Source organism: Ambystoma mexicanum, chromosome 4p (assembly GCF_040938575.1).
Source record: "Ambystoma mexicanum isolate Mex_15411 chromosome 4p, UKY_AmexF1_1, whole genome shotgun sequence".
Lineage (NCBI taxonomy): Eukaryota > Metazoa > Chordata > Amphibia > Caudata > Ambystomatidae > Ambystoma > Ambystoma mexicanum.
This window is the reverse complement of record NC_090927.1, coordinates 997,313,061-997,889,776: the sequence shown is the minus strand read 5'-3', so window position 1 is coordinate 997,889,776 and position 576,716 is coordinate 997,313,061. Positions and strand designations below refer to the sequence as shown.

General features: G+C 45.9%; 1 protein-coding gene across 3 annotated transcripts; it reads left to right on the top strand.

Moving 5' to 3' along the window:
• Positions 1–201,114: 201,114 nt before the first annotated feature.
• PRDM1 (PR/SET domain 1) lies at positions 201,115–536,583 on the top strand. 3 transcript variants are annotated; one of them, XM_069606584.1, is made up of 8 exons: positions 201,115–201,333; positions 284,862–284,929; positions 505,297–505,539; positions 517,048–517,167; positions 522,530–522,782; positions 527,938–529,046; positions 532,560–532,688; positions 533,987–536,583. In XM_069606584.1, exons 3-8 carry the CDS (start codon positions 505,357–505,359, stop codon positions 534,557–534,559), a joined length of 2,367 nt encoding a protein of 788 aa, XP_069462685.1. In that variant the 5' UTR covers positions 201,115–201,333; positions 284,862–284,929; positions 505,297–505,356; the 3' UTR covers positions 534,560–536,583. The 3 variants fall into 3 exon arrangements, with proteins under 3 accessions (XP_069462685.1, XP_069462684.1, XP_069462686.1); XM_069606583.1 differs by lacking the exons at positions 201,115–201,333; positions 284,862–284,929 and adding an exon at positions 500,466–500,697; XM_069606585.1 differs by lacking the exons at positions 201,115–201,333; positions 284,862–284,929 and adding an exon at positions 500,725–501,106.
• The last annotated feature ends 40,133 nt before the right edge of the window (positions 536,584–576,716 follow it).

Below are 576,716 nucleotides of genomic sequence, written 5' to 3'. Positions count from 1 at the left end.
TATGTGTGTGTGCATAATGGTCATTGAGGATTATGAGGGCTTGGCCAAGTCCTTGCTAGCCACCCATGTCTAATTGGCATTTGTTTGGGTGGAGGAATGTACACTAGGGAACTCAGCTGGAGGGTGTGTTGAAGAGGATAGTCAGTTATGTGTGTAGCTACAGTTCACATTTGTGTTGTGAAAGGTAGCTACATTCTTATGGCAGAAGTGTTGTACCAAGTATCATTCGAGTTGTATGTGAAAGGAGATGCGTGCAGGAGTGTGGCCGTGCCTCTGGCTAGTTCCAAAAACGCAGAGTGCGAGAGGAAAAATGCATTCATTTTAATCAAATGAAAGCCTAGAATTGGTACATTCGGCACATTTCTAAAACATCTGGGTTTATAAATTATGGTGGAGATGTTCCGCATTCTTCCAGGTATCAAGTGGCTACATTCAAGACCCCACTTAACCGTAAAGGCAGCATTATGCCAACACCTGCATTCCCTGTAGTGTAACACATTATACAATCACCTAGAATCCATACCTTGGTCGACCTCATGGACATGACTAAGTCCAGCACCCTGGTCAACTGCATAGCCCTTCCAAGTCCTACCACATTCCGGTTTATGTGGGGCAATGGAGGCTGAAGTATGGTTTATGTGGGGCAATGGAAGCTGATGAAGGGTCTATGTGGGGCAATGGAGGCTGATGATTGTCTATTTGGGGGCAATGGAGGGTGATGGATGTCTGCGTGGGGGAATGGAGGCTGATGGATTGTATATGTAGAGGCTGAAGGATGGTCTGTGTGGGGCAATGGAGGCTGATGGGGGACTATGTTGGGCAATGGAGGCTGATGGATGGTCTACGTGGGGCAGTGGAGCCTGACGGATGGTATATGTCAGGCAATGGAGGCTGATCGATGGTCTATGTGGGGCAATATTGACTGAGGGAAAGTCTACGTGGGGCAATGGAGGCTGGCAGATGTTTTTTGGCAGCTTCCAAGGTAATATTCTTCTGATTCATAGGTTGCACTGGGGACGTGGGAGAGGTGGAGGAGCCCCAGGGCTTGATTTGTTTATGTGACGCTGTCCATTTAAGAAGAGACTGCCCTTTTTCATTGGTAAGACCAGCAGTAGATTCAACGATGAGAAGTGTCGTGCAAGGCTGCACACGAGGACCAGAGGTAGTATTACCGAAACTGTGCTGCTGTGCAACTGAAATTAACACTATGGCAAAAATGACTCACACAACACATTCTTTCAATGCAATTTTTCACCATAGGAAAGATTACGGATACAGCAAACGCTGCTGCTGCTGCAGACATTTTGTGAACCAATGTTTTTTGCACTAGAGACATTTTTGCACCACTGCTAATTGCACATGCACAGGTGCAAAGTTTCTGTAATACCATCGCAGGTGATATTGTTGCAGTCCAGGTTTGACGCCCAACACCTGAATGTAGCCGTTGCGTATAACACATTTTCGGATGAGCTAAGCACACTAAAATAACAGTAATAAAAGCATTAACAATAATAATAATGAGCACCACTGGGGAGTTTGGGCTTCTGGGGAACAGTAAAACCTGCATATGGTGAATCACTCCCACTTTTTGCTTCATACCACCAGAGATCGGGTGGTGGCCACCAATACTAGCGGCGGCATCAAGTAACCGAAGGTGGAGGGGGTCTCACTGATTGGGACCTTGGACTTTGACACGTCGCTACTCCTTCCTGCCAACTTGGCTTCAAGTGTTTTCATTGAGATAATGGCACTTGAGCCCTTGTGCCGCTAAAGTAAATGACGCATTAAATATGCATGCGCCTCACTGTCACGCATCGCTGTGGCTTCATTGTCAACAGCGAAACTGAACTCCACCGGTACCTAGGCAGCTGCTGCAGATATGGCAACTCGCAGCAACTGGAGGTTTTCCTGGTCTGTGATTGGTCAGTCAATTGGTGTTCCCACGGCATGACATATGGGGTCATTAAGAGTTTGCCGGTGTCCTGCCGGTAATTCTGGTGGGATACTCTCAAACTGTTCTACTGTTTCCACCGCCTCATATCGCGGAATTACCAGGACATTAGAGGGGGCAGAAAGGGCAGTAAGTAAGACTCCCTGGAGGTGATTGCCGGTATTTATGGCACCGGTAACACCGGTAACGCTGGTGCTGGAAATACAAGCTGTTTTTTGACGGTGGGGCCTGATTTAACTCCAGCTCTTGGATGCAGGTAAATCAGGGAACCCCCACTGAGAAACCTGTAGTTTGATGGTCCCGGTATTACCGCCACTTTTACCAGCATTTTTTTGCCAGACCAGCAAACTTGTTATGAGAGCCATTTCATGGTATGTCCCTAGGGATATATACTCCCTCACCAACAACAGAAACAGGAGCAAGGCTAAAGGAAAGGAGGTGATGGTGCAGGGGGCACGTGACTGCAGTGCATGATGCGGAATTGAAGCCCACCTATACTTTGAGAGGAAGCAGGCAATGCATGCCTCAGCCTGTGGTCCCAGGCTTAATAATATGCGGTTTCTAGACCTGCTGATATCTATATTTGTTTTCCCTTCAAACATGATATCTGTAGAAACTGCACACATTAAAGATCTGGCAGGCTGAATAAGAATGGTCTGGATGTTTTCCCAGAGAAATGCCAGTGGTTATTTTTATTTCAAAACTTCGATCCATTGCGCTTCAGTTTCCCATGGCGGGGCTAGATAGTGTCTATTTCTATTTCATCGGAACTTTCTGCACAAATGTTTTTTCAGCCCGAGAATGTTACTGAATTAAAAGTTGTCGAAAAATTTGAGGCTGGCTCCTCTGCTGTCTGGGACGTTGTGAAGGCACTTTGAGAACTTCAAAGCTTAGACAAAGGATTGCCCTTCTGCAGCAAGGCTGTGTTTTTCATCCCTTTATTTTCACTAGTCAAAAGCTGTGTCGTTGGTAACCTTCATTGTGCAATCATACCACATATCTTTACTACCACATTGCGGGCCCATGTCACTCTTTCTGCCCTACTGTTTGCCCCCATGTCATGCTCACTGCACCTGTTCTGCCCTAATGTCACCCCCTGTCACACTCACTGCCTTAGTTCTGCTAATTTTTCTCACTGGACAGTCCTGACCCATTTCATGCTCACTGACACATATGTACCCCACCTTTGCTGTGACTGTCCCAGTTCTTCCCCTTTATCACTCTGGCTGCCCTGGTTTTTCCCTCAATCTTACCTTCATTATCCCACTCCTGCCCTGCATTGCTTTTATCATCCCCTTTTCTGTGCCAAATCTCGTTTGCCACCCTATTGCTCTCACAGTGCCATGCTCACAACACACGTTATGTCCCAGTGTCACTCCTAGTACACCATTTCAGCCCCTTGCCACTCTGACTGACTCGGTTATGTCAATGCTTTGCTCATTGCCCCAGTTCTTTCCCTTATCAACCTCACAGCCCCAGTTCTGGCCCACCATCGTGCCCACTGCCCCAGTTCTGCCGCAGTTTCACTCTGACGGCATCAGTTCTGCCCCATATTACTCAGTGTTCTACTTCTGTCCCGCTCGGCTCTAAATGCCCCAGTGCTGCCCAGTGTTACTCTCGCTGCCCCGGTTCTGCCCCAAAGTTCCTAATACCATCGCTTTTCTGCCCGATGTCACCATCACAGGGCCAAATCTATACAATTCCGCTGCCAATGGTCGGGCCCACTTGTCTTTCTTTGGCCCACGGCCTCATTTCTACCACACTATCACTCTGACTGCCCCGGGTCTATACCAACTGGCAAGGGATATTCACATGGAAGTCCCACCTCTGTGCTTCTGCCATAGGAGGCTATAGAGAGCCTCTGATAGTTAGAACCCCACACTGCGAGGGAATAGTATCAGCACCATGAGACTGCAGGAACAGCATAGCACCCCTGCAGGGCCCCACCGTGCCTGGCACACCATCACACAGGCTAGGCAGCAGCGCCACTCTACCTATGGGCACAGAGGGACGTACCTCGGCCTGCAGAGTGCTCCACCTCTTCACACACTGCCTGTGATGGGGAGAGCTCCTCCTTTCTGTCTAGTCAGCTGACAACTGCAAGTTCTGTGATTTGACCAGTCTGACTCCACATCTTTGAATGGGTGAGGGAGTCTTCGGAGAGTTGAAGTAGCTGGTTATCTGTGCGTGTTTTCAATCCTTGTTTATTTCAATTGAGATTGTTTAACCAACGAAACATTGCACGCCCATGGCATTGTAGTGTCACTTGCTGTTACGTCATTGGGGTGAAAGAGTGTGACATGTCACTTCCTCTGCCCCGTGATGCTGTAATAATGATGTCACTATATGTGTGGTGGTGTGAATTTTAAGAGTGCTAGGGGTGGTGGTGTCATACCCGTACCACACTCAAGAACCAACGAGCATGTTTGTTTGTTTGTTTATTAATGTGTGTGGCGCACCAAACCCAAAGGTAACTTGACGCAACAGAGAACAGAAAAACAAGGATACTTAAAAGCGTAGTTACAGAATGAGGCGATAGACATGAAGCATTACAGGTATGAATCATTACAGGTAGTTTTCTCGGCAAATCTGTTGAAGAAAATACATCTAGATGTTTTAAGATTATTGTTTTACAATAGAAAACAATGAACCCAGAAGTGTAAGTGGCTCTTGAGCTAGCCGAGTGGGCGGGCCCTCGAAGATAGGGGCTCTTCTGAGTGGACTCAAGTGCCACTTCTGGCCGTGTTGGTATTGCTACTCGCGCCAAACACCCGCCAATGGTGCCGCTGTGGGGGGGATGAAGAACGCCACGCTTGCCTGCTCGTTCGTGTGCCACTGTGTGTGTGATCGCGTGCATTGTCCAATTCTGCACGCCACACTCCCTCCCTGCAGCTGCAGAAACGGCTCAGCTGTGCCCGAATCAGGCCGTTATTAGACTCCTAAACGGTCGGGCTAACCAGATGGACGGTGTTATAAATAGTTTCCTGGTGACACTTCCATTCTTGATTAAAGGGCCCTAAATACCCTCTTACCAGCAAACCCCTTATTATGGAGCTTTTTTGAAGTGACAGTCTGCAGACAGGGGCTCCTGTTCCCGCCCAGGGAGAAATGCATAAATACATGTACATGTACGTATCCTTGAAAAGTTTGTTCATCAAACTTTTGTTTCCGGTCTCCTTTCTTTCCAGGGAAAGAAAGGTTGGTGGCCTATTTACTTCCACGATAAACAAACGTCAGTCCGAGAATATGTGGGGACTTTTCTGGCGAGCGGGAGAAAAAAAAAGCATTGTTCTCCCGGCCATGTTTTTGTGTTGTTTGTTACCGGGTTCCATGATACGCATCTAATAGGCCCAGCACTTGCACAGGGCGCAGAGAGAATGCTCGTGCGTGCTTTTTACATACCCTGTTCTTCACAGGTCCATGATGTCACTTGGTCCATCGCGCCTTCTGCTGACCACTTTTCATCGACCTATCTATGTAGGCCCCGCCACCACGTGGGATTCTACTCACCGTCTGCCTTGAAATCTGCTACATGGCGCAGTGATTAATTTGTAAAAATAAATAAATAAGGCTTGGTCCCCAAATATTTTTTAGCACGCGTGTCACACATCGGGGCACGAAGCACTCCCCTACCCACTGCAGAAATGGCCCACGGCTTCTCCCCACAGTGTCAGAATATTTGGGGTTAAAGTTGCAACCTCTATGGCTCATTTTTCCCCTTCGGTTGTAAAGCACACTGCTGCTCCTGAGATAGGTTCGCACTATAAGCAATACATGCCCAGAGGCCTCCGGGTTAGGTGTGCTATGCAAATGACAAAATACATAAATACAATGTACTGACTATGGCAGGTGTGCAAGTTACAAAACGCAATGTGACATAACATGATAAGATACATGTTTCTTTCCGTGACGTCATTGTTAATATTTCGCTCCGATTCAGTCGATGTAAAGCGGAATATGTTGACCATCTTTCCACAGAAAAAAGAGCAAACATGCTTTCCTCCTATGGTAAATTGATGGACAAATTCAGGCAAAATCATTACTGAACCGACAAACTTACCTGTCAAACATGGCAGCAGGATCTTTTTGTACAGGCTGGCACTCGTGACAGGCACTCCTCTTCAACAGTGGCCTTTCCCCCGAGCTTCCCTGTGTGGCGGGGCTGCTGGTTGCGGACTGGCCTGTTTTTGTCAACCCACACCTGCTAGTTATTATAGTAGCAAAGTTGCACTAATGTATGCATGCAGACTATAGCAGGGTACGGGCATGCCCAGCATGAGTGCCCAGCATCGTCACCTTTCTACTCAATGTTATCCATGAAAATGCATAACAAGCCATGCCCTGCCCACCTGGGCCATCAGGTTCATGAAGAATAATGAGCTGGCCAAGGAGGCCAGAGACCCTGGCCAGTGCACTCTGTTGCTTGTTGTGTGACTACGACTGACTGGCAGTTAAAATAATAAAGCTTCCAAAACACCACAACATAATCAAACTGAGTCTGAGACAACAAGTGCTATGGCTCGGGCTCAGCCATAAGTGGCGGGGCAGAGCCCTGGCAACCACCCCCACAAATTAAGCACCGCATAGCTGCATGCTGGCCCTCAAGAATCCAAATCATCAGCCCCCTCAGCCACCATCCCATCTCTCCTCTCCACCCTGCTCCCTCCTCCCCCAACAACCCTCCTACACACTCAACCCTGGCCATTTCTCTATCTTTGCCTCCGCCCACATCATCCTTACAACCTCCCACTTCCCTCACCAACTCGCATTTCCCATCCCTAAGCGCAGCACAAGCCGCACTAGCCAACACACCGCTTTCAGCAGCCGCCTCACACTCCTTTGATCTCCCTCTATCCCCCAGAAATGGCACTGCTTTCATTCACCCCAGGAACTCCCGCCCTCATTCTTCAACCCTGCTCCATCCCAGATCCCACTCTTTGCCCCCCAGTCCACCTAACACCACCTCCCACCCACAACCCTGCCCTAACTCTCTTCTCCTCTCCCTCAAAACCCCCACCCCTGCCAGTCTACCACCTACCCCCTCAACAATCCCCCCAATGCCTTCCTCTAAATCCCCCATCCTTTCCCTTGCCGCCCCTTCTCTCCTCACCTCCCTCCACCTTCTGTCCCCACACAATACACCTCTCCACCTACTCCCATCAGACCCTCCCACTCACCACCCTTCTCCACCAACACACATGCCGACCCCCTCTTTTAACAATCTCACACCCTCCACCAGAAAACAAACCTGCTCTCTTGCATACTCATCAGCGCTAGACCCGCCTTCAAAAATAAATATAACATCTTCGGCTTTATCTCAGACGAAAACCCGGACATCCGCTTCATCACAGAGACCCAGTTCTCCGACGAGTATGAACCCATCACACACAACACCCTCCCCCCAGGCTACTCCCTGATAGTGCAGGATAGGTCCAGCAGAGGAGGAGGGTCGGCCACCTTCTACAAACAGCATCTTTCAGTCCTAATCAAGGAGAAACTACCCTGCAACACTGACTGTGAATCACAGCTAGTAAAGATACAAGTCTCTCCCTCTGTCAACCATAGCCTCCTACTCCTATGCAGACCCCTGGCTACAACAGGAACTTTGCAGACTCCCTTAGTGGCGCCCTCTTAGCCACCTTAATTCAGCATCCATCTCTCAGCATATTAGGAGATTTCAACATCTGGTTTGACATAGCCTCAAACCCCATGCACCTGTCTCACATACAACCTGGAAGTCCTCAACTTGTCCCAACAGATATCTCTCCCTGCCCACACCTAATATGCTGCAAAACTGCTCTCCTTTCCCAACCGATCCCCTGGACACACTCCCTTTTACCCCCTCAAAAGTGTGCCCTTAAAACCCACCTTCATTTAACAACCCCCCCCTCGAACCTGTTCTCAGGCCCGATCCAAGCATTTTCACCACTCTGTGTGAAGTGGTATTTTGGTACCAGCTTCCCACCACTGCATGGCAACCCGGGCACATTTACGACTTGCAACGGGAAATGTGTGTCCCTTGCTCATGAAGTGGTGGCCTTGGCAAGCACTCACTCCCCCTACCGAGGAATCATGTGAGCAAGAACATTCTCAAAAGTGTGCCATAAATTAATACTATCATGTTCTATATATTGCTTCAAACCAAATGCTGCACCTCTCTCAGTACTATAGGGATAGATGTTCTTATGGCCTAGTTTAATGGGAATCACTTTATGAACCATGGAAGAATGAAGGGCTGAGGCGTCATTGCTGGGATTCGAACTTGCGAACTGCAGGTCGGCCGCATTTCAGAGGCTCGCCGCTGGTGCTTGACTCATAAGCCATCCACTGAGCTAAGATTCATTTCTTTCAAGTCAGCCTATTTTCTGCTAGCTGCATGACTGTGGCAGTGTTGAATGCTAACCACCATCTGATTACACGGCACAAGAGTGGGCTGTAATACAGCGCCGGGGATAACAGTTGTTAGATCCGTGGCACTGCATTCAATTCCTCTGTTCTCAACTGGTTCACTTATGTTATTTGGAAGCCTAGAATGTTTCAGAACAGGTAGTTGCTTGCTGAGTTCTGACAAATCATATATGGTGGATAGGATCACACGCAAGCATTGTGTAATGTGGGTTTCCACACAGCAGCAAAGTGCTGTCGCTTCATTATGACAATTAGTTCCCTAAGATGTTGCTTGTTAGTCACCACCCAAATCTGCTTAAAAAGAAAAAAACTGCTCCCAGTCTGTTAGTTAAAATATATATATACATGCATCACATGGCCTGCGGTAGTGCCATGTAGTTATGGTTAAGTTGCTCATCTCATAGGAAGAGCACTTTTTTGGGCGGCTTATAACTTCGCTCCCCCTAGACAAATCCACACCAAACTTTGCAAAAAAAGTATATGGCCCACTCAGAATTTTTTTTGGGGAAAAGTTTGGTGAGGTTTGGTCCACGCGGGTCAAAGTTGTAGAGGGGTCCCAAAATTTATTTTTTTCTCATAGACTGAATGGGGAAAAACTTTCTTCATGCCTACAGCCCAAACCACTGGATGGATTTTCACCAAATTTGTGGCAGGAGCAGTGGCTTGGCCCCGAAAGCGTGCATTTGTAAATTTGGTGAAAATCCATCCAGTAGTTTTTTTTAAAACGACCAAAAAGTAGGTCACAAAAAATGTGTGATATCTATGTCCGCTCCACGGACACACATCCCTTTTCACTCCGCGGACAGGACACCGATTGGTTAATCGGCTAGCATCAGGTCCGCAGAATTGCGACATGTTCGCTGATTGGATGGTGAAGATCGTGAAGTGCGTCAGATTTTTGGAAACGCCCACCATGTTGGATTCACGGACAGCGGCCGGTGTCCGCGGAAATCGCGGTAAAAACATATTAAAAAAACACTAAAATGCGCAAACAGTTTGGATGTTCACGAACAGTCCTGTAAAGTTTGTGAATACCTCAGCATTACAGGGTTGGTGAAATGCAGTTCTTGGATGGCTTATAACTTTGGCGCCACGTAATGGAACTGCAAGACATTTTGCATGTATATTTCTGACCTGATTCGGAGTGAGTTTGTCAAGTTTGGTGGGATTCTGTCATGAGGGGGAAAAATTAGAGGGGGAGTCCCAAAATAATGTAAAGGCTTATAAATAAGGTGCCATTTGACTAATCTACACTTAATTTGGGAAACTGATAATACATGTGGATATAACATTTTTTACAAAGGTTGGTGGGATTTTGTCAAGAGGGGGATCCCAAAATGATGTAAAGGCTTATAAATGAGGTGCCATTTGACGACTCTACGCGTCATTTGGCAAACTGATAATAGATCTTGATATACATGTTTTTGCGAAGTTTGGTGGTATTCTGTCAGGAGGGAGCAAAATTAGAGGGAGGCCCAAAATTATTTTAAAGGCTTATAAATGTGGTGCCATTTGACACATCTACACAAAGTGCAAAGTATTTCTCCACACTTCAAAAACTGCGCCACACTATAGTATTCCTGCATAAGGATTATTATTTATTATATTGCCCTTTGGATAACACGTGTTTCAACACACAAGTGTCCTTTTCAAATCAGGGCTAATGATAACACTGTTGTTTCACAATTCACAATTAATTCACAAATCAAGTGTGTATATATATCAAAAGAAATAAAAAAGAAAAAATAATATGTGGACACATGAAAACAAACATTACATAATTGATATTGGTGTTGATCAATCACAGAAAGTACAGGAGGGGCGGAAGGGTAGGAGGTTTGAGGTAAATGAACAAAAGAAAATACAATACGAAGAGAAAAAATGCAAAGAGAAACAGAGTATTAATGAATATGTCACTATCAAAAATACAAGTCAAATAAGATATTATCAATCCTTAAAATAAATGATAAGGTTTGATTTGCACCCATGGTTGCCTTACCTATGTTCCCACAACATATAGTTCCAATTAGTTGACGCACAATATCCCGGGTTGAATCCCCCTATACAAAATCAGGTCAAAAGATCTCGGATTAGGTAATACATTCATGCAGTGATACATATATGTATCACTACTTAAGTTGCATTGATTTAGTAAACTGCAGCATTGTTAGTGTGATCAAGTTAAGTTGAGCAATGATAGACAAGGGCACGAGTGAATCTCAGCAGAAAGACGGATTCCTATACGAGCGTACGTGGATAATGCTACTAGTACACGGAAATAATAACAATAATACTTCTGGGCGAACATTGGTGCCGTGGTGCTAATATCACAACTTATAGCGTCATTGTTGGAACGACAAGTATCTGTGACTGATGTTTGTTTTAAAATTAGACGAGCTACGTGTCAGTTAAACTCCACGTGTTGACTAAATCAGTATGTAAAAATGAATGGAGGGCGTTCTCGTACACTAAAATAGTCTTAGTGACGATCGAGCGTAAATGCCGCGGTGTTGATCAGTGGCTGAGAATCTACTCAGTCAACTGTACCAAGGCTTACCTGCAGAGCGCATAAAAAAGTCCTGCCATCTGTTGCGAGAAAGCGGGCTCACTTCCTGAGTTTACATGGGTTGTCGTAGCAACCCAGTCCTACTACTATTTCAATGGATGACCCATTCTGTGTGTATGTGCAAGAAAGATGGACGCCATGTTTGAAGTACAATACTCGTATCAATATTCATTACAGTCCGGAAACAGACTGCAGGTTTCCATGGGTTTAAGAATTATAATTTGATTTAAAGTTTTAAGGGATAACGAGACAACATAACTCTCAAATCTGGGTATTACATTATTATTTACAATTGGTACGCGATAAATTACCCTGCATAATAAAGTAGGTGGTGCTAACCACAAGTACATTTTGCAAAGTGGGGCAAAAACCACGTTGTGAGACATAAATGGTTGCAATTGTAATTCAAGGACAAAATAGCCTATGACAAGTATAGTCCAGTGTATACAAATAATCAATGAGTTTGTGGTACATGTACAAACAGGCATGGAGTGACATTAGGATTCCTCTTATTCATTGGACATCATATTCAGAGAAAGTACGCCATCTCATGATCTTGATTCAAGCCAAATTCCGTTGCTCTAAATTTGCAAATAATACGGGCTTCCATCTGGCGAAGTAGAATTTCTCTATTCCCACCACTCTTGCCCAGAGAAGCCTGTTGGAGCCCGATGAACCTTAAATTTATTTTGTCATCTAATTGATGCTTTGTATGCCAATGTAGTGCAAGTGGCAATGTGGAATCTGGTTTGCTCATGGCATAGACATGTTCCCGTATTCTGAACCTGAGTTCTCGTATGGTACTTCCAATATATATGTGTTCACATGTGCATATGATAGCATAAATTATGTATCTACTGCGACAATTTATAGTGTCCTTAATGGAGATACTTGTTCCTCTTGTATCCGAGAAAGTCTTGGTATTGGGGTGTGCTAGTTTGCACATGCCACATGATCCGCACTTTCTGAATCCTGATGGTAAGCTTGGTTACCATTGTTCTGGTTGCTGTGTTAGTAGTTTAGGGAGTAGCGATGGGCTAAGGCTTGTTCTCAAAGTTCTGGCTTTAGTGAAAATTAAATTTGGTTTGTCATCAATGATGTCTTTAAGGTGTTCGTCTAGTTTGAGCAAATGCCAATTTTGATTCAATATTTTTCTAATTTCAAAATTGTTGTCGGAAAAAGTTGTAACGAAGCTCACTTTATTTTGTTCCTCTCTTGATTTAATAGGGATTTCAGGTGTAAGGGTTGCATCCCTATTCATTGCATTGACTTTTTTGTATGCCACATCTATACAATTTTTGTTGTAGCCTCGTTGGGGAAATCTGTTTTTCAATAGATCACATTCCTGTAGAAAATCAATTGTATTAGTACAGTTTCTCCTGGATCTTGTAAATTCTCCCTTTGGTATGTTGCTTATTACTGATTTTTGATGACAACTAGTTGCGAACAAGGTTGAATTGGCCTCAGTCGGTTTCCGAAAGGTTTTGGTCCAAAGTTTGCCGTCCATGATATATATTGTTAGATCTAAAAAATCTATACTGGTAGTACTCGATGGTCCTGTAAGACAAATCCCTTCTTCATTGGTATTTAGACGATCTTGAAATTCAGTTAATTCTGTATCATTACCATTCCAAATTAATATAATGTCATCAATGAATCTGGTCCACATCACAATCTTGTCTCGTGCATTTAGGTCTGTGTAAACATATTCATCCTCGAATTTACTCATGAAGAGATTTGCAAGAGCCGGTGCGTATTTAACGCCCATGGCTACTCCCTGTTTCTGCTTGAAGTATCTTTTATCGAACAGAAAAATGTTATTTTCCAAAGTTGTTGTTAACATTTCTTTTAGCATAGTTACATAATGGTAGTGTGATGCAGTTTCCCCACGAAAAATATACTCAATGGTTGCAATAGCTGCCTCATGCTTGATCGAAGTATACAGGGCTCGGACATCCCAGGTAACAAGTTTGTAGGTGTCCTTCCAATGTACAGTTTGAAGTTTCTTAATAACATCAGTGGAGTCTTTGCAGAAGGCTCTGATTTCAGGTACGCGTGGGCTTAGCATATTGTCAATGAATTCACTTATTTTCTCTGTGACCCAACCAATACCACTGACGATTGGTCTCCCTTCCGGAATCTTAGTGAATGTCTTGTGCACTTTAGGTAGGAAGTAAATGGTTGGGACTACAGGGTTTGAGACAGATATGTATGCTCTTTCGTCTTCAGTGATTAGGCCTTTCCTTTCCCAAGACTGGATCTGCTCCATTATCTGTTTCTGGATCTTTCTTGTAGGGTTAGTTCAAAGTTCTTCATAGCAAAGGGGGGTTTGTAAATGATTCTCAGCCATCTTGATATAATCTGTGCGATCCATGATAATGATTTTGCCCCCTTTATCAGCTTCCTTGATGACTATGGGCTGATCCATTTGTAGTTTTTTAGGGCTTGGTTCTCTTCCGAGGTTAAATTGTAATTTTTAGTCTTATATCTATTCCTTGCCTTGTTCTTGCATTCAAAGAGGTTATTGATATCCATTTGAACCACTTTGTGAAAGGCATCAATCATATTGTCTTGTGCAAATTGTGGTGTGAATTTGGATTTAATTTTCAATTGTTTTGTAGAAATGCCAATCGGTTGTATTCTTAAATCATGAAAAGTTTGATGCACCTCCAAGTCTTTTTCTTCAATAGTTCGTAAGAGATGAATGTTCTCAATATTCTGTATGGACAATTCACTAGGTACTGGTCTCTTCTGTCTTGGTTGGTATTGCTGAACTTGGGTTGCAAGTTTCAATTTTCTTGTAAATTTAAATAGATCAATTTGTGTTTGTATATGATTGTATCTGTGCAGTTGGTACAGATCAAAAACCCCGGAATTGTGTTACAACATCTACACAAAGGTTTGCAAAAATATTATAGATCTAGATATAGATGTTTTCATAAAGTCTGAGTGGATTTTGTCAAGTGGGGGCTAGGTTATATGACGATTGTATGTGCATACATTTGACACTTTTGAAAAAATAAAACATGGGTGGCTTTCCAGCAAACTTGCGTAAGGAGCATTGGCAGGGCCTACAAGCATGGTTTGCAAATGTGCCAGCGTTTTATTATTTGACAAGTGTCATAATGTAGCTACAAAAAATAGCGGTATACCTTTAGTGACTGAGGGGTAGCCTGTGGCCATGGGCAGTGGCCAGATTGTCTGGGTCATGGAATAAGGTCATGATCCGGACAATCTGGCTACTGGCCATGACCACAAGGGACAAAACATAGGATTAAAGTGGCCATGTCCACCAGGGACTGGCTTTGTGGTAAAGTTATTCGAAATTAAGATAGATCTGAAAGGGAAGAAAAATGTGCTTGTGGTAATATGGTCATAGAGTTCTCTTTTTGCCTTCTGCAGGCTGCCATGGAAAGAGAAGAGGGGCCTGTATGGAACCCTCGCCTTTCCTTTCCATGGTGGGCATCTTGGAAAAGGATTTTCCTTCCTACACCGGGACGCCACAGGCATCCCAGTTTAGGAAGAAAAATCCTCTTTTTTAGAACCCCGGGTTCCCGCTTTGGGAACCTAGGGTGCTAATGGCCTTCATCCCCCATTTCAGGGTCTGGAATGGGGGGATAATGGTCCAGAGACCTTGTTATCCACCCTCGCTTCGCTTGGGCTAATAACTTGGGTTGCTGGGCCGGTATCCACCGTTCCAGTCCCTGGAACGGAGGATGAACGCCACAATATTCCCATTAGCATAACACAAAACGCAAATGGAAATGTTGGAAAATCTTATTGAGTCTATGTACTTTAAAGAGAAATATAAAGTAGATGGTAAAAACAATACATATGAAGAACCACAATGCATACAAATCAGAGGCACAACCAGGAAAACTAAAGTAAGGAAGAAAGAAACTGCATTATAAGAAAATGTTAATGACATTAAAGTTTATCTTCATGTATACAAATGAATTGTGTGTTTGAGGCCTGCTCATTTCCCCATGTATGTGCACCATGAGCAGAGACCAAACCCTAAGGAAAGTACTTAAAGATCATATGACACGGTTAACATCTAGATATATAGCACCTTTTTCAATTTTATTAATCCGACTGCCAGTGAACAAAACCACCTGGCCTATATATGTCAATAAACAAAAACAAGTGGCCCAGATATGTGATGTCATCAGTGATGTCATCAATGACAATTGTAATGTAATCTTTAATGTCCTGGGTGTTAGTCTTAGTAGTGCACGGTGCTGGCGTGAGTTATGGTTGTTTAGCTTACCATAACTGCCGAATTTCTGGGGGGTTTCGATTTTACTTGAAACCATAACGTCCCTTTAACAAAGTTTTTTCATTGCATTTTATAGGTTTTTATTAGTGCAACTTTACCATAACGTCCCTTTAAGAAAGTTTATTCATTGAATATATATATATATATATATTCAAAAAAGTCCCTGTACGAAGGTACAAAGAAAGTGGATGGCACTCCAGGAAGAAATTTGGGGCTAGTAGTCTTCACCAAACACAGAAACAGGAAGCCAGGGTGTTACAGGCACAAAAATGGCTTTAATTAATATAATGTCCAGGACAGAGATAGCAACACGAAAACAACAACGCGTTTCACGGCAACAGACCGCTTGTTCACGTTGAGGGTAAGAAACACAGCAGAAGGACTTATAAACTAACATCATCTCTATGGTTTCAATATAGAGAGTTACGTTTGAAAACACATAATCTATCGTTAAAAACCGCCATGTTTGAATGGTGTACTTTGCACAGTTCGTTACATTTAAAATACAAGAAATCATATTTGTTATCGAACATTGCAAAACAAACATTGTAGCATATGAGACATAACCATTTGTAAACTGCATGCAGAGATCACTATTAAATATTGTGCACAGCACGGTTCGTTCTATTTAGAAACGGGAAAAAAGAAAGCCTGCTTCTGCGACAAGCAAGTAAATGCACGTTATATTTTGTTGCCTCTTTGAAGCTGCATGCAGTGATCGCTGTCATGGATTATTTCCAAAATGAGCCTAGTATCTAACCGGTAAGTTTCGATCTCGCACTGGTTATAAACAATAGTGTTCAATGTCAGTTGACAAAGGGGAACTAGGAAATAACCCTTTGTCCATATAATGTCACTTTCCTAGTCTTTCGCATGTGCTCCTTTACGCAAAGCTAAGTGCTACACTCTATGGAGTGCACTGATGCTCTTACAGCATGTGGTGTGTGTCAGTGATCACAGTTAGTACTGACAGTGTAGTATAATGTTTTTGATCAAGTGCTTAGTGCACCTAACCATAATATACTGTGGTTGACATGTGTTGGAATTACCTCCTAAAATGCTTATTACAGCTGACTGTGCAAATCTGCACTATTCAACATAATTGTTGATAAAGTGCTTGTGCCATTAGCAGCCAAGGAGTCCAACAGACTGTTGGTAAAGTGCAACGTGCATTAGCAGCATCATAAAAATAATCCTAATACGGAAGTAAATAAAGTGCTTAGTGCTTTACATGTACATGTCAATCATTACTCACTGCACAGAATATTATTACTACACATTTATAAAAGACATTGGCCCTCATTACATGGACGGCGGTAAGGGTTAACGGTCACCGTTAATGGTACCAGTGACCGTTAACCCTTACCGCCTTACTACGAGATCCCTTTGCGGGTTGGAGACTTTAACGCCTGCTTTTTGTAGGCGTTAAAAACCAACCCGCAAAGGGACCAGGGAGCTCATTACGGTACCGCAATTTGTGGTGCCGTAATTAGCACCTTCCCCATTCCCATTATGCCCTATGGGGCAAAAATGGGAATGGGGAAGGGCAATGGGGAAGGGGGAATTACCGGCCCACCAACCTTGGAATAGGGCGGTAATTCCCCTTTCCTCCAAGGCGGTGCCGGTATTTTACCGGCATGGACCAAGGTGCTAACAGCACCTTGGTCCACCGCCGTCCGTGTAATGAGGCCCATTGACTTGCTACTGTGAAACCTTAATCACTTAAAAGAACTCCTAAGTCATAATATATATATATATTTTTTCACTGAAAAAACTTTAGTTAAAGGGCAGTTAAATTGATCAGGTTTAACGCAAAAAAAAACTTGAAATTCATTGGATGTGGGAAGTCATGACCAGCTTAAATCGACACGTTCCCGTTGATGTCTCCCATAATTCCATGTCCCCCATAATGCATTTATTTTATGTCATTGTGAATCCCTTCTCTTATGATATGCATGTGCTCATGGGCTTTGAAATCGGAACGCGTTAAGCTAGTCATGACTTTGCCCCTCCACTGAATTTCAAGGGTTTTGTTGCGTTGGTCATCTTAACTGCACTTAAAGTTTTTTCAGTGAATTTCAAGGGTCTTGTTATACCATAGATTTTTTATGGGCCACTAGCCATGGCCTTCGCCAATGGCCAGTGGCCACAGACTTCGGCCATGTTCACTGTATATGTTCTGCCAATGTGTTTCTTTTCCACCCACTAGGTTGCCACTATGCATGTCTTTTGGGCCCACTCGTCAAGGCCTCTGGCCCTTTCCAGTGAGCGAAGTCTTTGGTTGTGCCCACCGGGCCACTAACCATGTCCACTGTACATGTTCCCCCAATATGTTTCTTTTGGACCCACTATGTGGCCACGGACATGCCATGGCCACCACACACTATTCACACCATTCTTAATAACATTTTCATTTTTTGAGATGAATTGTTCACAAAATGTCCAGTTTGGGATGGGGGGAGGGTCTTGACAATCCCTTGGTTTAAAATAATTTCTTCCAAATCCATCCAGCAAGTTATTAGCCTCTCTCAGCCTCTTTTCTGCAAAGCACCAATACCAATATAACGGTTTAAGCTGCAGGGGGCACCTCATTCTCTGTCAAATATTTTCAAAACTGCTGGATGAATTTACCTCAAAACAGTCAAGATATGTAAATCACTTTGTGCCCAACTTGTTTCCTATTTGGTTCAAATCTGCCCAACGGTTTTCACGCTATGGCTGTTAAAAAAACTGCACTTGCTCTCTATGGGGAAATGAATGGCCCGAAAACAGTGGTATTGTGTGGTCTTAAAAACATTTTCATGTTATAATGTATCGTTCCCAATATTTGCATTTGTGGGGTGAGTGGGCCGTTGACAAGCGTTTTGTTTTTCAACATTTCATCCAAATCCATCCAGCAAGTCAAATGTTATTAGCAGTAGAGTTTGGTGAAAAAATTGCTGCTTTTTCATTTCTGAAAATCCTGTCAGCTTCTCTGCTGCAAAGCATCATGGGAGATATCAGTATAATTTTGGGAGAAGGGGCATACCCTTCTGCGTCAAATATTTAAAAAACGACTGGATGCAGTAACCCCAGACTCCCACGGAAATCGAGTCAAGGCTTCATGCCCAAGTTGTTTCATACCTGCTCCATTTCCATCCAGCAGTTTCCGCTGTGCATTCGAGAAAACATTTTACTTTTTCTAGGCAGAAATGGTGTTTGGGACTCGGCAGAATGGTGTTTGTTTATTTTCTTAATAACGTCTTTATTTTGTAATGGATCTTTCCCAAAATTTCCAGTCTGGGTGAGGAGGAGGGCCATGAGTACAATATTGTTTGCAACATTTCAGCCGAATCTGTCAAGCGAATCAAAGGTTTTAGCAATTCATTTTCTGGGCTTTCTGTGGTACTTGATAGTCAATTTATCTATAGTGAAGTGCAAAAATGTGGGTGCAATTATGTAAATCTGGTTTGCCGGTGGCACTGTATAAAGCATAAATAAATGTGAGGTTATAGGGTAAGTAAAACTTGTGCATGTGTGTGTGTGTGTGTGTAAGCTGATACCGTAATTAGACTAACAAATTATTTTATTTGCAAGCTTTTGTGTTCTTGTGATCACTTTCTCAGACTGAGATGTGATGAAGAATTTTAGAGATTAAATAATCCCTTCTGGAATTCCTTATCTATGCCTGCCTGTGTTCCTAATTTGGCCAGTGGCGGTGGCGCAGCAAACAGGAGATGTGAGAAATCACCACTTGAGTTAATGTGTGGAGGAATCCAAATATGGTTTATTATCATTACTGCAAATCAACTACAGCAAAGCTATGTTGCTCTACTGAAGAAAGTGTTATGCCAGATCATATGCATAAATATATATAGCATGGCGTGAAGGCATGTGGTGCGTGACACCTGCACTAAAGAGCAACCTGAGCCTGTGTGCACAGTAAAACACACATCATACACGCTGGCAGGTAGATGATGTTCAGAGGCAGCTGGTGAATTTTTGAACTGGAGAGGCTTAAATGTTTGCGCCTATAATCCGGTATCGACACAGCACCGTGAGGTCACTCAAACCAAACAAGGGGTGCTTGGAGGGTATCTCATGCCTGAGAAATGTTTTGAAACATTGGGTTAAAATAGTACATTTAACAGTACTTTCTTTGAAAAATTAGGTAAAAATCCATACAGTTTGCAATTGATTTTTTATGGTAACACATGGAAAAACCCAATAGATGCAAGTCACCAACCGTGCACAGGAGCATTTTCCAATGCATTTCATAACGCCTTTGCCCACAACATATGTCATAATAAAAACATTTTCATGCTGGCTGTTCCTGTACCTGTGCGTGCAGGGTACACAAATATATGCCTGTATTACCATATTAAGGACTCCCAGCCAGTAAAAAATTGCATGCCAAAGAAAGTATATCCAGACAGGCTAAGCACAATAAGTGTTATTACTGGGTAAACATGGGCAGCAAGAATAGATCGAGGGCAACGCATTTGTCTGAGAAGCAAGACAACGCAGAGCTATACAGGTTCAGATCTCAGCCCTGCGTTTAGAGATTGGTCTCTGGTATTTAGCATGTTATAACAAATGTATTAATTAGACTGGTCTGTATCCAATGTAGGCCAGTCTGGCCACATGATAACACTTATGTTTGCTTTACCCCTTGTTGTACAGTTACGGTGCATCAAGGGTAAAAAAAACATGTCAAGTATTACTACAGACTACATTGACGTACATTCAATGTGGTCCAGTTTAGCTACTGTGAAAAATCTGGACTATTCATCCCTTTTCCACAGAGACGAGCCACCCTCTTTGAGACTAGGCTGGTGAGCCCATTCAGCAAGACCCTCGCTAGGGTCTGGTCTGGTCAAGTGGGGCCTCACTTGGAGTGACTCTCCTCTTGGGGACAAGGACTCCTATTCTGGTAAGGCACTCCCGGAGTAAATTGCCTACGTGAGAATTGGCAAGACTGTTGTTACCTCTGTTTTGAATCCACCAAATAGTGACACTTCTCCAATCTGTTAGGCCTCAGGTAATGCTGGATCCTGCCTAAACTCTACAGTCAAAGAGAAATTACACACCCCTTTTGGTTGAGATGACGTACATAAAAAGACGAGGAACCTTAAATGGAGGACAAAGAATCCTACGCACAGGCGTGTCTCTGACAGGAGGAAGTTCGATAGTGGTGGAGGCACACAAGACCGCGGAGCCGGCGGTAGCATGGAGAGTGAGCGAATTGCTAGACTGATGCAAGAAGGCTGGCGTCCTCACCGACCAAGAAACCAAGGTTCTGAGAGAGAAGGAAATGGTAAAGAGACTCTCTCGCTTGCTGGCGTGACCATACGGAAGCTGTGGTGGGCCTGGACCCATTAACTAAAGCAGAGACCAGTCCACAGTGGAAAGGTCAGATCCCTGAGCAGCAGAAGGGAAGTGAATGCTCCCAAAGAGGTAACGCTGTTGAAAGGGGCGAACAGTGATATCAGAGGCTGGGAAAGCTGCATGGGTGACAGGAACCTGGAAAACCCAAACAGGCAGACTCCCCACTGAGGCCCCGATAAAGCAAACCTATCAGAAGGCCATAGGGCCTTTGGAGGACCTAGGAAACCGAGGGACATTGGCACTCGAGGCTGGAGAAGCCCAATGGTTACAGGAGCCCGGAAAACCCTAACGGGCCGACGCCATACCGAGGCCCTGCTAAAGCAAGCGTGACAGAAGGCCAGAGGACTTTGGAGAGTCCTGGAAATGCAAAACATAGTGGACAGAACTGGCAGGAGAGAGAAACTGGAGGGTTGCAATATTTAAAATTAAGACATGGACACTGTCAAGCACCAAGTAAGAAATTATGTAATTGTGTTAAGAATACCATGTCTTTCCTGGGAAAAGGGAACCATATGGAGTATATGTAGGGACTTAAAACCATGGCATACAGAGCGTCCAGAGAGCCTGAGGACGGTACTGCAAGAAATTGATGAACTTCGTGGAAAGAAATACAGAACCTGACGAACATTTAAAACCTTCTTCTTTGAAAAGGGATCCAAGTGTTGGGCCAGGCAGAAGCTAAAGACCGAGGATGTTTCTCCAGCCTCCTTCTTTTTGTAATTTCTTTCTAAGTGGCAGGACCAGTTACCTATTAGGATTTGGATAAGGACTATTTCTTTTGGACTTTTGACTAGCACCCTTACTTTTAGCTTGATAGGCAGGGAACTTGGCTCATATCAGTAGGGCTAGATAGGTATTTTCATTATTATTTAAATAAATACCATTACCATATCAAAACTTAGTCTGACTCCTTCTTTTGGTTTGCCACATATGTTGTCAGGAGTGGGATGTGGGGCAGCTTATATGATATGATATGATACGATAGGTTATTCATAACACGCTTAATACCCAGAGGTTTCTAAGCGCAGACCCAGGGATCGAACCTGTGGTGCTTTGTGTCGTCTTGCTTCCAAGTCGAGCACATTACCGCTGAGCTATCCTCCCAAAACATCTAGGGACCCCTGTGTAGAGATGGGCCCAATTTGCTGCACTAGTAAAAACAATACTCAATAATGAAGTTATGAAAATGCACAGTAAAGTCAAGCTTTAGTCAAAGCATTGAAACTCGGCCAGGACAGCATTCAATCAGCTCTCAGAATTACAACAGATGTGAGCGCTGTTTAAGCAAGAGACACGTCAGCCATGTGGTCATAATACAGTATCAATTATGAAACGTATGAATACATTTGAATGGTTGGCATCATAGACTACATATAAAGTATATTAGTGTTACCTGTATGATTGGATTAAGTGTATTTGAGGGATCCTCCTGGGCCCAACCTACTTTAGATAATATTTTCAATACATCATCACATTAATACCTAATTGGTTGGCGCTGTTCATTATAGGCGGTGTGACACAAGGGATTTCTATTGGTTGGCAATTTGCTCACCAACCTTGGACACTTTGATGAGGCATCAAGATATGAGTGAGACACATGGTGGGGGGAGAGAAGTCCATGATCTGCAATAATTCCAATTCAAGGTAACTTGTCAGTCGCAAACATTGAGGCCTATCCTTTCCTTTGTACTTTCCCTTGTGTCTCATCTAGTGGTTCTCTGTGTACTAGGGAGTTCACCATGTGTTGTATTTGTGTTTGGCCCATAATGAATAGCTAGTGTTCTCCGCGTCTTGATCACATGCTAGGGGACCGTGTTGGAGAATGAACTTTTAGCTAATCCTAACATGCATGTTGGATTCTTTGTGACCACTTGAGACACCCTTCAGTCTTTGGCATGCTATCTCCTGCACCTGGACATCAATGGCTGTCTGAGTTCCTATTAATGTAATTAACTTTGGAGGCTACTGCTTAGCATCCTAGGAATTGTTTTCTTTCCCCTGGGTTCTGCCACCCACCACTCACTTCCTAGCATCCTGATCTTGGCACACATTGTTAATTACTGTCTGGGCAGCTTCAAAAGCTTCTAGAATAGACGTCATTTTGTAAATTCAGCATCTTAGATTTTAATGCTTGGCTAATTCTTGGGCCAGCTGCAGCCTCCATGTTAAGAAAATGGCTGTACTTCTGCACTTTCGCCTCCATGTTGCTGACTTCTATTTGCGGCTGTTTGTGTTACATTCACCTTGTACTTCGGCCATACATTGGTTTTCCTGCCTGTGTATGCTGCATCCTTATTTACCTATAATTTCATCTGCCCTTCCAACCTAGTTAATCCCTCTCTGGGTACACAGGAACCTATGCTACCTCTAGAACACTACTTGTGCATTCAACAATTTAGTTTAAATCCCTACTAGTGTCATTCATCCCAAGTACTTCTTTATGGAAGATGTATGTGCATTAATGGCTTGACTGTTTGATGGAAACTGCCTCAGCTTGTATCGTTTCTTACCCCTATGCTCATGGGGTGACAGGGCCGGTTTGTACTCTCTCTCAACTTTAGAGTGACACAGAGGAGGAAGGGCAGAAGTTGGTACTGGCATATTTATCTGCACCATTACACCTGCTATTTATGAAGTTGACATTGTGCATTGTTGTATAGGCTATAGTGTGATAAATCCAATGATGTCTTCACTCCTTTCCCTGGGATAGCCTCTCCTCATGTGGCTAGGGGACAGCAGCCGCTATCTGATCCTGACACTGGCGGTGGCTATTTGAAGGAGGACCACATGGGGGGGGTTGAAACCCTCAGGGGGGTGACATATCATCACGTGAGACATGAAATTCCCTTTTCCCTTTTAGGAATATTCCATCCAACCCCCATGCCCTAATGGCATGCTGTCATCTTCCCTTTGACAACTTGACAACTCTACTGACAGTACTCCTCAGTATCAGATAGCGAATAAAGAAATAAAAACGGAGACAAGAAAGATGCAAGGAGCATTGATGATTACTGCTAATGAGAACCAACACCAGCAGTCCAGTAGCTGGAAGAATCCAAAGGGCCCAAAACGATTTAAAACCATGCTGAGAAGAGAAGTATGGAGTTTTTCCTCTTATTACTCAGCTGTGGCGAGGATAGCTGAGCATAGAGACCAAGAATATGGTGGAAGCCGGCGGCGCAGGAGACGGAGCAGCAAGGTGTATCGAGAAGGCAGCCAGGTGAGTGACATGCTCAGTGAAGCCCTGTGGATGCTGCAGCAAGGTGAAAGGAATCAAGCAGTGCTTCCTATTAGCTGAGGCAGCTGGGATGCCGACTGAGAACTGGACGCCTACTAGAGATGTGTGCAGAGTAAGCGAAAGCCGCGAGAGCCCGAGAAGCACCCGATGTGGAGTCGGGGAAACATAGAGAGTACAAGAAAGCAAACATGAGCCCAGGGAAAGGATCGGAACACCGAAGCACTGTTGGGTATTGTATCGGAAGCCCTAGACAGTGGGACTGTTGTCAGGGACCCACAGTACAAACTTGGGGAATACCAAGAAGGGAAGCCAAAGGGGCATTGTGTGCTAAAGAAAGTCCTGGCAGGAGAGTATACCAGGAAAGTCCAAGTGTGTAAAGAGAACTGCATGATGAAATTCCTGGCAGATGAGTATACCAGGCAACGCCAAGTGTGTAAAGCAGACTGCATAAAGAAATTAATGGCAGGAGTGTATACCAGGTCCAAGTGGGTGAAGTGAATTGCAGTGAATGTGGAAAGGAACCTGGAAGGAGTGTAATACCAGGTGTTTTGCGTGTCTGGGACCCGCACCCAAGTTGTATAAAGGAACTATAAGAAATAACCTGGCAGGGCAGCGTGACGAATCAACTTCTGGGGCACCAGTAGTCCACCGGTGAATATGGGTTTCTCAACCATCAATCAGCATCACACCGCTAATATTCCACAAGACATCCGTACAGATTGGAAACACAAGTCAATTAGGAACCTCCTTGTCCAATTTTGGTAACATGGATGGAACAGCAGGCTTATCTTTGAAAGGTCGAGGATCGTTGGTTAGTTGCAACACAGCGAAAATACAATTATTACCCAATGATAAAGGAAATGTCCAGTAAAGGTTGTATACAAATATCTACTTTATTATTATCACACAAAAAAATACAACCCACACTGTAAAGGAATGCAGAGGACAGACAGTTTCAAAGAAGGAAAATGAATGCACACTGGATACTTCTGACAGGAGGGTAGTCGGTATAGTAATTAATTGGAATAGTGCAAGGATACTTGGTTTCAACACAAAGGGAGCAATCGGTCTTGTAGAAGTTCTTGGTACTCGACAGTGTAGAGTCGGTTTCAGGGTGCTTTGCAGCTTCTGCGACAGAGTTCAAGAAGGAAAACAACTGCGCTATCAGGTGGCAGGCAATCCACAAATGAGGCTGGACGGACGGCTGCAGGCTGGCCTACACGGCAGCTCAGGAGTCATTCTCTCAGTGCTGGTCGGCGGTTCTGACGTTCTCATGTGGCTTTAGCGACTGCAGTGTAACAACAGTCAGTGGTGCAGTCGGTTGCAGCTCGAGGGGCTCGACTGGCTCATAAATGTCCTTTAAGGCAGACGCTGGTAGATGCTTGTCATTGCACTCCTGATAGCTTCTTCACTGGGCTTGTGTTGTCCTTTAAAGCGGAAGGCCCAATGCTGAGGATAATGTTCCAGGAAGCTGCCTTGCCCTTGGTTTGGTTCAGAGACTCTCTGGCACTTCCCACCTTGGAAGCTTGCTGCAGAGCCTAGCAGGCACGCTGTGTGCTGGTTGGGTACCGAATATCGAGCTGCTGGATGGTTTTCTGGATTCAGTATCTCCCTTTGTTCCCTGGGAGATGTTTAGGGGAGGGATCTTGCTTCCCTCTTGGAGGTCATGGCCTTCGTTCACTGGCGGAAGATGTAAGGCAGACTGTACCTTTAGCCAGGGTCCAATGCTGGGTTCTTCTTGCTACCCCTTGCAAAGTCATCAGATGATATGCCCATTAGAGGAGCTCAGCCCACTTTTAAAGCCAAATGGGCCCCAGTGGTTGGTGTAGGATACGCATACCTTAATGAACCAATCCTGGGTCGCCACCAACCATCTCCTGAATGCATCAGGTCATAAACAGAGTGCTTTGCAACAGGAAAGGTAAAGGGGTGAAAACATGGAATACTAAGTCCCACCCATCCTCCTATTTGTTGTGGATGAAAGGGTTTGTTTGGTTAATTGAGCTCTACCTGATTAAAGCGGCAGTTCTCCCTTGAAGCTGCGGTGTGACCAGACTTTCTGGCTTCTGCAAAACACATTCTCGTACATTCTGAATTGGGTACCCCTGCGGGAGTGACTACGGGAGCTGGCTTCAGGTTGACGCAGATACATGGCAAAGGTTTTTGGGGTTTCCTGTCTCCTTTGTTAACCTCTACAAAACAGATATACTTCATGGTATATACAAACTCTCATGGCATTTGACAATTGTTCTCTCTTTGGCAATCTCTTTACAATGGAACAAGCCTTCAATTGTTATCACAATATTCTTTATTATATTTATACATTAAAAAAATACAGTGTATAAAAAATTCATTGATTTAAAATACATAGCTAAATCCATAGTTCTACAGTTATTTCAATTTGAACACACACAACCACCTGTAACCAAATATGCAACCCATACAGTCAAAATCACACTCATTCCCATACATTATTCATTCATACAGTGCAAAAAGTGTAATTAGACAATTTATAAAGACAGTAGGTCTTCAAGATTGACCAAAAGTGCAACGTGCTGTTTTGACATTAAATGCACCATGAAATTTAAATGCTGGCATGTATCAATTGTCTTGTTCTGATACAGTAATTCTCCACACAGTTCATATAGGCTATTCAGGTTTTGTTTTCCAATGGAGCTTTGTAAAACGGTGTCTACTCGAGTTTCGGCTCAGTAATCTAACTGCGTTTCATACCCAAGCCATCTTCAGGACACATAAAATCATTCATGATCACATTGGTGTGTGTTACCAACTTGGCGTAGTAAGTGTCTAGACTGGTAAGTAATGATGTGACAGTCAAAGCATGAAGTCATCCAACACGGTTGTGAGGAACTATTGCAGGGCTTAATGCGGGCCAAGTCCTTTAATTTACCAAGTGGCGTGCTGTCATCTCGGCATCTAGATCTCACGGGAGTGGATTCTCCATGTCCAGCTGATTGCTGTAGTGGCTCCACGTGGCTGTGACTCTCCTGGGGGTGTGTAGTGGCGTCTAAACGTCTAGTTTGCATGAAGGTGCATCAGATTCCTCCTTCGCATACCCCGCGATGCCGATGTGTCGGAGCAGAAATTCTCTATGCATACACGATGGCCACTTTTTTAATCTCTCCAGCCAGGACCTATGTGGGCCTGTTTGAAGTATACTTTATTAGTATGCTAATTATGTTAATTGTTGCCACCATTCTGCAGGGCTCAACAAAAGGACAGGGCAGATCCATGGAGCTTTTGATAGTTAATTAGGCTGGCCATGTCAGGAGGAAGGTTTTTCCCTCCCCCTTCTCAGAGGACATGGTGTACTCTTGGCTGTCATATCCCAACTAAATATGACAGGAGGGACGCCACATGTAGGCTGTGTCCACCCAGAGTACATGAGTCTATGTGTATGTCGTGCGGTGAGCATAGGAAAATGTGTGCGGATTAGGCTCTACACATTTTCCGGAGGTTGATTTACCATCATGTAATTTCATATAAAATTTCAAAAAAACCCAGGCGAGTGCAAACCCACCCTGCGAATGGTCGAATTCCTCACAGGGAGTATACCAGGTGGTGTTTTGTGAGCAGTATTCATGTCTTCAGGATTTATGGATTACGTTTAATGTGAAAAGGACCTGGGAAAGGGAGTCATTTGCCCTGGACTAAATTGCAACACCAAGAGGGGGAGTTATCCTCTTGGGCTATAAAGATCTATGTGATTCTTTTGAACTTTTGTTTTGGTGGAGAGAAACCCGGGGAAGATAGTAATTCCCTGGAACTGTAAACATTTTTCATTTGGAAATTTTTTTGCATTTGTACCTTTTTTTGTTGAACATTTGCACACTTTTCAATCCAGAGACATTACCAGTAGCACCTTAGAGCTACTTTTATACTGTGAGGGCTAGGATAGGATTTTAGACACAGGACATTTTTGCTTTTTACATCTTGCCACAGGACAGGCCCTTTGTTTTTGGTTGAGGTAGGTAAATACCCCCTAGATTAGGGACAGTGAGGTATTTTCCAACCCATTTATTATTTAATAAAGGTTTATGGCAAACACCATGAGTCCTCTGTGTCTGTCTCTCATTCCTGGTTCCTCACAATAGAGAATGTTTCCATCTCGCCAAATGAAAGGGACTTAATACTGATAGGTCTGAGTCTTTCCCCTCCACCTGGAACCTACATCAGACAAGCGACCAAGTCCGGACTGGCTTGGTGACATGCCTTAGAGGTTGCGGCTGGTGTGCTAGATCCCGATTATAGGGGGAGGTGAAGGTAATTCTCCATAGCCATGGGTGGGATTAAAGGATATCTGGTTAAAGAGGGGAAGCCATAGCACAAGGGATCCTTGAAAAAGCCCTCACCCCAGTACTCCAAGTGGTGGACACCTTAGCAGAAACAGAAAGAGGGTTGCTCACCCAGCCCTAAAGGAGGCCTCTGGGAGGGTAACCTCTGATGAAAAAGGGCATAGTCAAGCCGGTCCCTTCTTCTTTATAAAGAAAGGGTTACTTTATCATACGGATGTTGTGAAAGATGGTCTTCACGTAACACAATTGGTGATTCTCCGTAGTCATCAGAGGATAGTGTTGGAGCTGGCCCATTCCAGTCCAATGGCCGCCCATCAGGGGATAGGCAAAACTGAAAGCCAGTAATACCCCATTTCTTCTTGCTCAGAGTGTTCGTGGATCTGAAGATTGGTATGGTCACAACACGCTGTAGGTTGTAGGTTGAACGCCTTTGGGAGGACTGAGTCCAGGTATGGGAAGAAATTTAAAGAGTTGCTGGTATGCGTGTGTGCATATTGGCCAACACGATATGTGGTGTGGCCAAGTCCATGCTAGCCACCCATGCTGAGCTGGCATGTGGATGAGTGGTGATAGGTGGTCTAGAGAGGGAAAAGAGAGAACGAGAGATATTATGTGTACAGCTGCTTATCAAATTCTTGTTGTGGACGGTACCTCCATTCTTTTTGCAGAGGTGTTGTGCGAAGTGTATTTGAGTGGTGTATGATGGTATATGCGTGCGGGTCAGTTGCTGTGCCTTTGCCTAGTTTCCCTATGCATGGAGTGTGAGAAGTTCAAAGCATTGTTTACATTCTAAGATTGACCTAGAAATAATATGATGGCTAAACTCTAGTCACCTCGATTTGATTTAGAGGCTAAATTCTACATGCTCCTCGGTTCAGTGCAAAGATTACCATCAATATATTTCTAGATTCAATATCTGGCTGCCTTCTAAATTCTTCATTATTCAAACCTTGGCCACATTCTTCATATGCCCAGATTCAGTATCCAGGCTAAATTCTTCGATTTGCCTAGATTCCATACACCCACTGTTCTGCATTCACCTAAATTCAATACAATGGCTACATTCTAAGTTCACCTGGAATTAATAGAGTGGCTGCATTCCACAATGACCGACAATAAAGTGATAGCTACATTAAACAAATAACTAGAATCAGTACACTGGCTGTATTCTTCCTAGATTTGAGCCTGCATTCTGCAATCATCTCTTGCCAATACCCCGGTTGCACTATACCAATCATCTAGAAAGAACAAAATGCCTACACCTCAACAGGCACCTGGCTGCATGCAACCACTAGCTATGAGAATTAGGACATTGTCTTACCAGCAATTACTGTCAATTGGTTATGAGGGCTGTTTGGGAGCTTCCACAGGTGAAAAGGGCAAGCTGCGGAAGAGAGCTGCCTCTGCGAGCCACTCCCAGCCCCTGGCTGGCTGTCTGGGCACTCTTACCTGGTAGGTCACACAACAGGGAGTGTTGGCTATGCCACCTGACTACTGGGCCATTTTACCAAACCCATTTCACTTTCGTTACTACGCCACGCCTGGGGACCTATTTTTTGGAGTCTCCCCTAACACGTTAGCTCTTTATCTATATGGGCCGCTCGAATCACTGGAGCTATGTCCAGACGTCTTACTGGTCACCGAACATGCGCGGCCGCGGGAGTCTGCATCAAGTGCTTCACAGACTCCGCTTCCGCAGCTTGGGATGTCACGCCAACTCAGGCATACACGGCACTGGTACACACCAAGTGCCTGATGTCGGTTTTGCTCCCTAGCACCCTCCAACCTTAAGGTTAACTTTGGCAATCTCTCTTCCTCTCCCGTGCCTCCACCCGGTACTCAATCTTAACTCAGGGGACGCATGATCCGCCATCTCGGATCACTCGAGTAAATACACTCGCACCCCCCCTGCTACACCGCCATTGGTATGGCCTGCCTAAGACCCAGGAAGGTAGTCTAGGCAACGGCCGTAACCTTCGATTCATTTAGACCGTGCTGCTGTCTGACCAGCTCCATTGCCGCTGCACACGCCTGTGACCGTGCATGATCTCCAGCCTTCGGTTTCACTCCGAACGCGTTCCCTCAAACCTTTCAGGTACTTCCACCCTGTGTTTTGTTTGTTCACTTTGACGGACTGATCACGCGAACCATTAGAGTCACGTTCCGTTACACTGCGGTCTCTGATGCAAAAGACTGCATTTAAAACTGATAGCAGAAAGCCTTCACGGCAGCCTGCACCCGATCTAACACACCATCCATTGCAGGCGATATGTCTCACTATTCATACTGGACTCCATTCTTTTTCAGCATGAATGGATGAACTTTTTCTAAAACTACGAGAAGTGAGCAATACCCCTTGCCACCTCCTCCACGCGCCGACCGATCCACACGGACCAGTGCTCCGCTTCAACAAGGACGCCCAGCTAAACCTCCAGGTAGGCTCCCAGCCTTTCACACTAGGGATTCGTTCTTGCATATCCCTTCACCAGGCACTCGGACCTCACCCTCACCATGCATGCCCTACTTTAAGACATTAACCATTGGCTCCCGTGTAATAGCTCCGACAGGATATCAGCAGTTTGCATTTTTGTACCTCTCTGCTGTATGCACAAAGCAGGCACAGCCCTTCCCCTCTCACTCCCCTTGCTGGATGTCGGACTTTCACTTTCACGCATGTCTGCCTTCCTGAACCAGCCACCCGAGTCAGTTCAAAATACACGTTTCCTTTCATTTATAGGTACTTGATTCTCTGGAATACAGAAGTAGTCGTCAGGGGACCGCCCGGGTCCAGGCGCCACATGTGACTCTGTACTCACGGTTGCTTACTCCTGCTTATACCACAGGGTAAGTATTCTGTGGACTCCACCTTTGATTTTTTAGCATACCTCTTGGAGGAGTCTTCCCAGCAACATTGTGTCAGCATCCTTTGCCCAAATCCTGATACATATTTTTATCCTCTCTCTCTGCCTCCCTCTCTAACAGAGACCGCAGCTTCTCTTTCTTTCCGCCCTGAGGAAGGCCACATACAGATGCTATTAATGAATGGCATAGCCGAAACATGTTTTCCAGTGCCTTACAGCTCCACAGAGGAACAAATCTTCTAAACATCCTCCCCAGCAGCACTGGACATTACCCCTTATAAGATTCTTCATCTTCACACGTTGGCATTTAAGGCATTTAATCAATCTATAGACTTGCCTAAATACTAAGCAGGTCTACAGTCTTGAAAGGACCACAGTCTAATAGGATCCATATGCAACAATATCCTGACTTGCCTTTGAGCAGGAACTGTTTAATTCTCTGTAAATGAGTTAAATCCTGTTAGATTGTTGTGTTTTGTTTTTCCCCTTTTTTTCTCTCTTTTTCTTGATTATGTTCTTGATTGTTTCAATTTAATTATTTCTTTACTTGTGATCTATATTCAGTTTTGTAAATATATATGTACTTTTTGCTTGCATATACCCTCAACAAAATCTTGTATAGGATTTTAAATAATGTCATATGTTTTTAATGGTTTTTCTTTGTTCAAATCTAAATATATTTAAACTTCAACATAACCTGAGTATACTTTCACTTTGTTGCTCCCTCTAGTGACCCTTAGGGCACAGTTCCCAACCCCTCTCTCCAAGCTCATTACTTTTCATAAACTAATGACAATGAAATGAATATTGTTTTACTTGTGGATCTCCTTTTTGTTCGTTGAATAGTGTCTGGGAAAGGGTGTCCTGGTTGAGCCACCAATGGCAAGTGTCTTCTAGTCAAGTGACTCAACTCAGGGACCAAGTCGCTGACCCGGGAACTGCCCTTTGCCTCAGGCCCTAACCGTTTCCTCGGGTAGGCTGCCCTGGGTGAGTCACCGAAGTGGGAGTCTTCTAGTCATGAACCAAAATGGGACCATGGAGAGCAGGAATGTTGCCCAGGCCTAGGTATCTTCATGTAGATGGGAGGGGGAAAGTCAGGTTGCAGCAGGGAATAGCTAGGTTTTGAGGGTCTTCTCGAAGGCTAGGTGGTCCTCTAGGAGGCAGAGGTTGAATGGGAGGTAGTTACAGATTGTGGGTGCTTGGACAGAGAAGGAAGATCCTCCTAGTCTGGTGAAATTGAAAGGGGGGACCACCAGGAGGTGTGCAGAGCCAAGTCTGAGATTTATGTTGGGTTGGTAGTGAGAGAGTTTGTTTTGGAGGAATTCAGGGTCTTTCTTGTGGAGGGCATGGTGGGTGATGCACATCGCTTTGAAAGTGGCTTGTTGGTTAATTGGGAGCCAGAGGAGCACCCTGAGTGCAGGGGGTGTGCTTTCTCTTGGGGAGAGGGCAGAGAGGAGCCGTGCTACAGAGTTTTGGATCCATTGGAGCTTTCTGAGCTGAAAGGCAGGGGCACCTAAGTAAAGGTAATTGGCATAATGTTGGCAAGAGAGGATGATGGCCAGAATTTCAGAGATTCTGTGAGGGTAGCTGAGATAGGAGAAGATTTGCCCGAGAATGCGGAGATGAAAGGGGCATGATCTGGAGACGTCATTGATTTAGCGAGAGAGTGTAACGTCTGAGCCGATGGTGCACCCCAGGTTCTTTAGCGAGGTGGATGATGTAGGGGCATGGGGGCCAAGGGAGGGCGGCCTGGGGGACGGTTGGGGTGGGAGTGCTGTCTTGCTGCAAATCAGGATTTTGGTTTTACAAGGATTGAGGAGGAGGTGGTTGGCTGTCATCCAGTGGACGATATCTATGAGGCAGGAGGCTACATCTGGGTGAGCAGAGGCTGGGGAATTGGGAATCCTGAACATGATCTGAGTGTCATGTGATGAATCCTGTGGGATCATCATTGATCCCCAGCCAAAGGAGTTCTCCCATATGACCAGGGGACAGAAGTCGCTACCTGATCCTGACACTGGGGGTTGTATTATGAGGGATGATCACATGGGAGGAGATGGCTGTCAGGGAGATCTAGTGACCCCATCAGGAGAGACACAGTATTCTTCTCTTAAAAATTAGTAAGACCCTATAACTGCTAAATTCCTAATGGCATGTTTGTCACTTTACAAGTCCTCACCACTGTGGGACCCAAAGAACCCTTTCTGCAAAACCCTCTAAGCAGAATTACATTCACAACTCAAGATACACATGACCCACATTTAACATCCTTTGTCTCTTATGGTTTGTCTTAAATAAAAATCCCAAATAAAATTGCATTAGAAATCCTATGAATCATATGGACTACAACTCCCACAAGCCCTCAAGTACTGAGACAAGGAATAAGAAGAAGGAGTTGTTAGGGATTGGAAGAAACCTCAAGTCAAATACGCAGACTAGTTGTTATAGTAGAGATCAGCTGCACAGGACATTTACAAAATAGCTTGCACTTTGGAGTCTGCGTTGGAAAGCAGAGCGGGTGAAGCGGGAAGCAGAACCGTGATTGAAGGCAGACACATGGGACGAACTATGCAGCAGAAGGCAGAGGCTTTCAAGCTGCCGCTTGTCAGCATTCCTTACCGGAGTGGCAGGAGACCCAGTGTAGTGTGGCAGGCACCAGGGAAGATCCACTCCAGAGCCAGCAGCAGCAACAACGCCCAGAGAGCGGTAGTGCTAGAAAACAACAGCTTCATCCAGAACTGAACACAGAGCCAGTGGGGAAGCTGAAGCAGGGTCTGCAAAGCAGCAGAAGCCATGCCCGAGTAAAGACTTTGCCGCAGCCGTGTGTCATGGTTTGGTAAACACCAGTGAGTTGGCCCAATGATAGTGGGAACCCGAGAGTGTGCAGACAGGCACAGAAACAATTGGAAGTTCATTTAGAATATTGCCCAAGTAAAGCAGAATTGAATTTCCCCAAATCCTCATGCATGAAATGTCAAGATGGGGAAAGTTGGAGCAAAGATTATGTCAAGCAGATAAATGTTAAAGAAGAAGTTAAAAGTCAGAATGTTTACAAGTCTGTGGGCCTCATTACACGGTAGGCGGTGGACCAAGGTGCTATTAGCACCTTGGTCCATGCCGGTAAAATACTGGCACCGCCTTAGAAGAAAGGGGAATTACCGCCCTATTCCCATTTTTTCCCCATAGGGCATAATGGGAATGGGGAAGGTGCTAATTACGGTACCGCAAATTGCGGTACCGTAATTAGCACCCTGGTCCCTTTGCGGGTTGGTTTTTAACACCTGCTAAAAAGCAGGCGTTAAAGTACCAACCTGCAAAAGGACCTCGTAATCAGGCGGTAAGGGTTAACGGTCACCGGTACCATTACCGGTGACCGTTAACCCTTACCGCCTACCGTGTAATGAGGCCCTATATCTGAGATGCCAATATAGGGAATGTTGGAACAAATATAGCTACAAGCAAATGAACATTGGTGAAGAAGTCTACTTGAACAGGTCTCCATATATGCAATGTAAGTATGGGGAAAGTTGGAACAAGCAATATCTAAGGCCAATAATGTATAGACAGTTCAGGAATACAACTGTGCTATACTGAAGGATTGAGAGAACATTGGAAGAAGTCCTGATAAACAAAGTACTTCAGGCAACAAGCCTTTGGGGAAGAGATACCCGGCAGGAAAGTATAACAGGGGATATGCAAGGCCCATAGGGGGATACCTGCCAGGGGAGTACACCAGGTAATCCTTGTGAAGTATATGAAAGGAAAAGACAAAGGCACTGTGAATAGGTACCTGGCAGGAGAGTATACAAGGGGATCTAAAGAATCTACTAAAGGATTCCAGGAAGGAGAGTATTCCATGACGTTGTCCTTGAGAAGTTGTTACATAAAAGAGACATGTGTGCCATCCTTTAGAAAGATATCGGGCCTCATTATGAGTCCAGCGGTAGCCGTGCCAGTAATTACTGGCACGGCTGTCGCCTGAGTAATTTTTTCCCGGCTCCCGGCAATGGGGACCTACCGGGGGATTACAGCCCTGGCAGTCCCGATAATTTCCTATTGCCTGGTACCGGAAAAAATTACTCCCCATTAATATTCAGTCCCATTGGACTCAATGGGAATGGGGAGGACGGATGCACTGGCACCATTAATGAATGGTGCCGGTGAATCCGTCAAGGTCTGCGAGCGGGTGCCGTTCCGCCCACCGCATCAGACCTGGCGGGTGGAAAGGCACCCACCCGCAGACCTCGTAGTTTGCCAGTCCCACTGATAGCTTACCGACACCGTTGTTACCGGACCGGCAAACTTGTAATAAGGCCAATTGTGTGGAAGAGACACTTTTGCCATCCTTGGAGTAGCTATTGTACAAAAGAGAACATTGTTTGGAAAAAATACCTTCACCATCCTACCTGAAACATTCCTACCATCCTTAAGGGAATATTATTTGGAAAATACACTTGTGCCATCCTTGAAGTGTTTGTTGTATAGAAGAGACACATTAGCCAGCTCTGAGAAGTTGTTATAAGACATTTCTACCATCCTTAAGGGAACATTGTTTGGAAAAGATACTTTTGCCACCCTTTCTTAGAATAATCCTGGGGAAGGCAACCACCCTCTGGATGCAAGGATTATTTTGTTGGATATATGTATTTGAACACTTTTGGGCTAAACCTAGATTACAGACAATTTACCCTTACACCTCTTAATTGTTTCATTGCTAGTGTGAGGGTCAGATATATTTTGGACACAAGGACAGTTTACTTAATTTTGATGACAAGACACACACTGATCTTTAATTACAGTTTCCGAGGTAGGGAAACTCTCTTTGGGATCGGGACGGAGAGGTCTTTATCCAACCCATTTCTTTTAATAAATATGTCTGATGTTGAGAACGTTACCACTTTGTGTCTGACTCTCATTTTTTGACCCCTCACAGTCTTCGGCATAGTAGTCGCAGGTAAGGTTGTGGGAGCAAATGAGTGCAGGAGGGGGCTAAACTAGAGGTTGAAAGGGAGGTGGGAGAGAGATGCTCCCAGTGGGACCCCATAAGTGACAGAGTGTGCGAGATTGAAAAGGGATGGAGGATGGTAATTTGCGAGTTGTTAGAGAAGAATGAGGAGATCCATCTTAAAGCAGAGTCCCTGATGCCTAGAGAGTGGAGTATTTCTGTGAGAGTGACGTGGTTGATTGTGTCAAATGCTGCTGAGAGGTCAAGGAGGATGAGGGCAGCACACCCTTCTAGGTCTGCTGGTCTTTTCATACCATCCCAGAAAGAGACAACAGAGGATTTGGTCCCATGAATCGTTCCAAAGCCAGATTCGGCAGGGTCGAGGATGCCATAGGATTCTTTGAAGAGACAGATTTGGGAGTATGGCATCTAAGAGTTTGGTGATGGAGCAGTTGTTTGAAATTGGGTGATGGTTGAAAGGGAGGAGTGGGTCAAGGGAGGGCTTTTTAAGTAAAGGTTTAATGTGAGAGGTTTTTAAAGCTGCTGGGGAAAACGCCTGATGTTAGTGAATGGTTAATTATTGTTCTAGCGATGCTGGCTGCGCAGGTGGAGGAGAGGAGTCAGGGGACAGCTGGGGTCTCCAGTAGATTCGGAGGAGAGACTACTGGAGAGTAGCTTCAGGAATTCTGTATGGTAGGTGGAGGACAAGGAGAGGAGGAGTGGGCGAGAGGGGGATAGTTGCTAATCTGGTGCTGATGGTGAGGTTCCTTTCAATGGCTATGTTATAAAAGTGTTCTGACGGGGCATTGCAGAGTGGTTGGGAGTGAGGAGTGGTGGGGGAAGAGCAGTGAGGGGCCTTGAATTCTGCAATCTTGTGGACTTAACTGCTGGGGTTGAGGGTGTTGGAGATTCGGGAACCATAGAATGACCTTTTGGCCTTCCTTACTTCAGCCCTGCAGGCCCAGATCTGCCTGGTAAGGTTGGCTTTGTTAAAGGGGCAAGGATCATCCTTTTGGCCTTCCTTACTTCGGCCCTGCAGGCCCAGATCTGCCTGGTAAGGTTGGCTTTGTTAAAGGGGGAAGGATCATCCCACCTTTTACATTCCAAGTGGTGGTTGAGGGTTTTGAGGAATTTGAGGGAGGCAGTGAACCATTTTGGAGAAGGACCTGATCTGTGGGAGGAGGATCTATAAGGAGTCAGGGGGGTCAGGGCATCAGAGAGCCATCGGTTGAAGAGGTCAATAGATTGTATTCCTCCTTGGGGTGGAGGGAGGAAAGAGAGGAGACCATGGAGTTAGCCAGGTTTGGAAAAAGAATGACCTTGTTCCAAAGGAGGATACCGGAAGATGGGTTGGGGATGGTGAGGCAGGGCGGCAGGGGGGATAGGGTCATAAGTGAGAAGAAGATGGTGGGGTGATCTTTCCATAGTAGGGGGTGGATTCAAGGGGAGATCACATCGGTGGAGCTGAATACTGCAACCAGGGTGTGCCCCGCTATGTGGGTGGGTCCTGATACAAGTTAGGTCATGTTGATGGCTTCAAAGTTGTCGATGAGTGGGCGGGTCATGGGCTTGGAGGGGGTGTCAAACCAGATGTTCAGGTCTCCTAGCAGGGTAAGTAAAGGGTGAGAGATCAGGGTGGCTGCTAGAGAGTCACTAAGGGAGTCTGAAAAAGCCAGGGGGTCTGTGGGTGAGTGAAGGGGAGAGTTAGTATTGAACTAGCACAGATTTCTTGTGTGCATTGCAGGGCTGTTTCTCAGTGTGTAAGACTGTGAGGTGTAGTTTGTGGAGGATGGCTAGCTCCCCGCTCTGCTGGGTCGACTGTGTATGACCAGGGAGTATCCAGCAGGGAAGGCCTCGTGTGTGGGGGTAGGAAGTCATCAGAGAACCACGTTACAGTGCTAAAGAGGATGTCCAGGTATTCGGAGGACATAAAGTCAAATATAATGTGTTTGTTTGTGACGACGGATCTGGCAGGTAAGCATGAGAGGGAATCGGTTGAGTGGCAGAGAGGGGGTGGGGGCAGGGTGCAGTGACTAGGTGTGCGGTGTTTGTGCCAGGGAGGCAGATTTATAAAGGGGGATTCAGGGGAGAGGACAGTGGAGGAAGAGGTGTGCAAGGGGGGAGTCGAGGGGGTGTCAGGGGTAGGAAGAGGGGATAGTGAGAGAGAGTGTTTCTGGGGTGTTGGGCGAGTAGATTCTGGGGGTGGGCTGGGACTGGGAGAGAAGAGTGCTTGTGAAGGTAGGGGGGAATTGGAGTTTGGAGGGGCAGAGCTTGAGAGGATGGATAGGGTTGGGAATGGGGAAGGTCATCAAGGTATAGGACAGCGGAACAGAATTAGATCTTGGAGGGAGAATAGAAGAGGAATGGTGGGATGTGAATTTACAGTGAGTGTGGCTTCTGAGTTTTGAGCGGTGTGAGGGTGCCTGAGGTGTATGTGTGAGGGTTGGAGGGGCTGCTGATTGGGGAATCTTAGCTAGGGCTACTCAAGCTGTGCTTAGGGATGGGAAGGCTGGGTGGGGGAGAGGGGATGGAAGGTGATGGAGAGTGAAGGGGTGTTTGGAAGGAGGGGAGAGGTGGAGAAGAGGGGGTGCATGCTAAAGGGGTTTGAATGGGTAGCAGAGGTGGAGGGGGTCAAGCAGGACTTGGTTGTGAAGGGGAAGGGAGGGAGGAACAAAGGGATACAGGGAGGGGAGGTGGGCTGGGTTTTTATGCGTCAAAGAGCAATTCTGACCTTGGAACTGTGGCGAGGCATGATGGGAGAGATGTCTGAGTTGGAAGGATAGATACACCTAGGAGGCTAGGGGCTTTATCTGTTTACTCAATCATGGGGAAGGGTGATGGGTGAAAAGGGGGGTTGGAGAGGAGGAAAGGCTTCAGAGTGGGAGAGAAGGAGCAGTGTAGGTAGAAGAGATTAATTTAAATGTTGAGGCTGAGTTCAGGCCAGCTGCCATGTTCAGATAGTTCTGGGGAAGGGAGCATGTGCTACAAATGTGATGTAGGTGGGTTCAAACCATTTGCATTTGCAGTACCAAGAAGCACTTCAATTCGGCACAATATCAGCATTAGAAATGCACCTAGATTCAAAACAATTGCAGTATTAAAACGCACCTTGATTCAAAACAATTGCAGTGTTAGAAATGCACCTAGATTCAATAGAATTGTAAGATTAAAATGCACCAAGATTGAAAACAATTACAGAATTAAAAATGCACCTAGATTTAAAACAATTGCAGTATTAAAAATGCACCTAGATTATAAACAACGGCAGCATTAGAAATCACCTAGATTATAAACAATTACAGTATTAAAAATGCACCTAGATTCAAAACATTTGAGTATGAAAAAAATGCACCTACATGCAAAACAACTAGTATGCTTAAGTGGAAGCAGGAATAGAGACCAGCCAATGTGCCTAGAGAGCAGCAGGGGTAGGGCTAGAATACACCCACAATACAACCTGAAACAATGTTTTGCTTTAGTTTGAATGCACCCAGGGTTGAATAATTGTTACAGACGGGGATGTCAGATAGTACCAAGTATGTGGGGCAAGCAAGGAAGGAAATAGGAGAAGGAGTTGAAGTCGAGAATCAGGGTGCAGGGGGTAAGGAGGAGGGCGAGGGCGGGAGGGACTGTGCCCAATGGGTAGAAGAATAGGCAGCGATAAGTGAGGATATAAGCGATTGAGTCTAGCAAGAGTACTTGAGGGGAGCAAGTGAGTAGTTCAGGGTGAAGGCTTACACCTGGAGCGGCACAAAAGCAAATCCAGAGGAAAGGCAAGTGGGAAGTGGTGATTATGTCTTACCTTATTAACACACCTTTTACAGTTCTGGCCAGGGCTCTTTGGGTGAACGGGGCAAACAGGGAATGGGAGCTGCACTGAATGAAGCTGCCCGTTTTTGTAGCCCTTCAATGGCTGCCCGGGCAAGGCTGCCCTGGCACAGCCTCTTAAGAGTGGGGGTTCTGGTCATGAGGACACAGCCCCCAGGCCTATGGGAGCAAGGAGGGCAGGCAGGGGTACATGGAAGGTGGGATAGGGATGGATCAACAATGGAGAAGTGAAGAAACAAACGAAAACAACATCAGCAGCCAAAAATCCACACAAGATGGCAAAGTTGTTTAAAGTATCAAATGCTCGAGATTTCAACATGGCTTACCCCAGCTGGTGCTCAGAGTGAATGGAGAGTGGGGCTCCTAAAGAGTAATGGCACTCATGTGTTTCTTTGGGTTCCGGTCACTAGGAAACGGTGCCCAGGTCAATAAAGAACAAGGAGGGTGGCATGCTGAGGGGAAGGCGGAACAGGGAGGGATCAACACTGGGGTAGTGAAGAAACAAACAAAAACAATGGTGGAAGCCCAAAACCCACACAGGATGGCAAAGGTGTTTAAAGTATATAATGCACAGGATTCCAACATGGTTTGCCAAGCTGGTGCTCCGAGTGAATGGTGGAATTGTGCTAAGAAAACCTTGTCTTTCCTGAGAAAAAGGGAACCATGTGGAGTATATGTAAATACTTTAAAACTTGGCATGCAGTCCCTGAAAAGAGGCTGAGGACTGTACTCTGAGAAATGTATGTACTTTGGGGAAATAAATCCAGAACTTGAAGAACTTTTAAAACCTTCTTCTTGGAAAAGGGATTCAAGTGTTTGGCCAGGCAGAAGCCAAAGACTGAGGCTGTTGCTTCGGCCTCCTTCTTTTTTGTTATTTCTTTTTCCTAAATGGTAGGGCTAGTTAGCTATTAGGATTTGGATTCGGACTATTTCTTTTGGACTTTTGACTAGCACCCTCACTTTTAGTTTGATAGGCAGGAATTTCCCTCATAGTATTGGGGCTAGATAGGTGTTGTCATTATTATTTAAATACATATCATTACCATGTAACAACTTAGTCCCACTCCTTCTTCTGGTTCACCAGATCACGTAATAACATGCATGTTTGCTTTACCCTTGATGCATGGTTCTGTGCATCAAGGGTAAAGCAAAGAAAAGAATGTCATGCCCCATCTGCCCCCACCCCTAAATTTAGTGGCCCTCAGGGCTGCTAAATTTAGGTGTGGGCCTGGAACACACACTCACATACAACACTTTCCCCCACCAGTCACACAACTCCTTGCATGCATGCATGCATAAAAACAAACACAACATTGACACAAACATAAACACCAACATACACGCACACATATACATACACATTTAATGTAATAATTTAAATAAACATATATACAAATTTAATTGTTTTTTAACGTACCTTACCTCCATGCACCCACAGGAGCACTGGAAGGCATTCGCTTCACTCCAGCACGTAGACAAGCTGCCTGACAGGACAGGCCTCTGGCATACCTTGCGCTACCTGGCTGGTATTGCACCCTATTGTCCCAGCCTCCCTCGCATTTAACTCAGAGCCCTGCTGCCCGCTTGCACTTCCCCCTGAACCCTCTCCCCTGCACTTCTTGTTGCACACCTGCATGATCTGAATGTCACTAGGCCTAGTAAGATTGTTTGTCTTGTCTTCCCTTGTTACCATTCCTTGCCTGGTTGCGCTTTGAAACAATTGTGTATAAGCACATAATAAATAGCAAATCAATCAATCAATCCTGTCATTCAGTGTGTCTACGCTATCAGCACAATAGTGGGAGGTGGCGGAGCTCAATTCTGAGCCCCGCCATCACTTAGTACGTTGCTGTTTGTTGCAGAGCCAATCGACTCTGCATACAAACAATAAAAACATAATTTCACTGATTGTGCCCCTCCTGAGAGCAGAAAGCAAAGTCCCCCATGTGAATATATAACACTGGTGGACTGTGATGCCATCTCTTCAGGCGAGGGGAGGACGCTGCGAGGACTGGGGTAGTCCCCCCCCAACCCCTCCTGATGGCCCTGCAAAAAGGTATACATTTGTAGCAAATCAAAATAGAACCACTCCACTAAACAAGGCTCTATTTTTCTTTTAGCAAATTCTCAACAGTTGAGATGGAGAAATTAAGGCTGTGTCATTGTTTGTGACCCGAAAACTTCCCAGTGGATCAAATATTGTGCCGACTCATTTTGCCCACATTGCAACATTTCTAACACTTTACTGCAAGAGTACCACACCATTGGTGTACTGAAAGTGTTCTGGGTAACCCAACATTTACAAATGTTTCAATTGACTCAACCAAACCACATTCTATTGGCTCACCTCAAACATGCCACTTGTGATCTGCATTTTCCAAAAGCAGCTTATCGCTTCCAACCGCGTGGGGACCTCTAAGCTGCCGGGAGTGCCTGTTATTCAAGTTTCCACCCAGAAAGAGGAATAGAGTCAGAACTGTGTTAGGTCAGAGAACTGCTTTGGAGGGCAGAAAAGAGGGAAGTACCATTCTTGGTGATGCTTCATGTGTCTGCTGCTTTTGACACCATGCCCTATGCCACTTTCCTGTCCTGATTGACAACAGTGGCCAAGGTGGCTGAAGTCAGTACTCATCTGGTTCCCATTATTCACTGAAAATAAAGCATTTCACATGAATGTACCAGTCTATAGCTTATGACAGCATCTTTCAGGATTCTCCGGGGTTAATCTATGTGTGTATGCGTGTGTGGGATTTATAAGGTGCAAACTTAGGTGGGAAGCAGCGCAGTGCTTTAGAACGAAGACGCGCCCAGAGTGTTACAAGTAGAGTGCAAGGGCAGCAGAGGAGCTGGGGTGGGTAAGTGAAGCAGAGGAGCTGCAGAGGAGATAAATAGGGTTGAGAGTGGCATCCAGCAATTAAAAATGTTCTTTGAAGCATGGGGTTTTCAGGACTTTCCTGAAGAGTAAGGTGGAGAGGGCAGGTTCTGTCTGCATTAATAACTTATATTAGAGGCTGGGAGCTTAAAGGTCTCCTGATTCTTCCCTCTTGCAATTCTTTGCAGCCTCGCAGTGTTCCCTCTTCTGGTGATGGCGAGTTGCTCAGCCAGGTAGAGGGGTGTTCTGGTTGTGGCCACTTTAAGGCAGACTTGAACATGGGGAGTACTTAAAGGGTTATCCGGTGCAGCTCCCTGTGAATAGGGATGATGTGGTTACATTTTCGTGGTCCTTTTATGGGGCTTGCTATCGAGTGCTGGATGGCTTTCAGAGGGGCCAGGTTGTCATCTTGAACTCCTGGGAGTAGGGTATTGCTACCATCCAGGTGAGCGATAACCAGGGCTAGAACAACTGTTCAGAAACTTGAGTCAAGGATGAAAGGGTTAGCTTTCCAGAGGAGCTCATCAGTATTCTCATTGTCATTTGGCACTCAGTTATTTGATTAACTCTCAGGCAAGGAAAGTCGATGCAGAGGTGCTGACGTCCATGTTTGAAACAAGCAAGGATTGGCTGAATCATAATAACTGTCTCTCTCTCTCTTAATGTGTCAGGATGGTATTACCCAATTTGATCCAATCAAATTGATCGCATTGGTACATTTGACTGAATTCAGCCAGTACCATTTGATCGATTTGATTCGATCAAGCTGGGTAAAAAATACCGAATATGGGGAGCAGGGGTTGCGGGGTTGTCCCCCGCTCCTCATGTTCGGTATTTTATGGCCTTGGAGAGTTTCAGGGTTGTCCCACGATTCTTGAAGATTGGAGGACAGGGACGAAAAAAAGAAGAAAGGAAAGGGGCCCCCCGCGGCATCGGATCCGACCCGCGTTGGAGGGACGGAACTGATGATGCAGGGTCAGGAGAGGCAGCGGACGAGAAAGGGTAACTGGGGGGATTTTGGGGATGTATTGGAGGCTGGGGGACATAGATTTGGTGAGTTTGGCCATGGTAAAATTGGATACGTGGCAAAATTGACTATGGTCAATTCCGCCGCAAACAATTCTGCCACGGTCAAACAACCCAGACCCGTCAGGACATTGCTGATTCGGGTTGATACCAAGAAACCAGTCAACACAAAAATCATAAAGTATGTGATTCACATCTTCACATAGCAATGGGTTAGTAGACAAGGTGGTAAGAAGTACCACAGATTGCATGTGTGCACTTGGGAGCATTGGACAGGTTCTTCTTCAGATCCACAGTGAGAATGTTTTCAGGTAGGTTGGAGTGGGCAGTGGCTAGAGGCTTAATATTCTCATGATTCCACCACGCCCATGCCATGAGTGCACAGACAGAAGCCTGTGTGTCAAATAGTCTCCCCTAAACATCTCGTGAACCAGAGGGACAAGCCCTTTCCAACATTCATCAGAGAAGAGGTCATAAACATAGAGCACGTGTTGGCAACCTGCAGCTCAACAGATGTTTTGGATTATGATTCCAATGATCTCTCAACATGGCTAGGGCAGATGCGAGTCATGGTCTAAAACATCTGGAGAGCCAAAGGCTGCAGGTCCCTGACTGGGGCATGCTCTTGGATGCTGACTTCAGAAATTGGTGGCAAGGTGATAGGCCATTACATTATCAGCTGAAAGTCCTGAAGAAAATACTCCATTGCACCCAACCTACGGACGTCGCCATTGTTGTGACCATTCCACTTAAGTCTGGACTTGTTCATGACAATGTCCTCAATGCATTCTTCACCACTTAGCAAATTCCAGGGCTGGAAAGGGTGTACACATGGTGAGCCATTATACATTTATCCTGATGGAGCACCAATCCTGAGTACACCCCATTGCCTCGTAGTTCACACGAGAGTACATTTCATAGTTCTATGCCTGGGTTACAGATGCCAGAAATGCACTGTATAAAAGAACCTTCAGGATAAGATCGAATACCACCACTCCAGCCCACCACCATGCTGAGGAAAAAGGTTGAAAGACAATTGGATAGATGTTTCTCCATTGGTTCCCAGCCCTGGACATCTTCCCCGCAAATGTGCAAGGTATCTTCAATAATGTGCTCCAGGACTGCCTGCAGAACTCACCTTTTCAGCCTGCCCATCAGCCTAGTCCACATTATTCCCCTGAGGTAAACTGTGCTTTTCCATTTCATCCCTTCTCCCCTCCACTTGCAACCCCTATCAAGCTCCCTCATTCCTGCGTCAGTGCCAAGTCACGTATGCACTAGCACTCCATAGTCAAAGGCCAAGAGGCACCGGGTTTACTTGCTTCTGGATCAGAGTCAAGCCACGGGCTTGCCCCCTGCTGCAGCACCACTCATAACCAGTCACAGAGCTGCTGCACTGTGGCATCAGGTTAAAGTTGCATGTTATTTTGTAGCCCGAGAACAAGCTCCACCACTTGCTTAGTAAAAGCCAAGTCATATGCTTTTTGAACATGAGTTCAAGCTCCTGGAGGCAATCAAGTTTGCAGAGTGCACTATACAAAGTAAGATAAACATAAAAGTGCAGTCTGCTGCCATGGCGTCGTTACACGTATGTAGCTAAAAAAATCACAACATCTACACTAAGGTGTTGAACTCGTTTTCCCCATCAAAACTGTCACTTCCAAAACATGTTGGAAGCCTTTTTATTCTTGAACATTAGCACCCTGGATGTGGCACCCAGCCAATCACGCCGCTCCAAGTGTGGGCCTTATTTGCAGACACACACCCTGCAATGAGAGCAGCGTTAGGGCTGCACCGTCTTTCTTTATTATTATTATTATTATTAATATTATTAGGGTATTTATTGAGTGCAGACCTAGCTTTGAGAAGCAACGGAGCACTTTACAGTTATAGAGGGAAGAACAACCTAAGGGGAGCAGAGAGACAAGGGAGTGGGGATTTTACAGGAGCGCTGGTGGCGACAGGCAATTTGTCAGCTCGGGATCTGCAAGCAACCAGGGGAGGAAATAGTGGGGATTGCATCACCCAGTCTCAGTTAGGGTGGGGAGTGCAGGGTGTGTGGGCCTAGGTGTAAGAGAGGAGCACTCCTTGAAAAGGAGAGTCTTGAGCTCCTTCCTGAACTGTAGAAACGAGGTGTTGATGGGCGGGTGGCGTTCCAGAGTCTTGAGGCCTAGACAGAGTAGGACTCTCTTCTTGTTCTTTCTTTTCTGCACCGGCGGAGTACAAGTCTGCAAATGCCCTTTCTTCCGGTGGATCATAGGCCTCCAGAGATCCCGAGTTTTAAAGTGGGGTAGCTTGGGGACTTCAGGGTGACAGCCTTATAGAGGCAACAGGATTTGAAGATGATACGTCTTGCAGCAGGAGTCAGTCCATTTAGATGAGGGTTGGGTGATGTGGTTGAATTTGCAGTCATCTGATGAGTCGTGCTGCAGCATGCATAATACATCTCAGGCATGCCAGGGTAGTTGCCAGAAAGCCTTCCAAAAGGGCAATGCCACCATCCAAATTGAAGAGGACAGGAGGCTTGGGCAGCAGATATAAAGTTGTTTTCTGGGAGGAAGGGCTTGATTTTCCACACGTTTGTATCAAGCTGTTTGTGCCTTCCTTGCTATGTATAGTTTCAAAGAGAGGTGTCTGTCGATGGCAAACCCAAAGGACTTGGCAGAGGTAGCCAGCTGGGCTGTGAAGCTAAGTGCATAGCAGAGAACCAGGTCTGGATGTCAGGGTGTTCAGTGTTGTTGGTCAGGTGTAGGAATTCAGTCTTAGAGGGGTTGTGCTTCAGGTAAGCACTGGGCAACCATGACTGGATCAATGAGAGGCAGGCCTTGAGCCTGTGGATGTCTTCGAAGGAGGATATCTTGATGTAGAGCTGTGTGACATCGGCGTATTGGTGGATGTAGATGTTGTGTGGAGTGAGGAGGGTTCCAAGTGGTTCAATGTAAAGATTGAAGATCACAGGGAAGAGAATGGATCCTTGTGACACTCCACAGGTGATGGGTAGAGTTGGTGATCTGAAGGAATCCATTTGTACAAACTGGTTGCGATTAGCAAGGTACAATTTGAACCAGCTGAGGGTGTTCTTGCTGATCCCCGGATGCCATGTTACCCATGCTGTCCTTGAATCCCAATGAACAACCTTGTTCAAAATCGTGGGTGCTGAAGATTGTTTTCAAAGAAAAAATAGAAAACCTAAACTTAACTTCGGCTTCTGGGAGGTTTGCTGCAGTTCATCCTCTGTGTTTACAACAGCAAAATCAAACCTGGAAATTGACTACATCCAATAGGAATGGAGCATTGCAAGTGCTGAAGGTACAGGTGTTTATAATTTTTTTGGCCTTAGCAACCACATCTTCTTGTTGTGGGTGCTAATGGTGATAGCTACCCAGCTGACAGACATGTCCTTGCCATTAGGAGCACATTCATCCGTGTCAATGCCCTTGCTTTACTCAGGGGTTTTCAACTTGGCCAGCGGGCTTAGTCCACCAGCCAGGGAGTTATCACCTCAATAATGACCTCTGTAGAATTCATTGGTGTGATCTGGGATGTGCTGGAAGGGTGAGGGACCTAAACAGCCAAATATAGCTACATTAAAATTCAACAACAAAAGCACAACTCATAAGATTGTGATAAACAGTTGCAAACATTGTTGCCTTGGTAAAATTGTGTTGCTGGTGTTTTATGGGCTATGATGACCTGGCTTCTGGATAATTTGAGTGTTAGATTATTTTCCGGTAGTCCAAGGACTTCTTGATGGAGTGCGCGTAAGCACCCGCTATCTAGTCAGGAAGCTCACTCTTCTTTTAGCCAAAAATGTCTAGTGATTTTGTTATTCTTTCTTGCACAAGTCAGTATGCAAATAAATGTTGCCTTACTTTTCCCTCAAGATCCCACTCATGGGCATTCAAACGCATTGACATGCAAGATACCACGTGTATACTGCCTTTCTTGATCTTTACACAAAAGTCGCTGTCCTTTAGTTCAACTCAAAATTGTGAATGAACCGTACCCTCGCATGGCGCTAAAGCACTCTAAAAATCTTAAAGCACATTTGACACATGCTGAACTCACTAAAAATGTATTCAGGAACACCGTATGGAATCTAAGAGACCGAACGGGGCACTACCCGTATGGCACATGTTCGATGTGCAGATTCACCAGCAAAATCAAGCAATTTGATATATGGGGCAGAGAATAGACACTGTGACACTTCTCCAATTGCAAGAGCACCAATGTCATCTATATTATTGAATGCCCATGTGCTCTTAGATATGTATGGCAGACCAGCAGACCTGTACACAAACAAATAATTGAGCATCGCTCAAGAATCAGGTGCAAGAATCACACTGATCTGCTTGTCTCGCACTAAATAGAACAACATAATCAAGATGACATTAAGTAGGTAGGTGACGGACAAAGTGCATGGAGACACCAATATTGGGATTGGGCTTAATCACAAAGAGGCCTGGTGGGTCTTTAAACTCAACACTGTTGACCATGGTCCGAATGAAGCCAGTGTTGTCATTCCATTCAGATAAATTACTTCCACTGGCCCAGCTCTCTAAGTTCACCTCCTGGTCCCACCCCCAAGAGGTATTTATGCTGACAGAGGCCTCTTATTCCAACAGGGAGACCCAAACATCCTGGCAGAAATATTACTCACCGGGTCGGGCAGCTTGAGCTACCTCCCTGAACCCCTGTTTTTGGTGTAAAAACACCTTTTTTTAGCTAAACTATAGCAACAACAAAAAAAATACATTTTTAAAAAACATTCGATCCTTTTGTTTTCAGTCGAATTCACTCTCACCTTTGGCATTCGATCCTTTTGTTTTAGGTACTTTAACTGGACACTGTGTACGGCACATCCGACCACACTCCAGCAGGACATTACTGCAATAAGACTGCGTGTTACGGCACCTAAACAGGGCCCGCGCTGACTTCACTGATTCAGAATTCACCCAGCAGCTACAGGACATACAATTCATGTAGTACATATTTCTTTAACCCATTTTTTTCAATAACCCCTGTTTTTGACTGCTGCAGCGCATCTCTGCCTACACTCTCAGTGCGTCCTGGTTGCTATAGTTACCCTCGAGCACCCAACCCCTGCCTCAACAGAAACACATGCGCAGCTTCGGCAAACGAGTGGTACATCTCACGTGCATGTGCTATTACTGCCTTTGGGAATCAGTTGCCAGGACAACATTGAGAAACAACTGACTCGCGTCTCATGGCATTCACAACACACCGCTCAAGCAGTTTTCTCTCTAGACTGGATCAGAGACTGGTAAGCGGACAACATCGGGACAGTCCTAATTTTACAATCAATACCACTGCGGTTCCAACATGACATTGCACGGGTCTCCCCTTGGTGGGAGCCTTCCCTATGTGTCACAATTATTTTAGCATACTCTGTTGCCTCTCCCTCCCACCCTGTCTCGTGTCTTTGCAAGGATGAGGCACACGTCCAGCAACTAGAAGATGCCACATGCAGCCCAGCGCCAAGGTGTACAGCAGTAAACTTTACTGCAACATGCACGTGTGTTCAAGTAAGCGTCTATTTTTCATTTCACTTTTCTCTACAGGGCAACACAATGTGTGTCTCCTGCAGAGTTGAGCACGCCGAGTCCATTGACAGGTGTCCCAATCACACAGGCCAGATTAGTAACACCCAGTTCTGACCAACTTGCTCACTATTCTTAGAGAGGCACAGCTCCACCCTACTCATAAGGTCCAACCAGACCGAAACAAGTGTCTGGGGTTGCTGTTGGTACTCTTGTTCAGAAGAGAATTGCCTAGCATTTTGGTGCTGGACTGCCCTAGGGCAGGACAAAGACTGATATGTTTTGGATATTTCTCCTCTGTGAAAGATAGTGAGCTAAAGACTCTGGGTAATTCTCTTGTAACCGGGACTAATGTCCGGCAGAGGGACTACCATGACCCCCCCCCCCTTGTTTTTTGCAACACGTTCTCCCTACAGCTGCCTATACATCTTTTCAACCTAGAAGCTCCAGATTTTCACAGGGAGCCAGTGTTTATCATGAAGTCATCCCACACTCTAAGGGAACAACGCACCCCTTCGATGACAGCGCCTTTTATTCAGGCCTGATACCACACAGACGACCCTCTTTCAGGTCAGTGGTGCCAGCACAGGCATAAGAATGATTTGATTATGCCTCTTCAGCATATGTTTGTTTTTCCAATGAACCGCCCTTCCCCCATCAATTCTTTCAGCCCTGAACTTTTGCTACAAGCCAGGCAACCCCCCATTCACAAGTGTATGTGTTCTCTTTGTTGTAGAGACACATCCTTAGGCCCAGAAGAAGGCAGTCTCCACTGCCTGCCGAAACGTCTTTGGACTAGCATCCTTTGTGCAGTCCATATCACGCCAACAGGAGGTAATTTTCCGACGTCGAGCTTGGATTGGTCTTTACTTAATCATTGTGACTATGAACTGGTCATGCCTGAATCAAGGACACATCTATGAACTGGTTAAAAGCCAATGATTTAATTCATCTTAGTCAGAAACACATACACTCTTGCTGTGACCATATTGGCTCTAATTCCATGTGTTGCTCACTTGATACAAGTCCATGTATGCATTAACTGACTGGCTTGGAACTTTTTTGTATACATGTCTATTTGTAACAGACATTTTTCTGTATTCTATGTATGTTTGTAAATTCACTGTGTCCCGATGTACTCAACAATGTAAATATGTGTGTTTTTTGCTAATATGTTTTAACAACATCTGTTAAAGATTAACTCATCAGAAGATATTTGAAAATATAAGAAGTAAAAAATAAAAAGCGGCTATTAAGTAAACCGCTGATTCAGAAAAGCACATGTCAAAAGGTCCATATATGTGTGCTAGTGGAGTGCAACCTAATACATGTCGCACTACCCTGCTAAATGACCCGAAGTCTCAGGGCCTTGGCGGGGTACATTCACTGTTCAGGTTAACTTGGTCATAGCCATTCCTTGTTGCAAATAATTCATACTGTACTGAAACTATGAGTGTGATGAAATGATTTAAATGGGAAGACCAAACCCCCCTATTTCTTCAGCAGATGTTTTGGGATAGGGAGACAGACGCAGCCCTTTCAGTGCAGCACGGGTCCAGTTGGGCCTTTAACAAAAAAGCTTGTACAAGACCACTTTGGCAGTTCAAGCACATTTGTTCGTTTTGTGGGATGCTCGGGCACGGGGAGGCAAAGTGTGCAAAAATAAACAAAGAGCAGAAGTAAAGCGTTGGAAGTAGGGCTTGGGGCACCGGCGAGTTTGCCCTTGCAAGTGGGGGTTGACATACTAAGGAGTTGGGCAAATGGGTACCCTAGGCACAATGAGGCACAAATACTTGTAGAGGGTTTCTCACAAGGTTTCAGCACTCCAATTCAGGAATTTACAATGCCACCAGTCCCAAAGCGGGGACTGAGCGAGAATACCTGTTACAGCCCTCCTCCCCTGGGCTCTAATGGCAAAATCACACCCTCCAAATGCCTACTGTTCTACACACCACAAGCATCACACACATCAAGTACACATTACACTTCCCAACTACCACCCACCCTTGCCACCTCACCATACCCCGGCCAATAATCTGCACATACATGACAGGTTCTGGCTTGCTTAACACAAGCACACCACAAATCCCCTTTTCATTCTGCCACACAAAGCACACGAACAGCCACGGGCAGGCCAAAATAAAGAACAACTTGCCTCACACCAGGGGTGTAATAAGATGCACATATTGGGGGCTGACTCTTTAAATCATGGGAGAGGGACAACCTACAGAGATGTTTCAAGGCTGTGGCAAGTGTAATTGGGTAGGAGCCCCCTTCCTGCTATGCTCGAATGACATCTTGTGTACAATTAGAAGCAAATGGTGCAATTTTAAAGACCAGTGGGCCAGTGGTATTGCCAAAAATATTAAAGGATCTAAAAGACAACATTCATATGTGAACGTATGGCTTTAAGCATTCGATGATGTCGGCAATGTGGTGTGAAGACAGCCTTGTTGGTTGATAGTTTGTGGAGTGTGTGCAGCTACTTTGTACCACAGCCCCATCTAAGCCTCAATTCCACTTTGGTTGGAGTGTCTTTGAGGTTTCACTGGGAGTCTGAAGTAGACTTCGCCCACACCATGACATGGAAGCCTCTAGGCGGGAGGCCTCCATATCATAGGGTGTGGCGGCTCTAGGACTTCAAAAAGAAATAGCTTATTTTTGAAGTCACTATGCCTTCATGGAGAAATTATTTCCATTATGGTTCAGTCCTTAACGGAAATAATTTCTTTATGAAGTCGGAGTGACTTCAAAAACAAACTATTTCTTTTTGAAGTAATAGGGCTCCCCTCAGCGCCATGGTGCGTACGTGTGTAAATGTATGCTGAAAGAGTGCACATTTACATGTTGTCATGAATCGCCTCTGGAAGGTCTGGGATCGCTGGAGGACACTGTTACGGTCCCAGCACGTAACTAACAAAATGTGCGCTAGCGGTTTAGTCATTCACTAAACATGGCCACCGCCGCAATGCATATCTATGGATCAGGGGAACACTGCAGTGCATTGCAACCCTGCTTATTCGTAGGTGAGACGCTAGTTTCCTCTTCGGTCGGCTCTCTTGCTGGTCTGGGTACCATTTACTGACGGCTCCTCTTTGCTCTGTTTTCTTTCTCTCTGCTCGGCGCTCTTTGCGCTTGCCCTCTAGCCACCTTTCCTTCCTCCCTGTCACTCGGCCACTGTTTACTCCCGGCGGTGGCAGCCTCTGTGGTCCACAGGCTAATCTCAGGGACGAACAGAGAGGTGATCTTCCCCCTTTGTTCCTATCATGTGGCAAGTATGATGGGAATCAAAGGAAGCTGAAGGGGTTCCTCGATGCTTGTTTGGTCTATTTTACATTCCGTCCACAAGCCTATTAATCGGAGAGAGCCAAGGTTGGCTTTCTCATATCCAATCTGGTGGGGAACGCATTGGCTTGGGTGACTCATCCTGTAACCAATGCAGACCCGACACTGAACGACTATGGTGCTTTCATGCTGCAGTTTAGGAACTGATTTGAGAGACCTGAAGTCCAATACTCCTCATATGAGACTTTATTAGACATCCGACAAGGGACGTCGGATGTCCAGACCTACGTTTGCAGCTTTCAGAAGGTTGCTGTAAAAGCTGAGTGGCCAGATTCGGCTCAACAGACACTGTTTAGATGGGGTCTACAAGAAGATTTAAAGGACAAACTCGCCAGAGTAGCACGACCCATGACATTCCAGGATTTGGTTACCCTGTCGTTGCAGATCGAGTTCCGGCTTATGGAGCGTAAGGCAGAAAGAAGAAGGACCAAGTTCTGTCTTCCCCTTCCTTCCAATGTTACGCCCTTGCCAGGAAAACCCACTTAAGAAGAGCCCATGCAGATTGGAATGTCAAGGGGCCCACTCACAGCAAAAGAACGTAAAAGGCAGAAAGATCTAGGCCTTTGTTTTGCAGCTCTGACAAACACTTGCTGAGAAACTGTCCGGAAGTCCCACACAGAGACTAGGAAATGACAGACCCTGACCTTGACCAGGGACAAGGAAGGGGATAGACACATCAGTCCGTGTGATTCCACCGGACCTCAAATTCCAGACATCGACAACCGTCTCATGGTATTTAAGGTACTACTGAGCCTTGACGGGGATACATCTATCGAAAATGTAGCCATGCTTGATTGTGGGGCTGCTGGCAACTTCATGGACGATAACTTGGCTAAATAGCATCAGATCTTGAGATGTAGCAAGCCATCCCCATACCGGTGGAAGGGGTGGACGGTACCCCTTTGAAATCCGGGCCCCTTGTTCAAGAAACCCAAGAAATACACGTGAGCATTTTGTCAACGCCAAGAGTTCCTTACATTCGATCTCATAAGAGCCGCCCACTTTCCCATCATTCTGGGTATACTCTGGCTTAGGTGGCACAATCGAGTATCAAATGGGAACTGAATACATTACATTTCTAGTCTCAGTATTGCCTCCAGCACTGCCTGGGTATGGAATTGGATAGGCCTCAGGTAGGCATCACCGTACCTCTTCTTCATCCTGTAGTCAATTCTATTCCACCACAGTATGAGGGATATTTGGATGTCTTTGCCGATGTGAAACCCAGGCAACTACCCCCTCATCGCAATGAAGACTGTAAGATAGAACTCCAACCAGAGTCCACGGTTCCATTTGGCAGGATGTTCCAGTTGTCTTTACCAGAGAAGAGGGCACTAAAAGAATATAACCTCCATAATGGTTTGATACGTGAGTCAACTTCTTCTACGGGTGCTTCCCTCTTTTTTATTCCGAAGAAAGGGACAATGGAACTCCGGCCCTGCATAGACTATCACAGACTGAATAGTCTTACCATCAGGGACAGATATCCCATGCCCCTAATGAAAAACATTCTTGAAGCCCTGCAAGGAGCCATTATGTTCACAAAACTAGACCTATGGGAAGCCTACCATCTCCTGAGGATTCGAGGAGGAGATGAGTGGAGGAGGGCCTTTAGAACACCCCTAGGCCACTTCAAATACCAAGTCATGCCCTTCTGCTTGGTGAATGCTCAGCACAGTTTCAAAGATTCATGGACAAGATATTTGCGGATCTCCTCTTTTCTTCAGTCATTGTCTATCTGGACGACATCCTGGTCTTCTCATCTACTCTAACAGAACACTGAAGACATGTCCTTGAGGTCCTTCTTCGTCTGAGAAACCATCAGTTATTGGCCAAACCGGAAAATGCTTTTTTGAAGTAGCCACAGTCCTGTATCTTGGATATATCCTTTCCATAGACAGAGTCCAAATGGATCCCAGCAAGATCAAAGCCATCTTACAATGGCCAGTTCTGGGTTCCGTCAAGGATGTACAAAGGTTCCTGGGACTGGCAAACTTCTAACAGAATTTTATACCCCAATTTTCTGATATTGTTCTACCCATTACCAGACTACTCAAAAAAGTGGTACAATTTGTCTGGGACAGTGGGCGGACAGTGCTTTCCAAGATCTTAATAAAGCCTTTGTATCAGCACCCATCTTAAAACAACCGGAACAGTCTATCCGGTTTGTGGTAGAAGCTGATGCCTCCGGAGGAGCCCTAGGAACAGCTCTGCTACAGAAACAGGAAGACGACCTGGAGCAACACATGGCCTATTACTCTAGAACCCTAACACCCAGTGAAAGGAACTATTTGGTTCTAGAAAAGGAACTGCTCGACATTAGACAGGCCTGTGAGGAATGGCGTCACCTACTCCAAGGCGCTTCCTATCCTTTCCACGTTCGCACAGACCACTGAAACCTCTGTAACCTGCAGCAAATGGAATGCCGCAATGCCAGACATGCCAGGTGGGATTATTATTTTTTGCAGTTTGATTTTACAATTACATACCTGCAAGGTTGGGAAAACATCCTTTTGGAAGCCTTGTCCCGCAGCCACCAGGGGCAGGGGAAGATCCTAGCTGGGAAAAGATACATCGGAGAAGTAAACGCATTCCTCCAGCAGGCTGTCAAGACACATGTGACTTCTGGTTCTCAAGGGAGGACTTCTCTTTAAAAAGGACACCTTGTTTTTGCCCACTAAGGACCTACAAACCCAGGTTACATCATGGTGTCATGATCTCCCTGCAGCCTGTCATAAGGGTCAAGCAGCTACCTTGAAATTAACATTTCATCATTTTTGGTGGCCTCCCATGTACAAGGACAAGAAGGAGTATGTCTCTACATGTCCCACTTGTGCCCAAACCACTAGGTCTCTTACAGCAGGAACCACCACCAGTTGGGCCATGGCAAAACATATCAACCGACTTTATAGTGGATCTTCCTCCTTCACAAGAACATTCTGCCATAATGGTTACAGTGGATTCATTTAGAAAACTCGCCCCCTTTTCTCCCTAAAAGGGCTTGCCCTCTGCCTCGGTCACTGACAAAGTCTTGAAGACCTGAAAGATGTGGTTAGTTGGCACGGACTTCCTCTTACCATTGTGTCAGACAGAGGCACACAATTTACCTCGGAATTCTGGACTATATTGTGCAGGCAATTGAACTCTCTTCAGGGTTCCATCCAGAGAGTAATGGGCACACCGAGCGACTTAATGCTACATTGGAGCAGTACCTAAGATGTTTCTGTAATCAGGAACAAAGCAACTGGTCTGGACTCTTACCTCTGGCCGAGTTTGCATATAATAACACCAGGCACTTGGCCATAGGAATGAGGGCGTTTTTCTGCACATGCAGGTTTAACCCCTGGCATATTGCCTTGTCCGGCTTACACGCTTCAAATATGCCAACAGTGGATCAGCTCTTAGAAGCACTCAAGAACATCCACAAAGAGGCACAGCTGAACCTCCAGGCCAGCCGACAGAATTACAAGAAACAGGCAGATAAAGGAAGAAGCCCAAATCCCTTATGGGATGTAGGGTCTAAGGTATGGCCGTTTACAAAGTTCTTACCAAGGTGGGTTTGTCCTAGGAAGTTCTCAGCACGATTCATTGGTCCCTTTGTCACTGAAGTCAGGATCAATCCTGTAGCCTTCCGCTTGAAGCTCCTACACCACCTACGGAGGATCCACCCTGTGCTCCATGCATCCCTCCTCAAGGCATATTTACTGTACCCGCATTTTAAGAAAATAAGGAGAACCAAATAAGAAGAACCAGAAGCACATCTGAAGCAGTGTTCGATGAATATGAGGTTTCACGGTTACTGGATTCCTATTACCGAAAGGGTGGATTGCAGTATTTGGTTCACTGGAAAGGCTACCCCATCTCAGAAAGATCCTGGAAACCAGTCACTAACATCCGGGCCCCCTGTCTTATTCGTCGGTTCCACTGGTTACATCTGGGAAAACCAGCAGTTCTCCTTTGAGAAGGGGTCATACCGTCATGAATCACCTCTGGAAGGTATGGGATCGCTGGAGGACACTATTACGGTCCTGGCACGTAACCAACAGAACGTGCGCTAGCGGTCTAGTCTTTCAGCAAACATAGCCGCCGCCATGCATATCCAGGAATCAGGGCAATGCTGCAGTGTGCTGCAGGCAACAAATCACATATCGCACTACTCTCTGGGCTGGCATAGATTACCACGCTTAACGTGCTGCTGCATGGGTACGCCGCACACTGCACTAGTAGAAATATATAAATATGTGTATTAATGCATTATACAGCACACTTTCTGAGAAAAATTGGCTAAAAGGCCAGAGCATTTGCAATTGTTTTGTAAGGTAACACCAATCCAACGCATCCAAATCACCAACAGCGCACAGGAACATTAATGCTTTAATTAATACAATGCATTGCTATTAAAATTGCCATGCCACAGTGAAAGCATGTCCAACTGGCTGCACACTGTAGACCAGTCTAAACACATAATAACATATTACAGTAAAGCATGCCAGGCCACATTTAGACATACCTAGACTGGTTGCACCAAAATACCAGTCGAAGCAATAACACTTATCATGGTTATTTTATCACAGATGTCCAGACAAATATACAATGCTGCAGTAAGAAACGGCTAGACTGGCTGATCCCGAATGCCAGTCTAGACATGTAATTACACTTAGCAGGACAGCTTTATCGGAGATGCCCAGTTAAAAAAAGTCAAGCCAAATTAAGAAATGACTAGACTGGCTGCACCAAAATGCCTCTTTAGCCACTAATACCACATATAATGCCTGCTTAGCCTGGACATGGAGGCCCAAAAAGATTTATTGCACAATCCACGTCCCACCTCACCCCCACACATCCCCTCTCCCTCCCACCCCGTGCCCCAACCCCCAAAATCAGCTTCTCTGCACAGAATTACCCCCACATCCCCTTTCCTTGTCCCATTGCTTATGTATAAGGCTCCTTGCCTCATAGGTAAGTACCTGGATGAGGAATAGTGTGCCTAAGAGTAATGAATATTACAGGTTACTAAGCCAGGCATTACCTCCATGTCCCTCTACCTCATCCCAGTACTTGTGTATGAGTCAAAATGCCTTATACACAAGTACTTGGGCGAGGTAGAACAGGGCTATGAGTAATGAAGATTACCAATAAGTAACCAAGGGATTAAACACAAGTAGTGGTGCAACACCATTGAGCTGACTGGGTTTCAGCCCTTCCCTCCAAAACCCCCCTTGAAATGTTGGGTTATGTTGACTCGACCTGGCTGACCTACGGAGCCGGTCCCGGGCAGAACAGGACACAGATAACGGCATCTGGGTTTTGCTGTTAACAAAGGCCCAGCAATTACTAATGTAAAGCATTTCACTGTTAGTACCTGCATTCAAATGAATAATTCTTTAGGCAATTGAAATCTTGATGTGGGTTTAGTACTGGGATGCCAGGGAAGTAGTTGGAAGGGTAGAGATGGGTCAGGAGACCAATTATTCTCACAGCAGTCCATAAGTGGGTGCTTTCAGACTTAATTGACAGAGTTAAATGTGTGTAACATTGAAGCTGCACTAGAATAGTCTCATTAGAATGCATAAGAAGTTAGAAGCCCCACATAAATAAGATTGCCCCTTCCCCATCGCCGCCATGTAGGTTTAGTTGTGCCCCTAAACGCAAGCACACACACCATTCACCATACAAACACATGCACACCCAGCCACCCATACATTTAAGTGAGCAACCTTTCACCATACAGGCACACCCAGGCAGCCACCCATACATTTAAGTGTGCACCCTTTCACGATACTGGCACACACACCCACGCAGCCACCCAAACATTAAAGTGTGCACCCTTTCACCATACACTTACACAGGCAGCCATCTATGCATGTAAGTGTGCATCCTTTCACCATACACTCACTCAGGCAGCCACCTATACATTTCTCATAATCTATGGGTTGACTCTTGGTAATTATGCAAGTTTCTCCATCCGACTCCTCACCTGGTGTTTCTGAGGTGTCTTCAGAGGATGCAATCTTCTTCTGTCACCTCCGAGGTATGGGCTTCTACTTTGCCTTCTTCTGGAAGAGCTAAGGGCGAGCTCCTCCGGAGGCCACTTTGCCTAATGTGCAAATAGCCCGGCAGTGAGGACTCCGGAGAGCCAACCCCAATCCAGGGAAAAGCTGACTGGCTCAAAAACCCTGGTATCCTTTCCGGTTGATGGCAGGTACTGTTGGCTGACAGGATGCTCAGTGAGTCTGTGGTTCCAGAAGTGCAGAGATAACTGTGTGGAGTAATTGAGTAGATAGTCCCCCAAAGGCAGACACTTCTGGGATATTCAGGCTCAGTGACAGAATAAGGACTTCAGAGCCCAGAATGCAGCAGTAGGCAAACCTAATGCAGCACAGGATAATGATATCAGAGATGGAATGACCACAGTCCTGAGGCCAGAAATGAAACCAGGTAAGTGGGAGAAGGGAAAGTACACAGAGAGCGGGAGAACCACGGGAGACTGCCACTGCCGAGAGTAAACAGTGGCCGAGTGACAGGGAGCAAGGAAAGGAGGCTATAGAGCGAGCGCGAAGAGGGCCGAGCAAAGAGAAAGAAAACAGAGCAAAGAGGAGCCATCACTAAATGGTACCCAGACCAGCAAGAGAGCCAACCAAAGCGGAAACTAGCGTTTCACCTACTAATAAGCAGGCTTGCATGGGGGGGGGGGGGCAAATGTTGTGTTACGCAACTGCACACACGTGGTACAAGACCAGAAGACAGGGCCTATTCATAAAGTTTCAGACGAAGATAGCAATGTACCTTCACTCCCTTTAAAGTTCAGAGGAAGAGAATGTTCTGCAAGGTCAACTGCAGAGAAGAAGCCTTGGCTTAGGGCCTAACTGATGAGAGATTGTAGGCAAATTAGCTAAGGAGGGCAGTTGTCTGACGTTGTTCCCTTGCACCTGGGTTTTGTTGCCCACTTGCTGCTAATGAGCCAAATGTTCAAGGTTGGATGAAAGTGCCAATCAATCATCAGGGCCTATGTAATGGTGGACCATACATTGTTGCAGAAGCTTATCTGCTGCTGTTGTTATGCTATTATCAGTATTTAACGTAGTTAGAGGTTGTTCAAGGCATGCCTGCCAGATAAGGGGCAGCCAATGATGATACTAACACTTATATAAACTATAGGTATATATATTCCCTTAAACAATCCCTCCACCCGGTAGATTTTTACAGTTTTCCACGTAAGATGATGTCATAGTTGACATACATCGAGGTATAAAAACCTTTTGTGTAACTGAAATGCATTGAGAGTGTGTGAGCTACAATCTGTTCGCCAGGTTTCCCTACTTTATTGATCTGATAATAAAGTAGTAATTTGCCATATTCTTTGAGTCTGTCCCATTATTTGGAGCCTGAGATCATTTATTATGGTAATTTCATTATGCACTTGGAACGGTCCAGGTGCTACTGCACAGATGTGGTAATTACTGAATGCGGCAAAGCTTTTGTGTGGTGATAATTACTGCCACATAAAAGCAGGCAGAGAGAGTTTCAATTGTGAAACTCGCAGTTTGGCGGAGTAGAAAACCATCTGGTATTCAAGAATACTGGATGTCTACCACTGTGGCCAAGCTTGTAATCAGGCCCTCAGTGTTTTATCACTTTACATTCAGGCATGAAATAAGGTCACAAGCCTGTAGTTCTCGTTTGGCACAGACTACATCTTGTTGTTATGCATGTAGTGAAGAAAGTACATATTTCCACAAAAAAGGAAATCGATTGTTGCTATGTAAAACTATCATATATCATGAATAGAGCTCAGGGGCCACGCATTTGTCTTGGAAGCAAAACAGTGCAGAGCAATGCAGGTTCGAATCATGGTACCACGCTTAGTGACTGGTCTTCGGTGTTATGTGCGTAATAAAAGATGAATTAATTAATTCATATAAACTTGATAGTTAAAAAAGGAGTTTAGTTTAGTTTCTTTATTTATACTGCGTGCCGAACCCTGAGGTAACTTGGCGCTAGAGACTTAAAGCGAATTTTACATGTTACATGCATTTTTCATAGTATATGGCAACAACAACAACAATAAGTGCCAGTGACCGGGGTTACATGATGGTCGCTGGATAGCTGCAACGCAGAGTTGCTAAGTGATACAAAGTAAAATACAGTGAAAATAAGCAGGCCATGGTTAGTGCGAATTAGTCAGACGTTAGCAGTTCATCAGCAAGCCAGGTCTTCATTTTGGCTCCAACGGTCCAGAACGAGGGTTCCATTCTGAGGTTAAGGGGTAAAGCATTCCACTGTTTGGCAGCTAAGACCGGGAAGCTTGTACCACCCGCTTTTTTTAGGTTGAACTTGGGAATAGTGAGGCAATGCGAATACATGGTTCTGGTTGGTCGAGTTGATTGGCGTTTGTTGAATGTTACTGCCAATTACTTGGGGGCAGTGTTCGTAAGGCACTTATGGGTGATGGCAAGTGATCTAAGGGTATTCTTTTTCGAGTCATGTTATTTGAATAATGCACAGATCTGTTAGGTAACTGGAGGCGTTTGTCTAGCACTCAACGTTTTATGTCCACAGGGCAGGTGAAAACACACAATTTTGCTTTTGGCTGGTGAAAGTCCTTTGACCTATCTGGGCAGGTAGGGAGCTTGGTGGGTGAGGGCGCTGCTTACAGGGCGGGTGACACCACCCAAAAGCGTGTGAGTTGAGAGGTATGCAGGCTTTCAGATGGAAACACATCAGTCAGAGCTCCAAACACCTAATGGTTTGCTGGCCTGAGGGCTTTAAATGGGCCGGGGCTGAGCCCAGGCAGTCTCCAAAAAACTTGATGGAGCCGGGGCTGGGCTCACAGTACCCCAGTCAGCCCCGACAACCACTTTTTTTTATTTTTATTTCCGTGCACGGGATTCAAACCTGGGCCCTGCCAGTGATTAGCCAGTGTCACGTTGCACTGTGGTGTTGTTTTTAAGGTGGTGGATTTCATTTGTTTCATTCATAGACTGCTTGACACATAAAACCCATAGCGGGCTTTATGTGTCAGGCAGTCTATTGTATGATACAAAATAAATTGTGCACCTATGAAACAGCACAGTGCGTTGCAACGCTGGTTTGTCAGGCCGGCAGGGCTCAGGTTGGAATCCCTAGTTTGGGACAATAAATAAAAGGAATTTGTGTATTGTCCCGCGTTTCCGATTCGACCCCGAGTCCTGCTGATGACAAGCCACATGGCACATCACTGTGCTATTTCGTTGGTGCTAGAAGGTATTGGTTTCATTCAACGGACTGCTTGACACAGTCTATTGAATGAACCGAGCACCAATAAAAACAGCACAGTGCAATTGGACACTGGCTTAGGTCGCGGGTGAATCCCCAGTACGAGACAATACAAAAAAAAGTAACCCAACCACTTTTCTTTTTTATTGTCCTGGGCTGGGGACACTCCAGGTCATGCCCATAATTAAGGCCGCAGCCCCCCTCGCTTTCTCCCCCCTCCTAAAGCACTAGAGGGCCTCAAGCCTACTTGCCACAAACCAAGGTGGCCCACCTGCAGTGATCAATCAATCTCCCACTTACCTTTGTGTCTTCCACTGCCCACCACAAGCAAGCAGCTTGCAAATGTACGTGGGATGCTGACAAATTGCCTTGCTCATGACAAAAAGATGTTTTCAAAAAGTATTTGACTGGCCCTTAAGTGGTTTCACAGACCCTGGTAACCACTGGTATCTTTGGCCTCCATGAGAGGAGAAAGGGTCTATGAGCTCTGACCCTCAATATTAGGGGGGCGGTGGGAGGGCCTGAAGCACAAACAGCTCCATGCTGTTGTGCTACTGTCTCCCAAACATGATGCTTTTGCAACGTGGGCTGCCACTAACCCACTCAGGACCCCACTTTTGACCAGCAGGATCTAAAAGTGGCAAGAGGCCATGCAAGTGGCGAAATCTATGCCCAGTGATATAATATTTAAAGCACACCAAACTGCCCATTTGTGTATGGAACCCGGCCGCCTTCTATCCCCTTCACAAGGCCACACACGAGAATCTACAGTCCCAAAAGCAAAACCGGGGGAATTAGGTCACCAATGTCGCGCCCCTTCCCCGAGACCCCGCCCACCCGACTCGACCATTTTAACAACAAAACAAAAAAACGGCTGAGAGAGACGCAAATAAAAGAAAAAGAGCAGGCATTCTGCTGATTTTTTGGCACGTGCGCGGGTCTCACTCTTCACATCGATGCAGGAGATGCTGCTAGCTGGGCACCGGCCTTCGGATCTGTCACAGATCCTTAGATTCCGCCCACACTTCGATGTGATTGGCACGAACGGTGTGTTTGTAGTTAATCACATCGAGGCGTGTGCGGATTTCCTTGGATTGCGGGAAACCCCGGAGACCCGGAGAAGAGTGTAAAAACCCGGAGACCCGGAGAAGAGTGTAAAAACCCGGAGTGCCCAGACTAAACCCGGAGACTAGTAGGCAGGTATGCACACAAGGTGGCCAGTCAGGTGTGTGACCTTCAACTAAAGGCGCCATGTTGCAATGACGCGTAACCCTTGCACCACTGCAAGCCTTCCCCTCACACTGCTTAAGACATGGTGGAAAAGAACAAACTATCAGCAGTGCAAGTCAGAGCCTTATTACCAAAGTGACACCAATTGAAATCTGTCAACTTATATCCGTAGCACCCCTTCCAAACTCTTAAACCTCACTCGAATTAACTCTTGCATCGGCTGGCAGCCGTCGCACAGAAAGAACGGATTGGCTGTCAAGAGTGGCGAGCCCCGAGGGGTGGAGGGGGATGCAAAAAAAAAAAGCGCATGTGAATGGCGATTTTATGGAGGTGAAACCAGGTAACAGATCTCCCTCCTTTTATCATTCACGAGGGACGGGGACAATGGCCGTTGTTTAGGGTCGGACCCCGGGCCCTCTCGCAGCTTTGCGCACTTCTAAACGCCTGCAGGTGACCAGATGGGGCGCCGCGCGGCCTTTCTGTTCTCTCTCTTCATTTCTCAAACGTTTCAGAGTACTTCGCTCGTTGCTGCATACATAAATAAACAAAAGCCAAGCGAAAGTCCCTTTTGTTGTCATCTGTGAAGCACGTTAGGGAAAAGTGAGCTGTGTGCTTTTGGGGGCAGAGAAGTTGCCTTTTAGTGCTTCAGCTTTGTGAGGAAAATGACTTTCTTTCAGAAGTGCGACACTTCAGTTGGAGCCGGTGGAGTACGCTGTAAATGTAAACTGCTTGAGTAAAATATGCACCGTCCTTTATAAAGGTTTCGGGGCACTACAGGAGCAGCTGATGGGTGCCATATGCTTCCTTTCAAAAGCCCCAACATTCTACATAAAATAAGACTGCTGGCACAAAAGAAAACCTTGCTGCAATTGCTTTTTTTATGCCAGGGCAGGGCGGGAATGATAGGAACCGTCTGTTGGACATGTCCCAGTGCGTTTGGAACATGTGTACTGTTGGAATACATCCACGGGAATTCTATTTAAAGTGGCCTTGTATGTTACTGTGCTCATTTGTGGCTCTGTTTGCACTGTTGCTACTTCCGGTTGTGCAGCTTGGAGTGCTTGTTGGCTCCTGTCCTTAGTCTTTCCAGTGCAGTTGTGCGCCTGAAAGCTTGTGACTCTGACGTCACATTCACAATGTGGAGTTTGTCTTGGAACAGCAGTAAACAGCCAACCTACTGCAGGCATGGAAGGCACTGCTTCAATAAGGCAACCCTTTGCCGCGGGAGCTCGCGGGTGGACTGCGTCCACCCACTTTTTTGAGAGGGATGACGCCATCCCTACTCACTGTGTGTTTTAAAAACGAATACAAATTTGCTGCACCCACAGTGCCGCGGCCGGGATTTGAACTCCGCTCGTGGGGCCGTGACTGAGGCGAAACCCTTACCACACAAACCTCTGACCCTCTCATCCTGAAATTCCGTTATACAGGACATGTTTTGTTACCGATTCGCAGACATACGTAGCCACTGATGTAATAGGGAAATCTGTGCTCTTGGCAAATGCTGTGACGTCGCTTCCCATGGCATACGTCAGCCCCCCCCCCACTTTTTATTTCGGCCTCGTGTCCTGTGAATGGTGTTTTGCTTTCAGGGTTACTTGGTGGTCACATGGGTACGGTTAGTGATACTTTGGTGGGGATGTGCCTCGCTTGGTTGTGTCGGGACCATAGTGGGGCACTGCAGTAATGGGGCCTCTTTAGCCAGGTGGAGGAAACACGCAGACCCGTGCGCGCGCACTCGAGCTCGCGCTTGAGGAGGTGTTGGCTTTCATTGGTGTTGAAGGCTAACCAATCAAGGCCGCTGTGCTTTTAGGAATGCACACCTGCGAGTATATAATATGGGAGTGTGTGTTTGTGTATTTGCACCTCTGAAATCCAGATCAAAGGTCTACGGGGTGTTGCTAGAGCAAACCTCGAGGCGACAAGAAAAGGGAAAGGGGGCCTCAGCGCCAAGCCAGCCTGGCCTTTGAACCCAGCCTTTGTTCGCAGGTTTTCACTAGAAACCTGCCTACAACAACTCTGTTTGGTTTGGGTGACTTTCCTCACCTGAAAGTCCTCCGGGGAGGAATAACGTGTGTGTGTGTATTTTTGGATACAGCGCTTTCATTAGGCAGTCATGAGAGGAGCAACAAACACGGAAATCAACATGTATTGAATCCGAGGCCTAACCTTTCGTCGGTGGAGCGCCCAAGAATTGCCCCCGCTTTGTCGCCAGGTAAAGCTGCCGCGCGCCTAATGCTCTCTGAAAGCCAGAGGTTTATGCAAAAGCAAAGGTGAGGCGTAATCCGAGTGCCGTCTTAAACCCTTGACAAATATTTACACGTCAGAGCAAGAAAAAGGTACTTAAGGCATCAACTGCCTCTCTGAGATCGCTTCACCATGTTTCCTTCTGCTAGGTCAAGCTGCCTCCAAGTTGGACAACTAGTGTTTGCTTTCTTGTCACCAGAAAATGGGGTGGACATTTTTTGTGTTACCTTCTGATCATCGCAGTTCATAGTTGAGGTCCTCCGCTTTCTGTTTGCCAAGGAGGGGAGAAGGCATTGGAAGTCAAAAGGTACCACCAATCAACAACAATGACGAAGAGTGTGAACAAAATGGTGACACTCCTTCATGCTGTAAGGCGCAATATTGCCTAGCTCTCAAATGTTTAACGCTATAAGGGGCTCAGGTGTTGACACCTTGCTCCAAATTCAACGGTCCATTATAAGACGCTGGGCAGGAGGAATATGTGGAAACGTCATAGCAAGAACAAGGTCATTTTGTGTTAAAATAATAACAGTAAAGGGCTGGTGGGGCCCTCCAAATGTGTGTTGTTGGAGTGCTAGTCAATTAACCACCCCTCGAGTACTGGTACTCTCTCAAAGTACACACATTCTGAACTAACAGCATCTGACAAGAACTTTCCCTCTACGAAGTTTACAGATACGAGTATGCAAGCCACCTAAAGACGATCCAACTAGGATCGAAACATATACATGGCATGGCTGATATCATTAGATTGCTGTTTCAGTTACAACACTTAAAAGCAAATTAAAACAAATATGTGTAAAACAAAATGGAGTAATCCTTGCGAAAAAGTGAAAAAATAAGGTGGTACCACATCTCATTGTTAATAGCAGGTCTCGTCTCTCGGCCAGTCATCAGTGCTGATCAATCAGTGTTGTTAGAGGCCGTGTCTGTGGCCTCTAACGACACGGCCAAACTCTTTCCAATCTGCAAGGAGCTGGTCAATCCTACTGCAGTCTCCACCACTCCTTTTCACTCCCAGATTCTCTGTACGGTTCTTGTCTCTCATTTCAACACTACAACTCAGGACATCTTCTCCTTGCTTTGCTCTTCCTCTCCTCCCTCTCTCAAGCCCCCTTTGGCCACCTCTCTCTCTCCTCTTCCCTTCACTCTGACAACACCTGACAAGGTCTCTAGACAAGTCCGATCTATAAAAGTGTCGTGCAAACAGGTGCTCCACTGATTCTCCAGAACCATCAAGGACCACGTTGCCACACTCGCTCCAGCCTTGGCCGATTTCTGCAATCACTGTTTCGCCACTGGGTCTTTCCCCTCCTTCCTCAAGCACTCCCTTGTGCAATGCCTCCTAAAAAAGCCTTCTTCTGATCCTACATGTACGGCACACAATTTCACTGATTTCTATCACTCCTTTCCAGACCAAACTCCTGGAAAAGCTGGCCATCTCCCAGTTTACCCTCCACACTGAATCTATTGGCTGCCTCCATGACCATCAGCCTCGCTTCAGAGCAGCCAGAGGCACGGAAACTGCTCTCCTGAACACCTGTGAAGATCTGCTCTCTAACCTCGACTCCAGCTGTCCCTCTGTCCGCATCCTCTTTGACCTTTCCTCGGCTTTCGACCCAGTCAATCACACCACCCTGATCAACCGACTCTGTGTGAACCTGAGCATCATAGATCAGGCCCTGGTGTGTCTGACCTCATTCTTCCTAGACCTCCCAGGTCCAACTTGGGTCCTTTCTCTCCACCACCTTTCTCTCCACATGTGGTGTGCCCCATGGCTCAATCCTCTCACACTGGCTCTCCAATGTCTATCTGGCCCCTTTGGTCCACCTGATCACCTTCTCTTATTACTTTCAGTGTTATGCAGATGACACGCAGCTCTCTTTTAGGCTTTCCTCAGCATCCCCTCCTCCCTTGCTCATTCCTGAATGTATATCGGTGATTCAGGATTGGTGCGCCTCCAGCAATCTTTGCCTTAATGCCATTAAGATGGAGATCCTTCTCATTGGGACTCCTGCTCCCGCTTTCCCTCTCTCACTCTGGCCGCCCTGCTTGGGCCCTCTACCCTCGCCTTCCTGTGAGACAGAAAACCTTGGCGTCATCTTCGACTCCACTCCCTCCTTCTCTCCTCACATCACAGACCTTGCCAAAAAAAAACATTTCTAGTTACACCTCCTTGGAGGTATTCTACCTTTTCTCACCTTCCCCTGGAAGCTCACTGTCTCCAGAGCCCTGGTTCTCTCTAGGCTGGAGTAGAACTGCAACAGCCTCTTTCTCAATCTGCCTGCCTTTACTCTTCGCTCCTTCCAACTAATCCAGAAGAGGCCTGAAACACTTGTCCTTGGCCTCAAGCCCAGGGATTGTATCTTTCCAGCCCTGAAATCTCTCCACTGGCTCCCGGTGGCTGCAAGGATCAAGTTCAAGACCCTCTGCATCACCCACAAGGCTTTCTGGGGCCGGGGCCCGCACTATATCGAACTCTCTCTTCTGAAATACCTTCCTTCTAGACCCTTTCACTCAGCTGCCTTCAACTCTCTGAGGCTTAGACTCTTCTCCATGCAGAGAGTGGGGGTAGACCTCTCTCCTCTGCAGGTACCTACCTATGGAATGCCCTCGCTGTCCCTCTCAGATTTGAGCCGGATCACCTGAAGTTCTGGAAGCAGCTCAAGACCCTCCTTTCCCACTCTGCCTCCTCTCTCTCGCTCCCCTGCTAACTTATCTGCTGCTGCACGGACTGGTTGCTTGGTACCCTCAGAATCTCACTGGGTACCAGGCCTACCATAACCAGTCTTCTTTTGCACAGCCTCCTGTCCTACCGCGCGCTTAGGCGCTGTAACTGTAACCCCTAGAGCCCCCCCGCCCCCTTGCACTTACCCAGAGCTGCACTTACTCAGAGACGAGAAACACTTGTGTACAGGCGCGTTATAAATGCCGCATCATATCATATCATACCGCACGTACCCCTACCTTTATTATTGAAGACAAAAGGGAGCGCTTGGATGTATTGCTATCACAGATCCTTCTTGTTCTTATTTCTTGGAATAAATACCTGCATAGTGCTCCCCCAACCATTTAAGCTGAGTTTCGGTTTTGTGGTTAACACCAGTTAGCTTTCTGGGAAATGTAGTTTCCATTTTCCATTATATGCCTGGAACCATTCACAGCAGCAAGCACGGTCTTTTGCACAAGAAGATGGGGCTGGCCAAAGTTTCCTTTTGTAACAATGTCCCACTTGGTTTCATTGGTGTATCACGGTGTGGGGGTCTGCCTTGTGTGCAGGTTTTCAGAGGGACTGCATCTTTTATTTCCGGGTCAGTGAGAAGCATAACCACCGCATGATTCCCCACCTGGGTCTCTTTTGCTTCAGTAAATTGTCTTTGTCCATCTCTGAACATATATTGAACCCGGTCGCATATGCGTGTGTGTGTGTGTACACTGTGCCACCCACGCTCGAGTCGCAGAAGATAAGAAAAATCAGGCGCACGCCATTTTGGGAACCAGGAAAGCCGAGGCCTTGCCGCAGGGGACTTTTCCGTACTACATTCTCAGAGAATGGCTGTGATAATGTATTTATGGCTGTCATCGGGGAGGAATAAAAGAGGGCAGGTCCCTGTATAAAACAGTAAAAATACTTAACTATTGGAAGGGTGGTCTCAGGCATTTTTTATGACCGCCATTAGCAAGAAACCAGTTCTGGGCCTGGTAGGCAAAACTCAAAGCACACCCTCTCTCTTCCATCAGAGAAAAAACTTGAAATCTTGATTTTTGGGCCCTATCTCCCTACCTCTCTCCCCACCTCCCACCCGGAAAAAAGCGGAGAGTCAGAAAGTGGTTTGCTCCAGGATCTTTCCCTCCACAGAAAGGAAGGACAGAGCATTGTTCAGGGGCAGCGCGAGCCGCCCAGAGACATCAGCTCACAGCCTATTAAGCGCACCTAGCTGGAAGCCAACCATTAGGCGTTGCATTACAAGAGGAAAGTCCCTTTCCCTGCATGGAAACACCGCCCCTTATCACAACTCAATTTCCATGGATGATGGAACTTGACTGCCGAGGGGAGGGCGCAGCCCGGCTCAATGATCTCATTTTCATGTGCTAATGAAGGTGAGTGTGGCTCCAGGGGGTTTCCTTTCACGGGGGAGGCCTGTTTGGTTATGCGAGGCCTGTCCCCTTATGCTTCGCCGCATGGTTCTGTCTACACCCAAGCGGTGGTCTGAATAGGGGCCCGCCACTGCTGTCTGGCTCACCACGGGCAAAGACCCTTTACGGCCCTGGTCTGTAATTAGAGGGGCCATCGACCTGCTGTTAGCTGCGGATTGAACTCCTGCCACCTTGGCCCCCCCAAGCTGTTTTGGGGGATAAACTTTGTTTACAGGTTATGCTGGTTGCAATGCAACTTTGAACACGTGCCCAATTTCTCTGACACATTTTCCAAGTGACCCCAAGAGAGACACCTTCAACTAGTCCTGGTTTTTTAGCCAACCGCACCTTGCATGGCTGAATTGTAGGTACATACTTGTGGCGGGCACTGCTTACTTTGTAAAAATATAAGTGCCAGGGCCAGTGCTGGAAATGGAAAAAATGTACTGGCGGAACCCTCTCATCCTTGGAGGGGCGGGCCGTGGGGCCTGGTCCCAGGTCCCATCACCCAATACAGTATCTCTTCATAGAAGCCAATCCTGGCGATTTGCATAAAACCAAAGAGCATTATGGTAACACAAGTATGTGCCGAATTTTAAATTTGAAACATGTCATATTGTGATTCAGTAAGAAACGCTTTTGAGTGAATAATGGAAGTTGGGCTCTGCAGTTTCAATTGGTCACACTACTCACCCTAATAAAAAAAAAGGTCTCTACATTGCAGGACATTGGACAGCTATAGCAAGCATGTAAGACTTTGTCTGTTTATGTATTCAGTTAGCTATGCTGTGCCTACTAAAAGTGTCTATGTGGGTTGCTCGTGCATGTGATGACTGGGCTTCAGGACAGAACTTGCTGGGAGCATCCTATTCTGATGCCGAGTTGTCATACGCACAAGCAACCTACACTTCATCGAACAGACCACTTTCAGAAGACTTGATGGTGCTGCAGAGTCTTCTGAAAACTGCCTGCGGGTGTACGTGTCCGTGGCAAGCCCCTGTATCTGGGCACGGGGCTGCAAGACATGTCTTGCCGGCGGCCGCTCTGTTGTGTTCCGTCCCCTTTCCTGCACTGACCAGGGTCACATGTTTACCCCTGTGCCACATCGGTGCAGTACTTCGCCACGCACTGCTGCTGCTGCTTCCCACACTGCCTACATATTTGGTGTTGGATAGTAAGTAACTAATTGGGGGTGATGTATGTGCTATCCTAGGTAGATGTGCAATTTACAAATACCAATCAACACAACATAAAATATAACATCTTAAGTTTTGAAAAGAGACACCAAATGTTTAACAACTTCTTAAACTAAAAAAATAATCCTCCTCATTATCTATTTCCTCTGATTGTATGTGGGCCAAGTGGAACATTTTGACTGTCGTCCACAGAACATAGAATGAAGATGCTTTCCTCTTATATTAAAGGGTTGGTTGGGCAAATGCAGACAACATGAGTAAGGAACTGGTTAACTTGCCTAACAAACACTGAAGAAAGATCACCTTGTGAAGGTCTTCACTCAGCACAGGCATGCCTCCTCGCCAGTGGCTATTTCTCTGGCCCTGCCACTGTGGTGGTGCTGCTAGCTTGTGACTGCCCTGTTGTCCTCTCTGTCCTGAGTGTTCCTGTTTTCCAGTAATGGCACTGGAAACTGATAATGATGTATTTCTTATATAGTGATACACATCCATAGTGCTCAGAGCGCTGAAACAATAGAAGGCATTATTATCCCACAGAGTGGTACTTAGTTTATCGACCTCGGAAAGATGAAAGGCTGAGTTGACCATGCCAGGATCTGAGCCTGTTACAGCAGGGTGTACACATATATCAGGGGAAAGTGCTTAGCTCACTGTGCTATCTGACTGGATAACTGTGCTGATCACTGTCACGTGCGAGCATGTATTTAAGACCAAGTGATTGAGCACCCTGGCACATGCAGAATGCGTGCCAGAAGAGAACGGGGCAGTGACCAGCCTAATAAGGCCTGGCATGTGTCTGCTGAATGACTGGCTGCAGAGGCATGCCACAGCCAAAGTTGTCTCACTCCAGCTATACCACGGACATTGGCACATATGTATGTGCAATCTGTCTGCCATTTAAACTAGTTAGCTGCCCTTGCTTCCCCTGCTTCCTAGGTGCTTCCCACACCAAATACAAAGCCGCCCCATCTTCTGCTGCAGTATTTTCTGTTATTACGGTAAAGCAGCTGCGCCCATGCCATGCAGGCTGAGTGCAGCAGTGTGGCGGCGTGGTCAGCACGAGCATCCAGAGTTGTCATCTTCCAGCTCCTTGTTATTACAATAAAATGGATGCCTTGCATAGCAGCACCAGCATTGTTTTGTTTATATTATCTTAATGCACATTTGTATAGTGCCTTTCACCACTCGTATAGTCGCAACGCTCTGTAGGTTGAACTCCCTCAGGGACCGTAGTCCAGGTAAGTGGAGATGGTCATAGAAGTAAACAGTACGCACTTTGTATGTGTGCAGCTAGACTGAATTTTTTGTGGAAGTAGCTGCATTTGAATGCTGGAAGTGTGAGCAGGGTATGTGGGACAGGTAGTATGTGTGCAGCTAGGCTGAATTTGTCATGGGCGTAGCTGCGTTCTAGTGGAGGTGGTGCTGTATATGAGATTATGTGTGCAGCTAGGCCGAATTTATTGTGGGGGGTAGCTGCATTCTAAAGGTCATTGCAGTGTACACAGTGGTATATGTGTGCAGCTAGGCTGAATTCACCGTGGGGGATAGCTGCATTCTAAAGGTCGCTGCGGTGTGCAAGGTGGTATATGATTATGTGTGCAGCTAGGCTGAATTCATTATGGGGAATAGCTGCATTATAAAGGTCGTTGTGGTGTGCAAGCTGGTATATGATTATGTGTTCATTTTAGCTGAATTTATCATGGGGGATAGCTGCATTCTAAAGGTTGTTGCAGTGTGCAAGGTGGTATATGATTATTGGTGCAGCTAGGCTGAATTTATCATGGGGGATAGCTGCATTCTAAAGGTCGCTGCGGTGTGCAAGGTGGTATATGATTATGTGTGCAGCTAGGCTGAATTCATTATGGGGAATAGCTGCATTCTAAAGGTCGTTGTGGTGTGCAAGCTGGTATATGATTATGTGTTCATTTTAGCTGAATTTATCGTGGGGGATAGCTGCATTCTAAAGGTCGCTGCGGTGTGCAAGGTGGTATATGATTATGTGTGCAGCTAGGCTGAATTCATTATGGGGAATAGCTGCATTATAAAGGTCGTTGTGGTGTGCAAGGTGGTATATGATTATGTGTTCATTTTAGCTGAATTTATCGTGGGGGATAGCTGCATTCTAAAGGTCATTGCGGTGTGCAAGGTGGTATATGATTATTGGTGCAGCTAGGCTGAATTAATTATGGGGAATAGCTGCATTCTAAAGGTCGTTGTGGTGTGCAAGGTGGTATATGATTATGTGTGCAGCTGGGCTGAATTAATCATGGGGAGTTGCTGCATTCTAAAGGTTGTTGCAGTGTGCAAGGTGGTATATGATTATGTGTGCAGCTAGGCTGAATTAATCTCAGCGGATAGTCACATTCATGAGTAGTAAAGAATCATCCCGGTATGCAGAGGCACGTTGCCAGTCCAAACTGCTGTTGCTTGTTGTGTGACTGCGACTCACTGACAGTTAAAATATAGTTGCCAAAACACCACATCAAAATCAAACCTAGACGGTATCAATAAGTGCCGGTGCTCAGAAATAAGGTCCAGCGGTCAGCCCTGGAAAACACCCCAGCAAATTTAGCACTGATGGTGGGGTGCGAAAATGACAGCATACGTTCCAGACTGCAAAGGGATGTTGACTGAAAAGTTATAACTCTCTGAAGATGTCACGCAGGAAACACGACATCTTTGCAGCAACGCATGTGCCATGTTACATTATGTTAAGAGGCTTTTGTACTGCCACATCACCACCATCGTGATCTCGCTGCACTGGTGCTGGTCTGAAAGATGTTGCATTGTATCCTTGTCCAACAAAATCTGACCTTGGCCAGTGGAGAAAAGGGGGAAAGGTTAGAGGAAGAGAAAAGCAGGTGTAAGGAAAGGAAACAGACAAATAGGAGGGACTAGGGTTTGAGGGACAGGGCATGTGACTGTGATATGATGGGTTATTTATAACGCACTTAATACCCAGAGGTTTCTAAGCATGGACCCGGGGATCGAACATGTGTTGCTCTGTGTCGTCTTGCTTCCAGGGCGAGCACGTTGCCCCTGAGCTATCCTCGCCAGATGTGCTAATACTAAAAAACGTGTATTAAGCTCCCTTCCTGTTAGGGCTGGAATTGTTGGCCACCAATAGTAATATCCACCACAGGTTTTTCATCATAGCCCCAATGACTAATAGGAGACACGTTTACCTGCAATGACATTCAATGCACATTATTTGGAAATCATTTTCTCATTCAGAAAACCATAACAGATTTTAATAATCAATGGGTTGACGAGCCAAGCCTTTCTACCATTCCACTGTAATGGCAGAAATGATGGGAGAGAGCCCAAGCCATAGGATTTTTCAAAGTCATAAGAACCCGATTAGAATGCGCAGAGTGCTCATGTTGCACATGCCATGCGCGAGAAAGTAACGTAGTCCTATTTTTTTTTCTTGAACTACTAGAAATTTTTGTTTTCTCGTCTCATTTTAAATCTTGGACTACAAGTCACTGAATTCCAAGGAAAAACAGAAAAGCGTCCCTGGCATTTAGCCACGCCAGCGGATTGGGGGCGTGCTGGCGGGCCAACAAGGGAGGGGCACCTGAAGTGGGGTGGACCGACCCAGTGCTAACTGGCGCCGGAAGTATATAGCCAACGGGTCCTGGGTGGGTATAAAGAGAGGGGGCGCTAGGTGCCCTCCCTCCCTTTTCTACTGCCGGGACCAGTGAGCTGCATTGCCAACATTTTTCGTTTTTAACCAGTAGTTTTCGCCACATGATCTGGAGAAAATGGAGCAATCTGAAGGCATTGTGGTTGCGATAACAATGGAATTAATGACAATGAGATTTACTTTTGAGGAAGCTACGCATCAAAAAGGTGAAGGCACTTTCTTCGGCTTGTGCAGGATGGCTTTTAAAAAAATCTTTAGATTAAAGATACAGAAGGGACATCTAGATTTTCGTCCCTTGTTCAAGATTAGACATGTGGCTTGGGTGTGAGATTGTTCATAGCGTGACTTGGTCTTGTCACTCAGTTGTCAACTGTTGCAGCTGCAGGCCAGGTTTGCAATCTCAATCTCCCCCACGTAACAGAATTGCGTGCTCCTGGGCAAATCACTTACCTCCCTGTGTTTCAGTTCCCCTTTCTGTCCATTTTGGAAGCACTCAGAAACATATTAAAGGCCAGTTTTAAATGTTATAAATGTACGTTTGCCACAGCGTAGTTACATCAGGCCAATCCAATTTAGCAAAATAAAATACATCTCTTTCTATTGTTATTCTCAGTGAAATCATTTATAAATGTATGTATGAGTTCTGGGTTTAAGAAATCTTACATCAGAGGCATGCTGACTGCATTAATAGCAGGGGTTTAAGTGGCATAGGAAATTGAGCAGGGGCTCAATAAGGAGGCGTGGCCTACAAGGGAGCATGGCATAATGGCTGGCAGGCATCCCCTGCCAGGCAGCCCTTTGCAGCGATCTTCATCCCTTCACTCAGAGTACCTCTTAGCTGAAGGGGTGCCTGGCAAGGGGGCTGCACCACAACGTTTCAATCTTAATTGTGGTGTAAATCCCTGCATATCTTAGGTAAAAGGATGCCTAGAGGGGGCCAGAGCCCCCCTTTCTTCCTTAATGGTACTGCCAGTCATCCATTTAACTAAGTGATGCAGCGATCACCCTATGGTGATCGCTGCATCTCTTAGTTAAAGGGGCACCTGGTGGAGGCCAGTGACACCTTTTTGGAAGAAAAGGCGGGGCCAAGGCATTTTTTTTTCTAAAGCAGGTTTCCAATATGGAAGAAAAGGCTCATAAGCGAGAGCTTCAGGCTTCAAGAAAAAAAGTCTATGCCTGGGCTCATCAACGGTGGATACCGGGGACTATAGGGCAGCGCCCAGTCTCAGAGAAATTCTTCAGATACTGCCTGGGCTCTGCCCTGGCTAGACCGGGCCCACTTAAATCCCTGATTATGGGGATAAAGAGGGGGCAGAGCTAGGTAAGAGATGCCTTCTTCTCTGGCTAGGTCTTGTGTTCTTGTTTACTGCTCCACTCACACACTTTCATAGGATTTGGGTTGTTTGACCGTAACAGAAATGCTTGCGGTTGAAATGACCGTAGCTAACTTGCCCGTTAAGGTCAAACAACCCCTACAATGCAGATACTCTCTCCCCCCCATTCCCCTTACTTACCTTTTGGTGGCACACCTCGCTGTGTGCTGACAACTCTCCTGACTCCCTGTAACACCGATTCCCTGCACTTATGTGCTTGGGAACCAGCGCCACAGGGTCCTTTTTTTTCTTTTACTTTATATTCCCAAGCAGGGAACCCCCGCCCCACATCCCCTGTTCCCATTATAGCGATCAAAGGGATTGGGGGACAACCCCGCAACCCCATTTCCCCTTGTTTGCTATAATGGATTGAAATGGCATATTTGATCAAATTTTTGGTACAACCTAAATTCGTTCAAAAATGCCATTCATGCTTTTTAATTCGGTATTTTGTGGTATTTCCCTTTCATATTCACATACTTTCCAACAGACCCCACAGAGTGGGTCCTGCTGGCTTCGCATCTGGTCCATAACACGATAAGCCTCTGCTCCCCACTGTCACTTCCGGTTATCATACTTACAGGGACAGTGACTACGTAGCACCCCCCCCCCCCACCGACCGCATGCAAGGGTACCCACCCTGCGATCCATGGCCCTCTGACCAGCCCTGTCCCCACTCAGGCTCCTCCTCCCCCTTTCAACCCACAGGTATATCTCCATCCTTAACACCCTATGTAGCCAGAGTCCGCCCCACTTCAAGCCACACTCACAATTCCCCCAACAGTATCTAAAGACAACAGAAGCCAATAAGAAAAACTCAATTAAAAAGGAACCATCAAAACAAACAAACAAGAAAGAAACCAACAAGGCCAACAAAAACTCTGACCAATGTCGCAGGAAGGCTAGCGGCCCTGTGATCCAATACAATAACAAACTCCAAAAATCCAACCAAAGGATGGAAATAAAGAAAAATAAAACAGGAAAACACAACAAACCATGGTAAGAGCATCACAGACACAAACACAACAACCACACTTGGTACACAACCACAAGACCCCCCAATAAAGGTAAAAACTCAGACTCTCAGGAAGGAAATCACAACAGTGTACTGAAACATACCCGGAGACTGAAAGGAAAACCCAACGAGCCACAGAAGACAAAACCCCAAATGAGCAAGGATCGCCTGTGACACAAAACCAAAGAACATACAATTATAAAATATCAAACCTTAGAATCACGGGAAGTCATTTGCAACCGCGAGATACCCGGAGCCTCCAAGTATCCTAAAGGAAAACCACTGGAAGACTTAGGAGAACAGAATATTCCATGCCAGAGAAAAGGATGAGGAGAAAGGATATGCAAAATTGCACCACACTAGGCCACTGCACCAGCAAAAACCAACATAGCAATGGAACACACACCCTTGAGCCTGATGGTATAAAGAACCACCCCGAAAACAAGACAAAAATCACTGTACCTAATGCCCTACCTCACAAGGGTCCACTTGTCAGAGCAGCAACCAACTACCAGAAAAATTATACACAACAGCAGGATATCGGGACTCCAAAGGTTAAAAGCAAAAAAAAAATAGAAGAAAGATGGGAAATTACAACTTCACTCCTTACATCACTAAAATCCAAGGGTACCACAGGCAACGCCAACCTAAAGCAGAAGAGGAGCCAGAAGAAGGCACACACCCAATACAAAACCTAGCCAACCTACCTAAGGATGAAACAGACCAACAGAACTTAACCCACATCCTGAGATAATAAGGTGTGTCACCAACAAGACCACCTAAAGCCGCAAGCAAGAACAAAACAGGCCACTATAAAAAAAATACACTGCAACCTAATCAACACCAGATCAATGTCCAAACACACAACAGAGATCTACGATCTACTTTGCGATGGGTGAATTGGCATCTGTGAAGGCATCATGAAGCAAGACACAGACAACAGACTTAAAGTTCAAAATAAGATGCTTTATTAAATCAAATGTCAGGATGGTAGAAGGCCTAATCTGCCCTATGCTAATGTGGGATTTCCCTCCCTGAATGAAACTAAGGGAAATCAGTGTCAAAGAGTTCAACTTAAAAGTCTACTGTGTCCAAAACCTATACTTGCCCTCACAACTATAGCACAACAAAGTGTAGAGATGTCAATAATAAAAGAAATTGTGCTCAACTCAAAGTTCTGAGCTTCTTCCAGCTCTCTTTCAGCTCCCCTTCCCCAAGTGTAAGAAAGTTCCACAAAAAGTCTCAAGATTACCTCTCTTACATTCAAGGCAACACAGTACCAAATAATCCTCTGGGTTCCCTTCCCCAAGTTCCAAGCAAGACAGAACAAAAACAAAGGGCCTCATTACACGGTATGCGGTAACCATGGTGCTGTTAGCGCCATGGTTGCCGCCGGTATTTTACCGTGTCCGCCTTGGTGGATGGCGGAATTACCACCCTACTCCAAGGTGAGCGGGGGCGGTAATTCCCCATTCACCAAGGCACTTCCCCATTCCCATTTTTGCCCCCCTAGGGCTCAATGGGAATGGGGAAGGAGCTAATTATGGTACCACAAATTGCGGTACCGTAATTGGCACCAAGGTCCCTTTGCGGGCCCGTTCCTTAACGGCTGGTAAAACCAGCCGTTGTGGTCGGATCCCACAAAGGGACCTCGTAGTAAGGCGGTAAGGGTTTACTGGTACCGGTTCCTTACCGGTACCAGTAAACCTTTACCGCATTCCGTGTAATGAGGCCCAAAAGATCTTGAGGTTCTGTTCTCAAGACAACACATGGTTTTTCAGGTCTCAGGGTTCCCTTCCCCAAGACTTTATCTTCAGCATTTATACTTGCTTCAGTCTCTTCAAAAGATTTCACATAACTCCGGGTCCACTTGACCCTCCTTCTGGTTTGCCTCACCAGTTCACTTACAGTGCTTTCATTGGTTTGTTGCACAATATCTTTGGTTTTCAGGATTCAGGACGCACTGATTTAGGCGCACATTGTCGGACCACATGGTCTACCCATTACAGGTCGTGCAACGAGGATCCCTGGGCTCTTCAGCCCACACACATTCTTAAGCACTGGCTCCTGTGCACCAAGTCCCCTTTACTTCGTTCCTGTTTATTGGCGTATTGGCTTCATTGCTGATTTACACTCCTCTGTCTTTCCTTTGTCAGCCTCGTGGCTCTGCCATCACGTGTCACACACCTCTTGCCAGTCTTTGGCTTGCCGCACTGCATTCACTCAAAAATGTTCACTTGGGGGTGGGGGAGAGGGTTGGTTCATACCCCACCTTTTATGGTGCTCTCTCACACTTGCGCCGTTTTCTGTCATATACTTTCACATGGGCACTTGGGCGGTTCTCTGTTGTTTCCTTTACCCATAAGGGTTTATTCCATTCAATGTTTCATATGTTTAGTTTCAAGGCTTCATGAAATGGGTTGCTCAATTTGTTCAGTATTCAATATGTACTCATGTTGCTTCATTTAAAGTTTTCATTGAGTTAGGTATTGAATAGGTATTTGTTTTGCTTAATTTAAAATGTCCATTCAATTCAGCATTCATTATGCATTTGTTTCACATAATTGCATGAATCGTCACTTAATTTTGGTCCGATAGGAGCACTGTGGTGCTTGAGTGCCCTCTCCACCACTCACTGGCTTCAGGAGTATCCTTTCGGCGGCTCCCACTGCTTCCTCTGCCTTTCTGAAGCTGGGAAGTCTACTGCTACAAGCTGTGAGAAACCAGAAGGTGTCTCACCCACTAGTCCCCGGGGATCTGATGTCCAGGTGGCCAGGACATGGCCATCGCTTTTGGATTCAGTTCCTGGGGGTGAACCACTGTGGGAGGATCACCTGGATGATGGGCCTTCGGGGAGTGGGATACCAGATGGTGAGACACTGTATCCCCTTCCATGTAACACCGTTACCCCTTCCTCCCCCCAAGCCGTATACCTGGCATGTCCCAATACAATGGTCAGGCAAGGTCAGGCAATTACTGACCATCACACACACCTGACTTCCATTATACTTCTCCACACGGTTAAAAGGCGGAGCACAAGAGCACACTTGAAGCGAGGCAAAGCACACAAGGAAACAGCAGTTCCAAGATGGCAGTTTAAAAAGAGGAGAAAGACAGCGAAACAGAAGGGGATCGCAAAGAGGGAAGCTCCCTTGACCTTTTTGACAAGAAACTGTTACTTTCACAAAACCTTGAGAATAGAAAGCGTACTCCTATTGAATTGATAAGAAAAGAGGTGGGCCAAACATCGCTCTATGACTCTGTTAAACGGAATAAGCTGGCCTTCTTTCGTAAATGCCTCTTAGGTGAGTTGGAAGGTGGTTTTAAAATCTTGAAAAAGGCCCTTCAGGAGCAAACCAAAAAAGACCTAACAAATTGGAGTACATTGTGTAGGTCCATTTTGGAAGGCCTTGGTACGACAGAAGAACTTTTAATCATCCAGCCAGATACAATTTAAAAAAAAGCTTTTTGACTTAGATTGGATCTTAGCGATAGATAAGGCAAGATCGTTTAAAATATACGGACAAAAAGATCCTGCCTAGGGTCCCAGAGGGAGTCTAAGAAAATATCTTAAACGATATCCATGCCCGAAGGACCGAATGGATTTTACTGCCAACAAAAGAAAGGCTGGAAGCAAGGAAAGCATTAAATCTAAGAGACTACAATTGCCGGCTTTGTGAAGGCCAGAAAGAAACACCATTTCATCTAACAATGCATTGCCCTAACCTCCAACAAGATCGTAGTAGATGGTTGGGCACATTTTTTGCAAAATATACCACGAGAACTGTAGAGGAATGGTGGTTACAAATTTTACAAAGGGAACGACTGTCCCTTACACTTGCTCTTCTGACTTTTGTGAAAGTTATATTTAAAAAAATAGAAGAGAAGGGATAGTTCTTCGAAAATTAACTAGAAAATGTTCTGTTTACTTATGGAATTTCTACTGTGTTTGTCCTGTTTGATGATGCCTACTTGCTTCCTTGATTAGACTGCTATCTGTTTCCTTTATATTGTTTTTATTTTTTTTGCTATATATTATACTGAAATCTTTCAGTACTTGTGATATGATAAAAGTTTAAGGTTTTTCTTTTGTTAAACCAAATGCTTCATAAAAAAGAAAAAAAAAAAGAAAGCGTAAGACCAGGAAACCAGGCTGAGGAATTCTGTATTGTGTGTCGGAGGTACCCAGGGCCCTCCCGCTTCGATAATCAAGGCAGGGAGAATCGCCAGCTGCCATGGTACTGTCCTTGGCTCCAACAACAAAGCAGCATCACTGAAATCAACACAGCCGGTGAATTGGGGAGACTGATAGAAGACTGGTTGTGTTGAAGCCAAGGACGCAAGCGGAAACATTGTATGGCGAGTGCTGGAAAGAACATTGTATGAAACGTTTTTGATAACCAACACGAGTAAAGTTGAACTGGAGATGAGTGATTGAACTTTGAAACAAAGATAAGATACCTTTGACAGAGTGGTCTGCACTGCGTGTGTGCTCAATCGAAGGTCTCTGTAAAGTATCCAGCTGAGAGTTGACAAAGGTGAAAGAATGGCAAAGGAATGTGAATCGAAGTGGTCCTCCAATGGGTCAAGTAAAATCCTGCACAATATCGAAAGTCTTCGCTGTTGATACAGTAAAGAAAGTTTATAACAAAGTAGATCAAGTTGGTCCGAGCCCGGCAGAGGGATATCACTTGCAAGCTTTGGGTTAAAACCAGTTTTGTGTTACAATAGATACATTGGTCTGAGCCCGCCAGAGGGAGACTGATTAAAGATTTTGTGTCAAAGCAGATCTGAGCGCGGCAGAGGGGAATCCGGGGTGAACCATGAATCGGCCAAGAAATTGGGTACGTGAAAATCTTGAGAACATTTTGTTAAAGTGGATCTTAGCCTGGCAGAGGAGGGTCCGAGGTGAATAGTAAATCACCTAAGCAAATTGTGGATATGTGAAAAACAAATAGGAAAGGAACTTTATTGTTTGTTTATTATATCAGGCCCTCTGAAAGAAGAGACTTTGAATTCAAAGAGACCTTGGCACAGAAGGCCATGATGTTGAAGTTTTGAATTGCAGCCTCATGCTCGAGAACCCAGAGACTGTATTAAGATCGAGTGTGCCGCCTTGTCAATTGCTGAAAAACGTGGGGAGCGGAAGCCAATGGCTTGAATATCCTGACATATCATTTCTTGAACACTTTTCTTTATGTATACATTGTTGTCCCAACCAATTTGTATTTAGAAGTAAGGATTGTCAATAGGTTTATTAGTGTAGGCCCTTTTATTTCGACAGAGTCTCCACTAGGACTGCGTTATAATGTGATGGTCGTAGCTTGCTCTCATTCTTAGATTAAGGGCTAGAAAGGCATTCAACCAACCCATTGAAGCTCAATAAACGCCCTTGAACTGTGGTCACTTGTGTCTGTCTTACTGTTGATACCATGCCTTCCTTTCAAAGCCCAGCTTGTCTGCCGGGTGTTTCTTTCAGCAGGTCGGCTACCTGATTGCTTCTTCACGGACGCGGACAGCGTTCTCTCTTCTCCTGGCTTTGTCGCAGCTCCTGCTGCCTGCTCTCTATTACTGAGGCCCCCAAACCTGCAGCAATTACATGGCCCACTTGTTTTGGGTCCCGCAAGTCCTCTGGTATCTATGCTGGTGTCTTGGCTCCTTCTCTGGTCCCACCATTGCTGCCTCCTCTTAACAAGGGTCTCCTGCTGGTCTCTCTCCACCCCAGGCCTCCTTGCTGCTCTGCTTGGTGTTCTCTGCCTCTCATTTTATACACCTGCAACCAATGAACAGGTTTCATGTGTGCTCTCTCAATTGGGTCTGCCTGACATTGATTAAGGGGATATGCCTGACTCTTACAACACTCTACAGGCATCATCTCTGTCCCAGTTCTAGAGTGGTGAAATGGTCTGGAGTTCACTACTCTTAGTTGCTTCTTTCTCATCCTAGTACAGTCAAGTGTCACATTTGCAGAAATGAGGGTAACAGCTTTATAGTAACTCAGAAAGTGCAGGGAGGGTTAGTTTGGTCGACAACAGGAAAAGGGGGATACCATGTGTCATCTGTGTGTACCCCACTCACAATTCCCAAATACCCTCCACCAGTTGATCTTCCCTCACTTCTTCACCAACAGGGTTGGGATCCAAGAGCGATGGCCTTTCCCTGGCCACACGAGAAGAGGATCCAAGGGGAGCAGGAGTGAGAATACCCTCAGGGTTCTCACAGATCCTATTCATCACATAAACCTAGCTAGCTGAAAACTACAAAGTCATACTACACATCTGCCTACCCGACAACCTCAAATGCATACAGGCAAACCAACAAGAAAATAAAGAGGAGGAGGACTCGCTGTGGCTTACAAAGAACACCTAAAAATAAAAACATCCAAACCACTGAACATCCCGAACTGCGAATCCCTCATCCTTTACCTGACCTCAGACCCACAAACAAATCTCACATTTATACTCATCTATAGACCATCGACCTACAACACAACCTTCATAGTCACCTTTGTAGAAGCAGTCACAAATCTGGCCATTAAACATGATCAATTGATCATTCTCGGGGACTTCAACATATGGTTGGGAGAAGAGAGTGCAGACTTGCAGAAATCACTAACTAAGCAGCTGGAGACAGTGAAACTACAACAGATGGTGAAAGGAATTATGCACGCAGCTGGATGCCATCTTCAGCAATAAAAGCCTGATCACAACAGCACCACCAATCCAAATACTATGGAGCGACCACCTCATTATACCCTTCATGATCCAACTACCATAAAAAGCATCCAACAAGCCCCAAAAGAACCCCCCGTTTTGGAAAAGAAACTGGAGAACCATCAAAAGCAGTAACCTCAGAAAAACTAAAATCCTCAAAGCCATCGATTGCAACCAAAGTAACTTAGAAGAAAAACTAGAATGCTTGAAGCCATCGATTGCAACCTTGGATGCAACTAACATAGATGAAAAAAACAGACCTAATCCTGAAGTGGATCACGGAAACAAATAATAGCATCTCCTTGGAAAAAACCCATATCCCATCACAAAAGAAAGCGGTGGCAAGATGGTTCACGCCCCACCTCAAAGCAATGAAAACAATAAACCGGACACTAGAACAAGAATGGAAAAAAAACTACAAACAAGCCAAAAGATTAACATATCAAAAATAAATCAGATCATACAAAATGGAAATTCTCAAAGCGAAAAATAAATAATGGACAAAATCCACCAACACTCAAAAAGAACTATTCAACATCATAAACGAGATGAGAAATCCCCCCCGGATGCAATAACACACTGGTCACCTTGAAACAATTATGCAATGATCTTGCAGATCATTTTAAGAATATAATCAACAACATACATCAGATCATACAAAGTAGACCGATCAGACTCATTTCCAACAGTTTTACCCAAATGTTAAGATAAAAATTCTTTAGCTTGGTAAAAAAAAAGCAGCAGGGCAGGATCCCCAAAGGACCCCTGTCCACCAGGCATCTGCTAATGAATCCTTACACAGGGTACACCATCAGAATGCTAAACCTCATCAATCTGTCAGTTTCAACAGGAAGAATACCACAAGCCTTCAATTCTGCCTACATCAAATCGCTCCTGAAGGATACATTGGCGATGCAGAAGACCTCTCAAACTACAAACCAATCTCAAACATTCCTTATACAGCTAAATTATTAGAGACCTATGTCTATGAACAAATACTGGAACACGAAGAAAAGAACCAACTATTGGACCAGGCACAAGTAGGCTTCAGACCCATGGGAGGAAGAGAAACAGCCCTTCTCTCTATATGGGATGACCTAAAGACCAAGGCAGACTCCAAGACAAACTCAGCACTGATACTACTCGACCTCTCTGCAGCATTCAACACAGTCAACCTAGATACACTCACCAAGAGAGTGGAAGAAATAGGGATCGGCGACACAGTGCTGCTTTGGATTTAATCTTTCTTGTCTGAAAGTGCAGAAACAGTATGGTTAGAACCATTCCAATCTGCAACGCGGGAAACCACCTGTGAAGTCCCACAAGGCTCCTCGTTATCACTGCTACTCTTCAAAATCTATCTGATGCCACTAATCAATCTCATCAAAAGACACGGCTTCACATGCTACAACTATGCAGAAAGATACACAAATCATCTACAAAATCGGTGATAAACAAGAGGAGAACCCAAGGCTAATAGACTATCTAAAATAACTCTACCAATGGATGAACACTAAGGGCCTCATTACACGGAAGGCGGTGATCCAGGGTGCTATTAGCACCCTGGACCATGCCGGTAAATTACCGGCACCGCCTTGGCGGAAAGGGGATTTACCGCCCCATTCCAAGGTTGGTGGGGCGGTAAATACCCCTTCCGCCATTGCCCTTCCCCATTCCCATTTCTGCCCGTAGGGCTCTAGGGGAATGGGGAAGGCGCTAATTACGGCACCGCAATTTTGCGGTGCCGTAATTAGCTCAGAGGTCCCTTAGCGGGTTGGTTTTTAACGCCTGCAAAAAGCAGGCGTTAAAGCACCAACCCGCTAAGGGACCTCGTAGTAAGGCGGTAATGGTTAACGGTCACCGTTACCATTAACGGTGGCCGTTAACCATTACCGCCATCCGTGTAATGAGGCCCTAATACATTCAAAATCAACCAGACAAGATGGAAATCGTGATTACTCCCGACAACTAAAGAAACAACGAGTACATCCTGTGGCCCAATGAACTGGGAACACCACCCGCACCGTCCAAAGTAGTCAACAACCTTGGATTCCTAATCGACAACGAGTTAACTCAAGAACCTCTAGTAAATGATATAATTAAGAAATGCTTCTTAAATCTTCACACAATCAAAAATATTCTACCCTTCCTCTCCTTCATGCACAAAACACTGGCCAGCATCTCCCTCATCATGTCCAGGATACACTACGCCAACAGCGTATACCTCGGAATCCCGGACTACTTACTGAGGAAACTGCAAGAAATACAGAATGTAGCTGCCAGACTTCTCCTCAAACTCTCACGAAGAGACCACATCACCCCAGATCTAAGGATGCTACATTGGCTACAGTCAAAAAATGAATCACCTTTCAAATAATGTGCATAATACTGTCCGGCAGACCTCTAATGCAAATACAACCCGCAAATACTACCCGCTAGGGAAAAACACCCAGGACACCTTTTACAAGGAGAACAAGTTTTAATCACACCTAAGACAAATACATGCCAGCAAAGAACTCTGCTAACATGGAGCCCACTGAGAAACATACAGCAGACATCAGATTTTTGAACGTCCATGCCATCAAAGGTGACGTACATCACATGGATTACATTTTGCAGTAGCTGGTTGGTGCAACCCTATACATGTACCGCCAGCTCTATAAGGGATTTAAGGCCATTGATCTCAGCTTCTCCTGTTCATCTTCTTCCATGTGGGGTTCTTCTTTGTACATCATCAGGTGCAAAGCTCCTAATTGGCAATTACCAAAACAAATAATTGCATTCCCTATGTGTGGCCTAATGTGCCCATGGTACTGCGGACATGGGCACAGAGGATACTTTCGAGGTCATAATACCTTGCAAGCACCAGCTCGATCCCAGACATGTCGGCGCCTTCCCAAATATTTCCACCCTGGTTTTAGGTTTGTTACATTTCCCCCCTGGCACCTTGCAGCACAAATCACAGGAATCCAGGATGTGGTGAACCTGCCTTTCTGCTGAGATCTTCCTGATAACAGTTTTATGGTTGGTGGTCTGGGGCTGGCTGGTACACTGGAATGCTGAGGTCTTGGTACAGGGGCATCTGGGCATTATAACTTAGGGGTCAGACTGGTGAAGGTCAGAGGCCTCCTTCTTGTAGGATAACGCTTCACAGGGAGCTATCTGCCCCCTCGTTACCTTGCAGGGCGCATTCCTTGTAGGATACATGTGCTAACAATATGAAAGAATGAGAGATTTATGAATCTCTGCAGGTTTGGTCTTTCTCACTATTGACTATGCTGCAACCCGACCCTGCATGCACACACTTATGTCTATGCTCCGGGCCCGGGCCTGTTGCCCTGCCTGCAGCTCGGCGATAGGCCTCGATTTAAAAATGGCTGCTGTTTTCTAAGATGGTATTTCACTCCCAGTGCAATCTATACCCAAATACATGATAAGCTAACCATAATGCAGTTTCTATTGACACCCATATAACCTTCCCCAGCTCCTGCAACACACTCTTATGCCTCCGCCTCAGCCAGAACCTCTGTGGGTCCTGGAACGATCATCCACAGTCCCCAACATTCCCCCTTTCGTTAATCCCACATTAACGAACTGCCATGTAAGTCTTTCTCTTTCTTCCTTCTCCATTTTCTCCCTCTCCATCCTCTCCCTTCATGGGCACCCATACTTTACATACAGATTGCAAACTTTCCCCTGCTTGCACGTACTGCTCTGGGGTACACGTGAGGTATATGCACCCTCTGTCTCCTGCTAGGTCAACCCAGTATTCATCATAGTTCTCGGGGTCTGGCAGAGGAATGGTGACCCTGCCTGGTGGATGATAACACTGCTCTATCCTAACCATGTGAGGCCTGCTTGGGACATATGTTTGTACCAAGCTGTCTTTTGTACCACGAGGTGCGCCACGTACCCCAATTGAAAGCATCATCATTGCACTGCTAGGCATTGTTTTGGCACAGCATCGAAATCCCATCTGGCATGTGCAGAAGATCACCAACACAAACATCATCACTGGTACCAGTATTTTCACTATCACCCCATCCATGATGGTGCCCAGGAAAAAAGGTGATTGAACCAGTCACTTTCCTGTATGCTGGCCTCTGATTGCATGTGGATGTCAAGAGTGTGCAGGGCCTCTATTATTTGTTTGAGAGACCCGTTGTTAGTGTCGTTTAGGGGTATGTATGTGCAACATAAATACAGATCACTTTACAAATGCCTCCTTCCATCGCTATAAGCAAGTCCAATGCGTAGTGATTCTACAATGTCATTAACCTGATTGCTCGCATCTCAGCCTTTATTGCATTCAACCCTTGTTCGGTGGCATTTGCCAACTGTATAATTTCCCAGCAAACTATTTGAAGCCACTTAGCTTTGGCAGCTGCTTGTACTCCTGGCAGTAATAATGATGCAAAAAATGTCTGTTCTTTGCTATACTGGCCCTCACTATAACTCTGGCGGTAGCCGTGCCCTTATTAAGGGCATGGCTGCCGCCGGAGTTGTTTTCTTTCCGGCACCCACAAATGGGCAAGAACCGGGTCATGCCGAGTTTGGCGGACCCGGTAATTGCTCATTCGCACGTGCCGTTATGGCCGGCCTCCCAATCCCCATTCTGCCCACCAGGGCAGAATGGGGGTCGGGAGCATGGTTGCACCAGCACCGTTAATAATCATGAGTTCTGCTCGCGGGTGTCGGTATGCACGCCTGATCAGACCAGGCGTGCAGTCCGGTACCCGCGAGCAGAACTCGTAGTGTGGTGGAGAGGTAACAATGGTGGCACTCATAATGAGGCCCACTGTCTCTGCCTCATCACGAGTTTGTCGGTAACTCTTAAAAGCGATGGTATTGCTATTACTGCCGCATTTAAGGGTCCACCAAATCACGGGGTTGGCAGGGTTTACCCCCAGCTCTGAGCTGGGGGCAAATCTACCGCGATTTTGCTGATTATTTTTTTTTTGTGCTATTACCGCTGCGCTAATACCGCCGGCAGTAATAGCACTGAAAATTCCCCATTGGGCCCAATGGGGAATGGGGAATTCCTGAATGTGCCCAATGGGGAATGGGAACTTACCGTTCTGCCAAACCTGTGATCCGGTGTTAATAGCGCCAGGGGGGTTAGCAGTAATGCTAATAGCCCCAGCGGTAATACTGCCAGGGATACCGCCCAACTCGTGATGAGGCCATCTATATTGATCTGGTATTTCTTTGAGCAACTGTGATGAATCTTGAGACGGATAATTGGATCTCCGCTTTCTGCCCAATGTTGTCTTCTTTTTCTTCTCTGGCAGGATACGGAATATGGGGGGTGGTGGTGGAATCATGGTGGAGACATCCGACACTGGTGCTGTCGTTGGGGCAGGCAAGCCAATGGATCACACTCTTAAGTGTTCTTCAGGAACCACAAGGAGAGCAGAGTGCCGCATGGCCAGCAAGCAGGTGCCCCACCATAATGGCGGGAGGTGCAGAAATGCTTGCTGACCACAGACTCAGCAATTGTCCATCACCGCAGTTGTCTCTTTCTTGGGGTCAGGGATGTATAATGTCTAGTTGCATTTGTTGTTGGCCCCCACAAAGATGCTTCCCTCATTGTAGAAACACAATTCATATTCTTCTTGCTTCTGCACCTTTACTGGCTTCTCCATCGCTTTAATAAATGTGAGCTTTGCCACATGCTCATTCCAATATTCTTGGCACAAATCTTTCACCCTTTGGATAACTTCTCCACCAGATCCCACAAGGCTTCCTGCCATACAGCTTACTGTAGTCTCTTGCCACCTGCAGCATAGATGACAGTGGAAGGGCCATTGTACCTAGGCTTACTTCACCTGTGGACCAAGTTTTTAACAAAAATGTAATCTCCTCGAAACAGTTGGAGAGGAGATGACGTCAATGGATCAATTGCAGCGATGAGTGGATCTTCAGACCGTGATGGTGCTATCTGTTGAGATATACATTTTATTGCTTTTGTTAAGGCAGAAATATCATCTCTGAACCCATCCCCTGGAACAAACGCAGACCTGTGAGCATCTGAAGCTCTCCTGATTATAGATAGAGCCATCTGCATTTGTACCTCATAGGGTGATAAATGATGATATTTACAAGGCTGCATGCGCAAGCTAAACAATTCCAGGGGCAAGCAGTGCACCCAGTTTTCTTGAACGTTGTGCACAGCTTTGAAAGTTTACTCTTCAATAAACCATTGATCTGTTCTACAATCCTGTTGGCCTGGGGGTGGTAAATTCTGCACATCAGATGCTTAATGCCCAGTAATGCTGTTATTTCCTTGAACAGCTCATTAAAGATGTGGATTCCACTGTCGGATCCTAATACATAACACACACACCACAGCAAGGGAACCTCTCTCTGACAATAAAACCTGTCAGCACACTTAGGGGGTCATTCCGAGTTGGGCGGTAGCCATGGTGCTGTTAGCACCATGGCTGCCTCCCATACCGGGTCCGGGTCCGGTGTGGCTGAATGGGGACTTACCGGGTCATTCCGACCCTGGAGGACCCGGTAAATCCCCATTCAACCAACCATTCCCCATTCCCATTGAGCCCCCATAGGGCTCAATGGGAATGGGGACGGCGCTAATAACGGGCCCGCGAATAGCAGGCCTGTTATTAGCGCCCTGGTCCCTTAGCGGGACCCGTAAAGGACATGTGGTCAGACGTATGGGAGCTTCAGATGCACTGCTGTCATTGCACAGAATGAGAAATGTCTGCATTTCTTGGATGGTTTTTGGCTGAGCAGTGCCGCGTACAGATGCAGCATGCTCTGGGGTTATTTTCTTACTGTGCACAGGTATTAATTGTCTTAGGTTAAAAACTTCTGACAGCAATACTGTAATTTATCCTTGTCCACTTTTTACTTCTTGTGCACTAGCAACTGAAGGAGCGTGATCAAGTCCCCCCTGCACTGTTGTTCATCATCACTGTACACTAGCAAGTCATCTACGTATTGAATGATGCTGCTGGGTACCTGTATGTTCCCTATGTCTGCATGTAAGAGCCTATTAAAGATATTGGGAGACTCACAGTACACCTGGGGCAGTCTTGTGTGTTCGTACCACATTCCCCCATGCGTAAATGCGGTGAGGTACTGAGAATCTGGATCTAAGGATATGGCAAAGAAGGCATTTTTCAAGTCGACAGCAGTGAAATGTGTTGCTTGCTTTGGAATACTGCATAAAATTGTTACAGGGTTAGGAACGACCGGAAATTCTGCTTGTACAATGTCGTTTAGGGTGCAGAAATCCTGGATCATCCTCCAACTGGACCCTTTTGCCATTTTTATTGGGTAGACCGCAATATTGCAGGGTGAATTAGAGGGTATGATAATGCCTTGGTGTATAAGTGCAACAATGGTGTCTCTTGTTCCCTCCTCTGCCTCTCTGGACAATGAGTACTTTCTCCTTCAGGGTAACACTGCGCCTGGTTTGAGGCCAACAACACGGGCATTAGTTGTCCACAACTTCTCAGGGACTTGTGCTAAGTCATTTTCCAGAAAGGAGGGGGGGGCTGCAATGGAGACATTGTACTCAGCAATATTGCACCATTATGTCACATGGTATGCAAATAGCCACAACTATTTGCCCTCATCATCCCTGTCTTCAAAGAGCTCCTCATCTGCCACTTCCTTCAGGATGGTGAGTGCTATGCACAACAGTGCGCCATTGATGTCCATCTGAATCAATCCCAATGACCACAATCCTCTTTTCTAATACCACAACCCCCCACAAATCCAGTGAAATCACTGTTCCTGCAATGAGCTCTGGGGACACAGTTGGTCTAAAGATGAAATCAGACTGCACCTACCAACACACCTTTCCGATTTGGGGCACTGCGTCAAGCAGCACAGTAATTCCAAACACAAATATATTGGGGTCATTGGGAATGCCACAGACCACTACCTCCCTTCCAATTACCTATATTATCATCATTGCTCTCACAACACACATCACTGGGGTGGCACACACAATTCCCTAATTCCCTGATCTGTAAAGGAGATGGTCATATTCAACTTACTCAAGAGATCCCGGACTAACAGATTTACTGGGGAGGTCTCTGAATAATGCAGTGGGGTGCACAGTACTATGCCCCCTATTTTGATGGATAAATCTTCTGTTTAAGGAACTGTTGCTACAGCCCCAGAGAACCCCGATAATGGACATTTGCCTTCACTGATGCATGATTTAATGTCACCTGTGTCAACCATAAAAATGAATTGTTTGTTTCCTATCTCAGCACCCACCAAGGGTTACTCATCTGGCTGGGTAGTGTTGGGAAGGAGGGACGGACGTCCCAGGCCCCCCAGTGCCTTTGGATGAGGCAGAGGCCTGGAAGTGTGCAGTAGGCACTCGGGGAGGGGACTGGGTGAGGGGGGTGGCAAGGACCATACAGCAGGGAGGTTAGGGGATGTTTCTTTTGGTCCAGCGAACATGGGGAACCAAACACCATCTTGGATAGTAGCAGCCATATTGGAATCAAGGCCTAACTTCGTGCTGCAGCCAGGGCAGCAGCCCCTAGCCCCACACATAGAAATAAGTGCATGCATGCAGGAATAGGGCGTAGTTGGAAACACGTGAGAAAGGCCAGAGCTGCAGAGATTCATAGACCCTTCATTGTTTTATGTTACCAACATTTCATATTGCAGAAGGAATGCGCCCTGCAAGGCCGCAAGGGAGTTAAGAGCTCTCTGTGAAAAGCGATCCCATGACAAAGAGGGCACAATCCTCCAACCTTCCCTGTCCCAGCTCCAAGTAATAGTAAACAAAAGCTCCCGTTTCAAGACCCCCAACATTCCAGGGTACCAGTCAGTCCCCGATCACATCCATAAAACTGTTAAACCCACAATCGATCAGAAAAGATCTGAAAACAGGGATCAGTTGCCTTCGCCATAGGTTATGTGATTTTTGCTGCAAGGTGCCGAGAGGGATAAAACAACATACCTAAAAGGAGGGTAGGGAACTTTGGTTGGGCACCAACATGTCTGGAATCGAATTATAGTCTGTTAGAAGCAATGACCTCGAACTATCCTCTTAGCCCATGTCTGCAGTGCCAGGTGCACATTAGGTTAGAGAGAGAGCATGTATTGTTTTTCTTTGCATAATTGCCAATTACTTGTATCTTTCAACTTGATGATGCACAAGGAGGAGCCCACGTGGAAGAAGATGGATAGACATGGCTGGGACCAATGGCCTGCCATCTCCTGTGGAGGAGGTAACCTATGTATAGGGTCGCACCAACCAGCCATTTGGATTTGTACCTTATGTAACTTACATCACTGATGAAGCCGCGCGCCTTCATAAAGTTTTGCTCATGTTGATTTTGCCAGAACATTGCATGGCAGCAGAGTATTTTGCTGGCGCACTTCTACTTTTGTGGAAATAACAATGTGTTCCTTGCAAGAGGTGTGGTGGGCCTTTTTCCCTAGTGGGTTGTATTTTTTCTGGTGTGAGCGTTGAGGGATTTCTCTACAGTTGTCTTGGACAGGACTGAGCACGCAAGAGCTTTCTGCGGGCTGTCCTAATCAGGATATGTATTTGTGTCTGGGGACGTGAAGGGGTTCCCCCCTATGACTGTCACTCCTCTGTAATGTGCCACTGTCCCATTTAGAAGACGTTACTGTTGGGCACGTGGGCAACATGTGATTAGACCAACAGTGCTGGTTGTGATAAATGGCTGGGCAGGGTGGGCATCTGTGCGTGAAGGGATTGTGGCGGTAAGCTTGGTGTATCTCATATGATATTGATGTGGGCACATGGGCACTTGGAGGTGTTGCTGATGAGGGGCTGGAATGCAGGAGTATACAGGTTATATCCAGGCTCAGCCCTACTTCTGCACTCCCTTACAAAATGACCCAGTTTGTAACATCCCCAACACTGAACTGGTTCTGCTCCTCCTCTCAGTCCCATTCCCCCAAAGCCACCCTTGTCTCTCTATCCTCCTGTGAACCCTCCTCTTCCTCATTGTTGACCATCCCTGATACCAGTCAGAGTACTGTGGTTGGGACCCACAGTTCCATTGCCCTCTGTTCTGCCAAACCGTGGCTGTTCTAGCATACGCTTGCAGTGCTGCCTGCTCTGCTGAATCCATTTCGGTCACTGCCACAACCGCTCCTTCAACAGACACTTTTGCTATTTCCTTCTCTCACAATTAATCCATTTACAACGGTGTACAATTATGGTTTGTATTTCGGCAATATCTTGTTGAGAGTTTTCTGTACTTCTTTGGGCAGTCCCTTCCTGATAACAAAGTAAAAAAGCAGAACTGACCAGTCCCACTGCTCGCCAGTCTCCATCCGCCACAACTCTTGCTTTTTTTTAATGTATTGGGTGGGCTCCTCATCACCCCCATGGTATATTCCATTATGACTGCAAATCTGGTGTGTCGGGGTATGCCTGTGCAGTGCGGCCAACACCTGCACTCTGATATCGTTGAAGTGGGCCCCATCATGAGTATCATCGTCTATTTTTACTCCTGGTATCTGGCATTAAGTCAAATGCCCTCTGTCTGCTCTCCTATAATTGCAATGAGCAAGCTTTATATATCTCCAACTGCCAAAGGGATACCAGCTGTGTATTTTTCGAATGCAAATATCCATTTCCTAACCGCTGCAGTGAGGGGAGGGAGCACTTTAATGAGGTTGTTCTTGTCGATTTGGGCCCATGGAACATACTGCGCTCGTCCGGGCCTTTATGCAGTAATGGCAGCTGGCTACCTATCCCCCATTTCCCTCTCTTGCTGTCACTCACTCTTTTCCGTACTACCGCTGGCTGGCCGAATCTGTTCCTCAGCTGTGGGCCCCACAAACTCTTCATCCTCGGGGTAACTGCTGGCACTTCCTCTTCAGCCTCTAGCTCATCCATCGTATCCCACTCTTCCTCCTGCAGTTCCCTGTTTGCACCTCCATCTGACCTCACCATCCCGTAATCTAAACTTCTGGCTCCTCGTTCCTCACACTTCCCCTTCTCCTTCTCAATGTGCACGTCCTTTAATCATGGTACTATCCAATCTAAATAAAATGTCTTCTGTCCTCCATTCATCTAGTCCCCAACCCTGCTAATTGCCCTCCTCCCTAAGGGCCCTCAAACATGTCAACTACGCTTTTGCCATCTGCAATGCCTCTTCCAACTCCTTCTGTGATTTCTGATCCCCCTTATTGTCCGCCTTTACCATTATAGCAGGATTAATGTTAGTGTGGTATGGGGGTGGCGCTGTGGCTGGTGGGGGCACATGTGTGGGGTTGGTGTATCCGGTGACTGGAAGGGTGGGATAGCATCCTACGGGGGCAGAGGCAATGGTCTTTCCTCTGGTAGTACTAACATATTTGGGGTTGGGCCACCATCCTGCTGGGGTTTACACTCATTACTGTCTTGTAAATCCTCCACCATTTTCCATAATTCCAAAATCTCTTTCCTCCTCTGAAGCTTTTTACCCTTGTATTTAGCAGCTAAGAATATATACATGTGTTCCAATATTGCTCTATTTTTCGTACCCCACTCCAGCCATTGCCGGAACATCCCCCTTTGTGTCTCGGCCACCCACTGTCTGTAATACTTCTCAATGTTTTCTTTATACAGTGTCCATGCAGCAAACATATACTATAACGGTGTAACAAACTCCATTTAAACCATCTTTATGCACAAAAAATGTGAAAATGTATACATAATACGATTTTGTCTTGCACAGTCCTACCGGTTGGTTGCACCCTTCCCCAGTCGCCCCTGTTCACGTTTTCCTCCCCTTTCTTTCTTCCTCAGTCCACACTCTCTGCACACAGAACACCCACACTGTTCTCTCACAGGCCCTCTCCCACCACAACACATACATTGAAAATCAAAAAAAAACAACAAACTCATATAATAAGCTAAAACAACAACCACTACTTCATCTTGTTCCCCCGCCCGGAATATATTGGGCACAGGAATTCGAACCCTCTATTTATACAGAGCCCCTACATTTGTATTCTCTTCTCTTTACTCAAAATATGGCACCATCTTCTTCCCTAACTCGGAAAGGATTCCACTTCTTTGTTTCTCTTCTCATATATAATAATAATAATTTTAAAAAAACATATAACTGCCATGTGGTCTCTCAACACTCAACAAGCAATCCCACCTTCTCTCCCTCAATTCACTCCCACATCCATACACTTCTTCCCCGCTCCCCCAACCCCCTGTCAGTCTTCCCCCGTTGTTCTCACCTGCAGAAGGCGTACTCACATGTGCCTGTTCACCTGCGCTCCTCCGTCACAGGATCCCATTAACGGCCTGCACCATCCTAGGAGATGCTCCCGCTTCAAAGAGCAGACAGGAATTCTGTGAAAACGGCTACTGTACACCACTATGGGTTGCGCAATTGAGACTGGTTGCTGCAGGTGTGTGGCCAGGAATTCTCTGTCTCTTGTGGAAAAATCGGGGTATCACGTCAGGGTCACCAATTTGTCTGACAGACCTCCAACGCACACACTTAGAAAAAATACAACCTGCTAGGGAAAAATGCCCAGGATCCTTTTTGCAAGGTGAATAAGGTTTAATCACACCCAAGAAAAATACATGCCAGCAAAGAACACTGCTAACACAGTGTGCACTGAGAAATGTACAGCACATCAGAGTTTTGAACGTCCATGCCGTCACAGGTGATATGCACCACATAGATTACATTTTGCAGTAGCTGATTGGTGTAACCCTATATATATACACTGCCTGCTCCATAACGCATGCCAGGCCATTGGCCCAGCTTCTCCTGTTCGTCTTCTTCCACGCAGAGTTCTTCTTTGTATGTCATCAGGCGCAGAGCTCCTAATTCGCAATTATCAACAGAAATCATTGCATTCCCTATCTGTGATCTAATGTGCACCTGGTACTGCAGACATGGGCGCAGAGGATACTTTCAAGCTCACGATAACTTGCAAACACCAGCTCGATCCCAGACACGTCAGTGCCTTCCCAAATCTTCCCACCATGGTTTTAGGTGTGTTACTCCTCCGGCACCTTGAAGCACAAATTACAGGGATCCAGGATGTGGGGAACCCACCTTTCTGCAGTAATCCTCCTGATAAATTTGCGATCTAACCGTTTTATGGTCAGTGGTCTGGGGCTGGCTGGTAAACTGGAATGCTGGGGTCTTGGGATGGGGCATCTAGGCACTATAACTTAGGGTTTGACTGGGTAAGGTCAGAGGCTCGGGCCCTCCTTCTCATGGGATAACGTTTCACAGGGAGCTCTCGGCCCCCTCATGGCCTTGCTGGGCATATTCCTTCTGAGATACATGTGCTAACAGTATGAAACAATGAAAGGTTTATGAATCTCCAAAGGTTTGGTCTTTCTCACTGTTGCCTACGCTGCAACCCGAACCCTGCATGCACACACTTATTTCGATGATCTGCCCTGGCTGCAGCGTGGCGCTAAGCCTCGATTTTAAAATGGTTGCAGTTTTCTAAGATGGCATTTTACTCCCACAGCAATTTATACCCAAAGGTGTTCAGTCATAATATCGAGGGAAAAAAAATGTTGTAAGACAATAATTTTGAAAAAATAATGTTGAAAAAAAAAATCGAATTCTTTCTTTTTTTATTTATATCTTTTTTGGGGGGGATTCGTGAATAAAAAAACGTAGTGAAAAAGAAATTCGATATTTTTTTTTCGACATTTTTTCGAAATTATGACTTTCGACATTTTTGTATTCGATATTATCACTATAAACCATATCCAAATACATGATAACCTATCCTTAATTCAGTTTTTATCAACACTCCCCTCCACTATAACCTCCCCTACCACCTACAACACACTCTTATGCCTCCGCCTCATCTGGAACCTCTTGGGGGCCTGGGACGATGATCCCCACTCCTCAACAACACACAGAGCAATCCATGGCCAAGGAGTGGAATTCATACAAAAGAAAATCACCATCTACAAAACCAACTAAAACACTTAGATCCAGAAACAACATTCACTTATAACCTAAACCATTCACAAGGAAAAAACTTGGAGCATCAGCATTCTCTTGCATAGATGTAAAACTTTGGAACTCTCTCCCCAGAGAAATACAAAGTATGAAGGACCATCTAAAATTCAGAAAACTTCTGAAAACCTGGCTCTTCAACTCCAAACGGGATGAAAACGACTGAACAACAGCCACGCACCATGAAATGAACACACAACAGAAAAGGAGCATGGAGTAGGCCAGACCGGAGTGGAGGGCAGGGGAGAAGAGGGGCGTCTGACTGGGAACGGTGGTGTGAAACCTGAAGTGTACCCATCCTGATAGAGGGCCAAAGATGGAAACATGGGAGGGAGATGTGTCCCACTTAATCAGACCACTGAGGGTGTGAAGCTTGTCACATATAAAGTAAGACGGGTGGACACAGAAAACCGGCCATCCCACAGACTGACTATGGGACACAGGGTACTCATTACCCCTGGAGGAACTCGTGTGGTTGGTAGCTGCTACACTCTAGAATGAACAACAGGGGATGGGATATGGATCACATTTAGTCAGAACAGCAGGGTTATGAAATGTACTGCCACTAAATAACCATACTGAAAACTCACCCTTCTGCATACACCTCTCAAACTCTGAACTAAACACAAGCATGCCTCTACAGCACCACAAACCGCATGCACATCAAAACACCACAAAAACTAAACAAACCACATATAATCTCACCCTACACCACATGGTGATTACCACCCGTTAAAACACACCTACACCCAGTGACAGGTGTATCGGAACTGAAGCTGCCAACAGCACATCAGAGCTCTCTTGCGCTTTTTCCAGCTTAGTCCTACTAGCATACCCGCCACCCTCCTTGCATTACAGATCTGTCAGAGTGCCATGAGGCCACGCAGGTGGCAACAGTGCACAGTATAAGAACCTTTTGCATAACATATGTTCTTTCTCAATAGAAATACCAAAAAAACAAATGAATATGCAGAAACTGACCACTGTTGGTTTTATGAATCAAGTGGTGAGGCTATTCAGTCACATCATTTTGGAAAATTCCTTAAAGGCGTGGTATTTTTGTTTTTTTTAGTAATGCATTGATGTAACCATCAGTGGCACTCTGGAGAATAGCAATAGACTATATATATATAAATAAGCCTCAAAATGAGTCCTTACATTGATTCGTGTGGGGAGCAGTGGGAAACCATTTTAGAATTAATCTTTGCCACTCCACAGCAAACGCTATAAAGTAAGAGGAATACACAACCTGTACCCAGCCTTATCATATGGTGATTCAGCTCTCTTGTTTGCTTTCTTTCTATTTCTTTCTCTCTCTCTCCACTCTCTCTCGTGTTCTTTTGTTGTGTCTCATGTGTGTCTCTGTGTCTCAGTCTATCTGTGTGTGTGTGAGAGTTGCGCTATCAAAGTGCGTTTGCTAGATCCACACCAACTGTTGCTGACAACTGCAAAACCATAGAAAACACAGCTATATTCAATGGGTGGTGGTTGTGTTTTTTGACAGAAGAAGCTATGAAAAAAGCAAAAAAAGAAATAATTCAAGTGCACTTGCATGGCAACCTGTCTCTTTTTAAAATTTGACAATGTTCATTTCTAAATATCACTTCCACAATTCATTTTAATCATAAAAATAACGTTACACTTCCTTACCGAGCAATGGCATTATGAAACCAAGAATAAGCATATCAATATTTTCTGATGGAATGTTATCATGCCAAGTTGGCTAGTCTGGTACACTCCTTTTGCACTCTTTCAAAATATCGAAATAGCTCGGGATGATAGCTCAGCGGCAATGTGCTCGCCTTGGAAGCAAGACAACACAGAGCAACAGAGGTCGATCCCCAGGTCTGCGCTTAGAAACCTCTGGGTATTAAGCATGTTATAAATAACCTATCATATCATATCAAATGAGAAAGGGGAAAGGCACAAAATGGCACCCATGAAGATTCCTGTCTGCTTTCGTAAAATCATTGAATGACCACAAATCTCTATAGTTGATAAATATGTCTGTGGTAAAAGGGCTCTATGTTTGAATGCCTAGGTACATAATGCACTACGCCTATGTGCTCATTTTGTTTAACACAACACTCGCCCTAACATCACAATGTTTTGTGCAGTAGCACTTTTTGGGAGCATCTATGCACAGAATGGAATGACCATAACAAATCATCTTAGACCCAAATAACCAGACAGACTCAAAGAAAATGCCAAAATACTACTTTATTATCAATTCAATAAAGGAGGGCAATCTGGCGAACAACGAATTGTAGTCCACACACTCACAATGCAGACTGGTTACACAAAGGCTTTATTCCTGGATGTGCATCCGCAATGACATCATCGTATGTGGAAAATGATAAAACCTATCAGGTTTAGGGATTGGTTAGGGAAACATATTTACTTATAGAGTCTATAAGTGTTAGTTACTTTATTGGCTTCTGCTCTCTGGTAGGCAAGCCTCAAACTTCCCTCTAACTATATATAATACAGATTATAACAATATAATAGTAGCGGATTGGCTCACGCAACATTGTATGCTCATGGTTGCATAGGCCCTCATGATAGGTTGGCATCGTCACCCAACCTTGGACACTCAGCTCGCTAGCAGCACGTAAGAAAATCGAAACTCAGGTGCAGAGAATAACGTCGGATTACTGCCCACTTGCTCAATTACTTCTATCATCTCTCATCGGCCAAGCCATCAGCCAAGGCCTCTTCTTTGTAGTTGACCTTGCAGACTGTTCTCTTCCCTGGGACTTTTAAGGGAGTGAATGTACACCACTATCTTTGTCTGGAGCTTCATGAATAGGCCTTGTTTTCAAGTTCTGAATCACGTTTGAGAAGACCACAATTCTGTCCATTTCGACCTTTTATTTAGTGCTATTAAATTCACTTAAGCAGGGTGTCATTACTCCTCTTGGTCTCTGGAGACTTGGTTGCTCTACCTCACATAGGCTTTTCCGCATCTTGTATTGTCAATACTTGGCACTCGTAAATATTCTCTCATTTACTTTATTTAAGAGAAATATGTCCTGCATACGTTGCTTATCTTCATTGACTCCCCTTGGACCCTTAGTAGCTTCTCGTTGTGGTAGCCTTGATCTGTGGCCAATAGCTATTCTTTGTTCATGCATGAATTTGTATTTCCAGCCTCTGTCAAATCTGCAGCGCTGGTCTCTCTCCTTCGAGCTCTTTGCTTATTATCATTGATAGCCGGCGTCCATTTTTTCCTCATGGTCGTTTCACCCGCGTTACGCTTTCTACCGCAGCAAGCTTCTATATGGCTCATCTACCTTTCATTTCTGCGTGTATGTACAATCACTACTTATCAGGTTACTTATCGTCTTCGTATATATGATTTCTTTTCACTTGTATATATGTTTACTTTTGTTTCTTCAGTTACATCTTCTTTCTTTAAGTATTTTTATATCTTTTTGGTGCATCATTGTATCTTCTCCTTCGGAAATCACTTTTCACTTGTCAGGTTTTCTTTATAGCTCCTCGATATTCAGTGGTGTCTGCAAATCTCCTGCTACCACCTCAACACGAGGGTACATTTGATACATTTGAGACAGTTGTCTTGAGAGCACAATGTCTCTCATTCACTCATTGCTGTAGTGGGATGATACCTGGTGTCATGCAAAGTGTTGGGCAGTCCCTGACAAAATATGCTAAAATAATGCCACTGTTTTATCCCATGGTTCTCTAATCTCGAGATACCATCGCTCTTGAATTTCTTGAATAAAGGCAACAGGATCTCCCTTTTCAATGCATCCCCCCACAGTGATATCTCCCATCCAGTCATTCCAGCATTGGGAAGACTTGTGCTTTTTGCCAACCCCATGTTTTTTTCCTGTGTTAACGTTAAAGTGTGGTTAGACTGTTGTAGACCACAAGACACTGCTCTGTTCTAATGAAACATTTCTTCTTACTTTTTGTCATGCCCAAAAAATGCATTACACAAATGTATCTGCATTACGCACATGTGTCTAGCTCACAGAGAAGGCCATCTCACCTGTAGGTAAACCTGCTATCTGGGGTTGGGGCTATGTGTAGGTACTCAATAAAGTACAATTTGTGAAATAATTGAGTGAGGCTTGTGTGCTAAAACTTGGTAGCCGGATTATTCAACCATTTTTTAATAAAAGATTTAAACTCAAACAACATGGAGAGACCCAGTTGCACCTCTCATTGCTAGACTTGTCCCAACATCCTGGCCATGAGCCATGGTTGGAATTGGACAAAAACGGGCGTGGGGACCAAAACAAGTGGCCTGCAATTGCGACACATGATTTGTGACTGTGTGTAACAAGCTGTTTCACTGATGCTAGGGGGCCAGTATTTGAAGCACACATTGGGCCAGAAATATGGGTCATATCTATCAGCTGCACAATGCACGAAGTGATCAAGCTGGAATACAGGGACTAATAAACCCGTCCAATTGTGTTGTTTTGGGTGTGCCCCTTAAGGCCTCAGCCTGTTGCTCTGCATGCCACTTCCAGGTGGCTCGGGACACTTTTACTTGCAGAACCAGACAAGGCCCTTGGCCCTCACATGACCAGTTAGTTCAATATTTCCCTCTATTGAGCAACATGATGTTTGTTTCCATTTCATGCCCAGTTCCCATGTTTGCATTATTATGTAATATCCCTTATGAGACAAGAAGTGAAAGCATACACTCAGCCATGCATTGTATAACACGAAAAAACACTTTTTTTAAAAAATTGCCTTAACATGTCATTCAGGAAATGGTTTAATTTCAAAATATTACTGAAAAAAGGGGAAGTAATATTGTGCTGTAAGAGGAAAGTATATTTCATGTTTATCATCAAACAACACAATAGTTTTCCCTCTGACTGATTAAGTCCTTTTTTATGTGTAATGGTGTAGCATTCTATGTTGGGTTCCAGGTTCTGTCCTGGAACCTGGAACGAGTGTCACCTATGATGGGAACAGTTGCTGGTGGCAGGTCTTTGGCCTTGGAATCTCCTTGTTAAATAAAAATAGGGCTTACAGTCATCCGCTCTTACATCATTTTGGTGACGAGCGAGGCAGTTTTGGTTCCAAACTGAGTGCACGGTGGTTGGAGCGGAGTTCGAAGCTATATCAAGGTGCAGGAGCGAGACATCCTTTTGCAGGGCTCTGGAGACCCCACGGCGAGCTTGGGTTGATGGCATTGTGCGTCCCATGGTTTTGGGACCAGTGGACTCTGTGTGTGCTGCTGGAAACATGGAGGGATCACGGCTTGAGCCATGCACCCGGCGACACAGCCCTTAGGTGCAGGAGACACTGTTGCTTCGGGCTAAACAAAAGGACCCATCGACGTGGGGCAGCGTGGTGGCCTTCTTGCTTGCTATGGTATATTGCCATGTCAAAGTTAATATTTCTTCGTCTCAGTTGCGATGGAAATATCGAGTACAGCAGAGCATCTTCTTCGTCTCAGTTTTTGAAGGTTAAAAAGATTGTGACAGCTTCTTCGTCTCAGTGGTTACTGGTGTGAAAACATCTGGGAGGACACATCGAGTATGACAATTTCATCGCACAGCACAGAGGAAAGGTGGAACATGCCTATTACAGTTCATCCACCAGAAGCTTTTCTGCCCAATCCTGGTGTGCCTGCGATCCCCTGGAATGAATAAAGCTGTACTGGTGTAACTATCTGAGCGCAGTGGAGCATGAGGGGATGACTCCTGAAAAGAAAGGACTGCTGTTGTTGCATGCCCTTGGCCCCGAGGGCCACAAGAAATATAGGGAGATTCCCCCATTCACTGTGGAGCAAGGTGGTGGAGCTATGGACGTGTCTGAGAAGGCTTTCAGACAACTGGATTAATACTGTGCCCCAAAGACCAGTTTAGCCAGTAACAGATATAACTTCTACACTCGCAGGAAAGCAATGAGTCTGTGGAAGAATATGTGAGTGTGTTGAGGAATTTGGCATTCACACACACAATCTGGTCACACAGGAGCGGTTGTGGGTGTGTGGCATCCCGGAGCTGGAGGAGGCGATAGCTATTGCCAAGAAGGTGGAGCATACGCAGTTGGGCTCCAGGTCTATCAAGGAGAAGAAGAAGAGGGAGCTGATGGAGGATTTGTAGTAGGGCAAGTTAATGCTTTTATCAAGAAAGGCATGAAATGAGGTGCGATGAAGAAAGAAGCTCATTTCAGGAAGGAAGGTGAAGGCAGAGGGCAGAAGAAAAGGGCTGTGAATTCTACGGAGTATGAGAAAGGAAAGTGTTTCAGGTCTGGTAAACTGGGGCTCTTTGCAAATTATAAATTGTGTCCTGCGATTCACCAGAAGTGCTCAAATTGTGGGATTAGGGGGCAGTTTGCTGCCACATGCCGCAAAAAAAAAGGGGGATTGTGTGTGCAGGAGGAGGAGGACCGCTGTGGCGAAGTAGAATGTGTGCTAGTGGTACCGGGAGGATAGCTCAGCGGCAACGTGTTCGCCTTGGAAGCAAGACGACACAAAGCAACACAGCGTCGATCCCGGGTCCGTGCTTAGAAACCTTTGGGTATTTAAGCGCATTATAAATACGCAACTAAGACAACAAAAAAAATTACGCAACTAAAAAATAAATAAAAACTATTCCTTTAACAGCGCCTCGATGCCCACGGGCAGTGTGAGCGCTTTAAAAATGCTAATAAATACATAAATCAATACAGAGAGCTGTGAAAGATAATTCTGAGATGAAGTGCCCTTCCTGAGAGAGATACTGGTGGCCAGGGATGGATGTGATGGCAGAGAGGAAAGTAAGAGAGTGTTGGGCGTGTCGCAATTGTGATAAATCCATGAAGGTTCACAAGCAGGACTTGGTGCCTGAGGGGGCCGGGATGCGTCTTGGAGAGGATGTTCTAGGGCCCTACGAAGAGCTTGGGAAGGAGTGTAGGTTCATTATTGTCTTGATGGACTATTTTTCTAAGTGGCCAGAGGTCAGATTCGTTAAGTGAGCTTCCAGTGGAGAAGTTATTAAGTTTAAGGACCACGTTTTTAGACGAGAATGGCATCTTTCCGACGTTATATGTGACAATGGGTCACAGTTCAGAAGTGCTGACACCAAGAAGCGAGGGGGTAAGTGGGAGTTTGCATGGTTGGGTCGGCCCCAGTCCCATGGACTCGCTGAACGGATCCATAGAGGGATTGTGGGTGTTAGGGAATGGGGTGGATCTAAGGGATGCCCTAAGGAAAATGGTGTGATACATATGTCTGGGCAGGACCAAGTGCTGTTACGGGAGTATCGCCTTTCACATTGTTGAGGGCTAGAGAAGACCATACGGGGCTCAGCTCAGCTTGGCTGAAGGATATAGTAGAAAGCAGGTGCAGGATTAATGAGAGTGAAGTGGGGGAGTTCAGAGAGCGAGTGAGAAGGAAACTGGTGGAGGCGCAAGGGAAGTATGAAACAAACTACGATGGAAGATTGGGAAGGTTGAGGCCGACGTAGGTCAAAGTGCCTGTTGGGTCATGGGCGAGTATAAAAAAAGGCACGCGTGTAATCAAAGCGAGGTCTACATATATGGAGCCTGAAATGGTCTTGAAATTGCTGCCTAATGCAGTAAGATTGGACATGGCTCCACGTAGACTATGGACAGGATTATGGCCATTGAAAGCAAGCAGGGGAGTGGTCTGGATGGGCACGCCTTCGGTGAGGGTGCTGCGATTGACACATATGGTGAGGCGGGAGTAGGGCATGGTAGTGTGAATGTGAGGAGCATGGGACATGTCGGTGGGAGAGGTGTGGGTGGTGAGGATAGTGAAAGGCGAGGTGTTGACAGGAGTGGTGAGTAATCATAGGTCTGGAAGGGTTCAAAGATTATGTCATAGAGGTTCTGACGTTTCCGTTTGTAAGTCCACTGTATTGTGACGTTTATTGAAGTAATGTTATTCATTTCATTATGCCAAGTTACTCATGTGTGTGCCACTGCTTATTCACCTTCTTGTGTTGCTGGGTTTCCATCAGCCCTGCCTTTAATTCCCCATCACATTTGCCCCTCTTGTATCCTTGTTGTTTGATGTTTTTTATTTATTTATTTTTTTTGGGAGGGTTTGGGCTGTAGCCTTCCATGTTGAGTTCCAGGTTCCATGTCAGTTATGCTGGGAGCTGTTTTTGGTGGCAGGCCGTTGGCCGTGGAGTCTCTGTGTTGAATGAAAAAGCAGGTTACCTGCGTCTGTATTTCTGAGGTAGCTTATTGTTCTTTTTTCACAACCAACACAACATCAACTGCATGTGTTTTTTTTTGTTTGTGTTTAAACTGAAGCGAAGCTGGCTACCACTCCTGGCCACGCTCGTTTGGCGGGCTTCATTGTTACGCGATGCCAAATGCGGCATACTGCTTTCATTCCAACGGGTCCAAGCTCAAATGCGTCACCATCACTCGGCTTGGCCTTTCTGCGGAGCTCTCGCGCTTCCCCTGGCCCTGCCTTCCAAGCAATCCAGTTCTGCTTTTTTCTTGAAATTCTCGGACGTGTACAGTGGGGCCCAAGTAGGAATTCCCCAGGGGGTGTCCAGATTTTTTTTAGAAGTAGCATAGAAAGAGTATAAACAGTGTTGCCTTGCACAGCGCACAGGCCCAGGCCCCGCAGCACCCCATATCTGGTGCCCCCGAATATGTCGTTTTCCTAAATGGGAAAGAAAACACTATAAGACTCAGAATTCAAAAGGAAAACATTGCCTCCTCACGTATGGCAAGGAGGACATTGAAAAACTCTGCACAGGGCATAGTGCTGCTAGATCTTATAGTTGCTTTGTTAATGCATGGGACTACGATTCCCAGAATGCACAGTGCTGGTGACTAAAAAGCCAAGACCGTCTCAACCGCTTCCATTTACCAGCTATGCATGCCGTTTTTTTAACGGCTTAAAAAAAATCTATTTCTTGTTGTCGAAATTGTGTTTTCTTTGACTCCCCCACCCCCACCATTCAGGGAGTATACTGCTGGGTAGGTTCCTCGCCTTTAACTTGTGGCCGAGGTTGGCTAGGGGGATAGCCGCAGCCCACAGGTAGAACTATATGGAAGCATGTGCCACAGAGTCCTCTCTGGACTGTGGATGGGACTCCATCTGGCTGTTGCCAAAACACAAAAGGCACATTTCTGTAAGGTACCCATTCGGGAGAGGGGGCGATGTCCTGCCACCAGGGCAGAGTTTGACACTGAGAGGGGAAGAACACTTTTCCAAAGCATGGACGGACGAAGCCCCCGCTAGGAGAAAACGTACTCACGTTAAGAGTGGTTTTCCAAGAAACAAGGGCTACATGTTGGAGAGGTTGGGACAGAAGCCCCTTTGCTCTGAAGAAGCCAGTACTCCCATTTGGACAGCGAGGGAGCGGGTGACGCAGCGGGCACAGGTGTGTATTCCAACGCTCCAACAGTGATCAGTGTCCTTTTGTAGATGGAAAACTGCATATCCATCTTGCCATCCTTCTGTTGAGGGTGTGAAAAGGCTCTAACCACAGCTACACAACAGGGTTTCCCCTCAAGTCCTCCGGACTCCCTTAGTGGTAAACAAAGCGGAGGTGCCAAGGCAAGCCTCCGTGAGATCAGGCTGGATAAAGGTCGAGAACACCAGGTTGCAACTCCCAATAAGGAAATGCATCTACAGTGAATGTCTATCTTACGGTGCGGGGAAAAAGGGCAATGCATAATTACAGGTGAATAACTTTCTAAAACACTTCAGAGCCTTCCCCCTCAAAATATATGCGTGTTTCCCCCTGGTCTTGCAGCTGTCGGCTGCAGCCAAGGCGGCTCTAGCAAATGCATACTTGGCAATGCAATTCTCACCCCCATACAAAGAGACAGAGACATAGATGAGATACGGAGGCACACACACAGAGAAGGCACTGAAAGGGAGAGAGAGCCAGCGGTGGATTGACGCATAATAAACCAAGTACAGCTACTATGAATTATTTTTGAATACAAAGTTGTCATTCCGAGATGGATAGTTTGCCACACTCCTTTTTAATGCTTTCGAAATATCCCTCTGAGAAACCGAAATGGACAAATAGCACCAGTGAAAGTTCCAGCCTGCTTTGCATAAACTGAAAGAACATTTTGGGAACATAAGTATCTTTCTATATTTGACAGATCTTTATATTTGACGAATATGTCTGTGATAACCTGGTTGCATGCTTGAATCACGAGGTGCACAATGCACACTGGTCTTGGGATCATGGCTTTTGTCACAACACTTACCCTAACATTAAACATTTTGTAACCATGGCCCATATATATCAGTTCAAAGAGTCTCATAATTAGGATGTGAAGATAATGTGGCTGCAATCTCAGTCATTACTTTTGGGTCCAGGGGCTAGCAACGTACTCACCTTGGAAGCAAGACAACACGGAGCAACACAGGTTCAATCCCAGGTCTGCGCTTAGAAACCTCTGGGTATTAAACCCATTATAAATAACCTATCATATCATGTCATATCATTCCCTCTGTACAACTTTAGACGGGTCTCAGGGTAATGTCAGATGTGTACATTTCAGTACCCAAAGGCACAGGTATCCTAAAAGATTTATATACATACAGGTTTTAAACAGTGTGGACACAAACATACAATACAATTAAACTAGGCAAAAAAGAACACTATACAAGTAAATAAAGCCGAATGCTATACACAACAGTCTGCATGTTTCCGCGCGTCAGATTGTTCTAAGCCTTCACCAGCACCCAGGAATATTAACCCATTTGACCAGCATGCAAATTATATACACAAAAAGAGAAGGGCCCCATCTAATGATTGGCGCTCCGAGCGCGATATATATAAAATATCACATCATGAAGCCTCTTAATCATTCAGTGTAGGGGCCAGTGTGGAACACATGCTTTCAACTGCTCTGTGTTTGTACTCTATCTCCTGGCAATGAAAGCGCAGTCCTGAGTGGGCACGCAAAAGCGGGCATTCCCATAGGTCATGTGCATCGCAGGAGCCCTTGTGTTTTCACCAGCGCTGAGAGATTACTCTTTCCTGTACCAGTCAGTCGGACTTGCTGTGTTTTGATTAGGATCCTCATAGCCAGAGAAGCTTCTGTGCTTTAATTAGAAGGTACAACGGTTTGGGTTGATGTGGTCGAACCGAATTGGTCGTGGGAGAGAATTGGTCGCATTTCTTTTTCGACAGGTACCTTTTGCTGCATATACATGCGGGAGGGGGGTCCCCTACAGCCCTCCCCCTTTACCTTGCTACATCAATTATATCCCTAAACCCTCCCCCCACATATATATGTGGCAAAATGTACAAAACAAATTGCGACCAATTCTCCAGAGTCTTGTTCGGCCGTGCCGTAATCAACCAATCCCGGTACGCCTCTAGAGTCAGCAAAGTGATGCTGGCGCAGAGCAAATCCTCCAGTGTCTGCTGTCAATGTTTAAACTCGTGCTCATTTGCTGCAGCTCTCTCCTGCAGTACACAATGGAAGTCCAGTAGACGGACAGTGCAGAGGGTGGCCGAGAGGTGCGGGTTAGGTAGGCCTAGGGTTCCTCTGAGTCCCTGGGGTTCCGGGGGGTCTTGGTTGAATGTTCCTTTGTGGAAGATTGTTTTGTAGCATTAGGCCTCTGGCTGTACTTGTTAGCAGCCCTCAGTCATCGGGTGCTCCCAGTTCTTTGTGACAGGCCGAGCTGGGCTGGGCAAGCAGTAAGGAGTCTTCTGGGAGTGGAGGGGTCTTAGAGGCAAGTAACCCAGTTCATCCTGCCAAGGCACGGAGTGGGAGTTTAGCTTATGGTTCCCTCTGGTTGTTGGGGAGAACTATAATCTGCACATTATCAGTAGCCCTCCAACGTCAGAGTTTGATCTTGAGCAGATTGAAGTAGCAGATGGTCCAAAGGGTCCTTGTCTGGCTCAGGTCGCTTCTCTGTCATTGGGACTCATCCCGGCGGCGCAAAACGTAAAGATGAAGGTTTCCTTCTCTTATAGGGATATTGGAAGCACAGTGGGCATTTTGTTTCACACTATCATTGGGAGTCACCGCATTAGTGGGACTTCCTCCCAGGCAAACACATAGGGTGTGGATTCTGCCTTGAATAGCAGACATCCTATTCACATACTGGTAAGATAGGGCCCTGGATGGCACTGCCTCAGACTTCCTGAGCACAGACTAGCCAGGAGCACATGTGGACATACCCATATCCCGTAATAGATGAAAACCAAATGTAGATGTGCACGTGCAAGAGCACCACCTATGAGCTGTGTGCCAAGGGAACCGATAACCCAAACTTTATAATGTGCCATGCGGTTTGTTTGTACCTGGATACCTAGTGCTTTCTAAATAGATTTGAAGTCTACACAAATGATAAGTACAGTTAGGTCTATTTCATTGTGTTCCTTGGTGGTCAGCCGACATGTGTTTCGAACTCTCACGGTCTTCATCAAGCCTAGAGCGAGATTAGCTGTGTGCCGATTTGCGATCTCAGCAAAAGTTGTCCTGTAGAAATCTCAGGAGCCCGGATGGGCTAATGTCTGTCATTTGGTCTGTAGCATCTGCTGCGGTCTCGCCATCGGGACAAGCTAATCTCCCTATAGCATTGATAAATACCCTGAGAGGTCGAAACACGTGATGGCTGACCAGCAAGGAGCACAATAAAATGGACCTAACTGTACTGATTAATTGTGTAGACTTCAAATCTATTTAGAAAGCAGTAGGCATCCGGGTACAAACAAATCGCATTTCTGTTAAGAAGTGTGGGCAACACCTACACAACCCGTGACCGTGCAGCTCATAAACCCTGAGCAAGAAATAATTAGAAACAAAGGAGTGGAGTGCAAGTGGATCCTAATATCCAGTGCCCAAACACTCTTGCATATAAGGTACCATGGTATGGCAACATAGTCTTATTGCCACCATCTGGGAGTAGCAAACCTCACTTTCTATAGATTACCTTTTGGGCACCCCACTCTGTATGGCTTAGGGTTTATTATGGGCACATCACAGAGTGTTTAATGGACTCACTAGGAAAGGTGTGGTGCAATCATACAGGACAAGCACACATTATTAGGAGGGAGATTCCGCTAAGGTCTACGTCCCTCCTAATAGTAGACCTTAGTGGGAAGGACTGATCCAGGGTAGTCGAGGTTTGCCTCTAGGGAATGAGAACCTGTTGACTATCTTTCCTGGGTCAGCCCCTGTCAGTCCTACCTTGAGTTGGGAGTGTTGTGCCAATGTCCCATTCACGGGTTGGGCATTACATGGAACAGGTAACACCCAAAGATGTTTACCTGCTGCTTTATCAAGGTTTTCCATTTGGGATGGCAAGTCTGGGGGGCAGGCTGGAGGACATGTCATGAAATCTTCCATCTCTGACAATTGAGCAGAACACATCACACCATCAAGGCATAGAGAAACGGCAGACTTTCACAACTCCTGGTTTAGCGTCTGCCGTTAACCCATTAAGTGCCGAGGGCAAGGTATCTCGTCCTTGGGATTACCTCCCTGTTGCCAAGGACGAGATACCTTGTCCTTGGCACTTTAGGGGTTAATGAAACAGAAAACGTTAGAAGGCATTGAATAGCGAAATACCAAAATCACCAAAGAAAGCCTTGGCATTGGGGGGGACCTATGGCAGTTAAAAGGTTAATGGAGATGACAAATTGAGGTAGTATTGAAGGCTAATATGTAAGAACACAGCTAATGACCGATGGTCACGCAATATGACTTGGCCATGAACTGCATGGAAGTGACAGCCATCTAAGCCTGTGCTATTTAAAGCACTCTGACGCCAATGGTATTACACTGTCAAACCTCCAGGAAGCAGGGTCGGACTGGGCCAGAAAATTGTCTCGGGCACAAATGAAAAAGTGGCCCACAGTTCCAAATGTAAATTCATTACACTTGTGACACTGTTTGAATAGTACCCAAGGGGGAGTTTTTTGATAAAGTGTGATGCAAATTGTGCATTTTAAAGAATATTTATTCAGGAACACTGGTCAAAACTACTAGCCGCAGAGTGAATGAACTCATCAAACTGGCCCAAATTGGCCAAAAAAAGCATTTTGTGTTTTTGGTTCGGCCATGGTCCTATTGCCTCGTAGGCCAGTCCGTCCAGCCTGGAAGTGACCCACACAAATTTGACCCCTGACTTGCAGCGCACGCCACCCATGACCAGAAGTAGCCCTTCAACCAAGCAACCCCACCAAAAGTTTGGACAGCTCCCTGTTCTGTCCTTCCCCTGCCGTGCGTGACGGGTCTAAGTGTCCTGCTACCACCCAGGATAGACAAGAATATTATTTCATGGAGCATACACTTGTCTAAATTATTATTTTTACCTCAATAAAGTAGGTGATTGACTGGTTAGATTATCTTTTTAGGCTAAGCTATCTCTCAGCCAGGGGAGTTGCTAGGTCTGGAAAAGAGCCAGGGCTAAGCTGATGTCGGAACTGTTGGGACTGGGGGCTAGCTAGTCTTTTGGTTGTAGCTCCTGAGATTCTATCCGGGGCTACCACCAAAAGAGCAGGGGCTATAGCCCCCTTAGCCCCCCCCCCTAGCAACGCCTCTGCTCTCAGCCTACCCCCATAAAACTCGCTTTGAACGCTGGATTTTGAAATAGAGAGGTACACGGATCTACTGCGCGGGTTCCGCAAATTAACAAGGTATGATATGATAGGTTATTAATAACGCACTTAATACCCAGAGGTTTCTAAGCGCGGACCTGGGGATCAAACCTGTGGTGCTCCATGTCGTCTTGCTTCCAAGGTGAGCGCGTTGTCCCCGGGCTATCCTCCCGAGAGGTCCCTATATAAAATGCCTTTGGGGAGGAGACGTGTCGGTGAGATGCCACCATATGCCACTCCGCACATCTTGCTACCTTACAGCCTTCTCTGCCAGTTCAGCCATTTGTTACCCGCCACACACACACACTGCACACTCCCACAGACAGTCATGTATACAGCCACACACACACACTGCACATTCCCACAGACAGTCATGTATACAGCCACACACACACACACGCACATTCACGCACCGTTAACTGGCATGGAATGGACGGGGTATCATCATGCTTTGCAGTTTGGTATGTCTGCGGCAGGTGTGTTTCTGCCTGGTCACCGACCGCAGCTGCGCCAAGCAAACCGCGCAACACAAATAGAAAAAACAGTCTGGTCAGGGAATGCCAGGGGCACGGCCTTCTGACCTGGCAGGCGGCATCCCCGAAGCAAACTTCTTAAGAGACAGCCTTGAGAAAATAAGACCTTTCCCTACTTGCCAGTTGTCAACTTGCCATTTGTATTTTCTCTAAACAGCTCCTCCATTACCGAGGGCCTACAAAGATGGAGGACCCCCGCTACGGCATGGCACGTCGCAGCGTCCCAGTTGACGTCACCGTCCTGCTTCCGTGTGCCGTTTTATGTGATGGCAGTCATGAAATGGCCTCTTTCCAGTCCCCTTTAGTGACCTTTAGAAGCGTGTTCATATTTTGCAGGCTGGAATAGGCCGTCTTCTCCGGACCCAGAAGAGACTCCCTGGGCAAATCAAGGTTGGCCTCAACCAGTCTGACTGCCCCGCTCCATCACATTCTAGTTTGAATTCGCCTCCTTTACAGGTTGCAACCGATAGGAAGCGGTGGGGGTGGGCCCGTGCCGTGCGTGGTACCTGTCAAACGACATAGGCGAAGCCGGCTGAAAGCTGCGAAGTGCTAGGTCTTTGCTTGTTTTGCTATTTAAAAAAAATATATTTGTTTCTGTTTTGTGAAAAGCAACAGATTAATATTCCCCAGGGGCGCCTGTCGCTGTTTACAATACATAGTATTTTCCATTGCAGTGTCCGAGAATCCCACATTCACTGTAGACGATGTTTAACTGCAGGTTGAACATGTGATTAAAATACTCCGCGAGTGCATTTCTTTTGAAATAATGAGTGCATTCTTTGGTGTGGCGTTTCAAGCGCGAATGAATTGTTTTTGGCCGCCTCTTAACAGAACCCCCCTCTGCCCACTGCATGTGCCCGTGTTGTTATGTTTAGGAGTGTGTGTGTTGACGCATGTGTTGCGGCTGGCCCCTGCTGTGTCTGACCTGTTGTCACTAGTTTAAGCTTCTTCCCCCACCCCTCGTGCGTAACCCAAGGGGCAGAGTTTTTAAGAAAGTGGCTAAGTTTAGCGCTGAAGACAAACCTGCTTAGGACGTGGAGGGGGAAGGGAGAAAGTTCATGGCATCCTGCCGTCCTGCTGACCCGTGCAACTGTCCCCTCATTCCACAGTGATGGATGGCCCAGCAGTTTAGGCGGGGACCCCGCTGAACTCTGCAGGTCAGCTGCGGAAGCTTGTGCCTCTATCCCCCAGCAGAGACCCTGAAGGGGATGTTGGTTTAGGGACATCTACCGGGGATTGACCCTGTCAGTCAGGGAGGTGGGGTTTTCTGGTGGCACTTGTCGCACTTTGCCACCGGTTGTGGAGGAAGCGAGCTGCGAGGAGTAATATGGTGCCTGTAATATGTGGATAGGTGCTGATACGCGAATTTGGGGTTGACTGGGATGTATTACTGTATTATAAATAAGTAACGGAAATGAGAAGGAGACAATGTGAGCCCCACTGGACTCGGCTCTTTAAACAGTTTCTCTTCAACATGGCCTCAAAGTTCTGTTCACATAACAGGCACTCGTGAGCACACGAGTGGGAGGATTCCATACTGGAAGGGGGTGACATAAGCATGGCTGGAATGCTACACATCTCCCTTCCTTTGCGACAGTATTTTACACACACAGAAGAAAAATAAGTCTTTAAAAAGAAAATTAATCTTCACACAAAATCTTCCATATAGCAAGGTCTGCGTCTGACTCTACCCCAACTTGACAAGCAAGGTACTTCTGTCGTGACACTTGGCAAGGAAAATTCAGACACTTTTCTCTTCTTTTCCACACTTCTCACACTCCTTCTCATATTAGAAGCATCAGCCTCTGCTCTCTCAACAACAGTTCTGTCATCACGTGCTCGCACCAAACATACTCTCTCCGTATTCCATATCCTACCATCTTCTATTCTGATTTCATGCTTGAATTCCTCAACCACCTTCACTTGTTGGGACCACTTGCAGGGACCCTTCCTCAGGGCTGGTGGAAGCTTAATTCTCACAAATTCCCCCACTGTCGGGGTAACACTTTCTTTTATTGCAGGTAACAGTCTATCATGAGCAGACTTGTTCTTCAATTGAATGTTCCTAATCCTTTCACACACAGACCCAAGATCTTTCTCTACATCAGTTCTCCTACTAATCCACGATGGTAACAATTTGATGTTAACCTTACGTCCACTGCTCAGTCCAAATGGAGATAGACCAGTTGCAGAGTGTGGAGTGGAACAGTGAGCAATTATCTTGTCCCTCACCGCTTTCTCCCAGTCTCATCCATTTGACCAAGCCCATCGAATCATTTCTTTGAGTACTTTATTATAACGTTCAACAATTCCATTTGACTGGGGATGATAAATGGCACTCTTTTTATGCACAATGGATTTTTTTATACAGTAATCCTCCATCTCTTTGGAACAGAACTGAGTGCCATTGTCTGTCAGAATGCTATTTGGAAAACCCTCTCTACCACAAATCTCCCATAGAAAATCAGTAACTGTCTTAGTGGTAATACATGGCTCGATCAGTACCTCCACCCAACTAGTTAATAAATCAATTACAACTAAACAGAACTGACGTTTCCCATTGCTGCAAATAGTGCCTAAAATATCCATGCCCAACTCATCCCACTCTTTCTTCGGGATTTCCGTCACAACCATTGGATACTTCACACTCATGCAAGCTATCTCACTCTCATTGCAAAGGATAAAGTTGCGGATCATCCATTCAATTTGAAGGTCGCACCCTCGCCACCAGAAATCATTTCAAATCCTCTGTTTAGTTTTCACAATCCCTTCGTGGCCTAGGTCAATAAGTCTCTGACGTACTCCTGACGGTGGAATTATTCTTTCACCTCTCATAACCATGCTACCATGTACGTTCAGTTCATCTGCAACTCTCCAGTATTCCACAAGACTAACTTCCTCAAACTTCGCCCCCCTCAAAGGACATTGATCCTTAATGAGTTGTTTCAATTGAGTTATCGAATTGTCCTTTATTTAAAAAAAAAATGGTCCTTTATTTCAGCATCTTCCCACTCGCTTTGAGGTATGGAAGTAGTCTCTATACTCAGAACCACTTCAGAATCATTCTCACTACCATCTCCCACCTCAGATATACTTGTGAGATGGGACAATCTGAAGCAATGTTTTTGATTCCAGAAACGTACCGTACTGTGCAATTGAATTCCTGTACTAATATTATCCACCTTCTGATACGATTTGAAACTTTGTCCAATCCTTTATTCATGATAACATGAATGAATGGCTTATGATCTGTACGAAACTCGACTTCTGTTCCCCAAATAAAACTTCTGAATTTCTCTGATGCCCACTTAATGGCCAGAGTCTTCTTTTCTATTGTAGCATATGAATTCTCAGCTCCTTTCAATAATCTTGAAGCAAATGCAATTAAAACTTCTCTTCCATTAACTTCCTGGGTGACCACTGCCCCTAGACCCAAATTGCTAGCATCAGTAGTGATGATGGTTTTCTTTCCACTCGCTCCCCAGGGGTGGACTGGGAACTAAAAGAGGCCCTGGAAATAATTACTGGGGACCAAAAGAGGCCCTGGAAATAAAGTTAAAAGTGGCCCCATATGACACATTTTCAGAAAGCCCAATGCTTTTCCTATGAGAAAATTTGGAAATACCACACAAAAGAGCCCCAGGGTGCAGAGGCCCACTGGGAAATTTCCAGAGTTCCCTATAGGCCACTCCACCCCTGCCACTCCCCCCCTTTTATTAAGAAGCACCTGTTATGTTATGTTATGTTATGTTATGTTATGTTATGTTAAAGGTATTTGTACCATGCACCGTCACCAACGGAATTGGTCCCCAGGCGCTCTGGCGGATCTGTAAATGAGAAGGTGGGATGGGTTAGTAAGGTGAACAGGGAGCAGGACAGTGAGAGGAGTGGTGTTCTGTTGGCAGCTTCAACTCAGTATACACTGGGTGCTGAGCTTTGGTGCGAGTATCGGATTGGTGTCAGTCCTCGTGTGCTGTTGGTGTGGTTTATGTGTTGTTTCGGTGTGGTGAAGTGCGTGCGGCTTGTTGTGAGAGAGATGGTTGCGTGAGATTTTTGAGTGAGATAGGTATGCAGAAAGTTTGAGCTTTTTTGATTAGTAGGTTATATGACATTGAATATGTTAACTTTCACAGTTCTGTCTAAGTGTGGCACTTGCTAGTCTTCAAAATTGCATTTAATGTGGTACTTGCTAACCTTCACTATCTGTCACGACTCCTGCCCTTGGACTGTGGTGTCAGACCATGTGGGCTGCACCCAGTACCTCTATCAGGGCCTCAAGGGCCTTGACATTTGCCCCCAGACTCACTTGGAGTCAGTCCTGGCGCCTTTGGCGCCAGGCACATGTGAAAATCCAATAATTTGGGCCCATACGGGCATTTTTTCAACAACATGGATGCTCCCACATGGCTAAGTTCCATGACTGAGTCATGCGGTCTAGCATTTTGGGTGTGGCAGGTCCAGGGACACCTGGGATGCCTGCAGGCTACATAAGCCACGCCCGGATTGCAGAACATGCATCGCATTGCTCTGCTTGCTGCAGCGTGACGTTCACCGCGGTCAGCTGGAATCTTCATCCGCACGCCGGACCTGATCTGCTGCAATAAACAAAGATAAGACACCATTAGTATTCGCTTACCTTTTGGAATCAGCTCTCGAACTCCGCTCCAGGATCCCGAGCAGTCAACATCTCGGCGGATCTCGCTCCATCAAGAAAACCGCTACCTGGGAAAAGAAACAGAGAAAACAAAATTAGTAAGCGTTGATTCTTCACATTCAATAAGCACTTGCTTACCTGCATAGAACGGCCTCAAACGCCTGCAGAAGAACGGAAGGGCTGGTTCCAACTCAGAGTGCCAGTAAGCGGTTCGCTCCCCACTACTCAACGCTCTCCATCTTCTCGGCACGCGTATTGCGGATCTGCACCGCAGCCTGCAAGAAAGACAATATAAACAGGTTAGCACAAGAAAAGCATATAGCGCCGCGCTCCGCGCTTTCTTACCATCGCGTGCACAAACTGCGCGACATCACGAGGACAGCATCCACACCTATAAACAAAGGAAAGAGATAAATAGAGACAATTACAAAACAAAGAACACACCATCAAGACAGACTTACCTGAAGAACTGAGTCGCAGAAGGTCTGGACTCTGTAGAGTCGCTCCAGTGAAGTACTAGGCAGCGACAAACCCAACCCCAACGCACCCCTGCACCGAGCGGTAGGACAGAGAGTGCACCTTATCAAGAAGCAAGGTGAGAAGTGTGCCAGGGGGTCCTTGGGCCCATATGTGAGGTGGGCCCCGGGTCAGAGGAGAATACCAAGCTAAAATCTAACTACTGTGTTTCAGACCTGGTCTTCAGCCACACAAGGGTCCAAAGGAAGAGGTCCAAGGGTGAAACAGTTCAGACTGGGTGGCGCCCCCGTGGATACCAGGGGAGTGTTACACTATCCTATCTAGATGCGACTCAGGCTAATGTTTATAATTCTAAGTATGGGACATGCTAACATTCCCAATTCCATTTAAGTGTTGCATTTGGTAATCTTCATAATTCAATCCAAGTGTGGCACAAGCTAACACCCACAGACCCATCCAGATGCAACGCAGGCCAATGTCCACAACTCCATCCAAGCGTGAGAGACGCTAACATTTGAATTCCATCTTTGTGTGGCACATGCTAACGTTCACAATCCCATCCAGATGAGACGGAGCCTGAAGTTCCCAGTTCTATCTAAAGTTTTGCGCTTGCTAACCTTCATTATTCCATGTAAGTGTTGCACATTCCAACATTCACAATCCCATCCAGATGAGACGTAGGCCAATGTTCACAGTTCTCTCTAGGTGTGGCACTTGTGTGCATTGACAAGTATGTTAGTATGCAATGCAAGGCAACATTTACAATTCTGTCCCGAATAGATTCAGGCTGGTGTTCACATATCTCTCTAGGTGTGCATGGTGTAAGTCTATGGCAGTCTACGTTATGGAAAGGTGTAGTATTCTAATGCCTAATGCAATGTTATTGTTGGAAGTGCCGCAGCTCCCCGCCAGCGCGTGAGAGAGATTGTTGGGTGAGAGCGTGAGGGCGTGAAGAGATTCTAATAGCGACGGTTGAGAGGGATGTCGAGCGATTGAAATTGAAAGGAGTTGCAGTGCGGGGTGCCGGCTTACATCATTACTCAATAAAATAAGTTATATTTACTTATCGTGTCGAGTATACTTTATTTGGTGACGAGGATGCCGGCGTCCCGAGAGCCCATGGGGTGAAGAGGAGTTGAGAGCAGACACTCTGAGCCTAAGCGCTACGTTGCGCAGGCTTGTGCTGGTGTTGCCCCAGCAAAGGAAGGGACAAACGGAGAGCGGACGCTCCGAGCTAACGATCACCTCACGTTGGCTTGTGCTGTTGTTTCTGGTCCACGGTTGGACTGAAAAGGAGAGCGTATGCTCTGAACCAGCGCATATCATGCGTTGGTTTGTGCCGAGTCCAGGAAGTCTCCTCTGCTGGTCCAGGAAGTTTTCCATGAACTGGAAGTAAACGCCGTGTTACTGGCAGGTTGAAGGAAAGGACCCACCTTTAGCTCTTAGGTCACATGATCTGCCTGATCTAGAGCCAGGTGAAATGAAGAGCGGACAGCGATCCCCTCATCTTCGTCACAGTACTTGTACTAATAGTCACAGACTATACACCCTGCACGTAGCAGAATCAGCAGGAGGATTATAAGCTGATGTAACAGGAAGTGATGTGCAAGGAAATGTTTCTCAAGTAATGCAAATAACAGAATAATAATCCCACAAGAACATGCAAGGTATCAGCATCCAACCGCCGGCAAGTTTCCTTCCAACTCCAGGCCAACCTGTGGTCTTGTGGTCAGAATGGAAAGAATTTTGGCTGAATTAAATTCAAGCTGTAGAACAAGAAGATCTCACATCCCGCAGAAAGAAGTTACTATTGCTACATGCACTAGGGTTAGAAGGGCAAAGAAAGTTCAGAGAATTACCAGAGTTGACTGTAGATGAAGCTGGTGATGCTGATGAGCATGATAGGGCTATAAGACAATTGGATAAGTATTATTCTCCAAAAACAAATGTAGCCATAAACAGATACAAGTTCTATACACCAGTACAGAAGGAACACGAAAGCATTGAGGAATATGTTTCAACCTTAAGAGTGTTATCACGAACTTGCCAATTTGGCAATGGCATCACCCTGGATGAGTTGATCAGGGATCAGATCATTAGTCATTCGAAGGATAATTTGGTACAAGACAGACTGTGGATGGTTGGGAATCCATCCTTAAAGGAAACTATTGCGATTGCTAAACGTGTAGAGCACAGTCAGTTGTGCTCGAAGGAAATGAAAAGCAAGAAAGAAGAGGCTGTACAAAGTATGCAAAAACAAAGTATCAAAGTGATACAAGAAAAAGAAAAAGATGAACAGGCTCAGGTTAATGCACTGCGACCTAAAGATAGAGCTGAATCTTATGTTAGGAGTAAGGATAAGATTGAAGTCAATGCAGGAAGAAATAACAGGGCAAAATCTTTTGAGCAAAAAGGAAGTTCTTTTAGATGAAAGAATTGGGTGAAGAACGAACCCAGGATTCAAAATGATCAGAGATTTCAGAAGGCTCAATCAAGAGAGGGAGACAGATGCTACAATTGTGGCAGAATTGGTCAATATGCATTCTCGAAGCAGTGCCCAGCATTGGGGCAGAAATGCGGAAATTGTGGCATAAGAGGTCATTTTGCTGTTGCATGTAGAAGTAGGAAGAACATTTCTGCCATTTTAGAAGAAGAAGAGGAATCGGAAGAAGAAAGGGTGTTTCTGATACATGAGCCACCTAGTGGAGAATTTAAATGCCTGAGCTGTGAAGTGATAGTTGACAATTGGAAACTTAAGGTGAAAGTGGACAGTTGTTCACCATGGACGATTATCACTAAAAGAACATGGCAGAATTTAGTCGCACGTGGCCTCAAAAGTAAGATGAATGCATCAAACATACGAAATCCTGGTGGGTTTGAAGGATCCAAGATCAAGATGATTGGATGGTTTTCTTGCATCATTCAATTTAAAGATAGACGTGCTCAGGTGAAGGTTTATGTTGCAGAGAAGGGTGTCAATGTAATAGGTTGGAGAGATCAAGCTGGATTGAGGATCAGATTGGATCCATGTGACGAAGAGCAAATTCTGGTTGTTAACTGTAGTCAGGTGTACGAAGATAAAACTATCAAGGTGAAGAAAAGCAATCAACTTAAATTAGGTCTGCTAAAAAAATGTGCACACAGAATTTGTCTCAAGAATGGAGCAATACCAGTTAAGCACACAAAGTCCAGACCAGTCCCATTTGCCATAGCTGACAAGGTTGAGCAACAATTAACAGTGTTGGAATCTGAAGGATTTATCAAAAAAATTGAATCTTCTGAATGGGTGAGCCCCATTGTCGTTGCGTTGAAGAAAAACGGCAAATTAAGAAATTGCGTAGATTTGAGAGACGTAAATAAGAACATCATTACTGACACGTTTCCTCTTCCCATTATATCTGAAATGTTAAATCGAATTGGTAATGCTGATCTGTTTTCCACGCTGGACCTATCAAGTGCCTATCATCAAATTTTGCTGACAGAAGATTGTAGAGACATTACGGCATTTATTACGCCACATGGACTGTATAGATACAAAAGTATGCCATTTGGTTTAGCATCTGCTGCGGCAGTATTTCAAAGAGTAATGACGCATGTACTTAAGGAAATAAGTGGTACGCTCGTAAATCAGGATGATATAATTGTGTTTGGTAAGGGATCTGAAGAACATGACAGTAGGTTGAAGGAAGTGTTGAAGAGATTAGAAGAAGTTGGGTTAGAAATTGAGAAAAGCAAGTGTAAGTTTTGAGTAGAGGAGGTGGAATATCTTGGTCATAATGTGAATGGTAAGGGGTACAAGCCCAAAAGAGATGCCATGAAAGCGATTAAGGAGTCGCCTAATCCTAATAACAAAGATGAGTTAAGATCATTTTTGAGGTTATGTGAATATTACAACAGGTTTGTTAAACATGTTGTGAGTGTAACAGAACCATTGAGAAAGTTATTGAAAAAGGATGTAAAGTTTATATGGGCTGAGAAGTGTAATGAAGCGGTTGAAGGCATAAAGAGAGAAATTTGCAACTCTTTGGAGGTTTTGAGTTTGGGAGATTGACTAAGATCACAGTGGATGCCAGTGGGAGTGGTTTAGGGGCGGTGCTATCGCAACTAGACGAAGATGCAAATGATAGGATAATCAGTCATGCTTCAAGAGCTATTACAGAAACAGAGAGCAGATATTCTGTCATTGAAAAAGAGTTATTGGCATGTTCATGGGCAGTGAATTATTTCAGAAAATATCTGTGGGGAAGCAAATTTGTAATTCAGACAGACCATAAGACTTTGATTGAAGTTCTCACGGTGAAAGGGAGGTGTAAAGCCTCGCCGAGATTAGCAAGAGTTAGCCTGAAGTTGCAAGATTATAACTATTCAGCGAAATACGTGCCGGGAAAAAGGAATGTTGTTGCTGATTTTTTATCTAGATTACCATTGAAGGGTAAGGAAACAGTTGCTGATGCAGATGAGGAGATGGTGTCTGTTGTTTTTGAGGTTACGTCTAAGGATACATGGATTGAGGAGTTGGGTAAGGATGATGAGATACAAGAAATAAGGAGATATACGGAATCAGGGTGGCCTGAGAAGAAGGCAATTAGTGAAGGATGTATGAGATTTTGGAAAGTGAAGGATGAATTGTCTATTGAGGATGGATTTTTAGTGAGGGGAGATAAATTGATTCCTCCTCGGAGTTCATGTAAGGAGCTCATTGAAAAAGCACCACTAGGCCATCCAGGCATCACTGGCACAAAGAACAACGTGCAGTCGAAATATTGGTGGCCAGGTATGGATTTGATGATTGAGAGGTTTATCAGAAATTGCTGGCCATGTCAGAATAGTGACAAGAGCTGCAAAGTTTTCAAGTCAGAGCCAATTAATATTTGTAAGAGTGAAACACCATGGGAGATGGTAGGAATTGATATTGTTGGGCCATACGTGAGGTTGGTTGGGGAGAAGAAATTTTTGATAGTTTTAGTTGATTACTACTCAGGATGGTTGGAGGTCAAAGCGGTGAGTAAAACTGATACTGATGAGGTAATAAAATTCATTATGCAGATTTGCAGAAGGGAAGGATTTCCCAAAATAATAATAAGTGATAATGGTGTTCAGTTCAGAAGTAGAGAAATTAGAGAATTTGCCAAGAGATCAGGAATTGAATGGAGGTTTTCATCATTATATCACCCACAAACCAATGGGTTAGTGGGGAGGTATAACTGAGTTATTGTAGAGGCAGTAGAATTGGCTTTAAGTAACAACATGCCGGTAGACAAAGTTCTTGAGGAAAGGGTATGGAGCACTAGAATATTAAAAGAGGAATGGAGGTCTCTCCTTTTGAATTAATGAGGGGAAGAGCTCCCAATACCTTACTTAATCCAGCATGGGTTAATCGTAGGAGAGGTTTAAGTACAAGATTACAGAGTTCAGTCAAACATCCAGAAATGCATAGTATGTCTCTAGAAAAGCCAAAGTTGAGATTGTTACTGGGAGATTTCGTGCGAATCAAGTTGGGACGAAATGTTAAGAAAGGTGACTCTAAATACAGCAGTCCAGTCAAGGTGATACAAGTGTTCAGAAGAGCGGTTAGAGTTGCTGGAGGATCAGTATGGAATTTGGATAGGGTTAGTAAATGGATGTGGAAAGGTAAATATGAAAGAGATAAGCAAGTCAAATTGGAGAGAAGAATGTGTGATTTATTTGGTGATGACCTTATCCAAAATAGAATTGAGAATGTGAATGGTGACGGTGTGAGACGAGTTGGTGAACCGAGCGTGCAACAACAAGGTGATGAGGTGTGTAAAAGTAGGACTGTACGTAGTTCAAGAGAAAAAAAGTTACCGTTCTGGTCCAGAGATTATGTCATGCGAAGTTAAGTAACAACCTTATGTAGGGGTAATTTTATTCAATGTGTTTGCAATATTGGTTATAACTTGATGTGATTTCGCACACATGGTTTTTTTGTGTTTATATTATATTTCTTCTATTCTTGTTCAATATTGTAAGGGGGGGTGATGTAGTATTCTAATGCCTAATGCAATGTTGTTGTTGGAAGTGCCGCGGCTCCCCGCCTGCGCGTGAGAGAGATTGTTGGGTGAGAGCGTGAGGGCGTGAAGAGATTCTAATAGCAATGGTTGAGAGGGATGTCAAGCAATTGAAAGGAATTGCAGTGCGGGGCACCGGCTTACATCATTGCTCAATAAAATAAGTTATATTTACTTATCGTGTCGAGCATACTTCAAAAGGTAAGGTAGAGTGGCGGGGGCTTTCTGGAGTAGAGTAATTGCTCTACATGTGACCATTTTCCTCTAGTGGAGTGCTTAAGTCACAACACATTGCAAAAGGTTACACACTTTTCACAGAAGGGCAACATTTTTGCGGGTGATGTAAACTATCATAAACTCCGCGTCTCCAAAAGTCCGGATGAAGTGGCTCACTTGCAGCCAAACGTTGGGACCCCTGCAGCGGGTACAGGAATGCGCTGGGGCCTGCACAGCGCAGCAAATGGAGTCCCCCGTCCTCGGCACACACTCCCTTTGGCCCGAGCTGGAATGAAGTGAGCTCATGTAACAAACAAATTGGCTCTTTAAAAAGAAGAGGGGAAGCGCGCCCTTTCAAAATAGCCGGCCGTGCTGCTACTTTCTGACAAAAGAAGGGAAAACACAAGTGCGCGCAGTAAATCAGGCAGAGTGGCGCGCGTGTAACCCGAGGCCCAGGCTCAACAGACGGGGCCTACCTACCCGGGGCTGCCGGACACCGCCGAGGAGATGCCATTTCCTTTTGAAGAGGCTGCCTTGACAACGTTCCCTGCCGCGGGGTGACAGGAATCCGCCAACGTCACACCACTAGGAGAGCTCAGCGAGTTAACGCGCCAGTTCCATATAGCTGTGTCTAACGTGTAGGTCATACGGGCTTCAATCATTGGGAGACTGGCTCAGCCTTTCATCCCCTGGGTGCAGGTGACAGTAGTAAAAATACCTCTTGTTATGCGACGAAAAAAATCGTGATAGCAAGCGCGTTGTATGAAGCCATCTCACGCTAATATTAGTTCTATGGGTAGGTTGGCAGACACTGGGGTGGCGGGGAAATCTGGGAGCAGCTTGGCGAGTCATACATACCACAGTGCTCGCCTTTTGCCCTTATTCCCTTTTAGCCGCACTTCAAAGAGCCGCCTTGGCAGACGACCAGAAGGAGATGCGTTGCAGCAAATGTGGCTACATGGATCACACACCCACCCAACACGAACCCGCCTGCTCGTGCAATAATGTAATGCAAATGCCCAGTGTATTCATAAATAGGAATTGGCCGCATCCAGCCACTGTTCATTTTGGCAGAAAAGGGGCCTGAGCTAAAATGGTGGCGGCAAGATCACACGATGCCGTCATGTAGAGAAGCTGAGATAAGAACACAGAGTGATTGGTTACATAAGTGAAAACGTACCCACTAGGTCACACCTCCTGATAACCGTGTGCTTTGCACACTGTCCTCAAGCCGGTGTCCGTGCAGCCTATCTCTCTGTGTCGCTTATTTGGAACAGGGGTCATGCAAAACTGCAAATCCACACAGGTTATGCCAGACTCTGGCCTTGATACAGATCTTTAGTTTCTCTCTAGGGCTTCATCAGGTACCAATTCATAGAGTTAAAAAAAGCAGTATATGGGTTATGTGTGATCTTACTGACGGAAAATTCAGAGTGGTACATTTCATCGCGACTAAAATACTGAAAAATACTGATTATTTATTAAAAAAACATTTGGGGGTCCCGCCCAAGCACACCAATTTTCTATCGTTATAGCATCACCCCAACCCCATCCGGACCCATTTTAACCCCTTACCCCACAACCCTATATATTTTTATTTAATATTTTTGGTATTATGTTTTTCGGTGAAATGTATCAGTCTGAATTATTTTCGGTAAATTGACTGGGTACCCAGTATATGTGGCAACTAGAACTGGTGCTGCGTCAAAGTCCATGCTAACCCTCAGGGGATATTTCACAGAGGCTCATTCAAAGGAAAATCACGCCCTGACTGCCACCCAAAGAGACCACCAAGCACTGCTCCACAAACAGTTCCACGCAGCATCACCAAAGCACGCTGGGGCTCCGCTTTCCCAAACCTGGCCGCCAGGCTCTGAAACTCACCTCCCAAATAAGAGTCACACACTTCAGGAACAACTCGCCTCCAGAGAATGACTTCAGGAAGGAACCTAGTATATTTGAAAATAATTGCCCGAAAAAGAACAAAACTGAATGTCGTGAGCAGATAAAAAAAGGGAGAAAAAGTATACATTAGAAGGGGGTGGAAGAGTGGGAGAAACCCCTCAGAAAGTGCAGGAGGAGTGGCAATTTGGTCCAATAAACATAGGACTTGAAGAGCTCAGTGGTCTCCCAACCATAAGCTGCCGATCCACTCTGTCGCATGCCCCATCGCAGGACTGAAAAAATTGCCCCGCACTCCCCCACTCAACGATTTGCACTGCTTATGTCTCCAAGTTTGCATCACATTCAAGACGGCCTGCATAACCTGCAAAGCTCTAAGCTCAAGACAACATCATACTTAGCTGAAAAGATCACATCCCAGGAGGTCGATACTACACCAGGATCCGAGATATGGCGGGAGTGGCCTCCATGAAGCACAAGAAGGAGAAGACGGGCATTCTTCTGCTATGCTCGCACGCTCTGGAACAACCTTCCTGCTAACGTCAAGCTGTCTCCCTCCCTCCTGCAATTCTGGCACAATCTGAAGATCTTGCTCTTCTAGGAACATTGCTCCGACAAAGGAAGACCGCAGACTGACAGGGTGATCCCCTACCCCTCTGTGTGCCACTCCCTTTACTCGCTGCTTTCTAGCTTGTTTTGCGCTATAGAAATCTCCTACATACAAAAATACTGAAGATCTGGTTACTTTCCAAGCTACAGGAACGGTATGCAGTGATTATTTTGAATACAAAACAATGAATGAAAAAATAACGAATGAAAAAACAACTAAGTTCTGGGGAAAAAACTAAAAATGGGGCTGTGAGAGGGAATATTGGTTTTGGGGTGGAGGAAAAGTATTATTAAGAAAGGGTGGCTTTCGGGAGAAGCCTGCCAAAAACAACAAAAAATACATTAGTTATTTTGGAATTAGTTTTTTTTTTCTTCTTTCTTTAGTTATTATTTCATTAGTTATAATTGCATGTAACCGCAGGAACCCGTTGCAACAATATCTTCTCCAGACATCCCAGAGCCACAGATCCAGAATGCCTAAGAGCCTGAGCACCTCAGCGCCCAATATTGGGCCCCTTAGTCTGTGCCTGGTGAGACTTTTCCCCGCTGTTTCCCCGTTGATGTTTTGCTTCTCAGTAATGTTTGCTTCCAAATGCCTATGCCACGTGTTCTGTTGCTCGTCATTGCATGTTTTGCTCCATTTGATGGACCGCGTGATGCCACGCTCCTGAGTGATACTCTGCCCATCCTCTGTGTTCCCATCATTGTAGTCTGGCACTTCGATTGCTGCCCAGGACATTTTTATTCCTGATTGATATATAAAATGCTCCATTAGTACCCGGCGAGAGTCAACCAGTATATAAAACACATTCTGATTGTCTCTCGCTGGGTCGTTATCCGGCCAGGAATCCCTCGGCCGGGATTCCACGGCCATTGTTCCCGTCACAGGACGAGGCAGCCCCTCAGCCAATGAGGAGGCTCGAAGTGGGGCTATCCCAGCTCCGAGCCTCCACACAGCCGAGAAGCTGCCAACGCCACACGCAGGGGACTCAGGTATGTTATTTGTTTTTTCCTTTCCTCCCCGTCCCCACCCTCCCAACCCCACTTACCTTCTGATTTCTCCTTTTTCAGGAGCAAACGCGCTGGCAGCAACACTTCTGTTCTCAGCACGTCCGCTCCCGAAGGCCACCGTGGAAAGGGAAAACGGACTCCGTTTTTGCTTTCCCGGCGGCCATTTTCTTTATCATTTTTTTTTTTTTCTGTTCCGAAACAGTACAGCGTTTCGGGACAGAAAAAAATGCTTTTGGTACCCCAGTTTTGCAGGCCGGGCTACTAATAGCAATATGCCCCTTGCGGCGGGGGCATTACTGAGTCCGGTAATGCCCCAGGGCCTTTGTTAAGGCCCTTACTTCGCTTGGGGCATATTGCTTAATTATGGCACTCTGTATTGCTCTGCATCCCATTCGTATGTTTTCTTTTGACTGCCCCCTGTAACATTCTGCTCCTGTTTGTGGCTTGGCACCTACATTCCACCACACTAGCATTTTTGCCACCTGAAATTAGATCACATCTCGCTGCCACAACACTTACCACACTCCACCAAATGCAAGGTCCTGTACAACACTTGACATGCATTAAGCGATGTGGGGGGAAAACACACACCAACGCTTGAAGCGAAAGAGCTCTAGGCCGCAGACTGGACTACACAACCATAATAGGCAAACAACAGAATAGCCATTCACCAGATACACAACATGCCTGTACACCTGGCCACGTTCCAAAGGACTGTGTACGTGGACTTTATCCTGCGCGCATACCATGTGTGCTTAGGTCAGTGCTCATCCACACACCTGCACAGCAAGCTTGCACTGCTGCCTCTGCTCCTGGTAACCATACTCTACACTTTCTGTTGCAGGTCCCAAAGCACTAGGAGACCATGGAAATGGCAGCCACTGCGCTATATAAAGCCCAATCATATAGCATCTTACTTTCAGTAAACAGAACCAAAGGAATCTTGGGTGATATTAATTTGCATACGTGCAAGTGCAGCAGTTGGGCCAGGCAGTACACCGTTGCACCTAGATTGCCTTAATCAAATTACCTTTTAGGCTTGCAGCAAATACTGAACGTCGAGGGTTGGACCCAGGGTCGGACTGGAGCATAACCTGGTCTCGGGCACACATCAAAAAGTTGCCCACAGTTGCAAATGGCAATTAATTCCTATTGTAAGAGACTCTTTGAGTAGTACCCAAACGGGAGGTTTTTGATAAAATGTGATGCAAATTGTGCATTTAAAAGAATATTCATTTAACACTGGTTAAAACTACTATGTTGTATGGTGAAGTAACTTATCAAACTAGCTCACGCTAGCATTTTGCATGTTTGGTTCGGCATTGCCCTATAGAGCAGCCCGGGCCTGGTTAAACGGCATGACGTTTACTTGGTGTATGTTTCTCTGTGTGTTCATGTAGGTGCATCTCGGCCCTGAAAGTCTCCGTTAATGAAGCATTCTTCCTTCCACACGCAGAGTATCTGCCCATAATGCACCTGTCTCATGCATATTCAATGAGCAATGTATGGTGTCATTCTTCTGTAGTAGGATGGTAGGAGTGACAGGAATGCGAGAGGAACCGGGCAAGTCGTTAAGAGGATAGACTAGGAATAGGGGAGATATGAATCAGAGAGGAACAACGGGAAAGGAGAAAATGGCTGAGGAACAGGGACAGGATATAGGGGAGATCCCGAGTGGAACAGGAAAGAGGAAAGATGATGACGGGAGACGAACTGGGGGTAACAAATATGGATGGAGAAACTGGAGTTAACAGAGTATAGGAGAGGAACTGGGTGTAGAGAGAAATTAAAAGGTAACACGGGGTAAAAGAGAATGAGAGAGGACTAGGAGGCATAAGAGAATGGGTGAGGACCTGAGGTAAAAGAGAATGGGAGCAGAAGTGGAGGTTGAACGGACTAGGGGAGCAGCTGTAGGTCAAATAGAATTGGAGGGGAATTGAAGGGATTGTAGAATTGCAGAGGATCTGCTCTGCTGGTAACAGAGAATGGGGCAGGAACCGGAAGAGAAGATTTATTTATTTATTTATTCATTTGTATTTGTAAAGTGCACAAACAGCCCGCAGACATCGAGGTGCTGAAACAGAGCTCAAGGAGGCTTACTTGAGGGTTACATTGAAGCCAGCCTAGAGAGAACTTATTTACATTACAGTGGTTACAGGTTACAGTATATTGTCGGTATTAGTGAATCAAACAAAGAGGTTGGTCTTGATGGCCTTACGGAAGACAATGTGGGATTCAACGGGTCTGAGATGGGGAAGGAGGGCGTCCCAGAGAGTGGGGGCAACTGAAGGGAAGCTGGAGCTGCCCGCACGTACTTTGTGAGTCCTGGGGACAGACGCGAGGTTAGAGTACTGTGATCTGGAAGGTTTGTGCGAGGGGGGTTTGATAATCCTACAAGTTAGGTAGGGAGGAGCAAGGTCACGGAGACATTTGTGAGTCAGGGCCAGTGCTTTGAAGATGATTCTTTGTTTAACAGGAAGGCAGTGGACTTGTCTTCTGAGTTCAGAAGTGTGGTCTTTGCGCGACAGGCCTGTAGCGGCTCTGAGCACTTTATTTTGAACAGTTTGGAGTTTAGCGATATTCTTGTTAGTGGTAGCAATGAATAAGGCGTTGCAATAATCAAGTCTCGAGCCAATGATGGCCCTGGCGATGGTGAGGCAGTTTTGTTGGGACAAGAATTGTCAGGTAGCATTGATACGTTTTGAATAATAGGCGGACGAGGATGTTATGGCATTGACCTGTCTGTTCATGGACATGTCTGGTTCAAGATATTCTCCAAGGGTTTTGATGGACAGAGATACAGTAATAGGGATGTTGTCAATGACGAAGGAGGAGTATTGTTTGTTCAATTTGGTGGATTGCGAACCAACCAGCAGGAGCTCAGTTTTGTCACTATTGAGGCAGAGCCAGTTTTTTGCCATCCAGGTTTGAATTGTTGAGTAAATGGAGTTTAAAGTATTCTGGTCAGATGCGTAGTCACCTGACTGGGGAATGAGTACCTGGGTGTCATCTGCATAATTTGTATGAGATGCCCATGGAGTAAAGGATTTTAAACAGTGGCCTCGTGAAGAGGTTGTAAAGGGTGGGGGCCGTGCAGGAACCTTGCGGGACATAACAGGAGGCGGACTGTCTAGGTATCCAGGTGCCATCATGCGCCTCACCACAACCATGCTGCACTCAACCATGCCCCTCCCGGTTACCTAGATCAACAGAAAAGTGTAAATGCAGATGCAATACCTTGGATGATAAAAAAAGATTGCTTATGCCTGGCAAGAGGCAGCATACCAATGAAGACCAACTCAAAATCAGAGCACAACACCATATAGTAGTACTTCTCCCAATGTCTCTAGCAGGATTCTGGATGACTAGACAGTGGCCTTGATGCATGTGGTACAAAAACCAATAGACTGGCAATTGCCAATATTCAATCACTGATGAAGGATGATTTAACACCATCTACTTCAGCACAGAAAGAAGATTTTTATTTTTTATTTTTTTATTTTTAGGAAAAAGTAACTTGATCCAAAGAGGTGAAAAGAAAAAAAAGTGAGAAAACAAACATTGAGAAAAACGCAGAAATATACCTATCAGGTTTTAGCTTGACTACATTTCAGAATACTACTTTGCGAAAAAGGTCTTTCCTTTGCACAATTTCATAAACATGCTTTGCTTAAGGAACAGATTGACCTATATCGATTGATACATAAAATGCACTTGAAAGGGTCTTGCAACTTGGGAAATGGACTATAATGCAGCAGAATCCTCTTTGGAATATAAGGCTTTTTAACCCAAAATTACACCCATATGTTAAAAACACAGAATTTGACTTATTTGTTCCTGGGTGAGTTGAAAAATTTGAAAATGTATCAACGACTCATATTCAAGTTTTGAGAGATTTGCATTTGAATGAGGATATTGCTATTCAACTGGCTGAACATGGTGGTGCTCTGGTTATCAGGAGTACCACTCAATATGCTTAAATGTGTCTCAGGAAGTAAGGTTAAATGATACATGGACAAAACTAAGACAGTTTATAATAATGCTTATCCATTGACACCTGTATTTCATATTTGTGGCGAACAGGCCACATTATACCAATATTCAAAAATGGCAGCCGGAGTGACCCCAAAAATGACCACCCTATTGCCTTGTCGGAGGTCATGGGAGAAATATGTGCAGCATTATTACTTAAAAGACTGAATGAATGGACTCAAACAAATGGCCCAAATGACGCGTTCCAGGCTGGCTTTCTAAAGGGGTTGGGGACATCGCCCCGGCTTTCCTAATGGCATTACTAATGACGCGTTCCAGGCTGGCTTTCTAAAGGGGTTGGGGACATCGCCCCGGCTTTCCTAATGGCATTACTAATGACGCGTTCCAGGCTGGCTTTCTAAAGGGGTTGGGGACATCGCCCCGGCTTTCCTAATGGCATTACTAATGACGCGTTCCAGGCTGGCTTTCTAAAGGGGTTGGGGACATCGCCCCGGCTTTCCTAATGGCATTACTAATGACGCGTTCCAGGCTGGCTTTCTAAAGGGGTTAGGGACATCGCCCCGGCTTTCCTAATGGCATTACTAAAAGCAAATATTTTGAGAAGAAAGAGCAAGCTACATCTGGCGTTTGTAGACTTTTTTCGAAGGCATTCGATAGCATAAATAGACAACGCCTATGGAAGAAGCTTGCAGATTGGAACTGCCCTCCAGATCCATTGGAGAACCTTCACGGGCTGCATACAAACACCTCGATAAGAAATAATGCAAATGGACTTCTGAGCGATGAAATTCCAACAGGTAGAGGAGTTAAGCAAGGCTGCTCTCTAGCCCCGGCCCTCTTTAATCTGTATATTTGAGACCTCGGAAAATATATGGAAGACACTAGAAGTTTTCCTCCTAAAATCGGTAAGGTAAAGATCACACATTTACTATACGCAGATGACTTGGTCCTTTTCTTTTATACAGCAATAGGCCTACAAAGGCAGTTGGACAGGTTGGCAGAATATGCAGCGGAAAACCATTTGGAAATGAATACCAAAAAAACAAAGATACTTACCTTAAAATAGGGCCTGGAACCCCGAAACAACAAATGTAAATGGAGACTCGATAGAGCAGAAATCGCGTCAGTAAAAATCTGTTAAATATCTAGAGATCCAGATCTCGAAAAGCAGAGTTGAATCACACTCCCTTGATGCCCTAAGAAAAAAAGCCACAGCTCTAGACATCCATACCTTGATCTTAAAACGAAACTTTTGCAGATACTCACTACTCCCAAAAAGTGGTTCCTGCACTCACCTATGGTGCTGGCGTCCTACTTGCTGGTCATTAAAACATTGGGCAACGTTAGAAGGCCTTTTTTGGAAAAAGACTCTCAGTTTGCCTGGCTCCCTACCAATACACATCATTAGAAAGGAACTGGGTCTGAATGAAAATGTCTGCCAGTGGAAAGCACTAAGCCTCTTTGGAAAACGCATGAATGACCACACTCCATGATCAACTGCATTAAGGCCGAACTAAGCAGGGGAGAGAACAACGCTTTGGTTAAGTGGGGGGGAAGACTGCAGAAGATTGCTATCGTCAGCTGAGAGTTTGCTGGATGACCTCCTTACCAATCCCGGAAAGGGGAAGAAAAAACTCTGGCTAATCACATCAGAGGGAGATAGTAACTACAAATGACACCAAAGTTTAAGACACAAGATAAGAAAACTGGGAGAGATCCAACAAATATTGCAGAAAGTGCCCAGACCCGGCCCTCAGATCCCAGTTCATGAGGATTAGATGTAATATGTGCAGAACAAGGGAAGTGACGTCATCCAGGGTCAGACCGGAAACTGGGGAAAAAACGTGCAAATTCTGTAGGGTGGGAGAGTTCGAGGGAAACTCTCTTCCACCTATTCACTACCTGTACGGCTCGGACCCAGGAGAGGACTTTGTATTTCGGGCACTGCTTAGAAAGCTATTTAGCTATGAAACCTGAAGATTGATGGCGGCGACTGCTCAGAGGTGAAAGAATCTTCCTGATAATAGCAGTGTTTAAATACTGTAGGAACTGTGTAGACGCACGACTCCAAATGGAAGCATTTTAGATACTCTAATCATGAAGATGGACACTTGGGACAGGAAATGACTATGTAAAGTGGACATTAATTATTTTGAAGAACTCGGCTAACTTTGTATATTAATTTTTCTCAGTTTTATGTGCACATTTTCATTCATGTTATTTTTAAGAATTCTGAATATGGGTAGCGAAAAACAAAAGTGTTTTGCTTGAAACAATTGTGTATGAATTTTGCATAATTCTAAAAAAAGTTTGATTCCAATCATTTACTTTACTTTTATTTCTGTATCAATAGACAGTTTGGTACACACAGCGGGCCACATTCCTTTCACAGATATTTCTAAGCCATTCAGACTTAGTACATTAGACTTTTGCTTTGAAGAGCCATTCGATGCCAGCAATGGTAGTTGTGCATCATTTCTCATTAACATACTGATAACATTTGCTGTGCAGTCCACCAGCATACTGGTGGCATTGTAGCCTCCCAGCAACCTCGCCAGACTCCACCATGCACATGCTCCTTCCCACATCTTACTCCAGCCCATCGCACGCTTGTGACTCCTGACCCTGTAGCATCCCCACGCATTATGCCCTGAGATGTTGTGTCCTAACCATAAAGACCACCCTCCCAGTAGCAGGAATTCCCCCTGGTGGCATTGGAAAATGGAAAGCTGGCAACTAGTAAGATGTTGGGAAATGTGTGAATGGCTTGGGGTGCGTGCATGCACACCTCACAGTGTAGCAAATGCGCCACCTATGCGAATGAGCATGTGTCTTGCTTTCGGAAACCAAACTTAAAAACAGAAGACACGCCTGTGTGTATGGCAGAGCACAGGCTTGTCCTACCTCACTGACAGGATCGATTCCTTTATTTCTATAAAGAAGGACCATGCTCTTTTTTCTGGTGTAATCCAGAAAATGTATGGTATTGTAATATCTGCCAAGGCTATACACTGTTCTATAACCACGTTTCTTTTATTCCTCTGGAGAAACACCAAAAAAAACCTTGCAAGCAACAACAAGAAACTTCCTACCTTGTCTTCGGTTTTTAGGAGAGTGAGAAAGTTTACCGGAAGCCCTCTTGTCGCACCTTCCAACACAGTTGCTGGAAGGAGGCTCCCGGGAAACCCTCCTGGGGAAGAAAACCCAGCTGTCGTTTGCTGAAGGAGTGACTGATCTCGCTGCTCCCTCGCGATGGATAACAAAGTCTTTCAGGTAAGTGACGAGGAAAGTCGTCTTGAATGGTCTAGTCGTAGAGCCCTTTTTAGAAGGATGGAAAGAAAAGAGTTACTTTGGAAGTCTTCATAGAAACTCCTCAAAGTGTCAGGGAACAACTGCGAAGACACCTGAAGGGTATTCCCGAGGGCTATTGTGGAGAGGCTCCTGTAGTCGTGAAAATAGACCAGTCTGTAAAGTTTAAGGAAATGAAGAAAAAAGGTCTTTTGTAGAAAGAGCTAATGCATAGAACTTAGAAGTAGAGGAAACTGCAAGAGGATCCTACCTGGAAATATACTGGTGTATGGATCTTGGGGACGGAACCTAGTAATGGTACCGGAGCGTGACCGGTGAATGCCGTGTACTGCTAGGGGAAAAAGCAAAGCAATCGATAGTAGAAGGAAAAGCAAATTGGCTCGGACTTCAGTGTCAAGGGTAGGGTTTTGCTTACAAGACTGAGTGGGGTCTGATCCGTGTAGTCGAGCTGGTGAGTGAAGGCAGGGCGGAGAAAAAGGGACGAAATGGCAGAATTTCCCGAAAGAGAAATGGAGGCAAAGGTAAAGAGAGAATAACGAACCAAACACAGATCAGAGTGAATTCGTATCATAAGTCCGACAACTCACGGAGCGTAGCTGCCGAAGACAGTAGCAACACGCCACAGTCCTGGCGGCTCGGATTCATATACTGCTTCCAGAGAGAGAGAGGAGAAGCCTTGCTCTCGTCTTCCTTCCGATAAACTATACCGCTCCTTCGCGGTACGGGCGTCATGTTGAAGGTACCAAGTCGTTCTTGGCTGCAGAAGCCAACGATGCCAGACCGAACTCCTCCGAAGACCAGCCGTAACAGTGTGCCCCCTCCCAAGGGAGGCAAAACCTGGCTTACCAGGATGGAAACAATGAAAAGAACGAACCACGGGAGGCATGAATGGCTGAGGCAGGCTCCCATGAACGTTCAGAAGGGGAGTACCCTTTCCAGGCCACAAGGTACTGAAGGACCCCGCGATGATATCTGGAGTCACATATTCCAGCGACTTCATATTCAGGACCAGTGTCAGTCATGACCGGAGGGGGCGAAGCTACCGCTGTCCTATGAAACCGGTTTTGCATATCTGGTTTCAATTGTGAGATGTGAAAAGTGGGATGAATGCGATTCCATGACCTGGGGAACTGCAACATATAGGCCGCTGGTCCCCGCTTGGCTAAAATAGGAAATGAGCCAAAATATTTGGGAGATAATTTTGATGGAATGAGTCTTCTAGGAAGGAACCTACTAGCTAACCAGACCTGCTCTCCAATCTGAAGCTGAGGGGCTGGAGTGCGATGTTTATCTGCCTGGTTCTTGCTTTGTGTTTGGGCTTCTTGGAGAGCAAAGCCAGCCGTAAAATGGCCTTGTTGAATGATGTCTATCATTTTTTCCAGTTCTGGAAATTTTGCGTTTGGAGAAGTAGCAACAGGAAATACCGTTGGGTGAAAACCATAGGTACAAAAGAAGGGACTCGCTCTAATTGTAGAATGCGCAGCATTATTGTAGGCAAATTCCGCCAATGGCAGCTGATTTTTCCAATTGTCTTGGGCTGAGGAGACATAACATCAGAGGTATCCCTCAAGAGTTTGGTTGAGTCGATCTGTTAGTCTGTTGGTCTGCGGGTGGAACCCGGAACTCAGGCCCAGGGATATTCCCAGTATGGAGCAAAGCTGTTTCCAACATCTTGAGGTATACTGAGGTCCTCTGTCAGAGATAATGGTTTCAGGAAGTCCATGAAGAGAAAAAATACATTCCAAAAATATTCGGGCATTCAGTGCGGCTGAAGGAACAGCAGGTAAAGGAATAAAATGAGCCATCTTTGTTAAAGTATCGATTGTGACCATGATGGTGATACAGTCTTCGGATCTGGGTAAGTCTACGATAAAGTCTGTGGATATTATTTGCCAGAGTCTGGTGGGTATCTGAGTCGTGACTAGTTCTCCCAACGGTGGAATCCTGGGGGTTTTGGTCTGAAGACATACTGTGCATGAGGCAATATATTTGCGTACATCGGTTTGGACTGATGGCCACCAGAAGTGTCTTTGAATCAGTTCGAGAGTGTTAGCAAATCCCCGATGTCCGGCTGCTTGGGAGTCGTGACAAAGCCTTAATACCTCCTTTTGGAGTCCTATGTCGGGAACGTAAACCTGCTTGCCTTTAAACAGGAGACCCCGCCTGCTTGTCAATCCCTGTGTGAGACAGAATTCCGGTTCTACGGTTAAGAGGTCTTTGGACTTGTCTTCCAGTGTTTGCAGGAAGTGATATACAACCGGAATGAATACTGCCTTTGAGAACATGGGTTCAGCTTGGAAAGGAATTTTCTCCCGAGCATCTTTTCGGGATAACGCGTCGGCTCTGAGGTTTGTTTTTCCTGGAATGAATGTGAATTTTATCTGATATGGTGAAAAGAAATGTGCCCACCTTGTTTGTCTGCTATTGCACGTTTGTGCATATTGTAGAGTATGGAGATTGTGATGATCCGTTCGAACCTCAATTGGATAACGAGCCCCAGAAGGAGATGACGCCACTCTTCAAATGCTCGTTTGATGGCGAGTAACTCTTTCTCGAGTACCGTGTAGTTCATCTCGGCTGGCGAAAGAGTTTTAGACAAGAAGGCTACTGGTCTTTCAATGTTTCGGGCATCCGGCTGAAGTAGAACAGCCCCCAAGGCATACTTTGAGGCATCTGATTCTACAATGAACCGACGCTGTTGATCCGGTACTTTCAGGATAGGTGCCTGAATGAATAAGGTTTTCAATTGGTCAAATGATTTCTGTGTCTCAGTTGCCCAAAGGAATGGGGCACCTTTCTTCAATAGTTGCGTTAAAGGTTTGGTAAGTACAAAGAAATGTGGAATGAAACGTCTATAAAAATTGGCAAAACTCAAAAACCTTTGTATGTCTTTAACCGATCGTGGAGAAGGCCATTCCGTGATAGCTGAGACTTTTGCAGGATCCATGGCGATCCCTTTTTTGGGAGAGAATGTATCCTAGGTAGGAAATGGTGGTTTTGTGAAATTCACATTTCTCTAGCTTACAATATAGATGGTTTAACTGTAGACGTTTCAAAACCTCTTTCACATGGGACTGATGTTCTTCCAAGGAAGAGGAGAAGACTAAGATGTCATCTAAGTAGATGATAACATAATGAAGTCTGATGTCTGTGAAAATGTGATCCATAAATCTTTGGAAGACGGCTGGAGCCTACATTAGTCCAAACGGCATGACCCTATATTGGTAGTGACCAAATGGGGTTCGGAAGGCCATCTTCCACTCATCGCCAGATTTAATACGAATCAGGTGATATGCTCCCCTCAAGTCTAATTTGGTGTACACCTTGGCACCTTGGACTGCCTCTAGTATATTCGGGATGAGTGGCATAGGGTATTTGTCTGGGACAGAAGTTTTGTTCAACCCCCGGAAGTCTATGCAGGGACTGAGTTCGGTTGTATCTTTTTTAGGAATGAAAAATAGAGAAGCAGCTGCGGGAGATGTAGATTCCGTGATTGGACCGTTTTTTAGATGGGTGTGTATTCCTTTAGTACTTCCTTCTCCCTTGCTGACAGAATGTACATCCTGCCAAACGGAAGAGGAGTATCTGGCACCAAGTCTATTGCACAATCGTCCCTTCTATGTGGTGGCAGTTCTGAATATTATGAATGAGAGAAGATCGCACTAAATTGTTCATATTCCATAGGCAAGGAGGAGACCTCATTAACTACAGTACCGGAAATCTCCGATCCCTGACTCGGTTCCTGTGAGGGGGTGTTCGATGTTAGATGATGTTGTACACATTGTTCGGAACCTAAAAAAAGTGTGCCCGCTGTCCAATTGATATAGGGATTGTGGTGTCGTAACCAGGGCAACCCTAGGATAACTGGATAATGGGCGCTCTTAGTTATGTCTAACTCAAGACATTCTTGATGAGAAGCTACTGTCATTTTTAAGGGTCTGGTCTGATCTTTAATGGGTCCTGAAGTGAGAGGACTTCCATCAACGCTCTCCACTGGTATAGCCATAGTTTTGGTGGTACGAGGTATGTTATGGGTTTGTGCCCAGGCATCATCAATAGAATTACCGGTGGCACCGCTGTCTATCAATGCTGTAACATTGACTAAAGAAATGCTGTCCCATGAGAGAGTGATACCTAAACTAATCATAGCACTTCCTGTTGAATAGGCAGAAGGCCCAACTGAGGTGTTCGGGAAGGGACTAATCGCTGCTGAAAAACCCCAGGCCGTTGTCCCCTTCACGGTCGGGTAATGGCGTTTCCAGCCCTGGCTTTCTGGGAGGAGTCAGAGTACACTCCTTGATGGTATGACTGTTAGATCCACAATACATACATAGCCCTTGGGTTCTCCTTCGGGCTCGCTCCTCAGGCGATAATGGACCTCTAGCTATCCCCAATTGCATTGGCTCTTCTGAGGGACCGGATTCTGGAGAGGAAAATACTTCTGCATAGGAACGGGGGTTCTTTCCTTTTTTTCCCGTTTTTCTCCGTTTCTCTCCTGGAGTCTGTAGTCTAATTGCATGACTAATGCGATATATTCTGTGAGATCAGTGGGTCTGGGAACCCGGGACACTTCGTCTTTTAGGTCTTCCGTGAGACCTCGCCTGAACAGGGTCATCAAGGCATCATCAGCCCAGGAGGTATCAGCGGCCATTCTTTTGCAAGTAGTGATATAGGTTAGTATAAATTGATTCCCCTGTTTCAGGTCCAGAAGTCTTTCTTGGGAGGCTACCACTACTTCCTGCCGGCTGAACATACTCCGGACGCTATTACAGAATGCTGGATATGAATCAAGAATAGGGTTGTTAGTGACTAAGGGGGTAGCCCAGGCTAAGGCGGCCCCTGTCATCTGGGCAATCATGTGTCCCACCTTGTCCCTATCAGTGGGAAAAAATGCAGCCTTAAAGACGAATTGGACGGGGCATGATTCTAGAAACTCTTTAACGGCATGTGGATTGCCGTCAAAACACCCTCCTGGTAGTGGCCCTGGGGGTACTTCTGAACACTGTGCAGAGTGCCCTGCTTGTTGTCTCAAAGCGGCGTTCTCTTGTTTCAATTGCTGCATGGCGGCTACCAATTGCTGTATTTGTTGTTCCATTGTTATAGTCTGCAAGGTTAGGTCTGAGTGATCTCCAGGGAGTTAATCAGGCATTGCTATCTGTAATATCTGCCAAGGCTATACACTGTTCTATAACCACGTTTCTTTTATTCCTCTGGAGAAACACCAAAAAAAACCTTGCAGGCAACAACAAGAAACTTCCTACCTTGTCTTCGGTTTTTAGGAGAGTGAGAAAGTTTACCGGAAGCCCTCTTGTCGCACCTTCCAACATAGGTGCTAGAAGGAGGCTCCCGGGAAACTCTCTCGGGGAAGAAAATCCGGCTATCGTTTGCTGAAGGAGTGACTGGTCCCGCTGCTCCCTCACGATGGATAACGAAGTCTTGCATGTAAGTGACGAGGAAAGTCGTCTTGAATGGTCTAGTCGTAGAGCCCTTTTTAGAAGGATGGAAAGAAAAGAGTTACTTCGGAAGTCTTCATAGAAACTCCTCAAAGTGTCAGGGAACAACTGCGAAGATACCTGATTGGTATTTCCGAGGGCTATTGTGGAGAGGCTCCTGTAGTCGTGAAAATAGACCAGTCTGTAAAGTTTAAGGAAATGAAGAAAAAGGGTCTTTTGTAGAAAGAGCTAATGCATAGAACTTAGAAATAGAGGAAACTGCAAGAGGATCCTACCTGGAAATATACTGGTGTATGGATCTTGGGGACGGAACCTAGTAACGGAACCGGGGCGTGACCGGTGAATGCCGTGTACTGCTAGGGGAAAAAGCAAAGCAATCGATAGTAGAAGGAAATGCAAATTGGCTCTGACTCCAGTGTCAGGGGTAGGGTTTTGCTTACAAGACTGAGTGGGGTCTGATCCGTGTAGTCGAGCTGGTGAGTGAAGGCAGGGCGGAGAAAAAGGGACGGAATGGCAGAATTTCCCTAAAGAGAAATGGAGGCAAAGGTAAAGAGAGAATAACGAACCAAACACAGATCAGAGTGAATTTGTATCGTAAGTCCGACAACTCACGGAGCGTAGCTGCCGAAGACAGTAGCAACGCGCCGCAGTCCTGGTGGCTCGGATTCATATACTGCTTCCGGAGAGAGAGAGGAGGAGCCTCGCTCTCGTCTTCCTTCCGATAAACTATACCGCTCCTTCGCGGTACGGGCGCCATGTTGAAGGTACCGAGTCTCATTCTTGGCTGCAGCCGCCAACGATGCCAGACCGAACTCCTCCGAAGACCGGCCATAACAGGTATGGGGTTTGAACTGCACTCTCATTTGTATCCACCGGAACACTATTTGAAACCCTGTGCTTTCTGCCATCCCTCCACTACGGCCAGATCACTTCTGCCTTAATAATGGATGACCTCCGTCTGCTCTGCTGCCGATACACATCCATTCACACCCCACCCAACATCTCTGGCAAGAAGCCAATGACACCTACCAGCTCAACCTCTCAATGTGCGGACAGGCCATGCCAAGACCATTGGGGATCCATGAGATTCCAATTGGGTTAGCTAGAAGTTTGTGCTCAACCATGAAGGTGTGTCCATGGTCACTCGACAGTTCCTGCGATTTCTCACCAGCCTGAAAGTACCAGGGCCGAGCAGAATGATAGAAGAACAGAAAAGGATAGGAAGAAGAGGTAGCAGGGAATAGGAGAGGTACAGGGGTAACATGGAATGGTAGAGGAATGGTAGAGGAATATTAGAAGAGAACGGGAGAAAAGAGAAGGTAGAGGTTCAGCAGGCAGAAGTGATAAGAGAATAGGCAAGGAGAGGGCCACTTTAAAGGTGAATGAGATAGGAAAGGGGGAAAGAAGGGAGTGTGAGGGGAACAGGAAAGGAGATGAAGAAAATGAAAGAGAGAAAGAAAAAGATAGATAGTGATCGCCCTGTAACAATTCAACTGTTTTTCAAATGGAATCTGTGTTGACCAAACGGTTGTGCGTCAGCATGCCATGCTTGGTGTCCTGAATGTAACTGTAGCGGCCCCATAAATACTGCTCCATCAATGCCCTATATTTCACTTTTTCTACTGGCACTTCTTTAAAAAATGGAACCAGTTTCCCTGCCACCTTTCTGAATTTGTGGGCTAATCCGCTTAAAACCCCTATTGCGTTTCATCTCTCCCATACTCGGAAGCTTTCTTTTTCCCCCCTCTGCTTTTTCGGGGGGTATCGGGACTTATTGAGGGAGGACCTTATAAACTTGATGGGTGGCCAAGCCAAACCTGAATCCCTAGCTGATCTGTTCCCGGATGAAGAGAAGGGGTCAAAGCCAGTGGGCCTGCCATGCCAGGGCTCAGTTTGCTTCCCCTGGGAGAAAGGGTCAGTGCACTGCTGCCTATGCCCTGATGCTTGTCCTTCCCGGCACTCACCAGCATCCTCCGGCTCGGTGCTCCCAAGCTTTGGGGGTAGCACTGGAATTCCTGGAGATTGGCACTGTGTATTTTTGGATACTGGAGGAGAGGACTAACCATGGCGGTTACATTCCGCAGTGGCCCCTGCCATGCACGGAAGCCATCCTGAGTGAGGCATTTAACACAGCCCACACGTGACCTCTTCTGGCAGCCATGTTAGGGTCGATTGTCTTAACTGCTGCACTTATATATATCTACATATATATGCATACACACACATATAGTACAGTTATATTGTGTTCTTTCCATCTGTTTTATTTTGCAGGGCCAATGAATACAATTTTCCTATGTTTGTATTCCAAAAGGAAAATGTTTATACTCATAGTGACATATTTCTAGTAGCAAACCACTATTCGGTTCACTATTCGGTGCCGACCGAATACTTGGTTCAACTATTCGGCATTCGGCTGAATAGTAAATGAACTGTTCGGTACACCCCTAGTTTTTAGCAAATGTATACCCACGCTGAGCATATATGAGGTAAGAGTCCCCTGTTGCAAACAGTAATTATTATAGATATAAGAGCATTAGCATAGTTCAACACAGTTCTGTAGGTATTTAAAAGCTGGGGTGCATTTCTATCCTCAGCTTTCATGACGTAGAGGAAACTGTCAAAGACGTCTGCATAAAATCATGCAACATTTCAAAGGTCTGTCCTCCGTAGGCCCCCGGTGCTCTGTTCCTTTTAATTCATCAAGCAATAATGATTAATTGGTTCGTGAATTAGCCACTGTTTTTTAAAGGAGAAGTGCCTTGTTGTGACATAGCATGTCCCCACTTGAGTGTTGTCAGCAGCTGAGCTATACTATGAGAGCAAAATTCAATATCTGAAAGACCTACTTGGCCCTCCATAATCACAGCACCTGGAGGGTGGGACCTATCTTAGCTCGTGTCACCTGCATTTACATTTCAAGTGGAAGTGGGGAGGCAATGGTGAGCAGAACTATAGTCTCAGAGTTCGGGTTCCACTGGGAAACCACCAAGGCAACTTTGTGCTCACGTTTGCATTCCAAATGGAAGATGGCTGTGAATGACCACCCACCCACACACACATACTTGAAAGGCAGTGCAGAGCTTGAACAAACCTACCAGAATGCACCTTGCCATCAAGGTGATGGGCACGCATTATCACAGCTACTTGATAGGTGCTCTCTGCTTGTGCCCTTGTGCTGCCAAACATGAAGGTCACTTTGTATTGTAAGTGTGAAGCACGCAGTGTATGCTGTTAAGCACTCGAGAGAAAATATAATTGAAATGACCCTGTATTCCATTACATATATACAGTAACTAAACACAAACATGAGCGTGTAGAAGGGCTGGAAATATATATGTGTGTCCCTTTTCTGTTTGGAAGAGTGTCCTTGCATTTCAGGCACTGTCATTATTGTCTCTATACAAATGCAATATAGGTGTGCAGTGGAGTTATGAACCCCCTTTTATTTTGGAGCATGTGTGAGAATTGTGTGTATGTTCAATATATTTCAGCATAGCGTCTCTGCCATGAGAGAAAAGAATAAGCAACAATGCTGCAGCACTAACGGAGAGTTTCCAGCCTGGCTCCCAAGGCTGCACTGTTTCTCAGAGTCCAGTGTTGCAATCGCGACACTACCCGTGTCCCAGTACCACTGGCACTGTGCACACAAGTGCAATTACATATAATAGCAGAACACAGTGCATCAGTATGTGCCAGGCATCATCTTGACTCTGCATTCGGTGCCTAGGCTGCAGGACAGTAGCAGGGAACGAAAAAAGGATTCGATGAGCAGGGGCTGGATATCCGGCATCACACAGTAATCAGGAGCTACCTTTAGGAATCAAGGAGCTAGATTACAGTGTGCTGTAAATTGACCTCTCATATGACATGCAAACTGTACATTTTTGTCAATTATATATGAACCTAAATGCTTCAAATGTCTTGTGGATGTGTCCTAATGATCGTTTGTTCACATTCCCAAACACACAGAGTTAAATGTCACACAGGCTTCTTGGTATGTCACCGGTGGTCCAGGGAAGCCAAAGGCTATCTCTGGTATATTCTAGTGTCAAGTCAACCAGGCTCACCTAGACTGTAACCAGGAGCTATGCAGCTCCCAGCAAATTCGAACTCTGCAAAAGGCAAGGCAGCATGTTGGGAATGGCTAAACCGCCTTGTTTGGGCAGTGCAATTGGAGGATGGCGCCGCAACTGTGTAAATGCACACTGGGTGGCTTGCCAAGAGGCAGCGTACTGCATTGTGGAAAATAGTACATTGTCACCCAAACTGGCAAATGTACATGACAAGTAAGGTAGGGCACTCCCTATGGTCATACCCCATTTTTATCCAGCATGCAATGCCCGGCACAATGACCACATAATGTCAGAATGTGTCCTGCTTGGGGTGAACATTTATGAATGAGATACAAGCCTGAAAGTGAAGCAAGGACCTAGATGTCTTCACTATCGCCCCCAAGTGTGCCAGTTCTCTTGGCTTCTAATTGGATACGGAATTCTCCTTAAAATAGCTAAGACTTCCCAAACGATATGGAACCAGTTGAGCCTCCTCCAGAAAATAAAACCTCTCAACCTGCCCAAAACACTTCCATTTAATTACGAAATCCCTTGTGCTCTAAGAAACAAATGGAGGGAACGCTCGGCTCAATGGTCGAATGGACTCCTAAACCCCTCGGTCGCCTTTCATTCACACCGCTGTACTCCTAAATAAAACTCAAAGAAAGTGTGATTATATCACCGCATCCCTGCTGGTGCTTCGCGGGTTTCCCATCAGAACTCCTGAAGTCCAACATGCACTGTATCACACACAGATTGCCACATACTAGCAGGCCAAACGACTTCAGTAGTAGAAACAAACAGCCACTCTATCGACAGGCTACAAATGAAATGATCCATAGAACGGAAATTCGGCCATGATCTGCCATTGCAGCGAAGATTGGCCATGTGGCAAAAATGCAGCCAACCCAATGCGACATCCCTAAACAGGGTAACCAAATGATAACCACTGACCATCGCTTAACATTTCAGAACACACTCCCCCCTTTCCCCGGTGGCCTTACTGTGGCATGCCAGTGACCCGTGCCCGCTGGGGAGGAATGATTCCCTCTGTATTCCCTGTAGCGTCTGGAGGCAAAGTGTTCTTTATGTCAACGAAGCTGCGCAGAGGGGTTGATCCGCAGTGTCTGGGGACATTGCGAAATGGGGATGCTGTTAAGTCCAAGGTCCACAAACTCTGTATATCCGATGGCACGCGGATGCACCAGGAGACCAAGGGTCCAAAAATGTAGGCAAACTCGACTGCATGCAGATATGGTGTTGGCTCAGTTCATGTTTCCCCAAATGGGGAAGAAGGCCAATGTCCAAACTAGGGAGAGAGCCAAAGAAATTCAAGAACAGTACGAGGTCTGGCAAACACCAAGTACGACAGGTCCACGGACACAAAGCCACCTGAAAGGAATTGCAAGGGGTTGAGATACCAAAAGGTCCAAAGCTGAAGAAAGTACCTGCTCAGGCTACTGAATGGCTCAGCGGTAAAGCACGTGTATTCTTTATTGGACAACTATTTAAGACAATTATTTAAGGTGCAAAACGGCACGAGTACCTAGGCATATAAAGGCAGTGCATAACAAGGCAAAATTGTTGGCTTTGCCAATGCCTGCTTTACCAGGACTTCAGTGTAGGACATTCATAGTGCGTATAAATAGATCATAGCTGTACTTAAACTTTTCATATTGGAATAGGCACTGCTAATAACAAAGGAACAACTTAAAAAGTAATTTCACAGTCTTTCGAAGTCCATCCCTGCTCCATCGAGTAAAAGATGAAGCCCGCTTAGAGAAATTGTGTTGTGTGCTGTCCAGCCCCCTTCACACAGGCATGCCATAACCATGCACAACGCATGACCACCACCCCCTCCAAACTCACGCATTACTGTTGTGAATTGAAATGAAAAGGAATCTGTTTGGGATTTTGTTTTGTCATTCTGCCCACTCCTCTACCCTGGCTCATTGCCAGTCGCCAGCTGTGCCATTGTGCCCCCCCATGCATATCTCAGCACCCGCTGCCTTTGTTTCTCACCACAGAGGGGGATAGTAGAGTGAAGGGCAAAGCACGCGCAGTGAGGCATGAGGGAGGGGCAGCATTATTCAGTGACAAGGCCAACGGCGTTCAGAAAGAGAGAGGGAAAACAGCATGCCGAGTGTGGATCCAGAAACACTCATAGAGATTTAGGTATCTGCCCCCAGGCAGCAGCACGCCCCTCACAAGCAGGTCCCAGCCCAGCGGGTGTTCTCAATGTGTGTGCGTCTGTCTGTGTCACACAGAATATCACAGCACAGGGTACCGCTGCACACATCCCGCCCTCCCCTACACGGACACACTTCTGCAGCACCCCTCTTACCTGGTGGCCTTCCTAACAAAGTAAGAGTTTGCAAAATCCAAATGGTCGTCCAGCTAGGCTTCCACGTTCTTGTGCGCCGGGTGCTCCATGGCGCCGGGCCCGCCCGTGCGGGGAGGGAGGGAGCCCGTGGGAGAGGAGACGGTGCTTCAGAGAGAAAGGATCCCTCCAGGAGATGATGAGGCGGGCTGCATTGGATTGTTTGCTGTCCTCCTCGCAGCCCTCTGCATTAAACGGGGAGCCGTAGTGGGTTCAGGCGCTGGGCTCCCTTCATGATCAAAGGTAGCCCTGTGGATGGCTGATGGCGGTGCCAGCCTTTTCTCCCCCGCGTCTTCCCTCCCCCTCCCTGGGTTGCCTGGTGCTGGAGATGCTGTCCATGTGCCTCAAGTGAGCTTTGCCGACTGTGGCTGAGCCTCGCTTGTGAAAACAAAGAAATAATATGAGGCAGGTTAACCAAAAAGGAAACACACCAAACACAGGTTACAAAGGAACATACAAAGCACTTTATTTTATACTGAATCCAGTTACAAAAGAACAGAACAAAATTCAGATAGCTATCGACCCTCAGTACAACACAGCGAACTCTGGCGTGGTTCGGTGTGCTCAGTGAGTGCAAATATTCATTGAAACAGTCAGGCTTTTATACATTTCTCCAGCCTGTTGTCCAGCCTTTCTGCAGGTTAACCATTCCATAAATAAGTTACTGCTCTATGGTCCCTTGCCAGGTCAAATCCAGTTCATCTTAGGTTTATACATTAACAAGAAGAAATGGTAATAATGTATGCTCTAGGCCTAACATTACAATGCGGGACTTAATTTATACAATATAGTTAAGCAGGTGTTCTCATTCAATTATAGATCAGTTTCGGTGATACAGGTAATCCATTGCACACAGGTCAGCAGAAGGACAAGGTCTCAGCTCATGACCCTAACAAGTGGCCTGCAGGCAAGTTATACATTAGCTGTACAGAGGTCATGACAATCAAGTTCTGTTCTGAATAACATAGGCTACCATTTTAGCTCACATGGTGACTTTATAGAGCAAGAAAACCTAAAATGGCGGCTTGACCCAAAATGACAGTTTACATGGTTTCTAAGGTCAGGACCTTGCAATGCGAGTTTATTCACATGTAGTTTATAAGCAGCTTGTTAGCAGCTTGGCGTAGGCCAATATACATATATTCATAGCAATAGGAGGCACAATATATTTTCTAGTTTGACAAATCCTCCTTTTGGCCTATGCCAAGTGCTAAACTACTTCTGATCTCCCTGCAAATAACTCCATGTGTCATCGTCCATACACCCTGAATAGCTGTCAGAAATATCTATCGCCATTAGATCTTTTACTAAGATCTCTTTCAGTACATACTCCTTAGAGGTTTTATCCGGGGCATACACTTTATGTCCTATTGTACCTATCGCCTGAGCGCAACATCCCCCTAGCATTGAACATATACTTGGTAGACAGTGGATACAACAACAAAGAAATAGCAGAATTCCCAAAATAATCAGCAAGACTGAAAGCACTTTCCAACCCCAAGAAGTCCCAGAACCAAGCGCTAAGATCCCAATTTCCCTCAGGAACATGCACTTCTGAACTAAGAATGTGCAGATTCTGTATTGCCTTAAAAATAGTTGGGGAGGAATCCGGTACGAAAACACAGCAAGCGGACCCCACTAGTTTACATACTCCACCACGTTCAGCCAGAATGACATCTAATGCCATCCGGTTCTGAAGCGCTACCAATCTGATCGCTTTCTGCTCTAAAGTCATATTATAGAGTATATCTGTGGTCCGGTTGATGGTTCTCTCCAGTACTCTCGCTAGTTTCCTGATATCCTCGGAATTCGCTATCTGCCCAAAGAATGGAAGGAATGATTTCGCTACATCTCCTAAAACCTGTGCTGGAGTGTCGCCATTCTCGTCCCGCCATGGACGAGCCTTCAAAACCTCTACAGTACTTGCTATAAACACCCCAGGTAACAGGATTCCTAGATAACAAGTTCCCTGTCAATCCCTGGGCAACCATGGAAATGCTACATTACCGCAAACAAAATAGATAGGTTCGCCTACATACAAAGGTCTGTCTTCCCCAGTCAAATTTGCAACGTTGGCACAACCTTTAAAATCTCCCATTGACCGGGTGCCATTCCTCTGTATGCAGAAAGAAACTGAATCGGGGCTATGGTTAACAGTATAAGAAGGAGGCACGGCATCCTTATTGCCTATCGGAGCCATTTTAAAGGAAATCAAAGATTGGAAAGGATGAGACAGTCTATCAGAAGGCCTAATAGAAGCAATATTGAGCTTACTCCTATTTGCGAAAAGCAAGCATCCCAGGGGAGTCAGAACACGTTTCTCAAAACTATTCAAATTAGTGCCATCAAAGTTCCCCGAGATGCTATTGTTCCATCGGCCAAAGAACAGTGCTCTAAGTGAAGCATAACAAGCAGTTGTCAAAGGTAAAGGGTGAATATACCAACCTAGCCCCTTATCCCCATGTTGCGGTAAATGCGAGCAGATCCAACAATTGGTTCTGTTAAAGATTGCATGGGTTGCATTCATAATTAGAAGTAGAGTGTTATTTTGATAATTCCATCTATGCAAAAGATCTCTAGGTGACAAGGTATATAGTTGCACAGAAGCAGTGGGAACAACAGTTAAATTTTCAACAGGTAGGAAATCATTCAAAGGGTACATTCTCTCCAAATACCAAAACCCACAACCAACAGTTACTAAAAGTCCCGTGATTATCACCAGTAGACAACAAAACGTTTTCGGGGCCCCCATACATATCTGCTCATTGTCTCTCCTAGTCACATTTTTTTCCAAAGGTTCAATACGAACGATAGCGGATGCGGGCATTGTCGTCTTCAATCGAGAAACACCAATTGTTCGTTTGCTGGTGACTCCAGTCGCGCGTCTTCTTAATGTCTTTTCCCACAACCCTTAGCCAGCAGAACCCTTTATGCAATTGGGCCAAAAAAAGGCAAGCCCTCAAATTCTTTCAATTGTACAGCAAGAGCCGTATTGCAAACCTATCTCCTTGGGCGGAGATTATACTTCACAGTTTCCAGTGCAAAAGAATCAGCAGACAGGATGTCGTCACTTCCCACAGGAGGTGGCGAGTGAACGGAAGTTGGATCAGAAGATGGATGATCCACAAACAATGCAGTGGGAGAGCAAGGAGGCAAGATGGCCGTTTTGTCGGGGCCTTACAACTTCCGGAACGGCCTCCGATACTCTCTTTCCACCATCTGCCGTTTCGGGTACGTTGGTTTCAATGTCGGAAAGGGGTTCTGCGTCTTCTGTATCGTATGGCACTGGGTGTGGGATCCGTTTGGTGTGGCTGTCGTGGATCCAGTGGCAACGTCCTCCTACCCGCACCGCAGTCTCAGTGACCAGGAGCACCTGGTAGTGGCCCCTCCAACGTGGTGCGAGGCAAGACGCTCTATCGAAGGATTTAACGAGGATCCAATCCCCTGGTCGTAGACTGTGACCGGGGCCCTCGTACCTTACCGGCAATGCCTCTCGCACCATGTGATAAATTGAAAACAGGTTTTTAGTCAATTGGTTACAATAGTCGGAGAGAAGTACATTTTCTACATCGTGCAATGCACAGCTTTTAGGCAAACCCCAAATATTAGCAGGTCTCCCCATTACCACCTCAAAGGGAGAGAGCCCAGTCTTAGTTTGAGGGGTTGTCCGCATTGAAAGTAACACGATCGGTAAGGCGTCCGGCCATTTTAGTTTGGTGTCGGCACACGTCTTAGCGAGCTTGTTTTTTATGATACCATTGTGTCTTTCCACTAATCCGGCGCTCTGAGCATGTCTGGCCGAATGGAATCGTTTGTCAATTTGCAATGCCGTACATATCTGTAGAATTACAGCAGCGATAAAATGCGGACCATTATCCGACCAGATAACTCTCAGCAAACCGAACCGTGGGAAGAATTCCTTTAACATGGTCTTTGCAGTGGTCATGGCTGTAGCGTCTTTGACAGGGAAAGCCTCGGCCCACTTACTAAAGGCGCAAATGACCACAAGGACATATTTTAGATTGTTACATCGCTCCATTTCAATAAAGTCAAAGTGAATCACTTCAAACGGGACAGAAGGAGGCCCAAAGCTACCTCTTGGAGTTGCTGTCCCCTTTCCGACATTGTGTTGTAGGCAAATCATGCAATTTTGGACATAATGCTGGGCAATTTTTGACATCTTATCATTTACCCAGACTTTCTCTAACATTCTCGTGATCTGTTGAGCGCACACATGTGTGAGACCGTGTGCCATGGTAACCATCATTACTATATAGGCATTAGGAAGCAACCATTTCCTTCAACCATGTCCACCCAACACCCATCATCATCGAGTTTCCCCAAGCCCTCAGCCCACCTCTTGGATTCTTCTAATGTGGCATCGGCTTGGATATCCCGTACAGACCCAACACCCTCATCCATTTCATAGGCATCTACAGTCTCCCTTGAAACATACATCTCCGTGAAGAGATCAGAGGCAGTTTGTCTAGCTATTTGATCAGCGAAAGCATTCCCTTTCCCTACATCATCTATAATCTTGCAATGTGCTGCGCACTTAATGATTGCTAACTGACTAGGGAGCGCAAGCACTGAAAGCAATTGTACTATCAGGGAGCCATGTTGGATCTTGGTGCCATGCGACGTTAAAAACCCTCTCTCTGACCAAAGTCTCCCAAAGTTGTGAGCCACCCCAAAGGCATACTGGCTATCAGTATATATGTTTACTGTTAGCCCTTCGGAAAGCTCACAAGCTCGAGTCAATGCTATAATCTCTGCGGCCTGTGCAGAGTTATGCGTAATTCTCTTGGTCTCCACAACCGTACTCAATGTAGTGACTGCATAAGCAGCTGTGGATGTACCATCCAGTAGTTTGAAGCGGGAGCCATCACAAAACAGCTCCCCTTGTGGGTTATCCAAAGGAGTGTCCCTCAAATCAACTCTGCCTTTTGTATCTTGTTCAGTAGTATACAGGCAGTCATGTGACTCTTCGTCACCGCAAACAGTATTTTGCGGGAAAGGTAGGAGTTCAGCCGGATTAAGAACTCAGCACCGCCTAATTTGAATGTGGGGAGCAAACAAGATTAATTCATATCTTGTCAGTCGTGCGGAAGTGAGGTGTTGCATTTGGGTTTCGTTCAATAGAATATCTACAGAGTGAGGCACCATCAGGGTTAAATCATGGCCTAGGACCATTCCCTCACTCTGTTTTACAGACGCAGCAGCGACAGCGCGCAAACATCTTGGCAAAGTGCATGCAACAGGATCAAGGGCGGAAGAGTAGTAACCGCATGGCCTATTCTTCCCTCCATGTTCCTGCGTTAATACAGCAAAAGCACATCCATCACATTCATGCACAAACAACACAAAGGCCTTCTCATAGTTCGGTCTGCCCAAAACTGGCGCCAAACATAATGCAGTCTTGAGCAACTCGAAAGAATGTTGATGCTCCGTATTCCATGGCAATGGCGAAGAAATACCCTTCTTCGTCAAGGCCAACATCGGTTTTATCACTAGTGAGAAGTTTGGGATCCATAACCTACAGTAAGAAGCCATACCTATCAAGGCTCTAACTTCCTTTTGTGTATTTGGGACAGACATGCCAGAAATGTGTTTTATTCTTTCAGGTGTCAATCTTCTTCCCTCCTTTGACAGGAGATAGCCCAAATAGGCGACCTCCTGGCAACAATATTGAAACTTTTTAAGCGAAGCTTTGTGACCATGCTTAGCTAGATGGATGAGCAACAACACAGTGCCCTCTTTACAAGAGCTCTCAGAGTCAGCGGCTAAAAGCAAATCATCAACATATTGAAGCAACGTACAAGTAGGGGGCAATCCAAGGGTATCAAGCTGCTCTTTCAAAGCCCTACTATAAATACTAGGACTCTCAGTATAACCTTGAGGTGCACGAGTAAATGTGAATGAGCGTCCCCCTAAGGAGAACGCGAACAAGTATCTACTATCCTCATGTATAGGAATACTGAAGAAAGCATTCTTTGGGTCCACAACACTGAAGTGAGTAGCCGTAGCTGGAATCATGGTTAATATTGTCGTCACATCAGGCACAATTGGAAATTGCGGAGCGACGACTTTATTAATGGCACGTAAATCAATTATAAAACGAAATGGAATTGCATTATCACCTTTTTTGTACACGGGTAAAATCGGACTATTGCACAAACTTCCTGCAATCTCCTCAATCACCCCACGATGCACAAAATCGGAAACAATGCTCTTCAAAGCTTGCTCGCCTTCAACTGAGATCTTATACTGTGGAATACGGGGCAGCTTAATTCCATGTTTCAAAACTATTTTAACAGGCTCAATCTGCAAAACACCGACATCATTGTCATCAACTGCCCACAAACACTCTGGTACATTACTGAATTCTGGCGGCAAAGGTCTAGTCAAGAATTGCGAAACAGAACATTGCTGTGGTGAAATCGTCAAACGCACTCCATCAGAAGAACAATGAATTACCGCATTTAATTCCTTCAACAGATTCAACCCCAGCAAATTCTCTCCACAATTCGAAGTCAAGAGAAATGGACAGTGGTCTGTAAAGGGACCCAAAGAAATAGGTACCGGTGAAGAAACCGGACAAACAACTGGTGTGCCAGAAAACCCTACAGAAACATTGGTTTGCCCTGACAGTGGAATGTTTGGAACCTGAGAATGATCAATGGAGCACTTCTGTGCTCCAATGTCTATCAAAAATTGATGTTTCCTATTTCCCACTACCATTTCAACGTAGGGACCTTTCTGATTAACGGGAATAGGTGTAGGTTCCAAACCCTGCTTCGGGCAATCCTAACGAAACAAAATATCATCAAAAGGAAGCTCTTCAGATAGATATGCAGCAGAAGGATGATCAAATATGTTTCTAGTATCCAGACTCAAAGCCTTATTATCCTGTGAAAAAGGTTGTTGGGGATCCTGTGAAAACTGGCCTCTACCAGGGCCCCCTACACCCGGGCGACCTCTGGATCGTCTACCCATATTTCCAAATGTGTTATTCGACCTCTGTCGAAGGACGGGGCATTGTGCACGCCAATGACCCTCCTGGCGACAATAGGCACACTGGTTAATATTCACAGGACCCAAGGGCACATTCCCTTGTGGAACATACTGACCTCTAATCTGCGAACTACCCCCTCTGGGGCCTCTAACAATTTGCTGTAACAATACTTTAGTCTTCAAATCACCTTTTCTCTTCTCGACTCTATCTTTTTCATTATTGACACGGTTCTCGTAGTACTGAGCCATGTGCAGTACTTCTGATTGGGATTTCGCCTGCCAAGCGCTCTCAGAAGACATAATTTGTGACTGGATGTCAGGCAGCAATCCACGTACAAATTTGTCCACAAATAATCTTTTCCCAGACTCTGTGCCTAAGTCTTGTCCACTGAAATCCGAGAATACCTGTTCGAACCGATTAAAGAACTCGGTAGCACCCTCAGATTTTCCTTGGACACAGGCCGTAAGCTTGTCCCAAATAATTCTCTTTTCGGGGATTATAGTTTTCAGTTTTGCAATGATTCTGTCAGGCAAAGTTAGTATCACCTGAGGTGGTCTCTCACCAGCTGGTCTTTCCCCATCAAGCCTAACTATGTTAGCCCATGTATCTCCCAACCCTGGTACATCGTCTATAGTTCTAACGTGTTTCCACAAATCTACAGGCAGGAGTACAGGGAATAGCAAATCAATGTCGCCTAGGGTAAACACTGAGGACTGCAAAACGGACTCTATCTCTTTATAGAACCCTGTCAGATTTTTCCTAATGTCAGGAATAGTTTGTCTAATAGTATTCACTTCCTGTCGTGAAAACGGGACGTGAACAAACTGCGATACATAATGTGCAGGAATGTCCACAGCAGGTGTACCTGCTGCAGCATTAGCAGGAATCTCAACCTTTGGGACAAATGTCGGAGGAACCTCTCTCATAGGCAACTGAGATGTAGGCAACTCCGAACGCTTACTAAGCAACAGAGCTAAGTCGAGCGTTAAAGAAGTTGAAGAAGTGTCAAGTGAAAAAGCTCTCTTATAAATGCTCAATAACTCTGTGGGACAACTATCCTTTCTCTTTAAACATTCATCCTGCAGGTACTCTACCATTACCTGTATCACTTTCCTCTGCATTTCTAGCGTATATTGACTGTATGTGTCATATACCTCAACTGGAGTTATCGATATTTCTGAAATCCATCTAATCCCATCTTTTTTACAAATTCGTGCCTCCTCAGATGTCGATTTAAGACACAGAAGAAATCGTTTCTGTACATACATACTTTCTTCTTCGTCATCCTCATTCCGTAACCTTTCCAACTCCTTTCTATACTCAAATATCTTTTTTTTTTTATTTTATTTTATTTTGGATGGCTGATTAAATCAACCTTTCAAAACATACATCAAATAAAAACACAGATATCATAAGAAAAACAAATTTTGACAAACAAGATAAAAAATACATTTGCTTAATTAATGATTAAGAGAAAAATGGGTAAAACCTCCTATGAAACCACTTCCAGTTATCATGTCTAATTCTATGAGTCAGACAATAATAACATATTAAAATTAGATATAAACACTTCATATTCAAATGGTTATCGATGTATATAGAGAGCCAAATTCAACCCAATTTCTTCCATTGACCAAACAGCTTACTTAATTGGATATATTGGACACAGTATCTTATTTAGAAATTGGATAGTGGCTATTCTTACAGTTATCTTTGAGGTCGCAAACAGCTCATGCCATAGCTCATCGTTAGAGCGACTTGTGTAATGGTACCTTGTTAATTTATCAAGAATCTCTTTTCTCTGCAATTGGAGTGCAACACATTCAATCAATACATGTTTCAAGGTTTCTTTGGTTTTCCCATCATTGCAGAATCGGCAGAATGAGGAGTCTATCTTAATAATACCCCTCCTTAATAAGATTTGTTTAGTTGGCCATAAATTCAGGCGAAACCTCAATATTTGATTTCTCAATTTGTGTGAGGGACAATTTAATAAATAGTCAGCAGTTTGCCGGATTTTCTTATGCCCAAACAGAGCTCTATCAAAGTCTTTTAGTTTTACACAGTTCTGTTGAGTTAAGTGCCAATCCAGTTGATACAGTTTTGTTTTGGCTTTGGTGGGATTAGATAGTAAAAGATCTAATGAGATGTTTGCTTCTGTTAGGTCCGATAAAACAGCCGCTCTCCAGTTTGAAGGGAATAAATGTTCCGATCGCAATAGATAATCTGCCAGAGTTCTTAATACACTATTGCTAGATTGACCCAACACACATTTTCGAAATAAGCAACATCTCTACCAGGATGCTTGAATATTCACCGAGAGGATTCCCAACTCAAAACGAAGCAATGCCGTTGGACTTGAGTCTGGGAGATTCAATACTTTTTTCCAAAACCTTGCCTCAATTTTGTCCCAATAACCGGCCTGCAGGGGCGACCAGGATTCAGATCCATAGATAACAATAGGAATTACTTTCTGCTGGTAGAAAATAAGTATGTGCTTGCATGAAAACTTGCCATACTTATATTGTAAAATCCTCGCTTGCGAAATTAAAGTCGACAGTTTACCTTTTATACTGTCTCTTTGAGGCATGTTAATAGGAGAATTGCTAAACATGACACCTAAGTATCTATATTCATTAACTACATTCAACTTTTGGTTGTTCAAATACCAACAATACTGTTTCTTTGATTTAGATCCATGCCTCCCCAGTTCCATCACTTGTGTTTTCTCCAGGTTTAAGGTCAAATTATTCTTGGCAACATACTGATCCAGTTTATCAAGCATGTTTTGTAGGCCTCTCGGCGTTTGCGAAATGAGAACTAAGTCGTCTGCATACAAAAGCCATGCAATGATCTGGTACTCAAATATCCTCTCAACATGCTCATGTACCTTCTCCACAGTGTCTCTTGAAAACGCTAAAGTATTCAGGTCCCTCAACCCTTGTGGGAGGTCTGCATTATTTAATTTACCCCACATTACACATAAATGAATCCCTAAACCTTCAATGAAAACATTTTTCTCAGGAAAATTATAAATATTAGAAAGTGTGGCAAGAACATTAGCTCGATCATCTCTCTCCATACAATGCTTAGCCTATGCAAACAAATCCTGTTTCTTTTCTGTAGGAACAGTATTACGAGTAACAATCCTCGACCCCGCACCCTGATCAACTACAAGCGGTACAGAACTACTTGGGAGTGAGGGTGCAGGCAAATTCAATGGAGGTACTATTACTGGTGCAATGGGAAGAGGCAGAGGAGCAGGTGGAGGAACAACAACCGGAGGAATAGGAACAACGGGTTGAGCAGGAATAACAGCAGGAAGAGGTACAGCAGGAGGAAGAGGAACATACAGAGGTGGTGCAGAGGCACCAGGCATTCGTTCATTTAACAATTTGTCGATAAACTCATCAGAAACATGAAGATCTTTAGAAGGATAGATTTTCTGAATACCGAGTGAGAAAGCCCTGTCCATATTCCTAACCGACTCAGACTGTTTGTCCTGATCATATAACAACGCCTTTTCAGCATTTGTTTTATGACGGCGCACATGTTTTTCCCTACTTTTAAGCTGCTGCAACGCTTCTCTTTTCCAATTTTGCAAAACATCAAATGCTGCAGGTCTGGCCTTCTTTTTTAACAAGACTGACTCTAAATATTCAATACGAGGGATCTCAAAACTACCATTGACTGGCCACTGAAGTTCCGAGGCATGTCTGGTTTGTCTGTGCCAAATTTTATTAAATGCTACACTTCCAATGACATGCTTACAGTACATAGTACATGCCGGTGACCCCTCCTGTGGTGCCGGACGGCTAAATTCCAAAGATTGTCTATCGCTGCGGAATAATGCCCTAAAGCAGCTAGACAATTTCCCAGGCATTTCTCAAATACTCAGTGTTACCTGGTCAATAATTGTGTCTGCAGATACAATGCGCTAAATTCAAATTGTCAGGGTTGAATTAAGAGTCGGGAAACGACTCACCTGACCAAACCTAAGGAGGACTGATCGGTTTACAAAGGACTTACCTAACGAATTTTACCTTGTGTATGGTGATTTCGGCAAATCTGCCCGCCTCAAAAAATTGACCCTTGTCAAGATGCCGTCTCAGACCACACGGCTATCGTCCAGGGAACGGATCGTGCAGCGCTGTTGAGGTGTCGCGTCTCGTTCAGTCGGGCCCGTTATGTCACACCGTCCGATCCCGGTCCAATAGCGTGCGTCAACCTTCAATAATCCGGCATCAATCTTGAGGGTCCCTATTCCGGGCGCCAACTGTGAAAACAAAGAAATAATATGAGGCAGGGTAACCAAAAAGGAAACACACCAAATACAGGTTACAAAGGAACATACAAAGCACTTTATTTTATACTGAACCCAGTTACAAAAGAACAGAACAGAATTCAGATAGTTATCGACCCTCAGTACAACACAGCGAACTCCGGCGTGGTTCGGTGTGCTCAGTGAGTGCAAATATTCATTGAAACAGTCAGGCTTTTATACATTTCTCCAGCCTGTTGTCCAGCCTTTCTGCAGGTTAACCATTCCATAAATAAGTTACTGCTCTAGGGTCCCTTGCCAGGTCAAATCTAGTTCATCTCAGGTTTATACATTAACAGGAAGAAATGGTAATAATGTATGCTCTAGGCCTAACATTACAATGCAGGACTTAATTTATACAATATAGTTAAGCAGGTGTTCTCATTCAATTATAGATCAGTTTCGGTGATACAGGTAATCCATTGCATACAGGTCAGCAGAAGGACATGGTCTCAGCTCATGACCCTAACAAGTGGCCTGCAGGCAAGTTATACATTAGCTGTACAGAGGTCATGACAATCAAGTTCTGTTCTGAATAACATAGGCTACCTTTTTAGCTCACATGGTGACTTTATAGAGCAAGAAAACCTAAAATGGCGGCTTGACCCAAAATGACAGTTTACATGGTTTCTAAGGTCAGGACCTTGCAATGCGAGTTTATTCACATGTAGTTTATAAGCAGCTTGTTAGCAGCTTGGCGTAGACCAATATACATATATTCATAGCAATAGGAGGCACGATATAATTTCTAGTTTGACACGCTCTCTGCTGCCCTTGGCTGGCAGCCGTGGGACCGCAGGTGCTTTGTGGCGGGCAAGGGACAGATGGCTTCAGGTCTGGAGATGTGTGGGTACCTACTGACATATTTAGAAATATTGCGGGGTAATAAAGAAAGGGATTCAATGACCTTGGAGCAGGTGCTGAAGCCAGGGCACTTGTAACTTCTTGTCAAGCAATATCACGCACACGTGAACTACTTTTGAATAGGGGTGTAACTTCGGTTTTGAGTAACAATCAAGTAAGTATTCGGCTGAATGCTGAATCGCCATTTTCAGCCAGAATTCGGCCGAATACTTACTCGAAGATGAAATTCGGTACACCCCTACTAAAAACTCATCAAACAATCACTATGGATTGAAATGTGTACTACTAATAATCCTAAGGATATGTTCTTGGTCCTTTCCTTTTCTCTCTCTATACTTCACCCCTGGATGAAGTAATTTCTTCTTTCGTTTTTTCACATCATTTCTATGCTGATGACGCTCTGCTTTTTCTGTCTTTCTCTTCTTTTTCATTTGATGTAAACAATTGTCTTCTTGCCTAATTGCTATTAAATCTTGAATGTCCTTTCATTATCTTACACTTAATACTGCTAAAACTGAAGCTCTTTTCTTTCCTTCTAATACCATTCCTTCTCCTCTATCTCCTCCCTTTGTTTTATTCCCCCCTCTGAGCTTCCTATTTTATCTACTGCTCGTAATCTGGGACTTTACTTTGTCACAGCTCTATCTTTCGAACATTACATTTCTGTGTCTTTGCGCGCCTGTTTCATTCATGTGTATAACATTCGAAAAGTCTGTTCCTTCTTGACATTTGATGGTACTAAACTACTGATATCTTCCTTAGTTTTCTCATGCGTTTTAATTGTTCTACTGCACTCTTTGGTCTTCCACTTACATGACTTGCTCATTTGAAATCTGTTTTCAATGCTTTTATTCATATTCTTCTTTTGGCACTAGACAATCCTATTTCTTTTGCTCTTCTTACTCTTTTCTGGTTCTCTTTTCAAGCTCAACTCAAATCAATTTTATGTTTCTCGTTTATTTTCTTGCACCTGACTATCTCTCCTCTCTGGTTTCATTACATACCCCATCTCGTTCTCTCCGCTCAAGTTCTCAATTTCTCCTTGTCGTTCCTTGTCCTCCATGTGTGCAGTCACGCTTTTGCACATTTTCTCTTCTTGTCCCATTGCAATGGAATGCTCGTCCTCTTCTTCTACGTTCTACCTCTGCCTATTCTGTGTTTTGTAAATCGCTGAAATCTCATCTGCTCCAACATGGTTGAAATAACTGCTTTTGCTAAACTTCATATTATTGCACCGTTTTGATGCTATGTACATCGCTTTGGTTTAAGACGCTATATAAATTTTGAATGATTACAAAATACAAATAATAATATTAATAATACAATTTTCACAATAAACTTTAGACAAAGAAGAGATCAGTGGCTCACAGGATAGAACCTGCTGCTCCTGGGGGATGTTTACTTCCCAAGAGTGTGTCCTAACCTCAATTTCTTCAATGCTTTTGCTGCTGGTCATGCCTGAGCATATGTGCACTTATATTTACTTTGACAATAAGACTTCGCCGTTCACCCCAACCACTTGACATCTTTGATATTGTCTGGCCCCGTTGCAACCTTCTTGATGGCTGCGCTCAAGGCTGTTTCTGAGAGGACAAAAGCTGAAGAGCAGCATCGAAATTATTACAGCTGGGTACAATTTGGAAGCAGGCAGGGAGATGGCCATTGCCACAACAACACATTAAACCAGTCCATCAACAACAGCAGCCAAATAATTAACGTTCAATTACCTACAGTTCATTTTCTGAATGAACATGTAGATACAACATTATGTTAAAAAGGAACAGAGAGTGGCAGCGCAGTAAACAATCATAGCACTGAGGGAGTGCATTCCTGTTACAGGAAATGCAATAAACCAAAACTAAGGACCCCAGTTAGAGCTGTTTGGTGCGGTAAAAAAGTGGCAGTAATAGGATTATTGCAACGTTTACTACACCACCAATTTTAGAGTTTCACCCTGAAACTCAGCAAAAACCACCTGGTTTTGTGTGTAGGGCATTTCCCGAACACAACACCATTAACACACACACAATAATTACCACATGCGGTAATATGCAATCACCAAAGAGTCGAAAGGGACTTCAAAATGAGGAATAACTAAAGGATCCACATAACTCTAAATCATGCAGACGTTTCCCATTACTACATGCTTACCACATCCAGTAACAGTATATGAGTTGGGTGGTATTTCCAGAAGAAATACTGTCAAACCGTAAAGGAGGCCCAAAGTGTTTACTGCATACTGTTGAATATTGGCAGCCCCATCTTTTCTAAACATTGGTTAAGCGCTTGCCAAATGCTCCAAATTGCTTGAAATGTGCAGCAATGTTCTTCTTAACCAAATTGGGGGTATTGCATGAAATAAAAGTAAAGGAGCAGTGATCATCGAGGGGATGGAAGTGGGAAATTCTGGCATTTGGTGAGAATTCCTGATTGTCCGCCCACCCGTTCCTCTAAACTACCAAAGCCATGCCAGAATCTGCGCTGTTGCTTTCATATACCTACTGCACAGTACATTCAACTCTTCGGGAATAGTCTATGCACAATGTTTCTAATGGCAGGAGATTGCAGGACGCGTATCTTTGTCAGATCCAGTGGGCAGGAGCACATCTTAGTTGCTACTAGTAATGCTGTAGGCAGCACGGATAGTGTAGCACACAGCCCTCATGCTACGCCTGGCTCAGGTCAAACATATTGAAGGGAAGCAAACCAAGATTATCACTCCCAGAATGCAACTGGTGGACGTCACGCCCACCTACCATCTTCATTTTGCTCCACATGAACCGAGGTTAGCCTCACTTAAACCACCGCAGCCAGTGGTGGTGGTTGTGGAGGAACGGCGGAGCGGGGAAAGGGCAGCATCTAAACATGCTACAGTCTCAAGACTAGTGGAAGCAGGCTTGGGTTGGGGGAAGGTTTGCCACACCAACATATCAAAAAGTACCCTCCAAATACACAATGTGCAAATGTATACATTAAGCATTAACTGCATATTGCTGAAACTGCAGCACGGTTTGTCAAAGAGTGGCTAAGCACTTGATAAAAACTCCATATTGGTTGACATGGATGGGCACAAGTTAAAAAGAAAAAGGGTATTTGTCATCCCCTGGGGTCTTATATTTCACAGTTGGAAATAATTGGGTACATTTATGAATTCAGGTTCATGGTGACGTTGTCCAGGATCAATCAGTCCCCTTTGAACATTGGCCCTTTTGGAAGGATCAAACTAATTGGTTGTATTTGTTAAGATTGATGGTGCCATTCTGTGGCTTCAACCAGATCCTATAAGCTACCAATACCCTATCAGAGTATGCATTGCAGGTTTTAAGTACCTATTTTATAATGAGAGTGTGTACCAAAAAACTTTGGTTAGGATCCCAAGGTCAGCGTTACACATGGGAGCTCTCGCTGGGGCCTTCTAGAAAGGTAGTGGCAGAATAAGGTGCTTGGAGAAACCTCATCATTTACACTAATCACCCCTGTTAGGGTTTTAGTACATTTGGTATATAGGTATCTGGAGGTGGGTGAGGCAAATGTTTATGTAGGAGTTCCCTGGTTGTTTGCTATTTAGACGTGTCTTTGGAGCTTCATTTACTGAATTATGCTGGCCATAGGCCGCTCCAAGATGGTGGCCCCATGCCTAACTCGTTCTTGGAGCTGCTGGATGTTGCCAGTACAGAATGGCCACCAGGCGGTTAAGTGGCTATTAATCATCTGAGTTTCTCAACGAATATTCTGACAGAGGGGAAGATGCCTTAGTGCTCCACTCACTATCAGCACTCAAACGCACTGGCCCCAAGGTGGCACGGCTCGTCTAGTGTCCCAGCAAAGATGGCTACATGGCGAAAGAAGATGCGCATGTTTCTGAAGGATTAGTGACCAGTATGAAGCGCGACGAAGCAGCATGTGCAGTGCAACTCTATTAATTTCCCATTTAGAAACTGAACATTGAAATCAAGTGTATTTTTGGTGACTGGATCTAGTAGAGATTGCTAGAAAGTTAGCGGAAGGGTTAGGAACTCACAAAGACTATTTCAGGACATGGAGCTTTTCAGGCATTAACCTACAAAACAATTTTTAGGGCTTTTTTAAACAAAATGTGTCTGAATTAGTACCGTAATAAATTCTAAAGGAGCGGCAGGGGCACTCTTAGCAGTTACCCCGACTAACAGCATGAGAATACTTGTGCCCCAATAAAATCTATGCCGCAAGAACAGAAGACTCAACCATAGGGCAAAGTTTACTGCCTTTATTATCCAACAGAAATTACAGGGATAACACTAGTGTTGTTTCCAGAGCTCTCGCCCTCCAAACGTGTGTCACACCGTTTTAACCATAAGTGAGGTCATAAAAAAAAGTTACATCCTCCAAAACCTATCAGGGATTGGGATTGGTCAGTTTACGGAAACTACATATATGATATGTAGGGGTTAGTGTAGTTATTGGATCGCCATATCTGATGGCTCTTTCTAAGACCAACTCTACAGGTAACAAATACAAAGCTGCACGAAAGTGGAGAAACTATTGGCCAGTGCAACCTAATATGTCTCAACGTGAAAGGTAGCTATGGATTGGGTAAAAAGTGTCTTCCCAGCCTTGGGATCTTGGAGAGCTACCAGACTGAATGGACCTTTTCAAGGCGATGGAACGATCACAAAGGTGCTGTGTGTGTCCATCATGTTGCCATCTCTGATCACTTAAGCCCTGAGAGAGTACATCCAGTTATGAACCTGTGCAGCAATTGCATCTTTACACCTCTTTACACTTTGCTCTGCTCTTCAAGGTCACGTGTGTAGAGACCACAAAATGGAGCTCGCTTGCTTGTAATTATGAGGACTTTAAGCTAAATTCCTTGCAGGTGTTTCATCGTCTCGGTACACTGGAAACTTTCCATCTTAGATCGTCCTTGGCTAGGATGTGCACTGTGTCTGCGCTGGAAGTTGTGCCTGCCTGCCTTTAGCTGAATCTGGATGCATGGAAAGGCTGACAGCCTAAGTCTGTCGCACCTTCACATTCACTTCGGTGCACCTATAGCTACCATCTTTGTGCTTATGGCCTTCCATGTTAGTCGCAATTAAGCATCTGCAAGCTGGATATATGTATTCTTGGCATCTTGCTGTTTCTGTGTTAGAATAGGGTATATATATATATATATATATATATATATATATATATATATATCAGTCATCTGTCTGCGTGAGTCATAAGCATTTGTTTCATGTCTATTTACAATAAACTAATGTGTGTTAATGTAACTTCATTCATGGATGCGTATATGCTTCATGTCTATGTGCACCTATGTCGTGATGTCCGTGATTATGTCATTGGTTTTCATGGTTGTAGTCAGTCAACTTGTTCGATTGATGACAACTCTTTCTCCTCCATATAGTCAGTCGGGTATAGTTTGAGTGGCTGTTGAAGCAAGTCATGTTTCTCACATCTGTGATACCTCGTCAATGGTGATGAAGGGCCCAAGAGTAATGTACATCTATCATTTCTCTGCCTTCGGGCTTCTAGTTGGATAGGGGTTACGAGGGCTACACTTGGACCTCTGTATTCAAAATCATCCCATTCTTTTTTTTATCTCCTGGGGATAACCCCCATCATTGGCAGGGAAACCAGACCACCTCAGAGTGCTATAGAACAATGCTTCACAACTACCACCATATCGTCGCTTCGGCAATACTAACACTCTCAACATCTGTGTTCCAAGACACAATACCAACTATTCCACCCACACACGACAGTGATACCCCTCGCTACAGAAATAAGCCATCAAAACATTAAATCTTTCCAACCAACTTACATATAATGCATCCACGCACTGCTCTTGACACAAATCACCTAGTAACAGACCTGCACATAGTAACAGGGTACTTCTGAACTGCACACATCAACACTGAAGCAAAGCTATCTTGCATTTCCCCTCTCTCCACTTTAACCAAATCTAAATCCCCCTCTTTTTCCGGTCCACCAGAGCGCCGAGAGAGCATGCGAATGTCAGCAGGCCACGGTATAAAATCCCATAGCATAAGGAAGGATTAGGATGTGTGTGATTACTGAGAAAAAAAAAAGACCAAATGCAGAAATTACGATTTTTTCTCTTTGTGCTATTATATGTGGGGGTAGACCCCTGGTCACCCCCATAGACCCATGACATAATTAGCTACTCTAACCCACCCCCACATACAATTGCTGCGAAATGCGAAAAATAAACTTAAGCATTTTTCGCGTTCAGCATTTTGATCCGCTCAGTAATTGACTGATACCAAGCATTGAATCGCTTGGCGCATGGGGCAATTTGCTTACCCTGCATTAGAAGACTGGTACGTTTAAAGCAGTACTCCTACTGTTGCTGGTGTTTCTTTAATAATCGAAGTTGCTAAGTATATATAGTGCGATTTATCAAATGAATCCACTTGCTCCCAGCCCGTGCTCTTCTTACACAGCTTGAGTAGACCTGCCGGGATTCCAGACGATCACCTTCAAGCTGCACACATGTCTCGGAGTGTCTTAATTAGTCAATTTAACTATCCTAACACATTTCAAATGGGTATATGTGGTAAGAAGAGGGAGGCATTGAAAGCCATGAGTTGATAAGGGATATCTAAAGGATTACAGCAATGAACATATGTGGCTCAAAGCCAGTTCAGCTGGATGGCCAGTATCTTTTTGTTCTTAAGAAAAGAATGCGTGCTTGGGTTTCTCTCTTTTTCATGGGTATGATTACTTGAGCAGTGGGGGCTGCCTCTGGTCGGGGATACTGTTTCGTTGCAGCATGTATGAAGCTCAGACACATTGAAAAAAGGTCTGCACTACGGCCTCGAAAAAGTACCATTTGGCGTGAAGCGCCTCACGAAAACAATCCGAGTCGTTGTTATGCAAGAGCAGCTAGTTATTTAAAGCATAAACTGGTGGTGCCGGGAGAGTCATGATTAACACCCACTTATGAGATTCTGAGTCTCAAGATCCCCAGAACGAGGAAGACAATGGCCTAGAGAGGTTCCTAGTGATTGCATCGACAGCCAAACCATCGACAACCATACCAATGGCAAAAAAGCATCTAAAAAAAACATTGAATGCATTTTTTTATTATTTGTTTTAATGGGGGGGGGGTTCCCCCCAGCCCCCTTTTTAAACCATTAAAACACATTTTTACTAAACTAAACCCCTTACCATTAAAAAAAATGCAATGTTTTTTTTTTCGATGCATTTTTTTCAATGGTATGGTCTGTCGATGCTTTGTATTCGATGCAATGACCGGATACCCCTAACTAAAGACAAGCCTTTGTAGTTACACAGCTGTCCTCTGGTATTCTCTTCTACAGTCTCTCCGACTTGAATACGAAATGGAAGTAATTGGAAGCCTTTTTGCTGTTGGACCACTCCTCTACCTAAAATTGTATATGTCCAATACAGCACCATAGAATTTGCGTTTGGGCACATTTTATGGGTTTTGGCAGGGGATGTGGTGCAGTAAAGCCGAATTTCTGGCCAGTGTGGTAACTAGAAATTATTGTGGCATACACTGGGAAAAGAACGGATTGTTATTTCTTGTAGCCCTCCACAATATCTACCAATGAGAGTTTGTCTTGCTATATTAGAATGTAACTGTGGCACCTGCAGGCTTTCTGGTTCAGGGCAGCGCAGTGATGCACTTCCGTCCTTTGTCACCAAGCTCTCTTTGCACATAACCCCACCCTTTAAATGCCTATGTGGCCTCTGTCTCCGACAGCATGCACCACCCAGGCACAACTTCAACGCCCCATCCCCATTACCACCCCCCTCCCCCACCACCAATTCCTAGCTAACCTCCTGCACTGTTTCTGCCCCTCGAGGGATGCTGAACGTGTTATCTGTAGGAAGGTCCCTTGAGTGACCACCTAGTCATGGTCAGCTCTATTGCCCCTTTTAAAAGACTTAGCGGGTGAGCATCGGCCCAAGGTCGGCAAGAACCACGGGTGCAGGTGGAATTGGGTGGAGTGCGGGCTCGCCTTCCCCCGGATTGCTCATTTGTCTATTGTAAAAAATGAAAAATGTGCGCATGCGTATTGCGAATACATTTCCCATATCTGTTCGATTGTGTATGTATAGGGAACGTCAGCGCGTTTTGGTTTCCAGTGAACTGATTGGTTGATGGCATTGGTGTTTTTGCAGTGCCCTTTAAAGCTCGGGTGGATGTCAATCCCCCTGAAGATGATAAATACACAAAGCCGAGCTAATCAGTGGTATTGATTGATGGGCTGCCTCCTGTGAGACAGTGAGTGATCAATAAGCTCAGGTTCCTCCACCACCGTGCCCATGCCTGGGCCTTGCCTCCCTGGAAGGGGCGCTCAGAGAGAGCCACAGGGGGACTCGAGGACCCTCCCGCCCCCATGCTATTGCCCAGTGGAGTAACTTTGCTGAAAATGTTGGGGGGTACATGACATCTGAAGAAAAGGTGCCCGAGCCAGATGAATGGGGACCAAATGGTGTACCATGAAAGTTGGGGGGGACAAACACCCCTGCCCCCCCTAAAATTACACCCATGCTATTGCCCCTGAACACATCTGGCAATAAGGTGGCACAGATTGGTGATGCTGAGCACGCTCTGACTTGTGGACTCACTTCTCTTTCCATGTTCCCTGTTAACATGCATGCCCCCCGCCAGCTCTCCCGGTAACCTTCGGTGTCCTGCCAGTAGAATTTTGGGGTGCCTGTATGACTGTGGCGACAGAGACCCTTGTTAATCCGGCGCTAGCCTCCCATGTGAAGTACCTGCGTATGCCACCGCCTTCTACCCTTCCTCACCGCTCTGCAGTGGCATCCTTATATTAAAAGCTGGCAGCAGGGCGACCCCATCTTCATCACGGACTGGGACTGGGAGCCCAGTGCGCGCAGGTCTCTGCTGGCCTGAGAAGAGGCGGGAGAGCCTGAAGAGTCACGCGCAGAGCGGAGCCACAGCGGGGAGTCTGGGTTATCGCGCCAAGACCCAAGCCCACAAAATAATGCTCTTATAAATCAAGGCACGAGCCCTGAAAATAAAGTAGGCCGGCGGCGCATTATCACATGTGGCAAAGGACGTCACAGGAAGTTAACACTTGTGAAAGTGCACAGGACACATACCTATTTGTCTCCCAGAACCTTTATCATTAACACCCACAAAATTACACAAAAAAAGCAGTGTTCCTATAACGTTGCTGACAAAAGCATAAAAGGTGTGCAACTTTTAGACCTAAAACGCTGTAGTTAAATATTCCCTTCAGAGCACAATTGGAATGAGACATTTCACAGGTCACGTGAGCCGCCATCATGTGGTCTTGCGCATGAGTATCTCGCCCGTAAATGCGACTCTCTTGGTTTGAATTCCGGCTTCGACACCATTTGTAGCAGTCCAAACGCGCTAAACTAATTGAAGGGAGAAAAAATAAATAATTTCTCAAATGCTCAGAGCATCGGGGTCCACCCTCTGAAATAGCGGGTGAACGCTCGTGTGTTCCCACGTCTTAAGCCCTGCATTCTGATTCTCCATCCCAACAACAACACAAGACCCATGCCTGCCCTCCTGCCCCACCATACCCAGGGCAAGACCCATGCCTGCCCTCCTGCTCCTCCATACCCAGGGCAAGACCAATACCTGCCCTCCTGCTCCACCATACCCAGGGCAAGACCCATGCCTGCCCTCCTGCTCCACCATACCCAGGGCAAGACTCATGCCTGCCCTCCTGCTCCACCACAACAACAACGCAAGACCCATGCCTGCCCTCCTGCTCCACCATACCCAGGGCAAGACCCATGCCTGCCCTCCTGCCCCTCCATAACCAGGGCAAGACCCATGCCTGCCCTCCTGCTCCTCCATACCCAGGGCAAGACCCATGCCTGCCCTCCTGCTCCACCATACCCAGGGAAAGACTCATGCTTGCCCTCCTGCTCCACCACAACAACACAATACCCATGCCTGCCTGCCTGCCCTCCTGCTCCACCATACCCAGGGAAAGACCCATGCCTGCCCTCCTGCTCCACCATACCCAGGGCAAGACCCATGCCTGCCCTCCTGCTCCTCCATACCCAGGGCAAGACCCATGCCTGACCTCCTGCTCCACCATACCCAGGGAAAGACCCATACCTGCCCTCCTGCTCCACCATACCCAGGGCAAGACTCATGCCTGCCCTCCTGGTCCACCACAACAACAACACACGACCCATGCCTGCCCTCCTGCCCCACCATACCCAGGGCAAGACCCATGCCTGCCCCACCATACCTAGGGCAAGACCCATGCCTGCCCTCCTGCTCCTCCATACCCAGGGCAAGACCCATACCTGCCCTCCTGCTCCACCATACCCAGGGCAAGACCCTTGCCTGCCCTCCTGCTCCACCATACCCAGGGCAAGACCCATGCCTGCCCTCCTGCTCCACCACAACAACAACACAAGGCCCATGCCTGCCCTCCTGCTCCACCATACCCAGGGCAAGACCCATGCCTGCCCTCCTGCTCCTCCATACCCAGGGCAAGACCCATGCCTGCCCTCCTGCTCCACCATACCCAGGGAAAGACTCATGCCTGCCCTCCTGCTCCACCACAACAACATAATACCCATGCCTGCCCCCCTGATCCACCATACCCAGGGCAAGACCCATGCCTACACTCCTGCTCCTCCATACCCAGGGCAAGACCCATGCCTGACCTCCTGCTCCACCATACCCAGGGCAAGACCCATACCTGCCCTCCTGCTCCACCATACCCAGGGCAAGACTCATGCCTGCCCTCCTGGTCCACCACAACAACAACACAAGACCCATGCCTGCCCTTCTGCTCCACCATACCCAGCGTAAGACCCATGCCTGCCCTCCTACTCCTCCATACCTAGGGCAAGACCCATGCCTGCCCTCCTGCTCCACCATACCCAGGGCAAGACTCATGCCTGCCCTCCTGCTCCACCACAACAACAACAAAAGACCCATGCCTGCCCTCCTGCTCCACCATACCCAGGGCAAGACCCATACATGCCCTCCTGCTCCTCCATACCCAGGGCAAGACTTCCCTCCTGCTCCACCATACCCAGGGCAAGACCCATGCCTGCTCTCCTGCTCCTCCATACCCAAGGCAAGACCCATGCCTGCCCTCCCGCTCCACCATACCCAGGGCAAGACCCATGCCTTCCTTCCTGCTCCACCATACCCAGGGCAAGACCCATACCTGCCCTCCTGCCCCTCCATACCCAGGGCAAGACCCATTCCTGCCCTCCTGCCCCTCCACCACAACAACACAAGACCCATGCCTGCACTCCTGCTCCACCACAACAACAACACAAGACCCATGCCTGCCCTCCTGCTCCACCATACCCAGGGCAAGACCCTTGCCTGCCCTCCTGCCCCTCCATACCCAGGGCAAGACCCATGCCTGCCCTCCTGCCCCACCATACCCAGGGAAAGACCCATGCCTGCCCTCCTGCTCCACCATGCCCAGGGCAAGACCCTTGCCTGCCCTCCTGCTCCACCATACCCAGGGCAAGACTCATGCCTGCCCTCCTGCTCCACCACAACAACAACACAAGACCCATGCCTGCCCTCCTGCTCCACCATACCCAGGGCAAGACCCATGCCTGCCCTCCTGCCCCTCCATACCCAGGGCAAGACCCATGCCTGCCCTCCTGCTCCTCCATACCCAGGGCAAGACCCATGCCTGCCCTCCTGCTCCACCATACCCAGGGAAAGACTCATGCCTGCCCTCCTGCTCCAGCACAACAACATAATACCCATGCCTGCCCTCCTGCTCCACCATACCCAGGGAAAGACCCTTGCCTGCCCTCCTGCTCCACCATACCCAGGGCAAGACCCATGCCTACCCTCCTGCTCCTCCATACCCAGGGCAAGACCCATGCCTGACCTCCTGCTCTACCATACCCAGGGCAAGACCCATACCTGCCCTCCTGCTCGACCATACCCAGGACAAGACTCACGCCTGCCCTCCTGGTCCACCACAACAACAACACAAGACCCATGCCTGCCCTTCTGCTCCACCATACCCAGGGCAAGACCCATGCTTGCCCTCCTGCTCCACCACAACAACAACAAAAGACCCATGCCTGCCCTCCTGCTCCACCATACCCAGGGCAAGACCCATACCTGCCCTCCTGCTCCTCCATACCCAGGGCAAGACTGCCCTCCTGCTCCACCATACACAGGGCAAGACCCATTCCTGCCCTCCTGCCCCTCCACCACAACAACACAAGACCCATGCCTGCTCTCCTGCTCCTCCATACCCAGGGCAAGACCCATGCCTGCCCTCCTGCTCCACCATACCCAGGGCAAGACCCATGCCTGCCCTCCTGCCCCTCCATACCCAGGGCAAGGCCCATGCCTGCCCTCCTGCTCCACCATACCCAGGGCAAGACCCATGCCTTCCTTCCTGCTCCACCATACCCAGGGCAAGACCCATACCTGCCATCCTGCCCCTCCATACCCAGGGCAAGACCCATTCCTGCCCTCCTGCCCCTCCACCACAACAACACAAGACCCATGCCTGCCCTCATGCTCCACCACAACAACAACACAAGACCCATGCCTGCCCTCCTGCTCCACCATACCCAGGGCAAGACCCTTGCCTGCCCTCCTGCCCCTCCATACCCAGGGCAAGACCCATGCCTGCCCTCCTGCCCCACCATACCCAGGGCAAGACCCATGCCTGCCCTCCTGCTCCACCATACCCAGGGCAAGACCCATGCCTGCCCTCCTGCTCCACCATACCCAGGGCAAGACCCATACCTGCCCTCCTGCCCCTCCATACCCAAAACCAGGGCAAGACCCATACCTGCCCTCCTTCCCTTCCATACCCGAAACCAGGGCAAGACCCATACCTGCCCTCCTGCCCCTCCATACCCGAAACCCGGGCAAGACCTATACTGACAGCCCTGCCACTCCATACCTGAAACTAGCGCAAGACCCATACCTGCAGCCTCGCCCCTCCATACCCAAAACCAGGGAAAGGCTCATATCTGCCCTCCTGTTCCACCATACCTGAAGCCAGAGCAAGACCCATACCTGCCCTGCTGCCCCTCCATACCCAAAACCAGGGCAAGACCCATACCTGCCCTCCTGCCCTCCATAACCGAAAGCAGGGCAAGACCCATACCTATAGCCCAGCCACTCCATACCTGAAACCAGGGCAAGACCCGTATCTGCTGCACTACCTTTTATACCTGAAGCCTGGGAAAGACAGGAACATTTTAAGCACTTTTTGGGCCCGGGGCATGGGTACCTTTGCCCCCACCCCACTGAAACAAAAAAATGAAGTGATCCAGAAAATCTGGTCACGCCCCCTTCATCGCAATCACAACCCATAGCTTCATATGCTACCTCGCAGCAATCAAAATAAGCATGGGTGCTCCCTTTCAGCCCCCTTACCCTCTTTTTACTTGCGTTAATCAGAATAACAAACCAGTTGCATGTCAACGTATTAGCAGTCTATGCGGAAAGTATGGGACACATTATTATCAATAGCAGCCATGAGGACGGCATACTAGCTGTAGTATAAATGCAGGACCCATCTTGTATGAAAAAGATGCACATAGCCCAGAATCGACAGAGGACTCAGATTAGAAGCCTCACAGAATGCAAACGTGTTCAAGCATGGAGACAGATTGGAAGCAAGCAGGGTTGGACCGGGACAAGAAATAGGCCCGGTCACCCAAAAAAAGTGGCCCACCCCTTGCCTTAAAAAAGTAGGTCACCCCTGCCTCACGACCCTTGACCTCTGATGGCATCACCAGAAGTGATGTCATTTGACCGCACCCCAAAGTGACATCTTGGGAAGCAATGAAACACGACCTTTCACCCCTTGCCAAAACAGGAAGTGTCATCAAATACCATTGTTCTTAAGTACACTAAATTACTGTGAATGCAAGCAGACGTCCAATGCCAAATGATAATATGTTATTGTATAGCACTTACGCTTAAGCTCTTTTTAATAGAACAAATATCCATACAATATCACCCAACCTGTGTTGATAATAATTTATCGACCTAAGAAGGCTTTTTGAAAGAAAACAAAAAATGAAGAAAATAAATATGTTTTTTCCAATTATTTTTTTTCAAAACCAGCCCGGGCATGGCCAGAAACCGGCCCCCACTCCCGAGGGACGATTTCGGACCGGCTACGGGCCGAAACACTGAGGGGCCAATCCGACCCTGGAAGGAAGGAGGAAGCTACACATACCAATGTATGGATAGTGGATAAAGAAAAGAAGCTACCGGGAAGGTGCCAGTATCCAGACAGCCTGGGATTAGAAGAGGGACATCGTTTTCAAGTAGTGTTACCATCAGGAAGCAAATCAACAAGCGTCTGTGTTGTGCAATATATCAATGCTCACTATTAATATAGATAAAATAACACTATAGCCAATGAACCCATGAGTGAGGCATTTTTGAAGATCATTCCGCGAGAATGAAATCACTATAAAGGGCTGACAATTTTGAAAGTTTTAGGGACATGCAATTTTGACAGGTCAGGAAATAGGAGATTGAATGAGATGCCTGGGTTCACACATTGAGCGCGAATCCCAGCTTCACCTCTTAAACAATCTGAAATGTCTGCACTTTACAACTTTCTTTTACAGTTCTTACCATAAGCAATGTGCAATTATTTGTTAATGTCAAACTTTAATGAACTATAGCAACCCGATTTCATAGAACTGACTTGGAAAGTACATAAATCACATAACAACATGAAGATGTTTAAAAACAAAAACATTATGGAAGCACATTATGCAGAATGTGAATGATTCTAGGTTCAAATGCCATACATAAAAAAGAACGATCAGGTAGATCAACAGAACTTCCCTCCCAACCACTTGCGCATGCGTATAATCCACACATGCGTCAATCACCATGGCAACAGAACAGACGCAGTACATTTATGCCCGCTTCCAATACAAGGCTGCCAACCAGTAGTTTTCTAGATAGCCACAACCTTGTATCCACTACAACAGTGTACAGGGTGGGGCGATCACATTAGGGGCCACTATGGCACCTATAGGTCCAAGCGCATGCGCGTTAGACTAGCCACACATCGCGAGGTACGATGCATGCCATTACCACAATATTAAACTAGTTGCCCCGGCAACCGCCAAACAAGGGTCACGCAGACCATTTCTCCGACACAGGAGAACATGACCGACATGCGGGGAAGTAAACCAGCCCCCTTCACCCCTACCCCGTTTCGAATAATCAGAATTCACTCCCATCCATTACGTTGCCCAGTCCCCAGCACTGATCCCATTCAATTTTTCCAACAGAATAACTGAGGCTATACCACAAGAATAAGCAGACCTCAGCCGCCGACTAGCGAGGGCTGGAACAACGCACGTTATATAGAGGTAAACACACGGGAGCCTAGTGACAAGTCTCTTGATCACAGATCAACAGTGAATCACCACAACAAGTTTTCTAAGTCTGATGGAGGCCGCCCTCCACCTTTCCTGTCTCCGCAGCTCCGAGCCACATTGAATACAGTTCACCCTGAACACCATCCAATGGTGCACTCAAGCTCTCCTAAAACAGCACTCTACGCTTCTGAACTCCGACCTGCTCCTAGAAAGGGAAGGTCATCAAGGTCACTGTGCAATATGGGAAACATTAAAGCCCCACTTTTTAACCTTCAATAGCCAGCCAGTATGTTTTTTTTTAGCCCACAGTTTGTTTATACTATATATTGGCTGACCACTAAGGGCATATGCAGGTCTTACATATCAATCCATCCTCTCTTTCACCACAGAGAAAGCCAATCCACGGCCCAGATGAAGGCAACAACACACCATGCCGAAACATCACTGAATAAGGACAAGCTACACCATTTCTAGCACCTAACCATAATTGCAGCTAATGACTGGAGACGTCGACCGACTCAGAATTGGTTATTTTTTGTGTAATATAGTGAAACACAATAAAAGAAATGCTATTCGATTGACCAGCTCATATCTATGTGACAGGACATTTAGGTTGCTATAGATTCACAGACATTGTTACAAAAAGGAAAAATAATTCAGGTGCCTATTTGACCAAACCAAGGCACTACAGGATAAACACCGTTTAATTTGTTTCAACACTGTTTTCCTTGTTTTTCTGTTTCTTTATTTTTTATTTTTGCATTTGTGGCCCAAGTTGTTAAAAACCCAGAAATAGAAGGCCCTAACAGTAACTTCAAATCGCAAATGGGTCTATGCCTTATTCCGACTACAGATGTGTAAATACACTATGAATAAGAGTAAGTTACATTGTTGTGCAATAACCTTTCCACCTTTATACATCTATGTATAGGTTGTTTTATTCACCACATTTACATGTTGAAAAAATAGATTTTTTTGTCTAAAAACATAGCACCCAAAGAAATGATCATGGTAATGCTTTGAAAATGTTGTAAAAGAAATAAACAGGGCTAATTCAAAACGCCCAAGAAAAACAATTAGACTTTCATATGTAATAGTAGAAATATCCATACTATTAGTACCAGAAGGCTAGGAGGGATTTAAACACCTCACACCAATAAACATAATAAGATGCAGGATTGATGTATGTTGAATTCAAAAGTGGCAGGACACCTCCAGTTATAGCAACACTTTTTCGCCCATCGTCCTCCCACAATATGGCCACCCTTCTGTTCAAAATAGCCAGCTACCTGGAACATAGGGGTTAGGGGGGTTCAGATGAAAATGCACTCATCAGTTCTTATAATCCACACATTCACAAGATGGGGACTTACCCGTGACAAGGGTCACTCCAATGATCCTCATTTTACAGGACATGTATGTGCCACCTGCATGATGCCAGCAGCTCCTTCTCAGAGCAACCCTGTCATTGATGAGCACTGTGAAGTCTCCAAGTTGCCACATGAGCCTGGTATCAACCACGTAGGACTAGTACTCTGAAATGTTTTACCTGTCACAAGAACTGACCATGACTCTATTAGCACGAGGAGACCTTCTATCTGGGAGGTGGGCGATGATTGTTCACCCATAAACTCAATTAATATCTCTATTGACTGGGTCCCTGTGGAACTAGCATATGGTTATCTGGACTTCTTTCCCGACAACGCTATAATGCAGGCCCTTTGTTCACTGACATGGCGCAACATGCAGCACCCAAAACCCAACTAAGGCGGACTGGTGTTGATGGTTTAGATCATCTCAGCCCGTGAAGTTGTCATTTTCATGCAAATGTCAGGTACAGTTGTTGTGGAATGTACTGTGTACCCTGCAGGGACCCGATTACAGTTTCCTAAATGTGCATTGTAACTGCATTACTCAACTTAGAGCCAACAAATATGAATGCAATGTACATGTAATTGCAGGGCCCGCAGCTGCAATCAGTTGTTCCAGAGATAGATGGGCACTTGGCTACACACTACTCAATCAATCCTTTAGTGCAGCTGCCCCATGACTGAAGGTGATTCTCATGTCAGCAATCACTCCTTCACTGTGTGTTGAAGTTACCCTTACATCACCAACTGAGGAACCCAGGGGGCAGGTGACGATATCGTGATGTGACAAGAGGTGGTAAATGGTGGAACCCGAGACCTCCCCCAGATACCCCTACTAAAGAGACAATATTTACCCAGCTCAGGGAAAAAAAACCTATGTCATCTGGGGAGTCTGTTTCATAAATAAGAAGGAAAAGGGTCCAGAGCTATGTTCAGAAGTCAGATGGAACATCGGGAAAATCATCCCTAGAAAAGTAGAACGCTAATGCAACACAAACAGGTGCTTTGACTTCGAGCCTCCTTCAAGGTTTCATGAGCAGAATGAGTCTTGGTAGACAGTGCACTGACGGTGTGTCAGGTGTACAGAACAATAACTGGAGCAGATGGAAATCACACAGCAACAAAGAAACCTACACAGAACAACCATCTGTGCAAGAATGCAGATGGTAAGTTAAAGGACTTAACTCGTGAATGGGGGACCTCGAACATGGTACCTGATCCGAGCATGGCTAAGCGTTTTGAGGTCTCAGACTGCCGAGCATGGGATACTGTCTGAATCCAGTCATTACCCTACCCACAACACATGAGATTACATGAAAATATAGGCCAGAAAGCTAGAGAGGAGGTGGAACTACTTAGGGAGAACCTATTACGATCGAACACACTAATGGGGTAACAGACCAACCAGAGAACTCATTGGGGCAATTACCAGAACATCGCTATTAAAAAGTGGTATAAGCCTCCTGACTTTGAGGTTGTTACATCATTCCCAAGTTTTCATTACGGTTGCACTGATAGGGGGAGAAGAGCTGGGGAGACAGAGCGCATGTTGGCCACGCCAAATAGGCCATGTAGCACAGACGATGCGCAATACGAGTTGGCTAAGCCAAGTGAACCACATTGTGGAATAGGCAAGGCTTTGAGAGAAGGCTAGACTAGAGTGTCTGCTAGAAGCCTGGGCCCGGGCCCTCAGAGAAAAGGCTGGAGAGTAGCCTGCCGTAGCTCTTGCCCAGATAGTGGAGACCGCTGCAAAGCCACCAGCACCATCTTAAGAAGTTTGCGTCAGTGGAGATGCCTTTGGCTGGTGGTGAGAAGATCATCATTATTTCAGCCTGACAAATGCCTGGGTAGAGGAGACAGATATCTTACCAGGAAAACCCCCCACAGCAAGAGGTGAGGCTACAGATGTTGTCTCAGGAACAAATGGGAGCCATCTTAGGATAAAAGGGGAAGATGCAGGTCTTCAGTGGAGCGCCCAGAAACCCCTAAGGCAAGATGGGAATCTCAACTATCCAAACCGAACCAATGTTAATAAACAGCATGAATACCCTTCAGAAATGATGTATATGATTCTTATACATAGCATAGAAGAACTTGTGAGCGGCTAGTGGGGTGTTGGGAACAATAACAAGAACTGAATAGGAACTTATGACACTGAAATGCTTATTCGGTTCTTATAAAATCTTATTACAAGTTTGGAGTTGGATTTATGGAAGATCCTAAAGGATTCTGATAACATCCTCACAAGAAAATCAAGAAGGTTGTATGTGAAAGTCAAGAGAAAAGATTTGGGGGTTTTACGGAACAGGGCTTCAAAAACGAGGTTTTATTTATTCGCATATGTTTGTGTACGTCGCCACCAGAAGGTGTAACCCTGCACACGATGGGGAAAGAGAAGCCGATAGGAACAGCGAGGGGGAAAGTGCCTATTTTGATACGGAGATTGTTAGGAAGAGGTTATGTGTCAAGGGGTGAATATGGGCTGAAGGAAATAGATGCCTTTGTGTGTTGGCCTTCAATGCGGAAAGTTGGGCTATGCCACCCCTTGGGCGTCCATCTTGCACAGCGCGGGATTCTTCAAGGCTGGGTTAAACTCTCATTAAACTGATTTACTGTGCCCAGTGGGTCTGCCCAGCCTCAGCTTAATCCTCCTCTGATGGAGCGGGATGTAGGGTGAAAGAAGAGCGGAGGGCAGAGGAGAGCTTAATAGGTGCATGTGTACAAATGGCGTGGCAGCGGATTTATTAGGTCATTTATTGAGGAAAAGTATCAAGTCGTCCAGTTTTGTTCTTCAGGGGGAAAGGCTTCCGCCCCGCCCCGGTGCCCAGGCAGGATCCTGTGCTTGCCTGGTGCCTGAAGGAAGACTGGGGCAAGGAAAAGATACTGAGCGCTCGCTCTTTCTCTTATAAGCACTAATGAACACTGTAAATCACAACCATCATAAAACAACTGTAAATGACAAAACGCAGCAGTTCTACGGGAGCTTCTGAGGCTGTGTGATGCACCCGGAAGTGAACGCTAATCGCAGGTCAGACATCAAAGGCTCGACCTGGCAGGAAGGAGAGGGCCTGCTTGGCCTGCGAGGAGCGGACCTCCCAATAAACACGCAAGCTCCTCCATGCAGACGGGGGGGAAAATGAAAGTTGGGACGGCTTCTGGAAGCAGGAACTAATTACAGCCCTTCAAAGGCATGTCTTGAACTCCTCTTGTCTATTCTGCCGCTTGTTTTTTTTCTCCTCTTCTTTCAAAGGCTGTTCTTTGGGTGTGCATTGCAACTCTACCAATGCAAATGTGTCAGTGGAACTACACAACTCCAATGAGTTCACGTTCCCTTGCCATCACCCATGGAGATTTTGAACAACCAAATGGAATTTGCTCATGCTGAGAAATTACACGGCTATTGCATCCTAAATGGATAAGACACTGGGGATGTTTTATTTATTTATTTATCCAGTGGGACGTTCAGCTTCCCCTGTCAAAGTGTGTGATAGCGACCGCGCCGAGTGACGTTTCCTTCAAGCTCATAGCTGGCTTCTGTTCTTTCCTACCAATTGGAAGCAGTGCTTCAGTCTCCTCACTTGCAGTCACTCTGCTGTATTCCTATTTGTTGGCACGATTATAGTCTTTGACTTGTAAGACTTTTCTTTTTCTTTACCGTCATCTTTATAGTGTCTCTGTGCCGTCTAAAAGATGTGCTGAAGTAAAAGGCGTGGCAAGCTTGGCTTGTTGGGGGGAAGTTGCATTGTATTAGTCAGACAGCATGGGCTGACATGTTTTGCAGGATCCCTGTGTGCCTCCTCGTGTGCACTAGACTATTCACATTGGAATTGATACATGTTTAGAGTCTGGCCCCCATCGATGCTGCACGCAGACTGATAAAATCCACATCATCCAATTATGGCAGCTATTGACTGAATAGACCTATCGTATTGCTATGAGCAAATGCAGCATCTTATCATAGATAGTTTGTTTTATTTTCAAAACAATCCAGGGTCAGGCACTCCTGGCCCTTCTACAAATCTCCATGGACAAAGAGGGCCTATGTCTCCTGGTCCTACTCTACTTCACAGCAGGGGTGTTGCCAGGTCTGGAAAAGACCTGGGGCTATGCTGATGTTGGAACTGTCGGGACTGGGGGCTTGCTAGCCTTTTGGTTGTAGCTCCTGAGATTCTATCCGGGGCTACAACCAAAAGATCAGGGGCTATAGCCCCCTTCGCCCCCGCCTGGCAACGCCTCTGCTTCACAGCAGCGTTCATTACTGCATAGAAGCAGGACTATGGTTTTATTTGTGTTTACTTTAGTCCTACTTCTATGTCTATGACCCGACCTGCTTTTTTTTTTATCGGGTTACCCTAGCGATGGTGTACTACACTTGTTGGCACCCTATCTGTGCGATATAGCAATTGGTCTAGATGGGTCACTTCAGGCCATTGGGCCATTCAGTCTCTGGCAGAGAACCTTACGGCTTCATCCTGTTGCCGGTTATCTTTAATTCATATATATCAAGCCTCCCAGAGAGCTCCTAGAGGAGCCCAACATCTCAGTACAGTAAAAACATGGACAACCCGCACCTCTACTAATGGTCAGCAGCGTCGGTCACATATCACAGCTAAAACACTGTCTGGCACTAATTCAGCCATGGACAAGCACATACTTAAACTCAAGCCCAGCAAAGCTGAGTGTGTGCACCTCGGCAACCAGCAAAGCAACTGCTCATCCAGTCAGACCCATCCAGGATGAATGTTGGAGCGCTCCTTCCAACACTCGCCCCATGTGCCCAACCACTGGGTTTACCATCAACCACCTTCTTTCATTCAAACATTCAAAGAGTTAATCGAAAAAGAAACACACACACACAGCATGGAGTCAACTATCGCTGTAGCACAAAAAAAACAAAAACCGCCGCTATCCATTCACTACTTTTGGCGCAGCTGGATGAGGAGCGATTCCCACCTCACGAGTGTGCCATCCTAAGAACTCGTGCCAAGGCACAGCAATACTACTTGCCGTCATCAGAACATTGTAGTGTGTCTCTTGCCCTCTTTGGGTGTAGCACTGGCTGCTAATAGAAGCACGCACCAGCTTCATAGCGGCCTTTATGCCGTTGAAGGCCCTATCAACCCATTATTATTATTATTATTACCACCTTACCTAGCTGTAAAGCGGGCCTTCTCAAGAGGCAGCCCAACTCCCGAAGCTACAGCATAGGGTGACTGGGCACCAAAACAAATGATGTGAAGAGAAAACCAAGAAAAAAAGGTTCTCCTGCCAGGCGCCATCAATGTGACAGACATCTGCATGGGTCAGACACCACCACAGTTCCGGAAAGGACTGAATCCCTTTCTGTCCAAACAGTTCCTCAGCTAGTGCGCTAGCCTTGAGAGCACCAAACTACCATATCTCCTGGGGACACCACATATGTCACCTCTTCACTGCTCTTTTCTGAAAAAGATGGCTCCTACAAAAAGCTACAACGAGGTAAATATCCAAAAGGACTGGAATTATTCCGATCTACCAGGTCCCGGTCTAATTTCAGTCACCACAATTTGTTTATTTGTCACTCTGATTTTCATATTTGTTTCTCAACAGCTGAAGCAAGCCAGATTCTCAGCTTCAGCGTCTCTAAATTATGTTTTTTTCATAAACAGCGTTCCTTTTGCCACCTAGCCCTGAGAGCGCAACCTATGCATGTAGGTAGTGAAAAAACAGGCAATAATGAATACGACACATGGTTATCATTAGATACCTACAGATATGGTGCCCTTAAGTTTCACTATTCTATAGCCATATCACTGATCATAAGCAGTTTGCAGGCCAGAGACCCCACACCCTTTTCTAAATCCCACTGGCATCTGACCCTCAGTATTAGGATATTTTCGCATTATAAACTAACGGGAACAACAAAGTACACACAAACACCATTTACCTTTAATCCCAGGGGCCAGGGAAATCACAATGTATTTTATACATGTTGTCTAACATACTCCTCTGCATTTTGCTACCAACAGCACCTTCTCACACCTACTACTGCTGGAATAGGCCACCTTCTGGAGTTGTCTTGTGGTACCATAAATAGGCACTGCAGGTATTTCAAGCTTACACATCTGCCAGGATTTCCCAAGCACACTCCCAAGGCCCTCGTGTACCCAACACAAATCCATCTCTACCCACATTATAATTCTTCCAATGCTGCCTCAGAATCTCAATGCATTTATTAATCCAATGCATATGTTTCTGAGTCACATCTCTCGAGAAGATAGTCCATATATAGCTGACTAACATTCATCGACACTAATGCAAAGCATCCCAGCTGCTTGGCTCCCTCCCTGCATCCGCAACGTCCTTCCCTGCTTTGCCTCCCTTTTACTTCAATCTTACTCTCTTACCTAGCAGGCCAACATCTGACTTCCTGTTTGGGAGAATTCTCAGAAATGTGCTAATTCCTCGCTACCTTATAGACCCCCAGCTCTTTTGCTGGTCTCTAGGACTTTTTTCCCACTCCCTCATGTATTTTATGTGATGTGATTTGAACTCTGTGTTTCTTTTGGTTTTTGGAGTCTGACAAACTCCATAGGCATCTTTTTACATTGTGATACACAACACCTTCAGTGCAGTAGCACAGGGAAGTCTTTCAGATTTCCCAAAGGTTTAAATACCTTCTCTTGGATAGACTACTGTTTCCAAGAGCAGTAAAGTGAAATTGACTTTACTTACATTTGTAACTTTCTAGACCCAGCACACACTATCTTACAATAGGGTGTGGGAGGGGTTACTTAGTATCCCCTTTGTCTAGCTTCTCATGTAAAATTTTTATGTTACCCTTTCTGCGATTAATGACTGGTAGCAGTGGTTTACTTTTTACTACCATTGTGTTTTTTTTACCGCGGGCTGCATTCGCAGCTGCAGTAAAGCACCCTTGGGTGCTATTTTTATCGAAATGGCCCCGGTCTTCTTTTTTCACCATTTCTCTGTGGAAAGATCCTTCTTGAGATTTACTCTGTGCGCCAAATCAGGTTTGGTCCCTTTGTTTGATTTTTCTTTGGTGGGATTCACAAGTGAAGCCCACCTCTGGCTCCAGAGTGTCTGGCAGGGGCAGTAAGTGAGGGAGGTGCCCGAAACTCCCTGTGCTTAATCTCCTTGGTTACAGGAATGCACCCAAAGGTGAATGGTTGGCTGGCTGACCGGCAAGGACAGCCAGCCTTCTGTTTGACTGGCAGCTAGGCTGGAATTACTTGGAGAAACCTGCATAAAAGGTCAGGCTTTTTGGCTTGGAAGCAGAGTCGACCACTGGACGAAGGAATCCGAGCTGCTGTGCTGAATCTGTGGGACCAATCAACTCCAAAGTAAGCCACCTGGACATCCTCTCAAAGCTGGTTTCCGCTGCGGTCACTGCTGGAACCGAAGAGCAAGGGAGAGGAACACCAGTTCATGTGCGTTGTTTTTAAGTTGGCAAAGAGCTCCAGGAAGATCCTCTGGACTCTCAGGAAGCAGGACTGACCGAGCCTGAGCCACCTCGACAGTGTGCTGGACCACAGATGCAAGGAAAGGCCATCTTGATAGCCAGAAACTGCGGTGGTGCTATTTGCGGTAGACACAAGGAGCTGAAACACTGAAGTGCCACTTGTTTGAAGATTGCCGGTTGCTGTCGGTGACTGTCCCATTGCAGTGCAGGAGTCCCCAGAAGTCCTCCCTCTTGTCCCCATGACTGAGGCCCAGGAACACCAGGATCTGCAGAGCTGCACAGGAACAGAAGTCATCTGCTGCATTTTTCTTCTAACCCTGAAGTATTTGCCTGCTTAAGAATATTTGTGATCTCGTTTGTTCTAAAAGCCTTTTTCTTTGACACCCATCTAGTATTGCTCTAAATACCAAAAGTAATATATTAATGTCCACAGTGTCCTAGCTATTTAAGTTACCTGAGGGTGTAGGAAGTGTCTGTGTGCCATTCCCAATGGGCATTTGCCAATTTAGAGAAACTAAGAGTGTATTTTGAAGTGTATTTTGGTATTGCTATTATATTACTCCCTTCTGAAGAAGGCTTATTCAAATGACTGGTAAATAAATTAATAATTGTTTAATAAGGCAACCTTGAGTGTAAGTGTTTATTTGGATACATGTCACCGGGAATCTCTGTGTAACTCCCCTACTGCTCACTTTGAACCCTCTTGAGATAAGCCTAGCTGCTCAACCACACTACCAACCTGTGTAAAACAGATTTCTACCAAAGGTTGGATTCCTATTACCAGGAGGCTAAGGTTGTTGTACTGCACCCAAAGGGTACTACCCCAAGTCTTTACCTAACACTTCCCATGCAGGGACAAAAGAAAACTACGGACTGGGATCGGCAATTTGAAATTACTACAGTGGTTATTCCGCACAGTGCAAAAGCATATTAACATAACACAAAATAGTCAAACCCAATGCGATACAAAAATATGTTGTTTCATTTTGTTTTCTAAGAATGTCTCAATCCAGTAAATTCAACAGAACCATCCGCAGAGAAGAATATCCTATAATTCCCCATATCTTAGAACAGACTCAGAGACAACTGTAATTTAACATCACATTAAACATGCAGCATTGAACCAAGACGCATTCCTCCTGCCCATATGCTGCCTAACCGGGTCTTTTCCATCATGACTTCGCTGACATATATTCTGTTGTGAAGGGTAACCACTCTTGTTGCACGGTGAAGCTTGCTTCATTAATCAATTCTGTCAGGAATTCCATGGCATATATGTCCCCGGTGATCCCCACCCATTCCTGCTTAGTGGGAGTCCCCTTGTTCTTCCACATCATTGCTATTGTGATTCTAGCTGCAGAGGGCAGGTTTCGGGTCATATGGTTTGTGGGAATATATGATGTCTACCTCCTGCTCCAGTCTGAACAGAACCCGTCCATGCTCCCTATCCATGATAGGTCCTCCCTCCAATACAGTTGAATGTGGGGGCAAGCCCACCACATGTGCCAGTACATACTGTGGTGAGTCAGAAGAAAGACGTAGACTCTTATTAGACATTTTTAAACTGGTCTTTATCAAAGAAAGAGAATGCCTATTTGTCCCTACTTCTATGGGGTGTTCCCTGCCTAATAAACTTGCTACGGTGCTTGTCAGGTGTCTGTGAATGTCTTAAAAGAATCTGTTCTCCATCCAAACTAACTTCCACTAACTCTACTACTATCAGAACAACTAAAGACAGGAGAATGACTTCCTTCTCCTGAGTTTGACTTTTTGCAAGCTTTTATTCAATAGCTCATTTTCAAATAGTCTCTTGTGACATCTTTGATCATGTGATATAGTTCACTCAATACTTCTTTGTGCTTTGATTTTTCTTCTGTATGGAGTCTCTCCGACTCTTGACTATTACCTCTCTTCTTATGGGTGATTTGATCACTCTCCTCTTTTAGAACTGTACTCTTTTTTTTGCTGAGGCTTTTTAAACATTCACTGTAACAAGTAGGAGTACTCATATAACAATTGTCATTCCCGTCCCTTGGCTTTATGTTTATTAGTCGGATCTGATGCTTCTCACAATGAATCTCATCCACTTCTCTGGCTTTCTTTGTTATCGTCTCTTTATCCTGACTGAGATGAGTATGAACACCCCTGTAGCGATTTTCAACCACGTCTCTTGCTTTCTCTATTACCCTCTCTTTTTCCTGACTAAGGCAAGTAAAACAATTTGGCAATGATTCTTCTTCACTTCTTTTACTTTCTTGCATACCGTCTCTTTATCTTGACTGAGACGATTATCATCAACACTTTGGTAGTGATTCACCTTCACTTCACTTGCTCTTACTGTGATCGTCTATTTACCTTTACTGAGATGAGAAAGAACACTTTTGTAAAGATTCTCCTTCACTTCACTTGCTCTCGTTACTAATGTCTCGTTACCGTGACAAGTATGAATGTTCGGATAACAATGATCTGTTTCCCTCCCGGATCGCCCGCTTTCCTCGTTATCTGTCAACCTCAGGGATAATGTCACTGGGGGTTCTTTTCACTCTGGTTGGGTAACTCTTCACTTGGCAGACTTCTTGTCTTCTTTTGTTCTCTAGTGCTGCACAATGTCATCTAGGATGTCTTTCCAGCAAGCAATGCACTGGGTCGTTAAGCAGCTACTGCCGTGTAGTGGTCTCTGCATTGTTGCAAGGACTGTTGATACACCACAGTCACTTCGTGGTCACGCCACCACTTGCTTCTTCTCTTACTCTCCAGTTTCCAGGACGTGCCACATTCCGCTCTAGCCAGCCAATTCGAATCTTGCAGGTTCTTTGGAGTTCCCAGTCTCCTTCCTTTCTCGTTGTGATGGTGTTCTGGGCATTCCCCAGCGTGTGTGTGTGTCTCTCTCTCTCTCTCTCTCTCTCTCTCTCTCTCTCTTCTCCTCCCCCCCCCTCCTCCCCATTTGGCAATATATCACCCGCTTGCCTTTTCCTCCTCATCCCAGTTAAATGAGGTATTCTATTTAAAAGGACATCCACGTTTTCACTTGTACAATAACATATTCCTCTTCCTTCTTCATATGTATGCAAATCGAGCTGCACTTCCAAGACATCCACAGAGAGCTGGTTATGTTCAAGGGCTTCAACCCTGCCCTCCACGGTAGTCATCCTGCCTTTGAGCTCATTGAGGGAGGCATACAAGTCCAACCTCTGGGCCTTAACTTCTTGCAGGATATATAGAATATATGCTTTTGTCAGGGCCCCGTCCAGGTGGCCATGGGGTGTGTGTCAAGATGTGCTTCATGCAGTGTAACCCGCTGTGCTTGTTTACCTGGATGCTGGGTCCTGCAGCCTTTGATGCCGTCCACGATGAGCTCTGGGTGCATCCCTGGTCCGGTAGATGGGCAGCATGGAATTGCCCCTGTCTAGACAGACCTAAAACAATAGAACAGGACTGTCAGGAAGAGGTCCCTCCCAGCACCACGTATATCACCACCTTCGACCATTTACTAGTGGTGCTGGGATTGTGCAGACCCTGTAGCTGGAGAGCCACAGGAAATAGACACCTGAGATGGTAGGAGTGCCAAACAGATAGCAGACCATGGCAGATAAGGAGGAGGCCAGAAAGAGGGAGTCCAGGAAAGCAGAATAGGCAGGCAGAGGGACCCAGAAGGGGAAGAACTGGCAGGAGGGTCTCAGCTAGTAGGAGAAACAAGGGAGTGGGGTGAGGACAAGGCAAGAGAGGGAGCGAGAGAAGTAAGGAGCAGGCCTCAGAGTCAGGAGAGTACAGGGAAGCAGGGCAAAAGGACTGCCAGACACGTAGCGTCTCCTCACGGCACAGGAGAGGATTGAGAGGCACTGTGTCTTGCATTGGCAGATCCTTTCAATCATGAAGACGAGGCTCAGACTTGCGTTCCCTGTTGCAGAGGGCAATGCACCAGGACGGGCACACTGCCCAAGCGGGAAACCAGGATGCTGGTCCCCTGCACATGTGCACCACTCCCAACAAGGTGGATGCCAGTCGACGATGCTGGTGTCCCGTCAGGACCTGTCATTGAGGACGGACCATGAAGCCAAGTGCAATCGTGGTGCCCAGACACCACAAAGGATAGCGCTGCCAGCCCAGGCGCAGATGGCGGTGGCCACGGTAAGTGGGAAATGTGGGGGCCATGATAGGGGGGTGATTGGCCTCCATTGACTCTGCCAATCACCTTTCACTGAGATTCAGTACTCCAATACCAGAGGGCGATCACACATTCACAGTAATCTGCCATATAGCCCAAGGTGCCCCCGCCCCCACCACTCACCTTCGTGTCAGGGTCGACTCCGTCACCAATCAGGTCCAAGCGCAGTATGCCATCAAGTATGGGGACGCCCTGCCATGCTCTCTGAGCCCACAAACTCTCAAGGTTCGAGACCACCGGCTTCTCTTCCCGGGTTCTCTATGGGGTCTGCCACCTGACCTGTGCCTCCTCCACTCGGCCCAAATACAAAGGTCCTGAAATAAACAAAAATCATCAAAAAAGATCAAGACCTATAGTAACAGACAGAGCTGACCGCAATCTAATTTAAGTAATGTACTTCAAACTTATGAAAATAAAGTATTTATTTATTCAATTCATTCAAGAATATAAAAAATAATTATTTATGCAAATTGCAAAAACAAAGACACCTCTTCACTGAAATTAACAAATGCATACCCTACTAATCATACACATTCATTCACTATGACACAAAAAAGAATCATCACATCTAATACAAAATCCCTTCTATAAACCAGGGATAAGGACTTACTGCATATATTTAGCAGTTTTGTGCACCGAAAACCTATCACAAAGTGTGACAGATCAGTCGACACGTGTTTCAGCCAGTATTCATTAGCCAGTTAGTGGGGCTCAATAATACTCCGGCCTTCATTGGGACAGGAATGGAATGAAAAATGTACACCACTCCAACTACGATTTTGTATTCATGGGTGTCTACATTAAAAACATATTTCTTTAGGTTAGACTTTACTAATACCGTTGACTAAATCTTCGTACATAATTTAAAAAAATAATTAAACAACACTGATGCATACCTATAGTGGATGTTCTTGCATCCTTCGTCTCTTATCTACCAGCCCTCTTCTGGTAACGGACCCTCTTCTTGCACAGGATCACTTACATGGGCAAGATGCAGGAGAAATACCTATAAATGCCTGTGGATGCTAACCAACGCACAATACAGTGCATTCCCTGCAGAGGAATTGATCTCATCTGACTTACCTGAAGCCTCCAGAATGGTTTGTGAGGCTTCTTGCTTCAAGATGGAATAAACGGCCACCTCACTCTTTATTCTTGGACGCGACAGGTGTCAGCCAAGAAAATAGTTTCCAATCTAAAATGGACCACAACAAACTACTAAGTACATCTGCTGACCATCAGGGTACCTCTCATTATATAGATACTCTTATTAGGCTTACTAGGCTTACTTACTATCAGGGAAATCCTTAATACATATAGGTTCCACCAATGTAGTCTTAGGGTTTGGCACAGATGATCAGCACTCACTCTGTCACAGTATTAGCTTCTGTGGCCACCTTCGCCTGGGTAAATCTGCGGGAACCAATAGGCAGAGATGGCAATGGTCTTTCCATGTAGATATTCCAATCATACTACATCTCATACACACCCTCAACTATGGGCCCAAAACGTCATGTATACCCTCCAGGATTTACGTCAGGTGATGCTGTTGCTCAGCCTCACATAGATACCCGCATTTGTCGGAGCAGTGTTTACAGTGTGCTTCTACCCCTCATGTGAGTGACAAGAATCATCCCACGTCTATGGGTACACCTACACAATCGGAGGAATGTATGAAATGATGCATTGCTCAATCCAGGCCTTATTAGGGATCCTGCATTTGCGGGCAACTGCAGACCAACCTGCAATGTACTTACATCATTCTACATGAATGAATGTGGGCTGTGTAACCCATGGATGGAAACAGGACCAATCACAAAGTTTAAAGCATCATTTCTATTCCGGCACGAGTGAGGAAACACCTACAAGTGACTTTTAATCTACACCATAGCCAGCACTATGGACGGAGGCACTTACCAGTTGGTACTATGCGATTGCTTCTGCATGCGTAACTGTGCTCTAAACACTTGGCTCCAAACGGACCAGCCCAGCTATGCATGCTGCTCTAATGGAAAGCAACAACAGACTACGGACTTCACTGAAAAACAACGAAACTCGAGGAAATACTTTAGTTAACCCTCTGGCACATTAGTGCTGAGCAGATGGATGCAACTGTACCCACACACTATTGGGGGTGCTGAAGAGGAATAGGACAGTACTCTCACATTGTATTTATTCATGTATTTCTACACTGTACTCAGGGGTGTTGCTAGGTCTGGAAAAGATCTGGGGCTACGATAATGTCGGGACTGTTGGGACTCAGGGCTAGCCAGCCTTTTGGTTGTAGCTCCTGAGCATCTATCCGGGGCTACAACCCCCACAGCTTTCCCCTAGCAATGCCTCTGACTGTACTACATCATTGTAATGAGAAACAGATACTGTACTCATTATTACCCTGACTACATAACGGATGTGGCAAAAAATACTGCATCTCCTATATCCTGTATGGACCATGTAGCAGGCATAAGTAACCGGATCACCTACTGTACATAAGCAAAATGTCAAAAAATATCACAACAGGGGGAGAAAAGAAAAGAGAAACTGTGTGCCCTATCAATTGACAAATGAAAGAGACAATTTGCATCTCCGACCATATGCGCACTCATTGAAAGGGATGAACTCTGATCAGGTAGCAATCTTGCATGTCCCAGCCTTATTGAAGCTACACTGTAACAAATCTCCTTCTACGGATGAGTTACACTATCCTACAAGTTCTATGTGAAGATCAAGTTATTCCACTCCACCGAAATGTTGAGACCATGGTTCACAGTATCGAGGCAGTAAATCCACCTCTGTTCCAGTCTGTGTAGTTGTGCTGCCAGATTCCATAAGAGGGTGTGGGTTTAGAGTCTGTAAAATGAACCAGAAGATGTCTCGGTCAGTGTGGCCCACTTTGGTGTAATGTTCCACTAGGGGTTTGTCGTAGACTTTATTCATGGTACAAGATCTGTGTCCAGAGATATGTTGTTTAATGGGGCAAGTGTTCTTACCCATATACAATAACTTACATGGACACATTGTAATATATACCACATTTTTAGTTTGACAATTGGTGTGGGTACTTAGCTCCCAATTCACTCGACCTTGTTCGAACACATGTTTGGTATCAGTGAAATGGCAAGCGAAACATTTGCCACATTTGTAGTGTCCTGTAATGGGTGGAAGTCAGAAATATTCAATAATGTCTGCTCTTCTCTGGTGTCTCTGTAAATGTGTACCCGTTTTTGCCTTAGGTTAAAGATTTTCAAGACACAAGCATAGGTTTCTTTTCCAAAGTGCCCTGTTGCTTCATGGGGCTATATGTGGTGACACAAATGAGTCTATCATTGTTGCCTTAGGTTGCGAAGTCTGGCAGATATCTCTGTTTGTGTTAGCTGCCCTTTTGTAATTGTTTCTCACAATTTGTCGAGGCTAGCCTCTGTCCTGCCACCTGCTCTTGAGCTTATCTGCATGAAGATGGAAATCTTTCTTGACTGAGCAATTCCTGCAGATCCTAAGGAATTTACCATAGGGAAGATCGGTTTTTAACCCAACTGGATGAAAACTGGTATAATAGAGAAGACTGTTACGATTGGTGGGCTTTCTGATGGGTGCGCAACCCTAGTGTGTCTTTGAAGATCTTAAGGTCAAGAAAATGTACATAACTCTCACTCCACTCCATGGTGAAATTACTGTCACATTGCCTAGCAGTTCGGTGCTGAACTGCCCTTGTGGGTGGGACAAAGACTGATATGCAAATGGATATTTCTCCTTTGTGATGAGTGCAGTGAGCTAAAACCTGGTTGTAGACCTTCCTGAGTGGAAGAAATTCCATAGAACAGGGTATTTGACCCATGTTCGTTCTCAGTGGAGGGTCTCTTACACTCCTTTGTAACTTAGTAACACGTGTTCTACAATCTGTGGTAGCTGCTCAGTTGTTCTACCGATCATTTCCATATCAGGAAAACGTCATCATTATATATTTTCCCCACCAAGATCCAGTTGAGGAAAAGATTAGCTGCTGATGACACAAACTGCTGTTCAAAACTAGCCATTTACAAGTTGGCTACGTCTGCGGCAAACATGGCCTCCATACTTACCCCCTTCTGTTGCTTATAGATTTGTTTTTGTAACAGAAAAAAGGCTCTTCATCACAGCCAGCCTGGCACATTCCAAAATGAAACAGGTGGGCAGTTTCTGAGGGGTGTGACCTATATCTAGAATGATTCTCAGAAATTCAAGACTCTTGGTTTGTGAAATAGAAGTATATAATGCTTCCATGCCCATAGTGACGAGAATGTCAGAAGCCTCAATGCTGGTCACCTGAATGATATTGATCATATCTGTAGGGTCCTTTACGTACAATGGAGTTTTGACCACAAAAGATTTTAGAAAATATTCGGTGTTTTCTAACAAAGAGTTAATGGCCGAGACTATCAGTCTTCCTGGTGGGTTATTGATATTTTTATGAATTTTAGGGATATTATAAAAAGCTGGGATTATAGGATGAACTTTCCGCAGAAATTGCAGTTCTTCTTTGCAAATCCACCCCTCATTTTCCACGTGATTAGTGAGACTTTCAATCTCTTCCTGTAACCATCCAGTTGGATCCCTCTAATTTTCTGTATGCTGTGTCATCAGCTAGTAATCATTCACACTCTGTATCGTAATCACAAGTATTCCGGATCACTTTCTCCCTGCATTTAGCGACGGGTTTGATGGTGATATCTTGTGTGATGCAGAGACTTTTAAGCCAGGCACGTTCATTCACGTTAATATTGTCATGTTGAAAACTAGTATAATGGAGAAGACTGTTATGATCGGTGGGCTTTCTAATGGGTATGCAGCCCTACTGTGTCTTTGAAGATCTTAAGGCCAAGAAAATTGACATAACTCTCACTCTACTCTATTTTTTAATGCCTCCAAAGTTTGTCTGATGAAAATGTTTTCAAAAGCCACCAATTCAGGAGGGCATACATGACTAGGGGGAATAAACCTTGATCCCATCCATTGTGCAATTGCCATCAATAAAAACAGAATCTGAGGGGGAGTATCATATCAACGTATATGCCTCAGATTGTAGTTTCAAGTACCTTGATGTTGAATTTCCTGGGCACTAATTAGTTCCATGTTCTCCCGGTGTTAGTTTGCACCAAAACTACACTTGTCGGTCAGTCAAAAATCGCATCTATTTAAAATGACACTGATGACATCATCACATTGAGTGGTACACGATGATGTCATGGCGTTGTATGTTGGTCTTATTGCATATAATTGATGTGTGTTGTGTGTGCTGAATAATATAGGAACATTTTTATAGTTTCCTGGTGCTAAATGAAAAGTTTGTAGACAACGTTAGTGCAATATATTGCTCCTTGATCAGACTAGTGAATCAATACATGGATTATTTTAATTATATAACGGTATTCAAAAACGCAGTTTTAACATTCTGCATTTCTGCTTGACCTTATGTGAACATTCATGAGCCATTATTGTTGTAACTTGAACCTCATAATGTTTTATTGTAGAATTGGGTTAAAATGTGTTCATTACACAGATGTCAACCAATATTATTTTGTTGTTAGTGTAATGGTGAACATGTAATCAATTAGATCTCTTTAAAAAATACCCAATTTTGAACTGTATGATCAATATATTGCATTTTATATGTTTGAGTAGAAAATCTATTATATGAATGTTTGCCTACGTTTTAATGACTAATGGGTATAGAATGTCCAATTCACCAAATAGTTGTATTCTGAATTAACTATTTGATAAGTAATACGGCTGGGTAATCCTGAAAGTACAGTTGTGAAGTAGAATTAAGCCACAAAAACACATAAAGTTCATTATATTGATTCAAACTAGCATGGCATCTGTCCATTGTGTTAATCCATTTCACCTCTTTTTGTCATGTCTTCGCTGCTTCCTCTAGGTGGTAATTGAATTGCTTCCAGACCAATACCTTTGAGATTTTGAATTTGGACTTGTTGATGCTCAGCTTGCCAAGGGATTGCCAAAGAGCACCAGAAGTTCATTTTATAGTTGCTCGGATGTGTTCCTGGATAGAAGGGTTTTAGCTTCCCAATGGTGCTTCCTATGTACCACTTCTCACATGTGCGCATGATTGCATAGATGATATGATTAGTGTTGCAGTTAATGAAAGTATAAATAAGAGATAACGATCCATTAGGTAGTTTGATCTCCCTTTGTTTATCCATCATAAATGGACAGATATGACATTGCCTACACCTGTGGTTCCCTACTGAAGGGGAAGATATCCACAATAGAGTTCCAGTTGTTGTTGATTTCTGTGGTTTCAGAAAACTAGGACTGGCTTGTTTTTAATATTTGGTGCCTTCCTAAAAGTCATCTGTGGTTTCTGATATTTTTCATCCACTAGCAATGTTTCCCTTGTATGCAAAGGGTTTCTCACTCACTTACTGTCGCTACTGTTGGTGGTTAAAAACCTGTTTGCGGTATCATTCTTTACAACTTGAGATTTAGGTTACTCTGTTTTGAGTAGCAAGTTTCTTGACACTTTCTTGACACTGGCAGAGCCTCTGCAATTTGCTCAGTATCTTTAGCCAGCTAGTACTCCTTTTGCAGAAATATGTATTGCAATGATAACTCTCAGGCTCCTGTCTCTCTTTTGAGGGGCTCCTAGTTTTCACCGGCCTCCTTGCACCCGCCACTTCTTTTTTGTGGCTCACACTCTACTATGAATAGGCCCTGCCTTCTGGCCCATTTTCAATACTTTTTACTGATTGACTCGTTGAATTGGCTCTGTGTGTTCTTCCCATTTGATATACAGCTAAATAGCTCATCTCCCTGCTCTCTCGAACTACCCAGAGTTGATAAAATGACTGGCAGCCATTTTGATTCAAGGAGGAAGCCCCACTTCTAACATGACTTCACATTGTGTCCCCGCTACTACAGGTCCTCGCTCTCTCCTGTGTCCCGGATACTGCAGAGCTATTTAGGTGGTTGTGCCGCTCTTCACTTCATCCTGCTCCGACCTCTCACCTGCAGGTAAGGTCTTGCCCTGTATGCTTGTCTCTAGTGGTTCAATGGCAGAAGCATGCACTGTGCTGTTGCTCTTCGGTGGAGTATCCTGTTCCTGTCTGAGTCTGGTATGAGTCATGCATACATGGCACTCCTCTTTTGGTTCATGAGGATTTCAGGTGATGCCCTCTGATCTTCGCCTTCCGTCCTGTAATTCCTCCATCACCCACAGCTGATACACTCAATCTCTGTCCTCAATGGTTCTCATTCTCATAGGTCATATAAGAAGGAGATATCCTAAGGCAGAGCAAGGTTTCCATGGGTATAATCCTGTAGAGTAGGCTTTTGGTCCTGCTCCTCCTTCCACTTATATATAGTCTCTCTCATAGTTTCCTGCCAGCAAAGGTTGTGACAGGCACCTCTGCAATGGACACTATATCATTTGGGTCAGGACATAGAGGCTGGGAGAAAAGCAGGACTCTCCTGCCCCTGTATAGCACCTCCATGAAACTCATGGCTCTCTTTTAACATACCTTTTAGGGCAGCTATCCTCGATGGAGAGACCCCTCTAGTGTAGGTGATGCAGTTGATGGGTTGACTTTATAACAACTTATGCGTAGGACAGAATCACACGAACACCCCATGCAATGGTCCGCACTCTTTTTCAGCATTCTAGGATATTAAACAGTGATCAATCACAGATGTTAATATTCAACGACCTTCCTTAGGACCAATATCCATTACACCAAAATCATGGACACAATGTTGACACTGTACATTGTACCTGTTACTAGAATTAACTTCACAGTTATGACTGCACTCTCTACCCTTATTAATTCTCGTGGTTTCATCTGCCCTATCTGTGAATGAAAGTGTCCATCTTAGACTTCCCAAACGTTGCATCTCTGGGAAAGTTATCTTTGTGTACTGTGCCCGCAATAATGTTATTCACTGCTATTGTATTCGGGAAGTATTTGCCCAGAACACTGTGCTTCAGTTTAAAACAAATACTGTATACACCTTAGCTTGCTTTGACTGCTTTCAAAAGAAGTCAGGCAGCAGTAGAGTTGCCCTTATAGAATTGGGTCCAGCTAAACAACGGCTTACATTTCTCTGCTGTGCCATCGCAGATGTGCAAAGAACATTGTGCTTCAATCCTCAAGAAGTGCAGTAGCAAACTTCATAGTTCCATGTAGCAATATACATAAGTACATCCATACATATTATATTCATACTTTGCATTCACACATGCCTCTTTAATCTGTAATCTGCTAACAAAGCATTGCTAAAATTCTTTTAACCCTGAAGAAGGCTGAAAACAGAAGAAGAATCAAAACATTGATAAGTGTCGACAACATATTTTTAAATAAAAATAGGAATTGTCAACAAAATGACCCACTTACCTTTCAGATTCAACCCCCCTTTTCTTCTGAGCATATGAGAAACTGCTGCAAAGGGAAGGTAGGGTAGCGGGAGTGTGTGTGTGTGTGTATCAAAGCTTTGTGATTTTATTTTGACTGCAGCATACCTTATTCTCACTAGGGGCAATGTCGTGAGCATGAAAAAAGCCTCCTCAAAACTAGATGTGTGCATTGGAGCCTGGTGGGAGGCCAGGCTTAAAATGCAGACTCGAGCCCCTAGTAGGAGAGCCATCATTAAGCTCCTCCCATCCACCAATGGCTTTAAGAAGGATAGCTCGGAGGCAATGCAGAGCAGCAAGGGTTCGATACTGGGTGCCGCACTTAGATGCTGTACTTCGGCATGAAGCGTGATATAAAATATAAAAAAGCAATAGGATTTGTTATGGTAGTTGATTTCTCTGTTTTTATGTCTATTTGAATTTTTTCACTAGCAGTATCCCTTCATGTTTTGCTCTGTAAAAGAAATGAGTTTCTGCTGTTTTCACATTTATTCACCTGATATATTGACTTTTAATGGGACACGCACAGAGGTGAGCAGCTGCAGGTCAACGCATGTGCCAGAGACAGTCTTATGGCAGGGCGGGCTGGGTGGCCGCACGGGGCGCCCAACCCTTAGACACCCACCAGGCCAGCTCCGGGGAGTCTTTCAAGGTCTCCCCCGTGCTGGTGTGGTGGGAGAAGGCACAGCAGACACCCTATTGAAATTAAATGCAGAGCGCATTTAATAGCAATAGGGCGCCTGCTGTGCCTATTGCAAAATGTGGCGCTCCCCTACCGCATGACTAGGGGCACGCAGGGGGAGGGGAAGGGTTCCTTGGAGCAATATTGGTGCTAATCATATTTCGATTTTGTTTGCTAAGGATAATAATTGCACAATATAAAAAAACTGCCAAGAAAGCAGTAGGAATGATTGATGCCAAAGATGAACCGGAAGCAAAGGAGCTGACTGATGATGCCATCAGAGATTACATAAAGGCCATCATTGTAGCACCTGAGGGAACTAAGTTCTGGTATCCAAAGGAAGTATGTGGGTCGATGGGTCCACTGTGCCCCAAATGGACAATGTAACTACATGACCTGGAGTGTGGAGGAACACATCAAAACAGCAGGCACCCTGACGGGGGTGACAAAGATACAGACAGCAAAGAGATATTTGTTCAAAAGAAAATACCAGGACACCGAGGGAATTAAGGAGGAGGTGGTCGAGGACTCGACCAGAGAAGGGAAAGTAGAGGAGCAGCTGTGTGCCTCTGCAGGAGATCCTGTCCCCCTAACTCCCGTGTATTGGAGACCTGAAATCGTGCCATGCCTAACACCGGCCATAATACCAATACCGCAGCGAATGTTTGAAAGAAGATACCCATTCAGACAACCCTACTGAATGTATCCCCGAAGTGATGATAACCTTCAGGAGGAAAACCCCAAAGGAGTGTGAAAAGAAGCTAACCAATGAATTAATGACGTCATAAGAAGTGTGCACGACGCCTCGAGATGCTGGCTAAAGATGATGTATAGATCTTGAAGAAACGAATGATGAAGTAAAGAATTGAGTACGTTTCCCAATATAGAAAAGGAAGATTACACGTGCACGAAGTGCTACAGAAAAACAAATGTTCAATAAATGTGCAGTTGCTGAAACGCAAGATAGATTAAATCATCATAGAAGCTGGCTACGAGTAGTGAATGGAATGCCGGCAAAGCCGCCATTGTATTGAACCTGGACATTGGTATCACGAATTTAGTAGGCCAGAACCCATGAAGCTGGAAAAAAAACTGTGTTGCAGCAAGAATAATAGGCTTGTGAAGATGAAGGGCAAGTCTGCCTGGCCTAGAGTCAAGATTCAAGAAGCAAGGTCAGTGATCTGTTCTGAAGAAGAACGAGTATGCAGGGGATGAACCTTTTCACATTAAGGTGCAAGATAGAACACAAAGGATGCCAAACTTCAATTCGTTTAGAGCATTTAAAAGCTGCAAAATGGACCAAATCGTGGTCTCCCGTCACGTGAGCCAAGGATGGAAATAGAGCTTGAACTTGAAGTCCCAGACACAATAGTGAGTGCCCTCACTCCCGTGCATTCAAAAAGACAAGGATACTCTGCAAGGCCAAGTACAAAGACAATTTCATGGCTTAAGGCATGGGCGATGAGAGACGTTGGGCTAATTGGGTGGTGAGGTAGCTTCATGACCTACCTCCCTGCACCTGGGTCTTGGCTTATGTGCTGCTAAAATGAACCGAATGTTCCCGACATGGCACAAGTGTGCCAAACAATTATATTAGTCCATATAACGAAGGACCTTATAGTTTGAAGACCAATGAGAAACTGTGTATCTAAAGTTTCTGAAATTACATGTTTTGTAGAGGTAGGCATAAGTTGTCCACCTGACCAGGACTCGACCAACAAGATCCTACAAACCTTCGGCCAATAACTAACTGCAATTTACTCCCTAAAATACTAGACAACGATGCAACTAAACAACTGCAAACATACGTGGACGAACACAATCTACTTCGCGCACAACAATCTGGATTCAGAATCTCACATAGCACAGAGACCGCACTTCTGGATCTACAAACCAGAATTCTGAACATCTTGGAAAAGGGAAAGATAGGCATGCTGATGCTTTTAGACCTATCAACAGCGTTTGACCTGCTAGACCATCACAAACTCCAGGAAGCACTGGGCACATCAGGAAACTGCTCACAAGAGGCCATATACTGGATCTCCTCTTTCCTATCAGATCGTAGTTCCAAAATGCACTGGGGGAGATGTTCTCCAACCCCATAAGCATAAACTACGGTGTACCCTAGGGAGCCTGTTTTTCTCCCCTCCTTTTTAACCTTTCCTTCGCTGCCTCTGCACCCTTCTGAACAACTTAGGTGTACTATTCAGCAACTTTGCTGACGACACTCAGCTTATTATAGAGTTGAGTGGAAGCTACAGCACAGACAGCACCAAAACAGCCACCACCTACAGTGTAATCGAGGCATGGATGAAATCTAAGTGGCTCTGCCTAAATAGCAGTAAGACGGAGCTTATGATCTTTGGCTCCACTCCGGCAAGAGCAAAATTGAACTCGAACTACGCCCAATTTAACATAAAGAACTCTAGCATCCCTACGGCGGGCAAAGTGAAAACCCTAGGAATTTACTTGGAATCCTGCCTTGGAGCTAATGCCCATGTAGCATATCTAAAAAAAACTGCAGATATTACTATAGACTACTCAGGCTCATAAGACCCTTCCTAAACGAAGAAAATAGCACAACCATCGTTAGAGCCGTTATCCTCTCAAGACTGGACTATGGCAATGCCCTGCTATTGGGAAGAAGCAAAGGCTGCATCGACCAGTGCCAAGTCATTCAGAATGACGCAGTGAGAACTACAAAAAAGAAACCCCGACATAATCACATCACAGAAGACCGCAAAGCCTTACACTGGCTGGCGGTAGAAGACCACATTACATTTAAAGCAGCCACAATTGTCCATCACTGCCTCTATGGCTCTGCCCCCACCTACCTAAAGGAACAATTATCCTTGTATGAGCCAGGACGATCACTGAGATCAAAAAACCAAGGTCTAGTTAAGATCACCCAGATAAAGAAAGCAAATGGAATGGGACGCTCTTTCCCTGTCCAAGCATCCTTAAAATGGAATAGCCTGCCTACCATGCTTAGACTAGAAACCAACTTTCAGTTTTTCAAAAAGAAATTGAAAACATTGCTCTTTAAATACAGCTATTACCTTGAGCTAGATCTCTTGTTCCTTGTCCTGTCTTACTCGTAGTCCTCTGTCTTTATGTCCGTGCCCTGATGCCTGCAGGCTTTCGGCGCGTAACAAAAATAAATACAAATACAATACAACGGACAGCCAATAACAATCCTAGCTCCTATAGAAAAGTATACTTAGATGTCTCCCTTAACCAATCCCGGCCCTTCATAGGTTTTCTCGCTATTGCAACGTAGTATGACGTCAGTCTGACGGATTATCACTATAAGAATTGTAGTTTTTGTGGCGATCATTGAGAGACTGAGAGTACGTCCATTGATGTTTGTTGTAACCTCCCTGTTGTAGATAATTGTTACTTTGTCATCTTCCTGAGTTGGTTCCGGTCTTTGGATTCAGAATGACTTTGGTGTGATCCCATTCATTCCATATGCAGGTTCCTAAAGGGCCCTAAACTCACCCCTGCAATTTATGGGTTTTCCTGCATCATTGTTACTTTTCTTTTACATGGGTTTTTCTTGAAATTAGTAAAGCTCGACAGTGCCCCTTTCTAAATGGGATGTATTTTGGCAAAGGTGATGTTCTCGTGTAGAGCCGATACCCAGGGGTTTAGTAACAGAAAGGGAGAAAAGTGTTTTCCAGTGCTGCCTGGCCGAGCACTAAATAAGGCATGTTTGCTTTTCATTACGTGGAACTGGGTGCTTCACTCTTGTCTCTAATCTCTTTGCTAGTATTTAGCAGCTTACCGAGCTGGTATTTAACCTATTTACTTAATGGCAATTAGGACAGGTTTTCATTTCTCCTGGCGGGGATTGAACGTGAAATCCCCTCTCCCTCTTTCTCTTTCTCCCTGGCTCACTCTCTTTCTCCCTCGCTCTTCCTCGTCCAGCTAGCTGTCTCTTCACTTATGTAGCGCTAACTTTCCCTCTGTTTTTCGCTCTGTGGATCTCCTCTCCTTCTTACCTTTACCTTCTGTCTCTCTTATATGTTTTACTGCTCTTCCTTACACTGTTTCTTTGTGCTCTTTTTCTCTTGTGATAATTTATTTATTTTCCTATTTCTTTTTCTAATAATACCTAGGAGGGAAACAAGGCAGAGAGAGAGAGAAACAGGGGCGAGGGAGAGAGGGGGTGATTGGGAGGAGATGACGCGCGCAGCCATTTTCACTTCTGGTCTTTCATTTAAAATATAATGCATTCTGGGAATAGGAGTCCCTGTTAAAGTCCACTGAAAAAATTGGACAACGAACAGTTCCTGATGTTGTTGTCAACATCGTCAGCTGATGTCCAATTTGATCAGTTGACATTGGTATTAATAACTCATTGACATCAATGATTTGGAAAACTAAAAGCCACAAGCGATTCCAAAAAGCGTCCCTGTTCACTTAACGTATGTAGTTCACCCCGATATCCTCATTGTATCTTTTACCTATGCGCCATCTCACGGCTCCTCCCTTCCTAGCACATGCTCACACCACTCCAGGTTATTCCCCACGACCTTTCTTTCTACTCCACGATGCACTGCCCGCCCCGCCTCTCCCCATCCTTCCTTACCAGTACCCTCTCCCCCAGTAATTTACTCCCCCTCTCTCCCTTGCTGGTTCTAGGACCAAGGCCTCCAAACCACCGCCACCGTCTCTGATTGGCTGTGCCACAGGCAATCAGAATGAATGATTAAGCAGCTGAATGTTTGAAAGCCAGCTAAATGCTCCGCTTATCATCTGCTTAAGGCGTTCTTATCTGGAGGTGCGCGCTGCTTAATGGCCGGCCCATTGTCTTCGGCTTGGAAGCACTAATGAAGTCAGGGTTGCGGGCCGACGTCATAAGTCCAAGGTGGGGAAAGGTGGGCTCCCACTGGGAGAGGGTGGCAGCAGTTCCTCCACTCCTTCCTTTCTGAGCCCTTCCCCAGCAGCAGGTGCAGTATTTTTAGAAGGCGAGCAGTCCTCTTGCATGTGTGTGGCTGCTGAAAGGATTGCGGAGGCCGCCGCATATCCTGCTTAAAAGATCTTCGCTTAGCCCCGCTCTGCTTTCTCGCTTGAATAAGGGCTCGGACGTGGGCCCGGTGCTGCGCGTGACAGCCGGCGTCCCTGCTCGCCGCTGATTGGTCAGCCTATCGCAGAGCCTTTCCGTCTGGAAGAAAGGTGAGGCTGTTTCTTTACTTGCATCGAGACATGTCTTTGTTCCTCTTTTCTTCAGGTTGTACAAATAAATTCCGAACGTGTGCACACATCTCTAAAATCAAATCTACCAAGCGGTTGAACGTATCACAGTTGTCAGTTCAAAGTGTGCAGTGCTAGGGTGTCCATGTAAAATACGCTCGGAGCCCTGAAGATTCCTCGTGCCAGAACTTCACGCCGTCCTGTTTTTTCCCTTGCCATTCTATAAATTATAGTTTTGTCTTCCCCGTTTTAAATTAATTTGGGACTGCGTGTCCAAGAATTTAGGGAAAAATACAGGACTGGATGACTATCATGCAAACTTGAGCGCAATGTATGTGTAATATTCATATGGCATGGTCATGTATGAATGTGTTAAGTATAATACGTGAAATATTAAGCAGTGGGTTGCACACATACCTGCCTAGTCTCTGGGTTTACCCCAGAGACTCTGGGTTTTACGATCCAAGGAAATCCGCCCGTGCCTCGATGTGATTAACTACAAACACACCATTTGTGGCCAATCACATCGAGGTGTGCGCAGAAAACGTAGGATCTGCCACAGATCCGAAGGCCGGCGCCCAGTTAGCAGCATCTGCTCTTTTTCTTTTGTTTGCGTCTTTGCGTGTTTCTCAGTCTTTTTTTGTTTTGTTTTTAAAGTGTTTGAGTCAGGTGGGTGGTGTCTTTGGGAAGGGGGCAGGGAATCGGTGATGTCATTCCCCGGGTTTTGCTTTTGGGAATGTAGGTAGGTATTGTGGCACATAGTGGACGTTTAGATACCCTCATGGAGTATGCACTATATAGTCCAAGGTCCCAGGCCGAGGGCTGCATTTTCCAGACATGCCAATGAGCCCCATTTCATTACCTAGATATAGGTCTAACTGGCGTCACCCGATAAATAAAAAATTGCGCAACATCAAAGTGAACTCATTACATTGGGCTTGTGTTCTACAACCCTTTGGGGCAGAGTGGCTAAAGTGTGCCTGACACATGATTTTTAAGTCTTGCATCTAATAACATTTCAAAAACACAATTTGTCCATGATATGGGCATGAACACAGTAGCAGTTCCTAAATCTGTTTTTATTTACATTTCGTGTATTTAGTTCTGGTTGTGAGAACAGCATGTATCCTCTAGTCTCAGTGTCATAGAAAGTTGCCACATGTGAGAAGTTGCCTCACCAATATATGCCAATGCTGCCCCCCTTTAAAGTCTGGTGTGTTCAAGCCTAAAGGAAATTCCAACCGTTGTCTTCCAAAGAATATATGCTTGCTTTGCCACAGTAAAACATTACGCACTCCCTAAAATACACAAGGACTCTACCACACCAAGAGGTAGACCTATTGTGTCCAGATGCAGTTCTCTTTTGGAACCACTCTGCAAATCTGTGGATGTTTTTCTACAGCCCGTTAGCCAAGACACAGCTACCTATCTTAAAGATACGATGGTGACAATAAAAATCTTCAAAGGCCAGGGATCTGATATAGGCAACAACTTATTAGTAACTATGGATATCAAATCTCTGTACACTAATATACCGCAAGATGAAGCTATTGACAAAATACAAGGATTTTCGACCCACAGAACCACACAAAGGGTCCCGGCAGAATTAATTGTAGAACGTATGAGCATTGCCCTTAGAAAAAACTTCTTCCAGTCTCCCAACCAATTTTATTTACAAATTAGCGGAACGGCAATGGGTGCAGCTTTTGCACCTTGCTTGGCCACACTATTCATGGCAGCTTTTGAAGAAGAGTACATTTTTACAGACAATAACCAATGTAATTCACAGATCAGCAGTTGGTACAGATACAAGGATGATATTATCTTGATCTGGAAAGGAAACCAAGAATATTTATGTGACTTCTTGGAATGTATCAATGGTTTCCACCCTCCAACACAGTTTACCGTGGAATTAGATAAACAGTGTATGCATTTCCTTGACTTAGTCATCAAATTGCATTTGGCCACCTTACTTGTACACTATACAAGAAAAAGACTGATCTTAACACCACGTTACACTTTTCAAGCTTCCATTTCAGGTCCTTAAAAGAAAATCTACTGTTTAGTCAATTCCTCCAGCTGAGGCACAATTGCACCTCCACAACTGACTATTATCAAAATGCCAACACATTGAGCACTGATCTCAGAGCAAGGGGGTACCCCGAAAAAACGGGTCCCCCATGCACTGAAAAGAGCAAGGTATACACCAAGAGATGCTCTGTTAGAACCTAAAGAGAGGAGTACCGCACAGGGCAGAATTACCTATGTAGCAACTTACACCAATTCATTTCATATCAAGAAAATGTTGAAGAAATATTGGCCCATGATTACCACCTGTATGCCTAATATACCACCTTCGCTATCTAAAAACTTAAAGGACAAACTGGTACACTCTAGATCCAAACAGACCAGATCCAACACATGCAACTGGGTCCAATGCCCACTTAAGGGGCATTTCCCATGTGGAAACTGTAGAGCCTGCAAGTTTACCTCCAAAACAGTTACATTTCAGATTGATAAAAAAAAGGGAATTGAGATTCATGTTGAACTGTAAAACTACCAATGTCATATACTGCATAGAATGCCCATGTGGCTTGAGGTATGTTGGGCAGACAACAAGGGCAGCCCATGTCGGGATCACTGAACATAGGTCTAGGATCCGGCACAGAAACCACACAGCACCACTAGTCTCCCACTTCTTGGAATTTCAACATTCTCCTGATGACCTCAAATGGTGGATTATTGATGTAGTGCGCAATGTGTCCTACCCACACTCACAAATGAGTCTTCTCAATAAAGAGGCATGTTGGATACATTGCCTCCACACAATGGAAAGGGGGCTCAATGAAGAGGTCCCACCGTTTTTTTTGTTAACGATTACTACTTGAATTTTAATGTGCACTAAATTGGTGCACAGCAGGATGTGGCTCCACACCTGACCGCCAACACCATTAGAACATGCACCATCTTGCGTACACCCAGTGTCAGCCCTCCTGATAAGTGTATTATTCTCCATCACAGACACTAGTGCACATTACCCAGACTATGTGATCTGTCATCTTTCCACTTATATACAGACACATTGCTGGTCATGAACCTGCACCACCACCTTTTCGTACCATGTCAACATGATTTTGCTGTTTGAATTACTATTCCAGCTCTATTAGCCATCTCTGCATGGACACCAACTCCAGTGCCATTTCACACACACAGTAAACGCAGGGCTTCTCTTGCAGCCTTCTTGGACACTCCCATCAACAGGATTAGTCCTCCACATATCATTTCCCCACACACAGAGTGCAGTACCTCCCACATAATCCACTCGCTCTGGAGTGCAGCGAACCACCTCTCTCCTGGGCCAGCGTGTACTAGATCTCACGCGATTGCCCTCCCGGGACTTCACAAGTGGTTGCCATAGTGACCCCACAACAACTATCCACAGCACGGCGACGGACGCAGACCACTGAACAGCGATGCACCGGACAAGATCTACCGGGTAAACTACAGCACACGCATCCACAAACGCCCTCATTCAACAATTTACAGCTCTGTGTGCAGCCAACTAAAGGCTTTTTTGTTATTTCATACATTCTCATGCAGACCTGAGCAATATGAGACATGTAAGATACACGCCCTCAAACGTTCTATGAGTATCTAGAGCAGATACACTTCTTAAACAAGGGACTTCTCCCAACTCACTGCTTCTGCCGGCTGCAACACTTCAAGGTATGCATTAGACACATGCGTCTCCAGTTTTGTTGTATCTCTCCCAGTGAATCATTGAGCACTCAGTGACCACCCTGCCTCCCTTCATTGCCTTTTAGTTTGTGGAAGTCATCCGACTCACTAACTAAACCACAGAGCAAGATTCAACTCGTCACCCTTCCGGAGCCTGAGGCACCCTACTGATGGATGCTTCCCGCCAGGGTAAGCACAGTTTCTGTGTTGTCCTCTCTGTACCCCCTGGGAATGATCTTTTTTAACAATTTTTCTATTTAAAACAAACTTTCCCCTTTCAATGTTCTTATGTTTTGTTTTTACGGGTAAAGGGAACATAAGAGCACCGTTCTTTCTCCAAGTTGCACTTTTTAATAACATTTAAAGCATGGGCCACTACCCCCTTTAGGAGGGTGATACATAAGAAACAGGTTCTCCTGCAGCCTGATACCTTCCTGTGTTTTCCCTCTTCTCAGGGGTCACCAATCAGGTTCCGTTTTTTGGTCCTGGGGAAGGCGTACTTATCCATACAAGCCCGCTGAAACGTATAGCCCCATGCGCCTCGATTAAATCACGCTTTTGGGCTGTGCCACTGTCAGTTCTACATCAGCGCACTCCGTAGACCCCTGAACTGTTGAATTTAAATGTATGTGACAATGTGAGAAGCAAGACTTATTAGTTGTCAGATAGTGAGCCAATACAATTTGTGCCCAGAACATACAACGGTATGCCACTGTAGATCGTATTCATGGTGTGGGCCCCCTCAATCATGGTGGCGGTGCACTTCCCCCTCATACCACATGTGCAAACAGACACACACACTCTCATTCAAACTCTCTGAGACCCACATACATTGCGACCAATGCATGCAAACGCACACTTTTTTCCACCTTATTTTAATGTACATTTTCAGTGTGGTGAGCCAGTGCCCTCGTCCCCGCCTGTGAGGAATCCGACCATACGCACAGCGGGTGTGCGCTCGCCTGGGCTTTTTGAAATTTTTAATTGAATGGAATGATGACAGACCAACCTCAAGAACATGTGTGGGGCTAATCCACACACATTTCCCTATGCTCCCAGCATGACAAATGCATAGACCCGTGTACTCTGGGTGGCCACAGCCAACAGGCACAGTCCCCCCTATCACATTTAGTTGGGATACGATAGCCATGGTTACACAATGCATTTCCAGAAGGGGGAGGACCACATTTTCCCGCTGCCATGACCAGCCTGATTTACTAACAAAGGCTCCATGGATCCACCCTGCTCCTTTGTTGGGCATTGCAGCTAGTGGCAGTGATTTGCATACCAAATAGAGGGTAATTCAAACAGGCCCACATGAGGACTGGCTGCAGAGGTTAACAAAGGAGAAAAGAAACCCCAACAAACATTCATATGTAACTGTGTCCACCTGAAGCCAGCTCCCACCCTCAGTATCTATGACAGTGAGCTGTCGTGCCTGGGACTGCGTGCTTACAGTAGTTCACCCCGCAGGGTACGAGAATGTGGTGTGCAGGAGCAAGAGTCTGGACTCGCCGCAGCTTCAAGTGAGACCTGCTGCTTTAATCAGGAACCACAGAGAGATCCATTACCAGTGAGACTCTTTTATCCACAACAGACAGGAAGATGTGTGGGACTTAGTATCACATATTTTCAAAGCACTCTGGTTATGACCTCATGCATACAGGAGAATGTTGGTGGGGACTCCAGGATTGGTTTGTTAATGTAGGCTTAACCTACACCAATCCCTGAGGCCCATTTGGCTTTAAAAGAGGGCTGAGCCCCTCTCTTGGCAGATTATCTGAAGAATTTGCAATGAGCAACAAGAAGAACTTGTCATTGGACCCTGGCTGAAGGTACATTCTGCCTTACATCTTCTGCCAGTGAAGCAAGGCCAGAACCTCCAAAACGGGAAGCAAGATCTCTCCCCTAAACATCTCCCAGGGAACAGAGGGAGATACCATATCCCGGTATGCAGCCAGCACACAGCTTGCCCTGCTAGGCTCTGCACTAAGCTTCCTAAGTGGGATGTGCAAGAAGGTCCCTGAACCTACAACCAAGTACAAGGCCACTTCTGCAACACACACCACAGCTGTGGGCCATCCGCCTTAAAGGACAACACAAGCCAATTGAAGAAGCTGGAACAAGTGCTGCAACAAGCTTCTACCGCCCTCCGCCTTAAAGGACACTTTCGAGCCAGTCGAGTTCCTCTATTTGCATTCGACTGCAAAGCTGACCTTTGTCAAGCCGCAGTCGCTTAAAGACATCTGAGACGTCTCGACCAGTGCTCCAAAACCACTGTACAGCACTGAGGCAACGATTCCTGACCCAGAGCCACTGTGTAAGTCAGCCTGCAGCCGTTCGTCCAGTTTTGCTCGCCGAACTGTCTTGCCATCTGATACCCACAGCTGACTCCGGTCTTGAAGTCTGTCACAGAAGCCTAGAAAGCGCCCTGAAGCCGACTCGACCCTGTCGAGCACCAAGAACACCTACATCACACAGTACACTGCAGTTCTGTCCCCCCGGTCCTTCCCAGAAGGCACCTAGAGACACATTGAGACCCATTTCTCCCATTGCTCCCTTTGTGCTGCAGCCAATAACTTTAAACAGTTTTGGTTATTAACCATACTAACTACCCTCCTATCACTATACAGAGTGCATCCCTTTTGCTTCTCTGAAAGCATCCTCTGCATTCTTTTTACAGGGTAGGTTGTATTTTGTAGTGTTGCTAGAACTGTCTGTTGTGATGTAAATAAAGTAGATAGGCTTGATACATACAACCTTGACTGGACAGTCCCATTTATCATTGGGTAATAGTTAGATTTTTGCTGTGTTGCAACTAACGAAAGATACAGCCTGCCCTCAGCCTGTGCCACTAAAAGGGGTGAAGGAGGTATACCTTTAGGGCTGTCCCTGTTTCACTTTTATGATTGGGAACACTGCTGGTTTGGTAATAGTGTGGGGCTGAGTAGGCGGTTTGGACATTACTCATTGCTGTGCTCTGTCAGAGCAGAATTTATTTTGTCTGTGTTATCACGTTCCTTCAATCAGTAAAAGAGACCTACACAAGGCCTCTTCCAGATAATCTCTGCTGGAAGGTTATTGTGAAAGGTGGACCGTATCTATATATGTAAAATCCCTGTATTTGCCAACCAAGCTATTACAGGAACAGATGCTGTCATGGTGTCATGATTCACAAAATAACGCATTCAGCAACATACTGGTGGGCCACCCTCAACAATGGTGCGTACGGACATCACACATTAGCAGTATGCATCCACGGGACAAACCAAACAACATCTCCTGTTGGACACTTATTACAGTTCAGTCCTGCCAGGTGATTCATTGTAGAACGACCGCATTCAGTGGGCAATAAGGCAGTCATGATCACATTTTATGCTTTTTTGATAATGGCTGACTTCACACCATCTACTTCGGAATTAGGGAATTAGTAGACTTGTTTTTGACAAAGATCTTCCAGTTGCACAGGCTTCCCAAAACCATTGTATCAGATTGATGATCGCAGTGCATGGCCAGGTTTTGGTCTAGACTCTGTAAAGCCTTCAGCATTAAAAATACCTGATCTTCAGGATACCATCCACGGAGGGAAAGAACCAATCGGGGCATGGAGATTATCACAGTTGTTTTTCTTCATTCCCAAAACAACGTGGTATCTAATTTTACCTACAGACGAGTTTTCTTGCAACAACACCATTTATTAATCTATGGGTGAAAGCCGCTTCTTCACTACTCATGGCCTGCATCCTCGGGTCTATCCTGCTAAAACCATTTCTGATACCACAATCTCTTCCTTGAAGGACCTGGTACACAAGATCCAGCACGGTCATACAAATTCTTTCTACCATCTTCGCTTGTCCCGGGAACTTATGAAAGCTTATGCAGATGTTATGTTATGTTATTGGATTTATATAGCACCAAAGGGCGTCCAGGCGCTAACTAACAAGAGCAAAAAGGCCAAACCTGCAAACAGACACTTTACATGAACAGTGTGGTCTGTAAGGATTTTCTAAAAGCTAGGTGATTTTCCTCTTTTCTTAGTGCTTGTGGCTGCTCATTCCATGCACATGCCACCAGGACTGGAAAACAACGTCCATTTCCACACGCTCTCTTAGCACAACCCGCTCTGAGGAAGAGGGCGGTTGTGGATCGAAGATCTCTGGTTGTCTGATGTATAAGAACCTTTTCCTTGATAGAGCTGGGGGCAGATCCGTAGATACACTTGTGACAGAGGGTCAACAATTTGAACAAGATCATGACTGACATAGGTAACCAGTGCAATTCCTTCCTGGCTGTAGTGGTAGGTTTGTTTCGCGTCACACCGTAGACGATACGAACAGCAGCATTCTGAATTTCCTGCAGCCTAAAGATGTCTTCCTTACTGGCACCACCCAGAAGAGCGTTACAATAATCTAGGCAAGGGAGTATAATAGCCCTAACCATTGTCTTTGGCACTCATAGGAGCCATCTGTCTTAAAACTCTCAAATAGTAGTTTGTGCTTTTTACGATGGCATCTACTTGTGCACCTGTGTTCAAAGTGGCTTCCATGTACATGCCTAAAGTTTTCACTTTGATAACTACCGCTTTCCGGCTGCCCTCGGCCAAAAAGCTGGCAAAGGCCGGATCCAGACTCTCTCTTGACTTTTTTAACCCATATATCATTAGTTTGGTCTTCTCGGCATTCAGACATAACCAATTAGTTGTCATGCAGTTTTTTATGGTCTGATAGACCTTGCTAAGCTTGTCCTGATCATCCTTATACTTTCCGGTGATCTCCAGGGACAACTGGAAGTCATCCGTGTAATTTGTAAAAAAGAGTCCCAATCTTTCCAACTCTCTACAAAGGGGTCATATATAGATGTTAAAAAGTAAAGTGGATAAACAAGCCCCCTAGGCGATGCCACAAAATGTGGTCTCCACCTCAGAGCAAAAGTCTCCCCAATACACCCTCGATCTTCTCTCTTCCAGGAATGACCTGGTACACAGTACAAAATAGGAGGAATGGGATCGCTATCCGCTCGCCATCTGCCTAAACATCTCACACCAACTAAGCCAGGGAAAGGCCATTGCACTTGGATCCCGACCCTGGGGGTGGAGAAGCGAGGAAGGATCACCTGAGTGGAGAGTCCTTTGGAATTGGGAGTGGGTTACATGCAGATGAGACATGGTATCCCCCTTTTCCTGTTGAAGACCAAACTAACCATCCCCAACCTTTATGGGATACTATAAAGCTGTTTCTCTCATTTCCCCACATGTGCACTTGACAGTACTTGGAGAAGGAAGAGGTGACTAAGAGACTAGTGGTCCCATTTACCATTTCACCACTCTAGTACTGGGACGAAGAAGATGCCTGCAGAGTGTTGTAACAGTCAGGCTTGTCTCCTTAATCAAAGTCGGGCAGACCTAATGGAGAGAGATCACCTGCAAACTGTTAAGTGATTGCAGGTGTATAAAATGAGAGAAAGACTACAACAAAGAGAGCAACATGGAGGCTTGTGCGGGAGAGACCAACAGGGTGCCCTTGATACAAGGAGGCAGCCGTGGTGGGACTGTAGGAGCCAGGACACCGGCACATATCCCAGACAACTTGCGGGACCCAGAAGGAGCAGGCCATGTCATTGCCGCAGGCCTGGGAGCCTCTGTGATACTGAGCGATCAGCAGGAGTTGCGAAAACACCAGGAGAAGAAAGGACGCCACCCAGGTCCGGGAAGAAGCATTCAGGTTGCCGGTGTGCAGAAGGAAACACCAGGCAGACGAGCTGGGCTCGTAGCTTTGGACTTCCCAACTCCAGAAGTGCAGAAGAAACAGCGAGAACTGCTGAGAGAAGACACCTGAAACCGGTGAGTGTTGGGGAGGACTCTCGAACACTGCTGCACTCCCATAGGACCGGAATTAATCAACGATCTGCAAAACAAAACAAACTAAATGCATATTGAATACTGAAATAAATGGAAACTTCAAATTAAGCAAAATAAATGCATATTGAATGCCACATTGAATAGAAACTTTAAATTAAGCAAAACAAATGCACATTGTGAAACAAACCAATGAGAGCACTGTAAGTGAACTGGTGAGGCAAGCCAGAAGGAGGCTCAAGTGGACCATGAGTTGTGTGAAACCTTTTGAAGAGATTGAAGCAGGTATAAGTGGTGCTGATAAAGTCGGGGGCAAGGGAACCCAGAGATTTGGAAACCACATGAGCTATCCCGAGAACAGAGTCTCAAGATCATTTGGTTTTTGAAATGTGTTGCTTGGAACTTGGGGAAGGGAACCCCGAGGAGTGTTTGGAACGGTATTGTCTTGAACTGGAGAAAGGTAATGTTGAGACTTTTTTGTGGAACTTTCTTACACTTGGGGAAGGGGAGCTGAAAGAGAGCTGGAAGAATAGGTTAAACACGGTTTCTTTTATTGACATCTCTACACATTGTTTAGCTTCAGTTGTGAGGGCAAGTATAGGTTTTGGACACAGACAGACTTTTAAGTTGAATTCTTTGACTCAGACTTTCCTTAGTTTCGTTCAGGTAGGGCCATCCCACCTTAGCCTAGGGCAAGTTAGGCCTTCTACCATCCTGACATTTGATTTAATAAAGTATTTTATTTTGAACTTTAAGTCTGTTGTCTGTGTCTTACTTCATGATGCCTTCACAGAGCATAGATGAAAAATAAAGGGGAGGAGTGCCAACTAAGTAGTTGCAGACAGGGGAGATATGATGCAACGCACGCTGCAGCATACAAGGTCAAAGACTTCATACAACATACAACATACAAGGTCAAAGATTGAGGCAGGTAAAGAGCAAGTAGAGACTGAGGGCAGATAAACAAGATACATTAAGATAGCAGCATGGTATGGTGAATGTCAAAAAGTCAATGCAGGCCACTGTGCAGAGTCTGTAGCGCATGCAAGGAGGCGTGGTTAGGCAGCAGTGATGCAGACGAGGCGGTGTAGTTACGATTGGCAAAAGATTAGGAGCGCAAGAGGGATGGAGATAGTAACAGTGGGCTGCGAGGAACGGGGACAGGAAGGTTGAAGAGGAGGAGACAAATCCGAGGCGGAGGACACGAGAGGCCGTATTGGCAAGGGGAGCTTAACAGGAGATCCAGTCAGGATGAGAAAACAAGGAGGAATGAAAAACTATCACAGGTGGTGGCAATGTAGTGGGAAGGGACGAATGGAGATGGTGGAAAGCTGAGGAGGAGAGAGGGGAAGAACAAGGAGCGAAGGGCTTACCAGCTCAGACCAGCAGCCAATGCAGATGACACGACGAGAACAGGCAATCTTTTGGAGTCCGATAGTAAGAGAGCAGGTGCCGCTCCATGCCCGACAGGTCCAGACAGGGTAACACTCAACCCTTAAAGGTGGCACTTTCAGGGTGCCAGCATCGCCTGACGGCTCCTGGGCCCACAGTGCAGAAATCCAAGCCCCAGCCAATCTGTAAAACGGCAGAGGCGGGCTCAGGGACACTATGCACAGGGGCCAAGCTTTTTCTGCTTGCCAAGTGGGCGGCGTCTTCCAAGTCGGCAAATATTCCTGTGTTGGTGGGGGGCAACAAGGGCTGTAAAGGATGTACGAATAGCTTGGCAACTTTCCACTTGTTTTATAACCTCACTCACTAGAAGGCTGTAGAGAGCGAGAGTGGAAGAAACAAGAACATGGAGGACAGGCTGTATATGGTGCTACCAACAGCTAAAAAGACAGGCGGGAGAAAATGCTCAACGGGTGACGTGGTTTGTTTTTCGTCATCCTAACCAAGACTGAGAGAGCTGTAGTGGATTTTCTTCCACATATAGCGTCTCTCTCTCTCTCTCTCTCTCCCCGTGTGTTTATAGTATCGCATCATTTTGCCTTCCAAGTCGGCACACGGACAAAAAAAAAGATAGTGTAACACTAACACAATTAGCGTCAAAAGAAATAACAACTGAGTTGTGGGTCACAAGACCTTTGCCATAAATTGATTATGTTATGTCCATACTGACAACGGTTGCGTGAAGCCATCCATTTTCTGGTGCTTCCAGGAGTCGCGCGGGTGGCGCAGAAGCCGCAGTGTGAGTAATCCGGCTGTTGGCGCACGAGATTACAAAACGCAAGCGATCAGTCAGAAAGAATGAAAGAAACCCCGCGTTTTCCTGATCCCTCGTCGCCTCCAGGCTTCTTGCTCTGCCTTAAATCTCCAAGATAATGTTTCGCAAAAGAAACGTGGTTTTTCATATGTAGGCCTCAAGGAAACCTTACAGCCGAGCACACTTCTAGCTGTCAGGAAGAGAGTAGAAATGTAAAGTAAACTGAATGCTGTTGGTCTTGAGTCATTCACTTATACACAGATTTCCTTTCTTCTTTTTTATATTTATTAAACTGTTTGAGATTGAAAATGGAACTCAAATAGCAGCAGCCAGAGGATAATTTAATACAAATAAAGAGAGAATAGTAAATAGATTTGCCGAGCGAGCAAAATGTGCGGGGGTGCAGCACGGCCTTCCCCCATCATCCTTCACTTCACTGAAAGGTGTCCTTGGCGCTACTTGCCTGTCAGTTTCTTTATCGAAGTTCCAACGCATCACCCCCATCCTGAAATACTTGTGCTGGTTTCCGACGCCATTTTGAGTTTACCATAGGTCTGTTCCCTAACCTGCAGGAGCTTAGTTGGAATTCAGCCCAGCTACTTGGGTGATGCATTGAAAATATCTGGTGGACTTGGATTTCTTGCAATGGGACCCCTGGAGATTTCAAAAAGTTTGCTTCAGACATGTTCTAGATTGCAGAACTTTTTTATCCCCCTCAACGCTTGTCTGTTTTGTCGATCTACTATTTTGTTCATCTGTTCCGTTGCACATTTGTTGAAATGTGCCCAGTTGACTTTGGAATGGAGGTGTGATAAATAGTTAATGGATAAAATGACATATTTTCATCCATGTTTTGTGACAATGACACTGCAGTACAATTCTGTCACTCATGCCCCCTTCCAGTTCCCAGGCACAGGAACCAGAGATGTAGCCTGCCAAATAAATGAGTGGCAGTGTGAGACTATGGTTGGTGATGGTCTGCTGATTGGTGACCGTGATTAACCATGGTCTGGTGATGACTGCGCATACTCAATTATAGTTTGGGACTGTCAACCATGTTTGGTGATTGCCGACTATGGTCTACCAATGTTTGACCATGGTCTGGTAATGATCAGTCATGCTCTGGAGAAGGGAACCGCCTTCTGGCGATGACTTGACCATGCTTGACACTGGCTGACTATGCACAGGGAGAAATCAGAGATCATTCAAAATGGTCGAACATGATCTTGCAGTGGTTGATCATAGTCTGACAAAGGTCTGCAGTGCTCCACTATGGTTATCGATGATCGGCAATGGTTGGCTATAAAGCCGGCCATAGTGCATGCTCACTGCTTGACCCATTAAAAACCTACACCAGTACAATAATACCAACTACCTGAAACTAAGTGGCTGTTAACGTGAAGAACACCCAGGACCTACATCTGTTTGCCATATGTGAACCCTAATCCCTATACGTCTGTAGCATTCATTTTAGCTCGCGTATAGACTGTGCAAAGCAGCACGTAAATGAGGTCAACCTCACAATGGAGTGGTCTGGTTGAAGAAGTTGTGCGTGACAATACAGCAAAATTCTTTCCCACATCGTTGACAGACAACTGCAATATTAAGGTATGGCGCTGATAAATATATTCTAGCCTTGGTACAATCACTCACAGGAACAATCATTTAAAAGCAGGCTCTGAAGTAAGGAGAGCTAAAGATATTCAAACTATGTTAAAGGCACCAGCATTGCTGTCCCGGGAGGATAGGTCAGGCGCAAAATCCTCGCCTTGCAGGCAAGACGACGCAGACGCAGAGCAACACAGGTTCGATCCCCGGGTATTAAGCGCATTATAAATAACCTATCATATATCATACTTTGACACCCTCACCCCGATCTGTATACCTTTCAAATGGTTGGCAGTATTCAATATCTTGAGGTTGTTGTGGAAATTACCTGACCCTCAATGCACCAACTACAAGTTCACCATATTCCATGCCTGAGTCCCTTTTCTACAAGATAGTGTACATTTTCAGCTTTGACATTTGCAAAACAGTATCTCCACCCAACCTGTGTCATCATATGGCTATTCTGCTGGTCTCACGCAAGCACCTCTTGGCTGGTCAAGATGCCTCCTGTTGCGGAACTTGCAGATCTTCCAGGAACTGCTCTCCACATTCTAGGCACATGGGATTGCAACAGCCACACAGACCACCAGACCCGTCTATTGGCCCAAGACACGACTCTTTTCAAGTGAGTAGAACTTGTGCCCTCGTCATGTCTGTGAAGGAAAGTAACCTCCGAGTTCTTGCAGAGATTGTGCCATCTCCACTTGGCATTAAAAGGAGGAAGCGGATACCTTACTGGCACTACTTAAAGGCACCGTTCCTAAACCTACCCTATGATGGCTGCTTTCCTCTTTTTATTTTAAAATAAGTGTGACATGTCCCTCCAGCTGATGGATAATTTTTCGGTTTTCTAAGATTATGATCTTTGCTTGGATATGAATGGGCCCACCTGTTTTACCAAACCATCAATCTTCCTGCATCAATGATGGCGGCTCATCTGGAACTCTGGACCCAAGAGCCTGGGCCTACCTACACAATGCATTATTCTCCCTCCCATCCCATTGGGATCCAGGGATCTAATTTCACAAAGATGCAGTTAGGCTATGCAGTGGGGGCTTTACAAAGAAACCTAAACCTCTACTGTGACCAGTGGTGGAAGTGTACCCAAAGAAGTAGAGGAACTGGGGTCTCGGCAGTGGCGAGGGTAGGTGGAAGCATAGTGCAACATGTGACACAGTGTTGTGGCCGGGGGATTGCAGTAGTCTATGTGACCAGTAACTAAGGCTCCTATTGCAACTTACACTTGCACGGGGACATGAATGGACACATCTTCTGTATAGAATGGTGAATAAGCTCGTAAAAAGTAGAGGAATGGTAAACAGAAAAAAATAAAACTAGTGCAAGACTGCTCCCGAACGTTCCCGCTCACTTCGATCACTGACTGTGACAAAGGAGGAACCTCAGACCGTTTGCAGACCGGTTATCAAAAGTGGCTCTGGACATGTGCTTTAAAGTGTCTCCATGTGACTGTGCGAGAGACCATACAATGTCAGCCGAACCGCTCTAAGAGTGTTTGCGGAGCCCCCACCCTCAAGAAAATGGGCCCAAATGGTTCACTCCAATGCACATCTGTCCATGTAAAAAAAAGTAGTATAACATACCATTCTCCCTTCCCCTGCTCTTGACTGATCTCAAGTGTTCCAAGGCTGTAAATGATCAGACCATTGCACCCCATCCACTGCCCTTTTCGCTTCAGCGAGCCGTGAAGCACATTCACTCACAGTTGACACCCTAAAACATCTTTTACTACTACTTCGCCTGGAGGAATTACCTCCGTCTCTCAGCAAGTGGTCTTCTGATGTATCAGTTTCTATCCCTAGAATCAGGTAGAGCAGTAAACCAGACGGAATGCGTTAATACCGCCTGTTTTTCCATTACCACCATACTCGTAATGAAGGACATGTTTATTAGCACAGGGCAAATCATGCTATATATATATACCTTTTTGGGTAGAGGACATTTTACGGTGTAATACCTTTTTGATTTTTAGAAGGTATTTTGATACCCTGACCCTAGGATATATACCGCATGCAGTATTGTCAACATATTGAATAAGGTAGACCACTCACTACTCATAACGAGTATTACTGATGAAAAAAGTGATGTGTAAAATGACACCTATTTATTTCAGAAAATGCCCACACCAAATGGATCTATTAGGAGGCAGAGGTGGGGGGATATCCTGCAGAGGCTTGTAACTGCTCCTCTACAGTTCCAGTTGTGTTGTTGGTTTGGTCAATCCATCTCAGTGTACTAGTGACTGACTACGTATACACATGCCCGGGCCTCAGACAGCCAACTGTACACCAAAGAAGATGGCAAGGGGCTTCCAGATTCATCAGACTAGTCACTTTTCATAACAAACTCAGAACCGATGTTTGAAGAATCAAAGTTTTTTTCTGAATTTATTGTGCCTTTGCAAATTATCAGGCATGTCTGCACACTCGTGCACGTTCTGGCCACTACCAAAAAAAACATCTATTTTAATTGCGTCATAAAGCCCTGACCACGTGACCCAAACAGGCCACCCTACCTCTCACCAAGGAAGCTCCTCAAAATCGCCATTTGGAACCTTGTGAGGTTATGTCAGTCTGCCTCGCTGGGTCAGCAATACTGCAATGCGACCCGGCACAGTTCTGCAATCAATGCCTCTGGCTGCAACTTAGCGTAAAGGTAAGGGCTACCCCCCTGACCTGACGTGACTATGCTCTACAATTGCCCCCAGTGCTTAACATTGTATATAGGTGACTTACATATGGTGCCAGGAGCAGGACTGCGCTCCATAAAACCGTTTTTCGAAGACGGTGCTCCACCCCTTCTGGGTGTCTATGGGCAGGTGGAATGTCACACAGGTGGAATGTGTAACAAGGATTCCAAGTTGGTCAGTAAGTCATTTCTTTTTCAGGTTATAGGGGGCCAAGACACTTGGGACCCATATGAACCATGCTTACAATAAAAACATAAACCTGCAAAGGCAGCCAACACTTGCTCCCTGTGTCCAAAATGACTAACAAGTTGGGCGGCAAATACCTTGCCTACTTGTTTCTAAGACATCTCTACTTTTCAAAGGTGAAGCTGGAGGATTTTGAAATTGACCGTAGATCAGACAGTGGCGTTAACAATTGCTTGACGGGCAGAGAACGCTAGGTAGCGAAATAGAGATCTTCACCTGGCAACATCTCTGATTTCAGAGATGGGGTGGCAGGGTCAACAATGTCTCTCCAGGCCGTCGCTGAGGGAACAGGTGAGGGGTAAGAGCCTCCAACAGCTAGCAACTATTACCTCCTATACCTACCTGTGCAATTATACCTATTTAACTAGCACCCAGTTGCCCGAAGTCTAGGTGCACTGCTATAAATGTTTAAATAAATAAACACAATTATTATGTGTTTGCCAGTGGATTTTCTGTGGTATGGATAGTTTGCTCTCATTATGTATGGTTGTAGTCTGCAATAACAGCTGTTAATTTCCCTCAGCCCCTGCGATGATGCCTTCTGTGCAAAGAGGGTCACTAATTCTGTGCTTTAAGCGCAATGAAAAAAGTGGGCAGTTCTTTGGTGGGGAGACCTAAAATGCATGACAGAGTAACCTTTCAAAAGGTGGCATGGCCATGGAGCGGGGTGAGTAGATCCAGACACGTGGACCTGAATCCAGTTTAGTGTGACACATTGCTAAACAGAGCTTGCCTTTTCATACAGCAAATCAGCATTTATTTATTCCTGGATATAGCATGCTTCCTGGGGCAATAATAGCACATCCTGGATATAGCATGCTTCCCGGGGCAATAATAGCACATCCTAGATATAGCATGCTTCCCAGGGCAATAATAACACATCATGGATATAGCATGCTTCCCGGGGCAATAATAGCACATTTTAGTGATTTGCCTAAGCTGGTATGTGATTGTGCTGACTGGGTGATGTCATAGAAATGGAATGTTGAGTGGAACGGGGAAGCAGAGTCATTTGTAAGGGAGTCAGTTGGGAGCCAGCTTGCCAGAGGGGCTGGTGGATGTCTTCATGTATTGATCTCAGCTAAACTTATTAATCTGAACACAGTTCTCTTTTGATCAGTAAACTTGAGAGCTATACCTGCCAGTGTCCGACTTTGATATACGTCACACTTCATTTCACACATCATGGATATAGCATGCTTCCCGGGGCAATAATAGCACATCCTGGATATAGAATGTCCCCGGGGCAATAATAGTACATTTCAGATGGTTCATTCAGAATCATTGCAGCTCCACCCTAGATCAGCCCAAGCAGGAACTCCAGAATATGCTGTTAGCCCAAGATCACAAGATTGCACGGCACTGAGAATGGAGGCCCGTGCAGAGCCCCAGGAAAAAAAAACACACTCACTTTAAAGGAAATGCGTTTCTCCTTAAATACGCAAAATTGTTTGAGCAGGACACAGAATATTAAGGACGCGTTCTGTTGTGAGCCTGGGTGGTTTATGGAACATTGGGCAATCATAGAAGGTCTAAGTATTTCTTGGCCAGTGGCTCTATTGTGCAGGGCGTTTACTGTGAAACAACAAACGTGTGTTAGTGGCAGTTAAAGACTCGGTATAAGGAAAAGAACGTTTTGCCCTGATAGGGGAAATATTAAAAAAAGAAAAACTCGGACAATCAAAACTCAACCACCTTGCATAACATGTGCAATGGTTATTTCTTCAGTCCTGACCATGCTTAACATTTCAAATGCCTCCTGTATTCGTTCCCCAGAATGCAACAGTGACTTTGCAGGGGATTCTGGGTCTGTACATTTAATATTGTATAGAGCCCATCTGCAACTAATGGGGGTCTCACTGCGCTTTGCTCTGTAAGAAAAAATGGGGGTGAAGTTCACAAGTAAGGACATTGGCAAAGGCAGATGCAAACCTACAGTGCTGATGGGTTCAAGGCCCAAGTACCCGGTTCCTGAGTGCTAATCTCCTTTCTATGGGGTTGGCAGAGAAACTTAGGAGTACGTTTGCCATAGGGAAGAGCCAAATATCTGATAGACTACAGCACTTTGGGTCTGGTTACCCACCCACTGATGTGGGAAAATGCGACAGGGCTAAAGACCAGAGCTTAGTCGCATCTCGGTTAGCCGTCTGTGGGCGGCGGTTGTGTGTAATGCAAGGTGGTAGGAGATCTTAGAGGGGGGGGTTGGTTAGTCAGATCAAGGCTTGAGTAGGCCTTACAATTAAAAAAACATGCAACCCTCCATTCCTGCCATGTGCAGATATGTCAACATTCTCTAGCTCCCAATGACAGCTCTCTCTCTGATTCTGTCTCAAATAGATACTGTACCTCTCGAGGAACAGAACACATTGTCAGAAGAGCCACAGGGATGGTGTTGAAACTCAGACATTTGCATAACCTGCTATATCTTGCCGCAGGCAATACGTTAAGGTTCAGTGGAAGGGTAGCTTGAAACCCATTTCACGTTCCTTAGTATGTTGTTTAGCAGGCTGAGAAATGAGGCAAACATCACTCTAGCATGTCATGGAGACCAATAACTCTATGGTACAGAGTCGCCCTTGTGCATATTGTTTTTCACTCGCAATTGTACTCCTCTTCTTTTTCGTGGCAGCACAGAAGGAGACAAGTGAAATAGATCGACAGGATTTGGAGACATGGCTACAATTGGGAGACGCAGAAAGCTGGGCCCCTGAACATCAATCCAATTTCCATTTTTATTTTCAATATAAATGAAAGGCCATTGTTTACTCCCCAACACACACACTCAACTGTTAAAAACTCAAAAAATGATATAACTTGTGGGACTCAATGAAACGTGCTTCTTGCACACCAGACAACTCCCGTTTCCACATTTCTAATAAGCGGGCCTGCTTTTCATAGCTGTAGCCAGCCCATCAATGCTAAACGAGTCAGACCCTCCAGGATATTGCGGTAGCCAATGTAAAATGTTGCAGAATAAATGCACATTTTGCGGCACATTTTTTGACCGGATGGTGTGAGAATGGCAGATGCAGGAAAGAGGCAGTGTGCCAGGCACAATGTTACATTTTCTGCCGCAATAACTCACCCGCGATTTTAAGTTCTCCATTCAGCCCAGGGGCGTAATTTTAAGGGGGGGACAGGGCTGTTTCTCCCACCAACTTTCATGGCACTCCATTTTGTCCCCATTCATTTGGCTGGGGCACCTTTTCTTCAGATGTCATGTCTCCCCAACATTTTCAGCAAAGTTACTCCACTGCTTCAGCCCCGCCTCACGCTTTCAACGTACGATTGACAACATTGGGAGCCAAGCTACAGCCTACTTTTGGGGTTTTCTACGTTGTTACAGACAGATAATGGATTAATTTCAGTCTCGATTTATCTGTAAAAACGGAATACTGGAAGCTTTAATTATGGTGTATTTTGTGTAGCACTTTTTCTGTTCAACAGCTGCTTCAAAGTGAAGTAACCTGAGCGAATTAAATTAATGGCTGTATTGTTTTGAAATGTAACATGCCAGCATGGCACTGAGGAGTTGTCTTTTTTCTAACACAAAATGTCCAAAAGAAATTTTGGCACCAAGTCGTCGGATTCTCATCATTTTCCAAACCACCCTCTTAGTATACATGGTAAAGCACTCCCGAGAAACCACTGAAGCACGAGGCTGCATCTCCGTCACTGTGCAGCACCACAAGGCTTAGAGGAGCCATCATTTAACCCGCAGCCATCTTGGTACAGTACGTTTATTCACCGCAAGCTGCTCACGTTTGAAATCTAGTATGAACTAGGGAGTATTTCATACAAGCCAGTCTCATATTGTGTACAAATTCATCTTGAGGGGCTACAAGTAGCCATGTCACTTTCTGTATGTTCAAAGTAATCCCTTGTGTAAACGACACTGTACATATATGGCTGACTTGATTTAGCGGCCTTTAAATTAATGTTTTGGGATCGCCTTTAATTCCTGTGCAAAAGGAAAAAAAGAAGCTGATCAAATCGCGTGCTAATGTGAAGGGAAAGGTGTTAGCCGCTCCTTCGTTTGTACTGCTGCTGATCGTGGGGTGAGTTAAGAGTGTTGCCGCTGTGAATTACCTTTTAGGCCCGTGGAATTTAATCAGGAAAGGCCTTGGTGGCTATAAATTTGTGGCAGCCATCCCTAATTCATCTTGTAATTCTATGACAGGCTCCGAATTGCCTGTATTTGGCCAGGAATCGCCTCGGCGGACAGTTAATGAAAGAGCAGAGGCAGCCCGAAGGTCAGTCACTTTGAAGCCGGCTCTCCGTGCCACATTAAAGCAGAGCAGGGGGAGGAGGTGGCGGATCTAGCAGTCATTTTGGAACAGAGGTTTTAGCTACCCATCCATACGGCAAGGGACTTACCTGCACGTAGCATTTCTCTGTGGGCAGAAAGGTTTCAAACGCAGAAAACCATTGTGAGTCTGCACTGTCGCCTTTTTCTTTAGTAAATCTTTTGTCACGTCACATGCATGTATGTAGGGCCGGCCTTAGCAGCGGCAAGGGGTGTTGCTAAACCTGGAAAAGATCCACGACTACGCTGATGTTGGGGTTGTCGGGAGTCGGGGCTAGCTAGCTCTTTGGTTGTATCCCCATAGCTTCTACCCAGGCTACAACCAAAAGACACAGGGATAGAGCCTCTAAGCCTGCGGCCCCCCACCCCCGTAGCAACGCTTCAGGCAACAAAACAAAAATGTGGCACCTCCTCCCTTCCCCTACGCGCCCCTTGTCAATATGAGGGGCACATTTTTCAATAGGCGCCGATGCAAAAGCTCCAGCGCCCTATTGTTATTAAATGCACCCTGATCCTGAGAGCAGGGTGCATTTAATTTCAATAGGGTGCCTGTTGTGCCTTCTCCCACCATGCCAGCTCAGGGGAGATATTGAAAGACTCCCGGAGCTGGCATGGAGGGGGACTAATGGCGCACCAGGCGTTCACCCGGGCCGGCCCTGCATGTATGTACAGAATGTATAAAGCATAGAGCAATGTACATGGAGGACACAACTAGAGGGTTCGAGGTAGGATGTGGGTGTAGCCGAGGTAGCTGGACTAGGAAACAAGAGCAAGGGAGGGGGTGTGTGTGGGGGAGAGCAGTAACACTGAATGGGTTGACTGACAAGGTGTTCTTTGAATAGTCAGGTCTTCACAGCCGTCTTAAAGTGTAGGACGCAGGGGCCAGTTTTATCTGCTTTGGTGACTTGTTCCAGAGACTGGGTGCTTAGCAGGAAAAAGCCTGTTTCTTCATTTTCCCTCTCTTGCAGTTCTTTGGTTCCAGCCTGGTGATGTTGTGCTAGCCACCGGAGATGGTGAGTTTCTTGGCCAGGAGGAGCAGTGTTTTCGTTGAGTGTGACAGTTTTGTAGGCGATGCAGGCTGTCTTGAACGCGTGTGATAGAAGGGGTAGTTAGTGCAGCTCCTTCAGGAAGGTGGGTTATGTGGTGGAATGTTCTTAGTCTGTGATGAGGTTTGCTGCTGGGTAGGACTTAGAGGGGCCAAGGAGGCTGCGGGACTGCTGCGAGTAGGGCATTAACTCTGTCTAGGTGGGAGATGACCTGATCTCGGGCAACTGTGTGAATTGTGGGTTGTGATGGGTGACTTGACTTTGTAGAGGAGCACTAGCTGGTCCCATGCTGTTTGGGTCTTCTTGCAGATGTGTGAGGTAACAAGAATGGTAATGCTGAACTATTTTGCAGAGTGTGAGCGGTGTGAATCCTTCGAGCTTCATGTCAGTAAGCCAGTTCTGGACTTGAGACTGTTTGGTGGGGCTTCATGGCGGAAGGAATTTGGTCTTTTTCAGGTTGAGCTTCAGGTAGGCATGTACCATGAAGGCTTGGAGGAGGCACAGTGCTTTATTCGATGGATGTTGATGCAGTTGATCTTTGGGTACGCTTTGTGCCACCTGCTTATCGGTGTATTTTGATGTCGTGTGGTGTAATGTAATTGTAATGGGTTATTTACAACGCGCCTAATACCCAGAGGTTTCTATGCGCGGACCCGAGGTTCGAACCTGTGTTGCTCCGCATCGTCTTGCTTCCAAGACAAGCACGTTGCCCCTGAGCTATCCTCTCAAAAGTGAGTGGTAAGTAAGGGGTTCTCCCAGAGGTTCCATGTAGAGATTGTATACGGCAGAGGGCAGCGTGGATCGATGTGCAACTCCACAGGTGGGTTTGAGAGATAATCTGATTTCAGTATAAACATGAACAAAGCTGTTCTAAATGTGCATTAAGTATTGTGCCACTTATGATGTCTGTGGCACCTGGATCTTGATGAAGGCATGAATATTGGCGCATGCTTTCGTGTTACAAATAGTGCACAATGTTTCCTGATAAAGGCCAATGATGTCAGCTGAGCATAAGGATGGGCTCGATGGGCGTAATCGTGCGTCAAGCGCTGCACCACTTTAGGAAGTCCGTGTTTTGCTGATGGTATTATGGCTGTCAGCGCACAATGCAGGACTAGAAATTGTGCAAAAATGTCCTTATTGAAACTGTGGTTTGAAACATGCAGGTGCCTTTGCATGCGTTTTACGTGTGTAAAAAAAAAAGTTGCATCTGAGGAGAATAGCGTCAGGACATTTATCAAACAAATGCCTCGTTTGTGCCAAGATCTTGCATTTCTGAGGAAACTTGAGGTTGCGTATGTTTACATGCTTTTCCTCTAGTGGTTAGAATTGGACGCAAGCCTATCTTTTCACATTGCAATGCTCACCTAGTTTTGCGCCAGCGCCTGACTCATAACCCTCAGTAATCCCCGAGAGTGGGCCTTAGCTGTCAGCAAGTTGTGGGGACACGCCTAATCCTTTGCCCATCAGTCATCAGACTTGCACTCTGCGCTTGAAGATCTACTCTTTCACGCGCAGCAGGGAAAATGCAACAGCAATGTGGGCTCGTGTGGAACACCTAATGCCAAGGATTATGGGCAGTTGTGCACCTTTGATTGTGGCCAAGTGTGCCTTTCAGGGACTGCCACCATCTGTGGTTTCCGCAGGCCCTGGCCCTGTGATTTCTAGTAAAGTGGTTTAATGAGAAGCGATTGGCCGAGCATTCAAGACACTTGGGTTTTAGTTCCAGTGTCTCCTCTTGAGCCTATTGGGTTACCCCGGATACATCAGGGCTTCTCCCTGTGCCTCATTCCACACATTTAGAAGATATGTGAGTACGTTGATAGGCTAAACGCTGCAAGTAATTTCAATCCGGCACTTCGCCTAAATCGATGCCTAGCGTGTAATGCACAACTGAAATCCTTATTTATTTTGTTTGTGTCTAAAAGTTCTTTTATTCTGAACGATGTACCACTTATATCACGCCCCTCTCTTGGAACCCCCCCTGGTCACACTGAACCAGGAATCAGGCTGGATTGCAAAGTTTTAAATATTTATTTATGTAGTTCACAATAAAATCACACTATGTTTAATGGGTATACAAGAATCACTAATGGGGTGATGTAACACTAAGCAATCTCTTTAATCACAAGGAGCAATAGTGAGCAAAAATATACAGCACAGAAATAATCCTTTTTTTGTGTTCAGATCAAATAGCAGTATGGTTACTATGTCCCCCTGCACACCCCTCAATCCCCCCAATAGGCAATGTAAGGAGATGGAAGGAGAGAGAGCAGGTATTCAGAAATGCAGAATTCAAACAAAATGTCAATCCCAATTTCCCCCCAGCAAACACAAGAGAGAAACAGAACTGTTATCTGAGAATGGATTGGGTAAAACACTAAATATGGCTCAAATTACTGAAATTGTCTAAATTCTTATGGGAGCCGCTTTAGATAGTTACAGACAAACACTAGCAATGATTTGATACTAATAAGCAATGTGCAAACTTAAAACTGAGGTCGGGTGCAATCAAAAGCTGTTTCACACGTGATAGACGCACGTGATTCACACATCGAAGGCGCAGTGCCTGTCTTCGAGCCTTTCTACGCAGTCGAGCCTAGCGCCACAACCCCTGCCCCTCCAGTGTCGTCCCCCCACCTAACAGGGTAAGTATGCTGCTCTACTCCATAACTTTGCCCACCCCCTGCAGCTAGTGACCTGAACTGTTCACCGAATATCACTGAACTTGTGCTCCTGCATCTCCTAACTTTGCCACCTCCGAGGTCCATCTTGTACCGCTGTCGCATTGCACTCGCCTCTCTATGCACTGGGCCCACAAACTGCCACTTAATGCTTCAATGTATAACCTGTACCTACTCAACTCTGCCAGCTACTACTTCTGCGTGACCTTTATTAATACCCAATGGTTTAGGTTCTTGCATTGCATTAGCAAAAGTATCTTGCCCACTCTTGCATTATATTGGCAAAATCGAATTTAGCCTATGTCTGCTCTGTATAAGCAAAATTGAAACTGCCTATTTCTGCACTATATTAGCAATTTCGATTTAAGCCTATGCCTGCATTGTAGTAGCATCATTGAAACTGTCTATTTCTGCACTATATTAGCAATTTCGAATTTAGCCTATGCCTGCATTGTAGTAGCATCATTGAAACTGCCTATTTCTGCACTATATTAGCAATTTCGATTTTAGCCCATGCCTGCATTGTAGTAGCATCATTGAAACTGCCTATTTCTGCACTATATTAGCAATTTCGATTTTAGCCTATGCCTGCATTGTAGTAGCATCATTGAAACTGCCTATTTCTGCACTATATTAGCAATTTCGATTTTAGCCTATGCCTGCATTGTAGTAGCATAATTGAAACTGCCTATTTCTGCACAATATTAGCAATTTCGAATTTAGCCTATGCCTGCATTGTAGTAGCATCATTGAAACTGCCTATTGTACTCTATTAACAAAATCGAAATTGCCTATCTAGACTTACCACCTGTACATTCGAATAGCCCACTTCGACCTGCCAATTACAGTTCAAGCCAAACCTGCTCGTATCCACACACCTGCAACTGCCTACTGTGCTTACCTGCTTGTGCCCAACCCATAGCCACTTAACCCGTCCATAGCCTAGCAGCCCAACCCACAGCGCACTCCCAACTATGCTCTCTTGGCTCATTCTCACCATGTTCCCTTTTTGTGTCATGAACAACAATACACCATGTAGCAGCAACAGCTACATATCATACAATAATGGACTAGCTAAGCTTGGCTGCCCAAGACACCACCCCGTCCCCTGTCCCACACCTTTCCTGCCCACCCTACCACCTTTCCACCACACTGTTCACCAACATCACACTGCAAAAGTCAGCGCCACACCAGTTAACACCATACCCAACACTATCAACCCTACTAAAGTTGACTACACTGATACCAACCCTAACCCTCCCAATCCACCAGGATACCACCCCACAACCAACCCCATCTTCTCTGCCTGCAAAAACAGACTAGGCTCTAGACTCCACACCACATCCAGCAAGTTGCCTGCAAAACCTATGTCCAAGGCCACCAATAAGAATAGCGCAAATGCTACCAACACGGCATCTCTAAAAGGAGCACTACTCAATGTCAGATCCCTAGTTGCTCACCCCACCGAAATTGCTGACATCATCCTCTCAGCAGACCTCGACTTCCTTGCTACTACAGAAGCATGGCTACATGAAGCAGCAGGACCCTACCTAACCCTTGCTGTTCCCGACAATTACTCTATCCTCAGAGCTGACAGACCTAATGCTTGCGGAGGAGGTGTAGCATTCATATTCAAATCCTCACTCGACCTCAGATCTATTACCTCCCTCCCACTAAAATCATGCGAGCACCTCACCATCAAAATACAAACCACCCCTAAGAGTACAATTACTTTGCAACTAATATACAGACCCCCAGGTCCCACAGGTACCTTCGAGGAAGACATTACCTCCCTCATAGCCGAGAACTCTAGGCCCCTCTCCCAACATATCATTCTAGGAGACTTTAATCTAGGGTACAATGACCCTAACAATGCTCCCGCCGCCTCCCTCGCTAATGCCCTATCTGAGCATGACTTTACTCAAGTCATTACACTACCCACTCATCAGAAAGGCAGAACTATTGATTGGGTCGCAGCCCATAACTGCAATATCACCTGCAAAGCCCCACAACCTCTTGTATGGACTGACCATTCCCTCATACCTTTTGACATTAGCATTAACAACCCTAACCCCAAGCAGTGCCCCCACGCACCAGCCTGCTTGACCAGAAACAAGCGCAACATTACTGCGGATACCCTTACATCACTGGTTCTCCACCTCCTAAACAAGCTCCCAGCCACTGCTGACCTCAACCTTCTAGTCAGCACCTACAATGACGCCATGACTAACGCCATTGATGCAGTTGCCCCACTAAAGTTACACAAAGGTAAACCCAGAGCTCATCTGAACTCTTGGTACACATCTGAACTCAAAACTCTCAGAAAAAAGAAAGCCAAGATGGAAACCCTATGGAAAATAACTTCTTCAGCTGAAAACAAAACCAATCTCATGACTATCTCCTCCCATTACACAAAAGAGATAATCCACACCAAGAAGGAAGCTTACAGCGTTAGAATAAACAATGCAGGATCCTCTGCTAAAGAACTCTTCACCATTCTGAAGGAATTAGAAAATCCCAACCCACCAACGGACACCTGTGTGAAAGACAAACCATGGTGCACTAGCATCCAAAATGCCCTTGCAACAAAATCACTGGTCTTCAAACCAAATTTGAGGCCAAACGACTACAACTTTCCAACAGTAACGCCTCCACCCCTAGCATATCCACCCCTACCAATACCATATCTGGTTTCATGTTCAAAAAGGTCACTATACACGAAATCCAAAAAATTATAGTATCCCTCAAACCCTCTAATTGCAAAGGGGATAGCTGCCCCGCCCAGATCATCAAAGATGCAGCGAGAGACCTTTCCCCCTTCATCTCCAAACTAATAAACCTATCCTTCTCAACCAACTCTGTACCTAACAACCTGAAACATTCCTGGGTTCTCCCTCTTCTAAAAAAACAATCCATTGACCCTGCCATTCCTACTAATTACAGGCCTATCACCACGGTCCCCTTCCTGCTAAAAATCCCTGACAGAGTTGCCTAGTTGCAAATTCAAGATTACTTAGAGCCAAATCAATTGCTAGGCTTGCGTCAATCTGGCTTTCGACCTCAACATGGAACAGAAACTGCCCTTGTTGACCTCAAAAGTCAGATTGATGACATCAAGGACAAAGGCAAAGCAGCTATCCTACTCCTTCTAGACCTTTCAGAAGCCTTCAACCTGATAGACCACAAAATACTCTGCAACCACCTCTCATCTGCTGCCCACTTTTCCCCCTCTGCTGTCATCTGGATACAATCCTTCTTAGCCAACAGAACCATGAGGGTCTTTTCATCTGAGGCTGCAGCAGACCCCATCCCCATTACCTGCGGTGTCCCACAAGGATCTTGTGTCTCCCCCACCCTATATAAAATCTTTACAAAACCTCTCTTTGACAAACTGGACCATCTGGGTGTCACCTACAACAACTACGCAGATGACACCCAGATACTCCTCGCCGTCACTGGCAACTACAATGTCGACGTCACTAGGATTAACAAAATCTTCTCTATCATTCAGGCCTGGATGGCCACACATGGCCTCTGCCCGAATGATGAGAAGACCGAGCTCCTCCTAGTCAGACCACCCAACAACCTACAGAAACTCAGCCTTGACTACACAAACAACATCATCGATGGTAACACCATCCCAGTCATTAAAAATGTGAAACCCCTAGGCTTTTACCTTGATGCCAATACCAACCTCTCTAAACAAGTCAACATGACTGCCTCAGCCACCGCCTACACCGGGAAACTAATTAGGGCCTGCAGACCTTTTCTATCCACAAATAGCTGCCTCACACTGGTCTGGGCTCTCATACAATCGAAGCTTGACTACTGAAATAGCCTCTACCTAGGTGCCAACCAAGCTATAATCAATAAACTTCAGGCTCTCCAAAACAATGCGCTGCGAGCAGCACTAAACATTCCCAGGCGAGAGCACATTTCCCACATAAGAATATCTTGCAAATGGCTCTCCATTCAACAAAAAATGTACTTAAAAACCCTTTGCCTCACCTACAAAGCCTTAAACCACCTAGCCCCCCATCTCACTAACAAACTCACTTTGAAGCCGAGCACTAGGATTACTAGATCTTCCAATACTCTCTGCCTCACCGTGCCCAGATTCACCACTAAAAGGGCCGGTGGCTCGAGTTTCACAGTCCTTGCCCCTCAACTTTGGAACACCCTGCCGTTAAACATCAAATCGACCAAATCCTTCCAATTGTTCAGGAAATTAGTGTCATGATCACTGCTTCCAAGGAATCAGGATCAGCCCAACGTCCTTGGAAGCAGGCCCCTAACCATTATCTTAGGCACCAGCCGGTCTCCACTGGGACCTTTTGGACCTTGTTCTGGCGCCGGTGGCACCAGGCTCATCAAAGCCATCGGTCCCGGCACTGGAAGCGCCGGGCTCATAATATGTATGAAGATGCTTGGGTGGACTTACCTGCAGCAGACCATGCTGCTTACTTACCAGCCACATAGGAATCCTCTGTGAACAGGAACTACTTTCTTACCTGGGTGGGGCAAGCTCCACTCCCTGGATACAACACGGGAACTCTTCTGGAACTGGAACTTTTTTCTTACCTAGGCGGGGCCGTGGAGGAAGACGCCTCATCACTCCAAGGCTATTTAAACCACACCCGATTGAACAAACGTGCTTCGCGTTATTCTGCATCTGCAGCAGAACGCTCACCGAGTCTGTTCCAGCCTTTCTTCCTTCCGATCCTGAACCTGCAAGAACAATACTTACCACTCCTGTATCCAGTATTCAGCAGCACATGCAAAGACAAGAAACAACAGGTTAGCACGGCAACCTTTACACGCAGCGCTTTCCTCACCTGATCCATCGGCAGCGAACATTTCTTCACGCTGCACCTCCGCCTGTGAAGACAAAAGCATTGTTATTACTTACCAGCACTCCGCGAATTCCGGATTTCTTCAACGCTGCAACCCAGCATCTGAAAGACAAACGAAGAGACATTAGACAGGTATTTACTCACGCCCATCGCGCTCGCCACAATAGAACGCCTGCAAATACTCCGGCGTTTTCCAGCATCTCTTCAGCACGAACTCACAGCTGCAAGGGAAAAGAGACAGTTAGAGCGCTTGCATTTACTTACGCATTTCCAAGCGCTTCATTCCAAGGCTCTGGCTCCAACTTCGGCTCTCTTCACACCATCTCCTATCTCAAGAGCCCTGCAAGACAAATAGGAAAAAGCATTATACAGAGTCCTGTTCTATATTAACGTGCCCACGCACCTAAAGACTATAAGGACTAAAAAGGTGTCCGGAAACTCACCGCTCGTGCAGTTAACGACGGTAGCGATCCTCTGATGTCAAGAGGCCTATGTTTCACCAGTGAAGGAACTGGCAAAGGCACCCTGCACCAGACGCAGATGGAGAGTCCAGCATTCACCTATCTAAGGTGAGCACGTTGACCTGGGGGCTCTACGGAGAAGCTAGGAAGAGAGAGAGAGAGAGGGACATTCAACAACCCAGATCATTAACCCCCATATTCTTTCACCTGCAGAAATCTCACTCTTCGAGTTCGACACACAGTGCGAAGAGGTTCAGCCCCAGAAGCAAATCGAGTCCTGCACATCACTTTTCGGGTCACAGACACCTTCCTGCCAAGACCAGCGCCTCCGTGGGAATCAGGTGAGGGTTACAGAACGCGAAGCCCACCGCAAAACTCCAACCCAGGCGCAATGGAAACCTCAGACACTGATCAATTAGCCCAGTTGCTTGGGAACTAAGAGCAGAAGTACATGCAGCTCGTCAGGAAACAAACTCTCTAAGAAGAGAGCTGATCATTTCCAAGGAGCGAACAGAGGGCCTCGCTAGGCAATTGCTACAAACGCAGGCAGGACAGACACCTTTGCCCGCTCCAGGAGGAAGTTATCCTTCTGCATCATCCTTAAATCCAGTGCAAATCAATCTACCCGGCAATGTGCCCTTGGCTCCGCCCGAACGCTTTTCTGGTGACCCAAAGAAATTTGCAGTGTTCATTAACCAGTGCCGCTTACACTTCTTATGTCGACCAGCTGCCTTCCCAAAAGATCAGACCAAGGTGGCTTTCGTGCTTTCTTATCTCAGTGGCAGCGCCACAGATTGGTCGATCCCTTTAGTCACTCAGGATGATCCGGTTCTGCATGATTTCCAGGCCTTCCAGTCCAGCATGGAGAAACTGTTCGCAAGACATGCACAAGGGCAGGCCTTGGACAATGAACTTCTTTCGTTACGACAGGGTAATCAAGACCTCTTGACTTATATAGCCTCATTCAACAGACTTATAGTGGAAACTCAATGGCCTGAGGATAAGAGAATAACGCTCTTCTACAGAGGCCTGCGTGGAGAGCTCAAGGATGTGTTAGCTCAAGTCGTGAATCCTCCACAAGAATGCTCAGACTATATTGACTTAGTTGTCCAATTGGACCACAGATTACAGAACAGGAAGGCTGATCGTTCCAAACTTGATACCCGAATGTTTTCTAAACCACAGACCTCGACTAGGGGAGCTGACACTGTGGAACCCATGCAAATAGGGGGCATGAAAGGACCTTTAACCCAAAAGGAGCGGGAAAGAAGAAGACAGCTGCAATTATGCCTCTATTGCGGAAACTCGGGGCACTTTCTTCGAGACTGTCCAGTGAAACCAGCTAAGAAGGCTGTAGGAGACGCAGATACCTGTACCACAAATTCTGAGCAGGGAAACGACCTAGCCCGACAAGTGTAGAGGTCCTCTTGCAGAGCGTTAAAATCTGTCCCGTGACCTCGCATTTCGTGGTGCCTATGGTCCTCATTAGTCCTGAACGTCCGGATCGTTTGCATGCAATTGAAGCTTACATCGACAGCGGAGCAATCGGTAATTATGTGGACCGTGAAATGGTATCAAGGATGAATCTACCTCTTGTCCCTAAGGCAGTAAAAGACGTCATTACTACAGTGGATGGCACGGAGATAGCCTCCGGACCAGTAACGCACGCCACCCAAGAAGTGATGTTAGTGAGCCAAGATACTGGGAGAGAATCGTGTTCGATGTAATCAAGGCCCCTCAGTTCCAGATCATTCTGGGAATCCCCTGGTTAGAGAAGCACAATCCTCAGATCGATTGGCGAGCAAAGACGGTTCAGTTTCCAGAATGTTTTACCACTTGTTATCCTCGGCCTGATGTTTCACTGGTGGCAATCTCTTCTGAGGTTCCCAAATTACCTCCCGAATACCATGAATTCCAAGACGTCTTTCGGAAGGACCAAGCTAACACCCTGCCTCCTCATAAGTCTTAAGACTGTCAAATAGATCTGATACCCGGAACAACTCCTCCTTGCAGTAGGATTTATGCCCTCACCGAGCCAGAGAATCTTCACCTGAGACAATATCTGGACCAATACCTAGCTAACGGGTTTATCCGTCCTTCAAAATCTCCAGCTTCCTCGGTTTTGTTCTTCGTTCCGAAAAAGGAAGGAGACCTTAGGACTTGTATAGATTACCGCGCTCTGAATCAAATCACTGTTAAAAACAGATACCCGTTACCTTTGATCCCTGAACTCCTGGACCAAGTCAAAGACGCATGTATATATACAAAGTTGGATCTCACAGGAGCCTACCATTTGGTACGAATAAAAGAGGGCGATGAATGGAAGACGGCCTTCCGCACCAAGTATGGGCTGTTTGAATATCAAGTTATGCCCTTTGGACTTTGCAACGCTCCTGCCGCCTTCCAGTATTTTATGAATGATATCCTTAGAGAACTCATTGATGTGTGTGTTGTCTACATTGATGACATCCTCGTCTATTCATCGTCTGAAGAAGAACATCGGAAACACGTTAGAGAGGTCCTCGAGAGATTACGTCAACATAACCTTTTTGCTAAACTCGAAAAATGCGTTTTCAACGTAACTGAAGTTGAGTTCCTGGGGATTCATATTGTCACCTAACGGAGTCCATATGGATTCAAAGAAAGTCGATGCAATCATCAAGTGGCCTTCACCAACCTCTGTAAAGGGAGTCCAAAGCATGTTAGGCTTCGCTAACTTTTACCGCAGATTCATCCCTGAATTCTCTCGAATAGTCCAGCCCATCACCGCTCTGTTAAAGAAAAACAAACGTTTTGAGTGGTCTACCGAGGCAGAACAAGCTTTTCAGGACTTAAAGACTAAATTAATTTCTGCACCTGTTCTAAAACATCCTCGCCCAGAACTCCCCTACATCGTAGAAACAGATGCTTCTAGTCTTGCTATGGGGGCAGTTTTATCACAAAGGGATCCGGTCACACACCAATTACATCCTGTAGCCTTTTGGTCCCGCAAATTCTCGGCTCCCGAGATCAACTATTCAATTACAGACAAGGAACTTTTAGCTATCAGATCGGCCTTTAAAGCCTGGCGGCATTCTCTTTTGGGAGCCAGACACACAGTCACCGTAATGACTGATCACCGCAACTTACAGTATCTGAAGACAGCCAAAGCTCAGTCTTCCAGGCAGCTTCGCTGGGCTCTGTTTTTGGCTGAGTTTGACTTTATAATTACTTATCAACCAGGCAGTAAAAATGGAAAAGCAGATGCCCTCTCCCGGATGGGAATAGATGAACATTTGACCAATCCAGAACCAATACCCATAATCCCAGAACAAAGGATTTTGGGCTTGGTCAGCGCTCAATCCTTTGAAGACATTAAGACTACAGTCAAATCACTTTTAACTCCGGCCGACTTACAGGACTGGCAATTAAAGGGAAAAGAATTCTCAGTGGATCGAGACCTACCATATTTCCGAGGACGATTGTACTTGCCCAGTGAGAAAATACAAAAACAGGTAATCTCCTGTTATCACGATTCACTAATGGAGGGTCACCCTGGCATAACCAAAACCATGGAAAAGGTCAAAAGACATTTCTGGTGGCCATCATGGAAGAAGGACATTAGAGACTTTGTAATCTCCTGCGGTGTGTGTGCCCAGAATAAGAGTCAGAAGGAGAAACCAGCCGGTCTCTTACACCCACTAGACATCCCTCCCTGTCCATGGCATACCCTGTCCATGGATTTCATCACGGACTTACCTCCATGCTCAGGGTATAATACCATTTTAGTAGTCGTGGATCTATTCTCCAAGATGGCTCACTTCATTCCCCTGAAGGGCCTACCTTCAGCTTCAGTATTGGCCCGAGAATTCTTAGAAAACATCGTTCGGTTACACGGTTTTCCCTCGGTTTTGGTCTCCGATAGGGGAAGTCAATTCATCTCCCACTTTTGGCGAAGTTGCTGTCGTTTAGCCCAAATTGATGTGAGACTTTCTACCAGTCACCATCCCCAAACCGACGGACAAACCGAGAGGACAAATCAAACTCTAGAGCAATATCTACGTTGCATGCTCCAACAAACTGAAAACCCTTGGAAGGACATTCTTTGGATCGCTGATTACGCCTATAACAATTCGACTCATTCTGGAACTGGGAAGACTCCCTTCTTCCTATTGTACGGACACCATCCTAGAACCTCTAACCTGGATCCTCCCCAAGAATTCGAAACACCTGCTGTGGATCACTTGCACTCGGAGATCACTTGTGCTTTTAAGGAAGCCACTGCCCATCTGCAAAGAGCTAAAGCTCAATTTAAGAAAGGAGCAGATCAGCACCGTAAAGAGGCCCCTCACTACGCAGTGGGAGATCAGGTCTGGTTATCCACAAAGCAACTACCTCTAAAATGACCCCGCACTTCATCCCGAGATACCTTGGACCCTATCTTATCTCTGCCGTAATTAATCCGGTGGCTGTTAAATTGGAATTGCCTTCGCATATGAAAATACATCCAGTATTCCATGTCTCCTTGCTAAAACCAGTGCAACCAGGAACCCGATTGACCGAACTCCCGGAACCTGTTTTAGTAGATGGAGAACTTGAATTCGAAGTAAAGAACATCCTAAACTCCAAAATCTCCAAATCTAAATTATATTACTTGGTTTATTGGAAAGGATACGGCCCCCAGGAAAGGTCTTGGGAACCCTCAGAGCATGTCCACGCACCTCGTCTGGTCAAGAAATTCCATTTGAATCACCCCGACAAGCCAAAACCCCTGGAGAAGACACGCTTGGGAGGGGCCATGAGGGGGGGTGCTGTCATGATCACTGCTTCCAAGGAGTCAGGAACAGCCCAACGTCCTTGGAAGCAGGCCCCTAACCGTTATCTTAGGCACCAGCCGGTCCCCACTGGAACCTTTTGGACCTTGTCCTGGCGCCGGTGGCACCAGGCTCATCAAAGCCATCGGTGCCGGCACTGGAAGCGCCGGGCTCATAATATGTATGAAGATGCTTGGGTGGACTTACCTGCAGCAGACCATGCTGCTTACTTACCAGCCACATAGGAATCCTCTGTGAGCAGGACTACTTTCTTACCTGGGTGGGGCAAGCTCCTCTCCCTGGATACAACACAGGAACTCTTCTGGAACTCTTTTCTTACCTAGGCGGGGCCGTGGAGGAAGACGCCTCATCACTCCAAGGCTATTTAAACCACACCCGATTGAACAAACGTGCTTCGCGTTATTCTGCATCTGCAGCAGAACGCTCACCGAGTCTGTTCCAGCCTTTCTTCCTTCCGATCCTGAACCTGCAAGAACAATACTTACCACTCCTGTATCCAGTATTCACCAGCACCTGCAAAGACAAGAAACAACAGGTTAGCACGGCAACCTTTACACGCAGCGCTTTCCTCACCTGATCCATCGGCAGCAAACATTTCTTCACGCTGCACCTCTGCCTGTGAAGACAAAAGCATTGTTATTACTTACCGGCACTCCGCGAATTCCGGATTTCTTCAACGCTGCAACCCAGCATCTGAAAGACAAACGAAGAGACATTAGACAGGTATTTACTCACGCCCATCGCGCTCGCCACAATAGAACGCCTGCAAATACTCCGGCGTTTTCAAGCATCTCTTCAGCACGAACTCACAGCTGCAAGGGAAAAGAGACAGTTAGAGCGCTTGCGTTTACTTACGCATTTCCAAGCGCTTCATTCCAAGGCTCTGGCTCCAACTTCGGCTCTCTTCACACCATCTCCTCTCTCAAGAGCCCTGCAAGACAAATAGGAAAAAGCATTATACAGAGTCCTGTTCTATATTAACGTGCCCACGCACGTAAAGACTATAAGGACTAAAAAGGTGTCCGGAAACTCACCGCTTGTGCAGTTAACAACGGTAGCGATCCTCTGATGTCAAGAGGCCTATGTTTCACCAGTGAAGGAACTGGCAAAGGCACCCTGCACCAGACGCAGATGGAGAGTCCAGCATTCACCTATCTAAGGTGAGCACGTTGACCTGGGGGCTCTACGGAGAAGCTAGGAAGAGAGAGAGAGAGGGACATTCAACAACCCAGATCATTAACCCCCATATTCTTTCACCTGCAGAAATCTCACTCTTCGAGTTCGACACACAGTGCGAAGAGGTTCGGCCCCAGAAGCAAATCGAGTCCTGCACATCACTTTTCGGGTCACAGACACCTTCCTGCCAAGACCAGCGCCTCCGTGGGAATCAGGTGAGCGTTACAATTAGTAATTGGCTGGCTACTGGATAAAACCAATCCCAAGTCAGACTAAGCACAATACAAACTGTATATACTGTACATACCATACAAATGTTTAACCGCATGCTCTAACTACCATTGTTTGGATATAATGTATATTGTATATTACTGCAAAATGTATATATATATTGTACTTCTTTCTGTAACCTATCCTTAAGTGCCCTTTTAGTCCTGGGTCTGGAGAGCTATATAAAATAAATAAACAAACAAACAAACATAGAATGTTCCTAAAACAAAATTTGCAGCAAACTTTTCCGCATGCAGTAATCGTGATAGCGGCAGAACTATATGGATTTGGAATGCGGTTTTAGATTCGATGGAAAGCTGAGGATGTTAGCTACCAGCAGAAGTTTGTTTCTAGCATAAAAATTGAGGAAGTTATCGACATTTTAGTGGAGGTCGTTTTTCTGAAATAGGCGCAAGAATGGGAAAAAAGGGATGCACTTTTAAAATGACTAAAAGATTTCTTATACTAGATTATGACTAGAGAAAAAGAGAATGCCACACATGAATTTCCATCAATCCCGGCCAGGGACCCTTCATGTGGTGGATAATCAATTTCTTTCTGGGATTCAATTTATTTATTCACAACACTATTGATTTATGATTTTAGAATACAAATAAGAGAACTCAGCGCAAGAAACGCTCTGACAATTCAAACTACTCCTAACAATATCAGGTTCTAAATACAAGAGAGGATGGGTTTAAGACAGGGATTACTATGGATAGTACATATGCTAGTAACACAGTCCTATCTATAGATACTCACTATATGGGTTTCAAACAGAACCGTCAGGAATTCTGGTTCTGGGACAGACTGTTGGGCACACCGGACTGGACTGGGTCTGGAATCAGCAAATCGCTCTGGTCATAGCACGACAGGACTGAACAGGATCGGCACAGCACGGCACAGTACGGCACAGAATTGGGTTTAATCTGCCCTTCTTGGTTATGAAGATAATTATTTAGCAGGAAAGCAGTTACAGCACAGCCCAGCTGTTTCGGTTGTTCCCCTTAGGTTTTAGGGGATTCTTTCTGGTTCTGGAAATTCAAAGCCTAGTTGAAAATGGTTCAACTAATGGAATGGGCCTTTCTGCTTGCCAAGTTTCTGGAGCCTGGAGCAAGGAAAATGGATGGTTCTCTCGCAGGGTGCTCCACCAGCAATCGGTTAGTGGGTGAATCTGTGTGTCCTTTTTCTGTCTGAGCTGTCTCTATTTATGCTTTTGATAAAGGGGTGTTTGCTGGTTTAGCCTAAGCACGCCCTCTTAGGCAGGCGATTGGCTAGAGTCTCTTCTCTCCCTTGATTGGAGAAGAAAACAGGGTGTCACCATGATGATGTGAGTTTATGAGTCAGAGAATCCTCCCCTTGTCCCTTTGAACATAAAATCTACTTTTGGTACAATACATATTTAATTTTGTGCAATCTTTATAACAATAACATATATAAATCACATATTTTGTGCAGCAGATACTCCTTCGAACCTTGTCGCTGTGGGATCGTGTGTCTGCTTTTGACAGAATTTCGCCCTTTTTGTCTGGAACACAATGTACAGTTTATCTGAAAATTTGTACAAATATGTGCATTGAACATGGGCATAAGGGTATAACGTTTCATACTTCTGGCACAAATACATTTGGTGTAAAACCACCTTTTCCACCGTTTCCTTCTAGAACATGTCACACGGTTTTGCTGCATCTCAAAATGTACAGTCAGAATTTAGATACACAAATATGTGATGTTTGTAATTTAAACATTTTAATGGTGAGTTATATATCTTTAACAAAATGTTTCTTTGTGAATGTCCAGCCCTAAATGGCTGTTTGTCTCCGCCTCCTTCTGGCTCTCTGCAGTTAGAAGCAGTCTCCACCCATTTCCTCAGTGGCCCAGGCCATTTACGACCCTTCGCACTTAGCCTTCCTTTGACTGGAGAAAGTCCATTGGTTCTTTGCCCTGGCAGAACAAATTCTTCCCCCACCCTATAATCATCAAATAGGTGTGATTTCCTGGTGGAGTGAGCAGAGGGAGATGCCTGGACTCTGTGGGGGGGGGCTGTTGGACTGGTTTAATTCCTTTCAGTCAGGCATCAATTCAATTACTTTTTTTCTTGGTTTAAAACAAACTTGTAATTTCAAAACAAGCAGCTAGAACACTTATTCCAGATTCTAAACCATGGGATTTAAATAGTTACAACCTAGGTTACTCTCAAAAACAGGTCACTTAGTTTTCAGACATTAGATTTCAGTTGTACAAGTTTAAATCCTTATGATGCAATCTACTGGCAGCTGTCATACAGGCGGCCGCTGGTACTGTGCCCAGATTTTGACAGATTTCACAGGCAGGCACATTTTTGCTGTGAATGTTTTGGTGACAAATTCAGCTTTGCAGAACATTGTCTGTTCATAATGATTTCTCGAACTAAGTGAATTGTAGCACCCAGCAAGAATATTGGATATTTGATGGTGTTTAGTGCCGGCATTCTGCAGTTTCAGCAACGAAGAAAAAAGGATTTAAAAACAAGATTCGGGATTTCTTTCAGCAAAGCACTGCTTTTCATTCAGGCTCCATTTTTACTTGTTGTGGAGCCCAGTGACATGTTTCAGCAGTGAGGTCTCCGTTCCACCACTGGCAACATGCAAGGTAGATTTGGCAGCCATCTTTTCATGTTGTAAAGCGCGATTTCCATAGGTTTTGGCGCGGACAGAGGTTTTGAAGCCATTTTGATAATTCTGGCACCACCAGAACACAGTGATGCCGCAGATGCAGGGCAGAGCATAAGTGGGTTAATACATCCCACAAAGCTGGCATTAAACACATTGTAAACAATAAGATTGGCTAATCCACAGGTCTGGTACTTACCATAAATACTAAGCTACTTAAAGTGCTGATAAATACAGCATTCTCAGGTCATTATTACATCTTCGGTGGGATCTTATGCTGTTCGAGGACATTGGAAAGCAGGATGGCAATGTACAAAAGCAGGTTTGTATTTTGGCAGCACCAAAAGTCTTCCTCCGCTGCACCACTTTCAGACTATGTTCTTTCTGATATGCAACAAAGCCAGCACACTAGCCCACTTAATGTTTTTCACGTTGGGCAATGGAATCTATTTGTTTATTTATTTTCGTTTTTTGCTCCATCGTCAATCTAGGCGTTTGTTTCACCTAAAGGTTCCCCGTCCCAAATGGACTTGAAGCTGGCACCTTCCAGATGGCTAAATAAGCTTTGCAGGCCATTCAGTGAAAACAAACCCTCCCTACCAGCCTTTTATTACCAACCTATTTTCCATCACCTTTCCCCAACCAAGATCATGGAAGTGGAGGTCAGATGTCAACTTGAGACCTTTGTGGAAACTCTTTACACAACTAACAATATGATGCAATAATGTAGGTTCCTGCTTCCACGGTATGGAATCAACCTTTAGCTATGGTATGGAAGAGCCCTCATTTCTCTGTATGGGCTACTACTATGCAACCTGTGAGTAGAGTAAGACGGTGGGTCACAGGATTCTCCTGGAACCCATCAAAAAATAGACTGCAAAGACTTGTTTAGGCCTGAAATGGATCTGATCTTTCCTTTCTGACTATAGCCCGCAGATCATAATCCGTTCCCCCACCCCATCATTAAAAAACCTTGATAAATCTATGTTCGACATATACACATGGACTCTGGCGTGGGTTCTCGTAGCCTGGATAACGATATCCGATGTGTGCCGATGATCTACAGAACTTGCAGAGTGTCTGGGAGGCTTGGACAGTGTCCTTGACCTGTCACGCCGCCCGTCCTGGGGTCTCCTTACCCGCTACGGCGCTCCCCGTCCTGGAGGCTGTATCCTCGTTTTCGGCTTCGGGGTCCGGGGGTGTCCTGGGTCCCGGGCGCTTCCGGGTTTCCTACGCGCACTACTTTGCGCGGGCGCCCGCTCTCCGCTCTTCGCGCATGCGCAGTGCGCAGGATGCTCGATTCTGGAGGGTATGCGGCTCAAGCCTCGTTGTGGGGTGTCCGATGCCTGGGAGACGGCACGGCTTGCGTTGCAAGCCTCCCAGGTGCTGGCAGGCCTATTTAAGGAGTCCTGATCCTTTTCCAAACCGCGTCTCAACGCGGTTTGTTCTGGATCGTGTCTTTGCTGCCTTGCATTGTATTCCCGTTGCCTTCCACCTTCCCTAGTCCTGCCTGGGGAACCCTTGCCTTCCACCTTCCCTAGTCCTGCCTGGGGAACCATTGCCTTCCACCTTCCCTAGTTCTGCCTGGGGAACCCTGCCTTCCACCTTCTCCTGTCTCGCTCCATCTCCCTCCCTCCTTCCTTCCTGCTCCAGAGGTTCCGCTCGCCCTCCTTGGTTCTGGTCCCAGTTCAGTCCTTCCTGTTTGTTATTCGCTCTGAGTCTACCCCACTAGTTCTGTGCTCCTCTCCTTACCAGCCTGCTCTTCCTGTTCCTTGTCCTCGTCCCTGGAGGGACCGTTCTGCTTCCAGTCACCGGACCTGCCTTCCGTCGGAATCCCACTAAGGACCCCGGACCATCTACTCAGAGGCTCCCCCTGCCAGTGCTTGCACTGTCCTGACGCCACTCAATCAAGGGTGAGCCAACCCGTGGCGTTGGGAGCCGGCTCACCTCCAATCCGGTTCCATTCGGGCTGGTGTTGGGCTGGTTCCCCGCGTCATCAGTCACGTCTATCCGGATCATCTGACAGTCTGGCCTCATCACCAAGGAACCCAACCGGACGAACAGGTACGCAGCGTTCTCGTGACGCTATTTACAACAGACCCGTGTAACACATTCACCAAAGGCTGAGGAATAGCTACCTCCATATTTCTCCCAAAACTGGGAAAATGCCATGCCCCCTCTCAAACCAGTAATGCTGGACACCTATCCTGCACCATGGCACACCTTCCTCTCGTAGGCCAGATCTTCGAAAGAGCTGTATTCCTAATAGACTCCGTGTCAATCAGGCTTCATACCTGGATGCGGCAAAAAGACAGTCACCAAAGAACTGCTTTTTAGTCTGCGGAAACCCACACTCTAGATTTACTCCATAAACTTGGGGGGGAGGGGTGAGTATGAGGTTTTATGGAAACCCACAAACTGCAAAAAATGGGAAGCGTAATTAATGCTGTCAAAGCATGAAGGGGCGTGAAACCCTTTTAACTAACCCAGTAACATAACTCCTAATCTGATATCTGTCAGCTGAGAGTAAGACTGGAGATCTGGTCAGGGTCCAGAAACTGTCATGTGGGAGCAGGGACCCCTCTCAACCTAGGCTAAGCAGATTACTAGGGCATTGCCAGCAAATGACCTACCCGGGAGATGGTAGAAGGGAGTAGAGAGTGACTCCAGTCCCTTACTCCCCAGAATGTGTGAACATGCATGACGGTATTGGTACACGGATCCCTCTGCAATGGTGATCAGCCTCTATTCTGACCAGCTTTCTTGTATTTGTATTTCAGAACCACATTTCCCAGAAATGCCCTGGCAGCAACTGAGAAAAGCAGGACCAGAGCAGCACAAACTGGTTATCACCAGCTGAGCACCACAGAACATCCAGCTCTGTGATGAACAAGACAAAATCTCACACCAACAGACGAGCTACAGGCGAGCAGGGCCAGGTAACCTTAATGGTGAGCAGAGACAGCGAAAAGTAACTGTTTACACTGGCAGCAACGCTGATCCCACTGTAGACCCGAAAGGGGTCGAGGCTCAGCAAATCCTTTGACAGTTTGCTGATCTAGCCGAACATCAGGGGGCAAGTTCAGGAAGCTACTGGTCCCTCCGGACAGGTGACGGGAAAAGCCAGTGGGAGCCGGGAGGAGCAATAGAAGGGGATTGGATCGGCTATAAATCCCTGCCAGACCCAACAAAGTTGAAGGGTGTTTGGGTGTGGTAGTGAGCAGAGTTGGAGGACCAAAAGACTGGTTGGTGAAGAGCAGACTGACTGTGGAGAAGAGTGGTGGGGAGTCTGCGGTGGTATTTGATAGAGTGCAGGTAAGGTATTGTATGTGAGGAAGTGTATGGTAGAAGGAAGAGTATAGGGTTAGAGAGTGTAGGAGGGTGTGTGTGTGTGTAAAGTTGAGAGCGAGCGAGAGAGACAGTCAGGTGGGTATTGTGTGTGGAGAAAGTGGCAGATTTGGAAGGGAGGAGATTGACAAGTAAGTGGAGAGAGAGGAGTAGGGAGTGTGGTGAGATCAGGGCACAGCGAGAGAGAGATTAGTAGGGGGCATAGGGAGATCAGGATATGGGGAGAGAGGTGTAGATTGAGGGAAGAGTGAAGTGGGGGGCAGAGAGATAGGGGAGAGGGAGATCAGAAAGAATCCAGGGGAGGAGTAGAGGGGGATAGCAAGGAGGTGATAAAGGTGAGAGAGTAAGAGAGAGAACCTTGAGTGGTGAGAGCATTGCGAACTGACCCTTGAGTAGGGAAGACCTAGAAGATCAGGCACCTGGAGGAAGTCCCGGAGGGAGACAGTTAGAAAAGGCCATTAGATTTTAGGGTTACCCTTAGAAGGACCCTGAAACAAAACCGTAGGAGTCACCATCAATACCTATAACCTCTGGGGAAGAAATGGTACCTGGGCTAGGGTGGAGAGACCCCACTAGCAGGTTGAGGAAAGACTTAAGGACACTCTTAGCGTTGCTATCAAAATGGTTTGCGAAAGAGTCTGTGTTTTTGTTGTGGCTCTCGCCCTAAGGGCACCCAAGAGCTTTTCAAGTGGGAAACCACAAGTTCTGGGAAATAATTGGTTTTCCCCTCACTTGATTCATGGATCGCCATTGGCTCAGTAACTAACTCCCTGAGCGACATCTCTTGTCAGAAACACCCTCTGTAATGATAATGGGCTACACATTCAATCAAAGGTGGTGCCTCCCCGGTTATATATCTTGACCAGCACAGCACTCCCTCCTGCCCCATAAACACCAGCTCACCAAATGTCACCATAGCACAGGTGGTACCCACTCCCTTGTACTTCCACCTGCAATCACTGCCTGCCCTTTCTTTGTCTACATTCACTTCATCAGATTTTTACTTTGTCATGCATTCACTTTCTCTGCATCTTCACACTGTGAAGGCCACAGTAGATGTGGTTATAGTAAGCTCAAGGATAGGGTTGGGTTCAAGAGGTGTTTGGAGGAGGTGGGGGATAGTATCGGGTAGAAAATAAGGGGGCATGTACAGGACATCTTCCCCCTGCAATGACGTGGTGAATGCTAGGATAAGTGAAAGACAGGAGAAGTAAAGCTATGGAGAAGTAAAAGTGTCAAATTCAATGTTTGGCGAAGTGAAGACATAAATCCAGCTCAAGCAGCAGGCTAATGGAATGCAGTGATGTTGCTGATCAAACCAGGAAGAAGGAGAAACTCAGCACTCTGCTCTCCAGCGCAGCACTGAGGTTGGGTTATCCTGTACAAATCTAGGTGAGTGCATTAGAGTGCATCCTTTCTCAGGTCTAGCCACGCTACTGCCCATTCCCAGCCATTGTACATGCCTCATTTTACTTGCCCTGGGTTAGGTCTTTGATTGTGTTGCGCGGCCTGATTAGAGGATGCTTTGAGCACTGGGAAGCTTGAACAAGGACACTGAGCAGGTCCTGTTGAGAGGATGGCAAGTCGTCATTTTTCAACGTTCTATTATTTCTTTTTTCCTGTTATTGCTTGCCTTTTAAGTACTTTTTGAGGTATGTTCTCTGCATGCTTGAACACTGGTGTGGTCAACACTTTGCGCACTGCCCATTCCGAGGGTGGCTATGACTTCATGAACTCGGTTCAGAGGTGTTATGCGGAAATGTTGAAGTGGGGCCCAATGCCGGCTTCTTAAGATTAATGCGGGTTCCCTTTTTGTTGAGGGGCTGGTGGAGAGATCGGCCGGCTGTCGTTCCGTTGGGGGCTGGGTGTAGTTTCGAAGTGGATGGGATGAGCTGAGTGCAGAGATAGTCTGGGCCTGGTTGTCTGGAGGCTCGGGATTGCCGGTGGCATCCCCACGAGTGCTGTGAGTGTAACTCTGCTACGGTTATCTGGCGCTACCTGACGTATACAGGAGGTTGGGTTCACGGTTGAGTCTAAAATCCATTCCCCCATCCCACTGGCTTCGCTCAGTGCTGTGCTTCCCTACAAGTTGATATCCTTTTTTCAGTGCCCTCACCAATTGATTGAAAGGCAACAGGACCCTAACTTTCCTTTCCATAAATGCCTGAACTCCCTTGAACACAACCCACTAACAACACGGGGGTGTCCATGGTGTATTTTATCCCCTTCTCCAAAGATTTCATGAAATAACAGATTTTCTTTAATGCTGGAAATGTACTTACATATAACAAGTGGATCCATAATATTGCAGTGCAGTTCTATAGTTGAGGTGGGGTACAGTAGGATGTGGGTGGCCCCAGCCCTACCGCCCATAAAATGGTGTTGCACTCCTCTCCAAAAAAGACCATTGACCTTATGTTTTTAAATCTTCAGGATATTGCTTATCCCATTATCTCCCTACCTTTCAATGAGAGTGACGCTGCATAACGTAGGAATGCCTTAAATACACCCCACCTTTACTGTGCACCTGGCACCTGTTAGGATAACCACGATGTCTGTGATGAAGATAGTCATGGCAAGTGGGTTTCCATCGGGGAGGCCCTTTCCTGTGATCTTCTTTGTTCATAAGAATAGATCTGCCACCCTCACCTAAAGGGACCAGGGCTAATTCCAGACATAAGTCATTTTCCACATTTGTTGCCCAGGAGTCAGCACAGCTCCTTTTCTTACTTGGGAACACCGGTGCACATGCGCCACAAACTAAGTGACAAGTTGCCACTAATACCTCACCTCCCCATCCTGTTCTGGTCACAATAAGGGGCAATGGAACTGCCGTGGTTAAAGGTTTTAAGCCATCCCTCAAATACTCTCTCCACACCTAACTGTTTTGGATTTTAGAGCTTGCATTCATTCACATAATGGCAGTTTCCCTTTCATTGTGTTTGGATTCTCCCCTCCCCACAGTGGGTGTAGAGAATCTTATGAAATCCTAAGTGGGATTCCATCCACTCTGTCAGGGACTCTGTTTACAGCATCACTCTCCTGAAATCAGTATGTTCTTTTTTATGGCCATGCACACAGTTCTCCCAGTCAACCCAATGCTTTCCTGTCCTGTCATAAGTCCTCAAAAACATTGGCTCAGTCAACTGGCAGTCATGCAGGCTCTGGGTAACAGCTACTTCCAGCCGGCCTCCAAGGAGACCACTATGCTATCACCTACTGTCAACCCCTTTGCCACTCCAGCGTAGAGCCAGCCAATCATTATACAACCAGCATGACATCACACCAGGAACTACTGATATGGAAGTTGAACCCCTTCGATCCAAGGCCGCTTTCTACCCACTAACTGGCCAGGTAAATAGGAAAAACAACATTCTGCGCCTATGAAATAACATAGGGTGATTACACATGGATAGTAAGGCCCATGGATTGACCCATCAAGGCCCAGAGGACTTTATGGCCTCCTGCCAATTAACCATCTACTGCCCAGTTGAACGGTGGTGGGAAAGGGATGGTGGGTACACTGGTGAAAAGGGATGGTGGAGGGCAAACTGGAGAGAGCAGAGAGGACAGCTGATGATCTCAGCTCTGGTGCATGGGAGGCCTTATTAGACAAGCTGTGTAATGCTGGGGCAGTGGGGGCGCAAGAGTGCAGATTGGGCCTTTGAGCTCTTGTTTACATTGTGACCTCTCTTCGGAGGGTGGACTTTGGGTGGGTCGAGCAGCAAATTCTTGGTTTGTCTCTGACTCAGCTGGTGTCAGGAGATGGGGGGGCAGCCATATAGAAGTGGCCAAGGAAATTCACCCGGGGCACAGTCAGTTGTGAGACGACTTGATCTTTTTGTGTCTTTCCCTCACTCCCCCGTTTAAACTGGGCCAGCATGCAAAACTGGCATTGCAAAAAGTCATAACTTCCATGTGTTGGATGGGGTTATAATGGGATGAAGGGGAGAATGCGTGGGGAACACTGCACTAAACGGCAGATTAGAAATTAAGCTCGGGGTGATCTCTGGTGCAATATATATTTTTTAAGGTAGGTCTGATGAACCAGGAATGAGATGCGGGCACAGAGGAATCATAGTGATTGCCATACACTTTTATTGAAATAATAAAAGGATTGAAAAAATGCCTGACTGTCCCTGTGCTAGGAGGGATTTCCCTACCTCAACCAAAACTAAAGGTCTATCCAGTGTCAAGATGTCTAAAATGAAATGTCCTGTCTCCGAAATTCTAGCCCTCACACTTCAAAAGTAACTATAAGGTGCTAAGGGTATTGTCTCTGGCCTAGTAAGTGCAAAAATGTTCAAGTTCAAAAGTAATGGCAAACTCCAACAAAATGTTCAATAAAAAGGTTCACAGTTCCAGGAGATAACTCCATTACCCCTGTTTTCTTTCCATAACACAAACAGTTCAATTCCTGAGAATGACTCCCTTCCTAAGGTTTCTTTCCACAACACAATGACAGTTCAAGTAAATCGGAATCTTAAGGGCATGCATCTTCCTTATGATTCCCTTTTCCAAAAAAATTGATATAACTCCAAGGCAAGTCCAGACGCGCAAGATGCCTGGTATACTCCCCTGCCAGGATTCCTTCATCCTGAATATTTACTTCATGGTCCCAAGGGCATAAATCTTCCTTGAGGCTTTCTTTAAGTTGTTCACTTTCACTTTAATACACTTAACTTTGCCTGGTATAATCTCCTGCCAGGGCCTTTCCTTGTATACCTCATACTTGGGAACTTGCCTTTGTCTTGCATACTTCCATGCCAGGTCCTGTATGAATTTCCCCAAGTGTTTGACCTGCAATCTTTTTCAAATACTTGACTTTGCCTGGGATACTCTCCTGCCAGGATGTATATGCTGCTCTTTCTCTTCTATCCCATAAATTAATCTTTGCCCAAAATCTATTTCACAACTCCAGCGACCAGTTTGTGGTCTGTTTCAAAGCCCCTTTCAACTCTGTATGGGTTTCACTTAGCATCTCCTTTATTATTGGTGTGGAACGGCATTCATCCTCAAGCAACCCGGCAACCCATTTTCCTTCCCATTGCTTACCAAATGTTTTAGAGCTGTCTTGCGGTTCTCCATTCTCTCTCCTTTTGGGTTGATGGTCCAGCGTGCTGTCCATCAGGTGCTGCTCCTGCGTTGTGCCTGGTTCTGTAGTACGTGGCTCCCGATGCCTCTCACTTTCTGGTAGCGGGCTCCTTGTCATTCACTTTCCCCTCATGACGGCAGGCTTTTTAACAGCACCGCTCTCCCAGTCGTGCTGGTCCTCAGCGTGCTGACTGGCGTGTCTTCATCTTGCAGCGTCACCCGGCACTCTTCCTTTCCGTTCCTGCTCTCCTTCTCCTTCACCTCTGTCAGCTAGGGTGAATTGAAACTTCCTGGCAAGGTGGAGTGCTTTCTAGAGACTAGACTGTTGCGTTGGCTTCTTGGTCTTAAGTCATCTTCATTGCTCCGGTCCTCTTCCTCGTCCCAGTACTCCCATATATATGGGATTGAAAAACAGTGCTGGGCATATTACTTTGGCAGGTATTATCAGTAAGTTTCAGGGGTGACTGATGGGAGTTAGCACAATAAGCCATAAGAAAATGAGACACGGAGGGGCTATCTCTAAAAGTGAAAGGGTTGTGTGTGTTTTCTACGGCAATGTCATGCTATCCCACCAAGGGTCACCCCCCCCTGTGGTCTTCCGTCATATAGCCACCCCACAGTCAGGATCAGGTAATGGCTGCCATCTCCTGGCCACATCGGGCGAGGCTATCCGTGGGAAATAAGTGTTGGCATCATTAGAATCATCACATAGGGGATGGAGTGTTATGTTAAAGGTTCTTATACTGCACACTGTTGCCACCTAGGTGGTCTCTTGGTGCTCTGGTGTATCTGTAAAGCAAGGAGGGAGGCAGGTAAGTTAGTAGGAATAGGCATGGGAAAAGAGGAAGACAGCTGTGATGTGCTGTTGGCAACTTCAGTACAGTGACACCGTTCCCTGAGCGTAGGTGTGTTTTTTGGTTGGTAGCTGCCATGTAGTGTTGGGAGGGACTATGTGTGGTTTGTTTCATTGTTGTGAAGGTCATGTGGTTTGTTGTGCTATAGAGGTATGGTTGTGTTTAGTTCAGAGTTTGAGAGCTGTATGCAGAAGGATGAATTTTTAGTAGGGCTAGTTAGTGGCAGTACCTTTCCTACCCCTGCTGTTCTGACTAAATGTGGCCCATATCCCTTCTCCTGTTGTACATTGTGGTGTGCAGCAGTTACCACCCCAACAGGTTCCCTAAGGGGTGATGTGTTCCCTGTGCCCCGCGGTCTGTCCTTGTGAGATATTTCTCCCTAACACAGATGCGCTAAATGCAAGACATGGCTCACTAACCCAGACGGCATAAATACAAGACATGGCTCACTAACATAAATGGACTAAATGCGAGATATTGCTCACAAACACAGATGGGCTAAATGCAACATATTGCTCACAAACACAAATGGCCTAAATGCAAGACATACAAAACAAAGGGGAGTCTCTCTACCAGACAAACAAAGCCCATTGACCTGTTCTTGTGTGGATGGCCCCTGGGAGAGACTCAACCAAGTGTTTAGCTCACTGTCCCTTTCACAGAGAAGAAATATCCCTGTATATCAGTCTTTGTCCTGCCCAGGGGCAGTCCAGTACAGAAATGCTAGGCAATTCTCCTCTGAACAAGAGTACCAACCGCAACCCCCTTTGTTTTGCATACATGCAAGACATGGCTCACTAACACAGATGGGCTAAATGTGAGATATGACGGACTGACAGAGATGATCTATGTTATAGTAGGTAATAATAGTGGTGGGGCTTCACTGGAGTACAGTAATGGCTGTACTCTCCACCTAGACCACACTACCTTATCAATCACTGCTGGTTGACTGTGGCTGGCTTCCCAGGCAGACATGGGCAAACACAGACTGGAGATGCTTCTTTGGGAGCCGTCCTTTGCCTTGGGGCCCTTAGCCGAGGGCTGCCCGGGCAGAGGCTGCCCTGGGGCTCCTGGATTAGGAGAGCTTCCTGGGTTTCAGAGCCAATCAGGGAGGGTGGAGGATGGGGTGGGGATCAGTGGGAGGCAAGGGGAAAGCAATAGGGTCCCAAGGGTGGAAGAGATGCACAGATGGTGCTGATTTAACCAAGAAAATGGGGGAGCTTGGAGAGGCTTTCAAGAGAGGGCAGAGTAACGAAGATACTACTTACCCTGCATGTGGATGGAAGGATAGCACACAAGCAAGGCGTCATGGTGAAAATAAAAATGCTTGTTTGTGCTTTTAAACTAGGGAAACTTTCAGGGAGTGGGGAGGCGGGAGGAGCAGGAGGCGATGGGGGTCCCAATGGCAGCAAAAATGTGCTGATGGTACCGATTTTACAAAGGAAATCAGGGAGCTTGGAGAGGCTTTCAAAAGGGGGCAGTGAGAGTGCAGGTTGGGAAATTATAAAATATACTTTATCTTGGGAGTCAAGTGCTACAATGCCCTAGTAATCCTGAAAATAATGGTTTTGGGAAGTCATGGGCATCTCTTCATTTTTCAGTGGTCCACAGGGAGAGCACTGGGGATGCCAGCACTTGTGAATGGGGGTGAGGGGTAACAGGCCTGAAGACTGGTGGTGCAGCATATGATGTACAGCTGAGGGTGTAAGGGACAAACCCAGAGCAGTGATCTGGGAGTTCTGCAAGATGGTGGAGTGGAGGAAAGAGGATGAAGAGGAGGGAAAGCTATCTGGGTTATGCCAGCTGCAGGCATGGGTAGATCTCAGGCTAGGTGTATGTATTGTTTATTTTATTTGCACTTGTATACTTCGGTGCCAATTCCCAGAAGGTCTTGGATTGCCTCACACAGTTCAAATTGAAGAGGTCACAATGTTTTCAGTCAGAACATGATATGAGGAGTACAATAGATAAATGATAGCAAGGGAGCTGTAGGATTGAGTGAGGGGAGCATAGCGTTGAGCTGAAGAGTGTCATTGACAGACATTGTGAAGAAGTCAGAAACTGTGTGAGGAGTTGGCACAGTGGGGAGAGGGGATGAAGAGGAGGGTGTATCTCAGTGGGAAGACATCAGAAACAGATCTTTGTGAGTGATATTCCACTTAATTGGGCGCGAGTAATTGACTTGGTGGACTCCTGTGTAAAGAAGAAAGGGAATGGTCCAAACTGATGTAAGGAACACTGGTATGGGGGAGACTATGTGGAGTGAGCATGGTATGGTAAGTGACATATTGCACATTTGTTTTTAACAGGTGTACAGACATATCTACAGAGTGCCTTTCCCCAAACACACTTTTGGTGGAAGCCGGATGAGTTTCCACTTAGCAGAGGCACCACCGTTTGTTCTCTTCGCCTGCTGACAGGCAAAGAGTTTGCGAAGGGATCTTGAGCTCCCCCGCCTCATGTAAGCTCGCATTTTCCTGGAACATGTATGATTATCACGCGACTCCACCTTCTTGCCCGTCCCATGTTTGATTTTAATCCAAATTATTTTGTGTTGATGTTTAAAAGGTTTTGTCAGGCGACAAAGAACAATGTTACCCCCAACAGGTAATAAAGCATTAGTACAGTCTAAAGTCCCCTGAATCAGGGTGACTTTCCTCCTGAAAGCACGGTGTCTGTGATAAGATATCACACACAGTAATCAGGCGGCTCGGGCGAAAAGGCAAGAGGAGCCGGATGGAGCAACGCTCACCCCTTAGCTGCAAAAAGAAACACAATGATAGTTGGTCATCACCCTCAGTTCAGAAAGTACAATAGAATAAGTACACAACTCCCCTCTTTTACCAATGTCCTAACTGTATGAAGAAATACAAGCACTGATGAACCTACTCGTGTAGCCTTTAGAAGTGACTCTGTAGGATCTCCACATGCATTGTCCATAGATCAGAAAACCGCCCTGATGCCAATAGAAGGAGCAAAAAAAAGGGAAATGCAAGGAGCTAACCCGGGCTGCATGAAGGCGCAACTAAAACAATGATGGCAGCGAAATGTCTCGAAGTCCAATCAATCCGATGGAAAGAAAACAGAAATCAAAACCAAATCACCATATAGAAAGATCCAGGAAACAGCCAACAAAAAAAACCAATGGCCACAGAAATAGAAACCAAGTAAAGTAACCAAAAATACAAAGAAAACAACTCCAGACGGAGGCCAAGTCGAACACATACGGAAAACAGCCAGTTTGCCAAGACCAGAAAGGAAGATCCAGAAGCGGGTCCTAGAGGGAGCTAGAGTCAGAAGCCAGGAAGTAAATGTGAACCGTCGCAGCCAGAAAGGAATAAACGGGAGGCAATCCAGAACACAGAGCCAAGGTCAATGGGGGGAAAACAGGGGCCAAGAGTTAAGAGGGCAGGAGCAAGGTCAAGCACAAGGATAGCTTACCTTGAGAAGCACCAAGCGCTGGTGTCTGGTGAATTTTATTCTTTGTCGCAAGCTACAGGGTCATCAGTGTGTGACATCATCATCTGTGCGCAGGCGATGATGTCATTGAGCATGTTGTTTCCAGCCTGTGGGTTTCTGGGACTTGTAGTGCGCCATCGTCCAAGGCAATTTTAAAGGCGCTACAGTAATCGCCAGCCTGTGGGGATCCCCAGAGATCGAGTGCTTTACTTATGACAGGATGGAAGTTCAGAAGTTTAGTCCATGTTTCTTGGGGACTGTAAGATGGCATGCCAACACGTAGTGTCTTTAAAAGCTGCCTTCCATACCCAGTTTCACAAAGGCTGGCAGCCTCACTGGAATTTGCAGCTGCCTATGTGGTCTATTGTGCACCTTATCCATTGAGCCATGCTCAATCAGTCTGTATCCTTGCTGTACCACAAGCCAATGAAGAACAACTTTTGAGAAGATAGCCCAATCACAGAATTGCTTTTTTGAGCAAAACTATAGATGTTTATTATTGACTGATTCAAGGGGTAATCTAAACAGGGTTAGTTAATTGTGTGTTCCACAGATTTCATGAGGCCTATATTAATATTTCAGAATCTTTATTGGTAAATTTATTGGTGATTTATATAATTGTGGTGACAGATATAATATTAAAAGAGTTCTAGAATGTTTTTTCAGGGGGCGCAGAGATTACTGTAACTGCCCAGTGGTCGCAGGGGGTCCTAGATTTTCAAGACCGAGCCCATTGCGAGCAACCATAAGAACAGCACATGGAAAATTTCAAACTGAATGCACTGACATCACACAGTTCCCACACTTCACACAGCCTGCATTAAATAGTCAATTCACCCTTCTGGGAAGAGGCCAGGCAACTATGGGTCACACAGGTTGCTATTCGCTTGCTTCTTCTCTACGCCTTCTCTCCCACTCTGGTTCCCTGCACTCGCCATCCTGCTCTGTGACAGCCTACACAGCTCTGTCAACTCTGATGGTTGGCATGGCAGTGCCAACTTATACCCATGGTGTTTGTTGTGGGTACATAAATCACGCTACTTCATAATTCTGGATTTCACAATACAAGGGCTTTACAAGTTCATCTCGGGGCCATTGTGCAACCATCCTTCGACAAATTATACTACTCCCTTCCAAGGTATCAAAAATCGATGACACTAGAAGACGCCTTCTAGTCCCTTTTTTAGGTCCGCATTCCATTTTATCCGCATCCCACTATTAAACACATGCACGCACACCCGGACTTACACAATCACATTCCATCCACCTGCATACCATTGTCTCTTCCCTATTTGCTGTTTCTGTACATCTCTCTCCTTTAAATGCTTCTCCCTCCCCCTCACTTTAATGCTTTTAATTGTCCTTCCTCCACAATCTACTATCTTGTTACCCCGGCAGGGTTACAATACACCAATTTCTCAAACAAGGTGCTGGTACCTTAAGACCACTAAAGTGGTGCTTAGCACATCGCAAACGATTTGCATAATAAGGAGCCGGCCCCACCGCACACACACTGGCGCAGAACCTCCTATGCAGGAACAGCTAGTGCTAATTTCAAGACTAATCTGGATGGGAGAGACTATAAGGGAAAACCATTAAACTGCAGGGCCCTCTTTTGGAATACCCTGGAACCTCACCTATAGGTGCACGAGTACTTCAAAAAGCCAGTGGTCAAAATCTTTTCTAGGTGTTTTTTTACCACCATGATAACAACACTGGAACTGCCCCTCCTCCCCCTCAGTAGGGTGCCTATCACCAAAAGACAGCATAGCACAAGACTTGCCCTTTGCCCCCCATTGTCAAGGGTTAACTTTGATATCACCATAGGGTATAACAAGGCGTCCTTGTCAAGCAGTAGCGCTGGTTTAACTTTCAATGGTTATTGAAGGACCAGCACTCCGAAGTAACTGCAAGAAGAAATGTTTTGATTTTTACAAAACAAATCTATGAATGTGATTAGCTTGTGTGAAGTCGACATGAAGTAGACACAGACAACGGGACTCAGGTTTGAGCTATAAATGTTTATTAAACCGAAAAGAGGGGTGGAAAAAAGGCCTACCTTGCACTATGCTACAGTGGGATTGCTCTACCTAAATGAAACTAAGGAAGGTCTATGTCAGGAGGTCCAAAGTAAAAGTCTTTCTGTGTCCAAAACCTATACTTGCCCTTACATCTATTTGTATACAATGTGCAGGGATATCAGCATCCAAATGTATAAGTGTTCAAATTTCCCCTCCTCATGGTTCACAATGCGAAAAAGGGGTTCCCTTCCCCAAGCTTTCAAGTCTTTCAATCTTTTCCAAAAACACGATTCTTTGTAATACTTCCCAGCTCTTCTGTTTTGGTTGCCTTTCACCAATTTCACAAAGTTCATTTTCCTAATTAATTTCTGTCCACACAAGATTTCCTTTATACTCAATCACAAGCTTCTTTGCAGGTATTTGAAGTGGCTTTTCAATAGGTGGGTGTCCTCTTTCTAGGCCCAGTTATCGGACCACGCAGGCTACCCATTACAGGTCATGCAACCGACGCACCTGACCTGCTTTGCTTTCATGTGCACGTTTCCACTGCCTCTGCTCTACAGTGGTACTTGGTTTATTCTCCTATTATATCTTTATGATACTTTACTATTGCTAGTTTTACTACTATTCACGTTTTGCACTTTCACATACTCTTGTGGCTCTTGCCAATGCTTGCTCTCTCAAAGTTACACAATTCCTTTATATTCTCATGGCTCTTGTCAAAGCTTATTCTCTCAAAGTCGGAGGTTGTCAGCAGTGGCTGTAACCCTCCTTTTCAGTACGACTTAACGTCCTCATTCAGATTGTCGGGACCTTTCCTCTATTCCCTCTCAGGCTGTTGACGAAGAGCTAACTGTAACGGCTGAAGCTGGAGTGTTCTGGCGGTCCAGTATGCTCTCGCCGTGTTCGTTGCCCCTGGGTGCCGGCGTATTTGTACTCCGGTGGGGCACACAATTCGGATAGCAGCTATATGAGAATGAAAGTAATTGGTCCTTCGGGTATTTCCATCTGTGAGTAACTGAGTATTATGCACTAGTAACTTACGATACTAACGAGTGTACATCACCCCCTGTGCATCATGCCTGCAATTAAAACAAATCTGCGTGAAAAGGTTATTGATTCATTCAACAAATAATAAATCTCTCCTGACCTCCCCAAAGCATGATTCCGAAGCCACAGCAATCAATCCTGTGGCCGCTTCTTAAGTCTCTAATATGGACTGTCCATCTGAGGTCCTTGCAATGAGTTCACGTAGGAGGCAGAGACTATGCCTTGGGAAAACAGATATGTTTTCTGATGTTAGTGGTGCCCCGAGGGGGGGATCTGACTTGCGCAATGAAAATAAGGAGTCGTCTTGCCAAGTAAATAACCTGGTAACTGTAGGGGCCGCTAAGTATTTAATGGCATCTTCCCCCCTATTTTAATACACCCCTTTGGAGCAAAAGAGATTAAGGTTTATCCTGAGCCATTGATACACTTCACATTACACACGTTACAACCTCTGTCAGATTTAGAGGGAAGCCCACAGAAGCATATTTCTTCTGAACAATGGATGCAAGTTAAGGCTAATATTTCCAAGGAACTGAGTATGTGTAACAACTTTTCGGACTTCTGTTCATGGGTGGATTTACTGGATAAATGTGCTGAGAAATATCACCCGGTTAACACGGACAGATCTTGCAAAAACATATTATCCATCTTCACTACTGGTAGTCCAGCACTCGGGTAAAGTGGATAACTCTTGCCAGACTGATTGCCTACTTGAAAAAATTCATATGTTGCTACAAACTATATACAAAATACCTGAATGTTTGGATTTCGAAGTACCAGCTTACCCTTCGGTAGCAAAATCCTTCCCATCCCTTGAAGTGACTGAGCAATTGCTGACCTCTAAGATTCGTCTTCCGGTGGATGCAAGTAAATCCAAGTTAGATCCCATTTGTTGCCCCTGATTTGTGAACACTGGAATACATCCTGAAACCTCCAGAAATCTATGAGTAACAAAGTCACAAATGCTGGCACCTATGGTTAAGACCACAAGAGATTTTGTTATAGATCACAGGAATTTCATTATTACTAATATTGAGAAGCCATGTGGGAAAGAACCGAGAGAGGCCTTATGCAACAAAGTATTGGATTGGCTTTGCCAAAGAATCGGACCGGGGGTGGTTAAAAGCTCTGATTTGAAGATCCTACATAGACTGGAGATAGATAATTGGTGTGCCCAGGAAAATACGGACTGTGTTTTGATAGGATGTGGGGCCAGTAATTTGCCATACTTGTTAAGTATTTGTAAATACTTGGCGAAGGGATCTTCCAATTTAAGACTCATAGTTGATTAGACGTAGGTCTACATGTATTGTTTAGAATTATTTTTATTGTGACAATCTGTGATTTTGATGTTATCTTTTGTCTCATCTGCTCTAAGTCTTTGTGTATATGTAGCGTCTAGATGCCTGCAGGCATCGGCGCTTAAGAAATAAATATATAAATGTTCAAAGTTGCTTTATATCGTGAAATGCCACAAAACTGCTTTCATTCAGATCAGTATTCAAAACTGCTTGCTTTCATTTATCTCGACATTCATTAAATTGCTCACAAGTCTGACATGTTTGTCTGCCGTCCCAGTGTCCCCCTACCCAGGTTGCCTCACAGGTCTGTGCATGTGGCATTCCAGAGAGGCTTCCGACCACCACTGGCTCTCTCTTGTGCTGTGCCTCGCCCTTTCTCCACAGCGGCTCTGTGGCTTCACTCCCACCACTGAGCTTCTCTCGCAGCTCGGGCCTCACTCTGCAGCTTTGCCTGCTCACGCTGGTTCCCTCTCCGTAGTCTGGCACAGGCCTCTAGCTTCCTTCAGCCTTGCTTCCCGCTGCAAACACTCTGCGTCTAACCGGGGGTTCTGTAGCTCTGCTTCCACAGCTGAATCAATTTTCACTGTACTTGCTGCTTTTAAACTGCCCACCACGTTGATTGGTCCAAAAAGGACTAGACCACTCATTACCGGCTTGGGAGTTCTTCATTGCTCTTCTGCTCTTCCTCCTCCTCCTCTGAGAGAGAGAGAGAGAGAGAGAGAGAGAGAGAGAGAGAGAGAGAGAGGGAGAGAGAGAGGGAGAGACAGAGAGAGACAGAGAGAGACAGAGAGAGACAGGGAGAGACAGAGAGAGAGAGAGAGAGAGAGAGAGAGAGAGAGAGAGAGAGAAAATGAATGTATTGCTCTGGTTTGACCCTTCATCATACGTAACTGGTAACTATTGGGGATTGTTTCACTGGAAAAATGGGGAAGGCACTGGCAACAGCCCATGAAGGCTTGGGGGATGTTGGGCTCCTTGTAAAAGGGAAATGGGGGATAGTGCGTCTCACCCAAGGGTGCCTCGGCTCCACTCCCCTTTCTCCCCCACCCAGGTGGTCCTCCCTCGCATATCCACCCCCAGGGTCAGGCTCTGATGGCGACGGCCTTTCCCAGGCCACCTGGGAGGAGGATATCTGGGGAAAATAAGTGAGGACGCCCTCAGATACCTCACACTTGTTGACTTTTGAATGACATTCAGAGTATTTTATTTCGTTTTTTTTCCACATTGCTCTAAGGGACCCTAGAGTGGCATAAGACTCGACATCTACACTTTCAATAAATACACATAAATGCAAACCCAGCCACACACTACACTGTTAGGCATGCAATTTACACCTTAGTGGTATTAGTTTAATGGATGTCACATTAAGGGATGATCTTGCAAAATCTTTTAGTTTTGATTAACCGTGATCATTCTGATCAGATTCTGATTTCTGAAACATGGATTGGGTGGTTTTGTTGTAATTGTATTTCACCATGGCTTTCATTGATTTTCTTGCAAATGTTCGAGTTTAATTGGTTTGCAAAGCTGTTTTTTGGCAAACTTGGCAAAATATAAGTCATCGTAATGTTTCACAAACTGCATAGTGTCAGGCTATATTATAGGTCATTTGAAAGCTCTAATCCCTGTAATATGAGATAAAGTACCCCCTATATACGTTATATCTGGGATAATGTACCCCCATTGTTAGACTATTGCAGTTCACTGAGGAGTAATGTGAGCAGATAGACAAACTAAGCCAAAGACTCTGCGGTGGCCTGCAATATCTTTTGTACATACATTAGAGGGAGTTGTATTCCTTATAATACATGGCCACACACTACCATCCCCTTTTAGAAGGTGGCCTCTTGCTTAATCTAGTGTAGACATCTTCCAGTTGTCGGTACCTACAATCGGTGCAGGATCGGTTTGGTTTAAAAAAAACAATATGTAGCCTTTAATGTGTCACAGAAAAACAGTTTAAGCGGTTTCATAAAATGCATAAAAAAACGGTTTGTACTTTTAAATAAGTACCAACTTGTGGATATATTCTCGTGTGTTGAACTCCCGCAGTAATAAAATGAACATACCGAGGAGTTCCATGACCAAATAGAGCAACGAGGCCAAAGGAACTCTGGGGTGACATGCAATATCCTTTTTAAGTATGGTAAGATGTATTTTATTCCTCATAACATGCCCATACTGTCATGCACTTAATTGCTTAGTATTTTGCTTCTGATGCAAGAGACCCTCCACTGAACTGACTGGAGTTTTCTATAGCGACCCTGTCACCGCAGCATCCCCTCCAATGCTTGGTCTCACACTCAGGATCCTGCAGGATATCTTGCAACTGTTCATATGTAGAATGAATGCAGGACCTGTAAGGGTGGCAAAAACAAGGAACCAGAGATATCCAATGCAGAGTTAATAAACTGCAGGTACAAGCCATGTCCGTGTTGTAACTAAACAGTAATATGCAGGTAGTTGGCAACGCTCCTGCGCCCAAGTCCTGCAATGCACTAAAGGAACACACAGCCATACATTTCTCCTTATCAACTAGTGACTCCGATTTGCCATAGAAGGTTCAAGCTGGGCATCACTTTAATTAAATGTACCAGTGGCAGCTGGAATTCTGCTCTATGATGTGCTCAGGCAGCAACATTGTGATGTCACAATTAATCTGTAACATCTTTTTACAGGTAAGTAGTGTTGTCGCAGCTAGACTGTGATAAGAAAATGATTTACAGGTGTTATAAACAGATGTTGCAGGCTTCATGTTTAAAATATGTATTATGTTACACTTGGTATTATATCATAATATGGTTTTGTATATAACACTTGCTACCATTGCTGGAAATGGGGGAAATAAATGTCCTCTGGGATCCCCCCTCCCTCCTTGTGTGTGGGTTGGGGTGTGCCTGGGGGCGTAGCCCCAGCCCAGGACAAGCAACGCAGGTCAAGCAACTGTATATTTCTTCAAGGAACCCAAGCCTGTAGATTTGCATAAAAGCAAAGAGCATTTTGGGAACATAAGACAGTTTTATATTTGAAAAATGACTCATAGTAATTTAGCAAGAAACATTTTTGAGCAAGTAATGGAAGTTGGTCTCTCAGCTCTTTTCATTTGTCACAATACTCACCCTACCAAAAAAAGTAAATTTCAAAAAATGAGGATTTGTTCTTTTCTGCGCTGAGCTTATATGACATTCTCACATGCCAGCAGATCTTGCTTTGAGCTTCTCGGGCTAGCCTGGGTGTTTGGAACTAAACAGCGCTCCGGCTGACAAACTTCAACATACTACAGCTCCATCTCACTCTGGCCTATTTATTGTATTCTTAGCATCTACAGTAAAAAGCATTTGTTTTACTTTAACCGCCCCCCTCCTCACCCAAGGCATATATATATATATATATATATATATATATATATATATCAAGTTCTTATTATTTCTTATGCATATTCTTTGTTAATATTCTGAGAAGCAAGCAGAATTTTATTGTATGGTGGCGGGCCAAATGTAGTTATTTTTTTGCTTATTCGTGGAGACACACCCCAGTTTTTAGACTCGAATACAATAGCGTCGCCTTTTTACTAATGCGGCTTCTGGGAGAGTCCGGATGGTCCGTGATTTTGCAGCAAGCATTTTTCTTCCCAGAAACATGGTAGGAATCTGGGGGGAGGGGGTGGCAACGATAGGGTTAACATTTGCATTTTCTATGCCTCCTGGGCCTGACCCTTGTTTGAGATGCTCATGGTCTGACTGAAAACAGTGACTGGACAGAGCATTAGAGCTGATCTTGCCCGGATTTGTTTTCCCAAGTAAACCCTTCTTGGGATGTTAATCAGGCCCATTTAGAGAAGGCTTAATTAATTTAATTAAAATCTGTCAGATCAAACTGATTAGCCTGCTGCCCGGGCGTGGGAGGAGCGAGCCGTCACGGCGCGTCCTCTGCTGTGGACCGCGCCAAGATGGAGTGGGTATTCAGCACGATGGAGGCAGGCTGATCAGGGCACCCGTCCTGGCTTTCATTAGCGCCGCGGTGCACAAGGCCTCGCTTCTAGCGGCTCTGATTAGCTGGGGAGAAAGTATGCTTGATTGCACAGCGAGCGGCCAGCTGCTCAGGTGGAGGCAGGTATTGGCCTCTTGATTACCGCGGAGGGGAGTTGTGGGATGACCGCCACCAGCCTCTGACGGATGACCCATTTGTCACCTTTCTGCCTTTCGCGGTGGTAATCATCTCCTGTCCCTGAGCCCGGTCACGCTGACCGCAAAGGCGCGAAAGGCCTCGCTGTGTGACGCACCTGATATTAGTGTTGACAGCGAAGGTTGCCCGTGATAAATGTACAGTGGTGGAGAGCGGAGCAGCCAGTGCACGCTTTCTGCTCGGCTCCGAGTCCAAGGCACTCACTATGTTTACCATGCCTCCCCTTTTGAAAGAAGCATAAGAAGGTTGTCCCGCACAGGCAGGGAAATCCTCTCGCTGCCTGGTAAAGGCATTCTGCCATTCTGATTCCCCAGTTATCAGGTGATGGTCAAGTACTGGGCTCTTTTCCCTTTGCCTTAACAAAATCCTGCATAATCCATGGGAGAATAGTAGCCATACCGTCATACATGCCAACATTCTGTGACCAAAAATCTGTAGGAATCAAAGTTTCAAAAATAGTCAGGCGAGGAGGTAATGATAGGAATAGGGTGCGTCAGTAGCCCATTGTCATTGAATGAGCCCTCCTCTGCGGGTGCATTCAATGACAATGAGGCGCCTGCCACGCCTTCTGCCACCACGCCAGCTCGGGGGAGCCCCTGAAAGACTCCCCCGAGCTGGCGTGGTGGGGGGCTAATGGCGCCTTTTGTCAAAGGAACCCGCGGCGAAGGGGCACATTTAGCCCATTGCCATGGGTGCCTTCTACATCAAGAGCTTGCATGCCGTGCCTTCTCCCGCTATGCCAGCTTGGGGGAGCCCTTGAAAGACTCCCCCAAGCTGGCCGGTGGGGGGCTAATGGCGCCTTTTGTCAAAGGCACCCACGGCAGAGGGGTGCATTTAGCCCACTGCCGTGGGTTCTTTTTAACATCAAAAGCCTGCATGCCGCGCCTTTTACCGCTACGCCAGCTCAGGGAAGTCCTTGAAAGACTGCCCCGAGCTGGCGTGGTGGGGGGCTAATGGCGCCTTTTGTCAAAGGCACCCACGGCAGAGGGGTGCATTTAGCCCACCGCTGTGGGTGCCTTTTAACATCAAAAGCCTGCATGCCGCGCCTTCTACCGCTACGCCAGCTCAGGGAAGTCCTTGAAAGACTGCCCCGAGCTGGCGTGGTGGGGGGCTAATGGCGCCTTTTGTGAAAGGCACCCGCGGCGGCGCATTTAGCCCACCGCCGTGGGTGCCTTTTGACATCAAAGCCTGCATGCCGTGCCTTCTCCCGCTACACCAGCTCGGGGGAGCCCTTAAAACACTCCCCTGTGCTGGCGTGGTCAAAAACATTTTTTTAAAAGAAATAAAATTATTATTTTTTTTTTAAATCAGTATTTGTTGCCAATAAAGCGGTAGGCGGTAGGGCTGCTTAAAAAGCAGTATCCTACCGCCTAAATCGGTAGGGTTGGCAAGTATGTACTGTATGCAATGGCACAATTACTTGCTGGTACTCTTCACCTGGATTACTGGAGCCATTTCCCCTTAAACTCCAAATGTAGCATGTCAACCAATGGAGCCACACGTGTTGTGAAAACTGTGCTAATGACAGGCCAAAAGGGAGTATAGAGAACTGAAAATGGCCCTCTTGGTAGCAAAACCTCAGGCATCACTGATGGGATGCTTGAATTGAGCCATGGAGGTATGCACCTCCCACGTCTATCGATGCCAAACATTCTTCTGGCCTGACCAGAGGGATAATGGTTTGCAAGGTCACCATCTTGAATTTCCATTATGTAATGTAGTTGTTAACATGCTTGAGGTCCGGGACAGGCCTGTAATCGACTATTTGATTCTGGACCAGACGCAAGATCAAATGTACTTCTTCCACTATGTCCTGAGGGGTTACCTACATTGACTCTTCCCCTCTGTAGGAGAGTGGAGATCCCATCTGTCATATAATTATTGCTTTACAGGATCTTGGAATAGGGATGGGCCCTGAAGGAGGAGGTATTGTTGAGAATTCTATAGAGTATTGTATTGTATTGTATTTATTATGTTTATATAGCGCTTTCATCCAAAGCGCTTTACATTATAACAACAGAATACATAGAACATAACAGAAGAAGCAATTTACAATGAATCGAACCAATAAAAAACAGTAAGTAGAGCAATTAATCTATGAGGGGGAAGGGGAGGGATGAGGAAGGGAAGGAGGAGGGGAGAAACAGAAGGCATATAGGGGTGGAGTGAGGGAGGATAAGGGGGTGAGGGAGGAGAGGATCATAGGGAAGATTGGAGGGAAGGGGAGAGGATGAGAAGTGGGGAAGATTTCAAGGCGAGGAATGGAGTAGGAGAGATTTCAGGGAAGTGCGGAAGGAGGAAAAGGTAGGTATAGAGCAGATTGAGAGAGGTAAGGAATTCCAGTGGAGGGTGGCTAGGAGCTGAAAGGAGCAGAAACAGGAGGAGACGCATGGGGAAGGGGGAACGGTGAGAAGGAAGTGGTTGGCTGAACGGAGGTAGTGTATCAATCCTCTACCACTTTGAGTGCCCTTTGGTGCATGATGTTGGTCTTCTTCGGAGAAAAAAAATTCGGTAGAGGGTGCTGTGCGTCAATGGCGTCAGGTCGATGTTCCTCAAATGCCTCTGTCGAGTATGATGTCATCGAGGACATATATAGCATGTGCAGCAACGGTTGTCCTTAGTTCTGTTTTTCCCTCCTCTAGTAGCAGAGCAACCCGTAAACACTGGAAAAACCGTACTCAGCCTTGATGGTACGGAAGCTGTAATAGCACAGGAAATTCTACTGAAGGGTAGGATGGAAGGGCGATGAGGAATACTTGCGAGGAACATCCAGTCGAAAGAACATTACCAGGGGTAAGTAACTTGTTCTTCGAATGGATTATGTCCTCCCACATATTCCTCATCTTTGACAGACTCCCAAAGCAGTATTGGGTTTGGAGGAGGGAGTAGAATTGGAATTCATGAATTTTTCATGGACAGAGTGAAGTACTGCCTTGCCAAAAGAAGCATCCTGACCAAGGGAAGAACCCAGGGAATAATGTTTAGTGAACGTGTGTATGGAAGGGTTCCATGTAATAATGTCGCCACAAAATCTCGCCATGCAAAAATATTGCCGAAAAATGGCCGTTTTTTGTGGCGACATTATTGCATGGAACATGCGGGGGACACCCCTGGAACCGCCAAACTTTCTTTTTTATTTTTTTTTATTTTTGCCCCTCTCCCCATATATATGGTCACCCATATCATATCGCCGCAACCTTTTCCCAGCGATATTATTTACGGCGACCATATATATGGGGATAATATTACCTGATACCTATGGAAGACCACGTTGCCGCTTCACAAATTGTTGTAATCGGTACGCCCCTTTGAAGGGCTATAGATGTAGCCATGCCCCTGGTGGAATGAGCTCTTAAACCTTCAGGAGGGTCTTTTCCTGCCAGCCTGTAACATTTTGATATTGTCAGAATTATCCATCTAGAACAGGTCTGTTTGGAAACAGCCTGCCCTAGCTAGTGTCGTGTATATCCGATGAAATGTTGGTCATCAACTCGTAACTCAGACATTCTTGAAATGTAAAAGCTTGACGCTCTCTGAGGGTCTAACATGTGAAGTCTTTCCTCCTCCTTACTAGGCAGAGGAGGTGGGTAGAAAGAAGGTAGAACGATTTTCTGACCCAAAAGAAATGACGGGCAAAAATGAGGGTTTGACCATCAAAACAACCCTATCCTTGTGGAAGATGGTAAAGGGTGGCTTGGAGGAAAGTGCCTGCAACTCGCTCACTCTACGGGCTGATGTCAAAGCTACCAATAGGATGGTTTTGAAGGTTAATAACCTTAAAGGACATATGTGCAGGGGGTCAAATGGTGCACACATTGGGAATTTTAAGACCAGATTTAGGTCACAAACCGGAACCTGGAAAGGAGAAGGAGTGAACACATTAGTGAGCCCCTTAAGAAACTGGGTTACCAGTGGAATTTTGAAATAGGAAAGCATCTACATTCTTTTCTTCGCACCAGTTGCAAAACATATTCCAAAGCAATGGTACAAAGATTTAGTTGCTCGCCTTCTGGCCGAAAGCAACACCTCCATTACATCATCCGGAAGGTCCCAATCCTTACATCTCATCCTCTCAGATACCAAGCATGAAGGTTGAGTCTTGAACTCTGGATGGAGAACCTGACCCCCCCTCTCACGAAAAAAGGTCCTCTCTTTGTGGAAGATGCATCAGAGGACAGATGGACATGTCCTGAAGGTCCGGGTACCACGTTATCCTGGCCCAATCTGGGACAATTAGGATCATGCGTTTCTCAAACCTTCTCAATCTCCTGATCACACAAGGAATGACAGGGACTGGAGGAAACTCATACATGAGTGGAAATTCCCAGTCCACCATGAATGCGTCCCCTAGAGCTCCTCTTGGGGAAATTCCCTTGAGCAACATATTTAGCACTTCCAGTTGAACTCGGTCGCGAACTGATCTACTTGAGGGGTTCCCCAAAGGGTGAAGATCTCTTGAAGGACTTCCTGAGCTAGTTCCCACTCATGAGAGACTGTGCTCTGCCTGCTCAGAGTGTCCTAGGTGAACTGCCGAAAAGGGAGGTTCTTTCTTGAATTGCCCAGAACCACAGCTGCATTGCCTCTCTGCACAGTGGTAGTGACCCTACACCGCCTCATTTGTTGAAGTAGTACATGACCACTGTATTGTCCATCATTATCAGGACGTTCTTTCCCCATACAGAGGGCAGAAAGGCCTTCAGCGCTAGTCTGAATGCCCTCAGCTCCAAAAGATTGATAAGTAGTTTGGACTCCGACAGAGATCAATGACCGCCGACAGTCAGATCATTGGCCTGGGCTCTCCACTCCGTGAGTGAGGCGTCCGTCACTTCTGTTATCTCCAGCCATGGTTGCCAAAAGGGTTCTCCCTTCAGAATATTGTCCTCGCAGGCCCACCACAGGAGATCCTGTGCAACCCTGGCTGGAACCTGAAGTAGGTCCTCTAGTCAACTCATGGAGAACACCAGGGTTTAGCAAAACAAAACCAGTCTTACCTGCATTCGAAGCTCAAAAAACATACAATGGGACCGGAAAGTTTTGCGCCGGGAGATTAGTAATTAAATAATCTCTCTGAAGCTGCTTGTCTCATTTCACATTATTTATTACAATGATACATGAATACAAGTTTTTATACTAAAAATATCCATATCAAAAGTTAGATTTTTGGTTTCATATCAAAGTTGGTATAAGGTTCTCAACCAACAATAATATGTAGTTTATCATTTAATTCAGCTTGTACCAAAATAGGCAACTTGTACATATGACTCTCACAAAATAACCAACAGACTAGTTACTACGACTAGACCTCCATAGTGCAAAACAGAAAACATAAAACACATAATAATTTACAATAATGTCTTCACACACTGTAAACATTGAGTGCCAAAAATAAAAACACTGAAACATACAATAAATGCATATCATCAGTAAAATATTCCAAGCATGTTTCTTTCTCATACAAGGCAAAAAAAGTTAATTATTTAGTGGAAATTCTTCAGGGTATTTTACTACTAGGGTAGCTGTGTCACAAGTATTACTGTTTCTTATTAGAGTACAGTTTTTGAAAGGTTCACTCCTCTCGCTGTGAAACTCTGCAAAGGAAGGGGAGGAGAAAAGGTAACCACAATAATTTAATCGTGTTGCTGAGGCTACTTATGATTCTTCACCAACAAAGCTATCGATTCATTATACAATAGCATAGCTCTAACACTTACCCGAGTTACTATTTTGGCTCGGTGAGTGGAGCAATAGCGGTCTTAATCCGCTGTCTCATTCATGATCTCGGGGGGGGGGGGGGTCATCAAAGGATAAACCAGACAATTGGTAGTGATCTAAGGGAGGTGAGCTTAAAACAAGCAATGCTAATGATCTGATCTATCCAGTTGTAACACCTAGATACCGTCAGCATTATATTTAGTGTAAATGGCAAAGTGGGGAATTAATCGGTTCGGGTGTTTATAATAGGGTTGCCACTTACATTGGGTTAGTAGTCCAATGTGTAGAATGGTTCTTCTTCCACTCGTCGTTATCGGCCGTTGTAGTCGCCGTGATGTGCTCAAAGAATAGGCGCTAGGGTTAGATGGCTGTGGAAACGATAATGTTGTACTGTCACTCGCTAGAGGTTAGGGTACAATGTCTTGTAGATGTTGTTCTGCAGTTAAATACTGTTTGTCTTTTTTTTTTTAAACGTGCAACATGACATACTCGATGGGCAGTGTGTCGCGATCGCTGGTGTCTTTTATATTGGGAACGGCGCCTGTAAAGGGCTTCTCAAGTCAAGGTATAAGGTACCCTGCTAGAATGATTATTAAACATTGGTGACCGAGCTCTAAAAACCACACATACTTTTACTTGGCTTAAGACACCATACCCAAATTAACCATGCTTCCCACTATTCTATCATGCATGCATGCGTGCGTGCAAATTTAACACATGCTGATGGTGCTCACACTGCACGTGTGATGTTCATCTGAACTCCTCACGGGTAGTCTGTCCAGGGTGAGTTACTGTTGCGTATGGGGATATACAGCGTTTGGGCTCCTTTAGCCTTCAGGCTACGAATTCAATGATGTTGATCTCCTATGTGTATCAGACCACAAAGAGCAGCTTGTTATAACATCTGTGCCGAATTGGTCAGCACGTAGTCAAAACAGCATCAAGTGGAGCTAGGCAGTGTGCTTACGCAACTACTTACTGATAACTTCTCAGACCACTGTTTCACCCGCTCGCGTCTGTGCCATGACTGCTCTGGTCCTGTGCAATCATTCCTGTTCCTCTGATGCTGCGCGCTGTTTGATGTATACCATTACCCCAGGTGCTCATGGGTAGGTTGGTTAGGGTTTATGGGAAATGTAGTTGTCTAAACATACTATGCCATACGTGGCCCTAATAATGTGTGGTTGCGTATTGCTACTGACGAAAAAACGAAAAAAGCTAATCCGATCCTTTTGGACTAGCAACTGCATAGGGAGAGAAAGAAAGATGTCAGGTAGCTTGACACAACTCGACATTACGTTGCAGCTCGACACACTATCGAGGACCTATACACCTGGAAAAAGGCTAATATGTGTTACTCAGAGTCCTCATTGGTATTGGACTAAGCCTCTTGTATATAGAGAATCAGCATTTATATGTTGGAAAACGGGTAACCAGCACATTATTAATAGTAAACCGTATTTCAATTTAGTGAGTCATTAAGGCCCAGTTCATGGCTTCTGATCAGAAAAATTAAATGTGTTTCCTCCCTTGAGAGTTTCCTTTTGTCATGTGCTATGTTCCCACTCAGCTGCAGTTTAAAACTCGCTGACCAACATCTTTCCTGAGAACTGGGACCATTGAGTTCGTAGAATCCTTGAAGGGATCTCATTCTCTGGCAAGCCTCTGGCACCAGAAAAATGCAGGATGCCATGAGGCCCGAGCAACATCAAAAAATCGAAGGCCAGTAGACAGTGGGCATTCTGAAATTTGGTGACCATCTGAAGAATGTCTTGAGTGCTCACCTCGGGTGGGAGCTCTTTCCCAAAGATGTATCTAACACTGCCCTAATGTATTGGAGCTTTTGGGAAGGTGTCATATGGGACTTCTTGTAATTGTGGGAGAAGCCCAGTCTGTGAAAAGAGTGGCAGGTGACGTTGAGATGACCCAGGACTTGTTCAGGAGAACACTCCCTGATCAGCCAATCATTCAGGTAGGGGTAGACCTGAATCCACCCCTCTCCTGAGACTAGCTGCCACTACCGCCATCAGTTTGGTGAAAACCCTCGGGCGGAGGTCAGCCCGAATGGCAGAAGTCGAAATTGATAATGAGAACAGCCATCTGCGAACCTCAGGTATTTTCTGTGCTTGAGATGGATTGCCACATGCAAATAGGCATCCTGAAGGTCCAATGACACCAACCAATCCTGGAGTTGGAGGGCCTGAAGGATCTGAGAAAGTGTGACCATCTTGAACTTGTCCTTCCTGAGGAACTTGTTCAAGTATCTCAAGTGCAAGATGAGTCTCAGCCCTCTGTCCTTCTTGGGTATCCAAATATATGGGGAGTACCAACCCTTGTTCCTCTCTGCTACAGGTACTGGTTCTATAGCATCTTTCTCTAGCAGGGTTAAAACTTCCTGCAGAAGGAGCGGATCCAGAATCCTCAAGGAGCTGTTCTCCGGTGGATTGTTCTGAGGTCTTTTTATAGAAGGAAGGCAATAACTGTGGGCTAGGATGTCCAAAGCCCAAGCATCCAAATTAATGTCTCGCCATTCTTACAGATGCTGTGTCAGTCTGACGCAGAGGCCGATGGCAAGAAGACTGCTGCTTGAGGTGGCTTAACCTCTACCTCGTCCACCTCGAGGAAGTCTTCTTTGGCCTCTTTGACTGGCCATTCTTCTCACCCTTCCAATTGAGGAGTAGTAGCGAAAAGATCTACCCCTCCATGGTTGCGGGATAGGACGAAAGGCTGAGGTTGCCTAACAGCGGCACCTAAAGATTTGGGTCACACTTTTGAGGTCTGCAACTTCACAACTCTCGTCAGCCTTGTTGCCAAAAAGGTGTGACCCGTCAAATGGCATGTTGAGAAGACTAGATTGAACATGAGGTGCAAAACCCGACTTTCTCAACCATACAAATCTGCACATAGCAATGCTGGTAGCAATTGATCTGCTGATGCCATCTGCAGAATCCAATCCTGATTGAAGGGATTTGCACATGGCCTCTTTGCCATCCTTAACAATAGCTAAGAAGCCGTCCCTTTCATCCCCTTCATTAATGTGCTGTGCCGCCATAGAGATACAGTCCCATAGAGTATACGAAAACTTTGCGAGGGCACAAGTGGAGTTGGCAGATTTAAGTGCCATGCTCCTTGCAGAAAATACCTTCCTTGCCCATCCATCTACGCGCTTATCCCTATCAGGAGGGATGTTAGGGTTTGCTGCTTGTTTTGAAGTAGCCGTAGCTGCCTGCATCACCAGACTCTCTGGGGTGGGTGTTTCGACAGGGAGTCAGGATCTTTACTGGAGGGCAGTATTTTTTTGTCAAGTTCTTGTCGACTGCCGTATTAGATTCTGGAGTCTCCCACTTCCTAGCCACCCATTTTTGTAGTGCGACGTGAAAAGGCAAAATAGGATTAGTTTGTGGACCTTTGTGCAGAATGTTTGTGAGGTTGTCTTGGTCATAGGGAAATGGGGGCCTACTCCAAATCATGTATTCAACCACTTTCGACATGAGCTGTCTATAAGATGCATCCGCATGCTCTCCAGCATCTGGTTTTCGAAACTCAAGTTCGGATGAGGTATCTAACCCACTTGCCGTTTGCAAGTTGTCATATTTTTATTTATTTGAATTTATAAAGCGTGCAGCGGCCCTGAGGCATCGTGGCGCTGTTACAGAATATTCTCTTAGATACAGATTACATAGAAACAAAACTGATAGAGGTCCGTAAATTCTGGACTTTTCAGAGATGAAACTCTCTGGCACATTGGGTGTACCGTATTGCAAGCCAAATGGGGCTTCATCATCTTCAGAGCGCTTCTCCTCTTCAAAAATAGAAGTAAGAGACTTAAAGAACTCTTTCTTCGGGAGAGAAGCATGTATTTTGTCAGGTTTTGAAGTAATAGTCTTCGTCGTCGACATTTTCTTTGTTGGCGTCGATTTAGGAGGGGCGCTTGGCACTGACGGCTTAGCTGGCAACTATGGTGCAGCTGGCATTGAAGGAGTCTATGTTGGCATGCTGTCGGATGTCGAGGGCCTGGCGGGCGTCGAGGGCACCGCCAGTGTCGAAGGTGTCGATGACCTCGACTTTTGTTTATGTCTCGTATGATCCTTTTGGTTTTTCAGATTGAGGCCTAGAAGGCTCCTGATGCAGATCAGGCCTTTTACCCGGGCTCGAGGGCACACAGGTTTTCAGACGAGACCTTTCCTTTGCGGCTTCCTTGGAAGGCTCAGTATGAGCATGGCTATGTTTTTCATAAATCGTAACATTTCAAACCTAAAGGCCTCCCACTCGGCCGGAGTGGACTTTTTCATAGGGCAAGCAACCCTATGGGGGGAAACGTCTGACGACGAAGGTGACCTACGGTGCCTTCTCGATTTCTTTGAAGATGAGGAGAAGTGGTGTGAGCCACCCATCTACCTGGATCACTTGGTCTTCTTCTGAGGAGGAGAGTCACTTCTCGACTCAACGGTCAAAGGTTTAGCAGATTGGGTAGGAGATTTTTTAGGGATTTTTCCTACCTTTAGTTTCCCCTTATATTCCCTCAAGTCTTTTCCTGTGATGGACTGACATTTCGAACAGTCAGAGGTATCATGGTCCGCTGCGAGGCACCACAAACAGATCTGGTGTGGGTCAGTAAGTGAGATCTTTGACCCACAATCCCGGCAGTTCTTGAAACCGGACTTTGGAGTCGACGGCGTCAATGAAGAAGACGCTTTACTCGATGAGGTGAGCCGAATTTAGCTCGAAGCTATCGCTGTCATGGAAAAACGGACACAGTGTGGGTTCCTAATATGATGTTCAAGTGGGCGAATGAGAAAGCCCTCACTATCAAAGATGTGCAAAATACTGCATTAGCAATGTACTTGTCGGAAGACACAGCTATATGCCAGGAAGTAGTGCTTGATGATTTACATATTCAAAGCTCAAAATTGCTAGAGACTGATCAAAAGCTTAAGTCTTGCTTTGTACCACCAACTCAATACAATTGCTTGATAGACACATTTCATCAAGCAGTTATTAATGTCGTCCACAAACTTTCAGACAGAAATATAACAAGAGGTAGACAACTGAAAGGTACATCAAGTACCAATGAGCAAGCAGCACTCAGAAGATAACCCAATTATAATGATGTGATTATCAAAGAGGCTGATAAAGGCGGGACTATAGTAATCCTGAATAGAGAGGACTACATCAAAATGACAGAGAAACATCTTACGAGGCAGGCTGCTATGAAATAAATCAATTTTGAATCTGTGGCTAAACCTCTTAGTGAGCATAAACAACTAATTGATATATGGTATAAATTGCAATTAATTTCAGATGAAGAAAAGGGTTTTATGACCTGTGAGACACCCCACATCCCCACTATCTATTTCTTACCAAACGTCCACAAGAAATACTCAGAATTGCCAGATGTGCGACCAGTAGTTGTTGGCAATGGTTGGCTAACTGAGAATATGTCTAAATTCATTGATATCCTATTAAGACTTGGAGTATTAAAATTAAAATCTTATGTAAGGGACACCATGCATGTAGTAGAGAGTCTGAAGGGCATCAAATGGAATACCAATTTGATTCTGGCAACTATGGACGTTAAAGCATTACACACGTGCATAGATCACAAATTATTATCAACAGTAGATTATTGTTACTACAACAAATCTGCGTCTTTTATGAAATCAGTTTAAATGTTGAAGGAGTTCCTTGCCTTTACACTACAACATAACATTCTTCTATCTGACCAAGTCTTGTACAAACAAACCAAGGGGGTGGCTATGGGGGCATGTTAAGCACCATCGCTGGAAAATCTCGTCATGGGAGAATTTGAATATAAACATGTTATGAATTACCCAAATGTGACCAAAAATGTATGTACATGGATTAGATGCATTGATGATATTCTACTGATATGGCATGGGAGTGATGAGGACCATATTGCCTTTAATGAATTCCTTAATGACAATGAGTTTGGCATCAAACTTACCTTAGAAAAAAGCACTAAACAAGTTACCTTTCTGGATTTACACATTTCAATTGAAGAAAATAACCTAAATACTTGTACATTTAGGAAAGACACTGAAATATTGTAATTCAATATTACATTCCAAAAGTTGTCATAAAAAGAGTGTGATAGATAATATACCAAAAGGAGAATGTTTACGTGCTAAACGCAATTGTAGCAGAGTAAGTGACTACATGGAGGAAAAACTGCTGATAGAGGAGCGATTCCTGCAAAGAGGTTGTGATAAGGAGGTTACTGATGCAGCCAAGACCAAGACGGATAATACAAATAGAAATCTGCTACGTACACCTAAAATTAAAATAACAGAAACAGAAACCAAGATCAGAATGATTATTCAGTTCTCAAAAGACAATAAAACCATCTATAAAATTTTTAAGAAACATTGGTCAATTTTGAAATTAGATGATGTACTGTCTAAATACATTGGCAATAACCCTGATTTTGTGAATACCGGAGCACCTACATTTAAAACTATTTTAAGTCCAAGTTTTATGGCCAACAATGTGGATTGTACACAAAGAGGTGCACTCAGTGGTAAACCAGTAAAAGGTTTTCATAAATGTATGAACTGTACGATGTGCAAATATGCACTAAACAATTTGGTTCAATTTAAATATTGTTTATTTAGAAATTATTAATGCAGATCCCAAAGCGCTAAGTGACTGGACTCTTTTTGATATAACACCTTAAGTTGTGATTTCACCTATCCTTGGGAGCCTATGTCAATCACAGGCAAAAGCCAAATTTTTAATGCCTGAAGTGTCATGGTGTTTCAGAAGATAGCCTAGTGTGTTGAGCACTAGTTCCAGAGGTCTGTGTTCATGTACCAGATCACAGGTCCAAATCCTGGAAAAGGCAGAGGCAGCCTTTCCTCGCTCTAAGGTTTTTAAACATGAACATAGAAACTCAGGTGATTGATTGTAACATCTAGTGTGCTACAAAACTACTTGCCTACACCAGAAAATGCCAGTTACAATGACTAACATAGCATTGATATGGTGCCGGTCTAGAGCTTGGTCTCTCCAAACGAGGATAAGTATATGTATTAGCATGGCGGGGTGATTCGGTAGCCAAATTAGACACAGTGGAGCCAAAGCACTGATAACCATATCCCGGATTTGCCCCGGGATGATGATGCGGTCAACAGGGACAGATCATTTTAACTCACTCTATATATCTATGTTATCTTTGATTAAAAGAGTCTGCCTTTCTGATGGCATTGTTTAGCTCACTGCCTGATCTTTCTTTTTGAGTAGACACATTTGAGTGGAAAGACAGGAGAGAGCTGACAAAACATCACAGCCCACCAGCAAGCTTATTTTAAAGTCTGCTTATTTTATACAAAAATATATTATTTTACTGCAATTTCAAATGTTGTTCTTCGCATCAAGCATAACAATCGGACTGTGTAAAAACAATTCCAAAACGTGGGTAAACGCATCACAAACTTGCTTTTGTTGGATGTATTTGAATCTTTAATATACAGTAGACAATCCAGGTTAGATTTCTTTGGCTCACACCAATTAGTATTCTGATACTTGGAGACTACCATATACGAAGGAGAAAATTAAGCTCGAATCATTCTCATTTTGCATTGCATGTTTCTATACAGATTTCTTTTAATTCTGTCATCTTGCTTTATTATGTGATTTGTGTACTTTTCAAGTAAGGTATACAACACAGAGTATTACTTTTAGGTTATAAACATTCACAAATCATTTCACCTTGTTGTATGACAACAATTGGGAAATAATGCAGTCTGGTGCCAAAATTGCAGACTGGGCCCTAAGTGTACGATTCTGGGCAATTCATGTTAGGGACTGGCAATTTTTGCTGGTTAGGAACTGTGAGATTACATTTCAAAATTGTCAGGCCCTATTAGTAATTTAGTTCTTAGGGTGTAAGCTTTAAAAAAATCAACACTTGTAGTTTAAGTGGCTATAGGGTTCTTCAAATATATTAATAACCATTAGTATATGACATGCCAATATTTGTTTGTTAGCACACTCATTGCAGCACAATAAAAAAAGGCATGGCCTCTTCTAATCTAACTATATATATATTGTGTACTTTTCTACTAATTTGTAATCTGTATTTTTGTGACAGGGCTAGGATAAGTACTCTGTTCAGGGGAACAGGACCCCTCCCAGTAGAGTTGTTGCATAGGAGTTGGAGGAGGGGGGGCTGAGTACCTGAAAACCCCTCACGTGCCTTGAATGTTAATGTGGGTACCACCCGCCCCATGGTGCCTCTGAATACTTGTTCTGGACAAAGTTATCTTTTGTCTTTGTCAGTGCAGCAACTCTCAGAATGCAGAACCATGAAAACCCAGACCATGTTTAGGGGAATCAAATCGAAAACTGGAATGGACTGGGACTTTCCTGCCAAGCAGAGATGTAGCTCCCAAAACCCAACCTACCAATTGCAGATGGAGCGCAGGCAAATAATGGGGCAGCAGAAAATGGACTGAGAGTGAGAAGAGACTACAGTGGAGTCGGAGAGACATAGAAAATATTCCCAAAACCAAATAGGAAGCAACATTCGCCAGAGGCGTTGCTACGGGGTGTTTAGGGGGCTATGGCCCCAGGTCTTTTGGTTGTAGCCCCGGATAGAAGCTCAGGGAAAAAGCCCCCAGTCCTGACAGTCCCAAAATTAGCATAGCCCCGCATCTCTTCCAGAGCTATCTAGCAACACCCCTGACATTCGCCAAAAGATGAAGAAAGCCAGAAAGAACACAAGCAGCCTGAGCACATGGCTGCTACCCTGATAATGGATATAAAAGAGAGGGCGACTCTAACAGGTATAGTTAAAGCTTTCCACCCCAGTAACTGAACCCCTGGGGAAAGGAAACGGTATAAAATGAGAGTGAATGAGAGACACAATATGGGTTGTAGGGGTGAGTTCAGGAGGTGTGGAGGTGGATGATAGACCAGGTGGAGGATGGACGGTGTAGGTGAGGTGCTGAAGAGTTGGTGGTGGAGAGAGAGCAGAGTGCAAGTGAGGTATTGGTTGTAAGAGAGAGTGGTGCCAGTTGTAGGTAATGCAGTGTGAGAAGGCGAGGGTGGGAATAGAGAGTGAACTTAGAGAGGGGGAAGAAAGGGAACGCGCAGTGGGGCTAATAGTGCATTGTAGGAGAGTGTGGAGAGAGTGCAAGCTAGTAGTGGTGAGGGCGGAGTGAAACAGGGGGTGTGAGGTAGTTGGAGGAGATAGACAGTGAGAGTGTGGTAAGATTGGGCCATAGATGTGTAGATGGGGGATTGTGTGTATGAGAACCGTAAGCAGAGGGGCGTGTAGAGTGCAATATAGCATAGAGGACAGGCGAGTAGAGTAAGGAGAGGAGAGGATAGGACAAGAGAGGAGAGAGGTGAGGAAAGAAGAGCGGCGAGAGTGTGTGGACATCGGAGGGACAGAATAGAGAGTGGGAAGATGATCGGGGGAGTGAGACAGGAGTCGAGAGAGAATAAAGAATAGAGGGAGTAGTACAATTAGGGAGAGGTTGAACCAGGGTGTCTGATATTGGCGCACCTGAACCATCACTTACTATTAAGAAACCGGGGGAGGTTTTAGGTCAGGGCACCCCGAGAAACTCCCTTCAGGGAGACAGATGAATAATGCTTTTGCCTTTTGGCCCTCACCACCAGGTAGATAGTAGGTGTTACCGATTGTTATTTGGAGAATCTGGGGGATTTAAAAATGCTTGGGCGAGGGTGAAAGGAGCCCACTGGAGGTTGAGAGTGGGAAAGCCATTAGTGTACATTACCTGCTCCCTGTCCAGAGAGAAAAAAATCAAACAATTTTGACAAATTCAAAGATAAAAAACCCTGAGCCTCCTTTCGCAGTCAGGGAATTTCTTTAAGCCTTCCGTGACATTTTCTATCTATTCTCTCCAACGTGTACATAATGCGTTGCTTGTAATCTGCCAAAGCAGGAGTACATTCTGCAAAGCTGCTAATCTGAGTTCTGTTCCAATGATGTGGCATGTGTGTATCTTTGTCATAGCTATCCATATGTGTCATGCATTTATGCTGCAGTTTGTGCACCCTCCTTCTGGCTGCTAGGGTTAAAGCATGTCCTGCGCCTTTGCTAGAAAGCAAGTACACTCCTTGTGGACAGCTAATGTTGCCCTTGAAACGCCACCTATTTTGTTTTTCTCGTGCCAGCACAGGTGAGGGGGGCAAGGGAGTTCAGAGGCTTATTTTAATCCCCACCAGGGCAGCACATAAAGCTAAGGGTGTGATCACAACAAAGCAGTATAGAGGTTCAGGGCGAGACAGAGAATCTTGGGTTCCATGTGACGAAATTACTAATGCTCTGTAGCAGTAGAGGGATGACTAGTAGCTAAACTACCTACTCTGTTCCACACTACTACTAAACCAGGGGTTAAGTATAAATGTGAAACTGATATTGCTTAACACACTGCCTTTTCCTCTTTTGGTAACGTGGGTCAAGGGCAGGCTATAATAATGAAGGGTTTGAGTTCATCCAGGGCCAACAATAGTGCAGCAGTACCAAAATAAAAGAATGTGCAACAAAGGTTCTACAAAAATATGAACTTTAATACAAACTAGCAATGCACACAACTATTTCAGAAGCACTGAAGACCCCCACCCATGGCAATGAATCACAGATAATGTATACTTTGAAAGTGAGAGTAAAGGAGGCACTCTACGTGAAGACGGGGGATGCGGTCAATTGATTTATGCTGGTGGGGACTGATCAGTCACTTGTGCCCTTTAAGTTGGGACAGGGCCATTGCAAATTCATTTCCCTCTTCTTTTTGGGTCTCGACAGCGTTGAGTCTGGATTCTTTGTGCTGTTATTGGGCAAAGTCAGTGTCGAGGAATTTTGAATTAGTGGTTCCGCTGAATCGTGGGCTTGAGACCGGTTGAATCAGCTTAAGGTGGTCCAACAGTGAGTAGTAGTGCTTCGGATTGAAAGAGCTATAGCACAGGCAGCTGATGGGTCGAGTCAGCCAGTGTTAAAAGCAGCTCCTATTGTGGCACCTCAAAAAGGATCTCTAAGCAAGTTAGAAATCAGGATTTGAACGTACTCCTTGACGTCTAGGTGCTGGGGAGACCCAATACAGTATCCCCGCTGGCCAGGTGAGTCCTTTCCTACTGTACATCCCAGCCAGCATGGTTGTAGAGAACACTTGCAGAGTTCTGCCATCTCCAGTGAGCAGGATCCTGGGTGCCAGTCTTTCTAATACAGTAGTCCTGATCCAGCCAGTTGGTCTCCTCATATGTGCCCTTGGTTTGGGTCACTTGAGCGTTTCCCCCTGTCTTGGAGCCTTCCATCTTGACCTCTGTGGCAGAAGGCTTAGGAATAGACAGTATTCCCAAATTAGTTCCAGTGAATCTCCCTTCTTCCGAGAGTCCACAGATAGATTTGCTAAGAGTAGCTTTTTCTTAAATTATATAGGCAAATTGCTGTGGCAGATTGGTCCAAATCAAGCTTATAGTCAAGGGTCCAATCAGGTAACCAGTAACAGGTGTCCCTTGCCTTCTAGGGGTGATGGGGGGGCTGCACCTCCTCAGATGTATTCTTCCTTTTCTCACTTTCCCCCAGAAGCTCACTGTCTCCAGATCCCCTCTAGGTTGGACAACTGCAACAGCCTCTTTCTCAATCTGCCTTCCACTACTCTTCACCCTCTGCAACTAATCCAGAACAGGACTGCGGGACTTGTCCTCCCCCCTCAAGCCCAGGGACCATATCTCTCCAGCCCTGAAATCTCTCCACTGGCTCCCGGTGGCTGCAAGAATCAAGTTCAAGACCCTTTGCATTGTCCACAAGGATTTCTGGTGCCGGGGCCCACAATACATCTGCTCTCTTCCAAAATACCTTCCATCTTGTGCCCTTTGCTCAGCTACCGCAAACTCTCTGAGGGTCAGACGCTTTTCCAGGCAGAGAGTGGGGGGCGGGTAGCTGATCTGTAGGTGCCTCCCTCTCAAATGGTCTCCCCGCCCCTCTGAAACTTGAGCTGGACCACCTGAACTTCAGGAAGCAGCACGGAGTACCTGGCTCCTCCAAGTTCAGCCTCCCCTGCACTGCCTCTGGCCTACCGGGCACCTAGGGGCTGTAACTGTAACCTTACAATTGCCTGCCTCCTTGCACTTACCCAGAGACACACTGCCCTGACTGCACACAACACTGCCCTGATTGCACTTCCCCATCCCTCTCCCTGCCATTTCTCCCATCCCCTTCCCCTTTCCGTTGTCTCACTTACACGATCTGAATGACACAAGGCCTAGTAAGATTGTTTGTCATGTCCTCCCTCTGCCTTTCCTCCCTTGTCTTGTCGTGCCTAGAAACACTTGTGTACTGGTGTGTTATAAATGGCATATCATATCATTATGTCAGGACTGGCTTTGAAGAACTTGTTCCCAGCGCCCTTCCAGGGAGAGTTCCTGCATCCTGAAGAAAGGTGTCTCCTTCCTCACTGTGATTGAAAGAGCAACTTCATGGCCAGTGTCCACATGACTGTTGTAGAGATACCCAGATCAGACAACTAAGACACATCACCCCTGTCATGACAAGAGCACTGCTGAAATAGCTGGCACTAATATGACATTGAAATGCTGTGATTGTTGTGTGACCCCAGTAGTCACCATGCCATAACCATGCATGACGCATAATTACAAATTAATGTTCCATCAGGCAGACAACGGTACCCAATTATTATATTTTGAATCAGAGGTGCAGATGTTTAAAAGCCACCTCTACCTATTGGAACTTTGGGTTCCAGCAGCTGTCGGGAATGCACATGTGACCTTTGAACCTGTGCTGCTGCCACTGCAGGACAGTTGCTGGAGATGGTCAGAGCAGATGCACATGAGTGCACTATGATTTTGGCAGAGTATATTACGAAATGGGGGGTGGGTCAGATTAGCAGACCTCCCTTTCAGAAACAGAATTACCTGCTTCATTTTGTTTCTAAAGATCAACATATTTCAGGCAATCCCGTCCTCAACTGGAGGGAATTCTGTCACAGTCCCTTCTTAATCTTCTTGTATTTTTCATTCCCAGACTTACTTGTGCCCTGGGCCCCAAATAATGTTAAGATGGCACTGGCAGAATCTCCCAGGGAACAGAACGCTGCACATGGGAGACATAACCACCAGAGCCACATGAGCACCAGGGCTCTGTCTGCAGTTTAGTTTATTTAATCAGATAAACCAAAATCCTTTCTCCAATGTGCGTGTGTCTTCTGTGGATACAAATGAAGCCTTGTTACAGGGATCAACATGCATCTTGTTGGGAAGTATTCCCATTCCCTGACTACAAAATGTTGGATATGCATGCAAGCGTGTACAGGTGACCACAGGAGATGTGAACCCATATGAAGATATTAAGAGCTCTTTCCCACATGGTGTTCTCAACCATAAAGGAAAGCACTGGGAGCCTCTGCAGAAAGGCTGTGTTCAAGTGAACGCAAATAAAGCCCAGTAATATCTGTGATTTCCCTGGCTCTAACCCAAGCAGGGAGCTTTGCCTGGCCATCCGTTGCAGTTAACCCCTTTACTTGTGGATTTACAAATTGTATGCATATTACACCTAGTACTAAGATACTTGCATGTGTCATACAATGGCCCTCATTACAAGTCAGGCGTTAAGGGTTTAACGGCGCCGACAACCCTTAACGCCTGATTCACACTTTAACGCCTGCTTTTTGCAGGCGTTAAAGTCCAAGGTGCTAAGCAACCTTGGTGCTAATTACGGCACCGTAATTTACGGTGCCGTAATTAGCGCCTCCCCGATCCCCATTATGCCGTATGGGGCAAAAATGGGAATGGGGAAGGGCAAATAGTGAATGGGGAATTACCGCCCCACTCACCTTGGAATGGGGTGGTAATTCCGCCATCCACCATGCCGGACTCCGGCATGGACCATGGTGCTAATAGCACCATGGTCCAGCGCCGGACTAAGGAAGGGACGACCACACACATTTTTTTGGGTTGTAAGTCTTAACAAGAAGTACAGGCAGATACAATGTAGTTTGCAGAGATCTCAAGTTATGCCATGACAGGCGTGAAATAATAAACCAGTGATGGCTTTTAGTTTAACTATATTGCATTTTAGTAAATGTATGTATAATATCTACAGGAAGACAAAATTACATGCAGTGCAATAATGAACAGAACATGAATTTGAGAGCTGCGTTTAGCATATTTTCAAGAAAGACGAGTCTCTCTGAACAAATGATTTAGGTCAGAAAAGTGGATCGTGATTTTTGGGCACTTCCACCTTTAGCAGGGTCATGACTTCTCATATTCAGGAGTTACTTTGCATTTGTTTTACAGTTCTGTGCCATAAGAGAAAGCATGTGCATGCTTGAATTCTGGCAAGCCCAACTGAGCATATGGCCCTTAGAAATGGGCATATAGAATGGAAGGGATTACACAAGAGTAATTCTGAGTCCCAATAATGGAACCAAATCAGGAAGATGGAAAAGTACTGTTTTATTAACAATTATATAAAACAGGGAGTTTACAACGAACAACAATGGACGTACGCCCAGTCTCTCAATGATCTCTACACAAACTATGGTTTTTATATGAAAAGTTCATCAGAGTGACGTCATACTACGTGGCAATATTGAAAAACCTATAAAGGATTTGGACTGCTTAAGGGAGACATCGAAGTATACATTTCTATAGGAGCTAGGATTGTTAATGGCTGCTTGTTATCAGGCAGACAATTTAAGCCTACCTCTAAAAACATGTAATTTCAGAAACATTAGATACACAGTTTCTCATTGGTCTTCAAACTGTAAGGTCCTTTATTATATGGACTAATGCAATTGGTTGGCACACTTGGGCCATGTCTGGAACATTCGGTTCATTTAGCAGCACATAACCCCAGACCCAGGATCAAGGAGATGGGTCATGAAACTACCCCACCGCCCAATTAGCCCATGCCTTCTGCCATGAAATTGTCTTTGTACTTGGCCTTGCAGAGTATCCTTGTCTTTGAGAATGCACGGGGTGAGGGCACTCGCTATCATGTCAGGAGCTCCAAGTTCAAGCTCTATTTCCATCCTTGGCTCACATGACAGGAGACCAGAATTTGGTCCATTTTGCAGGTTTTAAATGATCTAAATAAATTAAAACTTGCCATCCTTGCTGTTCCTTCTTGCACCTTAACAAGAGATGATTCATCCTCTGCATGCTTGCTCCTTTCCAGAATAGATAGCTGACCTTGGTTGCAAGCCAGACAGCCTCGCCATACAGCCCCATGAGCCTATTCTTGCTGCAACACAGTTTTCCATTCCCGTTTATGGGTTCTGGCCTACTAAATTCATGATACCAATGTCCAGTTTCTGTACAATGGTGGCTTTGCTTACATTCTATTCACTACTAATAGCTAACTTCTAAGATGCCTTAATCAATCTTGCATTTCAGCATCTTTACATTCATTGAACAGTTGTTTTCTGCAGCACTTCGTGCATGTGTAATCTTTTTCTTTTAGACTTGAGAGTTCACTTGATCCTTACTTAATCATTAGCTCTACTGGATCCATACATCATCTTCAGCTAGTGTTTCGAGAGGTTGTGCACACTTCTTTATGGCATCATCAATTCACCCGTTTAGCTTCTTTCATACTCCTTCAGGATTTTCCTCCTGTAAGTTATTGTAACGTCGAGGGTACATTCGGTAGGGTTATCTCAATGGGTATCTTCTTTCAAACACTTGCTGCGATATTGGTATTATGGCTGGTGTCAGGCATGGCACGATCTCATGTCTCCAATACACGGTAGGGGGCGCGATCACCTGCAGATGTACGTAGTTTTTCCTCAACACAACTCTTTCTTTTGTCCTATTGCACTGGATACAATAGAGTTTAGTTAAATAAGATCAACATTTATTATTTAAAATGTTGTGAAGCTAATGGTGATCACTGTGAAGTAGTGAATGTGGCTGCTTTGTGACTGTCTGGATGCACCTGCCACAATGTGAATGACTCTGTCTCAAAGCCCCCACACATCCTTTTAACAACCTAACCCAAGGCGTAAATTTGTTTCCAAAATGTGATTAACAGAGTTTGCTATTAAAATTGTATTGATTAGCAAACCAACGTATTTGATTAGCAATTATGTACTCATATTTGTATTGTTGCCAGACATTATTTGTATCCGAGACATAAAATGAGCAACAATACAGTATTTTTGTGTACTTCTGAAGTAAGATATTAGTGAGATGAGTGTTTTTGAAAGGTAAAGGTTAGCTGCATGAAAGAACACAAATAAAAAAAATAGATATGATAAAAAAGGCTCTGAAATCGGGCAGCTGGGTGCAGTCAGTGTTGCACGGGGCGGTGTCCCGTACATTGTATGATTGACCCATCATTTCCTGTGCAAGGAGAAGTTCAGATGTTTCGTAAATGGAAAAGTTCACAATGCTAAAGAAAAGTCATAGCCTGAGACTAAGTACATTGTATAGTGTTGTGGCGGACAGAGTAATTGTCAGAATTCCAGCCCTGCGCACCCATGAAAGCAGCATTTACTGCTATTAGCACTAAGAGCCCCATCTGGGGTGCTGATACTTTTGTTTGTTTTTAAGGGAACCAACCTTTGCACAATTTATGAATCCCTTAAAAATAAATTGCACATGTCTGCAATTGGAAATAATGATTTCTAGGACCTGAATGTGAGCCCTGAGGTGCACAGGTGAGTGGGCACAGGAGGGATTTGAGGTATGGCACTCCATTGAAGACTTTATATGGGGCAGCACATCCAAGGGCATAGTGGAAGCTGGGCAGAGGAGCAGTGGCCAGGCATGAAATGCGGGCAGATACTTGCAGATTCTGCTGGCATTCCCGGCCTCTCCCGCAGGTGTCTATATATATTGCAATCCTAATCATAGAGCAAAGCGAGCTCTTGGGGGCTAACTACAGTGCATGATATTGCAGTAGATGTGTAGATGTACAGACTGGATGGAACTATTGATCACTACTTTGCGTACATATCTAGTTTGCTTTGTGTATTCATTATGTAAGTGGAAAGAAAGTGAGAGACTAAGCAGAGTAGATGGCATAGCAGGTCGAGAAGTGGGCAAACTAGGTGGAATATTGTAGTTTGCAGCCATCTAACTTTCAGGGTAGCTGGTAGAAAGCAACAGGGTGATAATGTCAAGGAGTTTAGCATGAGCTCATGGGTTGAACACCCGTTGCACAGACGAGTGCAATCAGCAGGTCACAAAACTAGGTTTGCCATCAAAAGCATTTGGCTATCTGATCACGTACTTTTTCAAATGTGTTCACTCATCAATATGGTGCACCTTCCTCAACAAAATGAAATATGGTTAACAGTATTAGATTTAGATACACTGACCTAAACTTTACTGAAAAACATGGAGCCGATGCAGTGTTTTGCACTAGCACTGCCGTAATTAAGCATTGTGTATCAACTGACATTTTTAGGAATGGAATTGCAGGACTGTCTCTTTAAAAAATTAAGTTAACACATACTGGTCTTTGACAAACAGGATATAGTTAGCTTAATGTAAGTGCCATCCCAATCAATTCTGGTTTGCAGTTATTTGAAAAAGAAAGCACTTTTCTTGCTTAGCACGCCATTGGCACTCTTAAGAGTGTAGGAGATGATTTCTGCTGCACACTCTCTCCATTAGCCCCTTTGAACATGCAAGGAGCACGGAAAAGAGGGTGGAGAGGGCCCTGGGGGCAAGAGAGGAATGCAGTGGGAGCTGTGCTTTCATGGAGCAGGGTAATATAAATAGCTAGCTGTGCTACACAAGTGTCAATTCAATTCGCAAACTTACAGAATTGCAAAGCAAATTGTTATGCGACACTGCTTATTGTATGCATTGCTAATCATCCCAAAAACTAACCCCCTTTCCTTTTTTGTAGCACTTCAATTCTTTCATCAAATTACAGACAACAAAAAGTTACATGCCCTTGTGAAACGCAGACTACAAGTAGGTACCCTTATCACACATTCTTTTGTTCTGTGTCTTGAAAGCACTGTCCTAAAACTAAGTGGAGATTATTTTGGGGGCTCACTTTTTTCTAGGATATCAGAAGTGGGTGTTTGGTGGAATTGTGTCTTTTAAGAGGTTAAAAGTATTCAGTGGTCTAGAAAAGTTCAACCCTGGTCTATGGGAGCATGTGAAAGGATGAGTTAAACCCTGCCCTGGGTGCTGCGTTTATGATGTGCCCCACCCGCCCTGGCAAAAAATCCTGGTTACACCACTGAGCTGGCGCTTTATAAAATATAAGTAAATTACCTTTCAGTTATGTACCCCATTGCTTCTTGGACATCGATGTGTGCATGTCTCCTTTGCCAATTTTTCAAGTAGGGCTCCTCATTTAATGCCTGAAAGAATCGCCTCTCAAATATTTAGCACTACATGTGGCTGCCATGCTGTGTGTCCTTATTTGTGAATGTGCGGTGGGACTGCCCTGCTTGCAAGCGAACAGAATGGACGCTGCGGAGTGAATATGTATTAAAAAGATGCGAGCAAGCACGGGCGGCAGGCATAATTTGATCACCATGGCACTGGTTAATGGTTAACAGGGCCTCTGTTGAACCTGTGCTCCGTAAACAGGCACTCCCGGTGTGTGGCTGGGGTGTGTCCCACCGGTGGAGACGGGGGCTTGGGGTGTGAGACTGGACCTTCGCAGCCTCCTCGCGCGGCCAGAGGCTTTTATTGGGCAAGGGCCCGAATCATGTTTCCCTAACGGCTATTTTCAAGCAGAGGGGGCGGGGAGGGGAGGGGAGAGGAGGGTCGGAACCGAGGCCTTCGGATGCCCCGGGATGCAGCCGGGAGTGGGCCTGAGCGGCTCAGCTGTTATTTTGATTATTTAAGCGGCACTTGCCTGGACAGCTTACCAGTGCGCAGGAGATTGGGCGACTGCGCAGATAAGTAGAATAACTTTTCCCTGGCACCTGGTCCGGGCGAGGGGAATAAGACAATGCCGTGGGCATCGGGACTTTTGCGGAACTGGTGAAAGCTGCCAGGGCATCCTGACTCTAGGCCAAGAGGAGTGTAACATCTGCAGCAAAGGCGACAAGAGAGGTGAGTCGGCGTCCTACTTTGCAAGCGTGGAGTCTGAGACTTGCAGATTAGGCTGATGAGATCATTTGGGACACCAATGTTACTAGTGTCGGGCTATGCTTTTTAAAGCATTCTGGGAAGTGTAGTCTTGATTAAAGTGTAGTCTTGATTAAGTTCGTTCTACCAATAGTAATAGTTTTCGTAAAATGGCTACTCGGTGCTGAACAAGTGGTGCCCTGGAGAACTTCCTATTGACCCCCGCCACATGACAGGCCTTTTACTTGGTGGGTTAATGCAACTACAGCCAGGCTCGGACTGGCCTGTAGGACAATGCCTTATCCAAAAAACACGAAATGCTAGTGGTGGCCAGTTTTTTGGGTCAAAGTTGGCTGCTTAGTTTGATAAGTTAATTCACCATAATAATAAGTGATTATTATTATTATTATTATTATTATTATTATTATTATTATTATGCAGCAAGTAGTTTGGACTAGTGGTACTCAATATATATTCTTTAAATTGCACAATTTGCACCACAATCAAAAGCCTCCCCCTTGGGTACTACTCAGGGTGTTACAAAAGAAATGAATTGCCGTTTGCAAAAATGGACCACTTTTTAATTGGTGCTGAGCCAATTGTATGCCCCAGTCCGACCCTGGCTACTGCAGAACGCTATGTATAACGTGAAGGTAACCGGTTGAGATTTTTTGGGTTGCTTTAGCGGTTCGTCTTCCCGGCTTTAAGGAAATTAGTTCTACTGGACTGAGTATAATTGCAATGACCACCAACAGGACATTAGTTTGTAGCAGCCACCTGTACACCATGTTAATGTGCTGGCATAGAATTCCCCTCGTTGTTCTTGGCCCCAACCTATTATTATTATTTATTATTATTATAATTGGTTATTTATAATGTGCTTAATACCCAGAGGCTTCTAAGCGCAGACCCGGGGATCGAACCTGTGTTGCTCTATGTCATCTTGCTTCCAAGGCAAGCACCTTGCCCCTGAGCTATCCTCCAGGGCCCAATATTGATGTATTCCACTTTTTTGTGGGTCTTGGAGGGGGTAGGAGGTTTCCCTGGGGTAATTGGAAAAACCCTAGACAAATAGAAATGCTCCTAGCAAGCAGGTGGAATGTTTAAATAAAAGTTCCCTGTCAGGAATGAGCATTTCGCACCTCCAAACAACTGATGTATATATTATGGCATTGAGAAAGCTGCTTATAAGATGTTCACTGACTGTCTATTCATAAGCATTTATGAAACTATTAGTAAAATGTTCACTCAGCACACCTATCTCTAAGAAGCAGCTATCATCCAACAACACGACCAGCTGCACACATATCTGGTGCATCCATGCACCATACGACACTCTCTCTCTACTGACTTGAACGGCAGTTCTCAAGGGCGTTCAACCTACCAGCACTTTGAAGTCATACCAATGATATATAAGGCACTATATAAATGCCAAGTAACATAACATAACATTCATCTCTAACTTGATATGGTCTTAATAAGAATTTACTAAAAAAAAAAGTTGATAAGCAGTTTTAGCACTTGCTTGGCATTTCCCAATTCTCACACAAGCATTCTCTAATTTACATTCATTTTGTACCCTGCACATGCCTGGGTACGGCTCAATACATGCTTAAATTAGGCATTCTGAAATCGGTTTGCTTTCTTGGTTAATGCTTCAGAAAGGCCTTTCAATTTGACTAGGAAAGGCAAGTGGAATGAGATTGCTCTGGTCTTCCAAGAAACCGATGAAACAAAAGATAAAAAGATATTCTTTTCGATTAAAATTGAAAAGGAAAGAAGCGCTGGATTCTTTGTGACTGAACCCGGACTCAAAGATCTTGATGGACACCCGGGAGAAGGATAAGACTATAGGAACATGAGCGGGAATGGCTAAGAGCAACCAGCCTGCCTTCAGAACGGTCAATGGGTTCGATAAGCCTATATAAACGACTCATTTAATTTGAAAGAAAATAGGTTTCTATTGGGCGAGCTAATCAGGAGATGCGCTGCTTATTCTCTGTAACTGGGATGAGGTCAGATTGCAGTAGGATAACTCATACACAACATCTTGCAAATACCTACTCCCTTTTTATCGGGGTTCAATTGTCAGCAGAGTGAGAAGCTCTGTCAAACGTACTTGCAAGTCCAATAAGAGAAACGTGGACCCCTTGATTAAGTGAGCTACTGATAGTCTTCACTTCCACCTGCAAGGACTTTTGAATCGGAATGTAGTCAGCCGTGGCACACCCCAGGCCACACGCACAAACATGCGCCCAATACAAGAGCATTCTTGATGCAGTGGAACTACTCCCGGAGGGCACAGCAACCTCAAATGTCACGCTGGATCCCTACAAGCAACCATAGACTAGGTTCAGAAACTACTGAATCATGCAATGGTGATGTTTTATTGTGATTAAAACTTTCAAGAAATATGAGCAGGTTATGAAATCCTTTCTTCTTTTTTTCGGACTCTAGAACCAGATGTGATATCTCTCCTCATAGTAAACAATTTTCTTAGGTGGAACTTAAGCCATCATCCTCCGCTATACTCTATTGGAACGATATGTCCCACAGATGTTATTCAGATTTCTTTACATCAAGAACAGAAATGTTTCTACTTCATCCTGTCTGAATAAACTTGAATAGGCCAACTAAGCTATTGAATTCGAATTGTATGTATTGTCCTTATCCCTGTCCCTTCAAATTGTTGATTAGGGCTATTTGTATTATTTTCAAACAAATTGCTGTTGCCACTGACCCACCCTGGTCGTTACCTCAAACAGCGAACAGTGACCCCGCTGAACAGGTACCATTCTTAACTAGGGTAGGTTTTAAGGGCCTTTGCCTGAGATCAATCAGAAAACATGTACTCCAAGGTATCGGAGGTAATACGCCAAAGAAGTCATCGCAAAACCTTCGGGAGAAATCACAGCAAATAAGCATGCCACACACAAAATATATGTATTCATCCAGGTTTAAAAGGCTAGGGATGCCTGGAAACAGCTGCGAAAACAAACCTTCACCACTAGATGGCACTATATTTAGCACCTTTCGCCACTCAGTGTCTGCCAGATCATTTTCAGTGCAGTAGAGACACCACACTTGCTCTTGTCCATGGTAAGTGAATCTGCCTCTCAGAGAGGTCAGGCTGCCAGGTCTTCGCCAAGCTACCTCAGATACTAGCCAGACATACTGCCTATCCCAGGCCCTCGCAACACAGTCTTTCACAGGTCGACCAGAGGGAACAGATTCCCCTACCCCAAGCCACACACCAGGTGAACTCCACCACTAGGAATGCACACTCAACTCACTTTGCCCGAGGCCCACAGTGGGTCACAGATGAACCACCAGAGGACAGCGCACTGTGGTTTACTCTGCTAGAACGGTGTATACTATGCTGGGGATAACTCATTTCAAATCAGGTTTCTTCCTCCTTGCTTCTTCGATAGCCAATGCAAGGTCAGACACTTTCTTGGCAAAGGAATTGTTTTATCCATTCCTTTTTGTAAATTCCCAGAGTTCTAAAACCTGCTGGCCTCAAACTTGCTAAATAGTTGGTCTCCTTCAAGTACTGCATACCAAAAGCTACCTAGTTAATTCTCTGTAGCGCGATTTAACCATGGCCAGGGAGGAATTCTCTGTAGCACGATTTAACCATGGCCAGGGAGGAATCCTATCTTATTTAAAAGAGAACCTTTTATTCTTCACACTAAACTGGCACTGAAACCAATTGTTCCTTCCCAAATTTAAAGGTAGCTTTTAATATCTTATGTAAAGTGTCAAAAAGTCAGTGCCAATATTCCATTGTGTCTCTCCCTGCCTGAGAACAGGACCAGCTCTAAGATACTTCCAACCCTCTCAACTAGTTAGACACTACCAGATCCCAAAGAAACAGGGTATTCGCGACTGCATCTCCCAAGATGCATCTGGTTTGGAAATCCAAAACTCTGAGCAGATTCCGAAATGTCTTTCAGTGATTCAGGTAAAGATACACCATGGGGAAACAGTAGCACATCCAGCAAGACCCATTAGCCAACAACTTAGAATATTCAAAGGGTGAAACTTGGCGTATTCCACCACCCGTCTCCCACCCCCCCGGCCGCAGCACTTCAGATGGAGAACGGTTTTATCCCTCCCCTGCAGGGGATAAATACTTCCTTCTCCTTTCCAAAAGGGAGAACTATTTTCCAAGGGTGGGGACTTAATGGAAGGTTTCCTGTCCCTTAGGATCACCTTTAGCTACTAGAAACCTACAAAAATAACTTTGTGCAAGGGACAGCCAGGAGGCAATCCAGGAGCAGAACAGCAGACAAATAGCAGCCCCTGCACTTGGAAACCAACTGAGAGAAATCCAAGATGGAGGCAACGCTTTCAACCCCTTATGTGCTATGGAAGAGTATGCTTGTCCTATTTGCATAGAATTGCATAGATCTCAGTATTTAGGGGTAAAAGACTTCCTTCCCTTGGCTTGGAATAAGAAGCCAATTAACTAGTCAATTTAAAAGTTTGCCACAGCCAGTAGAACATTGAGGGTTTTAGAACTGAGGCTAAGAAACGGTGTTGTTGGGCTTGGCGATGAGTCTGCTGAGGAAGCAGAAGAGCCACCAGAGCAGGAAAACCCCTGGTGCCCAGAAAAAGGGTGTGCTCCAGTGAGGGCAAAAAGAGCCCCCTGAACCTCCAGACGAGGGGACTGTTTCCGTGATTGTTAGGAAAGATTTCCATTCCATTGTGTAATTTTCCTTCCAGTTGTGTACCCCCCAACTTTTTGCTTTGTTTAAACACCATACTCTGACTTTGCCAGAGGAGTACAGCCTTCTGCTACACTCCCCTGGGCTTTTTTTCGCTCACTTTTGTTTTAACAGGGAAACTGACATGCCCTTAAAACAGCCAGTACTGGGAGACTTTGTTTCCCTTAGTCCTCTCAATGTTGCAACCTTTCTGCAACATGTTGCAAGTGCACAATGTACCTTCAGTTATAGTGCACTAGGGTCTTCCTGTCATTTCCTTTTAGGAGAAGTGCAGATGTGCCTTGGACAGGACTGATGGCAGCTCATCTTTTCGTATATTTTTAACCCTTTCCTGCCAGGTAAACCGCGGTTACCGCATTTGGCACGGTTAGGTGGCCTGGCTCCAAAATGGCCATGCCACGAGGTTCTTTGTCGTGTCCTTTGGCCATCTTGCCCCTTCACCTTTCCCAGGTCGAGTCAACTCGGGCCAGCCCTTATTTGGGCATGCGTTCTCCCATGAAATGCCAAGCTTTTGCGGGCTTCTGCATGCCTTGTGTGCGCATCCCCAGGATGTAGGCTGGACCATCTAGTTCATCCTGGGTGCCAGAGAGTCTGCAGTGCTGTGAATGCATGAGACCACTGTGGTCTATGATTGGTCCACGTATGGTGTGCCTGTATGTGAGCAGATCTCCCATTGGGTCCTCTTCGTTTTGGCGTGAAAGAGGTTTTGGATAAGAGAAGGCTCCAAACACCCATACCATGTCAATCTCTGGAGTTCTCACTGAATGAAGGATAGGATCCAACTATGCTGAAAATAAGCCGAGTTGAGGAACCGCTGGTGACCTGCTGGAAGGTTTTGCACCCAGAGCCCGATGTCGTCCCGCTGGACCCCTATGCATCTGGTCATCCGAGAAGGTCTGCGAAGATGCTTTGACCCATTAGATAATGATAATGATGTGTTTTATTTATATATATATATATATATATATATATATATATATATATATATATATATATATATATATATATAGTGCCTTAATCCGAAGCGCCTTACAGAGCACATATTTACATACAATATCACCCAACTAAAATTGCTCGGCCCCTTCATCAAAATCTGCAAGTAAGCCTTTTCAGAAGTGTCCCTGGGCTGACCAGCCTGCGCAGGAGTTTTGCCCTGATACTGCTGCCATTTCAAGGAGGTCCTTGAAACCTGGTACATCGCATACTCAGTGTTCACGGCACTCTCGCACCAAATTTCGTACACTTGGTATTCCCACATCTGGAGTAAAGTGAGTGCACCTGAACCGGAGTATACGCGGTTACCATGTTGCACAGCCGTGGTGATGAACTTTGCAAGTTCATTGCAGCATTGGTCCTCTGTGCCTTGAAGCCTGCTGCAGTAGAACTGGCCTGATCCATCAACCAGGAGCTGAGAAATCACCACTGTCCCATTTGGGAATCCACGCTGTATCTTGGTCGCTGAAAGCCGCAGAGCTGCCAGATTGCCGCATTTGAACCTGCAACCGAAGTGGACTTGACAGTTGAAGTTTGGCCCGGAGTGCGCCAGGGGTCAGTGAGTAATTGCAACCCTTACCGGTGGCCCCTAGTGCCTCCATCCATTTTTTACGCATGAGTGGCTCCTGGGGGGGGCCCTCTCCTTTCCACTGCTAGTGCGAACTAGCAAACTATTCCCAACTCTTGGAAACTGCTCTGCCCTCAAGTGGAGACCATCCTCGAATAGTGGGAACATATTCTGCATCACCTCACCTGCCCTCCTGAGCTGCTACAGCCCCTACTAAAGACCCTACTTCGCCCATTTGAACTACCGCGTGTGCCAGTTTCACAAGTACATTTGAGCATTAGGCTCCCCTCATTTTAGGGATTGGACTGCCTTCAGTCAGGATTGTGTTTGATGCAGAAGGGCCTAAAGACTATTCGCACTGCCTGCTTCCTTCCCTATTTAGGTTGTGGACCCATTTGGTGCAGTCACCCTTTAGATCCCATTGGTCTTGTATACATGTGTATAGATAGGATTGTATTGGTTTAATAGTATTGCTGTGATTTTCTTAATGTGTGTTGAAGTGCAAAGGCCTTGGAATAAATGTTTTTGCATTTCTGATATATATACATACACCTGACTGGGTGTGATTTGTAGGTGTCCTTTACTCTGTGTGCTCATTGAGGTCTTTTAGTCACCCTCACCCCTTCTGAGACCTAATCTTGACTGCCGGCATAGCTACCTTGATTGGTCTGGCTTGTTCAGAAGGTTACCCTGTTCCAAGAAACTAGGATGGCCTTCTGAACCTCTTCCCACCAGGTCAGAGCTCAGAAATCCATCTTAACAGTGAGGGGTAAAGGAGCCCCCCACTCTGAGCCCCAAAAGAGGGATGTGCTCCAGTGAGGGGGAGAACAGCCCCTGAAACTCAGAGCAGGTGTCTGCTTCAGTGAGGGGGAGAAGAGAACCCCTGAACCCTAGGTGAGGGGTGTGCTCTTATGAGGGGGGGAATAGACGCCAGAACCCCAAGAGAGGGATGTGCTCCAGTGTGGAGGGACCCCCAGCACTCTATAAGAGAGGTGAGCTGCAATGAAGGGGATGAGCCCCTTGCGACCAAACAAAAGAGACCCCAGAGAAGGGATGGGTGAGAAGTAGTATGAGAGACAGTGAATTGGACCCAATAAAGGGGAATCTTTGAAAGAAGAGGAGAGCCCTGGAACCCAGAAGAGATGTGTGCTACAGTAAAGCGAGAGGGAGAGAGCAGAGCATTCTATCGCTGGCTGTGGAGTGAACCCAGCACCATGTCCCTTAGTAAAAGAGGGGTAGAGCCGTTGGCCTTGGAAGAGGTGGAATAAGGAGCAGAGAGAACGCGATAACAAGTGAAGAGGGGACTCCTGGGACACTTGGAAAAAGGCCCTAAATCCTGAGAGAGGCAGAGAAGCATTGTGGTCACCAGAAGAAGTGATAAAGACCGAATGCTAGAAACTCCTAAATGGGAGACCTTCCTGTCTGAAACTTTCTGAATACCTTTTGTTTGTAGGCTTTCTGCTTGTAGTCCTTTTTAATCTAATCTTGCGTTCAAGGACTACATCTCACAATAATAGTGACAGCCGCCCTTAACTAATTTCCATGCAATCGTTTTATGTTTTACTTTTGTTTAATAAAGCCTTTCTGGTGTTAGTAGTTGTGCGCTCCCTCGGCCATGGGAAATAAGTTCCCTGTGCCACTGTCACAAACATGGAACAAATAATGGCAATTTATCTTTTTTCTTTTTAAAATATCTTCACTGCAAAAATATGCATAATTCAGCGGGAAAGCTGATAAATAGAATTGCTCTCACTGATCCTCATGAGGGGAGGTATTGTGCCAGGACAGGAAGAAACACATGGTATGTGAGTGCTATACGGTTCCACCCCCCACCCACAATGCTATGAAAAATCAGCCATGAGAAAAAGGTCCCCCTCCACTACAAGCCCAAAAAAGAGTTCCCTTTGAAAACTAAATATCAAGCTACTTCAAAAATGTGTCATTGAAGCACAATCAAAACAAAGTCCAGAAAAAACAAACAGTCCAAACTGTGTACAGAGATCTTAATTAAGCAATATGACCCGAGCCGCGGGGGCATTACCGACTCAGGCAAGGCCCCGGGGCATTACGTGAGTCGGTAATGCCCCCGCCTCTCGGGTCATATTGCTATTAGTAGCCCGGCTCACATTATATGCATGATCGGGGCACTAAGAGCATTTAATGCCTCAGCGCTTCGGGACAGAAAAAAAAAATGACCAAGTAAATGTCCGCCGGGAAAGGGAAAACGGGAGTCCGTTTTCTCTTTCCATGGCGGCCTTCGGGAGCAGACGCGCTTGGAACACAAGTGTTCCCAGTGCGTCCGCACACGAAAAAAAAAGAAGCAGAAGGTAAGTGGGGTTGGGAGGGTGGGAGGAATGGGAAGGGGGGAGAAAAAATATGTACCTACGTCCCTGCCAGGGGACGATGGAAGCCTCCAGCTGTGTGGAGGCGCGGAGTCTCCACACTACTGGAGGCTGCCATCGTCCCCCTCCAGGGACGCAGGAGCAAGAAGGTAAGGGGGTGGGGTAGGGAGGAGGGAGGGAAGGGAAAGAAAAAAAAGCTTACCCGAGTCCCCAGCGGGAGGCAGAGGCAGCCTCCCAGCCGTGGGGAGGCTCGGAGCGGGGATGGCCCCGCTTCAAGCCTCCTCATTGGCTGAGGGGCTGCCATGCCCCCCCTTCCGAGGACAAGGCAGCTGGAGTCCCGGCCGAGAATCAAAGGATTCTTGGCCGGGTAAGGACCCGGCGAGAGCCAATCAGAATGCGTGTTGCATTCTGCTTGACTCTCGCCGGGTACTAATTAATGGTAATGTTGATTGATGAAATGTTCCTTCACTGTTGACTCTGAGAAATTCTGGTACAGTTAAAAAAGAACCTGGTACAATAGTCTTCTCTTTGGATAAACTTATAGCAAATCTGGTGTGTTCTATGATCACCTTAGGTGGAAAGAAAGGATTATCTTGTAACCTCACTAAGTCTCAGGCGCCCAGTTACCCCAGGGTCAGGCGTGCGGTATAAATAAAGAAACTAAACTAAACTAAACTAAACCTTCTGTCTAGTGATGTACATTGATCAAAACCGTTCTCTCTCGCATAGGCTTTCTAAACTGCAGGCAATTGTGCCAAATTTAATATCCATGTCTGCATGAAATAGTTTTCCCCCAGTTATATTCAGTTTGACAAGGGCCTCTCTATTGTCTCCCACAATTAGCATACAGTGCCTCACAGCTTCCGTTCAGATCACACTACGCTGCTGCATGCGCATCTAGTCCTAGCAACTGAAATAATCAACCCCGCACATTAACCTGTAGCATTACTATGCTGGTGGAAACCTGCAATTGATCATGTAACGCCTTGTTGAAGCCTGTGTAACCCAGTTGCTGAATGCATATTGGTGTGCAATGCATGCATGAAATACCATTGTGTGAGATTATATTCCAAAGTGCTGATTATGTTCTATAATGTTACTTGAATTTATAGCACAATGCACTGATATTTGCAGGGTCTCCACGCACACGTAGACCCGCTTAGGTTAGTGTGGGAAAAGCGGAAAATGCAAGATTGCTTCAATGTATTGTTGATGCTTGCAGACCAGAAGTATCCTGAACTTTGTGTGTCGTCTGTTTCCGGGTGTTCTGTGTCAAAAGCCTAGAGTAATTTCTGTCCGCGGGAGACTTGTGTGCACCTCATGCTTGGATGCAATGATCGCGCTGTAGTATGTAAGGTGGTTATTCTATTTTTTTTTTTTTTTTTTCAATTTATATTTGGTTTATTTAAACCTTTACAACACTCCCAAGAAAAATAACCGAGAAGGAAAAAATGGTAAAACGATTGTAAGGTGGTTGTAGAGATATAGTATTCTGATGTTTGTCTTTTGGAAGGGTTTAATTGCCATGGGTTGGTTGCTTAGTTGGTATGTGTATAGTGTTTCGAACTGTGATTAAGTTCAAGAATAACCTTGGGAACTGGCAACGGGGTGCTCAAGTGGACGGGGGGCGGGGCTGCTCCAAACTGGTGAATGCTGAACCCACATGGGCATACAGGAATCCACAGACTCCCTCAACTGGTTCCCTACACCTAGGCAGCAGGAGTGCCTACACCCCCACCACCCTTAACAAACATCCAGGACCATCATGTGGGCAAGGTGGGGGTCAGCATCACTCGAAGGGACCTTATCATAAGGTTTACTCTCTTAGAGTAGAGCTTTTCCAGCTACAAATACCCAGCATAGGAAATTAAGTCTTCCCCTATAAGGAAACAAAGTTGAAATGTTGCAAAGTCATTGGTGAGCAGGGAAATACATGTATTATTTATTTAGTTGTCGATGCATAGGGAAGAATTTCTGAGTACGAGTCATACTTGTGCAGACTGTGGAAATCCCACTGATGCAAAAGAACAGCTAAACAATGGGAAATGTACTTGCATTGGGTGTTCAAGGTAGAAAATAAGCAAATGCTATTCCCCTGCTTCTGCTAACATTGCAGGGTTGCCAAAGTTGCAAGTTCCCAGTGAAGAAGGAATTCAATGTACAGGGAACACCTTCACATGCTTTCAAGAGGCTTTTTTTCGTTCTTGGTTTACGCTCTGGGAGGGCAGAAGGAGCAAGGTTAAAGGAGGCAATGGCAGCATGGGCTCAATGAGGAGGAAAGTAGAACTTGCACATACCCATGGCCTCTCTGAATTACAAGTTGGCCGCAGGCCTTAATGTAACTTCAGGCCAAACCCATTCCAACCCACATGACCCCAAGCACATGGCCCAATACCAAGACAGTACAACCCACACGACACAAGTGAAATCCATGTCTTTGAATACCACCACAGAGGAGGAGACCGGACTATAAAACTCGACCAACTCATTCTGACCAGGTGGGGGGTTTTGAGAAGATGTTTGGAAGAGGCTGGCATGCTAGAGGATTATTCAGAAGATTGGAGGAGGCAATAGCACCCTTCTGCCAATAATGTAGGCATTGCTGCAGATGGCTCTGTTAAAAAAGAAAGCATGGAGAGCTGTTAGCGTGATAGAAGTAAAGGAGGTGCAGAAACCTGTGGTATTGATAGTGCCGGTATGAATTCTCTGTGATGGGGAGTGGAAGGGTATATGCTGGAGCTGATAACTGTAAGGGAGCCTGCAGGATTGAGAAGGCAGCTATGGATAGAGTGGGGTTGTTGATACCAACGATATAGCGTAGGGATCAGTGTTTTGTATGCTAGACCTTGTGGATCATCTAATGAGGAATGAGTGTTGCATAACATCAAAATATTTTATAGAGAGGATGGGGCAAAGTGGTAAAGAAGAGTGAGGTCAGGGCTCAGACTTCCTTGGGTTTGGTGGTAGAGTCCTTCTTTGATGCTATATAATGTAGTTTTGCTTTGGTTGGTAATACCATAGGAAAAACGATAGGCATCTGGACGAGGTACTACCTGATTGGTCTCCCTGAGTGGTTCATGTGACAGGATGTATAGTATATCAATTTCTCGTTAATAGTAGATCAATCAAAATGGGCTTTATTCAGATAAGATCCATCAAAGTAGCATAACAGCTGTTGTGACATCATAACAGTGCAAGTTAAAATACCATGATGCCCTCCTATTATATTACACATTTCATCAATAAACCACTTACCATTCCATGCTCTCATATTACACCACACGATTCATCATGGTCTCTTCTTTGCCAGACAGTTTTTAAAGATGTTTGCAAATATACAGAACATTTCCGGATTAATAGAACTTTTAAAAAAAAAAGACTGTAGCAACATTTGTGTTAAAGTATGTTTGCTATAATAAGTGGTATTGAAAATGTCAATTTTAAGATATCCTAAATAGGGCAAACCTATAGAAAATGGTGGATAGTTTCTTTACAATTTGTGAACATAAGACAATTCTCAGTTTTTTCTTTTATTCCATTTTGCCCTCAAGCTTGCAGGTGGCAAAAAGTTCAATCTAAATTTTGTGAACAACAAACATTTTATTGGGAAATGTATCACTATTAGGTAATTTTACAACCCCGATTAATTTTCACACTTAGCTTTTCTATTCTTATTGGTCCAAAATGTGGATTACCTAGACAATGGCAATAGGACAATTCTCCATATATTAACTAGATTTTCCCATAATGTTTGTTTCAGATTCTCATGATCTGCCTTACTTAAATATGGGAGACCTATATCATTCAATAGTGCTTTTATGAAACATAAGCATTTCAAGCTTGGTGTTTCCAATTAGTTATTTAGTTCCTGAACTACACTTTTATGGATTTGTAGTTCTTCTCTTTTGTTGATTCTAAATTTGAAGAGTAAAACCCTTAGCCAAACAATATATTTTATTGATAAAAAGCCAACTTCTAGATATAATGGAACTGCTGTTGTGCTACAGGATGGAGATAATACACGTTTAAAACAATTGTCCCATGTGCTAGATTTCCCCACAATTCCGCTCCGTATACAACTGCATAGTGGGCCGGTAACTTGTTCTTCACCCAAATTTTCTGGAAAACTGCAGGGTTACACAAACTTGCTGCGTTCTATCTGCATTGCTCATGATTGATTAGATGTTATTCGCACTCCCAGGAAATCGAAATGGTCAACTTGTTGGATAGCCATCCCATTCTATTCCATTTGCATTTTATTTCTTTAGCTTTTTTTGGCACACCATTGCTACTGTTTTTGCATGTTTATTTACATTGCCCAATTATCACAGAATGTTTCCAAACATTGGAGTTGATTTGTATTGCCGTAGGGGGATATAATATCAGCACCACATATTCTGCATTAAACAGAATTGCAATCTTCTCATTATTGAGTCTTTGGTATCACATTTGCAATTTTGTATAATTTCTGCAAAGGTATTTATACATGGGGAGTATATGTCCATATCTTACCTTTGCTCGGTTGCATTTGTATGAAGATTTAATCCTACTTTCAATCACTATGGATGCCTGCAGTTTACACAAAACTGACCATAGGAGGTCTTTATCTACTTTATCGAATGCAGCTTGAAAATATATTAAAACATGTTCTTTTGGATAAAGTATTTCTGTTTGCACAAATAAAGTGGTGGTCAACAGTGCCCCATATATCCCTGAATAGTTTTAGTGGCATGTACACAGGATTGAGGTTCCACAAGTGGGAACTAAGCAGACTGGTCACCATTGTAGTTCTGCAGTAAATGAAGAATGGGCGATAACTGGAGGGTGGAGGGGGAGTATTGAGGAGATTGGAGGAGCCGGTAATACCAACTGGAGGTGAGAGTTGGAGGGAGGCTAGTAAGAAGACTGAAGGATGTGTTGGTGCTATCTGGAGTGAGGATATTGAAGGGGATGAAGGAGAAGGGTCACCTAATTGTGTTCTGTAAATCTTAGTTTTAGAGCCTAGCACCATAGCCATTGTCAGAAGTCGTTGCAGAGTGTACAGGGCAGAGGCTATCTCTCACTGTATGCAAGTAGATTAAGGGATATTCCGGGGACAATGCTAGCATATAACAGATTAAAGGTACATTCCAAGCTGTTAGTTGAAACAGGTATTCACAGGAACTGCAGGAGCAGGCTGTAAACAAAGAGACAGTGAAAAGGCAAAGACAAGCAAGTACATTGTGCAATTTAGATTGATCAGAAATAAGGGTGTACTGGAATTTGATAAGGGGTCTCCAGGGATTAAGGAAAGCCCTTTGGATAGGTACCAGCAGATTACTCTTAACAACAGTCATACAGCAATGTCATGACTTAGGCGTGCCGAGGAAACTGTTGTACTCATTGCAAGGGTAAAACTGAAAGACCATATACTGAGGCAGGTACGACTTCAACGGACTAGGTGAAGGCAACAGAAGTCTTCCCTTATCTGATCTGAAGAGAGCCCAACCCAGGGTCAGCCCAGAGGAGAAGGGCAGAAGGCAGTGGAGTGCGGCAAAGCCGTCAAGTGGGAGCCTAGAGGCGCAGGTCGGAAGGCAGCGGAGTGCGGCAGAGCCAGTAGGCTGGAGCCCAGAGGAGCAGGGCAGAAGGCAGCAGAGTGCAGCAGAGCCGTCAAGTGGGAGCCCAGAGGAGCAGGGCGGAAGGCAGCGGAGTGCGGCAGTGCCACCAGGTGGGAGCCCAGAGGAGCAGGGCAGAAGGCTGCAGCAGACTGGGAAGGGAGCTGCAAGCATCAACAGCAAGAGGAATCAAAAGGCCAAAAGAGGATTTCCAGGAAAGGTCAAAAACTGGTAACAGGAGCACCAGCACGAACTCCCAGTGGAAATGAAAACTGCTTCTGTTCAAAGTGAGCTTATAAAGGCCCTCCCAACCAGCAGGCTAGCAGGGTGGAGCTGATTGCAGACTCTGCAGCTGTGTTCAATTGATCCCAGTCCTGGCTTCAGTAGCCTTCAGCAGTAGCAGCAGTGGTTTCTAATCAAGTGCTCTCCAGCTCTCTGCAGCCTAGCCTGCAGTAGCTGGAACAGGTGAATGCAATCAGGCCCTCTGCAGCTCTTAGTAGCTTGCTGCAAACAAATGTATTTAGTATGCCTCCTCCAGCCCTCTGCCTTTTGGACAGCATACATGTCCCAGAATGCATCTGCTGGTTTAACCCAAAAGCCTGAATGGAACATGCAATTAGATTAGTCCAAAACCGCAGCGGTAAAACAAGGAAATAAAGGCAGAGGCACATGTAGCGGTGCTGGGTGGCAGGCGAGCAGAATCGTGACAGCCATGCTGGTCTCCCTGCTATGACCATAGCCACTATAACTCTCCTGAAATTGCTACCAAATGGCATGGAAACTGTGGTAGCTATGGGGATTCAGGATTACGCCCCTTGAGGGAAGGGGGCAGGAGCACCGCCTTTGGTTTATGTTGGTGGAACCTTATTGGATCATCTGCCATGCACAGGAGCAAAGTCGGGTAAACTTGTGTTCATTTCTCCTTGGTCATTGCTTCCATTTCCATAAGGGCATGTTATAACGTGGTCCTTGTACCCTTTGGTGCAGCAACTTGCAGGGGGGAAGGGGTATGGGGAGGATGCACAAATGTTCCTAGTTGGTAGACCCTGAACTTAGTTTTATGGCTTTTAGTGAAAGCATATTACATGTGCACATAACCACATGGTAAATTAGACAATTGGTTATATGTACTACATATTTGGCAAAGGAGCATGAGAATGGAAGTAAATCAAGAGGAGCTAATACATTTTCATGGACCTTATACTCCCACTCTAATAGGCATGCTACCTTACTGCAGGGTAGATATGACCACCCCAGGCAATGCACCTGAGGATACTATTAATGATAGTGTTGTCAAATATTTAGACGCTGTGAACATATTACATCTTGATCCAAAATGTTTAACAACTCGCCACCAGGATCGCCGTAGCTCATGCAATAGTCTGAAAAATGAAGTTGTGCATATGGCATCCGAGTTTAATTCACTTTGTGAATTTGGGAATAAAATATACAAGGATGTATCCGACTTAAAAAGTAAAGTTGATTGTACCAAATGGGGCGCCTTGTTTGGGTATAATACTGGGAAACCAAATCCAGTTTGTCCCATTATGAAGGAAGCTGTCATTAAGCCTGGGAGACAATCTTCTTGATCTTGCATTACCAAAGATGTCTTTTGATTTAGCCCGTTAAGCTATTTCCAATAGTCAAAGCTCCAACTCTTACACTACTGATGCCTCATTAAATTCACTATCGGCCATCTCAAGACAAGCAATGAAAGCACTATCAGCAATTGATGTAAGAAACAATTTAAATCTACCAGGAAATAAATATAATGCAGACTAAATCATCGACAAACACAACATTCTGCTTCAAACAATTTTGTAAGATTATAGATTGTTAATCATTAGATAAGGAATATAGTATACATGTCGGGTCTTCCTAAACTGTCCACAGATGCCTTTGCGGATAGCTATGCTTGGATAAATAATTATTGGATTTGACCTGTTGTAGGCTGATTATCTGTTATCTGAAATGACCTTGTTAAGGCAACCAGAGTCCTTGGTGAAAATGATCGACACTTGATGTGAATGAGTTAATGATGTTACTATATTGTACTTCTGAAGGATTACTCTTACTGGACATTTATATCTTTACCACCTCCAGGGACAGGTATATAATTGCACTGTTCGATAAACACATTTTCTGTTGTCTTTTCGGTTAAAGCTGGTATAATCTTTTGAAAGCGCAATGAGACGGAAAAAGACTTGCCAGTCAATTATATGCCAAACACGAGATGACCTATTTCTTACCCCTTGATTTTATCTCCAGAACAAGATGAGCCACAGGTGATTAAAATTGGACCACATTATCGGAGTGTCTTGTTGTGGAACGTAGCAGGTACTGGAGCAAAAATAATGGCTACAGACTGGCATAAATTTGTGGATTCAAGTCAAATTTTTGCTTTGAAAGAAACCTAGGTAACATAAATTCCAAGGATACCAGGGTATGCCTCATTATTCCTGCAATAAAGGTGCTGAGAGGATGGCCAATTGGCAGCCTACTTATTTGGGGAAAGATCTATTTGAATGCTAAAATCGAATCAATCCTAACAGGCAATCCTGACGGACAAATACTTAAAATGGAATTACCTGATGGCGCAGTTGATTATTTTGTTTATGTTCATCCATATCAATGTGTGGTATCTCTTACCACTAAATAGCATCTAGAGAAGTGGTTGGACACAGTGGGTGAGCAATATAACTATCAAGGAGATTACTTGAGGATTTGACTAGGTGATTTCAATGCCCAATTCGAAACTTTGGGCTGCTTGAAAGCCATTGTAGGAGGACATTTGGGGTATCCCTTAAGTCCATATCACTCGTGTTGGGTCCTGCCATGGGCATGTTCTACATTGAGCAGACCTATTGTCAGAGAAGGTTCTGAGAGCCTGCAATTGCCAGGTACATGGGGACATCCCAGCTAACCCTACATACATGGCAGGAAATTCCACACATCATATAAACTATTGTCTGTTACATATGATGCATTTGGGGGTGGGAAAATAATATACGGGTTCCTCAGTGTGTTGAAAGTGACATGAACCCCTGATTTTAACAACTGACATTTATTATTCAAATTCTAAAGGTGTTCCTTTTGGAGGTAAATATTTGCACCGATCGACGCAACATGAAGTAGAATGGAAACATCTTGGAGGAAGTATCACCTATAATCTACTGTAACTTCTATCCTTTGTTATATGACCCCCCTAACTAAAGGGGATTGAGCTGTAACGATAATATCTCTATTTTACAAATAAAATGGTGCAGCTAATCGGACCACATGTAACACAGCCTTCTTCAAAGCTAAGAAAAATTCCACGTGGTATGATCAGGAGTGTAGGAATGGCAAGCAAGAATTGCTATATGCTATAAAATTGTCACAGGATAAAATTACAGTTATCCAAAAACCTACAACTGTGTACAAGGATAAACCTCTAGATAAAAGAGGGAAAGATGGGATGAACTTCAGTTGGCGATGAGGGAGTGGAGCCAAGCCACATTTTGGGGTATGGTAATTCCAATATATCTCTGACACCGATAATGACAATTCCAAAACAGATATTTTACAATGCTTTTAAGACCTTTGCATAATGGGTCTGTTACAGAGGAATCCAAACACCCCAAATCAAGTAGCATTCAAGATCAAGTAGAGGTTCCTCTAATCTTGTCACCAAATGAAGTTTGCTTACCCTCAGTCATTCGGATTATGGGAAAGCGCCCAGCCCAGACAATTGATTTGTTAAAACAATGAACAACTTCTTTGGGTACCTGTATTAACCAAGTTATTTAATTTTCTGTAAACCTTGACAATTGGCCTCACCAATCCTTCAGATTAAAAAAAAAAGAGGGTAGTAATGATCGGTGGAATTATCACCCAATTTCTCTACGCTATAACCTTGGTAAAGTGTATGTGAAAGTAATAGTAGGCTAAACAACTGCGTAGACGATGGGAAGATCCTTATTTGGGTTCAAGCCGGTTTCCTCAAAGGAGTTGGCACAATCAAAAAAGCTTCTAGATTATCTCTATTCAGAAGGATGTGCTTCAGAAAGATCTCCACTTAATATTTGTGGAACTAAAGGTGACTTTCAATAACATTAACCATGATTTGTTATGGATGACTGATAAATCAAGGAATCGGGTGTGATCAAGTGACCAGCAGGAGGGAGGAAGGAGTGACCGACTGCGGAGGTGATTTGTGTTGCAGGTGATGTGTTGGCTAGAGATTGGAAGTGATACTGCAGCGTAGGTGTGATTGCTTGTGTGGCGAGTGGTTGTGAAGCACAGTGAAAGAAGGGTGTTTGAGCTGTTTGGAGGGATGAGTTGTAGTGTGGTGGAGTAGTAGAGTGGTGGAGGGAGTAGTGGAAGTGTGAGTAACATCAATGGGTGGGGACAAGATGTAGGAGGAGCAATAACATCGAAGAGTTAGAAGTCAATACGAGGAGAGCGTAAAAAAGGTAGAGACCATTTTTTCATTGGATAAGAATATGGAGCTACTCTTCTCTGTTAAAATATAGAGAAGCACTCATCCATGTTATGGACCTGGGCCGGGGGACAGCGCTGTCTTGGCTCAGACATGTGAAAACCACTTTGACCTATCTGGGCCTAAAACCCCTGTGGTTACATCCGAACAATCTCAGTTGGTGAGTGTAAAAAAAGTGGCTTTGGAAGTCCATGACGAAGCTGGCTGAGGCCTGTGGATTACTCCACAAGGGCCCAGAGTATCTTGCATGAAAAACAGAACCTGGTTTTGAAAAGTATCTGTGTGAGGCAGGTCCACCCTTAGCACAAACACTTTTCAATGTCCTACCTGTTGCCTTTACAACCCGCTGGGGAATAAACGATGATACAGCATGTCCCGTTTGTGGCCATGCACCTGAAACACCATCTCACTTTAGGCTATTGTACAATGGGCACGGAAAAAATACTTGAAACCATTGTTCATTTAAAAAAAAGTTTGAAGTATTAATGAAGCAATGGCACTCAACAAACAGAATTTGGTGTCCCCTGTTTTCAAGTATATTAATTGCACATGGTTAGCTAGAACTAGTGGATTTTGTGTTTTATCCTTTGTTATTCTTTACAGATTTAATGAAATTATTTAATGAAATTGTTATACCAAGCATAATTAAGTATTTTGTAAAAAAAAAATATATATTTTTCTGTAGCGATAATTGTATCTGTATTGATAGATTTTATTTATGATGTGCATTTAATGTATTTTGCCGCTTTTATAGCATATTGCAGAATAAAGTTTGTGTGACGATAAGGTAGAGGCCACCGAGTGAGTATGTTAGAGGGAGCCGAACCGAACCGGACATTTGTGATGCACCATCCCAAATCCGATTGGAGCACTAACCTCTGGACAGTGTAGGAAGTGTTAGGAAGCCCACTAGCGAGTTTAGCCTGAGTAGCCGAGTAATGGATCCGAGTGGCTTAGGTGCACGGACGCTCTCTGGAATCCCACAATGCAGCATGGCCTGGCACTAAGCTGATCGATTAGCCATGCAGCCTCGTTGGTATGCTCTTCGGGTTCCACTCGGGCTCAAACTCCCTGGCTACAGACGCCCCTGCTTGCTTCACCATAAGCACAGTGCAGGTGCTTAATAAAATCCTTAGTCGCAAAGAATTCTGTTTGACAGATAAAATGTTTGCCGCATTTTAACCTGTTCCTATGTAATGTTGCCAGATAACTCCATGTCACTGGGGACGGACACCGCGCTCATTGGGCTTTCGTTTCCCTTACATGACATTCTGGGAATTGTAGTTTTGGGTCATTTCACTCAAGCAAAATTGACTAATGTGCACCTTATTAAAAAAAACAAAGACCAGGACTGGTATTGTGTGTTCCCAGTGACATGGAGTCATCTTGTAACCTTGTGTTAGCCTATAGTCAGATCATGGTGGCCCGTGAGAGCTATTGTATAACGAATGTGCCCAGTACGATGCGCCACACGTTCTCTTGTAGACTGGCAAAAAGCATTTTCCACTAATAGCATGTTTCTTTAAAACTCCTCATTTTGCAAGGTCCGGTGTGTGCTGGCGAAGGACCCAAATAATTTGAAATCTACTTGGAATATGCACGTGATCCTTGACAAACAAACCCCTCTGTCTAAAAAGGTGCATGTTTGTGGAAGACATGTACACCTGTGCGGATTCAAAATAATTGCTAGACTTTCCCCGTCGTGGCAACTGCGCGCCTTGTAGGTTTATACATATAATGCTTTACAAAGGTAAATAAGCGTGCCCTCGTGCACGCTTTTCTGAGCAAACGTGATGTGGGATAACGCAAGCCTACGTGACAAAGGAAAGCTCTGTGACAGGCGGATACGGTTTAAGTTAGACCAAGGTTGTTTTTTTTTTCATTTCTAAAATGGCCGATTGGGCTCCCTTCTGAGCCAAGCCTTCTTTATATTGTCAGCGCCGTGTGTACCTGCATAAGCTAAGAGATTTCCCAAGTTGCCTTATCGCTGGCAATGAAGTGCAGGCCCCTGTTCTCTTTGCTAATGTCCGTTTTATGACGGGTTTTATCACGAGCCAGTACCTGTGGATATTTGCACTGCTTGACGAGGTAGAAAGTTCAGCTAAATACTGAGGCCGCCCCCGAACAAGGAGTGTTTCAAAACGGTGTCTGGCTCAAGAGTACAAAGGTTGGCAAAACGAGTTAAAAAACAAATGCAGAATGGGAGTACCCCAGCAGCCTTTCGGGATGGGTACGTGTGGAAGCTGAAAGTGATTGAAATGGGCAATGATTATACCAAGGAGACTTGGATGTCTACCTGCAAGCAATAGCCCAAAACAAAATGGCACCCGTGTGGGTATGGACGCAAGCACCATAGGGCAACGAAGATCCATTCTGCTTCTAAAACTGCACTGTGCATGTATTTCATACTCCTTATAAGCCGCTGTGTAAAAATGCACAGGAAGACTTGTCGCAAAAGGATCTATGGCGACCCCCTGCTCTACACTACAGTTTGTATTTGCATAGTGGCGAGCTCGCAGAAATTCACACTTCTAAAACGGTCACCAGTCCCAGACTTTTGGATCGCCCCCGCCCCCCTCAACTGTAGAACAGGGTGTAAGAATGAGTTTCTGCTATTTTGCAATTTACCAGAAACCATGGACATTATTAAGCTCTGACCAGTTTAGTTAGTGTGTTCTGCATTTGAGCTAAACTCGGTGCAAGGTGTTTTAGTTATGGCTTTGCAATGACTCCTTAGCACCGCTTTACGATAAAATCATGCAATGGTGACAAACGGATATGGCCCAGAAAAATATAAAATTGTCAGACAAGTGTGTCGTCCACTCCCCCCTCAATGACCAACCTCCCCAGCAGCATTTATTTCTTTGCTCCAGGGAGAAGGACTTCTAGTCTATCCTCTCTTTCCATGATGTGCCACTATTTGTTACACCCGTCCCGCAGTACCATGGCATAGCCTATATACCTTGCCGCACTCTGGCACATTGTAACCCATATCATGACTATGACGTCAGGTAGCTGGGATGACAGCTCCTTATGTTGCCATGTAATGCGAGCGCTTTGCTGAATTGTGGCTCTGTTATAAAAAAATATACCGTTTCTGCGTGTGAAAATCTATCTGCACTGCCATTTATCATGTGATGTCATATTAGTCCTATGGAAATGCAGACAATGCAACACTACGCTCCCAGAAGGACCGCAGCCCTACAAGTCCATGCCAACCGCATAGGAGCACTTCCAAATGACACATCTCAGTAACACTTTCTTTCCATCTCCATCGCTGACCCCAGCTTCACCTGCATGGCACGGCAGGGTACTGCTGTTTTTTGCTGCCTAAGAAAACTGGCAGAAATCAAGTGCCCGAATTGGACGGGGGCACTCTGATGCTTTCGATACATGCATGTGGGTGAGGGGGAGCAGGGGGTTCTCCAACACCTGGGAGCCTGTGCAGCTCCAAAAATGATCTGGATCCCGGATGGTAAGGGGTGGTCCATTTAAATTTCAAGAAGTACTGGGCAGCAGAAGTGCCGGATCCCTATGTTGGCAGGACAGCCTGGTCACTCCATGCAGTGTGTGAGCTCTGCAGTGTTTGTGCAGTGTCATTGCATGCTGAGAGCAAGAGCTAGCGGTCATTTACTCTGATGCCTAGAGGTCCATCATTCGCATGATTAATGGACACCTGTCGGAGCTGCTTGCAATGGCGGCCTAGAGCATAGCCAGGCGGCGGATTGGGAGGCGCGGCAGCGGGTCAAATCGGACGGGACACCAAGGCGGAATGGTCTTCTTGGCGCGGGACAATGTCATGGTTGTGTGCTGCTACCGGGCACGGGAAGCAAAGTGAAGTGGTGTCTCGGGTGGGGCATGAGGGAGGGAGTTCAAGGTGCTCTCCCTCTCTTTTGCCATCCCCCCGCCTGAGAATGACCAACTGCAGAGGCATTTCCATTAGCAGAATTTCCTACCATCCCACACAAAGTTTAGAGGTTGGGGGGGAGGGGTGTTGCGGTAGGTTGGGGCACAATACATTGAGTTGATTTATGGGCTCAACCTTTTGGCTCACTGGAGAGGGGGATTGATTGCTGATTTATGGTAGGATCCAAGGTTCAGCAGGAACAGTGAGGTTGCAGGCTAGGGGCTCATACTGTGGCCCTCAGCGGTCCATGCCAGGGGGACCGGATCTGGTCAGTTTAGGGGGTCACATGGTTCCCTCAGGACCATTCCAATAGTATGGAGGGATGGCACAGTGCCACCCACCCCACGATCATCTAGGTAATTGATGACACAGTGATGACGTAGATGAGATCATGGGATCTATGACAACGGTTAATGATGATATGCATTTAAGGTGGTGTCGCATTTCAGTGCTCTATGAAATATATCAAATGCATCCTAATGCCTTCCAAAGATTATCTGTGTATGGTGTCCCTCGCTGGCCATGCTGCCTACGTCACCCACTGCAGCTGAGTATGTTGGCGGGCAGAGCTTTGATGAAATCTTATACATGTCTCATTGTCCTTAATATTGCTTTTGTATATTTTGCAGTTAATCAAAAACAACCCATTAGGCCCGTGGGAAATGACCCCCTCCTCTCAAAGCACACATATTTCCTTTCTATAATACTTCTTTAATACTGCCTGAAAACAATGTTATTCTAATCTTGTTATCCTCATCCTCACTGACTATTTCTTCTACTTTATCTTCTGCCCCCTTCTTCTCATCCCTCCCTTTCTTCTTCCCTTACTCCAAAGGGTTTTGCGACTTATTTCATGCCGAACGCCTCACTCCTTGGTTTCTCCTCCTCCTGGCTCTAAAGTAGACCTTGATCGTTCTCCTCTTTCTTCGGTGCCAGCTTCTATATCTACTTTTTCTTTTCTATTGGGTTCTGGTACTGCTTGCTGATCAGTTACGCGTGTCACCTGTTCTCAAGGTCTACTCATCGCGGCTTCCTTACCTGACCCCCTTGTCTCCAATATCTGTCCAGCTATAGCTACCATTCATTTCTGCATTCCAACATGCCCCTATCATCTATCTCCATTCTTAAAAGGCCTTCTCTGCACCATTCCCCCAGCTAATTTCAGCCTTATTCCCTTCTTCCCTAATTCTCAAAGGGCATTGAACACGTACACAAGTTTCTTCCTATCTTGGTCACCACTTTCTTCTCACTCTTCATCAGTCAGGATGTTGTCGCTTTTGTTCTACTGAACTCGCTCAACAAAACCGCTGAACCACACCCCCCTCAAAAACCTAGGTGGTTTTCTTTCCGACTTGCCCCTCTATTCCTTTGTCACCGTTTTCCTTTCCTCCTTCTCAGCTTTCTTTTCTGTTCTTGCACATCATCTTGGTCTCCTCTTTTACTCTTCTTGTTCCTTTTCCTGGCACATGTTCAGCTTCGCCCGGTCCTGTCGTTTCATCTATATAACAAGCTTAAAGCCCATCCCTTATTAGGAGCTCAAATAAAATATAAAATACACTTGCACCATGATGTGGCCAAGGTTGGCTTTTTACCAGGGTGTAAAGCGAGCTAAGAGGCGAATCTGTAATGTTCTATCTCGACCAGTCCTACCATTTGGCCCTTCTTTGATACAGGAAGGGTGGTCTGTGCATGCCCTGGGAGGTGACCCTGCCCTTACCACGAGGCAAGAAGAATCTGTCGGTTTGGTGCGCTCTCTTTCGCTTTACTCGCCCTTGAACGAGAGTAGTAAGGACATTGAAAAGTCTACAATGTGTCTCGTCCCTTCCGCTATTGATTTTGGGTTCTGAACATGAAACATCGCCAAAGTGCAGGGCAGTTGTTTGGGATGGAGCCTCAGTCTCAGCAATGGAACTGCCAGCCATGTCTACGGCTCATGAGAGGAGTGAACCCATGGGGACTTGTTTTGCTTCTGTTTGGCGGAGGGGGGAAAAACACATACACTTATATTCCCCAGGCCCCTAGCAAAACAAGTTATTGGACTCCCACAGGCAAGAAGTCAAACACAAACTGGTTACGATAATAAATGGCTTCTTACTGGCCTTTTATTCACACATGATAGGAATATATATATGTATGTATGCATATACACTCAGATATAAGTATTCACGACAATCAAACAATACATTCAAATATGATAAGATACAGGTAAAAGAAAGTTCAACGTTAAGAAAGTAGTCGAAGACATCTTCTTAGCCTCCACACCACTGCTTAGTCCCTCACCAGGTAGGCAAAGAGATCACTTGTACTAACAGGGTCTGAGGCAGAGCGTCCTCCCTTTCAGCGAGACTTCAGCCGGGGATTCAAGTTCTAACTCCCTAGTACACTATGCGCTCTCCTTTATGGGGAGCATTTACCCCGTCATTCTCAGTTATGTCTTCCCTCGGCCGAAGAGCAGATCACAAGTCGAAGGGACAGAGGGTGGAAAAAACCAGTCAGAAGTGGAAAAACCCAGCACTCCTCTCCTCGCATTCATTCCCATTCCCTTATCATGCACCTGCAAGACGCTCCGAGTCCCTTCCCTGTATTCGTCCTTCAGTGAACACTATAATAACAATTCTCCACAGCAAGTCCACTCGATAATAATATTTATGTCTACGTATGACCTTGCTCTGCCTTCACTACTGAAATGCTCTTTTATTATTCTACGAGCCCGCAGCAGCGCAGGCTTTTTATCACAGTGATCGGAGATGAGTGTCGAAAATGGCTGCGCACCAGCTCCATGTTGTTCGAGGTAGTATTTCGCATAAGGATTACACTCCACCCCTTGGGCAGTCAAGGATACACCAAGCACAACAACAAAAGCAAGTTATTATAATAGCAATACCAAAAAGCCATAGCAATGAAGAACACAGTGCTTCAGTAATCCATGAAAACGGACTTCCCCACCAATCACTATTCTGGTATTGAGTAACTTGGGCAACTAGCTTCTCAATACCCTCCACATGTCTTTCAATAGAAGAGGAATGGTCACCCAGATCAAAACAACACATACCTTCCATTGTTTCACAACCTAAATTATGTTTCAAAAACAAATAGTCAATAGCTGCTCTATTCTGCAAAATAGCTTTCCTAAAATGTCTATTATACAATAGCAGTTCAGTTAAAGCTTGTGAGGTTTCATTAAGCCCTTTATTCATCAAACAGGCTAACTTAATCATGGTCTTGTGACCCCCAGCAGCTAAGCCCCAGATCCCAATAATGGAAATGGCTAAGGCTAATACTTCAGCTTCAGAAAGCAGATGCACTTCAGAATTACAATCTGGTGCTAAAGAAGTATATGAAGCTGCACGTTGAACACGTCCACTAATCGGTTTTAGAGGGAACATCACTAAACCGAGGCGAGTTAAAGCGCATGGGCCACCTGAAATATTAGCAGGGATATAAGAGTAAGTATAGTTTCCACAAGAAAACAACCAGCCAGAAGGAAGTTTTACATGACTCGGGTGGCTCGGTGAAAAAACAGTAAAATTACAAATCATATTGTTAGAAACCTCAATACAAACATTAACAGATATCGTACACAATAGTTGTTAAACTTCAGTCCCTTTCTCGTTTTTAGCTGCCGACATTTGCCAATATAGGATGGATCACAGGTCATATGATAGCAAACGCCAGCAGGAGCAATATCATGTGTCATGATACAGGTCATTTTTCTCCATTTGTGAATCGTCGCGGCACAAAACCTACACAACTCATATACTGAAAAAGAATTTTGGATATCTGACTGCTCAACCAATGAATCATTATGCAGCACACCAAATAATTCTCTCAGGACTGGTGTGGGCGTTGGAATTGCCACAAGACTTGTAGAAATCAAATCGTCAGAACTATGCACATCCGTCAAGCAAAAATGTGAAATGTTTGAAACTTGCCGGGCCAAGTAGACCCATACATTATCGGGTTGCCTAACTAGCGCTGAATAACCATGGTGTGAAAAGGACGGCGAAATTCCAGCAGCAGGCAACTTCAGAACTTGATTTTGCCATCCTTGCCGTTTTCTCAACGTAGCATGAAAGGCTGCAATAGATGCATCCTCAGGCGTAAAACTGGTAGGAGGTGTATCATCATTCAACCGTATTCCACGTTGTACTTGGAGAATGGAGACATTTGTCACATCCCCCTTCATGTACTCGGACCCTCCCGAATGGATTCCAAATCTCGCACACAGGCACTCTGCATACTCCGGATCTAAAAAAGTCAGAATTCAAGAACAAGATATCAGTGGAGTACATCTGGAGTACACGCAAATAACATTTGTCAGCAGGGATATGAGTCCATTTCTATTTGCCTGGGCCCATAACAAGAACCATTTGATCATCTCCTGCTGCAATTACATCAGCTGGTACAGGTGGACCAGTAGGTTTATCGACCCATACTTCGGCACCTGTAACCATTGCATCAGATGAGCCGAAACCCTTGTCCCCATGAACTGTTAACCTTGTGGGTGGCTCACCTTTCATGACTGCAGATAATTTCAGAGGTACTAAAATCAGTTTGGCCACACGATCTCCAGTATGGATTGGTAACATATTTTCACCACTATTCATAAGGATAACTTTAATCACCCCCTGGTAGTTGGCATCCATAATCCCTCCCAACACTTGAATACCTTTTAGGGCCAAACCTGATCGTGGGGCAATCAATCCCATATGTGAAAAAGGAATTTGTGCTCCAATCCCAGTATCAATTACAGAAATGCCTCTTGGTTCCAGTCTAATTTCCTCCCTTGCATGCAAATCCACCACAGCAGACTCAGGAGTGGCATGATAAGGGGCCAAAGCACCAGGAGAAACTTCCCAATAACTCAAAATTTCAATGCCACGATTAGGGTTGATTTGCAAGGCTGGCGTCACCATGTGAATTAATGGGGTTTCACCGTTCGCAATGGGATGGTTATTTAAAATTTGAACTGCATCAAAAATATGTGCCTGCCAAAATACCATCACCTATTTTGCGCAACTGTTCTTTCAATAAGTCGTTAATTCTCTCAATAAGGCCAGATGCTTCTGGGTGATAAGGGACATGAAAAATGAATTCGATCAATTTCTCTTGACAATAATCTAGGACCATTTTCCCTTTCAAATAGGACCCGTCATCACTTTGAATTTGCAAATGGACACCATAATATACAGCCACTCGGTCTAACAATTCAATTTTATTCAATTGGGTAGCTCTTTTGCACAGCAAAACCATCAGGTAACCAGAATATGTGTCCACAATACTGCACGCATATTGACATGCTTTACTAGTGGGCATAGGACCAATATAATCCATTTGCCAAATCTATCCAGGTAATTTACCACGTTTCAATGTACTGTGAATTATGTGTGGAATAGAGCAATGTTTCTGATGTTGACACATAGGATTAGCATTTTCACAATTCCTAACCGAATACTAATTCCCCTGTTTTGTGCCCACCTGATAGTAGCCTTCTCTCCAAGACGTCCACTCTTTTGGTGGGCCCATTTGGCAATTCCATCCAAATCATCCTCTGCAGCCCTCGCGTCCATGATTTCATTCTTTGCATGTTTGTCTGCAACAGAATTAAACCATCAATCTAATGAGTCGGTTGCTCAATGAGCATCAACATGATACACAGTTAAAGTTGTATGCATCAGCATCTCAGCAATGTCTTGCCACACTTCTTTACCCCACACCTCCTTTGCATGAATTTTCCCTCCATTCTTTTTCCAAATTGGTAGCCACACCACCAACCCATTTGCAACAGACCATGAATCAGTATAAATGTAACAACTTCCAGGCGTTTCCTGTTTTAACGCCTGATATACAGCATATAGCTCTGCAACTTGGCTACTCTTCCCTTTACCAGAGGTGGTGAGCACCTTTTTCAGTTTTGGATTGTATGCCACCACCTTCCAATGACAATCAATTCCTACGTATTTGGCTGCACCATCAGTAAACCATCCATGTTCAACCTGATCAGCAGACAAATCACCATACAGAATTCCCCAACTCACAGGAGAATTTTCAACCATCATCGCTTCCTCTGGTTCCATGTCAATTAGTGGAACACCTGCCACTTGCTCATGTAATTTCGCGACACCACCCCTCCCAAGTTTGGCACGATCTTGAATGTACCATTTCCATATAATGATACTAGCCTCCTGTGCATGACCAATTCTATGCGTCTTTATGGAACTCCGTACCCATTGCATAATAGGTATTTCAGGGCCAATCACTATATCATGGCCCACTGTCATTTGCTCAGTATCAATGAGCGCCCAGTAATAAGCTAATAATGTTTTCTCAAATGGAGTATATCTATCACCTGCATCTGGCAATTTCCTACTCCAGAATCCTAACGGCACCCATTTCCTATCCTGTTTTTGCCAAAGGCTCGGTTGGCATAGGTATCTTGCACAGACATTCATCTCAACCTCACCATCCCTCAATGGACATAAATCGAGCACTTTCTGAATGGGGTCTTTGGCCAATTGAAATGCAGTTTCCTGTTCCTCACCCCATTCAAAATTAAACTTTTTATGAGTCACTTTGTAAAGAGGTGCTAAAATGTGTCCCAAATGTGGAATGTGCCATCTCCAGAATCCAAACGGTCCAATGAACTGTTGTGCTTGTTTTTTGGTCCTCGGAGTAAAAAATTTGAGGATTTTTTGTTTTGCCTTCGGCACCATTTCACAGTGCCTCTTATGCCACTGTATCCCCAGGAAAATCACTGTTTCTGCCGGTCCCAGGGTCTTTGCATCATTTATCTCCCATCCATCTTTCTGCAAACCCTCCCTAGAGAGATCCAGGTGTACCTGCACACTCTGTTCATCTTTGCCTTGAATCAATACATCATCAATATAATGCACAATCTGTACATCCGGTTTGCAAGGGATTTTATCCAAATGCTCTGCCCCCACCCGGTGATAGATTGTCGGACCATGCATGTAGCCCGTTGGCAAACAATTGAATGTATACTGTCTGCCATTCCATGAAATCACAAACTGCTCCTGGTATTCAGCTGCTATCGGTACGGTGAAGAACTTGTTAGCCAAATCCAACACCGCATACCAGGTACCTTCACATTTTTTTTACATTTTCAATCAAAGTTACCGCATCCGGCACCAGTGGAGGAGTATACTTATACAATTCACGATAATCAATTGTCATTCTGAAACTACCATCTGTTTTTTTGACGGGCCAGATCGGATTATTCCAGGCAGTGGTCACAGCATGCTACACAGCAGCCTCAACATACCCTTTAATGGTTTCTGATATTTCCTTCTGCCCCCCAGGAATCCGATATTGTTTCATGCACGCCCTTTTGTGGCTATTGGAACCTGGACCAGAGGCATTTTTAACTGCCCAACAATCACAGGGGTACACGTGAAAGCACTCACCCCAAATTGATACAATTTACCCCCTAAACTGAGAGTTAATCCTTCCAAAATGTCAAATCCCTTAATTTATTCAGCAAGGGGAACAATCGATATTTGATACGTATCTCTTTTAAAGTGACCAATTTTCATGTCAATTTCCGGTAATCATAAAATGTTTGCCTTTAAACCTGGAAGGGTTTCCATGTATTAAAGAGGCCTCTGCCCCGGTGTCAATCAAGGCACAAACCTCTTGTTTATTTCCTGAATGCCAAAATAATTTCACTTTTACATGAGGCCATCTATCCAACTTAACATGGGATGCTGTTACCGGAGTTTGACCCACATCCTATTTGTTTTTAGAATGCCTGCTCTTAGATTCTCTTTCAACCATCGCACTAACCATTTTTCTCAAATCAGCATAAATTGACTGGGAAGGCACTGATTTGTCGGAAGACTCATCGGCCCCCCAATTCAGGGTCGGAAACCCAACACGGCAATTCTAGAGACCAGGAAACCACATAACCCACGTCCCTCTAATAAAGCTCTTCCTCTATCTCTACGAAGGGACTTGGATATTATGTGCATTACCAAGACTTGGGGCACTGAATCCAGTGGCCCCTCGTTTAGTACGGTCACTCCTGTAGGCTACTCCCTCTTTTGTAAAAACAGAGAGACCGAGACCAGGAGGGGCAGTGGGGTGGCAATTGTAGCTAAAAACACCCTAAAACTGTTCTCCTCCCCATGTGCTTGCTCGGGATGTGAAATAATTGGTATAGGCCGATTTTACTGAGTAAATAAATGGTCGCAACGACCAAAAGTTCTAAAAATGCTACCACCAAAGGTTCGAACACCAAAAGTTCAAACCTTTGGTGGTAGCATTGTAAAAAGAAAATGGCAGCTGGTGTCCCCCGCATTGCCCCGCTCACTATACTTTATAGTATAGTGAGCGGGGGCTGCGGGGGAAAGCCCTGCATCCGTCCGTTAAAAAAAAAAAGAAAAGAAAAGGAACCTGCAGCGTCCGTTCCCGATCACGGAAGTGGAAGGGAATTGGCGCTGCAGGAACCCAGCGTGAAGAGGAAGGTAAGTGGGGTTTGTTTATGTTGGGGGTGTGGTTGGGGGTGTGCTGAGGGTGTGGGTGGGGGGTGTTATGGGTGTGTTGTGTGTGTGGATTTCAGAATGTATGTGTGTTCGCATGAGAAAGGTGCAAACATTTGGTAGTTTGCACCTTTCTCATGCAAACGTTTTGCCCACAGTAGTTTCAGCCATGGGCAAATCACTTGGATTCGAAATAATTCACCTTAAAATGGCACCTTCAAACCAGTTATGTGTTAACTTTGTCTTAATATATCGGCCTCCCAATCCCATGCCGGTTTTCAATGAGGAAATCATCCAATTGTTGAATACACTTTGAGGCCCTAACACTTCCACCCAATTCTAAGATGACCTTAATCTTTGGAGGAGCAATCCCATGGACCAAAAATCCATTGATCTGGAGGACTCTCTTACAAACATTAAGTTCCATATTATGAATAATGAACCAACCAATGACAACAACAATCAACTGGACTGGGTAGCGGCAAGAAATCTATCGGTGGAAACTTGTTGGACAACCCCCTGCTTTTGTTCTGATCACTATCTGATCGAATTTGCCATTGATTGTAAGACCTATTCTGTTAGACCTACTCTGACAAGTCTTCCAATCCTTGTAATAGGGTCATGAGCCGGAATAAAAAAAAATATCCCCCTTCGACATTGAGTTATGCCTAAACATGATCATGCAGAGCTCCTCAGATGAGGATCACATTTGCATCAAACTAGATGTCTATACTAAATCCATGTAAAATATGCTTGTGACATCGCCCCTCCTAGATAAAGACATATCAGACCTAATCCTAGAAATCCAGAGTTGGCCATTCTTAAGAAAAACAAACGTTCACTTGAAGCCAAATGGCTGAAAGTTCCATCCAAGGAAAATAAGGAAAGCTGGAAAGCCATGGACGCCTCTTACAGAGCCAAGAAAATCAAATGTCTTTAATACATAAATGGAAGCGGCCCGGGACAAACCAAGTAAACTCCTTCAAATGTTTAAATCCCTATAAAAACCTGCCTTCTCTGCCAATGCTCATACCCACTCAGTGGAGGACTGCAAATTGGTTTAGGTGGCTTTCAAGGCAAAGATTACCAAAGCAAGAGACCAAGTCCTAGATGCCCAAAACAACAGCGAAACTCCTAGTAACATCAAGACGATTCTAAGAACCTCTCCAACGCACCCAAATTCACTTTAAATCTTATCAAATTATCTGAAATGGAACAGATCCTCTCACGTATGAAACCCATCTCCTGTGTGGAAAATCTCTTACCCCCTAAACTTATTCTAGAGCATAGTACCATCTTTGCCCCCTTTCTGACACGATTAGTTAATTCCTCTTTTCGAGATAAACATATCCCTTCTCCCATAAAAGCAGTTACGTTCATCCCATTACCAAGAAAAATGGGCCACGATCCCAGAGATCCTGCAAACCTTAGGCCCATAACGTACTACCATTTTCTTCTTAAGATACTGGACAAAATTGCCACATCGCAGTTACAAACCTCCAACAATGTTTTGCATGGTAGCCAATCGGGTTTTAGGCCGGCCCACGGCACCAAAACAGCCTTATTAGACCTACAGACCTACATGCTAGGGATCACAGAGAGGGGCAAATCTGGGTTGCTTATCCTCCTGAATCTCTCAGCAGTGTTTGATCTGCTTGACCATCATCGCCTCCTTCAAACATTAGAGACCAGAGGTAATTGCTCTAGCAAAGCCATTGACTGGTTCACAACCTTTCTGACTAATTGTATATCCAGGATCAGGAGTGTTGCTAGGTCTGGAAATGATCTGGGCTAAGCTAATGTCGGGACTGGTGGGATTCGGGCTAGCTATAGACTTTTGGTTGTAGTCCCTGAGCTTCTATCCGGAGCTACAACCAAAAGACCTGGGGCTATAGCCCCCTCACACACCCCATACGGGCCCCTAGCAATGCCACAGTCCAGGATACATTGGGGAAATGCTCTTTCTCCTCCTCCACCATCCCCTGGGGCGTTACCCAGGAAGCCAGTTTATCATCCCATATTGTTCAATATGTACATCCAGCCACTGTGTGTCCTACTTGAGAGCCTGGGTATCTATTTCACCAACTACGCGGATGATCCACAGCTGGTCCTAGAACTTAGTGGGAACCACCAGGAAGACTCATCCACCCCTCTCTTGATTTTATAATCTGGTCGAATCATGGATGGTGGAGAATTGGATGTGTATAAATGTGGGGAAACAGAATTCCTCACTTCGGCTCCTCACAGGCCAGGAGCAAGCTCAGCACGCATTACGAGGCTTTCACCATAAACAAATCCCTGATAACAGTTCAGACTAAGGTAAAAACCCTCAAAGTCACACTGGAAGACTCCCTAAACTTGGATGAACATGTCAAAATGATCAGCAAAAATTGTAAGTACTACCTACGCCTCATTAAGAGCATTTGACCTTTCCTAACAGGAGAGCTTTTCTACTATCGCTTGTGCAGTCATCTTAACCAAGGCTGGATTACTGTAATGCTCTGCTCCTTGGAGCTAGCATTACCTGTGTAAAGAGGTGTCAGCGGATACAGAATGCCGCTGTGCAAATTGTTCAAAGGATCCTGTGGAAGGAGCATATCACCAACCACAGGAAAGACCTGCACTGGCTGTCATTACAGGACCGTATCAATTTCAAAGCCTGCACCATCATTCACAGATGCCTGCATGGCAACGCCCCCGGTAGACAATTGCGCTCGGCGGACTAGGCCCTGGCCTCCTGCCCAAACGCACAAGAGGCCGCGCAGTTGTGGAACTCTCTCCCTGAGAACCTAAGGCAGGAAACAAACCTTTTACATTTCAGTAAAATGTTGAAAACGACGCTTTTCAAATAAATCAATCCCTTCCTACCTGACATTACCTGCTGTCTCGCTTCTCTTCCTATGTTTTAGCTGTTGTTCCTGTTTTTATGTGCGTCCCGATGCCTGAGGGCTGTCGGCACGTTAGAAATGTATGTATGAATAAATAACTAAATAATTAAAGTGCAAGATGCATAGATAGATTTGAGGTTGCTTAGATGAGTGTTGGGGCATATCAGACCCCAACACTGCCTTCAGTGACTCTTAATGCTGTCATTTTGCTTATTTAATGAGTACTTCTCTTTAGTTTGAAGCACTTGCCCTCTTAGGTTAATGTTACCATTGTAAGTAATATACATTTTGTTTGTTTGTTTTGTCCCTTATATATGTCCTAATTTGTTACACCCTCATAAACTGGCTCATTACTTGTTCTCATCTTGGTGCTATTGTACAGGCACCCTTTGCGGGAATGCTTCCGCCATCCCTAAATTTGTTACTGTGAGTCACTTCTGATCAGAATTGGCATCAGTGTTCTTCAAATAAATACCAATCCAAATCAGTCCAGCATGAAGGCCGGCTACGCACTCCTAGGGATGCATGCAGTTGACTGTGTGAGCACACATGTCCCTTTTGATCTGTACACACTGAAAAGGGTAAGGATTGGAAGCAGAATGACGGAAATAATGTCGGTGGTCTAGCCAAAGCAGGCAGCGGTTGGCTGCGCAATATGGGAACCGGCGCACGTCACTGGACGTCACGCATTTCCATCTGCTTCCCAGGCATATAGCCGACCAGGCAAAGTCGGGAAAGGAGGAAAAGCGCCGCCACCTGAACACTTGCCACGCTTATTTCTTTGGTGATAAATAACGATCTGCGTAAAGGTTTCTGCAACATTTGGCACAAAGACTATGTTGGTGTACGTGTTTTAAATTATATTTCTCTGAAGATGCCAATTCAGCAAGCCACTAATTCAAGAAAGCAGGCCTGGGAAAATGGGGAAATTTCCAAATGTGTGAAACTATTTTCGCCATAATTGATCCCATGTTAGTATTGTTACTTTCAACAAACGTTGGACGCACAACGCAATTCCTCTAGGGTCCGGTTATTGCAGTGTCTCCTACAAATTGAATGCACCGTGCAATGGCTTTACAAAAGAATGCTCCTGTGTGCTGTTCCTTAACAAGTACAGGAGGTAGTATTGAATCCGTGTTGCGCTAGTATCGTATTCTGGTTTTTATTTTATTTTTTTACTTATTAATATTTCAATTAAATCTTCTGCCGCAGGTTAATTTATCTCGGCACAGCACCTGCGTGTGCCCACTATTAATACAACCACTTTTTCTATAAAGACCCACAGTAAATGCTTCTGTTGTGCTGATAGCATTTATTAGGAAATTAAACTGTGGGTTCATGTGTGCCAACTCTTAATTTTTACAATGGGGCAGAAATTCCCCCACACTCGCTCTGAATATAAGCAAGCTACCAGCCAACCCATGCCCTGGCCAAACACATTTTATAGCACTTGTTTTTTTATAAGGAATTGCAAAAGGTTAGAAGATTTACAGCCAGTTTTAAATATATAACTTCTTAGTAACAGTCACTCAACCTGTTGAGCTACCCTTGTACTGTAGGGCATGTCTATGTATCCCTTAATGTGTTCAGAATCACTTAATTCCTAACAGTGCAGTTCATGTAACCATGATTTTAAAGCCTACAGAATGTTATCTCCAGCCACACTGACCCTGTGCATACTTTCAATGATGGTGTACAAGCGGCGGCTTCTCCATAATGGGCAAGTGGCGCCGACCCACGGGCACCCTCACCCATAATGGAGGAGCCAGCCCAGTGTAAACACTGAGTGTTCCTCGGCTGACTTGAACTGCTAAAGGGATACCCGGCATGGTCTTTTTTTACTGCCCATCTATGACAAATGCCTAGTAAAAGTGACCATGCCTGCCCCTTGGGCCCCCCAGTGTGTCATGGCATGTTTTACTGGGAATCTATGATAAAGCAAGCATGATCAGTGTTATTATAAAGCTAGACTTGCATTTTGGTGCAGCCAGTCTAGCCATGTCTTAGTGTGGCATGACATTTTGTATTGGTTATCTTTGATAAGCAAACATGAGAGTTGACATTCTGATGCAGCCATTGTGGACATTTTCATACTTTGGCATGGTATTTTTAATGGTAAGCCAACTGGGGTATGTTCATACATGTGGATTCTGCATAATTGTTTGTATTGGAATATATTGGTTCAGTCAGCATGGAAATGTTTGGGTGCACCCAACGTTGTTTTTTTTTTTTTTTAAATGGCATGTATTGTGGGCAATCACACCTTGGAAATGTGTTGGCGAAATGTTCCTCTCCACTGTGGACTTGCATCTATTGGATTTTTTCATGAGTTAGCCTACAAAATCAATTACAAAAACTGTTTGGCATTTTACCCAATTTTTCAAACAAACTGTGCTCTAAAATGCACCATTTTAAGCCATTATTTTAAAAATGTTCTTGAGGAGGGGGCAAAACAATTAATTGGTTGGGGCTCCCTCACTACGCTTCATCGCACTTTCATATTTGGGGGAAATGTTATGCCCCTTCAATGAAAGAATTCACCAGCCGCCACTGGGATGCACAGCTGGAAACTAAAAACTGTAAACCATTCCACAGGGATCAGTTGCGTCCTTTCCCCCTGTACTGAGCACCTTTTATGTGACATTTCGGGACTGATTCATGGAATTTGTGTCCCCGGAAAATTGGGATTTGTGCGCCATTCTGCCCACAAATCCCCATTTGTTAAACAGGGATTTGCGGGCCTAATGGCGCACAAATCCCCATTTTTCTGCGCACAAATTCCATGAATCAGCCCCTTCATCTGTTAAACAGGCTGTCCTTGATTATCACTTGAAACTGAGCTATGAATGATTTCTCTTCCATTAAACAGACTCTTTTTGACTGGCTACTATTTGAAGCCAAGCTGGAAGTGATTGTCTTCTGCTAAACACCACCTCTAACTACACATTATTTGAAGCTGTGCTGGGAGTGATGTCTGCTTGAGTTAGAAGAATGCACTCTCTTGCTTGGTTCAATGGCATGGTTGCAGCTGCTGAACATGAGTTAACTTTTTAGGATGTATGTTCGCTTGATGCAAAACTTGTGTTGCATTAAACCTACTGTGAACATGCTCATTTCCCCTTTATTTTGCCAGCTTGGTAAAATATAGGTATACGTAAAGCAGTTTGGGCTGTTGATGCTTACGTGCCACCACCGCGCCCCCACCTTAGTTGTGCCCCCCACCCCCGCAACCCAATACTGATTTCTAGTGATGCCCCTGCACTGGACGGATCTGCAGGGAGCACTATGGGCGCCCTACGCATGCAGGAAGCTAGTGCTATTGCGCATGTACCTTTTTATAGCCAACTTTTATCATCTTTTTTTTCACGCAACTTTCGCTGTAAAAAGGAGAGCGGCCTTGTCCTTGAGAAGTAGAACATCTGCAAATTGCAAAGTTTTAGTTCATGTCTCTGTTGATCGTCTGATCGTCTGGCGGATAACTTGTAAACCCTGTTGAAGGTCCCCAGTAATCTCGGCCTGTGAGCCACAAAATCTGGGTGTGAACCGCTGCCCCCCCCCAACCCCCCTGCATAACACTTTTTAAACCAGCCCTCTCTAAGCATGAAATGATGTTCTAACCCCTGGCTATGCAGTACCATGAATGCACAGGACGGGTGGGAGCTTGAGATTGATGTAAGTAAAGCTCACACACGGTATTTTTCTGCTTCTAAATAAAATGCTTGTCGAAAAGGCCATTAGAACTGAGGAAACGACATGCGGCATCTCCTGCTCTCAGCCTAGGGGTGGGGGAATGGGGGTGGGGCTGTCCCGGGCCGCCAATGCCAGAGGGGCCATGGGTCCCAAAGTCTCCCGGTCCCTGTTTGCTCGGGGATGCAACCTTTTGCTTATTCAGCAACTGGCAGGGGTGCCTGCCTCTCTGCCTGTGGACATTTGCCCAATTGGACAATGTATTGCTGCAATTGAAAGCGCGAGCTGGCGTTTATTAACCAGCCCGCCTGCCCTGTTTGCAGAATCCTGGGAACGACCCTGGGCAGGCCTGCCTTTGTCTGCCAGAGACGCATCATACTTTGAAAGGGAAGGTCTGGCAATCCGGATCAGGGGGACATTAACGGCTCATGCTTCAGCAAGAGTGCTTCTCTAGGGAGAGGGAAAGGCCAGGTTCCATGAATTGCTTCGCCATGTCGGGGAATTGGGCTCTAGTTCTGGGCAAATCGACACTGGCGTGTTTGCATAGAGCGTCCAAAATCCTCTGATCATTTGGGGCCAGTGTCCTTTTCACAATGGACCAGTGCTGCAATTTGACAGTGGCTGCCAGGACTACACTTCAAGAGTGGGAAAGCGTGTGAGGGTGGTTATTCCTGGCATTTCCCTTGATTTTGAACTGTGCCCGGTTGGCTAGGACTGTAAAGTATGTCGAACACGAAGGCGCTTGGGCTCCGTTTGCTGTCCAGTACTGGAACGTCTCCAAAGCCGTCTCTGTGGCACACTCAGGCAATGTCGCAATCGGGAATGAAACATCCTACCTTGCATTTCTCAAACAACTCAAAGCCTCACTTTTTAACAAATATGCATGATTACCTCTATAACCACTGTGAACCTAAACCCTGTACTGCAACTACTTATGCTCTACTTGTATTTAATCTAGCGCCGTGATACCTCTGGGTCCTGTGCACTGGCTGCTAGCTGAAAAGTTGGCGGTGCCGGCCCACCTAGGCATGGCGGAGATCTGGCGATGCTGTACAATGATCCTGTTTGCTTGCTTTGTAGCTATTACCTTAAATTGCTGATAAGCCAGCATTGTGCTCTACCTCGAGATCGGAGCTCGGTTGCAGATGAGGTTGTACAATGTCACGCGATCATCTCCCCGAACCGCAATGGGTTTTTTTTATTAAAAAAACTTTCGTGACACAGGACCAAATGGCGTGGTTTCTGGTTTTCCTATAGTATGTATGGGATTTCTAAAGCACAAGCCTAGCTGGGAATCGGGGCAGCGTTATACAAAATGGATGCACCCCCAAGGGTTACAGGTAGGGTGCAGGGGGGTAGCAGAGGAGCTGGGGTGAGCCTGGGGTGTGGTGGGGGGAGTCCAATTTCAAAATATCCGGACAAAACTGCACAGCATTTGTGCAATTCATACATAATTTCCTTACCCTGACCAATTATTAAAACATGATGTGAACAGATCTGCGAAAGCAGTGAGTCTAAGCGGTATGCAGTGTTTAACGAAAAAAAAATAACATACTTTTTTAACGACACCTAAATAACGACAAAACGTCAAATTATTTTGTAAAAGTATATATGGGGGTGGGGTAAGCGATTAAAGGGGGTGGGGTAGTTGGGTGGTGGTCTAAAAAGACAGTAGAAATGAGGGGATTGGGAGGAGGACACCCCAAATAAAAAAAATAAAAACATTCGACTATTGTCATTATTTAGGATGTTGTTATAAAGACATGGAAGTTGTCTAAGCAAGTCTGAGCAAGAGCCAAAGATTTACTGCAAATATAAGTTGACCATATTACTCCATGACCCCTGGACCCAATCCTAAGATATCCCTTTTTTCAGATCTTTAGTGTTGGGAGTTTCAGTCCATTTGGACCACTCAAGTTACCCAACACCACGAATCCTATAATACACTTGTTTGTACTGGAAAAAATGGTTCCCCGAACATGGAGCCGCTTGGTCAAACGAACAATATACAATTCTTTGAATTAAAAATACTCCACATTTCATAAAAGTATAGACACCTCATAAAAAAATTAATCTACAGTGGCACTGGTAAAAATATAAAGTTGAATAAATAAATTTGCCCCGTCTTTCTAAGCCATATATTAAACAATTTATTAAGGCTCATGAAGCCAGACCCATTTTGATTTGAGAAAATATGATAATGTTTGTAGAGCTTTTGTCATGGCCACAACTCTGTGATGAAAAGGAACTTCTCGCGCTTTTCGACAACTGATCTCCCTCTTCGTACTTTAGTGTTCATTTTCGAATTCCCTGTAAATTACAGAAAGGGGGCCCATTACATTTTGCACCTTGACGTACACGGGTCTCCTCTGTAATTTTCAACATTTGCACAGCAGAGTGAAAAAGTGCAGTGCAGAAGGGTGCTGTTCGCGTATGATTCGTCTCTCCTCTGTGCCATAAAAAGCAATGAAAACATGGCGTGGAATAAAATCTATTTGTAAAATATTTACGCACACATTTCACGCATTGATTTTACTCCACGGCATGTGGCAAAGAACCCCTTTATAACTCCAGTTTTTCAAATGTGCCATCCCTCTGCATCCTTATTGTCTTGGAGCTCTCTTGGAACATTGACAGAGTGGATACACATCAGTTGTTCTAAAATCCGTTTCGATTGCAGGTTTGTCAGCTGTAATCCACGCTACCAACGTGACTTGCACGTGTGCAATTTTCCGCAATGTCCCATGTGCATAGCTGACTCAGTCCGGCGTTTCTTTACATTCTTGAACTTTTTAGCCCTGAATTTATAATGGGACAATTAAAACTACAAGTCTTGCAGGGCAAAAAACAAGTGCAGGACTGGGAGAGTTATACATTGGATCTATCCTCTATCCAACTGTAGAAGCCTTCACGTAATCTCTGCTCTACCTCCTCGACTATCCTTGTCCCACCTCGCCCTTGCCTGTGCTTTCTCTGCTTCTGCCCTTTCTCTCTTCTTGCTCAACTTGCATGGAATTCAGTTCCCCGGACATCAGAGAAAAAGTCCACATGGATTTGTTCAAAACCAAACTATAAACTAAAAGCCTGCCTCATCGGCTCTGAGTTACCCTCTTATCCCACCTCTCTGCCTTCTAGCTAACATGTTTCCCATGCCGTTATCCTGCCTTTGTGCCTCACTTCCTCTGCCTCCACTCTAGCACATCATCCATCATGGCCACATCCCTAACAAAGCTGGCCTTACCACCTACCTGTACATACAAATGTCTAATGTTGGTTGTCCTTAATCTATGAATGTCCACCCATTTATTGTCCCAGGTCACTCTTCCATGTACTCCCCTCCACAACCTGGTCAGAATGTCACTCAAACTCGCCCCATCCTGAGAAGCTTGCGGCTTCCCATCAAATCGATTTCTCTCTTGTACCTTCTTTTCTGAACAAAAGTGCATTCTTCCTCCTATATAAATAAAACTCATGCCTGACGTGGGGCAATTTGAGAGCTTCAGTATGGTACGCTGAATCGGTGCAGGCCACGCTCCCATCATCGACTGGCCTATCACCCTTCAAGCCTGGTGTGAATCGGCACCAGTACACAAGGTGGCAAACTAAAACCTAGACCTGTTACTAGTAAATTGGAGCATCCTTTGCAGATACTAATTTTGAGATGGTCATTATTACCAGGCTATTGCAAAAGTGCATAGATGAAACTAAAAAAATGTTTGCCAGTTCTTTGTTGTCTTTTCATGAAATGGACATCTAATCACCATCTGTGATTTCTGGCGGTACTCTGGACTGTACACCTGCATTCGTTTTCCATGATTTGGCACCCCAAAATCCATCCTTCTCCTGTCTCCAAGATCATCACATACTCTCTGAGTGCCCTACCACATGCCTTTGCTCGACATCATTGTGTGCTCTTAAGTGGTGCAATTACTGGGGGAGAGGCAGGTTGAGAGTAGAGTGTTTAACTCGTCCCAATCCAATAGTCTTCAGAGAGAATTAATTCAAACCATTGCAGCTCCTTAAACTGTTGTATGCTCACTCACGTTGTTGGGCTAAAATAAAAGTGGAGGTCCCCCAGGCTTCAATGGGGCACAGAATGCAATGATCCATCCAACCCCAAATTAGGAGGAATATATACACTCCTGGTAGGAAAACGAGTTGACTTTTTTTTTTAGGGAAGGCCTGAAAATTCTCAATAGTGGGGGCTAAATCGTATTTGGAGCACTGCAAACTAATTGCCTGTTGTGCTTTTGGCACTGACAACTTATGGATTTGCTGTGCTTCTGTAAACCCACTTTAAGCCCGTGGGAAAGAAAGCATCAGAAAACGGGTTGGCTGGGCAGCCATGCAACTGACCACAGTGATTCTCGATGTGTTCACTACACCTAGGTATTATGCAAAAATTGAGAAGTTATGGAAACTTTGTTTGAAATTGTCCTAAGACTGATGTTATGTGACATTTGAAAGTGTGTTTTCATGTACAAAGTCTGCTAACTATTATACTTGGTACATTTGGAAAGTGAGCAAGGTGGCACATTATTTAGTTGTGATCGCTGGCTGTGGGCATTGTGGCATGTATGCCGATAACTGGAGCGTTATGGCATTTGGAAAGGGTGCTAGATGGGACGCTCGGGAAGTTTGGAAAGTGTTCTGATACCGGAAATGATATTGAAACTTAAATAGTGCACTTGCTGACCCATTAGCCACTTTTCACGGGATCGCAGTCACAATGCAAAGCCTGAAGGCCTTTTGCACAATTGGCTCAAGCTTGTTGTCAAGTTCCCAGGGAGTCTCATGGGGAGATGTAAGAGCGAGTGCACCCACGACCTCTGGTTCAGTTTGTGGTCGCAGGGTCATAATGAAGCCAAGGCCTTCACTCCATGTGCCGAGCAAATGCTTGTACACAGTCCTTACTCCCTTTAATAATCCCGTCTCGAATGTCCTGCTTTCAATGGATGCAAATGGAATCCTGGGGAGCTTCAGCAATTTCTACAAACAAGGAGACCTGAGCTCCACTGTGGGGCACGGGCTAATGCACCCGGCTCCTGCCAAGCATGCACATGGAGTTACTTCCCTTTTTAGATGACATTGATATACGCATAATGCGTATATATGTGTCAGGCCCTTTGGACACATGCATTCCCAGAAATGCACGTTCTTTCTATAGGGTCAGCGGTATCCTAGTGAGCAAGTTAAGGTCCTTCTTCTCTAATCCTCCGGCCAATGAAAATATGATTTCTATCTACGTACATGAAAAGGTGCAGACTGAGCCAGAGTGGCGAGGCCTTAATACAACAAAGGGTGGATGCACGCGGAGCACAGCCCACTGATCCTACTTCTAAACTATCCAACAGCCCCTCAAGAAAAGCTCAACTGCCCCAGTGGAGGTCCCTCAGGCTAAATTGATAGTTCAGCTTAGCTCTAGAGACCTCCTCGGTGGCTATCCCTACTAGACAGGCGGCACATTAGCCCGACCTAGGGATACGGGTCTGCACAGGGGTCGTTTTTCTTGCGGGACGGCTTGAGTTTACAAGAAGGATCCGTTTTTATGCTCGGGGTGCATCCACCCATTGTTGTGATACTATGAGCACCCCACGGGTGGATCATCCCCATATTTAGAGGGGTTTGCTCTACTTGGCGAAGTGTTGCGCTTTTCTGGCCCTAATAATACCAGGGCTTTCTGCGTGTTAGGGTGTCCCGACTGCAGTGCGCCGACCCCAGACCACCATCCACGTTGATCTCTGCTGCATAGGCTCATCCCTGTATTTCTCCCCTCCATAATGTTATCTTTTTATTTCGTGTAGGCCTAGCCGTTTGGAATGTAGTTGCACGCGCTGCAAGCGATAATCGCCTGTATTCTTCATGTCCAGAGTCCAGTATATTTTGTGGCTAATATTTGCTGATGTGCAACGGCTAAGAGACTCTTTCACCTGACATTTGGTGACGCTCTGTGTACCCAGTCTTAGGTGAGGCTTTTATGGAGTCTGCTCTTTCAATGGAGATGGCCCTGACCCCCTGAACTCCCACCTTGAGGCAACTAGAAAAACATATCCTGACATCTGCTTTCGTGCTTGTTCTAAAGATGTGGTTGTTGTCTGCTCGCAGATGACGACACCCAGGTCTTTGGATGAGGACCTGGGAAAGAAATTGTGCTCTGAGGTGTAACCGGCATCGGTAACCGGCGCTATACCCACTTCCTGGCAGAGGGAATCTTTGAGCGCTGGGGATATGTTCCAGATTCTTGAGCAGCCATTCTGGAACCGGTTTCCTCCTCCTTGCTGAGGTGGAAGAACTAGGGTTTAAGGGTGAAGGGCAAACTTTCAATGATTCTCCACCCCTCCCCCCACACTTTCTCTGGTGAACCTGCAGCCAGTCATTGCTTTTATCAGTTAAAACGATGAAAGTCAAATGTTACCTTTTTTCAATTAAACATGACCAAATCACTGCAGATAATGACCCCGTATACAGGGCCTCATTCCAACCATGCCGGTATCCTGGTGGTAAACCCGCAAGGACACCAGCAAAGGCTATTGGCAGTTTTGGCACTTTAACTCTCAGCAGTGCCGCTGGATTCCAAGTGCCGGAGAGACCGTGTTAATCCCGTAGAATTCCATCGGGGGATTTGACGTTATTACCGGCAATACCGGTGCCAGTAATGATGGATTTTTATGCCGGTGGGGCACGTGCAACTAGGGTGCCCCACTGGCAAACCTGTAGTCGGGCGGTCCCTTAAACTGCCAGTATCCATCAATACTTGCACTTTTTTACCAGGCGGGCTGACTTTGAATGAGGCTCACTGACCTTTAGAAACGGGTCAGATTTGAGCAAAGCCTAACATGATATTTAGAAGTACGCAAACACATCGGTATATCTTGTGATCTGCAAAAATGTAATGTAGCCAGGCTTTTTTTGCCAACAAAAATGGGGAATAAAAAGGAAAAGAGGGGAGAAAGGTGTTCCTCCGAGAAGCAAAAAAGAAAAAACGGAATTTTAACGACACTGCTTTTGAGCTTAACGATTTTTCATTTCCGAAATAATGACCTGCAGCTGCCTGAGTAGTCCATCTGCACTCAAGGAAGAGTCCTACACTGCTACTGTGCGAATTTTGAAGCACACTTTTTTATGCTAGTTGCTCTGCATTGACCCCTAGGGCCAGTAGCTTTTAAGTTTTAAGCTAATTTGTGTGGTACTTTGGGCCTGGAAAGGTCCCAATTTCGATAACGATTAATGCACACCGGTCGAGCTGCTAAGATTTTATGGGCCACGACTGGTGATTCGCTTTTATTCTATTTCTCAAAGAGAGGGGTGGGGAAAGCTCTTTCTCTGTGCTGGTGCTCTACCTCTGGGATTCTTTTCCCACTTCCAAAGAGGTGATGTAGACAGCCCAGCCTTTCTAAGGGACCTTTAAGCATGGCTGATCTCAAGGTCAATATCTCAATCTTGATATTCAGTTTATGGGACTGCAGACTAAGAGGCCTCTTTCAGAGCAAGACCTACACTGGGGGTGGGTCTTGCGGTCCTTTTATGGATTGTTCGGAGGGACGAAAGGAGGATGGGGGTTGTTGGAGTGAGGCTGTTGCAGTGGTCGGGCCTCGGGAGGACTCTGGCTCTGGAGACGTTGAGTTTCTGGGGGAGGGTGGGGAAGGGGAGGGTGCAGCTGGTGGTGGGTCTTCTTTGCGTGGTCCGGGGTGTGAGGAGAAAAGGAGAGGGATGAATTGTTAGGACTGATTTTCTATACTCTGGCTTGGTGGACCGATGTATAGAAGACAAGCCTATATTGTGTCTGGGACAACTCTGGGGAGCTGTAGACAGACAAGTTCAAGGTAGCAAGGCGAGTGGTCTAGGCTAAGTCTCAAGAGTTGGTGAGCTTGTAAGGGGTCCACAATGAGCACACAAAGCAAAGCAGTCAAGGAATACACTTGGTCAAACTAGTATAAAAATATTTCTTTACTTATGGCCAAATAACACAGTGATTAATGACTACAAACAAGTAATATTATCACTCGATTTTAAAATTAGATACATATATACAATTATTTGTGTAGGGCAAAATAGATATTAAACCCCTGAAAAGAAAAGTACAGATTAGTATTAGCACTACTAGTCCACAGAGATTCAACCTTAACTTCAGAAGTCCAACCCTAAGTTGTCTGGGGCCTTGTGCCCAAAGGTTGAGCAAAGTTCCACATCTTTTGTGAAGCTGGAAAAATGAAGGTAGGGTCTCTGGGGTCCAGTGAACGGTTCCAAGTGTTGGGGGACAAGTTAATATAACTAACAAACATGTTCCAAACTTTCGGAGTGCTTGAGTTAACAGGCAATGGCAAAGCCAAAGTGTTAGAAACGTTTTATAAAAGTTAGCAAACTTTTAAAGTGGAGTTAGGGGGGGCAGGTAAGTATCCCTATAACCCACCTCTCATACTCTGATTGTTCATGAGACTTGGCAGGTCGGTTGAAGAAAGTCCGAGATCACTTTTCCCGCTGTCCGCCTCAGCCCTTGATCCCCAGGGGATGCAGGTTCTAGCAGATCTCCTGTCGGTGTGTGATGCTGGTGCAAGGACTGTGTGGAAGAATGCAGCAAAACTCTATTCAGGGCCCCTCTCAGGACAGGAAAGGATGCAGGTAGGTAATTTCAGACGACGGCCACCAATGCATGGCGATGCAAAGGGATTCACTTGCCGCGCTCAGACTTTCCCTTCTATCTTGGGTCCCCTTGTTAGTTTCCACAGGTGAAAAAAAGTTACTAAAAGTAGTAACAAAGTAACTAGACTAAGGGAAACCGTGTTTCCTAGTACTGACTACATGAAACACATGCAGGTGTCCCCGTAACAGATGAGCAAAAGCCAGTGTAGTGAAGCTTAAGGCTTCGCTTCACTGTAAAAAGAACAGATCAGACACACAAATAAAAGCAACACATTTTTCCTAAGAATCGGCCCCCCGGTTAGGGATCACCTAAGGGACAAGCACTGCATCTGCAGACGAGGGAGCCTTAACCAATCACTGACATCCAGAAGGCCTTGGAGCGCCTCAATCTCGGAAGATGGGGATCACGCCCAAGAAACTCGGAGGCAATGGCAGGCACATACCTTGACAACCTTAGAGCAAACCCGTCAAACCATGCCCAACTCCACCCAGGGGTGACAGGAGACCTTCACCACCTTCCTGTCCATAGACCGCTGCAGAGAATATGCGCAGAACACGGAGAATGACCCACCACAAAACGCCCCTGTGCACAGCATGGGCAGAGACACCTAACACAGGTGTCCAAAGCAACAAGGTAAGAAAATAAAAACCTCTAACCCAAACGCTAAAACCACAGCTTCTGCATACACCTCTCACATGCTAAACAAATGTAACCACACCTTTGCACAGCAAACCGTATGCACTTCACTACTTTCCAACAACAAACCAAAACACATAGTCCTGCACAACAGCACATGGGAGTCTACCGATCCATAAATCGCACTCCTGCTCAGCGAACGGTGTGAACCAAACTGAAGCTGTCAAAATGACATCACAACTCTCGCTCTACCTCTTCCTGCTATGCCCTACTAACCCATCCTACCCTCTTACCTTTCAGATCCACCAGAGCACCACTCCAGTGGTGTTAGTGCGCAGTATAAATTACCTTTAACATTAACATAAACCCAATTGGCTTTCTTGGTCCCTTAAAAGGTATAGCTACGTATGAGCTACCATGTATTCCTTTTTTATCGGACTGATGGTGACACACAATTTTGTCAACATAACCTACTCTGCTCCTTTACAAAGGAGGCCTTCCGAGACCGCCTCCGTCTTTGTGTACTTGATAAGGTCTTCATGCTCTGTAGTGACCCCAAATTTACCCTAATGCGATAACCTTCTCACAATGCCAAATCACCGGCACTGAGGACTGTTTGATGCAGATCTTATCAGGTTTCCTAGTAGTAGGTTGGTTTTCAAATATTATGCAGGCATGTCACCTGAGACTCAAGTCCATTTTAAGGAATGTAGGGACCCGGGGCACAGACACCTTCTGGGACCCCTCAAACTAAAGAAATTAGGGCTAACAGAATCTTTGGTCGCAATAAACTAGGGTACTTCCTTAATGCCTCCTTGCCCACTTCATCCTTATCGGAATAATAAACAAGTAGAATTTCAAAGGACAACATTGGCAGTTCATGCCCAGATTGGAAGCAACTTGAAAGGTACATCTTCTAGAACCTAGAGAGTGGATACCAATGAGCAGATCCCAGTAAGTGCACATATCAGGACTTGGACTGAGATTAGAAGAGGGCTATGGTTTAAAAGTGGTATTTCCGATAGCAAAGAAACTAATGACTTTGTGGTGTGTAATATATCAATGGTCACTATTATTATATATGAAACATCACTACAGCAATGTCTGCACTTGACCAAACTGTTTGCCAGTTCTTGTCGTATAGCAAAGTGAAAATGTTTGTATGTTTTGACTTTCATTAACTAAAATAATATTGTTTTGTGAGCCCGACTTGGAATGTACACAAATGGCATAATAAGCCAACATTTAAAAACAAAATGTAATGTTATGGTAAAGGTGGAGATCCACTTCAGTCTGGCTTCCGTAGCAACCACTCCACCAAGACTGCACTCATGCACGTCTCCAACTTCCTCTCTAATGCTCACCACTCCAAACTCTCTTTTAAACTCATCCTTTTGGAACAATATGCTGTCAACCACTCCTCTTTCCTCCTGACTCTCCAGGACCTTGAGTTTTAAAACTCTCTTATTGTCTGGATAGCCTCCTACCTGGAAGGTCAATCCTTTGCAATCTCTTGGAACTCGTAAACATCTGACCCCACCCATCTCCCTGTTGGCATCCCCCAAGGATCAGTCCTTGGACATCTACTCTTCACCCTCTGTACTCTAGGAAGTCTTCAGTCCTGTGGCATTCACAATCACCTTTTTGCTGATGGCACTCGCATGTATTTCTCCTTTACTTCCTTCACCCCTGCCATCTCACAACAGGTTACAAACTGTCTCACTGAAATTCATCACTGGATGACTCTCCGCTGCCTTATGCTGACCGCTTCAAAAAGAAGTCCAAATTTCTCCCGTCTGCCAATGCCATTCCCACCCTCCCCTTTGTCCTTCCCACCTGACCGTCTTGCTCCCTCACCCAACGCTTCCAATCTTGGTGTCGTCTATGATGGCGACCTCCAACTGCAACAGTTCATTACTACCACTATCTCTGCTGCTCTTATTAACCTCCTCAACATTCACAAAATGTGTCCCTTTATTGCTAATCACTCTACAAAAACTCTAATCTCTACTCTCGCGCTCAGCAAACAGGACTACTGCTCAAGCCTACTCCTTGTCTTTTTCTCTACTGCTCCTTCCCTTTAGACAAAGACTTCAACTTTGCTACCTGTGCTCTCTACAACTTACCCAAATTGTTCCCTACTTCTAGCAAGCGACAATATGCTGGTTAGCGCGCTGTGCACTGTGACTCTTTACAAGTTCCTTCTCCTAATCTACAAAGCTACCGGCAGTCTTGCTCCTCGGTGCCTCTCTGATTGTATCTCCTTTTACTCACCATCTCGTTCCCTCAATCCTCCTCTGCACTCAACTCACTGTCCCATACCCTCTTTATGCCTCATCTTGCTTCATCTTCTTACTCTCCCTGCTCCACTGGAACCCAAGGCCATAACGATCAAAGCCAACCCAACTGTGGATCTCTTAAAGCTCCGCTTAAACCTCACTTGCTTGCTATGGAGGGAGTTCCCACTGCCTTCTCCCCATCCTACCTGCCCTGACTGACCCACACTGCCTCCAGTGATGCTTAAAAATGTAATGTTATGTATTTCTATAGTACCCTTTAGTTTGGAGCACTGGACCCTTTACGTTAATATTCTCTTTGTAAGTAACCCCTTTTCCGATCTAAATTTAGTTTGCTTGTTTTGTAGCTGGAATATGTCCCACATTTTTACACCTTCCAAATCAACTTACGCCAAGACGTGGGTAGACCACTCTCCCCTATGCTTCTCTAACAATTTCCGTGCCAAGCCCTCCTTAACATAAAGAAGCCTTACAGATATTGGAACGAAATACACAGAGTGACCTTATGCCCCTACTTCAAGAAGACATGCCTAATTCTGCACATTTTAGTCATCTTTACTTCTGATTCATGCCGTAGACGACTTCTTGATTCTCAATGTGATTACTGAACCAAAACTTGCAAAATCACAGAAACAGATGATCAGTGCTTCCTTTGTATCTGGAGTGGTACAACCTGAATTCAAGGGATCCTTCTGTAAACCCTTACTAAAGAAATAAACTGATGGACCACATCTGTAAATACAATGCTAAACCTGCTGCCAAAACAGCATGTGCCCAGTTAAGGAAATACACAGAAGAATACAAGCTTCTTGATCCCTCACAAGTCAGTCGCTGAGCTGGTCACGGTACAGAATCTGCACTCCTATCCATACGAGACGGCCTTAAATCAATTGCGGAGCAAGACCGTGCAGGTGCTTGATCTTCCTGGATTTATCAGCCGCATAACATTGTAAAAAGTCACTTTCAACCGCAGGATCAGAGGTAGCACCCTAAACTGGGCAGTGTCCTTCCTCACCGACAGATCCCAATGCATAACAACAGAACCATCCAATCTTCCTTTATAAAATGCCTCTTTGGGGTCCACCGAGGATCTCTTTATCTCCTTTACTATTAAACCTCTACAGTATCCCCCTTCCCAACATTCATAAGGAAACTCAATATGTCGGTCCACAACTATGCAGATGACACTCGGCTTATCCCAAAAATCAGCAAGAAGTAATTTTCCCCCTTGACATGTTGGGCTGCACTCATAAAATTGATGTATGGATGGGACACAACCACAATACTAAACTAAAACAAAGCATGGAAATACTCATGGATTTTATTCCCGAACCCGATGGGCAATTCAAACTCTGCGCTTACTCTCTCCACGACATCACAAGTCAAGAATTCGGCATCATTATGGATGCTGACCTTACTCTGGGCTCCCAAATCTCAGCAGAATCCAGTCAAGCTTTCACACATTAGAACATCTCAAAGAGAAACGTCCATTAGGTGGCATTCCCACAGAATTACACTGCAATGTTTGTGATACTCTCACGACTGGTCTATGCAAATAGTTTATACCTGGTACCCCGAATATCTTATAGCCAGACTCCCAAGTGTCCAAAATGCAGGTGCAGGATTGCAGGACTCGGGGATTGCATCTCTCCAGCCCTTATATCCCTCCACTGGTTCCCAGCAGGGAAGAGAATCTCAATCCAAACCCTTTGCTTCACCTTCAAAGCTTTGTATGGAACAGACCTGGCGTTTTGGAGGAAAACACTCAAAATATACTATCCATTCTGTAATCTTAGGTCATCCTGACAAGTGACATTAATAGCCCCATTCATCTACCAAAAGAAATTGGGGGATCTTCATTCTCCTACCTTGCCCCCAAAGCATGGAACTCTGTCCCATGCAGATTTACAACTATCCGCAACCTACTCGGGATTCCAAAAAAGCAATTAAAACCCAGTAATGTACCTACTAACCAGATTACAATTGGGTAATATTCTCTGCAATTTCACAGCACCTAAAGATAGCCCACATCGCAGCTAAGAAGCTCCATGAACATAAATGTCACCATCCCTATAACCTCTTACTCTCAAACCAGACTTAGTTATATACAGAAAATACACACTTTCTTAATACTGGACAGCCATTTATGACTCGAAACTTGTAATGAAGCCATAATCATGATATATTGCATTGTATGCTATTGTTCTGTTTTACATGTGCTCCGTTTACAGAATCTTGTTTACAAACTTTGAACGCCTATGCTCAAACCTTTATTTTTTTTTAACAGGATTACTTGACTTTTACTTGCCAAAATGTCAATTCTCCCTAGTACATTAATGGGTCTTGACTTTCTATTTCCCAGAAATCCAGAGCATTCACGTAAATTGTGTGTTCTAAATCTTATCTCCAAACCGATCTATCTCACCCAAGTGCTTATTGAACCCATGTGCCAGTATTCAGTAACCTCCAAACAAGGAAATCAATGGTATCCCAAACATGGCTCTCTTCGGGTGTAATGTGCTCCTTAGTACCCTCTTCATTCTCACACACGTCTGATGGGCCGCGTGACATTTTGTTTTTTACACATTTGCTAAAGATCTATACAAAGAGGATTCTATAATCTTCCAATAACTGGAATCGGGAGGATACAATGAGATCCCAAGATCAATCTCCTCCCTTCATAAATCTCCAGACAGACTTTCCAACCTTACTGCAATCCTCCTCCAGGCCCGGATAGCTAGCATTCCATGTATGCCATGCACATTAACCCACAAAGGATTTCAGACCACAGCCTAATCTAGTTAGTCCCCTAATTGCTTTACTGCTACACTTTTCCCCACTAACCCCTACCCTATGTTTTCTCAATGCACACTACTTTACACGCCCACATTTTGGTTCTGACATACTAGCTGGCTGTGCAAAACTCGCCTTCCCTGTTTTCAAGGAATCGTTTCTTATAAACTATAGGTTTGAAAGCCTCCCAACTACAAAGCCCCCCCCCCCCTTGAGTACATCTGATGCATATTATGCAACCACACTACATATTTTTAGTACCACACACCTCCAGGCCTAGATACTGTCATGCATGTTAAAGCAGTGCTTTAAAGCAATCTGCACATTCCTTAATGTCTTGCTCGTGCACCCATACTAACCCAAAGATTCTCCCTTTCCCTCATTCACACTCAACCAGTTTCTGTCATTGAGTTACCCCTGCTCTCTTGCTTATTTCCAGCTTAAATCTTTAGCTCAATGTCTTTCTCTTTCTCCCCCCTCCTCTATGTCTTCTCACCAATAAACTAAGGCACGGATTCACCCTGGGGGGATAACAATGTGTCACCCCCAAGATCAAGATAGACGCCGTAAGACCACCACTTCAGTGAATGGTGCAGTGTGTATATGTGTGTATACATAACGTGACATAACTGGCCTGCGATATTGAGTCACCTCTTTTCTCTCCAGGACCATTTCCGATCAAATTACTTACAAAAGCAAGCAATGGATGAAACCGTTTCACCAGCATGTGAGCGGGCAAGCATTTCCACAGAAGACCACCCAGTACTATAAAGCGGTCTAACAGGATTTTTCCAGCATCAACCCTTTATTTTCACAGTCTTAAATGTGCTTATTTAATTCCCTCTCCCGACTAACACTTTATGCTCTTCATTTCTGTTGCACAATTTTTACAACCCCCCCTCAGGAGCAACAGAGTACGAAAAGTACCCCATACTGATGCTATGTTAACTTGTATAGCTAGTGCGATCTAGTGCAGGTCGGTTGTTTTGAAATACACAATGTTTCCCATCCCCCAAGTATATGTACATACAAGTTTATCAACTTCAGACATAGGAAAGGCAGAGCCAGCCTTGCCAGAAGTTGGCACTGTGATCTGGCATAGGAACAAAGATCTCTAGAACAAGTGCTCAACACATTGAGCCCTCTTCTGACCCATAGTGGCCCTCACATTTATCAATTTGCATTTCAACTATGGTTTTGCAAGTGGTCAGCAAATTTTCCACTAAAACCTAAAAGCACTACTGTTGTAGTACTATACTAAACGCAGGCGCTGGGAGCCTGGGGCACGGGCCACTTTTGAACCTCCCATAAAGATGTCTCTCCTATAACTAGTTGCTCAAACTTGGGCAGACTTCCAGCTAGACTGAGTTTGTGGCTCCTCAGCTGTTGGATATTTAGGTGCATTGTTGAATTGTACACGGCCCCAATGGCAGAAGTTCGAGGCCCTGGACTCTCCGTCACAGGGTAACCTATTGTAGCAGCACTGGCACCTATTACTCATTACACCGGACTGTAAAGACAGCGGTGTAACCCCCAATTCACAGCTTTTTATAATGAATACCCCTCCAGCATTACTGAGAGGATGGGAAAGCAGGAAGCAGCAAGAGAGCTTGAGAAAGACATTGTAGGGGAATGAGGCTGCAACAAAGGAAGCAGGAGGCGGCACGTAGCAGAAGTTGGGATTCCGTGCGGGGAAGCAAGATCACGAAAGCACAGAAGGAGTCACTATTTCTATAGAATAGTTGCAGCAAGGCTAGCCATTGTTTTCTCCATATTTTTTAAAAATGCATCCTTCGAAAAACGCACCCTACATACGAGATGGAGGAAGGCAGACTATCCTACTTGACATGATTTTATCACTGCTCTGAAAGTAATTACACTAACCCCTATCAGGCACCTGACAAAATGCCATTCAATTAATGTGGCAACCTATCTTTGCCCAAGACCAGCAAAAGACTTTCTTCAAGCCATTGTGACGACTGCTGGTTCCATACATTAGGAACTCTCTAGTTTCTCTGCACCCTCCATCTTAATTATATATATATTTTGTTTTCGGTATCTTGGTATGCACTCTGCAGGGTTTCCTCAACCAGTGTGTCGATACCGATGGGATTGGAGAGCAGTATCCGGTGAGATATGAAAATTGATCATATATTTCCAGTTGTATTAATTACTCCATCTCATCACGGTTAAATGCTCCCAGTGTTATTCATGTAAGGGAGCCGAGACACAGAGGTATAGAGTTATGTCCAGCATCAAGCAAATGTTGGGACCAAATCTCCAGCCGGGTGCTAGCACAACCAATGTAGCCATTAAACCTCAAAGCGTGTAATTAATAAATAGCAGTGGTCGAAGTGTACGAAAAGAAGTAGTGGAACTATGTTCCCTGCTGGTCGGCCCCGCTCCCCACAAACCCCATCCTTGCTCCCCTCCCACACACAATCCAAATCCCCCAAACAAACACACCTGCAAGCTTCAACTTCTTCCTACACTTTTATTTGAAAGCTAAACCATTCTAAAAAAAAATTAAAAAGTATGGGAGCACAGCTCGCGACCGCTCTCGCCCACTTCGACCTCTGATAAATAGTACTCTTCATGTGATTTCAATTACTGGCAATATCCTGCAGTAATAAAAGTATAACTATATTTAGGTGGTGCTTCGTGCTGTGTTTCTTTAACTTCTAAAAACACTGTAATGGCAGGTTGTCAGTCAAACGCGGTTTAATGGTACCCAATGTATTGACCTCTGAAGGATGAAGAGCTGACTCAGCACTGCTGGGTTTTGAACACGTGACTGCAATTCACACACAGGTAGCAGAGGCGAGTGCTTAACTTGCTGAGCTCCGTGTCGGGCGTGACCCAGCCTTTTGCCTGGTCTGGAGCACTTGACTTTTGAATGGCCGGCTGGCTGCAGCCGCTGTGCGAGAAGCTTAAATACAATCTAACCGGTCGGTCACGGTCACAGGCCTGACCCAGACTCCGGCAAGCCTGTCCCCGCCATGGAAGCTGTTTAAAACTAATTGGCCGTTGCTAAAGAGCAAATAGCCCGCGCTATTAATCCGGGGAGTGGCAGGTGCGAGAATTGATTTGCTGGGCCCTCACTGGAGCAGTCGCTGCATCGGATCTATGCACGCGCTGCCCGGCAACTCGGGAAGGGGAGCACGTGCCATCCGAGCAGCGACGATGCGCTCGCGGAGCAGCACGTGCTTTATAGAGGGGAAAGCCAGTGCGTCGATGCAAGCCCGCGAAAAACAGAGAAACCCCACTCCAGGCCCAGGCAGTTCTGGGGCAGGGCAACAATGTTTGACCGCGTGCTCCCCGGTCCTTGGGGGGCGGGAGGGGGGGGGTTATGCCAGGTTGCCTCGAAAGCAGTGAAATGTTGCCACATTTCCAAGAGAAAGCGTTGCTTAGGGTGCTTCTATTGCAAATAATGGCCCGGCCGTAATGGGAAAGGTTGCACCAATTTTGAAGGCTCTGAAACATCCCACCCAGGGTCGGACTAGGGCATAAAACTGTCTCGGGCACCAATGAAAAATTGCCCACAGTTGCAGTTTGCTGTTTGAATAGTACCCCACTGGGGATGTTTTTGATAAAATGTGATATGTTTGCATGTTAATTAATATCTACTCAGTAACACTGTTCAAAACTACTAGCTGCATGGTGAAGTGACTTATCCAACTGGCCCACATGGGACAAAAAAGTGACCCACGCTAGCATGTTCTGTGTTTGATTTGGGCATTGCCCTTTTGCCCTGTGGGCCAGTCCGAGCCTGGTTCCACCCCCAACAAATCTTGCAGGAATGTTTCAAACCCAGTCGCTCCACCTTTAGTGTGTTCTCCATTGATTGGCGCTCGCCCTTCCACGCCCGCCGATTCACCCAGTGGAAGAAATGTGCACAGGTGCCCTGATGGACCACCCCCCCCTTACACCTTCTCCACCACCTCCCACTGCACTCCAAAATTGGAAGCCTAAGATTGCCATTGCCTGTGTCAGCCCCTCCTCTCCCCTCCAGAAGTTGCGGTCCTTAACGTTTTTCAACCTTTTCTACCTCTCTCCCCCCAGGAGCCTGTTCCATCTCCCTGTCCGTCTTTATGTCCTCTCCCCCACATATCCCCCAGCCAGCATCTCCCATTGCTTATGCTTTCCCAATCTCGCAGCACTTCCAGCCCTCTCCAACTACACAATTCCTGGATTCTCTCCAGCACTCGCCTTCCTCTCACCCATCCAAATGTGCCCATATCTCCTCTCTCTCTTCTTCAAAACTCTTTTCCCTGGACCCCCCCCCCACTCCGCCATTTTATCATTCCCATTGACTCGCCTATTTTACCCCTTTGGCTTGGTCTTCCCCAGGGCTTAAAGTGGGGTAAAAAATCGAGGATGGGGGGGCCCTCATCTGGGGGCGTGGCTTGTGGGAGGGGCGTGGCCTAAAAAGTACGGTATGCACATACATATATATAAATGTTATATATTTGTGTGCGTACCTTATTATGGTTTGTGTACTATGCAAGCCATCTTTTCTAAACATAGAGATATGTAACATAGTTCTACGTTTATAAAAGATGGCTTGCAAAGTACACAAACCATAGTAAGGTACACACACAAATATATAACATTTATATATATTTGTGTGCATACCCTACGGTTCGACTAGTTTTCAGGCCATCTTTTTTTAAAGATTTCGGTTTTTATAAAAGATGGCTTGGAAAGTACACGATTCAAGCCATCTTTTATAAAGCTTTGACTACGGACAAAATTGTCCGTCGGCAAAGCTTTATAAAAGATGGCTTGAAATGTGTACTTTCCAAGCCATCTTTTATAAACCTCGAAATATGTCGAGGAATCCCCAGGTTCGCTGAGGGTTAAAGACGCCTCGGCGACCTGGGGAAACAAAGGGACAGTAACTGCCTCTGGTGACCTCTCGCGCGAGGGGGGGGGGTCACCAAAGGCAGTTACTATGACTGACGGAAGTGGCAGCCAGGCACAGCGTCGCTGCAGTTGGCTGCCACATCTGTCAGCCTGCCTGACTTCATGGCAGGCGCATCTCCCGCTGCGGCCGCGACGGGATAATGCATCCCGCCAATGTCACGGTAGGACGGGGGCCCCGGCAGGGCCCCGGCTCAGTCCCACGTTTTGGAGACTGGCGGGGCCCAGCCCTGGCAGGCCCCGGCCCACTTTAAGCACTGGTCTTCCCTTTCCTCTCGCCTCTCCCTTTTTCTTACAGCCACTACCACTCCCCAGACCCAGTGGTCGGATTGGGCGGGAGCGGTTGGGAGCGGTGCTCCTCTACTTTTTTAAATTAAGTTTTACTGCTCCGATACTTTTATTTTAAAACGAAACCATTCTGGAATGGCTTTGTTTCAAAATAAAAGTGTAGGAAGAAGCTGAAAGTGCATTGCACTGAACGTTCCCTTAGACAGCAGGCACATTTGTTTAAGGGTTGGTATGGCGCGTGAGAGGGGCGTGCAATGGGGTTTGTGGGGAGCGGGGCCAGGACAGCAGGGAACATGGTTCCACTACTTCTTATGGTACACTGTGACCTCTTCCTAGACCCCCCCCCACCCCTCAGCGCACCGTGCTCATCTTGGTCTGGGTGGTAGTGGCACATGGCTGTATGCACCTCGGCTCGTCATGAACAGACAGAAGCAGAGTGACCAGACAGGGCTCTGTGACCTGGCACTTGTGACTGTTCACAAGGCAGTGATGGGCAGTGTATGGGTTTTGAGGCACCGAAGGCAAGCAGAAGTCCTCGAGAATCGCTGGCGACTTGGGACATGGGGACAGAACAGTTTGTAGACATTACTGCACCCAGCCTTCCTCTCCTAAATCCTTGCAATTTACATACTGTTTTATTGTCTTGCACTTAAAATTGTAAGCAGGCAACGTTCACGATATTTTCAACAGGAATTCATTTTCTATTGCATGTTTTTCTTTCGTTGTCTAAATGAAGGGCACTCTCTTGATGCTGCCACAGAAGCGTCTATTGCTGCTGTGTAATGCACATTTCCAAAGATGGTTGATGTTTCGTGGTACCAAGGGCCAATGGCTCTCTTCACTTGGTGAGCATAGCGCTCTGAGGCCGTTCCAAATGCTACAGGTGAGAAGTGAAAGGGGAGTGTGAAATAAAGGGAAAGTGTTAGGCACTGCCCGAAAAAGGAGGCCGTCCCTAGTTATATCAAGTAAGTTTCAGTTAATAGTGTGCCTTGACACTACTTCAAAGCGCTATACCGGAAAAGACCAGGTAAATAGGTAGGCTGCAATGTGAAACAGGCATGAGGCAATATGATCTGTGTAACTAGACAGATTATAACAATACCTACCTAATGGTGTGAGTGCACGAGCATTTAATGAGAAAAGCTGATCTATAGTGAAAGGGCCTGAACATAGGACTGCATGCTCGTGGAAATTGCGTCAATAATTAGGCGTGTGACGGCAATAGCTGCCTAATGGCGTGAGTTGCTGGGCATGTAATGTTAACTTCTGGAAAATTGTTGCACGCCGGAAGACTAGCTCCTGTACAACAGACTGGTTGGGAATGGCACAATGCCATGCGACAAGTTTGAAACCGTGGTGGCACTGACAACGCCCTTCTTCTTTCTAAGGGTGATGAATCGAGTATCATCAGTGGGTAATAACAATGCTAATAATAACACAGATTAATACAGAGCTTAGAAATGGTACATCTAATATACTTATATGATTCAAGTACAGTGCTAACCTAATGAAATGCTTGTACTAGTTGCTGTTGTCTGGTAGCAAAGGCCAGCGATGTCTTTAAATGCCTGGCAATGATGCGAGTTCTTTCTTGTATGATGATGATACCTGGAATAGGTTTCATGTAAACATATCTTGGCAAAGCCTATCGGAGGATGGTAACACCAGGTCAATCGAGAAAGTACATGGGCACGTGATCTCAATACACACAGCAGCAAGAAAGAAAATCGTTCATACAAATGTCAAAACTGTTGGTTTTGTCATTAATTGTTGCTACAATAATTGTTTCTACCTTTCCATGTACTTTTTTTTTCATAATGAACAAAACACACACAACCAAACAAAGGAAAGAATCCCCTTAAGCAAAATCCCCTCAGCCTTCACACTTGAATTTTTTCCAACTCCTGGCCCCTAGCGGGGAAACAAAATTACCCTACTTCAAACTTGTTTGCCTCCTAGTAAAGAGCATAGTTTGGCAAGGTGACTCCCAGGGACGTCATTTAGGGGTCGCCAGAGGTCACAACTGCCACCTCTGAGGTCTCCCTTGCGACCTATGTGGTCTCCCTTGCGGCCTCTATCTTTAAAAAAAAACGAAAAAAATATATATATATATTTTTTTGGTAATGCAAGCTTCCTGGGCTGTGGCCAGCACCATGTGGCTCTTTACTTCTGGAGCGGCTGGCTTTCTTGTTCAGGCCCCTTTAAAAAAGAAGAAAAATAAGAACAGGAGTGACACAAGTCTAACACTTTCAGCACTGACCCTAAATAAGAAAGAATAGGAATATCAAATAATGTGTCTTTCTGGAATTCTATACAATAATTGCTAGAATCATTAAAGGTTTATTTCAGACACACTTCAGGGGTTGAGCCACTGATTTAGTCTGTTCTTAAATACCTCAACTCAGCCTTTCATCCTTCTGAGGTCGATAAATGAGTACCAACACAGGTTGGGTGGTATTGGGTGTATATTTTTTCTATATAAAGCGCTTAAGCGTAAGTGCTCTATAATAACACCTCATTATCATTTGGTCTTGGACGTCTGCTTGCATTCACAGTAATTTAGTAATATGGGCCTATACACACTGATCTTAACGATACATATGGTGATCCATTCTTGTATGAAATGTACATCACATTATAGCGATATTGTAACCATATTTTTCGTAGTGTACAATGCTATGCAATGCCACTTCCTGTTTTGTCAACGAGTGAAAGTTGGTGTTACATCGCTTCCCGCGATAACACTTCGGGGCCGGGTCAAATGACATCACTTCCTGTGATGTCATCAGGGGTCAAGGGTTGTGTGATGTCACGTCCGCTACCCCTGGCATTTTGGTGAAATGACGTCCCTGGTGACTCCATGTCAGCTGAACAGGTGTGGCCAGTCCTGGGCTTTCGTGTCCCAGAATATGCATTCTGGGAATTGTAGTCTTTGGTTTCAACTGGATTAACGTACCATATACAACAATTATTTTTTTTAAAAAACGGTATGGTTTAGCTGACCTAGTTGCCACTCATATATGATGCCCCTAAAACCTCCCACAAACAAGAAAATGAGCCTAGTCGCCTGCTATAAGGCTATAAATGCAAGCCAATTCCTCACGTCCTCATATTATGCCTTGCTTCGGTCATTTGCTTTGGTCTCCTCCTCCTGCCCTACTCATGGAGGCTATCTCCAGCACTTTTGATTAAGCCTGCAAACAAAAGCTCTTTCAGAAAAGCCCTTTCAGTCGACCACAAACCCTCAATTCTGGCAGGCCAGTGCTAGTCAGACTGCCCAAGGTTGTGGGGCCGATTTAAAGAATGTTTAGTTTCACAAAGAGCTGCTAATTTGGAAAATGGGAGTCTTCTTTAAAATCCTCTGAGTATCGCTTGAAGCCACTGACTTCCTCATGGGAGGTAGAGGGGTACCCTGCCTCTGTCTGTGTTGTGCTCAATGAAGGAAATGGGAAGGCTCGCTGCTCTCCCAGGTGGGAGATTTAACGGGCTGCCTGCTGCACGCCCTGCCCTGACTGTGGCCCGGGCCATTGCCCGATTTGCCTGCCCCTAGAAACGGCCCTGTATAGGCAGCAGTGCTACGCTGATTGATGCCCTTTGGTACCCCTGCTGGACCCCTCCCTGCCACACAGGCCTGTACTACGGCTCCTTGGCACTGTAAGGTGCTTCAGAGCCCAAGCCTGCTGAAAGGGTTCCAGCACAAAATTGCTGGCAGCTGCTTGGGCGGCACCGGCACTGGCCTTAGAACTGCAGGAGGAAATGTGTGTTTCCTGTTTTAATTAGAGGGGACTTTCACGAAACAAGAATAAAAGCATGGCTTGCCCCCACGGTCAGCATCTGCTTTGAATAGAAATAAATGTGTAAGTGCGAGAAATTTTGGAAAGAGTAGGCAATGCTTTTGAAAGGCACTACGGTGGAAGTTTTTAACGGGGTGGAGGATGGTGGAGCGAACGTCTCTGGTAGTGGCTGGGATGGGGAAACACAACTGTTCCACAACCCTCGAGCAGAAATTGTACTGAGTGAGCGGTGGATGGCGAGCAGGTGGCAGGGCACAGGTTATATTCGGCAACCTGTAAGGTCCGCCTCCTGTGAATTGCTGATCCAAGGTTGATTATTGAAGGACATATGATTTTAATCCGAGTCGTTGGCAGGTAAAGTTTGGAGCAATGGTCAAACACTAAAGAGTATGCCCCTAAGCAGGGCAAGGAGCTGGGGGCTTGAATGAAAAACAACAAAGATGGCGCCTCCCAAACGTGATCAAACAATATAAACCGCAATTAACTCATCATTGACTGAATACATATTCCCACCCCTCCATCCCCCCAAAATGAAAATGATCATATCAAAGGTCATTTCATTAAAGAAGCAGAATTGATTCAAACCAGACAATACTCAATATTTACAAAGTTGCAATGAAAAAAGTAGAGACTACAACTCTAACTTCACATGAAAAACAAACCATTCTATAGAGTGTTAAGACAGGAACACCACCTGCGTGCGCATGGGATGCACAGATAATCCACTGCATTCCTAAATATGACACTCATTGAATGTACAATCTAGCGTAATGTGCCCAACTCATCTACCCACAACTGGTACTCATCAATTGGTCAAAAAAATGTACACGGAGTTGGACAATCCTCCATTGCAGTATTCTGTAGTGCTCCCAAACTGTCTTAGTTCTACACTACAATTTATGCAAAACTTTTTTTGCCGGTTCCAGGATCAATTTAAATTTCAGATACAGCTGGTATCAGAGCTACCCAGGTACCTTAGAAAAGGAACTCACAATGTAACTTGCAACCAGCAACTTTCTTATGTAAGGGCTACCTCTTCAAATGGGCAATATAAATCGAACACGCCCAAACAGGTACACCGGTAAAGGCAAATGCATTGCTCGTGAAACTGGCGCTCTATAACATATCTGTGACCCTCCACTCACGGTGGTAGGGCATGAAAAGCTGGCAAAGTAGCCGAGCCCAGCGTCTGACACTATAGGACGCGCTGGAGTTTGCAAACCATCAAGAAACCAGCCTGGGTTCTACTTCTGCCAGATGCAATTGTATGTATTGTCTTGTCTGATTTATCAACGTTATTTTCATTTAATGAAATTAAATTACCTATTGTGTAGCCTATCATTTTCTTTTGTTGGGGGGACTTTGAAGCTTGGAGCAAAGCCAAGATTAACGCATTTCCACAACTCTGCAGCGTCCAATTCGTCCCTGCAAAACCCAAAATATGATTTTAATAGAGTTAATGAACACTTTAGAATGTGTCTGGGCTTCTAGAAATGTGCTGCCACTAAGTTCCAGCCATATGAAAGCGAACACATTGCACCTGCCTGCATTACATCAAAGGATGTTTTATAAATGCAGGAGTGACAACAGGTGTGTGTATTTGACAAAGAGGACTGTAATAAATGGGTAGTGTGCTTGAATCACCAAGACCATAATGCACAGTGCTGGTGACATTTGCATGTTCATAACCCCAACATTGCAGCGTTCTGAACCACAGCCCATATATACTCAGGGTTTTGGGCGTGCAGATCGAATGGCTGTGCAAGGTGTCTTGTCTTCAGGTGTAATGTGTCCTCTTCCCTATAAGGAGCGCCCTGCAGGAGGACCAGAACAAGGCTTGCTCTCTGTGTTTGTGGCTGTGAACACACCAGGCCCCCAATGTACAGAATTGCTCGGAGAATTAGATATGTCGTATACCTGACAAGAAAAAAAGAACAGCATTGCCATACTAAACTGGAAAAGGAGCCCAATGTTTTCATTAAGTCTGGAGTGCTGAAAAAGCAAACCTGCACAGTATGGTGTTACATGTTGGAACAACAAATTGTGCTTTCATCTCTCATTTCTACTTAACCCAGTAGGATGTATATGCATGTGTCCTGGACAGTGGCCCTGCTTTACCACTTGGACGTATCATATACACACATTCTTGTTTTTCCTTGGGAATCCTTGTATTCCCAGCATTCTCCCCCCTCCGACCTCCCCAGGGAAGGAGGTGCGCAAAGGGTTAACTAGCAAATCACGTTGCTGGACAGACTGGATGCAGCAGTTTTGTGTACTTTGCATATAAAAGATAATGGAATGCAGATTGAGCAGACTGGGGCGGTGTAAGCTTGTTTGCTGCTTCAAACCCTGGTCTGCAGATGTTTTGCCCTACAACTTCTCCAACCGGGGAGCGGGGGAGGAGCAGCAGCAAAGTCCATGATGAGGGATCTTGGGAGTACGCTGCCAAAACATCTGGAGAGTTGCAAGTTGTAGAACCCCTGCTGTTGTTGAAGGGACATTTGGCTGACATCCTTTCCAGTCACAGCCTAAGACAAAGGACTGCTGTGAGGGCTCCCCCTACTGGCTGGAACCATATGCATCTGCCTCCATTGCCTAAAACAGGGGTCTGTAAACTGTGGATCCACGGATGTTTTGGACTACGACTCCAAAGATAACTTATTGTCTATGCTGACGTGGCCTCATCGTCCCGACCATTTTCCCCCTCCTGTTTTCATCCAGACTTTGTGACAGGCCAGTAGAACATTAGCTCGCTCCCGCATCTGAAACTCGCACACCAAATATATTTTTAGACTTTTTAACCTCTATATATTCACATTAAGTAGTGTGTGTCAGGATGGGGGGGGGGGTCAATAAGCAAGGTAGGAGTGATTGTTAGCAACAAAAAGGACCTTCCATTGCATTAAGTCACCAGAATAGGATCGTAGCCTCTTGCACCAAAGGGTATCGGTCAAAGAAAGGTTTCAAGTTTCAAACAAACCAAACATTCCAGGCTGGGTGGGAAAGATAGCCAAAACTTTTCTCTGAAATCCCAACAAAAGATATATATAACGGGGCAAATCAAATGGTTCCCACGTGAAGGCGGATGTTGCTGCTCCTCCCAGGGTTGGACCAGTGAGCATTTTGTGATCCTGTGACCCTTGGCTTGGGCACAGACATTCTAGAGCCACTGACTCAGGCTGCCAGATGTTTTCGGCCCGTCTCGCTCAGTTCTTCCGAGGGTGTTTCTTTGGCATACTCTCTTTGCAGACTGGCAATGACTTCCTAATGATCTGATGCTTCCGGGTGGGTCTGGTGGGCATAGTCAATGACGGACTAAAGGATTTTCTCCTTCGGTTTGGATGTCCGAGTGAATTACAACTTGGTCGAAGAGCAGTGAAATTGGTACCTGCAATCTTTTTACAAGTCCCACTTCAGATTATTCTAATCATCTCATGCTGTTGACTGACGAGAATATTGGTAGTGGCACTATCAAGTGGGAGTTCATAATCTTTTCTTCCAACTTAAGAGTCTTTGGTGTCATTTCCATAGACACTCTACTGCAGACAGATCCTGTTGTGTCCACGCAATTAGTGGCTGACCATTCGGCACATTATTTAGGCTTCCCTGATGAAGACGTGGATTAAATTATTCCAACACTTCGAAACTGGTTGGAAACCGAAGATTGTTGGAGACAAGATCAAATGAAAGACTGTTTCTCAAAATTATTAGCCAGATCTACTCCAATATTAGATGACATGTTCTTAAACTAAATTGTTAAAATTCTTTCATGTTGTCATCTGAATGCACTTTTACATACAGACCTAATTTTTGTGTATGTATTTTTGTATGCATATGTGCATACGAGAAAGTATGTTGATGAATGATTGAATTGCTCACTGCAGAAGTGGGTTTGGTCATCTGCTCTGTTTTAAAATAGTTTGTTCTTCCTGCAACTTAAATGTGATTTAGAGTGTGAATTCATACATGATTGATTCATTTTTGTAAATGTTTGTATCAAGTCAAATAACTATTTTGATACACACATTCTGAATAGAGTCGTCTGGATGCTTTTTCAGTTTTCTCCGGCTTTGGCAGAGACCATGGTCCTTAACTTTTGCTACCTGCTCTTCCTCAGGTTTTCTCCATGCCCCTTCTCCACCCTATGGACTCACTGGCATAACAAGGGCCCCCTGCAGCCCCTGCGGTGCGGGGGCACCGCCAGCACATGTCCTGTGAGGGGCCCCCACTTGTAGAAAAGATTTTTTTTAAAAATCTTTTTTCTTTTTTTTTTTCTTTTTGAATTCCCTCTGCATTTATAAAGAAATTATTTCTGTAACAGAAATAATTTCTTTATGAAGTCAGAGTGACTTCAAAAGGAAACGATGGGCCTCATTATGGGTTTGGCAGCAACCATGCCATTGCTACCAGCAGGTTGCCGCCAGACCCGTAATGATTTACCGGCGCCCAACTTCCCGGTAACACCGGGGGATTACAACCCCGGTGGTCTGGGAAGTCAGGCGCCGGCATATGGTAAGTCCCCATTTCCATAAAGTCCTATCGGACTCTATGGGAATGGGGACCATAGAAGCACCAGCACCGTTAGTGCTTCCGTGAAAACTATGCGGGTGGGTGCCGTTCTGCCGGGCAGGTCTGACCTTCCAGGCATGACGGCAACCGCCCGCAAAGCTATAATATGCCGGCCCAGAAACAACAGTGCCAGTGAGTTTACCAGCACCGTTGTTTACAGTCCGGCATAGTTGTAATGAGGCCCAATTTCTTTTTTAAGTGTTAGGGCTCCCCTCAACCCCATGATGTGTGCGTGTGTGAGTGTATGTTGAAAGGGTTCACACTTAAATGTATAGGTGGCTGCCTGTGCGAGTGTATGGTGAAAGGGTGCACACTTTAATATACGGGTGCCTGTGTGTGTGTGCCTGTATGGTGAAAGGGTGCACACATCATTTTATGGGTGGCTGCCTGGGTGTGCCTGTATGGTGAAAGGGTGCACACTTAAATGTATAGATGGCTGGGTGTGCATGTGTGTGTATATGGTGAATGGTGTGTGTGCTTGCGTTCAGGGGCGCAACAAAACCTACATTTCGGGGACTAACCCTTCAAATGTTGGGAGGGGTGCCAACTTCATGGGCAGTGGGGGAGGGGCAAACTTATTTGTTTGGGTCATCTAATTTCTTTATGCATTTTTATGAGACTATTCTAGTGCAGCTTCAATGTTACAAGCAGTTAACTCTCTCCTTTAAGGTTTAAAGCACCCACTTGTGGACTGCTGTGAGAATGAGTGGTCTCCTGTTCCCTCTCTACCCTTCCAATGACTCCGTGGCATGCACGTGTTAAACCCACATCACAATTTCAATTGCCTAAAACATTTGGCATTTGAATGCAGGTACTAACAGTGAATTGCTTTATGTTAGTAATTGGTGGGTTCTTGTTAACAGAGAAACCCTGGTGCCGTTTAACATCTGTGTCCTTTTCTGTCTGGCAACTGCTCTGAAGGTCAGCCAGGTCTGGTCAACATAGCCCAACATTTCAGGGGGCGGCAGTGCTGAATCCCAGTCAACTCAATGCTGTTGCAACAATACTTGTGTTTAATGCCTGGATTATTTATTGGTAATCTTCATTACTCCTAGCACTATTCTTCCTCGTCCCAGTGTGTTTGAGACAGTACTTGTGTATAAGGCACTCTGCCTCATACACAAGTACTGGGATGAGGTAGAGGTACATGGAAGTAATGCTTGATTTAGCTACCTGTAATCTTCATTACTCCTAGTCCCACTCTTCCTCATCCCAGTACTTACCTATGAGGCAAGGAGCCTCAACCGTAAGCTCTGGGGCAAGGAAGAGGGACATGGAGGTAATTCTGGGTCAAGGAGCTGATTTTGGAGGTTGGGGTGGGAGGGAGAGGGATGTGGGGGGGCAGGATTATGCAACAAATTATAATGGCTGTCCATGTCCAGGCTAAGCAGGCATGATATGTGGTACTAGTGGCTAGAGAGGCATTTTGGTGCAGCCAGTCTAGTCATTCCTCAGTTTGGTATGACTTTTTTTTAACGGGGCATTTATGATAAAGCAGTCCTGCTAAGTGAATTACCTGGCTAGACTGCCATTTGGGTGCTGCCAGTCAGCCGTTTCTTACTGCAGCATTGTATATTTTTCTGGGCATCTGTGATCAAATGATATGATATAAGTCATTTATAACGCACATGCACACAAGTGTTTCTAGGCGCGACAAGACAAGGGATGGAAGATAGAGGGAGGACAAGACAAACAATCTTACTAGGCCTTGTGTCATTCAGATCGTGCAAGTGCGATAACGAGAAGCGCAAGGGGAAAGGGACGGGGAAGTGCAAGGGAGAGGGGAGGGGAAAAACAGGGCAGCAATGCTCTGAGTAAGTACTGTCAGGGCAACACAGCTCTGGGTAGTGCAAGGAGAACAAGGGACTGTAGGGTTACAGTTACAGCCCCTGTGCATGATAGGACCAGAGGCAGTGCAAGTGTGACTGATCAAGAAAGAGTCTCGACTCAGTGAGACTCTGAGGGTAGCCAAGCAACCAGTCGGTACAGCAGACAGGTAGGTCAGGTAAGCCAGCAGGGGAGGGAGAGAGAGAAAGCAGAGGAGAAGAGGAAAGTTTTGAGCTGCTTCCGGAACCTCAGGTGGTCTGCTAAAGCTTGAGAGGGGCAGGGAGGCTATTACAGAGGGTGGCACCTGTAGAGGAGAGAGATCTACACCCCACTCTCTTCCTGGAGAAGCGTCTAACCCTTAGAGAGTTGTAGGTAGCTGAGCGAAGGGCTTGAGAAGGAAGATATTTTGGAAGAGAGCGTTGGATGTAGTGCGGGCCCCGGGCCCAGAAAGCCTTGTGGACAATGCAAAGGGTCTTGAACTTGATACTTGCAGCAACTGGGAGCCAGTGGAGAGATTTCAGGGCTGGAGAGATACGATCCCTGTGCTTGAGGCCAAGCATAAATCTTGCAGTCCTTTTCCGGATTAGTTGCAGGGGCTGGATAGTAGAGAAAGGTAGATTGAGAAAGAGGCTGTTGCAGTAGTCCTGCATAGAGAGAACCAGGGCTCTGCAGACAGTGAGCTTCTGGGGGAAAGTGAGAAAGGAAAGAGTCCCTTTTGAGGAGGAGCAGCTGGTAGTGGGACTTCTTGGCAACGTCTAAGATGTGAGGAGAGAAAGAGAGTGGAGTCAAAGATGACACCAGTGTTGTTTCAGGAAGGCGAAGGAAGAGGGCCCAAGGCGGGTGGCCAGAGTGAGAGAGGCAAAGCAAGGACAGGAGTCCAAATGAGAAGGATCTCCATCTTACTGACATTAAGGCAGAGATAGTTGGAGGCACACCAAATCCTGAATCGCAGATAGACAGTCGGGAATGAGCGAGAGATGAGAGGAGTCTGAGGGGAGCCTGAAGGAAAGCGGCGTGTCATCCGCATAACACTGAAAGTTAGAGGAGAATGTAGAGATCAGGCAGGTCAAAGGGGGCACCTAGAGGTTGAAAAACCATAGTGTGGAGTGGGGAGAAAGGGACCAAGTTGGACCTGGGAGGGCAGTCCAAGAGGAAGGAGGTCAGCCACTCAAGGGCCTGATCCGTGATGCCCAGGTTCTCATGGAGTCAATTGATCAGGATGGCATGGTTGACCATGTCGAAAGCACAGGAAAGATCAAGGAGGAAGAGGACAGAAGGAATGCTGGAATCAAGGTTAGAGAGCAGAACTTCACAAGTGTTCAGGACAGCAGTTTCCGTGTCTCTGGCACTGAAGCCAGACTGATGGTCATGGAGACAACCAACAGATTCCGTGTGGAGAGTAAGCTGGGAGATGGCCAGCTTTTCAACAGTTTGTCCAGGAAAGGTGTGATGGAGATTGGGCGATAGTTTGCCAGGCAGAAAGGATCAGCAGAAAGCTTCTTGAGGAGTGGGTGCATAAGGGAGTTCTTAACGGGAGAGGGGAAAGAGTGACTACAGAAATCAGTCAAGGCTGGAGCGAGGGTGTCAATATGGTTCTTGATGGTTCTGGTGGAGCAGGAGAGCACCTGTTTGGATGACACTTTCATAGATGGGACTTGTCTAGAAATCTCGTCAGGTGTTGTCAGAGAGAAAGAGGAGAAAGGAGGAAGAGAGGTAGAGATGGCCAAAGGGGGGCCGAGAGAGGAAGAGGGAGAGGAAGAGGAGATGGAGGACAGGATGTCCTGAGTTTTAGCATAGAAGGGAGGTGACAGAGCCATACAGAGGGCCTTGGAGGGAACAGGAGATGTAAAGACCTCAACAGGCTTGACCAGTTCTTTTCAGATTTTAAAGAGTTTGGCTGTGTTGTTAGAGGCCACAGAGACACAGGCTTGAATGTGTGTTCTATTCTTGATGAGTGTTATTGCTTCAACTGCCATTTCTAGATATGTCTAAATGTGGCCTGGCAAGCTTTACTATATTGTTATTAAATGTCAACACTGGTCTACCTTGTGCAGCCAGTTGGACATGTTTTCATTGTGGCATGGCATTTTTAATAGCAAAGCTTTAATGTTCCTGTGCTCTGTTGGTGACTTGCATCTATTGGATTGGTGTTACCCTAAAAAACAATTGCAAACACTCTGGCTTTTTAGACAATTTTTCTCAGACAGTGTGTTGTATGTTATATTAAAACACATATGTATATCTTTCTCCTAGTGCAGTGTGCGGGATATCCGTTCAGCAGCACGTTTGTGCGTATTGCGCAAGTGTTATAATCTAGGCTGGCCCAGAGTGTGGCGCGACCCTTGATTTGTTGCTGAGTTGGGGGGGCCCCCTCAGCATGGCTCGCAGGGGGGGCCCCACATCTTGTGTTACGCCACTGTATGGACTAGTGAGTCCTCCTTCTAGTGTCTCAGCAGAGGCACGCCGTCTTCTTCCTCCAACACCCTCTCTATTCTTCTCTGCACCAACGTGGCTACATACGTGGGTGGTCTTTCCCTCTCTCTTACTCCCTCTCCTAGGCATAAAGTGGTCCACCTCTTTCCCCCCTAACTCAGCTCCCGTATTCGTTCATTTGATGCTATCCTTTTCCTTCCGCTTGCCAACAACACTATCCTTCTCCCCTTCTCACTATAATCCTCTTGCCTTCAAGCCTCTTTTCTGACTAATGGATCTCACTGACCTGTACTTTAAGTAAAACATGCAATATTTGACAGAGCGATTTGTTTTGTTTTGTATCCGTGTTTCCCACAATGGTTGCAAACCAATTTTAGCCGTTGTTGAAGACCCACTTCAGGCTAATTTCCTCCTCACCACCGTTAGTGGCGTGTTTGCTGTTAGACTAAGAATAATCCCCTGCCTTGCCCTCTGCACTACTGAAAGTGCCAGCCTCTCTCCAGGCCCATCCCTGTGCATCATATTTCATTTATGGTGCCACTTTTTGGTGCAATGCATTTTATTTCAGGTTTTTGCCTCAGCATATTTTGAAACAAAATTCTTGAGATATACCATAGATGCAGAGGCAATTCACATGGCTCTTTCCACATGTACTTACCAATTTGGGGTGCAAGCTAAATGATCGCAGCGATATATATGTAGCTTTAATTTCTAAAAGACAATGTTTATTACCAAATTCAATTACTTTTTATGTGATCAATTGCTATATTTGTCTTTTATAAAGACGTGCACAAGACCAGATTAGAACCCAAGTCTCTGGGTATAAACGGCAGCAATTTAGCCACTAGACCACATCTCCACCCATCATAACCTGCATGATATAATTGAAGTCTTCCTTCCATTTGGAAATACATTATTTATTTTCTATATGGCAGGAGGAACAATGCTTTTTTGATCACAAAATAACATACCCACTGCACTTTTCCCCTTCTCCCCTCCCCTGCACTTGCAAAATCTCAATGTCACCTGGCCTAGTAGGATCGTTGTCTGTCTTCCCTCTGTTTCCCCTCCCGTGCCGTGTCGCGCCTTGAAACACTTGTGTATAGGCGCTTTATAAATACCATATCATACCGTACAGTAGATAATAAATCAGATTTAACGGGAAGCAGTGAGCTTCCTACAACGGGGTGAGTTTGAGTGCCATTCTTACCAGGTTGTAGAGGGGAATGAATGGAACATTCACCACGGACAATACAGGGATGGACGTACATAAACAACGACCAACATTAGACATTTTTAAGCACAGATAGGTGCCAGAATGGATCCGGATAGATTTTAAAACAAGCATACAATTAAAATTATAAATCTCCTTGTCCAATTTTATTAATGTGGACGGAACGGCAGGCTTATGTCTTCAAAAGATCAAACATTGTTGCTTAGTTCCAACACATAGAAAATACAACCCAATGATAAAAGGAGTATCCTGTCAAGGTTGTATAACAATATCTACTTCACAACGGACAGTCTACCCACACTATGAAATACAACCCACCCTTAAAGGAATGCAGAGCACAGACTGTTTCAAAGAAGGAAAAGGGATGCACTCTGGATACTGACAGGAGGGTAGTCGGTATGGTTAATATTAATAACCACAGCAGTTTGTTAAGGTTTCTTGGCTTCAGCACAAAGGTGTAAAAGGTTTGTAAAATGCTTCTAGCGTCCTTATGGGAAGGGACAGAACCACAGTGTACCATGTGCTGTAGGCGTTCTTGGTGCTCGACAGGGTCGAGTCGGCTTCAGGGCACTTTGCAGGCTTCTGACGGAGTTCCAGACAGGAGTCAGCTGCGGGTATCAGGCAGGAAGACGGTTTGGCAAACAAAGCTAGATGAATGACTGCAGGCCTGCCTACATGGCGGCTCGGGGCAAGGAATCGTTGTCTGTGCTAATCCGCAGTTCTGAAGCACTGGTTGAGACATCTCAGATGTCTTTAAGGCGGACGGTGGTAGATGCTCATCGAGACATTTCTATTAGCTCCTTCAATGGGCTTGTGTCGTCATTTAAGGCGGATGGCCCACAGCTGTGCAGTGTGTTGCAGGCAGCTGCCTTGTTCTTGGTTGTAGGATCAGAGACCTTCTGGCACTCCCTATCCACGAAGCATGCTGCAGAGCCTAGCAGAGCAGGCTGTGTGTGGGCTGGAGCAGCTGGAGCGTCCTCTGAGTTCTGGATCTCCCTCTGTTCCATGGAAGAAGTTTGAGGAGGGATCTTGCTTCCCTCTTTGAATAGCTGGGCCTTCCTTCACTAGCAGAAGTTGTATAGCAGACTTTACCTTCAGCCAGGGTCCAAGTGGGCCACAGTGATTGGTGTATGCTAAGGCCATCTTAGAGATCCAATCCTGGGGTTCCTGCCAACAATCTCCTGTATGCATGAGGTCATAACCAAAGTGCTTTGCAACAGGAAAGGTAAAGAGGTGAAAACGGGAAGGTGTGCCCCAGAACTAATATGGTGGAACACTTTTCTCAAAAGAGAGAGCTCTGGGATCACTCCCTTGTGCTACTATGTCCCACCCATCTTCCTGTCGTATTGAAAGAATCTCCCTGGTTAATTTTCTTCCCTTTGTGGTTCTGTTAAAGCGGCAGTTCTCCATTGAAGCTGCTGAGAGACCAGACCCTCTGGCTCCTGCAAATCACATTCTCGTACCTTATGAGTGGGGTGGGCTTTGCGGGGGGGGGGGTACTGACACAACAGACCCATATATGACTGTTCACTGCCATCAGTACTGAGGAGCAGGACCTGGCTTCAGGTTGACGCAGTTGCATATGAAAGGATGTTGGGTCTCCGGTCTTCTTTATCATCTGCAGCCAGGCCCCTTGGGGGCCTGTTTTGAAAAAAACCCTGTTGGTATGATAATCGCTGCCACCAGCTGCAGGGCGTAGCAAAAGAAAAGAGTGGTTACAGTTAATCAGGCTGACCATGGAAGGGGGGAGGTTGGTCCTCCCCTTCCATAAAACGACATTGTGCCCTCCTTGGCTGTCATATTCCCTAAATATGACATGGGCGGACTGTGCATGTAGGCAGTGTCCAGCCCAGAGTACACAGGTCCATGCTTTTGCATTGATGTGAGCATAGGAAAATGTGTGTGGATTAGCACGTGGATGGTCAAATTCCACAGAGGCAAAGGAAAAATGTTCGCTTGAAGGCAGATGAATGATTGGTTAAGAGGGTACCTCCGAGGCGAGGAGGAAGGCTTTTAGTTTGGCTGTTAAAACATTTTTCATCTACATGCTCATTTCAGACTTGAACATTTCTGTCCGGGTGTTCCCCTATGTCTGGTTTCTCGGGGAGTGAGGGGCTAGAGGAGTCAAGGAGAGCCAACTAATGAATTTCCCAGGTGGTGCAGGCAACTAGATTTTAGTGAAGTGACGTTTTTCCTTTTTTATTTAGGGCAGATTTCTTTGACCAGGGATACATGGGCCTCAGGGCACCCACGTACTTCTTGCCCCTGGGGGTGAGAGGTCAAGTGCCGAGGACTGAATTCGGGAGCAGCTGCAGATGGATGCAAGCTCCTCTGTGAATTGGGGAGGCACCATTTTCTCTGGCAGTCCCTCCCAAAAATGCCCTTTGCCCGCCTTCAGATCAGTGAACCTGCATGTCCAGAGCCATGCTTGCACACAGATCCAATGTTTGTGAAACAGTGCACCTTTTAGATTGCAGGATTTTGTTTTTCCCTCTTCTTTGTATCCTACACATCCAGTGGGGAAAACTATATTATGAATTTGCCTCCTTCTGGCATGAGCTAGGGGATAGATATGATGGCAGTGGCTAGGGAGAGCTAGGCCCTATATGCCCACGAGGCGTGGTCTCAAAACACTGAAAAGAAACAAGTCAAACCTGATAGTATGCCCAAAACATTTATTAAACTGCAGCAAAAAGCCAAAAAGCAACTAACACTAAGGGAAACCTGGGTAGAACACCAAACTCCCGAATGTATATGGAGCATGGAAGTTGGATAATGCTGAAAAGTGGCTGTATAAAATCAAACTTACACAATTAATTCTAGCCCTGTTTCTTTTTTCTTGAAATTATGGGAATGTAGTTTTGTATTTTTTACCTTGTTAAAATTGGGACAAGTACCAGAAATCTAATTTAAAAAACAGGACTTTGTCTTTCTCACACATGGCATGGGGAAACTTGAGAACCTACTTAAATGAAAAAAATGTTCCACACAATCTTTTTAAGTGGACTGCTTGTAAAATACATTGAACAAAATTATTCATTATGTCACTTTAAACTCCTTCAATACTTTGTAAAGTGAAACGGTTTAGAAGCCAACGCTTTTACTTGAGTATAACAGGATTATTTGTAAGCCTCACTTGACTCCTTCTTCCCCAGAGGGCCTGGGAAGGGAGTTCATTGGAAACCCAGAAGAGGTATTCACCCTCATCCCTCATCCTCAGGGTCATCCACACACCCTCGCCCCTCCACATTAGGGTCATCTTCTGCGTGTGTGGTTTTGCCCACATCAAATAATAGGGGAGTGGGAGAGCAGGGGAAGGGGACGAGTCCACCACCACCACCACCAAGGTACCATGTTTCTCTTGTCTAGTAGTGCCTCACATTAATATGGTAATGTTAACTGGTAGCCCAGTATGGTATTTAATATTTAGTACTGTTGTCGTAGTGCATGGTGTTTTGACAGGTTTGCTACAATTTGTTCCCCCAGACCTTTTTATTTCTCTTCTTCTGTCTACAGATTACAATTTATTTTTTAGTGCAATCTCAACTTTATGGTTCCAATCCATTTGCCAAAGAATTACTTGGGCCACAAGGAAATACTTGGTGGCCTCCTCTCCCTCCCATGTCAAGGCTGCAGCTCCTCCCACCTGCAGCTGCACTTTTCCGTCAGTCCCAGTTAGCTACTGTTATGTTCTTGATTGGCTGCATACCACTTCTTTCAGCGGCCATGAGACGGCACCACATCAGCATTCTCCTCCTAGCAAGCCTATTGATGTTACCAAGATAGTGCCAGCATATGTTTCCTCTGCATACTTTTTGTTGCAATGTACATGTTTCTAGATCAGTGAATGGTTCCCGTCATTCTTCGTAACTGTGCAGGTGCTATTCTAGGTACCTCGTCCCAGTCTTGACATTGTTCTCTTTGGTCCCTTACCTAGGTTTATTGTCCAGCGGGGTCTGTTAGGAGCTACAGAATTTCTACAGTAACTGAAGATAGCATTTTCTGCTGATTAACTGATTGTTTGAAAGTGGGGGTCTGCTTGATTCGTGTCTGTACCTCTGCTGCTTTGCCAGGGCTACTGCTGCCATGTTCTCTGTGCTGCTACTTCTTCCCCAGATGGCTAGGAACGTCCGTCTCTCCAGCCATCTTCATTCTTAGTCCTCAATTTACTTAGCAGCTGCTATCCCAGCCCTCCAAGAGAATCTCCACTGCATCCGCCCCTTTAACCCAAATGTGTGGGAACTTGTTGAGGGTTCCCTGTCAATGTCTAGCTTGGTAACATGCCACGTAATTACCATTCATAATGTCTCTGGTAGCTGAACAGAAACATGGCATGCAGGCTAGTTCTGAAGCTAAATACCTTGTTCAGAGTACGTTTAGAGGGGGGGAGCTTTTGAGAGGCCTAGAAATCTACAAGCTCTGGCCTGCCAATTTGTCTTGCAATTGCAGGTAGGGGAATTGACTTAGGTTTAATGATCAGTGCCCTTACCAGTGGCGCCGACTGAATCTCTGTGGTAAATTGAATTCAGTCAAATTCAGCTCACTTGATTTTTCTTCCATTTTGCATGGGAGCATAAAGTCAAAGTCGGCATGCCTCACAGGCTTTAACACAGTTCAAAAACACCCAGAATTAAACCCAAGGGAGAAACCTTCATGGACACCCAGAACGAGCAACGGCATTGGCCAACCCGCACACCCCTCTAAAACCATGCAAGACGTCCTGCAGCAGTACTGGGCTGGGTGACCATGGTTCAGAGAAGGTCCTCCAGGACGCTGATCTGTTTTTAATTGGGCATGCACTGTTTTGTTGATGCCTGTGTAACCCAAGCACACAAATGCTAAAATAGGTGTTGGTTTCCAGTAGATGCCGGGAACACCAAACGTTATGCAATGTCTGAGCACAGTATTCTGGAAATCCCCAAACAATTTAAATCTGAACTGCAAGACAACCTCTAGCGACACAAGCCTCTACCAATGGCAGATGTTTTCAAATGTACCTTTTGTGTATTTGTATTGGTCTTTATTTAGCCATAAGTATGCAATTTTTACCAGGATTGCCTTATAGAGGATACACTACAGATGTCAGAGACATTGGACCTCAATACAAGTGTGCGGCCACCTTAAGCAAGCCTTAATGGAAGCGCCAGCAACGTTATTAACGGTGCCAGTGCTTCCTTGTTCCCCATTCCCATTGAGTCCTATGCAACGCAATGGGGAATTACAATTTACCGGCGCCTGACTTTCTGCTACTCTGGGGTTGCAATGTTACTGGCAAGCCAGGCGCCGGTAAATCTTACAAGTTCGGTGGGCCCATTGTCTGGGTTGCTACCTTTATAATATATGCTGAGCAAGGCAAGCCAAGATGTGCCGCCTCACCAGCAGCAACTGGAGCACGAGCCGGTTCTTGAACAATTTCACTGATGGGGTGATTTTTGGCTAGAGGACGAGGTGATTTCCAGGGCGATGATCTGGAGAAGGAAGAAGCGGGAGGAAGCACCTGGGGGCGGTCAGGGAGGTTTGGGGGACATTTGTGAACAGGGGAGGGTTGGAAAGCTTGAGAGGGAGAGTAGAATGGGAAGCAGTGAGCAAGGCACTGGTGCAAGACCCGTGGATAGATTTGAAGATGAGGAGGATTTTAAAGAGAGCTGTTTTGCATGGCAAGCCATCCAGCGTGGTGTCGGTGTGTAGAAGTGAGAGGAACTTGACTAGCGCATTAAAAATGGCTTCTAACAGTAACAACGGGCACTAGATTTAGTTGACCTGTACATCTAAACATCCTCTCCTCTTCTACCTATGGACCTGAGCAAATGCAGACGCTGCGCCATCTTTACAAGACTGATAGGACGCGCCTCCATCCCTGCCCTTCATAAAAGAAGTTGGTGGCATGACCTCTAACACAATTAGATGGTTAGACTCGGGTGCCCATAAAGGACTCGTGGGGCCAGAAAGGAGTTCCCCAGCTAGTTTAACATTGTCCCTCTAATAACAAATCCCAAGAGGCCATTTTCAAGGTCTTGTGTATCGTTCAGCGCTTGGCAAGATGACTCCACAGTGAGAGCTTCACGCGTGTGGGCGGGCTCTCAACGCAAGCCACTAGCCAGGCGTTTCGCTTCGTGCCTTTCATGGCTTATGTCACATCAGCTATGGAAGATAAGAAAGCTGCAGGCCACGTGTGCCTCATTCTGCTTGGTTTTAGAACCAGGGCATAATTGTGCGTGATGTTCCCATTAGGCAGGGCATCGTCTTAAGCGCTAGAATGCAGCCCCAAACCACTGACAACATGGCTATTCTTGGTTTGAATCACCCCACCATATTGCAATCCAACACCTTTGTTGCAGCCATTTTGCATTTGGGAAGGCCAGGATGCAGCACCAGGAAGTGGTTTCTGATATTGGAGGCTGTTTTTACGGGTCCTCCTGAAGATGGATGCAATAGAATGTGTTTTTGTGCAACCTTAAGAGCCTCACTGGCACAGGCCTTATGGACTTGAGGTTCATAAACCCTGTGCATGAAAGGTGATGAGGCTGCAATCTTGTGCACAGGCAGCAAGCAGTCTCTTGAGATGCATTGCAGCACACCTGCAGTGCTGCCACCCCTGGTGCCCTGCCCATTATTAATGCTACAGTTCGTTTACATAACAAATCAAAACTTCAATTATGTTATATTTATTTTATTTATTTGCATTTTTAAAGCGCTCACACAGCCCGTGGGCATCGAGGCGCTGTTACATGAATTGTTTGTTTTTTTAGTTGCATAATTGTATTTTTTTTGGTCTTAGTTACGTATTTATAACGCGCTTAACCTAAATACCCAGAGGTTTCTAAGCGCGGACCCGGGAATCAAACCTATGTTACTTTGTGTCGTCTTGGCGAACACGTTGCCGCTGAGCTATCCTCCCGGGACAATATAGTGCATCAAGCCAGATTCCTCTGCCCACTAAGCGCTGTAATAACAGTGACTATTAATACTCGGTTTAATGGTTCTTAATTTGACGAGCTTGGGAAGGTGCACTCCGTCCTGCTGGTGTTAATTCGAACCTGTGACTGTTCCTTGAGCTATCTACCCGGCTAGCACCCAGCTCCAGCAGTTCCCGCCCGTGTGGAAGTACAGAGTTCTCAAAGTCCGGTCCTTAAGAACCAAACGCACTGTTTCTAGGCTCTGCAGACAAAACACACTTCCACGCACGGTCTCTCAAAAGGCGTGATTTACAGAGTGAGTAATTGTTCTGACAACCTGACATGGGTTGGACGCCCGAAGACCGGACTTGTTGACCCCCGGTGCCTGCATCTTTTTGTTAAGCAAGAGGTTTTGTTAATTTGTTTGAATTCATTTTGTCTTCGGCTTATTAAAACCCTGCTTCCTTTCGAGCTTTAGGAACCAACTTCAAGAATAGACTTTCTAGCATTGCCCTCGTTTACTCTGAAGTCCTTAAGCTCCAACCAAACAAAAGCATCCATTAAAAAAACAAATGCTGTCCAAATGTGTGCGTTAGTGGCAGTGATATATGCTGACTCTGGTGGCAGTTGGAGTAGGGGTGGGGAAAGAAAAACAGCCTCCTCTGTCTGGGTTTGGCAAGGCAGGGGAAGTGCCAGCCAGAGAGGGAGAGCAAATGAAGACGGATGAGCCCCCTGAAAGAAAGAGGGGAGATGGCCGGAGGCGTGGCCAGGATGCTTCACTGACGGGCCCCATCTAACTGCCGCTTTCCCCCCTGCGCTGTTTTGAAAGGGCAGTGTTTCAGGAGCGCGCTTCCGGGTTTTGACCCGGTGAGCAGCACTGGCAGCCCTGCGCCGCAGGTCGGGCAGGGGTCAGCGCGTGCTAACGCAACACCTCTGTCAATTGTCGAAATGAAAAGGGACATTGAGAGTTGCACGTGCTCAGTGAGCCTCTTGGAAAATGCTGAGCTTCCATTTTTATACGCCTATAAAGACAGTATTCAGATGTCGGAGAAAGGGTGGATTGGGTCTGCTTGTGTCACGGGCATCATTGCACGCTCAGCAACCTAGAATTTGGTAGCAGTTGGGGACGCTTGGCTGTTTAAACTGTTTGGTGTTCTACCTTCTCCTGGGCCCTTCTCGATCTCCAGCCTTGCCATTTTTTAAATTATTTTTTGATCTGCATTTATTTCAGTGCACAAAACCCAAAGGCATCTGGGCGCTAGTTACAGAAGGTACATAGTACGTGGTACAGTTCCATGTATACGTACTGGCAAAGCCTCACCTCATGGTGCGGGGGTCTACATCAAGCATGCAAACAAGGGAGTCAAGATAGCTGTGTGTATACGTACTGGCAAAGCCTCACCTCATGGTGCGGGGGGCTACATCAAGCATGCAAACAAGGGAGTCAAGATAGGTGTGTGTATACGTACTGGCAAAGCCTCACCTCATGGTGCGGGGGGGTCTACATCAAGCATGTAAACAAGGTAGTCAAGATAGGTGTGTGTATACGTACTGGCAAAGCCTCACCTCATGGTGCGGGGGGGCTACATCAAGCATGCAAACAAGGTAGTCAAGATAGGTGTGTGTATACGTACTGGCAAAGCCTCACCTCATGGTGCGGGGGGCTACATCAAGCATGCAAACAAGGTAGTCAAGATAGGTGTGTGTATACGTACTGGCAAAGCCTCAACTCATGGTGCGGGGGGCTACATCAAGCATGCAAACAAGGTAGTCAAGATAGGTGTGTGTATACGTACTGGCAAAGCCTCAACTCGTGGTGCCGGGGTACATCAAGCATGCAAACAAGGGAGCCATGAGTTAATACTATCAGCCTGGCCTATCGCAAGCCTTCTTTGAGTTTACTTTCATCATCTGCATATTACATGAATTCACGCCCTTTGTAAAATTGTGAGTCTTCCGCCCCTTTTGTGCCTCGGGTCTCACCCTTCCCTTTCCAATTTAAAATTCCGAACTCTAGTTCTGGATTAAGTCTGCTGCGGAACAAATATGTGTTGCCCTGTGTACTGTGCCTCCTCTCACAAAGAATGTAAATACCTCTAAACCTATCTGCTGGCCCTTCTGACAAAGGATGTGCAGGTACTTAGGTTTGTCAGCCTCTGCTAATACGGGCTTGTCATTCTATCCAAGTCAATTGCCTATAGAGTGACTTCAAAGTTTGACTCTTATCGCCCTAAAGCCTCCAGGTGAGGGCCTAGTAGTGTCCTGATCAAATAGTTCTGCCGACTGAGCAAACTTACTACATCGCAGGCCGTGATGTCAGCAAACTATATGGGTTTGGCGGTCCATAATCTTCCTTCCATATATATGTATACATGCAGTGGAAACAGTATAGCATTGCATAATACAGAAACAATTGCAACAGAGTGGCTCAAGGTCCTTGATTTTACCCTTTACCCTTTCTGGATCCCTCCGATATGCGCATGCCAAAACTTTCATTAGTCTTTGCATTTGCAGAGCTGGGAAAGGAAGCTGCAGTTATACTTTTAAGAATTCCTCTAGATCTTGATCTTCCCAAAATCTTTGACTTTACTAGACACTGTGGGCCAGATTACAGAAACTATGTACTGGTGCAAGTGCAATTTTGCACGGTATTAGCACTGGACAAAGTTTTCCACAGTGCAAGAAACATTTGTGCCATTGTAGAAAACCTTTGCTCCATGACAGATGCAATATTCCATGGTATTAGCACCAAGGTAAAAAATTGCCCTGTTGTAGAAAAACATACTTTCAATGCATTTTTGCAGCAAGTGCAAACTTTGCCCTAGTGCTAATACCAATCCATATTAACACCAGGGCAAACTTCATTAAAAGAATGCAGTTGCCCTCGTGCTAATGGCATGCAAAATTGCACGTCATGTTGCAAAGGTTTTCTAATATACCCCCAATTTCTTTTTGCATTTGGGCCCCCTTTGCCATAGTGCATATTTGCACTTGCACCGGTGTTTCTGTAACCGGGCCCCTTATGGCAATCCCTACTCTTAATGCCCCGGACCAGTACAATAGTTGTGTGCCTTGTAAAAATCCATACCCTCCTTTCTTCTGGTTAGATCCTCCTGTGTGTCTTTCCCCACATTTTGCATATGATATTCGTATTGTTCCTCACCAAGCAGAAATATATGAGGAAGATTGTTCATTGATATTATTTGGCAATCATGTTTTTCATGGGTATATTTGGTTGCATACATTCTGGTCCTAGTTCTTCAAAGAGCTGTCGCGGCCATGACGTCATGCAGCTCGCTGCTTGGCGCTCCACAGACTTTCAATAGAGAGGTTAAGGGCAACATCATGATATGACTTATTCCAAACCACTTTTTTCTAGTCAATTGTTGTAGCTTCTTGGTGTGTTGTTGATTTTTATAAATGTGTTGGCAATAAGCAGGCACCATTCGAAATTGTTAGATTTATATAGACACGTGACCAGTCGTTTTGGTTGATATGAATGTTTACAGTGTTTCTGGTATTTCAATAGTTCGAAACCAGTATCTTTTTTATGCAATAAAACTGTAAGGACTGCTGTCGCAAGTCTCTCCCCTTCTTACCTATCTTTCCTGTTGGCTTGCAACCTTCTTTCGTGACTTCTTCCGCACAGTCCGGGATTTGAATAGAGCTGTGTGCGGGTCTTTGGATTCCAGCGTGCTTCGTTCAGACTGTCCGGGATGGAACCAGGAAGGAACAATGTCCGCGCATGGAGGCAAGGAAGCCGTGACTCGAGTGTGGTGAAAATCCAGGAAGTTGGGTAAGTTTAGAGGATGTAAGGAAAGGAGGAGGAATCAAGGAACCGGGAAAGGGGAAATTCAGGAGGATAGCCCCGAGCAAACTCTGGCAGCACACGTCCAGCTACGGCGAACATCAGCGTTGAGACACGCAGCGCCGCAGGGGTGTGTCTGTTTAATAGTGTGTGAAGCACGGAACGTAAAGTCTGGCAAGCTACGTTTTGTATACGACGGCCATGTTGGGAGGGTTACTGCATTCAGAGCTCTATGGGTCAGGGACCAGGAGGTCCAAAAGGGACGAAGGTGACGGTTCATGACAGCATGCCTCCTCTGAAGCGCAGCTCCTCCGGGTTTGCCTGGATGGATAAGGTTGTATGTTCAAATCAACCTGGGGGCATTCATGTTTGAAAGGGGTTCCCAGGTTCGCTCACTAGGTGGATATCCTTTCCATTCGACCAAGTACTGCAGCTGACCAAGTCGGTACCTGGAATCACATATTCTGGAGACCTCATATTCGAGTTGGTCATTGACAATCACTGGCGTAGCTCTTGGAGCAGTTCGAGAGGGTTGGACATATGGCTTTAACAGAGAAGTATGGAAAACTGGGTGGATCTTTTTCCATGATTTCAGGTAGTTGGAGTTGAAAGGCCACTGGATTGACAATTTCTTTTATAGTAAAGGGACCGTAATACCTGGGTGCCAATTTATTTGGACGTAAGTGATGTGGGAAGAGTTTTGAGGATAACCAGACTTTATCGCCCATTGAATATGAAGGTCCTGGTCTTCTTTTGGAGTCCGCATAAAGTTTCACGTCTCTTCGAGCCTTTTCCAGGTTTTCTAGCTTCCTTATGTACATTGATTAATGTTTCAATCCAAGAATCAACCGTAGGAACTGGGGTTGGATGTGGAAGAATGGATGGTAGGACGGAAGGATGAAATCCTTGACTACAGAAAAAAGGACTTTGATAGCTGAATGATCCGAGTTATTGTATGCAAATTCAGCCACAGGTATTAAGAGTGACCAATCATCCTGACCTTGGTGGCGAAGCAACGAAGATATTGTTCTAAAGTTTGGTTAACGCCCTCAGTAGCTCCATTGGTCTGTGGGTGATATCCCGAAGACCAGGCACGCTGGATTTCCAGTATACGGCATAACTGTTTCCAAAACTGGGATATGTATTGGGGCCCTCTATCAGAAATGATCTTGGAAGGTAGCCCATGAAGCCGGAATATGTGTTCCAGGAAAATTCCAGCAAGCTCAGATGAGGATGGCAGTTTGGATAAAGGTGTAAACTGAGCCATCTGAGTGAACAAATCAATGGTTACCATTATAGTTGTGTAGCCCCTGGAAGAGGGTAGTTCCACTATGAAATCCGTGGCAATGATTTCCCAGGGTCTTGTTGGTATCGCCAGTTGAAGCAGGAGACCTGCTGGTTTTCTGTTATCGTATTTGTTCTGATTGCAGACTGCACATGTCTGGATATGGATCTTGATATCATCCTTCATCTTTGGCCACCAAAACTGTCTTTGTATTAGATGGAGAGTGTTGGTGATGCCACGGTGCCCTGAATGCAAGGTATCAGGACACAGGCTTGTGATTCTTTGTCTCAATCCAGGAGTGGGAATGGCCAAGCGATTGTCCTTGAACAGGTATCCGTCCTTTGTTTTGAGATTCCATCGATTGTTTCTTTTAAACTCCTTCCATAGTTCAGAGGACTGGGTTTGAATTCCAATATCCTCCAAGGGGGTGATTGCTTGGGCAACAAATATTGTGTGGGGGAACATCTTAGGAAAGGTCCGATCCTCAAGAGGCTCATAGTCGGGACACCTGGATAAAGCATCGGCTATGACGTTATGTGTTCCAGGGAAATGATGGATCTGGAATTGGTATTGGCCAAAAAAGAAGGTCCAGCGAGCTTGGCGACTGTTTCTGCATTCTAGAGATTGTAATACTTGGAGATTCCGATGGTCTGTGTGAACTTGAACTGGGTGTTTTGCTCCCAGAAGGAGATGATGCCAATCAGTGAAGGCCTGACGGATGGCTAACAATTCCTTCTCCAGGACGGAATAATGGGATTCACTGGGAGTCAAGGTGCGGGAGAGATAGGCGATGGGATGTTCTAGTCTGTCTCAAAGTTCCTGTTTCAAGACTGCCCCAATGGCGTAGTTGGAAGCATCAGTTTCGACAATGAAGGGTTTATTTGTGTCAGGTTGACCAAGGATGGGGGCTTGTGTAAACTCCGATTTTAATCGCTTAAACGCCAAATCTTGGACTAAAGTCCAATGAAAGGGGGTGTCCTTTTTTTAACAACAAGACAATTGGATGAACAATTTCTGAAAATGCTGGAATAAACTTTCTGTAGAAGTTAGCAAGCCCCAGGAAGGATTGAATTTACTTAACACTAGTGGGAACAGGCCAAGATAGAATGGAGTCAACCTTCGAAGAATCCATTCCAATCCCTTTTTGGCTAAGAACAAATCTGAGATAGTGAACAGTGGACACGTGAAAGAGGCATTTCTCGGGTTTGGCCAGGAGTTTATGTTCCCGTAAACGTTGTAAGACTGCCTTTGCGTGTTCTTCATGTTTTTGATGGTCCTTGGAGTAGATCAATATGTTGTCTAGCTATACAATGACAAAGAGGAACAGCATATCAGAAAATACCCAGTCCATGAAGCGTTGGAAAACTGCTGGGGCATTAGAAAGTCCAAAGGGCATAACTAAACACTCAAAATGGCCGAAGGGTGTTCTAAAGGCTGTCTTCCATTCAACACCTTCCTTTATATGAATAAGATGGTAGGCGCCCCTGAGGTCTAGTTTTATGAAGATGACAGCGCCTCTGACGGCTTCCAGGATGTCTGAGATCAGAGGCAGTGGATAACGGTCCTTAAGAGTGCATTGATTAAGGCCACGGTAATCGAGACATGGTCTAAGCATCTTGGAATCCTTCTTGGGAATGAAAAACAGGGAGGCGCCCGCTGGGGACTTGGATGGACGAATAGTTCAGTTTTCCAGATTGGTATCCAGGTATTCCCGGAGGGCCCTCTTTTCAGGTTCTGACAAGATAAACATTCTTCCAAACGGAATTACAGCTGAAGGTTCAGTATCGATGGCACAATCTTCAGGTCTGTTGGGTGGTGGAGCTTGAACCATGGCAGTTGAAAACACATCTGAGTACGCCTTATAGGCCCTGGGAATCTGGATGACGTTAGAGACGGTGACTGGTATTTGTTGATTCTTTGGGAAGTCTTCAGAGGCTTTTGGTAAGGTGTTAAGGGACAAACAATGGGACATACAATGTTCCGAACCAAGAAACAAGGAGCCTGCTGCCCAATTGATGTAGGGTTATGCTTCTGTAACCAAGGCATACCTAAAACCATTGGATAGTGGGCGGATCGTATAACATCAAATTTAACCTTTTCTTGATGGTGATTTATGGAGAGAAGAAGCTCCTTGGTTTCAAGGGTTATGGGTCCTGAAGACAGGGGTCTTCCATCGATTGCTTCAACAGGTTGCATAATCTCTCGTGTTTCACATGGGATACGATGAGTTGTGACCCAATCCTGATCTATGAATATGCCCATGGCTCCGCAATCCACTAATGCCAGAATGGGGTAGGATTCTTTCTTGGAAGGCGATAAAAAGGCCTGTAGAATCACAAGGTTATTTTGTCCAGGAGAGTTCAAGGAAGGAATTGATGTGGAGCAGACATCATTCTCCCGAAACTGTGCTCCATCTAGGATCGGGAGCTGGCGTTTCCCGAACGCCGGGGAGGAGCAATAGGGCACTCTCTCACAAGGTGTTTATCAGAGGCGCAATACATGCAGAGACCAGTGTGAATACGGCACATCCTTTCTTGTGGAGTATGGGTCCACAGAAGGGCCCCAGTTGCATAGGTTCTGGGTCTGAGGTCGGAGAAACGGAGGATTCAGGACTAGAAGGATGATCGATGACAGTCTTTGGGAATGATGATTTCGACTTCTTTTTCTCCGCCTTTCTTTCCTGGATTCGAAAATCAATTTGCAAGGAGAAATCCAAGAGGGCCTGGAAAGAATTAGGGCGAGCTACCCTGGCTAACTCGTCCTTTATTTCTTCATTCAACCCTCTGCGAAAGAGGGTGAAGCTAGCGTCTTGGGACCAATTAGCTGCCTTCATAAGTTGTTTGAAACGGGTGACATAGGTAAGCATATCCTGGGATCCTTGTCTAAAATCAAGTAGACGTTCTTGAGTGCTATAGACCTGCTCAGGACAATCAAACATGGCCTTTAGGGATTCCACGAATCCATTGTAGTCATCCAGGAGGGCGTTGCCCTAATTGACTAGGGGAGTAGCCGAGGTTAATGCGTTGCCAGTGAGGTGTGATATCATAAACCCTACTTTTGCTCTAGGGGTGGAAAAGTAGCAGGGCTTGAAGGTTAAATGCACTAGGCATGAATCCAGGAAGGCTCGAAGGGTCTTTGGAGAGCTGTCATATTTGTCCACCACTCCTCCTAATAACACACTTTCCTTGGTAGCATTATCTCGAGACAATACCAGCTGTTTTAAGGCAGCGTTCTCAGCTTTAAGGTTTTGAACTTCGGTGGTAAGTTCCTGCATGTCTCGCATGAGGTCTTGAACCACGGCTTCCATCCCTGTATCCGTATTGACTTTTGGGCGTCTCAATCTGTCGCAAGTCTCTCCCCTTCTCACCTGTCTTTCCTGTTGGCTTGCGACCTTCTTTTGTGACTTCTTCCGCACAGTCCGGGATTTGTATAGAGCTGTGCACGGGTCTTCGGATTCCAGCGTGCTTCGTTCAGACTGTCCGGGATGGACCCACGAAGGAACAATGTCCGCGCACGGAGGCACGGAAGCCGTGACTCGAGTGTGGTGAAAATCCAGGAAGTTGGGTAAGTTTAGAGGATGTAAGGAAAGGAGGAGGAATCAAGGAACCGGGAAAGGGGAAATTTAGGAGGATAGCCCCGAGCGAACTCCAGCAGCACACGTCCAGCTATGGTGAACAGCAGTGTTGAGATGTGCAGCACTGCGGGGGTTTGTCTGTTTAATAGTGTGTGAAGCGCGGAACGTAAAGGCTGGCAAGCTACGTTTTGTATACGGCGGCCATGTTGGGAGGGTTACTGCATTCTGAGCTCTGTGGGTCAGGGACCAGGAGGTCCAAAAGGGACGCAGGCAACGGTTCATGACAACTGCCTTTTCCTTGCATGTCAAATAATTTTATGCCACCTGTAATGTGCAGTTTATGCAGACCACATCTGTCTAAAATGCTAACTTTGCGAGTAGAGATTTCAGACTTTCTTCAGAAGTTCAATTTGGTCGATATTTGGAGAACAATGCTCCAAGCGAAAAGGAGTTTTCATTCTATTCTCCTGTGCATGATGTAAGGATCTGGTTTTATCCTGCATCCTAATGGAATCTGGAGAGAGTGTCATGATTGACAATGGAATGTAACTGGTTAGAATGTTTATATGTGACTGGTGTTCTCTTGAGGGAGTTGAGAGATGTAGCCTGAGAGAGAGGATGCCAGTGCTTGTCAATGAGATCTGGACTTTAACATCTGATGAATAATGACTCTAGAAACTGGATGTTAGACTTGGAAACTGATTAAAGAAGTGACTCATCCACACCCTGTTGTCAGAGTCCTTTTGCTAAAACACAGAACTCCACATTGGCGACGAGGATGCTGGCTGTGCTGGGGGTACAGCACAGAAGAAGAGACAAGCACCGCCCCCCAAACCATAGAAGACCCTCTCTCTCAGGTAGGGCGAGCGCTTAATACTATAGGCGCAGAAGGGCCCAGCGCAAAAGGCATAGGCGCAGAAAATAAGGAGATGCGCCAAAGCCAGGGGCCAGCTGGTCTGTCAGTAGTTAGACAGGTCAAGCACAGAGAAAGTCAAGAGACTTTGGCAGGGCTGAGGGCCCAAAGACTGTTTTAAGGGGTTGGTAACCCAAGCTGCGACATGGAGGGCTTGGTTCCCAAGGCAGTAGCGATTTGAAGAGGCCTGGGAGTCTAAGTTACGCCTGGATTATTAGGAAGCCATGCTGCGCAGCTGGGGGCTTAGAGCCCAGGGCAGCATCATCAGAAGAGGTTGTGAACCTAAGCTGCACCAAGAAGTGACAGGGAAGTTGTTTGAAGGAGTTTGGGCTAAGGTACAAAGCGCCTGGAGCAGAGGAGGGTCCTGGGGGCCCTTCCAGCGTTTGAGAGGGCTTGGAGCTCGTACCTGCACCTAAGAGACTTGTAGCTTGTGAATACACTTAGGAGCTTGGAGCCCATGGCACAGTTCGAGGTATTCAGAGTCACAAATGTGCTTATGAAGGGGCCCGGAGCCAATATGCAGCAACTCCATCGGGGAGTTATAGCCCATTACAGCGCTGGAAGGGGCTCTTAATTCTGGCTTTGCTGAGTGTTAGGGAGAATTCTCTGTTTAGGCTGAATTTCCTAACCTAGTGAGTCCCCCAGCAGCTTTGCTGGATTTTTGGGGTTTATTTTTTTCTCCTGCCAAGAGTGAGACTCTTTAACCCTCACTCTTGGACATGATTTGAGTGTGTTTCTTTGAATCTAGAAGTGTTTAATGGGTTATGGGGTCTTTTACTCCATAGGGTTTCATGTGTTTTTGTGACGTGTGTTACACAGCACCCTCCGTGCAGTGATAAAGGGGTGTCTTAGTGACCCCTCAGTATAGACTCCATACCCTGGGACTGACTACTGTCTCCCAGGGCATGTAAAGTCACCATTGACTTTACTAGTCTTAAATTCTGAACAGAACCAGTACAAACCATCATATTGTGGACATACTGGCTGGGGCAATTGGATTGCCCCAGGGTCTGTTAGTCGAGGGGACACGTCTCTGCCCCCCTGATCGAGTTTTGGCTGGTGGCAGTGGATACTACTTTTTATATTCAACCGCGAATATTTTCCTATGGGATTTCCCATTGTTTTAGGCTACTATCTTTATTTAATTATTTACGGTAGTCTCGAACATACCGCCGGTTTATTTAATTAATATTAATTCTCCGGTTGGTATTTTTTGCCAAAACTTAATTCTAAAATGGCGTTTGTGTTACTTCTGTGACTCCAACCCAAGTCGAGTCCTTTGTTCCACTTTTTGGCGGGCTTCTCCACAGAAGCCCTCCAAAGTGGTGCCACTCTATCTGGGGTACTTAGGAGGGGTGGAGGGGAATTTAGGCACCTTGGACTGAGTTGCCTAGGCAACTCATGTAGCACTCCATCCTGATTGGCCCAAGTGGTGAGCCGGCCGGCTCACCACTTAGCATGTTTGAGTGACAGCTGGCTGAGTGAATGGGGGTTTGCTGCATAAAAGCAGGGCTTTGGGGACTGGAACTTCAGAAGTCGCCACAGGACCTAAGAATCCGATGAGGGAGAAGCTGAGCCGACCTGCCACAACACCACCACCGGTGGAGCCCAGCTGGACTGCCTCACCACTTTTCCCAACGACACAGGAGATCTCCCGCCGGAGAGTCTTCTTCCTTTGACTGGTGGGGATAACCAGTTTCACCGTCTTTTTGCTTCCTGACGTACCTCGTGGCCGCCTTGCCCGTGCCAAGCACCCCGGCAACCGGGATACCACATTTTACCACAACCGCGAAACCAAGGTACCACCTTTAACCGGAAAACTCTGCGGCTGGTTTCTTCCCTGGTAGTGCAACGACCTTCATCTTTCCTCCACGTCGAGATCTTCTCTTCCCCTGGACGATGACGTAACTTGCACCCACTACCAGGAACAACTGCCACCGCTGGAGGATCCTTCCCACTTAAGGAACCGTGTCCCGCCTGGCTTCCCTTGCTACTGACTGTACGGGGTAGATTTAGCCCCCGGCTTTCGAACCTGGGTTAGCCTGGGACACCTTGGCTAAACTTTTCTAAGCCTCTCTAAACTCTTCCCCCCCTTTCTCGCAAACTTATTAGAGTGCAATCTAGTTAAGCGCTCACCTCTGTATGAAAGTAAGTGGTGTTTTACTGTGATTTATCTAATAGGGAAAAAGGGGTGTATATATCATAATAGTAACTGTGTTTAGGATAGTTTACAATAAGAGTGCTGGAGTGTTTCAACTGTGTGTTTTTAAATAAATAATTATATACTTTGATACCAAAGCTCCGGTCAGTGTTTGCTTGTATTATTGTATCTGAGTGCCTATTGAGTATACTCTGCATACTGCCTAACTCTTCTTGAGATAAGTCTGACTGCTCAGCCACAGCTACCAGGTAAATCTGGGTGGTACAGACTGCTACCAAGTGGGTTTACTGCCAACACCTTTAGTCTTAAATCTTTTGCAGTGTTCCCTAAGGGAACTGCACAGGTTTCTGCCTAACAATGGTGTACAGCAGTGGGATTTGTATTCAGTATACACTTTAGAGTGCTTTAGGATACCTTAGTGCAACTAACCACAAAGCTTAGCATTGAAAAGTAATCTTTCTAAACATGTCAACTATGGAAACTTATAGTCAAGAGTCCCTTGCTACAAAAACTGCTGATTGTTTAAGAGTATTGTGTAAGCATAAGAACCTCCTGACTAAAGGCAAAAAAATGGAGTTAATAGAAAGGTTGTTAGCTAACCAAAGTCTGGATGATGGGTCTGAGGAACCTAACATGCCAGAAAATGTAGATAACAGTATAGAAATTGATATTGATCCAAATGTTGATAATCTTGAGGAAGAGTCAGAAAAGGAGGGTGAGGCTGCTGTGACTGTCCCCCCTAGGCTCTGTCTGCTCTACCTGCTGTACCTACTGGGCCTTTACCAAGTCCCACACTAAGTCCTCAATATCTCGAATTAGAGAAAATGAAACTTGAACTAGAGTTCAAGAGGCTGAATTCTCTGGCTGAACAGAGACAGGTGAATGGTCAGGAGACTCCTGCCTTTAGAGACACTGGGGCCAGCATAACTGTGGTGGATGAATCATGTTTTAAGGCAGTGGATGTTGCTAGGGCACCCAAATGCCTCACCAAGTTAGCTGCAGGGCCTGTGCAGACGTGTCCCCAGTTACCAGTTCGCATCCTGTGTAATGACATGGCTGTAAAAATAACTGTCAGTCTACAATGTGAAGTGCCAGGTAGGGTTCCGTTGGGTAATGACCTAAAAGCTCTTGGAGTTGTGTCACATACCCCCAGACCACCTAGTAAAAGGTTACAGGAGCTCACAAAACCTGCAAGAGAGAAAACCCTGAGAGGGTTATCTCAGGAGATGATGACAGAGATCACTCCTTTACCACTGGAGCAACTCACTGCAGTAACTACCAGATCAGGAGCAAAGGGGCAACCCAAGACTCCTAGGAAGAAGTCAGCAGCAAGCACTCCAGTGCTTCCAACAGTTACACCTGTAACTCCACCTCCAGCTGAGGCTGAGAGGGAGGTACAACCCTGTATGGTTGAACTAGACTCTGAAGAAGAGCTAGTGGGAGGCCAAGAACTTATTGGAGATCTAGACCCTGAGGACCATCCTGAGCTGCAGTCTTTACTGGCAGAAGGTGGACCCAGCAGGGCAGCTTCCGTAAGGGACAAAGAGAATGTCCAACTCTGGAGGGTCTCCGCCAACAGGCAGCTGCTCAGGCTGATGGGCAAGAGCCTGGGAAGTATAGGTTGCACTGGGAAGATGGCCTCTTCTACAGTGAACCAACTGAGTCTGAACCTGGAGACTACAAACGCCTTGTAGTACCTCAAGAAAACAGACAACAGTTCTTGTACTTAGCCCACGAGATTCCTTTGGCTGGTCACTTGAGTTTCAAGAAGACCAAGGAAAGGCTCTCACTCTACTTCTACTGGCCAAAAATGGGGGCCGAAGTAGATAAGTTCTGCAAGAGCTGCCATACCTGCCAAACTTCTGGTAAGGTTGGCGCCAAGAATGTGGCACCATTAGTGCCTCTCCCAGTTGTGGGAGTCCCATTTGAGAGGGTAGGGATTGACATTGTTGGTCCCCTTGATCCCCCTACTTCCTCAGGCAACAGGTTTGTCCTTGTTGTAGTAGACCATGCTACTAGATACCCTGAGGCAATACCTATGAGAACTGTTACAGCTCCGGCTGTGGCTAAGGCCCTCCTTGGTATTTTTACCAGGGTTGGGTTTCCTAAGGAAGTGATATCCGACAGGGGGTCAAACTTTATGTCCCACAACATGAACGCCATGTGGAAAACCTGTGGAGTTACTTACAAGTTCTCAACCGCCTACCACCCCCAAACCAATGGACTGGTGGAAAGATTTAACAGAACCATGAAGAGCATGATATGTGCTTTAGAGGAACCCCTGAAAAGAAAGTGGGACCTTCTACTGCCATGCCTTCTCTTTGATTATAGAGAAGTCCCTCAGGAGGGAGTAGGTTATTCTCCCTTTGAACTTCTCTATGGCCATCCGGTCAGAGGTCCATTGGCCCTGATTAAGGAGGGGTTGGAAGGCGCTCCTCCCCTCAAGCCAGTCAGAGTGACTGACTATGTGATGGGTCTCCGAACGAGAATGTCACACATGATGGCAGAAGCTAATGATAACCTGAAAGCTGGACAAGCTTTGGTCAAGCATTGGCATGATCAAAAGGCTAACATGGTTGAGTTCACTCAAGACCAGCTAGTTCTCGTTATGCTCCCAACAAGGCAGAGGGCCTTGCAAGACAAATGGATGGGGCCCTTCAAAGTTGTGGGAAATCTTGGAGAGGCCAACTATCTGGTGGATCTGGGCAGACCCAGGGAAGCTCCTAGAGTCTTCCACACCAACCGACTGAAAGCGTACATCTCCAGACCTGAAGTAGGAGCCTTGCTCCTAGCTTCAGCAGCAGAGGAAGAAGAGAGTGAGCCTCTCCCTGATCTCCTCAGAGGTGTACCTTTTAGATGAAAAAATTGAAGGAGTCAATCTCTCTTCAGATCTGACACCTGAGCAACAAGAGGAGTGCAAATCTATGTTAAATCAGTTTGCCTCCCTGTTCTCACTCTCACCAGGCTTGACCCCTTGGGGACAGCACGAGATACTCACTGGTGACTGTCTGCCTGTCAAAAGCAGAGGATACCGAATGTCAGAAAATGTGAGAACCCATATTAAGGAGGAGGTCAAGAAGATGCTTGATCTCGGGGTAATAGAACCCTCTACTAGTCCATGGTCTAGCCCAGTGGTGTTAGTACCAAAGGCAGGATCCAAAGACTTGAAATTCTGTGTGGACTATAAAGCTCTTAATGCAGTCACCAAGACTGATGCCCACCCTTTACCTAGGACAGATGAGTTGGTGGATAAACTTGGTGCAGCCAAGTACCTCAGCACATTTGACCTTACGTCAGGCTATTGGCAAATAGCCTTGACAGACCATGCCAAGGAGAAAACTGCATTTTCCACCCCAGTTGGCTTGTACCAATTTAAGGTCGTGCCTTTTGGATTAAAAATGCACCTGCTACATTCCAAAGGATGGTGAACCAAGTTCTAGCTGGGATGGAGGACTTCTGCATGGCATACTTGGATGACATTGCAGTCTTCAGCCACTCCTGGGAGGATCATGTGAACCACCTAGGACATGTTTTGCAGGCTCTTGGACAGGCCAATTTGACTATCAAGGCAAGTAAATGCCAGATAGGTCAAAGTAAGGTGGTCTACCTTGGACATGAGGTAGGAGGTAGAGAAATAAGGCCTTTGCTCAGCAAGATTGAAGCTGTGCAAAATTGGACAACACCTACTACTCAAACTCAAGTGAGAGCCTTCCTAGGCCTCACTGGGTATTACAGGAATTTCATTGAGAACTATGGGACCATAGCTTCTCCACTGAATGTAATCTCCTCTCCAAAATTCCCTAACAAGGTCAAATGGAATGAGGAGTGCAATCAGGCCTTTGAAAAACTGAAGAAAGCTCTTTGCCAAGCTCCAGTATTGAGAGCTCCTGACTACCACCAAACTTTCATTGTACAAACTGATGCTTCCAATGTAGGTATAGGTGCAGTTCTAAGCCAACTGGATGAGAAGGGTAGGGAGCACCCCATTTGCTTCATCAGCCGTAAGCTGAAGGATCCTGAGACAAGGTGGGCAACAATAGAAAGAGAATGCTTTGCTATTGTGTGGGCACTGAAGAAGTTTAGGCCATACTTGTATGGTTCTACTTTTGTCATTCAGACTGACCACCAACCCTTGAGATGGTTAATGCAAATGAAGGGAGAAAATCCAAAACTATTGAGATGGTCAATCTGCCTGCAAGGGTTTGATTTCACCATTGAGCACAGGTCAGGGTGTCACCATCAAAATGCTGATGGACTCTCTAGGATGTATGTCATCGACTAGAGGTATGAGGTTCATCCAGGAGTGGATTAAATCCTCCTGTCCCTTAGTCTGGGGGGGCGAGTGTTAGGGAGAATTCTCTGTTTAGGCTGAATTTCCTAACCTAGTGAGTACCCCAGCAGCTTTGTTGGATTTTTGGGGTTTATTTTTTTCTCCTGCCAAGAGTGAGACTCTTTTACCCTCACTCTTGGACATGATTTGAGTGTATTTCTTTGAATCTAGAAGTGTTTAATGGGCTATGGGGTCTTTTACTCCATAGGGTTTCATGTGTTTTTGTGATGTGTGTTACACCGCACCCTCCGTGCAGTGACACAGGGGTGTCTTACTGACCCCCCAGTATAGACTCCATACCCTGGGACTGACTACTGTCTCCCAGGGCATGTAAAGTCACCATTGACTTTACTAGTCTTAAATTCTGAACAGAACCAGTACAAACCATCATATTGTGGACGTACTGGCTGGGGCAATTCGATTGCCCCAGGGTCTGTTAGTCGAGGGGGCACGTCTCCGTCCCCCCTGATCGAGTTTTGGCTGGTGGCAGTGGATACTACTTTTTATATTCAACCGCGAATATTTTCCTATGGGATTTCCCATTGTTTTAGTATTGTATTTAATTATTTACGGTAGCCTCGAACATACCGCCGGTTTATTTAATTAATATTAATTCTCCGGTTGGTATTTTTTGCCAAAACCTGATTCTAAAATGGCATTTGTGTTCTCTTCTATGACTCCAACCCAAGTCGAGCCCTTTGTTCCACTTTTTGATGGGCTTCTCCACAGAAGCCCTCCAAAGTGGTGCCACTCTGTCTGGGGTACTTATGAGGGGTGGAGGGGAATTTAGGCACCCTGGACTGAGTTGCCTAGGCAACTCATGTCGCACTCCATCCTGATTGACCCAAGTGGTGAGCCGGCCGGCTCACCACTTAGCATGTTTGAGTGACAGCTAGGCTGAGTGAATGGGGGTTTGCTGCATAAAAGCAGGGCTTTGGGGACTGGAACTTCAGAAGTCGCCACAGGACCTAAGAATCCGACGAGGGAGAAGCTGAGCCAACCTGCCATGACACCACCACCGGTGGAGCCCTGCTGGACTGCCTCACCACTTTTCCCAACGATAGAGGAGATCTCCCGCCGGAGAGTCTTCTTCCTTTGACTGGTGGGGATAACCAGTTTCACTGTCTTTTCGCTTCACGACGTACCTCGTGGCCGCCTTGCTCGTGCCAAGCACCAAAGGCAACCGGGATACCAAGTTTTACCACGACCGCAAAACCAAGGTACCAACTTTAACCGGAAAACTCTGCGGCTGGTTTCTTCCCTGGTAGTGCAACAACCTTCATCTTTCCTCCAATTCGAGATCTTCTCTTCCCCTGGACGACGACGCAACTTGCACCCACTACCAGGAACAACTGCCACCGCTGGAGGATCCTTCCCACTTAAGGTACCGTGTCCCGCCTGGCTTCCCTTGCTACCGACTGTACGGGGTAGATTTAGCCCCCGGCTTTCGAACCTGGGTTAGCCTGGGACACCTTGGCTAAACTTTTCTAAGCCTCTCTACTCTTCTTGAACCCTCTGCAAGACTTTCTAAGCCTAGTGTAACTGTGTGATCTTGGGCGCATTTGTGCTCTGCTCTCTCTAAGAGTGGGCCCAGCCTTTGGACTTTGGCTCACCAGTGACTTTTTGCTCTCTGCCTTGCTAACAGTGTTCCTGAACCATAGAGTGGTGTACTTCTTCATATTCTGTTTTTTTACCCCCCTTTCTCGCAAACGTATTAGAGTGCAATCTAGTTAAGCGCTCACCTCTGTATGAAAATAAGTGGTGTTTTACTGTTATTTATCTAATAGGGAAAAAGGGGTGTATATATCATAATAGTAACTGTGTTTAGGATAGTTTACAATAAGAGTGCTTGAGTGTTTCAACTGTGTGTTTTTAAATAAATAATTATATACTTTGATACCAAAGCTCTGGTCAGTGTTTGCTTGTATTATTGTATCTGAGTGCCTATTGAGTATACTCTGCATACTGCCTAACTCTTCGTGAGGGAAGTCTGACTGCTCAGCCACAGCTACCAGGTAAATCTGGGTGGTACAGACTGCTACCAAGTGGGTTTACTGCCAACACCTTTAGTCTTAAATCTTTTGCAGTGTTCCCTAAGGGAACTGCACAGGTTTCTGCCTAACACTGAGGAGAAAAGGCTGCATATATCAGGCACTGGAACCGGCTGTTTTCAAGCGGACTGACACACTTGCAAAATGTGTGCCAGCGAGAAGTGCAGGGAGCGGCCAGTGCTGTGTAGGAGGTTTCCTTGTGCAGAACAGTGCAAAAAGGAGAAGTTGGAAGAGTCTGCGCTATGAAGTCTGCGCTCTCAATTAGGGATCGGATTATGGTGTGCTGCTGTCGCATTGTTATGAAAGCAATATCGCAAAGATGCAGAGCACTGCATCATTGAGCCGGAAGATGGGCCGTGTCCCCGAAGGTACTTTCAGTTTAAAGATGTGGACATGAGGAAGGGCCGTGTCCCCGAAGGTATTTCAGTTTAAAGATGTGGACATGAGGAGGGGCCGTGCCCCCGAAAGTACTGTTTGTTTAAAGATGTGGACACAAGGAGCAAGGAACAGTCATTTGCTTTTCTTTGCTTTTGAGGATTTGTTTATTAGTGGAATAGCAGATTAAGTTTAGTTTGGTGATAAATGTCATGTGAGGCCTGTATAATATTTAAAGCGCGTGAGTGCATGAGAGTGTGAGCTTGAAATTGATGGTTGTAGTTTCTTGTGGGATATGTTTTCCAGATATTTGGGTGCTCCATCAAAGTGGGCGAATGCTGAGGAGCAGAGAACAAGGTTTACAATTATTGTTTACAAATTTTGTTTTGAGTTTAGGTTTCAAAGGTGTTTGCGCTCAGTCAGCCAGGGGCCTGTGGGATTTAAATCCAGATGTCAAGGGTTTTAAAGGAGGTTTAAAGTGACATTTTTGAAGGAAGTGTTTGAAACATGCGTAGTGCTAGTGATATTTTGAAATGTTACTCAGTATTTGTGTTTTAAGAACATTTGTGATGGGGGGCCTGTTGCAAGTGGTGGTGCATGATATTGATTGGTATGCATAGATGGAGTGTAAAAGTTGTGGCCTCTGTTAACAAATGCTTAGTCGTGGAATCGAGTGTTACTGGCATGTTTAACTAACACTCATTTCCTTCCACAGATGGACTTTTTATTGAAGTATAGGTTCCGTAGTCAGTATTGCTAGAGTTTGGTATGTGGAAACTAAAGTAGAGTTTCTCTGCACTAATGTTTTTCTCCACAGGTGGGACTTTTATAATGCAGAATTAATGAGAGTTTGGTTATGTTAAAGTGTATATGTGCTGATGGTTAAGCAAAGTTAATGGTGGTTGTGCTTAGAAACTTTACAGTAGTTGTCATGATAATATGAGGTTTTTAGCAGAGTAATTGATGTTTGTATGTTGTTTGGGTGTATGAAGTGGGGTTCTCCCAAAAAGGAGCTTGATGTACTGAGGAATAGTTTCAACATGGGCACAATTGGGGTAATGGAGTCACTGAGTAGTGAAGTAGATACCCGAGTATCAGTGATACTCGGCCTAGTTGGAGGTGGTATGTGTTGAGGCACATACCGGTTTGTAATTGAAGGGTGTGAGGGAGTTGTGTATGTGTGCTATTGGGGGACGTTGGAGTTAAGATTTGGATGAGAGGTATGGGTGCCTCTATGCTTGTAAAGTGTAGTAATGGTTTTCAGTAGTTGGATGCCTCTTCTTCACTTAGTAGAAAGAGGAAGGGACATTGGTTTTAATTGTGTCACACAGCAGTGTGGATGTTCATGGAATATAGGAAGTGGTTAGCAGAATGCTCTTAGTTTGGAGAGATGATGCAGGTGCATCGAACTTGTGGGTGTTTGTGTGTGTGTGTGCTGTATATAGCTGTTATGCTTGAGTTAACTGGTTGTCTTTTTGATATCTCTAAGGAGGGGAGATATGTAAGGATCTGGTTTTATCCTGCATCCTAATGGAATCTGGAGTGAGTGTCATGATTGACAATGGAATGTTACTGGTTAGAATGTTTGTGTGACTGGTGTTCTCTTGAGGGAGTTGAGAGATGTAGCCTGAGAGAGAGGATGCCAGTGCTTGTCAATGAGATCTGGACTTTACCATCTGGACTCTAGAAACTGGATGTTACACTTGGAAACTGATTAAAGAAGTGACTCATCCACACCTTGTTGTCAGAGTCATTTTGCTAAAACACAGAACTCCACAGATGACTAGTTTTCTAGGATTATCTGTTGGTCTCTGATAGGCTTATTGACAGGACTTTCCGTGTGGACAGAAGGTAGTGTGGGATCATGGCTCAATCTGCGGCTGGATTTAATTGGCAAAAGCACGAACTTTGTTAAAATAGGAATTTTTAGAGACGTTGGGGTGGTCACTACCTAAAAAAGTTTGATAGATGTCTATATTTCAAAGAAAACAGGGACTATATAATAATGTGTTTTGGGACTGTTTTAAAGCAGTGATACGAGGTGAATTGATCAATCACACATCTTATTCTAGGAAGAACGGTTTAGCGGATATGAAATTGTTGGAGGGGAAAACGCAAGCGGTTGTAACAAAAATCTAAATAAAGTTGAAAATTAATCAAGTGTTGATACCTTGAGCAGCAAAGTTTATATGCAGTTGGAGAAAGGAATTTTATGTGAAACAAAAGTATTGGCAATGCTGTGATAAGAGTGGTAGGCTTTTAGCTAATAAGCTGAAGAGGATGGTCGAGAGATCCTATAGTCGAGTGGAAAATATGGATGGCCTTATGGTTGTGAAAAGCGCAGACTCTGTATGATTTAGGGGCTTTTATGAGCCAGTCCCATAGCACAGCGAGTAGAGTGCTCGCTTTGACATCTGTGCAGAGCCTGCCGATGCAGGTTTGAATTCCGGCAGGACCAAACTCAGCCTTTCATCCTTCCGAGGTCAATAAATGAGCACCACACACCATGGGTAATAATAAGCAGCGCTCCGATACCTGAGGGTTCGCAGGGCTATATAAATGCTAAATTATTATTAATTACTGTATACAGGGATGTTTTTCATTGAGATCTGACTTTTTGGAAGAATTGAGATTCCTGTTTCACTTCCGAGAGTAAGAATGCACTGGATACTCAAAATAAGGAAGCTGAAATCTCGACAGCGATAGAACAATGAAATACTGGTAAATCTTAGGGGTTGGATGGCTTACCGGTGGAAGTCCTTTGGGGCTCAGTTAGCACCGTTTTATGTGAATTATATAATTTCTTCTTGCAGAATGTGGTCCTTTCTCCTACTATGAGGTAGGCAGTAATTACGTTATTTTCAAGCTGGGCAGGGACCACAAGAAATGTGGAAACTATCGTCCAATTTCACCACTCAATGTGGATGTTAAGCTCGTCACCAAAATCATAGCGAACAGACTCGACAAGTGCATTGGGGATTTGATACACAAAGCCCAAGTTGGTTTCAGAAGAAGTAGGTTTGGTTATGATAATATTAGGACTATTAGATACCCTGGGTCTTAAACAGGAGATCATTTCAGACACTGTGTTTGTGAGGATTTAGAGCATCCACATGGTGGGTGTGCACTTACCTGTGCTTTTTTCAAATTTTAAATGAAACTGAATGATGGTAGATCAACCTCCGGAAGATGCGTGGGGCTAATTGGCACACATTTTCCTATGCTCACCACAAGACATACGCATAGACCTGTGTACTCTGTGTGGATACATGGGCAGTCCCTCCCATCATATCTAGTTGGAATATGACTGCCAGGAGTCCACAATGTCATCTCAGAAGGGGGAGGGCCAAAACTTCCCCCCTGCCATGGCAATCCTAAATAACTAACAAAGGCTCCATGTATCTGCCATGTCCTTTTGTTGAGCCCTGTTGCTGGTGGCAATATTCACATACTAATCCAAGTTTAATTCAAACAGGCCCCCATCAGGCCTGGCTGCAGAGGCTAACAAAGGAGACTGGAAACCTCCAACACCCTTTTATATGCACTGTGTCAACCTGATGCCAGCTCCTGCCTTCAGTATCGATTGACAGGGAAATGCCATGTCTGGTACTGTGTGTTTATTGTGGTCCTCCCCGCAGGGAGACCCCCTTCAGAAGGTAGGAATGTGTCGTTTGACGGAGACAGAAAGCCTGGTCACACTACAGCTTCAAGGGAGACCTGCCACTTAAATCAGGAACCACGGCGAGCTCCATTAACCAGAGGGACCCTTTAATCCACAACGACAGGAATATGGGTGGGACTTATTAGTACATGTAGTACACTTTTCTGTTGCAAAGCACTCTGGTTATGACTTCACGCATAGAGAAGATTGTTGGTGGGCACCCAGGATTGGCTCATTAAGGTAGGCGTAGCCTAGACCAATTCCTGTGGTCCACTTGGCTTTAAAAGAGGGCCAAGCCCCACTTTTGGCAGATCACCTGAAATCTGCATAAGGAGTAGCAAGAAGAACTCCTCATTGGACCCTGGCAGACCCTTTCTGAAGGTACAGTCTGCCTTACATCTTCCACCAGTGAAGGAAAGCCAGGACCTCCAAGAGGGAAGCAAGATCCCTCCCCTAAACATCTCCCAGAGAACAGAGGGAGCTACCAAATCCAGAGGACCATCTGCAGCTCTAGAACTGATACCAATCCAGCACACAGCGTGCCCTGCTAGGCTCTGCAGCAAGCTTCCTAAGTGGGAAGTGCCAGAGAGTCTATGGACCAAACCAAGGACAAGGGAGCTGCCTGCAATACTGTCCTCTGCTTTGGGCTGTCCGCCTTAAAGGACAACAAAAGCGCAGTGAAAAACGTTGGAGGAGTGCATCGACGAGCATCTACCAACGTCTATCTTAAAGGACATTTTCGAGCCAGTCGAGCCCCGTGAGCTTTAACCGACTGCACCGCTGACTGTTACGCCACAGTCGCTAAAGCCGTCTGAGACGCCTTGTGCAGAGCTTCAGAAATGCAGGCCATCACTGAGATAACGATTCATGACCCCAAGCCGCTTTGTAGGCCAGCTTGCAGCCTTCTGTCCAGCTTCGTTCACTGAACTGCTTGCTGCCTGATACCCGCAGCTGTCTTCCATCTTGAACTCTGTTGCAGAAGCTGTAAAGTGCCCCGAAACCAACTCCACCCTGCCAAGCACCAATAACTCCTACAGCACAAGGTGCATTGTGGTTCTGTCACCCTGGTCCTTCCCTGAAGGACCCACAAGACATTTTAAGAAACATTGCTCCCTTTGTGCTGAAACCAAATATCCTTGAACTGTTGCAATTATTTATTATACCGACTACCCTCCTGTCAGTATCCAGATTACATCCCTTTTTTTCTTTGAAACGGTCTGTCCTCTGTATTCCTTTACAGGGTGGGTTGTATTTTGTAGTGTTGCTAGAACTGTCTGTGGAGATAATAATAAAGTCGATATTTTTATACAACCTTGTCTGGACAGTCCCTTTTATCATTAGGTAATGATTGTATTTTCACTGTGTTGCAAATAACCATCGATCCACGATCTTTCGGAGATAAGCCTGCTGTTCCGTCCACGTTACCAAAATTGGACAAGGAGGTTTATAATTTGCTTGTGTTTTTAATCTGTTCAGATCCCTACTAGTGTATTAGAGGTGTGGGGCTGATTGATGGTTTAGAAACCAATGTTCATCCTAGGACCACTGGTGCCCCGTAGGTTGATTCATCACAGTGTTCTGAGAAGGCCTTTGATAGAGTAAATTGGGATTTCCTGGCATATATGCTGCTGAAAATGGGATTTGGCACTTCGTTTTTTAAAGGAAGTAAGTTATCTGCACTCTGCTGTGATAGCGAGCATCTGGGTAAATGGTGAACATTCTCCCTCTTTTCCACTTACAATGGATACTAGACAGGGGTGTCCTTTGTTGCCCTTCTGATTCAGCATTGCTTTAAAGCCATTGGGAGCTTACATTAGGCAGGAGCAAGGGATCTGTGGTCTTCAAGATTGGAGGCAAAGAGATTAAGATACTATTTTATGCTGATGATATGTCAGCTATTTTGTCTAATCCAGGTGAAGGTAGTATACTGTTGAAAAATGTTTTTGAAGCGGTAGGTAGGCTTTCAGGTTATAAAATAAATTGGGACAAGACCGAGGTTTTTCCACTCTCTGCATATTGTCAACGGGGAGAGTTTGCATCATGGAATTGTAAGGGGGCAGACACAAATATCTGGTGTTGACCTTCTCTGAGATTTGAAGAAGATTGCAGAATTCAATGTGAATAAGTTAGTTGAGCTATTGCTGACTGTTGTAAGGAAATGGGATATGTTGCCCGTGGGTATCTGGGCTAAAATGAATACCATTCAAATGACTCTTCTGTCAAAAGTTATTTGTCATTCAGTCACTACTTACGAATTCCCCAAAAGTTGCTGAATAGAATTTGATAAGATCTTTCAACCATTTTTTTTATGTGGTAAAAGAAAAAGCAGAAGATTATAAGGTTAATATTAATGCATAGCTTTCGAGAAGGTGGCTTTGGGTATTGAAGATGGTGGCCCATTATTTTACATCAGAGGAGTCCCGAGTGCCACTATGGATGACACTAGAGATGGACCGGATCTCTGTGTAAAGTACCACATGTGAGCGATGGATTACCTTCAACAGTTGCAACTCGGGAGGCGCTTGTTTCATGGTTGATATAAAAATTTGTGGTATCACTATGATGCCTCATTATGGCACAATCCAACGCTCCAAATAAGGAATAAAACTGTGTGTTGTCAATGTTGGATCTCAAAGAGGGTATTGAAGATAGGTAAAGTGTTGAAGGAAGAGCGAACTGTGTCTTTTGCAGATCTGTCGAAGTTCTGTTTTAGTGAAGTAAGGGGGATATAGAGATTTGGAGACCACTTTGTTACAGAGATTGAGTATGCTGAATGTCCAGTTGGATATTAAACCGAGTGGGAAATTGGGTTTGGAACCTCGGTTTCAGTGGCGCTGGATATGGCGGTTAACTGGACACAGTTGTAAGCTTGAGGTTGACAGGCTAGCTGGACGGTCGCTGTTAGACTCGCACATTAGTTCACATAGCCCCGCTGGGCTTTAGAAGCTACTCAGCTATCCATACCCAGCACCTACCAGGTCTGTCTATTCACACCTCGAGAAAGACTCTAGGTCGAAACACGTGTTGGCACTCTTGACATGCAAATAGCATATGGTGTATATGCAATTGTACACAATTATGTCTGCCAAATCTTGGCAACTATTGTAATCTGACCAACGCACCATTAAAATTGACCAACCTCAAACTTACAACTGTGTCCAGCAGTTATTGGAGACCTGTAATACTATATCAACTGGCAACCGCCATATCCAGCACCACTGAAACCTAGGTTCCAAATCAAACCCAATTTTCCACTTTTATTAACCACTGCGACTTCAGGAGCTCTGTCCCATTGTAACCTCAACACCAGGCTGCAGGAATAAACATTTTTGGCCAACTCAGAGGAAACAGATCAGCGCAAGGATCCACTCTTCCTATAAGTTCCTACCTTCTCGGAAGTTAAACCAACATGTGATATTTTTGCCTAGCCATCCCGTATTTTCTCAACATCCCCTAGTACTATACCTATGAATACTTGGTGTGTTGGATACTGGGATAGGATAAATTGCTGCAGACATGAGCAGGTGAGTAAGTCTTACAGGCTGGCTCTAGGAGGCAGTTAGGTTTAAATCTGAGGCTTATTTGGCATTTTTCATTTCTCTTTCCCGATTAATGGTGTTATATCAACTAGTCTATAGCACTTGCTACACCACATTCAACTTTACTCCAGTTGCTGCATGGGTGCAATTATTCAGTGAATTATGCATTTGAAAATCTGATAACTCAAACTGAGATTCTTTCAAGATTTTGTTTCTGAAAAGGAAGACCAACCTTACTTCCTGTTCCTAAATATTAGGACTGTTGTAAACCTGTATCCGCTGTTCCTATAGATTTTAGCAACATCTTTGCACTCTTGCAACCTGGAATAAGATGAAGGCGGGGCAGTATTACTTCTGAAGGCAGACCAGTGGCATAATGGCTGCAGCTGTAACAAAACCCATTTAGCTTAAGTTACTAGGCCTCTAGTCATTCACTAGTGGGTCCACTGCAGACACGAGAATATAATACCAGCCGCTATCTATGGCAACGCCACTGTGGGTAGATATATTTTTTTTGTTTTTTGTTTTTTTTAACTCTCAAAACTCACCTCAAGTGTTGCTGCAACTGCACATGTATACGCAGCTTTAAAGTGATGTATACCAAGCCTCTTCCCCATAAACATTGAAGGCTCTCAAAAAGGTCCATAAAAAAGATCCTTCAGTCTCACAAGTGGGTGTAATAATTACCATATGCATAACAACGGTGAAACTAAATATTATTTGATGCATACATGAGAAAGAAAGAGGGAGAAATAACTAACAGAGGAAGCTGAATAACGAATAGGAAAGGAATGAATGCATGGCTTGGGATTATTAGACAGAGGTTTATGTTGGGGCTGTGGTGGGTAACGAGGGACTTTGTTACATATGTTGTGGGATTGCACCAGAGATCATGATTCTTGGGGAGATGCAACTCTCAGATTGGAAAAATCTGCAAGTGGAGAGTTGGAATTGTAGAATTTGGTGCCAACATGATGCAGCTGGAGTGATACCTTAGGTTTACTTTACTCTTTGAAGGAGAAACCGACCTTTACCAAAGTTTTAGATTGAAAACTGCTCTGTTAGATTTTGGGCCCCTTTGAAGTCTCCAAATGAAAGACATTTAAAATGTCACCCTGGAAGATGGAGAAGAAATTATTTAATGGATCTCCTATTCATTGGAGCCTCCTTCTCCCGATTTTTGTAAGCAGTGTCAGCCCCTACTTAAAATATATACATCTCCTTCAATTCTTCCAGCAGCTGCCGGCAGAGGGAGATGGAGCGGGATCTTCAATAATGAGAGCCCATGGCTACTGTTACATGGTATTAACAATGGACTTGAATGCGGGAACTATTTTTCAACTCTAAAGTGCAGTGATACAATCCTTAAATTAAGTAATCCACTAGTAGCACACGTATAATTCTATTTGGCAAGATCTTGATGCTTTTTTCCTGTTTTTCATTAATTCTGTTCTTTTCACAATTTGCTCCAGCATTTCAAATTTATCTTAACTTTTTTCCTTTATTCCCTTTGTTTCAATCATATCTTTTCTTGCTTATTAACTGTCATTTCTTTCATTCATTTTGCCTTCTTTCATCCTTTCCTTCCATAGTTTCTTCCTTCTTGCCACCTCTCCTTTTTCTTTCCATATTTCATGGTTCCCTCCACATGCCTTCCATTTTTTTCTTTCCTTCATTCTTCCCCATCAACGTTCCCTCTCACCTCTTTATCCTCCAACTTCACTTTTTTGTCTTCCATCTATATATTTTTATGTATGTCCTTGTATTTACCCATAGATTAATTTCTTCCCCTTGTTACTCTCCCTTTTGTCATCGCATCCATGTTTTCCTACTTCTTTCCGCTTTTCTTTCCCACTTTCTTTTTATTTCCTTCTTAGAATGTTTTCTTTAATTATGTTTCTCCCTACCTTCTTTCTTTTCATTTCTCTTTCCCGATTAATGGTGTTATATCAACTAGTCTATAGCACTTGCTACACCACATTCAACTTTACTCCAGTTGCTGCATGGGTGCAATTATTCAGTGAATTATGCATTTGAAAATCTGTTCAATCAAACTGAGATTCTTTCAAGATTTTGTTTCTGAAAAGGAAGACCAACCTTACTTCCTGTTCCTAAATATTAGGACTGTTGTAAACCTGTATCCGCTGTTCCTATAGATTTTAGCAACATCTTTGCACTCTTGCAACCTGGAATAAGATGAAGGCGGGGCAGTATTACTTCTGAAGGCAGACCAGTGGCATAATGGCTGCAGCTGTAACAAAACCCATTTAGCTTAAGTTACTAGGCCTCTAGTCATTCAGTAGTGGGTCCGCTGCAGACACGAGAATATAATACCAGCCGCTATCTATGGCAACGCCACTGTGGGTAGATATATTTTTTTTGTTTTTTGTTTTTTTTAACTCTCAAAACTCACCTCAAGTGTTGCTGCAACTGCACATGTATACGCAGCTTTAAAGTGATGTATACCAAGCCTCTTCCCCATAAACATTGGAGGCTCTCAAAAAGGTCCATAAAAAGATCCTTCAGTCTCACAAGTGGGTGTAATAATTACCATATGCATAACAACGGTGAAACTAAATATTATTTGATGCATACATGAGAAAGAAAGAGAGAGAAATAACTAACGGAGGAAGCTGAATAACGAATAGGAAAGGATTTTGTTACGGTGTCAAATGTTGCCCTTTGTATTATGCTCCCTTCAGAGGTCAAACTTCTAGCTGATGTGTTATTCCACCTTGGAGGAGTGTAAAGACTTTGTTGCCAGTCGTAGAGAGGGCTGATGTGTTATTGCTCTAATTTTGATATTTAGTGACAGAAAGTAAGGTTGGTCTTCCGGTATTGAATGATTGGCACAGATTTCAAATCGATTTTTCTGATCCTGTGCAGTATCGTGTAATGGTGCAGATAAGACCAGTTACGCACAAGGTCACACCCCCATCAGTTCCCAAACGAGAATGGACATATAGAATAAGGAAGCTGGAATCGTTTGTTGCAGCTGCATGATTATTTAGCAAAATATAACACAAGTAGTACATCATTTGTTTTTCTACACTGTAGGGAATAAGTGTTACACTATAGGGAAGGTTAGGTTGCTGGATGCACACAGAGGGAACGTAGTAAATGGTGGCAGGCATAGCTAGGTAGGGTACATACAAGAATATTGAACATGTCAAGAGGACTGCCATTTTGAATGAGCAATGGTCTGCATGATTTATAGTTAAAATATACAGCACTTGTTGCTTCATGATGGTGTCTGGAAGGCAGAGGATGCCAAGATTGAGAAAGTAGGGAGGGTGTGATAGGGAGCTGAAACTGCATCAATTGGCCTTTGCAGGGTTTCAGCCTAGATATGCAAAATTTGGTTTGTTTTTCTGGATGGCAGAGTAAAACACACAAGTTTTGATTGCAAGGTGCACACTATAATGTTGTCAAAGATACTATAGCAAGATCAACACACAGCGCTCCCCATGGTAGAAGAGGTTTTGTGCGCACAAAGAGAACACAGTAGCAAGATGAATAAATTGAAGAAATGGGTCTTGCATACTGGCCCAGCACCACAATAAAGGAGCAATTCTGATTAAATTATATCATACACCTGCAAGCAACAGTATGTTCCGCGAGGGAGGACATGACAAACTGTCCAAGGTTAGAAAACTGCCTGGGCAATTGGGGCCCGGTGCTGGAAAGCGAGATGGGAGTGCATTTGTTATTTCTGCCTATAGCAATGTTTCAATCTCGTCGTGCACATTGAAATATAATTGGGTTGTTGTGGACAAATGCAACATCCAAGTCTGTATAAGTAACCACTGACCAATTGCGCACCATTTTTGTAATAGTGTCAGCACATTGTGGTGCCCACCAATCAGAGATTGCCCTGATGATGTTTATGAAATGACGTCTCATCTAGAAGAAAGAATCATCGGCACATCCAGAGATTAGGGACTGACCAGTGAGCAGTTATAATAGATAGAATGATATAGTTATTTGCTTCCTAACATCCAATCAGCAGGCTGTCCTATTTCGAAAAAAAACACTACTAAAATGTATTGTTTGCTTTATAACCACTGAGGTTTCTGGAGAACGGCTTGTACCTTCTTCCGGCTGAGTTATTTGATTAATAAAATTACGAAAACTGGTCTTCATGCACTTTGGTCCACTCCATTATTTTTGGATAAGTGAATGTTTGGGAGCGTGAATTCACTTCGAGACCACAGCGAGATTTCCAGAGTTCTCAATGGGTCGAAGGCTCCACCCCGCACCTATTGGACACTGGTGTTGGCCCGTCACGACCGGAACATGTGCACACAAACAAGGAGGTTGGCAGGTGCAGAGTTCTGCGAGAGTCCTGCCGATTTCGCTGTGGGGGATGCTGGACTGAGGAGTGCAGGCAGTTAAAGGAGGTTTGTCATCGTAGGACCTCGGAAATCCTAGAAACGTGAGTATGCCCATGCACGAAGAATAACAGCATTGTGTATAGGTATGATTTGTGGTTTGTTTAAAAAGTGAGATAAGAATAAAAGGAGAAAATAAGATATCTTTGGTGTTCTAGGGAGTAATATCTCAGTGATCTAAAGAGGTCACATGGTTGTAGAGTTATAAAGAGATATGGTAGAATAGGATACTCCTCCTATAATGAGGCAAGACTGCAATGTGTAGATTAGAATGTTGTATATAGAGAGGATACTCCCCAGAGGGCATGTGTAGAATAGGGGTTAGATGACCACCTGCTTTGACAAATCAACTTTCGGGGTACCAGTTGTCCAGGGGTAAATATTGGTTTCTAAACCATCAATCAGCCCCACGCCTCTAGTACACCAGAAGGGATCTGGAATAACAAGTAAATTATAAACCTCCTTGTCCAATTTTGCCAATGTGGACATAATGGCACGTTTATCCCTGAAAGGTTGTGGATCATTGGTTAGTTGCAACACAGCAAAAATAAACTTTCACCCAATGAGAAAAGGGAGTGTCCAGTGAAGTTTGTATCAAAAAGATCGACTTTATTTAGATCACAATAGACAATTATAGCAACACTACGAAATACAACCCACCATGGTAAGGAATGCAATAGGTAGACCGTTTCAAAGAAGGAAAAGGGATGAACTCTGGATACTGACAGGAGGGTAGTCGGTATGGTTAATAATCACAACAGTTTAAGATTACTTTAAAATGGCTCTAGGAGCCCTCTTGGAAGGAACAAGGGGACAGAACCACAATGTACCTTATGCTGTAGGTGTTCTTGGTACTCAACTGGGTTGAGTCGGCTTCAGGGCACTTTCCAGGCTTCTGGGACAGAATTCAAGATGGGAGTCAGCTGCGGGTATCAAGCGGCAAGACGGTTCGGCAGGCGAAGCTGGACTTATGGCCGCAGGCTGGCCTACATGGCAGCTCTGGGTCAGGAATCATCTTAGTGCTGGTGGCACAAGTCGAGGTGTCTCTGATGTCTTTGAGCGACTGCGGCTTGACAACAGTCAGCATTGCACTCTGTTTCAGCTTAAGGAACGCAGCTGGCTCGTAAATGGCCTTTAAGGTGGGAATCCTAGATGCTTGTTGAGTCACTTCTTCCAGCTTCTTCAATGGGCTTGTGTCATCCTTTAAGGCGACGGCCCAAAGCTGAGGAGTGTGTTGCAGGCAGCTGCCTTATCCTTGGTTGTAGGTTCAGAGACCGAAAGGAAGCTTGCTGCAGTGCCCACCAGGACATGCTGTGTGCTGGCTGGGTACTGGTTCTGGAGTGGCTAGGGGGGCCTCTAGTTTTGATATCTTCTCTGTTCCCTGGGAGACAGTTAGGGAAGGGATCTTGCTTCCCTCTTGGAGGCCCTGGCCTTCCTTCACTGGTGGAAGATGCAAGTCAGACTGTACCTTCAGCCAGGATCCAATGATGAGTTCTTCTTGCTACTCCTTGCAAAGTTGTTAGATGATCTGCCAAAAGAGGGGTTCAGCCCTCTTTCTAATCCATGTGGGCCATAGTGATTGAAGTAGGCTAAGCCTACCTTAATGAACAAATCCTGGGTCCTCGCCAACAATCTCCTGTATATGTGAGGTCATAACCAGAGTGCTTTTGCAAAAGAAAAGGTAAAGGAGTGAAAACATGTACTACGAAGTGCCACCCATTTTCCTGTCTGTTGTGGATCAAAGGGCCCCTCTGGTTAATGGAGCTCTCCATGGTTCCTGATTAAAGAGGCAGGTCTCCCATGAAGCTGTGGCGAGGCCAGACTTTCTGGCTCTGTCACTCCACATAGTCGCACATTCTGAATGGGATCTCCCTGCCGGAATGACTACTGTAAACACGCAGCCTCAGACATGACATTTCACTGTCAATTGATACTGAGGGTGGGAGCTTGCATCAGGTTGACGAAGTGCATATAAAAGGGCTTTCGGGTTTCCTGTCTTATTTGTTAGACTATGCAGCCAGGCATCATGTGGGCCTGTTTGAATTAAACTCTGATTAGTATACAAATGCTGCCACCAGCTACAGGGTGGATTCTTGGAGCCTTTGTTAGATAATTAGACTGACATGGCAGGGGGAAGGTTCAGCCCACCCCTTCTTAGATGACACTGTGTACTCCTGGCTGTCCTATCCCCACTAAATATGACAGGGGTGGGCTGCGCCTGTAGTACCCAGAGTACACGGGTCTATGCGTATGTAGTGCAGTGAGCTTATGTAAATGTGTGCAGATTAGCCCCACACATTTTCCAGAGGTTGAGCTACCGTAATTCAATTTGATTTATAAGTTCAAAGAAGCCCAGGCGAATGCACACCCACTGTGCAGATGGTCGAATTCCTCAAACGCCCCCAGCCTCAAAATGTGAACCACCACCCTACTGAAGGTATGGTTCATCATCAAGGTTAAGGCATCGGCTGAGGCCATCTGCATTTCCATACTAAGAGCCTGGCTTGTGCTGGATGTCGATTTCTAATCCATGTAGGCATATGGCCCAATGCAAAAGTCTAGGGCCTCCCCTTGCATGGCCATTAACCATCAAAGAGGCGAGTGGTCTGTCCTGATCGTATAGTATGACCCAAGGATGTAGGGTTTCAGCTTCTTTATGGCCCACACGACCGTGTAAGCCTCTTTTTTCAACAACGGCCCAATTCCTTTCCCTTTTTGTCAATCGCCTGCTAATGTAGGCAACAGGTTGCTTTCCCCCTTGAAAGTTCAGCTGAGCGAACACTACTCCAATCCCCGAATCACAGGCGTCTGTCTGGATAATGAACTCCTGACCATAGTCTGGCACTTTCAGAACTGGGGCTCTGCACAATCCATCCTTGAAATCCTGAATGGATGCTTGACAGGGGGCTTGGGGGGGGGGGGGGCAAAGTTTCCATCGTCCGATTTTTCTTGGAAGTTACATCATTCAGGGTCATGGCAATGGTCCCATACCCCCTCACCTGCATCTGTGTAGTGGGGATGTCCCAATCCTTCACAGCTTGTACCTTCATTTTGAGAGTTTGTTTCTTACCTCCACTGAACAGTTGGCCTAGGTAAGTGACTGTGCCCTGAACTATCTGGCACTTTGTGGCCTTCATAGACCTATATTCTGCAGCACCTGAAGCACTGGTTTCAGGTGGGATGAGCGATGCTGCCAGGTGTGGCTGAACACAGCAATGTCGTCTAAATAGGCAACACTGCCAGCCCAGACAAAACCTGGTTAACAATCTGCTGAAATGTGGCTGGGGCATTCTTCAATCCGAATGGCATCACAGTGAAATGATAATGTCCTACTGGGGTTGAGAATGCTGACCTGTCGCTCACTCCATCTGTCAGCCCGACCTGCCAGTACCCTGTCGTGAGGTCAATGTACTTGGCAGCGCCGAGCTAGTCAATGAGCTCATCTGTCCAAAGAATGGGGTGAGCATCTGTCTTCGTGACATAATTGAACCCCCTGTAGTCCACACAGCAAAGAACTTCCGTCTTCCCACCACTGGTCTTTTTAGGGACAAGTACCACTGGGCTAGCCCAGGGGCTGTGGGATGGCTCTATCACTAATATGGAAAACATCTTGGAAACTTCCTCCTTGATGGTGTCCCTGACCTTATCAGACATCCAGTGAATCCAACTCTTCACCTCCTTACTGTCTCCAGTGCCCACATCACGGGCGCACTGTTTGTGTGACCTGGTGTCAGTGAAAACAGACCGGTACTCTTCCAGTAAATGGTGACAGTCTGTCAGTTGCTGTTCTGACAGGTCTGTTGCAAGGTTGACCCCTTCAACTGACCCATCAGTGGCTTCAGTATGCAGGAGGTCTGGGAAAGGATCGGTCTCCTCCTTAGTCTCTCTGTCCGCCACTAATGCCATGGCCAAGTCATCCCAGCTATAATAGGGTGTTAGCACTTTGACGTGAAAGACCCTGCAGATCTGTTTAGGTCCTTTCTCATCAATGAGATAATTCACCTCACTGACTTTTTCCAGCACACAGTATAGCCCAATATACTTGTCCGGAAGGGCACTAGGTTTGACAGGCTCCATAATCCACACCCACTGGCCTGGAGAATAGAGTGTCACTGTGGCCTTCTGGTCGTGCCAGTGAGTCATCAGCTCCTAACTGGCCTTTTGAGGGAATAGGCATGCACATTGTGGGTCCTTTGGATCTTCAAACCAGCTCAGGGAACAGATACATCATGGTGGTGGTAGACCACACCACAAGGTATCCACAGGCTGTCCCTCTGAGGAGCATCAAAGCCCCCATGGTTGCGAAGGCTCTGATTGGGATATATTCTCCAGTGTTGGATTCCCCAAGGAAGTCATTTCTGACAGGGGATAAAACATGGAATTAAGGGGGCTTTGTGACACCACTTGTCTTGCCGAAGCCTGACAAGTCGGGCAGGACCAGACAAATTCCTTAATTTTTATTCCAAACTGCAAACAGTAAAAGTGCACAGACAACTGGTCTGATGTCTTAGTCCCTCCAAAGTGGCACGCTAAAGAAATTTGGTGAGCCAAATCCAAAAGAAACTTTCTGTGGCATTGTGGAATCACCAACCCTCTGGTGCCCTCACCCTGAGAGTCTTTTGGCTCCGTGTACAGGAGTCCATCCTCCCAGTATACTTTGAACCGTTCAGGGGCCTCGTCCTTAGTCTGCTCCTCCACCTGCTTCTGCAGACCCGCCAGAGCGGGACACTCTTTCTGGGCTTTGAAGAAGTCAGTCTGATCTGGGCTCTCAGCTGATGCAAATTCATCCAGCTTTGGCAGACCCTTCAGACCTGCGCTCACCTGGTCCTCCACCGCAGGTTCCTGTGCTGCGCTAGGCAACTCCGAAGTGACTGAGTCCCCTGCTACCAAAGTTGGGTCATAACATAGAAGGGCTAACTCCCTCTCTGATGGGAATTGGAGTAAGAATTTGGCTCAGCACGAAGACTGGGTGTGTTCCCATCAGGAATTATTAGCAACTAATTATAGTATAATTTGTTGCATTTGAGGTGGGCCCTAGCCTCATCTCTCACTTTGGCATCAGATCTATACTAGGAGAGCGTCAATCAGTCCTATATAGACAGCATCTGTTCATTAGTTTTTTTCAACATCAATTTGTTTGATTGATAAGTGAATTTATTCTGTATTTAATGCATCACAGGAATTGATGTGAAATTAAATTACTTCAATAAAAACAAGAATACATAACAAGTACTGTAATCAACAATGAAGAAAAGAAGAAAAAAGGCTGCCAAAAAGACAGACCTAACAATTAAGTCTTAATAACAGAACACTAGTATCTGGAATCTATTTACAGTATAAATTGTATTCCTGAGATTATCTCAGGCACTGTTGGCACACAGATCAACAGAGAAAACTATGTTGCTAAACATCACAGGTCTACGTACATTGGTGTGCCCCTATATATCATGCACTTAGTATATAGAGACACAGCTGAAGTGCATCTACTAAGGCAATTCCAGAAGAAGTAGATCATTGTAAACTTCCAGCATGAAAGGAGGCACATCCCACACGTTTAGGCAATAGATGCAATTCTATACCTTGGTCAGGACCAGAAAGACTGGATGACCCTGTGAGAAAATATATTTGTATATGTTTAGCTAGGCTTGGCAGGGTACCAATTCCCAGACAGACCCTGAAAACCAAAGTGAACTGCCACTAACAACTGTGTAGTGGGCTATGATTTAGAGGCTGACACATCTGATCCAAGCCACCTGCAGGAGCAAGGGGAGAGGAAAATCACAACCACCATGTGCTACAGAATGTGATACCAACCCTATGGTGTAGTTAGAAAGGAAAACCCCATATCTTGTGGACCACTCCCTGCTGCTTGAGAGGCTAGGGGACATCACTAACTGCTCCATTAGCGCCCTATATTGGTTGGACTCTTTTCTGGCACCTAGATCTGCCTGGGTTGCCTCTAATGGCTTCAAATCTCCTCCTGAACTTCGCACATGCGGTTTCCCACAGGGAGCTTGCCTTTCCCCTACCCTTGTTAACCTGTAGACATGTCCTTTCTTCCAACTTCTTGATGGTTTCGGCGCAGACTATACAAATCGCACCGATGATACACAGGTCTTAATTAAACTTTCTGGTAACTACAAGAAGGACCTCAAGAAAATCCCTTTTACTTATGCTAAAATTGAAGGTTGGATTATAAATAATTCCCTGGCTCCTAACGGAAATAAAACCAAGCTTATGCTCATAGGTACCACTTAGCGCCTTCAGAAGCTGAATCCTACATTTGCTGGTTCCTCCATTTAAACTAGTCCTTGGGTCCAAGACCCTGGGAGTCGACTTTGACTCCTCATTAAATATGAAGAAATATGCCAGTCAGGTATGTAAATATGTTGGCAGGGACATTTAATTAGATAAATTACATTACACGTATTGCAATTTGTATGTTCTGCAATTTTCCAAATTTTGCCAAAGCCCAAATCTACAGTTGTAGTTTTGCTAGTTTGCGTACACATTATGCAATTCCCACAGGGATGATGTCCTGATACTGGTGGGAGTCCCCATAAGTTAGTTTGTTGGCATACTCTCTTCTTATTCTTCACATCTTTCCTCATGACTAAATTACACACAGTAGTGCTCTTTTTGAAAGCTACAATTGGGCACCCAATTTCTTTGGTCATAATTTTCTTCCAGTTCTTGTTGATAATGCTCTTGATTTTATACGAGAGATTACTAAATGTATTTACAAAAACTAATGGTGTCTCTTTGGTCTTATCATCTCTTCGTATTTGTTGATCAAATAGAACATCTTGGTTGTTATTAAAGGCTCTCTTAGCAGCTCTTTTGACTAGAGGGGTTGGATACCCTCTGTGGATCAATTTATCAATAAGGATGTTGGCTCCATTTTTGTAGGATGCATTAGTACTACTGTTTTTCTTCAACCGAAGAAATTGTTTTTCACATGCTGTGCGTGATGACTATTGTAATGCAATAATGCATTTCTATCAGTTTGTTTAGTATATGGTTTCACCAGCAGGAGCCCTTGGTCATGATATATACAAATGTCTAAATAATGAATATGTTAATTACTGATGTTATTAGTAAACTTTAAATATCTGTTCTGTTGGTTCAACCATTGTACAAACCATTGTGACTCTTCTTCACTACCTTTCCAAATGACAAAAACATCATCTATATAATGTAGCCAACATAGTATATTCTCTTGGAATGGGTTTAGATTAGTGTACACTACTGTTTCCTCAAACATATTAACATACAAATTTGGGGCCATTGCCGCCCCCATGGCTGTACCCTCAATCTGTTTATAGAATTGCCCCATAAACTGAAAAGAATTGTGAGGGCCACTTCTGTCCACCATTTTATGAATGTGTTAGAGACTGGATGTTGATCTTCTCTATTGGGTAAAGTTTATTCTACTACCTCTAATGCTGATAATTGAGGTATATTGGTATAAAGTGCTTGACTATCCAAACACAGTAGCAAATTCACACCAGGGTCAAAAACATTGCCCTCAATCCTTTTGATGGCATCCGTGGTATCCTTTATATAGCTTTTCATATTAGGAATGAAAGGTCTCAAATCAAAATCCACAAATTTGGAAAAGGGTTCTAGGAGTGAATTCACTCCTGAAACGATGGGTCTGCTCGGGGGTTTATCCAAATTGTTATGAATTTTATGGAGAATGTAAAATACTGGAATTCTACCATTCTCTCTAATTAGGTACTCACCCTCCTGTTTGCAGATCATGTGTTGTTCAACTGCTTAGGTCACCTTTTCTCTAATTTTACTAATAAGATCATTGCTAGGGTCTTTATCTAGATTTTGATAATGATTAGTGTCAGAAAGAAGATTTACACACTCCTCAATATAGTCCCTTTTATTCAATACCACTATAGCACCTCCTTTGTCGGCTTGGCGAATAATGATTTTCTCACTCGCACCCACATTTTTCAAAACAAGTTGTTCTGATCTACTCAGGTTGGAATGATGAGGTATCCCTTGTGATTCTAAGATACGGATTTCTTCCATAACTCTCTTTTCGAAAACCTTAGATTCAGGTGAGTGAGAATTAAAGGGAGCACTAAATACGGAAGGGTTCCTGAGACCACTGCAGTTTTCACCTTTCTCAAATGGGGTATCTTTAAAGAATTCTCTCAGATGTACTTTACACATAAATTGGTTGAATTCCACCCTGAATTCAAAGGGATTGTGATATTTTGATATCACAAAATTTAGTCCTTTGTTAAGTACCTCCTCCTCTTTTTTAGACAGACATTCATCCAAGAGGTTTACTACCAACCCCTGTAGCTGCGTGTCTGCGTCCGTTCTGATGCCCATTGTCTTTGATTTTCTCCCCTTCCTAAAAAAGACTGTCGTTGATCGTCTCCTCTTCGATTGTTATTTCTAGATCCTCTCCCCCAACTTGGTCGAATGTCCCCTCCTAGTACCTTGATCATCAAACTCCACAGATCCCCCATCACTGGAGCTGTATGGGGTGTTGCGAAATCGCACTCTCCGATTCTGCCTTGGATTAGGTTTTGGTTCTCCAAATGTATGATCTTTATTGGTATAACCAAAAGCTTTCTCATGAGTGAAGTTTTGTATGTCTTTCTTCATTCTTTTAACATGATCAGAAATGGTGACCTGGTGAGAGCATTAAGTTGGCCATTTTGGCAGCTGTGCCCTGGTTGGAGTTGGTCTTTTGGTCACCCCGTTGGGCTCCTCTCTGTGGCACAGATGGCTTGCTGCCTCTCTCTGACCTCTCTACTGCATGTGGGTGCCACGCTGTATTGCCCCCCACTCCCCTGATTACCCACGGCGGTTCCCAACCCTGAGGGAAATTATTGATTACATAATTTTCTTCCCACACCAGAGGACTCTTTCAGCCCCCGGGGCCTTCCGAGTTGTATATCATTGGGGTCTACCTCCACGCCCTAATGGACATCCATGAGGGTAGTGGATGAGCCTTTTCCCGTCAGTTAGCTTTCTGATGGTCTATTTTATTTGTTGACCCTTTTCCTCCGGTCTGGCTTCTATTCTCACAACTGTGTTGCCCTATACGTATGGTCCACATCTTGAGTGTTGCCCATTGCCACTTATTCATATTTGTTATTTCTTCCTTTATTGTGTTTAGGCATAGCAGCTTTCCCCTCTAACACACCTCTCCTGCACCAGTTCTAGATATAGAATGGCCGCTCCCAATATGAGATGAGATTGGGTTGTAAAATGGCAACTAGAGTCTTGCTTAAACCTCCCGGTGTAGGCTTGTTTTGGGGCCGCCCCCATTGTGGGCGTATATATACACATGTGCCCCTTACTCTGAGCGATGATGCCGTGCTGACATCGCGCCAGCGTTCTTCCCGGTGCTGACTTCTCGCTTGTGGCAGTCCGGATCTGTGCTTGCAAAAGACAGTACTTTACAGGCTGTGTTTGCCCCTAGGGATGTCTGGCTCTAGTATTAGTACAACAATATCTCTATCACTTCTGGTTCAGAGGGCACTATTCAATTGCTATCCCTCATGCTGCTCATGCTGATAAATCTGTGTATCATCTGCTTATAAGTGATTCAAGAAGCAAAAACCCTAAACAAGTCTGTGAAAGGTCGCAGGTGGATATTAAGGAGCCGACTGGGCATTTGAGACGCTTGGGCAATGCTGCAATTAACCTTTATACTTGATTTAAACTCTCCCATCCTAATCCACTTGTTTGTATCCTGCAAGAAACATCTAAACTGTCTCATTGCTGACTCCACTTAGAAACGCACATAAACGCTGGGAGTTCAAGGAGAGGGCATTATTCATTGTGTCGAATGCTGCAGCAAATGTAGTATAATGAGGAACTGGAAAACTTCATCGGGACTGTCCAACATATCCCAAACTACTGCCTTAGCCTTGGGATGGTAACCAGATTGGTGGCTGTTTAGTGCCCCTCGTTTCCACAAACGCCTGCAACTACAGCCCCCACCTTTTCTAGAATGTTTGGCATCCGTCCTAGTCAAGCAATTGGTTGAAAGTTATTCATGCATGGCCATAGGGTACGTATCCGGCTACTTTAGAAGATGCCAAGAATTAGGAAAATGGCTCTTTTGCTGATGAAAGAACCTTGGGAGATTGCTTGAATGCACAGTACTGCTGTGGTGCACTGGCGACGAATTTGGTGTCATTTAAGTAGGCCTGTTACCACGTCTTACATAACATAATGGTAAAAGAGAAAAGAAGATTATTGCTTGGAGAAATTACTAAGAACTATGCTGGCAGATCATATGATGAATGGTGGCTAGAATTGCTGAGAGGTGAACGAATTAGCCTGACAATTGTTAGTAAAGCTCCTGAGTGTAATGTTCGAGGGACCTGAGAAACTCTATCTCAAAACAGGCATTTCATATGGAAATATACTGTTTTGTGTTTCTTTTTATGTTTCTCGATCGTTTGTATATGTATGAGATGGCAAATGTAAGAAGAATAATGACACATTGGTAAAAAGGTTTAATTGTAAAAACCGTAAAGAACCAATAAAAAAATAAATTTTAAAAAATGCTCTTTACAGACATTGGGCAGGGAAGCAGAAATAGCAAACGTTGACATAAAGTGAGACGATATTAAATAGAAGAGAGGACGATTGCTTCATATGAAGAAAGCAAGGAACAACGCAGAGGAAAGCAGGGAATCATGTAGAACTGGGGCAGGATAAGCAACAGGCTGCAGTGAAAGTGAAAGGGACACAGAAGAAGCCCTCATTGGAATGTTTGCTGTACCTAGATAAAGAAAAATGTCATTGAATTGTCTCAACTTTGACCGTGTATCCTTATTACAAGATGCAGGAAAAAGATGTCTAATCAATTTCCCTGCATTTTTCAACCTTAGTGCAAAACGGATGAAAGTCTAGGAGGCAAAACTGTACTTCAGTGTTGCGTGATATGTCTTTTGGTGAAGTCTGTGTGTTTTTGTTGTCTTGACTTTTCCCACTCTTCACCACAGACCACTTTATGGCTGCCACCATGGGTGAGGTCACAGTTTGACTCACAGACAAGGAACAGTGCTTTCAAACTAGGATGATATGAAATTTCACCAATTTCCAAAAGGGTAAGTAAAAGTGTCCCTTCAAGCATCAGAAATCGGTACTTGAAGTGCAGGTGGAGGACTCTTTAGCAGTTCCTAACGTAGTTTGCCAAATTCAATCTTTCACCGTTTTCTCCCAGTCTGGGAACGCATGAATTAAGGAGGGCCTCCTTTTTACTTCGGCAAGATGAAAATACACCCCAGTGCAAATGTGTAGGTTGCGCATCCTGTTTATGAAATCTTTTGCCCTAAGTTAAAAATAGTAAGTCCGGAGACAAATCGTCATCAATAAACTCACTTTGTTTTGGCTTTTGCAGCATAGTGCCAGACCTTGTGCACAGATTTGTGTAAACCTCCATTCACAGGGCCGCAGAGGAAACCGTTAATTCAAAGCGGCAGCATCCTGTATGCGTCGCTTGCGGAGGCGAAATGGAAACTGTGGTAACTGAGCAACTTTGGTAATCGAGACAAAAAGAGAAGACCCCGCATCAGAGGAATGGGATATCCTGATCTTACAAATATAGCTCACAGCCAGGAAGGTTCAAAGCGCCGTGCGGGGGCCATAATGCCCACGTTTCAATTGGACCCAACATCAAGCATCTGGGAAGGCTGCTTTTGTGGTGGGAGCAGCAGACGGAAGTGCATTGCTCCCAGATGGGGCGGTGGGCTTGCCTGAAATAGCCCCTTCCTACCAGTGGCGCATCAGCTGGGCGCATGATTAAACGGGAGTTGTCTGGTCCCGGAGAAAGACACTAATTAAGCGGGGCTGTTTCCTCTCCGAGGCCAGGCCTAGGTGGTGAAAGTTAAGTGTTGTCTTATTCCGATAAGGCCACGAAAGCTGTTTTCCTGGATGTCCACTCTGCGTCCACTGCAGGGTTCTCTTCGGGTGCCGAGCTGCCGACAGACACAGTCCAGGCCCGTCCACTCGAGAGCCCTGGCACAGGGGCGGGGCTGGCGGGATGCAGGTTTCCACCGGATATTGACGGAGAGGGTGGAAGTGTAACCCGCGGCCCTAGGGATCACGGGAGACAAATGGCTCGAATTAGCGCGCGCCGCCGACGGCTTTGATCACGTCGACGTGTCTAGTAAAAAGCATGATTTTTAGAATTAGCAAAATGTACAGCGTTACGTCAACAGTCGGACTGGTTCATGTGACGGCCCAATAGCACCCCTCGCGCAGAGTTGACATATCTTAGCATTCTGGCCAAAAACATCGTCTTTCACAATGCATGCCATACCCCTCTATCCTGATGTGTTGGAAGGAAGAGTTTGCATAGAGATGGTGTAGATGTGGCCAGGTACTTTTTTTGGATGCTTCATGTGTTTGCCAGCAGAAGATGGACCCTTGAAGTTAGTTAGCCAGGGAATGTTTAATTTGTAGTTCAGGTTGCATTTTTGTTTCGATGTAAGTTTTGGCACATTTTCAGTTTTGTATAGGCCCTGGGTACGTCAAAGACAGTTATTTGATGCCATTAGCCTGACAGTTTAGCAGAACTCCAGGGGCTTCTCACACCGTTTCGGTTCTGGGATAGCCGGCCCATGAATTGGCCGCTTTCCTGGAAGGATGCGGGATCATGTGGCCCTGATGTCCACGACTGTGCTTGGCCATACACGTGGTGTTTTCCCACTCTAGAGCCATTGGGACATAGAGACATGGGCTGTTCACGTGTAGCGGCAGAAGTCATGTGGGTTATCTGACCCTTTTAATCTTTAGAGGGCGCCAATCCGAGAGATGACTTATAGATTCAACCCTGTGGTTAACTTCCAGAATTGATAATGTCGAGTAAAAACCCACATTAAAGTGCGGTGAACATTTGACAGCTTGAAAAATAAGGAAAACGTGCCCTTTTAGTTTTGAGTAACATACTATAACTTAGCAAAATTATTTCAGAGTTGGGTGATGTGCTTCTCCTTAAAGTAGAATCATTGGGAGTGTATTTTGAGCGTACTGTGTATGTACCCATTTGTATACTTGAGTGTGTATTTTATCTGCATTTGTATTTTGTTTGCTTATATTTGAAATGTAGAAACTTGTTTGCTTGATTCTGTCTGCGCGCGCATGCGCGTCTATTTGTATGTTTATCTGTTTGGTATGTGTCCGTTTGTGTGTGTCTGTGTCAGCACACAGTCGTGTGCATGATTTTAGCCGAACCTATGCACCGCCTTTTGTCAGAGCATTCTTGGGAAGTGTGATTTCTGACGTAAGCAGGCAATTTTCAGGAGCATGCCCCTCCGTGGTAACATGTACCAACAGCGATGTGCCTTCCTGACCCGCATTAGGAGCACAAACCTATCGTCTGGTAGGAGCTGCAAGACAAAGGAAAGCGTAGGAATGTTCCCACTCCTTACCCAACATTTTCAACCAAGCCCCTCTCCTCCAAAACGTCAATTCAATGCCATCATTCTAATCTTATCTATTCTCCACGTCTTCTCGATCTGCCCCCTATTAATCTTGCTCTCTGGAATGCTCGCTCACGCTGCAATACATCTCATTCTGTTGTAGACTTCTTTCTTCGTCTGAATCTGCATTTCTTGTGCATCACAGAGACTTGGCCTTCATCTTCTAACAAAGCTATTTCTGCCTCTCTCTCTCTCTCTCTCTCTCTCTGTTCACTTCTTCTTTTCTTCACACCCTTTGTCCTTAGGCCTGTAGGGGCAGGACTGGTAGTCTCCATCACTCAGCATTTGCCTCTACTCCTACTTCTTTGTCTCGTCCCACTTTTTTTTCATTTGTTTATTCCCCAACTACTTTTTCCAAACCTTACTCTGACTTTATGACTTGTTTACTGTCCACCCGGTCTAGCTTCTGCTTCTTGTGGTGATATTGATGCCGTCCTCAACCCCACCCATACTTCTAGGCGATTTCAATCTGCCCTCTCCTCACATCATTCTTCACTTCCATTTCTTGCTATTCATGATTACTATCATCTCTCTGCTCTTTCGCCCCTCCCCCCATGTGTTTGGTTCCAGTCTGGACCTTGATTTACTTCATCACTTTCTACATCCTCAGGGGAGGTCTCAGCCCCTGCAATGGGCGCTCGAGGGACATCCCACATAGCGGGACGCCCCTCTGGATGCCCCCCCCACCCCCTTTCTACCTATGCATGTCACTTCCCCCTTCTGCTCCTCCAGGAGTAGTGGGCGGGCCATCCCCAGGGCGGGTACTTCCAGCCCGCCCTGGGGACGGTCTAGAAATACGGAGGGTGACTGGAGCACGGCCTCTTTTCAGTCCACTCCGTTGAATTACGGTCACCAGCGAACGCCGGGTTTGATTTGAGTCGGTGCAACAGCAGACCCATTCGGGGTTCTTGGAATCGGTGAGTATGGGGGTTATGGTGCTTTGTGGGTCACGGCGGGGCCAAGTGTTACGTGCCTTAGTGCGTAGGAGGTGGCAGTGCCGGGTCACATTGGGGTGGCGACAGGGAGACTGCTTGGTTATGAGCTAAGTTTGCGGCACAAAAAAATGTGTTTGTTAATTTCTCTTCTTCCATATCTTTTATACTACTTGAATGTCTTGTCTATTCTCAGGTCTCCACTTTTGTAACGGATAACTCTGTTTTTCCTTGTTTCCAGTTGGGTTTTCGTCCTCTTCACTCAACTGAAACTGCTCTTCTCTCAGTATGTTACTCACTGCTTTCTGCTCATTACTCAAACACTCATCTCTTCTTATTCTGTGTCACAGTGGATCATACAGATAAGGCCACGAAAGCTGTTTACTGTTATCTTCTCTCTTTTCTTTTGGTATCTCTGGCTCTGTTTCATCTTGGTTTCATTCTTATCTATTCAACGGTACTTACTCGCTTACTCGGCATCTTGGGCTGGGTCTTTGTCTGATACTTTACCTCTTCTTCACGGTGTTCCTCAAGGCTCCGTATGATTTCATGTTTTGGGATATCCCATCATTTGTATGCAGAGGACACTCAACTTTTTCCTGTCCTTTTTCACCTTCTTCTATCCATGACAATTTTACTCCCTGCCTTCTATTATTAAATCCTGGATGTCGGACAATTTTCTTATGAATGCAACCAAAACCGAAGTTCTTTTTTTCCTGCTAATACTATTTTCCCTGCCCCCTCTTGTCTCCTTTCCTCCTTCTCTTCTCCCTATCTCTAGCACTGCTCAAACCCCTGACCTCTATCTTGATACTGACTCATCTTTCTCATCACATTTCCATAATTTCCTGTTTCTGACGTTATCGTTATTGTCTACATCAGTGAAGCTCAGCCCTTTCTGATGTTTAATGGTCTAAACATTTCATCTCCTCACTTTTTTTCTCACGCCTATTCTATTGCTCTACTGCACTTTTTGGTTTTCCTATTTCTCGCTTAGCTCCTCTAAAATCAGTCTTCAATCCTCCCATTCGTCTTTTATATTCGCTCTCTCCTTCTATTTCAGTGTCGCTATCTTCTCTTGGCTGACTTTCCTTTCAGTCATGCCTTTAATTCAATTTCCCCTGTATTGTCTTCAAATCTCTTTATGGCCTTGCGCTTTCCTATCTTTCATCGCTTGTTTTTTTATCTCTCCTCTCGTTCACTTCGTTCTCAGTTTCAATTTGTATTATCAGTTCCTGACCTCGTTTGTGCTCCATGATTTTGTTCTTTTACTTTGCTTGCTCAACTCTACTAGAATGTTCTTGCCCTCTCTCTTCATTCTATTACCTCTAATTTCGCACTACCCTTAAGAGTCTCCTTGATACCTAATGTTGATCTTGAACATTTTGTATAGTTTGCAACCTCATTGTATTGTATGATAAGTGTGTTCTGTATATTGCTTTGGAGTAAAGCGCGATATAAATGACGAATGCAAATAAATACACTTACCTGTTGAAAGTAGCGGCATCACTGTAGGTCGCCTGCGGGATTATGTGGCTGTATATATTATAATTCTTCCAAAATGATCCATTCTGTTGTGGTCCCGGTTGATCTCTCTTCCTAGACAGATCAGGTTATTTGAGGACCACATATAAATTCATAGAGCTGTGAAAACCTGGTTGTTTTTCATAATCGCACATTTGCTTTGCTGCTGTTGGCTTTTCATCAGCAGGTCTATTGTAACAATACCTTCTAGGTGAACGAGCAGCCTACAAAGATGGGCAGAGAGTTGTGAATTGATTGTGAAATCAAAGAACTACCAAAAGCTATGGGTCTGGAGCCGAGATCTGAGGAACTGCATCATCTCAGAGTCAACTTCTCAGATTGCAAAGTCCTGACACCACGTCCTTGAGCACCTGATCTGCTCTACTCCTAATTTCAAACTTCTGGTCTGTCAGAATCTCCAACACCACTGAGTTGGTCTCCTACAGTGCCGTTTGTCTGGAACAGGCAACTTCACCCGCATGTCGCTCTCCGTCTTCACCAACTTGGAGTAGGAAAGGGCTGCTACAGTTCCTCCTCGGAAGCACACCTCTCAGTGGCAGGTAAATGGGGTGGCTCACTGGAAGGCTATCTGCACCTCCCCTGCTGGCTTCGGTCAACAGATGGGTTTTCACTGGGACCCCCGTCTGTCCCCATAACCCTCCCCCACACCCGGGTAGGACGGGTTGCTTCACTGACATGGAGCAGACTCCTTGATCTCTTGTGTTGGCCTGGTTCACTCGTTTGCCTTTGGAATGCCCTCTGAACTACGAATTAACTACCACCAGAGGTTTTAAAAAAAAAGTACATCATGACTGTGACATTTTAAGTGCTCCTGGTAATAGAAGGCTAGGAATTCAGTGTGACACTGAGCTGGTGGAACGTGTCACCATTAAGATACATTTTAGCCAGTGGGTATCTCTTTGCAAACTGTCCCTAGGGAGGCAAAGCATAGTCTCAGTGTCTCATCGACTCCCTTTGTAGTTGATGTATTTTTTCGCATTTTTGTTCAGTCATTTTTTATGTTAGGTAGGTTAACATATTGAACAGTTTAGTAAAATATATTTTTTCACACATAAAAACAATAAAATGTATAACCTTTCCATCATACCCCATTGTATTTAAACAAGTGCATTTTCAAGTAGACTCCCACATCTATAAACGTAGGCTTGACAAATTAATGCATACCATAATTCATCCCATCCTCTCCAGAAATCCATAGCTGGGATATGGCATCAAGAACATTGCTAACATTGTTTTTTTTTTTCTTTAATGAAATGTGATCTTTATCACCTCCTCCACACATCGTTCTACCAATCACGTAGTAGGAGGATATGAACCAGGTCATCGGCACTCCCAAGAAGCATGTAAATCTGGGGTTAGTGCAGCCCCTTTACATACTTCCCACCCCTAAAGGTAGTATATTAGGCCGCAAGACTGGAATAAGTCTTCTGCAGTCAGAAGACCTAATGTCTTGTAGGTAGCTCCCTATTTGTAAAGATGCTCTCGCCTTAGCATAACGTGCAAGGAAAGACAGCTCATTGGCTCTTAGTCATGGTTCCATCTTTCTTTGAGAAAGAGCCTCAACCTTAATTGCGGCTTTAGTTTGAATACAAGTATACTCAAATGAATTATTTTTTTAAAAGCCCTACTTCCCTCATAGCTGCAGTCCGAATTTATGCCATGGATACCTAGTTTTAGCGGACGAGATTGTAATTTCGGACACCGTGTTTTAGCCACCTTACATTGTAAGCCTGCACACAATTGCATTGGCAGATGTTTTTGGGCAACCTGCTGAACATTATTTACCCCAAATTCCAGACCAAGGGAGGGAGACGTTATTTTAACCATGCTTTCAGCCCAACGGCAAATGCTGCAATGCATCACACTATTGCAGTGCAACCCTCACTCCCCACTGTTTCCACCCCCCCCCATTCCCACAGCTACAGGGGGGACGCTTTCACTTGGCAATGGGCCAGAGTTCTAGTCTACTTTCCCATGCGGTGCACTTTCTGTTGCAAGGATCCTGATGCAGACATGCAGGGATACGGTGCACTGCAGCTGTGTGTCTGAGGCATATTCGGTCCTTCATCAGTTGCCATCCAGAGGCAAAATAAGCACTGCATATTGTGCACACTGGCAGACAGGAGGAGGCGCCAGGGCTATGCATGCCCCATGGGCGCACTTAGTATACAAGAAGTGGCGTTTATGGAAGTCTTGAATACAGTCCCTTAGCGGGAATACTCTTGGGGGAGGGGTGGGGGTCAGGGAGTAGGCTCCCGTGAATGCCATTGTGACTGAGATGCAAACCTGCACGGGTTGTCTCCCCTAGAGAGAGTGCACATCACAATCCCATGCCAGCGAGCAGTGAGACGCATATGCTTGAAATTAAATTTACTAGCCATAGCTGGTATGAAATGTCATTGGTTGTATTCATTTACAAACCTGGATTTGTCTACATCCACAGCAAGAGAGAATCTATAATCTAATGTAACTCCCCCCTCAGCCCCCCATCTGAAGAAGCTGCAGTAAACGGCTAAATGTGTTGAGGATATGAATTTGCGATACTAGACTGAATTTTAAGGCTATATGCTCATCCGATAAGAGTAAACCTTGATGTCTGAACATTCTAAAGAATTTGAGACTGAGGTTGCCTATCAAAAGTGAATTTTAAGGCAACGTGGTCCTACAAATATAGAATTGTGACTTCTGAACGACTTGAAGAATTTAAGAAAATGAGAACATTCTAACAGAGGAATTTTTTTTTCATACAAGTGATTACCACTATACGATTGCCAAACAAAGGTGCGTCTACAATGCATTATAGGACAAGGTCAAGGACATTGTATTAAATGCTTCTTCAATAAAGGAAATCTAACCCCAAAAGTCTACAAGGAAATTTCAAGATCAAATATTGGACTCGGGATCAATAAAAAATAGCATGTTGCTTCACTAAAGATTCCTTTTATCAAATAAATCACGGAATTATTTTAAACATTATAGAGAGAAGTCGTGTTAGACATTCCAGAAACTGCACTTAGTTACACCCAGAGAGGGTCTACTCCTGAGCTGGCTATATACAGTTGGCAGTGAGAAAAGGGGATCCTGCCAGGAGGGAACCTGGACATTTTCTAAGTTGAATGCAAGATTTCAAATAGTTTATCCGCTTGAATTATTCCAGTCCTGATGAACCGCGCCTGCAGCCATGAGACCTTGAAAAGGGACACGTTTTTTAGGCTATTCCAAGGCATGTTCAACACGTGACGCATAGAGGGTTATGAAACCTCTAGTGGGAGAAATGACATCAAAATGACCTTTACGTGTTGCTTGATTCTGTGCTGCCCACCAGAGTGGGTCTAAATGAAGAACTCCTGATTCCATTAGCTTTCCTCTGTTCAGAGGCAGGCAGTGAACACCGGACAGAATAGCTACATGATTTAACTGGAGGAAGTGCTCATTATTACCGCCAAAAATCACATACACGCCGTTGGGCTCTACCGTTTCATTTTTCAGGGCTCTGTTTCAATTGCTAGTACACAAAGTGCCAAGGGAAGTGGCAACCATACACACACACACACACACACACACACGTATATATACTGCAGTGCAGTGTGTTGCAGGGATAGGTGGAACAGGCTCGTCTCCACGAAAAATGTGAATTTATTCAAGACAGTTCAGTGATATCTACAATATAATGTTCCAAGGTACATCTCCAAGCACCAGTGTGTTGGGGGGAGCGGGGGGGGGGGGAGACTAGGCTCCCCACAACCATTTCGCCCTGTCAGAGAAAACTGTATAGACCTCAGGATATGCTACGTTCCCATCACTACACTCTACCACAGCATATCGCACTGCTTTTGATATCGGGTGTGATGAATCTGGCGCCTGGCAGAACCAGGAGACCTGCTTTTTAGGGTGTTTCAGGACTCTTCTTTTGGAAGCTGCTGAGCAGAGACTTCAGTACCTGCAAGTCCAGGAAGACGATGCAGCATCAGCGTGCCTATGGTCAAGAGGTTGACCCAAACTCAAGCTATTTCAAGGTGAGAAGCGTGTTTGTGTTGGATAGCTGCACACTTCTTATGTGTGTGGCCGGGTTCTGGTGTAGCCTAACACCGCACTGGCCAGGGTTGGCCAACTCAAGGCCTCGAGGGCCAGAAACATGTTGGATTTTCAGGATAACCCTTATTAATATTCATGAGATAAATTTGCATACAGTGATTCTAAATGTATAACATTTCTTTCATAGGAACATTAATGAGGGATATCCTGAAACACTGTCGGGATTCTGGCCCTCAAGGCCTGGAGTTGGACAAGCATGCACGTAGGCAGTCGTGGGGAAACTTTTCATATCATTTCGATTAACTGTATCTCTTGTTGTTGTAATATGGCAAAGATTGTAATCTATGAAAAATAGGCTTCATGTTGCTTTTCTGCAGTATATTTGAAGGCCCTATGTCTCGAGGAGATGCATGCATACATTTGGTGGAGTGTGCAGTGCTTTGGATCATTGTCGCCTATAGGTCGGAGCTAAATGTGTTCCCCGTTTTGCGCTCGGAAGATGTTGCCCCTCCCTCTCAAGCCGAGTCGTCCCACAGATGCCGGTGGCACTCCTCTCAAGCCTGTTCCCGTGGGCACTAATACTTCAGAAATGCACCCGCCGGAATCCTCTTGCTTTTTGCAGTGCAACTTTACGATCGTCTCAGGCCAGATGCAGCTCTTTAAAGTATGATGACGCTGCATATATTTCCAGTATTCTCATAAAACCTTGCGAGTGCCAGGAATCGGAGTGCACAAATGCAGCGGGTCCGGCATTCCGCTTCAAGGTAAAAAGACCAGGTGATTCAGACGCAGAATGAACACAATATGGTGACCTTTCCCCGCAATGATTCCGAATTAAAAATATACTGCGCCAGTCACGTGCCCACAACTGCCCTTGACTCCCAACCGCCCCAGGCCTCACTTCCTTACCTAGCCACAGTGATTAAGACCAGGGATTTGGTATACCATATGCAAAAGTTGTAGACTTCACGGAAGTTTAGGCATTTAAAAAAAAATGAAATGCCTTATTTCCTATACAAGAAATGATTGTAATATTTGACTCAAACGTATTCTCGTGATTCACTTCGTTGCCAATGTACACATATTTGTCTTAAGATGAAAGGGAATTGTAATTCCCGTTTCAACCTGTAATGGTGTATAGGGTAATATTGGGGGAAAGGGGGGAGTACAGCGAGGTCTTCAGCCTGTGAAAGCTTTGTGCGCCGATTTTGTGGCAGTGAGAATGTATTGCAGTATATCAAATTGACTGAAATCTCACACTAGATTAGTTTGTAAACAGAAAATCATCTAAAGTTGAAGCAAGCTTTCATCATCTCAACATTTGGCAGCCTGCCCAAACAAGCAAAAGGATATAAGGATATTCTGGTTTTCATTCCCATTATGCACTTCTAGTCTGTTTGATTGGACCCTTGATTGGCTGGCATTTACCCTAGCCCAGGCGTGCATTGCATTGCCATGCTGTGCTGGTAATCCTCGTGCATTCTTTTTGCTGGGGTACCGTCTTTTTAGTTGTTGTTTTGTTTGGCAGGTCAAAAATAGTCGTCTGATCCCTGATTATCTCTTCATTAGCACTTGACACTTGCGCTGGCACACGCAAAGCTGGCACACTGAGGGGTGTTCGCAGTGTGTGATGAGCATTGCAGCTTTGCCGTGCGGCTTTGGCAGTCGCCATGGCCGTGTGCCATGGGCAAATAAAAATGCCAACGTGGGTTTGCGACTGAAAAATTCAAGGGCCGTTGAATTTGAAACCCGCCTTGTTTTAGCATTAGTTATCAATGGAAAGGTAACCCCAGAGTCTAAAAATGTTGGAATTAGTGGAGTGCACGCCACAGACCATGCAGCTAAATTAAATTAAAGAAATTACATTTTAAAAATCCTGAAAATAATGTTGATGGATTACAGGAGTTGGGCAGCTGTCTGGTTCCCAACACCGATCGGGCGAATAATGCTTTGCTGAGACTAATACGCTTTATCTTTGCAAAGATGACTTGAATCCACGGGTACGAATAGAGGCAGGCGATGTTTATTATTTCATAATGAGGGCAAAATTTGGGCTTTCGGGGGGATGGGGCCTCCTAATCTCCTGTTGATGTTATTGAACATGATTATAATTTCATGGGGACTCTCCAGTTTATCTCAATAAAGGAAAATGGGTCACCCCGGCTTGGTATAAGAGGTCGGAATGAAGGAAGATTGTGAGTTCATTGCTTCAACATTATGAGCCCGCAGACTCCCAAAATGAGAGGCCTGTGCAAGATTAATCCTAATGGATTGACTTCCAACATTCCTTGGATTTGTGTCGACGACTTGCCTCTTCCCGCTGGCTTAGCTGGATCCCAGCGGATAGATTTGTTTTTGGGATCTACATGCGGTTATTCGGCTTGGCCCGACTGCAAACTTGTGACGGTTGGAATAAGGCACACTTGTAGCATGAGCGTCGTGCTCCTATGGAAGTCCTCGGCTCGAGTCAGTCGGACAGCAGCAATTAGTCGGCAGTGAGGTTTGGGCCTATCGCTAACAAAGCTCTGTCTGTGGTATCGGCTGCTTGCTCCTCGAGCAGCCAGGCGAAAGAAAGAGCGGCCCCGTGGCTGGTCATTAACGGGTTCGCCTTCAGATGGGGGGTTTTGTTCTTAAAAGGGGGCTTTGTCTTATCCAGGCTGTTTAAGCCCCCTCTGCACACTCCTCACCTGTCATAACTGTCGCACATTTAATTCATCACGCTCGCTGGTCAAAAGCTACGCTGATAGAATCAAAACAGTGGAGGGGGCCAAAGGGCGCTTGAAAGAACTTTAGCCATCAAAGGAGATTAGCAGCCAAATAAGAATTTAATGAAGAAAGCGTGTTTGTGACGAAAAGCGTACCAGCAAAGGCAGGCCAGAGCCTTTCGTTAGCGTAGAGTCTGGCAAGCAATCGTCAGAAAATGGACAGTAAGCATGTATCATGGAGAGCAAGGAAACCATGCTCCTGGCGCTGCTCAAGGCCAACCCAAACCGATTGTATATATGCCTCCTTCCACGATTGTGCTCCATTCTTTTTAGTGCAAAATGTCCTGACTGCGCACCTCCTATTTCTTTCATGTTTATTTTTTATAGCTTAATGTTTTACAGATACTCCTGTCTAAATATTGGAGTGCGTGAAGCTTGAAACTAAAGATTTCATAGGCCAGTGAGTCCAGGGGCCAGATTACAGAAACTTTGCACCGGTGCAAGTGCAAAGTTTGCACGGTATTAGCACTAGGGCAAAGTTTGCCCTGCTTTTAAAAACACTGGGACATAGAAAACCATTGCGCCTCGACAAGTGCAGTTTGGCATATTAAAAGCACCAGGGCTAAAATTGTCCCAGTGCTAAAAAGATACATTTTTGATGCATTTTTGCCTCAGGGCAAAGTTTCCCCTAGTGCTAATACCATTCCGTATTAGCACTAGGGAAAACTGTGCCCTGGTGCAAAAATGTAGGGAAAATGCATCATTTTTGCACTAGTCCTGGTGCTTTTAATATGCCAAAATGCACTTGTCGAGGTGCAATGGATTTTTAATGTGTCCCAGTATTTTAAAAATTGGGGCAAACTTTGCCCTAGTGCGAATACCGTTCAAACATTGCTCTTGGAAAGTTTCTGTAATCTGGCACCAGGGCTAAAATTGTCCCAGTGCTAAAAAGATACATTTTTGATGCATTTTTGCCTCAGGGCAAAGTTTGCCCTAGTGCTAATACCATTCCGTATTAGCACTAGGGCAAACTTTGCCCTGGTGCTTTTAATATGCCAAACTGCACTTGTCGAGGTGCAATGATTTTTTTTAATGTGTCCCAATGTTTTTAAAAATAGGACAAACTTTCCCCTAGTGCTTATAACGTGCAAACTTTGCACTTGCACTGGTGCAAAGTTTCAGTATTCTGGCCCCAGGTCTCTATAAATCCATCTTAAAATTGGGATTTCCATCATTTGTAGATTTGTATATTTTCATCGGTATAGTAGTAGCCACAACTCTTTATTTTTAAATACTGTTTCTTCTCATTTCCTGCATATCTTCCATGCTTATGTATTTTACAGGTTGTGTCTTAGGCTGTATATGCATATGTATATTCCAAGCATGTGATCTATGCTTGCGTACATTCCAAACGTAATGCATGTGCATATTGCTTGTTGACCCCGGGTATGCATGTTACGCACTTGTGGTCTGTGTGTAATGCACTTGCATATCTTCAGCGCACGTGGCATGTGTATCTCCATAGTTTGAGAGATACTTGTGTGAGGAGTGTATGTGGATGGTGTTTGAGTGTGGTATTTGTGTGTTTTATTTGTGTGTTTTGTTAGTGGGGGTTGTGTGGAGGGCAGTGTAGCGTGCGTAGGGCATTTGAGGGTGTGCATGCACACTTGTTTGGAACACGGCCCTTCCTCAAGGTTTGTTCATGGCTGTGGCCTTTGGCTAGAGGACAATAAAAAAACAGTAGTATAATGAAACCCTTTGAATTCACTGAAAAAACTTTAAAATGCACTTAAGCTGACAAGACTCCACACAAAAAAACTTGAAATTCAGCAGATGTGGGAAGTCATGACTAGCTTAACTTGGTGCGTGCCCGTTCAAAAGCCCTTACAAAATGACATTATGGGGGACATGGAATAATGAGGCACATCAACGGGTGCGCGCCGAGTTCAGCTGGTCATGCCTTCCCACATCCATTGAATTTCAAGGGTTTTCTTGAGTTAAATCTGGTCAACTTAACTGCACTTTAACTAAAGATTTACATTTTAGACCAATGTCAATTAAGTTAACGGACGCTATAAACTATAGCCATTTGATTCAAGGAAATATGATTATATCTTTTCAATATTTTTTGTATAAAAACTTTTTTCAATGCCTCCTCCTAAAGTGTATTGTCACACAACCCATCAGTGACCAATGAACGCTCCTGCCAAAGGGGCTAGCTGCTACAATGACGCAGCAGATGTGTTCCCCAAGCCAGTAACCTCGTGGCTCATTTTTCCGTTTCTGGTAACGATTTGACGGGCCTTGCACTCTGCTGATCCCATGCCATATGCCTCTGCAAACGCACACAATATTGATGGGGGTGGGGTGACATAAAAATCTGTTGCACAATAGTGTTCCCTAAATCTAGAGACGGACGAGAAGCCTGGGCCTGTCACTTTGCATGCACTGCTTTGGGGAACTGTGGTCGATGCACAACATCCTTTGATCTATAAACGTTAGCGTTGTTTTGGTGTATCTGTAAATAACTAGAGATTATGGGTATAGCTGAAGGAAAAAAAATAGTGAGTGGATTGGGGAAAATAATTTTTCTGCGTGATTTCTAAATCCCTTCTTCCTTGTATGAAAGCTGTCGGGGTAGAGATGGCAGACTAATCTGGAGCCCATTAGTGAAATATTGGGGAACCCTGGCTTAATGTATGTCTTTAAGAGCCTTTTCTTGATGCACTTAGTCCACTTGAATCTGCAAATCAGCGGATGTAGCGAGCAGAATAAAAGGTATCAAAACGTATAGACTTGCCAAAAGGATTAGTGGGTTGCTCGTCTACAGCACCATGCCCCATTTTGGTGCTGTAATTGGTCAGAAATTGCAGGTACAGGTAAGGCAGGTATACATAGGTATCTGTTTTGGTGGCGGCATCCAAGGTGGTAGTAGGGTAGGTCCTTGGTCGTGGTGTGGATTCAGAGGAGGGTATTGGATTGTTTTTTTTCGATCAGTGTTCAGAGGGCTAGCATTACAATTTTATTGGCAGGAGTGGGATGGAAGTAGTAGAAAATTATTTTTTTAGGGTTGCCAATGTGGCAATAAGCCCCTCGCCGGCGGGCCTTTACCACCTAATGGTAATGCCCCCAGGGCCTTATTACCATTAGGCGGTAATGGCCCGCCGGAGAGGGGCTTATTGCCATTAGTATTCCAAGGTTTTTAGCCCTAGGATACTAATGGTGTTGTTATATTTGTCAATCAGCATTCATTTGTGCCAGTTGAAAAAGCAGCCGGTGCAGTACGTGTTAGTTCTAGAAAGACCAGAACGCGCGTACTGCTTCATTACTACGGATCAACAGGGAGCCATTTTGGGCCAAGTTGATCCATAGTAATAAATGGGGCGGCATACAGTGGTGAGTGAAGCGGCTTTTAGACCCCGCGCGAGATGCACGCAAATGCGTACACGGGATTACACTGTGGTAAGGCTCGCAATTGAGCCAATCCACGTTGAGTGTTTCTCGTGGCATCAGTGCGCCGGGTACTAATGTCGAGTGTAGTCCCCTAATAGATGAAGGGACTGGGTGGCGAGTCCGCAGAGAAGAGGCAGTCTTTGTTGTGTTCTGAAGAGCAGAAGGTCAGTGACTTATTCCAATGTGTTTGGGCAGCGTGATCAAGAGGCTGGGGACTGCTACTCTGAATGGCCAATCTGGGGGAGCTTGTGTTTGGTACGAACCAGGCCGGCGCAAAGATTTGTGGCCACGTGAAAAGTAAACAATTTGCCTCAATCCCTAGAAGTGGTATTGGATTTCCTTTTTCTGCTTCCAACCTGGCGATCAGGGTCAGACTGGGACAAGAAATAGGCCCGGTCACCCAAAAAAAAGTGGCCCACCCCTTGCCTCAAAAAAGCAGCCCACCGCTCACCTCACGACCCTTGACCTCTGATGACATCACCAGAAGTGATGTCATTTGACTCCACCCCAAAGTGACATCCTGGAAAGCGATGAAACACGACCTTTCACCCCTTGACAAAGCAGGAAGTGTCATCAAATAGCATTGTTCCTAAGTACACTAAATTACTGTGAATCTAAGCAGACGTCCAAGGCCAAATGATAATGTTATTGTATAGCACTTACGCTTAAGCTCTTTTTTATAGAACAAATGTGCATACAATTTCACCCAACCTGTGTTGGTACTCATTTATCGACATAAGAAGGCTTTTTGAAAAAAAAATAGAAAAAATATATATTTCTTTTCAATATTGTTTTTCCAAACTGGCCCAGATATGGCCAGAAACCAGCCCCCACTCCCCAGCGACAATTTCGGCCCAGCCACGGGCCGAAAGGCTGAGGGGCCAATCCGACCCTGCTGGTGATCCCTCCCGTCCCCACCTGGATGTACCCGAGGTGTCCTCCTAGAATTGCTGTGACAAATGAACAGCCCATGCTATGTTACAGTGAGGTGGGCAGCATTGGTGGGTCTGGAATGCGTGACTCTGAGGGAGTAGAACTTGTAGGTTGGTAGAGAGGGTTTGTTTGGAGCAGATCCAGGCCTCTGATACTCTGTTATTTGAGGCCCCTGTATCTGATTCGGGAGCCTTATAGTTGCATGAAGCTGGGTGACACACACTGCTCATGGTGAAAGCCTCTAAAGAAAATGGCCAAGAAAATACACACATGGCCTCAATATGAAAATGAAGACGAGAACACATTCGCACTTATTTTTTTTTCAACCCGCAGTTCAATGTAAGAAAGGAAATTTAAAAGTAAAGCGATTTAAACTGTAAAAAAATTAAAAAGTAAAAGGAAAATGCTTCCGTCCAGAGTGTACTGGAGAGAAGGGAAACAGAAAGAAGCGTGGCTGAGCTGCAAGTGTTGAAAGAGGTGAATAAGAGAAAACAAAGCAAACTATAGAGTTCATAGTCCACAAACACGTCATGATGAGGCATACTAAACCTGTGATCATCACAGCAAACCGGAAATGGTGCGTAACTGTCTGTAATAGACACTCGGGAAAGGGCGATCTTCTGGCCCAGAATTGGAAAGCTGTAAATGAAGGCACAATGCAATGGATGTGCAAAGCCACTGGTTTCCATTTCCTGGTTTGGCCCTCTGAGAAAACCCAGGGAGATTCCCCCTGCCACTGCCACTGTTTTGAAGGTTATCACCAGGAGCTGCTCAGACAGGTAAATAAGCAACCCATGCTGTTTCTGGCTAAGTTTTAGACTTGTGAAAAGTCTTAGTTACATACATGTAGGGGATTTCTCCAGCATTGGTATCTTGAATATATTCACATGCTTGGATATTCCCCGTCGTCAGACTGGGAATCCTTGGAAATTTTAAAATAAACAAATATACATTTTCCCCTTGGAAAATGCTGTTTGCCCATTATGCCTGTACAGGTACTCACTTATTTAGTCCCTCCATCTCATTTGGTCCCTTTTGACCCTAACCAATGAGGTGGCCGGGCTTAAGCTCCACCCCAGGCAGTCATCTTCAGATTTTGAGCCCTGATATTGACTGCTATAATGACTGCCTGCCAAAGGAGCAGCCTCAGGGGGCATGTGAATCTATGGAGTATACCAATGATGGAGAAATACAGTTGCAGGTAAGTAACTAATACTTCTCCAGCATTGGATCTTTAATAGATTCACATACTTTAATAGAATACCAAGCAGTGGAAGCATGCCACCGACTTCATTGAAGCACACATAGGTCAAACATAGCACCCACAGAGAGTACCCAGAACCTGGTATGCATGCTTGAAACACGAAGGGAAGGAGGGAAAGAACAATGGCTGGTCTTAACTCACGCAATCAGATGTCGTAGCACTGCTCATCCTACAGCTGGCTCCCTTTCAGCGTTTTTTTCTATATAGCGTTTTTGGTGAACTTATGGCAAATGCTCCAGGTATCCGCCCTGCATATGTCCTTCATGGCCACTCCCGACTGGAGAGCCGTTACAGATGCCCTCCCTCTGGTAATGGGCAGGAGCTGGATGGGTAAGCAGGTTGCCCTTGGTCTTGTGGCAATGGCTAATGAAAAGTGCGCTGGTCCTTGACAACGACTTGAGTGAAAGAAACAATCTAGGAGAAGCTCTAAGAACGCTATTGCACTCTAAGTAGAAGTTGAGTACTCGCAATAGACCTAGCTAGCGAGTGCAAAGCGCACCCCGCGATGCAGGAATGATAGCCAAAGGCCACTGGGAGTATGATGTGTTCAGAACTAGGGCCTCATCACGACTTTGGCGGTAACCCTTAAATCCAGCGGTCGCGCTATTACCGCCGGATTTAAGGGTCCGCCAAATCAGGACTTCGGCGGATTTCTCCCAAGCTCTTTGCTGGGGGGAAATCCGCTGAAAATTCACGCTATTACCGCTGGCGGGAAATCCAACGGCGGTAAGAGCGCAAATTTTCCCCATTGAGCCTATGGGGATGGGGCATTCCCGAATGGGCTCAATGGGGAATTACATTACCGCCGAACTCGTAATCCGGCGCTATTTGCGCTGGGGAGTTCGGCGGTAGGGCTAATACCGCCGGCGGTAATACCATCGGCATTACCACCAAAGTCATGATCAGGCCCCTAGTCTGTTAAGAAAATTGTAAATGGAGGATATTGAGATAAAGCTTGCAGTACTCTGTTTCATCTGTAGACCTGATCGCCACTAAGACACCGACCTATCAGAGTGGGAAAAGATTGCATTTGTGGATGGCCTCGTAAGGAGGAGCCGCTGATGTTGTGAAAACGGTGTTGTTGCTCCAGCTTGGAGTCGGTGCTGGCACTGGTGGGAAGGTCGTTCAGCCCTGATCCAAGTAGTAGGAGACAGAAATAAAGGTGCCCTTGTGGACTGTGGCAGAGAGACGCCCATATGCCGTTGTTGCAGCGAAGCGCCATCTGTCCCTGAGGTCGGGAGAGGTTTCTGCGACTCCTAGTTGCTTTATCAACAAGGGTTGAGTATCTGCCGAGGGAAAGTGCCATAGAGGGCTGTGTTCTTTGGGCACAGACTGCGGCCTGTCTTCTCCTATGTCAGAGAATTTCTCTTGTAAAATTATGTCTGGAAGTTTAATCATTTCTAGACGGGGGGCAGGTTAGTATAAGCCCCTGAGACGTATGGCATTGGCATGGTGTGTTTACCACTGAGTTCTGCTCAACACTGCATTGTGTGGATGGGAGAGGTTGAGGATTTATTACTGTTTTGCTCTTGAATGGCTCAGTAGACATGGTCAAACGGCCATTAACCATTCATTTTCTTCCAGTCTATGTATTTCCCCTCAACTGTTTGGTCGCAGACATGGGTTCCTTCGTGGACGAGTGAGTAGTTGCCTTTAGAAATAGCCGTGGACTAGGGTTTTTCTGTATACAGCGGGTTAACCGTGGACTGTACTCTTCCCCCATCGACTGTCGTGAATGAGGGCTCTCATGGACGAAGGCCCCTATCGGGTTATCTGATGACAAAACTTGTCCTATCGACAGTCATGGACAAGAGCTCCTATCGAGTTGTCTGATGCCGGAACTTCTCCCGTCAATGATGACAGAATCTCCTGTGACTGCCCAGAAGAGCCTTCTGTGTGAGGGTTTGACAAATGTCTAAGGACAGTATTAGCTGAAGTCGTCATGGCCATAAGGGACCAGATGCAGGATCTTACCTCAACGATTTGCAGATGAAGACAAAAGTTTCCTGGGCTGCAAAACAGAGTGTAGAGCAGAATAAACTCTATCCATCAGTAACAAAATGGTTTGGAAAATATTTCAAAAGACTGAATAATAAGACAAAGCTCAGGAGAGCTGTGGAGGATTCCCTAGTCAGTAGACTGTGGCAGAAAATCTGAGGATGGCTGCCTGTGGTGGAGCCTAAATCCTGCCACCTCATTGGTTAGGGTCAAAAGGGACCAACATGGGGTGGATGGACTACATAAGTGACTGCCTGTACAGGCATAATGGGCAAACAGTATTTCTTTTTCCAAGGGGAAAAATGTATACTTATTTATTTTAAAATGACTGAGGATTCAAAGTCTGACAGGAAATATTCAAGCATGTGAATCTATGATAGATCCAATGCTGGAGAAGTAGCTACCCAGTTAGCATATAGAATATCTGTTTTTACCTGTGCCCCTTAAACATAGTCTCCTCTATCCACTTGGTTGCACTATGAGAGACTTTATATTCAAAGAGGGCAGTAGCACCTACATCTGTAGTTTGTGGTTGCCAGGGTGAGTGGTATGGGGTTGCAATGTAGGTCGGAGTCCTCTTCTCAGGACCTTGGACTGTAGTTGAATGGCAGGGTTGCCAGCTAAGGAGGTTCTATTGGGCACAGGCTTAGTCCACATGTCGGGCAGGTAGCAGGCACTGCTGTGTGGCACAGCGTTAAAAAAAAAATGGCCACGTTTTCCTTGTGCTAGACCTGGGCATTCCAGAGGAGTCAAATATTTAGCATCAGAAGGTGGGCAAAAGAACTGGTGCCACAGTGGGTCACCGCTTTCAAGGCATGGTGCTGTTGGATGGCATGGCCCTGAGATGCTAGGTGGGTATGGCTCTAGTGTACCAGTTTTCTGATTCCCCCTTTCAAGTGAGACCGTGTCCAGGGGCTTCCTCAAGCCTGCCCCCGGGAGTACTAAATACTCATGTGTGCAAGGCACTTTTTATTTTGTTCTTGAAAAGTAGTCATTGCATAAAAGTTATGCTGAAACTCTTATGCCATGTAGTAGTCACTCTTGGCTAGTTGTCCAACTCTTCTGGAAGGACCAGATCCAAACCTAGTTCAGGTGTTGTTGTAAAAAGCCATTCAGCACGGTGACTGGAATTCGGTCTAAAAATGATGTGAACGTTGGAGGCTTGGCCACAAAACCATGACTCCAAAACCGGTAATCTGACTTGAGCAGGCGGAAATAAATATTGCATTGCAGCATCAAACCTGCCCCGCACTTTCTGAGTTTCAGTGGAATGCCTAAACTCCCAATGTATGTTTTGAATAAAAAAAAGTGGACATTAGTTGACTATTTCATAGACCTTTTTGAAAAAGCAAAAAAGTGGTTTTTTCTATGTTTTTTCACTCAGCCATGTTAGACATTTCACCTTGCCTACTATTGTGAGGCGTGGCGGTGTGCAGCCTGCCCTTGAACATTGCAAAAACTCAATTTGATCATTGGGAGCAACTGCAGAGGAGAGATGGTATTTTGAAGATGTCCCTATTCCTCATCGTCTGTCCCCTCACTCATCTGCTTGCTTTTACAGCATCTTATCTATAAAGCGCTGCTGTGCTTCAAGTGAATTTCCGACTCTGCCCGCTGCCTCTGGGCTACACAGCATGTGTCCACAATACATTTTTAAGTAATCCCAGATGTGAGGGCACTGCCTCCTTGTTCTTTGCTTTCCTCCCTCTATTGGTATTGAAAAAGGGATTACCCTATTTTCTTTTTTTAACAGTTTTCAACATCTCTATTCTATGTTTTTTGCCACAGTTAAACAAATTAATATCAGGGTTAAGTGAAAGCATTATTTAGTTTGGGCTTCTGAATAGGTCATTGGCCAAATAACCATATTTTCAAGATTAACATCTCAAAATCGAACCTGACCAGAACCCGTCCCAAACCAACAACCCCCTGTTGCTATAAGAGGGAGGATTACATGGGGAGAGACAACCTCCGGGGAGACGTCATGGCTTCATCAGATGAGACATGGTATCCCCCATTTTTCCTTGATGTAACCCTCCCATTCCTGATACCCACATGGCATATTGTCATTTATCTCCTCATTCTCCTATGAAGGGTATTGAAAACCTCTTCCCAAGACCTGTAGGTGAATCTTCCAACTCTGATCTGCCTTGTGAAACTTATGAAACTGCCTTCTCCAGTTCCAGCTACCAATCACCCAGGACTGACTTGCCCTTGAAAACCATTAAGAATGTTTACCCAAGTTTATCATGCAAATTGTCAAGAATGGGCATCCTTTCCCAGAATTACCAAAATAGTGGGACGAGGAAGAGGAAGCGAGAAATGCAGAGCAAAGGAGACGTCGGGCTTGGGAGCCAAGAAGAAAGAAGCTGCTACGCAAAGAAGACATGCTGCGGGAACGCCACGAGCCGACCATATCCTCCTGTGTGTTTGCAGGTGTTAGAAAGCAGCATCTTAATCACCGGAAACCTGGAACGAAGAAGACGAGACCAACAGAAGCTGTGAGAGATTGGAAAGCCAAGTGGAAGTGGTCACAAGAAGCCTAAAAACCTTCACCGGCTGGCTGCGAGAGCCAGGACAAGGAACTAGAAGCCGAGAGCCCACTCTGAGACAGCAGGGACACCAGGGCGTATCGCCAACCATGCCGAATACAAGCAATTGTAAAGAAACTGCAAAAGAGCGAGAGAGCTAAGTGTCTGGTTTAGGTAGGGAAATTCCTCTTAGAGCAGGCCCAGAGAGGCATTTTCCTCAACCCCTTTTATTTTCAATAAAAGTCTTAACCAAAATCCTGGCTCACTTGTGTCTGAATTTCATTCTTGGCTCATCACAGTGTGTTGGGGGGGGGGGGGGCACTGCTGCATAGGAAAGTGATGATTATCCCGATAGGAAGGCTATTCACACATGTGGAGTCAGTAGGCCAATAGATACCGAAGTGCTGGAAACGCACATGAACGTTCCTGAATGGGCAGAGAGAGGCTAGACCCTTGTAATGCCCCTTCAACAGAAATCATTAAAATAATGCACACCCAATCTTGCTTGGAGAATAAACAGGCAACTTTAGTCATTTTACGTGCAATCTCAGCATTTACATGGTTACCAGTGGTTAAGCTGAACCTCGGTTTGCGTAAATAGGTTCTAGATGAGAAATTAAAGCATTGTTTTTACATACGGCCAATGCGCAACCCACCTACCTGCATTGCCGCCTTGGAGGGCGATCCTGTAATGCAAAGTTACTCTTGCCGCTATTATTCAGCAGCTATTTTCAGTTTGCAGAAGAAGCGCTTCCCTTCACTACAGCAAAGCCACCTTGGTATTGGTAAAAGGAATGGCGGTGAAAATGTGGGAATTTCTGATGTCCACCTTCTCGCCACCATTTGATATGTAAAGCAAAGAGAGGGTCCCAATTGACCCCCTTTGGGCATTTAAATAGAATGTAGAGTAGCAGCAGGAACCGCTAATGTACACTACCCTTTCACATCCTCAAAATAAGGATGGAACGAGAGTACCAAAAAGTTGAGACATTTGGCGTGTGATATTTCAGTAACCCTTCCCCCGTTACCGATGTGGCGGCAGTATATCTATGATCCGGTGGGTTTGCAGAATTAACGCATGTGGAAACATTACTACTGCAGCCTGACATTCCCAGAAAAATCACCTACCCAGCATCTGCTCCGAGAACTTTTCTTCATCAGTGCCATTGTGGGATTATAGTGGAGATACCAGTGCTCTCCCTGGGGACCCCTGTCTGCCCATGCATGCTCCTTTCTGCGCCAGGTCCCTGGATTCTAATGGTGCTGGCAGACGAACACAGAATAAAGGGTTCTGGCTCCCAGGGTGCAGGACTCCTGCTTGAGACCAGATCATACGGAAATCCAACCCAATCTGTGAAGACCGATCTACTGGGCAAAAGAAAGTAGGACAGGCAGAGCACCTGGCTATACATACCTTTTAGGCATGCATATGACAGATAGTCATAGATGCATTGCTGATCTTCCCTCTCCAAGCTGCTCCATGCTCAGGGCAGGCAACCTTTCTTAATGAACATGGGACATGCGAGTATCATGTGTGTGGCACACACATTGTACCAGAGATGTTCGCAGGACAATCATTTTAATGCTCCATTATTATTCCTGCCACCAAGTGTGTGTGTTTTTCCTCCTGACAAGTCGTTGCATATGTGGTGTGATGGACAATAGTCGCCGTGCGCTTGGTTTTATGGTGACCGAGATGATCGTCAGAGCTGCACAGACCATGTTCTGCTATACGGCGATAGTTTATACTGTGCGCCAAATGCTCCCTTTGGCTGCGTGCATGCATTTATTCTGCCATGAAATGGCACTTCGGGGCACCGCGCGACAGTTTGAGGTCTTGGATTATGCCGAGCCGGCCTTCATTCAGAAACGTCTACGAAACGTAGTTTCAAGACCATCATCTGGCGTGACTTCTTGGACGAGCAAACCCTTTACAACCAAAATAAAAGCGACCAGGCCGTGTCTGCCCGTGCTGTCCACTCCGTGTCTCGTGTACCCTTCCTAATCCCCGTGCCTGACCCTGGTGGCGTCGCTTTTTTTTTTCTCTGTAGCACTGTTGCTACGCGTTCTGACGCAGGAGGCGAGGGAGAAAAGGGAAAGAGCGCGGCGCTTCTCACGGCCCTCTCGATGACGCGTGCCGGGCACGTGCAAGGTAAATCCCCTAACTCGCTCCATTCTTGCAGCTTTCGCTTGGCGAGCAGCCAAGCTAAATATTTCAGCTGGATAAAAACACAGGCTCCGCCGCGCGGCAGCCCTCTTTCTACTCCCCGCACGGCGTCTCGCGAGGCGCGCGAGCGTTGCGTCTGTGGCGCACACACGCGGCGCAGAGTTCGTGCCTCTTTTTACGACGGCGTAAGAAAGTAGATGAAAAGGGAAGAGGTGATTAGATTAACTTTTCCAACAATGCTGCGCGAAGGACAACACATTGGGGGTGCACGTTGGCTCACAGGCCCCCTCCTGTTGAATGGTCTTTATGTTCGCCAATTAAAGCCGCTTATTTTTTTTTTCTTCTAGTTTAATGAAAGGGGCTTAATTGAAATTATTATCAGAGGTGTTCCTTTCATTAAGACTGATTGGATGCAAAGTCTGGGATAGGGCTCTTTCAAGCATTGCAGCAGACGCGGCTTTGCTAAATACAACCTCACCCGAAAAATAGTTATATAACAATTTTGTATTTACACAAAGCAAATTAATACAAATTAAAACCAATGACATGCTTTGTATCACGTAAGTACCAACGCACCAGCATATCCATATTGTACCCCATGCCTTTATAATTAGGCAGTTACCATAACAGATATTTTTTTTATATATTCGGAAACAATATGGCCAAATTCAAAGTTGAAATTTAATTTCCTCTTGGGTGTGCCTCTCCCTATACAGATGTTCCAAGAAGATTTAATAAGTAATTATGCCCCTTCATTTCTCTAAATATCAGTGCAGGCTTTGGTTTTCTGCTTTAAAAACAGAGGAGTCTTATCTGTATAGACAAGTGAGTGTTTTGTAAGGCTGATGTGTGTGAAAGAATGCAATCTGGTGCGAGTTGGGTAACTCAAGCTTTTTTGATTTTTATTAAATAAAATAATGGGGAAAATTGTTCCTGTAAATGAAGTCTGCTAGTTAGACTCTCTTTCATAAAGCTCCATACCAAAAGCATAGTCCATTCATGTCATTCCTTTACCAATCTCCTGAAATCTACAGCAACTGCTTTGCAGTGCCAACATGACAGTTTCACAGGTCACATGTGTATTCCTGACAGCTGCTGGTACACAAAGTTCCAACAAGTAGATGTAGCTGTTTAATCTTCTGCATCTATCATTCCAAATATAATAAGTGTGTACTGTAGTCCGCTTGATGGCACGCTAAACTGTAAAGGTAAGCCATGTCTGGATAGGATGTCGTGGCTTCTAGAATCATGCAATTATACAGCCACAACAATTTGATATCACACTAGTGTCAATTTGGGGGGAGCAGTGCTTAGCTATAATAGGGATGTGTGTTATCATCCTCCTAGGGCACAGGAGGACAAGAGGGAATTGGTGCTTCAAAGGCAACACTGACTTGACCAAAAACTCACACCAGGGTGCGGAACACTGCAGTCCTTTTGAAGTCAACTGCCATGTGAAGATAGTGGAGTTATAGTAGCCAGAGGCATGAAGTAGGCTGATGGTGGGCTTCCTCCCTCATGTTTCTGCTAGGAAAAGATCCACAGATTACACTATTACTTGTGCAAACAGATCTTGTCAAAATAATTTAATAATTGCTGTGTGTGCACGTATGATTAGTGGCTTTGCATGATGCCACAAATTCACAATGTTTGTTATATGTGCCCAGTTGTGTCTATCATATTAGATATTGTAGGTGAAACCAAGTTAATTTTGCCATGGAAGGTGATTGTATGCATGTTTAAGACTTAATGTGATGTATACTTATGTGGATTATCAAATGTTTTACTGAATTGAATAACAGATCTATAATTTCTGACAGATTTATGAACATATACGTACAGGTATATCGGAGAAAAGTGGTCTTTTGAATTTGTGAAAAATGCACCATAAACCTTGGATGGTTATTGTAAGGAATTGATTAGGAGACATGTGTATTGAAGGCAAACTAATGTATGAACATTTGTATAATGCAAGTTAGAGAAGCTAGGATATGATTTTGTCCTTAAAGGACAATTTATGAATGGCAGTAATTTGATTTACAGGCAAACGTTTACAACAAATTAAATCTAAAAGGTTAAGAATAAAATCCCCGTACGTGATCAAATTAACTTGGTTTCACATATAGTATTTTATATGCGCGACTGGGCACATATAACCTACATAAACATTTTGTTGTGCTAGGGCTCTTTAACCCAGGATTGAACCGCCCAGCAACTTGGAAGCAGATGGAACCCTGTTTCATCACTTCCTGACACCTTCAATCTGGTTTGACCGCACAAGATGAACTTCGTGCTGCTACAAGAACTGCAGTGCTTCTTTGGGCACTCAGTTCATCTGCGAAGAGCCTACCTGCTTTTTGAGCCTTCCAGAAATGAACTCAACCCATTCAAGCAGACTGTCTCGTCTCCCACCGGTTCAACTCTGTGGAAGAAATTGATTGGAATGCAAACTCAACCTGCTGGAATCCATCGACCCGGCCATCTTGGAAGCTGGCTCGACCCAAAAGAAGCATCATTTCACCACTGATTCGACTCCACCTGGAACTATTGGAAGCCATTGATTCAAATGTTTCCAACACCGACTCGGCCAAATAGGAGGCTGCAAATCGAATCAACCCCATGCCGACCACCAATGGAACTAAACAACTTGTATGTTTTGACACCAGTTCTATCACAGTAAAAGTGCCCAGAAGCCCGGTTCACAGTTGTGAAGGGCCCAAGACCAATTTTGAAGAGGCCATGTCTCCCTGGTCCACTTAAAGGCACAATAGTTATTTAAGACCCTCTTCTTTACTTGCATGAGAGCATATCCTTGAACTTTGACATTGCTGCTGAAATCATTTTGCGTGAAGACCCCTGCCTATCATCCCAGAGTGCCCTTTTTTGCAATCCAGTCTACATTCTCTGTTTCTCTTACCGGGCTTGGTCTTTAGGGTTTTTAGTTACTTGGTTACATTGATTGTTTTTAAAGTTCCTGTTTTTCTAGAACCTTGATTGGGCATTCTTGCATTTTGGGTCCACTGTACTAATGCAGTTTGGGTTACTACTTTTATGAGCTCAATCCACCCTAAAGACATAGTCTGCCCTCAGCCTGTGCTACCAAAAGAGGTGAAGGTTTACTTGTTGGGATGTGCATATTTCACATGTCTGACTAGTTTACAAGTAGTGTGTGTGTCAGGATTAGTCAGGCGAGTACAAAGGCAGCGAATATGGCAAGGGAAATGTGCACTAAATCACACAGTGAATAGCTTCGAATTAAACTACGTGCACACAGGAACAACGACTCATGTATGCTAGAACCCAGGAGTGCAAATAGAGTGTGACAACAAAACCAATATATGAAAAGGGATGTGGGGTAAGCACCTGACCGCGAGGAAAGTCGGCAAGCGCCTTACCCCCAATTGCTGTTACAGGTACTGACAGCGCTAAACCCACGTGGAGGGCAAGCAATGACAGGATCTGTGAACTAACACTCTTGATGGTATTAAATAAGGGAACTAAAGAACTGTACTCACGAGGACGAGATAAACCTCTTGAATGTCAGCTAGCCCACGAATCCTGTTGATGAAACTGGGACCCAGAAAGGCTAGAACAGAAATGGGAGGAAAACTAAATACCTAAGTTGGAATAGTGATTACAAATGAGTGAGGAAAACATAAGCATTCACACAGGAGCTAGCTACAACCGCACACCACACCTAATAATCAAATGGGAAATAAATGCAGAAGTGCAATGGAAAACATGGAATGGATCCCAATAGAAAGTAAGGATCAGGAGCAGGGAAAAACGAAATAACCAGGGCAAACTTCTCCCTACCCCTCCAAGGAAAAGACAGGAAGCTAATCTAAGAGGAAGGCTAAGGCATACGGGTTTACAGCAGCAAAAGACAGAGTCAAATAAATATAGAACACAGACAAACTGGGCTGCATCTAAAAGGGGAAAGCACTGAGAAATGCTGCCTGCAAACAGAGGAAGACAAAAAGGGAATCAAGGGAGCAGAAATCAATTAGCGCATGAATCCGAAATTCAGGGCGGAGGAACAAGAAAACGGGAACTAGGAACTAGGTACAAAGGCAAGGAACAAGGGACTAGTCACAACAGGAACACTGCAAACGATGACCAGCACTGGACTGAAGTAAGACTGAGGCTTTTAAAGCTGCTTAACGAGCACATGCCTCAGGTGTGCTGATTGCTGCACCTGCAGCCACAGCTGTTACCTATCCTCCACCCAACCTTGTCCTGCAAGGGTGGAGGTGGAGCAGTGGGCCAGGCATTCTGGGAAGCATAGTCATTTGGTTAAAGAAGCATGCTGGCTGCCAAAAACCTGGAATGGATCCGGAAGGGAAGTAGCTTGGAAAATAGGGATTTAGCGCTCCCAATTCATCACAGCACTGTAGCATAAGGTTCGGAGGAAAGGTCCAGTAGGGAATAAACCCCAAATCATGCCCCCAAGTGGTGGGAACGGGAGCGAAGGGAACGAGTCGTGACAGTATACCCCCTCCTACGGCCGTCTTCGGGTGCCCGCCACCCGCACGAGACATCTTCTTTCCATGATGGGAGTGCTTTTTCTTTGGAGGTGGTACTGATGGAAACGGTGGCTTCTGGTGAGGAAGAGACTCATGGTTCGAAGAAAGGCATGAAGGACTTGCAGGACCTGAAGCAGAGATGGAAGGTCCAGGAAGCTCAGTCACTGGGAGTGGACCCTTATAAGTCTTTGAGGAGGGAGGCAGGCTGGTGCAACATCCCTTAGACAATGGTAGAAGCCCTGTTAGCCTTTCTTCCGAGAGTGGACATGCGGGAGGTGAGGAAATTGCTGGCTTCAGGAAAGGTTTATGTTCAGCCATTAGAGAAGGTGGCGGCTGAGGTAGAGGTTCAGATTTTCTTCTGTCATCCATCTGGGAAAAGGCTTGTGGTTGAAAGTGACTAAGGTTTGACTGCACATGTTCTACGCCTTGGAGACCTGAAAGTCCAATGGGTTGTACAAGGCTGGTACTCCTGGTGACAGTCATGTAACCACCTTGTTACACGTGGGATACAACAGCAGGGACGTTTGGCATACTGATAGGAGTGATAGACGCAGTCCTTGGTATTTCAGGCACACTCGCAGAAGGAGCAATAACAGACACATCTTGAACTGCAGCAGTCATTCCCTTCCTTTGGCTACTAGCACCCAACTGGTGCTTCTTGGTGGAATTCTGTTGCACAAGTCCTGTAGGTAGTACGCCGGTCTGCACCACCCCCTGTGCACACCCAGGTGAGTGGTTCTGACTCACCACTTGGTCCAGCTTGATGACTCTGAAGCGGGAGCTGGCAAAAGTCTCAAGCTCTGATGCTGCATTTTTAGGAGGCTCTGATGCTAAAGTGAAGCAGTTGGGAGAATCGTCTTGTGGAAAAGGCAGGCATTCTGGTGCTCCTCCTGAAGCAAAAGAAAGGCAAGCTAGACGTGGATCAACTGTAAATGGTTGGGATTCAGGAGGAATCGCTGGAGCAGAAGAAAATACAGCAGGATCTGATGGTGTAGACAGGTATACCTCTGATATTGGCAGCGAGGCTAAGCAGGATTAAGGCGTCTCATGAACTGAAGGCAAATACTCAGTATACTCCGGGACTGAAGACATGCACTTTTGATGGATTACCGGAGGCTCTAAAGCTGAAGGATGATCTGCAGGATGAGTCACTGTAGCTGAAGACAGGCAGGCCAGGGGAAACCTTGAGGCTGAAGGCATGCAAGCTGAAGCAATCTCGGTTGCTGGATACAAACATGTCCAGGTCTTTGGGACTGGCTCTTGAGTAAATGGCAGACATGGCAGCGGTTCATTGGTTGAAGACACGTGTGCCAAAGATGACTGCAGGGCTGTGGATTGGATCATAGAAGAGTCAATGGTTGTAGGAGGACAGACAGAAGTCTCAGAAGTTGACAGACACATTGGTGGCTCAGGAATGGAGGGCACCTTTAGGGCAGTAGACCCCTTGGCACCAGTAACCAAAGACTGAGCTGTACCCTTGCAGTCCCTTTCTTTAGTGGGGGACACATAGTCTCTTTCTTTGTAGAAGTCAAAATCAACCAGTGGAATCACCATAGTAAAGTCTCTGTTAATCAGGATTTCGTCAATTGTCCATTCCTCTGTTTTAGCTTCTGAAAGAGGCAGATCAACAATCAACAGTTCAGGAATCGCCTGTCGGTTTTTTGGTTCTGTATACTGTGGAATGAGTCCATCAGAACATGAAATCTGTACTGTCTCTGACTGTTCGTATTGATCAGAATTGGCAGAAGGAAGAGTGAACCCAGAGGTAACATCGTTTTCCACATCAGCTTTAACATCTACTTCAGTCTCAGCAGCTGTATCAAGAGCAGGGCCTAAGCCTACTGTAGTGACTGAATCTGTGTATGCCACCATTGTGGATTGTGTTTGGAAATCAGAAGCTTGTATGTGTGCTAGCTCAGAATTATGACAAACTGCTACACAGGAAATTTTAGGTAAAGGAGTGGCTTGTAAATCTTCAGCTAACTGCAATCCCTGATAAACAGCAGAACAATTGTTAGAAACTGTGCCCAGATTAAGCGCTGTGCTAGACGAAAGACCTTCACTCCCAATAGCTCTAACATATTGACAAATATCATGGTTTACCAAAGTCTCTGCACTCCGGGGCTGAACAGTGTTCACTTCCTCAACATCAACAGATAAAGTCTGAGGTGTATTCAGTAAAGAGTGCAAGGTTTTATTCTCCTCTTGTAAAGAAATGAATTCTTGTCTTAACTCCTCAAGCTTGGCTCTTAGCATGCCCTGCATTAACTGTACATGACTATCAGTAGGCACAGGGGGAGGCATAGTGGCATCAGGGCTGGATCCTGCACTCGCAATCTGGATGTGCACCGATTGTGCATTGTCCTCTGTTTTCAGGTTCTGAGATTTATACTTTCTCTTACTAACTTGGTCTGTGTTTCCCTTAAGCAAACTATTGACATTAGACCTCTTGGCATTAGGGACTACAGTATGTACTTGTGCAAAGGAGTATGCTTTAGACTGAGGGTAGAAAACAGAAGTTATGCAAGGAACCCCTCCATTCTTTATGTTTGTACCATGAAACTGTTCTATCTGAGGTGAAGCACAACTGGAATCATGGGGTTCAACAACAGAGGTACTCTTGTATAACAAGTCTAACAGTGTGTTGTTTTCTGCGGCTAAGGCTTGCGCTGACATAGAATCTGGATCAAAACAAAAGACAGAACTAGGATCAGGCAATGTAGGATGTGCCATCCTATGGGAAAAATACTTTGCACGTAAATGCCCATTCGTGACAAGGAGTTCATTTAATTCAGGACTAGTGATTTGATTGTCACAGGTGAATGTAGGGGAAGCTTTCTGTACAAACTTGTTAGAGGCCTTGCTGCCTTTCTTTCTTAAACTTGCCATATTCAATGGGAATTTTGGGCTGGTCATTCTGTCAGGATTAGTCAGGCGAGTACAAAGGCAGCGAATATGGCAAGGGAAATGTGCACTAAATCACACAGTGAATAGCTTCGAATTAAACTACGTGCACACAGGAACAACGACTCATGTATGCTAGAACCCAGGAGTGCAAATAGAGTGTGACAACAAAACCAATATATGAAAAGGGATGTGGGGTAAGCACCTGACCGCGAGGAAAGTCGGCAAGCGCCTTACCCCCAATTGCTGTTACAGGTAATGACAGCGCTAAACCCACGTGGAGGGCAAGCAATGACAGGATCTGTGAACTAACACTCTTGATGGTATTAAATAAGGGAACTAAAGAACTGTACTCACGAGGACGAGATAAACCTCTTGAATGTCAGCTAGCCCACGAATCCTGTTGATGAAACTGGGACCCAGAAAGGCTAGAACAGCAATGGGAGGAAAACTAAATACCTAAGTTGGAATAGTGATTACAAATTAGTGAGGAAAACATAAGCATTCACACAGGAGCTAGCTACAACCGCACACCACACCTAATAATCAAATGGGAAATAAATGCAGAAGTGCAATGGAAAACATGGAATGGATCCCAATAGAAAGTAAGGATCAGGAGCAGGGAAAAACGAAATAACCAGGGCAAACTTCTCCCTACCCCTCCAAGGAAAAGACAGGAAGCTAATCTAAGAGGAAGGCTAAGGCATACGGGTTTACAGCAGCAAAGGACAGAGTCAAAGAAATATAGAACACAGACAAACTGGGCTGCATCTAAAAGGGGAAAGCACTGAGAAATGCTGCCTGCAAACAGAGGAAGACAAAAAGGGAATCAAGGGAGCAGAAATCAATTAGCGCATGAATCCGAAATCCAGGGCAGAGGAACAAGAAAACAGGAACTAGGAACTAGGTACAAAGGCAAGGAACAAGGAACAAGGGACTAGTCACAACAGGAACACTGCAAACGATGACCAGCGCTGGACTGAAGTAAGACTGAGGCTTTTAAAGCTGCTTAACGAGCACACGCCTCAGGTGTGCTGATTACTGCACCTGCAGCCACAGCTGTTACCTATCCTCGACCCAACCTTGTCCTGCAAGGGTGGAGGTGGAGCAGTGGGCCAGGCATTCTGGGAAGCATAGTCATTTGGTTAAAGAAGCATGCTGTCTGCCAAAAACCTGGAATGGATCCGGAAGGGAAGTAGCTTGGAAAATAGGGATTTAGCGCTCCCAATTCATCAGAGCACTGTAGCATAAGGTTTGGAGGAAAGGTCCAGTAGGGAATAAACCCCAAATCATGCCCCCAAGTGGTGGGAACGGGAGCGAGTCGTGACAGTGTGGCTGAGTAAGCGGGTTAGCCATTATTCACACCTGCACTGCTGTGGAGAAGAAGTCATTTCATCACAGCATGGTTATAATTTCTCCGTTTAGTGGGTGCATCTCCTTTCTGCGTCTGTTTCTCAAACAAGCGGTGGACAATAGAAAATACTCAAGTGATTCAGCAGTGCCTTTTAAAATAACCTCCTCAGATGTTTCGCTCGCACCATAGTAGAATGCAGTGCTTTCTGCTTGCTTTTTCTGCAAACTGTCTCTTGGTTGTCATGAAACTATATGCATTGGCCAATTGGAATGGGCAAAACACCAACAGTGTATATGTGGCCATCAGATTGGCTGAAGCACTTCAACCATTCAGCTTGGTCAAAATACAAAACATTGCCACCGTTTGTTGCTTTGTGCAGTTTGTGGCAGAACACTGTGTTCCCAGATACAGAAAAGACAAAAACACCGATTCATGGAATGAATGGGCGCCGAAAATTCCCGCGCAGAGGTGCCAAAAAGTGCGAATCACAGGAAAAGTGCGAAAATCGCAGTGCAAGTGCGAAAATCGCAGGAAAACCAGCGCACAGCGATTCATGGAAGTCCGTGCGCGAGAAAAACATTGGATATGTGCTAAAAATGTGCACCGCGCACGCCGGCGCAGAGGTCATCCAACAGCGTGCGCCACGGCCACTGCGAAATCGCACATAGCGCGGCGCACATCACAAAAGTAGGCGGAACACGGGGCGTAACACTCGGAATGGGGAACAACGCGTGAAAATATGGGCGTCACGGGGGAAGTACAGGAGGCAAGTGCGCGGAATGCCCACACGCTCGCCTACAACCCGTATTCATGGAATCAAATAGGGCAAACCAGCGCATGGTCGAAGACGCGCACAGGGCCAAACAAGTACGCCACAAGAAAGCAGGCGGTAGCGCCCCTGCGACTGAAAAAAATGTGCGCAAAAATGTGCGCTAACAAAAAGCACCCATATACAGCCATGATGAATGGCCCATACAGTGGCCCTCTAGGACAAATGAGGTGCAAAGGGGCCCCGACAAACACGGACACCCAGTGTGTGAAAAATAGCGTGTGTGCGTGTTCCTGGGTGCACGGGATGTTCCACACGCGATTAGCCTGGGTATGTGTACTTTGGGGTGCGCGGGAAGTTCCACACGCGATTGGCCTGGGTAGGTGGGGGTGCGTGGGAAGTTCCACATGCGATTGGCCTGGGTACGTGTACTACGGGGTGCGCGGGAAGTTCCACACGCGATTGGCATGGGTACGTGTATTCCGATGTGCACGGAAGATTCACACACGATTTCTGCAGGGTACGTGTATTTCGGTGGTGCCGGGGAATGCTACACGTGATTTGGCCATGTGGGTCCCCCCAGGTGTTCCCTCTGCACCCTCCACGGACCCTGCAGGCAGCCCACACCACAGGGTACTACCCTGCACCCCTGCTCATGTCCCACAGGCAACCCATCCACCATGGCCATGCCCACCACCCAACCCACATGTCACCTTGCACTACTGATCACCAACACATGTCTCCCACCACCCCCACCCCCCAGCCACCAGGGGCACCCTCCACCAGGCCCCCACTCATGTCTCCCACCACCCCCACCCCCAGCAGTGCAGGGCCAGCCTCCACCAGGCCCCCACTCATGTCTCCCACCACCCCCACTCCCCAGCAGTGCAGAGGCAGCCTCCACCAGGCCCCCACCCATGTCTACCACCACCCCCACCCCCAGCCACCAGGGGCACCATCCACCAGGACCCCACTCATGTCTCCCACCACCCCACCCCCCAGCAGTGCAGGGGCAGCCACCACCAGGCCCCCACCCAAGTCTACCACCACCCCCACCCCCCAGGGGCACCCTCCACCAGGCCCCCACTCATGTCCAACTCAGGTCTCCCACCACCCTCACCCCCAGCCACCAGGGGCAGCCTCCACCAAGCCACCACTCATGTCTCCCACCACCCCACGCCCCAGCAGTGCAGGGGCAGCCTCCACCAGGCCCCCACCCATGTCTACCACCACCCCCACCCCCAGCCACCAGGGGCACCCTCGACCAGGCCCTCACTCATGTCCAACTCATGTCTCCAACCACCCTCACCCCCCAGCCACCAGGGGCAGCCTCCACCAAGCCCCCACTCATGTCTCCCACCCCCCACCCCCCAGCAGTGCAGGGGCAGCCTCCACCAGGCCCCCACTCATGTCTCCCACCACCCAACCCCCCAGCCACCAGGGGCAGCCTCCACCAGGCCCCCACTCATGTCTCCCACCACCCCCACCCCCCATCAGTGTAGGGGCAGCCTCCACCAAGCCCCCACTCATGTCTCCCACCACCCAACCCCCCAGCCACGAGGGGCAGCCTCCACCAGGCCCCCACTCATGTCTCCCACCACCCCCACCCCCCATCAGTGTAGGGGCAGCCTCCACCAAGCCCCCACTCATGTCTCCCACCACCCAACCCCCCAGCCACGAGGGGCAGCCTCCACCAGGCCCCCACTCAGGTTTCCCACCACCCCCACTCTCCAGCAGTGCAGGGGTACCCTCCACCAGGCCCCCACCCATGTCTACCACCACCCCCACCCCCCAGCCACCAGGGGCACCATCCACCAGGCCCCCACTCATGTCTCCCACCACCCCCACCCCCCAGCAGTCCAGGGGCAGCCTCCACCAGGCCCCCACCCATGTCTACCACCACCCCCACCCCCCAGCCACCAGGGGCACCCTCCACCAGGCCCCCATTCATGTCCAACTCATGTCTCCCACCACCCTCACCCCCCAGCCATCAGGGGCAGCCTCCACCAAGCCCCCACTCATGTCTCCCACCACCCCCACCCCCCCGGCAGTGCAGGGACAGGCTCCACCAGGCCCCCACCCATGTCTACCACCACCCCCACCCCCCAGCCACCAGGGGCAGCCTCCACCAGGCCCCCACTCATGTCTCCCACCACCCCCACCCCCCAGCAGTGCAGGGGCAGCCTCCACCAGGCCCCCACTCATGTCTCCCACCCCCCCACCCCCCAGCAGTGCAGGGGCAGCCTCCACCAGGCCCCCACTCATGTCTACCACCACCCCCACCCCCCAGCCACCAGGGGCAGCCTCCACCAGGCCCCCACTCATGTCTCCCACCACCCCCACCCCCCAGCAGTGCAGGGGCAGCCTCCACGGGGCAGCCTCCACCAGGCCCCCACTCATGTCCCCTATTACCCCCACCCCCCAGCAGTGCAGGGGCAGCCTCCACCAGGCCCCCACTCATGTCTACCACCAACCCCACCCCACAGCCACCAGGGGCAGCCTCCACCAGGCCCCCACTCATGTCTACCACCACCCCCACCCCCCAACCACCAGGGGCAGCCTCCACCAGGCCCCCACTCATGTCCCCCATTACCCCCACCCCCCCAGCAGTGCAGGGGCAGCCTCCACCAGGCCCCCACTCATGTCTCCCACCACCCCCACTCCCCAGCAGTGCAGGGGCAGCCTCCACCAGGCCCCCACTCATGTCTCCCACCACCCCCACCCCCAGCAAGGCAGGGGCAGCCTCCACCAGGCCCCCACTCATGTCTCCCACCACCCCCACCCCCCAGCAGTGCAGGGGCAGCCTCCACCAGGCCCCCACTCATGTCCCCCATGACCCCCACCCCCCCCAGCAGTGCAGGGGCAGCCTCCACCAGGCCCCCACTCATGCCCCCTATTACCCCCTCCCCCCAGCAGTGCAGGGGCAGCCTCCACCAGCCCCCCACTCATGTCCAACTCATGTCTCCCACCACCCCCACCCCCCAGCCGTGTGATTGGCCTGGGTATGTGTACCTCGGGGTGCGCGGGAAGTTCCACACGCGATTAGCCTGGGTACGTGTACTTCGGGGTGCGCGTGAACTTCCACACGCGATTTGCCTGGGTACGTGTACTATGGGGTGCGCGGGAAGTTCCACACGCGATTAGCCTGGGTACATGTACTTCTGGGGTGCGCAGGAAGTTCCACACGTGATTGGTGGAAATCCATGTGTGCTCTGTCATCAAGTGTAATGAGGGAAACACCCGCGCGCCTCACGTCAGAGACGCGCTCACGCGCTAAGGGCCTTTGGTCCAATGAAATCGCATATGCGTGCTGACGTACATACGCGCTAAGGGCCTTTCCTCGATTTACACGCAGACGTGCAGGATTTTCACGTGCCAAATCACTCCGTATCAAGCTGGCCACGCGTAAGCACACGGAAGACCACGCTCCTGCCCAAAAGGCCGAATTACTGCCCCCCAGGGCCCCGAGCAGCCTCCCACGAGCCATCTGCTGCTGCCTGCTGCCACCGTGCCCTGCCATTTGGTGCCTGCACATCAGCCATCTGCAGGGGTCCATTTGCTGTGTCCACCCCTGCTGGAACAGAAGACTCCCGACTGGGATACCATCGCTCCACAGCCTAGCCCCAGGACCCAGTTGTCCACCTACTCCTGCCTCTGGGGTTGCCATGTTGGGCACTGCAACATCTGGCACCACTGGCAACCCCCGGCCAGAGAGGCAGAGGGGCACCAGCTTCACTGCCACCGAAGTTGGTGTCCTGGTGGAGCAAGTCCTGGGGCAGTATGATGCCCTCTTCGGAAGTAAGCGCGCCAACAAGGAAGGACGGACTCGGATCTGGACGGACATCGTGACTGCCATCAACGCGGAGGGGGTGGCAGTCCGCGACTACCAACATGTCAAGAAGCGCTGGGATGACTGCAGGTCCAGGACCCTCTTGAAGGCCCGGCGCCTCGTGGAGGGGGCCGCATGAGTACCATCCAGATGAGGGTCCTGGAACGCGTAGGCCCAGCGCTCCACGCCCAGATCCTTGAGAGGCAAACCCGTCTGGAGTTGAGCGGTAAGTGGCCAAGCATTGCTGTGTGAGACAGAGCATGTCGCAGTGTGCTGGTTGTCTGATACTTGCCTGTATATGTGACATAGGCCATGTATGCATGTGTGTGTGCAGGGACGTCATGCATGTGAGACCAGTAATGTGTGAACCACATGGTTGGTGCATGTGTTCAAATGCAACATGGGTTGCCCTATGCGGAATGGCCACATGAAAGCATGCCAGTCTCTGTTCCTGGACATGGGTGAGGGATGGGTGCTGATGCCATGTACATGTATGCTGTCCATGTCTGTGTGTCTGACCTGCGTGTCTGTGACTTGTGAATGCCAGGGATGCATGACACATGTATGTCGCAATGTTCAGGTTCACTGATGCAGCCTAGGCATCCTTGTATCCACTGTGTCTGTGGTGTACGAGGCCAGATGGATGAAACTAGGGTGAAGTGTGTGCATGTGATAGGCATGGCACATGATGCATGTGAGTTCCAAAACAACAGTGTATGTTTCAAGAATCACTTGGACATGTATGCTACCGACCAATGCAGCCGGCTTGGTGGGGATCCCATCCCTGCCACAGTCGGGAGTCGGAGGTCCAGCAGGGGTGGACACACCAGCAACTGGACCCCAGCAGATGGAGGATGTGACGGCATCATCGGGCAGGGCACGTGCACGACAGCGTCGGTGGATACCATCAGCCTGGATGCCGTCGTGCTGGCACAGGCAGTTGCGTCGGAGGCAGCGGCAGGCTCGACGTGGGAGGCATCATGGCTCGGGGCCATCAACATCAGGGGTGCAGGCATCGGCCGGAGGGCAGGAGAACCCTGGAATGGGAGTGGCTTCCGTGTGGGAGCGGTTGGGCCAGCAGATAGGTGCAGAGCGGCAGCGGGCAGAGGAGGAACAGCTCACAATGGTCAGGGCGGAGAACTCCATGCGGAGGGCGCTGAGGTGGGCTGAGTGCCTCGAGGGTCTTCGCAGGGAGTTGGAGCTGGACACTGCTTTATCCCTGCGAGACCTCGGGGTCAGGGAACATGCCCGCCTCCAAGCCATTGAACAGGAGTTCGATGATGCCCTGGCCCATGACAACATCCAGTGAGCCGTTGGACTAGCCCGCTGCCCATGTAAATAGTTATGTAGTTAGTGTTAGGTTTCCTTTGTTTTTGCATTTTCTTTGGACCTTTTGGACAATGGGCCACATTTTTGTATATAGTTATTTTTTATTAGGTAGTGTTGTTAGATAGGTTTCATTTCTTTTGTTGGGATCATGGACTCTGGCTTGTTCACCTGTACATAGTTCACTGTTGGATTTTCTTTTTACTATTTACCCGTGGAGCAATGGCTTTCAATTATAATTTCCCATTGGATTATCTTTTCTGGACTGTGACTTTGGACACCATTCCTTTGGATTCTGATTTTTGGTTTTGCATTTTTTCATGGACAGGCTTCTTTTTACTTTTTTTACATTCCCATTTCTGTTAGTTTATTTTTGATTCAAATCATGTTTTCTTTAACACATTTTTTTTTTATCAAACTTCAATGTGTAGTATCATCTCATTGGTTTCATGCATATCATGATATGGGTTTTGAGATTCACTGACACCCATTGGGTGTATGTGAGGGACATGTGTTCGTTTCCAAACTTGCAATTGCAGTTCTATCATGTTATTGCCATTTCTGAGTGGGTGGATGCAATACTCGGGTGGGTGTTTTGCATTTGGAGGCTGACCATAGGGACCGGGGATCTAGATTGTGATGACATGTTGGCTGGGGAACATGAGTTGGACATGAGTGGGGGCCTGCTGGCAGGTGCCCCACAGTGATGGGGGGTGAGGGTGCAGGAGAACATGAGTTGGACATGAGTGGGGGCCTGCTGGCAGGTGCCCCACAGTGATGGGGGTGAGGGTGCAGGGGAACATGAGTTGGACATGAGTGGGGGCCTGCTGGCAGGTGCCCCACAGTGCTGGGGGGTGGGGGTGCAGCGGAACATGAGTTGGACATGAGTGGGGGCCCGCTGGAAGGTGCCCCACGGTGCTGGGGGGTGGGGGTGCAGGGGAACATGAGTTGGACATGAGTGGGGGCCTGCTGGCAGGTGCCCCACGGTGCTAGGGGGTGGGGTGCAGGGGAACATGAGTTGGACATGAGTGGGGGCCTGCTGGCAGGTGCCCCACGGTGCTGGGGGGGTGGGGGTGCAGGGGAACATGAGCTGGACATGAGTGGGGGCCTGGTGGAGGCCGCCCCTGGTGGCTGGGGGGTGGGGGTGGTGGTAGACATGGGTGGGGGCCTGGTGGAGGGTGCCCCTGACTGCTGGGGGGTAGGGGGTGGTGGGAGACATGGGTGGGGGCCTGGTGGAGGCTGCCCCTGCACTGCTGGGGGGTGGGGGTGCAGGGGGATATGAGTGGGGGCCTGGTGGAGGCTGCCCCTGGGGGGTGGGGGTGGTGGTAGACATGGGTGGGGGCCTGGTGGAGGCTGCCCCTGCACTGCTAGGGGTTGGGGGTGCAGGGGGACAGGAGTGGGGGCCTGGTGGAGGCTGCCCCTGGTGGCTGGGGGGTGGGGGTGGTGGTAGGCATGGGTGGGGGCCTGGTGGAATCTGCCCCTGGTGGCTGGGGGGTGGGGGTGGTGGTAGACATGAGTGGGGGCCTGGTGGAGGGTGCCCCTGCACTGCTGGGGGGTGGGGGTGGTGGGAGACATGCATTGTTGATCAGTAATGCAAGGTGACATGTGGGTTGGCTGGGGGGCATGCCCATGGTGGATGGGCTGCCTGTGGGACATGAGCAGGGGTGCAGGGTAGTCCCCCGTGGTGTGGGCTGCCTGCAGGGGCCGTGGAGGTTGTAGAGCGAACACCTGGGAGGACCCACACGGCCAATTCACGTGTAGTACTCCCCAGAACCCCTGAAATACACGTACCCTGCTGAAATCGCATGTGGAACTTCCCGCGCACCCCTGAAATACACATACCCTGCTCGCACAGGGCCATTCGCGTGTGGAACTTCCCGCGCACCCCTGAAATACACGTACCCTGCTGAAATTGCGTGTGGAACTTCCCGCACACCCCTGCAATACACGTACCCTGCTGAAATTGCGTGTGGAACTTCCCGCACACCCCTGCAATACACGTACCCTGCTGAAATCGCGTGTGGAACTTCCCGCGCACACCTGCAATACACGTACCCTGCTGAAATCGCGTGTGGAACTTCCCGCGCACCCCTGGAATACACGTACCCTGCTCGCACGGGGCCAATCGCGTGTGGAACTTCCCGCGCACCCCTGAAATACACATACCCTGATGGAATCGCGTGTGGAACTTCCCGCGCACCCCTAAAATACACGTACCCTGCTCTCACGGGGCCAATCGCGTGTGGAACTTCCCGCGCACCCCTGAAATACACGTACCCTGCTGAAATTTCATGTGGAACTTCCCGCGCACCCCTGAAATACACGTACCCTGCTCGCACGGGGCCAATCGCGTGTGGAACTTCCCGCGCACCCCTGAAATGCACGTACCCTGCTCGCACGGGGTCAATCGTGTGTGGAACTTCCCACGCACCCCTGAAATACACGTACCCTGCTGAAATCGCGTGTGGAACTTCCCGCGCACCCCTGGAATACACGTACCCTGCTCGCACGGGGCCAATCGCGTGTGGAACTTCCCGCGCACCCCTGAAATACACGTACCCTGCTCGCACGGGGCCAATCGCGTGTGGAAATTCCCGCGCACCACTGATATACACGTACTCTGCTGAAATCGTGTGTGGAACTTCCCGCGCACCCCTGAAATACACGTACCCTGCTGATTTTGCGTGTGATACTTCCCGCGCACCCCTGATGCACATGTACACAGGACAATCGCGTGTGGAACTTTCCGCGAACCACTGAAATACACGTTCCCCGCTTGGCGTTTGCTGTTTGCCAGCCCTGTGAACTGGTCCAGGGTTAGCGCAGCCCTTTGCGATTATTTGGGGATTTTGAAGGCTTTTCCTTGCGTGAGGGCGTTCTTGGGGACGTAACTGGCGCTGCTGCAGGGTCGCTGCGCCACGGCTGGTTTTGGATGCGAAAATCCATGAATACGCTGTGCGTGGAAATCGATTTTAGCGCACGAGGCTGGCGCAGACATTCGCACGGGCATGCTGTGCGCCAGTTGCGTGGGCCACTTTTGTGCGAATTTCTATGAATTACCCTGAAAGTAGTATAATGCCAGAGTATTCTGTCATTGGGTAAGTAGGGTTGTTTTCAGCCCACTTCAGCCTGGCATCTATTGGCACTGACATGGAATTGTAAGAGCATGTAGTATATTTGCAAGAGGGACAAAATATCAAGTAGCATTTCTTATTGTCTTTTCAATCTACGAGTGCATCAATATTGTGTGCTGCATGAGGCGCCTCTACATATCTACATATTGTAGCAAACACAAATTCCTGGTGGCTTAGGGCTACATTGCTGAGTTATAGCCAATAGACTGGGTGCTAGATTTATGGTGTGTTCCCAGCAAATGCATGCCCCCCCCCCACGCTTTGCTTTTCTGTATAGAGGAGAAGCAAAAGGGAAGCAGAAGAAATTAACGGGAGAAAAAGATTCAAAGAAAACACCGAAAGGGTGTTGGGAAAAACACTGAATTACAAAAATGATGTCGCTCAAAGGTAGCAGGGGTTGTGGGGGTGTCCCACGCTCCCCTTGATCGACATTCACAAGCAAATAAAAAAAGGAAAGGACCCTGCAGGGCCGGTTCCCATCCATGTGCGTGAAGGGAACCGGTATCGCAGGGGGATTGGGGAGGCGGGGGCACACTTCACTGCGTGCCGCCAGAAGGTAAGTAAGGGGGTCGGAGGGGGAGTGGGTGGTCTGAAGTATCAGTGGGAGACAAAACCGAAAGTTATTTTAGAAAAAATAGCTTTGTTTTTCCTCGCTCGTACATTTCCGATTCAATCATTTCACAGTGAGGTCGGGGGTGCTGGAAGGCTTGTTGGCATTGGCTACAGACAAACAGAGACTGGCCTTTGGCAGTGAGCAGGCTCTGCTGGATCACATCTCTGTTTTAGTACTTCAGCAGCATCGGTTTGAAGGTGGAGTCCAGGCAGCAGTGTCAAGTTGTGGATACCAGAAGACACAGAAGACACAATCAAATGCAAAGATTGGAGAAGCTTCCGCATCAAGCAGAGGCGGTTCAGTGTCTCGGTCAGAGAGGATTTCAGCAGTTCAAATGCAGAAGCTTACATGGCATCAAAGATGCCACCCAAACTGATGTTGAGGCAGTTTGGAGATGCATGGGGAGCAAGTGGTCATGTCCTTTGTTCTGTGGTTGGAGCTAAGTCCCAATTCGGGAGCTCTAGGACAAGGCGAGTCAGTCTGTTTGTGGCAACACAGAATGTAGAGAAAGCCCAAATTAAGCCATAGTGGTTTCTTTAGACCTCTATTAAATGATAAACCAAACCTATATATCCCTAGCACTAAGGGGATTTCACTACCTAAACTAAAGAAACTTGGCCGATCATCAGGAAGTCTATATGAGTCAAAACAAAAAGGCACTGTCAGGTCACAAAGGCTCCTACTCTATCCCTGTCATGGCAAAAAAGCACCATAAAGTCCAGCTACTGTTCGTAATCCAGGAGAATATCACTTCTCCTGGATGCAAAGCGTCCAAACACCTCTCAGGTTGTTCAAAGCAAAAGTTCCATAAAAGTTCTTGGGTCTCAGTAACCCAAACATAAAATCAGATAATCACATAAAGTTCCTGTGTGCTAGGAGTCGACTCCCTTCTCCTAGTGGCTCCAAATATCTTTCACAGTTCTTAATAATGTTTGTAGCCCCCTTTATGGAGGTATTCACAATCGCTGTTTTTTGTAGAATTCTCAAACGCTCCCCACTGGGACAAGGAAGCTGTTCCCCGTAGTGTCTCCTGACTGTCCAGCACCACACCTCTGTGAAGTTGGCCAGAGAACTGTATCACAAAAGGGTTTACAGGTTTCTCTATTGCTTTATGGTTTACAGCCTCAAAGAGCTTTCTATTTTCCTGGCTTTTCAAGCACGAAGAAAATGACAATCATAATGATAATGGTTTTATTCTCATCTTGCAGAAGGCAAGGTTAAGGCCATAAGCTGAAAAGGTGGGACTCTTGGGAGGATGTGGTGTTGACCAATCAACAGTGTGTAACAGAGGATGATTGCGGTTTTGGCTCGATGGACATGCTCCAGAGGATTCTGGGGGCCCAGCAGAATCTCTCCTCTCATGACGGTTACCCTCCTGAGAACAGTTTTCGTCAATGATGCGCCAGAAGACCCAATGATGGGTTTCAGTTTATTTGGATTGTACTTGAGAGGTTAACCCCTTGAATAAGTTTCATGGATCACCTGGTTTCCAGAGTCGTACTGACCGACTTTAATGCTAACGGCCAATATGAGGGTTCGCTTAGTTACTTTACTGTTCTTAATCTTTGTGCTTGTTCAATTAATAATTTTTTTGTTTACCCTTCTGATGTTGTTGGCACCCTCCGAGGCTCTCCTAAGTTTCCCTTAGCCATCTCCTTGACTTTAGTAATTCCGGTTACCTGGTACTTGGGGATCAGGAGTTTTCACCAGTTCTGCCTGGGTTTTCGTGATGGTCAATCGCCTTTTTGCACTCTTTGCGGTGCGCCTCCTGGGCCCTGTACAGCTTGCTGTCGGGGAGCAGACCATGGACTCAACCTTCCTTGCCTGTAAAGAACATCCAGCCACCACCTCTCTGGATATTGTTCTTGTCTGTGTAAGTGGCTGTGTGAACCGGTAGGGTTAGTGGTTTCGGCATAGTTGTTGGACCACCCAGTACACCCAATACAAGTCACGCCACCACAACCCAATCTCGGGCCTTAGCTGACTGGTATGATGCTTTCCCCAGGTCTTATGATCAATGCACTTCTGGTAAACCAGGGTGTTCTGCTACTCCTTCTCGTCAGCTTGCCTCTCATCCACCGACTACCAGCTTTCGGATATACAGTGTTTGGCATTCTACATCCACATGGGACACCTATGCTCTTCATCGGCCAACACCCAGTGAGTCTGCAAGATATCCTTTTATGTTCCGTTGAACCACATCCTCCCAGTCTCTTGCTTGGGCTTCTTAAGCCTGGCTATTGGTGTTCTCTCGACTTCAATTTCTACCTGGTTCTCAATCATTCTCTCCTCTGTATTCTTTCTGGTACTTCCTCATACCACCTTTGTTTGTTTCTAACGCCCTGATATAGTAGGGCCTGCCCTGATGTAATGTCTACTCCATTTTATTCTGGTACTTTTCTCCCTTGCATTGTTCTCGAGTGCTTCTTAGTCTTAGTACCTAAAACATCAGGATGGTTGAATGTTTGACAATAACTCCTGGTCTTGGACAGGAGTTTAGACCCATACGTTTCCGGTACTATCGTCAGCCTACTGAGCTAGGATTTTAAAGGGCTCTGCATCCCACTCACGTCTTAGCCCCAGGAGAGGAGTCCCTCTCCATGAGGTCTTCCCAAATATAACCACCCATATGGGGCTATAGGTTAGCAGCCTCACCTCCCCAGTGTCATGGTGAACGGTTCTCCCCTGGGAAGAAGTGACGCCATCATCACAGTTCCACTCCAGGACGCTTTGCTGGCACCTAGAGGGGTTCTTTCGTCGCCCACGACCATGCCTTGGCTCCATTGCAGCCACAGTAAGGCCTTGGTCCAACAGCACTTACCCACACTGTTCTCTGGGGAAATAGGGGATAGAGCGCACCACTGCTTTGTACGCCTTCTATATTCATCTCCCTGGCAGAGGACTTTGAAGTAGCCAGTATTTCAACAGAGGTCCAGTGCGTTCTTCTAGAATTCCAAAGATGAATACAAAAGGAAGGGGTGTGCTTTCCTTGTGTACATTAAATGCCATAGATGATTGGTCCAAAGCAAGCCTGTTGCAAAGGACCCAATCCCTTTTGTTGTAACAAGTGCACTTTGCTTTATGACACACACCTAGATTGACTTGCTTGCAGGATTCAGAGCAGACAAGAAAAAGGAGGAGAGTACAAACATAAAGCAAGATGGTGGAACCCCTCTCCAGGCCTACCTTCCCACTCTGGCTACTCTAACTCACCCCCCTTTCAATGCCCGATGGATTCATTATGTCAGTGCTGCTTCTGAAACATCATTCCCAGGATACCTTCTGGGTGACATTTGCATGTGGTTGGAAGGGAGAGCTTCCATCCCCACTGGAGGATCAAAGGAGACTGCATCCTGGCTATTGTTCCACAGGCCTCTGTGGAGAGATTCAGGCCAAATGTTAATAAAATGAATCACCTCTTTTTTAAACCCTGGTCAAAGGGTTGACAGTGGTGTGATAGTTAATTCATCTGACTTCATAATTGTGTGCTCCTTATCAGTAACCATGCCATAACCAGGCAAGGGATGGCTTGTATTAGAGATTTGTCTCCCACCAGACTGATTAAGGCAGACAATTCAATTATAATTTTGATCAGAGGTGCAGAAGAGTTAATTGCTACTTCTGCCTGAGGTGACCCGGTGTCCCAACAGCTGTCGGGGATGCACAGATTAAATTTGAACATACTCTGTGTCACAGTAGGGCTGGACCTGCCACATTAGTAGACTGGTGACAGCAAGGCACCTGTGTGCATTATAATTGTGGCATGCAACCTATTGAAAGTAGGGTCTGATTAGCAGTTCTCCTTTTCCAAAACAGAATTACCCACATGATTTTATTTAATACAAATTTAAAAAGCTAGGGCTTTCACACCCACACCCGACTGCATTCTGTAACGGAGGGGCTTTGAAGCTATGGGCATCCCTGATTCCCACCCTCTGGCTACCTTAATAATATAATGCATAGAATGGTCAGAATTGATTCTTTGGTGCATTTGTGTGTACCACTAATGTACATTAACAATTTACTCAATTAGTATAGTGATTGGAATGGTAAAAGAAATCTATATATGCAGGAAAGTCCATTTTGGCCAAGTCACACATTCCACAATGCCACCTACTAGCCATCACTGGAAATTCACCCCCAGTTCTGAGCCACAGCAGCAAGGCATTGTGGTTATGCAAATTAGATCAAATGCAAACCTTTTTCTCCAGGAAATTGTCCTTGTCTAAGAGGGCAGTGCTACTTTATACATAGCTTAATCAACCAAAGACAGACATTTGCAAGGCTACCAGGACAACTACATACCTGATTTCGCCCTTATTAGGGATCATCAGTGCAGTATAGACGTTGTGGAATGCGTGACTTGGCTCAAATGGACTTTCCTGCTTTCACATTTCAGGTGAAAGGGTTTTTTTCAAACCTTTTTAAACCCACCATAACTTTATTGGTGGGTGTGTGTGTGTGTGTGTATATATATATATAATATAAAATGAAAAAACGTTGTTAAAGGGATAAAGGGAAGTAAGTAGAAGTAGACAAGTAAAACCGAAAACCCCCTGAAATTTGCCAGTTATGACAAGCTAAGCAACCATAACTCGCACCATCACTGTGCACTGCTAAGAATAGCACCTATGACATCAAAGATGACATCACAAATATGATTGATGACATCACTGATGACATCACATGTGCATTTACTTTTCAGAGAAGTCCCTACAAGGTGTTGTGAATGTAATGTTGGCAAAACATTGTCAGGGGTCATCCGGAGATATGTGATGAACTACATATTTGATTATGCAATGTATTGCTACAAAGAACATTCCATTGCAGTGTTGTTTCTAGTACAGGAACCTACTCCTACAGAAACATGGGCATTGGCTGCAGCATACACCATAGAGATGTAATATTTCTAACTTTCCAATGTTGGATAGTAAAACGCTGACTGTTTCTGTATCACACTTTTGCATACTGTGAAACATATACCAAATAGGTAATAATGCATCATTTACTACATACTTGTACTACTACACACAAAACATTAAGAGACCAAAATGTATACAAATATGGGGCTTATACAAGGAGAGTAAAGTAATTAAACAAGAGCCAGTATCATGAGCCACTGTGTAAAACCAACATGATTATCTTTACGCATAGAAATGATTGCTGTGTTTCTGGCCTGCTCCTTCCCCTATGTATGTGCATCATAAGATGCGATTGACTTCTAAGGAAAGTACTGTAAGAACATGTGAGAATAGCAACGTCTACAAATGTAATACCTTTTGATTTTTAAGTTTTAGTTTTCACTGTCAGTGAATAAACTTACCTAGCCTAGATATGTCAGTGAACAAAAAAAGAAGGGGCTAGACATGTATGTCATCAGTGATGTCATCAATCATATTTGTGATGTCATCTTTGATGTCATGGGTGTTGTTCTTAGCAGTGCTTGGTGGTGGCGCGAGTTATGGTTGCTTAGCTTACCATAACTGGCGAATTTCAGGGGGTTTTCGGTTTTACTTGTAACCATTACGTCTCTTTAACAAACTTTTTTCAGTGAATTTCACAGGTTTTTACCAGTGCATGCTATTTTCCTACAATTTACTAATATCATACTTACCCTATATAGCAATATTTTTTTGTCCATTTTACATAGTGTCACCTTAAACCTTTTTCCATTTCCCACCTTCTAGAATAATTTTGTACACTTGTATACACTTTCTGCAGCAATAGCAACTAGTTTTGCATCCGTAGACTTCTACGAACATCTGACTTAATTGCAAAACTTCCGGACAGTGCCACATGACCATATGCTGGCGGGCGGCATGGTCACGTGTTCGAGAACCTGTCCGCGCTTCACGTTAAAATCTGTACTTCACGGACAGTTCAGAACTGCATTTTCTACTGATCTAGGAAGTTTCAACTTCAAAATTTCCCTTGCACTGCTCCAACACTTACTCATACTCATCCATTAACAATCTAGTGTACGCTACATACTTTTAGCAAAACTGCTATTTATCTTAAAATGGAATGAGCTAATGCCATCACTCCTCCCCAAGAGACACCCCCACTGCTGTAATCAAGGAGCATGAGAGACACTGCCCCCTACCTTAGAAATAACACATGCGCAACATTTTCCCCTGTCCACCTGCCCCTCCATATTAGTGTTTAGTGCCTCTTCCCTCCCCACCTTTCATTCTTAGCTTGCTGCCAAAAAAAACATCCAAAAACAACAAAAGATATGTTCCTTTAGGACCCACCTTTCACAGTTAAAAAATAGAACTAAAAAAGTATAGACTCCATCTACTTTATATTTCTCAGTAAAGTACATAGACTCAATAAGATTTTCCAACATTTCCATTTGCATTTTGTGTTATGCTAATGGAAATATTGTGACGTTTATCCCCCGTTCCAGGACTGGAACAGGGGATACCGGCCTGGCAGCCCAAGTTATCAGCCCAAGCGAAGCGAGGGTGGATAACAAGGTCTCCAAACCATTATCCGCCCCCATTCCAGCCCCTGCAATGGGGGATGAAGGCTATTAGCAGCCTAGGTACTCAAAGCGGGAGCCCTGGGTGCTAAAAAAAGATTTTGTGGCGTCCCGGTGTAGGAAGGAAAATCCTTTTCCAAGATGGCCACCATGGAAAGGGAAGGCGGGGTTCCATACAGGGCCCCTCTTCGCTTTCCATGGCAGCCTGCAGAAGGTGAAAAGAGAACCCTATGACCATATTACCACAAGCACATTTTTCTTCCCTTTCAAACCTATCCCAAATTCAAATAACTTTACCACAAAGCCAGTCCCAGGTAGACATGGCCACTTTAATCCCATGTGTTGTCCCTTGTGGTCATGGCCAGTAGCCACATTGTCCGGATCATGACCTTATTCCATGACCCAAACAATCTGGCCACTGCCCATGGCCATAGGCTACACCTCAGTCACCAAAGGAATATCACTAATTTTTTTACCTACATTATGACACTTGTCAAAAAATAAAATACGGGCACATTTGCAAAACCATGCTTTCAGGTCCTTGCCAATGTTCCTGACACAAGTTTGCTGGAAATCCACCCACGTTTAATTTTTTCAAAAGTGTCAAATGTATACACATACAATAGTCATATAACCTAGCCCCCACTTGACAAAATCCATTCTGACTTTACAAAAACATTCATATCTAGATCTATAATCCTTTTGCAAACCTTTGTGTAGATTTGTCAAATGCCACCACATTCATAAGCCTTTACAATATTTTGGGACCCCCCTCTAATTTAGCCCCCTCTTGACAGAATCCCACCAAACGTTTCAAACTCATTCAGAATTAGGTCAGGAATAAAATTGCAAAATTGCATGCAGTTTCATTAAATGAGTAGTGCGCTCAAAAATATTATTGTCCCAAGTGTTTAGGCATGTGTATTTAAGCATACATTGATCAATCGTAAAAACGTTTCCTATGCACCTTACCGTGGTTTTCCTCACTTTTACATATGCAAAATCAGGCAGCAAGGCGCAGCCATTTTGTGCTAATCTTATCCGTTGCTGCACCACCCTAAGCTCAAGTGACTAAATCATAGTCCCCTCCCCTGAAGCTGACATCACCGTTCCTAGCGATATTGTACACCTATATCCATGACGCTACTGTGCAGCATAGCCAAATGCAGCCAATCATCACCTACGTCCAGATGTCAGTTGACGCAGAACCCGGAATATCAACACACATCCTTTCACAGCGCAGCGCGTCCCAATTCTGAATACAAAACTATCTTTAAAGGAAACCACAATACTCTGCAATTTAGAATGTGCTTTTATTTTCCAATAAACGCTCCGAGAACATCCGCCGATTTCTATATTCAACCAAATGTTTTGTTTCTTTCTTTGTTCTCGATACACAAATGTTTATCGTGAGTCACGGTGTTCCTTTGGGTGTAAGCTCATAGCCTGGAGGCATGGTCATTTGCAAGGGTCGGCATTAGCTTGTTTTTACAACAACGTAAACGATGTCAAGGTACTCCTTATTGCCGGTACTGCGAAAGGGCATATGGGCCCGGGGCGATCATCCCAAAACAGCGTGATGGTCATCCAACCATTGAGGTGTATCATCAACTGCCGGCTGAAGAAGCCATCAATTGGTATCTGGAAATTATGACATTCACAGTAGATCAGGATGTGGCTGTGTAGAAAACCTAACATAAATGTGTCTCAGTAGCCGTTCTTAATTCTATTCTAATCAATCCATTACTTATGTACCGTGTGAAAACTAAGGATGAACACAAACGAGAAGCAATGCAAACACAGAGAAAACAATGAGGAATGTTGAAGTCAACGATGTGATTGAGAGGTTAGTGCTATGCAGTGTGTTTAGCTCGCAATGGGAGGCCGATGCGGAAGTTGACTGAAGAATTCGAATAACACAGACAGCATTTTAATGTAAGATTAGTCTAGAATTGGGCGTTGTGGAACCTGTGCAAACACAGACTTGGACTCCATGCATTTCAGTGCTGGACAGCCCACGTGCCATGGGACAAATACAAGTACACACCGGTTGTTTGAGTCTCCTCACCAATTGCCAAAAACAACAAGACATTGCAATGTTAGCCAGCCATTGATACTGGTCATAAAATGAAACCTTGACTCCTTTGTCTACACATTCGTCTACAGTAAAACTTACATAATAATCAGCATTTCCATTCTCTTGGTGTAACGCAGAGTCTCAGTTCAGATCAGCGATCTGTCATCAAATGAAATGTTACTTTGTCCAGTTTTGGAATGCTGACCCTTAAAATGTTTGACTTTTTTACATACCTCACCCCATTCCGTTCCTTTCCTTACGAATCCTCCCTTTATTTCCAAGGACAAAAAACAATGCAGGCTTATGCCTAGCTTGCTTTTGGTAAATGGAAGCGACAAATTAAATTGACAGGACGCGAGGGAGTAGACAGCTCAAGGCATTGTCCTTAAGGCCCATGGCATCGATTCCCACGCACACCACTGTAGCATTAGGAATATTTATGAAAAACAAACAAATTGTTTGCTTGTATACATCAATGCTGCGTGAAATTCCCAGAGATTTATTCATTTTATGGAAACACTCGGAATTCATAATCCACCTGTCAGCTGAGCATGTCACCAGTTTTCTGCTAGCGAGCTCCGCGCACAGGGAGCACCAACAACCCCCACCTTTGCAAAGGCTGTGCACAGTGAACAGTGTCTGCCCCCCACCTTTTTCCTCTAGTGCCTGTGTCAGACTAGCCTATTTGTCACGGCTGGTCCACCGCAAAGTGTTATAATTCAAACATTGTATTGGTTTTGCTTCCACTCATAAGGTCTCTGAAGAACAGTACCCCTGTACCCCCCCACCTTGCAATCATTTGAAAATGGAATGTGTTTGATATAATGTTTTACAGGGCAGCAGAGCTATCGGTATGCTGAATCTCTACGATGACTTTATTCTTCTCAATGGCACTCTCCTAGGCTCATTCCCTTATGGATGTGTACAATTATTATCATTATTTTGTATTTTGGGGACCTTGTGCCTCCAGACCCTACCCCCACACCACCTCAAAATCACCCCCATATACCTAATATGGAGTGCTCAAACGGGAACCTCTTGCTAAAGAAATTGACAAACAGGGTACATCTGGAAAGACATTTTTTGTACGCTTTATTTGGACAATTTAGACTTTTGATAGCTTTGAAATTCAAGTTACATATGTTTTCCATTGGTCATGTACAACGTATCAACATTGTTGAACATACAAATAGCTGATGATCATTTGTATCGGGATGCGAACTGTTCCACGAGTTCTGCTTTCGGTGGACAGGGCATGTTTGCAATCTTTTGTGGCAATGTATGTGTCCTAAGAACCAAACCACAAACGATTCCATGATCATGCATGTCCAGCACAGTCAAAACAGCACTGTTCGCTGACTTTCGCTGTGAAAAACACCAGTTTTTTTGCTTCTTGCAGCCATATCCCATCCTAATCACCCCTCAACTCCCCAGAGATTTGATACGTTTGACAAGTGCAATGTTGTGTTTTTTAATGTTTTACCGCAATGTCCGCGCACATCGGTCGCTGTCCGCGCATCCAAGATGGCGGTCGTTTCCAAAAATCTGATGCACTTCACACTTTTCACCATCCAATCAGTGGGCATGTCCGATGTCCCCAGACACCACATTGCCCTCTAAACCTGTCGGTGTCCTGTTCGCAGAGCGAACAGGGAAGTGTGTCAACATAGATATCACACATATTTTGGGACATACTTTTTGGTTGTTTTAAAAAACTACTGGACGGATTTTCACCAAATTTACAAAAGCACGCTTTCGGGACCAAGCCGCTGCTCCTGCCGTAAATTTGGTCAAAATCCGTCCAGCGGTTTGGGCTGTAGGCGTGAGCAAAGTTATTTTTTTTTTCTCCATTCAGTCTATGGGGAAAAAAAGAAATTTAGGAACCCCCCCTGTAACTTTGCCCCCCCGGACCAATCCTCACTGGCCCAGGCATCTTGAGTGGCTTTAAACGAGTGCTGCATAGCAACAGTGAGCGTTGCAGTCGATTGCAGCTAGAGGGACTCGACTGTCTTGAAAATTTCATTTTTGGCAGACGTCGGTAGATGCTCGTCGATGCACGTCTCCAAGCTTCTTCGATGGGCTTGTGTCATCCTTTAAGGTGGACAGGCCAAAGCTAGAGTGTGTGTTGCAGGCAGCTGCCTTGTCCTTGTCCTTGGTTTTGGGTGAATAGACTCTGGCACTTAGCACCTTGGAAGTTTGCTACAGAGCATAGCAGGGCATGCTGTGTGCTGGCTCGGTACCGGTTCTGGAGCTTCTGGGAGGTCTTCTGGATTCGGCATCTCCCTGGGTTCCCTGGGAGATGTTTTGAGGAGGGATCTTGCGTTATTAAAATAGCTCGAATAAGGACACTGGAAGATGCCTCAATACTGAAGTTATCAAAGGAGTGTAGATGGACATGTTTCTACACACCACAAAAATAAGCCCTGGCTGGAAAATGCATGTTTTTCAAAACTCATTGAAAGCACGCCAAGACTAATACAATATACATTTCAAGTATGGCTCGGAGTTCAGAAGACCTGTTGGCGAGGATCACTTGCATACTGCCCCAACTTCAATATATCCAAGCTGCAAAGCATGTTAATTCCAGCAATGTGCCCTCTTTTTTTAGTTTGGGCTATTAGGTGTCTCTTGAGACACCTATACCCTGAAACTATTGCAATAGAGTAGCGATAGGAAGGAAGGGCATATGAGGAGGGACACACAGGCTGTAGGTGTTGTTTGGTTATGTGCACACTCGTTGACTGCCTATGCTAATCCCTATGGCCATTTCCACCCAGTTCTTTCCTCTTCCTTCCCAAAACACCTCCTCATGTGTCTTTGAGATCTCTTTAATCAAGCCTTACCATCAGACTTTGTAATCCAGTGCCTGCCAGCGTTTTTTCAAACCAGTCTTCTGAGAGCTAATGACTTAATTGAGGTTGTAAGCCCACTTCTGGTGTAATAAAAATGTCCATTTATACTCTCTCTCCCTTTCCTTCTCTGAAGCCCTGGTAAAAACCAGCATTGTCAAAGCCAACAGCTTTGCCTTGTGTATACGTACTGGGAATTTTCCAGGCACTGCTATAAGATTTCCAGGTACTCGCACCATGTTCTCGCCTTTTGCCATTAATGGCCAGTTCCACTACGGCTGTGCCTGGCAAGTGCTTTTGCCATGATAGCACAGTAACCCAAACTGTTGGCATTGTCAATGCTTGTTTCAATATGGTTGTCAACTGCGGCAACCAGTATGCCCGTCTTTGTGCTTCCTCGTGCTATCTAGAGCATCCCAGAGCCATTAGGGCCCGCTGAGCCAATGCAGGTCTCTTGAGGTAAATGCAATTTGCCATTTCAAAATCCTCAGACTAAACAATAACTGGAATTTGATCATTTGTTTACGTGTACAATATTCTAAGTTACTAAGAGCACTATTATTACACCTGCATTCTTTATAAGAATGCAACTGTCTGTATACCTGATTTTACTGCAAACAATCTCCCATTTTGAAGAAGGATGATTCATATTTCCAAACAGCTGTATTCACATCTCTGTTGCCCATAGTACTACGAGTTCTGTTTCTTTGCAGTAACGTATGTTACTTGTTCCTTACCCATCATACCTATCGCACCGTCACAGGTGGAATTGGCTCCATTCTCGCCTAACTCTCCAACTATCAGATTGACTGGCAATGTGCAGCAGGAACCTTTTGATCTTTTGGCCTCTTAGAAAGCTCTTGAGTGCAGCTGAATCCAGCAAGGCGGCGGCTGCCAGCAGCACAGGGCCTGGCTTCTCGCCCTACATAAGACGAGCAGTGACCATGTTCTCCCCCTACGTTTGTCTGTGCCCCTCCTAAATGTGGTTCCTGGCGACGCCACGGCTTCTCGCGCACCCCATCTTGCCCTGCGCGGCAGGTATTTATGTCAGGGCACCCGAATTCTAGGTGGGGGAAGCTTGCAGAGGAGGGGGACAGCCGGCTTCACAACGGCTTGTTGTGAACTTGTGAAAGCTGAAACACATGTGCCCGAGATAAGCTAACAATGCCGTTGTTTGAAAGGCCCTGGCAGCACCTGATGCGGCAGGCACATCACAGGCCGGCCCGCCATGCCTGGCCAAGCTCCGCGTCATAACAAACAGAGAGGCGCATTTGTTCTTGGTTACCAACCCATACTACAAAGGAGTTCGGACAACCTGTGATCTAGGGAGCACCCAAGGAAGAACACCAGTGTCCTACCCACCCATGACATGAACCCATGATCACATTTCATACCAGAGGGCAGCCCGGGCATGTGTGAAGCGCCTGTGAACTTTCTCCTCGAACACAGGGATCGTCCATATGGAACACTGCGGCCTAGTGCAGCTCGGCGGCCGCGCTCTGAAGGTAATGTGGTATTGCGACCCCTGGGCCTTTCCGTAGTGTAGAAGCCGCTTCACAGAACCAGTGGGAGACTCCCCCCCCCCGCCCCTCCCACCCCATCCCCCTCACTGGTACCTATATTGGTTCAAGGGCTGTACTGCTGACTCAGTTCCTTACAGGTAACTTCAACTTGTATCATCACAAAATAATAGCGATCCCAGAAAATAATGCTTTCCCCCTATTCCAGTCGATAATAATTGTTTCTAACCAATTGCTATACTGATGCTGGCTTGGAGCTCGTGTTTTAATTTCTTTACACGATTTTTATTTATTTATTTTTGTTTTAGTTCACATTTGCACTTTTCATACGTTTGGACACCACTGCATACACGATTAATACATACTTCAATAACAGAACTTAATTCATACAATTATTAAAATCCAACACAATTGCCAAAAAATGTGAAACCTTAAGCAGCAAGTAAAGTTTGCTTGTTGCTCCAACAGAGTGCATCCAAGCAGGGGGGATCTGTGTGTTAGGAGGGTCTGGTAAATCCCCAATTGTTGAACATTATTTGAAATGGATGTGCCAGTGTTGGTTTCTCTGGTACTTTGCAGTAACGTATGTTACTTGTTCCTTACCCATCATACCTATCGCACCGTCACAGGTGGAATTGGCTCCATTCTCGCCTAACTCTCCAACTATCAGATTGACTGGCAATGTGCAGCAGGAACCTTTTGATCTTTTGGCCTCTTTGTGGTGATCCCCCAAATATATTGTGAGCTAAATTAGATGGAACAATAACTGTTACCAGTCGCTTGACTTCTGTCCAGGCTTTTGTGATCTTCCTCAGCAGAGCAATCATGAGTTTTACCATAATCTAATTGCAGATGATTAAACCAAGGCACAAGGAAACACAGCAAATTGCTTAAGATCACACAAGGTATCAGTGTTGTAATTGGAACAAACACATAAGAATGTATGCTACAAACCTGGATTTTCCACCATCCGTGCCAACTCCCTTCCCTCCGAGGGCATTCAACCAGAAGTGCGTTGTGACCAGAAGACCTGGCGACGAAAGGAACCAATGCACACAGCGAGACAAACAATGTTTGTGAGAAGCCAAATACGGGTTTCTGCGCTAGTCCAAAACACTGCCTATCTCTACGAGCAGTGCTGCCAAACACGGTCATGTTTTCTGAGAATTTTTAAGGAGTATGGGTACTGTCTGGCTTCCGTGCATATGTGTGATCTTCTCATGCTTTCAACTTCCTTCCATCACGTGACTGGACACCACGATTTGAGCCTTTTTGTGAATTTGATTTTATTCTTCAATAGTCCTCTTACGTCTTTTGTTTTCGCTTAACCTTCTTGAACAGGCGCTTCTGTTCTTTCACGTTAATTGTATCCAATGTCAGCCAATTCTAGTTCTGATAAGACCTTGGCTTTCTTAGCTCAGCCAACTTCTTAGCTAAAATATATTCTGTTTAATTCAGTTGCTTTTGTAACTGCAACACTGGATTGAGGCCTTCCTCGTTGCTCAAGACTTATATACGTAGTGGAACATTCATTCTTTATTTAATCCATATGTATATGTTGGCGCTTGCCGTGATCTATTCACTGTAAGGAACAAGTTACTTGCCTGTAACTGTTGTTCTCCAGCATGGGTCTGGCATGGATTCACATGCTCATGAATATTCCCTGTCGTCAGGCTGTGAATCCTCGGTAAAGAAAAAAAATCAGTTTCAGTTTCATTTCTGAACTGTCTTTCTACTAGTAACCAATCACTGGTCTCTGGGTCATACTGCCCCCAGCCAATGACTGCCCTCTACCTAAGCCCCTCCTCTGGCAGCCATCAACAGATTTTGTAGCACGTAAGTGGCAGTAGGACCAAGAGAACAGCCGCAGAGGGGTAGGCGGGAGGGTTCCCATGTGAATCCATGCCAGACCCATGCTGGAGAACAACAGTTACAGGTAAGTAACTTGTTCCGTCTCCAGCATGGGGTCTGGCATGGATTCACATGCTCATGAATACAAGAATACATAGCAGTACACACATGCACAACCACGGGAGGTGGCAAGGCTCAACATGAAGCATTTCAACAACTCAACATTAAGCATCTCTTACCTCCTCACCAGGCTCACCTTCAGGCGAACTGGTGCACAGCACTGCCTGGCTGACTCTGGACTCCTCCCTGGAATCCCGATCGACAAAGTAAAATCTCGTGAAGGTGTGCGTCGACCTCCACGTAGCAGCCCTGCAGATGTCCAGCAGGGGCACACCAGACAGGAACGCTGTGGTAGCAAATTAAATAATACCTTGGAACGAGCATTACAAGACAATTACAAGATAATGAGCATTAGCATTTCTTAATACGGGTTAGATTGAAACCAATTGCAACCTTTTTCTATTTTCAAAAGCAATTTCACACATGCAGCGCTTTGTATGTTTTTAATTTCCCTGCACACTTGAAAAAGCTGACTGTTTTAAAAGTACCACAAACTTTTGATAATATTTTGCATTGACAAAACCTTTCTTGGTTCTTCCCCCTAAAGCAATACAAAATCTCTTCTATCAGCGTCGCTTTCTCACTCTCAGGAAAGTGTACATTTTCAATTTGGAACTTCACTTTGTTTGATTTAGTGAAGCACTTCTCTACCCAACTCCAAAACCCCTGACATTCAGTTACATTCAGCACCCCTCTGCTTAAAGGACTGGTCTGAAAATGGTGACAGTTAGGAATTTCATTTTTAGATGAGGACACCCCTTCCCTTTAGGAAATTCTGAGATTGACCAGGAAAATATGTGTGCCCGATTACATTAACAGACAATAGCTTTTATTCACAGTTAGAGTGAGTTTTGTTAATTTTGAATGTTAACAAAACCAGCACGTGTTATTTAGCTATAGGGGAATTCATTGAATTATTATTTATCAAAATAGACTAAGGATCTACTTACATACCCCCCACCCATTAAGTAAGGGGAAGGTATTAAATCAAACAAACCCCTGCACTTGGTTCTGTTGGACAAACTACTTACCTTGGATTTCTGGGTTTGGCGCTCAAGAAAGACATCAGCGTTTCAGGACCGTCTCTTGGGGAAGCGCAGGTATTTGGTAAGGTACTTCAGCCGTAGATAACCACCAGCATCCATCCATCTATTATGCTCTCCTTACAAAGGTCCCTGCCTCTTTAGTCTTTACCAATTGCTGTCTCCCAGGCAATGTTGAATCTGCATCCCGCTTTCAATAATTCCACCCAGATGACTTCAGGCAGCTGTGCTTGCAAGGTTAAATTCTGCAAACATCTTGCAGTATTCACCCAGATTTGTAGGCAGATCTCCTGTCTCTGGCATGTGCAGCCACTTGTTAACCTCAAAGCCACACCTCTGAAATAGGGAGGTGTTCACTTATTAGCCCTGAATTTTAATTCAACCCCTATGGTCCCGTCACTGCCCCCACATGGTCCAACCCCTCTCTGTGGATGGGCCCCCAGAGTGGTGTCATTGAAATGATTCTAATCATGCTGTTCATAATGAACTGTCTCCCATCTTGGCAGGAGGTTGCAGGTCCAGCTGATGTTTTTTTGCACACAAATAATACATGTCTGTATCACCAAGCTTAACGCAAAGTTACATGATTCCTGATGCTACTACCTCACAAACCTTCAGTCTTGTAACATTTTCTGGGGAGCTAGAAATACATTTTAGGTTGTTACTCTTGTGCCCACAGTCGATATTTGATAGGAGCTGTGGCGATAAAGCGGCATTGGGATAAGCTTTAAAATGATACATGTCCCACTCCTGTAAGTTTTATGGTTCCAAATGTAATGGGCAAAATGTGATTTCTAATATAAACCTATGGCAACATAATTACATACATACAATTCTGACCATCAAAGGGCAACCAAAATGTAATGTATTGTCTGAGGTGTCATTTCCCCTCAAACATCTGCCCTAGTCTGTGTTGCTCCATTGTTGATTTTAGCCTGGTGTAAAGTCATCAATCTTTCTTCTCTCAAGGCTAGTCTGTGATCTGGTGCTTATCTCACAGAACAGGCCCCAATAAAATTCCTTCCTGGTCACTTGAGTGTTCTTAATAGAAACTGGGCCCCTTCTAAGGAAATATATATACTTGAGTCATGCCTCTCGAAACAGACACTTATGTTTGTGAAGGTTATTCTGTGTTTGCAAATGCCATGCTTCCAATGTGAAATAAGCCTTTAATTTTGCTTGGCTTTAGCAATCACATTAAAGGCCCAAACAGTATGTGGATATCTTTTTATTTAAAACAGCGTTATGATATCAGGCAGATGCAAATTAAATACTGCCTTTGCAGTTTAGCATTTACGATGTGCCTTTCCAATTCCCTTCTGCAGCCTGGTTTAGTTTTTTTGGGCATATTCCTTGCTTCCGCTGCAGAAGTACATATTTTTAAATTCACTAGGCAAATTAGTAGTGTTGACATGTGTGATGTTAGCTTTTCAGTCTTCCAGTGTGCCTTCCCATGACAAGAAGGTATTTTTGCACATTTTGTGCCTAACCTCGCCTTTCAGTTCATTTGATCCTGGGGCTGCCATTAAACCCCACAGGTTTTGCTGTATAGATTACTCGATTATTATCAAGTTTAATAGTAAGTTGCCTATTGCATTAAGAAATAGGGAAGGTTATCACCTGTTTTTGTAGTGTAGGGTAGTGTTTTTAATGTTGGTAACAAGATGTCTGGGTTAATCGGGCGATCTATCATGAACTACTTAATGATTTAGGTAATGTTCTCATCTAAAGAAAACATTATATTCGAGTGTTGTGGTCATGGCGTGTATGTGCATGTATGATTAGGTTCCTGTATTAACCACGAGTGACGACAAATGACCTTATGCCATGACCCAGACAATGTGGCTACTGCCCATGGCCACAGGCAATAGCCCAGTCACCAAATATATATCACTATTTTTAGTACCTACATTATGACACTTGTCAACACCGGCACATTTGCAAAACCATGCTTTAAGGTCCTTTGCCAATGCTCCTTACACAAGTTTGCTGGAAACCTGCCCATGTTTTATTTTTTAAAAAGTGTCAAAATGTGTGTACATACAATAGTCATATACCTTAGCCCCCACTTGACAAAACCCATTAAGACTTTAAACAAACATTGAAGGTTGGGTCTATAATCTTTCTGAAACCTTTTGTCCACATTCGTCAAAAGGCAACAAAGTTATAAGCCATCTAGAGATGTTGAGACCCCCACTCTAATTAAGCCCCCTCTTGACAAAATCCCACCAAACTTTACAAATACTGTATATCTAGATCTAAAATCATTTAGCAAACTTTTAGTAGACTCGTCAAATGGGACCACATTTATAATCCTTTACAATATTTTGCCCCCGCTTGACAGAATCCCACCATACATTGTGAAAACATTTCTATCTAGATTTAAAATAGTTTAGCAAACCTTTGTGCAGATTCATCAAATGGCACCAAATTTCTAGGCCTTTACAATATTTTGGGACCCTCCTTTAATTTTGTTCCCTCTTGACAAAACAGCTCCACACATTTCAAAACCATTCAGAATCAGGTCTAAAATAAAAGTCAAAGCTTTCATGCAGTTTCATTGAGTGGAGCCAAAAACTGCTTTTCAGCAACCCATTAATGCAGAAATAGGCATCAGAAGTGTTTGCGAACATCACAGGACTGTACCGGAACATCCAGACTATTCGCAGACTTTGGTGATGAAAAAACACCTGTTTGTTGGCTTTTTACGGCCATATCCCATCCCATCCTCATCACCCCCACCTCCCCAGAGATTGTTTGAGTTTGACAAGTGCAATGTTGTGTTTTGTAATAGGTTTTTACTGCAATGTTCGTGGACACCAGCAGATGTCCGCAAATCTAACATAGGGGGCGTTTTCAATAATCTGACATACTTCATGCTTTTGACCATCCAATCAGTGAGCGCGTCCGATGTCTGCCGACATCCCATCGCCCTCGTGGCCAATCGGAGGCCCGTCCGCGGACAGAACAGGGAATTGAGTCAGCGGACCGACCACAAATGTCACACGTTTTTTTAAACTACTTTTTAGTTATGTTTTAAAAAACTATTGGACGGATTTACACAAAATATACAAAAGCACGCTTTTGTGACCAAGCTGCTGCTCCTGCCGCAAATTCGGTGAAAATCCGTCCAGCGGTTTGGGCTGTAGAAATGAGCAAAAAATGTTTTCCATTGAGTCTATGAAAAAAATAGAAATTTTGGGACCTGCCCTACAACTTTGTCCCCCTTTGATGAAACCTCCCCAAACTTCCCAGAAAAATTCTGACGGGACCATATAATATGTGTTTAGCAAAGTTTGGTAAGGATTTGCCCGGGGGGGTGGGCAAAGTTATAAGCCACCCAAAAAGTGATCTTCCTTTCGGTTGAGCAATTTAACCATAACTACAGGGCCGCTACCGCAGGCCCTGTAATATATATATATGATTTTTCATCCTTCCTTTTCATTCTTCAGACTGTTCCACTGCTCGACTTTCATTTTGCTCATCAATCAGTCGTAAAGCGTGTCTGGGGTGACCGCTTTTCAACTGGTTGATGTGGACCCATTTTTCTTCTGTCCAGTTCTCCTTTTGGGATGCAGATCTTGTAAGCAACAGGTGATGTTTTATCTACAATTTCAAAGGCACCACGCCAAGATGGGAGGAATTTCTACTCCTTGGCCTGATTCCTTTGAAAATTGTACAGGTAAACCTTGTCACCTATTTCATACTCTTTCTTGATTGTCTTTAGATCATAGTAGACCTTCATTCCTTCAGCTGACTTTTCTAAATTGCGCTAAGCATAAGCAAACGCATGCTGGAGGTGATTCCTTAAATTTTCATTGTACTCGTGAGTAGTGGACGCATTTATCCGTTTCTGCTCCTGAGTCCTATAGGGCAGATACTGTGGTAACACCATTTTTCATCTGATCTGGTCATGAGCTCAAATAGAGACATAATTGTTGCAGAAGATGTGTAGACCTAATCACCATCAGGACAAGCATGAATTGGGTGTCGCAATTGGGTCCAGAATCTGCAACAAACTCCTTTAAGATACTCACAATTGTTTTGTTGTATCTCTCTACCCCTGACTTGAGGTCAGGCAGTAGGAAATGGGGGCAGTAGGAAATGTGCAGTTATCTTTTTACCCCTAGAATCTCCCACATCTTCGCCATCACCCCACTGGCAAAATGGCTTCCTCGGTCCAACTCAATCCTTTGTGGGAAGCTGAAGCGAGAGAAGATGTGGTTGATCATTAGTGTAGCAGCCGTTTCTGCCTTACAATTAGGGGCTGGTAGACATTCTACCCACTTCTTGAAAAAGCATGTCACAGTCAACATGTACTTGTTTCCTCTAGAGGAGGGAATCACTGGCCCAATGAAATCGACTTGCAAATCTGACCAAGGCAATGATATTCCCCTTGTTTGTAGGGGAGCTCTGTTTGTGACTGAGCTGGGTTGGAATTGAGCATGCAAAAGACACCCCTTCAGGTAAATGTCGAGGTCCTGGCCCATGTAAGGCCAGTAGGCAACCTTGCGCCAGATTTCCAATGTCATTTTAAACTCCATATGACTGGCAGTGGCCGCGTCATGGACATAGTTCAACATCAGGCTTCCAAATGACGCAGGTACAGCCCACTGGTTACTGCCCGATAGGGCTCTCCATAAAAACAAACCGTCTTGGATCTGGAACATCTTGGAAAACTTCATCAACTCTGTTAGAGGAAAGCTTATGGATCTTCACTATGTTGATAACATTTCCCAACGATCGGGTTCTCTTTCTGTGCAGTGATTAAATCTGCATCAGGGGTTCTTTACTCCACTGGGCTATTGAGATTTCAGTGTTTCCTAGGTTTGTGACCTGGTGACAGCTTCCATTTGGATTTCACCCAGCAGGAAATCTGTTTCTATGAAATCCCCCTGCAGAGCTCCGGTTTTAGCCAGCTGGTCAGCCGGGTCATTCCCAATCTTAGCTGGCCCCTCTATCTTTGAATGGCCTCTTATCATTTTCCAATAGATGGTCATCTCATTGGAGGTCACCGGATCTTCAAATTGGCTGGATCAGTTTGGCATGCTTATGGGTTTGTTGTTGGCACGATTCTTCCAGTTAATCAGGTGCTCCACAAACCGATTTCTGACATAAACGGTCAGTAATTATGACCAGTTCATTGAGTTGGTGGTGCACTGCAGTGAGGATGGCTTGATAAACGGCCATCAACTCTGCAACCTGATTACTTCAGGGTCCTATTTTATAACGAGCACAGGGTTCTGGTGTATCATTCACCCAGGCATTCCCAATGGTAGCCACCAGTTCTTTTTACCCATTGCTATCAACATGGTAGGAGCAACCATCCGCATAAACTGTGGGTATCCCTTGACACGTGTCTTCATTATAGATCTTGTGTGGGGAAGTTAAGTATGCCTCCATGTTGTTATTGATCATTAGACTTTTGTCCTCCAGACAGTTTTCTTGAGCACAATTATGCAAATCTGCCAACCCGTGCGCTAGGGGACTCGTCTTGTTTTGCCCATATCTGACATCCACAGAAAAGCCTTGCATAGACAGAATCCAGGAAATAATTCAGGAATTCCCTGCCCGGATTCTGTCACTTTGTAGATATTCCAAGGGTTAATGAGGCGTTTCGACAATGATGTGCTCCACCTGTGCTTGTGAGCGGTAGTTTTTCAGTGCCCACACTGTTACCAGGAGTGCCATCTCAGTCATTGACTTTTTCCTCCACAGAAGACAATCTTGCTCGCATGAGATGACCTTGTTAACCTTGTCAACCTTGTCATGCTTTTGGTACAATACTGCTGTTATACAAGTATCTGAGAACCATGTCTCCAAGAAGAACTCCTTGTTCTTTATGGGGTAAGCCAAACAAGGAGCCTGGCAAAGGCTTCTTTTCAGTTGTTTAACTGCCTAAGATTGTTCTTGACCACACTCCCACTTGACTCCAGCCTTTAATAAATGGACCAAGGATCAAGTGATCTCTGTGTAGTTTTCAATGAACTTTTGACTATAATTAGTAAGTCCAAGAAGGCTTCATAATTCTCGCAGAGTGGTAGGGTCTTTTAAGTTTAATCAGGTTTCCACCTTCTTAGCCTGGGGATTAAGACCCTCAGGTGTTCGCTCATGCCATAAGAAGTTCATTCGGGTCTTACACCACTGTGCCTTCTGAAAGGACAGTTTTGCTCCGGCCTTCTGCAACTGGCAACTGGGTAGGAACATAGCAGATTTCTGCTCTATGTTTCTCCGCAGTTGAACTCTTGATCAAAACATCATCCACATAGGCCAGGTTTCTCCTTTCGACCAAATTGGGAATGGCCTTATGTAGGAAGATGTTGAACTCCTTGCAGGAATTTGTGTCCAAGGGGGCTTGGGGTCTATGTGTACTGCTGCCCCCCAAAGGTAAAGGTAAGCTTGTACTGGTCTTCCATATCCACGGGTACTGTCCTGTAACTGTTGGTCAGGTCAATGGCGGTGTACACCTTCGAACCCATGGATCTGGCCCAGTCCCTGATCGATGCAGGAAAGGGGCCATCTTGACATGTGGACCAGTTTGTTCAACTCCCTCGGGTTTGCAAATAGTTTCCATTGGTTTTAGGATCCCCAGTACCAGGTTGTTGAAGGTACTGTGGATCAGATGAATTATCCCAAGGGATTCTAAATTCTTAATACCCTCTGTGGGTGACTCCTTGGATGCAAGAGGTAACCGGTATTATTTGAAAAATACAGGAGACATTTTGGGGTCCGTGCGAATGGTGGTTGAATTAATGGATGCAAGTCCACTGAAAAGATATCTTGGAATTCCATGAAGACCCATTTTAGCTTTTGTCTTTGCTCCTCGGTCTCACAGGCATCAGCCAGATAGATCCTTTCATCAACCATCTGCTTAAAACCTGGAAAGACCTCTGGCTTGGCAATTTCAGCGGTATCCCCCAGTTGGATGCAGAGATCTCTTTTGATGGTGTTGACCTGGTCAGGGGATTCAAGGTAGTGGTCCTTGACTCTGAACACTACCTCCTCCCTCCTAATGTCACAGGTCACCTCTTCCACACCATAGGGGCAGGAAGAGTACACCAGGAACTTCCCCCCCCATGCCTAGTAAAAATCTTTGCTGATGTCGAAACACTCATTTGAGATTGGTCCCATGATTTCATTACCCAAATCAATAGCAAAATGGTGGGCATCAAACGCCATTCCAATAAAGGTGTCTGCACCCAGTGATACTTCAAGGGTCGCTGTTATCCACCAATATTCAAATGGTGTTGTGTTCTAGGTCTACTAGAGGTGTTGGATTTAAATATAAACCTTGTCGTTGGAGATGGGAATTTAGATTTATATATGCGTCCTGATGGTTGAGGTTCTCTCCTTGCTTAATTTTGAGGGGAAGAGTAAATTGTTGCACCCATCCTGGGATTGTAACCTCCTCTTGCACTTGAACTTCAACCGCATAAGGCAGCAATTGAGCTGACAAGAATGCTTTTTCAATGTTGTTGAAACCCATGCAGTTACTCCCCAGTTGGGACCAGGCTTTATATTTAGTTGGGTCCAAATTGATTGTGAATCGGGTGAGAATGTCACTTCCCAGATAAAAGCCGGAAGGGACATCTCTCACGACCCAACAAATAGGGTCTATGTTTTTGTTGCCAATGAACATTTTTAGCATACACCTAGTCCGTCAGACTTTGAGAGGACTTTTCCTTGTCTGGTGTCACAGGACTCAAGGTTTCTTATGATTTTGCACCGGTGTCAGATGTTAGGGTGTTCCCTTCCAGTGTGGATTGCCACTTAAAACTGGGAGGAAGGTTGATTTTCAAGAATGGAGAAGGGTTCCCATCACCAGTTTGTTCTCCTACAGAGATGACAATGATGTCTGGGACTTGTTATTTTTCAAATGGAACTCAACATTCTCAGAGCGTTCATCAATTACGTGACAGGTACCATTCAGGCTTACATAATTGGTACTCCTTTTTAATTTGATAGGGCTTTAAGTCTGAGTCCACCGGACCTTGTTTACACAGTCGATCAGAGGTGATAACCTCCTCAGGAGATCATTCCCCAGTAAACAAGGTGTGGCCTCTGCACTGGATGTTTCAGCCGGTGCCGTCCAATTTTTATGGCCAGATCCGCAGTCCCTTCGACAGAAATATCATTCCCATTGAAATTTTGGAGTTGTCTGGCAAGTGGGGTGCATGGAATTTGGTGCCCCCCCATCTTCAGTTTAGTTGGTCAAATGCCCTTTTTGACAGGAGGGTAGCTTGGGATCCAGAACACACCAGAGCTGTTAATTCACACTGACCCTGCAAGTTAACCGGTGCATACAATCAGCCTTCTTTCTCCTCCAAGATGTAGAGAAAGTGTGAGTTATTTGACAGCCCGGTGGTCATTTTCTCAATATTGAACTCCGACACAGAAAACTGCCAAGATCACAGTGTCGGAGTTCGGGAATCTGTAAAAGAAAACTTTGCAACTCTCAATGGGAGTTGTTTGGGAATCTTCCCTTTCCTCGGCTCCTTGGCTGTCCCACGTCACCTGGGAACAATTCTCAGAACCCATTTGGAGAAAGGACACCTTCTCCATTTCACTTCTGTTTGGCTCACATGTTTGGGGTTGAATAGTTTCTGGTTCTGGGTCAGTCTCCATACTTACCCTATTCCACTCAGGGTCTTTTGGAACCCATTTTTCTTTTGGAGGTCGCCCCTTGTTTTTGAAAAAGAAGGTCTGCTTACCTGAACCTTTCAGGGATTCTTCTCTTTCAAAGGTGATAATCCGGAGTTCCTCCACAAAGTGGGTTTTTCTTTGGCCTCTCCTACTTACCCTTTGCCCTTTCGGTTCTAACATTTTGGGGGTAGAAGACTGTTTCAGGATGCAAGGTTTTTAGTGGTTCTGTTTGAGTGAGAAAGGAAGCTTCCTCAAGGGCTTGGTATCTCTCCTCCACCCAGGGCTCATCCTCGGGACCCTGTGGTATGCTGGAGGTTTCCTTGTGTCATTTCCTCCCTGGGTCATCGGACTTGGGTGTTTGGGAATTCTGGGAAGCAGGGTTAGGTTGAGAGTTGGACTGTGCCCTCGGCATGCGCCCCAGATCATTGGTCAGTTGCTGGACCTGTCGGTCCAGTTGCGAGATCTTGTGTGAGTGGTAGAGAGGTCAGTCATACATCTGCTGCTCCTGAAAGGGGTAACTGTCCCTTCTCCCAGAGTAGCTCGGGTACTGGGAATTCCCCCCATAATTTTCCATCCTGAATCTCCCTTCTCCCGGGTCCAGAGATCTATTGTCCTGGAACCAGCGAGAGAGTGGATTGTTTTGGAAGTTCTGGTTTGGGGAACATCTGGGAAAAAAAGTTCAGATTGGGAAGTGGATACTTCTCTCCTGAGGGAAGTGTGGAGGGAGGTTTCCCGGGGGAGTACTTACCAGATTTATCCCCTCCCCCCCCTTTGGCTGGGGGGGTGTGTATACATACCCCAGGATTGGTTTAGTACACTTGTACCTAGGACTTGTATAGGTGGCAGGGTCATAGGGATCATTGTTCTGGGCTCCCGCCCAACTACCATTCGATTGGGCCGGCTGGGGGGGGTCCCTTCTGCTTTCCATTCTGCTTGTTGGCAGGAGGGTTACTTTTATGCCCCCCGTCTCCAGATCCAATGGAGGGGTCGTTTTTTACCTCTGCCACCTTTGCAGCAGCAGGAATGTTAGATGGTTTGGGGTTTTGACAGTATTTTTACTCTCTGCAGGCTTTTGGACCTCATAAATTCTGGGGGGTTGTTCAATCACCCAATCCAGGGTCCTATGCTTGTGAAAGTCACGCACCAACTGAGTGATTATGTATTTGGGGAGAGCATGGAAATATGTATTTCGAGCAGCAAAGCTCTTCTTCCAAGGCTGCAAAAATATTTACATTGAAATGTACATATTTGACATAAATAAAATGAAACAACCAAAGTGTGTGAGCCATCCAGACCAAAGAGCCGGAAATTGAACCTTATATATTTGTCATTGCACAGCCATATAAGTAAGATATTATTTGTTCACTCTCACCGGTCTGCATATATCTAAGTACATATGTTTTTCACTTTTTTTTTACATGTTCTTGTTCAATCCATTCCTCCTTCAGTACCAGACATATGTTCAAGCATCTCTCGGGTAAAATAGACCACGGTTCTTTCGCAATAGTATGACATATCTTGACCAGTTTTGATATTACATGACAACTCCTATCGCTGAAATTTATTCTTTTTCTTTTAGTTTTCCCTCCTTGGACGGCAATTGTTATTAACTTCCGCTCAACTTTATTGACCACTCATTGTAATATCCTTTCATGAACTCGGATCATTATCATGGCATGAATTTCAACTTTATTTAATTTGTACAATTCATATTGTTTATTTGTATATTGTGTTGGGCTATTATGTTGTTTTGCAAATACCACCCCTATGCCTGAATTTGGCTTTGGTCTGGATGACTCACACACATTGGTTGTTTCATTTTATTTATGTCAAATATGTACATTTCAATGTAAATATTTTTGCAGCCTTGGAAGAAGAGCTTTGCTGCTCGAAACAGGTGTCGGCTGTTTTTGATCTGTATTAAATAACGCTCAACTGAGCCCTGTAAATTGTGTTTGTGTGTGCAGTTTATGGTAGCAAACCAACTCTCATCACAGTCCTTTACATAGACACCTTTGGCAGGGTGCCCACAACTTGCTCCCATCTGCAGCCTTCTAACAAACAAACCTAATTCTCTGTCAAGGCGCCAGACCTCCCTTGTCCACCTCTTCCAAAACTCTGTTTTCCCATGGAAATATGTAGTTGTGAACTCCCTACTGTTGGTGTTCATCCGCCAGGAAGTCTGAGCGAATGCATGCTTTAACTCCTGCAAAAACTCCCTATGTGCCTGATCTTACCCACACTGCAAGTTATTTGCAGCTTTACAGGCTTCTTGAGTGTTCTTATGGGTGGAAAATGGTTTCAATATGGCACACTTATTGAGCCGGGTCCTGCAAAGAAACTGGAGCACTCGGGAGAGAACGTCCATTTAGAAAATGCTATACAATTAACATCATTGCCGATCTGGAATGATACCATCATCTGTTCATAACGTTTCGGGTGTTCCCATACCAGCCCTTGGCATTCTTGTGGTATGGGGACATGTAGCTCTTTATGGCCTAGATTTGTCTTATTGGGTCTTTCACAAAACCCTTGCTCTGCTTTGCTGTCTTTTTCTTCCTCTGCACCTGAGTCCATTCCCCTTCTGACTCAGAACTACTAACGGTACTCCCTCCCCTGTCTTCTAGGCTCTCCCTATCTCTGAGAAAATCTACCAGAACCACAGGACCAAAGTGACCTCTCAGAGTCACTCTTCATGGAGTTCCTTTCAGGCCCAGGATAGAACCCAGTTTCCTCAGCCCTCCTACCAGGTAGTCTGGTGGATCCCCCTCCGTCCCCTGAATATACAGGGGTTTTTATAATTCCTAGGCTGCGGGTCTGGCTTTTCTCCTTCAGCAAAGCGGGCAAGCTGTTCTTGTTGTAGTTGCATCTTCAGCCAATGTAACTCCCTCACTTTCTCCTCCATAAGAGCTTTCATGGTCTGAACTACTGACCATATTATTCCTTACTTCCCAGGATACCCTGGTCTGCCCACTTTCCCTTCTGTGTGGTAAAGATGAATATTCATCAATATCAAATGGGAACTGGCCTTCCTGATCAGTTGGACTAGGCCTGGGTAAGTCGAACTGCCTCATGTGGCCCTGTTCTGAATAAGTGGCATGCATGAGGTCGGTTCCCATTTGTGCATGAGAGGAGATACATGACTGACATGGCACCCCTGCTGGAAGGGGCACCACACCTTGATCGGTGGGCCTTGTCCCATATCCTGATTGGTCAGGGTACCACAGGTCCCGTTTATAATTTTCTATTTCATTGGTGAGGCTCTCACACCTGTCTCTATTTATTTGCTTTTGGTAGTCAGAGAGCTGACAACAAGGCCTGATTAATCTCATTTGCCCTACTCTGAGGTACCAACTTATCCTTTGTTTGCTGCACATTCTGCTGAAGTGATTCATTCTCCCTCTGTGAGCCTTGTATGCTGCGTGCATATTCAAGGCACCTTTCCTTCAGGAGACCCATCTCTTTCTCTACTGCATGCCTACATTGTGCTGCCTCTAATAGTACAGCTTCTATTTGCCTCACTCGTTCTACAAGGTCATTCCTTTGTTCTCTAATTCTGGCCAGTTCCTGAGAACCTGACTGTCCCTTTTCTACCTCCATTTCCAACTGATTCATCCTCTGAAATAGGACACTGTTATCCCGATTCAAGAGGTCTTTTTCCTGAATCCTCTGCATCCCCTTTTGTTTCAGAGTACTTACCTGTTGATGTATCTGATCAGTCATTTTGGAAATCAACCACTTTGATAATTGACTATTTTCATTTTTCAATTGTTTTATTTCTGATTGAAATGTGAGAATGTCCTCCAGAACAACTCTTATAAGCAGCCTGTTCATTTAGCTTGTGTTACAGTGTGTTCAGATTTTCGACACAGTCTTTTTGTGCATTTTCGGTGCAAAATAAACATGTTTCACGCTGTGCACACTCTTGCTGCAGTGTTTTTAACTCAGCTTTGAGTTGTTGAACAAGATCCTGGGCCTGTGACAGCCTGATTTAACCTACTAGCCTCACTATTTTGCCAACGTTCAAGCAAATGAAAATATAACGGAGCAGTTAGCTGAGCCATTTTTATTTGTTCATCATGAGCAGTTGTGGTCACATAAAATGCCTCAAGTGCTTTATGCAATATCCCAGCTTCAAGCCAAATAGCATTGCTTACTGAGATAACCTCCCACACAATTCTGGTTTGCCAGTTTCCTGCATCGTCCTCAACCCATTCTCCTTTGAGAAATAATTTAGTTAGGAGATGCTCCCTGGCTGCCCCAATTTGTACCGTAGTCATTTTCACAATTGGCTTTTTTGAACTTTAATAAAACTTTCTTTATGCAGGGGCAAACTCGCCCTGTTTCTGCTTGATTTCCTCACTCAAATCCATACACTCTTAATGTTCTACCTATACACCTCCCTGGAACTCCGAGTCAAGACCTAGTGGCACTTTAACAAAACAAAAATGACTTTTCCTCCACCTTAATGCAATTGCATCAAAAGGAATAGAGTGTCTCAATGTACTTGTCATGGGTGAGGAATAGCAAGCCAAATCACGGCCTGAGCTCCCAATTTGTAAGTTTATTGAGAAGACACCCTCAACACGGGAGTTCCTTCCCTCCCCACTTAAGTGGTTATGCAACAAACATTTGAAAAGATTCTTTTTTTTTTTAAAGCCCTGTCTCAGACACATATCATGCCCATTGGATCCCTCTCTGCTGAGCTAACAATGAGCCAAGAACAAGGCCGCTGTACGGGAAATATATTGGTATTTATTCAAATTAAAAGTAATAGAAATTAGCACGAAAAGGTCAAAACACCACATTATCTGTGGCACAACACAATCAACTTCTCACAGCACAAATGAATCACAGAAGTGAGTTAGAAAGAAAACCATAACAATTCATCCCTTTTTGTAAATTTCACTTCACAAAATATTTACACTGATCAAAAGGTTAGCAGTAGGATTTCAAGATTGGTTCAGATACATATGGCAATTATGATTTCGCCCCCACTTTTGCTTTAAAATAAACACAGGGTGATTTATCACTTTGTTTTTCAGACCCCCCCTTTCTTTAGTGTATGTTGGGAAGTCGGTACTACAAGATTGGGTATTTTCCCTAATTTTTTTTTAAGGGGGATCAGTTTCCGAACGGGAAAAGGTAATGAGCAGAAAGGCAAAAATTGGAAACTGATTACGCCGCTCTCTGCCTTGATTACTCTCACTGGTGACCACTCTCTTAAATCACCTTTTAAAATTTAGGGTGATTTTTCATATATATCTCCGCCACAAGACACATATACGATCGTGTATATAGAAAAATAAATTGTATTAATACTTTTGCATATCTACTAAAAACAAAAGTCACTGGAGTTTTAACACACAATCAACATTCAACACAACATATAAATGTTTCAACATAAATGGGGTGGTGGCACAGCTGTTATGTTATTGTGCTCTCCAAGTATAATTACAAGAGCTACTTAGAAGAATTTTTCTTAAACAGTGGTGAGGACCGAGTTTCATTTGGATAATGGCGTTCAATCACACAACATACAGGCTTTTTACACAGAGCAACTTAACTTGATCTCTGATTTAAAAAAAACAGACTTTCAAAATAATCAGTCACATAGATAGTCGACATGTTTCTGCCACAGAAATTAAATTAGATATTATCTCTAATATCTTTTCACAATTAATTAGATGGCATTCTTCAGGACAAGATCCTTTCTTTAGCTGGTGCATTTGTCTTGACTACCCCTCTTGTACAAGTGCGTGATCACACTGATATTATTCGTAGTATTATCTAGACTCTCACGATTCGTCACACACTGGACTTTTCAGAAGTGTTGATTAGAGAAAAACCTCAACTGTGATTATGGATCAGGGCCTCTGAATGGGTTTCCATCAGACTTTATCCTGAATCACATGTGGTAGTGTTGTCTTATTGCAAGGATGTTAATCTAATTCCCACAGCAGATGCACGTAAATGTATCCGTACCTCTTTGCATATCGGCTTCCGAATTTGTCCAGGCTTGTATCCTCTGCGGGTTGGGAAGTCAGACAGAAAAATTGGAATGATTTTGTGAATTTTGGATTTCAAACCCCCCTTACTGAAAGGCCTGTGTTTGGGAAGCTGGATAAAAAGGTTGGATTGATTTAAGAACAAAAAAAACCCCTCTTCCTTAAAGAAGTGAAAGTAAGCGTCCCCCAATAAGGCAGTTAATAAATGACACACCCCAGGAGGGAATGAGACCAGGACCAAGTGCGGTTGAAATTAAAAGGTTTATCTAAATCAGTATAGGGCATGCAAAGGACTCTGCAAACTCTGAGAGCGCTCTGTCTGACAATAGCAAAGACAGTCAGTTATATTACAATTACACGTCATGCATGAGCTAAGCTATAGGGGCCACATAGTCTTAGGGATTGGATGGCGACGGTAGCTACTATGTTGTCTATACGCTCGGTGCTCCATGATTGGCGGGGATCCACGTGGTGGCATCACAAAGTGCTTGGGTCAGCTGGGCTCGTCGGGGTGGAGCTCCAGGGCACTGGCTGTCAACGGAGATTCACCACTTTGGTTCTAGAACTTGCCCTTGTGGCCTTTCATACACATTCATCACACTCATCTATGCCAGGTTGTTATGTAAAAACTTGTAACACATCAATCTAGTACCTTTGTGGGGACACAAAGCAGTATGCAATAAGAGGCTTCCTCCATACATCATCGTAAAGTTGTCATTCACAAAGGGCCCAGTCTAATGGGTCCAGGTGTCTTATCAGGGGGGCACAGGTCAAGCTACCTTCATCATTATATCCTGTTAGATGCCGCAAATGATGGCTCTGGGGGATGTTTGCACAAAAAGGGTTAACTGTCTTCGTGGTATGTTGAATTTGGGGTGAACTGGAATACCATTAGGTCAGGGGGGACACATAGCTGGCACCTCAAAGGCGGCAGGATTTAGGACCGGGCCTGGCCATGGCAGTACACAGTGGTTGTACGGCGGCCTCTGACATGGGGGAGGTAAATACTTGAAGCGGGTCCAGCAGGAATGTGGGGAGGTGAAGCTGTGCTGTTCGAAACACCAGCAAGCCCCGGCGGGCCTTGGCGGGTGGAGGGGCAGATGCCTTCTAACTTTGTGCGAGTCTCTTATTCACTGGACTACACAAATACAGATGTTGGGGCTGGGGGCATTAGGTAAATTAGACATTTCTGCAGTTTCCCTATGCTTACATTACTAGGTAACAATGGAGGTTTTTCATTGGCACATATATTACATAACGTTAATCGGTCTTATGCTTGCAATTCATGAGAAAGGTGAACTTATAACAAACGTGAGGTAGTATCAGGTTGGGTTACATACTCGGGAGCAAGAAAGCAATGTGTTAATCTAACATTTCGGTTATAGCAAGGACTGGCACAATGCCCTAGGTGGCTTACATGCAATACAACATATTTCATCACATCACACACAAGTATTTTATATATTGCTTTTCCATTACCCTTTGTTACAATAGCAGCAAACATTAGTTGGTACAAAGCGGATTTTCGAGTGGTCGTACACTGGATCTCAGAACATGAAGGTGTCTCGGTGGAGGGCGGGGGGTTAGGCGCAGGGTCGGGGTATACTTGATGGGGACGACTTTTGTTCTTTCCCAGACATCAACTGCAAGTCTGGTCACTTCTAGGGCAATGATGTACTGCGGAAGGTAAATGATACAGTGTTTGTTCTGTTACTTGTTCGCGTCTAGTTGCTCATGAGAACAGGCCTTCAGCGGACCTGCCATGGAGGGAGGAAGGGGGGGGAGTGCAGGAGTCTCTGTGTGCTGTCAAGTGGGGGACCAGCTGCAGCATTTGTACGCAGGATGTTTTACTGGGGCCTGGGTTCAGTGTGCTCAAAATGGAGTCTTGGTGTGTTATAAAATGGTGTCTTATGTTATGCTACACTACGGGCCGTGCAGCCTGACGTGTCGATCTGCAGCACCCTGCCTCCCGGGCCCAGGTGCATGGGGGGCTGCCGACTAGTCATGAGCCTCACGTAGGTGGGCAATGTGGGGTATGGGGGTCCTAAAGACCTGTCCTCCCATACATTTCCCCCCTTTCGTTACTTAAATAACGAATGCTGTAACTTACCCAACCTCTGACGTTCTTTTTCATTAGCAACTGCTTCATCCCACGCCTGTGTCCCTTTTATTGGCATCCAGGCTCTACATACCCCTCAGAGACTTTCCCCCCTTCTAGCATACTCATCCGGTGTGCAGGTCATATATATGCATCCTCCATCCCCCTCCAAGTCTACCCATACCTCCTTATACCATTTTCATTCCAGATGCTCTTTTATGGTTGTGTGGTATAACCTATCCACTATGTCCCCGTCATAATATAATGCCACCATCCTATATTTGGGGTCAGAATCCTCACCTGTTTGCACTTGTGCCTCCTGGATGATCTGTGCTGCTCCTCTAGTGTTGCCCATTGTCACCATCATCATTGCACCATTAGGGACTGCGTTTGCGCAGCACCGAAGACCTAGCTGGCACACACAAAAAATCAGGAGGAAAAATATGATGAAGGGTATCAGCATTTTGACAGTCATTCCTAGCCAGGATGGTACCCAGAAAAAAAATGTTGTCAAACCAAGAGCTCGGGTCCACACCACCTTCTTTCTTCATCCGTTCCCCCAAATTGTGCACTGCTGCGATAAAGTGTGATAGAGTTCCGTTGTCCGCATCTGCAGAAGGTACGAATGTGCAGCACGCGCTCCTAATTTTTCGGCAAACGCCTCCATCCATCGCCGTTAACAGGACTAGGACATACCTGTTCTGCATTGTCAATAGCCTTAGGGCCCTTAGTTCCACCTTGATCACTTTGAATCCTTCTTCAGTGTCATTGGCCAATTGGATCAGTTCCCAGTGCGTGATTTGCAGCCACTTGGCGTTGGCTTGCGCCTGGATACTAGGGACGAGGGAGGCAAAGAATGTTTCAGCGGAGTTGAATAGCCGGTACCTGTCAAGAATTTGTGCCAACAGTTCTGTGGAGGCTTTGGATATGTAATTGGACGACCTCTGCTTTCTGGATATCACACCTTGAGCTTTGTCCACGGACAGGACATACATTGGTGGTTCTTCTGTTGGTTGTGAATGTTCTGGGCGACGGGCGGCTTGCAGTCCTTCTCCTCCTTCGATGTGACTCTCCGGAATCACCATCAGGGCAGCGTGCAGCGTCGCCAAAGAACATATGCCCCTCCAAGATTGTGGGTGGTGCAAGTATGGCTGTTTACCGCAGACCCAGTAAGTGTCCATAAGGGATGCTGTCCCTTTCTTCATATCTGGGATAATGAGCATTCTATTGCAGTTCTTATTTATGCCCATGTTGTTTTTCCCCTCACTATGGAAGCATAGTTCGTATGTAATTTATTTTTGCAGCTTGAGCGGTTTTTCTATGGCTGTCACCCATGTTAGCTTTGTGATATGCTTCGTCCAAACTGGTGTGCAGGTTTTCTCAACCCATTGCAGTTTCTCTTCTGGCAATCCTCGTAGCGCTTCTGCTTTGCAAGTTATTACTTCCTCTTTCCACTTATTTTCTGAAAACAAAGTTCCTTTAATCACTAAGAACAGTTCTTTTAAACATATCACTCCTTTGGGTCTCGAGTAGCAGGTTTTCTCATTTTTCAGCATTTCAAAAGATATTGTGTGCGCCGGCAAGGTGTTCTTAATTCTACATAGGGTGAGATGAAGGAGACACTGGGCGTCTGCAAGAGGCAATTCTTGAGGCAGTAATACCTTAGGTGTACCTGAGGTGTGGGGAATCAAGGTGCATGTGTAACAGCTCTCATTCGTTGTTTGCTTTGCGGCGGAGCTCACATCTGCATACCATTTATTTGATTGATGTGGGTGTCTAGGGTCTTCTATTGTGTCTAGTCCCATGCCGGAATACTCGTCATATTTCCTCCTTCCGCCCTCCCTCCTCCTTCTGCTGCTTTTGAGGTACTCTTTCGCATTCCTTGCTGCTCGCAGCATTTTGCCCTGTTCACCTGCCCCCCCCCTTTTTCCCCACATCATATAGGGCCATGAATCTTTCAGTCGTTTCTGCATTTTCATCCTGTATACTTATTGGGTATTAATGTTCTGTGGATGGATTGACTGTTGGTGTGGGCAGGGTGGCGGTAGTGTCATATAACCATGATAAAACAGAAGGATTACAGTCATTTAAACCATAGACACTGTATTCCGAGGCATTGTATGGGGAAGTCGGGCGTGGGGTCAGCTTATTGCTGGTGTCATTTGCGTGCTGTGCATGATCAGGGTGAGTGTCGTAACCCGATACGAGCTGAAAGCCATCCCAAATTAAATGGGCCCCTTCTTTAACCATCTTTGTTCTATTCCCCATGTTGGTTCCATTCCCTCCCCCCCTTATTCATATCGATAGAGATGATTGTAATAGCCCAATAAAAAGCTAGTCCAAACACCATTGTACAGAATATAATTGCGCACACAAACAGACCACACTCATACGAATATCTGCGCAAATCAAAATTCTCGTTGCCATTTCTATCTGCCCTAACATTATTCCATGTGGGCTGCCCGTTCATTGCCATGGTTTCTCCTACACATTAAAACATAAAAGTGCATTAAGCATCCTAAGATAATTAATTATATCATTTTCAATAGAGAGAGAGAGAGACAAAGAAAAAGAGAGAGAGAGAGAAAGAAAAAGAAAGACAGAGAGAGAGAAAGAGAGATCTTCATGTTGCATTTTGAAAATGATATACATTTTACATGCTGCACAGTTATTTTTTTCAGTTATTTCTTTTTAACGTTTACCGCTATCTAATGGTAGGATGCAGCCACATCTTTTCTTTTCACTTACTCTGACGCTTCTTCTGTGTTTTGTACTCCTTCGTCCTGTCCTTGTGTGACATTATCATAGGCCTTTCGTACAACTGTTAAATGTATCCAATATCTCAGGTCCTTCACTTTCACTGCCGTTGGCGTGCAATACACTACTTCGTATGGGCTATGAAATCTTGGGGCATTCCACCTACTCACTAAACTCCTTACATACACCATCTCCCCTGGCATTAGCTGACCTTTTGGGTTCTCTTTTGGGAGCGTTATTTCCTCGCTTCCTTCCTCATTTATGAATGATGGTGCGAGTTGTTTTGCTATTATACGAGCCGCTTTCGTGAGTTTTGTCAATTACTCATTGAACTCTTCACCAAGTACAGTGGCACTCCTACGGGTGTCTGAATGTCTGCGGAGTGGGGAGTGTGCAGTGTGCATGCGCCTTCCTGTTACGATTTCGTGTGGTGACAGATGGTGGTCCTTGCTAGGCTGATTTCTCAGCCTGAACAAGGCCAAGGGCAAACAATGCACCCAGTTTTTCTTGAGTGAGAAACACAATTTTGACAACCTCCCTTTCAGTAGGCCGTTGACCTTCTCAACTCCACCATTACTTTGCAGGTGATAATTCGAGCATACTTTGTGTTTAATTCCTAACAAAGCTGTTACTTCCTTGAAGAGATCATTGACAAAATGTGTGCCATTGTCTGAGCGAATTACGTCGCAAATTCCCCAGCGCGGGAATACCTCCCTCACCAAGAACTTTGCAGCACACTTGGCATCCGGATGTGCAAATGGTCCTGCCTCGACCCATCTTGAAAATAGACAAACCACTACTATCATGTAAGGTGACCCATTGCACCTCTCTCCCATGTCTGCATAATCAATGTGCAGCTCTCTGTCATTCCTGAATTATATATTTGTCACATTGTACATTCCATTGCCATTTTTGAAAGTTGTTCCTCCGAACCTGGGACAAACCAATTCTCCTGTATTTCTGCGGCGATATGTTGTTTCGCATTGTGTGCTGGAAAATGTAGTTGTTGGAAAGCTATTTCTAATAGTTTGATTGGCATTACTACTTTACCTGTTGGTTTGATGCCATAGGAGGTCTGTTGCTGACTGGCTACACCCTCTTTTTTTCCACAATGCTTTTTCCTCTTTTGTTGCCCCATCTTGCAGCTCCAGTATTTGTGACACGGGCATGGCATTATAGCCATCTGGGAGATCCTCTTCTACATGTTTTTGTATTGGGTACTCACCTGTTCTCTCTTTTATTAAGTAAGAAGCTTCCTTGGCAGCAGCATCCGCTGCCGCGTTTCCCAAAGAGATCACATCTGTATTGTTTGTATGGGCCTGGCACTTCACTATAGCTACCACTGTGGGGTCTTTTAATGCCTCGATCAGTTCTTTTAGAAGCTCTGCATGCTGTAAAGGTGACCCATCTGCTCTGTGGAACCCTCTCCGCCCCAATCTTGCCAATCCCCTGTGCACAGTAGTAGTCATATAAGCTGAATCTGTGTAAATTGTAACTGCACACTCCTTTGCTGCATGCAATGCTTCAATGAGTGCTATTAATTCTGCAGCCTGTGCTGAGTAATGGGCGGGTAGGCGCTGCTGTATTAGCACTTCGTACTCACCTTCTTCCAACCTTACGACAGCTATTCCGACATGTTTTTCTCCTGTCTCTGAATTTATTGATGCTGACCCGTCTATGAAGAATACCTCTCCTTCAGTCAGTGCATTTTCACTCAACCATGGTGGTTTCTCCCACCTCACCCCTGTATGTTGCACAATCGTGCGCTTGCATAGCTTCCACTGTTCATGGTTCTGTAATGAATCTTGCAGGGTTCACTGTCTTGCATCTCACTATGTGTATGTTTGCGCTGGACAGAATTATGTCATACGCTGTGGCTCTTTGTGTTGTGAGTGTGCTTTTTGATCTTTCCAGGATTGCGAATAGGGAGTGCTCCACGAACAGTGTCACGGAACATCCCATCACTATCGTTGCACTTTTCTCAATGGCGAACGCTGCAGCTGCGAGAGATTGCTCGCAAGCGAAGTATCCTTGAATTACTGCATCCAGTGTGCCACTGTAGTAGGCCAGGGGCTTGTGTCCCAGAGATGTCTTTTGTGTCAGTACTGCTGTCATGAGGGACCCTTTACAATGTGAGAACAGAGAGAACTCGCACTCATAATCTGGGTTCACGAGTACTGGTGCACTTGAAATAAGTTCTTTGAGTGATGTGAACGCATCATCTAGTTCTGCTGACCATTGTATTTCTGTGTTTTCTCTTTCAGCTTCCTTGAGTCCCTGCAGTAATGTCCTTGTGTATGCTGCATAATCTAATATCCATGCTCGGCAGTAATTACACATGCCGGGAAATGTTTGCATTTCCTTCACTGTTTTTGGTCTGCCTACTGCTGTGACGGCGGCTACCTTGTCTGGTATGATTCTCTTACCGTCTTTTGAAATTAGTTGTCCTAGGTATAACACTTCTGGCTGACAATATTGTAATTTTCCTTTATCTACCTTGTAACCTTTGTGGGCCAACAATGTCAAGAGAGTGATAGAATCTTTCCTGCACTCCTCATTTTTTCCGCAGATCAGCAAATCATCCACGTACTGAATAATTATGCTGTCTGTTGTCACATTTCCTGGATCTTCGTGTAGAATTCTTTTGAATATGCATGGGCTTTCGCAGTACCCTTGCGGTAGTCTGCAGTGCTCATACCTTTTTCCTCCCAATGTAAATGCTGTTAGATATCTGCACTCTTCTGCGAGTGGCACTGAGAAGAAAGCGTTTTTCAAATCAACCACTGTGAAGTGAGTCGCATCTTTCGGGATGCTGCACAGGATGGATGCAGGATTGGGGGCCAGGGGGAACTCCATTTGGATGACGTCATTGAGTGGGCGTAAATCTTGGATCATTCTCCAGGACTCTCCCTTTGCTTTTTTAATGGGGTAGATACATGGTGAGTTTGAGGGCACTATTATTCCCTGTGCTAATAATGCGGTGATTGTTTATTTTATTCCTTCTTCTGCTTCCCGGGACAGGGGGTTCTGTTTTACCCAGGGCAGTATGGCTCCTTGTTTGAGTTTTATTTTAACTGGTGTCGCCCCATACAATAGTCCCACATCATGGGGGCCGATGGTCCGCAGGTCGCCCGGCACTGACTGCATCTCATCATCAAAGAATGAAGGTGGTGCTCCTACCACTGCCATTAGTTGCACTGGCACTTGTCTTCCCTGTATCATTATATCACAGGGGATTGCTATATCCATTATTATTTCCCCATCACTATCTGAGTCTGTGAAGAGCTCTTCATCTGATAAATTTCGCAGTGCGATGTCAGCATTGATGCACAACACTGTGCGCCATTCGCAGCCATGTATGTCCATTGCAATTACTGCTATTCTTTGGGCTGAGACCTGAACTGCATGTAAATCTAATGACATCACAGTTTCGGGCACTATCAATGGGCATGCTACGGGACTGAAAACAAACTCTGCAGGCACCCTCCATTCTAGGCGCTTCAATTCTGGGACCACCCGTGTCAATGTTTTTAACCCCTGGATGAACATATCTGGGTGTACTGGTATGCCGTGCACTTCTGGCACTGTTGCTCGTGCGTGCACTACCAGCATCACTCGCATTGGGCAAATTCCTGGTGTTTAGCATACTGTTCCTCTCTCTGTAAAGGAGATAGTCATGTTAAGCTTACTGAGGAGATCCCTCCCCAATAAGTTAATCAGGGATTGTTCATAGTACAATAGGGGTGCTCTTACTGTTTTACCCCGCACTGTTACATCCAATTCTTCTGTGTAAGGAACTTCGACCACCGCCCCAGAGAACATCTGCGTCTCCAATTTTCGATTAGATAGCGGAAACCTGCCCTCACGTAAACATGATTTTTTGGCTCCCAAATTCACCATAAAAATGAATTGTTTGTTCCCTATCTCTGCCGCTATCAATGGTAACTCTGCTGCATCGAGGGTCGTCGATAGTACTGGACACGCAAGTGCTCTCTGTGGGCTGTCCTATGCTGGGTGTCTCGTGGTCCCCCCTTGGATAAAAACATTTCTTGATACCACCGCCACTCCCCCATATGGTGCAGGTACACTATTTGCGGTTGTGGTGAAGGGGTTACCCCATGTGTATGGCATGTGTTCGCGGCATTGTGGGTGCTTTGGACATTGTGTGGTTGTTCTCTGTGTTGTTCTAGGCACCTTTGCTCCTGCTGTCCTTGCCCCCCTCCCATTGGTAACCCGTATGGGCTCCCTGGGTGTAGGTGACCATAATGCTGGTCATCTTGGTAATCATTGTGTGGCCTACTCCTACATTCTCGTAAGAAGGGTCCCCATCTCCCACAGTTCCAACAATTTCCTTGTCCTCCTCTAGGTCCTTGCCCCCCATACCCACCATTTCCTCCATACCCTGGACCACCCCCTCTGCGCCTTCTGTGCCCACCTCTTCCTCACCAGGGGCTCCACACTTGCCACTGCGGTCCTCCGTACTGCTCCTGTCCATTCCACTGTGCCTGCCCATTGCCAGCCCAATTTGCTGCCATCCTTCCTTGTATCACTACTGATCCCTCCTCCTCCGCATTCCTATCTGTAGGGAGTGCTGCTACAGCTGCGGCGACCTTCACCAGTTTCGGCTGTATTAACTTTGCCTCATCTGCCAACCTTCTCTGTGCTATCTCTTTCTCCCTTTCTTTGATACTCTTGCAGTGGTGTACTATTATACTTTGAATTTCGGGCCAGCATATCGCTTCAATCCCTGCTATTTTGTTGAGTTCTTTCTGAACTTCTTTTGGGAGACCTCTCTTTATTATAAAGTAAAATAGGGATGTTGATTGATCACAGGCCGTACCCCTCTCCGCTCTCCACATCTCCTGAACCCGTAAAATGAAATCCATGGCATCTTCCCCATCAGTCATTGTGCATTGCATTACTGATTGTAAATCTGGCGTGTCTGGGAAGGTGTCTCTCAAGGCATCCCAGACCCTCGCACTTACAGTGTTATGACGGTCGCAATCTAATGTTATTCCCGGGAAACCAGCCTTTGCCCAAACTCTGTCTGCTTGGTTTCCCACTGCTGATACCAACAAACTTTTGACAACCCCCACTGCTAATGACACCCCCGCTGTATGCTTCTCAAAAGCATATATCCACTTGCTCCTCCCGACAGCGGGGGCAATAATTTTAATAAATTGGCCTCTTCTATCTGAGCCGAGGATATGTAATTAGGTCTCCCACCTCCTCTATGTATCAGTGGAAGCTGTAGTTTATTCTTAATTCCTTTTCCAATACTCACCTTCGACCCTTTTTTCCCCCCAACGTGGCCATTCTTCCTATCCTGTTTCTTAACCTCCCAGTCCACTCTTCTTCCATTGCCCTCCCCAGAGGTGTCTCATTCAACCTTTCCGGCCTTCCCCCTGCTGCTACCCCCAGTGTTACAGCTTCCAGCTCATCATCCTCTATGTCACACCACAGCTCTTCCATTCCCCCAGTGGCCATTCCTTCCTCCCCTATGTTTTCTCCGAGCGCATGTGGTTGCAATTCTGTTATTCTAGTTGGCTCTTCCTGTCCAACAAACATTTAATGTATAGCACATAACAAAGACCCTCCTTTTCCTTGCCCTGTAATTTTCTTTGAAAGAGACCCTATGTCACTACCCCAGTTCTTCCCTTCAACCCTTGAAGTTTATAGAATATTCCCTAATATTAATTCACCCAGACTAAAGAAAAAGAAAAAAGCATTTTCTAATCTATACGCCGTGTCTCTTCTCAGACACCTTTATTTCTATTTTCCACTATTTCACTTATTCCCAGTACTAGTCAAGATAGCACTATGCAGTGCCGCCTTACCCCCTTGCAGAGCTAGGTTCCTGTCTTCCTTTTTTCTTTTTTTCACCTTATTATCCTAATGGCCATATGCAGAGAAAGAGAATAGTATTAATGTATTACAGTGCCAGTCGATTTGTGAAAACAAAGTTAAAATATCGAGGCTGAGTACACCAAAAGGAAATACACCGAACACGGGTTACAAAGGAACATACAAAGATCTTTAATTTATACTGAACAGTTACAGAGAAAAAAGGTAACAGATAGCTATCGGCCCTCAGTACAACACAACGAACTCCAGCGTGGTTCAGTGTGCTTAGTGAGAGACGCTGTACATTAGAATTTGTTGCTCTTTTATACCATTTGCGAACATGATGTCCAACCCTACTTCGGGTTAATATTCCTCTAATACATTAATGATCTAGGGTTCATGCCGAGTTCATACCACTATATGCATAGGGATTGCCTTTAATACATTCGCTGACAAGTCTACATGCTAACAGTGTATTTTAGGATTTCTCATAAAGGTCTTCTCAAACATTAATACAATGTAGTTAAACAAGTGTTCTTAGTTCAGTAGTTGGATACATTGTTCTTAATGTATGCTCGTGGATTAGTTCCATTGCACGAGTAATCCTTTACACACAGGTCAGCGAAGGACAAGGTCTCAGTTCACGACCCCAACAAGTGGCCTGCAGTCAAGTTACATATTAATTACACACAGAGGTCAAGACGGCCATGTTGTATTTCGGAATGACATCGTCCACCATTTTAACTCACAGGGTGACTTTACAGAGAGAACCTAAAATGGCGGTTTGACCTAAAATGGCGGCTTACATTGATTCTAAGGTCAGGACCTTGCAACACGGATTCCTTCTCAAGAGGCTTATAAGCAGCTTGGCGTAGGCCAATATACATATATTTGTTTCAATAGGAGGTACAATATAATTTCCTGTTTGACAGATTTACCCCTAAGAAAAATCCCTTCTTTACCTCACTTGACCTTGTACACTCTGGTCTCTATCCCCCTCCTTTTATTGTCACTCGCACTTAATACTCACGTGTCCGTCTTGTTCTGAGACTCTCCGGACCCGGTCCATCCAGGCGGCGCTGCCTCACACTCAATGGCTGCCCCCGGCTCCGGTGAGCGGTACTAAGGGTTTTTTGGGGCGGGACCCGTACCCTTTCGCCCTACTGTGTGCGCAGGTCTAAGCGTACCAGTTGCCGTAGGCGGGCAGGTCCCTTGAGCGGGCGCGCCGTGCGTCTCCATTGCGGCCGGGGACGTCTCGTGCCAAATGGGGACAATAAAGTTGAATCACGTCTAAGGGGTCACCACTGAAAGTAAGCGTCCTCCAATAAGGCAGTTAACCCCCCTCAAAGAGAGGCAATAAAGGACACACCCCAGGAGGGAATGAGACCAGGACCAAGTGCAGCTGTGAAGCTGTGCTGTTCGAACACCAGCAAGCCCTGGCGGGCCTTGGCGGGTGGAGGGGGAGATGGCCTTGTAACTTTGTGCGAGTCTCTTATTCTCACTGGACTGCACAAATACAGATGTTGGGGCTGGGGCATTAGGTAAATTACACATTTCTGCCGTTTTCCTATGCTTACATTACTAGGTTCATAACAATGGAGGTTTTTCATTTGCACATATATTACATAACTTTAATCGGTCTTATGCTTGCGAATCATGAGAAAGGTGAATGTATAACAAACGTGAGGTAGTATCAGGTTGGGTTACATACTCGAGAGCAAGAAAGCAATGTGTTAATCTAACATTTCGGTTATAGTAAGGACTGGCTCAATGCCCTAGGTGGCTTACATGTAATACAACATATTTCATCACATCACACACAAGTATTTTACATATTGCGTTTCCATTACCCTTCGTTACAATAGCAGCAAACATTAGTTGGTACAAAGCGGATTTTCGAGTGGTCGTACAGTGGGACTCAGAACATGAAGGTGTCTCGGGGGAGGGCAAACCTCTATTTAATGTTCAGGAAATCCACCTGCATCTCAGGACACTCTGGAAACATAGGGCAGGGGTCTGGTCACGCCACTCTCAAAGATGGCCTCCTGATCTGCACCATAGGACCCAGTCAGCTTTGAGGCCTTCCAGGAGATAGGCAGCTCCACCCAGATGCACTCTCATAAATCTCCTCTGGTGTGTCCTAACAGCTGTCAGATAGTAAGTTTCAGCAGCCTTCCTGATGGTGTGTCTCTTCTCTCTGTCCTCCAGTCTCTCCTTTTTTTGCCTCTTTCCTTGTGAAGTCCCCCTTATATAGCAGTGATAACACCGCCAATTTTACAATCTTGGGGGACGTATCCTACAATAATCCCTGCCACAAGGATTGAACAGTTACCCTTCGCTCTCCTCCCAAACACAGCCTCCAAGTCAGGATTGGTTGAGGTGTTTGGAGCAACATATGGCCATTAACATTCGTCATCATTCTTTGTTCTCCTTTTACCTTTTTGGCAAAAACTAGCTATGTATCACAACTTCATAATTTTACTAGCAACTGCCAGACTAAGCCTATTTTCTGTTTCCGCTAATCATGGGTAATTAGATAAGCCGACCACCAAATCTGTATCATGTGGCACCTTCCTACCATTTCCATAAAAAGCACAAGTTATGAATATGTAAGTTATTAAGCATATCCCTCATTTCAATTTCCACCCGCTCACCAACTCTCACATTTGGAACATGTTCATATGAGCCAGAAACCACTGCACTTGTCCTCTCCCCTCCTGTACCGTCTGTGCACTTGCACGATCTGAACGTACCATAAAGATAGTCTATCTTCCCTGTCCCCCTCCCTGCATGGTGGCGCCTCATGCACTTAGAAAAACAGCAGAATCGCTGTCAGACATATTTGCTGTTATATACACTGTTAATTGTGTTATATGCACTCACTCTGGCTGTGCAGACTTGTATCGTTCAGAAATACAAGGGCTCTGAATGACAGTTTTTTTTTTTCCTTTGTTCCCTTCCTCCTTGAGCACTTTGAAACACGTTCCTTGTGTATAGGCACTTTTACAAATACAATTCCCATACCTTACAGTTCCCAGAGTCACAGGAAGATGAATTTTATATCCCCAAAATCACCTGTAAATTACATTAAAAATGACACAAATATGAAATCCATCCGCCTGATAATGGCTGAGAAAAAGGCCTAAATGATAATAGTCCTTTTAAATAAATTGTGAATCTTCATGTGGGACAAATGGTCCTGCTTCTGCTTCCGGACATTTGTTTTCACTGGGTCAGCCTGTACCTTTATCCGTATCCTCTGTATTGGAAGCTTACTCTTTGAAGTGGGTGTCCCAATTTTCACACAAAATAGTCCTGCTCCAGCCAAGGGTCACTTTTCTTGAAGTCCCTGCTTTCAGAGCTAGCAGGTCTGACTGAATGTTGACACCTTTAGAAGGACATTTTTATAGTATTGGTCATTAGATGGGAGATGTGACATCCAGGCTGGAAGTGGGAGATGTCCTTGTCAAGTTTTGCCCACAGCCAGCAAAACGGTCTGCCTTGGGGTGACATGAAATTGTTTTCATGAAGACAAAGCGCAGGGCTTTAAGTGGGCCGGGGCCTGCCGGGGCCGGGCCCCGGCAGTCTCCAAAAAGTGGGACTGAGCCGGGGCCCTGCCGGGGCCCCCGTCCCACCACACGCAACATTGGCGGGATGCATTATCCCGTCGCGGCAGCAGCCGCGACAGGATATGCGCCTGCCATGAAGTCAGGCGATCTGACAGAAGTGGCAGCCAGCCACAGCAATGCTGTGCCTGGCTGCCACTTCTGTAAATCATAGTAACTGCCTCTGGTGACCTCTCGCGCGAGGGGTCACCAGAGGCAGTTACTGTCCCTTTGTTTCCCCAGGTCGCCGAGGCGTCTTTAACCCTCGGCGAACCTGGGGATTCCTTGATATTTTTCGAGGTTTATGAAAGATGGCTTGAAAAGTACACAATTCAAGCCATCTTTTATAAAGCTTTGCCGACGGACAATTTTGTCCGTAGTCAAAGCTTTATAAAAGATGGCTTGAATTGTGTACTTTCAAAGCCATCTTTTATAAAACCGAAATTTTTTTTTAAAAAATGGCCTGAAAAGTAGGCAAACCGTAAGGTATGCACACAGACATATATATGCATGTTACATATCTGTGTGCGTACCTTACTATGGTTTGTGTTCTTTGCAAGCCATCTTTTCTAAACATAGAAATACATATTTCTATGTTTAGAAAAGATGGCTTGCAAAGTACACAAACCATAGTAAGGTACGCACACAGATATATAACATGCATATATATGTGTGTGTGCATACCTTACGATTTGCGTACGTTTTAGGCCACGCCCCCAAATGAGGGCCCCCCCCTCGATTTCTTACCCCACTTAAAGCCCTGACAAAGCGGCTCTTCAAATGTCACTGGAGTTTTGTGGGAGAAACATAATATACATTGCTCTTTGTCAACCCACACATGTCTTGTTTTCCTGACATTTTTCTGCGCGCAGTGATATTTTTTTTCACTTTATCAAAAAACGTTTTTATTTACACACACATGTGCAGGCCCTTTTTGTTTTAAATGTTTAAAAATCCTGTTTTCCATGTGACAGGGATCTTTAATTCCTCCTTCTTTTGTAAATTAAAATGCTGCATTTCCATTGGTAATGACAGGTAGGCCCCTTTCCACATTGCTCTTTAATTTTACTGTAAAAACCAAAACAAATGCCAGGTTTTTGTTTCAGTGTTTAAAATCTTGCTAGTCATGTGAAAGGGACTTCTGTTTGGGTCCTTTAAATGCACCTCACAGAATGGGCCCGCCCTCTGAGAATCCTGCATTGGGAACGGATTCCTCACAGAATGGGCCCGCCCTCTGAGAATCCTGCATTGGGAACGGATTCTGCATTGGGAACGGGCGCCCCTCGGAGAATCCTGCATTGGGAACGGGTGGCCCTCGGAGAATCTTGCATTGGGAAAGGGGTGCCCCTGGAGAATCTTAGGTTGGGAACTGGCTGCCGTCGGAGAATCCTGCATTGGGAACGGGCTGCTGTCGGAGAACCCTGCACTGGGAACAGACCTGCTCTCCTGCATTCAGGGGCATAGGTTTTTGGTTTTCCCAGGGTGTGGCTTCTCTCTTCGGGGGTGGAGGGTCTGGGGACAGGAGTAAAGTGCGGCACAAAAAAAAATCCAATTATACGTATAGGAACTTAAACGCAGATGCTCTTTTCCAAGGGGTGGGCCTGGGCCCCGGAGCACCCGTCCTCTCAGCACCCCTGCAGGCATTGGGGACAGCGGATCCTCACAGACTCGATCATTACCACTGGGAATGGGTGTCCCTCACAGAATCCTGCACTGGGAACGGGCAGTCCTCACAGAATGCCAGTGTCCCTTGGATGGAGGTGTTTAGGGGAGTAGGGCAGATCAGGAGTCGCCCACGTGTTTTGTTATTGTAATTTCTCACGCGTAAAGTGTGCCTGTGTGCATGGCACCTGCGGCCCGCTGGGGATGCCAGCGCACACGCCGGACACAGTGGTGGCACAGCCCTCGCATGGCTCTCATGTGGGCTGTAGGCCAGCATCATGCTGCCCATACTTTGCCGATAGGGTCCGTGCAGTGATTGGTCCCTTTCCGGAGTTCCCCATTGGACGGCTCCTTGGCGGCCGGCGGCACCTACGTGCCCGCGCTCGGGAGCGAGCCTGCGCCTCCAGCCGCCACTAATGAGCAGCGTCGGCCTGATTAGCTTATTGTTACCGAGCGCGGTGTTCGGGTGGCGGAATATTGATTCGGACGTGTGCCGGCCGACCCCCTCCGCCCTTCACTCCCAACAGGGAGTGGGCGGGGGGGGGGGGGGGTGGAGGGGTCCAGATGGGAATAGAACGGGCCCTGAAAAGCCCGCGCGGGATCTAGGTCATGTACTGATGAGATTACAGGCCTGTGCGGCAGGAGGCAGGGCTGGGGGCACAATTATGGAGAATTACAGCAGCCCCCAAATCGGGCCGCTTTACCAGCTTTAATTGTCTATTGTCCTGGCACGGCCCTGCCCGTGGCCGCTGCCAGCTCCTAATGCCTGCTAATGGACTCCCATTGTGGGATTAATGTCCACGGGACAATGGCTGCCGCCTTCAACACCGCGCGCTGGGGAGGGGGGGGGGGGGTTGCAGCGGGTCCTCGGTGTCGGTACCAGAAAGCGGCCCAAAGGGAGGTGTGGGTGGGGTTCAGGCGGCCTTTCTCTGGGCGCTGATAGTGCTGCGCTAAGAGGCGTCCCTTGCCTTAATTGCGCAAAGCCAGAGCGCCTCTCGCTTGTGCACAGAGCCACTGCCCACAGAGATGCGCACTTTCAGGAGCCCACCAGAAGGGCCCGCACTGTGGGGGGGGGCATCCACGCCAGTATTGACCACATCGAACTGTGGAATCCCACCTGCGCACTCCACCCACGCTACCAGGCGCGACCAGCTCACCCCGGTGCTGTCAAAATGAAATGGCGGGGGGGGGGGATTCCAACTGGGCGCAGCATCATTCACCGAGCGTGCTGACCCCCAATATTGGACCGCTTCCAGTGCTGAGGCAGCGTTGCCGCGTGCAGGTCTGCAGATGTCGCTCCCCTTGTAGCGCGTCATACATGGATATATCTATTTGCAACCTGATGACCAGCATACTGCGCCACCTCACGCCCGTGCTAGTTACACCCCTGGCGCCCTGTGTATACCGCCCCCCCCAAACCCCCACCCCCCATTCCCCCACGCGGGGCTTCCGTTTGTCACTGGCCGCCTCCGTGCACCGTGTCAAATGTTCACAGAGTTCAAAGTCGGACTTGTGGCTAAGTCTGGAGCAGTGGGCCGGGGGGGTGCCCACGGAAGTGTACACGAGACTGCGGCTCGGAGGCCTGCCAGCGACCACCGCAGCTGGCCCCGCTCACACGCAGGAAGGGGAAGCTGGGGGCGGCACACGAATGTGGTGGCTCTTGCCAGGATGGGGGGGGGGGGCAGTGCGAGGGTGGCATACTGGGGGTGGGAGGGTAATAGTGCCCTGTCTCAGATCCCCCACCCTGCTTCCGATCAGCAATGATGTATGTTTATCCGGACAGTCGCCTCGTGCCCTTTATCCGCGCCCCCCAATAAGCACATACCACATCACAGAGAGTCAGCCACACTCCACCGCCAGGCTCGCTGCTGGGGTGTACACAAAGTGACGTCCCTAAGGTTTCCCTAAACGGGAACCGGGCCTTCTGGCTCGAGAAGGCGAGTGAGGAGAGCTGGCGGGGGCCTTTATGCTCCGACCTCCCCCACACAGGAAGGCCACGGGGTCAGTCCGCGTGCTCTTGCACTGCCCTAGGTCCATCATCAAACCAGTAAAGCCACCTGTGGAAAGCGACTCTCTTCACCCACCGCGTGCCCGAGGCCCCGCTACTCGGCTCTGAAGTACCGGGGGTCACGGCTGCAAGATGCTCATAGAACGCTCCCCGGCACGCGCATTAACGCGCCTGGCTGCAATCTAGCCTGCCCCACTCCGAGCGCCTCTTTTCGTGCACAGTTGAAGCTGCCCGCGAGGGGACACCTGGCTATTCAGCGTTGGGCGATGATCCGAGACGCGGGGCTGGCGCCTCCAGCCGGAGGGGCGGGGTGGGGGGGGGGCAGCTCTTCCCCGGGAGGGCCCTCGGAGTTCCCCCATCAATAGGGGAGTGCTCGCGTCCCGTATAACGCCCTCGCAAGCACTTACAGGAAACACGGGGGTGGGGAGGGGCTGCAATGCTCGCGACTTTCTCGCTCTAAAAAGCGCCTTCTTACTATGTTGCTAGTCTGCATATAGCGCTGCCCTGGGCCAGCAGAGTGCCTAACGGCTATACAAGCGTTCTCCTGTATGACTCCACCTGTTGGTCCGTCACTCCGGCCGAGCCTATGAACCTGCTATGTATATAACGAGAGTGTAGCCTGCATAACGAAGCGCCCCCTAGCGTGCGCCGGAAGGCCAGGGCAAGCCACTGAGCGGGCGTGCGGCCACACCAAGAAGCGAGGCCGAAGGCCAGGTCACAGAACTCTCTATCCACCTTTGCATATGGTTGGGGCGGGGGTATTTACTTAGTTTGCTCAAAATGCCCAGCAACACTGACAGCCATTTAATACAAGAGACTGTCAGTTGTGATCGATGTAATCGATATGGAAATGTTGTTCTTTTTTTTAAATATATATAATAAACAATATTCCGCGTTTTAAGATTTTGCCAAAATTGTGCTCAACCGTTCACAAAAGCTGTGTATAGTTTACAATAAGTGATAGCACGCAGACAGTGTCGCAAAAAATCGTTGCTCGAAAAGCTTCAGGGCGCTGGCGCAAACGGCGGGCATTCTGACGTCACAGCCCCACTGCAAGCGGTTGTGATCTACTTATGTCATTACCGGCGAGTAGTGATGTCACAACTGGATGGTGATCTATGAAATAAAACACCACCTGCTGCACACTCTTTGCATGTTGCGTGTCACAGGAGTCCCTTGACGAAATACAGGTACAAGATCATTAGGCGCCTAGATGCCTAAGAGCGCTATACAAATTACAAATAAATAAAGGCCATATTCATGACATAAATATTGAGCTTTTCTATAGCGCCCAATCACCACCTTTTGGGGGTCACACCGTGCGTATCCAAGACATTGTTGAGCTGTCATTGTAATTATAATGCATAAATATCCAGAGGTTTCTAAACGCGGACGCGGGGATCGAACCTGGGTTGCTCCGTCTTGCTTCCAAGGCGAGCGCGTTGCCCCGATCTATCCTCCCAAGGCTGTATTGCGTCGGGTCACGTCACCAAGCGGGGGCTGGAACCGGCAATACCATCTTAATGAACTGTGTACATACTGGGGGGGGGGGGGGGGGTAGGGGTTTGGAGTTATTGCTTATACTGTATGTAAATCATAAATAAAACAAATGTTTGCTAACGTACCCTGTGCACTCTGAGCTGGAAAACCATTCTAAGCGCTTTAACATTCGTGCTGGGGCTCCCTGAGTGAAGCCCTGCGGTGGGCCAGATACTCGTACTACACCGCCGTAAATGTCTCCACGGGTACCCACTAACTTCTGGCACTTGGCAGACTAATAGCTGAAAGGAATGAGCAATGCTGCCCATCGCTTTAGTCGGGTGTTTTAGGGGCAGCTGGCATTCTGCTGAGAGCTGCTTTTCTGCCAGTGGCCGCGGTGACGTCACAGCTGACCTGTACTGAGATGCCAGTCCTGTGGCATGAAGCTCGCCGGTGTTAAGGAAAAGATCCGGGGCTACGCTAATGTTGGGGCTGTCGGGATTCGTGGCTAGCTGTGGCCTTTTGCTTGTAGCCTCTGAACTTCTATCCGGGGCTACAACCAAAAGACCTGTGGCTATAGCCCCCCCCCCCCCCCCGTCCCGTCCAGCAACGCCTCTGACTTGTAGAGCGCCCATGCACCCGTTGTATGGCAGAATTCCATGCAGTCATTACACTCACAGGGTGTCCTGCGTCCATGGCTGGTGGATACCTCATGTATGTAAAAAAAAACACTACCTGAAAATTAGGTCTTCCCATTGCCAGTGCAGCAATGTGTGATTTTCGGCCCTCCAGAGCACTTCTGGCCAGGTCACTTTATCTGCCCCGTTTCCTTTATCTCAGAGGCTCGGAGGCGCTTAGAAGCCACCCCCGTAGCCGCTTGTTAGCATGAAGCGCCGAGAGACGGCTCGCTCTATGCATGTACCCACCCTAGAACACTTTTAAATGTATATTTCGCCCACTCAGACCTGTGACTGTGAGGTATGTGCGCGGTCCCCAGGAGTTTACCAAATTAAAGCGAAGGAGGGGTGTTTGGGGGCGGGCAGCAATTGGGGATACTCGCTGGCACATGTGGCGAGCGAATGCACCCCCCCCCGTCCCCCCCCCTCAGCATTGCCAGGAGCAGCCCCTGGGGTGAGGGAGGCACTGTCCGTTTATGACAGTTCAGGGACGTGCAGGGCAGCAGCCCCCACCCCCAGCTCTCCCCGGGGCAGGGAGAGGCGCGCTCCTTGGAACACACGGCAGGAAGGCCATCCTTCCTCCCGTAGAGTTGACTGGCATGGGTCGGGAGTGGTTGCCCACCAATGCCCCCACTCCACACTTTCCCTACCCAGGCTCCTCAAGGTTTATGACTGATGGAGAATGTGCCTTCTTTTGAAGTGTCAGTGCTGTAAACGCACTCTGCGTGACCTGTGGGGCTTCCAGGCGCTGCATTCCGGGAGTGCAGCCGTTCTTGCAGTGCCTGAGCAGTGAACACACCGCGAGGGGGGCTCCATCCCGTCGAATCGCCTACTTGTCGGGTCTCAGCACGTACTGGTGCCCGTCAGGGCTCGGATTAAGTGGCATGATGTTACAATGCCAACCAACAGCCCTTGCCCCCCAGCCAGCGCCCGCCCCTGAATACACGCCGCCAACAGCGACATTGCCAACCAGCCCTTTCCTCTGCGACGGCGCAGAGGGGGCAATGCTGGGCTCAGAGGGTGCAGACGGTGCTTCCACGCCCTGGCCAGTATTGCCGGCCTTGGCATAGACGGCCGCTGGAAAGCCCTGTGAAATAGTGCCACGGCCACATTGGTGAAAGCGCCCGCTGCGGACTGTGCGTGTGTGACCTGCACGCGGGAGGAGGGGAACGAGTGCCTTTGGGATCCGGCACCTTAGAACTAGGAAACGCCAAGGCTAATGTAGTCTCGGGAGGATAGCTCAAGGGCAACGTGCTCGCCTTGGAAGCAAGACAGGTCCGATTCCCCGGGTCGGCGAAACCTCCGGGTATTAAGCGAGTTATAAATAACCTATCATATCATAATGCGCGAATTGAAATTAAGATGCGTGCATGCAGACTACGAATTAAAGAAAAAGGCTCCAGGTGAGCTGCCGTTAACGCAAAAAAAAAGGTGACGGGTCCGGTTGATGGTATTTTTTGCACTGCTGAAAAGTGACTTTGCACTGCGGTAACAAACGCTGATTCACGGAACTGTGCAAAAAGTTTGCAGTGCAAAGTCATTTTGTACTTGCAAAAATGACTTAAATAGACTTTGCACAGTTCCATGAGTCCGGGTTTGTGTGGACTGTGCAAAGTCACTTTTCAGCAGTGCCGTCCAAAAAATTCCATGAATCGGGCCCACAGTGTTCCCGGTTTTAGACCTGAGGTGATGTTGACAACAACTAGAAGCCCCACGACTGGAGGCAGTCGTGCGCTATATGTATATTGGAGTTGTTTGTTTGTAGCGCTAATGCCGTGGGCCTCGAGGCGCTTCGGAGACAGGTGGTGTTACTCTCGCCGGTCAGGTGTCCTCGGGAGCCAGGGCACCGCCTCCTCCGATGGAAATGAAAGTGCGCCTCCTCTGCGGGCTGCAGGCAGCCGGCTATTTTTATCCGATGTTTAGGCAGGAGCCGGGCCGTGCGGGGGTGGTTGGGAGGGAGGGGGCTGAGGGAGGGGGCTGAGGGAGGGGGCTGGGGGGGGGGGGTGTGGGCCGGAGCGGCCGGTCCCCGCCCACGGCCGGCCCCCACAGGTGAGGTCCCGCCCCCAGCGCTGTCTCTCCAGGCCAGGCAGGCCGGAGCCGAGAGCAAAGGCAGAAGAAACCCAGCGCAGAGAGGAAGCAGCGGGGACACGGACACAGCCGCCCGCAGCCGCAGCACAGAGCCAGGCGACACCTGCCAGGGCACGGGGGCAACAAGGGGGACCGGAGCAGAGCCTGGGGGCCGGGGGAGCATGCCCACAGTGCCCCGCGCAAGGATCAATGCCTCAAATACCGGACCTCTGTTGGGACAGACTGCTCGACTCCACCTTGGTAAGAAGCGCCCCTCTGCCGTGAAGTGTGTGTGAAATATGGGGCGATGGCAGTGGCAGCAGCAAGCGCCTAGAAGCAGCCCGGAGAGTTAGGACCGATGCATTGCCCGAGACCGGACCCTCCTCCTGCATACCGAGGGATGTCACCCGCCGCCCCCCTGGGTGCGTGCTCCAGCCTGGGACACCCCGGGCTTCCTGGATTGTGCCTGCATTCTGGGAGCGCGGACGGGGCGCGCGGGGCTGCCCGGGTCGCTGCACTGAACACAGGAGCGGATGCCAATTCCCCATCGTTTGCCTGACTTAAGCGTTGCCAGGACTTTGCAGCGCTTCTCTGTATAACTTGACGCCGGGCCTGAGCTCCGTTCCCCTCACGCCCCTGAGCCCGTGGGGTTTTTCCCGGTTCAGAAGAGGTGAGGCTCGGACCCCCGACCACCTTGTGCTCTTTTCTGCATTACAGCGGTGACGCCTTCACCCCCCAGATAGAGCCTCCCCGCAAGGGATGTCTTGCTGGTTGCTTCGTAGTGCCCATATTTTCATTTTGGAGAGGTGGCTGCGCGCCTCCAGCAGCCGGCGAAGAGCGTCCGCCTACCCCCTGTGACCGTGGCCGGACTCCCGAGCAGCGCGGCCGCTCTCGGAGCTGGAAGCCGCTCCAAGCCCCGCGGGACGCACCACCCAATCCCTTTACTTCTCTTTCTGAACAGAATGGTTGCGGTGCCCCCGAGAGACACACACAACTAGGGCGCCTAAGCTCACACAGTGCCGCTAAAAGGGGCGCCGGCATTAGAATTCGGGTATCGCAGGTCCTTCCCCCGCAGTGTACCCCCTTCTGGTACAAAAGGTGGGATTAGTAGGTTTTCTGTGGACTTCAAGAACTGGCTCCTAAGCCGTAGCATCACAGAGTACACCCGCTCGGCCCCATTAGACAAAGGGCGGCTCGCACAGGTAACCCGCCTTACGCCACGCAGTCCGCGAAGTTTCTGAAAGTGCTTACATTTCTCCCGTTTTAAGGCGGTGCTCCACCCAGACGGCTAGAGCCTCTTGTGACGTTGGTGTACATTTAGCAAATAACTTACAGTTAAAACCGGACTGTCTCTGTGCAGTGAGATGATGTGGTGAGTAGAGCCGGGTGCATTCGCGCTCCCCATGCAGCAGGGCCGGCTGCGCGTCGGGAGTGAAGCGGCCACCGCCGCTCCGAGACATCTACCCGTTATCCGGATCGGAAACGCTCTCTGCTGAAGGGAGAGTGCACGAGCGACTGTCCCCTCCGTTCCGGCCTGAGTCGGGCTTCGAGCCTGCTCCTGGCCGCGACCTTACCCCGGCACACGGCGACCTGCCGTTGGGTGGATGTGACATCGCCACATCAACCGGCCCGTCTGCGTGCCACAAATACCCAGACACCGGCTTAACCCACTGCTGACTGGGTGAGTCAGGACTCTTGCGAACTGTAACGCCGGTCCCGCGTCCCCGGCAGTGTGCAGACATGTATGTGTGCCTGTGTGTATACGTATACACATATAGAGATCTGCCCAGGATCACACATGTGCTCCACTGGGGAAGCTCATCATTAGAATTCAGGTATCTAGGATCGAAAAGTTGCTTTCTAGAAGCGAATTCTATAAACCTCAGCGACGGATTCAGCCCCTACGCACTCGCGTGTACTTTTATTTCGCTGTCAAAAAACATTGTTGTGCGACAACCCGTGGCGCGGATTTCAGAAATTCAAGGTGGCGGTGACAGTATGTGGCATATTGTTGTAAACAATTAAACTGCGTTTGGTGTGTGGCTTTTCCGAGGCATACACCAGACAATCCCTCACGAACCCCATCGCCCCAGGGCACTTCAAGAGTAAAAGTTCTACTATGGCTCTGAAGACCCGCAATCCCAGCGCTTGTGTTTGGCTGATCAGGCGCGCCTTGGTATTGGCGGCGGAAACCTCCAGGTGCCCGTCACCCTATCGCAAGCGAGCAGCTTGCGGGTGGCAGCGCGTGTCTAGCGGGTGGCACTTGTGAGGTCTTATGAGCCCTTCCTTCCGCGTGTGGTGGTGAGCGCATCTGTGTTCCAGTCGTGGGCGGGCTGGCTTCATGTCTGTTGCGTTATCCGGGAGCCTTTATCAAGTGCCACACGGAGCGCATGCCCGCTTCGGGGAGCTTGTGTGCTTCGGCTGGGGCTTGAGGTTATGGGTCGAGGTGAGCGCACACAGACACCGTGCCAGGCCGCAAAGAGCTGCAGTCAAGAGTCCGATCGGGCTAAGAGGGAGGGTTTGAATTGTAAAAAAGAATGCGAGCCCTGTGAGGACAGGCAACCTGTTTGTAGTGTGTAAAACAAAGGGGGGTCTTGGAGTCTCTCTACCAGCACGAACACTGCCCAATGACCTGTTCTTGGGTGAATAACCCCTGGGAGAAACTCTACCAAGTCTTTAGCTCACTGTCCCTTTCACAGAGAAGACATTTTCCCGCATATCAGCCTTTGTCCTGCTCAGGGGCAGTCCAATGCTGAAATACTGGGCAATTCTCGTCTGAACAAGAGTACCAACAGCAACCCCATACACGTGTTTCAGCCTTGTTGGGCATCATCAGTGAGGTGAAGCTGTGCCTCTCTGAGAACAATGAGCAAGGGGTCCACGTCTAGATCGCCCTGGTAACTTAGGGTGAGACCCCAAAGTTAATTTATGCAAATCAAAAGGGGGTCTGGGAATCTCTCTACCAGCACGAACACATCCCAATGACTTGTAGTGTGTGTTCTAGACTTGTTCTGCAAAGGGTAGGGTGACGGGTGTTTGGGGTAAACGCCAAGCGAAGGCTGTCGGCCGTCCTACACACACATATAGGAGGTGGGACTCTTGAGGGGCAGTTATTTAAATCTGAGCGCTGTGAGGGGGGGTGGCTACAGTGCCTGTTTCCAGCGCACGATGTTGTGTGTGTGTGTGGGGGGGGGGGGATTTGCTCGAGATCACACACTTTGGTCAAGCGCGCACCCAGGGATTAGAACTCGGATGACCTCCATGGACAGTCAGCCAATTCACCACAAGTTGACGTCCCTTCACAGCAGTGGGAGGGTGCCGTAAAGTTAAGGGGGGAGGAGGGTGCAGGAGGTGGGATGGACCAGCGGCGATGCGAAGAATGGCAACATAACCTTTTTGTGGTGGTCCTTTCTGAGGTGGTCGCTGCCTAAAAGCTGCTTCAGCTTTGTAGGGCGAAACCTCATTCTGTATGTTGGGCGGTGGGAGCACGTGGGTCTGGTTGAGGGTTACACGGGCTGCCGTATTTGTTTGGGAATGGGCTGTGCTGCGTATGCCTGGGGAACTCGCTGCAAACCAACCCCATCCTTGCAGAGGGATGGTGAAATCAAAGTTGTGCGTTGACGATGGCTGCTTTCCGATTTTTTTTGGCCACCGTCTCTTGCGCTGCGAGCCAGGCAGGATGCAGGCTTTCTCTGGATGAAAGAGAGGACGTCAGCAAGGGGGGGGGGGGGGGGGTGGGGGGCAGGTTGTTTTTGCTGAAAGTTGTTTGTGCGCTGGTGGAAGCCGGCGGTGGGAAAGTTCAGCATCCTAGCTCTTGGAATAGACAGACTTGCGCTCTTCCGCTCCCGTGGCGGCGCGCGCCTTCCCGATTTAGCTCCATCCAGGCGCAGACGGCAGCTCCTTCCGCTTCCTCCTCTTGTTTGTGACACTTTTCCAAGGCTTCTGTTCCAGAGGCACGGCTGTCTAGGGGCCGTGACCCCGGCTCTGCCCGATCACTGCTGGGGCTAGCGTCGGGCCCTGTCCAGTGGTCGAAGTGAGCGGGAACGGGCTGGAGCAGAGTTCCACTACTTTTATCTTTTACTGTTAACAGTTCCACTACTATTTTCACCCATTACTGAACTGTTCTTTGAAGTTCAAGCACATTTCTATACTTTAACACCCAATAGCACTTACACCTAAACTGCAATGTGTATTCAACCAGCATGGCTACAACCCTTGCAAAGTGTGTTGTGGTTACTCCCAGCCGGGGTCACAGTTGCATGCACTATTTTTTTTTGGTACACGTCTGCCGCTGGTCCTGTCAGCATCTTGGGTAGGGTTGGGAGCACTGGCACAACGCTGACCATTCCTACTCTAGTGTGTGCCTTGTTTCTGGAGTCTGCCACTGCCAACATAAAGGCTGCTGGCGCTAAACACACCGTGCCATGCACTGTGGTTTTGTGGCCATTACCAATCCAGGGATATATCACTTTTCTCCATCGTCCTTCCTGGTTGGCCCTGGTATTCCCATGACATTAGCATGCTTTTCCTCTGGATAGGATCCTACCTAGGTGGGCTACCGCAGCCTCCCCACCCCCTCCCGCAACACTGCTTTTGCCTAGTGTAGTGCCGCTCTTCTGTGGGGTAAGAGAAGGCCTCTGGGAACTGAGCTCTGTGGTTCCCACTGATCAAAAGTCTGTAAAAATGATCTTCTGCCATTATTTTAGGGAAGTTTATGTATTTCTTTTGGCGATTACTCAAGAGCAGAAGCTCTCCAGTACAATGCAGGCCACAGACGGTGGCATTAGTCACCCCGTCTCGGAGGAAACGGCGGGGGCTGAAGGACAATGAGGATTAACGCCTGTTTTTCTTCTTTTGCAGACTGCCACTCGGTGTAGCTCGGGGATTGTCAGCTTCAAGACCACGCTGGTGGAGCGGGCCATGAAAATGGACATGGAGGACGCCGACATGACCCAGTGGACGGAGGCGGAGTTTGAGGAGAAGTGCACCTACATTGTGAACGATCACGCCAGGGACCCCTTGGCCGATGCCGGTTCGGCCTCGCAGGCCGAAGCGTCCCTGCCCAGGAACCTGACCTTCAAGTACTCTGACAACTACAAGGAGGTGAGTGCCCATCACACGTTGATATTCCATATCCTGATGTAGCGCAATGAATGCCACGCGCTCTTCCATATCTACCAGTGCTAGAATGCAAAATGGTTTTATTTTTGTGAATCAGAAAGGCGGCCATCTTGAAACTGTCAATGTTCATGCGTTATCATTTGTTTTGAATGCAAAGAATGACCATAGCTACTTGCAGGCCTACACATTGGGATTGAGCATGAATCCCAATTTGTGCATGGGGATACTTGCCTGCATAATGGGGCTACAGGTGGACATGTGCTCTTGTGACCCAGGTCCCTGGCCGAGGAACCAGCAGTTTTAATTGGGTCTGTTCCTTTATGAACTCACTACGAAACCCTAGGCTTCATAAACCAATCCTTTGTACATAAATCCTAGGCATCGATGTGAATAAATTCCCTGTCGATTGAAAGCTGGGAGCGACGAGGAACTGTGCCACTGGAAAATGGATAGCCCCGTCTCCAAGTATCAAGCTCTACACACAAAATAGGAGTTGCGTTTGACAAACGGCATTGGGACTGTACAGGCTTCTTAATTCAAAGTAGCAGAACTCCGTCGCTGTTTACAACCCACTTTCCTGGGACGGGCCTAATGATGTGGGCCAGGTTCCTGGTTATGGCTTTAACTTGCACGGAAAACCTCTTTTTGATTATTCATGCTTTCAGAGGTTGTCGCGCTGAAAGTTCACCTGCGGCTCTAGGCCTCATTCATTCTGAATTGCATTTGGAAAAAGAAGTTGATCCCGTCCCCTGTGATGCATAGTCAGACTTTGTTGAGAGCAACAAAGGAATTCGGGGTGAGAGAAATGCAGTGCCTAACACACATGGAGGGGATGCTCTGAGGCCTAAGCCCTACTTCTCTTCTTCAGAAGACCAGCATTGGAAAGTAACGCTGAATAGAGCATTGATATCGCCGTTATGCTCAGGCCGCCAGGAGCAGTGATGGAAGTGAGCGGGAACGGTCGGGAGCAACGTTCCACTACTTTTTCCGGTACACTTCTACCACTGGCCTGGAGCCTGGGCTACCTTTTTTATGGATTTGATGGTCCTGGATTTGAGGCCGAAGAAGCCTCACCCACTCCCAATAAAGCCGGCACATTCTCGGCATTGCCCCCACCTGCCCCCTGAGCAATGGGCTGAGCAACTTTTATGGAGCAAATTACAGAAGGGTGCAATGATCGCCTACCTCATAGTGCCAGGGAGGGCCCATTGTGCGCCTGCATTCCAGAGCCCTGTGAGTGGAGTCACACTTTCCCCTTGAGCACTGTTTAGGGCCAGCCACTTCCAACAGCCCTATTTAATGCCAAATTATGCGACATCATGGGGGGTTGGGCGGGGGGGGGGGATTTGATAAAACTGGAATCAGACCAGACCCAGCATCCTCCCAATGAAATGAAAATTAATGTGAGGGAGCCTGCCCTTTGAGACTGTGCTTCTTTTTTTTGGGAGGGGGGTGGCTTCAGGGGGAGAGTTGTGAAGCCTTCGCCCGTGTGTATTGCATAAGATGGCATGCATGTGGTCAAGAGGTACTGCAGCCGCTCTCCGTGCGCCTCTTACTGTTCTTGAGTGGAAATGGTATTGCAAAATAGCTTGTCTGGTTAATGCGCCGCTTGTGGGTCACGGGTCCGAATCCCGGCAGAGCTGACTCACCCTTTAATACCTGCTTGTGGTCGTGTTAAAAGAAGGACCAATGAGTTGGGCAAGAGTGACAAAATCCCGGCAGGGCTGACTCAGCCTTTCATCCTCTTGAGTTTACAAAAAAAAAAACAGATATGCTGTCGTCGATTTGGGCCAGGGTTGGGGAGCTTCAAGGCTGCTGTGAAAGATGAGCGATTCTAACTTGCCAAATAGTGTTCCCCAAACATGGAATCCCGCCCTAGTGAAATGGACATCCAACCATTGGGCTCTTATGGCTTGGAAGTGTTTCCGGGGTGAGAGTTTGGCCGAATGCGCAAAGGCAACACCACTCCGCCCATGCGCAGTTTGGGTGCCGCATGCAAAACTTTATCTTGGATACGAAGTTGGGCGTTCGCCGAGTAATGGTCCGTGAGAAGCTGCCGATGTTAACAGGCAGATACCATGATGCACCAGTGCGAGGACCCCCCCACCCCCCCCCCACCCCATCCCCTATACCTGGGGGGCTGTTACTTTAATATTTTTTCCGTGATCTTTTTGCGAGGGTCACGCTTTCTTTTGCAAGCCCAGTGCTGGCATTGGGCCGGATCTTCACGGATCGGGCTCCCTCACTTTAGGGTTTGGGTGGAGCAGGCGCCCAGTGACATCACGTGTTAATATTGTCCCCTGCAGGAAGTATTAAAGAACATTATTTTAGATGTAAAAGGTGTGCACGTTGGATACTTTGCTGACATTATGAAAAAAAACTGGGGTATTTTACAGGTGTTGATGGTTACTCTTCTGAGGGAGGCTGAAAGGCAAACGTTTATGGGGGAGGGAGTAAAATATCCCTTCTCTTGACCCCCCCCTTCGCCCCCTAGCCCCCGCTGGGTGGGATCCCCAGTACAAAAAAGTCAATGTCCAGCAGAGTGAAAGCCTGTTTGTGTGCGGGGAGCGTCGAAGCACCGCTGCTACCAACCGGGGCAGGAAACGGGTCATCTTCAGCTCGCCTCTCTCTATAAACCTCGTTCACATTGATAAACTGGAGCTGAACGTACTTGTATGCGTGTTCGGGGCGTGCACGCCTCCCCCTGTGCGAGACCCATCTCGGGGCGAGCGCTTGGTTCCGTAGCTTTAGTCCTTCCAGGCGCTTTCCCGGTATCTGTGACGCTCGCTGTGGTGGAGGCGAGACGGGAGCACTTACACGCCCCGGCTTGTTTCCGCGTCCTTATGGAGTTTTCTCGGAAACTGGACGCGCGTGACAGTGTGCGGGAGATGCGACGGTGCGTGTGCTGCGTGCAGCCGGCTTTGGCCTCCCACACATGCATGCGATTGAGCATTCCCACGCCGGCCTGGCTGCCTCCCCAGCAACAGAAGAGAAAAGGGTTGTATACCGATTTCAGCCACAAGGAGGCAGCATCCTCTTGCCGTCTTTCTTTCCAAGCTCGGAAAGTGGTGATCAAGTGCAAGGCAGCGCGCTCTGGCAGCCCGACTAGCCGTTTCCCAGGCTGATTGCTCCAAAAGCACATGTTTTGTAGAATAGATTTATTCACCGGGTTAGCAGTTTTCTTTTGAGCACATAGGTTACATTAGGTGTGAATTTCAATTGTTTACTCTGGAATGAGCATCAGCTGACGTGGGAGTGGTTATTTATATACATATAACCCATACAGGTCACTGTCTGTAATGTGCCCATGTTTCAGCAGGTATGGGACCCGGTGGGGTGACTTGCCCTGACCCCGCAGCCGTGTCCAGAGTTGAGGTCCCGTGGTTCCCAGGGCGGCAGTGTGCTCACTAGGCCCCCGTCGCCGCCTCCTTTTCAATGGTCATAGTTGGATATAGTGACTATGTACGCGCTGATCTGCCTGTCGCATGGTACTATACAGATGCACATGGAGACTGGCCTCTGTATATCTGCAGGGTTGGGATTGTGCCAGTCGCTGGAGCTCCAGGGCTTGCGTTGCCTGGTCTGCTGTCCTAGCTCGCCAGTCGATGGAGCTCCAGGGCTTGCGTTGCCTGGTCCACTTTCCTGGCTCGCCAGTCACAGGAGCTCTAGGGCTTGCATTGCCTGGTGCACTTTCCAGGCTTGCCAGTCACTGGAGTTCCAGGGCTTGCATTGCCTGGTCTGCTGTCCTGGCTCGCCAGTCGATGGAGCTCCAGGGCTTGCGTTGCCTGGTCTGCTGTCCTGGCTCGCCAGTCACTGGAGCTCCAGGGCTTGCGTTGCCTGGTGCACTTTCCTGGCTCGCTGGAAGCCATTAGCCTATGCCGTTTTTTGCAAATGTTTTCGCTTTTCATTATCACTTCTGAGGTTGCCACTAGCTTGTGTTTCTGCCCATATGAGGATAGATGCACATTCCATGAATGCTTCTATTAGTTACTTGTTGGTTATTTTGTAGACACACAGTAGACCTTCGTTTTTCAGTCTATTGGAATACTTGCCGGGAGGGGGGGGGGCGGGGCGGGGGGTACGGGAAGGTGGGGGCCGCCTGGGCGTGGGTGTAATCCACTGTGCACTCCCATTCAGCCAACAATCGTCCAAGCCTCTGTGGCTGCCTCGCTTGCGGCATGTGGGCCCTGATGAGGGCCTTCCTTCCAAGGCCAGGGCACTGGGCACCATTACATTTGCAAACGAGAACTCCCACTGTCACAGTGCTTAGAAGCAGGAGCGACTGTTAGGAAAGGCTAAATATCTTCTACTATTATTCGTTATTTCATTTCCGTCCCTTTTCTAGGGTCTTCGGTCTTTTCTGGGGGGCTGGGGGGGGAATGGGTTTGCTGATGATGATCCTGTTTTTATTTCCTGTTAGGGGGAGAGCACCCCTCACCCACTGAACTCCCCAGCTTTCCCTCTTTGTTTCAACATTGGCTCCTGATCTCCTAAATAGTAAATGTTTTTGAGAAAGAAGTTTAAAATATGTTTCAGGCGTCACAGTGGCAGCAGCATACTTTGTGCCCAGAGATGGTAGTATAAACATTTGTAGGGGAGTAGGTGGCATATATATATATATATATATATACACAGATTACAGAGAATACCCCGCTTCTGACGCTCACATAATGGAGCCTATTAGCAATTGCTCTTAACAGAGTGGATTTCTGGGGGGGGGGGGGGGGGTGGGGAGGGGCAGCAGTAACCTGCCCGAATGTTGGGGCTTTCCCACCACGCTACCAGCAACGCTCAGATGACCGTTTTTGAGAACTCCCCCGCCGGGCCTGTATCGAGATGGCCTCCATTACGTGTCATACCGTTATTGGCTGTGGGGCGTCTTCAGTAGGCAAGTTTCAGTGGACCGGCTCATTTTCGCTCTGAGTCCCATCTGCGCGTCACCATCTTTGAAATGGGTAGCCGCTGCTTTCCATAGTTCGGGTTTCTGGGGTTGAGATGTGCTTCACATTCGTGCAGTCATGCTAGAAACAAGTGTTTCTGTCATTTTAGCAATTGAAACATTCCTAGGTAGGCATGGTTTTAGGGCACAAGGTACTCTGGCTAGTCTACCAAGTTCTTCATTCGTACAACTTTGAAAGGGATTAGAAAATGGCTTCTTTTGTTGCACATTTCTAGTGATTTATTCAGAAGCAAACTCTGCCTGCCAAAATGATGGGCCTGAACTTGCCTCACTCGCTTTCTGGGGAAAGTCCCCATGTGACACAGTGTTGCGGCCGGGGGATTGCAATAGTTTAAGTGACTAAGGCTCCTATTACAACTTACACTTGCACAGGGATATGAATGGACAAATACTCTATATAGAATGGTCGTAAAAAGTAGGGGAATGTGGTTCACAAGAAAAAAAAGAAAGTAGTGGAACACCACTCCCGATCGATCACTGAGTGTATACCTTTGTTTGCCCTCCATGCTGCATTTCCAAGTTCTAGATTTCAAAACAGGCTAAAGAGCTTCATTTACTAAAACAGAACACAATCGACTTGTATTTCTGGAAAGTGATTTGTTCAGAAGCACTGCAGAAAGGGCATGCTGATGGCTGTGGCAGTCCCACTGCCATCTGCTATACTACATTCCTCAAGGAGTAATGAAACGGTAGTTGGCGTGTGGGACCCGGTGATGGCGGACGGGCAGGAGGTGCACAATGGAAGAGCGGCATTCTCTCACACACTGGAAGGATGACCTCTCATTTACTGACCCCCCACCAGGACAGCCCGCAGCGCCAGGGTGGCATCGGGGAGGAGCGCACCTCTTGCACCTCTTGCGCTTCTTGTATCAGTGAATCGCGCCCACGTTCTGAGCTAATGTCACATGCACCATGGCTGCAATCCATCCACATGCCTGATATCGGTCTACATCTTGCCACGAAGGACCCATGCATCGCCCTTGCACTAGAGTTCTGGGAATGCATTTAGTGGAATGGGCACTCTTCGATGCAGGGGTGACCTTAGCGGTGCCAGCACCCTGGGCAGCAAAGCAAAACTGAGGCAACCTCCCACCCCCCCACCACTCCTGCGCACCCCTGGTCATGCCAGGGGTGTGGGGAGGGCACATTTTTCAATAGGTGCCGTTGCGAAAGCATCAGCGGCCTATTGTTATTAAATGTGCTGCACTCCTGAGAGTGGGGCGCATTTAATATCAATAGGGCGCCTGCCGTGCCTTCTCCCACCATGAAAGGTCAGGGGAGACCTTGAAAGGCTCCCCAAGCCGGCGTGGCGGGAGGCTAATGGCGCCACGGGCGGTTACCCGGGCAGCATTGCCCTAAAGCTGGCCCTGCTTCGATGCTGCACTCTTCTTAATCCCACAGTCTTGAGTGTTCACATAGTTGTCCGAAGTGCTATCACGCTGTACAGTTATATAAAGCTCTCATCTTTCTTTCTCTCGCGCTCTTTTTTAATGTTCTCTTTCTTTCGTTCCCTCACTCTCCCTCTCTCTAAACGAGTCACCAGGCCATGAGGTGAGCGGACGGGCAGCGGCAGCAGCAGGCCTGACCGGCAGGCGCTGCAGATACCTGCACTTCCGGTCACAGCCCCGTGTACTACTGGGACATTCCCTTATCACGTTTCCACAAGGAGGGCTTCCCTCGGCTTTCTGTTTTCCTCCGCCGGCAGATAGCATCTTTTAACACTGGCAACATTCTTCCGGGGATTTGGCTGATTAGAAATCATTTAATCTCCCAGGGAAAGGTGATGCGCCATTGTGGGCGCACACTTAAACCCACCGCGCGGGCTTTCCACTGGCCCTTGACTGACAGGCCCGCTCCCCTTATCTCTGTGGCCGTTTCTCACTTGTGTGCGCTGCCTGGCAACTTTTGATAACCCCCTGCTGCTAAAGAGCAACAGTAAGCTAGCCCAGCTTAACCTGCGAGGCGAAGACAACCTAGGAACAGGTTTGGGCACAGCCTCCGTGGCAAGCCCCCGCCCCATTTGCCAAGGCAATCGTGACTAGCCAGCAGTTCTCCCCCAGACCATGCTTGCACCCCTCACCTTTCAGTGGGTGTTTATGCAGGTTGAGTTGGGTGCATTATGTAGCTTATTGGCCTTGTCGGTGGGCGTTGCCATACTCTCTTTAGAGACTTCTGTATTGGGGGAGGGAGGGAGCAGCAGAGTCTTGTGGTGTTTACTGGAGGCACATAGGTTGGGGGTGTTGCAGAGCTCTTGGCAACTCTAGTCTATGCAGCAAACAAGCATAACGTGACGAGTAGCAAATGGGAGCTTTTTTTTTCTTTTTCAACCACAGTATGATTATTTTTTTCAAAGTGTTCTGCTGTGTCAGAGGCAAGATGTTTCAGTTTGAGTGGACTCGGTGAGGGCGTGTTCTAGAAACTTGTGTTGGAGGCAGGGTGAACATTGTGAGCAAAGTCATTTCTCGAGGTTCTGCCTGGAATTGGAGCGTGCCGCCCCTCCCCGCCCCCGGGTGCTGCAAGGGCTACGTGGAAGCCATACGTGTTGCGGTAAATGTGAAGACCATCTGCCATCTTTTCCACCCACATAGTAGCTCCCAAACAGCAGTGCAGAAAGAAAGAGGCACTTTTTCCCCGGCTTTAGCTGATGGTAACTGCCCGTCGTTTTGACAGGATGCCTGTGTTATCAGAGTGTGCTTCCTGGCACTCTTTTCGTGTTCCATATAACTGTTGATAACGGTGCTAACACAGTACATCAAATAATGGAGACCTTCCAGTTGTGGTCATCGCTGTTCAGTGTGCACTACTTTTTTTGGTTCCATGTGTTAAAATCGTGACAAAAAGGCTGTGGTTTTGCCGCTGCAATCCATGTATAGGATGCAGGGGACAACCTTGCTCCCCTTAAATGGTATAATGGGGTATACCTTTACCGGGGCAAACCACTGCCTTTTTGCTGCAATTCTTTTTTGTACAGGTGACATTTTTGCAGCAATTTTATTACTGCATACCCTCTTTTCATGATGCATCTCCTCTGGTGGAGCATTGCTCTTCCAGCTACCTATCCACTGAGGTGGCTGGGGTTTTCTTTCGCTCTTTGATCAAGGAATTGCTGGGAACACGTTTCTTGAAGGTTTCTGTGCACTGGCTTTGTCACATTAAAGACTTTCCCCACTCTGCTTCTACTAGGCCACCATTGCCAACCCCCTTTGTTGGTACCTGGTTGAATCTGTGTCCAGTAGTCTGCCTTTTTAACAGGTGGAATCGCTGCACACGGGGGTCTCATGATATTCGGGCAGTTTGGTGAAGTGCCCATTGGTCTAGTGGTGCCTCCAAGTCAGAGGTGCTAGGATTCTTTGGTCAGTTTCATTTACCATGCTGGGGCTTAGGACGGTGAGATTATAGCACTATAGTAGAGAACTTTGATGGTTTTGTTGCTTGGTCTTTAAGCCACCCACATGGGAATGTGTCAGTTACACATTTCTTAATTTGGGACCCAGCTTGATACACACATGCTCGTGTATTCATTTGTGGATGCAACTGATTCATGGAGTCCGGCATAACCATCGAGCATGGGCTATCGGGTGATTGCTAGCATGTGTGCTTTCTCTTTGTGTACCCATTCATGCTCTTAAGTGCAGTCAATTCGCTATAATCCTCTTGGATGTTCTTAGTATGGGCGTTGTGTCAATCGAGAAGCCTTCTACTGACAAACGGGGCCTTCAGTGAATGCTTCGGGTTTCTCCCGGTTATAAAATCAGAGGAGTTGTGAAGTGAAAAGTGAATGTTTTTTTCTTCTATATCTGAGGTAACGGCAAAAGCTATACTGCTCAACGAGAATGAGCAGGGTTTACTCTCAAGGCCTGCCACAGCCTTATAAAAACCTGGCTGTCTAGCGCATGCCTCAAACCCAACCCCACAAAAGCCAAATTCCTCCTCTCCAATAACATTGAACCCACGCACTTCCAGACCTCCATGTTCTCCATGGATCTAGAGGGCTTCACCCGGCTGGTGACCACGAGCCAAGTCTATAAGATTCAACATTGACCGACATCATGCATAGCAGAGGAAACTCTGACCACTTGCTACAACTCTCTTTTTATTCGAAAAATCAAGCCCTTCCTGTCAGATAACTTCTGATCCCCAGTACCAGGCATTTGTCCTATTTCACCTGGACGATGGAAATGCCTTACTCCTCAGCCTACCCCCCTCGATCTTGGCAACAATGAGAAGCATCCTCCATGCTGCACTCCGCCTTATTAAAGGCCTCCACAAAAGTGATCACACTACGCCCGGGCTGATTGAACAACGTTGGTTGCCCCTACAAGCATGTGATACCTTAATAATCAGCTGAACCCTTAACCAAGCCATCACCTTGCATGCTCCCTCCTACCCAAGCGACAAGGTCCCCCATCTGTCGGCCAACACTCCACAAGAAGCCAGGATCAGACTAGACTGCGGCTGCAAAAATGCAACAAAAACCCCCAAGAAATAAGGAGTCTTGATCTGCTACGCCCCACCATGCTGTGGAACCTCGTACACATCGGCATTAGAATAGCACCCACCCACACCCAATTCAATAAGGGGCTCAAGGCTTTCTTCAGACACCCCAATCCCACCTGCAGAGCCCACCTCCCTCTAAAGTACTACTCCTGTTGTTAATTGTATGTAACATTCCCTCCAGTAACTTGGGCCACCTTGCTAGTATTCGCACTCCACTGTTTCTCAATAAATGGGCAAAATTAAAAATGCCTTAATTTTAGGAGGTATGCGCTACTTGTTTATTCCTAGCAATGTTAACTGCTTTTTGTCCCTTTTCGAAAGACAAGTAGCCCAGTGAAGCTGAAGAATTATTAAGCTGCTTATAAATCTTTGCATTTTAAGGTGTACACAAATGTAAAACTAATTTAAAAAGTGAATGGAATTACGACCGTTTTGATTTTAAAACTTCAAGAAAGAACAATTTGTGTTTAAGCACAGGGAAACAAAATATTGTTGTCAGAACCAATAGCTCCCCACGTGTTACTGTTAGCGCTTGGTCACTGGAGCCTGTCTGTTTGAAGGAATGTTTGCACAGGCATTGTGGGTTTTTTTTTTTTTTTACATTTATAAAGCGCTCACACAGCCCGCAGGCATCGAGGCGCTGTTACAGGAATTGTTAGTTTTTCTTAGTTGTGTAATTGTGTTTTGTCTTTGTCTTAGTTACGTATTTATAACACGCTTAAACACTCAGAGGTTTCTAAGCGCGGACCCGGGGATCGAACCTCTTGTTGCTTTGTGTCGTCTTGCTTCCAAAACGCTGCCGCTGTGCTATCCTCCCGGGTTAATGAAGTAGTGGCAAAACGTATCGTAATTTATTTAAAATATTGAAGTAATTATGGGTGGCACCTTGAAGAACAGAATTAGTCAATATGCCAATATGGAAACGGGCCCCGATATGACCCCTCCAATTTTGTGTGGGAGCCATTTTACAATGGATCTTTCCCACTCAGCGGCAACTTTTACATAGTAACAAAAATAGAATGACTGGGAGCCTGGGCTCCTCCAGCTGAGGCTACAGCGTGTCCGCAAGTAAGAGCATGGCCTCTGCTATTGAAATCTCTATCTTGGTTGGCGCGCTGTCTATGAGAAACGAATGGACCTTGATAGAAATGTCAATTACAGTTTTATCGTCTACTGCCGTGGGCTGCAACCTATGGCTCGCCACATGTTTTGGACAACAACTCCCATCAGTCTTCGCCAGAACAGTCAAATATTAGGGATGGTGGGAGTTGCAGTCCATTATATGTGGAGAGCCACATGTTGTAGACCCCTGCTCTACTGCATATCGCAACAGTACCATGTGGCCCCGTATTTACTTTCACTGGTCTCAATGCATCAATTTTAGACTTTTACTTGACCGTCTATTTATATACATTATCAAATGTGCTGCAGATAAAGATTCATTTTAAAATGCCTCCTGACAGCAGTGAATTTGAAGGTTTATTTTTGGGCTAATTTACATATTTAAATGTGGTCTAATAGGATTCTTCAAGGTACCAATGATTATATGAATGTTTTTAAATAAAATATGGTGCATGTGCTGTCATTTAAGGGGTTATGGAGATGCATAGTGGCATGTCCATTCCATGCTTGGCTTCCTCTTCCCCGGTAACAATGGGCCCAAAAGTGCCCGTTCTTTTCACGTGCTGCCGGGCAGCGGGACACAGGTACTTGGATTGACTCCAGTGCTTGGCCCTGCCACTGTATAGGTTTGTGCCTGGCTGTCAATCACTAAATAGTGCAGGAGCACGGGAAAGGCAAGCGCAAAACAAACCCACTGAAAGAGAATCGTAGGTGAATGCCTACAACCCCAAATCTACTAGTACATGCTGCCTTTCTTCAGGAAAATGTCCTATTAGTAGATTTATTTAAACACTGTCTTGCATAAGTAACTCAAAGAAGGTCCTCTTCTACGCATGACAATGTATGACTTATTATTTCCATTTTGTTTTTCATCATTGTAACCTTGCCATATCCACCTATTTTACTTCCAGGTCATTGGGGTTGTCAGCAAAGAGTATATCCCAAAAGGAACCCGGTTCGGTCCCCTGGTTGGTGAGACCTACACGCCCGACACCGTTCCAAAGGATGCCAACAGAAAGTACTTTTGGCGGGTGAGTTAGTCAAGAGGCTTTGAGTCCATGCCTGGCCATAAGAACCAAGCTAATGTCCATTTGGGCCATGTGATATGTCTGTTACACCATTGTGACATCCAGCTGAAGAACTTCAAATGCGCTTCCATGGGGTGGGCCAGAACCCGAGATGTTTGCTTCTGCTGGTCCCATCTTCTTGTTTTTCTCTTTCTAATATCAGACCAGCACCTGCACTGATTGTAGCAGTGGGCTTCTTATGTGAGCACATGTTCATCTTGAGTTGAGAAATTGGAGGTGGGTGTACTCTGTTCTGGTAGCCGGACATTGTCTTCCTGGAAGTTTTACCATGCAGGCACTTCTCTTCCCCTGCCAAATCCCCGGTGGAAAGTTGTCATTATTGGAAGGCTTAGTACTTTCTAGAAATCTGTGCACCTGGGCAGCATACGGCCAACCCCATCTTAGTTGAAACTTGCATCAATTGGACTGTGCAAATATTGCCTTTTTCCTATTACAGAACACTGAAGGGACCTTTTGCTAAATATCACCGGAATGTTGGCTGTTTCACTTCCAGACCCTTTTATTCTCAATCTAGGCGGTGTTATGATGGATTCAGACATCCTGAACAAGCTGTGCTAGGCTGTGTGTTTGGTGTGATCAAAGGACCTGCTTTTGATAGTGTGTCAATTATGGAACAGGGCGCTTGGTTATGCTTTGTGGCATGTGGCACAATGCTTTACCAGAAAGCCCAAGGATCTGATATGCATTGCCTTGTACGTTCTTGGCTCTGAGTTGGGCCTTCAACTTGAGTAGACGGTGGCACGCATCCAGGCACGGGAATGACCTTTGTTCTTGAGTTCAGACATGCATGAGAACCCAGTTCATGATATGGTGAGCCAGAGTCCGTCAGGCTTGACATTGGGCGGACTAGAAGTCCCACCACACAGACCTGGGAGCAAGATACTTCCCGTCTCCTCTGTCATTTCAGGTTCTCCTGCGGCCACTGTCTGTGCCTGCACTAGGTTCCCTGGCAAGGCACTGCATCCACAGAACAGCGTTATCTTCTTATTATGTACTTCAAATATGGCGGAGACTCTGGACTACTAATCCTCTCTCACTCCTACCGCTAGACCTACGTTTTTCCTGCAATACACTTTCCTAATGATTGGCCAGTGCTTCCCACTTTCATTGGCAGAATGGATGGATGCTAGGTTGCGAGGCACCAAAGCCAGTGGTCAGTTTCTACATCCCAGACAGTGGATCTTGAGTGCACTTGCAGTGTTTCCACTATGCAATGAATGCCTTGTGTGCAATGATCCATGGGGAGGGGTGGGGCAGGGCTGCGGAAGCAAGCTATGGCTAGAATTTCCATCACACTTCAAAAACAGCGGCTGGAACGTTTTGCTGGGTGAACTGTTGGTCATTGAATTACCCATCAAGCTATGATCCTATTCCCTTAATAAGCAAACCATGAAGAGGGACATTTGTGCCCTCAATGGTCCATTTCGTTAAAGAGAGTTGCCATTGTCGCTTTACGACGCAGAGTCTCCAATAATGTCGATATTTCTGGTACCCTGTATGTGGCGTGCAATGTGGGCTTCCAGTCCTGCATTTTGGGGTGCAGAGTAGCAAATGAAAGCAGACTATGGTATTCCACTGCTTTGCCTGAGCTTTGATCAGTTCCTGCTAGCCTGGGTCTTACTCACCTGCTGAGGGGGTGTGTCACAACCAGGGCGGGGCACAAGCCACAGATTGACACGACATATTGGAAAATCCAACTTAAGGTGGCCTGGTAGACCTGAGTGTTTCGCCAGCAGGAAAGGGAAACCTGTGCGCTGCATCAGGAGTGCTCGGCGTTAATGACTGCGCGGGTGCCTGAGTAAATGGTGACTGTTTCTTGGAAGCAACTGTGAGTCAGCACATTAGCAGGCTTCCTGATACTGCATGGAAATGTTGCGCAACGCTAGAGCAGTTTCTTTCTCTGTGCGTGTGAATTGTCGGCAGTGCTGCGTTTTTTTTTTTTTGTTGGTATTTTGGGGGGCACTGTAAATTGTACACTGCCTGGAGTTGTGACTGGAAGCTGCCTGGCCGCTGCGCGGCGCGCGCGCGCCCGCGGCAGTGGAACCCTGCGTTCCTGGAAGGCTGCGCATGTCGATAAAGAAACCCGAAAGCTCCAATTTGGCGGCGGCCTTCAGCCGGCTTTGTTCCATTCGTTCGTGCAGCCGCACCACAAGGTTTCCCCGCCGTCGTCTTTGATGAAGCCACATGCATTTCCCTCGTCTCCATTTACAGGAAGTTGCTCTGAAAAAGAAAGTGATTCTGGTGTTAACTGCCCGCCTTAAAGGAGCACGCATCCTTTTTCTTGTCACTTTGCCTCCCATTTTGCTGTGTGATTTTTTTTTTTTTGAGGCGGGGTCTCCCAGGCTGGACACAATTCCTAGAACTGCATAAAGTCTAGCATGTGGTAGATGGGTATTGTGGCAGAAAGCAGCCTGATGCGTGGCGCCGTGCTCGTTATAAAGCACCCCCACCACCGACAAGAGAATAGTGTACAATATGGGACATTTTACTTTTAAAGGCGTAAACCTGTTCTAATTTCCCATTAAAACGCCATAGTGGATACATGTAACCAAAACATGTGATTATGACCTTGGTTGTGTGTGTGTACATGTTTCAGGATAGTTCGGCATTACACCTAGCTGGTTAAGGCCTCTGTGTTGGTAGTGGCCTGCTGCAGTGGCAAATGTAGTACATGGTCTTGGAAGGACAGAGAGCCAGAAAAGGACCACAAAGCTGTCGCTCACAGTCCCTCGCATCTCTGAATGGTATTCATGGGATGGGGGGGGGGGGGGGTAGTTGGGGTGAGGGATAATGGGCAGAGTAAGCATGTTGGCCTACCACCAGTGCTTTAGGTGGCACATGAAATCCAGGGGGCATGGCAAATTGCCAGCATGTGGCGTAGGTAAGTGCCGTCTCCTGCTTCTCCTTTCCTTGCTTAATTGTGACGCTGCCCCCACCCCTCTCAGCCACCCCTTTGCAGCGATCCTCATCCTCTCAACCAGGACGCGATGGTGACGATCCCTGCATCTAAAGCCTGATGCTCCACCTTATGCGCAAGAGTCTTCAGGCTTTAGAAAAAAAGGCCATGGCTTCTGGTGGCCTGATTGGCTGGTGCAACTAGGGGACTTAAGGGATGGCCAGCAGCTTTTTGGAGACTGCCAGGGCTTGGCCCCGCCTACCACACATTTCATCAGACACTCACTGCAGGGATTCTGCCATTTCAATTCTAGGAGTGCTAGATTGGGTATTCAGTGGAAAGTTATGAGGCCGCTGCGTGAAAAGGACCGATCCTGTTCAGGGACAAGCCCACCAAAAAAGTAAGGCAGCAACCACAGCTGTGCAGACTGTGCCTGCTGTCTGGTTGCCTCGAGCTTCCGCCATTCCCCTTCAAGACTACAATTAGAACAGTGAAAAGAGAACAAAGGGCTTCACCTTGAAGCTTTTTCTCGAGGACTAATTATACATTATGTTCACTGTCTCATTTTTGGCATGAATGTTCAGTAGAGTAACTTTGCTGAAAATGTTGGGGGGGGACATGACATCTGAAAAAAAGGTGCCCCAGCCAAATGAATGGGGACAAAATGGTGTGCCATAAAAGTTGGGGGGAGGACAAACACCCCCGTCCCCCCCTAAAATTACACCCATGCGGACAAACACCCCCGCCCCCCCTAAAATTATGCCCATGTGTATGTTACGAAGACACATTTTACTTTTTTGGGCTCAATGGAAAAAGTGACAGCCTAACTTTATGGCTGAGGGCGAAAGTGAATTTTCTTCCAGGTGAGTGTCAGAAGTCCTGGTTCTGTTGTGGCAGGCAACATTTAGATTTGCTCCACCCAGTGTGCCAATTAGTGGGAGTGGTAGGGGCCTGGCTGCAAAAGAAGGGCCCCCATGGCACCGAACGAGGACCCTTCGAAACTGCTTGTACTGGAGGCCCTCGAGAAGTAGTAAAAGAAAGAGGCCCCTTGACACTGCTAAACTTGTTGGGCCTCATTCACTAGCTGACCCGGTCTATCAGTCGGAGCCCAGAGTCGCAAATCGGCAGAAACCTACACCCTCTTTTTCTGCTCAGAGTGAAAAGAAAATAACATTAACAATAGAGCATGTGGGGAGTGGTAAAGAATTGCCCTTAAGGTTCAATTTAGGTTCAGTCTACAATCACGAACAACTATTGGAGACAAACCACATATATTTGAAATTTTATTGAATATACATAATATACATATAGCACAAAGCTTTGTATAACATTTGATTTTAAAAAAACACATGCTCATTACAATTAACCAATAAATAGTACAAATGATTACTGACAGCTTGGGATACATTGCGTCGTTTTACAGCTAATCTCAGTATAAACATTTAAAAATCTCAACAATGTGCATATAAAATCTAACAATAGAATAGATCAAATTAATGTCATTGCCTTGTAGAAATTCATACCATAATCGAGGAAAATAAGATATGTTGACAGCATTGGTGTATGATTTAAAATATTGCAGACGGAGACAGTTTAAGCTTTCACATGTAATTAATAGGTGAAACAGTGATTCTTCTAGTAAATTGCCACATAATCCACAATATGTATGGTTGTATTCAATTTTATTCAACCAACTTTTAGGCGATAATGCCACAGATGTATTGAATTTCAACAAAAGATAGACCCGAAATATATTAGGGCTTGGATATGCCAATATATATCTCGGAGTGGCTACACGTACTCGTCTATATTGGCAAAAATCTTTGGCAGATGTTAAAGATTCAAGGTGGTTCATATTATGATGGAAAGCCAATATAGCCAATTTCTTTTTAAGCCACAATTTAATGTTACCTGTGTCAATTGAATCTCCTTCTGCGTTAAGCCACTGGCTATGAGTGCTTTTCAAAATACCAATTATGTCAACTGGTTTAGAGGCATCCAAGGCTAAAAATGCTTGTATGTAAGGCACCATTATTGTATCAGTTGGGACACTGGTTAAACGCTGAAAGAACAACACACATAGTGATAGGTAGACATTCCATATGCCCTTTAGGTCAAATTCAAGGTACAAATATTGAATGCTTATGTTTTTGGGTAGTCGGAGCAGACGCCTCAATAATTTGGCTTCAAGCCGAATTAGTTCAATTTGGAATTTGTGACCCCCAAATCGCTATTGCGTAGGACATTATGGCAATCAAACCACATATGTTATTCTGTACATTTCCTTAGCGACCAGGTGATCTCTTTTTTTCCTATTGAATGCAAGCACCTGAAATGTCTCTTATGTTGGATTGTGCAACACGTAGCATCTTTCGTGTTCTGAACACCTTGTCCAATCTTGCCCCTTAGATTTACTCCGGTGCTGACTTCGACCATTTCATTGACGGCTTCAATGAAGATAAGAGCAACTGGATGCGCTACGTCAACCCTGCGCACTCGGTGCAGGAGCAGAGCCTGGCTGCTTGCCAGAATGGCATGGACATCTACTTCTACACCATCAAGCCCATTCCCGCCAACCAGGAGCTACTTGTCTGGTACTGTCGGGACTTTGCAGATAGGCTGAACTACCCTTCCTCGGGAGAACTCACGATGGTGACTCCGAGTAAGTACTTTTGGAAGAAATTGAATCTTGCAATGCTCACGCGAGGATTTATTGATATGCAGTACAGTCACGTAGACGCCTCGCCAGTATTCTGATTGCAGAGACCGTGCCAGACAGTTTTAGTCCGGTCTAAAGCAGTGGTCTGGCTCTCCAGATGCTTCAGACTACCCCATCCGCTTTATCCAGCATAGTCAATGGCGAGAGGTTATGGGAGTCTTAGTCGGAAGCATCTGGCAAGCTGCCGTCTCATGGACGTCTAGACAACAAGGGCACGCGGTAGCAGCCAATGAAGATACACTTTTGAGGCCTTAATAAACATCGATGTAGGGATCTGTAGAATGAACAATGGTGGCCAGATTTGGGGGGACTTCAAACGGCAAGGCCCTCTAAAACTGATCCTAAAACTGTATCCGTATTTAAGGCAGGTAGGAGACTGCATGTATTGCACAAACGGAAAAGAATTTACACCCCAAATCATTAATTGGCCGGGGACAAGGAACTCAAATTAAGGCTACCACAAAATAGGCCAAGTGTACAGTGTTAAGTTACAATACCCTGCACCAAAGATATTGCTCTGACTGACTGTTGGAATGAGGGGTACTGATTGTTTTCAGTGTTGTATGTGTGAAGTGATTGCACAAAAAAAGTGATGGCTGGACCTGTTTGTGCCAATTCTGGCAATTGCATCCGTGCCCTTTACCTCTCTGGAGTTACTGGTATCGAACCAATCTCTATAAAATGTGGGATGCGCCATCTTGAACCTTTATGACATTTTGTTGTGTCCTTAAAAGGTAATCGTGTTACCAAAATATTTCATCAACCCCCTGAAAAGTGGAGTGAGTCAAACTGAGCGTGGAGGTTTCTGAGCAATCCCCTTTGCTGAATGGAAGCACTGCGCACTGGCCACGAAGAGCACGCTGCTGACTTTTTTTCTTTTTTTTTTCTTGATGCTTTGCATATGTGGGCTCTTTTTCTTCAGAATGTTCTCTCCACTTCCTTTCTTATGGTAAAGGGCGATTACATCTCTAATCTGCTTTACTTGCATTGCCTCTCGCTACATCTGACAGCGACTGCTGGCTCCTTGGGTCTATGGTTTTGCAGCTTACTTTCACTTCAGCCGCAAAAAAAGAAGCTTTTTTTGTAATTTTTTTTTTTTTTTTTTTTAAAAGCTGCCTCTGCTTGCTTTACATTGTCGCTCTTTCACCAAAGTACCCCAAAATTGACACCTGGAGCTGATCTCAAGTTCAGCTTTTGCGGGCATTTCCAACATGAACCTAGACCCATCTTGCTGCTGTTGTGTTCTTCCAAAATGTTAGCGGCACAGTGGGGATTATTGGGTGGATGGTACCGGAAACAATGCAATGTCTTGGGCCATGCATTGCGAGTGTGACAATTGGCCTGGTCTGATGGCTTAAAGAACTTTGCTGCTTTGGTAAATGAGGAGTGGGAATTTAATCTGAAGTGCAATTAAATGCAGGGCTGCATTCCAGCGCAGATTCACCGTTCCCAAACCTCTAGATGTTTGACCCCCTTTCACCCCCAAAATGTACTTCATTGTACTTTTAAGAAGTGTGCTGTCCATTTTTTTTTCTTTGCGTGGGCACCTAGGGGAATCGTCAGCATAATGCTGAATTGTAGTCCGCCCAGTATAATTCGGTCCAATGCTTTGTATCGCCTCCACGTGTCAGGAATTGGCATTGTAGCACTGCAGGTGGGCGTATATTCATGCGGCGGCGCCCTCTTGCATATGGAGACAAGGGTTGCAACGAGCCTGAGATCAGAGGCTTCACCCGGTTCTTCAGGGCCTGGGGTTTGATGTAATCCTCAACCTACAGTTCTCACATAATACTTCATTGACCCATTCCGGAAATTTGCTCCATCCCTGGGGTTTTTTTGGGTTGAGGAGACGATTTTACTTCTGACCGCCTCCAGCCGGGCACAGTGAGCACTGTTCATATATACGGGCTGCTTCAGATAACATGTTTTTTTTTAATGGTGCTTTCAGTCACGTGCAGCAGTATATTGTCCGGGGTGGATATCTCAGCGGCAACGTGCTCGTCTTAGAAACCAGAAACAAGACGACATTAAGCAGTACAGGTTCGATCCCCGGGTCCGTGCAAGGGTCATTATTACCAAACACATTCTTACTTCATTGGGAGGCTGAGAAAAGCCACCAAACTGTAGCCTAACCTCACTATCTTTCCCTGCATGGCCGAATCCAGAGCCCCCCTTCTGTTTAATGAAAAACACTTGTGAAGTGTTTTGGGATTCGCAACTTTGCTGAAGCAAATTAAACGCTGCGGGTCTTTTCAGCGCCAATTAATTCCTGCATGCCCCAGTTTGCACAATGAACTCTGGTGGGCTGGAAGCTGTTGACATCTGCTGCACTCAAAAGCAAACTGCCTTTCTGACTCACTGCGCCTGGTCTGCGAAGGGGGTAGGTTCAAAACAAACGGTTTCTGTTTGGGACCAAGATGGCGCCGACTCGTCTTTCGCTTTGAGTTGCAGTATCTCACTTTTGCCCGCTCAGACGGCGAGATCCTCTTTCTCCGGGCCCTCGGGGGTTCATGCCAGAGAGCGAACTTGTGAATCAGCAGAAACGAGGCGACCAACACGCGGCTTTCGTTCCTCACCCTGTCTTGAAATGACAGGGACCGCCTACAGCCTACATGCTGACAAAAAAACATATTTTATGTAGCAGAGATAACTCTGTCAAGACAAGTAGCAACCGGGGCACGAGTGCTCACAAAAAGACGGCATGCTCATCAACATATGTCATTTCAAGCTACGTCACAGGAAGTGAACAGTTGTTAAAGGGAAATATGCACATTTCACTCAAATGCTCTTTCTCGACTAAAGTGCACAGAACAAATGTGCACTTGTCTCTCACAATATTAATCGTGAACACCCGAAAATTAACCCAAGAAAGAAGCGTTTCCTGTGATGTTGCCTCAAAATGGATGCAACATTACAGCTTCCACTCTCTAAAAATGTGGATGGCTTCCGTCTACTCGTGCGTTTCCCTAAACTGGAGCCCTGGGAGCCACCCACCAGCCGCATGCACTGCCAGGAGTGTTTTTTTTATTTGGTGGGCACCATTGCAAGCAGGGGAGACCTGTGGCATAACTGTCATTATTAGAGAATTGAAAAATACAGGTATTATTATGGGCGGGTTCAAAGCATACTAAAAACGCAACCCTCCTACCCCAACGGTTTTGCGTCAAGCTCTCCTAAAAAGGGCTCCTACTCCAAGAGGATCTATTCTAAACCACCCTTAGCAAGAACAGCCAACCTTCAGTGACCTCTGCGCCCAAAACCCAGGCAAATGGAGGTTGCGCACGCGCTCACTTCTTTTCCCACTTGCGTCCCAACCCCTCTGCCAATGGAGGGCAGGCAAAGCCTTCCCATGAGCCACATAATACCCCCCCCCCCACCCTCACCATTCTGATGCCACCATCCCACACGGGCCACCACTTCTAGAGAGTATGTGCAGGAAGCCTTTGCATAACCCTTGCACATAACTGGCAACACAGCCCATTCCAATCTGTAGGTGCTTATCCAGTCCTGGTTTTATCTTTGCATTCTGGGACTTGTAGTTCCACTTTACCCATTACAAAACTCCAACTACAAGCCCCAGATGCAACAAAAAAAACAGGACTGGATAAGCACCTACAGATTAGGGCGGGTCATGTTGGCAACTATGCGTGCAGACTGATGGGTTAGGTCAAAATGGGCAGTAGCGGAAGGGATGGGTTCAAAGCGCACGCTGCAGAAATGGCATGCGTAGGTAGAAATGTAGCACGCGGGAAAGAAAGCCGTAGGCCTCCTGTGGCTCAGAACTCTGGGTCCCTAAACTAAAACCAGAAAGCGCCCCCACCCATCCCCCGAATAAGAGGTTCGGGTCAACGCTGCCCTGCTCGCTTGGCTCTGGCTGGGTTTACTTGATTAAGCTGAGCAGGCATGTTGCGGTGGCTGTTGCGTGGGTTTGACGCGGCATCGTGAAGCCCCAGGGATTTAGCAAGGCCTGTGTGAAGTCACAGGCTGACCATGTCAATTGTTTTGCTTTGCATTTAAAATGCCAACCGGGTAGTGCCCTGGCACGTGCTGCGTGCGGAGAGTTAAACCAAGAGGCGATGATTAAAGCTAGCCCAGACCGACAGTCCCTGCAGTATGCGCAAGAATTGGGATTCCTGAGCACATGGCACAGTTTGGTAAGCAACACATTGCGCAAATATAGTGAGAAAAAAACAAAACTGTCCTAGTTCAACACATGAAACGTGTGCAAAAACAAGACTAATCTATGAATGTTGACTAAACACTGTGAGGCCATGGGCCCTCGCTGCCAATGATATGATAAGGCATTTATAACGCGCCTATACACACGTGTGGCATTCTAAATTAATCACCTTTCTGAGCACGACCTGCTCTCCCCGCTCCCAGCACACACCACATACCCATTAGGGGGTCCTTCCCCATCCTTGCTGACCGCCCCCATTGGAATGCGGACACACCCAGATTAGGTGCTGTTTAGGTCATGTTGTCAGATCGCCGCCTTCCCAATAGTTGCCCATGTATTTTTGTTTTGTTTTTAGTTGGATTATTGGCAATTAATAAAGTGCTTCATGCCGGATGCCCCCAGCTTCCAAGCGCTTGATGCAAGGCTGTTTTCCAATTGACAGTCATTGGTGGGTGGCAGATGGGGAGAATGCCCCCCACCTCCCCAGGCCTCCCAGGTTTGCCACTCGAGGCCGAGTTCCCAGCCCTGCCGAGTCTGTGTACCCATCGCCTGTCACCACGGAATTGAGTTTGGCGGGGTATATATAACCTTGCCATTACCTGAGGGTAAGAGGTGTTGTAAGCATTATTGCATTCAATTTCTATTGTCCCAAAGGAGTCCTCGGGGACCTTTTTAATGAGGAAAAACTGAACCCCCAAATAGAGTGGTAAACTTCCATGACCGCAAGTGATAACAAGTAATTCAGCTTTGTTGTATTAGCGGATCTAATGCTGCCACATGTGTAATTGGGTCGTGAGTCGCAGGTTGTAGTTCTTATTCCAGTGGGCGTGTCTTTACCTGTGTCTGTTGCTTCATCTTTATGTAACCGTGGAAGAGAAACGCGTGACTAACCATTGCCTGGTATCTCCTCCATTTCAGAACAGACCAGCATCAACCCAAAGCAACAGCACACTGAAAAGGAGGTGCTTCACCACAAAAGTGCCCCGAAAAAAGAACACAGCATGAAGGAGATTCTTAAAACTTCTGTAAGCCAATCCAAAGGCAAGGACTTCTACCTGAACCGCATTTCACCAATCACGCCAGAGAAGGACTTGGGTGACTTGAGGAAAAACTGCAGCCCGGAGAGGCAGTTCTTTCCCCGGGTGGTATACCCAATCCGGCCTCACATTCCAGAAGATTATTTGAAGGTGTCTTTAGCGTACGGGATGGACAGGCCGAATTATCTCTCGCACTCGCCAATGCCATCGTCCACGACGCCCAGTCCTTCTGCACGGAGCAGCCCAGACCAAAGTTACAAAAGTTCCAGCCCGCAAAGCAGCCCAGGTGCCACAGTGTCCCCCCTCATGACTTCTTTACAAGAACAGCGGGAGTCTTACCCATACCTGAATGGACCGTGCAGCACAGAAGGTCTGGGATCGTATCCTGGCTACGCCCCGCACAATAGCCACCTCTCTTCGGCTTTCCTATCTTCCTACAACCACCATTACCAAAAGTTCTTGCTACCTCCTTTCAACATGGGCTGCCCCAGCCTGAGCACCTTGAACAATATTAACAGCCTCAACAATTTCAGCCTCTTCCCTAAAATGTACCCGCTTTGCAACAACTTGCTCAGTGGGGGAAGCCTCTCTCACCACATGCTCAACCAGGTGGCTCTTCCATCATCTCTGCCCCACGAAAGTGGCCGCCGCATGCTCCACCCTGAGCAACCCCGGGACTTTCTCATTCCAGCACCCAACAGTGCCTTCTCCATCACCGGGGCGGCTGCTAGTATGAAGGACAAGCCAAGCACTCCCACCAGCGGCTCTCCGACTGCTGCCACGGTAGCCGCTTCCGAACACTTAATGCATCCGAAAGCTACCTCAGCTGCGCTGGCCGCCAGCAACGAAGAAGCAATGAATCTTATTAAAAATAAGAGGAACATGACTGGTTACAAAACGCTTCCATATCCGCTCAAGAAGCAGAACGGGAAGATTAAGTACGAGTGCAACATTTGCTCAAAGACATTTGGCCAGCTGTCAAACTTGAAGGTAAGCGAGCCCCCTTTTCTGTATTTACCTGACAAGCAATTCTTCTTACTGCGAGCCAGAATGTAATTGACGATCCCTCCCACCTTCTCCCCGGCTATCCTGTCCGGGCACTTACTTACACTCCCGGCTGCCATAAATGAATTTAAGGTGCTGCCTTCAGTTGGCAGTGAGCCATATAAGTGGGCATACCCTTTCCTCCAAAGCCCCTTCCAAGCACCCACGAATCGGTGCTTTTGTCTGCATTGAGTAAGTGCCCACCCATTCCTACAGGACACCCTGTGTTGAGGGGTTTAGGGAGACACCTGCATCTCAGCCGTGTAGTGGGTACACCCACAGCTAGAAATCCCTGTAAACGCGACAGACCTACACAAAAAAAGCCAGTGGTCCGACCTCTAGTGTCTACATTGGCGTGTGTGCCCATCGAAGCGTATATTGTCTGTGTAGCATGGCTATTGATGGACATCTGGATGACTTCTCATTAACCGCACTTGCACAATCCCGCACACTCTTGCTCTCTACAGCCCTTGTACTTTTCCAGTTGTTAGTCAGCCTTTTTCTATCGCAATCCTCCTGCTTTCCTCTCTTTTCCCTTTTCCTTTCCTCCTCAGACCACGATCTGATTACCCTGCACTGGGGCACAATATTGCTGTAAGACCCCTACGGGAGACATGGGGGTGGGAGGAAGGGTTGCAGCATAAACGATTATTCACAGAACATAAAGTGTCGGGGGAAGAAGATGGTGGACCAATGAGCTGTTTCAAAATATAAAGGATGTAGCTCATGTTCCATCCATTAGTAACGGACCTGAAAGTTTGCTAGACCTTTGATCTTTTGTGTTGAATGTTCACTGTGACTTCATGTGCACACCATAATCAACCATGGCGTTCCGCAAGGTTCAGTCCTTGGCCCCTTTCTCTTCTCACTCTACACTTCTTTCCTAGCTCCTATCATCTCCTCCTTTCGCCATTTCTATGCTGATGATACCCAACTCTTCCTCTCTTTCTCTTCCTTCACCTCTGACATCCATCTTAAGCTCTCTTCCTGCCTTTCGCGATTAAATCGTGGATGTCCTCTCACTTTCTAACCCTAAATAGGGACAAAACAGAAGTCCTATTCTTCCCTGCTAACACACTTCCTCCTCCCTCCCCCTCCTTCTATTCTCTTCTCCCCATCCCAACACCCCATCTCTCCCGATGCTCGGAATCTTGGCCTTCACATTGATCCTAATCTCTCCCTCTCCCACCATATCTCTCTCACTACCAGATCTTGCTGCTTCCACCTTTATAACATCCGTAAAATTCGTCCTTTCCTAACCTTTCATGCTACTAAACTCCTGGTCACCTCTCTTATCTTCTCTAGACTCTTCTACTGCTCCACTCTATTTTTTGGACTCCCTTCCGCTCACCTAACCTCACATAAATCTATCTACCACTCTGCTATCCTTTCCCTGTTTCTTCTTTCACCATATGATTCCATCTCCTCTTCTCTCTCCTCTTTAGGTTGGCTCCCCTTTCACTCCCAGCTCAAATTTTAATTTCCTCTGTCTCGTCTTCAAATCCTTCTATGGTCTTGCTCCACCCTACCTTTCCTCTCTCCTTTCCTTCTCCACCCCTTCTCGCCCCCTCCACCTCTTCCACCACCCTGTGCCCCATCCCGCTTGCGTTCCTTCCGACTACTTGCTCCTTTCAACTGGCACCGTCTCCCTCTCTCTATCTGCTCTATCTCCTCCTACCCCTCCTTCCTCACTCCTCTAAAATCCTATCTCCTCCAACCCCCACCCTGACATCCTCTGCTACCTCTCTCTCTTATTTTGACCCCACTACCCATTCTCTCAGTACGGTCCTACACAACTCATGCTTTACCACAGCACTCAAGTAAATGGTTGTAATTTGTTGCACATGATGTTTTCTGTTACTTGATTCACATGTTGTTTTGTAATGCCTATTGTATTCTCTATTGTCATCTTGTAAAGCACTTTGGCGTAAAGCGCTATATAACATTTTTATAAATACAAATAAAAATAAATACAAATAATGAGCATGAAGCTGGAGCCGAACCACGCTGCAAGTGTACATGGGGGGTCAGAACCCGGTTTCCACAAATGTGGGTCCTCAACAGAGCACGTGCGCATCAATGATGGCCCCCAGAAGGAGTGGCTTGCGCCTATTTTACACCATTCATTTGACACCGAATACAATTCCTGATTTCACCTTTCAACTAACTGCAGGGGTGTGTTGCGGTACGTTTGTCATGCGAGGGATATTTGACATCTTTCCAGTTTCAGGGACAGGCACGGTTAAAATCTGAATCTGAGCGGTGGTTTAGGAATCAGGGAAAACTCCCTTTTGTTCCGGGAGACTTGGACATTCCAGGTTCTAACATTGGAAGTTAGATATTTGACCAAAGTAGTTTAGTTGTGGGCACTGGAGCGTGTTTGGCCAAACCTTTACAGCACTCGAGTCTCGAAAGAAAAATCTCAGCTGGGACCAATGGGTGCACATTTGGCAAAGGGACATCGACGAACCCTAAGCAGCGTACTGTAGCAAAAGGCGAGAAGATTTCACTCTGCAGCGAATGTAGGACTGGCTGGATCCGGCCATGATGTGCCTGCAGACTTGATCAGGGGTCTGGCAAATGATTCTCTGGCACCCCACCCGAGAAAAGATTCTGATGTGGGAGTGTTTTGAGCCCCTATTTCTTTGAAAACAGGATGTTTTTGGGATTAAATGGGGAATTCCCCCTTCCCAATGAGATTATTATTCATGCAAGAAAAATTATATTTGAACTCCAAACCGGTATCTTTTTGTAATCTATGCTTTTTTGCACCTGGTAGCGCGTGCACATTTCAAGAGGCATGCAGGTTTGCCTTAAAGTGCTCTTCAGATCTGACGGTAACGGCACAGCTCTGCTGGCGCAGCTTATCCAAGCATGTCTGCGGAGCTGTGTGGGCGAGCGTAGGCGACCAAATCCTGGGTCCATTATTTGTTTGGAGTATTTTTACTGCCCAATCTGTTATGCCGGGAGCATGACGTGTTTTTAGGGTGCAAATATGGCTGAAATGGTCATCTTGAAATCGTATTGTACACAATCGACTCTAATTGGAAGATGCAACCTGTCGCATCGTTATGACCCCCCCCCCAGTGGCCCGATTTTTGCGTGTGTCCAATGTTGCCTAACAACCCTAGCCAAGAGGGAAGTCTGCGCAGAGTCTGCAACGCCCTTGGAGCACTTTACTTCATTTCCATTGTGCAACCGGTTGCTCTGCGCCGTTTTGTGGTGGTTGATATCTGACGGCACCAGATCGTACACGCTGCAAAGTTTCTGGCCTCTGCAAACCCTTTCTAAACTAGCACCATGTGTACATCTGACCCAGACATGCGCATTCTCAATATCCGCCCCTTTCATATATTTTGAAGTGTCAATTATTTGAATTGAAACGGTCTCTTATTTGTTGGAGCTGTGAGATGGCCTTGTTGTTTTTGAACCTGCAGCAGCCATGTTGTTTTCTTCCAGGTTCACCTGCGAGTACACAGCGGGGAGAGGCCGTTCAAATGTCAGACGTGCAACAAAGGATTCACGCAGCTGGCCCATCTGCAGAAGCACTACCTTGTACACACGGGAGAAAAGCCACACGAATGTCAGGTGTGTACTAGCGAAGTGTGAGTCTGGGTCATGTTTGGAATCCAGTTCCATAGCGTTTGTTTTTCTCTCAGTGTTTGTTTCTATTCTTCAAACCAACAAATTGATGGCGCACACACACATCAGTCCTAGCTTGCTGGTCAAAGGTCTCTTCCTGTTTTGATAATGACAACTATGCTCATTTGGGTTTCACATTATTATCAGTTGCCCCAGGCTTTGTCAAATTTCAGCTCATTCTGAGAGGGTGATCTTGCATCTCAAAGTGCACTGTGATTTGACAAACCGTACTGCAAGAATGCTCACATGCCTAGTAAACGTTTTTGAATGGTTACAATTGTGTGCAAGTTAGGATGTGCACAGTATTACAGGAAGCAAATGCTTCGTAAATGAACAGATGTCTTTTTACTATGTCTACTAAATGCAATCGTGTGCAAACGCAAACCTTTCCAAAGCTTTAGTTTATCCAATCGTGAGACATGTGGAACGGCATGCACTGTGTGCAGTGCTACTGTGATTGTGTCAAACCTGCAATTGTGGGCATATACCCAGACCGGTCCTGCCCACGCAATGGTGCAAAGCGGCCGAGATGTTGGGTCAAAAGCCACAACTGCGTTAAGGGCCTGCTCCAGAGATCAAGGGGCCAGTTGGCACACCTGTAATAACCCAGTGCTTTCAATCCGCCAATCGAAGCATTTCAGTACAGATTGGAGCATGGGTGCATACATTTTTTAAAATGTTTTATTTCTTTATTGGTTTCTTTACTTTGGCACCCAGGAAAAGGCAGCTGTTCAGGATTCACACCACCTTCTGTTATTAGGATTTCAGATTAGTTTTTCTTCCCCTGAAGTTGCATTGGAATAATTGTATTGGAAGTGGGAATTGTCTGCTGATCATCCCACAGAGTGGATGGTTTGGCTGCTTTCAGTCTATTTCTTTGGCAGAAAAGCCCTCACCCCATCACTCCTCTGTTGAATAACTCTTAGAAATGAGGCTTTGAAGTAAGAAAGATGACTAAAAGAAACTGCATGTGTTGAAGAAAAGCACTGTACCCACATTTTCTCACCATGATTGGGCTTCTTAAATTCCCCACCCCACCAAAAAAGTTTTATGCCCATAATGATTTTTCTCGTGCTTGCCCGATAGTGCTGTAAACTGCAATTTAGGCAGCACGTCCTAGTGGGACCACCTGCGTATGTTGAGCTCTGGCTGATGACCCTCATAGATTGCCTGAAATAGATTTGTATGTGTTTTTTCAATTAAGTTCTTACATGTTTCCATCTTTCCTCTGCCTTTTGTAATAGGTTTGCCACAAACGTTTCAGCAGCACTAGCAACCTGAAGACCCACCTACGACTGCACTCTGGAGAGAAGCCTTACAAATGCAAACTGTGTCCAGCAAAATTTACCCAATTTGTGCACCTCAAGCTGCACAAGCGCCTTCATACCCGGGAGCGCCCCCACAAATGCGTCCACTGCCACAAGAGTTACATCCACCTTTGCAGCCTGAAGGTCCACCTGAAGGGCAACTGCCCCGTAGCCCCTACATCCAACCTGTCCTTGGAAGACCTGAACCGAATCAATGAAGAAATTGAGAAGTTTGACCTAAGCGACAGCGCAGATCGACTCGAAGATGTAGAGGACAATATTGACATGTCGGCCGTTGTGGAAAAAGAAATACTGACTGTTCTCAGGAGAGAGATGGAGGGACCCAGCCTAAAAGTATCTCTGCAGAGGAACATGGGGAGTGGGCTTCTTTCGGGTTGCAACTACTTTGAACCCTCAGAGACCTCGGTTATCAAGATGTCTCACAGTCATTCACTACCTCTGTTACCACTAAAGGTCAAGCAGGAAACCATCGAGGCAATGGACTCTTAACACCAACCGCGTTCAAATTATCCTCTATTATTTATAAGACTTGGGAAGGATTGCTTGTACATAGTTTCGATGCTGCAGAGTAATATTGCTTCCAGTAGGATTCCCCCTTCCCCAACTCTCTCCAACCGAAAGAAGGAACTCCAAAGCGATTGCGATCTCAGGGCAAACACACCGGGCATGGACTATTTATTGCCTATTCACTTATTAATATTATTACATGACAATCATATAACCGTAATTATTTTTTCAATGATAGTACTTCATAATTTATTATGCAATTCATCACTATAAAAGCAATAATCGGAAAATGTTTACAATGACGAGGAAAATTCATTGTAACCTGCATATAGATGTGTGTGTATATATTTTTCTTTCTCTAGGCCATTCTTTGTCAAAATGTCTGCATATTTGTTGAGGTTAAACACAAAAGAAACCTAAGATCTTGAAAGGAAATATGTTACCAAGGTTAAAAAAAAAGTCTGCATACCAATGAGCGAGGTTTTGTATTGCCAAAGGTGGACATTTAACAAGGCATATCATGGACTCATTTCCTTAAAAATGATCTGCCATTTTTGGGGGGGGGGAGGAGCGGGTGTGGGTGGATGTCCCGATTCATGGTCTGTGTTGTCTTTTTGGGTAACCAGAACAATTTGTATATAATGGCATCGCTACTGAAAACGTCAATGTAGCAGATACCCGACCTGTGTTCATGTGCAACTTGCAGGTATTTTACCAAAGGAAAAAGGCCGTGAATTGTGGCGAGGAGTATTTCAGGTAACTGATGGCAGCCCCATGGGCTCCATCAGTAGGAACAAATGTGAACCTGCTCTTTTGTTAAACCACTGGGCCCCCAGCGAGCCCCATCCTTCACCTTCCTTACCCCTTCCAAAGAAAAAATGGTTTTAGGCTTTGCATCCGCTACCTGGATCTTTGCAGGAGAGTATTGAGTACCCCTGAGTTTCCCCTGGTACACGGGTAGGCACAGGATCCTGCTTTCCTGTTGCAACCTTCTTCCTTGTTTTAAAAAAAATATTTTTGTTAAATGTACTTTTTTCTGTGAGGCTCATGATTTTTCAGTATTTGTGTTTGTTCATGTTTGTGGTTAATTTAATTGAAAACTCGAAAAAGGGCATTGCAAAAAGTTGTTCAACAACATTTTACCTCATTGCGTGTGTCCAAGTGGTGCAGGAAAGAAGAGGCTGTTTCAAGCGAGATTGTCCTACTGCGGAGAAGAAAAATACCAAATGTGAGCAGAGAAGACATAAAAGCACACTCTTATTTAATTTTATGTCGCTAAGCCCAAAGATATCGCGCAGGCATTCAGTGTGCGGAAAGGAAAGCGTGTGTAGGTCTGTGCGTATGTAGGCGTGGGTAGCCTGTGGACTTACAGCGGACCATCGCCTGGCCCGCGCAATTCTCAGGATGTTCATGATTTGTGAGAAAATGTCACACACTCAATGCCTATTTCTTTTTCTTACCAAAATGGAACTGAGATATCCAGAAACTATTTCCCAAAAATACAGCTCTTAAGGACAACTGTTGGAATCGCGCACATTTTATTTTTAGAGAAATAGGGTGGCGTGTCTGGCTTTTTAATGTAGCAGTGTTTTTTTACACGTTAGTACTTAACTGTAGACAAACCAAAGTTCCACTACTGTCCCTGGACACACAATTTCCCTGTCATTTTTGCCTGTCATTCTTTCTTGTGTCTGATACATTTGTTTTTTTTTACAAAGATTTATATGCATCAGCTTTAAGACTTGTTACTTCCGTTTGATGTTGTTTTATTTCCCTAGGGACTCTTTTTCCACGTGAATGTAGCAGGAAAAAAAATCAACAGTGGTTTTAGCTCTTTGTCTATTTTTTATTTTTCATGGGGAAAAATAGAAACCCCCTGACCAAAGTTAACAGGCTTTTACTTTGCTAGAACAACAAACTATCTTATGTTTACATACTGGTTTACATTGTTATTTATGTGCGAATTGTCAAAAAATGTAAATTAAATATTAATGTTCATTGCTTTACTCATGTCTCTTTTGTCATTTCATTAGCAAGATTTTTTAAGCTTCCCTTGACCCTAATGGAGCAAAAAGAACACATGCTAAAGGGGCATAGAATGTGCATCCTGTAGAAGAAACAAAAACACTAAGTGGGTCATTACGACCCAGGCGGTAAGTACGCCAACTTTACCACCATGGTGTAAACTACGTTTACACCATGGTGGATGGCGGATTTACCTCCCCATTCCAAGGTGAGTGGGGCGGTAAATCCCCATTTCCCATTTTACCCTTCCCCCATTCCCATTTTTGCCCCATAGGGCATAATGGGAGTGGGGAAGGCGCTAATTACGCCACCGTAAATTACGGTGGCGTAATTAGCACCAAGGCAGTTTAGCGCCATGGATTTTAACGGCTGCTAAAAGCAGCCGTTAAAATCGGAATCAGGCGTTAAGGGTTAACCCTTAATGTTCGACCCATCGTCGTACATTGATAAAAACACAGCTAACCATGGCTCATCAGTGGCCCCAAAAATAAGGACCCTGCCTCATTGCTCATGATTGCTACTGCCCCTGTTGATTCACGTGTTTACGAATGTGGGGGGGTGGGTGGGGGTGGCGGGGGTCTCCCATTTCCCCTTCCTGGAACCCCATACTCACTCTTTGCCCCCACCTCCCAAACCCTTTACACGTTCCACCCAACACCCATATGCATTTTGGGGGTGGGCGAGAGCATTGTATGTTTAATTATACCCTTTTCTGGCAAATACAACTTTTTGTGATTTGTGTTCCACGAAAATACTGGGCTCCACCAGGTATGCAGCGGCATATTTCATCCATGGGGCTGTTGGCTGTGTTTCATGCGCAGTTAACAATGTTCCTTTTTGCAACGTGCTCAAGATTCCCCCAGAGAGATGACTTGTGTAGCATAACCTGCACCTGCACACTTTAAAATCAGGAGCTTTTGTTTTTGCATCTTCCTGCAATAAAATATATTTTTGCATTTCTGGTTGAAATAAGAACTAAATCAAAAGCATGTTTTTTCAATGTAAAATAGGACCGCCCGGTCCGAATGGAATATGGGAGCGGTATGTTCACTGGTAAACAATACAAGTAGCCATTTTAGAAAAAAAGAGTATTTAATTTAATGGACTGCGCCATGTCCTGTAATCACTGCGTGGTGTCCATGACCTGAATACCAGCTCAATGTTGCCACGTTACAAGCAGCGTGGCCGGACATTAACCGTCCCTGCTTCTTAACTGTACCACAGACTCGGGCACCAACAATAGGCCATCTGCCGTCCTTCTGTCGCACCAGTCCCCTCTTACCTGAACGTTGGGACAATGAGTCAGCTTCCTGTCACATGCGTTCAAACCCATGAGCCGCGCTTGCAAGGTCGCACTGTCCGTGCTGATTGCAGCTGCACGCATGCACTGGGCTGAGCTACGAAAGGGTGAGCTTGGTTGTCATAAAGACTTCACAGGGCGTATGTTCTTCTCCTGTGTTATAGAAGCACGTCTGCAATAACGTCATAAACAAAAAAAGAGGACTATAAAAAGAGGACTACCGCAGTCAATCTGAGAATCGCTTCTTGATTATGGCATTAAGCATTGTGGCAAGCATGTTGATTTTTTTTTTTAAATTAAGCAATTGCTATCCCATGCTGCCGCATCATTAATTTTTTTATTTTTTTAAACGAAAATAAGTCAAATTGGAAGATGGTGATGCGTGGACACGTGCCCAACAGAAACAAATGGTTACACTTCAAACATATGAACAACCACTACTTTAGTGAGCGTTTGAAAGATGAGAAACTCACTAGCAAGCTTTCAATCGCTCTTTGGCCTCGTTGTTGGCAGTTTGCGTCCTGCATGGAAAGCATATTTTTGTTGGCCTAATCCCTGCGTTTGGATTAGATTTAATGTTTACATTTACAATTGCTGCTAGGCCTTTTAGGGCAAAGGTCGGCCAAATCCTCTTAAGAGAAAAATAAAACGCAATATACATTATGATCCTGCAGACCTAGGGGCGGAGGGGGTGAGGGAGGTTTTAGCTTGATAAAATAAGTAGGTTTAGACTTGAGCGCGACTGCCCAATAATGCCCAATTGTGGTCTGCGCGGCACCCTGCTACTGATTGGAAGCGCAAGATGGGGCAATTAAAATATATTTGAACAACTCTTAAAAAAATGTTTTGTTGTGTATTATGGTTTATTACAAACCTTTAACACGAAATAATAATAACATAGCATAAAAACATTATTCCAAAAACACAAGAAAACAAAAAAGGAACAAAGAACAAATATAAAAAGAAGCTAAATGAACAAATCCAAGTCATTACACATAAACCTATATAAGTAATCGCATCAAAGTACCAACAGTACAATCCTACAAATTTAATGACAACAGTATTGCTTCGTTACTCAAGTTGATTTAAAAACATGTTCCATACATAAAAAGCTGCTGCCATTATTCTAATAGTTTCACCAGAGAACAACATAATGAAAAATTGGTCTGAATGAATTCCATCATGATTATGCACAAGTTGATCATAGCCCCTAATATAGACATGTTTTAGACCAGGGCAAGCAGGGAACACATGGCGACTTGATTCCACAGCAGTGCTGCATAGCCTATACACTCTTTCGGTACAAGGTTTTCCAGACCAATACTTCTAGTGTAGGAATTTAGTTGAGCCGGAGTATAACATTCCTCATATCTTTACTTTTACAAGTTCCAAAGTATCTCCTAGCTCTGAAATGTGAAACTTTGTTTTACAAAATCCTTAAATTTGATTTTTAGTAGCTAAATAGTCAATAAGCTTAAACTTATCCCAAACATGAACTTAACACTTACATTTTTTATAGCCACACCAAGTGGGAGGGCCTTATCAATAATAAAGTTAACGGTTTTACACCATGTTTTACTTCCATCTCAAATAATTGAAATACAAGAGTTTTCACAGATGGTCTTTTAGCCATGGATGAAAAGCTGGAGAGGAGAGTTTTTTTATCTGTGTCCTTATTCAATAATTTGAGATAAAAAAATACTTCTTTTGACATTCCATTTGGTCATTAGCGAGGTCAAGCCAAGCTCACAGTTTATAGCCTCTGTAGAAACGCCCCCGGGGCGTCCCAAGAAATATTTCAAAATAAAGCCCTGCACCCATTTGGGGGGTAATTCATAGAATCCAGCGCACAAGTGGCGCACGCGGCTGGCGCAAAGTGTGCGCGTGCGAATCCCTGCGCCAGCCGCGTGCGCTAAAATCCATTTCCACGCACAGCGTATTCATGGATTCCAGCCACCAAAACCAGCCGTGGCGCACAGTGGCGCAGCGACCCTGCAGCAGCGCCAGTTACGCCCCCAAGAACGCCTCTCGCGCAGGGAAAAGCCATCAATATACCCAATCCAGCGCAAAGGGCTGCGCTAACCCTGTACCAGCACAGCAAGCGGGCTACGTGTATCACTGGGGTGCGCGGGAAGTACCTCACGCGATTCCATCAGGGTACGTGTATTTCGGGGTGCGCGTGAAGTTCCACACGCGATATCAGCAGGGTACGTGTATTTCAGGGTGCAGGGAAAGTTACACACGCGATTTCCGCAGGGTACGTGTATTTCAGGGGTGCGCGTGAAGTTCTACACGCGATTGGGCTGCGTGCGTGTATTTCAGGGGTGCACGGGAAGTTCTGCACGCGAATGGCCTGGGTGCGTGTATTTCAGGGGTGCGCGGGAAGTTCCACACGCGATTGCCCTGGGCGCGTGTATTTCAGGGGTGCAGGGGAAGTTCCACACGCGATTGGCCTGGGCGCGTGTATTTCAGGGGTGCGCGGGAAGTTCTACACGCGAATGGCCTGGGCGCGTGTATTTCAGGGGTGCGCGGGAAGTTCCACACGCGAATGGCCTAGGCACGTGTATTTCAGGGGTGCGCGGGAAGTTCCACACGCGATTGCCCTGGGCGCGTGTATTTCAGGGGTGCGCAGGAAGTTCCACACGCGATTGGCCTGGGCGCGTGTATTTCAGGGGTGCGCGGGAAGTTCCACACGCGATTGGCCTGGGCGCGTGTATTTCAGGGGTGCGCGGGAAGTTCCACACGCGATTGGCCTGGGCGCGTGTATTTCAGGGGTGCGCGGGAAGTTCCACACGCGATTGGCCTGGGCGCGTGTATTTCAGGGGTGCGTGGGAAGTTCCACACGCAAATGGCCTGGGCGCGTGTATTTCAGGGGTGCGCGGGAAGTTCCACACGCGATTGCCCTGGGCGCGTGTATTTCAGGGGTGCGCGGGAAGTTCCACACGCGAATGGCCTGGGCGCGTGTATTTCAGGGGTGCGCGGGAAGTTCCACACGCGAATGGCCTGGGTGCGTGTATTTCAGGGGTGCGCGGGAAGTTCCACACGCGATTGCCCTGGGCGCGTGTATTTCAGGGGTGCGCGGGAAGTTCCACACGCGAATGGCCTGGGCGCGTGTATTTCAGGGGTGCGCGGGAAGTTCCACACGCGATTGCCCTGGGCGCGTGTATTTCAGGGGTGCGCGGGAAGTTCCACACGCGATCTGGCCTGGGGGAGCATGTGCGTGTATACCAGGGGTGCGCGGAAAGTTTTACACGCGATTTCAGCAGGGTACGTGTATTTCAGGGGTGCCGGGGAGTCCTACATGTGATTTGCCAGTGTGGGTCCTCCCAGGTGTTCCCTGTACACCCTCCACGGCCCCTGCAGGCAGCCCACACCACAGGGGACTACCCTGCATCCCCGGTCATGTCCCGCAGGCAGCCCACCCAACATGGGCATGCCCCCCAGCAAAGGCACATGTCTCCTTGCACTAATGATCACCAACTCATGTCCCCTTGCACCCCCACCCCCAGAATTGCGGGTCACCTGCCAGCAGGCCCCCACCCATGTCCAACTCATGTCCCCTTGCACCCCCACCCCCAGAATTGCGGGTCACCTGCCAGCAGGCCCCCACCCATGTCCAACTCATGTTCCCCACCACCCCCACCCCCAGCATTGCGGGGCACCTGCCAGCAGGCCCCCACCCATGTCCAACTCATGTCCCCTTGCACCCCCACCCCCAGAATTGCGGGGCACCTGCCAGCAGGCCCCCACCCATGTCCAACTCATGTTCCCCACCACCCCCACCCCCCAGCATTGCGGGGCACCTGCCAGCAGGCCCCCACCCATGTCCAACTCATGTCCCCTTGCACCCCCACCCCCAGAATTGCGGGGCACCTGCCAGCAGGCCCCCACCCATGTCCAACTCATGTTCCCCACCCCCCTAGCCCCCAGCAGTGCAGGGGCACCCTCCACCAGGCCCTCGCCCATGTCCCATCCATGCCCCCCTGCAACTGGGTCCCAACAATCCCCAATCATGTCCGTAATGGCCATCTTCCCCTGCCAAAAGGCCCAACCAACTATCACATCCACCCACATATCAAAGGCAATTACATGTTACACACCCAATGTAAATAATGCAAATGAACACATGTCTGTCACACACAATGGCTGCAAGTGAATGTTAAAACACCCAACATGACATGCATGAAAGTAATGAGATGATACGACACATTGAAGGATGAAAATAAAAATGTATTGAAAATCAACTTGAATGGAAATGCAATGAGAAAAACCACAAAGCAAAACAACCAAAAGAAGATGAATGTCCATGAAAAAAATCCAAAAAATAAAAAAATCCATTGAAGAACTATTTACAAGATAATCCCGGGTCCATGAGCCCAACCAAATGAAACCTAACTATGACAACTAACTAAAAACTGAACCATATACAAAAATGTGGCGCATTGTCCAATCGCAACCAAATAAAAAGAAAATATCAAAGGAAACCTACCACTAACTATATAACTATATACAAAGGCAGCGGGCTAGTCCGACGGCTCACTGGTTGTTGTCATGGGCCAGGGCATCATCGAACTCCCGTTCAATGGCTTGGAGGCGGGCATGTTCCCTGGCCCCGAGGTCCCGCAGGGATAATGCAGTGTCCAGCTCCAACTCCCTGCGAAGACCCTCGAGGCACTCAGCCCGCCTCAGCGCCCTCCGCATGGAGTCCTCCGCCCTGACCATTGTGAGCCGTTCCTCCTCTGCCCGCTGCTGCTCCGCACCTATCTGCTGGCCCAAACGCTCCCACACGGAAGCCGCTCCCATTCCAGGGTTCTCCTCCCCTCTGGCCGATGCCTGCACCCCTGATGTTGATGGCCCCGAGCCATGATGCCTCCCACGTTGAGCCTGCTGCTGCCTCCGACGCAACTGCCTGTGCCAGCACGATGGCATCCAGGCTGATGGAAACCACCGACGCCGTCGTGCACGTGCCCTGCCCGATGATGCCGTCACATCCTCCATCTGCTGGGGTCCGGTTGTTGTGGTGTCCACCCCTGCTGGACCTCTGACTCCCGACTGTGGCAGGGATGGGATCCCCACCGAGCTGGCTGCATTGGTCAGGGCAGGTCCGCAGGGGGCCCTGGTGGCATCTGGGCCGGAAGACGGCAAGGAGAACGACTGGCGTATAGTCTCCACAGAGGAGGAGAGGGCCGCCAGATTGGCCGACACATGCAGGAAACCCCCGAACATGGACGATCCCAATTGGGCCACGTCGGCACAGTGCTCTTCGTGATGACGTGCGTGCTCCTCCTGGGAAGCACGCACGGCATCACGAATCACAGCCGTGCGCATCGCGACCCCAATCAGGACCTTCTCCATACGGCCAGGGGTCCCCTCGTCCGCAGGTGGAGGGGAGGCAGATGACATGGACATCCTCTACCTGCGGACGGGCCTGGGACGGGGCATCCCTGCTGGTGCATGGTGGTAGACCCACAGGGTCAGGGACAGCGACATGCACAGGCCCCTCCACGGTGACCTGTGCTGCCTCCTGCCCCTGCCCCTGGACTGCACCACTTGCACCAGCAGGGATGCCCCCACCAGGCCCCATGTGCGCCTCAGTGGCGGCCTCCTCCTCCTCTGTGGAAACCACCAACCTGGATGGCTCCTCACCGTCTTCTGCCGTAGCAGGCCCCTGTGGGGGCTCACCCACCCCTTCCGCTGCAGCCGTGGGGGCATCCCCGCCGCCTTGCTCCACAGCGCCGTCTCCGCCCTCTTCTTCACTAGCCGCTGCGTAGAGGGAGACATAGAACACAAGCATCAGGGTACTGTACAATGGTCCCCTAGACAGGAAGCAATAGCAGATGAGTGCCACTGTCAAAGTACACTTCCATCATGTCCCTCCACAACACATGTCAGTCCAGGCAAAACACACACAGTGACAGTCATGGTGCATGCCATGGACATTTCCATACATGTCCAATGGACTCTCGAAACATACAATGTAATGGTACTCACATGCATCATGGGTCATGCCTATCACATGCACACACTTCACCTCAGTTACATCCATCTGGCCCCGTACACCCCAATCACAGTGGATACAAGGATGACTAGGCTGCATCAGTGAATCTGTACATTGTCACAGACATGTGTCATGCATCCATGGCACTCACAAGTCACAGACACGCAGGTCAGGCACACAGACATGGATACCATATATGTACCTGGCATCAGCACCCATCCCTCACCCCCACCCATGTCCAGGAACAGAGACTGCCATGCTCTCATGTGTACAATCGGCATAGGGCTCCCCATGTCGCATTTAAACACATGCAACGACCGTGCGGTTCACACATTACTGGTCGCACATGCATTACCATGATGCCCCTGCACACATACATGCGTACATGGCCTATGTCACACATACAGGCAAGTATCAGACAACCAGCACACTGCAACATGCCCTGTCTCACACAGCAATGCTTGGCCACTTACCGCTCAACTCCAGACGGGTCTCCCTCTCAAGGACCTGGGCGTGGAGCGCTGGGTGTACGCGTTCCAGGACCCTCATCTGGATGGAACTCATGCGGCCCCGGCCCCCCTCCGCGAGGCGCCGGGCCTTTATGAGGGTCCTGGACCTCAAGTCTTCCCAGCGCTTCTTGACCTTCTGGATGGTGCGGGTTGCCACCCCCTCCGCGTTGATGGCAACCACACAGTCGGCCCAGATCCTCTCCCGTCCTTCCTTGTTGGCGCGGGACGATCCGAAGAGGGCATCATACTGCCCCAGGACTTGCTCCACCAGGACACCAACTTCGGTGGCAGTGAAGCTGGTGCCCCTCTGCCCCTCTGGCTGGGGGTTGCCACTGGTGCCAGATGTGGATGTGCCCGACATGGCAACCCCAGGGGCAGGAGTGGGTGGGCAACTGGGTCCTGGGGCTGGGCTGTGGAGCGATGTTATCTGAGTCGGGAGTCTTCTGTTCCAGCAGGGGTGGACACAGCAACTGGACCCCTGCAGATGGCTGATGTGCAGGCACCAAATGGCAGGGCATGGTGGCAGCAGGCAGGCAGCAGTAGATGGCACGTGGGAGGCTGCTCGGGGCACTGGGGGGCAGTAATTCGGCCTTCTGGGCAGGAGCGTGGTCTTCCGTGTGTTTTCGCGTGGCCAGCTTGATACGGAGTGATTTGGCAAGTGAAAATCCTGCACGTCAGCGTGAAAATCGAGGAAAGGCCCTTAGCGCGTCAGCACGCGTACGCGATTTCATTGGACCAAAGGCCCTTACAGCGTAAGCGCGTCTGTGACGTTTTGCGCACGGGCGTTGCCCTGGCAGGGCTTGGAGATCCCGCATGCCTTTATGTTCTGTACGTGCTTTTCGTGCGGTGCGTGTGTTTTCCATCCGTTGGGGTTCACACGCTATTACTTCACAGCGGGTGTTGGCTACGCGTTCTTCTACACGCAAGGCAGACGGTGAGTGGTACCCCGCTCCCCCAGGCCCGATCGCGTGAAGAAGTTCACGCGAACCCCTGAAATACACGTAGAAATACACGTAGCCCGCTCCCCCAGGCCAGATCGCGTGTGTGACTTCCCGCGAACCCCCGGAATACACGTACCCCGCTCAATCGCGTGTGTAACTTCCCACGCACCCCGAAATACAGTTGCCCCGCTCGCACAGGCACAATTGCTGTATGTTGCCACTTTTGTAATGCGCAGGGATGCTACCGCCTGCCTTCGTGTGGCGGACGTGTTTCGGCTTGTGCGTGTCTTTCGCTGTGCGTGGCTTTGCCCTATTCGATTCCATGAATACGTGTGGTTCGGGTGCGTGTGGGCGTTCCGTCTGCTTCCCTGCAGTACATCCCCAGTTACGCCCTTGTTTTCGCGAGTTGTTCCCCATTCCGCGCGTTACGCCCCGTGTTCCGCCCACTTTCTAGTGTATGCACCGAGGTTGTGCGCTTTCACTGTGCGCGTCGCGCACGTCTTTCGGGATGTTGCAGTGACGTGTGCGCCATGCACGGTTTTGGCGCACATCCCGAGGAAAACACGCGCAGGGACTTCCATGAATCGCACGCGTGCGCCTGTTTTTTTGCGCTTGCGCCTGCTTGCGCCTGCTTGCGCGAAGATTTTCGGCGCACGTTTGTTCCATGAATCGGCCCTTTGGTCTCCTTATCTAAGAAAGGTTCAAGTCCATATAATATCCCTGCAACTAAGGAGGTATTATAAAGTTTAATCATAGCCAGGACAAAATAGCCTCTCTTACAGGAGACAAAAGATTGTATTGCTATATCTTCTTCAGGGCCTTCGTGCTGACATGACCACGTTCAGTATCGTTATTAAGGCTTGCATGGATAGGAATGGCCAATAAGACATCCTTTATTGTCTCATAAGAGGAACCACCAATTGTCCAACACAATGTTCTTTTTTTATTATTACTTTTTTCCTATTTGCAATATCTTGGTTTCATTGAGATTTATGGTGAGCCCATTAGATATTGAATATTTTCAAGGGTAGTAATGCTTCTCTGGAGACCAATAGCGGTGCAATCAAATCAAGATCGTATCATCTGCGTATCCAAGTCATCCACAGGGACTCTGCTTAATACAAGGAGGGAAATGGTGGCACACCTCGAAGCACTGAGGCATGCCAGCACCACATAGATGTTATACAACAAGGATGACAAGACGCACCCCTGCTTAACAGCAGTCTGTTGCAATGGAGGGAGGGATAGTTCCTTGCTGGCGTAATCTAATGCATACTGAAGTGTTCTGAGAGTTGTTTGACCAGGTGGAGAAGTGACCGATCTCATCCTAATTTTTCCATTTTTTTCCCAAAGGATTCCCAGTGATACTGTGTCAAAAGCTTTGTTGAAATCAATGAAGCATACATACAATCTACGGTTCTATGCGATTTTGCCCACAGAAAATTCAGAGTGGTAAATTTAATTGCTACCAAAATACAGAAAAACACAGCTTTTTAAAAAAAAATTATTAGGGCACCCCCCCAAACTCCCCCTGCCCCAATTTACTACCCTTATAACATCACCTCAACCCCATCCTGACTCTTTTTAACTCCTTACCCCACTACCCTTTATATATTTATTTAATATTTCTGTTATTATGGTCTTCAGTGAAATGTACCACTCTGAACTGCTTTCGGTTAATTGACTGGGTACCACAATCTACTACCCTTTTTGGCCAGACAAGATCTTATGAGATAAAGGAGTGTGAATAGGTTGAATAAAGTCCCCATTCCTTTTCTAAATCCGTTTTGCTGGGGAGAAATTATACATTGAGCATTGACCCATTTACTTAATTTTCCCAGAAGACAGGTTGTGAAAATTTTTTAAATGCCATCTGTCAATGCAAGCAATCTGTAATTGCTAGAATCTTTATGAGAGCCTTTTAAAAAAAAAATTGGAATCCACACTGTGCTTTTTCCAAGCTAAAGGGACTAGGCCAATCGTGGCAATATCTAAAAATAAGTGATGTCAAATGTTTGCCCATAATACAGTGTGGGCTTTGATCACTATATTACGTATCGCATCTGGTCCCGGTGCACGAGAGGGTTTCATTTTACTAATAATTCCAAGAATGTCATCACTATGAAATTGTAACGCTCACCTGATTCTCGCAGAGGCGCCGGTCTTGACTGGGCGACTACCGTATCTTCAAAGGTGATGTGAAGCACCCGGTTGGCTCTTTGGGCTGGACCTCTGTGCACTGTATGCCTGACGTGTAGAGTAAGATGTCTGCAGATAGAAAATATGGGGTTAATGAACTGGGGTTATTGGGGTGTCCCTATCTCTTTCCTCGTCTCCTCTCCTGTAGACCCCAAAGGTTAACGCTCTCACCTTAGGTAAGTGAATGCCGAGCTCTCCATCTTCCTCGGGGCAGGGTGCTGTAACCAGTTTCTTCACTGGATAGGTAGCGCAGGCCTCTTGACTTCAGAGGACTGCTGTCCGTCGTTTACTGCACGAACGGTAAGTTTCGAGTCATTCAAATGTCTTTAAAGTCTTTAGTAATGATGTCTCTTGTTTTGCAGGGTTCCGGCGATGGCGGATGACGGGCTGAAGTGAGTTGAAGATGGAGCCCGTGTGATGAATAGAAGCGCCTGGAAGCACGTAAGTAAGCGCTTGTTGCCTGCTTCACGATGCGCTCTAACTGTCCTTTTATTTTGCAGGTACGAGTTCGGAGCTGCTGCAGGGTGCCGGAATACCCACTGGATTAGATGTGGAAAGGAGTAATGGCACGTGAGTATTAAAGTTCCCCAATGTCTTTAAACGCACCTTGTTTTGTCTTTCAGATGCGAGATGCAGCGCCGAAGGCCTCCGGAGCGTGCGAAGAGATGGTAAGTTTTTGTCTTTCAGATGCCAGAATGCAGTGTGAAGACCTCCGGAGCGCACGAAGAGTAGGTAAGCCTTTGCCTTTCAGATGCCGGAATGCTAACCTGTTCTTTCTTGTCTTTATAGGTGTTGCTGAAGACTGGATTCAGGATGGTAAGCCTTTTTCCTTAGGCCCAGGACCGGATGCAGAAGACACGATGAGCGTTCTGCTGCAGAGGTTGCAGAATAACGCAAAGCAAGATTCATCCACCGGGTGTGGTTTAAATAGCCTCCTGTAGTGCTTAGGTGTCTCCTTCCACAGCCACGCCTAAGTAAGAAAAGAGTTCCTGGTAAGAAAAGAGTTCCTGCCTTCCAGAAGAGTTCCAGTGTTCTGAATCTAGGGAGTGGCTCAGCCCCACCCAACAGGAAAAGTAGTTCCAAACAGAAGAGGATCAGAGGCTCAACTGGCAGGCAAGTAAGCAGCATGGTCTGCTGCAGGTAAGTCCACCCAAGCATTATGAGCCCGGCGCTTCCAGCGCTGGGACTGGGCATATTTATGAGCCTGGTGCCACTGGCGCCAGGACTGGGTCCAAAAGGTCCCAATTGGGACTGGTTGGCACTCGGAACCTGGGTTATGGATCTGCTTCCAAGGGAGTTGGGAAAACCCTGACCTTTTGGAAGCAGAGATCATGACAGAAATGTTTACCATTCATGGTCGTACCGCCAATCCACAGGGGGCTTATTCACATTTAGCACATCTTGCTTGTAGAATCTTAATGTAATTCTCACAATCCATTATAGATATTGGGATTAACTAGAAAGATATTGTTGTTAAGCATGTACTTGTTTAATAGAGACCAGAATGTTCTATTATCTCTCTCGTGAAGTGCCTAATGCATAATTGACCAATGTCTATCATGTTGAGACTGTTTATAAGATCTTATCCAGTTTTTATATTTTTTGACTTGCGCAAGCTCTTTTTCTGGCTGATGCATCAAGCATCTCATCTTTACTAATTTTCCTCAAAGATGAACTTTATTGACATATAGTCACTGGGGATGAGGGAATATTCTCTAGCGAGTCACATTCTACCATTACTTGAGCATGCATGTCTGAGAATGACTGTGAAAAAATAAAATATAAGGCTTGTTGGCAAAAGTGCCCCATTCTGGATAATTCCAGTCAGATACTTTTTGCAGCAACCACAGTAGTACCTGTGGTGCAGTTTTGGGAACATTTGCGGCAAACTGTGCAATTTAAAGCACTTTAGGCCAGTGACAGTGATGGAAATGGAAAAAATGTAAAGGGGGATCCCACAAGGGCCGGAGTGGGGGCAGAGTTTGGTTAAGAGAGGGCGGGGTACCACGGAGGCAGAGTTTTATTTTGACATTTGTAAAGTGCACTAAACCCCGTAGGCATCAAGGCAATATGTGCAACGGTTACAAGGATGAATGCAGCAGTGTAGTAGTCATGATAATTGGTAGTTACATTAGGGCCATAGTGCGGCAAGTTCAGTGAGTATGTTTCTGAGTAAGCTAGCCGGTTCCTTGCGAAGGGAGTGCCACCAGTGTCAAGTCATGGCCGAAGAGCGAGGTCTTGAGGTGCTTGGGGAAGTCCTAGTAGAATTGTTCAGCTCTAAGAGCCGCAAGTAAGGCATTCCAGTGCCTGGTAGCTATGACTGGGAAGCTCAGCCCTCCCCCCGATCTTTTCAGCCTAAATCTAGGGGGTGATAAGGCGATGAGTGTTCATGGATCACATAGGCTCGCTGAGTTAGCCTTTGTCAGCTTTTGTGAAAGGTATCTTGGGGCAGCGTTCAAGAGTGATTTGTGTGTTATTGCTAAGGGTTTTAAAGATGTCACGCTTGCGTACTGGTAGCCAACGCACACTCCTTTCGGCAGCTGAGATGTGTTCCTGTCTGGCAATATTCAGGCAGCCCTGAGTGCATTGTTCTGGATCATCTGCAACTTGCTGACATTATGGGCGAAGTCTCCCACAAGTAAGGCGTTGCAGTAACCCAATCTAGAACCGACAAGCGCACGTGCAATGGTGAGGCAGCTGTCTGTGGAGAGGAAGCGTCTGCAAGTGTTGAGCTTTGTAGAATATGCCACTGAAGATGCAATAGCATTGATCTGTCTTGCTAGGGACAGGGTGGAGTCCAAGTAACCCCTAGCATCTTGACCTCCCCAGAGACTGGGCCTCATCACGACTTGGACGGTAACGTTAGCGCTATTAGTGCGACCGCCATAGCCCCCGGCGCTAATAGCGCGGGATCACGAGTTGGGCGGACTTGGAAGTCCCCATTCCCCATTGAGCCCATTCGGGAATGCCCCATTCCCCATTGGGCTCAATGGGGAAATTTCGCGCTCTTACCGCTGGTGGATTTCCCACCGGCGGTAATAGCGCAAATTTTCGGCGGTTTTCCCCCCAGCTCAGAGCTGGGGAGAAATCTGCCGAAGTCCTGCTTTGGCGGACCCTTAAATCTGGCGGTATTAGCGCTTCCGCCCGATTTAAGGGTTACCGCCAAAGTCGTGATGAGGCCCACTGAGATGAAAAAGTCCTCAATGACGAAAGATTCATAGGAATCATCCAGTTTACGGGGATTGTGACCCAACCAGAAGAATCTGTCTTGGTATTGTTTAGGTATAACATATGGGAGACCATCTAAGCCTGGATGGTTTGGTAGACCGAATTTAATTTGAGGTAGATGCCTGTGACGAGTTCAGGCGATGTTGAAATAATAACTTTAAAATGGTACATTTTCCTCTGTGCTGCTTCTTTCCAATAACTTTGCTGGCAAGATATAAAGGGTGCTCACCTTTTAAAATCCCAGCAATTTATGGTGCAATATTCCCAAGAAAACAAAATATCCACATGAGAGACCTGTGCTTTGATGACAATTTTATGTGGTGTTGTGGATAAGCGTGAACACTGGGAATGTGCAACCTGGGTGAAATCCTGGTAGCCAAACACTTGAGCAAGAAGGCTGGCATCAAAAATACCCAAGGGGTGCTGTGTCAGTCCTCTGAAAAAAGCGACACTGCCTACCCACATTTATCCTTTCCTTGTGCCCTGAAAAGCAGCACAGGGCCACAATAGGGGAAAATAACTGCTCCAGTCTCCAAGATTGTAAACTCCCTTGCCACATGACATCCTGGGCATATATTGATCTCTGCTTCCAAAAGGTCAGGGTTTTCCCAACTCCCTTGGAAGCAGATCCATAACCCAGGTTCCGAGTGCCAACCAGTCCCAATTGGGACCTTTTGGACCCAGTCCTGGCGCCAGTGGCACCAGGCTCATAAATATGCCCAGTCCCAGCGCTGGAAGCGCCGGGCTCATAATGCTTGGGTGGACTTACCTGCAGCAGACCATGCTGCTTACTTGCCTGCCAGTTGAGCCTCTGATCCTCTTCTGTTTGGAACTACTTTTCCTGTTGGGTGGGGCAGGAGCCACTCCCTAGGTTCAGAACACTGGAACTCTTCTGGAAAGCAGGAACTCTTTTCTTACCTAGGTGTGGCTGTGGAAGGAGACACCTAAGCACTACAGGAGGCTATTTAAACCACACCCGATGGATGAATCTTGCTTTGCGTTATTCTGCATCCTCTGCAGCAGAACGCTCATCGTGTCTTCTGCATCTGATCCTCGGCCTAAGGAAAAAGGCTTACCATCCTGAATCCAGTCTTCAGCAACACCTATAAAGACCAGAAAGAACAGGTTAGCATTACGGTCTTCAGTGACAGCGCTTCACTTACCTGGTCCATCGGCTATCACCAACGCCTCGCGCTGCATTCCGGCATCTGAAAGACAAAGGCTTACCTACTCTTCGTGCGCTCTGGAGGTCTTCGCACTGCATTCCGGCATCTGAAAGACAAAAGCTTACCAACTCTTCGCACGCTCCGGAGGCCTTCGGCGCTGCATCCCGCATCTGAAAGACAAAACAAGGTGCGTTTAAAGACATTGGGGAACTTTAATACTCACGTGCCATTACTCCTTTCCACATCTAACCCAGTGGGTATTCCGGCACCCTGCAGCCGCTCCGAACTTGTACCTGCAAAATAAAAAGACAGTTAGAGCGCATCGTGAAGCAGGCAACAAGCGCTTACTTACGTGCTTCCAGGCGCTTCTATTCATCACACGGGCTCCATCTTCAACTCACTTCAGCCCGTCATCCGCCATCGCCGGAACCCTGCAAAACAAGAGACATCATTACTAAAGACTTTTAAAGACATTAGAATTACTCGAAACTTACCGTTCGTGCAGTAAACGACGGACAGCAGTCCTCTGAAGTCAAGAGGCCTGCTCCCCTTATCCAGTGAAGAAACTGGTTACAGCACCCTGCCCCGAGGCAGATGGAGAGCACGGCGTTCACTTACCTAAGGTGAGAGCGTTAACCTTTGGGGTTCTACAGGAGAAGAGAAAGGGAAGAAGAGAGAGACATTCAATAACCCAGTTCATTAATCCCATATTTTCTATCTGCAGACATCTTACCCTTCGAGTAAGACATACAGTGCACAGAGGTCCAGCCCAAAGTGCCAGCCGTGTGTTACACATCACCTTTGAAGATACGGTATACGCCCAGTCAAGACCGGCGCCTCTACGGGAATCAGGTGAGCGTTACAATATTCACCACTCACTTGCACTATTATCTCCCCTCCTCACCCGCCCTGTTTGGCTTTCAACAATGTTCTGCTTTATAAAAATGGGCTGAAAAGTACAGAAACCATAGTACGGTACGCACACGTTTGTGAACTTTTCAAGCCATCTTTTATAAACATAAGGAGAAATATGGGAGGCAAAACGTGCACAATTGTGACATTCCCCCCATCTTGACTGAGAGACTACAAATACCAGAATCCTTGCTGGCATATTTCACTGAGCGCCCACTTCACATGCGTTCCCTCAGCAAAGCGGAGGGCTCAGTAACGTAATCTACTCTACATACGCTCGCAAAGAGCAGATTTGATCACCAAGCCGCCAGGCCAGGCTGGGCTGAGGCAGGATCTCGGACCCGGCAAGAGCCACACCTATTGGTCAGTGCTGGGCATTGGTCAAAACCACCAGCAGCAGAGAGCAGCAGGTGATCAAAGTGGCCCGTTGGACCGATATCCTCAAGTATTGTGCTGTGGGTCAGTCAAGCTAGTTAGGAAGCTTAAGTTAATTGTCTATGCCGAGAACAATTAGTCAAGTGAAGCAAGTGCCTTAGCAAGGGTTTAGGGCAGTAATGGCCAAGCCCAGCTCTCACACACCACACATATGCATGCCAGAAAAACTGGTGAAGCAGCTCTATTACTGTGGCTTCAGAATTCTTCTGAATCTATGCCAGAGAAGATAGATGAGCAGGAAAGCTAAAAGGTGGAATGAGGAATCCACAAAGCCTCCAACGAAGCAGAGTGCGAACTGCATATGCACCAAGGGGCCTCCGCCAATGCCGAAAGGCAAAGACAAAGCATCTGACAGTAAAAAAAGATTGTGTTGGGGTGAACGGAACTACTCTGGGTAGAATGCGCAATATTGCGGTTGCTGTACCTCCGTTACATACCACCAAGTCAATAAAATGTGCTTGGGCATAAAGTTCTAGGTTGAAAAGGAGATTTTTATATCAACCATCAAGCTAATTTATCCTTGTGGGGAACAACAATAAGGAAATTACAATGATTGGCTCTAGCAAAGAAAGGACCTGCCTGTTCACGATGAATGGCCATGCTCAGGAGTCCTGTTTGATAATGTGAAAATATACCAATGTCTTGGCCTGTAACGACTGGTAGAGTCCATCCAGCAGTTGAGAAGGCGTAATTATGGGAGCTCTAATGATAGACCAACACATACTTTTCTCACGACTCGTTAAATTATGGAATCCAGGTCAGGAGTGGTAGATGCTCTTCTGATCTGGCTTTTATATGGTTGCATTAGATGAAGGGTGAATAGGTCTAGCACCTTGAGCTACAAAGCAAGCAAATAGCGATGCTTGTGTGAGCTAGGACAAACTCTTCCTGGGGCCTGTAAAGGTTTCTTACCTTAACTTGATCAGAGGTGAAGAAATTGGTATAGAAGCGTGTGAAGGTAAATCTTGAAGGCATGTGGCTGCTGGATGAACAGGAACATGGCTTTTCGTGCAGAGTTTATGCCCGAACAATGAGTAGTGCTCCTTTCTGGAATTACGCCAAAGAAGGGCAATGTGGGGAGTGCAGGTTTGATGAAAGGTTTTTTACATGGGAGCATCCTAAGCAAGCCAGGCATCCTCCGCGACTATGAGAGTGGGGACCTGGATCATAGATTTTCAACGTGATAGTTGTCTGGTCCTGTTGAAAAAAGTTTGCCCAAAGGGAGTGTGAGTTGAAAGGTGTGGTACGGCATGGATCGGTCCTTCGGTCGATCCCTCCACCCTCAATGAGATTTTCGATGGGCTGAAAGATGTTTGTTCTTTTTACCGGCGCAGCTGCAATCAAAAACAATTTGGGGAATTTCAGAAGACTTAACGAATAGCAGAGCATGAGTTCATGAATTTGGGCCCAAGGAGAATAGGACCTGTTTGGGACAAGAGTCACGGCTTTGGAGCACCTTCAGCAAGAAATCTCTGGATACAGAGACCATCTTACCTAATAAGACAAAGGAAATTAGGGGAATGTTGCCCCGCAAATAAGCAGTATTATGGAAGAAAGAGTGGTGTCATTCCACTGTACAAATCTACGTGGTGAGGATGAATGCACACGTTGTGTAATATCTGTACTTGGAATTATTAGGACAGGCACCTGGGCATAGACTAGCATGGTGTCAAAGCTGGAAGGGTTGAGAAGATGGAAAAGGGAGATTCCCCGAGAACCACCCGAATGTCAAACTAACTCAATTAAAGAGCCCAGCTAATTTCACAGGGAATGAGGCTTTATGATATGTGGTTACCAATGTGAGGTCAGTCAGTGGGAGTCTGACGAGTAACATAACGAATGTCTTTGCGGCAATGGTTAAAGCATGGTTTTGTTTACGTCCCATCATGCATCAAAATTAAAGACCCAAGTACTTATCTACACCCCTCTTCTGATTTTTCTGATTTACCTACAGCACGCTGAGATCAATTGGAAAGCTGTGTGGGACCAGCAGAACAGTTATAGAGTCCTGAATGCAGATAGAGCTGGGGAATAAGTGAAGAACGTGCTGGGAAATGAGCAGACAAGATGGGGCTTGCGGTCAATTTCTGTTCATCCACGTATTAGTGTTACAGTGCCTGGAATATGTCCCAAGATGTGGTGAAATAAAAAAAGAATTGATTGAAGTGTGAGAAACCTGAGGGTATTCTCCCCAAGTAGACCTTTGGAATCCCTTATTCAGGTGGCCAGGGAAGGGCTGGCACTCTCAAATTCCAACCCTGGGGGTGGACGAGAGAGGGAGGATCACCTGGGTAGGGGAACCCCGGGTTTGTGCTTGGGGAAATAACCAAGGGGAGACGCAGTATTATACCGGGCGAGAAGGTGAAGAGGGTGAAGTCCAGGAAGCTTTTGTAGGCTGCTCCAGATCTACCCCCCTTTCTCTCAATGAATCTCCCTTAGCCAAAGCCAACAAACGAACCGTCTATAGTAAACCCTTGAAGAACTCAAACTACAGTGCTATGACAAACTACACCTCCCAGAATCCCTGTGTTTGTGTTACATACCCGAATACTCCTGGTTATTCTCTTTCCTGTCCCTCTGATTATCATTTCCTGCATTCCCAACCTGCTCAGATAAAACGCTACCGTTCCCACAAACCCCCTTGTTTATTTCATGGTAGTAATCCCGATCGTTCCCGGTTGCTTTACAAACCCCACCAATCTCACCCTTCTGAATTTACCAAACCCCCCTTTTCATACTAACCTTAGAACTGTTTACCTGACTTGTCCAGACACAAGGGTCAGCCAAAGTTAGGCAATTGACCAGAATCACACACACCTGATGGCCCTTTCCCTTCCCCAAAGGGATAAAAGGTGAAGCGCAATACAAGCAAGACAGCCCACACGACGTGAGAGCTAACTTAGAACAGCAGTTCAAGAGGAGGCGAAAGACGGTGAATACCGAAAGGGTGACAACGCGAGAAGTGACCTTGACCTTTCTCAACCAGACCCGTGAAACCTCTGTAGACGGAAATATAAGACCTTGAATAAAGGCCAGTGTGTGTTGCAACAGATGTGTACGGTACAAAAGACCCAGAGATGCTGGTCTCCGTGGTAACAACCTTGACTCAAAGGAGAAGAAAGCCAAGCGGTTCATCGCAGCCGGTGAGTCCAGGGGAGAGTCGATAAGAAACCGAACTCCGTTGAATGAAAAGTAGCCAACGGCTAATTTGAACCTTTGAAAGATGTAAAGAAACTATTTAGAAAAGAGTGGGAAACCCAGCAACAGAGGCGTCCGGCACCACGTGGGTCCTCACGCATGAGAAACTCTGGGCGATTACCCGAAGGGAGAGACTACTGTAACTGAAAGGCCCTGGGAGGAGGCGAAGAGAGGTGAAAGTGTTCATACAGGAGTCTTCTAAAATCCTCTGTACCATCAAAAGTCTTTGACTGACAGATGATTGTGAAAGCCAAGGGAAATTATGCTGCATGGCGAAAATTAGTACATGAACAGTGCGTTTTAAAGTTGGCAAGAGTGAACCTGGCAGAGGGATGCTAACGATTCAGAGCCAAGTCCAAAGTCCCATAGTGACCGGTTTGCTAAAAGTTGGCAAGAGTGAACCCGGCGGAGTGATGCTAAAAAGATGGGAACAAGTCTAAAGTCCCATAGTGAACTGTCTGTAGAAGTTGGCTAGAGTGAACCTGGCAGAGGGAAGCCGACAACCAGAATAGTGTGTGGATCGAAGTAAACCCGACCAAGGGATGTCCACAGTGAATTGTTTGTAAACGTTGGCGAGAATAAACCCAGCAGAGGGAAGCCGACAATAGTGGTGAAGCCTGAATAACTGAATAACTGTTTAAGACGACATTAAGATTTGTGAAAGTAAGAAAAGCCACAGTGAACCCAAATGAGGGAGGCTGACATCTAAAAGGGGTCTGAACCCGAAAGAGGGAGATCCAGGGGTGGAAAGTTATCAGCCAAAGTTCATTGAAAAAGGAACTGTTTAGTCAATTTGTTGACTACAATTTTGTGAGGGGGTATGCGCCTGGAAAAGGAGTACCTAGGGGTGAAGCCGTCACCCAAAGTCATACGTGGAACAGAACGTTGTTTGTTTGTTGATGAACACATCAGGGCTCGAAGGCAAGAGACTTTTTAAAGAGACTTGACCATCGAAGAACCTGACAACTGGAACGGAACTGTCGGCTCGTGCTGGGAAAGCTTGAGCGTGTGCTGTGCTCCAAGGTCCTACCTCGTTCCGTGCTCAAAAAGTGGGGGTGTCAGTCTAGAAAAATGGATACCTCTCATGATGGACGGCAAACGTATTTTGGTGGCCAAAGGCCAACCGTCTCATGCACGATACAATAGAAATACAGGTTTCCGAGTTTACCAATCAACGGCCATTTTGATGTAACAAGGATCGCCATTTTGTTTTCTTACAATTGCTCATTGCTTTCTGTTCAAATTGCTTCGCAGCACATTTTCTGCTCACACTGCTCGACTGTTAATATTGTTGTCTGAACGTGAAAGGACAAGGCTGCAGAGCCGCAAGGCTAATAAGAGTTCCTTGAAACACAACGTAGGCAGCGCCGGGAAGGAATGCCCAGCTCCCTCCCCAATGTAGCCTTGAAGCAGAGCAGCAGGGCATTTAATCATTTCACAGCTGCCAGCCAGTCTCATTATATGGTAGAATATGTTAGAATAAAGCAGCTAATGGCTTGAATTATGCTCTTCTTACGGCCCCCCTTTACCGAGTCCTGTAGAGCGTGTCGGCTCCCAGGACACAAATAGCACCTCATAGATAGCAAGGTCTGGAATGTGACTCTTCCCCCGTATGTAGCTTGCTTCCAAGAACAGAAGCACTGTGTTCTGTTCAACAAGGAAAAGATGTCTCCGCACTTGCAAAGTTGCATATTGTTACTAGAATAGATATTTGAAGGTGTCATATTCGTCGAAAGTGTCCATCATCAAACCGAGTTCAAAGAAACCCAATAAAGGGGGGTGTTAAACATGTCCCAGCTGATTGTATGATATGCATTTTGTATATATGTAACTGATGTACGTAATTCGCTCTCTTGCGTCCCTCGAGGTCTAGATATACACGTCGCGGGCCATGAGACCGAGTTGGCCAACTGAGACTATTTGCTTTGCAATAAACCCTAGCTTTGGGAATACAACCTTGTGTCTGGTGTATCTATCGTGTGTGGTGACTTGCCTTGTTTCCATAGACGTGAGGGACCCCTATGGGCCCCTTTCAAGGGAAGGGAGAACCCAGGCAATCACATCCTGACTGATTATTTGGAACACTTCTTTCTTTATTGAAACCCTATCCCACACTTTTTCTGTAAATATTTGTAAGGAATTGGCAATAGGTTTTTCTTTAGCGTAGGCCCTTTTCTTTTGACGCAACGCCACAAGGACTGCCTTATTTTTCATTTGATGGTCGAACCTTGCACCCAGTTTAGATTTAGGTTTAGATTAGGCATTTTTCCACCCTGCATTTATAGTTTAATAAACACCCTTTAACTCTGATCACTTGTGTCTGTCTTTATTGTTGCCACCATGAGTTCCTTATAGAAGTAATAAGAAAAGGGTTTTCAGATGAACTTGAAGATCTTCCTCCTTTCTGTGCACCCAGATGACTGTCTGCCAGCCGACAGCACGCACAACCCCAACACTGTGAGGTTTGGACTCTTCCTGTTTCCGGGACAACTGAACGCCTGTATCCAGTGCTTGACGTGGATACAGAGAAGTGCAGCTACTCACTATCAGCATACCTGCTTACTGTTGAGAAGTGGTGGTATTTCTCCATTAAATGTATTGTCTTCTTGCTGAGAAGTGCTGGCAGTATGCCTTTCAAATAAGAGGTGCAGATGCTCAGGCCTGGCAAGTACCTGCCTATTTAAAGCACTGCCTGTATCCCTCTCTCACACTCCAAGCAGTGGGGACCACTGCCACCAAGAGGCTGGGACAGAAACTGTCAACCAAACTGTTACATTGCAAATGGTGTCAAACCAGTGCCACACATGCACACCTATCAATGTGACCGTGTCCTTACCCATGTACCCGACTCCCTTTTCAGAGTCCAGTGTAAACCGGAATCTGAAATGTACAGTCAGGAGGTCATTGCTCAGTCTGTGGTTTTGTTACCTGGGCCTCTTGAATCAGGAATGACCCTAATTAATAATGGAACAATGTTGCCCCAAGTGGTATCTTTGTATATTACACTTTTTTAATTGAATATCTTTGTCCAACTCCAGACCTCGAGGGCAGGAATCCTGACAGGTTTTCAGGATATCCCTCATAAATATTCATGAGAACACATTTCATACATTTACAATCATTGTATGCAAATGTATCTAATGACATATTTCTAGCCCTTTAGGCCTGGAGTTGGACAACCCTGTCTTAGGTAATGTGAACCTGCTCTACTTTGGACTGTGGTGTGTGGCATCTCCTGGCATGATCTTTATTTTACCAATAGTTTTAAAATAATTGGTCTTCCAGCACCACCTGGTCTTCCAGCATCACCTGCATTGAGAAACGCCTCCAGTCTGTGCCTGCCCATTTTTACAACAGAATTGCACCAAAGTCACTTTAATCAGATAAGCGTCGAAAGCTATAAACATATCCACCAGAAAATAGCTGACTTCATCCCCACTTACTAAGCAGTAAAATTGCTGGAGCAATGGTAGGTGTTGTGGGTAAAAAGCAACCCAACATAGAAGTGGTGTTCCGATAAGCTTTATTGTAGTGCGGGTGTGTAGTGGGCAGGCTCGGACTGGCGTATAGGGCAATAGGGCAATGCCCGAATTGTGGCCCCAACATGCTAGTGTGGGCCCGTTTTTTGGGTGCAAGTGGGGCAGTTTGGTGTGTTACTTTGCTGTGCAGCTAGTAGTTTTGAAGAAATAGTCTTTAAAATGCACTAATTGCATCACATTTTGCCAAAAAAACTCCCCCGTGAGCTTTATTGAGTTTGTAAAAGTGGGCCACTTTTTCATTGGTGCCCGAGACCGAGCCACCAGTGCACCAGTCTAGCCCTGGTAAACCCCGACATGTTTCTTTACAAACGAAACACATTTTCTATTATATGAACAGTTTATACAAAAGGTATGAGGATGAATAAAAATATAGTGCATCAGGGTCCAGTCTCGAGGACATAGTTCCCAGCACACTTCCTGACACAGTCTCGAGGACATAGTTCCCAGCACACTTCCTGACACACTCTCAGGGATATAGTGTCCATCTCACTCTACCAGTGTATGGTGCCTAGCTCACAGGAAGATAATGTCCAGATCATGTCTCCCAGTTCTCAGGAATATCGTGCCCAGCTCACTTCTAAAGCAGGGACGTCATTTCAGCAAAATGCCAGGGGTAGCGGAAGTGACATCTCATGACTATTGACCCCTGTTGACATCACAGGAAGTATTTGACCCCACCCCGAAGTGATATTGCAGGAAGCGATGGAACATGACCTTTCACCCGTTGACAAGACAGGAAGTGGCATCACATAGCATATTAGACTACGACAAATATGGTTACAATATCACTATGATGTGATGCACATTTCATACAAGAATGGATCACCATATGTATCGTTAAGATCAGTGTGCATAGGTCCATATTACCAAATTACTGTGAATGCAAGCAGACGTCCATGACCAAATGATAATAATGTGTTATTATATAGCACTTGCGCTTAAGCGCTTTATATAGAAAAAATATACACCCAATATCACCCAACCTATGTTGGTACTCGTTTATCGACCTCAGAAGGATGAAAGCCTGAGTTGAGGTGTTTAAGAACAGACTAAATCAGTGACTCACCCCCTGAAGTGTGCCTGAAATAAACCTTTAATGAGTCTAGCAATTATTGCATAGTATTCCAGAAAGACATATTATTTGGTATTCCTATTCTTTCTTATTTAGGGTCAGTGCTGAAAGTGTTAGACTTGTGGCCCTCCTGTTTTTATTGTTCTTCTTTATTTTAAGGGGCCTGAACAAGAAAGCCAGCCGCTCCAGAAGTAAAGCGCCACATGGTGCTGGCCACAGCCCAGGAGCTTGCATTACAAATAAAAAACGTTTTTATTTTGTTTTTTTTGTAGAGGTTGCAAGGGAGTCCTCAGAGGTCGCAGTTGCGACCTCTGGCAACCCCTAAATGACGTCCCTGTTTTAAAGGATATAGAGCCTCATTACGGGCGCGCCGGTCCGGTACAAATGGCAGAAGAATTGCTGGTACTACCAGGTTTGGCATTTTTACCAAGATTTGGCATTTTTACCAGACCGGCTCACTCAGAGTCTGCCAGTAGGTGCAGTGAACTACTGGCAGGCCTGACCTGCCGGGAGTTCCAGCCCCTACCGGCATAGAATTGACTGAATTACCAGCACCGTTAACAACGGTTCTGGTGATTCAGTGGTTCCCATCCCATGGAGTCCTATTGGGAACTTACCACTGTTGCTGGCACCCATAATATCCCAGTTACACTGAGATATTGGGCACTGGTCTGGTAGCCCGCCAGTAGTACACGCGGGGAAATGGCAAACTCATAATGAGACCCATAGGGTTCTGCCCACTTTGTGATTTGTACGAAGCTGAAATGTTCGAGGGAGAAAAGACAAAATTATTTTACCGAAAATAACTTTTGGTTTTCTCTCCCCAAAACATGTCACACTATCCCCTTGTCCCCCACCCCCTTAATTACCTGTGGGCGGCACACCTCCATGTGTGCTGCCGTCTCCAGCATCCCTCTGCGACACCGGTTCCCTTCACTTGGTGTATGGGAACTGGTGCTGCAGGGTCCACGTTTCAATTCTTTTGGTAAAACTTTATTTAGATGAGAGCAGGGGACAGCCCCGCAAACCCCATTCACATTACAGTGAAGAAGGGTGTGGGGGACACTCCCAAAGCCCCCACTGCCCTTCCTCACTGTAATGGTTTGTATGGCATATTTGCTCAAATTTTTAGGCTATACGAGATTTTCGTATAGCCTAAATTTGGTCAAATAGGCCATACGGTTTTTCCTCTTTGGTCTGTTTGGGTGTTTTTCCTGCTCTGCAGCCAGGGATACAGTGCCATGCTCGCTCTGAAGCATTCTCAGTGACTGAGCATCCAGTATGCTTTCACAGTTACACATATTCAGACTTTGTCTGGGTTGCCCTCCTGGGCCAGGTTTTTCCATTCCGCTCTCTCACAAGTCCTAGGTCTTCCAGAATATGCAGCAGCTTCTCCTGTCCACTAAGCATAGAGAACATGCCAGCCCCTAGTGATCTATCTGTTGGCCTCTAGGTTATGCTGGGCATGTCAGCTCTCTAAGGCCCTTCAGCTCTTTCACGTCCCTGCAGTTCTCTCAAGCGCCTCTGGGCACTCCACTTTCTCAGTCACTTCCACCAGCTTCTCCAGTAATTGTCTTCATTGTTGCTTCCATTCGCCATGATCCTCTGGGAACAGATTATTAAATAGGGCTTCGGCCAGATGTTGACTCCTTAATCGGCTGGGGTGGCCACGAGTTTCCTTACTACAAATCTTCACTTCCAATAAGGAGAGAGTAGCAGCCTGGAGGAGGAAGTCTTTAAAATGTTTGGTTGCCATTTTGGATTGGGGCCACATGCTCAGAGTCTTTGTTTGGCCAGCAGTTCCTTTTTCTACCTCCCTGGTGCTTCTGGGTAAGAGTGTGTCATGCTGAATTTATTTAGGATTTCCAGTGCCTCCCTGTCATCCTTCCTGTGAGTTCTGTTTGAAATTCCCCATGAGCTCGGGAGTTCAGTTAAGCGTTTATGTGACACTCCTTCTGCCTTCCATGTACAGCTATGGAATAAGGAGGTTGCGGGGGTGTCACTTTTAGGGTTTGACTGGGTCTTGGGCAGTTCATGGTATATTGATGTATATAGATACCAACATACCAACCAACCTGTCTCTCATTGGTGGGATTGGAGTATGGTTAGACTTAGTACTGTTATTCGCTGTAGAATCTGTAACTCGTTCACTAGGGCAGGGGTTTGAAACCTTTGCCTCAGATGCTTTGGAAACAGGAACTCTCATTAGCCGCAGACGGCTACGTCAGTGGTGAGGGATCATGCATGCCATAATGCATAGCATCTAGAGAGCTGCAGATTGTAGGCTGTAGGGTGACATCGGGCAGCATGTAGTCGATACACCTGTGAACCAAGTGCACGTGGGAATGGAGTATGAGCGCCCAAAGGCACACGTACACCATTTATTCAATTAAATTCAGTCCTTCGCATGTAGCATGTGAAATGGGGTATTTGGGGCAGCCAAATTTCGCCAACTGCTTCTCTTGATAGTTTCTGTAGAAGCTATGGTTCCAATGAAATCCCTAGGGAATACAATGGAGAGAGCCCAAATTCCACAAGTGTGGAGTCCTATCTTGTTTTCGGGACTTAAGACTACACAAGACTCGAAAAGATAGGACTTGGTCCTTTATCAACAGTTATCCATTCATCTGAATGCCATCAATTAGTTCAAAAAGTACACATTTTAATAGAAATTACAAAATTGTCTAAAATACATGATTAGACCCTCTAAAAAGATACATATGTATCGTATTAACAAAGACAAACATCATGCACAATCAATTCTAAAAAATCTTAGAGATACTGACGTTACTGATCTCTAATTAAATCCCTGTTGTGTAGTTCTTCTAGATCAGAGTTACGATTATGATTCATCGTTATCTTTTCTATTCTTCTATTCTATTTCTATTCCCTTATTAGAATTAGAACATCCCTTCACTTCACTCAGACAGTTTAATTAATTAGACTGACAAAAAAATGTTTTTGTCAGTCTAATTAATTAAACTGTCATTCACTGATGACTAATGAGCACCTTAGCTGGTTTGTTAGGTAGATAATACCCTATAGAAGTAGGGAGAGATAGGCATTATCCTTTTCTTTTAATAAATACACACTTGAAATGTCTTATAAGAGTCTGCGTCCTTATTATGACCCGCAACAAACCCCTTATCCTGAAATGCACAGGTAGACTATTTTTTGGATATTTATATGGCACTTATACAGCAAGATAGTGTTTCAAAGTGCCACAAGGCAAAAGGGAAGGGAACAAATAAACATTCATAATTGACAATGAAAAAATATAAACAAAAAGTGGCCCTACTAGACCTTGTGACATTCAGAACGTGCAAGTGCAGTGACTTTGTGTGATGTGAAAGGGCAATGTTGCTTTTTACATTGTACATTAATGGAGAATACTACATGTCCAGCCCAAAGCTTGAAGCTATGAAGTCAAATGATTAGATGTAGATTGAAAGTTGCACGCATGAGTTCAGAAGCCCCTGCACCAAATCTATGGTAGAAATACTGTTTTGATATTGTAATGGTGGGTGTCTTTGGCGGAAAAGCAGACTTTATTATGATAAATTTAAAATGGGATGTAATGCCACATGTTGAAATGCCTTTGTGAAGTTAAGCATTGCGATAGAAAGATATCAACAAGTGATAGAAGTGTAATTAGAATGTCCAGTATTATTTTGAGTTTAATTATCTACAAATAATTGAGTATGGTATTGATTTCTTGTGTGTTAGTTAGTGAGAGTTATGCAGGCAGGTCAATATCGTATTTGTGCATGAGCTGCCTGAGATTGAGTAACATTGTGGTGACTTACCTGGCATAAAACTGGAGACCACCTTTGTTTGCTTTTGACTTTAGCAGCATTCTGGGACATGAAGTGAAACTTCGAAAGTGATCTATAAACAATGAAGAAATTAAGTAAAGTACAGCAATACTGTGTTCTCTACGAGCTGAAGTTGAACTGCAAAGTGTCTGAGAAAAAGTAAACACAGAAAAGTAAAATAATGTTGCATTCTAAGATGTTGAAATAAAACTCCAAAGTATTCCAGAAATGAGAAAGAAACGAAATAAAGTAAAACAAGACAACATTAAGGGTTTTGAGGTGAAACACAGTAAAGTAAAATGGCACCGCATTCTGGGAGCTGAACTGAAACTCCCAAAATGTTTTTAAAGCAAAGAAGAAATGGAGCAAAGTAACAAATAATCCTGCATTTCAGGAGGAGGTGAATCCCACATCATTCCAGAAATAAACTAAGTAAAGTAGCACTGCTTTTTAAGAGTTGAAGTGGAACCACAGACAATTCCATAAATAAGAAATATACTAAGTGAAGCAGCACTGCATTCTATGAGTTGAAGTGAAACCACAAAGCATTCTAGAAAAAAAGAAACTAACTAAAGTGAACGAATGCTGCATTTTGGGATTTGAACTGATCCCAAGTGTTCTAGAAACAAAGACTATAGTAACTAAAGTAAAGCAGTACTGCATTTCAGGATCTCAAGTGAAACTCCAAACATCCAGCCTACGTGGGATGAATGACTATTACACTGTTATGGGATGATCGCCCCGGACCTATATGCCCTTTTGCGGTACCAGCAACAAGGAGCAACCTGTCATCTTTTACAGTGGTCTAGCAAGAAGCTGATGCCAAGGCTTGCGATTCAACTTGCGTCGAATGCGCTTCTCCTACCCACCTAAAGGAACACTGTGTGCCTCATGATAAAGATTTGATGTTCGAACAGAACAAAATAAAACATTTGGTTGAAAATGGAAATTGGCGGATGTTCTCGGAGCGTTTAATGTGAAAAAAAATCAAATTATAAATTGCACAGTTTTGGTGTTTCCTTTAAAAATAATGTTTTTTGTTCCGATTTGGGACGCGCTCTGCTGTGAGAGGATGTGTGTGTTGATAGTCAGGTTTCTGTGTCAACTAACGTAAAGACGTAGGTGATGACTGGGCGCGTTTGGCTACGCTACACACTAACGTCGTGAAAATAAGTGGATAATATCACTAGGAATAGTGATGTCAGCTTCAGGGGCGGGGGATATGATTTAGTGGCGCAAGGGCAGTTCACCTTAGGGGGTTGCAGCAATGGATAAGATTAGCACAAGATCGCCGTGCCCAGCTGCCTGATTTTGCATGTGTAAATGTGAGGAAAACTAAGGTAACGTTCATAGGAAATGTTTTTATGATCGTTCACAGTTTGCTTAAAACCACATGTCCAAACGCTCGGGACAATAATATTATTGAGCCCACAGCAGCAAACAAATGAATAGTTTACTAGGTGGCTACAAGCAACACGGCTATGAAAAGGTACCTATATTATCTCAGGCCAAGGTCTGCAAATCCCTGGATGGGTGTAGAATACGCTGCTGTCCTGAGAAGCTTCAGCACTGCTAGACCACTACTGTGATGACTGGCTCAGTATAAATACACTTGAGACAACATGAACATAGTAAGAACGCAGGGCCATCATTCTGACAGAGGGCCAACACCCCAACCTAGAAGCAGGTATGGGGCATACAGTGCATCAACTGCAATAGCTGGGAGGGCACGGCTGTCCTAGTAAGACGGTCATAAGAGCGGGAGACACCCAGGGCCAACCGCAAATGTGGCAGCTGATAAACCATCATCATTTGTGAAACTCATGACCTGTGCCTCCAGTTCTCTAGCATTCAGGCCGCATGCTGCCAGAGCTCCCTCGGAGTGCTCAGTGCCTAATGCTGCCAAGATAGGGTTCTTTAACATTCTGCCCCAAAACTAAATCATCATGCCAGCTGCACTCTTATTTCAAAAACAAATATATACATGACACAAAAGTGGAGTTCTTGTGTGCACGCATATTTCGACCTACCTTACACCTGGCAGAAGTAAGTGTGAAGCACACAACGGCATGATCACACAGCTCTTTTTCTTGTGGCACGGGTGTACCATGGTCTCATTAAACTTATTTGGTTTTGTGACTGACAAAATTAAAATAGTCTTGGTTGGTGGCGTTATTCGTGGAATGGTTTTGTGCATGTGAGCATGTACAGCTGCACATACTAGATACCCAGGCTAGTCTACTGGGTTTACTGAAGAGATCCCAGTGGTGTCCCTTCTAGTGCCTGTATGTATAAGAGCAGGATACTCTAATTCCACCAGAACATGTTCTGCAACATGCTGCTCGCCAGGTGAATCAGACAACAACTCTCACAATCCTGCATCCTTTCCCATTCTGACTATGGCTGATGGGAGTTGTAGTCCAAAACATCTGGAAAGCCAAAGGTTTCAAACTTCTGCTGTAGAGTAAAAAAAGCCATGGATGGATGGGTTATGATAGGTCAGAAGAAGCAAGCCACTAGCCGGCTACGTAGGCATGCAAAGAAGCATCACCATTCAAGCTACAGAATCCATCAAAACCAATTGTCACCAAGATAGCCAACATGCACCCAAGGCTGTGTGTGCTCATCGTGTGCATTCACTAACACATGGCACTTGCTAAATCACTCTGTCTGGAGGGAGTAGGCATTAATGAGAAAGAGGGTAGATAAAGGAGAGGTTGCTAGGGTGTGCAGGCCTCACTAGTGGCACAGGCCATCTCCCATACCAAGCATCCAGCCATCTGAAGCTGAGAACCACCAAAGAAGGAATGCAAAGCAGATGAAGAGTAAGAAAAGGGGAGACAAGAGGATGATTCTGGCAAGAGGAGTTGCCAAAAAAATGTCTCCAACAGATTCTGGAATGAGTGAAACCCATCCTGGAAGGGTGGATTGGAGAGACACACAGGCTATAGGGGGAGGAGGCAGGTGTAAGGAGGAGTGCTCCCCCCATTAGCTGTGGGATTACCAAGCACATTATCTCGGCCCATAAAAGGTGATGAGCATCATAGTGTAAAGTTATCAGATAACGTCAAGTCAAGTGAAAGCATAATCCCAGTGTTGTGATTGGCTCTTACTTTAATTTGTATATCGTCCTTTCATCGGCAGGCGTTTTTTTCGATTGCCTTTCTAACGAGTACATCATTACGAAAAAAAAGCTCATCAAAATTTTTGGGGAGGTGGGAAAGAGAAGATAAGGGATTGGGGGGTCAGGAATAGTTCAAAATAGGTGGGGGAGGGGGATTTGCCCCCAAACAAACATTTTGATGACCCGTTTCATAATTATGTACTCGTTAGAAAGGCCATCGAAAAAACACATGGCGATGAAAGAACATAGAACCCTTTAATTTTGCTTAAGTTTATTTTATTCAATTGAACTTACACAAGACTTCAGTCCACAGAATGAAACTGATCGGGAAATGAAAACTGATGGTATAGAGTCATCTAGAAACCATATGGCGGAGCCAAGCAAATGATCCAACGCAGCAACCGCACAACCTCTGTGAGCCCTCCTCCGCGATTCCTCTCGCGCCCTCTAACAATGCCAATGGCCTTTTTAGCATTGTTATAAGTCGCACTGCAAACCTGTTTGGTATGAACTAATTTAATTTTGTCAAGAGAATGCCTGCCATTTAATATGCCACCCAGTATATTCTCTCTATGCCTGTTTGTTCACTGCGCATGTGTATCACTACTATCGCATAGCCTATCTTATTCCGTGATAGCCATATGCTCATATACACTTGTACCATGTTAGATTTGTTAGATTTGCTATGCCATGCAAGACTATAGTCTGTACTTTTCAATACTGTATCACTCTAACGTGTGTGCTATATGCTCAGTTGCCCAATTGTACTAGCTTGCACTCATGGTAATACATGCGTAATCCCACATCAGTCCACTTAAACCTATTTACACATACTGTCGCTATAGCAGCCCAAATACTATTACTATCTACGGTCCACCTATACAACTACCACATACTAGTCATACGCGTATGATATGTATCTTCCACCGCTCTACACTGTTCTATTAAGGACTCTCCTCCACATAATTACCCTACAAGACTTCACCATGCTCCAACCCCCACTCCCACAAGCATTTGCGCATGAACTCCCTAAGCAGGTTGACATGATCACCAGACCTTGCACTCTACAACAGAGAAACCTTACATTACGTGCTAGACTTCCAAGATTGTATGACCCTTTAACAAAAGCAGCGCCACGTAATGCTACTACCTCTTCTTGCAAAATCAGTCACTCCCAGCACCCACTCCAGCTTAATAGCAGACTCTTCCGAGAGCCCATCACCCCTTTGAAACGCCATCACAAAGCACAGTTATCATCAGCTCAACCAATACAGACCGGGATAAAAGGTGCACTTATAAATGCCCGCTCTATGGTGGCCCACGCCACAGATATAGCAGACCAACTACAAACTGAAAATATATACTTCCTAGCCATCGCTGAATCTTGGCTCCACCCCGCAGCAGGTCCAGCAATTATGCTAGCCATCCGAGATGATTACACCCTCCTAAGATTAGATCGCACTACCTCTCGAGGCAGAGGTCTTGCTATAATTGCTAAAACCAACCTAACACTGAGACTCTCTCCGCCTCATACCACAGATTCATGTGAATCCCTCACTGCCAAGTTAACCATCTCTAATACCCAGTCTGTCTCTATCCATCTCATATACCTGCCACCAAGCCCTCTAGGTTCCTTTGAAGAGGACCTAACGAATATCCTGTCCAACAACCTCAAGAACTCTTCTCAGTGCCTCATTCTAGGAGATTTCAACCTCAGCTTTAGTGACCCTTTAGACTTAAATGCCATTCAGATTAACAATTCCTTAGAGGAATTAGGATTCACCCAAAAGATCACAGGTGCCACCCACATCAAAGGCAGAACCCTTGATTGGATTGCCGAGCACAATTGCTCAACAACTGTCACCTCTATAATGCCTCAGCCATGGTGTAACCATCACCTGATCTCGTTCTCCCTAGAGGCCTCACCTCCTCTGCATGTCAATAGCACAGCGCCAGCCGTCCCCACCAGGAATAAAAGAAACATTACTCCCAAAAATCTCATCCCCTTGATTCTACCTACCTTGAACTCAATCTCGGACCACACAAACCCATTCACCATGGTAGACATCTACAACAAAGTGATGTTATCATCCCTTGATTCCATAGCATCATTGAAAATTAGAAAGAGCAAACCCCGAAAACATGTGAATACCTGGTTCTCTCCCCATCTGAAAGCAATTAGACAAGAGAAACGCCAAAGTGAAAAAACTTGGAGGCTAGATCCATTTGAGTCCAACAAGAACAACCTGAGTAAACTAGCCTCCCTCTACAAAAAGAAATCATCCTAGCCAAACAAACCTCCTACAACCTCCGAATTTCTCAAGCCAAGTCTAATACCAAAGAGCTGTTCGCAATCCTTAAAGATGTAGAATCCCCTATTCAAACCCCAGACTCCTGCCTCAAGGACAAAAACTGGTGCACGGGTATACAAAACGCCCTGGCCAATAAAATAATAACCCTTCAGACTAAGATCAACAATAAAAAAGACAATCTCGTCACTACTTCTAAATCTAGCAATACCATTGCGCCAGTGCCTCAAACCATCTTGATTCCACCCTTCTCGCCTATCCCCCACTTTAACTTTCGCAAAGTATCTATCAAAGAGGTTGAAAAAGTTATCCTTACTCTCAAACCTTCGAACTGCCACGGTGACCTATGCCCAGCCCAAATCATAAAAGACGCAGCCCGTGAACTCTCCCCTTTTATCACCAAACTCATAAACGCGTCCTTTACTTCAGGTACTATACCCAATAACCTGAAACACTCCTGGGTCCTCCCACTCCTTAAACAAAATCTAGATCCCTCCATCCCTACCAATTACCGTCCCATCACTACAGTGCCATTTCTACTTAAAATCCTAGACAAAATAGCATACTTACAAATCCAACATTATCTTGAACATCACCACCTTCTAGGAGTCCGACAGTCAGGTTTCAGACCCAACATGTAACCAAGACTGCGCTCATAGACCTTAAGACACAAATAGATACGCTGAGAGATGAGGGTAAGACCGCACTACTGTTGCTCCTTGATCTCTCAGCAGCATTCGACTTGGTTGATCACAAGATCCTCTGTAACCATTTAGACTCTGCAGCCCACTTCTCCCAAGAGGTAGTTCACTGGATTCAGTCCTTCCTCAACAACAGAACAATGCAAGTCTTCTCCCTTTTAGCAGCTGTGGACCCCATGCCTATTGCTTGTGGTGTGCCCCAGGGCTCCTGTGTTTCACCAACCCTTTACAACATATTCACAAAGCCCCTTTTCGACAATTTTGATGGCCTGGGTAACACCTACACAAATTATGCTGATGATACACAGATCCTCATCCTGCTGACGGGGGATTACGACAAGGATTTGACCTTTGTGAATAGAGTGTACCTCATCATCCAGGCATGGATGGCCTCACATGGTCTATGCCTGAATGATGACAAAACAGAACTCCTCATTCTAGGCACCACTTCTAATCTTAACAAACTAGGTCAGAATTATTCCTCATTCAAAATTGATAATAATATCATTTCTGTGGTCAAAACCCTTGGCTTTCATCTAGACTCCACACTAACCTTTAAAAAACAAGTAAATGCTATGGCTTCTGCTACCTCCTCTTCTGCTACCTCCTACACCTGGAAATTAATCAGAGCAGCCAAACCCTTCCTCTCACCTAATAACTGCATCACTCTAGCTAGAGCCCTAATCTTGTCCAAGCTGGACTATTGTAATGCTCTCTACGTAGGTAGTAACAAATACATCACAAACAAGATTCAAATCCTGCAAAATAACGCCTTAAGAGCAGCCATAAGTCTCCCAATGAAAGCCCACATCTCAGACCTCAGAAGATCCGTCAATTGGCTCTCTACGAAAGACAAGATCTTCCTTAAATCAGTTTCCTTGACTCATAAATGTCTCCACCAATCCGCCCCTCAATACCTCACAGCTAGATTCACTAGACAAGCAGCTAGCCGCCCTTCGAGGAAGGCCAATTCCAACCTTCTACTGGTGCCCAGATTTAAACACACTATGACTGCTGAGAGCAGCTTTCCCGTCAAAGCAGCACAACATTGGAACCCCCTCCCTACCTCCTTAAGGGCAGACCTTCCTTACTTACAATTCAGATCCAACCTTATCCACTGGATCAAGGATCATGACAACTAATTTATATCACAAAAGATTTCCCATGTCTCCATTTATACACACCGCTATAGTATGAAACATGTAGATTATAACTATTGTATGTAAAATATGACTTATTGCCTTTACACTTACTCTGCTTTCACCTTGTCTATTTATCCGGTACTGCATAACTGCTTGTTACTCGTATATAGTACACTATACATAACCTACCCCTTACCAACTATTCTTTGTATTTAGCGTTCAACTATACTTAGCGCATACATCCCTTTGCATTTCTCCTGTGCTGCTCGTTTAATGTTGATGATGTGCACAGCATTGTAACCCTAGCTGTACTTTATTTCTGTGCCATATGTAACCTAAGCTGAACAATCCTCTTGATGCCCTTGTGCCCTGCTACCTCTGGGTTTGGCACGCATTACAAATAATAAAACAAACAAACAAACAAAGCAAAGGGCAGCACATAGGGAGCACGGGTACAATTAACAAAGAATGAATTTGGAGCTTGGGTAAACGCATAGTTGAGTGTGTTGCCACCGTACAGAAAGAAATGCTTAGCCACCCACACCACTGACACCCCATGCAGAAGACTATGGGCCTCATTACACGGTAGGCGGTAAGGGTTTACCAGTACCGGTATTTTACCGGTACCAGTAAATCCTTACCGCCTTACTACGAGGTCCCTTTGCGGTTGGGGAATTTAACGCCTGCTCTTTGCAGGCGTTAAAAACCAACCTGCAAAGGGACCCAGGGAGCTAATTACGGTACCGCAATTTGCGGTGCCGTAATTACTGCCTTCCCCATTCCCATTATGCCCTATGGGGCAAAAATGTGAATGGGGAAGGGCAATGGAGGAAGGAGGAATTACCGCCTTCCCAACCTTGGAATAGGGCGGTAATTCCCCTTTCCTCCAAGGCGGTACCGGTAAATTACCGGCATGAACCATGGCGCTAATAGGGCCATAGTTTACCGCCTACCATGTAATGAGGCCCTATATCACAATGAAACAAATTGAGGACAGTGGGAGAGGCACAGGTTTTGAGCCTGCGTCATTGTAAAGGCTACTTAGGCAATTTGGTTTTGCCTACTGTTGGGTCATTGGTTTGACTTAACTTACAAGTACTTCTCACAAGTACTACTCAAAATTAGACAAGCAGAATACAATAGGGTTTAGCTGTGTGCAATCCAGCACCATTATCACATACACCTTCACTGGTGCTAGCATGAGTACACCGGATGCAATGAACAGTTAGCCAAACCTTCCCTTAAGCAAACCAGTAGTCTTCTCAATGTTTATTCCCTGTGCACGTCTAAGAAGTATTAAAGCTTGGGGTTTTGTGGTTGAGTTTAGGTGTGATATCAGAGTTCATGTTCTGTAGTCTATATAATGCACACACTTTTGTATCTTGTGTGTCGCTCCTGGTTGATGTCTGGCATATGGAGGTGTCACGATCCAAGAACCATCCCATGTGTGGGTAAATTGACCAATTGACTAAAATCTTATTTGTTTGCTTTCATCTTTGTAGGCTTGTTAAAGGTTAATTGTCTTGATGAGGAATTTCAACCACAAGTCATGTTCGACAAGATGGTAAATAGTACACATCCTCATTATACGTTTTGGTGTTGTGTGAGATCATCACTACGGCCCAGGTATGGGCCTGCTCTCATATGGTCAGGGGAAGCCAGCTGCCTCCTGATCCTGACTCGGGTGTGGTATCATGTGGGAGGACCACATGGGAGGGGATTCATGCCTGGGGAAATTGGTGACCTCCTTATCTCATGATTCCCCAATACTTCCTGAAATACTGATGGCTTATTGTAAAATAGAGCAAGCAAATGTCACACAATTCCCTATGGACTTCAGTACCCATAATGCCTATGGTACTGATATGAGGAAGAATGACTTGGAAGCAATGAGGATTCAGAATGCTGTTCATCAAAAGATGCTGGCATCTGAGCGAGACATATATATCCCAGAATTAGGCACAGCTGCAGAAGGAGAAGGAGGTGCAGAAGATCTAGCTGTTGAAGCAGAAATTATCCGAGGTGCAGTAGCGCATTGGGAAGTGGTGTGTCAAGACGAAGTCTAGCTGATGAGACATGCTCCCAACTCAGCACACTGCGTATCAGTGAGAGAAAAGCAGCGGAATATCAACAGAGGTATCAGAGCTCCCAGAGACCAACATGAAGCTCACCGAAGGTACGTGTAAGCACAAGAGAGAGCAGGCAGGACACCAGAGGTCTGCCACAAAACCTGACCACGAGAAGGAGCTGCCGAAGATAGATGGTGAGTTGGCTAGATGTAAAGAAAGTTCTTGAAATGTAATGATTTAGAATACTGAACAATGAATGAAAGAAAGCAGAAACCACTCAATGTTGCATACTGAACAATTGGCAAGAGGGTAATTTCCATCGTAAGGGGCTACAACTGGGGAAAGCTTACAACCAGCATTGCCAACAGTCAAGAGGCTGTGAGAAAACCACAATATAACAACAAAGGTGAAAACCCCCTTTTTAAGAGACATACATTGGGGAAAGCTCATATCCCGCATTGCCAACAGGCAACAACCGGTGAATCCATACCAAGGCGACAGGGGCATAACTCTCCCTTTTTGGGATACCAACTGGGGGAATCTTATAACCCAAACTGCCACCCAGTCAAAAGGACATAAGAAAAGGCAGTCATTGTTCAGATATTGCTGTGGATAATCTTGGAATCAATATTGCCATCAAGTTTGAATGCTGTTGTAGGAGTTTTCTTCCTGGTAGGTGAGTATGCCAGGAAAGCGATCATGGTAGTTAGTCCTAGCAGGCGAGCATACCAGGAAAGAAGAAGCTGGTTTGATGAAGGATATATGTTGCAAAGAGGTGTGGCAGAAAGACATTTGTTGAATTAAATAACTCATTAATGTTATCACTTGTTTGACAAGCTATGGCATCACCAAGAGAAGCCTTTGTGCTATGCTGACAAAGGTAGTTCATTAAAAAAAGTTGTGATATGCTAATAATTGTTGGACATTTTTTAAAAGAAGCGTTGCTTGGTTTTGAACTTGTGTTGTGAAAGAAATACATTTACCATAGATAGAAGGATATTGTGGAAAACACCAGTTGTTATGAATTGTGAAGAAACATTTGTGGAAAAGACATTTGCTGTGTCACAGTGAAAGACACAGTGGTTGGAAGAGACTTTTTGTGTTACCTTGAATAGAACTTTGTTGAGTCAGAACTGTGCTCGAAGTATTCCTGAACTGATCCAGGGGAAGGGAGTCCACCCCAAGTCATAAGGAGTGCTTTCAGACCTCTTTAAGTGTGAACAGATACATTGTTTTGTTGAACTAGAGTTTGCCATACAGTCCTTGTCTAATTATACTGTGTGTATTAGTGTGTGGATCAGAGACATTTTGTACACTAGGTCACTTTTCTTTAGTTTTAGTTTGCTAGGCAGGGACCTATTTGTTAGGACAGGAAAATATATATATTTTTTTTCAGCCCAGCGAACCTGATAGTGAACTAACAAGTCGCCGAACTTTTGTTACAGCAGGACATCATGTATTTCATGTTACCCATAAAACATTGGCAGTTTATGAAGTGTCGTCTGTCCTACAAATGGAATTATATATCAATATCATTGAGTTGACATTAGTTTAAAGATTCCTTGCGAAATCATTTTTCAGTTAAGTTTAGTGAGTCTAAAAAATTCACGATTGTGCAGGTCCGCTTGATGTTGTGCCCGACAACAGCATAGGACCACCAGTTTTGGATGTCTGATTCAACTGCAGTAAAGTAAATAATGGTGTTTATCCCATCCTTTTTGATTTAATAAATGGCTAAACTAGAGAAAACCTTACCTTTGTGTCCGTCTCGCATTTATGACCCCTCCCAAACCACTAAAATGTGTTTTTTGGAAAGTGAATTGAGCTTAATCACCAATAATCACAACTACTTCAAAGCCCGTGAACTGTGCAAGATCTCCACAGATGTCACTCTGATGTGACTCATGGTGGTGAGCTGCAAAGGGAAGTGTCCTACTCTTTGAATGACTGTTTACGCAGATGTGAATTGAGCGTTTGATCAAAATGGAGGCAGTTGCTTTCGGTATTGAAATTAGTTGAAAGTGTAATCCATAATGCAACCCCTCTCACCAAGATAAGCCTTCCTACCTAAACCTAACATTGTTTCTCACAAATATTGAAAAGGTCAAATTCCTGTTTGTTGCCAATCTCAGTGATTTGGTTGTCCCGACTTGTCTAAATTGTGACTTCAGATATTAGGAACCCGTTCTATGGGTGTCTTGTGGATCTAAGGTTGTGATTTTAAATGAATGGCTTTTCTTTTTTCCAAAGAATAAAAGTATCAAAGAAACAGCCAGACTACCCATGTACAAATATAGTGTTGCCCCTTTCTGCCAGTGATCCAGTGAATGGAATTACATTGGGTTCCCATAGTCGACCTCCCACCAATTGAAGGTGAGTGAGCCATTTGTATGCCTTTCTGGCATTCTAACATATTGAAGTAAGTGGTGTTTAAATAAATGGGCACTCACAGCCTGA

What these genes read in the sequence shown, in the direction of transcription:
- PRDM1 (XM_069606583.1), top strand. Translation starts at nt 500,647, where the DNA reads ATGCCTCAAATACCGGACCTCTGTTGGGACAGACTGCTCGACTCCACC. An exon ending in GACTGCTCGACTCCACCTTG is followed by an intron (nt 500,698 to 505,296) that starts GTAAGAAGCGCC and finishes CTTCTTTTGCAG; the next exon opens with ACTGCCACTCGGTGTAGCTC. An exon ending in AAAAGCCACACGAATGTCAG is followed by an intron (nt 532,689 to 533,986) that starts GTGTGTACTAGC and finishes CTTTTGTAATAG; the next exon opens with GTTTGCCACAAACGTTTCAG.